Source organism: Lagopus leucura, unplaced genomic scaffold, assembly GCF_019238085.1.
Source record: "Lagopus leucura isolate 7727_CA_CO unplaced genomic scaffold, USGS_WTPT01 Super-Scaffold_100040, whole genome shotgun sequence".
Lineage (NCBI taxonomy): Eukaryota > Metazoa > Chordata > Aves > Galliformes > Phasianidae > Lagopus > Lagopus leucura.
This window is the reverse complement of record NW_024962289.1, coordinates 1,920,301-2,497,016: the sequence shown is the minus strand read 5'-3', so window position 1 is coordinate 2,497,016 and position 576,716 is coordinate 1,920,301. Positions and strand designations below refer to the sequence as shown.

The following is a 576,716-nucleotide window of genomic DNA, read 5'->3' as shown; positions in this document are numbered from 1 at the left end:
CAGCCTCCCATCCCCACAGCTGAGACACTGGTCCCTACAGCGTGTCATTAAGCAGCAAAATCAGGGAAACAGCACGTGTGACCTCAGCAAGGAGGAGATGCTGTACTTTTTTCTAACCTTCTTAATGATGCACTTCATGTCTCAGCCCTCGTGACACTGCTAATTAAGTCCGGACAGCGTAGGGGCTGCATAGCACAGATAAATTTACCTCTAAGGATGCAGAAAGCCCCATGATTACAAACAGGGGAGAAGGATGTTCCTGGAGCCAGGAGGACATGGAGAGGAGCACCTGGGGAAGCTGCAGAGCCCCACAGTGGGGCCCAGCCCTGAGATCTGGGCTGAGGAAGAGTCACTCTGTGCTGCCTGACCCTCAGGCTCTGCCCCATCTCCACTACAATGCCCATGGACAGCCCTGGGTTGAGAAGAAGGGACTGCATTCAACTGCCCAAATTACTACATAGAAAACTCACTCCATTCTGGGAGCAGAACAAAGGAAGGGGAATTTAGGTCCAGATTAAGTTTAAATGCAGAATTTGGAATTGAGAGATCATGTCTGCATTCAGATTCACAGAGTCTTATCTCTTCAGATGTAATACTCTGACCTCCTGCATAGCTCAGGTCAGACAACTGCAATCAGAACAGTCTGTTTCAAGGCCTTTAACTTCTGTTTGAGCTACAGGGTGTTCCAAGGAGGACACGCATTCTTGATTTGGAGTGATCAAACCATGGAGAATCCATCGCATACCCCACTAAACTGTTCCAGAGGTTAATTACTCTCCCTGTTAAAAATTTGTACCTTATTTCCAATTTGAATTTTTCTGGCTTCAGTTTCCAGCCATTGGACCTTGTCATGCCTTTGAGTGCTCAATTAAAGCTAAGGCATCAGATCCCATTTCCATCAGTGTTTAAGCACAGAAAGCTCAGTAGCTGCTTCTCATGAGGTTTTCAACAGGATCCGAATGACCAACAGTAACATTTCTGTCTGCTTTCAGGTCTTAGAAACCAAGCCAAAAGGGTGAATTAATTTTTACTAATTAGCGATTCTTTAAAAAGCTGGGCAAGAAAGAGATCTGGATGGAAAAACGCTAACAAGTCTGGTTCTTTCATTGGGAACCTTCTGAGCATCAAAACACGGCAGTGAATTCCTTGCACCATGCTATGCAGGTTGGGTTGCAACCCAAACAAGCACCCAACTGGGATGGATGTGCTGCTTCCTAAACCACTACGGAAACAAACTTCTCTCAGGTTGGGCTGGGAGAGCCTCTCTCCTGCCATCTCCTTCCTTCTTCCATGGAAGAAATTCATTTGTTGACAAGCAAAACAAAAGGCTGTATGTTTGACTAAGTAGCACGAGGTGCCATGCACAACGCTATGGGACAACCCCCCTGCCCAGTAACTATCCCACTGGTCAGCATCTGCTCAAATGCAGATCTGGTGACACTTCCACTAACAGGGCTTTTTCTCTCTCCAAAGAGCAACAAACAGCTCCTATGAAACAAGACTGAGGTCTGACTTGGACAAGACTCATGAATCCAAACTGCCTCAGTGAATGGCGCAGCAGCCACCGATTGCTTTCAGGTGAACTTCAGAAGGATGTGTGGGCAAGTGGGATCCTCCACACGCAGGATGTCACTGCATTGATGCAAGCTCGAAGGACAACCAGCACTTCCCTGCTTGAGGCACTGGTGCCACATTCTGCCATCGAATTGGTTTGCCATATGACAGGCACACAAGCTACTTGAATATGCCTGGGGCCCAGCGGCTTTGTCTTGCTTTCACTGTTTCCTCTATGCATGCAGCCTCCATTATGCTGAGGGAAGAAAGGAATCAAGTTTATCTCCGAGACAAACATTGATTTGCAGGCCTACCAGCAAAGGGTCACTTTGGGTTTTCACGGCTTCAGCTCAAACTGTTACTTCTCTCATTGCTTTCCTATAAAGCCCAAAAGACACAACCACAACGATCCGGATTCACAGATGACATTACATGCAAGGCCCTACAGCCAAGAGCCATGCGAATTTGAGCAAATTCTCAAGGTCTGTCCAGTTCACTGACAAATACTTTTTGTCACCTAAAGTGAAAAGCAGCATCAAAGTTCTTTTCTGTGCTATACTCAAATCTAAGGGAGTCCAATTCACCCTCACGATGTCTGCTTCTATAAAGCCAGGTCCAAAAGGTCACAGGGAGGAGGTCTGGGCAGGAGCTGACAGCTTTTTCATGGATGATGCTGTTCACTAAGAATTCTGATGCAAACTCAGACATAGATGTCAATGGCAAAGACCTCCCAGGTCCCCTCACCTTTCTTCTGGCCACCACAGGACTGTTGCCAAACCCACAGCTGCTTGAAATGCCATCAAATAGAAAAACCCATTGAAGGGCAGCCCTGTGACCCAAGGGATCCTGGCTGGTCTGTGCCCAAAGCAAAGCCCTTTTCCAACCCAAAAGCAGCCCTGGGTAAGAAACCAGGCTCCAGCAGGTCAGCTTCATTCCTCGCGTTCCTCAGGTCATCCTTCCCCAAGAGTTCTGCTACTGAGCCTATTTCTGACCCCATAACCTTGGCCGACTTAATCCTCCTATATCAGAAGGAAACAGAGATTGTTTTTATCGTATCTACCTGTCTCAGATTTATTGTACCCAGATGGATGACTCCGGGCTGTGTTTTCTATTAAGAGGTATCTTTATTTTATCACATCAATAAGAAAGAGGTATGTGGGTCCTGAGGTCTGTTCAGCCCAACCATCAGACACACAATATTTTTCTTTCCTGAAGAGAACTGCTGGAGTTACTAAGGCCCTAAATTAGCAAAGCTCACAAGTGTAAATGAAGCTTGAGAGTACATGCTTAAGTCCCGTGAAGATTATGGTAAATTACAGTCCAATTCCAGCAGGCACTTACAGTCTTTTATATCTACATTTGTAACTATATGATTACACATTATCTGAACACACACACCTCAAAGCACGTGCTTGAATATATTGCTGAATCAAAACTCCAACACTCCCCATGCCTGCCCTGCAGCAAAACACAGCTGAGTTATCAGAATTCCCATTAGCAGCGACCACATCTTAATAAAACTCAGTTTTAATGCTGGGCATATCCGACCTGATCAAAACACCAGAGGCTGCTAAATGACAGCACCTGCATCTGATCTTGCTTTTACACAGTAAGTGCAGGGACACGAGCTCATAAACAAGTGAGGAAACACATTTAGCCAACAACCCACAACTTACTCTCAACAAGCTTACCGATGTCAGCACATGTGATAAAATTAGCCTGTTGGAGTCTGTGATTTTGGTCTGATTATCTGCTAATTGCGTGCTGTAAGCTGAGAGGGGTGGGCTTAGCAGCTCGCCGGGGGCTGCTGGCTGCTTGTCTTCCCACAGAGCTTGCTCACAAGGCATCTAAAAATAACTTTATAGGCAATTCTCCTTCTGAAGGGGAGGCAGGGCAGAACAAGAGCAGGCAGGTTAACCTCTTCATGCCTGAACATCCACGTTTGTGCACAGGTATCCGAGCCCCACGTCAGCAGAATCCAGCCTTTGGGCTCCTTTTCACCAAACACAGCCATTTACAAGGCCTTAACACTTTTCTTTTTCTCATTTCCTCCAAACTCAGCTTGCTGAGCATCACATCTGCCCTTCTCCTCCAGCACCTATGCAAACAACGTTACCTGCCCCTTAAGCTAGATGCTCTCAGTGCTCCGTAGGGCTATGGGGCTCTGCTGTAAAGTACCTGTGATGAAGAACAGCCTGTCATGTAGGGCTGCCCAAAGCCCATCACGCCCCATAACAGCATGGTTTGGATCCCATACAGACACTGTGAGCAGAGGTAACCCAGCAGTTGCTCTGCACCCCACATCCACCTGCCCCACAGCCCCAGCAGCAGCCACTGGCTTCCACCTGATTCTGCCTTTATGCATGTTTATCTCATATTTATCCCAGATCAGGTCATAATAATGGACACAAACGCCCTAAAACACCTGGGAAAATACAACAGTGTGCATTGTCAGAGGTACATGACAAGTGCATGAAAGTAGTTATTTTGATGGAGGAAATCTATCAGAAGAGAAGGGAAGAAAAAACCAAATTGGATGAAATACAAACAAAATTTCATCCATTAAGCAATTCTATTAGGCTGCAGACCAAAGGAGGATATTGATTCAAGAAGCACAGTGTGAGTGACTAAATGCTTACGAGCATCAGAGACCCACAGCAATCAATTATTGCTCACAGCCAGTTACTGGAGCTGCTCTTAGGATGTGTTTTCCAACATCGGTGATGTGCTGAAAAACTCTGGTTCTACATACAACAGAATGCATATGAGGACTATGGGCAGTGAGCACACAGGGAAAATTTAAGCCTCTGAACAAGTTAATTATACTGTTAATGACAGGCAAAGCAGGACAGAGCACACAGACCTTGTGGGAAGTTTGAACTCACAATTTAATACAGCATTCAGAAGAGACCAAGCTTTTCTCTTTCTTGGACAATCAGTCATGTTCTTCCTGACAAATTCACCCCTCTATTCAACATGATGAACTTCTATGTTGGATTAAAAGCAACCAACATCAGCAGCTGGGAAGGCTGAAGTCTCCCTTAGCACTGGCACAGCTGCCCAGGGAGGTGGGGAGTCACCATGTCTGGAGATGTTCTGGAACCACGGGGCACAGAGGGACACTTTTAGTGGGCAGGTGGGGGTGGGCTGGGCTTGGACTTAAGGATCTGAGAGGTCTTTCCCAACCTCAGTGGTCTGTTGACTCTTAGCACATGGGCAGGTGGGGTGAAACCTCCAGATAAAGACACAGGTAAAAGCCTAACTATGAAGTGAAGCAGTGCTAGAGATGTGCTAGAAATCTCCTGATGTTTCCAAATGACTTCATATCACCATGCAGACAAGATGCATCTTTTAAAGGCTTAGCTTTTACAGATTGCTGAAAAGTAGCTGAAGACGCCTGCATGTCTTGTACAGCTCTTCTGCCTCTCATCCCAAATGAAGACACGAGCCAGCCCTGCTACTTATTGAACCGGAACACACATTGCAAGCCTCCTGGTGCTGGCCCATCATTACTCCTTCCCTTGAGAAGAGGCTACGCCTTTTTTCCCCAGACAAAACTCAGTAAGTGCTGAGGGAATGCAGAATCTTGCTGGCAGAAGAGAGGCACTTTGCATGACCATTTCCCTTCTTCTGCATTAATCCCCCTTCTGCATTTCTCCTATGCAGACAGCATTACGCTATTTCTAAACCTAGCTTTCTTTTGATCATTAGCATCATCACCCCTGGTTTCCACTGGATGCAAACGCACATCTGTGCATGTTCCCCAAGTTAAAGCTGCTCTCACAAATCCTTCCCTGATCCCATTGCTCCGTGAGGCTGGCTGCTGTCAGCCCTTCCCCAGGCATAGTAAGGTGCCCATCCCCATGGGGTGGGATTCACTGAGAGCTCTGCCTTCCAAGTGAGCCTTTTGTATTTTGTTAATTCTCAGCGTAAATAAAATAAAATAAAATAAAATAAAATAAAGGAACCAGGACAGCTGCTGGAGGCTGTTGTGAAGCTGTAATTTAGCAGGGTTTATGAAGCCAGACACCCTGCCTCTTACAGAAGGCGCTGTATTCCCGAGAGATGTTTTAAAATAATGGGATCGGATATAGTTCCAGTATTCGCTCATGTAAATTGTTTTTCTTCCCCCCTTTTTTCTTATTCTGTTAGCTGACGCAAAGGATTAAAATCATCAACATGTGGAACGCATGCAGACAGTCCCTCAATAATCTGTTTTTACCCACCAGCCCTCCAGTCTGAGAGCTCAGAGACCAAAACCAATAGGTGTTATGAGACCTAAATTGACTGCAATTTAAAATGTCATGAAAAAAAAGGAGGTGGTTTCTTAACTATGGACTGAAACCAAACATTTCAAGAAAACTCCATCAACACTCCTCCCACAGAAGCCGGCTGGCTATACAAGAAAGGTGTGGAGGTGCTGGAGGGGATCCAGAGGAGGACATGAGGATGCTCAGAGGGCTGGAGCACCGCTGCTGTGAAGAATGGTTGAGGGATCAGAGGGTGATCCTATGGCCATCCAGGAGACACGTGCTGCAGTACCTCGTTAACCTCCTAACACACAGCTGATATCCCCTCTTATCCCTGACAGCACATCCTTACCTGCCACAGCCTGACCATATATAACGTCCATGATGCAGCATTCCTCATCTCCATGGTGTTTCAGAAGTCCAAAACATGCCAAACCAACTGTGCATCTGTTGACAGTTTCACAATACATGAACACACTTGATTTTGCTCAGTTCATCACTCACCCACAGACCCTTTTCCCTCAAACAACTCTTTTACTTTAGCAAAGAAGGCCAAGCCAACCTGCTGACGGTTTGGTACCAGTTCAACAGAACAATTTGATACATTACACATTTCTGCTTCCATCCATCAATACTTATCCATAGATGAAATGAAGGAGCTGCCTTCCAGGCACGTATGTTTAGTGTTAGCTCGTGACTGGAGGCTAAACACACCGCCCTGACTCCAAAAACCTCAAACAAAGGGCTCCTGTGCACTCGAGATGCACAGCCAGGGTCGGGTAGAGGTGAGGAGTTATCCCTATCTCAAGGTTACTCACATACTCCAGGATCCAGTCGCAGGCTCTGCAGCAATTGCTCACTCAAAGTCAATCACTTCCAGTGGAGACCAAGGAAAAGCAGAGGCCTTTGGGTCCCTCTCAATCTCCAGGAGGGAACAAGGTTCTTTGAGCAGCTTCCTGTCTCCAGACAGTCTCTTGAATGGCAGGCCTTCTCCTGCCAGCCCCCTCACCAGACTGCAGCAACATACAATTTCTTGCAGTGTTTTGGAACTAATTCCAGTTCAGCAGGGCAGGAGAAGTGAGATGAGGTCGGGAAGAAGCATGAGAGGTCCTAGCAAGGTCTGCTTGTCCAGGCACACCATGCTCTGAAACATCCCTGCCCAAAGGACCTCTGCCATGGGCTGTGGTCTTCCACCGTTAGCAAGCCAAAGATGTGCTCCACTTGCCCTTCACCCAAAAAGCAAAAAACATCTTACGGAAGAGTAGTCAGGAAAACCATGAAGAAATCAAACTGACCGTAATTTTCACGTATATTAAAGGAAGTATTTTCCCTAAATAACGCATAGGCAAGAAGGAGGAAAGGATGAGAGACAGGAATCACCATTAGTGCCTAAAATCTCTTTACCCTCAGAGCCAATTACTGTCACCAAGTTACAAGTACATTCTGCAAACACAAGATGTTGGTCCTGGGACCATACACCAATACCTCATTTGCTTTAAAGAGATGCCTTTAATTGCACTGCCCAGGTGTGGGATCTGAGCATCTGACAGAGCAATTGATACTTACTGGTGAAGATCAGCCTCTATTTTCAAAAGCAAAACTGCTCTCTGCCTCACAGGAGAGCAGAACCTTCATTTGGAAAAGGGGAACGCAGCTCCGTCCCCATGCTGCTGCAGGCTGCTCACAGCAGCACTGAGTCCTGATGAATTTCCATCCCATCCCACAAGGAATTGCAAGGCTCAGGGCAGCACAGTTTGCAAAGTGCTTTGAAACCATTCTATGGAAGCTACAGAAATGCTAAGTAGTGTTATTTTTTTACCTTTCCTAAGCTTGCAGCATTTCCAGCCAGACTCGGGCTGCTCACACACACACACGTCAGAGGGGGAATTCTTGTCTCCCTAGCCAAATTGCTGTGAGTTTTTTTGCTGAAACAGCTTTCCTATGGATGCAGGCAATGCCCAACAACACCACCTAGGCAACTGGTACACATGCCCTGCAGCCCCTGGCCTTCCCCAGCTCCTGATGCTGGGGCACAGCCAGTTCCCACTAAATTCGGCACTGCACTGCAACAAACAAAGCACCAAACCCCAAGTGCTGCACCTGCTGAACACTGTGTCCCACTGGGATAAGCATGTCCTCAAGGGAACCAGCACAGAGCGGGATCAGCTGGTGCTTTTGCCCATCCCATACAATGCATTTCCCTTCTATTCTTTCCCTCCTCTTTTACAGTGGTAGGTGGGAACACAGAAGAGCAATCTTTCATCAACATCAGAAGCCATCAATCACCCTCTAAAAACAGCTGAATAATAGAACAAAAAGAGAAAGGGAGAGAGAGAAAAGGATCGGGGCGGGTCTGTGGGTATGGAAATGAATGTCCTGGTGAAATATACTGTAAATTAGTCTGAGGCAGGGGAATTTGGAGCCAGCAGGGGCCCCGAAGCTCACTTAATATCAACTCCAGAAACATTACGCTAATGTATTTTTAAATGTGATTTACAGGATGCTCTATCTGAGAGCATCAAGTGGACGGAGGAAAATGAAGAGCTGGGCTGGCACTAAAGATGCAGCTGGGGAGGAAACCAACACCTCCGTGCTGCAGGGCTGAAAGGGAGAGGAAAAGCACATGAAGGGCAGCAGGGCTGCCTCGCCAGGTCCCCAGATTCCCTCAGAAATAAAAGCAGTGGGGATTTAGGCACGTGGTTCCCATCATCAGTAAGATACCTGAGCAAGGGACAATATCCCAGGCTACTTCTAGGGTACCAAGGCTGAGCCTCCAGGTAGGGATGCAGGTACAGCTTCTCTGCAGAATGAGCCCTCTTAAATATGTAGGCTGCTCTGAAAATAAAGCCTCTTATTTATTTCCATGGAAACTAAGACAGATACAAAAAGCACAATAACACTATCGAAGAGAGCAAATCCTCAGCTACAAAACAGTCTTTTTCAACAGCCACCACCATTAGCTGAGCCTTTTTGTCATGATGAATACGAGCCTGCATGCCATGCTTACAAGTCTGTACCAGTGGAGGTGACCCACTGCTTCACAGCTGCTATGACAGCATCACTGCTAGGAACATGCTGCCCATGCAGTCCAACTTCCACTGTGCTCACATGCAATGTTTGGTCTCCACAAACATTCACAAGTGCTGATGAATGTCAATGGGTGCCATTTTTTCCACCTGGAGGAATTCAGTTCCACCCTTGCGCTTCAATCGCACTGCTGTCAGACAGCATTTGTCACACTGCACCTCCTCTGCCCTCTGTCACAGGGCAACAACACGTAATGGAATATTGTTGGGAAGGTTCAACCTCAAGCTGCCATCCCACCAACATCCACCTCTGACACTGAGGGCCAAAAGAATAAAAGAGGAGGCATTACTTTGTGAGCGGCCCATGCACATCAAACAGCTCCATTAGGATGAGCATCAGGTGGAACAAAGTGGAGGAGATGAAGCTTCTCCACAGCTTGCTGCACTGACTCCTTTAAAAATGCCTCTGCAACGGGCTCAGCTCCACTCAACCCACTGCAGAAATCCCCTCCAGCAGCAGCAGATGCTCCTCCCAGCAGTATTCGCTCCCTGCCACAGGAGTGCAGCCAGCTGTGATGCAGGAGCACAGGTCCCAGCCTGCCATCCTCACACTAAGGACAAGCAGATGGCCACAGCTGCACAGAGACTGCTTCAGCAAAGCACATGTTTAAGTTTCAGCATGTTCAGAACCATCCCCAGCCAACAACACAGCACGGGAAGCGAAAGACACTCGGGCAAGGGACTGAAATGAGGCATGGTTTGGTGAACTCAGCCATGATGCTGTCATCCCAGTAATTTTCACCTGCCTGGGCTTCTTTCGTAATAGCTTATTTTTAATTAAAATGTCCTTCAAGAAAGCAAATAAATACTCGCTCAGTTTAATGCTCTGTTTCCAATCTCAGTCGATTAGAGGGTAACTGAATAAAGCAAACACAAATAACTCCACTGTAACACGCTCCCACCGCATCACCGTGTGATTCTGACAACGTATTTCAAGTTATTAACACTCTTTGTAGCTCTATTCATCATCATCTTCAGAGTCAGGCTACTTCAAGAAGCAAGTGAGCTTTTAATGAGCCCTCAGACCGAAATGGGAAAGAAAAAATATATCCCATGCACAGCACTCTAATGATCACCTAATTCATTTCATTCTATCTGCTGTTGTGATTTATGAATCAGGCAGAATGACTGGAGACGTTAAGTCAACCTCATGCACGCAACACCCAAAATAAGACGCTTGTTGCAGGCTGTAAGAAGTGATGGGTGGTTCCCCAGCATCCTGCACAGAGCCTCGGGCCGCAGCGTGGCACATCGGCTCGGGTTCTTCAGGCCTTTCTTCAATAAATGACTTTCTGTGACTTTATTTCAGGTCTGTAAGACTCCTGAAGTCTGCAGGCAGATGGATCAGACCCCACAAAGTCACGGAGTCGTTAAGGCTGGAGAAGGTCTCTAAGATCATCTCGTCCAATTGCCCGCCTACCAATGTTGCCCACTGACCACGTCCCTAGAAGCCCTGCCCAGGCTCCCCATCCCCCGTCACCCATGGGGCATAACAGGGGGAACTAACCACCTGTAGCTCACCCCAAAGCTTTCCCATCCATGTGCAGGGTTCAGAGCTCACACAGCAATGGGAAGCAATGGCACAGGGAGCAGCATCCCTTCCTCTTCACTGCCCCAATGCCAGCTCCTACACCTCCTCACAAAGCTTCACATCCTATTTGCCTTCCCCACTGTGCACTGTAATCCCTCCAAAATTCAATCCAGCACCACCAAAACACGCCTGTGCTCTTCTTACCCGGCAGCACCTGCACACCTCTGCACTCTGTTACCCAAAAGCCCACTGCAAAGTGCATTACATGGAAAGTTTCCACCTGTGCTCTGCTGTAGCCCTCCTCAAAGGGGGAACATTGGGGGTTTCCCACTGCTGTCCATCTGCTCAGTTTTAGCAGAGGTTTTCACACCTATTGCATCTCCTACTGCAAATATGCTCCTCCAACTGAACATGGTATAAGATTCTAAAAACAGGAACCAAGGCAGGCAAACCCACAAAAGCAATCTGTCCAAGCAGGACATGGGAAGCAGTGCAGCCTTGATGGTCAAGCGTGTCACAGTGTAATTCACAGCACACTAAGAAAAAGAGAGAAGCAGAACTAATGCCACCATCAGCTGGTCTGTGAGATGGAAACAGCACCTATGGGGAAATGAAACACATCCTTCATGTCACTGGAAAAAGCTCGGCAGTCGCTGGTTGTGCATTTCAGAGGCTGCTCAAAATACCTGGCACACCCGTCTGCTGGGAGATAAAGGGATTCCAGTGCATCTCACCAGACTCACTGGGATATTCATTCACAGCAGCAGGGAACAAGCAGCTGAGCAGTGGGGAGAAGTGACATGTGCCCAAGCACCAGTCAGCGTTGCCCTCCAGCAATGGAGGGGAGTCAACTCTTTACAAGGGTACATGATGACAGAATAAGGGGAAATGGTTTTAAGTTGAAGGAGGGAAGATTTGGTTGGATATCAGGGGGAAGTTCTTCATAGAGAGAGCAGTGAGGTGCTGGAACAGCTGCCCAGAGAGGCTGTGGATGCCCCGTCCATCCCTGGAGGTGTTCAAGGCCAGGTTGGATGGGGCCCTGGGCAGCCTAATCTAGTATTGAATGGGGAGGTTGGTGGCCCTGCATGCAGCGGGGGGGTGGAACTTGGTGATCCTTGAAATCCCTTCCAACCCAAGCCATTCTACGATTCTATGAACCCAGCTGGAGTGGAAGCAGCTGGCAGCGACACTGATAGACACTGAGAACCTCCATGAGACCTGACAGCAACAGACATGCAGATCACTGCTACAACCACCAGAAAGTCAGCATTAAAAAATAAACATGAGGCTCTCAGTGAGTCCGGGCTGCCTTTAAGCAGAGAGAAAACACACCATGGATGTGAGCTGTCAATACATTGAAAGATCCGAGGATGAGAACACTGCACAATGCAGACAGAGGTGCTATCCACAACACACAGTGATCACTGGGAATGGGCCCTGTGGCTGTGTCCTTCCTCTTGGAAGAGCAGAACTGCGGCATCTCCGAATGTTTAAGGGTTTGATGAAAAGCTTAATTTTTCCCCATAGCAACTTATGGATATGAATCACAGGGAAAGAATGCTGCTGACAGGGAGAAAAAGCTGAAGCCTCAGTGATGTGGTACTGACATATCTTTTAGATGGAAGGGAAGATGAATGCTGATGCTGGAAATATTAGTGGAGAACAAGCAGACTCTGCTGTCAGAAATCAATAGCTACAGACTTATGTACGTTGGTCACATCCCGCGCCCGAGATGAAAATAAACCTCAGGAAAGTAATTTACAGGAGGGAAGCAGGAGCAGGCAAGCAGCTCGGGGTGCTGCAGCTCACAGCCACTGCATGTCAGTGCCACTGCACAGCCAGAGAGCCTGGGCTTCATGTCACAGTGCTTTGAGAGATGCCACATGCATGGATGAGGGACAGACAGACTGCAGCATGCACAGAGAGGGGCTGGCCTTACACCCTGCTGGGAAGCACAGCAACAACACCCCCACTCAGCCCACCTGAGGTTTGCACTCCAAAGGCTGAAAAGCAGACGCTTAACACAAGTTTTCCTGTGAAATATCACTGCCAGAGGGAACAAATTTTATACACGTGTTTGTATGCATGTCTCCATCCTTACATAGGCAGACACCCAAGCTGCACACACAAGGTGATGCTGCCCCAAGGTGATGCCACCTGTGTGCCTCCCATGCCTGCAGCCCCCAGCATAAGCACTGCTCACAGAATCATAGGATATCCTGAGTTGGAAGGGACCCATAAGCTTCATGTTGAAGCCATCCCCACCGCCCTCCAGCCACACAGTGCTGCTGTCCCTGTGCGTGGCCATGCAACATGGCATGGCCCCGCTGTTGCACCATACTGAGCTCCACAGTAGGGATTCGAGAGCCCCTCATGGGTATCTGGGGATGGCATCTCCAACACAAGCTCCCAAGCTATTATTTAAAAGCATGGCCAAAGCAGAAATGGCAGAGATGGGGCCCTGATTCAATCCAGCAGAACGCTGTGAGAGGTGGGAGCTGCTGCTGGGAAAGGAATGGGAGCCCATGAACCCAGACCTCTCTGAGGGTGACATCCAAGAAGCAACACAAACCTGCTTTCCTGAAAACCACCTCATCTGGGAGTGCTCAAGCACCAAAAATCACCACTTTTCCTTTTAAACAGCAGGGCAGCAGCCCATGGTTTCACAGCAGACACAGAACTGCCCCTGGGGACACAGGTGCCACTTTCCCTTGGCAACCCGACAGAGGTGTCACAGTAAGAATCATAGAAACACAGAATGGTATGGGATGTAAGGGACCTTAAAGACTACCTTATTCCAACACAACGCAGCACTGAACACTTCCCATCCACCTTAGCCAGAGCCTTGCTAATAAACTTCTGAACAGTCCATCCTTCTGAGCATTCAGGAAGTGCAAATAGAGTTTGACAACAACCCAAACACACTTCATGACAAAGGAAATTAAGGAGCAATTGAAGGCTAAGAGTGCCTCATTAGGTGCACAGCCCAGCCTGCTCCAGCACAGAACCAACACAGCTCTGCTCATCACTGGAGCTCCTGGGATCCACTGCTGTGAAGCAGAAGATGGCAGATAACAGCACATATCTGATATCAGATATCTGACAGCACATTTCTTACATCAGCTACTTGTACCGGACGGGTTTGAAGAAGCTGACAGTTAAATTCATGTAGCTGAGGTCTGTGTTGCTCTCTCCAAACACCCAAGGATTAGCTTTGCGTGCACCAAAAGAAGAGCTTTAATCACTGCTGCTTTCTCAGACCTCCGAGGCTGAGCCGTAACATCCCAATCCTGCACCAATATCCAAACAGTGTCATGCTGCCCATGCTGTTGCTCGCCTCCTTGCTGCTTTTCTCCATGCAAATCACTCCAAAACACAGCACGAAACTCAAACAGCTGGGACACAATGCCTCTGACTTTGTTGGGATTAATTCTGATTTCCTCCAGCCAGAGTGTGTGCAAACAGCAGCTTCCTAAATGAAGACAATAATTTGGGGTAACGCTGATCCCCCTCCCCAGCAAGCAGGTCAAGGAGGGGATGCTCCTTCCATGGGGCCTTTGATCTTTGCTGCTTGACCTTGCTTTTGGCAACACAGGGGGGGGGTCGAGGAAATTGTTTTCAGAGCCCCACAGCCCATTGACTCCCATTATCATGGTAATGGCAGACCCAAGAGCCCACAGCTTGTGGCCATGCCACCCCTTGGCACCACGCATCCCGCAGAGACCAACAAGTGCCCATCGGTTCCACCCCATGAAAGAGAAGGTGAACGTGGGGAGACCTCACCACCTGTATTATAATACACAGCTGTATTGAAATTTTCCTGGCAGAGCTGAAATTTTAATGTTTAATTTACTTGAACTAATGGGTCACAGAATTCCCATACTAATGAACCTTTGGATGGACAGAGAGACCTCCAAAGCTTTGATCCCTTTCATTGCTGTATTTTAAAACAAGCAGTTCCTTAAGAAGGTTAAGGAAGCAATAATAAAGAATTTTTAGTGTGTGTACATGATCATTCCATACTGATGCACTTCAGCTTTAATAATATTGTATTAAATTTTATTGTAACCTTGCTGACATTTACTGCAAGGGAAAGTGTGTAAGCTTAACAGCCTTATAAAATACAGCCCAGTAATGTACCTATAAAGCATAATATTTCTATACCAATGATGAGCTATTGCAATTGCATCCAATTTAGTGGCTCATTATTAACGAGCGCAATCACCTTCTCAGTCACATGCTCCGAAATGCAGCGTAGTATATTGATGCCATTTCACATTTTACAAGGCAGCTGCTCCAATTTTGCTCAGCGGTACAATGATCTGACAGTGGAAATTCTCTTCTCATTATGAATTAGCTGTAAAATGAACCTGATGATAAAGAGGAAAGTCCTCGTGAACATCACTGAGGCTCTGGTATATGCAAAGGAGGGAAATTAGTTTACACTAGCTGAGATCAGGCCCATTAAAGCTGACTTGCCTCCTTCAACTCCTATAGATGGTCTTTTGCTGAGAAATTATGCTATTTGATAAAACTTCGATATAATAGACTATTATTGAGGTCCTTTTAGAGTCTCAAAGTTCTAGTGCCCACAGGCTGCTCCAAGAGCCCTTGGCCATCTCTGGAGTCCAAGATGCTCTCAGGAACCCCACCTGGTGCCCATCAGGCTTTACAGAGCCTAAGTATCCTGGTAAAACTAGAACCCAGTGTTGTATGCTGGAAAAAAATCATCAAAAAATCAGACTTCAGTGGAATGTAAGCACCTCCTTTCATGAAAGCACTCCTGAAAATGCCTGCATTCACAAGCACTGATCCCTAGAATCCCTTAAGGCTCCCAAGTGAGCCCTCTTTGGCCTGCTCATTGCCAGGCTCTCCCACACCCACCCCATTCTGGGGAGCCGAAGACCCACTGAGTCCCAGAGACCTGGCCAAGAAACAGCTGTACTGTCCTTACAATCCCAAGAGTGGCCACATAAGCAAGTCCTCTGAATCCTTCCCAAAGGCACCAGGGACAACCAGGCACTTGACTAAAGAACTTTCTGCCCTTTCTTAGAAGAAAGGACAAGGATACAAACTCCAGCACAAGTAACGGGTTTCCACTGCCCCTCCAATAAACACAACTTGTCTTCTCCCCAACCCTTCCCAACACTGCTTTCAATGCTCAGCTCAACAGAAGGCTTCTACCACCACTGCAAAACCAAACCCTGGGGTTTCCTGAAGGGTGAAACTTCCCTGTGGGCAGAAGGGGAGCACAGCTAGGCTTCAAATACCTACAAGCTTTATGAGCACGGCTGCACATCTCCTCCAGCTGCACTGAGGTGAGCAGGAGGAGGCAGTGGGGCAAGGCCTACAAGACGTGACGGGTACCCTTAGCGTGAACCCAAATTCTGGATGTCGAAGAACCTCCATCGCATGACAGAAACACGGCGCAATGAAGTCCTCAAGAGCAGCTGGGGATTTTCTGAGCTGTCAAGGTGACACAGCCTCAAAGCAGTCGGTGCTGCTCAGCGGGACGAGACAAACACAGCTGGTACCTGGAGGAGATTAATTCCAAGAGTCATCTTGGCTGGGAGACAGGGAGAGATTTTGAGACACCGTGTATGTGGGGTAAAGAAAATAAGTAGTTCATTTTCTTAGAGCATTAAGCTGTAATGGCTGTCAAGGGGGATTACTGATATTGTTATGCCAGTGTCAGCACATGTTGTAGAACAGCTAAATTTTGAATTTCCATACTTGCTTAATTTAATGTTCGGATAATCTGACAAATGAAATAGGAGCCTCAAAGACGCTTTTTTTCCCCTCTTCCTTTAAAAAAAATCATTCTATTAAGAATGTTAAATTCTTGGGAGCAAGAGTTGGCGTTCACTGAGGGCACATACTAATCTCATTTATGCTGAGATTTGCTTTCTGTTAAGCAACAGAAAAACAGCTAATCAAGCATAATTCAATAATACATCATCTGCAGATGCGAAGACTCAGAAGATTGGTATGGAGCTTTGCCTACTAAACACGAACTGATGATCTAGGCCAGGTGCATTTAATTGCTCGTGGGGTGTGGGCGCACACCTAAATAACTCTGGGAGCTCCTCCCCAGCTGTGGGCTAACTGCAGCCTGGGGTGGCTTCCAGCACAGGGCGAGCAGCATCCATGCTCCAGCACCATCCATTGCCACTGGGCAGCCAAGGCAGGAGCCAGCCCTGCTTGAGCTGCCAGCACCATCCAGCTCCTCCAACCCCGCTGCCCAAGGCACAGCCAGTTGCTGAGGATAACATCAGCTGGTGACGCTGCCATGCCCTCTGCATCACAACACAAGACGCAGTGAAGAATCTGTCACAGCGCAAGGCTTTTCCAGATAGCACCAAAATGACTTTGCAGAAAGCCTCAGATGGAAAAACATGGCTTGCTCCGCTATTCCCATAGCTGGATCTTTGCTATTCCATGCTCAATGCCACTATGCATCATGAAGAACCCACGGTCATGGGCTGACCCATTCTAGAGCTGTCTGGAAGAACGCATTTCTGTTTTGGGGGAAGGTTCAGTGCTCCTTTTCCTTTTTTCACTCAGATTCAAGGCAAAAATATCAGGTGCTTGAAATCCCCTAAGAGGACAGGGATGCAGCCTGGGAGAGCTGCCCTGGGCTGCTGCCGCAGTCCTAATGTCCCAACTCCTCATTAGAGACACTGTGCCAAGGACCTACAGGAGAGCCCTCCAAACCTGTAAAATCAGAAACACCCCCACTGCACACACTCTTTGGCAAACCTGCAAATTCCATCCCCTAAATGTTTTTTAAGCGCTACTACTAAGCAGCTTCATAGATCAATGTCAACAGTAGGGTAAAAAAACCTCATGCTTCAGACTAACTTAAAAGAAACCAGGTACAACCTCTTTGCCAACGCTGCTTCTGGCCAACATCTGATACATAAGAAAAAGCCATCTAGGGAGGCTGGGATGGAAAAACCACTGATAACGGATGGACTCGCAGAAGGATGGTGCTGTGCACGAGGACACGATGGCACACAGACCCATACACACACAACCAGAAGACAGAGACGTCTCCCTTTGTTCTCCATCCCGTTTTGTTTTTAATGTTCTATGCTAATTTCTACGGAATTACTACGGCACATTTGTAAACACACATGAAATGCAGACAGCTCTCTGCAATCACGGCTGTCTTGGGCTATTAAGTATAATATTTAGCTCAGCCAGATGCCACCAGAAGTTCGCCAAGCCCATAAAACAAGCTCAATCACATATTTCTGAAAACGAGAACGTGAAGCCATTTTGGAGGAGTTTACATCTATGTTTGAGCATTTGTTTCCTCCCATCTGGCAAACTCACTCCCAAGGCAGAGAGCTGAAGCCCAAGGGAAGAAGTTTTTGCATTCAGTCATCTCCCAGCAACACCCTCTCAGAGCAGGGCTGCTGGCAGTCCCCTTGGATGGAGCTCATTCATGTACCACTTCTAACTGCAGAGGCAATTAGAGGAGATGCTATTGCTTTTGATGGCACTCAGAGGAAAGCAGAACCCCGAGCTCCCTGCTGGCTGCAAGCCCCAGGGCTGGCTGCTCCCAGCAGCCCACACATGCAGCTCTGCAGGTTTTCATGATGCTAAAACCCAGCACTGAACCCCTTGGGGTTGCAGAAAAGAACTCCACAGAGGAAAGGTAACCCCACCAGATCCAGACCCACAGATACAGCTACACACGGGAACCTTCCCACACTGAGCACCTCAGTCAGATGCCTCATGGGGTGGGGATTCCATAGAAAAGCCTGAGGCCAGCTGTGCCAGGGGTGTTCTTACCTGCAGGTGTTCTGAGCTCGGGACACTCACAGTGCTGTGCTTTGTGTGTCAAACTGCACCACGAGCTTCAGTTATCCCATGGCAAAACACAGCAGGAATAGGAAAGCAAAGGCCTTCAGCTTATGGCATCTCTCAAACTGTAACCTTAGAGAGTCTTAAATTATGTCCTGACACAAAGCGCTGCAAAGACCAGAAACCTGGAAAGGCACAGGAGGCACCCAGGACAGCTGCACCAGGAGCTGCCAGACAGACAGCCAGGGCTCCATCCAGCCTGTGTGCCAGCTGCAGCGATGGGCATCAACAGCACAGACAGTAAGGAGCCCCAAGAGAAGGTGGGAAGCATTCATCCTTGCTGGGAACGATGCCCCCTGTCTGAGCCCATCACTTGCTCTGACATTTCCAACTCCACAGCACTGAGCACAGCGATGCTCATCCTCTACACAACCCCAGCCAAGGATGTTCTCTTTTATATCATCCATAGGAAGCATTGGATGGTTTAACAAACATTTCATGCGTATTTATTCTATTTTTTAACAACTCCACCAATGCTCAGCAGCACGAGTCCTGCTGCAGCTCTTTCGTTGGTGCACAGAAGCACACACACCCTGTCCAGCTTTGCACCCCTTAAGAGATACAACAGGAAGCACCCAAGCTAAACCAGCAGCTCAAAGCACAAATCCAACCAAGGAGGAATCACACCAAGCTCCTGGCAGAGGGGCTGGCACCACAGGCAGCACATGGACAGCAGCTCCATGTCCCTTCCCCAGGAAGCCCGCAGGACGGGACATTGGGTTCCTGGTCTCGAGTTTATCCATCTGCCCGGAGCCAGAACACATGTTTGTGGGATACACAGACTGCTTGAAATAGAGGCCACAGAGGACCCATTAGAAATTCAATATTAGCTTTGTAAAATTGCTAATAATTAGCTACAGCTCTTTTCTCCATCACAGCAGCTGGTGACATGAAAGTGATTAAGTTTCTAATGAATAGATTAGGGTTACTGAATATATTAAATAACAAGGTTTTTAATCAACTGTTTATTGATTCCAGCAAGACAGTTCTGACGACAAAAAAACCACTGGGTAGCAGTGGAATTTATTTATGGGCTAGTGTTCTACATCAGAAATAATTAAAAATAGATTATTTTTCACCAAATCTAGAGCTTTTTTCTCTTTGAGGCAGCTCAATATGGATTAAATTAACTGCAAATAATAAATTAAAGGCAAACGGAAAGCTAAATTCAGGGCAGAGAGGTGCTCAGAGCTTGGCCATCAATCTTTGCTTTCTCTTGTTGCGACAAAAGCAGCCCAGTGTTTGCTGCCTGGATTTAGGCAGCAGAGACAAAAGGTTGGAGGAGTAGGGAATGGTTGGGAAGCCATCCTTATGGACCCTAAAGGGCCCCCATCCACAAAACCATCTTGAGGACAGGACGGTGTCACTTAACAACAAGGGAAAGCTTTATCCTCGCAGGTCCATTCACACAGACAGGACCAGACCCATTTCCCAGCATGGTGTAACACAGAGCCACCAGCACTGCCCCGGGGGTCGACCTCACCACACCTCCAACTGCAACAACAGCTGAACACTGAAAAGTGTGAAACCACCAATGACATCCCGTGTCCCAGCCCCTGTATGCAAAGCTAAGAACCAATTCCTCTCTGCTCATCAGCCTCCAGGTCCAGCCAGGAGACAAGCAAGCCCATTTCATTCTCTTTAAACAGCTGCCATTTCTGCCACAAAGTGCTCCCACCACGGTGCATCACAGCCTGCAATGGGATCCAGGATGTCCCAAGGTTTTAATTACCCACGCTGAGGAAAAGAAGAACTGTTTAGGAGCACTAACATTTTCCATGGCTCCAAAAGGCTGAACAACTTTCTGCCAGTATATACAGCTACCTAGGGGTCTATTATTTTATTAAGGGATATTTGAAGTGCTCCATGACATAAGCAGATCCATAATATATATACAGCGTGTACGCATACGGAGCCATTTATAGAGCAAATCTTTCTAGCCCTGATAGTTTATAATGTAGAGGACCTTTAGTCTGCCATTGAACCAAAGCCAAACGCTGCATGTGCTGTTTAAATCAATGTAATGCAGAGAAGATATTTTTCTTTGGAGCCACGGTGGAAGCAGGATTCCCCAAGCAGTTTGACTGTCGAAACGGCAGCTGGCTGAAGCTGTGGGCAGGTCTGGGTCAACACAAGCAGTGCCTGTAGGAAGGTCTTGGCGAGCACTGGTCCAGGGAGGGGATCAAAGCGATGTGATAAATCAGCTTCCAGATTGCTGGGCTGTCCATGGCGACTGCTCCTGCATATGTGGTGTGGGATGGCAGACAGAGATACAGCAGCAATGTCACTGATGTAAGATCAGATGTGTCTTCTAGATCTATAGCCCTAGATCTGTTACATTAATATCTATATACAAAATACCAACACAGCAATTACACCATGCCACACAACAGGTACATACTACCAGGCAGCTACATGCAAGATTATCTATATTTCAAAACCCCAGTGCAATTTGCTCTGTTTTTCCATTTTGCACTCTGCTGAGTCTCCACATCTTCGCTCTTAAATACAGCACTACCTACACTCACCGTTTCACAGCTCCATTCTCATTGATTTCAGCACAGGAATTGCTAATTGTTAGGAAACCACCTCCCAGATATGCCCACTGGACATCCTCTCTCTCTGTAAGCATAACCCCAAAGGTGCATGTTGTGTACATGAGGCTTCAGTGGGAATTTTACACGCCTAAGTTTTTGTTATAGGATGTTAAATTTTAGCTTCAAGATCTGTTTGAAGACACTCACTACGCCTGCATGCTTGGGACAGCACAACACCTTCAACTTTCCTTGCCAGTTCTTCATTTCACTCCTTCCAGGACTGCTTCGCACACGTGTAAAGCAAGATTCTCATGTCCCTTGGAGCTGCCCTGAGGTTTTGCTGATTGCCCTCTTCTGAGCAGGGAAAGCTCCATCCTGCCAGCTGTCACTGTGAGAATCATAGAATTGTAGAACATTCGGAGTTGGAAGGGACCTACAAGGATCATCAAGTCATTAAAGGCAGCTTTTAATTGGATTTTCCAGACAATTAACACTGAGATACCTGACCCCTGGGATGGAGGAGATGCCCCACAGAGATGTGATGGAGACTGGTGCATCCACAGCCATGTATAAAACCAGAATCAGATCTGTAGAGCTGCCTGCATTTATTGCTGCCAAATGGCAAACATTTCTCATTTAAAGGGATGGCCATTCAGTTGCATGGTCACATTTTCCTTAATTTACTTCTTTATTTCTTTAACTTGTGTTAACTGTGGTTCAGCACTCAGAGCTGGGATCCCTGTTACTTTCACTTCTCCCATTGCACAGGAAGCACCCCAGGTAAAGCTGTATTTGAAGACTGACCAGGAAGGAAGGTGTGTATGTATTTTTAATTAGTCCCCATGACATGTTGGCCAGAGGATAACTCTGGCATTACTCTGGCTTAACTCACAGGCATTACTCAACATGCTGGAGAAACTCCACAAGCACAGAAACCACAGAACATTTTGTGGGGAAGGGGAACACAGTCACAGTGGAAAACGGGGGCCTGGGCTCTTCTACAATCACCTCTTAAAGACAACATACACGCTCTGAGCCTTACAAGACTGGATAGTACAACCTATGATGCCCTGAAGAGATGCCTAACACAAGAAGTTGCTTTGCAACTAAAGCGCACTGTGTGAGGCAGATCTTTGCCCTCAAATCATATCGATCATCTTGAAAACACCCACACACACCCTGCCCGCTCCCCACTGCAATTTTTCAGGGCTGAGGAAAGCTGCAAGCCCTGGGGCAGACTGCCTACCAGGCATTCCTGCAGAAATCCTCTCTGCCCATTCTTATCTACAAGCCCCCACCCTAAGCTTGCTTAAGGCACTGGTATCTAGAGTGCGCTGGCTGGAGCTCAGCAGCCATCTGGAAGAGCCTTGCTTCCAAGAGGCAGCTGCAAAACCAGTGCAGAGCACCCAAAGAGCTATGCAGAGAGTGCCCAGCATGTTCCTGCAGGACCCAACCACACCAGTGGGCAATACACCTCTCTGTACTGCTGGGCAAGGGAGCTAGATGGTGTGCATCCTGATACAGGGGCATGCAAGCTATGAATTCAGCCTCTGAGGTTGTGGGGTCATTCCAGGACGTCACTGAGCATCCGGTTGAGCTCAACAGGACAAGGTTAGATGGCAAAAGAGCATCACAGGAGTCATCACGAGCCTTCTCCAGCTCATTAGCCCCCCTTCCTTTCTTTCACCATTCCAACTTGATGAGTCCCTCGAAAGAGCGAGGTCAAAGATGAAGAAAGCAGTAAACATTTGCACTGAAGGAGACACTGTGAGAAGCTTGCATGGCAGAAAAAACAGAAGAAAAAAAAAAATCAAATCCATCCTGGGCGTTTTCACCATCTGGAGCAGCACTTACTCAAATAAGGCCCTTGCAGGGATTACCCCATTACCTACAAGCTCGAGTTGCACTGTATAATGCTGAAACTACAGGAAAAAAAGGTGCTAGGCTCTTCAGAGATGGCAAACATTGCTGGATTGCCCTAGGATAATGTCCTGATCCACTCTCTCCTCCTATTCCACATTAGCTGCAGGATACCAGGTATGCATTGACTGCCACGGGCACAGTTCACCCCTCCTGGCTCCAAAGAGATGCGACTGCACGGAGCCAGGGTGAGATGCCCAGGGCTGCCCTTATTGTACTTCATCTGCATGAATTCCAGAGAGCCTCTGGGAACTGGAGATTTGTCAGCATTTCCCATCTCACGTTTCCTACTGGAAATCCCTGCAGCTGGTGAGATTCTGTAATAGGTACCATTTAGCTAGCTAATGAAATCCACATGCAATCGTCAGAAAGATAACTGACACATTAGGACTCTAAGATTTGCAGTTGGCCTTTTACAGTTTCCATCTTACAGCATGGCAGCTGCAGGGATGGCCAACAGGCAGCACTTCACTGCGCTCCACCTTGTGGTCCCTCCTCCCCATGATTCAAAGTTCTACCTGCACAAAAGGCAGTTTAATGGTTTGTGGTTTAATGCAACATGGAGAAGGCTCTTCACCTCTCCTGATGGCAGCACGCTGCTGTGTGCCTCATCTTTTTGGGTGGAGGCAGGCACCCTTCCTCCTTACCACTGTATCCTCCTACAACTTGTTCCAAGAGGCATTAATGTTGACCACCCTACACGCTTCTATCATCTGCAAAACACGTCGCTTCATCTGCTTCATCCATGGGGGATTCTGCTACAACCTTTTTCCACGAGGAGAGCTTACCATGTATTCCATGCTGTGATTCTGTGATTCCTACCCCTTGGCCAACTACAAGGACTGCCTTCACCTCCTGCCATAACTTACAGCCAGAGCCTTTGATGTGAAAACTTGACAAAAGCTTTCTGGAAATCCACGTACACTCCACAGTTTGGATAGAGATCCTGGTGGAAAATGGCCAAAAATGCAAATTCTGTACAATCATCTAAAGTACATTTTTCCGTAGGTTGAGCACTAATGTCCCTCGGTGGAGGGAAAGCCAAACCTACCACATGGATCTTTACATCCAACACTCTTGGTTCAGGCCAAGGTACGACTTTAAAGGAGATCCTCCGATTTTCTGTAGAAGCCTTGCAATGTGTGAACGTGTATCCAGACAACCACAACGCTTTGGGGCTAGGATGCCATCTGGAAATCATTAGAAAGCACAGACTTGCTCATGGGATTTCATGCACTTCCCGTCCGACATGGGAACAGTCTGTTCCTCATTGTTCGGCTGCTTCTGTTCCTCAACACATCAACTACAGACAGGAGAGTCGCAGCAAGTGTCCCCATGCTGTGAGGTGCCTTTTTCTTCCTGTCCTTTTAATTCACTCCTTCGTCCCCAGTTTCAGGGCAGTAAGTTCCATCGCTCCCTCCCGCACTCGAGCACACAGGGCCCTACGGGAGCAGGGCAGCCTGTAACTTCTTTGCTGAGGCCTGAAGCCAACTGGAATGGGGAAAATTTTGGCTTTTCAGGTCTTTTCTTTGTGTGTTTGTGTTTGATTTCTTCCTAAGTACAGAACAACACGGCGAGAGCACAGAATAAATTTCATTCCTCTTCTAACTCATTTCACAAACTGAACGGGATCTGTAGCTTTCCTGAGCTGCCTTGGGGACCCTCTGGAGTGTCTCACATGTTCATATTTCAGCCTTCTTTCTGTCTGCATTTTATGCATTCTTCCTCCAAAACGTCTCAGCTTCCTATCCCCAGTTCTTCCCTGCATTTAAGGGGGATTTTTATTATTTTTTTTTTTTATAGGCACATTGAGGCTGCAGATAAAACATGAAGAGCCCGATTCTCCATAGCTACACGGGTTTTTGCAGTCACTTCCACTGCTGAAAAGCAAACTAAAATGTCACTAGGAGTATGTTTTATTTATACCCACTTTCTGCTAAGTCAGGGAGATCAAAAATGCTGCTCTGTAGCATATCCTGACCAGTTGTCCTGATGTGATCATACATCTCTAGGGTAGAGAAGCAGCAGGTAACACACGCCCAGGTGCGATAACTCAGGGACCTCCCAGCCCTGCATTGCAGAAGAAACAAAGCCAGAACATCTGGATGTAGCCAGACCAGTTTGTGCATATTTACTGAACAAGCTTATTTACAATCTATTTGTTTCCATGCAGTTTCATCACATTCTTAACGCTGTGTCAAGAGCTAAGGCAGAGCTCTCAACATGTTTAATGACCAACGAGGGCCCCAGGAGGAGTCACGCAATGGTGTGAGAAAGAATGCTGCTCTTCAGAACTTCAGCCAAGCAGAAACACCTCCATAGAACTCTCTGCAAAGGACTGGAGAGGGAAGAAGCTTGGAAATGAAGACAGCAAATGCCAGGAAAACTGAGGGCAAATGAAAGGAAAGCAAAATATTTTAACAACCCATTATTCAAATAAAGTCATGCTTATGTTTTCATACCCAACTCATGTCCTCTGAGTCTCTGCCATAAGCAATGCTGCTTAGCTATGTACACTGTGCAGTTGTGGCCAATCCGAGGGCATGACGTGCTGCTGGGTTGGATGGACGTGGGGCTGTTCAGCTCTTTTTCCAAGAGGAAACATCCCCAATCTGCTAAAACCAGTAACAGCTGAATGTTTTGAACCACTGAACCTCAGCAGCACTCTATTTGTTGCAAAGGAAGCAGGAAAGATATCACTGCTTTTATTGCCTCTTGAACGTCAGCTGGCATCCTCTGCTTTGGGAGAACGCACTCTAATTGCACAGCCAGCCTTCCAAACACACTCTGCAAGCCTGCCACATGTGGCACTTCCAGTCGCAGTAATAACGCAACAGCCAGCCAAGAAGCACAGCACAAGCACACCTCTGACCTGCAAGTGACCCACTAATTAGTGGCTGCCCAAGGTTAACGAACAGAGTGCTCCGTACAGGGAGGAGTGTTAGCAGTGCGAACTCCAACCTCGGTAAACTGGTAAATCTATGCCAGGAGGTGTTTACACATTCATTAGCAATGCTGGCAAGACAAAACACAACAGAAAATCCCCTTCCCGTTAATAGTGAGCTCAGAATAAAATGAGAGGTCTCTTTTTCCTGCACATAATGATTACTGTAGAGGTTGAATTGTAACTACAGAATTAGGCCCTGCATTGGGGAACTGCCACTAATCAGCTCGCAGAAGCTCAGGATGTTTTGCCAGTTGTTGTCTGCCATGGCTATGGAGCCAAGCATCTCATTTCATCCCATGACTAATAGGAAAACGGGGCTGGACACCCCAGATTAGAGTTGGACTGGCACTTCCAGAGAGCTGGAAGCATTCGGCCCCACAGCAGGGTGAGGGTTTGGACAGCCCTGGGTTCACACTGGGACGGAGCTTTTGCTCTCATTGGGTATGACAGGAGCATCATCCAGATCTGAGGGGTCACATTTCTACTCTCGCTCCTCCTCTCCTCCCAGCAGGAAGATTATGCTGCAATAATCCAGGAAAAGGCAGATCTCACCCCACTGCTGCACCCCCTGTGAGCAGAGATAGCCATGATTTAGGGTCAACTCCACTTAACCAGCCCTACCCAAGCCAGGAGCTTTGGAGTAAGTGTGGCCATTTGTCTGCTAGGTGCTTGTAGAAGGACACAAATAAGTGCCTGTTGCCTCCAGTCAGATTTATCAAAGCAGGTCCCAGCTCTTTAGTTGCAGCAGCAAATCAATAGCAGAGTCCTTACTACAAACTGCTGATCCTGATCTCCATCACACAGCAGCATGTACATATCCCAAAATGTGCTCAATCCTCAGCAAAACTTCCAAAGGCACAATCTAAACCTGAGAAGAAATATAACAGGCTAGAGAGAAACCAAGAGGAGCACAAATATCCTCAGTAAGAGCTCTGCAGTCACAGCCCTGCATGTGGGTGATGGACAGAACACGAGCAAGGATCACTACTAAGGAAAGAGTAACAGCTATTTTTATGTCAAAAGATTAATTTTGGTGGGAAAGCCTTTTCTTGACAGCACCAAAAAGAAAAATACAGAAGCTATTTTTTGTACTTCTTTTTTACAGAAGAACGTGCAACCTTCCAACTCAACCATAGCAACCCCAATGGCCTTCTGAGGATCTCCCATTTGGGAAAGGGAGTGCCAGCTCTGCTGACAGAACTGATCACCTCTAAGAGCCACTAATACTTGTTGTGCAGAAAGGAGCTGCTTCTCGCGCAGCCCCCTGTGCCCAGGATTCTTTCATCACATCTGACCCAAGAAGGAGAGCTTTTCTGCACATCACAGACTGGAGATCTTAGGGGAGAGAAAAAAAAGAGCCCCATTTCCTTCCTAAACTCATGGACTCTATCCACTAAGTTGACCTCTCTCTGTTGCTGCCAAAGGAAGGAAAAGGCTTCCTGCTTTTAAGGCAGGTTAAACCCTGCTGGAAGACCCAGAGCAGAGCACTGCACTTTAGATAGGTATTTTTCAGCTACATTTGGGTGCAAAGATCTCCTCTGATCTGAGCAGGGATGATCAGCAGAGCTGCTCTAAGACACTGGTGGTGAACACAATTCCTCTTGGGCCTAATCCTGGAGGATCGGTCCATGAGGGAGCTTCCCCATCACCCCCAGCCCAAGGGAGCAACATGAAAAGCTGGGAATAAACCATCAGTGGGAACTGGTTCAGCAGCAAACAACACAGGTGGGCAAAGGCTGAGAGAAGAGCACTGGAAAAAGAGGGGTTTCTGCCAGCACCAGGGGACGGAGGAGAGGATATCCACGCATGGTTTGCTGCATCCTGATCTGGAACAAAGATAATGCAGCGTGCTGGTTTTCCCTGGAGAGGTGGAGTTCAGCTGTCAGTAACTGTGGCTTATTCACTCTGCTGCAGCCTACCAGGCACAAAGCAATCTCTGAAGGAAAAGAAAAAAAAAAAAGAGAGAGAGCTCTTTGCCCCCTATTGGAAGATGAGGGGATTTTTGCTCTAATCCCTAAACAAACACGTTTAATGCCATTAAACACTCACTGGCATTATCAAGACGTATCACTCTCATGCTGCTGCATGCAGAGCGCAGGCTGGGTTTCAGAGAGCTGAGCTCCTGTGATCACTTTGCACTCACAATTTGCCCTCAGTGGAGGGGGGCGGAAAAAAAAACCCTCTACTTTATCACTGTTCCCTGGGAACAGGAGGAAAGCAGTGAGTTGACTTCAGGGAAATAGTTTGGAAGTCTTTACGGGCCAACATCTGCAATTAGTTTTGAAGAATCAGTGCAAATAATCTCACAGCAACTCAGTTCTCTCTCCTTCATCTCCCCCTTCTGCAGCCTTTTTCTCCTTTATCCCAGTTTGCCCATCCTGCTCTTCTCACTAACAATCGGCACACATCAGAGAGCAGCAGCTCTTCACTTTCAGAGCAAGAGGATAAGGAACCAAAGGGAGAAAGTGAATGACAGCTGGGTTGGACATTCCCCGGCTCCCGATGCTCTTCAACAGAAAATATTTTCCCTTCTAGCTTAAAAGTGAAAAAAGAAATCAGCAATATTGCCTGAGCCAACACTGAAGGAATGGAGCAGATGTCAGTATTCGTTTCATCTAAAACCAAATCATTTTCTGTTAAACGGGGAGACAGCTTTACACACTTTGTTTTAATGCGAATAACTGATAATTTCAAAGCAACGCAGCATCTCTTTGAAAAAGTGCATTCCTGGAACTGAGATTATAACGCTCTCTCCCTCACTAATCGCCATTTAAAAACCTGGATTTCTTGAGACTTGCATTTCCCAGACATTCCTGACCAGCTCTTTTTTGGGTTACCAGGATCAGATAACGCTGTGTGTAGGAGCTCAGCTCACCAACACGAGGCGTTGGACGGGTGGCCCACCTCCAGCACACCCAGAACCTGCTACCACCTGACTGATGCTCCACACCCTGAGGGCAAGATGAGCTCTGCAGATGCTCATCCTTTTGCCCATCACTGTGGTAGGTCTTCTCCAGGCTCCAGGTGAACAAGATAATATTCACAGCAATAAATACTTGTAAAAAAAAAAAAAAAAAAAAAAAATTGGAAAGGATCTAAAATCACATTTTTGTAGGCTTCATGCAATGCTTCTGCACAAAGAGCATCTGCAACTCCATCTCTTTCCATCACAGCATCCTTTGAAGCATACAGTTGTACTTACAGATATAGATTCAGCTAGGCAATTCCTATCACTCTATGGAGCCCTATGGGACAAGCCAGAGTGCCCCTCCACGGAAGCAACAACAAGGACAGGACCACCCTGGCTGGTGACTGCACCCATTTCCATCCTCCTGCTGCATCCTCACTTCCTCACCATCTCCAGCTGCCCATCAGCACTGCCACTCTGACCGCACCATACTACCAGCACAAACTCCTTCCTGCACTGGGGCAGGTCAGAGCAGCTGTGCTGGAGGACTTGGGAAGGGTGGACAAAGAGCTGGGAGAAATAACTCCTACAGCCACAACAGCTTTAGCAAATCCCCAACTTTACAAATGCCCTCTGGTTTGCATTAGGGACACTTTCTTAAGGTCAGGGACATTATGACAGCATCATGTCAGCCAGCAATAACACTGCTCTGCTCTGCACAGTGACCAGCAGTGACCATTCCATCATGGCTCCACTTCCACCTTGTGCAAAATGAAACTGCAATCATCCCTTCAGAGGAGGAAGGCATTGGCTTCCTAGGACTGTAACGATGATGAGGAGTTTAAACGTAACCACAAACATAAAACTTTAAAACTCTCATAAACAGATTTGAAAGTGAGCCAGAGGAACTGGTGTGAATGTGAGCTACTCCAGTACAAAGCAATAAGAAAGACACAGCCATAAACCTGGGCAAAAGGGAAGGGGGGAAATCAGCAAAGACTTGTGGGGGTTTTTTTATGTGTGCAGGAATTAGCTTGAAAATAAGACATTTTTATAAGTGGTGCAAGATTGGTTTTACTTTTCTTCTTTTTTTTTTTTTCTTTTTTTTTTTGCATACATTAATTGGTGAGCAAAGCCAGAATGCAGACACATGCCAAACGCAGATGTGTCAGCCCAAAGTTCTTCAGATGGCCCCCAGCCAGGTAAACATTTGACCCAAAAGCCCACCTAATTTCAGTGGGCCGAAGTCTGGAAAAGTGATTAACTATAGAAAGGCCAGTGTATGGCTTCGTACCTGGGGAACGCTGAAGCAAAGCAAAGGCTCTCAGGCCCTAATTAAAAACCTGCCTCTCGCCCGACGGAAAGCTGGAGCCGAGGAACGAAGGAAGCTGGGGCTTTTCCAACAGCGCTCATAAAGCTGTCAATAAGCTGAGAAAGTGGCCTTGATGGTGTGAAAAGTCATCTCTGAGAAGAAAGAAAAAAAAAAGTTGCTGCTCAATAAGGCCTAACAAATCATCCAGCATCGTATAAATGGCTAATTGAACAGCAAATTAGTAGTGTTTATGAAATCTAGACAGTCAGCTAGCAAAGACAAGTCAAGAGCGGGGCACTGTGAAGTTAGGTTCAGATTTTATCCCATTTTGGGCCTTTCTGGTGCTGCCCACGGCAGCGGAGCATGGAGGGCTGCATAGGGAGCACAGCATTGCACGGCGTGCCCCACAGCCACCATGTGCGCAGACCCATTCTCCAGACAGAGCTCCTGCAGCTGGAAGAAGTCCATCTCCTTATCTTTACAGACTCCAGAGCTTCCAGAGGCCTAGAATGGCTACTTCTCTTCATAAAATTAATGGCATGCTTTTTATGGCTTCCAGCTACAGCTGGGAGCCCGATTCTGCGTGGAAGGGACTGTTAATACAATTACGGGGCTGGTTTTACACTGTAAATTCTCCATTGTTTTCTTTTTGCTGTTTGGGAGTCTCTCATTGAGACGTGCCCTGGAAATCAGGTAGGGCTGTTAGCGCAGCTGGACCCAAAGGTCTGGGGCACTTGCTTTATATAAAACGTATTTTCTGGGTTTATAATGGCAATAAAAGCGCTCCCTTCTTGCCAAAACTTGGCACTGACGTTTCAGAGGAGCTCTGGAGAACAGTTTTTGGAAAATTTTGAAGAAAATACGTGCAAACCCCACGTGTTTTAGGCCCAGAGGCTTCAGCGGAGTTCCCACAGTGGCTGCAGAACGCCATGAATGACCTTCAACTGCACACGAGCTCAAAAGGGACTTCCAGCTCCTGACCACCAATTAGGAAGCAGTACAAAATTAACTTAATTGCACGCCCTTGAACCTCCTGCTGTGAATTCAGTTATACATGTTTATTGTTTGGTGTTTTATACCGGAAGAGTTATCGCCATACAGGGAAGCTGAGCTGTACCAGTGCAAACCTTCATACTGTTATGCTCATGCCAAGGCAATTCTGAATGTGCACACAGTCACATTGGTTCAGAACATCTCGGTTTTATCCAGTGTGGCCATATCGAGTATCAGTCAGACATAACCAAACAAGCAATGGAAAGCAAGAGAGGAAGCACAGCTCAATTTGAGTGCATTTGTTCACCAGGAGGAGAGCAGCCAGGAAACAATTTTCCCTTCCCAGAAGAGTTTTCGAGATTCCCCACACTGAACCAAATGTATTTACTCTCAAAAATCTTTAGGTGGTGAAACATAGGAAGGAGAGGGGAAACCTCAATGGATGAATAAAAAATAGGATTTGTCTGTGTTGTTTATCTTCTTTTTACCTTGTTTTCAGGCAAGATGCAAATTTCAGCCAAAAACAACTTCTTGAAATCTATTTCAGAAAACACTGACTCAGGTTATTTAGGAAACTAAGCCAATGCAGGAGAAGTAAAGTCCTTGCAAGGATATATCCCAGTCAAGAGCTAGGAAACTGGGAATAAATGGTCAGTTCTTGCAAGGGAGCGAGGTCAGCACGGGAGCCCTGGAGAGATGTGTGTCATTAAAAATGGATGCTCACAAATGACCTGGAAAAGGGCACAAGCAGCCAGGTGAGGAAGTCTGCCGATGATGCTAATTTTGAGAGCACCAGGATGAACTGCAAAACAACTTTATGATACAGTGACAGGTCATCGAAGAGCAGATGAAGTTTGATGCAGAGAAATGTAAACGGATTCACAAAGGGAGGAAAAAAAAACTAAACTTCCTATAGAAAAAGATGGGCTGACCGTTACCACACAGGAGCAGTACCTTGGGGTTGTGACAGATGGATCTGTGAAACATGAGCTCATTACACAGCAGCAATTAAAAAAAATCCATCATAAGAAGTTATTACGAGGAAAGAACAAAACAGAGAACATCATTACATCACAGTAAGTCTCTGCTTCCCCTGCATCCTGATCGCTGCAAGGAGACATTCCCTCACCTTAAAAGAGATATCAGGCAATTGCAAAAGGTGCAGTGAAAGGCAAGAAGGCTGATCCTGCAGTCCCATATGGGGAGGGTCAAGAAACTCCCCAGCCCAGAACAGAGTTACCTATAGAAGGAAACGACTGAAATCCATGAAATAATAGCAACAATTGGTCCTTCTTTCCTTCCCTTTTCCCCCCAACATGTTTTTTCCTTACAGAAATACTTTTTCCTTGTCATTTACCTTTTCCTTCACAGTCAATTTCTTCTCATTTCCAGACCAGAGCCAATTCTGTAGGGATCCATCACACTTGTTGCTGTTTTCACAGGACAGCAGCCGTGCTGAGTGCTAAGTTAATTACCCATCAGTTCCCACTTCCTCCACGTCCAGCAGGTTGGAACAATCGCTCCTTTCTAAGCCCATCCTCACTCCCACCATCACCAACACACTTGGGGAGACCCTGGCAGCCTAGGTGGGAGAAGAAGGAATCCTCCAAGTGCTTGCAGCAGACCAAGACCTCCACAACAACGGCATGCTGCCACCATGTGTGTCCATTACTAAACTTATAAGCTTGGGGATGTAAGGCAGGTTGGTACAGCAGCATTCAACAGCACTGATACAGAATAGGTAACAAGGTAGATACAATCCTCAAGTCTTACGAAGGGTTTTTTTCCCTACAGATTATATTCTAAAACTATATAACTCATAGAACAGGAGACTTACAGAGCAGCCCTGGGCCAGACAGCAATAGGACCTCTGGTCATGCACTGAATTAAGGTTTCTCCTGCACCAAACCCTGGCACAGCCAGTTTCAGTAAGCTGAAGCTCCCTCTCTGATGCTTCTTCTATTCTACTTTTCTAGCTTCCTGCACTGAGGTCAGCCCTGGGCTACGTTCAGACACTGCTCACGTCTCATCACACTGATGATGTGGCTGATGGATGCATGAATCTCTCACAGTAAGAGTACTTGCAGTAGCCTTTATCTGCAGCCAAGAAAATGCATCTAGCAGCACCTCCAGCAAGAAAGCCTGGAGCATGTTTTTTCTCGTAGTGACTGATACCAGGACATGGAACAGCATGGGGCCAGAAGCGACCAGAGTGGCATTGCAGAACTTGTCTTCAGGGTATTAGAGCAATCAGCTTTGCCACACTTCCCAATATTATCAAATACCTCATCTCCATAGCTTTCCAACACTGATGAGCATCCTTGCAACCCTCCCATCACCTTTGACAACAGCCCCACGTTCCTGCAGTCCGGACAAATAAGAAATGCTGAAGATGCATTTATGCATCTCCAGAGGCAGCAGCAGCCAAGTTTCTCCATCCCCATGGGAGCTGAGTATGAGGCAGACTCATTCTCCAGCATGGTTGCTCCTGCTTCTTTCTTTGCAGAGAATGTTTAGGGAACATCAGGGCATTCCCCTGCAGATCTGAAAGCAGATCTTCCAGGGCTGTTGGCTCTCCCAGGAATAGATTCCTGACCTGACCTTACCTTACAGCAGAGACCACCGCTGTGAAATGAAATATGGCTTTGGAAGTTGTGTTTTTATGATCTATGAAATCACCCAGACCTCTAGGGTAAATAAATTCTGAATATGAAGCTGACCTCTTAGCTTTTAGCATATCAGTAAAGCCTTGAGGTTTTTCATTAAGCTTAAATAACATCTAAGAAGTCCCTGTTTTCTACCCTTTCTTTAAAACCCCAAGGAGGTGAAGCCTCGTGGTAAATTTTGCTTCAAATATCAGCTGGGGATACAACTTCATTAAGAGTAATACCTTAACTGCAGAGTGCCAGGGGCGAGCAGGGCTATGCACACAAGACTTTTCTACCACATATTCCTTTGTGCCTCTCAAATACTTAATCTCAGACTGGTTTTCACAGCTCCAGCTGATTTCAGTCACTGGGCATCCAAGGGACAAGACCCAGACAGAGGAGCACCTCTTCCATTCCACAGTCTTGTATCAGTCACCACAACCCTACCAGAGCGATCCCAGACCAACCTGCCATCACAGCCATGAAGGCTCCAGTGGATTGATTAGCAAGAGAAGGCCAAGGGTGAAAAGGGACAAAAGCTTCACACACATCCCACATGGCTTTCTAGCACCTCTCCCCTATCTCCAGAAAGTGGATAACATTACTTGGAGGGGAAAAATCCAGATGCTGCCAGCAGCTGTATTCGTTCCAAAGAAGTGTGGTTAAATACCTCACTGGTACAAATCACTGTAATTTCCCTGAAGTCAAAGCCAACTTGCCACTGCCCAGAAGCGGGTGCATAGGGCATAGTTCATAATGGTTGGATTACAGGAGGTGGTATCCCTGAGTTCCTCAGGCACTTGGCAAATTGAGACCATCGACATGAACAGAAAGCCTGACTTCCTTTGTGCCTGAATCAGCCTCCACATCTCCACCTCTGATGGAAGCAGCGGGTTGGCAAAGCCTTTCCCCTTCTACATGAGCCACTTGGTTCACATTAACTATAAAAACCACGTAAGACTACAAAAGAGTGATTCATAGGGAGAGGCAAAAAAGGAGAAATAGCAGCTCTCAAGTCTTTATTAGGATGCTGGAGGCCTCGACACGGGCTGGAGCATACCCAGACATTGCAGGATCCAGCTATCTTTCAGAATGATGTCACTGAGCACACCCATGTGCCAGCTGGGCTGTGTAATGTCTCTCCTCTCACCCTCCACCCGTTCCCCCAGCCCCTGGTACAACACTCTCCCAGCTTGCTGAGCTCACTTCCCCTCATAAGACAGATCTTTGATGAAGTGGAGCAATGGTAACCACATGGGCTCATTCACCTTCATCCACATCATCTGCTCCCGCAGGCACGGCTCAGTGGATGCAGGATTTTACACACTGGCTCATAAGGAGAAAGAGCACACAGTCTGGATGGAGCGCATCTTGTCACCTGCATCATTTTGTTTTCATCTTATTTTTTTCATAGTTGATTTTCCTTCTGTTTTCATTTGTTGGCTCAGCTCCACTCCCAGCCTTCTCAGCCCCGTAACACTGCCATGTTTGGGATATGCACATTTCCACTCCCCCCCCCCGCCAGCTAAAGAAGGGCCAAGAAGAGATTGACAGCATGGCCAGAGCTAGTAACACAGGACTAGGCATCAGTTATTAGGGTTAAATAATTTCTTACTAGCTACTGTCATCTGTCTGACTGGTTAAGCATCCCAAACAGAATTCTAACCATAACTTCACTGTTGTCTTCTATTTTAGAGACCCTTTACTATAAAATTTGGTTGTTCATTGGCGTCTCCATTTGCAATATCCTTGGCATTTTTATAAGTATAAACCACTAGTCTAGGTTACATACAGTAAAGACATTGTCAATTTAAGGATGGCTACAAATTCCTAGCATATTTTCTGCACAAAGATGACCCTACTCATCACCTCGAAGAAGCAGTTCAGCTGCTCCTTAATAACCAGAAATGGCAGGCTGAGAGTGAGAACAGCCATTCTGGAAGACAGCTGAAATCCCCTCATTGAGGACCTTCTCAGGGCCTGAGGAAATCCTTGATGTCCTTAAAAAAAAAAAGACAATTGTACTTTCTCACACGTGCTCCATTAACACACGGCTGGAGCAACTGCCCCAGAGCCATTTCTGCTCAGACACCTTCCACCTCGTTTAAAGAGCTCTGCAAGCATGATATCAGTAGTTCCCGGTACAGGATAATTATTTATCGGTTAATAAGCTCAGAAGGTTTCTGGGGGTTATTTACTACTAGATTTAGCATTAGCACACCCAGTCAGACAGCCAGCGAGCCTCTGCTCACCACAGACCATCAGCCATGCTGGAACGCATTGGCCTTCCTGGAATAGGCAGCTTCTCCATTTTGATGCTGCCTCTTATTTTTTTTTTTCCTCCAGCCATTATCCCAACAATCACCCTTTGTCTTTCCTTTTCCTATCTTGCACGCATTATTCGATGGACTTTCTCACAGCTCACAAGCAATGTTCTCAGCAAATCCTAGCCAAGGTCACACAGCTGTGCTGCACCAAACCTGGGCCTGAGACAGCTGAGGTCCTGGGCTGTGGGTTACGCTGGGTCATCTTGGCAACTCAAGGCTTGTTTTTGTGTCTTAAAGATCCCAACCAACTCCCCAGATAGAAATGCACTGCTTAGGAAAGGCAAAATAAAAGAGGGGCTGAGCTCTCTGGTGTTCCAGACGCCAAAAGAACAGCTGGGATCCAGCCCCAGGGAGTGCTCTGAGCCTCCTACACCACTAAGGCCATCTGCATGAGAAATGACTTCTCTGGTTTGAGGGCTGGGGGATACCCACCTCAAAACTGGATGGGGCTGAGCCAGAAGGAGCATCATTTTCACATCTAATTCATTGGAAGATCTTAGAGGCAGGACGGGAAGAAGGGACTCTTGGGAAAGCGTGGATGAAAGTGAAATGAGTAAGGAGAAAACTAAGAACTGAGAAGGAGTTTTAATGGACGCTGCTCAGTTCGCCCTATCCAACCACTTGCAATATCAGACAGAACATATTTTAAGAGCAGCAGTTGAATGAAATTGACTTTCCTTCTTCATCAGAACCAATGGAAAAGCACAAAAACCCCCCATCTCTCACTTTATCCCCTAGATTCGTCAAACAATTAAATGCAAATAGCAGTCTGTGGCTTCAATCTTCATCTGTGAACCACTCCATGAGTTTCTGAGAGCCACTCTATGACTTCATTACTCAAAGCTGCTCACCCCAGCACTGGCACGAATCATTGCCATCCACGGGGCAGTGACTGACATAAGAATGCCTCACAAAAGCAGCTTACACCACCATTAACATCAGGTTATCATCCAAGATTCAACCATTAGCCAGCATGCTTAACCAAACCTACACAGGGCCAGCTTTTGTAACCTTCTACAACCCGAAAAGCATCCTTTGGGCTCACCCCATTGCAAGGATTTCTACAGCCCCTGGCGCTCATTTGTCACCAATGGCATTTTCTGTCCTTGGAAGTTTCACCTTTATGAGCTTTTAGGTAGAAAAGGCTGCATTGCCCATTCCCACCTAGAAGCACTCATGATTTGAAACTCGACATTAAAATACCAACCCAAGGGACCTACAGCAGAGCTGCAAGGAACCTGGGCCAGGATCTGGACTGTAACTCATGGGAACGATGAGTCATTTGAGATGAAACCAGGAGTCAATATTTGACAAATTAACCTTCTCAGAGAAAAGCGAGTCTCTAATACACCTGCTCCAGATGAGAGAGTCAAGATTTAAATAGGCACCAGATTTGCATAATACCCTCACGATAAGCAGCACTACAGCAAAACCCTGCAATGCATGAAGGATTTATTTCATGTCTCATACATTTCTGTATCCCAGAAGAGGCCATTCATTATTGTGCCAATACTTCAGAGATTTCACTGAAAGCTCCAACAGCTCTAGATTATCAAGGAATTATATATTTTTCCCCACTGAATAATCATTCCCAGAAGCCTGCTAGAAAAAAATTCCAACTTTCATCATGTAGGCTAATGACAGTGCAAGAGATGACATTCACTTTTAATGACTACACAGTCAAAGACATTGAAACCCTGCTTTTTGACCAGCTGAATTGATCTGCTCATTACCCTGTAATTTCCAGCTGTATTTAGATACGCACTCAACATCTCACAGACAGATCTTCATCAATACCCTGACTACATCCATCCCCTAAGAACAAAAAAAGATTTCAAAAGTTATTCCGCTGCATTGTTAATCAGAGATTCCTCCTGCTTCAGGGACTCTAAGAGTGGACACCCCACTCTTGAGGCCCAAGCCTGCCTATTTAATTTTGTCAATAAGACGCCAGTGGAGAGCCAACCCCAGCTCAAAGCCTGTGTTAGCCACAAGCAGTATATTAAGAGTTAGGAGCTGGTTTAGAGAGCTTAACTGTCTTAAGCTCCTCTTCAGAGCACGAGGCTTGGATATAACAGCAATGAGGATATAAAGCTTTCCTGTAGCAACCGACAGATCGATCCAGATGGGAGAAATGTGGTGCAGCTCCCGGACCGAAAGAGCTCTGCATGCAGACCCTTACATTTGGTACTCTGTGAGCAACCTTTGAGCCCCCAGCCTCTGCTCTGACATACACACAGTTTAATTCAACCAGATTTCCTTCAACGGGGATGTGATTTTCAGGGTGCAAGGATCGTGTCAGACAGTGATGTTCGGAGTGGGAAAACCTTTTGATAAGGGGAAGGAGGTTACTGTAAATCAGAAAAAGAAAAATCTGTACAACTACTGCTGGAATCGCTGAAAATTACTGCTGTGCTATTGGTTCCCTCCAAATTTTTTGCTGCCTCTGCAGAGGCCATTGGAAAAAGAACTGTTACCAGAAGCATGCTTATATTTTAAAGGGATGCTGTCAAGGATTGTGAACAGAAAATGCACGCCAATTTCAGTGCTACGCTCATTCTTACTTGCAGTATCTGATAACACTTGAAAATGCTTCTGAAGTGACACAGCCAAAGGGAGAATGCCAGTGCATGGAATGCAATTACTACAGGGCATCCTTGGCCTGTATTCACCTGAGCACTGCAAATGACCTTGCTCACAGAATCACAGAATCACAGAATCACCCGGGTTGGAAGGGACCCCAAGGATCATGTAGTTCCAACCCCCCTGCCTAGCAGGGCCACCAAACATACACATTCAGATCAGGTTTCCCAGGACCCCGTCCAACCTGGCCTTAAACACGTCCAAGGACTGGGCATCCACAACCTCCCTGCTCACATAGCTCAGACCTTGCTGCAGGACCAACGTCTGCCTGTGCCACACAGCCCAGCAGCCTGCAGCACCCAGATTCAACACGGCACAGAGCTTTCAAGAAGCACTCCATACACAAAGATAGGTGCTGAGATATCCCACACAAGGACTGTATCAGCCTAACCTTTAACAAGCACCCAGAAATGCAAAACGAAAACACTTTGAATACTCCCAACTGTGGCTGTGCAAAAAAAAGCATCATTCTGCTGCTCACAGACAGATTTACTTTTTTTCCCCTTACTGCTTTTGCAACACAGCCAAACATCACTGTCCCAAACAGGGACAGAGGGGCAGGAGGACTTCATGCCCAAAGCTGTCTGTTCAGCTCCCCCCATCCCAGCCCTGTAGAGCCCCATCACTCCCATCTCCTGCAGCCACAGCAAGCAGCACCTCTTGCCACAGCACTGACCAGCAGAGATGCAAAAAATGATCCACATCTGCTTAAAAAACAGACTGAGCAGATGCACCCACACCATACAGCAGCCCAGAGGTGTCTCAGTGCTGCCTGCAGTCCCCAGCCCTGTGCCAGATGACTTCATCACCCCTCACTGTTGTGAGATCCCAGCAGGGCTGGTTGGTGGGACAGCTGTGCGCTGATCTACAGTAGGAAGCCTCTGGTAGAGGAACAATTAGGAGTATAATCATTTTTTAAATGAAAACTGATCCAAAGTTGACAGGGATGCCAGCACAGACAGAATCCCAGAGGAGAGGGCTTGCTTAGGAGATTGCTGGAATTTCCTGCTTCTGCACCAATCAGAAATAGCACGAGATCATGATGATATATTCTGATGACAATGGGCCATGTCACTCATCATTTCACTTTTGGCCTGGGACTTGAAATTAAAGAAGAAATAATGGGAAGAAGAAACTTTTTTTTTTTTGCACTTAGGTTTCCTCAAGGACTCTTCAGGGAGGTGGAAGTGCTGCTCTCCCATCTGTATCCTTTCACCCATCCCATCTTTATAGATCCTCACCTGGCAAATTACATGTGTTTCTGGAATACATTCTCAGGAATTCGAGTAAGGGATATTATAGTTATAAACAAGAACATCCGCACTGCCTGGCAGACAGTGTGCTCACTGTGTTCGAGGGAGAATAAATCAGACATTTCAGAAAGCCTCAAAAAAGAAAGAAAAAGGTGGGGGGGAGGACTTCATGAGGACATGGATCCATATGGATTAGGTGGTTCTCACTCTGAATTTCTGGGCAGCTTGTAACCTTTCATATATCAACACCATCAACAACCCCTGGAGACAGGTAAGAGCTGTTATCCCCACTGCTCTGCTGAGGGAACTGGGACAAGAGGAATGCGCACTCAACACAACCCAACATCTTGAATGCTGACCTTGTAACCCTCGATGGATACCTTCATGCTGGGCAAGGCTTCCTCTCCCTGAGTCGTATGGAAGTGTAATGAGCAGTAAATCTGTCGCTGCCTCAGCTCCATGCTGACTAACCCATCGGTCCCCCCACCCGTTCCACACTGAGTACTGCACAAGGTTTCCAACTCTAATGACATCGTGGTTCCCGCTGCCGCAAACCCAAGCCAAAACTCAGGTCCCACATGTTTGCTACTGCGCATCTACTTCTAACAAATATGCCAGCTCTTGCAATTAGCAAAGCAAAGAGTAATGCGAGCACAATGAGACCCTTGGCAGTACCCGGTCCAAGCCCAAGCAGGGCCTTAGAACCTTTGAAGATGGCAATGTCATGGCCTAGAGACCCCACTGCCTTGCTTCCTTGAGCTGAAGTTATTATCTCTGCCACTATTTTTACACCACCAACGATCAACTCCTTGACCCCAGCCACTTGCCCAGCGTTCCACCCACCCCCCTACCCACAGCACTGTATTTAAGGAGACCTTCCCTTCAGAGCTGAGCAGCTCTCCCTTCCCCACCAACTCCACTCCGCAAGCCAGCCCCCATCTAGCCTGATGATGAGAAAAAGGGATGATGCCTATAGGAAAGGTAGCTGGAACTGGTTTTGGGCAGCCAACACTACTCATACAGGCCACTATTTGCCTGTACACGGCTGGGGATGGGCTCAGGGCCAGAAGCCCTGTCCTGGCAGATCAGATGCACCCGTGAGTCTATTAAACACGGAAATCTCATCACTGTTTATGGCCCAACCCAAGTTCACATGCGAGCCCTGCATCCCCAACTCCTGACCCAAAATGGAGGCAGAAGGTTTTCAAAGTCTGGACCCAAGCCCAGAGCTGAACTCTCCAGCTCTGGTCACCTTATTTCACTGGTACTTTTGCATTGCTGATGTCAATATCATTTTAGGTAGTAATATGTTTCAAGTCAATTCATTGTCTGGCCTCCATGCACATACAAACTCTGACAGGCAAATAAAGAAAAGGAATATATATTTGAGAGATTTAAAAGCTGTTTCCATCTGGATTTGCTTTTAATGGAAACATTCTGTAGGTTTTTGGTTTTGTAGAAGTTGGGGAGGGGTGGATTGTGTGTGTGTGTGTGTGTGTGTAATAGAATATTATTTAGGGGTCAAATTTGCATTAATGGATCCTTCCAGCCCCTTGAAACGCTGCCACAGAGAACTACAATCAAAGTGTTTCAAAACAACAGGACAGACATTGAAGCGGGTACAGGAGATTTTTGAAGTGGTCACTGGTTGGTTGCCTGCTTTGTTGCTGTTTTTTTTTTTTTTATAGGCTTGTTTTTAAAACAGAAAATAAAGTAAGTGAAAATAGAAGTTTCACATGCAGATGCCACCTCACGAGTAACCCATACGTATTGCCACCAGGACTCAAGAGCAGAACCACTTGGAGTGCACACATACCACAGCACCAATAAGCAAGGACATGGATGTTTACATGCACCTTTTGCACACACAGTTCAACCCTGCAGTGCACGCCTACAGCAGCAGAGCAGCACGCTCATCGTGTCAGCAGCAACGCAGCAGGTCACCAAACCAAATAATCCCCAAAGAACCGAATGCTGATCAGCATCCAAGTGCTTTAAAAAGCACCAGCAATGGAGGAGAAATAGAGAATCACACGATTCGTTTCTCTGCAAGCATTTACTGTGATTCTTACTGCAAACATTCATTTTGATAGATCCATGTCATTACAAGCATTTGGCAGAGAACAAAATGGCAATGGAGTTGTTTCCCTCCCCCCCATATGACAGAGCAGAAGCTGTGCTGCTCCATGGAACAGCAGACCTCCAAACCCCCCAGCAGCAGTCTGTCATGGAGAAATTCCACAGGGTCTTGTGTCACTCAGCTGCAAACACGTCCGACCTTCCTGTAGGCATCATGTTGGACAAATGCATGAATCAGAACCATAAGCTTCCAAGGAATTATAGTCCAACACCTTTATGTTAGGGATTCTACCCAAATTCCACCATACAGGAAGATTTCCAAATCTGCCCCACGCTTTCTGTTATTCTTTGATTATACTGACATCTAAAGGTCATCAAATTAACTGTGCTGAGCTTCCTGGCCCTATCCTTTCCACTTCATCTCAAACCAATGAACATTTGTTACACCATTAAGAGAAACGAAAACACGTAACACAGCTAATAACTTCCTTTGGTTTGTTTAAATTACTTAAGACCCCTAATATTCTATTCCCTAAATTCTGTTGCTACAACTACATGTGAAGACTCAAAAAGACACAACACACCGCCATCAGATCCAAGGTAGTAAGCCCGATCTCCTTTATTATGCCACTGGCTTCTAAGAAGCAGCTCCAGGGTTCCAGCAATATACGCAGGAATCGATATGACCCATAAATCACAACTTTCATCAGTAAATCTTGCTGTTATAACGATTCCTGCAGTCTACACTCATCTAACAGCTGGGCAGGGACACTTCACCCAGCCCCAAAACAATATCTGTGCATCGTGTCCCGGGGGACAGACTGTGATGAGATCTGTCCCTGTGCCAGGTAGTTTAGGAAACGTTTGCAGACAGTTTCTGGAGCACCAGGTGAGGGGCAGAGCCAGGGATCCCATCCCCAGTGGGAAAAAGATGCCTGTGACAGCTAACACAAGAGCCAATGGAAGCGATCAGAGGAAACAGCACAAAGCGGAATCAACACAGCATTTCTAGCAAACCTAAGCTTTGTTTCAGAAGGGTAAAGCAGGCACGGTGCCCAGCTCTCGCTAGGGTTTGCATGCCTTTACTGCCAGGTGTGAACAGTTATCTCACTAAGAAAGATTCAAGCTCTGCCTGTAGCATTCTGCAGTCTTTCCCCAATGCCCTACTTAAAAAGGAGGGAAGAAAAGAGAAGAAAGTCAGTGCTGAAGCCTCTGGCCCAGCCAGGGCAGCCCAGCATTCTCCTTACAAGCAAACAACACGGAAAACCAAGCAAGGCCATTTCAAAAAGAAGACCAGGCCTCAAACAAGGGTTAAAAAGAGGGCAAAATTATTCACGTAAACTGCTTCCAAAGGGCAACAACCAAAAGGCATTCGCTCAGCCACAACCCACCCCCAGCCAAAGCAAAGCATCCCCTGAGCTTGCCATCTGCTGTCAGAAAGGAGCTGAGAGCTCCAAGCCCCCACCCGCCACCCCCAAGCACTCTGAGCCTTATTATTGCCATTTCTAATCCCACACACACGGGCACAAAGCTGCTGCTGGCTCCCTGCAGCCAGCCCCCTCCAAAGGACAAGGACCCCAAGCTTGAAGGGTAAGCGCCGGCACCTCCAAACCAGGCCACCTTAATGCAGACTGGCACTGAATTAGCTGCTAATCGGATTAGGAAAAATGGCTTTAAACTGACATTCAGGAGTGAAAAAGCCCCCATCACCTCCACAGGCCTTCGATCGAAGCTGACCACCACAACCCCAATCCCGAAGCATTAAGTATTTGCCTTATTGCTGCCAGTTTTATCTTAATCACAGATGAAACAACTATAGTCTGGGGGTAGCAAAGGGGAGAAATTGGGGGTTAATTAGCCAGAGCATGGCATCATAGAATCACAAAAACATTAAGGTTAGAAAAGACCTCTAAGATCCACCAGTCCAACCATCATCTCATCACCATAAAACACGTCCCCAAGTGCCACAACTCCACGCTTCTAGAATATCTCCAGGGACAGCGACTCCAGCACCTCCCTGTGCAGCCTGTGCCAGTGAATCACCACCCTTCTGGAGTAAAAAAATTCGCTGATAACCAACCTGAACCTCCCGTGTTGCAACTTAAAGCCATCAGCCCTCATCCTATCGCTGTCACCTGCAGGACACAGCACTCAGCCTCACTGAACCCCACCTCATTGGTCTCAGCCATCAATCCAGTCTATCCAGATGCCTATGCAGGACTGGAGAGTACACCCATAGCATTGGGGCAGTAGGAGGAGGGGAAATCTAGGAACAGACAGGACAAGCAGCAGTGAGGATGCCCTCAGCTCTAAAGAACACTTGTTGGAGGGATGGAGGAAAACAGGACAGCAGCATGCATGGCTGCACCTCAGAGAAGCCCAGCACCTGGCAGTGCGAGCAGAGGCACCAGCCCCTGCCCCCTGAGCAGAGATGCCCTAAGGCACAGTGCTGCCAGGTGTGCCTGACCAGCTGCTTCAGACCCACTCCTAGCCTGCTACAGACCTGTGTGCCCCTATATGTTCTCTGATGCCTACTGATGCAGTCAACACACACTGCATCTCTTCCCTGCAGCCATCTCTGCCTGTTGCCCCATCACCTGCTTTGGTCAAAGTGCCGCAAGCCAAGCAGCTCTGGGACCTCCCCCCCTCTCTCAGATCTCATTGCAATCAGCTTGCAGTTTAAAGGCCATTTTAGAGAGCTGTGAACAGACAGGAGGCTTGCAGATACACAACTACATCACCTTTGCTTCCTATGGAGACCAAAAAAAAAAAAAAAAAAAAGAAAGAAAAAAAGAAAAAAAAGCAGAAGATGAAAGCAGAGAGCATGACGTCTGTGCCCCCAGCACACTCAAACAGCCAAGCACCAAGCCCATGGACTTGAACTCAGTCCCTGCAGAGCTAGGAATGGCACTTCCACAGGTGCTGCCACCAGACAGGAGGGCTGGCACTCCCCCAACCATCACCCACATCACAAGCAAAAGCAACACATCCTTTCTATTTCTAAATGTTGACCCTTTCGCGAGGTCCTTTGCAAAAATACAGAAGCCCAATCCTGGATCCATCCCACCAATGGTTGTCAGGCACAGTACCCCAGATGACATGGATTTTTGCCTAAGTAACAGCCCCAGAGTTGGGCTCCAGCTGTTTTGACTTCCCTGGCAGACTGATGTCATTGACACGCTAAAACAAGGGCTTGGGTTGCTTTCCTCGCCACGACCTCCCCTCGCCAAATTAGAAGGTTTATTTGTTCTAAGATAAAGCACGGTGACACATTAAAGATGCCCACATTTTCCTTCTTAGATCAGCTTGACATCTGGTTCAAAAACGTTATGAAACACTCTCTGAACCTGCTGTGGAATTGGATATTATGGTATTTCACCAAGCCGTGGTTCGGGTGAACTTTCACCTCCAAGTGAAAGTTTGAGTGTTGAAAGTGAAAACAGAGCACTCAGAGCCTTTCCCTGGGACAGACCTTTCAGTGACACTGGATGTAGGGAAATAATTGCAGATGGTATTGTTGTGGGGGAAATATCACCTGCCATGAAATTTCACCCTGAGCGAACATTCAGTTGTTATAAGATCATATCGTTGTGCTGCTTTGCTGTAACACATTCAGGCTGCAGACTTGAGCAAGGTCATTCCGCAGGAAACCTGCACACAACAACAGGGTTTTGTTCATTGTGGCCAATGATACTGTAACAGGAGGGGGGAGAGAAGCCTATCAAAATATTTTTGCAACAGATAAAACAGCCTTCAATGAAAGCGGGTGCTTGTTTCATATCCATTCACATGAAGAAATGTCATGTTTCCAACGGAGAAACACAAGCAGCAGAACTGCGTTGTCCACTGTCAGTAGGAAAGAGGGATTTTCAGTAGACAATTGGAAAAAAAATTGCATTATATATTAACGTGTAAAGAAGATAAAGCTTGTCTTCATTGATTTGCTCACACACAACCTAACAAGACACAGGGAACACAGCTCAAGGCTGACAGAAGGCTCCTGTCTGGAGAAAGGAATCCAGAAAGTGTATTTTATCCACATAGATGTTACAGCAGAGGAGTGATGCTCACAAACCACTGAGCTCTGCAGCCTGCTGCCTTTACAGACCTCAGAGCACTGGGAAGAACTCCTCACATAAGGTCTACATGCCAAACCTCCTTGCCCCGCAGGTAAGGAAGTGATTCGACATGGGAAAATCAATATGGGGAAAAATTAGAACCAGGCCATCCCATAAGCAGCACTTCTGCTCTGTGTGTATTTACAAGTCCTACTTTCATAACCCTAAAAGACTGCAGCCATCTGTTTTGCAGGTGCCAGAGGTGGAAGGAACCCTGAACAGCAGCCACTGGGGAACTGCACCACAAGGGGCATCCTGCCCCAGGGCTGAACAGCATCTCCTCCTACAGCATGCCCAGGGCTGGAAGAGCAGGAAAGCAGCAGGCGTTTGTCCTCAACCCTTAGCAGGACCCAGACACATGCACGCAGTGCAAGATGACACTGGGATGTGCTGGCAGGGGCCTGCAGAAAGACCAGTCCAGGGTGGGTGCAGAATCCAGGGCACCATGAGCCCCACCAGCGGTCAGAGCTGCTGCATGAAAACTCCACTTTGTCCCCTTCTCCAGTCGCACTCCAGTCTGTTCAAGTTCTTGCAACTGCAACCACTAAATCTCAATTGCTTTTTCTTTTTTTTTCTTTTTTTTTTTTTTCTTCTGATAAAGCTCTTTTTCTTTTTGAACAGCCTAACCAGTAACACCTCCCCCCGCCCTCCAGAAAACACTCTTGAAAGCATTTTACAACCTGTTAACAGCTAAAGAAGCAGTCCAAAACAATGTCACCATAAATGCAGACAATTGTGCTTTTAATTAAGATTCACAACTTTTTCTTTTTTTGATTGAAAGCAGTGAAACCACAATGAATGCATTCACTCCCAGGAGTCAGGTGAGCCTCCACCACCTCTGAGCTGAGCCTCCCCAGGGCACCAATGCCCTCCTTGTACCCCACTGCCTTTCCCTGTATCCTGCAGCCCTGCATAGCCTCAGACAAGCCGGGAATGGCACAAAGTGACACCAAAAAACACTTTGCAACTTCAGCACTGCTCCTTCATTCAAGACTATGGGAAACCATGCTCAATGTGGAAGTGTGAGAAACACACAACTGCCTCCAAAGGGGCTGTTATGTGTGATGATGTCTCTCCCAGCAGCTCCTGTTTGTATCTTCAAGACATGGGCATCCAGGACACATCTCCTGGGGACAGCAGCACATGTGAAAATGAAGTTGAAAGCTGAGAAAATGCCTCCTCCCTCACTTGGGAGCCACTAAATGCCTCTTGATGCTACTTTGAATGGTCAAGGAGGAGCTGGCTGCTGGTCCCCACTGCAGTGCCTCAGCTCAGCTACACGAGCACCATACCCCAAACCCCAGCTCCTCACATGACCCACACTCCATAGAAGATAACACACCCCTGAGGAGACCCCAGGCAGACTGCCAACATAGTACCAAAGCTTAACAAGAAGCTGGAGAACAAATGAGCCAACAGGACGTACACACAGACCTTCCAACCTGAGGATGGCCTCAGCAGCTCTGATTGCTGCCTGCAGGCTCAGCACTGAGGCCAAAGGCTCCCTGGCACCTCCAATCTCTCCCTAGGACTAATCTTACTTCAACAGCTTGATGCAGTAATCTCTGCAAACCACGTGTCACTGGCTCTATGAGGATGGAAGGCAGTGAGGCTGCAGCCATATGGCCTAGCGACAGAAGCAAGGCATGCAGTAGCTCTGCAGGAGGGTGTGCATGTATGAGAGCTTAGCTGCATTCTCCTTCAATGCCAACTCAAAAAACTGAGTGTAACCTGCATTTCCAGCCTGAGCCAAACCTGACCAGGAGGCTTCTTCCTGCCAACCTCTATCTTCTATCCTTATCTTCCAGCGGCTGGAGAAGTGTATCGGCATATGGTGGTGCTCACTCAGAAGGAAGGGGTTTCAAAGAAAAGAGATGCTAGACGTGGTGAGGCACTGGAACAGGCTGCCCAGGTGGAGACGCCACCCCTAGGGGTTTTAAAGAAAAGGGGAGATGTTGCATTGAGCAATCTGGCTTAGTGGTATGGTGGTGATGGGTAAACAGTTGGACTGGATGATCTTACTGGTCTTTTCCAACCTTAATGATTCCACAGCCAAACCCCCCCAAAGAAGCCTGCACATGATGTGCACCTTAACAAGCCTTGAAAAACCTACAGGAGCGCAGTTCTCAGACAGTTTCCTGATTCAAACAAAAAGGTTCAAGACTTTAAACACATGAGTAATAGAGTTTAGACAATAACTTCTCAGAAAGACCATAATGGACTAAACAATTCCCTTGAGCTCAGGAGAATGGGATACATAGTACCAAACAGGTTAAAAATGCGTTTCGGTATCAGAGGAACAGTCACTGTGGGGGAAGCTTGCTGATCCACTCCAGCATTCACCAAGATCAAGCGTGTGAAAGCAGCGTTTTGGCCATTTACGCACCAGCAAGCTGCACCTCTCCGTTTCTAATCAGAACCAAGGAAAGTGCCAACCATGGAAGATACTCAAAACACAGGCACCCTAAGGAAAAGAGCTGCTTGAGTGACAGCCACACAGCCCACCTCCTCTTAAACCCCAGCACTATGCCATCAGTTTCACGTTGCACTTTGTCAGAACTAAACAACTTGGCCAGAGAGGAGGAGAAAGGAAAAGGAAGACTTGGTGCACGAGCCTCCTGCAGGTGTGAGCTGTGCCTGGGACGCCAAGCAAGAGGCACATGGGTTTGCTATGTTACATAGCCAAGGCAAACAAGACACCAAGCAAGATCCAATTCTGGCCCCCTCAGGATCCATAAAGCAGCCTCTGGGAGCCGTGGGGGGGGCACGTCAGTCCTAATTGTGTCTTGTTTAACTTGGCTCTTTGAACAGCGAGGCTTTTGCTGCCTTGGCTAGAGTCATCACTCTCACACCTTGGTGGGACTTACCTCCTTCTCTTGGATTGGCAATTAAAATCCCTAATGTTGAAACATGTTATATGTTTTTGATCAAAACCCACTTATTTTTACAAGAAATAGTCAGGATGACGTGCTGAGAACTCTGCGGCGCCTCAGGGAGAAGCAGACACTACTCACAGAAGGTGGGATCCTCTCTTTCAAACTCTTTTAAATGTTCTCTGGTTGCCATCACTACTCTGGCTTTTCCCCTCCTAACTGCAGCAGAACAGACCCACACCAAGCAGAGGATCACGGTGATGTACCTGCATCTGCAGAGCAGCATACAAATCCCAAGGGTGCACAAATTCCTCACTGCAGCCACTGCCACACACGCAAAGCAAGCTGAGGAGAGCCTTTAAGCCTCAAAACCCATTTGAGGCTAATCTGGTGAATTCCAAGAGCTGTAGGAAGTGAACAACTGGCCCCATGGGGCACTTTTCACAGAGGCATCACCTTTGCACTACAGAGTTCGCTCCATGAACTCATCCTGAGCCCAAGACAAGCCCCACAGAACTCCACTGTATTTCTTTATCGCCAAGCACATCACACAGACACTGAAGCTGTGATCAGAGCGCCTGCAGCACAGCCTGGGAGCTGAGTGAGAGCACGTGCAACTCCTGAGGATCTTGCAGATCAGACTTTCTTCTCTGGTTTCCTTCCACATTTATTTTGGCCCAGGGGGGAGCACAACTGTTTGCTCATACAGAACGGGTCCAAGCTGGAGGAATGGAGGATGAGGTGCGATATTGTCACACTTCCAAAAAAACTAGGAGGGATTTGTTAGCCTGGTACAAAAATGACGAAAACTGAGGTGAAAGAGACACCAGGAGCTCAGTGCTTCCTCCCACATATTCAGCAGCAAAACCACCACGTTCAAAGAACTGTGCATAACGGCAACTTCTGGGACAGCTCTTGCAGGCCCCTCCAGCTCTGCTTGTCCTATAAAAGCCTCAGCTGTTACTGCTGCCCCTGCATGGCAGACTGCAGCACACCTGAGCAGGCAGGAGATGGGCATCTTTCCCCAGCACAGCACCTCATCCTCATCTACACTTCATGAGGTTTATTAACAGCACGTTTAAAGCTGATCGGATGGCTTTGAGGTCTACTTGTGCCCTGCTCCCAGCCCAAAGTGCCCCCCTTGCCCGCAGGTTACCCAACCAAATCATTCTCCTCCTGCCTCAAGGAGCTCCTATAGCCATCACAAAGGCCAAAGGAGCTCCTCTTTCTGCAAGACCAGCCCTCCTGATCGTCACAATTTCACCTTTACTGCTGTACCCAACAGTGGCATGTTTCACAAGCAAGGAGCTGCCAATCAACGCTCCCTTCACGCTCCTACACTGAAAGAAATTGTTACTTGCTTGTTCTGTGGCATGCTGCACACAGGGACAAACCAAGAATGCATTGTTTTCCTGCTAAAATAAAATAAAATAAAATAAAATAAAATAAATCACAAAGCCTACCACTGCTCAGTGCTTTGCAGGTTCCTATCCTTGCTTGAAACTTTCTCTCTCAGCCCTGCCAAATTAAGCTCATTCATCTGGCATACACACCTAGGACTATCATTTTGCAAAGGTGTTTGGTGCCTTTTTCTAGTTTCCACCTCCTTTCCTTATTTCTGTTCTGTATTTCAGATTTCCTTTTGATCACCCAATGCATTGAACACAAGAAGAGGCAACCAGATAAATCAGCAGCCTGCCATGTCCCGTCAGCCCTGCTATAACCACATCCAGATGCTTCAGTGGAAGCTGCAAAAAGTCTGCTGGAGACAGTTAGCAAGTTTAAAATGCGTCCGCCCTTCTCTGCCTGTTATCATGTTGTAATATTTCCCCTTTCAGCCTCAAATACAAATGTAATTTGCAATACATAGCCCTCAGCCCAAAACAGCAGGGAAGAGGTAGAGCTGGACATTTACAGTACCTCAAACCAGTCCAGGCATGATGCAAACTTGGGGTCAAATCACAAGAAAACCTGTGGCATGAAAGCACACAACTCCTTGCCATGCACATACATCAACCCTGCTTCTAACCTCACCCACCATCCCTTCGCCTGCCCCACCTGCATTTTTGTTCTGGGGAAGTTTGCAAGGAGAACAGCACATGGGATTCCCAGATTGGATTGCCATGGCATACTTTGCCAGTAGTGCCTCCTTCTATCTGCTGGTGACAGCCTGCATGAGACCTTTCAGACTATGTTCATGTCTTGAAGGCACCTGATTGATTTTCATGGGCAGTTTGTTCACTAGGTACTGACAGGTAGCAAGCCTCCAATTTATAGCAAAAATACCTCATCTGAACCCATAAATTCATCATCTTGCATTGAAACGTCAGGTCACTTTTTTTGTTCCACTTCTTTTCCTGTTGAGGCTGCCCAGCAGCACAGCATCAGCACGTGCCTACTCTGCACAGATAGCAGTATTCACTGATGGGAATATTTGATAACAGCAGCCATAAGGAGACTTCATAGGACTCCAATATCTTACGAGCTGAGGGCTCTCCTATCAAGAAAACTGACCACACAGTATGTAACCAACCTAAATATCTAGTCTTCATTCCTACTGTCTGCAGCTAAATTAATAATTTCCTGTGGTGCATTAACACTATATTCCTTGTCTCAAACACACACAGTTTACAAAATAATCATTTGTCACCAATCCAATACACCTAAATCATAGCTACATCCCGTCTCACCTTCCCTACTCTTATGTCATTAATGATGCTTCCTCCAGGATTCATAGCAGAGCTTTTCCTGCTATTCCGGTCAAACTGAAAGGTCTGTAGTTACCTATTACCACTAAGTCTTTTGTTACAGTCACTATAAAAACACAATTAAAGCTGGATTATGGTACACTTATGCAGAACAATATCTTAATCTGCAAATGGTCCTGTGCAAGCCACACTTGGAGTCAGACCCTTGCTGGTGCAAATAAGAGAACTGGAACGGAGCCCAGAGGAGATTAATACAACAGAACCTCACTAATTCATGCTAAGGGCGAGGAAACCGCATCGACTATTTCAGACTAAAATGAGTAGGAACTACAAATAAATGCATCACAAAATACTCTCCTTTTGAATTTCAAATAGCTCTCTCTGAGCAACCACCATGGTGCACCGAAATGAGAGGAGCATGCTATATATAGCTAATGAAATCTTGCTAACATTAGACATGGCTATAGCATCTGTTACTAAATCTTTGCTGAGGAGTGTAGATAGACCACCAGGTTTCCAGAGAGCTTATAAGAAAAGCAATTTATTGAAGTGAAGCTTTGTCAGCTTCTATTGTGCATAAATACAACATTAAATTGAGGCTTAGTATTTACTGCTGTGTCATCCCAGCAGGCAATTATCATCAGTGCCTGAGGCCAGATCCTCAAGCGATGTAAAATACCACAGCAACAGCGATCTCACAGACTGTTTTTATCGCTCTTCAGCCAGTTTTCAATCAACACAAAGGAAATTATGCCCAAGGCATGGCTGCAGGGCTCTGACCTGCTCTCACAAACTCCATTTGCATCTCCAGAATGGCCTGTTCTGGGAGATTTTCACCTTAAAAATACTTCAGCACCCCAGCACAATGCCAGAGCATGCAGGAGCATCGCACTGCATGTGATGTAAGGCAGAGCCCTGCGGGTGCAGCAGCAAACACCCTGCAGCGCGGCTGGAACTCTCCCAGAGAAAAACTGACAGCTTCCAGTGGGCTCTGGGCTCCTCCAGACTGCGTACACAGGGAACACAGAGGCCCATTGTGCTCCCAGCAACCAGCCGGGATTTGCTGATTCAGTGCTATTGTCACTTTGTGCTCCATGCTCTGCTGAGGACCTCACTCAAATATTAGGCTTGAGCAGAGGCCAAGGTTAAAGCCCTGCCAGCCGCCTTGACTGCGGCCATTACCCCACAGGTGCCTTTCTCCCTATAAGCAGAGAGGAGGAAGACTTTTCCCCTGGGAAGGACCTGCATCATCTCAGCTCCAACAGGCAGCCTCAGCATTCAGGCATCCCAGCATCTGCACACTTGAGCCCTCTCCAAATCTTTACACTGCACGGCATCAGGAGAGGGTGATGGAAGAAGAAAGCAAGGTGAATGAAAACCGAAGCCACCACGGACGGATGCTCTCTGCCACAGCAATGCTGGCCCGGCAGCCTTGACAGGAAACCTCACTGCACCACAAAGCAGCATTACTTTCAGCACCTCCAGCATCCGTGCACAGCCCCAGAGCTAGGACACACACTGCCGTATCCCAAAACACGAGGAAGGCTGTACAACAACACAGAGCAGAGCTGAAAGCCTGGGGACTCAGCACAACCACAGCACAAAGCAGCACAAGTGACTTCCCAGCAGCAAGCAGCCAGCCCTCCTAGCACAAAAGGATTGTCTCTGCACAGCTAAGAGCATTAGATCAAACCAAGCACTGCATTCATTCTTGCCTTGTGAAGCCTCATATACAAGAGAAACAAGACAGCAGAGGCCACAGGTAGGTGCCTGTGTCCAATGCCATCAGCAGCATTCAGTTAAATGCACGAGTCCCATAGCAAAATTTCTAGTGCCTGACAACGCTGTCTAGGTACCTAACTATCTTCCTTCATCATGGTGTTGAGCAATAACAGTCAATAACTTCCTGGCATCTTGGAGAATATCCATCTGCACTTCGCTTTCCAGTGGCTTATAAAAATTTCTGCCTCACAGGACCCCGTCCATTTCTTGTGCCGATTCTCCCTTCAATTTCACACTTAATTAAGTCCCTGGATCAAGTCTCAGGATGGATTGCTCACCAGACCAGCAGCCAGAATTGATGTTGTATCTAGATGATGGGGCCTAAGGAAAGAAAAAAAAAGGAGAGCAGGAGTGATAACGAGAAAGGGAGGGAAAGGAGGGAAAGCTGCTTTTATTTCAGGGTTAAAAGCTTAATCTTCTACTAAAACGGTATCACATGAGGGGGAAAGAGTCTCTTATCCATGTGATACTGCTGACCCAGGCCTGGTTTAGGAGCTGTAATATCATTCCAAGAGAAAATTATGTCAGCAAGTAACTTTTCTTCAGAGTGAATTAGAAAGAAACAGGACTCGGAGAAGAGAGCACAGAGGAGGAGGGCTGAGCACTGCCCACGTGTGGAGCAGCCACAGCCCGACGTCAGTCATGGATGAACCACCAGGGCTCAGTGTGATGAAGTGCTCGAAAGGTTGGGCGTTGCTCTGAACCTTCCCCAAACTCCTCCATTTGGGCCAAATGGGACTGCAGACCTCAGGAGTTCAACCCTCCTCGGGAGATTTCTGGAAGTTCCTGTTCTGCTTGGAAGTATCACAAGAGAGCTTAGTTTTATTGCTGCTACTCGGCATTTCAATTTCCAGTATGGTCAAAGCCAGGAAGGCCAAAAGCAATGAAAGAGTAGAGCTAACAGCAGTTTTCGAACATCGTAAAAGGCTGAATTCAAGTTCACACCATGCTTCAGCTCTGTCTTGCTCTGGACTCATACAAGTCAGCTTTCACAGTAATAAAAAGAAGCCCTCTCTTAAGTGCAATTCCACCTAACAGCAAACCATCCTCTGGCCTATCCAGTAGATCCTGATACATTGTTACTGGGTCAAGAAGCAAGAGAACATCCTACGGGTTCTCAAAGTCCTTCCTTCAGGGTGCACACAGCACTCAAGTTCACTGGAGCAACATACAACAGTACCCAACTGAAGAATTTCTTCCACTACCCGCTCACAACCACCCCTGCATGTCATGTATTTATTCAGCACGCCTCTAACAAGCTAGATAGCAGAAATAGGATAACTCATGCTAGGTGCTTTGTGCTAATTACTAGCGGTTATGATGCTCAACACTGTCTGTCATGTACAACCCACTTTCTCATCACCCGTGGCTTTGCTTTCTTCAGCTGTGAAAGCATCACAACAGTGACTTTAGAAACCTTTGGCACACAAGGGCTGCTGGTTTGACACACGGCCAGAGCGTGTTCCTGGCCTTGAAGCAAGGCGGCACAGTCCCATACTGGCCACCTGTCCACAGAAGTAAAAAAAAATCTTACCCATTAAAAGTAATGAGGTAGAGTTAAGCTAGCCACCTGCCCTACAGTTATAAAAGGGCTTTCAGTTTGGTATTTCTGAATTAACAAGCAGGGAAAGAGAAGATAGATTAGAAACAGTAAGCGATACACATGGTCCTTCAAACAGGTTTTGGCATAAAGCCTCTGCAGTGGCCCTGCAGTCTGCTCCTGCTGTTATGCACCCATCCTCCACCACCCTGCAGCCATCTCAGCTGACATGCAGGGTTACTCATGACCACCTCCACTGGGCCACAATGAGGTGCACTATCCATCCCACCAGCACCCAGGTATCCAGAAATCCAGCCACAGCACAGAGGGTTTCCAATTAGAAAATGTATTGGCAGCAAAGTATCTACCCAAACCTAAAAACTCACAGTGTTTGGGAGGGCTGGAAAAGGCTCCTAAAATTAATGAATTAGATTCATTTTCTTGGTTTTAAAGAGAACGTAATTCACTTAGCATCTAAAACTCACTTATCAAAACCCACTGTCCTAATGTAAATTCTACTTAGCCCAAGAATCTTAGCTTGCTCTATACTAAACCAGGGTGACAAAGGGTCTGACTGAGGCGGCCACAGTGACATCAGCAGTCAGTGCAAAGCCAGCACAGACAACTTGCTCCCTTCCCTGTTCAGCTGCTGTCAGCCAGGCAGCTCCAATCTCGCGAGGAAGTTGATGAGGAAAAGGCAAACCTGTTTGTTTCCATCAGTACCAGCAGCAGCTGCACTCTGGGGCTGTTCAGCCACATGAGGTGAGAGCCACAGCACTGACTGCATCTAAACCTTTGTCGTGAAAACAGGAGAGCCCAGAAATACACCAAACAAAATCAATCTGTCCCCAGACTGCAGAGGATTAAAATTCCTTGCTGCTCCCATCAGATAACAGCCAGGAGGAGTCCCCAGCACAGATTACACCCAGAGCACGATTCCAGCACCGAGCAAACCCCACCACAGCTATTACCCAGCAACACAAGTTATTTACACGACAGCTGAAGAACACCACAGGAATCACACACAGCCCACGTTAACTCCACATCGTTTTGACTAGAAACTGGGTAAACCCAGGTAATAACTCCACATAAAGCTACCAATTCTCTGCAGGAGGCCTGAGCAGCAGCCTCACATCACCACTGCCCGGGGCAAATGGGCATCGATCAGTGCAGCACAGGCCAGATGCCCTGAAGCTGAAGCAAAAATACAGTGCTGCATGAGGCTTTATAACTGCACTCACACGTACAAGGAGCTGTGTGCTTATTATTTTCTTTGCTCATCTGTTCCTAGGGGAAGGAGGAGGCTTTCCTATAAACCATCGCCTTTATCCTGACATTTGGCTCTTGTGAAAGCAGTTTTGGATTGAACCTCAAACAATGATGCTCACAGTTCCACTTGCTCTTTTGTCTCCTTGGACACACTGGCAATTTTGCTTGAAGCTGAGGCATGAATTTAGCAGGGTAGGAAGGGAGCAGTTAGTGCAGCAAGACAGCTGGAGATGGAAAGCATGCCGCGTGTCACAGCTTTTAATTGTTTCTGCTGTCAGAACACAGCCCAAGTACAGTCTCTCATTATATTTCCTGCATATAAAATTCTAATCATTGCCTACATGGGATCCATCCACCAGCAAAGCAACCAATTCTATATTCGATTTTTAGTAAGCAACAAGATTTTGGCTCTTCCCACCTGCCTGCATGGACACCTTCCCCTTTGTCACTCTGTCTTTGGATCCCATGAAGGATTCATACCTCACACCCATCTGCCTTCAGGAAAAAAAACATTTCTCAGATCCCAAGTAAGCTTTTCTTTGTTTTTAGACTTGGCAGGGCCACAGCAATTCTAACCAGGAGATACGAACATCTACTTAGCACTTGTAGAGCACTGCACATTTTTGGTGCACATTACTGCGGGGACACCTGCCTACATTCCTGGATGCATACCTCTCTTTCTTTAGCACAAATCTAAACTTAAGAAAATGCAAATAGGACTTCCCAAGTTTTCTGAAGAACCTGGATCCAATGCAGTCGCTTAAACTGTGGCACCAGGGTTCACCCTGCCTGTGAAAGAGATGAGCTCGGGTTCCCTCAGGCGAAGGAATGGATAGAATAAATCTCTGCAGATTGCAGATGCTGGGTGTAAAAGGAAACATGCTCCAGTGTGGCAGAAAGGCAAGGGTGAATCCACGGGGAGGCAGAGAGCAATCAGGAGCATCCATTTGCTAAAGGCAGCTCTGGGCTGGAAACACTACACAAGATCCATTAACCACAGGATTCTCCATCCCAGCCTGGGGACCAGAAGCACCGACCCTGTTTGATATTAATTCCTCCTGTTCCAGGCAGCAGTCAAAGAAAAACATGAACAGTCCCTGCATGCAGCCCTTTGCATAAGAAGGAAAAAAAAAAAACATCCATGGCTCAGCACAGCTTATTGTCTTATACAGTCTGATTTCAGCCCTCGGGCAGCACTGGAGGCTGCTGTGCAGCCAAGCACAGAATCACGACCCCCAAGGTACAGCAGTGCCAACCTGCCCTAGCAAAACTCAGGCTGGAGGTGAAAGCTGCACTGCAGAATTAAAAGCACAGGACAGGGCTGCTGCCTTTCTGCTCCAAGCACACTGACAGGCAGTAGCATCGATACATCCAGTAGAGATTTCTGCCTATAAACACAAATGGAAGATTATAGAAACCATGCTGGGGATATTATTCCAGTTGGTGTTTTGCGAGCCAAAAATCTACGAAGAGCAAAGTATGCATACCAGAATTAATTGCAGCCACAAATCCAAGCATTTGAATTTCTAAGTAGCTTTTTTTGTGTTCACAGATCAAGCAGGGAAAAATAAAATCTTTGAAGACTTCCATAGAAAATTTTACTATAGAGTTCAAAAAAAAATACAGAGCAAATTTTGGGCAAGAATTAAACTTTGTGCATACATGCTGACTCAAAGAACAGCAGGGATCTTTCAGTTTTCATTATTTCACCCAGCTAGCCATCTTGCAGAGGTTGTGGGGGAAACACTGAAGTAGGCCCACAAACCCAGAGGGATGAAGAACTACAGAAGAGTTTCAAGGACTCTTCATGCAGAGAGCAAGAAAATCTCCTCTTTTCCCCACAAGAAGAACATCTTTCAGCTTCACAATTAAAAGAGTAAGATCTCACAGTAAGATGAATGGACATTTGCCTTGGTGATGTCCCCTCCATAAACACGTCTTCCTGATGCAGATGTTCCAATACAAAGAGATGAGCCCTGGGCCACCACATTCCAGGGGAGATGGTAACAAAGCTAACAAAGAACCCAATTCCACATTTCAAAGTGCATCCACTTGGGCAAAGTTTTGCCCCCCAGCAAGTAAATTCAACATTCTGGGGTTTGTTCCAGCACCTTGGGAGGAGTGATTCAATCCCCCATAACTTCACACTAATAGATCTTTTGCTTCAATAAATGTTAATCTATTTAAAAGGTCAATTTACTTTAAAAAAAACTCTTCATGAAAGGTTTTGGAGCGCCTTTGACACTGGATTACATCATGTTTCCTCTGACATCTGAGTCATAAAATGCTCAGAGCAGGATTTCCAAGCCTTCCCTTTATTTTCTCTTCCCATGAATTCCACTCCCACTGCGATCAATAGGATTATTGCCACAGGCTTCAACAGAAGGGCTGGCAAATGCTGAACATATTTGAAGACCCTAACCTCAAAGTCAATATTTCCCAGCCAAGAAAACAGCACTTTGGTTATCAATGAGTATGTCAAACAAGAGACCCATTATGAGAAGAACAGGCGATGGTAAATGATCCCAAAAGAAAAAAAATATTGTAACGTTCCCCACAGCCTGCGGCGATTTGTTACGATGGGTTTGGGATGGTTTACGGTAACCGCAAAAATAATGAAGAATTAATGCAATATTCATAAATATCTGCAGAAGAACAGGGATGAACAGGACAGCATAAGGCTATCGGTCTCAACCCTGTACCCCAATGCAGGATCAACCCTCCTTGCCAGACATGCCCCAAGTAACTGGCAAATGCCTTCTGGTATCCCACACCTCATCCAGTCCAACCTCTGAAGAGCTTTCCTCCATCAGATGCTCACAGCTCTGCTAAAAGGTATGGCCGCCCATAGGATGACCATTGGCTGCCCATAGGATGACCAACCCCAGGATGACAACTGAGAATCACCCTAACCCTCTTCACAGTAACTTCTGCACTCACTACATCTGTTCTACCTCCTCCTCTCCATCTTCTCATCTCTACATTAGGAAGATTTCTTTTCTAAGTCACGTTCTCTCAGGTCTAAGAGCCCACCTGCAGACTCTACTGCAGGACCAGATCTTTCCTGAAGTCTTGACCATCAACCCTTGCTTGGATGTTTCTGTATTCCATGTCAGGTGATTTCAGTGAACTCCCTCCACCAGCACTGCTCTCATTTCCAGGGTTCGGATCAATATTTGAGCTAAAGTCTCTGCATGACCCCTCTCAGAAGTATCTCGGCCTCTTCACCTTCAGTTCTGGCTGTGCCAAGGACATCCACTCTTAGAACTGACTCAGAGAAGATGGCTCTGTTAGCAGGGATGTTTCCGATGCGACTCAAACGTCTCATGATTGCATAAAGCTTTGGTCAGCAAAAACCCAGCCAGGGCTGGGACTGCACAGTGGCAGCACGATCAGCATTCCTGCAGCTTAAACACAGGGCTGTGCGCTGTTACTTAAATGGAAGTCTCTTTCAGAGGAGTATTAAGGTTTAGGACTTAGAGCTGAGGAGCTCTAATCCTTACCACTAGAGGCCAATGGTGCATGTAAGAGCATTAAACTCAATATACATTAAATCCTAAACATTTCCAAGCTGCAAGCAGAAATAGATCACAATCAAAGGCTCCAATTCAAATATGCTTACTTAAATCAGCTCAAAATCCAGGGTCTGATTCCAGCACAGTTTCTCTGCTCGGATCACGAGCTCCAGATCTGGACTGAAGATGTAACAACCTCAGACCTTATCTTTAGTCTATCAGAAGATCAAAGAGAACTGGAAACAAAAGCATTCCAAGGCACTGAAGTGATACATTCGTAATGAGTTTTCTCCTATTATTCCATACAATTGGGATTCTTCAGAAGGAGGGAGGGAGATTCTGGCAGCCATTTAAGAAGTGAGGATGGAAACAAATTTTAATACTAATTTCCTTTCCTCCTTTCCCCGTCTGCTCAACAGAACCACTGAACAGGTCCATGAAATTACACAAGATGCAAATCCTTTATCCACACTTTCCATTTGTTGACATGCAAGACCTTTAATATGTAAATAAATTGGGGCGGGCATTTTTTTCCTGCCAAAGCAATATTGCTCAACAGAAACAGCAACAATATAGCCTGTGAGATGGCCCAAATAATTCCTGCAACCAGGGCATCCTTTTGAAGCACTTCTTGAAGTCTAACTTGAATGGGAAGCAAGGCAGCAGCTGTAGGCATGCAGAGGCGCAGTTGAGAACAAAACTTGAAGTCATCCGCCGTTTTGAAAGTGACATCCTTTGATCATGAATTAACATCAAGGCAAACGATGAAGGATGAAGCAAAGAATGAATGAGTGAAAGAGCAAAGAAGGAGAGAGAGAGAAAGAGAAGGAAGGGAGAGAGGAAAAGAGGAGATTCTCCAGAGGCTTACGAGAATCACGCCAGCACAGTCTGTACACACAAGCCATCTCCTTCTCAAAGTCTGTGTTTTGCCAAAAAAATAAAAAGCCCCTGATCCCTAGAAATGTTCCTGTCTGCTGGCTCCCAGAGATAAGGAAGCGATATTTCACAGCCTGACACTAATCATATTTGGGCATATTAAGTAAGGACGGTCCAGGGGCTTTCTTTGCAGCATACATATCCCAAGTTCAAAGCGAGAGCTCGTTACTGTGCCTAAAAAATCCTCTTAACTCAGAAACATGAGACAAAGAGGGAAGAGAAAAAAAGAAAAGGAGGGAGGTGCTGATGGGGGAGAGAAGCGTCAGTATCTTCCCACCGTTCTCCCTACCCAGCCTGCCGGTGACATGTGTTGCAGTACCTTATGAGGAGCGGGGAATGCTCCCTTCTTTACACGCCCCTGAAAACAGAGCAGGGGACTTGTTAAAACAATATTCCACGGCTGTGATTTACACTTCCCAGATTCCATCTAAAGGTACGACAGCCACTGCAGAGCCAGATCCTGGGGTGAAATCAGTAGGATTATCCCCATCGGAGATCCAACTCCATTTGCTTCTCTGAGAGGAAATTGCTCACCTGGCTCCGCTGCTCCCCCCAAGCAGAGGTCACTGTCTGTTCCTCCAGCCTCTGCTCTTTGTTGCAATCCGCTGCCCAAGGCAAAACAACAAAACACACCATCTTCACTAAAGCTGGAAACAGGTGGTCTCTTTTACAGAGACCTGCAGACCAAAGCACGGCTAACAACTGGGACAGAGCCAGAAGACTCCTGCCAATAGCTGCAGCCCCCCATAGCACAGCCCAGCTCACACCTGGCCAAACCCTCGGCTTCTGCCCCTTGGGACAGAACAAGATGAAGTTTCAGCAAGTAGTTACTACAACTGCTGTCTTTGAAGCATTCTCACATCTGGATGGAGGGCATCAGTCTGCTTCGACATGCCACACCTCAGCAGGTCTTATTCAAAGCATCCCTTGGAAGCTGGTTCTTCTCACTGGGGCACATTTGCAATGCAGCCTCAGCACCCTTCCTAACTGAAAAGAAACCTGGATGTTAACAGTGATGCAGAAAGATTTAACCTATTCCCCAGCCAAGCCTAGGCTAATCCAGCAACACAACAGCCTCACAGCACATCCCATGCTGCTCATTCCTGTATATTTGTGTGTGTACGATGTACCTTTTAGAGTGCTTTACTAATTAATTTTTCTTCCCCCCCCCCACTACCCTAGTTGGCCCTCTCAATCAAAAGCCCAACACTTTCCACAGCAGCTCCCTCTCCACTTCCTACGGACCTCAAGAACTGAATGCTTTCAGATTAAGGAAGATTTCAATTTCTTGTTTTCAGTTCCCAGAGAAAAAGCCTGACGCCTCACCACACTGTAACACAATTCTCATATAAGCCCTGTACCTCCGTATCACACGTGCCTCCAGCAGAACACTGTCCAGTCCAAAAACTACAGGAACAAGAGGGAGCATTAGTAAACCTGCTAGAGGATTTTAAGAAATCGGAGGGTGTAGTTAAGCAAACACCACCCATTTCACCAGGCCACATATAAGTGGCTCCTTGGTCTTACTCCCCATGGCAAAGACAGCATTCATTACTTAAAATTGCTTTAAAGACCTATAGCTCCAAATCCAGTTATTTAACAAGGGAAGGCTGGATTCAACCATTCCAGCCCACTGAAGGCACATCAGCAGTTTGGCCGTGGGCTGCAGCCTTGCTCTCTTCTCTTCCCCATTCACACAGCAGCCACTGGCAGCAACAAAGCTGCTGTGCCCTACAGCGAGCATCTCCAGAGCTCCTTTACAACTCTGCTCACCAACACAAAAATCATTTTTACTGAAACCCCGCCTCACAGCTACATGGAATGCAAGGAATGAGATTAAAAGGGATTATACGTTTCTCACAAGCAAGGAGGCTCAATAGCTCTGACAGGCATCGCCTTAACATGTTCCCCACTTTGTCTGAATAGTTGCTACCCCAGCTCTTTGAGCACACAGGTTCCTAGGGATGAGCCGTATGCCATGCAGCTAGGATTTCATTCCTGCATATTGTTCACACAATTTGGAACGGTCTTTTGGATATTTGCAGGTTGCTGATGTTTTTCTGTATCTTCAGGTAAGATTACACGATTAGGAATAAAACCCCTGGAAGGAGAAGGAAAGCCTTAGATCTGAGTGGGATATGGATGCTGAATCCAAATTTCCCCTGGTTTAAGCAGGGGAAAAAAAAAAAAAAATCAGAATGAGATTTCCTATTACTGCAACACAATTCCAGACAAAGCCCTTTCACAGAGCCTAGATGCCCTCAAAACTGGGACACAGACTTTTGATTTAGTCTCTCTTGTTGCTTCTGATGGAGTGCTGATCTGCACTGCAACAGGATCCACATAGTTAATAAATACAACCAGTTGTACCCAATAAAATGCATGCACTTTATGAGATGTTAGAAGAATGGGTCTTTTTCAGGGGGCTGTGGCTCCTATGTGAGCAGCCTTGAGCAACCCACAGCCATTGTTTGACACCTGAAGTATCCACATGACTCAGACTGGACATGCAAAGACATGGGAACATACACCAAATCAGAAGCCTTGAGCAGAGCTGAACCCAGCGCAGTTACTCCATTGACTTCCATCTTATTCTGGAACAGATGCTGCTGCTCCCAGCCAGGGGACACAGCATTATCCCACCTTACTGCTGAAGGCCTTTCCCACCTTTACATGTCCCATAGACATACAGCCACAATGGGATCTGAGAGCAGCAGTGTCACACTGACAAGCAGTATTAGCAGGGCAGCAGCAGATCACTTGCAGCCTTGGCCTCTCACCACACACTGCAGCATCCCTGTGCACCCAACGATTAGCCCACATCCCACCTTCTCACACCATCTCCATCACAGCAAGGCATCAAATGCAGCCAAAAGTTTCCTCTTCATCCCTTCAACGGAGGAATGCTGGAAAGGCACAACCCTCACGACGACACAATCAGAAATAATTTAATTCATGCTTAATCTGCAGCTAATGATCGCAGGCTCCCTCCAACTCTCAGTCCCCTTCCAGTTTTTCACTGGTAAATTGTTACAGTTTGCAGCTGAAGCTCTTCACAGCAGATTAGTTAACATTACGTTTTTATTAAAGCCAAAGTTAATATCCTTACTGAAGGAGGCCATTGGGGTTGTTGGAATTACTTTTTCCCCCTTTAGTTTCTTCTTCACTGACAGCCTTATCTGCTGAGTTAGAAACACAGACCCCCAGCTGAAAGCTTGAGGGACCCCCAAACAGTTAACTCTTAAACTATTATTTACTTTGGAATATAAAAATCACTGTGCTGGATCAGAGGAGATTCTGTCTACTCGGTATCCTGTCTTTGATGGTGGCCAGCTGCTACGGAGTAGCGCTGCTCGTAAGCTTTCTGTCAAAATTTCACTGATAGATTTTATGGGTTTTTTTCAGTCCATAGCATTCTTCACCAAAAAGGAAGCTGGCTTCCTACAGAAAGCAGTGATTTCAGAGCAAAGAGAGCTCTGGATGATTTCGTATTTGGGAGACAAAGCTTTCCACTTCCCGACCACAGACAGCTGGTGTCAGTGAGATGTCAGAACCGGGGATCAGCTGAAATTATGCTCCTATTCACCAGAATGTTTCATTAAAATAACCCCAGTTTATAAAATATTCCAGAAATATCTTCAGCTTTTTCTTATCTGGAGAAATCTTCAAGAATGGCCAAAAGTTATGGTACAATTTTCTCCATGAAAGCTCCTTCTAAACCCTGTAATAAATCCACGGTCACAATATACCAAAGAATCAGGCTTTGGGTATTATTGGTCTTCTTCCAAACTGACTCAAAGTCACTCAAACACATAATCCTATGACCAGCACTGCTGAGCACTTAAGAGCCATGGACTCCTCAGCAGCTTCCTGCCTTTCCTTCCCTCTCTTCACATGCAACTACTGTCACGTCAGATTTAGACTCAAACTGGGTCAAATACCTGGTATTGTTTATACTGATGTGAAAGTATCAGGTTGGCTATCAGGAATAATTACTTCTTAGAAAGAGGGGCACTGGCACAGGCTGCCAGGGGAGGTGGTGGGGTCAGTGTCCCTGGAGGTCATTAGGAAAAGGGCAGATGTGGCACTGGGAGACGTGGCTCAGTGGTACGGTGGTGATGGGTTGACTGTTGGACTTGACCATCACAGTGGACTTTCCAACCTTAACGACCCCAGGATCCTAAATCACAAGCAGCTCCTGTAACATTAACCATATCACTGACACACTAATCCCAAACCAATGCCAGCCCACGCAGTCCATCCACCCCTGTTCCTTCAGCTGTGCAAGTCTCTTCCCCACTGTAAAAGCACAACACAGATAAATGAAGCGCCTCCAACAACCAGCTACACAGATTTAACTCCTGGCCCATCGCTGCTAATGAGGAACAGGGGTCAGGACCGTCCCTCCTGCCCTGAGATTCTGCCCAGGGAGACATGAATGCACAATCTGAATTCATCCAGGAGAGGCACCAACTGGCAACACAGCCAGGAAAAAAAAATAAAAAATAAAAAGAATCCCTGCAAGCAAAGAGAGCGGAGCCATCATCATCATCTGGGGAGATTTAGGAGACAGCTCTAAATCCCACAGGGCTCATATATTCAAGTTCATCTCTTCAATCACGAGAGCCAGAAATTGCCTTCTTTTAAAAAAATTAATGCTGAACTGTCAAATAAACACGTGAGGAGGCTTGGAGAGAAAGCCTGGTGTCTCTGGATCTGTCTGCAAGGATTAGGAACTGCCACAGTGCCCCAGCACAGCTCCTGGACTGCAACCCATAGATACGCAGGGCTGAGCTGCAGTGCACAGTGCCCAGGGCTCACTGCTGGCAAATCTCTCACTGGGATGGATTCTGACAGAGGAAATAGCTTTCTGAACCAAAGCGTTCCACCCCTGAAGTTCCTATTCGCAGATTTTATTCTTTTTCCCTCGGTTTAATCAAAACAACCAAATGGGTTGTAGCAGCTACAAGTTCTCAAGTGGTTTTCTTCCCAGCTGATCCAAAGCTCAAACTCTGCGAGATGTGAATGTCAGAGAACATTTGTACAGCGGTGAGAAGTGCAGAACTGACCCAGAAAAGAGTTGTAGGACAGGCTCAGCCTCCCTCCCACTTCCAAATGCTGCTCCCAGCCGTGGGGCTGGCACACGGGGACTGCTCAGAGCAGCAAGCAATGCCACAGGATGGGGCTTTCTGCTCCTGGGTCCACAGCCAATGCAAACTGCAGTGCCAACCAGAGACCAGGACCTGACTCCCTCCAGACAATCTGACACCCTTGTGCACCGTGTTTTTTAATTAACCTTGGAACAGCAAAGGGGGCTTTTTTCCCCCCCCTCTTTTTGCTGAACACGGCCATATTTTACAGGGATGGTGACAAGCTAATTAACTTAATTCTTATGACACCTCTCAGTGAGATGAGGCTAGGGTTGGCTAGCTCGGCAATGCAGTGTTGGGCTAATTAAAAAATAATTACTACTTCACCAAGGACAAGAACAAGAAGTTAATTAAAAGAATGAGGTGCAGCCTTAATGAAACTCATCAGATTGTATTCATTCAGACATCCCACAGCCAAATTTCCCCCATTAGAATATAAATCCATGTTGTTTCCATCTCCACAAGTGTTTGCAAATGGAATCCCCCTGTCCCCCTTTCGCCTTTCCAAGACAGCAATGATTACAAATTCTTTCAGGAGCAAAAGAGTAAATTTAGGCTGAGATTTACCACCCCCTCGGGGGCTGAAGGATAAGATACAGATCTCCAATACTATCTGGGATTATTTGCAGTTCCTCAAAAGCCGTGCTTTGCATAGAGGCTGTGCCACTTTTTCACCAGTGTCTCTGGGTAAGCTGGGAGCACCATCGAAGGGCTGGCCAGGAACAGCATGAATCCTTCTAGACAGCATCCTGAAGGACTGGGAGAATGATACAGAATAGGAGATCTCCCTGGGGAAAAAAAAATCAGGTATTTACCTTAAAAAGAAAAGAAAAAAAAAGAAAAAAAAGAAAACTGACTCGTGGTCCAGATTCAGACCTTTTGCTACATCACAGGACAAGCTGCTACAGCAACCAAGCAAGCAATCACACATTAGCTAGGGATGAAATCCTGCATACGAACAGTGTGGTGTTTCTGGTTGATTTACACCCTTCACAAGTTCAGGTCAAATGCATCTAATGCTTTCATCAAGGGAAAAACCTGAAGTTCAATTTTGAGCAGCTCAATTCTAGATGAGGAACAGGTGCCCCACAGTTGAGCTACGCTAAAATTTCAGGAGAACTTTTTTCTTTTTAATGTGTTTTTAAACTCTGTGGTTTAAACACTGGTTTAAGTGTTTCCACAGGAATATTTACTGTTTCTTTAGTTTTGCTTTTTCTTTTTTTTTTTTTTTTTTTTTTTTAAGAAAAAAAAGGACAGAAAACCACAAGAGATTGTACCAAAACAAAGCAGGTTTTCCCCATGTTCTGGCGCCATGACCAACATGTTAAATCTGATTTGTTTTCATGTCAAACCACACCCCCATCCACTCACTTACAAAGGCACTGTCCTGTTTGTGTGGCTTGCCCTAGACATGCACAAGCTCACGTCCCTTATGGCACACAAGAAAAGCAAAGTGCTCTGCTCCAGGAAGGACTGCCCTCCTCTGGATGCTTCCAAGAATTCTAACACCCTTTTCATACTGCAAAGCCCAGAACTGCACGCAGTGTCCAAGGAGAGGCCACACCAATGCTAAAGACAGCCAGCTGGTGGAAAGAGGTCTCCTGCTAATACACCCCAAAACGCTTTTTGCCCTCTTGAGTCTGTCAGCTACAAAATATGCCTGCTACAGCTCCCAGCTGGGCACAGGAAAGTGAGCAGAGCCCCAACACCATACCTTATCTGACCATACCGTGTCAGACACAGCTGTGCTCGTGACTCCCAGCAGATGCTGCTCTCATTGAGCTAGGGAGACTGCAGAGGTAAATGCATCTGGCTTGCAGGGTGGTCCTGCAGCCCTCGAGGAACATGCTGTATAGATGGACACTGTGGTCAATAGCTCCTGAGCCAGCTGACTTCAAAAGGATCGGCCCTGGAAGCGTTCCCAATGGCAAGCCTGCTTCCCATCTGTCCAGCGCTCTCCTGAAGGGTGAAATTTCCTATTCAGCCCACTTGCTTCTCCTACACATTCTGACTCTTAGCACATCTACGTTCCTCAGCACGTTCCTTCTCTCCTGTAACACTATTTGTTCCCTGGAAAAAAAAAAATAAGAAAGAAAAAAAAAAGAAAACAGCTATAAAGAAGCAGTTTTGCAGCTACAAGTCTGCGTGTGCATCTGTGTGCTCTGACAGGTGTATGTGGACAGACAGACAAGCACGTATCCATCCAGCTACATTATAAAGGTGTTCCAGACCCACCTCCTGCTTCCAGCATACAGCCTGCCCCAAAAGGAGGTCAGCTGAGCCTTCCCTCTTCTTTGGGCCACCCTCAGAGAAGGCTTTTTGGCATTTTCTCCAACGATCTCTAACACACGACATTCATTTTGAGCACTTGCCCATCATTCCTGTTTCTTCAAACGAGCTTTCACTTCAATACCTCCAGAAACCAAGATGATGAAACAAGTTTCCCAAGGTCCTTTAGCCAGCATCCTCCCAGCTGCATGGCTGCTGAAGCCTAGTTTAAGATGCTATCAAAGAGTTCAGACCCACGGGGGTCACAGACTTTCTGTAAGGTTTCTCCACAGATCTTTCCTCACTTCAGGCAGTTTCAATCCAGCAGAGATTTACCAGCTTCAGCAGGTTGACCAGAGGCACATTTGGACAAGCATGATCAAAACGACTCGCAGCCCCCAGCACACCAGGATCACAGGAAGCTGAGCACCACAGCACAGCGGGTAGAGAATTGGAACCTGCAAAACCTATTGCCTATTACGAGACTCACACTCTGGCCTCACAATCCTTTGCAAAGTATCCCTCAGCGTCCCAGAATAGTGTATGTGAAATAGATTCTTCACCATTTGCTTAGTTTTGAAGAACTCCAAGGAAAGGCTGCCTCGGTACCACTACCAGAACAAGCAAACGATGCAGAAGTTGAAGCTTTGCCTTTCTGACGTCTTTGGTGTGAAGTTAAGAACTGCTCAAAGCTACAAGTAACTGAATTCAATGGTGGGGCCCATGTGACACAAGGGCTTCAGCCACACAGTAGGAAACTCAAGCAGACACCTCACTATGGTTCACAACACTGTTTTCTTACACTTCTGATGAGACGATGATGCAAGGAGAAGGCAGCCAAAATACCTTGGAAAAAGCCTGATGGTGATTAAGCAAGAGGAAAAAGTTGTACAGCTTTCACTGTGCTTCACTATTGAGTGGGAAAATTCCCAGTTAAGCCAGAAACAATACCTGCAGCCATCAGGGGACAGAAAAATAGCCAGGAATGCAAACAGAGGAAATCTATTCTTGCTGCAATCAAGCATCCCCCACTTTTCCCCTCAAACATGAATCTTTGTTCAGTTGGAGCTCATCACAGCATGAAAACTAAAAGCTCATGGCAGACCTGCCTCATTTCATCCTGCTTGGATTAAGCTTGAAGCAAGGAAAGACATCTCAGAGAAGGTAAAGAAAGGATTGGTTTGAAACCAAACCCTTCATCCTAAAAGAGAGCTTCAAAGCAATTCAACATCAAAACACTGGAGCCTAAGCATCAGCTGCTATATAAAGATTTCTATCCGATTTTGCTCCATGACAATGCTAGGAAGGAAAGCGGCTGTTTGGTTTGGATGAGGATTTCTGTGGTCAGCTGGGCCTTGCCATGGCAGGACAGGCTGTTTTTCTCCTGGAGCAAAGCACATCTGAGAGCTGCTGATCTGGCAGACAGGTGAAGGCAAAGCAGCAGAGCTGAGCCTCTGCTTTTCAGGGAGCAGGAGTGTCTTTGGCACCAGGAGCCGTCCCTGCAGGTCCCCTGCCCAGCTGCACTGCTCTGTTTTATTCTTTCCGATCACCAGCATTTATTTCTGGAAGAGTTACAAGAAGGCCTGCACTAACACCGTTTTTCAATCCCTATGAACCAGTGGCTGCTTCATGCTCTGGAGAATGAGGATTTTGAGCCATTTGTTACTGCAGTCGGTGACAACGTGTGTTACAGACCCACTCGTGAGCATTTCTGATCCAGCCCATTAGCTGAGCAGTCAGCTGGGAAAAGGCAGAGTGTAACTGGGCACAACTTTGAGGGGTTAATACCCAAGGCAATGTCAAGGTAAAACACACTGGTATAAAGCGAGGAGGAGGGTCAGCTGAAATTATACCATAAATAAAAAATAATAAACCTCAAATAAGCTGTTCCCAAAGAGGCTAAGCTTCTGCATCCAATTTGTCTTGCATTCAGACAAGTGATGTTACAAAGCTCTGTCCATATATTACACAATTACAGGAACGTGGCTTTCATTACATGATTAAAGCGCTCCTTGTTACAACACAGCCCATGCAACCAGCAGATGTCAGCCAGCACAGCCTGCAGCCCCGAGCTGTAGGTGCCACGTTGCTTGGCTAAAAGAGGCCATGCAAGGTTAGCAGGAAGTGCCACCAGCACCTTGCTGAATGGGTTTTGCTTACAGAAGGTGCGGGGCTGCAACACCCTGCCAGCAACGCTGCCCTTCTGAAGCGCTCTCTGTTGGCAGGAGGGAAGCAAACACAAACCAGGCGGTCGAGCGGATATCCTAGCAAGGAAGGGAACACAACTGCATGTGGTGTGAATGAAAAGGAGCCCGTATCACACAGGCTTGTGTCTGTCTTCTGCATTCAGAGAGAAGCAGGGAGGAGCTGTCGTGAAAGCCGAGGAGATGTGTGGTTGTGTTCACAGTCACCCAGGGGAAGAAAAGATGAAGACTGCAGCATCAGAAACATAATCAACCTTAGGAGCCCTACGCCTAACACTGACTTTCTTCCAAGGATGGAAGGACCAGGAGAAGTCAAAACCAAAATCCAAATTGCCCTCCAAAGTGCTTTTTTCATGTCAGTACACCATAATTTATGCCATTTCACATCTTTCTTCAGAAGCTCTCAACTTTCATTATTATCTTTTTTAAAGATGTGACAAATATTAATTAATGACAAATATTACCTGGTCTAGAGGGAGGTGTCCCTGCATATAGCAAGGGGGTTGGAACTAGATGATCTTTAAGGTCCCTTCCAACCCAATGATTCTACAATTAAGAAGATCATACCAACTGATGTATTGGTTACAGCAGGTGAGCTGCCACTCCAGTACTGGTTAGGTGGTGGTTCAGACGCAGCTTTTCTTAAGTTTTAAACACACGCTGAAGATGAAAATGCATTTGCCAAGTTTTTCATTTTTGTAAAAAACTGTTTTCCTACAGCTTGAAAGCTCCCCCTCCCCAAATTCAGAGCATTTGCTTGCTGTAAGGAACCTGCTTTAGTAGGGGGGTTGGACTCGATGACCTCCAGGCACCCCTTCCAACCCCTGACACTGTGAATTGGGCATTGCAGATGAATGCAAGGCTGAGGACCAAGCAGAGGCAGAGGTCAGTGCCACAGAAACTGCCTGTGCTTCCCAAGATTCCAGAACAATGCCAACAAGTTCTCGCTGTGGACGGAAGCCAAACGGTTCCCACTGCATGAAGCAGTGAAGGACATGGTTGGATATAAACATATGCTGGATGGGGCCCTAACAGATGCCATGACCTAGAGACATAGCCATGCACCAACAGCTGCATCTCTGAATACCACATTCAATTACACACACAGTCCCAGTCCCTCTCCTCAGCATGCTCCAGCACTCACTCCCCCACCTCTGCTCCTCCTCACTGACATTCCCTTCACATCTCCCTGGCCCATGCTATTCCTTCCTCAGTCCTTTACATAGTCTCTCTGCGGGGTTTTCTCCCCATAACTCCACATCCCCAAAGACATCCCTGCAGGCTCCTATTAAACACCGAGGCTTCTGTAAAATGAAGACAAGCTTTTCACAATCAGAGGAGCCAATTTACAAGTCATCACATGTTTCAGTTGTCATTTATGCCCCTTCCCAGCTGCTCCAGCAAACACCCCTTGTTGGTTTTGTTTTATTTTCATGGTACTCATTTAGCAGCCGCATTCAGTATCTCTCCACAAAATTACACTCATTTAATTTCCCATGTGAATCTGTTGACTGTTTGCAGGGGTTCAAAACAGCAGCACTCCTACGTATTTCACAAGCACTTCAAAACACATCTGTTGGGCACTGATGGGAAAGTTGCATCTGAACCACAGGCCGTTAGCTCTTCCAGAGAGCACAGCTAACACGAAGAATTAACTTTTTGTTGAGATCTGCCTTAAGGAAAGGGACAGGAGAAAAATGGAATTCACCTTCACCACAATACCTCGCGTGCGAACTGCCAGCCAAAGTTAATCTAGACTCAAAACAAAGCCCTGTGCATTTCTAATAGAGCTCCCTGATGGGCTCCCTCCATTTGGACTACATGACAGCCCCAACTCCTACCCACAGCTCATGTTTCCAGCTCCCTCTGAAATACTTTCATGATTCCAGACTTGATTTCAGCTTAAATTGTATGGACGTTGCAATCAACTGCATGAGCCACATTTTCAAATCCTATTTCACCAGCACCTGAAATTGGCTCTCCATCAAAACACAACTCAAGCCCAGGTCCTGCTTTTACACTGCCTTTCCCAGCAGACAGCCAACACTCCCATCTTCAAAAGTCATTTCATTCTCCAACGCTAAGCTTAACCTTAGGCTGCACTTAAAAAAATAAAGTATAAAACTCATTCTAATTGAACAAGTTGCCTTTTGCAAAACCGTTCAGGCTCCTTGCCCTGAACATGATCTTAGACAAACCTGGCAACGCCATTGTAAAAATTCCTCTGCTAAGACATATCTGCGGGATATACACTGAAAGAAAAGGTATTTTATCCATTTGTCTAGTTGTTCTCCCCAGGCCAACGAGCAAGCAGCATTCTGTGAGGTTAGATTAGGTGGTACTTTTATGCTATAACCGAAAAGAATAAACTCCATGCTTGATTTCCACATGACTGCTCTTAAAATACATATTCTTTTAAATAGGGATAGATATCCTACAGACATGTATTGTATAGACAGAAATAGGTTAGCACAGCACAACATATGTTAAATGAGAACTATTTCCCACGGCAGCAAATGCGATCACATAACAGATCTGCAATAGGGCAGAGAAGAGCTGAGGATGAGTACAGTAAGCACACAGTAATTCACTTGGCATTCAATCCATCTACAGCATTTGACATGCTGCCTGCTGGAGCTCTTAATACAAGAACTGAATGACCAGCAAACTCCTCCTGTTCTGATTGCCCGGCCAGACACCTGAAAGGGGCCCAATATTCAGAGGGCAACAGCTCAGAGCTTTGCAATAAACAGCCTCCTCTCAAAAGTGTTGAATGAGGCATCAAAGCTGAGGCACACAACATCACTAATTGCTTGTGAAAATCTAAGCTTCAGTGCCTGCAAATGCTTAAGCACATGTATAATAGAGTCCTCCTGTTGACTCTGCGGTTGGCCTTGCTCGCATATGCTGGGAAGTTCCTGCAAATGAACATGCTCGGGATGGGGGAGTGCTATTAATAACAGTAATACAGAGATCTGACATAGCCTGGGGCACAGAGAATTGCACAGGAAGGTGAGTTTAGGAAAAAACTACCTCCTCCTTTCACAAAGAACAAATCTCACCCTGACAAATGCATCTCGGTGGAAAAAAAATGGGCAGGTAAACAAGTCCTGATTGAATTACATGCGACAGAAAACCTTGCGTTCATTGTGGGAAGCTCTAGGAACCACTGCCCAGAGGTAAAAGTAAATAAACAAACAAAATCAGACAACTGAACACGAATACCATGAAATCCAAGAGAGCTGCACAAAGTCGTACGATGTGCTCCTATACAGCCTGCCTTGCTGCAGTATTTCAGCCAAAGCAAAAAGGGAACAGACAAAAATTGAGAAATTTTTCCTGTCTAATAGTACAAATGACTTCAGTTCTGGTTGGACCATCACACAAGGGGAGTTCAGAACAAGAATGTTTCCTTTCGCCTTTCAAGATCCAACAGTTATTAAAAAAAAAGGCTTAAAGGCAGTACACAGAACAGTGCATGGCTATGGTAAAGCCCACCATCCTATCTGAATGTTCCCACCATGTCAAGCGTGGGCCTCTTAGAGGAACTGAAGCACGGCACACCAGGAAGAACAGCCCTGAGACCAAATTCACCAGCAGTCTGCCCATCCTCAAAAGCACAGCCAGGACAGGAGGATACCACGTAAAGCATAGGGGAAAGAACCCTGAGAACATCCTGCTGCTGGCAGGCAGATGAAATGAAGGAAGAGGGTATTTCCCACCTGGCAGAATCTTCCTAACAAATAATTGCCTCATTTGTAACTACTTTCATCACCTCCTTGCAAGGAATGGGAGGCAAGTTCCAACTGCCTCGCGCATCTGAGCTACCAGACTCGCCCCAAGTTATAGAAGGAATCTGTTGCATAAGAACCAGAGCACAAACGCTGGCAGTCCTGGGCAACACACTGATCACCTCCCTCTGTGCCTTGAAGCCATCACAGGAAGATAAAATCATTTGGAGGTGAATGTCCCACCACAGCCAGGCCATTATAAATGAACTGGCCATATCACGACAGCCCCTCTCAGCTCATTTTGCCTCAGCTCAGGCACACAGTCTTGATGCCGCCTTAAAGGCTCTCCAACAGAGCAGTAACAGGTCGCAGTAAATCTTACTGGAGTGACTTACCTCACAGCGATTCCTGTCTCTCTCTCCACAAACAACATCTACAGGACCTGATGGTACTTTCTACATGGCTGAGATCAGGCGCACTGAAATCATTCCTAAACGAAAGAAGCTAACAAAATTAAGTGTTCTCTGCTGACATGCACTGCAAACACTCCCCCACTAATGAGCCTTCTTGGTCTTCTCCCTAAAGCATCTGGTTCTGGCCACTGCTAGCAACAAAGTGCAGGGCTCTGTGGAAATCAGGTTTGACCAAGCATGGGAATTCCTATGTACCAATAAGCCAGCCTTTGATTCATGGCACATTTCAGATTAAAGTTCCAAGGATCTACAAGGGGTGAGGGAATTCTCTATTTCAGTCCTGAGGGCTGTGCTGATTTATTATTTCTGGCACTATATAGCACATTGTTTAGTTGAGATTGGCTGTTAAAATCCATACTTGTGAAATATAATATTCCTCTGGAAATGTTCTATTCTGTTTTGGGGTGTTGGGTTTTGGTTTTTTTGTTTGTTTGTTTGCTTTTTATAAAGTATTTTTATTCGGGGGAAGGGGCAGGAATGGTGGAATTAGCCTCATAATGATGTTCTAAACCATTTCAGCTGGTAAACTCCGATAGGCTGATGTTTTATTTCCATTTGGCCACTCACTCCTTCAAACAAAGCTGAGATGAGATCCTTGTGAGAATTCTGGCAAAATAATTATAGAGCGATGGCTGCACCTCTTCCGCAAAGAATTAAAGGCAATAACGCCAAAGGACTGAAGCACGTCTGGTCCTTGGTGTCTTTTCACTTTAGCAGTGCTCAGCAGCTAAAACAGGGCAGCTAAACAAGACAATTTGAACTCCAGAATGAGAATAAGCTAGAAAGATTCACAGTCACAGCCCCTCCATCTCTGGATGGCTGGAAAGACTGCTGCACAGAGAGCCTGGGAGCTCAGATAGGCACACGGTCACCGAAAACTATCTCCAGGGGTAGGCAGACAGCAGAATGGCAGATAACTCAAGTTTTTAAGCTGCATGCGGTGCCATGATCACCTGCAAATCACACTCGTTGCTAAATAATTAATAACTGCTTGAATTAATTTAGAGTACAGACTGGAAATCTGGCCTGACTGACGTACTCAGAGCAGCCAGCAGATGGAATCTAGCATGCCACAGGTGAGCTGCAAGCCACCATTTTCTAACAGTGACCACTGTCTGGGAGATTGGGTCAGGACTCTGCAGTACAACTAAAAGGCCACTGTTAGGCACTGGCCTCCTATGCCTTCAGGTTGGGTTTACCCAGAGAGGCCAGGGTCTCCATCCACCCCCTGCAACAGAGCAAACCAGGCTTCAGCCAGCACAAGTGTGAGCCTCTTCTGACACCTAGTGCCCACAGAGCTGAGCTGGGCAACACCAGTCTCAAATCACATCCACCTGGGACACCTCCAACCCCACATCCCCTGCACAGCACCCTGGCAGCCACAGGCACCCAGTGACACAGGCAAACAAGTCACCTTCATTCACTGCATTTTAGAGCTGTGTCAGTTTTCCAGGTTCACACAATGTGTGCTTCAGGCTACTCAAAATGGGCTCTGTATATAACACAGACAAAAGTCACAGCTCCATAGAAGCGAGATTTGCTTTTGATTTGCACAGGACACAGAACCTTTTCCTCGTCACTCCTACAGGATTCTCTGGGTGTAAACACTTAATGGAAACGTTCCTGGAATCACATTTCCATGTGAACGTGTGATCCCAAAAACATTTGCACAAGACAATGGCCTGTAGCTTTGCTGCATCCAAATCCAGATGTTTCTGGTGAGAAAGAAATAGATGACCTGAGAATTAAACCCAGGCCCCTTGGCTCCCCTCCAGATGCTCTACCAGCTGCTCACACCAAGTCCCCTCTGGTCAATTACTTTACTTGATGCTTCTAATCAACAATATTATATATGTGATGCTATAAACTTTTGTATTTAATATTAGCTCATAACTCAGCATCCAAAACCAGATGTTTTTGGTGAGAAAGAAATTGATGACTTATCGGAGGACTGAACCCAGGCCTCCTGGCTCATTTCCAGGCAGTCTACCAGCTGAGCTGCAAAGCTAACCAGTCACCTCCTGCTCCCCCTGCACCGCTTCTTTTCATGAAAGGAAAAGGATTTCACATCTCCCAGCGCAGCCTGCAGGAATATGCGAAAGATGTTTCTATAAACACTTCTGAAACAGTACAGCGCAACGCTGCTTTGAGGCAGGAGGACACGTTTTTCCCAGAGAAGGGCTTCGCAGAAGAGTTCCTTTCTTCCCTGAGAGTCAGTCCTCACTGAGGACTCGTGATAACTGCATGCAGAAGCAGCAGAATAGATGCCCGGTTTAAATCTGAACTTCTTCAGCATCCCCACGCTCTGCTGAGGCTGCTTATGAGACACCCTCTGTGCTTCTGCCTTCAGGACAGCTCAGTGGCACAGATGATGTAGGAAAATGCATACACTCGAGGACTTAAAATGGATTTCTGCAGGGCCAAAAGGTGGAATGCAATCATTTCTGATTTATGGAAATCTTCTAAGCTCCGTCCCACCAAGCACTTAAGTAAGTGCTTTACTTCAAGCCCATAGTCGGAGCGTTTAATTCAGTGTAACCACTCGTGTGTTTAAAGTCAAGCACGTGCTTAAGAGCTCTGCCTTACAAGGTTATACCTGGGGAACGCAGAGCACAGCGCAGCTCTGGTGCTTAATTACACACAGGATGCTCTGTCACAGCAATCGTGTACTTCCTTGCTAAAGGATAGAGCATCAACTTCCTGAGCTCGGATTCACAGGGCTTGCTCTTAAATTACAGCTAAATAAAACACAATGAACAAGTAACTTCCATGAAAATCCAAAACCCTGAGTCTTAAGAGCTTTGTTTAGGATTAGAGATATCGACCACCACAGCAAGCATGCACATCTACAGATATTTGCCCAGCACTGTCAGAGAAAAATGTTAAATTACTACTGCAATTGAAAGGAATCAGAAATACAGAACAGCATGCCACGATAATCTATTAGAGAATGCTTTCCAAAGAGGGAATTCCAACTTCCCTAATCAATAGATTGCATGCCTCTTCCAAGGAGAAAATATTTAAGAAATCGTGACCACAAACATGCAGGGAATTGGCAGTGGCATACGGAGTGTGAATACCATTTCAACTCTTTCGCTTTAATTTGCCTGAATCTTAAGACTTCACCTTAAATTAAGTGTAACAAAGCTTGTGATTTGAATGCTACATCCTACAGAAGTCTGCATTTACTAGAGCATCTCACTTCATCCAAAAAATGAAATTCGGCAAAAGCTTGAATAGATCATACAGCTGATGGAGAAATAAATATCATCTTCAGTGAAACAGATTTCTAAACTTGGCTCTGTTCTACTTTGAATACTCTGAATTATCTCGCCAACATTTTCACCATCAAAGCAGCTGAAATCAACACTTGAATACAGTATTCTGACAAAACTGCAGTTGCATAGGTAACTTTTCATTAACAAATTCAGCTAATTGATGCCTGAAACAGTCCAATTCTGTTGAGTCATCTTTTATCAAAAGCTTTGCAATTTCTACCCAAATTGCCCTGATAGCTGCAAGATACTGGGGAGGTTGTATCATTCAGAAGATGTTTAACAGGAAGAAAGCAAAGAGAATCTGCATGGAGGGAGGAACAAGGAAAAAGAGAGGGAGGAGAGGGAAGCATGTTCAAAACACATACAAGGCCAGGAGGGTGGAGATGGAGGCACAGTGCTAAGACCAGCAGGTCATGGAAAAATTCCTGAGACCTCATATCTGGAGCCAATACACTCGAGCAGCACCAGGGGCTGATCAAAGCACAAGCATCATCACATACGTTTCATTTTTAATGGCTAGTGCTAATCACCGTGGGTTCAACCTTAGTGAGATGCCAAGACCTGTCAAAGCTGATGAGAAACAACGGTACACAGCATCTCTCTGGCTGCTCTGCATTCAGCAGCACTGCACACCCACAAAGGCAACATCCAAACAACTAAAAGCTTACAACAAAAGCACCGTAAAGGTATTTGCAAAGACCGGTACATCATTGCCCTAAGCAATGCTCTAGGACAAAAGCACTAACTGCAGCACTGTAGAAACAGAAGGAAAACGCACAGCAGCACAGTGAACAACCAGCAACTGGAGGAAGACTGAAGCCACAGCCAGGACAAAGCACAAAGCACGCAGTGGAGATGTTTCAAGATGCAGCTCACTAATCCAGTCTTCTGCAGGAAAAATAACGTTTCAAAGCCCCCCAGTGGCTCCGTTCTCCTTGCACTTTTTTCACCAATGTCAGTAAGTCTTCTCACCAGCACAGATTTTAGGTCAGCAGCCTCCAGCTGAGCTTTACAGTGCCTCCCTATTCTCTTGCACCTTTTAAAACTACACACAGCTCTTTCAAAACCTGGGTGCACCTGATTCTGACAGACTCAGCCTGTCTAGTTTTAAGCAATACCCCCCCAGAAAATACAACACAACTTCTTCAGACCTTCCAGCAACCTGTTTTAACACAGATATTTAGATACAATTATAAATGTTCAAAAGGAGAATAACATCAGGGGAATATCTCAGAGTCAGTCCGTTCTGGTGGAAGGGCTACCTCAAGGGAGAACAGACTTCAGACACCTGGCCCTTATTCTATGGTCTGTGTTGCAATACCCACCACCTGTGGGAAAAGAACTAAAGGAAGCTGCAAGAAGCTCTCGAGGGGCCATGAAACACCCAAGCATATCTATATAAGGAACAAGCAGACTGCTGCATTGTAAATGCTGACATCCACTGGACACTCCTCCAAGTTTTCAATTCATTCCACTGGTGCAGCAGTGCACCACCCTCTATTCCTCTCTTCACTCGTATGCCAAACACTGAGACAGGTGGGAGCCTGCATCCTCTGACAGCCCAAAGACACTGTATCATGTATCACTGTGTCCAGACTATGCTGTCTACTTTCAGATCTAAAGATCTGAGTCAAAACTGCTTGAAACACTGCTCTTTCTTAACATCAAAGTTCAAGGTGGAGGAAGAAGTGCAAAATAAAAAGAAGTATAGTAATCCCTAAGTTGTTAAACAGGAGTTTTTTGTATTTCCTCATTAGCTGGCTGCGTTTTCAATACCAGCACAGGTTGCCTTTAATTAACCGTGAATGCACTGAGTCATTATTTGCAAGCTGTCAGCACAAGCACAAATTGAGAGAAAAACCTATCCCCTTCACAAACCCACCTTGACTCTCAAGGCTTCAGAGAGGAAAGTCCAGGCCTTGAACCAGACCTGGGAGTAAAATGGCAATGTGTCACCATAAAAACATGAAACATTCTGAGAGTTCATTCGTTTCCTTGGTTTTGCATATTAAACTAATATACATTTTATGGCACTGCATGAACATAATTCACATTCATCTTTCCCACAGATCCATGCTCTGAAACATGCTCTGAAATACTGCTCTTAGAGCCTCGTCTCCTCCTCCCAATCTGTCGGATGTGGTTAAAACACAGACTGAGTCCGTAAATACAGTTGTTGCTCCATGTATTTTTTTAATCACTCAGACAGGTCACTGTCCAGGGAAGAGCAGCTGGAGTCACAGCTGCAGAACTCTCACTGATGTGACACCACATCATCATACTTGAGAGCAGAAGAGTTCTCTGGAGGAGGAAATCACTTCAGGGTGATAATTGAGCGGGGCTCCAGCAGACTTCTAGCATCTGAGGGGTTTTGTGCTTGGCAAGGTAAAGAGAAAAAAAAGCAAAGGCTCCCACCCAGGACTAACAGAGATTGTCAACACAAAATATACAAAATGCATAAAGGTATAAAGCTGAAAGGGAGATAGCAAGTCTTGAAAGGCCCAATTTGCTGCTAGTCTAAGGGGAGTTACTGGACAATCTCTTAAGGAGATTTATACCTCTTTCACCAGGAGTCAGGTTGGCTCACACTTACATACAGTATCAGCCAATTAGAACAAACAAAGATAACACCTGAAATTGGGATTTCTTCAATGCTGCAGCTCCCCTGGGCCCTCCAGCAAAACGCGCAGTTTGCACACAGCATACGTATTTACTCCAGATAAAACCACTGTATTTACTTGGAACCAGCCTCTCAGGGACGGACAAAGCAACAGAGAAAATTGGGCTTTTTGCAAGCTTAGTCGTTCACAAAAGGAGAACAGAAGCGCAGTAGTACCTGAGACTCAGACCATGGCTCACAGCAGTCTTGCCAGCAGGTTGCTGGAACTTCGGCATGCAAAAAGCCGCGCTGACCTCCAGCTCTACTGAGCCGCAGGCACCTCCCGGTCTTCCCTCCATCACGGGAAGAAAGGACCCCTCCCGCCCCTTCCTTTTAAGCTTGCAAAGCCCCGGGTCCAGTTGCCCCTTAACCCCTTCCTGGCTGCTTGGCAGCCCTGCCTTCTCAGTCAGGGAGGCTTCCAAGGCACATAAAGGTGGATTCTTCATGACTGCACTTTTTGGGGTACGGTCCTGGCTGGTATAACCAAAATTCAGAGGTTCTACCTGCTTCACGTTGGGGGTTTGAGCTGAGTTCTCCCAAGAACTGAGGCTAGTATTGGTTGTACGTGGTCCTGTCCCTGCATGGCAGAGGAGGAAGGCTGCTGTTCTCTCCCTTGCAAGGTAAGCCCAGGCCGTGGTCAGACAGTCTGCAATTTCATTGCAGCACAGACAGGAGCAGGAGGTGCAGCTGCAACAAACTCACTGACCTAATCCACATTCACAGCCATGCTGCAACATAATACCTGGCAACTAGGGCTGAAGATAGCAGCAGATTAATTACAAGATAAGAGGGATCTACACCAACTCACCATTTCCCAATGCAAAAGAGCAAACACTGCTAAGACTACTTAGCTTTGTTTAACTGGAGAACAAGGGAAACCAAAGAAAAAGTTAACCTATGTGGAATGAAATCCTCCTGGGACCCTGACTTGAGGACAGTATGTGGCATAGGAACGGCAGGGGTACAGAGAGAGGAGAACAGAAGCAATGAAGTGTGTGTTGAGCCTTTTGTCTCACGGGACTCTGGTTGTCACTATTTCTACAAGACTGTGGCATCCTTTTCTTCTTATCCCTTGTCAGCACTGAGTTGGGACTTAATATTTTAACATCCAACAGGTACGGACACATGCTCTGCAGGTCTTTCGCAGCAAAGGTTTTTGTATACAGCCAGAAATGCCTATGATATGCTATTGCAATACTACTTCTTTCAACCAAGACTGAGAAACTGATTTAGAGACAGAAAGCACAGAGGGATGGAAGAGCAGAAGAAAGAACACGGAAGCCTGTTTAGCAAGCACAGCATCGTGCCAATGCTTCTTTCTCTCATCTCACACCACCCATAGGTACCTGGCTGCAAACTACAGCTGATGCACGTTGGGCACGTACACAGCAGGGCTGGCTCCTCAGCCAAAGGGGGCAATTGAGCCTGGGGAGCTGCGCTCACCACGTGTCCCTTGTCAGCCTGCACATTGGTGAGACAGCTCCCCATGCTCTGCCACCATTTTTTTTTCCACTTGTTTAAGAGCATATTTATTTCTTGGAAAGCTCTAAACATCAGATGGAGCTAATTAAAACCAGGAGGGCTAAGGGGAGCTGGAGGGAAGAGGGAGACGTGCCATTTGATTTCCACTTCAAAGTGGTTTAGCAAAATAAAAGCACTCAGGCCCTCCAACCCAAGTGTGTGCCCATGGGGAGGGGAGAAAAGGGGACATTCAGTACTCTCAAGTGCCCACTACCCCCCAGTTTTTCTCACCAGGCTCAGAGGAGCTGTGTCTGGATGCTGTGCCAGCCGATTAGTCAGTGCATCAGAGGTTAATTGCAGCAATTTGTCCTGTGCATTCCCATCAATTTTGCAGAGGGTGGCAGTGCACAAGGAGGAGGTGGCATGAGCTGTCCCAGGCACCAGCCTCCCCTAGTCAGCAGGCTCTGCAAACACCTTCAGACAAGACAGCAGCTGCTGTTGCGAGGTTTCTGAGTGAGCGTAAGGAAACAGAGCTGCTGAGCAGCCAGCCACAGCCAGGGCCCAAGCGTTTGAGGGCAGGGCTCTGTGGGATGGGGCTTCGTCCCAACACAGAGGGAGGCTTTGCAGGTAACCCTGCTGCCCCACAAACACAACAGCTCAGCTCTGCCACAGCCCTCCCATCAGCCCTGTGGCACTCAGGCCCACAGTGCAGCGTGCCTGCATGTCCCCAGCTTGGGGAAATGAAGCTCCCCAGGCCTTGCCCTCTGTACAGCCCCAGCCCACACATCACCAAACCCCAACACAGCCCCGCCATGGCTCCCAAACCCCACAGCACTCCTTCCTTTCATGACTCTCCCAGCCCCTCAGGGCTGTCTTGACCCCCCAGAGCTCTCCTACATCTCCCCCTCATAGAGCTGCAGCCCTCCATATCCCTTCACTCTGTCAGGACAGAAAGGCACAGTGGAACACCCTTCATTCCCCTCACCCTATTTATCACCCTTATTCACCGTTATTTAGCATTATTTTCACTCATCAGCTTCCAGGACTGGCTGGCAGACCCACCCCCAACCAGAGCCCATGGGGAAGGAGGCCCAAGTCCCATCCATCCCCACCACCTGTACCTGCTTCTATTTCTTCTTCCCCAGTTTGGCTGGAGAAATGGGAACGGAAGGAGTCAGTAAACATTAATTCTGAAAATAAATAAGGAAGGAATTGGCAGCTTGCAAGTGGCAACGGATAAAGCACCCTATGATGGCACCATAAAACGTCTCTCCACACACCATTTATCACCAAGCTAGTCTGAGTTAGCATCAAGCCTGCTTTACTTAATATTAAAAGACATAAACAAGAGTATGCAAATTTGGGAAGAAGAGTTTCAATTGCAGCTAAGATTTTAATGAGCTAACATGCACGTGCTTGTTGTTTTCTCTCATTTAGTGGGCTTTCGGCTAGGCTGAACTGCTAAAGATGAACAGTTTGGATCTCTCCTATCCCTGGCTGCTGGTAGTGGCTACAGAGCCCAAAGATCCCTGGAGAGCTGAGTGCTAGGATGCGTTCTCCTGCCCAGAGGTGGCTGCAGCCTCCTGGACGTGCTTGTCTGTACCGCCAGCACTGCGGCTGTGGCACTGCTGGATGAAGGGAAGCTTTCTCCATCTCTGTCAATCACAGAGAGCATTGTGAGCAACAAATTGCAGCCCCGTCGGAGCCTCCTTGGCCACAGCACAAGAAGTAAGGATGCTGGCCCTGGAGTAAAGCTGAGTGGGTTTTATTCCGTCGCTTTTCTTTTTAAAAGTTTGTAATGCACTGCCCAAGACATAGTGCAAGCTCTGTATGAGACATGAATAACATTCACTCATGTGACTGTTTGTACAACCAAGGGCATTACAGGTCAGGCTGAGAAGTGTTGTAAGAATGATGCAAGGCCCCCAGCCTAGCCAAGCAGGGTGCATGGCACAGGGAGATAAAGAGTCATTCAGAGGCTGTGTGGGGCCCAGCACACAGTAGCCAAAGGCCCAGCAGGTCACTATTCTGTGATTATTCTTGGGGCTGCCTGTGGGGAAACACAGCTCTTTTCAGGCTGCACAGAATGTCACCGTCAAACTCACCTTTGGGAGCAGGACTAAGACCCCCATCAGCCTCACAGAGACAACAAGCACATCTCACGGAGATGCAACCAAAAAAAACTACGTGATGCATGTGGCAGGGAAAGCAGCTAAACCTTCTCTCAAGCTTTAGCTAGCCACACAATGTCTTGTGCTTCAACATCTCTGCTGTACCCCATTGCATCTGCTGCTTCACAGTGCACCATGCAGGGCCCAGATTTTGCTGCATCGCATATGTTCACCTCCACAGCTTTCTCCAGGCTGGCAATCAGCATCCTCAGCAGCTCCTATTTACCTGCTCTTTCCTTAGTATCAAGCACCATGTGGAGAGAAGGCCAGTGAAGACAGAAATGCATTTGGGTTTATTCCAGTTTTGACACAGAGCCTACATCAAATAGCACTTGTTCTGCTTGTAACTCACATTAAGCAGAGGAGCTGTAAGTTGCTTTTCCCTTCTTCTGCTGACACATTTCAGTGCACACATTCAGAGGTCAACATTCTGCTTAATACACTGGTAAATAAAAACCCAGCCACAGTACACACAGTGCAGTGCAGGGGCTGTTTTTCCCTGGTACAAATCCCTAAGAGTAACTGCATGGGCCCCCTTTTTTTCTTTCCTCCCCATCCCAGCCCATCAGCTCCTGCTGCCACCCCATCACCCCTAGCCTGCACTTTGACATCCAGTCCCCATTTCCCTTCCCTTTGCATTTCTACGTACAGTGTTGTTCTGGTAACCCAATCCACCTCAACAAAAATCACTTGGCTTTTTTTTTTTTTTTTTTGGGGGGGGGGGGGGGGGGGTGGGGGAGGGGGGATGGGGTTGTTCTTAATTTATGTGGGGTCAACCTCATAATTGTGTCCCTCTTTTCATCCCTTCCTCCATATAAATCATGTATGTGACATTTTAGCGGAACGCCAGCAAATTGAGCATGATGTTCTTATCACCAGCTTAATAATAATTCAAAGAAGCCTTGCACCACTGCACCCTGGGATCAAGAGGAAGCAAAATAAGGCCATCCCTATGCAGCAGATCTCCTCTGAGCAAGGCTGGTACACCACACAGCACTGCATTCAAGAGCTGTTCTTCTTTCACTTAAAGTTTTATTTAGACTTTGAGCTGCTGAAATGCCCATGATAGGCAGAGCAGATGCTACAGCTTGGAGGAGCCTTTGCACACAGTGCCCAGGCTTCACCTATCACATAACCACTGTGGCAGGTTGTTGTCCCTGGTACCTGCACACCCCAACCTGCATCCCTTTGCAGGGCTGTACTAGTCTGCTGGCAGACCCCAGCCACTCCTTTCCAGCCAGAACAGCCAAACGAGGCTGTCTCAGTCTGTCACTGTCAGGGAACAGGCATGAGAGCAGCTCACCGGTAGCAAAAAGGGAATGATGAAGAGGCACAGCTCATCCCAGCACAACTGCAGTTGGGAAATGACAGCTTGTGTGTCTGCGTACTCCAAGAGATACTGCATGCCTCCTGCTCTCCTTAGGCATCGTTTCTGGAGGTGAAGTGACCTACTGATGGAAATGAGACAGATTTGATTGATTATTCAGTGGGAGCTGGGCTACAAAAGTTGAATCTCCACCAGTGTAGCTGTCAGCAAAGCCGGAGCCGCATATCAGCTGGGTGAAATGGTCTAAGGTCATTTTAAACAGCTTCTGCAGATTTAAAGCACATCATGAGTAGAGGGAATGTTCCGGCTCTCCAACTATCAGAGTTCACTTAACCCAGACTCTGAGGGCTCCTGAGTCCCCCCTCTATGTGCAATATGAGAGGCCAAAGCCTTCCACCTACAGCCCACAGCCACTGGGAGGATTTTCCAGGTTGCCCTAAAGGCACACACGTGCTCTGATGTGCCCTATAGGAGCTGAGAGCAGGCAAGGAAGACAACAACTCACAGGTCCAACATTCCCCACATCACTTTTCAGGAGCCAGATGGACTCCTGCACAGCAGTGAGAGTTACCCCCAGCATGTAGGCCTGTGGCACTGCTCAGCTGTGCACTGCACCCACTGCTGGCCCATGAACTTCAGATGGCCCGTGAGCACACAGCCACCAAACCACACACTTCCTCTTCTGTGCTGTGGAAAGGAAGGGCCTGCACCTAGTTACTTTCTGTTCCCAATTAAGAAGCTTGACATTATAAAGAGTAAATTATGGTTTAATACAACAATGGGAACATATTTACTAAAGTGTTAAGTACTTTATCACCCTGTCTCCAAGCCCTCAGAGTTATGTGTGGTGTTTTTTTTTTGAAACTTTTGTTTCTTCAGACTTACGTGATCCTTAAAAAAAAAAAAAAACTGAGAATTTCTGGGGCCCTGCCTGGGGCATGGATGTGAGTGAAGGAGGAATAAAGCCATGCCATGGAAAACAAAACAAAACAAAAGAAATTCCTCTTCCCTCCTATGGCATTTCCAACCTCAGGCCTGGAAAGCTTGCATTGCCAGGACGTTTGCCATTAATACAAGACTTCATCTTTACACAAACTATCAGTGTCTGCCATTTTAACTGTGTCATCACTCAACTGTTTCAGAACCATTTGTTCGAAAAGCTGCTTTTGTTTATTTGATTTTCTGGAAGATGGCATTGCTTCATTGTGCTCCCCTTCTATCCATGCTTCAGCACAAAGAATTAAAAGAAGGGAAAGGAATAGAGTCAGACTTACATCTGAATGAGTGTTTTAACTTGAAATGCCCAAAAAGATGGAAAAAAAACATTTAGCTCTTTTTTCCTTCCTTTTTTCTTATATTTTCCTTATCTAAACTGTGCGTGCTTCACACCACACCTGCACAAAACTATCCTACCCCCAGTAAGATCCCATATAGATGCAAACTAAACAGAGCCAGGGCACAGGACTGAATGTGAGCTCACAATCTATAGAGTTGGATTTCTTTTGACATTCCTCACCACAGGTCTGTCTGTGCCCACCAGCACCCTCCCTAACCGAGTCTGGGCATGGATCAGAGCAGAGCATGGGCCAGAAGCAGCACAGGCACAGCTTTATCAGCAGCACAGCTCAGCCCTGGGGCAAAGAGAGCTCACAGTGGACTTCATATCTCTGGCAGCCCTTGGACAAGTTTTGCAATTGAGACTGAAGGAGAATCGAGGCCAGCACCTTCTTGGGTGGCTGCAAGAGCTCATTCTTGGCCTCTGAGCTGCTGATGCATCTGAGTGCTGCCAGTCCCCGGGCGTAACAGCACACCTTGCCCATATGTTGCTGCTGACATGTACCAGTGTGCAAACTGCATGGCAAGGGAGAGCACTGCATGCATTACAAATGAGGTGGAAAAGAAACCAGAACCCACCACTGGATTCTTGTAGCCCTCTGCTAATTAGGTGAGACATGGTAAGACGAACCCCTGCTATCAGCCAAGCCAAGGGAATGTAAATATTTTCAGGTCTAGGTCACCAGATCCATTATTTACTGCTCCATCGTATGACTTATGGTTTGACAGAAGACTGGAGGGGTAGGATTTTTTATTTTATTTTGCTCTGAGCGTCCCTTGATTTCTTGCCAGTTAGGTAACTGCAAGAAGGGAGAGCTGCCTTCAATATCCCACACACGCAAAACAATGATGCTACTGTGAACTTTGCCCATTAACTCCAGCTTGCTGGGTGACACAAGGTGTGGGTGCTATGAGCCAGAAAGGAGCAGGAGGCAGAACTCACAGCCCCATCCTGCAGCCCCTGGTACCATGCCAACACTGTACAGTGTGCACAGCGAGGGCTCTTTCCTACAAGGGAAAAATCAGGCCACAGCAAGGAGAATGCCTGCTACCAAACCAAGCAACTACCACCAAAACTCAGCCATGGGAGACAAATTTGCCATTTCCACATTCAGCAGGAACTCTTCAGTTTGCACAGCTTAATTGGATCCTATCCACACGTTCCCATCCCCAATTCTTTTGCCTGCAAGCGGGGATGGGAAACAATTTTTTGTAGTTGAAGAAACGTTTCACATTCAAGGAGAAAAATCATCTGCCAGTGTTCTCCAGCTCAGGTTTCAAAGCCTCCTGTCACTCAGCATAGAGCTGACACAGTTATATCTTCTGAGTTACCAATGAGATACAAGCACTTAAAAGGTTTGTTTTCCCTTTCCCCAATAATCTGGTTTCACACATTCAGGGGGATTACATCCATCTCAGCACAGACATTTTCCACCAAGTATCTGAGCAACCTGATCTACCTGTGGATGTCCCTGTTCATTCATTGCAGGGGAGCTGAACCAGATGACTTAGTTTCAGCAGGAACTGAGTTGTTTTGCTTTAAGGATCCCCCCCAGCTCAAACAGTTCCATGATTCTATGATCCTCCTTATCTCCCTCTGCTGCCCCAAATTGCAAAGGAGCTGTATGTGACTGCAGCCCCACTCTGTGCTATTCCCTTCATACCAACTCCGGGGACATAAAGGCAGCCAGGACAAGACCAAGAAGAAACAAAACACCTGCAGCTGGCATTTCACAGAGGTAGAAAATGTATTTCTGGCCCTGGGACTGGAGACTTCTAGCAGTTCTGTGCAATTCTGCAGGCTGGCCTGAGAGATCATAGGTAAAGTAAAAAAAGAAGGGGAACATCTGCCACCTTTGGGAGAAGTGCTAAAGCATTAGCTATTTTCTATCTAAACTGGAAATTTTTTCTTCCAGAACGCAAAAGTTTCTGTTCATTTCAGTTTCTGATGGAGGGGAAGAAAAAAAAAAAAAAAAAAGAAAAGCAGATGTTTCCTGCAAGACTTTTGTTTCCAGTACCATGCTTTACCCCAAAAAAAGAGCTTCAATTTTAAACTACCCACTTTTAAACTGCCCACTGGTGCTGCCTCTGCTCCCCATCCGCAGGACACAGGAGTGATGGTGAGAGTAGGCTGAGCTCCTCTGCCCAGGGACAAGATGCGATGGGAGAAGGAGATGGCAGGAGCCCAAAAATGGGTCTTCTCCAAAGCAATCTGTGCTCTGCTGTTAGTGGTTTCTTTTGACCTTTTCCAGCGCAGAATATTTGTTTGGCTGCATTTGGTTTTGTAGCTACAAAACTGCAAAATGCTGGGTGCCCTGGCAGTGTCCTCAGTGCTCAGAGCAGCTCATGCCCCGAAGCTCAGAGTAGATCCTCCCCAAATGTCCCCACTTCTGGTGGCTCACTTCAGTCATCTTACCACTGCTCATGCCAAACAACACAGACCTGCTGCTGAAACCACAGTGGGCTCCAGCAAAGCTCTCCTGGCCTGGGAAAATATCAACAGATGCTCTAAACTATTGGGTCTTTTGCAATCCTCTGCAAGGGACAGTGCAGGGACACAGGCATTGCACAAGGCAGCATCATGGTCCAGGGCCCCCCCACAGATGGAGAGAGCTCAGAACCAGCTGCCACAAACACACAAAGCAAAGGAGAGGAGATGAGCAAGTTTAATTTTATACAGTCTGTAAGAAAGGAGATTAAATGGGAGCATGATAACACTATAAATACTTCAGGGGAAAATGCCATCAAAGGAGAAAAGGGGATTATTTAAATGATCTGGAAATGGTAAAACAAGGAGCGCTGCGGCCTGGAGCTACAAATGGAAATATTTCAGGCAAGACATGAAGAAAAACTGTCTTAAAAACTAGAGTGATTAGGTGCAGAAATGGGCCATCCCAGCAACGAGGCAGGGCAATATCAGAGGTATTTAAAGATGCCACAGGCAAAAGCAAGGAAGAGAGAGGGACGAGACCAAGTGGAGAAGACAGGCCAGAGCCAGTGACCAGAAAGGGCCATTGGGAGCCAACCTGCCCAGGATGCATTGGTGCATCTTCCTCTCTTCATCCCATCTTCCCTACTTTTTGCACCCATTTCCCTACCTTCCAACCAAGAGAGCAGAGGCTGATGAGGCCATATGCTGGCTTTTCTGATCCAGGGTAAAATGCCATATAAAATAGCCCAGCCAGCTCACCACTGTGTAACTTGGCAGAGCAGTGCAAGTAGCTAATGAGTAATGCTGAAGTTGGCTGTGTAATTAAAAGTGATATATTTTTATATATAAATGATGAGTTTTCCATCCCCAAAGCTGATAAATTTCTCAGGCTAAATTTCTCAAGCTAAGAGCCTTTTGCGGCCACTTCTTTTACACAGCACTTTTTTTTCTCTGCTCCCCTCCAAAAAAAACGACCAGTTTTCCCATCTACTTAATGGGCTGTAAATACTTCTCTGCTAAGATGAAAAATCCATTTGATTTGCATTAAATCTTCATCATTACGAGCTCCCAGATCCTGACACAAAATACCACATTTTTTTTTTCCTGGAAAATTCCCCTTAAAAATCCCAAGGAGAAATTAAAAAAAAAAAAAAGAAGCACAAAAAATAAAAAGGGGGCAAAGGAGAAAAATCTCTGCATGAAATACCACTTCTTGGTATTAGATACAAAGATACTAACAGCACTTTTTAGTCTTGGATAGTTATACTTGTGGACAAAGATATCAGTGCTCCTTCATGGTGTTGGTGCTCATCCCCGCCATGTTGCTGCTCTTGCTGGACTGGGCAGGATGGGATTCACATCCACCCCAACAAGAGCGTAAAGAAGAGGAACTCACCACCTTCAGAAATGAGGATGATTCAAAAAGCCATCAAGTTTCTGCCTGTGAGCAGACAACCTGACTTTGACCAGTCAATAAGGTTCAAGAGCCTCTCTCTGCCTTACTCCCAGCCCAGCACATTCCCTGGGTTCTGGGACTCTTGAGTGTATCATCGAGGCACAATCCCCATCACCAGCACTTGGAAGTGTCCTGGGACGCGGTCCTGAGTGTCAGTGCCCTTCTCAGTTCACTGATGGACATGGAACCCAGCGCTGGAGCAAAAACATCCCCAAGTACAGGACAGCCCTTATGCAAACAGCAGCTTTCAGTGGGGTTAGATAAGCGGGACAATGCATTTGTTGGAGAAATCCAACTCCCATCTGCAGCGCAAGGCTCCACAGCTACATGTCATCAGCATGGGCATCTGTCTGAGACAAGCTAGATGATGTTCAATTTCCTGCTCTTTCAGCCCATAGACACACTCAGTAACAGCACCGTTGTCCTTTTGACCTGTACATGCCCTGCTGAGCAGTGCTGTCTCCTTTGAACAACATGCCCACCTTAAACTCCCCTGCAACATAAAAGAGGACAGAAGAAAGTCCACCACCAGAAGCTACCCGCAGGTCTGAGACATCAGTCTGAGCGATGTGATCTGCCTTGCACTGCAGCAACATGCACACAGGCTCCTGAGCTGCCTGCACCGCTTCATCCTATCACCCTGTCTCACTAGCTGTGAGCTGACCTGTATCACTGCTTAAAAGTCACCCTCTCTGCCTTTCTTCTCACCAAATTACAGATGATGTAGTACGTTCCACTGAATATTTGACAGTGATGAAGAGCAAGGTCTCGAACCGGAGAGCTGCCCATGAGCATGGCGCTGAGCTCAGCACGGGGCTGCGCTCCAGCCAGAAACCTGCTCTGCTTCTCAGCTCTTACCACGCTCTTGTGCTCAGTCTCTTCTTTGCCTCTTCTCCTGCATGGGCAAGGTGCAGAGGCTCCTACAAGCTGTTGAGCTCCTGGCATGCTGCAAAGCAGGAAAGGATTGCAGGCACATCCTGCAGGCACACATCGCTCCCCGCTACGGGCGCACCAACGCTCCCATGGGGCTGTTTGTTGTCTCTGCCATAAAGATGCTCAATCAAGCTAGCACAGTAATTCCAGTCTAAATTAAACATCCCCATTTACTCACAGTGAAGGCTGTTTACAACCAAAATCCTGACTCGGACAAGTAGTGCTTCAGAGCACAGATTTTGGCTTATAGCATTTAAAGCAGCTGTCTTCATAAAAGCTAATAAAATACAGTTGGATAATTAAAAGCTTTAATTAAAAATGCAAAGTCCAAAGAGTTTCGTATTAACAAGGAAACTTGTTTTGACATCTGAAATTGCTGCACAAGCTAAATTCCCATATATTCTCTCCAGGCTATTTAGAGTTTGCTGCGTAGCTGGAAATGCCTCTAACTCAGTCCAATCACCATGTGTTGCTGGGGATGCGCACCAGAATTGATGCTGCTTGTTTTACAACTTCACTTTTAATTATCACAGTCTGAGGCAGCAACAGGCTTATTTGCATGCCAATGCCTGAACACAGCCTGTGGATGGAGCAGCCTGGCATTCAGGGGATGAAATATGTACCTCCCAGGCATGGGTTGCAAAGCTGAGCTGGAAGCTGAGCAGGGCAGGCTTTGGGGAGAGGTTCTGGAGCTCAAATGCAGGGACACAAGGCTGTGTGGGGTCATGTACCTGTCTGCACCACCTGGTGTTGGGAGACGGGTTTTGGAGGGTCTGTGCCCAGGATGAATGGGGTGCAGAACTGAGCCTGGATACAGGAGTTGGGCTCAGGGTCAGTTCCACCTCTGTGATTGCATTAGGTGAGCAGATTTGTGGCTGTTCCTTCTCTCTGCCCATGTCAGGGTGAGCTGGAAGCCCACATCCTCATTTCAAGGCCCCCAAACAGCAGTGGAAAGCTTCTGCTTTGACCACACTGTCCCCTTCAGACCCTCTTCAGCATCAGATCACCCCCTGCCAGGCTGATGTATGGCTGTGATTTACAGCCCCTTTGCTCTAGTTAGTGTCTTGGAGCAAAACGCTCTTGTAACGAGTACCAGTGGAACAGCAGTAAATCTGTCAGTGCACCCCCAGGGCTACAGATCCATAAGGCTTAAAACCAACAGGGACTGATTTAATTGTCTAATTTGACATTTCTCATAACACAGACCAAAGAGCCTCCCTGAGCACCAGCTGTTACATACCCATCACCAGAGCAACGCTTCGGATACACAGCCACCCACTCACAGCCCTTTCGACTTGTGAAAGGGACATGGCTGTTTGCATCCTCACTGTGGGAAATGGGCATCTTCTGCCAAGCCCCACTGCCCAGCAGCATCTTCAAGACCCTGGATCTTCTTCAATCATTTTAGGAAATAATAATTCTTAACATATTGGGTTGTAAAAAGGTGGATTTTCTTTTTTCTTTTCCTTTCACATGTTTTTATAGAGGACAACTGAGAGCAAACTAAATTTGGATTCCACCAAGCTTTGATTTAGCCTTTTGTCTATTTCTCCCCATGAAAATATTCAGATATTAAAGCCTGACTTCCAGCAAAACCTTTGGTGGATATTAGGAAAAACTTCTCCAAAAGAGTGATGATAGCTGGCACAGCTGCCCAGGGAGGTGGTTGGGGTCACTGTCCCTGGAGGTGCTCAAGAAATGTAATTTAGTACTTAGAGGCAGGCTTAGTGGGCAACTTTGGTGGTAGGTGGACAGTTGGACTAGATGAGATCTTTTCCAACCTTAATGATTCTGTGATTTTGTGGTGAACAGCAGAAGAGCCATTCACTGATTCCCATGCCCTGACGTCTTTCCTTCAATCCCACCTTTCCACTTCTGTTTCTGCTTTGTGCAATAAACACATTTATCCACTCTAACCCCAAGGCTGAAGGCACCCAGCCTAAAGGTTGCTAACCTAACACCACTCCTGGCCCCGTGCTCACCGGGCACCCTGAGACCTTCCTGCATGTCTCTGCCAGGTGAGTGCTGGGATCACATTCAGGGTGCTGGGATAGGTAAGGCATCACTCAGCGAGATCCCCCCCTCGATCACCCATCACAGGCATGGAGCTGGCAAGCAAGGGGACACCACGGCGGGGCTGGAGGACAGGGAAGGACACCAGTATGTGTGTGGGGTGCAGCGCTTAAGGAACGCCTCTCCTGTTGGAGGATGAAGGCAAGGAGGAAGAGGAGGGTGAGCAGCAGCCCCTGCCCAAGCTCCTTTCTTCCCCGGGCGTTGAGCCGTGAGCCAAGAGCACCCTCGTGTGGGTGCGAGCTCCTCTGCTGCTCTCTTTCTCTCCCAGCACAGCACTCCTATCCTATTTCCAGTTTAGCAGTTGGTGTTTCCTCACCCCCAGTGTTTCCCTCCCTCCCTGCACTCAGCTCTGCAGAAGGAAGGTCTGTTTGGGGTGTTCTCAGGGTCATGCCAAACAGAATATTAAGGGATATACTGCTGTGAATAATCTGCTCTGATCCCTGGACAAGCAATTGTGCATACTGTCAAGCCTTATCCACCTCTAAAATAGGAGATACTCAGAACCAAATTTGATTACAAGACTTAATTAAACTTCTCTCCCTCTTTCCTCAGCCACCTGCAATAACAGCACTGGCATCACACCACAACCTACGCTCTGGACACTTCTTCTGGCTCAGGTGCTCTCCAGGGAGCACAGAGACAGGGAGATGGGAACTTTGTATTTGAAACCCCACAGATGGGTTAGAGGGACTCAGGCAATTCACATTCAACCTGGTATACGAGGGTGTAATGCTGTAATGTGATAGCACAGCAATGACAGCAGAGTAGCAACATCCTAGGCTACAGCAAGTGAAGACTTGCTCAAATACAGCAGTCATGGGCATAGAAATAAACACAAGAAGCTGCTTACCTTCAGAAAGCCTCAGGTACACAGGAATCTCCAGCAAGATGCCCTTACCTCCACTGCCAACCCTTAAATGAGGTCTGGGAATGGGTGGATCCTGGCTTTACCCATTCCAGTCACTCAGATGCACTGCATACAGCTGAGCTCCTCTGGGTTGGCCCTGCCTTCCCACCAGGTGCTCAGTCACTGCTTCAAGCTGTGACTTAGCATTTCTGCTACACAAGGTCATGTCATCACAGGTGAGCCTGGAAAAAGACAAGGTCCTACTGGCATAGTTTGAGTAGAACCCTGTCCTCACCTACTGGTTTTAGTCTCCATCCTGGGAGATATTCAGAACCCAGTGCACCTGCCCCAGCTGATCCCCAGAGGTCCCTGCAGGGGCTCTGTGAAATGGCCAACAGGAGCATTCCCCATCCTCATTCCCAACACATGAGCTCTGTATTTAAAGTCTGTGCACAACCACAGGAGCAGTTTCTGTGACTGATGGAAGCTATGGTCATGCTAGGTTTCAGCCACGCACAATAAAACTAATTAACGTGTGAAAAAATTAAAGACAAACTACACAAGACACTCAAGCAAATTAGCCTGAATTGATTTTTCAAGTGGATTAAGATAAGCCACCTTAAACTTCTTTGTACCATTTTTAGCAGAATTTAAATGACCATGACTGAGTCTAGATCTCCCTAAATTAATGAAAGCAAACTGAATTCCCTGTAAGAGTTTCCTATCAGGGGTTTAATCCATAAACCCTTATTTAATTTGGATTTTCTTTCCTAGGTTCCTTGTAAGTCTAAATCATAAGCTCTCCATGTTGTCAGAGGACGAGGACAGGCTTGTTACAGCAGAGGAGATGAATTTCACTCCATCTCCAGAATCTCTTACCAACCTCCTCCTTCAGGGCATGGCAGCAGCGAACCCACTGAACCCAGGACCTACATTAGAGGAAACCTCAAGAGGCAGGGCTCATGGCAGAGCTTGGAACTTGGCGATCTTTAAGGTCCCTTCCAACCTAAAACATTGTATGATTCTATGGCCCAGAACCAGGCAGTGCCACAGCTGCACTCCAGCACATATCACAAGCAATGCTCAATTCTAGATTCACATTGGGCAGCATTGAATGACCCTCTCCATACTTTAGGGCACAATGTGAACAGGGCTGCCCTGCACACCACTCATGCTGTCAGTGACCCCAATAGAGTGATGGGGACCAGAAAGGAGTCCCTGGCCAAGCTCTGGCTGCAGTTCACATGGAGCCAGGCAAACAGTGGGGCTGTGTGCTGGGCTGTGATCCCATATGCACACGTGCTGCATACAGGCACCCAGGCATTCTTGCAGGGCCACTTCTGTGCATCTGTCAGAGAAATTATTCCTGCCTGAAAACAGGAGAGAGGCTCAGCATTCTGAACATGCTGCAGGGCTGGTGCTTGAGCCCTGTCACTGCTGGCATTTGGGGTGGGAAGTGCTGTGGGGTTGACCACAGCTGCACCAGCCCTTCCCTTCACCACAGTGAGCTGGTGGCTTAGGTTAGTTCTTCCTGGGCTGATATCTGTGAGACTGAGGGATTTATGAGGCTGAGCCACATCACCTCATGTGGCTGCAAAGTCAGCCTGTTTGTATCTGACTGTTTGTGAGATTCCTACCCTGGACTTAAAAGGAGCTGGCACGGGGACACTGATAATGCTCAGGCTTCCCACATGCTCCATCACTATCTGCTGACTGCAGCCGTTCATCATCTGGAAGGCAGAGAAAAGCAAAGCTTTTTGTCTGGGGGCAGCAGAAAGGTCTTTTCTGCCCTCTGCTCTACAGTGGCATTGCAGTGTGAGCCAGCACCGCTCCTGCCCCAGAAAAGCTCTCCCTCTGTTTTTGATCACCCCACAACCTGTGGACACCTCATCATTACAGCCAGGCAGAAGCAGCTCAGGCAACACCTCGTGCTCACTGACATTTCCCCCTCCCTGTCAGGATGAGACCTGACATTTTTCACCCAAGATAAACCAGAGGCAGCTCCTGGCCGGGGTGAGCCTGGTGGCTGCTGAGTGTGGGATCAGGGATAGGGGGCTCTGCTGCTGAACTCTGAGTTCATGCCCTGATATCTGGCTGCTTCTCATCTCTCCAGCTCTGACAGCAAAACATTTACTAGATTTGAAACACGATCTTCAGGGAGGTTTTATCAGCACCAGGACATACCTCCAAAACATTCCAGTCTCAGCAGAAGTAATTCAAGAAGCTCCTGGCTTGCTGTGCTTGATGTAGTGAGCTCCATCCTCGTGCTTGGGAGCCCTGGTGCTCCCACTTAGTGAGCATTGAGCTACCACAGATTTGCTACAATATGTTGCTCGGATGGAAGATAGTCTCATCTTCCCTTGCAAATCCCATAGTTTCTCATTACAAAAAGAAGCTGCAGTAAGAGAGCTGCTGAAGATGTGACTCCAGGCAGGTCAGCGTTCAGCCTGGCAATGAGGAAACACTTCTTCTCAGAAAGAGCAGTGATGCAGTGGCACTGCTGCCCAGGGAGGTAGTGGGGTCACCGTCCTTGTGGAGATGTGGCACTGAGGGATGTGGTCAGTGGGGATGGTGGGGGTGGGCTGGGTTGGACTGGATGATCTTAGAAGTCTTTTCCAACCTTAATGGCTCTAAGAGTCTATGATTCAGTGCAAACGGTGGGAGAAGTGTCTGCTCTAGAGCTATTCCTAAATCCCTAGCAACAAAATAAACTCCTATTGGTACCCATCTGCGTTCATTAACTTAGTGGGGCTACACACAAACCCCAGTGGAGTTTGAAAGAAAACAAAATCCTGGCTGCTTCTTTCTGATACCTCTGGGGAATGAACAGGTTAGTGGCACATTCCCCCATTTTAGGCCCTGCTCTTGGGGCACCCTACTTTTCAGAAGAGGCATCTGCAGGTGAGAGCTGCCCTTTCTCCAGATTGAGCTCAGGTTCCTCAATGCAGGGTCTGGGAGGACTTCAGTCCCATTGTGGTCATCCATGGCTGTGTGCTCCTTCCCATCCCACAGGCCGCTCCCAGCCCTCCAGCCCGAAACGCCCACATGTTACAGGGCAACCCTCAGCACCACATCCCAGTGTGCTCCTGGGCTGGTTGGAGGAAGAGCAAGCTTTGCCCAACAACCACAATGAGTGCTCACATCTTATTTTGGACACCTGGGCTGGTGGTAGCCAGAGGGAGGTGATCTCAGCCAAGGGAGGAAATCACGCCCCGCTCAGAGGTTTTTTCTGCACAAATGGATGGGGGAAAAGAAATCTCTGCTTTTTTTTAAAGCCAAGTTCTCCCATCGCCCAGGGCAGCGATCCCACACAGCGGTGTGTTTCATTTCCTACACCGTGCCCAGTGCAGCAGCCCAATGCAGCAGCCTGCTGCCCAGCCGAGCTTCTCCAGCAATCGTTTCTTCTCTTCAAAAGCCAAAGCTGAGCAGAACTGGTTCTTCTGCAAGCTCACACAGCTGAGGAAGAAAGCAAAGAGGCTGATAAGCATCTCTGATGGCTTCGGGATAAAGTTTCATCTGATCTTTTCCTTGAGACAAAATGTTTCAGTTATTTTCTCTCCTTGGCAATTGCACATTAAAATGAAAGTTAATGAGACCAGGATTAAATGCCCTCGGGAAGGGGAAATAAACCTTGACTTCTGGCAAGATTTGAGAGGGCTTTCACAAAACGCAGTCGTGTGAACAGAGGTGTAAATGGTTTGGCATGAAATTTCCCACCACACTATTTTTTTTTACCTTAAAGCACATTTTGCACAGAGGGACACAGGGACACTCAGCCATCTCTGCTGAAGCCACCAGACATCCATGGACAGGATATCCTGTGACATTAATAAGTATCACTCACCAGCAGACATTAAAACCAGGTTATTTTAACAGGGATGGAGCTCCAGAGGTGGGAACACATCTCTACACACAGGGCTGGGGCACAGCAGCCCCATGTTGTCACTGGCACTGTTGGTGCCCATCAAAATAGGGTGCCCTGGGCCTGAAGCAGCATAATACTCCAAATTCATTCCCCTGCTCCAGATTAGATTCATTTCCAGCAGCTCTGCCTGAAAATATCCATCACAGCATCCTGCAAGGCACTTCATGCTGGCGGTTACCTCCCAGCAACCAGGTCACACTGCCCACAGCAGCTCTGATTTCATGCTGTGCTTATGGTGGGAATGCTGCTTCTCCAAATCCAACCCCAATGTTATTTTTCTCTGCTGATAAACCTGAAGGAACTGTGCTTTTCCAGACTCACTGCTGCAAAGATGAAAGCCCATGGGTCTCCCTGCCCTGACAAACCCTGGATGCTCTATCATGCCCAGGAGGGGACGGGTCTCCACACTGGGTGCGGGATGGTGCTCCAGCCCCAGGGCTCTGTGGGGAAGATGCTGATGCCCGGTGGGACACAAACAGAGCAAGAAGCATTCTCCTATTCAAATCTTCCAACCCACCCTGTATTGAAGGTTTTCATACACTAGATGTCAGTAGAACAATAAAAATGACGCAGAGGCTCCTTGCGCGCCAGCGTGAATCTGATTGCCATTTCTACTATGCCACTAAAATTCACAACCTGTAAAAACTGCCACCAATAAACCCACTTGCTGCAGTGATAGCCGGATGGGCAGAGTCCAGTTTTTGAGGTGGCAGAGACATCCATCAGAGCACAGCAGGGGGAAAACACTCAGACACAACCCAGCAAAATGGCATTCGCTTTGCGCGTGCACTGGTGGGTTTATTTGGGGGCAGTAATCCATGTTCCTGGCCCAGCTCCTCTGATAGCACTCATGAAAGCTGCTTGGCTGCTCCTGCTGGCACATGAAACTCAGAGCTTATGCAATGCGCACCTGGTCTGTGGGTACAGCCTGCCCTGCTCCACCTGCAGAACAAACTTCACAGCGTAACGCACCTTTCTGTGCTCTGGGAGAAACAAACCTGTGCTATCAGCTTTCAATCTTTACTGCTGTAGCAATAAAACCAGGCTGCAGCCCGTGCAGCAGAGGGCATTGATCTGCAGAATGAATGGACTCGGGCTGCGCTTCCCCTCCAGGCTGATGCCACCCTGCAGCTATTTCCAACTTCTTGGAATGAGGTTTGGGCCCCATGCCCACTTCTTTGTACAAAAGCAGGAGAATGGATCACTAAGTCCTGAGAAAACACCTGCACCCAAATCTGCCCTTACACCCTCCACATTCAGAGCAAAGCTTACTGCTCTTCTGTCCAGGCAGCAAATAGCCTACAGCAAACTCTGCAGCATCATTGTGGGGCTTCCAAACCCAGAGGTGGGATGCAGCCAGCAACCCTGGCTGTGCATTTGCACTCGTGCTTTTGGGTTCCAAATACTTTGAGGACTTCCTGGTTTTCTTTCAAGACCACATTTCCAACAAAACCGGCCTGGCATTTTGGCTGGAATTAACTTCTCAAAGACAAAGCAGCCTAACACCAACCTTCCTCTCCTCCTTCAACCACTCCAGAAGACACTGGCCCTGCTCAGTCCCAAATCTCTTCTCCTCTCACCTAATCCCCCAGGGACAGATGGGCTCTCCCATCGATTCCCCTCCAGGCGCCCCATCTCCCCTTTCCCAGGCTCTAGGGTTTCAGACCCTCCCCATCAGAGCCCAAGTTGTCTCCCTGCACACTGACCCAGCAGGACACAGTTCAAAGCTTTCAACAGGAAAAACAGGAAAAGCAGCCCCGCTCTCCCGTTGACATAGTTTCGGTCTGGTTCTTGGTGTCAAAGGAGGCATTCACCTCCCAGAGCCCAGCAGATGCCTGGAGGCCCCACGGGAGGACAGCAACCAGCAGCCAGGTTGGGTTAGGCTGGGATGTGCCACTTGGGCTGCAAACCCTGCCTTTCCATTGGGATCCTAGAATCACTGAATACCACCAATTGCAAGGGACCCACAAAGATCACTGAGTCCAACCCTGTCCCCACACAGGACCACTCAAATCCAAACTCTAGGTCTAAGGGCATTGACTAAACAGTCCTCGGGGCCACGACCACTGCCTTGGGCAGCTTGTTCCATGCCAAACACTCTCTGGTGCAGAACCTTTTCCTCCAGCCTGTAATGACTACCCCATCCCTCCTTGTGCCATCCATGCTGTGTATCAATCTCCTCCAGCCCAACCCCAGCCCCAAGCCAAGGGGTGGGAGCAGATTGCTGAGATAGATGCAGATGCGTTTCCTGTTCAGCAGGTTCGTGGCCATGCTGGTCTGTGGGGCATTAATGAGCTGGGTGTGGGACCAAGCTGGGCAGCACCCAGGGATGGGACAGGCCAGTCTTACATTGCTGGGTTGCATGGCAGTGGCACACTGGGCACCTGGAGGAAGGGCCAGAGGGTATGAGGCAGAGCATCCCTGTCCACACCATGCCTTGAGCAATGGCTTCCCATTAAGAGGTGCCCCAGGGATGAACCTCTCATTTTCCAAAGGCCAGGAGATATGTCACCTCCACCACCCCATGCAGGAGACACAAACACAGTACCAGGTCCTGGGCTCTCCAAACCAAAGCCCCAGCCTCCACGACTGTGCTAACTGCCTCATTAACCCCTTGCCAACAGACCCCAACTCCACTTCTAGTCCCTCACCTATTGATCCCCTCCAGCTGTTTTGCATGTGATTTACATGAAGCATGGGGGATCTGAGCAATTCAGGCCTAGTTTGCTCTAATGAAAGCGGGATGGATGGGGGCTGGTGCCATGAGCCCCATCTGCAGAGCAGGGCCATCAGGGCTGCCTTTGAAGAAGCTCACTCTGACGCTTGGCTTCCCGAAAATGTAACCGCAAAAAAGAATTTTGTTCTCCAGGCCTCATCTGGAGGGGTCCTTGCTCTGAGGCCTCAGCTTCCAACATAAAAGCAAGGAGTTCTTCCAGATCCAGCTCTTGGGGGCAGATGTCCCCTCTTCCATCTCTCCGCATGGCACCATTCCCACCTCCTGAACACACCAGACATTTTCTTGACTGCAGTTGCATGCAGGAGATGCTCCACATTTCTCTTTTGCATCCATCAGCTCTTTCTCACTTCTCCTACCCACTTGCTGCATTTGGCATAACTTCTTCCCCATCCTACATGGGTGAATGTTTCCTTTGGGTCCCTGTCCCAGCATCCCACAACCCCTGCCCTTCAGCAGAGCATATCCACCAAGGCCTTGTGGCATCCCAGTGATATCCTCAGTGTCTGCAGGCTGACTGACCTGCCATCTTCAACAACAGGTGCCAAAGTCATGCCCAGACCAGCCAGGCTTCTGCCTAAGGATTCCATCAGCATAGCCAACTATTTCCCTCCTAGATGAGGACTATCCAAAGCACTGGAGATATTTCTGGTGGGACACAGAGCCACAGCATACCTCACAATCCAAAGTCACAGAAGCAAAGAAACATAGAATGGTTGGAGTTGGAAGGGACCTATAAAGTCCGTATGGTCCAACTCTCTGCAGCGAACAGCAACACCCACAGCTCCACCAGTGCTCAGACCTGACCTTGGATGTCTGCAGAGAAAGGGCTCCCCAGCTTTGCATGAATGAGCATTGGTAAATACAATGAAATCATAAAAAGTGGCGGAATCTCACACCAGAAGCTTTGTGGACTTGCACGACTGTACTTTCCCCTCAGCTAAACCGACATGAGTGGTGCATGGACTCTGATTCCCATGGGAACTCAACTGTTTATCTTGAATGCAATAAAAAACGATATTAAAAATAGATTGTGGAGTGGAAGTGGCAAAAAAAATTTGACACCTGATGCTGTTCCTCTCCATTGTCTGAAATCTAACAGCCAAGTTCTGGGAACAGGCATGTCGGTGCGATTACAGCTCAGACACTCCCAAACCTTGTCTTGAACAAATCTGAAACCCAGTTATGAGTGGTTTCTGTTGGTCTGTTTGAGCTGCAGTGCCACCAGGACGGTGCAGTCCCACTCTCCAACCACACACCCAGGCTGCAAAGCATGGCCACGTTCCCAGACTCTCTGAAGAAGTCCAAAGTGAACATTGGGGTGATAAAAAGCTGTAGGTGTGAAAATAGCTGCAAATCAAAGGGGAAAAAGCCAGGTGCCAGCCCAGCACATGTTCAGGTCCAGACCAAGCCCCTTCTCTCCACTTTGCTGCCCCAGCAGTGGGCTTTCCGCAGCCATCATTCACTTCTGCTCCTTTTTTGCAAGTTTCAGTAATGCTCCCTCCCATAAACAGGTTTTTAATGCAATCCTTTTCCCCTCACATGCCGCATGTTAAAGATTAGCAGAGGCATTTTATGGCAGGTAATAAAGCACACCGATGTCAAATATTTTAACAAGTGCTCCATGGGAAAAGCCCAACGGGCTCTGAATGCATATCTGCTCTGTGGTCTCTGTCAGGGAGATAGGGAGATTGCTGGGAAAACTTCTCCAATTGCATCTGGGGTTTGGAAAAGAGCAGAACCACGGTGACCTCTCCACCCACGCTGGCTGAATGGGACAGCAGCTCCCTGCTTTTCCTGAGCTCCAAACTGAGAGCTGCTGTCCCTGTGCCTCTAGGGGACGTGCAAGGGAGACACCAGCTTTTAGGAAAGCAACGAATTAAGGTTTATTTGGGAGCTGCAGTTTATCCCCCTGAGCTCCTCATGGCTGAGGCATGATGATGAAAGCAAAGATCCCCCATAAAACGCCATGGGGAAGTGCCTCTCTCTGGGGGACCTCAGCCACAGGACAGCCATGGAGCAGAGCCTCCATTCTGAGCACGCTGGGGTCCTGATGGGGACACCTGGAGAAGCAGGGCTTGGCACTGCCCCACCTCAGCTTTGTACCATTTCTGCCACTCATTTGCACACCAGAGTCCCTAACAGGCACCTGTGTGCAGAGCAGCACTTGCTGGCAGTCCCCACTCACCCCAGCATGGGAGGAATGCACTGCCTGTGTCACACTGGGTTGCAGAGAACAGTGGGCAGCCACCCCCAGAATGCATGCAGGGAGATGCACCATTCCTGGGAGGGCTCGGCTTAGAAACCATGAGAGAGCAAGTGCACGCAAGAGCAGCCCACACTACCAACTATTTCTGTCCATGAACTGAACCTGAAGAACCAGGGATACCCCCAGGAAGCCTTTATCCCTTTCCCTTCCCCCTCTTCAACAGAAAAGCCTTTGGATTTGTCAATCATGAAGGTCCTTCCCAGTGTGGATGACTCTACACTCTGCCCTCTGCACCCATCCCTCCCATTGCATGACCTGTGTTGGCATCACCGCCTGTGTAGGGGAGGGATCCGAGCAGTGCTCCTGCAGATGTCACAGCACCAGGGCAGCAGGATGGGCCCACAGAGGGACTGCTGAAAGATGCAATGTACTCCTTCACTTTCCCATGACCGATTCCCCTGCAAGCAGCAGAAAACATATTTTCTGACAGTAATTAATCTGACAAGAAGTCAGGAGGCACTGATTAAGTGTCTCCTATCGCTGAGGATCACAGATAATTGGCAAGATAGGCTCCTTGCAGAGTTGGCAGAGTGTGTTTAGAAGAGATGAAGGGGAGATAGCAGCGACCGTGCTGGGATTCACAGCATCATGCAGCTCAGGGCTGGTTCTGGTAGTTCCCCAGCACTGCTGAGTGCACACAGGTACAGCACAGCCCGGTGCTTCACTGCAGTACTCTTCTGGTGCCAGGCTCTGTGGTTTAGGCACAGTTTGTTGGCTTCAGCAGGAAAAAGCGGGCATCCTTTTGTCTGCGACCCACATCCTGCAGCCCTGATTGCCACAGCTGGCTTTGATTAAGCCGATTTCTCCCGGCACTTTCATGGTAGTGAAAATGCTTGGAAGTTGTATTAGGTGACACCTTTCATTAAGCCCTCAGCACCTGCTTCAGGCCAATCTGGGGGAGCTCATAAAAATCCCCGCATTGTGATGGAGGAGCGAGGCTGCTGCTTTCCCAGCTGATGCTCTGAAGGCAGATTTGGAAAATTCGGGTTCTTGACCACCTTAGGAGAGCAGCACAGTGTTGGAAATGGAAGAAAAAAAGTCTCCTCAAAGGAAAGCAGCCCATAGGTGGGACAGCTGATGGGGTCAGAAGAGACTCGTCCTGCTCAGGCAAGCACAGCACTGCTCTGCTCCTCGCCCACCTTTCTCATGTTTCCTTCCACCAGTACAAAGGATTTCCACACTCCATCCAAACCTGCTAAAATAAGCACCAGATGCATCATCCGGCTCCCACCACCCCCGCTGAAACAGATCTCAGTGCTTGTTGGTAAACTGTCGCTAAACTTGTCAGAGGCAGAAATGCCTTCCAGATGGGCCTGGGAGGTGAGAGCTTGGGAATTTGAGCACTTTTTTACGTACACAAAATTCTGCAGAAAATATTTGCTTTGCCCTATTGCACAGCTTCTGCCGCCTGGAGCTCTGGCACTGGGTTTTGGCAACTTTCATTAACGAACGTGGTTTCGAGGATCCAGTATCCTTCAGTCTCCCACTGGTGCTAGAAGGGACGTGTTTTTTTCCTTGCAAGAAAGCCAGTGGCCAGATTTCTAATTGGCAGCAGATGGCAAGAGAAACAGAGTGAGCTTCCCACGCCATGGCCCTCCTTGCACCAAAGGAGCTGGATCCAGTGAGCTGTGTTAGGGATGCTCTTCCCTCTTGCCCCCCAACCAGCACGGTCTGTTTGCACCCAGCACACACCAAGTGAGGTGTATCCATCCCATAGACACGTTGTGATGGCTACCACCACCATAACATGAGTACGTTCTCTCCAAGACTTGGGCTGTAAGGTGCTGCTGGTGGTCAGACTCAAGTCCATCCAATCTCAGCAAAACCACTGGAACGTGTACCAAATCTCACATGTGCTCCCAGTGCTTCACTATGCACGTTCTCAGACCTGCTGCTGGATTTACAGTCTGCTTTTCACTGCATTGTTCTATGTGCTCCAGGCTCAGGAGGGTGTGCGATGCTCAAGCCATGGCTATCAGCTATCAAGCAAAGCCGAGGCTCAGCTGCCCACCTGAGGAGCAGCAGACACTGTTTTTAGCTGCCAGCATGACTTTTCCGGCAGTGGCAGATGTATGTATGACATAGACAGCACACCCTGCAGCTGCACATCACCCTGCAAGGACAGCTCATGAACCCACGAAGCCCTGCAGCATCCACTGCCCCACCACCCATCACCCAGAGCCTACAGCATCCCAGCTCCAGCTGCAGCTTTAGGAAGACTCTGCTACTGATTCCTGACAAGCTGACATCTCAAGACTGCGAGGTGAGCACATCCAGCACCCTGCGTGCAGGGAAACCCATCCACATCCAACTCCCCATTTCTCCCACCTGCACCTCAAGGACAGGATGAGGGCTTGAACAAGAAACTGCAGCATCTGTGTGGGGTGAAGATGTGACCACCTGCCCTGGGAGGAGAGTAGCAATGATACCCAGTTCTGGGTGCCGCCATTGGAATCTCAGGGTGGTCTGAGTGAGTTCCAGGCTGAGCAGACAACACAGCTGTGTAGCTGCGGAGAAGGCAGAGCAAACCTTCTTGCGGGCTCTCCAAGACCTTACTGTCTTCTCCATTTTATCCTCTTCTTGTGCTTGATTGCTTTGGGCATGGGCCAGGCCTCCTGCCTGCACAGGGCTTCCCCCCTTGTGGTTTTCTCTCCCTAGGAGTTGAGATGGAGAGATCAACAAAACTGAAAAATCAATTTCAAGCAGAGGTCAGCACCCTGCTGCAGGGAGCGGAGTCCTCCAGCCCCATGAACCCTTAACACCCAATGACTGCAGTCCCCAAAAGTAACACTGGAGCTGGGAAGGAGCAGAGATGCAGAGGAGCTGCTGCCCCATTCCCAGCCCCACTTTCTGCTCCCAGAGCCAGCACAGGAAGGAGTGAGGAGATCTAACAGGCCTGGCAGTAATGTGAGCTGAGCATAAAGCAGTTTTCCTCTCTGTGCGTGGGTGCCTCGGGGTTTTGCTGAAGTCCCCCCAAAAACCAGAGTGGACACCATGATTTATCCCAGCAGGGACTGTTCCCTGCAGCCAGACCCACGGCTGACCAGAGGATCACAGAGCCTATGAGACTCCAGTGGTCCCATTCAACTCACGCTGAAGCTTCGTGAGATTTCCCAAAAAAGATCTTTTCCAGGCTGGCCAGCAGATGGGGATGGAAGAGCACCCAAGGTCCGACCTGGGGGCACCAGGGGCTTCTGGACTGGCAGCTCCAATGGCTCCAGGGCTCAGGTGGCAGCGCCTGGGCAAGCAACTCGTGGGTTGGGCTGTGCACTCACATCCACATCCCCAGGGCAGCAGGTGTGGGTGATAAATCCTGAGACAGTTCTAGCTGGGCTCTGCACGTCCCCCATTTCTCTATTTGTCCAGGGCAGGACATCCCTACTCACCCTACATGTGCCCTATGGGGAGCCAGGGGACCTGGAGGGTGGTTCTGGGACTTCATCCTGCCAAAACATCCCTACTCAGAGAAAGCAACATGGTCTCTTTCTGCACAATGAGCCTCCAAAGCACACTTTGTGCCCCTACTGCCTATGCATGTGTGCTGTAACCTTCCAGGCACACACAAACTGTACCTCCAAATCTACTCATGGCCAACCAAGAGGCTGAGTGAAGGAGAAGCCACTTGGAAAACCCAAAAGCAGCTCAGAGTTGCAGCTCTAACAGCATTGCTGTGCTCTCCTCCCATCACAGGACACCACCAGGTAGATTCCCAGCAGAACATTCCATACTGGATGGGAGAAGAGGGCTCCTCACAGAGCATGGGCACCTTTGGTGTCAGTGGGGCACTGGTGCCTCCCAGAGCAGCACATGCAGCTGGGCAGCCAGCCCCAAACAGCCCTGGGCCTATTTATTTGCCTTCATCCTCCAAAGGAACGCAATGGAATGAAGGCAGAGCAGCACCCTGCCCCAAAGGAGGAGCCTTCATTGTGTCCGTGTGTAATTATACCATTAATTACTGACCATAAAGCTCTAAAGCAAACAGACCCAAAATGAATATAGCACTGGTGCAAAGCTCTAACAGATAGCTCCGCGGCTGCTAATCGAATGTGGGTTTTCTAAACCCAAATTAAATTTGCAATTAGCCCTCCTTATCCCCAAGTCCGACATTCCTGCATTTCACACCGAGCAGGGATGTCTCTGAGCTGCCATCAGCCGACAAAGAGCCGAGCAGAGCGGAGAGACTAGAATCCCAAACACATCCTTGGGCTGAGCGGGCTCTTGTTTGAGTTGGGATTTGCTGCACACTCAATGTACATCGCCGAGCAAGGCGCTCAGCCTGACCCTGGCCCAGAGTTTAGCTGTCTGTCAAATGTTAGAAAAGGGCTTTGTCTGCCTCGTGAGGACTCAGAGGTTTAATTACCGCCTGTGCCAAGATGCCCTTAGGTGGAAGCTGCAATGCAAATGCAAAGTATCATTATTAGAGCTTAGCAAATAACTCAAATGTTTTTCTGCAGCAACTCCCTCGAAAAGAAATTAGATTCTTTTCTGGTGTGCTCGGCGTCCTTCCAGGCTCTGTTGTTGTGACACCAGCGGTGAGCAAGGAATTAGCAATATGAAGGTAATTCACCAGAAGTCAGTGCCCAGCACCCAGCCCAGCCCAGAGGGAGCTCCCAGCTGGAGCAGGGTGTGGGCAGGGCCCCGCAGACATCAGCCATGGCCACCCCGTGATGGATCCAATGAGGACATCGTGGGGACACCTCTGCCTTAAGCACCCACAGGGCTTGGCCAAGCAAGGTATGCATGCAACAGATGGAGATGTCCGCACACATCCCAAGCTGCTCGGGTTGTGTAAATCTCAATGATTTGTGCCATTGCACACGTAATCTCTGCAAAGCCTGGGATGAATGTTTGCACCATAAATCCTTGGGGATGCCTGGTCCCTGGGGCTCAGTGTTTGCCAGAAAGCATCGTGAGCTCACAAGGGTCTGACAGCAGCTCACAGCTGCCCCCACCCCTTGCTGTTCCCCATGGCTGTGGGCTGTACGGGGGCGGCTGATCCCATCCCCACAATGCAAGGGAACGTGCAGAGCCCCAACCCCATAACGCTTCGTGCGAGTAGAAGCAGCGCGAGGGAACAGTTGCAATTAGCTTTACAAAAAACATTTGCCTGAAACTGGATGCTGTGTGAAACTCCTGAACTCTCCTGTTGCTTGCGGAGCTGGGGGTGAGGGAAAGGAGGGGGGTGGGGAAGGAAGAGCTTTTTGTTTTTCAGCCCTGAGTGCGTGGTTTGGCTGCAGCCAGCCTATGATTCAGGGGCCGGCAGCTGCCTGCACCCCACCCAGGACGTGGGGCTGGGTACAAGCACACCGCAAAACGCAGCAGGACAGACCCACACCCACACTGGGGGCTTTTTTGTTCCAAAGCTGAGTCCATTGGAGCCACTACCATGTGCTGTGCCCAGCCATCAGCATGCCCCATAGCGTGCTTTATCCCATCTGGTGGATTTCTCTCCCCTCTGTGGCTCCTGCCTGCACTGAAGTATGGCCCGGCACAAGCCTGGTTCTTCAGCACCTGCGTGGCTCTTGGCAGAGCGCACCCTGATTTGCTCCAGTTGTCCCCACAAATACAGCAGCACCATTACCACCAGCCCATGCTACAATGCACAGCACTGCAAAGCACAGCTCCTGTCCCACTGCAAACTCCTTTCAGGTTTTTTTTCTTTGTGGTTTTTCTTTTTTTTTCAAAATACCACTAATCAGAAACACAGAAGGAGCTCCTGTTTAATTTGCTTTTCCTCCCTTGGCTGAGCACTCCCTCCTGTACCACCACTCCAGGACATCTGCAGCCCCATCCTGCAGCACGAACTGCTGTGGAGACCATCAAGCATTTTCCACCTACAACCAACAGCAATGGCTGCACTATTTTGCACCACCTCCACTTTGAGAGCCCCATGTGCCACTTTGCCCTCTACCATCCCCATGCAGCTCCCTGTCTGCAGACGCCCACTGCTGCGGCCATGCCTGTGCTCTCAGCTCAGCCCCAGTCCTGCAATGCCTCGTGGCCAGCGCATGTGGTTTCTGGAGGTGGATCTGCAGTGCAGACTGCAGCAATGAGGAAAGCAAGACCATTTGTAATTAAAGAAACCCTTTGCAAATTAGTTAACAGTGCAAGCTCACAGCGAGGCCAGTGCTATTACAAGCGTGGAGCCATTCAGCCAAGCCACACTCAAGCTACAACAAGTCAGAAAAAGTAAAGTTAATAAAATATCCTTGAAATGAAATGCGGGTCGTGTACTCCATCTGCATATTTATAAAAGCCTTGCCTAATCAAGCCAAATCTGCCAGCAAAAAAGATCCTGCTGGTCTTTGATCCTGCCCAGGACTCCTCAGGGAATATCAGTTTGCCTTCAGCAAAAGTCAGATGGGATGAAAATCCACTTTAAGGGGCAAAATCATCACTGAGAGGAGACCAATAGCTGCCACCATGAAGCACAAGGAATGACTGCAGTACTGCGAGGACAGCACTGAGGGCAGCCAACCCACGTGCTCCAGACCTCTCGGTATGGCAGCACCCAAACCATCAGGGCTTGGAAGGGAGCAATGCTCAGAACTTCGTGTGCTCACAGATAGAAATGCTTGGGCAAATGTCATCCACCCAAAATATTACCTAGCACGTCACTCCAGAGATTGTTGTCTTGGCTACAGGGCAGTGGGAACACTTGATTTCATGCCAAGAGGACCAGTGGTCCCACAATGCCTCCATGGAGGTCAAGTAGGGTGAGGAGATGGAAGAACCATTGAGACAAAAGAATTTATGATATTTATGATAGAATCTCATCTAGACTGAGGTCCTGGGTGGGGTAGCCTAAACCTCTCTAACCAAAATGAAACACAATTCATGCAGTGTTCAATGAGGACCAAAGCAGCAGGACCAAGTCCTCCAGCCTGACCAGGGCACATCCCAGTCTAATCAGCTTCCAGACATCACAAGGGACACCCTGCTCTAGCAAGCACAGTCTGAAAGTCTTTGCAGCCCTGCAGGTAGGGCAGAACTCAGGCTTGGGCTCTCCTTTCACTGTGCAATCCCTCCCCCATCACCTCTCTGTGAGTCAGTACCCGCACGTACAATGATGAAAACAATCCTTCATCTCTCTGGCGATCGCCTTTGTGCTCCAGAGACAGCGGGCTGCATGCTGTCACCCTGCAAATATGCGAGTTTCTCACTCTTGGCTGCAGAGAGAGCGTGCAGTGAGCAAGCACCCGGGTGGCTCAGAGACGGGGTGGTAACACAAGGCGATGAGCACGCTTGCAGCCACGCTTTGTGCTTGCAGCCACACTTTGTGCTTGCAGCCACGCTTCATGCTTGCAGCCACACTTGCTTGCACCCACACTCTGTGCTTGCAGGCACAAAGGGATCTGGGCTCTTTTGAGTTTGCATGGTGGAGCAATACAGACTGATCCCATGCTCAGCTCTCCTCTTCTTCCCATTCCCTTCTTTGCTCTTTCCTTCCCTATTTCAATAGCCCAGGATGATGCTGCTAGCCACAAAGCCAAGCAGGAGCTCCAGGATCCAGGTGCCAGCTAGGCCAGCCCCATCCCTTTGGTCCCTGCCCCAGCTGAGCAAAGCATCAGGAGCAATGGGAGAGGAGCAATGGGGCACTGCAAGAAGGAGACCAGATCTGTCACTTCCCCAGACTCGGCCTAGGAGTGGTGGCACAGGGCCACCAGGATGGGACGGTGGCAGCACCCACACCAGTGTCAGCTGGCAGTGTTAGACCCAGCTCTGGTAGAACCGTTGCCAGCATGGGGACACGGGGACAGTGCAGCTCTCCTGTGCCCCACTCACAGTAGAACGGTGGCAGCAGCACTCAGTGGACAATGCAGGAGGAGGGGCACGCTGGGAGGCTGCAGCCAGCCCCTCTGCCTGAGTCACTGCACACATGAAGACCTCTACACCCAAAAACATTGGGCAGTGGACTCACAGCCACAGAGGAAAGCTGGGATCTCGCTGTAGGATCAGGCTGTTGCTTGTGGAGAGGAAACAAGCCTGTTATCCAAGTCCTCGATTAGCCTCCCAGCAATGGGATGGACAATGCTTCCCTCATGAGCCATGGGGATGCTCAGAGGTGCCAGGAGCCCAGACAGACCCAGCTGGACCTCAGTTCCCCCCAGGGCCAGGCAGTGCTGGAGGACCACCACCTCCCCCAGCTTTCTCACCTCTCCTCTGGGCTGCGGGCGGGGGGCTGCCCCACTGAGCCCCATCCACGTCACGCAGCACCCCGGCCCCGGCACATTATATGGGGATGAATCACTCACTGACCTCTGCCTTCTGCAGTGTTCGGTTTCTAATTTTATGGGCTGTATCAGCAGGGTTATTGAATCCAGATGTCCTCAAAATGCAACTGCTGCACACAGAAAGCCACAAGGAACAGGGCTAGTGGCGAGGACCAGGGTTTGCTGTAAACACTGGCCTAGGAAGGAGAGGAAAATACATCCTCCCCCTCCTGCCTGGGGCTGTGCAGGGACCAGTGTGAGGCCATGCTCTCCACAGCCAACTCCCACCTCTCCTGATAACTGTTCCTTATTGTCTGTTTCCTGGGAGCATCCTTCCCATGCAGCTGATGCGCCAGGCTCAGATGGGTCTCATACTGGGGAGCTCTGGGGATGCTTCAGGGATGTAGGTCCCACATTATCTCTACCAGCAGTGCCATGGAAAGAGCAGGGGACCAAAGCAGAGGCTCAGCTGCCCATACTGTATCACCTCTCATACCTTGTGACCATGGCATGAGCAGCCAGCAGCACCTGGGAGCCCTCGTGCTGGCATCTGGTTTGCATAAAGCACAGCTGGCTCTGAAACAACAGGAGTGCATTTGTCTCAGCAAGGCAAGAAGTCAAGAAAGAAGAGAAGGAAAATGAATAAAAGCATCCAGCCTTTGCCTTAACTTCAAACAGCAACCTGCTGTGCGAGCTGCCTGTGGCAGGGCCGTCATCCTTTGACCAGCAACCACTGCATCACCTTCATGGCACAGCTCTGCCTGTAGCTGAGGTCCAATCTGGGTGACTGTGAGAGGCTTTGCTGGCTGTGCAGGCTCTGAACGGCCTCACCTACAGCACCATGGCCCTGTTTCCTCCATCACCCACAGCACAGAGCCTGGCACTGGGTACAAGATAAGCCCATGGAACAAAGGTTAACAGCAAGGGTGGTGATTCATACAACTGTACTGCCCGCTCAGCTCTGCTCATGCTGACCCCAGACACCACATTCACCTTCAGGTCTGGTCTGCCTTACACCTCACAGTGACTGCTCCACCCTACCAGAATGCACCAAGCTCCAGGTGGGATATTTCCAGCACTGGTTTGCTTCATGCTAACTGGAAAAAAACACAACTTGCTTTGAGCTAACAAAAAATGCCTGCAAAACCGTTTTCAGGAAATGAAAGACTTGGCCACCTTGTTCACACCTCATCCTCCAGTCCTCCTGGAGAATGAGCCCCAGGAGAACATCTGCCTTCTGCAGGAGGCAGTGGAAGATATAGCAGTGCTCTGTGCTCAACTTCTCTCCAGTGATGGTGAAGTGGCAGGGGGGGATTTCCCTGCATGCTCCGTTTTCCTGCTGCCATGCCCTGCACAGCACAAGCAGAGAGCTGCCTGGTGAAGGCACTCCTTCCACATCTCACTGATCAAAATAGAGGGAAGTCATGCAGACACATGCAGATCCAGGAACACATATGGGTTTTATCATTTTCTACCTTGTCACCTTGGCAGGAGAGAAATGTAATACACAGAGCAGAGGGGGAAGGTAACGAAGCAGCTGACCTTCCTGGGGGTATTCCAGCTCACATGGCTGCCCCTGCGCTGACTCCTTCCTGCCCCTGTATGCTCCACGTTTGCTCCTGCCTTGCATCAAGGCTTTGCCATCCATAATGCTGAAAGGAGCCTTTCAGGGCAGCCAGTGCATCTGGGCTGATGTTCCTCTTGTGCACAAGCCAGGCACACGTGCTTCAAGAAAGCTCAGAAGACCTGAAGGGGATGAGTTTAACGTACGGCGCCTTGATGCCAAGTTTCAGCCTGATGTGAATCACAACAGCTGATGTGCAACACCCTCTTAGCAGTCAGGGTTTACTGGGAGGGAAGCGCTGCCAGAACCAGAAACTATAGCAAGTCCTGCAATAAAAGAGCATTTCAATGTAAAGCTATTTTTACAGCATACTGCCACGTTCATGGCATGATGATTTCCAGCAGTTTTCAGATGTCTGCTGCCAGCAGATTGAGTTGGATTAGTTTCTTAGAAGTTCAAAGAAGGAAGGATCATATCGGGTTGTCATATACACCCCTTTCCCTGCAATGGGAAAAAATTATGTCCCAGGAGATGATTCATCAGGTATTGAATTCATGCAACACTTGATCTCGGCTAGCTAAAAGACGAGGGTTGCCTCAGGGCTCAAACCTGGTCTCACTGAAGTCAGAAAGGCTTTTGCAATTGACTTCAACAAGACAACTATGAACCATCCCGTGATCAGACTTGCCTGAAGCCTAGAAACCCATATTCATCCTACTCACAATATAAGCAGCAAAGAGTAATGATCTGTGATAGATTACAGCTTATCTCAGCCCAGCTGAAGCCGATGCAGATTTTGCAACTTGTTTGAATAGGGTCAAAGTTGCCGCTGAAGTTGTTGGACTTAATTTCTCAATGGCACCATTTCTTCCTGCCCTTCCTGTCCAGTGTCTGCCTCTTACACAGCTCCTAGGTCTCTTCCATTGCAGGAAAATTTATTTCAGTATTAGTATTAGTATATTTTAGTATTTAAGGGTGGAAAGCATGATTCCACAAGCAGAGTCAAGTTGTACCCTAAGGTGAATCTCCTAAGAGTGGGCAGAAAAACTCTGAAACTCCAGTGAGTTTCAGCACTGGCAGCAGAAGGAAAAAATAATAAAACAATCACATTCTGTTTCAAAGAGATGCTGGTCTCAGATCTAACACTGAGCAAATATTTAACTGCTGCTCAGAAAACTGCTATTTCCTGCTAACTCCATAGAAGCAATTCTGGCACCTTCACAAGCACAAAAGACCAACAGCTCTAATTTGAAACCTCCCACATGCCAAGTCTCATGTCCTATACTTCATCCATGTCTTGAACAATCAAAGGCCTATCTGATTTACTCTCTTCCTGGGCCCAACATCTCTTTGCCAAGGTATCTTTTAGTAACCCACATCCTCTTCCTACAGCTAGTGCTGATTTTTGTCATTTTGACATAAGGTTTGTACTCCCACCATGGTTTGCTGATGCAGCCCAGGTCCCCAAAGCCCTATTTTCTCTTCCATCCGCATGGATTTCCCCACACACCTCCATCTGCCTGCTGAAAAATGTACTCCAGACTTAAGCCACCAACCTCTGTGGCACCACGCAATGCCAAGAAGGCTCAGCAGGTTTAGGTTTTGTGCAGACACTGCAGAAGTCTCTCTTCAAAAGCCCTCTGAAGATGCAGCCCAGTGAAACCATAGCTGCTCCCATTTTAACTTCTGTTAGCACAACACGGGGCAAAGCCAAAATCAGAAGCGACTTTCCAAAGCAGCCAGACTTGGTGCAAACTTCGTTTTCCAAGAAACCTCACCAACCCATGAGGTTCCGAGGGAGGGACAAGTTACACCAAGTATGCTCCAGAACAAAGGATGTTGGGGTCCTGCTTGCTTTGGATGGGCTCATACCTGCCAATGAGCCCCTTGGGCAGCCTGAAGCCAACAAACCTCATCAACACCCTTACAAGCATTTATGTAAAATACAGCCTCACAAACCAACCCTGCCTCACTGTGCTGCAGGGACAGCAAAGGAGAGCTGCTATTTACCAGGTGTTTGCTGGGGTCTTTTCTGCTTGGCTCGAGCACATCACTCACACCCACGGGTGTTGGGCTTTGTGTCCAACACAAAGCACAAGTAATTGATATAAGCTGTTCAGAAAGATATGCTCGTCTATGCTTTCCAGGTCAGACCTCCCCAGCCCTCACCTTGTTTACCTGCCTGGTGCACACGTGAAATGCAAGGGGAACCACCCCACACCCACTCAGGGACAGGAAGGAATGACAACACCAGGTGCAAAGCAGTGGAGAAACAGGCTGGTGAACATTGGGCTGCCTTCCCTTGGGCAATGGTTGCTCATCCAATATCAGGAATTACACTGAGCAACCTGAAGGGCAATGTCCAGTGTGGAAAAAATGAGTATCTCCCAATTGGGCTCCCCAGGTTTAGAGACAGCTTTCCAAAATCCCATCCTTAGTCCCAGTGTTGGTTTGCTGCTGTGCAAAATGAGGGTAATAAGGGTGATGTATCCATTGGTCTGACAGCTCTCTATAGAAACTGACTCGATTCATTTGAAAATTGTATTCAATTGTATTCATACTTTATAAAACAACCTGCCCAAGCATAAAGCTGCAATATGAGATGGGACAAAACAGCTCTGGGACAAAACCAACCTATTTACAGCAGCCAGCAATCCAGTTGCTTCGTTAAGCAGGGCTCATTCCACTAAAATACTTCATGGGGCTGATTGCTCCTGTTGACCTCCATCACAAGGGAAGAGTCATTATTTTTGCTATTTAGCAGCTTTGAAAGTGAGGCAAGGAAAGAAGTGAACTACCAAAGGTTACACTAAATGCTGATGTGAAAGCACAGCTCTTTGCTGAGGTCTCCAGTGGCACTGTCCTGCCCAGCTGTTACCTTCCCTTCAATCTGTCCTGTTGACTAATGGCCAAACCAACCTCGGAGGTCGGTTCTTAGTTGGGTGAGAGCGAAACACAACGCAGTGTTTACCCGAGGAATACAACCAGCACCGGGGAAGCTGAAGGGGAAATAAATTAATCGTATAGAAAAGATGGCCAATAACACCTTCAGGTAATAGAAGAGTGAGGCAAGAGCCCATGGAGCTGCAGACGTGCGTGGCCCCCACCCAGCTCATCTCCTTGCTGCTCTGCCATGGATTGCTTCACAACCACGGAAGAGGCCAAAGCAGCAGAGGGCTGCAATGAGCATGTCCCACACCTGGGATCAACAGAGGAGGGAGACCCTGCCAAGAATTATTTTAACCTTCAATATTTCTGGCAGTGGACTATCAGTCAAATGGCTCCTACTGGCTTTTTTGAGTCATGTCACACTGGCAAAAGCTGATCCAGACCAAAATAATCCATATGCTCAGAGAGCAGGGCTTGCTTTCTATTTTAATGAGCTTTCAGTAGCGGAGGAAAAGGATGCCTGAAATAATAATCCTTAATAAATCCAACAGCCTTGAGAAGGAAAATAATCCTGGATACAACTAATAATGCACTGGACAGATGCAGCACGCTCTTTTCTCCTCCAAACCACACATCAGAGACTTTCCTCCTGTACCCCAAGCCCTCTCCATGGAGCCAGGCAGAAGGGCTTGTCCAGGTGTGCACCTCAAAGCCTGCAGAGGATGCAGGAGGGGCTGTGAGCCCCATGCATGGCACAGCAGCACTGCAACCAACAAGGGAGCTCCGGTTGCTCCTCTTCAAACCCCTAGGAAGGAATTTTGGCATTCCTAGATTTTCCCACTTAACATTTTTTAAAGTTGAAATTGGCAGTTTTAGTTCAAGACACTTGCTAAGAGAATCTCCTGAATCTTCTGAAAAAGTAGGAACCTCAGTGAAAGATTTCAGTTGAAGTGAACTACATTTTTTTCCAGTTCATCACATTAAAAAAAACCAAAACCAAAACAGTTCCTGATGAGCTGGGAGCAGATTTTGAGCTCTCCCATGGGTAGATGCAAGTCATGCGATGGCAGAATTCAGGGCGTGCATGATGGCAATTTGCAAACAATTCCTCATTTTCTCTCTTCCCCTTTTCTATTGCTACAACTTGGAGCTAAGGTGAAAAACTAGCAAGTGTTGCAAAACATCCATTCTGGCAACGGCATGGCTCGTATTGACAAACGTGCTGACCTTTTGTCTCAATATAACCTTATTTATGACTAATTCAACTCAGGTTTTCCAAAGGTTAGTTCATGAAGCTGGAGAAGAAGGCGGGGATGGTTTTCCAGGCTGTTACACAAGTGACTGCTGGGGAGAAACTCATCCTTTGAGCAAAGCACTGACCTGCTGGAGACTGGGCACCCTACTTGGGTTAAGGGAAGCTGGCTGGGCTGCCATGGGAGCAAGAGGCAGATGTTAATTCACTGAAATTACTTTTAGTTTCTGTTGGTTTTTTTAAAGTCATGTGAAAAGTAACAAGAGTGGGTTTTTTCATCCCATTATTTGACTCCAGCTGCTGACCTTGGCTCTGGGAAAATAATTATTCTTGACTTCGAAGTGGGGAGATTTTTGCGCCAAAGGCAAATGTCTATAGATTTATACTATTTGGAAAAATCAAACGGCTGTGAGCCAAGCCATCCAGCTTATAAAACACAACCAGCCCTCCAGGGATAATTTAAAGCTGACCCTGCAGCACAGGAATTCCAACCATACATGATATAAAACGTAATTTGCACCACTTTCTTATCTTCTGGATGCTCCCATCAGCGTGGGCTTGAGGGACAAAGACCAGCCAGAAGGAAACTGGAAAAAAAAAGTCTTCAAAATAAGCTTGTGCTAATGAGGGCAAGAAGGCCTGGCAGGCCAAGAGCAAACTTTGTCATCCACACAGCCAAGAGTTGCAAAGGCAACCACAGTCCATGCTTTTTCCATTGTGCTCCGCCAAAATAACCCCCTGAATCCCCTTGGGATGAAACACAACCCATCCTCCCCTGCTCTGGCAACCCAGGCTTGGATTCTCCTGCCTAACAAAAACCATGAGCTGTGATGGCTCTTTCCTTTCTCATTAGGCTTCATCTGCTGGTGATGGGCTTAGTCTCCTCCAGCCATCAAGCTCAGCAGCCAGGACAAGGTGCCTGGTGGGAACCATGTGGTCAGGAGACCACAGAATCATCGAGTCAAAGACTATCTCAAGTTGGAAGGGACCCAATAGGGATCACCAGACCCAACTTCTGGCTCTACATCCATACAGAACGAGGTACAGCAGCACCTCATTCCAGCACCAAAACCACCGGTGAGCTGGTTGGGGTAGCCAGAAAAAGCCATTTGCTGAGGAAGAAGATCTTATGGAGGTTTGTTTACAAGCAGGAATATTATGGGGTGCACAGCCCACTGGGGTTGGTAGGGGTTAGGCTACCAAGCCGCACTGTGCTCAGGCCTCAGAACTCACCATAATAGAGCTCTGCACCAGGACATAGCAGCTTCTCTCCAAAGCAATAGGTACTGAGCTCTTCCAGAGCAAATAGCTGCAATGGGCTGACAGTATAAAAATATGTATCCCAAAGCTTCAATGGAATAGAGCAAGTATTGCTCCAACACCAAGCTCTAACGGAAGGCATCACCATGAGCCACCCAGGCCAAGCCACTCAGCAGATCCCCTCTCCCAATTTGCACTGCGCATTCCCCTGCCTGCCCAGAGAACCAGACCCATCACATTAAAAGAAACTTCACAAGACCAACAGGTCTTGTCACCAACAGGATATCTGGCTCTGGCCATCTTTACCCCTAAAATAATCAATTGGTGTTTGTAAGCCTCCACACGCGTGTACATGGGTGAGCATTCACACTTTCAGGGATGACAAACAAATTAGGCAAGGGATAAGCTTTAATTTCAGTTTTCCACCCGGTTTTGGTCTCCAGGCTCCCATAAAGCAGAGCGGCGTGCTTCAGCACTTCACAGCTGGAGGCACTGGGGAGGAGTCACAAGCATCACCTCGCAGCACGTTAAGTTGGGGTTGTTACATTACCCTGCACATCGCATGTGGAGTGCAAGCGGCTGAGATCACCTCTTTGCTGATCCCTCCTTTTACCCATAAGTCCTTTGCAGATGTAAGAGCACGCTTTGGTTTTGCTGAGCGCTCACAGTGGGAAATTTTGAGAGAGTGAGCTTGTGACTCAGAGATTTTGCCAAGGAAAATATTGGCCTGCAATGATGTCCTAACAATACAAAGTAGTCGACACCATAAAACAAACAACTGCAGAGAGAACAGCAAAAGGGTGTTTGGAACCATGAAGGATTGTGTGGAGGCATTACTAAGCTATTCTGAAGTTAGCAAAAGCAGTTTTATGACAAAAAACAAGTATGAAGATTCACTCTTTCCAGTCCCAGATAGAAATAACATCTTTGCTTAGGACAGGCTGCACTGCTGGCTTCTTGCTTCCAGTTTCATAACTTTTACAGTGCATAGAAATAATAGAAAGAGTGAAAATATGACTGAAGAAGAGTACCCATAAAAAAGCAAGTGTATATATGGTCACACCCCCCATGTTTGGATATACAGCTGCAGTTAGAAATGGCAAAAGGACAATTAGAGGCTGCCATGTTCTTTAATACATCACAAGAAAATAATTATTATATGTCCCAGCAGACACTTTCCTTGCAAAAAAATCAGCTGGGCTTGATTAGCAGCAGCCGTATAGCTGCTTGCTCATCGCGCTGAGCACGCCAGCAAACAGAGAGCTAAGAGAAAATAGAAGTACATCATTATTTGTTAACATAAGCAGAGATACCCTTGCCAGTTAGCGATTCCAACATCTATAATTTCTGCTCTCTGCCACCACTCTGGAGGGAGCAGTAAAATTTTCACAGGTACCAGTTAGCCAACATCAAGCACACTTGAAATTCTCCCTTACTGAGCCAAAGGACATGAGCATCCTCAGAACACGCCTCATCACGAGGTGCTTGCCCCAGCTCCTCTAGACAGCTATAGTTGAGTGTGATGAACCCCACCATTGATAGCATACAAAAAATGTCCCTTTTTTGGATTCTATGCTCTTATAGCTTTTGTTTGCCTACAGCACAGCAGCCCCAAGGGAATGTCTGAATGCAATGCTGGGGCTGGGATGCTGGCGGCCACACTGACCTCCCAGATCCTCCTGTGACAGCCGTCCTGCTCTGATTTCCCACGCCTGGTTTCAGCACATCTTCAACACCCCGCTCAGCAGAGCACAGCCTGGACGTGGTTTTAAAGGTCTTCCATTGCCAAGCAGGGGATATTTCCATGACCTTTCTCACAATTTCCTATAGCAATATAATCCTAATTTGAGATGTCGTGGCCCATGGCTTCTCCATCACATAAAAAGCCAACAACAGCAAAACACAAATAAACAAACAAACAGACCAGATGAGTTTTTCTGTGAGCAGCAGAAATAACACAGGGTAGTTTCCTGGGGATTTCTGCATTGTGGTTGGATTCTCTGGTGCACAATAAAGGATGTGCTGTGATTGAAACTCCTTCTGTGGTTGGAGCATTTACAGCATCCCCCTATGTAGATTCTCCGCTGTCTACCAAGGGTTGATGTCATCCTTCTCCATGCTGCAGCAAAAGTATTAAAATACTTTTCTCTTTTGAACAGTTTACTTCAACAAAATTTTAGAGATTTAAAGTAGTTGAGGTCGCTACTAAGATGTCAGATTTTGCTGAAATTGCCCCAGTGGTTCAACAACGAGAGGTGAATGGATGGATAAACAAACACAGATGCATATACACACACCCCCACATGAGCACATCATCCTTTTACTCCTTAGGGAATTGGGACTAAAATAAAATTAAAGTTCTATTTAGGGCCGGGAATTTTGCCAAGATCAAACTACATCATTTCCTATTTTTAGCTAAGTTTTGTGAAGCATCAAGCCTTGTGTTATCACACTGTCTGCAGTCCCCATATCCCAAAGATGTCGGGATGCAGATGGCTGCTGCCAGCCATGGGTGGAAGTCTCCCAGACAGTCACAGTGGGTTTTGTGGAAACAAGCATCTGAACAAAGGGCAGAGAGACCCTGGCACTGCTAGGAAGGCAGACAAGGGAGCTGCAGGGGAATTGGACTAAATGGCCTTTAAGGGTCCCCTCCATCTTAAATGATTTTACAATTCCATGTTTCTAAGGCTGGTCACCTGGCCCTGCTGGTCACCAGTGACTCCATGCCCACTTCTACAAACAAAGGAAGATGTCATAGCTGGCATTTAAGGGGTCAGGGTCCACAAGAGGGGCAATTTTCAAAGGACACAGAACCCAACACGTGGGCTTTGGTGTAATCCCACAGGGATTTCTTCCTTCTTTTGAGGCACACTTGTTCATAGGACAAGAGGCAATGGCTTCAAGTTGCTCCAGGGGGAGGTTCCAATTGGATATTAGGAAAAATTTATTCTCCAAATGAATGGTGAAGCACTGGCATAGGCTGCCCAGGGAGGTGGCAGAATCACTGTCCCTGGAAGTGTTCAATATCCATGGAGTTGTGGTCCTGAGGGACGTGTTAGGGGGTATGGTAGGGGTGAGCTGGGGTTGGACTTTGTGATCTTAGTGGTTTTTCCAACCTTAATGATTCTGTGATCCTCTGATTACAGAATGTTGTGACACAGACTGCTGTGCTGTGTGTAGAAGTGGAGGACCCACAACTCTATCCCAGCCTGTTCTCTCTTCCGTAAAAACCTCTTGTCATTTTGCTTTCCTCACCAAAATGCATTTTGGCAACACCCTGGGTATCTCTTTCATATTTGAAAAGCAGCCCAGCTTGTTTCATGGATTGATAGTGCATTTTGCCTTGTTTGCCTGATGGCGTGCTACGCAGAGAAACAGGTTGAGGTTTCAAAAAATAGAAAGTACTTCTATAAATCTCTCATCGTGTTGTTGTCATCAGCCATTTTCCAGAGATCATCACATCAAACTACCTCCATTTCAGGCTTTGGATGTCAAGACAGTCCCATTTACCACAGAGAGAAGTGAAGGATTATCGAGGACGATACGCAAATACTAGAGAAAAGCATATTTTTAACACTTCCAGCTCCATCAGTTTTCAGAGGACAAGTCAGCTGTCAGCACCTGGAGTGATACAAGAAAGGGAGATAAAGCTTTAACTGCTACCATCTCTTGCTATTGATAACAGTGAGGGCAAGATCCCAGACACCCAGAACCTCACCACACAGACATGCACCAGCACTCCAACCACTGGCACAGACCAGTGCCCTTGCCATGACTGTGCTCCAGCTATTGAAAAATGTCTCCATTGTTGGTAAAACCTCTGTAGCACCAATGCCCAGCATTCTCAACAACCAAAGGATCAGCTCTCCAGCCTCCCAGCTGCTCCTTCTGAAGCTGGGATGGTGCAAGGCAGTGTGCCCATACCTGCCCTTCCACCTGCTCAGTGCTAAAAGCTGAGGGTGAAGCCTCCTTCCCCTGCCCCACCAAAGCTGGCCTTCCCGTGCACACAAAAAAAACTGATTTCAGGATTACACTTTCAAGTCACAGACAGCATACAAGAGGCAGGTGCTGCACTGCTTGCTTTTGCTGGCTCTAAAGCAATTGTTGTTTGTGTATTTCACGATGCTTGAAGTAAGCAAGAGCGTGGCACATGAATCATGGTGCGTGAAAGAAATAACTGAGGCTTAAGAGGGCCATGGTGAAAACAATTACAATCCTTCCCTTTCTGAGCTGAGCAGATGTTTAAAATTATGTCAGCAACCTCCAAACTGTAAACATTTCTCAGGAAAATGTAAATGCGGTTTGCAAAAAAGGAGATGTGTCCAATGTAAAGCAGAGGTCCTTGCTAAGCAAGCCCCTTTGAGCAGCAGGAATGTCAAACATGCTTGACCCCCACATCAGCAAATAAGCACATTATAAACAACGTTATTAATGGTTCTGCTTTCACTACAACAAGGAGTCCCCCTGTTTGTTTAACATACAGCAAGCTGGTTAGAGTGTACGTACTTTCATGGCCAAACCATATTAAGGCGGTATGCAGAACTGGCCAATACTGTTTCTAGCTGTGTGACTGCATGTGATAGGTGGCAAAGCCCTCTTCACAAGGAGAGGAGATGCTGCTGGTCCCAGTGCCGGCAGAATCACTGCCATCATTTCGTGTTTAGACACTGACACGGGGCCTTGAATCCATTGCACACCAGTAGTTCCAGATAGCCAAAAGATGGGTTAGGGTCAGAAAGAGCAGCGATGTGGCACAGGCTGCCCAGGGAGGTGGTGGAGTCACCATCCTTGGAGGTGTTCAAAAACCACGGAGATGCAGCACTGAGAGACATGGTCAGTGGACATGGTGGGGATGGGCTGATGGTCGGACTTTTCCAACTTTAATGATTCTATGGTATCAGTTTCTAAGCCCACCAGCCCACATCAAGCTGTGTGGAGCTGAGACATGTCTCCAAGAAGCAGTCTGATGGCAGTGGAGCTATGACAGTTCTCAGGCCACCAAGCAGCTCCCCCACAGAAGCCGCACAGCTTTCAGGCAGGGCAGCCTCAGCCCACGTGTTGCATTCCTGGGGCTGAGTGTGGAGCTGGCTCTGGGGGAAGCCCGGAAAGGCTGAGCCACTTCTGCCACAGTTTTCGAATCCAAATATTTCAAAGCTGACCCTCAAACCACTAAACCTTCCCAAGTGGTCATGCTGCAAAGACCAGAGCTCCCGACATCAGGAGTAAGGAATGCAGGCTTGCATTGAAAATGCATTAGATCAAGGGCTAACAAAAACCCAGAGACAAACACCAGGATGAATGGAAAGAGATGTGCAACAGCCTTCCTACCTCCACAAATGGGCAAGTGGTGTCCCAAGCACAGAGATGAAGAACAGAGACCCACCCAAAGAGCAGTTCAGCACTGACAGTGGTAAAGGGAAGGAGATGAAAGTGCGGCACCCAGGAATGGAGCATCCCTGAGCTGCCAGGAAAGGCAGCCCGGCTCCAAGTCCATCAGCACAGTGACCTATGATTATTTTTGCCACTTAAGGCCTCATCCACATCTAAGGACATCCTTTCATTTCAGCCTGATTTTCTGCACTGATAAGCCGCCTCCCTCTAGCCACGACACCAGCTCCTCTCTCCCTTATTTTTACGAGCACAGACAAAACCCACAGCAGACTAAACACCTCCCTGGACTCGGAGACGGTGAGGAGCAACAGTTTGCCATCGAGAACAAAACAAGTTGATAACCCAAGCAGCATCAGAGGAAATGAAAAGCAGATGAAGACACAGCCCCTACAAGCTCCAAAAACATGAGGGGAGGCAGCGGGGCACCGCCTCTGTGAAAGGGGATGGCTCTGAGAGTCCCAGGGCAAAGCCTGTGGCTGTAATTTATTTTGGATGGGAGCTGGGCTGGATCTCAGCATCTCAGCCTTGTGCTGTCAGTGCTCACAGAAAGCCCTGGCCTCAGTCAGAAGGAAATCGTGAGGGCTGAGGAATGCACACCGGGGAGAGCAAATAAACAGAGGTGTGCAAATCTGCTAAAAATAACCCAAGAATTGTGGCTCTCGGAGGGAGAACACAGATCCTCAGTTGTTCACCTCTGTCTGCCACAATGGAGGCCTTGTCTGAACAGGTGGGTGGTTTTCCTGGCAAATCCAAGCTAAAAAAAAAATAAAAAAAAGAAAGAAAAATCCCTCCTCAATCATTCCTGCGGCCCCTCTGTTTTCATCCAGATTCTTGCCAGAGGTTGTCAAAACAAGAAAGGAAAACAGAACTCCATCACGATTTCTGCTGTCCCTCCCCTTGCAGGGCACTGCGCCTTGTTCCAGCGGTGCCAGCACACGGGTGACAAGGGACACCACGCAGCACCCTGTGTGACAGGCTCTTGCAAAAAGCATTGAAGGAAAAAGCCTCAAAGAACCCAGAAAAAGCAGAAAACGGGCCTGAGCTACAGATCCCTGCATGCAGGGCTGGGTGTGAATGCAGAACTCAGCAGAGGCATGGGGAAGGTCGGGCTGTGTAAGACCAGTGGGATGCAACTCCTGCCAAATCAGGGGCTGCAAACCAAACCCCAGCAAGAAACCTGAGCATGCTGCTGGTTTTTCCAATTCAGCATTAACCACGGGTAGATCTCCCAAAGCCAGGAGAGATTGGTGCACGTTAAGAAATTGCCTCGCATTAAATTTGCTGATGACATCTTCTGTTTCTCTGACTTCTCCCTTAATTTAAATTGCTCCAAACCCAGATAACCCCACATCTCTCAGAGCAGAATCTCAAAGCAAATGTTTCTCTCGCCTTTTTATTTTTTTTTGTCCCCTCCTTTTTTTGGCTGCCCTTCTCGGAAGCCTCCTTTCATCTTACTGAAGTCTGAAATTTGCTGAAAGGCTCCAAAAAGGGTATTCTCCAGCACTGTTCCCAATGACAGAGAGCACACAGAGTCACAGGAGCACAGCTTGTTCCATCTTTAATTCCCCGCTGTGCAAATGGAAACTCAGAGCCAGCCTGGCTGACCTGCTAGGACACAGTGGTGATGGGCACAACCACAGCTGCTGCTTTTGCTCTGCTTCAGAGCTTTGCTGGAGACAGAGACAGGGCCAATTCCGACACTTTCACACCCATTCTTGGAGTAACGGGGACAGATGACAGAGCCCAGCCCCAGTGCAGGTGATGTAGCCCATGGGAAGGATGGCACAGCCACACGAGGGTGAGTGGCACAGCACTGGGAGTCAGAGGGATGAGTTGCAGCAGAGCCATCGCTCACCTCAGAAACAGCCTGGCGCCTCCCAGCCCTCGTGGGTGTCAAACACAGCACAGCACTGGGTGCTAATCACTGGAATCATCTGAGGTGAGGAAGGGAATTTTAATAGTCATCTGGTCCAACTCCCTGCGGTGAACTTGGACACCCACAGCTCAATCAGGTGCTCAGAGCCCTGTCCAGCCTGATGCTGAGTGTCTTCAGGGATGGGGCATCCTCCCTTCTTACAGCCCTCCATCTCTGGCACAGGAGGGCTGAAGGTCAGGCTGCTCCTCCCATACCCCAGCTGTACCCACAGCACGACAATAATCCCAGCCTCTGCCAAATCATGCTGAATGCAGAAATAAACCCAAGACTATGTAGATGTAGGAAAGACTTTAAAGGGAATAACTAACCAACTTCACTTGCAGAGGCACATACTTCACTGTATTACTTCATCTCAACTACAAAATATCTCACTTGCAGCTGCTCCTCATGATTTCTTCCCCTTACAAAACTGCATCCAGCTCCCCCTGAAATTGCTTTCATAGCCTGTTCAACTGTCCCCGTCCTCAGTCATTTTCTCTATTTTAGGTCAAGAAAAAGAGCCTGGAAGTTTTTTATGCACCACTCAAGCCTTTTTTTCCCTTGCTCAAGACACCTGGTTACAGCATTGTGATTCCATAAGTGCTGCAGAGTAACGCCTTTTTGAGGCAGTCAGAGCAGCATTTTCTGCTCACTTAGGCTGGTTTCCTACTCTTGATTAAGCTCCAATGACTCCAGCAATTACTTTTATTCACAATGCTATGTGCAAGTCGGCTCAGAAGCTGGCCCGAGACAGCAAGTTATATCATTTCCAGGCATTTGGCTTCCACATTTTGCTAAGTTATGGACAGGAACAGTATTCAGTGAGAAGAAAAAAGGCAAATGGAAAGCATGGAATAAACACATCTTTCAGTTCAGCAGCTGATGGCTGGCTTTTCACATTTTCCACCAGTACAGGAAATAACGTCGGGAATGTTCAAGGTAATGAGGATACAAGTGCAGTGCTCCCCACCTTTTGGCTGAAACTGATCCGAATTTGCTGCATATCCACATGCAAAGAGGTGCCCTAGGAGAAAAGCCCCTGTCTTGCTGTGAACCCTGCTAAAGGAGCTGTGAGCAGGGGGGTGAGGTGGTCCCACCGCTGAGCAGGGATTGCTCTTGCACCACAACACCCATCAAGAGCAAAGCATTGCACCCCTGGGCTCAGAGCTGCAGCTCCATATGCCCAGCAGGCCCCAAAAGCCTTGGGTATTGGCAGGGGAAATTTAGGGTTGGTCACTTGAATTACTGCCAACAACAGAGACAGCATCAGTGTGGGATTCAAACCTACTGTCAGATACATGGTTAGAGCTCCTGGCTTATGCATCCTCCAATAACTCAACCCCTGGCCTCAGCAGTGCTGTAACGACACATCAAACCAGACCCTCTCTTGCAGAAAGGTCACAGAGGGGTAATTCTGTACCTACATGGGGCAGGACATGAACCTCACACCTTAGTATCAAGACATCTGTAAATAAACCACTGACTTAGCTTAAAAATCGAGTTTATTTTCCTTCTGATATTCAATCTGCAGGGAGAGAAAGACTCCATTTCCAGGTTTTCCCTGTCGCACCAAAAGGTAAAACCATTTTCTCCTCTAAGTTTTTAAACCAGAACCCTGAACTGGGGGGGGGGGAAGAGCGGGTGCTGCAGTGACCACTACAGCTGCCAGAACTGTGATAAGGGCACGGAACAGACACAGCCATCTGGGCATCACGGCTGGGAGAAGCAAAGCAGAGCAGTGAGTAATGCCCAGCCAATGCAGCCCAAAGTAATCCAGGTCAAAAGTGTTATGTTTTCCTTTTTCATTTAAAAAACCAAGACGGGAAATGTATAAAAGCTGACGGGATCATTAGGGATTTTATAAATGCTGCTTCCTGTGGTACAGAAAAAGGACAGGAGAAAGGCACAGGGCCAAATTATGTGCTAGACAAGAAGCATGCGACTTCAACGCAAAGCAACACACTGCAGGCCCACACCCAAAAGAATAAGGTGCTACAGGATCTGTCCTACAGAGAAAACGGGGGCAAAGCTCTCCTCAGGCACCCCAAGACGTCAGCACTGCATGAGCCAGCAGCACTGACCCCAGTGTGAGCCCCTGGAGCAGGAGGGGAGGCAGCTTTGTTTTATTTCTTCAAGGCTTTCTCTCTGAAAACACCACCTCCTACCAGCTTCAGGCTTTTCCACCACGCTGACAAAGCTCAATAATGGATTTGGTGCTCACCTTTGGTCTCTGCTACCCTGCTCTGAGCCACGTGCTAAAAATGTCTGGGGATAAGGAACAAGCAGGGGGATTCAGGCTTATGTTTGTCTTGGAATGCTGCATGAGCCCAACTGGGAGCATCCCTTGGCACAGACCACTCCTCATCCTGCTTTCACCCCAGCAGCAGGCAGAAGCCCAGCACCCAGCCCCTCTTTGGAAGCCTCATGCCTTCTGCACCCACTAACATGGTTTTGTTTTAAAACACACAAATTTGTTTTAAAAGAAAGAAAAAAAGCTATGGTGTGAGGTGGATGAATCTCCCGCCATGGGATGGTGGGATTGGAGAGGTTCCCACGGGGAAGGGTGGACATCTCTAGATGGACTAGATGATGGATGAGATGATCTTATTGCTCTTTTCCAACCTTAATGATTCTAATTCTATGATCTCCAGCCCCACAGCTGAGGCAGGTGCAGGAGCTCTTCATTTACCAAGTGAGTCCTTCCCAGCACATTCAATGTCATCACAACAAGAGGCTCCTGGGCATGGCAGCTGCAACAATGCAGCTCCAGAAGGATTCAGCACTGGACACCGAGCACACAAGCAGGCTGGAGCATCTCAATCCTACCTCAAAACTTTTATAGGTGCTGACAAGAGCAACTAAAGCACAAAGAGTGGGTGAGACATGTATGCAAGGTTGGGCCGCAGTGATGGCCTAGATGAGATGCAGAGATGTTCCAAACCTCATACGGACCCTCCAGACCCAGGTGTGTTTGGCTGCCTGCGAGGACAGATGGAGCTGAGGTTATGCCAGAGGAGCTGCTGGCTGTGACTCTGACACAGCTTTGAAACAAATGCAGATAAATCCACCGTGCGCAGAGCTGGGGCTCTCGGTGGAGTGTTTAGATTGTTCAGCAGCCAAAGCAAATACATTTGCTCTGCAGGTTATAGAAGGCTGCTAAACCAGCCGTGCAACCAGCTCCTCTGAGCCAAAAGCGATCTTCTTTCTCTGTGCTGGAGCCTGACACCTTCAATGACCCCACTAAAGTTCACCAGTTCTCTTGAATCTCCTCAGAGGATGCATGTTATAAATAAAAGGGTGAATACTTACAGCAGCAGCACTCTCCAGTTCCTGTCCAAAACTGTTTGTTTACTAAACAATTGGCCCTTTTCCACTTGCGATTAAGCTCAGTGTTGCCTAAAACAGAGGGGAGAACAACAAGGATTCTCCCACAAGTCTCTGACTCTCAAAAAAACTTCAATACATCAATTCAATACGTAGGGATCTACAGCAGAAGGTGAGGGCAAGAACCAAGGGCAGGAACAGTCCTGAGGTTTTATTTAGGGTACTACTGTCCTGTGAACACTCACTGCCCAGCACTGCCCTTGCTCCCCCAAAGAGTTCTTCTCGTTGGACCACAGCCCAGTACTGCCCAGGTCTGGACATCACTGCTGCTCTCGAGAGATGCAGAGTGTGTCCTTGGGGCACCAAAGCCACTTTCCAAGCACCAGCTGCCTCGGTAGCACAGGAGACTTGGCAAAATATTAATTATAGAGTCCCTATCTCTCAAGGCTTTTTAATCTCCAGCACACTTTATGACTAATGAGTCATATTTAACTCGCAGCACCAATCTCTGCCCTAACGCAACCAGCACTAAATTATTACTTGTGTTGCACTGAGCCCCAGTCCAGCACGCTCTGCTAATGCTCAGCTCACAGGAAGGGTGCCCTTTCTCCTTCCCTGAAGCAGTTTGCACAGAACACTTCAGCAGCTCCAGCAGAGCCCACATCCCCGACTCCAGATGTGTGCAGTGGGAGCGGTGTTTATGGGGACAAACAACCCCATGTGCTGTTGCAACACTGCCTATCTGACAGTGATCTTCACTTCTGTCAGCAAACAAGTCCTAAACACCACTTAGCATCCACACAGCGTCCTGCTTGCTGCCACTGCACCTTATGCTGTTCCTTACACAACAACCAGGAGATCTGGCTTACTCACTGGCTCATGACTTTCACAAGATCCACTGCCTATCAGAAATCAGAAAGGGATTTTGTAGTTGTCAAGCCAGCAGCACATAAGGTTACCCCAGGTTTGTCAGGATTAGTAAGTCTTCAACCTTCAAACTTCAAGCCACCCTTCAAGGGATAAAGAAAAATCTTTCTCTTAATTGTTACTCTGTGCTTGCTGTGTTATAACGCACTGAAGTACTCAGGTAACATGTGTAGTTTGAGGCACTGCAGTATAAAAAGGACATAGAACTATTAGGGAATATCCAAAGGAGGGCTACAGAGGGGGAGGAGAAGACTGGTTTGATTTTTAGGTGGTCAGTGCGGACTCCAGAGTTGGACTCAATGATCCTTGAGGGTCCTTTCCAGCCCGGGATATTCTATGATTCTCTTCCTTCCTGAGCAATGCCCAGCCAGCCACTGTGCATGGTGACCAATGGCCATGGGATTGTGTGTGCCTGGCTTAGAGGAGCCAACTGCTTAACAAAAAAATATATATATATATATATACAGACACACACAAACACTTTCAGTTCTGCTCCTGTTCACTGGCAGCATAAATACACTGCAACTGCTCTACAGCAGCACACTGTGCACCCAAATCATTTCTATGGCTGTTTATTTGCTGAGATTGTAGTCATGCCTCAAGGCCTCATCTTTGATGTCTGAAGCTCTGCAGGCAAAAGTCTTTCTGGAGGAAAACAACTTCCAGTGCTCCACATCCAGCCCCACTATGGGCCTGGGGTCTCCCATGCAGGAAGAGCATTTGCACAACAAATTATGGAACTACCTACAGTCATTGGATTTGCTCTGACATAGGAAGAACAGGAGGGATTAGCAGGTACTATAGTCTGAATTTCTTCACTGGTTACAAGAATCAAGTGGCAGCAATCTGCACCAAAAGCACTTATTACAGGTTAATGAGTCCTCGGCTTAACAAGGCAGCAGGTCAGGAGGACAGGCACACGCCACCCCAGAGGAAAGGCAGACGCTGAAACAGGAGATGCCTTACAAGTTCAAGGGAGCCCCCAAAGGGATGAAGGCAGCCCCTGCCCCACAACTCATTGCAAACTCTGTGGACACAGCCCAGCAATTTATAGGAGAGCGACTTTGACACACGCTGCAGGGCAAGGAGGGACATTTCACACCAATTAGGAAACACTGTGAAGAGCAGCCTAGGCAAAAGGAGTAGAGTTTCAAAAAGCCACGTCCTGCCAAGTCATTGGTTGTATCTAATTGGGATATTTCAGGCAAATGAAAGCAGAAATGCTAGCGGGAACACTGACATATACAGCGAGAGGGGAAAATATTGTGTATTTTGTCTGAAGGGGTAGCAAGGCAAAGACAGCCAAAAGCACTTTTCCAAATGGAGAGCCAGACAAAATTATATATTAGATCCAGCTTTTTGGCAGTGGGAGCCAGACTTTAAGGGTCTCAGTACAAGCCCAGAGACTACTCCACCTTCCCAGTGCCCCCAGTCCAAGTTCCATTTAATGCCGTGCAAAACTTGGAGATGGGGCTGAATCCCTGGTTACAACATGAAGTCATCACTTGACTTGCCGTGGAAACACGCCAGTTTTGTTGTCAGAAGCCAAACCCAAGGAAGGCACAAGCCGTACTCAGGTTTAGGCTTGCAAAATTTTCAACATTTTCTCAGCTCCCACTTGTTTGGGTGGGATTAAAAAAAAAAAAAAAAAAAAAAAAAAAAAAAAAAAAACCGAAAAGTTTGGGCAACAGCTTACAGTTGTGCCTGGTTTCTGTCTGAAACCAAATGGCCTGCACCAAACTGATTCCAGATTTGCTTTGAGAATTTGCAGCCTTTAAGGCAGCAGCCAGGGAATCTGTATGAAACTCAAACTTGAGCACCAGCCAGGTGATGGAAACGGCTCATGGCTTTTAGCAGCACATTGTTGGCCTCATCAACCTCACTCCATTCCCCGCCCAGCACAGTGTTGCAGGGAAGCACCACAGAACTGAGGGCTGCGTGGTCTTTTCTGGTGATGTCTCCTTGATGTGTTCTACCTGAAAGCGTTCAGGTGTTAAAAGTTGGCTTGGACAAGACTTTGAGCAACCTAACCTATCAAGACATGCTTCTGTCCATGGCAAGGGGCTAGATTGGGTAATACTTAAGGTCCCTCTCAATTCAAACTATGCTATGATGCTGCAAAACAAGTAGGGAAACAACTTGAGGACAGGGACGAAAGCAGAGATCAGCTAGATCCCAATGACTGCAGCTCTCTGCTGAACTCTGGCAAGGCAAATAAACCCCAGGAGCAAACACACTGCCTCTGCAAACACAATATTCACATGCACAAAGGACCCAAACAGAGCAAGAATTCATGAGTGAAGAGAGTACATTTTTCTGAAGCATCTTGGTGATGCAGGGAATCAAAACAAACAGCATGTTACAATACTCAAGGGATATGCTGAACTTCTCCAAAGGCCATCATAGATTCAGCCCAGTCTGATATGATATATTGTTTTGCAGGACTCAACTACATTCCTGAAATAAGACTCTCAAAACTTTGAAAGTTATACCATCGCTTTAACTAATCTAAGATCAAGAGCAAGATATTAAAACACAGCAGAAGCGTGTGAATTCAAGGGGCAGGATGAGCTGTCAGCAAATAAACAAAAATATAACATTCTATTTCAAGGCACAAGTGTGACAGATCGTTGTCCTGGAGAGGACCCTGACAGCCCCTTGGATACAGCCCAGTTCAATGCAAGAAGTCACAGCAGAGATGTCCAATAGTTTATATTCAAGGCACAGAGAACGAAAGTTTGTTTTTCCATGATTCAAAATCCCCAGGATGGTGCTCCCATCAGAGCTCAGAGAACCTGAATGCAACTGGCATGATTTCCTACCAGCACGGCTGGCACAGGGATGGGATTTTGGTGGAAGAGCCTTGGGGCAGTGCTAAAGCAATCTTGAATTTGGGGGGCAAAGAAAGGCAGAGTTCAGCTTCCTGCAGGATTTGTCACAATAGGATAAAGATTTCTCACTTTTTGCCTGCCCAGTAGCTGAAATTATGATTCTTTTCTCCTGTGTGAAGCCATAAAACTAAGGGTGTCAGGCAGCAGGTCACACTCTGAGCTTCTGAGAAAATACATTTGATATACGCCCAAGCTCCGAACTTACATGGACATCTGCTGCATTTCTCATTAGATTTGTTCAACCCTTGCACAGCTAGAGAGTCCTAATTCTTTTTTAAAGAAAGCACGGGGCCTTGCATACAAATGGGGAGTTCCTGCAGGAATTCCCTCTGGTTTGCAAAGTTCGTTGTGGGTCTTGAGACCCCATAAAGGGCGAGCAGACTCCCTTCTGCCAGAGAGCTTAATAAGCAGCCCAGAAAGCAGGGCTGCTGCTGACAGACATTGTTTCCATAACCCACAGACAGGGAGGGCAGAGGCGACAGGGGAGATCAATGGACCTGGGCTGCGTGCACAAGTCAGCCTGTCTCTGATCAGGTTTCCTCCAGGGGCTGGAGCTCAGGGTTTCTCCTCAGCAGAACAAATATCTCAGCCTGAAGAAGTAAGTTTGCACTAACCCCCAAGCAACAACAGGGAAAAAAAAAGAAGGGGAAAAAAAAATTAAAAACCCAGAAGGGAAGAGGAGGGATGGAAAGGGAAGGGAAAGAGAAAGGAAAGGGAAAGGAGAAGGGAAGGGAAAAAGCATATTCTTGTATTTACACTGGTGCAAAACCAATGGTCAGCTTACAGCACTGTGACTGCAGGCCAGATTACTTTATCATCGTACATGTTTTTATCCAGACTCATGAAGCTCAGAGCATTTTGGTCAACACTTCACATTCACATCCCACGTTTAAGTGCTCGTAAAAGCATTTGTAAAACGATGAGTAGGTTCGTTATTTTTTACAGCCAGGATTCCCAAGAACGTGAGTCACTCACAGCAGCACTGTTTGTTTGCCCCTTCCTCTCCACCACCCCTCCCACGGAGCTCCTGAACCTCCTGGTCCACTGCAGACACATTTGCTAAGGGAAAGGACCTCAGAAGGATGCTGGGGCACCACCAGCTTGGCAGCTTCCAGAGCCTCTCCAACATTCCAAACTGCAGCAAGGACTGAGCCTTTAGCAGATCTCACACTACTCAAGCAGGCAGCTCCAGCTCTGAAATTCTTCTTCATGCACGTCCATGCCTGCACAGAGATAGCGTGGAAAACGAGGTTATCGAACTAACCTAGGGACCACCAGATCCAGTTTCTGGCACAGAATGTCCAAACAGTCCCATCTGCTTTTCCTGCCCAGACCGCTGCAAGAACACCCTGAAACGCGCCTTTTAGTGCAGCATCTTTGACTAATTTAAGAAGTTTCTATCCCTGACCCCTTCTTTCCTATTCCCAAAGGCAGGATCTTCCAACTCCTGCTCACACCTTTTCCTGGAGTTGGTCCCTGGGGTGTTTTGCACACCCGTGGCACTGCCTGCCCCAGGGGTGGGCCGATCCCATTGCCCTGCCCACAGCCATCAGCACTGCTCAGCAGAGAGCTGGTCCCACGGTCTGTGTGTGAACAGGGCTCTTCCTCACCAGCAGAATGCCATTATTCACGCAAGGCTTAAGCACCAGACATGCAGATGCCAGCTACAGACCCTCAGACCTGACAGTTAGCATCCCAAAGCCATTCATCACTCAGCACCCTTATCCTCCTTTAAAATCCCCAAGTCACAAGGCAAACAACTTAGTGGTTCATTTTTCTGTGCTTTTGTACATTTCTGACTGCCTTTCTCCTTCCTCCTATTCAACTGCTTCAATTGGCCTCCCCAGCGATCCCAATCTCTGCCCTCCTCTCATTGCCACCATTGTGCACCCACAATACCTTTGGGCTTGCCCCATCCAAGCATGTCTGTACCAGTTTCCCCATCAATTCCTCCACAGTTTAGCAGTGCCATCTGATTCACAGCCTTTATACCTTTCCCGATAGCAGAGAGCCCAGCAAGCTGCTCTGGCTGCCTTAGCATTTTAAACAGCTTTACCCTGAACTGGTCAGCTGAAAAGCACTTATTTCTACAGAAAAGGAGATGACATCAGCTGATGCAGGATAACCATGACAACCTCCCCAGACCAGCAGGGCCACATGCTGTTTGAATAAGTAAAGCAAAGTTTTCCTCAACTTTTAATTAACAGACTGAGCGCATGTGTGCGTTTGCTCATCTTTTATCCACACTTCTAGCAGTGTTTTTTAATGAATTAAAGATTCCTAACATCTGGAGACGGTGGTGGCATTAGTGACAAGAAATCTTTCCAAAATGGCACTCTGAACCCCTGCCAATCACAAGGCTGATGCACACGCAGATAAAGAGAATACCAGCCCCAAAACCCAACATCAAGCAATTGATGGCTTTCCCTAAGAAATGCACTTTGAGATTTGGCACACAATGGGACTTCATTCATCAGGCTCCTTGGTTTTAATCATCTGCTAGGAAAGCAAAGAACAGAAAATATTTCAAAGCTTGGAATTCGACCCAAAACCACAACAAATCCATCCTCTAAATGTCATCTTCACAGGGAAAATGTTCCATACCTGATTGGTATGTTCTTGCTCAAAGTGGGCTGGAAGCATTTTAAATAGGCTGGCATGCAATATCAAAAGGTGAAACACACTGGATCCAGAGAGGTTAATTCTCCTCTGCTTCAGTTTTGAAGCATGGTTGCATTCTGGAAAGCCCCACACTCATTTTCTACACCATTGCTTTCCAACATATAAACTCTTTATTAAAATAAATAAGTGTAGGAGGATTCGCCTTCTGGAACCAGAAATCTTTTACTCCCTGATTCTTCATAATGGTGTATTTATAAAACACATGTGTCCCGTTTTGGGGCAATTTAAAGTTTGCCTAGTACATAAATGCATCATTAAAGCAGCTGCTCACAATCTGTTAGTATAAATATTTTCCACTCCTTTCTGATCGTCGGGAAAGAAGGCCAAGGCCAGAGCTGTGGCTCCAAGAGCCCACGCTGGAGGTGCTCACAACCATGTTCACATGAGTCCTCCAGGACCGAGCCCCGCTCCCACAGCTCCCTTCCAGCCTCTGGGAATGGCTGTTCTGCACCTCTTGGATCCTTCCAGAAAAACAAAATGTGAAGGATGCAGCCCAGATTGTGCAGCTCCAAAACCAACTGATGCTCCCTGCCTGAAAGCAGCAGGTCGAACGCAGCTCACATGCAATGAACATCTCATCACCTACAGATGACATCCTCGTTCGGGACCAGCAGCACCCGAGGGGTCCAGCCTGGAGCTGGGAAGTCTCCTCCTCCCAACAGATCCCTACCAGCCCTGCACGAAGACTTGTTCACTGGCCCAAAAGGTCTGTTTGACTTTGAAAAATTATTCATGCCCAGAACGCCAGTCTGCGAGGGATCAGGAGGCTCAGTTCCACCTTTCATTAAACCCTTGCCCTTCTGCAATAACTGCAACCAAGCCAGCAGGGTCGCATCGGATTCATCCTGTGAGCGGGGATGAAATCTGAACCGCAGACTCAGACCATTAATCCTGTTATCTGGCTGCCTCCCTGCATCCATCCAGTGAGGAGGAAGCCTCTTTATCGCAGTTCTGTGCCTCATGATGAAATAATTCAAGTGGATTAAATCAGCTCTTTGGGTGCATCAATCACACCATTGTCCCCGTTGCAGGAAGTTTCCTCCTCAGCCTTTAGCCACCTCTGCCCTGACCCATATTCCAAGGACTTCCCTGCACATTTCATTTGTGCCTGTGCTTTTGCATTTACTTACACCAGCAGCTGTGTCCTACGAGCAGGAGCAACAAGAAAAGCTAACAAGCAATAAAGTCAATAGCTCTTAAAGTTACATAAGGTCTAAGAGATGCAGAGAGAGATGCCAAGCACGATTTCCAACAGAAGCACCTTATAATTCACTGAAATATAACTAAGTGGGGTGTCTTGGAGCTCTCACAACTACCACTGAGCACCTGAATTGAAGCCTCATGCAGGGGCCTACATTGGAGCATATAAACAGAGAGGGAACAACTGTTTATGAGAGTGGATGGTGATAGGACAAGGGGAAGGGTTTTAAACTGAGACAGGGGAGGTTTAGGTTGGATATTAGGAGGAAGTTTTTCACACAGGGTGGTAAGGCACTGAAACAGGTTGCCCAAGGAGGCTGTGGATGCCCCATCCCTGCAGGCATTCAGGGCCAGGCTGGATGTGGCTCTGGGCAGCCTGGGCTGCTGGTTGGCGACCTGCACATAGCAGGGGGTTGAAATGAGATGATCACTGTGGTCCTTTTCAACCCAGACCATTTTATGATTCTACATCTTCAATAACGTGTGCTCTCAGTAACTCTAAGACTTGGCCAGGACAAGTTCTTGACATCTCCAAGGCAAAATCAGAGCACAGTATCCCATGGAGCAAAGCAGCAGGCAGCATTCTGTCTCCGCAGCTCACCACAGTGTGTGCAAGACCTGGGAAACCCAAGGAGCATGACAAACAGAAAGGCAACAGCAACCACATCTCTATGCTAAAACTGTTGAAAGCTTTGGGTTCTCCATAAGATAAGCTTTCTCTCCTTAAACTGTCTCTTGCTACAAACAAGGGCAGAACCCACGTGTTGCTTTTTAGCACAGCTGTGATACTGTCAGAGATGACATAGGAACAACTTTTTCCTCATTGTGCAGGGATGCTGCAAGGATTGCAGGGTGAATTTTGGGCTCCTCATTCACCCCCTCTGAGCTCAGGGAATTCGTTGCTGCTGCTTAGCAGAGATGCAGCGCTGGGGGACTCCAGGACAGGGAAGCAGAAAGGATCCATCGTTTGGATCACTGGGCTTTGGGATCTGGGCACGAGAACCATATGGTAACAGAATAGGGATTTCCATTGCATTATTTACTCACCCATACAGAAATAAACCACTGCTTCCTTGCATTAGCGTTTTCCAAGAGAGCAGTGAGAAACATGACAAAAAAGCATTCCCATTTAAATTTGTGCTCTTTTTTTTTTTTCCCTCCCTCTCACAAACACTCATTTGCTTGGAGCCTCAGGTTAACAAAAACCACAAAACCCTACTTTGCCAAAACCACAACGTTTTCCTTGATTTGGGGTCAAAACTGACAAGTTCTGCCTGTTTTCCTCCTGCAACCATCAATCTTCTCAGGTTCAATCTGAGAGCACCTCAGCTACGCTGAAAAGTTCACAGACCTGGCACAAGGAGGGGATTTATTATTAAACCTGCCAGATTTCAGATTTGATTTACGACTCTTTCATACAGCCATGTTATCGAGTACAGACAGGCCCTGCAGTGCATGCTGTGAGGCGTTCATAGAGCTGTAAGTGTCAAAGCCAAAAGGGACCACTTAGATCTGGGCTGACCCCTAAATTAATGCAGAGCAGTCACTCCTACATCTACCCACCAGGAGCAGGGCTGGAGCTTTTAAATAATACTGCTATACTCTCTGTTCCTGCACCTCTCTGTACCTTCTCAAGGCTGCTAGAAACAGGAAGGACCCCACAGAGCAAAGCAGAAGGAGCACATGCCATGCCCTGCTGTTCTCATTGCAAGAGTAGTGCAGAAATTGCAGAGTGGTTGCACTGGAATGGATGGAAAGAAAAATGGATGGATGGAGGATGAAGCTCCCACAAGCTGATGGCACGAGGCACCCAGCACTTCTGCAGTCTGGATGCTGGAGAACATCCCCAAGGGTGCTAAAGAAGCCTGGATTACAAGCACTCTACTTTCTCACTGGGTTTTCACCAGTATGGATGCCCACAAGCCCCAGCATCAGAGCTGTTAGCAGCTTTAGTTTACCAACCATCACCAAACACTGGTGGGATCTCAGAACTCACTGTTTCTTCTCACATCTGTAAAGAAGCAACAAAAACACTTTCTGACTTTCTGTCCCCATATGGGTGGGACATGACAACATCTCCCACAGAAACATGATCTGTCATCCAACATCATACGAAACATCACAACCAGAAATTTACTTGTCACCTACTGGCACCATCATGACCTCAAAGATCAGAAACTGCTGCAACAAAGTGTACCCAAGGGCTCCCAGCCAGCTGTACTGCATGCTATGCAGGAAGATGGAAAATACAACACAAATTCATTATTCCTGTCAATACAACCCATACCGGAAACAAAAATCAGGGGCAACTGACATTAACCCAAAAGATCAACCTCTACTCATGCAAGCTTCCAGAGACTGCAGCAAGTGTGCAGAGGAAATAGCAGAAACTCTGCACAGGAAACCCTAACGCTTTGTCACCATGCCATATGTCCTGCATAAAATGGTTGATATTTTCTTTTTGTCCCTGACTTGCAAGGCAAGGCGACTGTTACATTATTTTGCATACATTTTATACATTTATTTTATGTATGCCTATATATGTGTAAATATTTATTTTACATTTTAAACTCCAAAGATGTCAAAGGCAATCTGCAGAGACGAGGGGCGATTTACTGCCAAGGCTTTGGGAACGGTCCCACGGGCCCCATTTGCAGTTATAACAACACATTTTATCTCTGTGTGAGCAGGAAGGGGGGTGGGGGGGTGTAGCACAGCAGAAAGGCGGAAGCAAGCACTGGCAGTGAATCAGATGATGTATATTAAGGAGATAATAAGCACAGATTACACTCTTGGCAACCGCTGCGCACCATGCCCTTGGTTTATAAAGCCCAGGTTTCCCTGCTGGATTACTTGCTGTTCCACAACACCATAGGTAGTTAAGGGTTAAAAGCCCATCCTGATAGGAAGCCAGGGCACAGCCAAGCTCTCTCCCGTTGGTTTCGGTGAAACTCTCATCCGAAATAGGTTCAGCACAGGCTGGCAGAGCACTTCCATCCCAGCCTTCACTGAACAGCTTCAGAGGACTCTAAATGCTGCACATCCGGCACTCAAAGTGGGTGGCAGGCCCTACTGCCAAGTTTTCATGTTGGAAAGAGCCATTCCAGCACTTTTTATACATATATATGCATTTTTAGGCAAACAGCTGCATGGCAGACACCCACAGGAGCCGCTCACCAACCCCAGCTCAGCACCCTGCTCCCCAGGTAGCACGGTGTCATGGAAAAACAGCCCTGTGCTGATGCAGCTTATTTGGGTATTGCTGGTCTGGGTCCTAGCTAACCTGCTCGCTTGTTCCTAAATGCCTGGAAGCTTGACCCAAATGATTGTTTAGACTCAAAGTTGCTGATGCTGAGAAAGTCTGGATTTGACAGCTTTTCTTAGTGGAAAAGCAAAAATACGACCTACTTAAAACTGTTCTTACAGTTGTGCTCCTTGTTCCCTGTCAGACACAATGTCCAAAGCTTTAGAAGTTACCCAAGCTGCTCAGTGCTGGATTTCATTTCTTAGCACTGAGAACCACAGCCCTGGCTCCCTCCAAAAACTGAGGAACTTCAAAAGAACAACACTTGATTCTAAAAACATTTGGTCTTTCACCACAGCGGCTCACTCTTTTTATTCAAATAAATGGTCACAGACTTCTATTTGCTTTTGCAGACACCGGCGTTGTGCAAACATCACCCAGCCCTTCTCCTGTGGCACTTAAAGGTTTTCTTCCAGCAAACCACGGTGCCATGGGCACAACAGGTCACAGCTAAATCTGTCAGTGGTAACAAACACGTGGTTTCAATGGGGCCAAGGAAAACATCGTCCCTCCTCTGAGCTGAGGTTTGTCCACCTGGTTGCTTTAATTAAGTCAGGTACAGCTGCAGAAGAAAACCAATGAATCAGCAACTCCCCTCTGCCACCAAACAAAGCACAGAGCAGCAAAGGGGGGGAGGAAGGGAGTAAAAACTCAGAGCGATCATTTTTAGTATTGACTTTCAGTTGGTTTGACCCCAATGGCACAAAGTGTGAAAATAATCAACAGTGAGATCCCCAGCACCCAAAGCTGGGTTTCACCAGTATACATTAGATAGTTAAACAGGAGAAGCCAGAACCAGGAGGTCAAGGTCTCTGGCAAACATCAGGAGGAACTATAATTGCATGACTGGAATGGGAACTTCTGGACCTGCATTTGGTAAAACCATAAAAATGCTTAAGAATTCAGTTAAGCATGTGCTGAAACAATTTGCTCATTTGTTCTAATTTAGGCAGATATTGGACTAATGCTATTCACATTTCTAAAGTCTTCATCTATTACCCATTTCTTTCTAGCTCTCTGGTTGCATGGCTTCATGAATGAGTTTTATCCCAAATAAGTCCACATTCTCATCTGTTCTGTGCATTAATTCTCAAAAGGAGCTTCAGTGGAGGATTTCTTATCTATGCATTCATCAGTTCAAGCTCCCTAGTGAGGTCATTTCCGAAGTTTTTAATAAAAAGAGACTTTTGATTCTCGGGGTCATGTTGCAAATTATATCTTCACTAATCTAGCAGAGGTCGAAAAAGACACTAGAGTCAAAGAGCATTTCTGACTCCTCAACACACGTGTGTCTGTAGGCTTTTAAAAATATACAGCCCTGCTGTTATAAATAGAGCATTCTTCTCTGAGGCCAAAGCTTTCAAAGTTCAGAAAAACATCCTTTTATTTCTTTTTATAATAATTATGTTTCTTCTCCTTGCAATCAGGCTGCACTAAACTGGGTTGAGAGTTGCTCTTGGGTGCAGCATTCCACCTCAGCTATTTTTAGGAGGGTGAACGTGGGCATCAGTATCCTTTCTTTTGTCCAACACCTCAACAGCTCAACTCCAGGAACGTCAGTGAGTGATTCACATAAGAGAATGAAAGCCAGAAGAAACAAGATAACCAGATGAGCACCTGCAAAACCCAGCTTTCCACTGAGTGTGTTTTAAGGACTGGAACACAGGAAGGTATTGTGGCAGTGGCATAAGCTCCACGCACATAGCTGTGATCTATTCCTACACTCAGGCACAAGAGAAGCTGCTGTTGCCCCATGCAGACACCAGGGCTCTTGCAATTTTACAAGAACTATCTGACTGCACAGAGTAATTTTAGAGTAATTTGGATTGTAGCTAAATATTCATTGAAAGTCTGATTTCTTCACATCCCTATGCAGTAAAGGTGTGCTTCAAGGTACACTTGTGCTCAAGACGTCCTTCGAAGAACAGGAAATTTCACTGATTTCAGCATCACCATTTTCCAGTTTCTAGTTTGCAAAACTAAGGCACCAGCCTGCAAGCCTGAACAAATATGACTACACTTCCTAGAATATGCAAGCCCAGCAAGCCCATAGTCCAACTGGAAGGCCTTGGTGGAGCTCAGTCTGCAAATAACAATAAGCCAGCAGCCATCCACACTCACCAGGGCTTACAGCATTCACGTGGGTGTTAGGAAGTAATATCTGCAGAGCAGATACACAAGGAAGGCAATCCAGATGCTGGGGGGGGGAGCGAGCCAATAGGACTGTCAATATCTGGAGCATAACAAGACCAGGGCATCACTACTGAAGGTATTTCTACAAATAACAGGTGCCTATCTGCGTCTTCTGGTTTTCCAGGTGTCTCTTACATCTCCAATACAGGTACTTTGCTGGACAGATGAAAAGAGCCAGGGAGACCTCAGTTAGCCCTCCAGCTGGCCTTGCTATGGAGTGATCTTGTACAGCAATTCCTGCCTCTACAACCAGGATGTCCCCTGGCTTCTCAGCAGAATTTTGCACAGAGACAACTTGTGTGAATACACCTCCAGGCTCTGCTGAGAGGTCTGTAGGATGAACAGGACAATGCATCTGCAGGGCAAGCATACCCAGGTTTCATGAAGATGATTTAGTTCTTCCAGTGGTCATCAGCCTGCAAACAGAACCCACAATGCCTACAAAGTCTTTTATAATACAAAAATTGGCTTGTTTACCACAGATGAGGGTCTGTCGTGGTGGGATTGATCGCAAGGTTTGACTGCCATATTTTCCTTGGGCTCCATCCAAAAATAAGGGAATGCAAATCAGATTTAAAGTGCTGTGTCCTTTTATCTCGCTATCCCTTCTGTGTCAAGCTAAGCTCAGCATGAAAGAAATAACTTTGAATTTTTATATAACTCAAGTGTGTGCACTGCTCCAAAATAAAACCTAGGGCAGTAACAGGACACCTCCAGCTTACTGAAGCGCACATTACTGTTCTGACCTACTAGTTAACTTGAGGTTAAAAAAAAAACCTCTTTTGGAACAGCACATGGAAGGCTTAAGTGCTTTTCGGAACCTGGTTTTGAGGAGCTACTCTACAATGTGATAATGTCCATGCTTTCTCCAAGCTCTTCTGTTCCTGTATATTCGCCAGGAGATTAAAAGGGTGTTGAGTGGTGCTGAGCCTCTTGAGGGGCCATTAACATCACGTGCAGTACTGGAGTTATTTGCACTGGCTCAAACCATCCTTGCCTGCTGATGAGCACACGAGGGTCAGGGGAGGTTGCTGTGATCACAGAAATACTTCCCTCGAGATGCATCTTTCCTCTCCTTTCTCCCAGGACACCTTGGGGCTGTCGGGTGAACCCAAAGCCATTCATCTGAAGCTCTGAGCAACTTCCCCTCCCAGTTATGCTGCCCACCATCTCAATCGATTTGGAACTGCAGTAGCAATGCAAGGACTGCATTTTTGGAGCGATCCTAGCAGAGTCCTTGGCAATACACACCGAGTGTGAATTTTACCAGCCCCAAGACCAGCACTCACTATCCATAAACACAGACCACTTTAACATCCTTTCACATGCTCTGACAACTCCTGTCTGAAAGCACACTCCGTTTACATGACCCCAGAGGCTTAGTTGTTCCACGCAGGTTAATACCCATGGGCAACATGAATCTAATGACTTGTGCATTAGAGGAGTGTGAAAATGAGGAGCTTCTCCTGCCCTAATTCTGCCCTGGCCTGTTCCTCCACTGTTAAGATAGATCAGCAGGCAAGAATACTTCCTAGGCTTAGAGCTAGTGTCTGTATGCAAAACAGTGAGATCACCCCCACCTTAGCAAAGTCTCCCCTCTGTACCTTCTTGCACAAAGCTCACAACAGCAAGGCTGATGCTGGAATATTCACCAGCACCACCACCCTTGGGAGGAGATGCACTTGCCTACCGAGAACCTCAGATAGCAAAAACCATTAATAACCTTCACCAGATACAAAGGTAGGCGAAAAATTCAACATCTCAAGTCCAGAAGAAGGGTGAGCCTCACCCTGGTGGTATTGGGTCCCCCTCCCCCCAAGAAAATAAAAAACACTTAATAGCTTTCAACCTTTGCAAGCCTTCTTCCCAAGCCTTTTCTGCTAAGCACTGACAGCACTCATGCCAGCACCAAGTCTGACACCTCATTCAAAGGCACAGGTTGGACTGTGGCATGGGGCTGATAAAAGCTACTCAGCAACTATTGTTTCCCTGATACTTCACCTTGACATAGCGTTTTATCTACCAAAGACTTCCAGAACCTCTTAGTCTCTCCCTGGCATGTTATCTCCTTCCATAACCTGACCTTTCTGCCTGAGTGAGGCACATACAAAAAAAAGTCAACTTTCCCCCCCTCTTTCTAAGCAGAGAGTCTGACAGGAGATCAAAGCACATGGTAATTTAGCCCATGGAATAACAAAAGTCAATGAGAACAATGTGATGCTGACAGGGAGCTGTGCTGTGCCCCAGCAGGGAGGGTAGCCCAGGGAGCCCTGAGCTATTCACTGCAGTTGAAGAGATGGAGAAAAGGGGGAGAGGGAGTTTGCTCTAAGAAAGTTTTAATTTCTGAAGAGGGCTCATGTTTTAAATCACAAAACCAACAATGTCATTATGTACAGGGACAAAGCCAGCAGTCCCACACCCAAACAAGTTTCCTACTAGCTTGGATAGGTTCTTTGCCTTCCTGAAGGCAGCAAGCCCTTGCCACATCACCCACCAGGAGCGCATTCAGAGCTGTATCACCTTCATGTGCATCAGCTCCTCTCTTTGAGATTCCTTCAGACACACCTTGTGTGAGTGGGAAAATCTTCTTTTGGAATGAGCAAAGGGAAAGCTAGAGGAAAACAGAGAGTTGGATTTAAAAGGTGATGAATCTAAAGTGATGGTGTCCTTGCTCTGCTTCTCCCAGCAGTTTGCTTAGATGGATCCTTGGTTTCTTCCAGACTGGGAACACCTCACCACTACCCCAAAAAGAAGCTCCATAACCACTAAACCCCTTCCACCATGAAATAGGAAAGAGAATCAAATTGCAGGACAGAGTCAAAAATAGCTTCCCAGTTAGCAAAGATCCCAGCCCAGTCCCCACCTCCAGCAGATGGTGTGCTCTCAGCCACGCACGCTTAACTCCATGTGAATTTCTCATCTTACAGGGGAAGGGAGAAAATGACAGCTCTGCAGCTACCCACTCAAGCTCAGGGATTAAGAAGCTACCTCCAATATGGCACACAGAGAGGAGACAAAGCTTTCCTTGGCCCAGCATAGAAGCTGTGGTTTCCACAGTGCCAAAGAGACGCTTCCACCATCACACAGAGCAGAACACAGGAGCTGGAACGCTGCAATGACAGCCCATAGCCAACAGATGATAGTTAGATCAAGTTCTCATCAGCACACATTGCTCAGTCACAGAAACAGCTGAGGCTTTCAGAAAGCCAAGGTCACCCTGGCAGCCACCCCTCTCAGCCAAAGCAAGTGTCAGCACAGAGGTGGATTGAAATATCCTTGCAGGGCCAAAGGACAACTTCTTCATCTGCTGCAAGGAGGAAGCCAACCCCACCTCTGCTACAGATAGAAGTTGGAAGCAGAAACACCCAAACAAAAACCTCAAGCTTAGGACTGATCTGGTGACTTGGACAAAGTTTAGGCAACCTCCTGCTGCTCCCTTGAAGGAAAACACACAGTGCTTGAGCTCAGAGGCCCCACCACTGCTCTCACAGCCATGAACAGAGTTTGTGTTCAGCAGATGGAACAACCAACCCAGAGCTGAGCCAGCCCAGCTCCTGCCAACCCTTTGCTGAGGTTTGAAAACATCAGGTTAATGGTTTTTCACCATGTTTTATTTCAGCATTTTTGCACATCTCAGCATTTTGTTGGCTTTGGCACCCGCCTGGAGCCATGATACCACGAGAGAAGTTGATCTCTCTATGCTTCTGCTCCAGCAAAACCAAGGAGTAGCAGAAACCTCATACAAGTTGCCTCCAATTTCGTGAATTTTCCAAATCTCAATCCAGGCAAAAAGCTTCTAATGAGTTTGGATAAACTCTGGATAATCCTCTGAACTTTCAAGTGCTTCAGGAAGAGAGTCAAATACAGTGCCTGGGACATCAAAAGGTGTCTCAGAATCGTGTGCTCCAGGAATAGTACAAGGATGTGACACCTCTGCAGCCCCATAACTGCAGCCCAGCATTATTTATTAAGATTAAACAACAAGCAAAAAAAAAAAAAAAGAAAACACCCAACCAACCACACACAGTTACTAAACTGATGGGAAAGAAGGGTGACCTCAATTCTCTCAGCATGTACCAGCCTAAACCTGCAGGGGAGTTCACCAACACACAGCAGGAAAATCAGAGCTGATTTATCTAGCAGGTTTAAAGAAAGTAAAGAGTGAGTGACAGCTCCTTTCTTAAAAGGAAAATAAAGAAACATTAACTCCTCTTGTCAAAATGCTGTAAAACTGGCTTTTGACTCAGCACACCATAATACTGCTTGTAAATTGGGTAATTGGTTTGTGTGAGGTCATGAAATTCAACATGCCTACTCTTGTCCATCCCCTGCAGCAGAGTCAGCTGCAAGAGAACACAATACATGGGGCAGCACAGGTGAAGGTACGAAGACACATGTTTCATTCAGCTCATTAATCAGGCCTAAAATACACTTGGGCCATTCACATCCTTAAGTTTATTCATATCTGATATGTTGAAAGCTCTATTCATTGAGAGAAGCCATTGTGTCTATTGCTCCATCTTGTTTATCCAAAACCAGAGCACTCAGCGTGAGCAGCTTCCTCCCACACTCTGCAGCATCCTTCTCTGGTCAGAAACATCCAGCAGAGCTAACCATCATCAGAATGGAGCATTTAGCATAGAGCAATGCTGTGCTGGAAAAGAGAGACAGGCAGATGTTGGAAAGGTGCTAAAGGAGTGCAGCATGAAGCACACAACGTGGTTCAAACACTTGGACACTGGGAAAACTGCTGGAATCCCTCCTGTTTATGTTTCAGACATCTCCATCAAAAAAAGAGTAATTAAACACTACAACTAGGAGATAGAATGATTTGTTTCTAAAGCATCTTCACAGCCTGAGGGAAGCACATGGAGACATGAACCATACTCCAAGGGCAAGGAAGAGAGCACAACATGCAACCCCAACTAAGTGCAGAGGCACTGGAAGAAGAAGTGAGCACAGTCCAGCACTGGAAGGTGCCATAGCTCTTTAATCTCTGTGCAGTTGGCTTATGAATCCAAGGAGAGATTGAGGTAGTGCCAAAAATTAAAAAAAATAAGATCACATCTCAGAAAATGTCCTGCTTGAAAAGCAGAGTCCAGCACAGAGAGGGAATCCCAGAAAACGTGACCACTGAGAAGACGACAAAAATGAAAGAGCTAAACCAAGATGAAAGAACTTGCCCACAGTCATGTGGCAGGTTTGGGGCAGAGGCAAGAGGGGCCTTCCAAATCTCTGTCCATATAACATCTCATTTAGAATCATAGAATTATTAAGCTTGGAAAAGACCTCTAAGATCATCTATTCCAACCATCCACCTCACACCAGTATTGCCCTCTAAACCATGCCCCTAAGTACCACATCTCCATGGCTCTTGAACACCTCCAGGGATGACGACTCCACCAAAAGGAAGTCACAACTCCCTGGATTCTCTGTCCTTTGAGACAAAGAAAGCTAAGAGGAAACAAGAAAACGGTGCTCAAACATAACAGAGCTCAAGGACTTATTCCAAAAAGGACAAACAGTAAATGGAAAGGCTGCCACAAGGGAGATTGAGGATGGATCATAATAAAAGCATTTCCATCGCAAGCATGGCGTGGCCTGGACGTCTGAGTTGATGACATGGGATGTTTGGATGCCAGGAGGAGGTAAATGGTCTCTAGAATTTTCTTCCAGTCTTGCTTGTCTTAAATAAATTCCCTGTAAAAATCAAAATGGAAAAGCGACAGCAGTCTGTCCATGTCTGAAAAGCATAGGGAACCAAAGGCATCCTGCCCTGCCATGGAGGAGGTCAGGGCACCAGATCCTCCAAGCCAGGGACCATGGGAATTCAGCTTCACATTCAGTCCTACTTCACAGTCCGTTTATTTTACATGTTTATTTAACATCTGCATGAATCAAGGCAATATTATTTCACAAAAACAGAAAACTTGGCTTCACTTATTCAAACATTTGGACAAGGAAGGAAGAAAGCCCAGCACAGGATTTGGCTGGTTAAAGAATAGGAATATGCAGTTATTACCCTGTTGTCAGTGATTCAAAAATCAGCCTGATTGGAGGAACTGGATGTGATTGCCATCTGGCAGTTGTTTGGAGAACCTCCCTAGAAGAAGTCACAGCCCCAGCTCAGATCCAAGCAGATAAGAGGACAGGGAGCAAGGCACTGCCTTGACATTTCCTGCAGAACAAGGGAACCAAGTTGGGGAACGTGCAGACCTGGTAGAGATGTGAATGTCACAGGACAGTGCTGCTTATGAGAGATAATTATCAGAACCCACATGGGACCAAAAAAACGTCAGACCTTTACTGAACCCATCCCAGCACACCGGATTTTTACCTGCCTGGCAACTGCTAAAACGTTCAAGTGCCTAGAATGACAAACACCCAGAACAAGGGCTGGTCAGGGAAACGCTGCTCAGTGCTGGGTGGTACCACCAACAGCACAGGGTCATAAACCAGAGCTGCCAGGGTCTTTAAAGCCAACTGGGGTTGTTAGTTTACGCTCCCTCCTCCAAGTAATATTTAAACACTGGGGCAGCTGCAGCAGAAGCTTTACTTTTCCAGATGTTGCCAAGACAGCTACCATCTCTTGCCTCTAAATCAAGGTTGGATGGGTTTTGAGAAGAGATGCTTTTGTCAAAGGCAAGTTATTGGGTTCAATAAGGGATGGAATTCTCTGGCCTGTGCCATACAAAAGGTCACAGCTCAGATGATTTAAAGTCATTTTTGGTCCTGATATCTATGGAAAAAGCTATGAAGCCTCCTGTATTAGAAATGAAAGGAATAAACAGCAGCAAATAATGTAACTGTCAAATGCAGACAGGCTTTGCCTGCAGTATAGCCGTGAGCACAATGAAGGCTCTTTGGCTCTGCTCATTAATCACAAGGATTGTGATTTGTTACCAAGGACTTTTATCCTGCTTTCCAAACGAAACAAGGTTTATGGAGTCATGCTGTATGCACGTGCATGTTTCATCGTATCCAGCATTTGAGCCTGTTATCCACTTTTGACAGGGAGTGGAGATCAGAGATATTAACTTACATCAAGCTTGGCAGAAAAACGACAGTGGGTAGAAGGGAAAGGGTTCAATTAACGTTCCCAGTGAAAGAAAAGCAGAAGCATTTTAAAAATAATAATTAAAAAAAATCCTTCACACACTAGAAAACCCCTTGGGGCAGGGGTAAGAGGTTAGTGATGCCCCCACGAAGGGGAAGTAAGAAGCTTTGCTCATGATTGTCATGCACCAAAGAACCTACCCAGGCAACACTTCTTGCTCGTCCGGATTTTCTAGTGCCTAAGGAGGAAAACGCTCATGGTGCAGTTTTAATACAATTAATAAAACTTGAACAAGCCACCAGACACCACTCAATCGTAAGCTGAGCTCGAGCAGTTTCAGTGCTCACGGAATGACTTTTATTTATGGTTAATAAGCCCCAGCATGGATGGCAGAGCTTCAGAGCATCTAAGAAACCTCTCCATCACACTGCACAGAGCATGGGTACCCCAGGGAGTACAGGTGAACTTGGGCCAGAACCTCTGCAGCCCGCCACATACGTACCCCTAATGAGCAACAGAGCTGTCTGCAGGGCCTGCATAGGCTCCACTGAAACAGAACCTAATTTAACAGCTTATTCTGTCTGTATCCTGCTGCAAAGGGGAATTATAAATTTTACTCTCATTGCTTCTATGCAAAAGTCAAGGTAAAATTTCTGCTGTGACCTCCTCCCCCTGGCTGGCAGGCACTGCTCTCAGTGTTCTAGGGCACAACTCATTCCCAATGCACATCTTACATATATCCCTATATTCAACACTGGTGACATCAGCGTAGCTTGGGAGCAGGCTTTGCTCGTTAGCAGCGGCTGCAGAAGCTCAAGAATGTTGAATGCAGAATGTTGATTTATAGGGGTCCTATAAAAATGACCTACATTTCCCCTTCTGCCCCATCCCTATATATCTTAGCACTAAATTGATCCACTTAGATCAATAATGTCAGAGCATGCACATTCACTCCAGGGCTTTGCAGGACAAGAACACTTCAAAAACCGAAACAAATAACTCTTCAAAATTAAAAAGAAAATCTAAAAATATATATATATATTGAAAGTCACGGCTGACCTGCACCCCATGACTTCTCAACCCTGCAGTGGAAGTTAATTTCCAGACATAGAGTTGTTCTGCATCCAACATAAACTTAACATCTGAGCACCTTTGAATTCCCAGTAATTTTGAGAGTTTTTCCAAGAAGTGCTTTAACAAATCTGGCTGTGACTGCAGTCCTCATCATTTCTGCAGGTTTGTTCCATCAACACATAACACTTTGCTTTCACTTGGGCAAAATCCAGTTTCCTTCTCACCAAATCACCTGGACCAGCCTTTGGAAATCCAGTCTGGCCAGCTGCTATGGAAAACCTGGCTACCCCTGAAACACTAATGAATGAGCAAAACTGTGAATGGGACAGTCAGCAGTAATAATTTCCATGGAAAGTCCCAAGTTTCAACAATCAGGTGCCAGAATCACCCTTCAGTCCTCCTCCAGGCTGGAGATCAGACAGCATCACAGTCCCTCCATCCACCCTTATCCCCAGATTCTGCTCTTGCTTAAGTCGATCCAGGTAGAAGTTTCCCATTCTCTCTCACTTAGGCTCTCCAGTCCTGCACATGTACAGGTTGGTAGCAGAACTGTGCCAAGGACATCACTCAGATGCCAAGGGTGAGAACCCAGTCATTTCCTGTGCTTGAGCCCCTGCACATGCTGAACCATGCCTGGGCCTGACAGGTGCTGCCTGCTGAACTCAGCACATTTTTACTCCAATTTGTTCATTCACTGGATTTCAAAATGTCTTTAAAATCCAGCTGACGAGACTGAATTATTGATTTTGCATCAGATGGAAATTTATGGCTTGTTTTGAGAGCTGCAGAGAGTTTAAGTGTTCTCTCTGTGCACTTAGAAAATGAAAAGTTTTGGAAAAATAATGGAAAATAAGATGGTTCTAGCATTGCTGAGATTCAACCCCTGCAGATCGTCCTCACCTTGCAGCTCAAGCATAGAAGAGCAGCATGCTCTCTGAAGAAACTCTCTGTAGAACCCAGGCCCAATCACCACCACAAGTTGGGTGATGGTTGGGTCAGCCTATGGTTGTGTTTGGGTCAACCACTCTGCAGAGCTCAAAATCCCATCCACTAACCTGCCCCCCAACAAACCCGTCTCCTCTAAGCAGAGTGGTTTCCAGCAGTTCAAGCCCCAAACTACACCAGTCCTGCCTGGCAACCTGTAGTGGCAGTCTAGAAACCAGGGCTTGGGTTCAAGTCAGAAAATGGCAAGAAGGTTTTCAGCCAAGAACAACAGGACTAGGAACTGAGTGTCACACACTGAGCAAACAAGGGCTCATTTATCACAGCACCAGCTCCAGTTCCCTTTCAAGATAGGGCTGGCGTCAGCCTTCAGCAGGGCAGGGAGGGCATGAGGGGAAAGTTCTGCCAGAATGGCCTTTGAGGGTAAATTAGACAACACCAAAATAAGAACAGAGGGCAAATGCTTAGGCTCACCAACTGTTGTCGTTGACTCACCACACAGCTCGCTGCACAGTGCACTAAGCTAAGGATCCAGGTGCAAGTCAGCAATGAGAACTAGTGCAAAAATAGAAATATGAATCTGTATACTGCCCTGCCTGACTGAGCCAGGTGCTGACACACCTATCCCTAAAAAGCACAGCTCAATAAAGTCATTTCAGCTTGCAATAAAATTACAGAGTCTTGGGTTGGACGGGACCTCAGCTTTGCCAGTTCTGTCATTCCCATAAGGATCAAGAAATATGGGCATTATCTAAACTACATCTCCAAGCCTCGCTGCCCATCCAGTGTCACTTCCAGGGGGTCACAGGGTGGTGAACAGGCAATACAGGCAACCTGCCCAAGTCAGTGCCCTGCACACCTCATCCCCATCACTGTGGCCATAGCAGGGACACATGCCTTACTGCAGGCCGCACAAAACGTGATCGAAGGAATCAATCCTTTATTTAGTCCCACTATTTGGGTGCGGGGGTTGTCTTGCTAATTTAACAGCTCCTTTGTTATTTCACCAAGCCACCCTTCTCTCTTTAAAGCAAACACACGCTCCCCTTCATGGCCGTGGTGTGGGGAGGGGGAAACTGGTTTGTGTCCGTGGTATCAGCTTTCAGCACAGCACACAATTCACTGCAGAAACCAAACAGCCCCAACAAGCCAAGTCTAAACTGGGCTGGTATATGGATGGGCAAAGAGGCACCTCACACTGGAGTCAGTCCTTGCAAGAACAATTAGGATGTCCCTATGCTGAGGATAGATGTGGCCTAAGGAAGCTTTGGGAGGAGCAGCAACTCAACAGGACTCAATCACCAAGGCACCCAGCAAGCAAACCCACAGTCACCTGGAGCAGCTCCTGTGTCCCCATCCACATTGCAGCAGTGATACCCAAAAGAAGGGTCAGAGTTTGCCCCATCTGTTTGCTCCTGCCTTTTCTCAGGCAGGAATCTTCACTTTTAATGAACACCCCCTCATTTTAATTAGGCTCCAGTCCCACCACAATTATTTCCTTATACATCCTTGCCTTTTATTTGCCCACCAGAGAGCTGTCCATCAGATTTAGGATGCTCTACAAAGCTCCTCCTCAGGCTTTGAGCATCCCCATTGACTCAGGACAGGATCCCAGGTTGGGGAAACCACCATCAGACCCTCATCCCTCACCCAGCTTTGACTTCCCCAACACCAGAAGTCTCAGGCTGCTCAGCTCCACCTCCATCACAGCCCCCAGGCTCTGCGACACCCTGCAGCAGTGACACCAGAAGCTGTTGTCATGGGCACAGACAGTGGTCACCAGGGTTCCTGTGGCACCAGGCAAGACATGCATCGTGTGACAGTGGGCAGCTATTTGCAGCCCTTCTAAGCACCTTGCAAGTTAAATACATTCTTTCTTCCTGCTGCTCCCAGAACCCAGCAAGCTTGAGGGCTCCTGACCCATCAGGACAGCACACAGAACAAACAAAAAGGTCAATAATTGTCACAGCTGACCTCCTGGAGACCAAAACAGAATTCACCATGGGGGTTCAAGCATTGCCAAGGGCAGAATCTGGCTCCAAGGAGCTGCCCATCAACCAGTTTGCGTTTTGCAATTTTTGGCATGAGGCCCTTGCTGCAGGCTGGGGAACGCGCCCCCGGGGCTGGAGTGCAGCAAGCTGCTCAGAAAGCTGCTGCATCCCCAGGGAGCAGCTAACATTGGGCACTCCATAAAGGAATTGGGTGGTGCAAGGAGAGCTGTTCTCCATAAGTAAAAAGGACATGGAGATGGATCCCCAACACAGGGAGAGGCACAACGAATCACAGAAAGGCTTGGGTTGGAAGGGACCTCAAAGATAATCTAGATCCAATGCTCCTGCCGTGGGCAGAGCTGTCAATCACCAGATTAAACCACTTAAGGTCCCATCGAACCTGGCTCTGGTCACCTCCAGGGATGCTGACATATGGGACAGCCCCAAGTCACTCCCTCCCTTGCAGGAGGAGAGAGAATAGGACCTTTGCCAACGTGAGGGGGTTCAACAGATGGAGGAGCCCTATCAGCCCTTCTCACAGGGCATGGGAAGGCTGTTGACCTCCCAGCACAGTGCTCTGTGGACCAATAGTCACTCGGGCAGAGTGAAAGCTTCATCAGCTGCCAGTATGCAAGCACTGTGTCATTAAAGTCTGCTCTGATGTCCCATCTCAGTGGTGATGTCAGTCAGAAGATATTTGAGGGGGGAGGGAGGTAAATAGAAGAAAAGCCCAGCATAAGCTTAGGGTGCAACCAAATGCAGTCTAAGCTTTGCCTACAAATTAAGGCACCTCCCTCTCCCTCCTTCCTCAGCAATGGCCCCACATCACCCCTCAGATCTCCCTGTGAGCAGGGGAAGTCACACCAGCTGGCCAAGAGCAGCAAGAATCAGTCTCCATTATACACAAGAAGTATTAAGACTAGCTAATGTCCCTCTCCCCTTATCAGTGGGCACAAGTGTCACTTTTCTGAGAGAGAAATGTTGTGGAAATCCCTGAAAAATCCTACCTACAATTAAGGAATTGACACAGATTTTTTAGCTTTTTCTTTCCATTTGAAAAATCACTGCAAAAAGGAAACAGTCTTTACAGAGCATATAACTCACAATAGGCTGAAACATTATCTCAAACTATTCGTCTGCTTCCTGCTTAAGTAAACATATTAGGAATGCGTGTATATAGTTCCTGGGCAGCTTAAAAAATAAAAAGAAAGGAGGTATATGGAGTCTCCCACTTTTGAGTAGCACGTTGTTTACGTTGTTATAAGCACAGATCATATTTATAGCTGAACACGGTGTGAAAGTGCAGGCAAGCTGGGAAACATTTGTTAGGTTTAATGATCTTTTATTTAGCTGGTGCAGAAAAATGCATCCCTTCGGATTGATTCATGGCATGGATTGTATAGAAACCTTCTTCCTCAAGAAATGAAAAACCTCAAAAGGTCAGTGTGATATTTCGGCTTTCTCAGACATCCAGAGACATTCACAGAACACAATCCCCAGCCCAGCAGGCTGGGTTACAGCAGGGAGGGGATAAACCACAGCCACAGAGACATTTCAGGACAAGAAGCAGAGCCATTCAGGTCACCTGGGCTGGAACTACAGCAGCCACACAACACAGTGCCCTGAGCCAGAGGCTTTGCAGGCTGCAAGGAAGGGGCTGACAAAGCCTTTTGGTTGTGGGGCAGCTCCATTAATCCAGCAACAGCCAACCGGGGCCCAGCCACCAAAACCAGAGCTGAGAAGAGCTTTTCTCAGCTGCCTGAACTTGGCTGCACCACGAGAGCAAGCTGCCTGGCAGAGCAGCTCCTCCTGCAAGCCTGCGGTCATGCAGCCCTGAGCTTTCACACTTCGACACTTCTCGCCTCGCTAAGGGTGCTGCAGTCCTGCCCTGTCGCAGAACGAGCTCAGCCTGGGCCAACCCCCGCTGAGCAGGGCAGCCACCAACTGGGAGCTGCAACTGCTTCTCCAGGGCAATGTGTGCACACACGTGCAGGCATCAGCTCTGCTTGCCTTGAGGGGAGGTGCTGAGAAGTGCTTTCGCTGTGGTAACAGCATGCAGAGACATGCACCAGAGCATCTCCATGAAACCAAGGCAGAACCAAGTGAGCACAAAGAGCCTGGGACAGTGGAGGCCCCAGAGGATGAACAACCTGGGCTCCAACCTGGGACATCCCGCCTCTTCCTATTATCCTCAGCACAGCCCTGGGGTGAGGTTTCACTCCTTGCATTGCTCCACCTCTCCCTACAGATGCAGCCCTGCCACATCTCAAACCTCTGAAAACCCCTCCAGAAAGGGGCTTCAGCAGCCTCAAGCCAGGCAGTCTTGATTACTCCTACTACATCTCTGCTGTATTACTCCCATTCTAAAAAAATCAGACCTCCCACCCCAAACTGCGCAGCACTGCTGAGCACACAGTTCCTTAGGCACTTACCTGAGGGGAACTTGCAGATAGGACATCTCACCTCACACTGCAAACCTGGAGAAGAGAAACAGACTCACACCATAAAGCCTACCTTTCTTGCACCTTTAAGGCAGTGGCACAGCTTCACAGCACCTCCCAGCAGCTCACAGGTGCCTACAGAGCAAAGTTAATGCAGCACAGCTGTTGCATTAAACTTAGGCTGAAAAAAAGCTTGCACACCCTACCTACCTACCTACAATTCATACCTACTCAGCAAACTAAAAAAAATACTACTGGTAGTCTTCTGTAGCACTTTACCCAGAGCATTTCAGCTCTTAGTCATTTGTACCAACTCAACAACACAACAACTTCAGGCACAAGTTGAACACACTTGTTCTGCACAACCATTCCTGGAGACACCCCTGAAGCAAAGGGAGCTCGTGCCTCTCTTGTTGCCCTCTCTGCTCTAGCTGATGCTGGGCACTAGCAGCCTCCAAATGCCATCAAAGGAATATGGTAATTGAGAGCATGGCCTGATTTGGAGTGCAGGCTGAGACCCTGCATTTGCAGTGCAATTAGACTCATGGAAGCAACAGAGGCAACGCAATGTGCAGTGCTGGGGGTCATCCCCTGCAGGGGCACCACCCTGGGACTGCTGTGCATGGAGCTTGTTCTTCAGGAACCTCAGAAACACAATGAGTGTGTTAAACCTCAGCCAGGGAGTCTTGTTTACTCTACAGCAAGCAGAGTGCAGAGGGCTCTGTGCTTTGTGCACATGTTGGAATTAGAATCATAGAATATCTCAAGTTGAAAGGGACCCACAAGGATCACTGAGACCAAATTGTGCCTCCTAAGCCTTATTCTTGGACTCTCTTTCCATATGCTGGGGATGAAGATGCTTTTACCACAGTAGACAATGGAGAAAGGTCCCAGAAAGGGGTGCACCACATAATGTCAATAGCGAATTGTGGTCTGGATCCATTTTCATGCTTACACAGCAGCATCCAGCCCAGACCAAAGCCTGCAGGATAAAATTGGAGGCATGAGTGACACAGAGCTTGGTGGGACAATTGCGTGTTTGTCCTTGGGATGAAAGAAGGAATTCAGTTTGCGCTGTGGCAAAGCCCAGAAAGCACAGTGGGAAGATTTAATGGAAGTTTAATGGTTGATCTAATGGGATTTGGAGGAGGCCCGATAGGGCACAGGAGGACCACAGCTCCCTGCTTCCATCTTGTTGGGGCAGTAGATGCCCATTGTACAGCTCTCCTCATGCCTCAGTTTTCCCATCAAAGTGTCCTGGTAATTCTTCCCAGGTGCTCGTGGGAAGGGTGAGCCTGGGAGGGGGAGGGAAGCTTGGAACTTCATCATTGAATGCTCCATTTGGACCATGCAAACAGCAGGCTGCTGTCACCTCTTCCTCGAGGAGCTTTCCTCCTGCCCAAGGAACTGCCGGCACTCCATCCCAAGGTGGAAAATGCTTGGCATTGTGTCCAGCCCCTGTTTGAAGTGGGAGAGGAGCAACTTTGAATAAGCTTTTTATGGGCCCCATGGCTCTGCTTGACCATAATGTCAGCTTGTAATTAGCAACAGATACCACTTCTGTCACTCGAGATGTTATCATCAGCCGTCTTGTGTTTCAAAGTGAGGAGAGGCATGTAAATTACAGGCAATTTGGGCTCTGAAATAGGCTTTATGGTTTTTTTCTACAAGGCAAGCAGGAAGCATGGGTGGATTTTGTTAGGGAGGTAGCAACGGGATGGGCAGGAGGGAGCACAGGGCTGCATGGAGCTGCTCAGGGCAGGGCAGCAGAGCAGAGCAGCAGGCAGCACGGGGAGCTCTGCAGAGGCTCATTCATACCCCAAGAGGGGGACGGGAGAGGAGTCCTCAAAGCCAGTGCAGCCCCGCTCCATACTCAGCACATCACAGGAGCTTTGGCTGCCTCTGTCAGATGGCCCCAGTTCAGCTGAGGCAATATTTTCCCCTTATTGATAGAAAACATCGCCTTCAACTGAAATCTAATTTTCAGAGCAAAGGAAAGGCTTGTGTTCCCCCAAACAGATTTGATTTTCTGCAAGGAAGACAAAAGCCCCGAACTCACTTTGTTTCCAGCTTTAACTTCGGTTAAAAAAAAAAAAAAAAGAAAGAAAAGAAAAAGAAGGAGCAAAATTAGAGAGAGTAGAATTTGTTGCGGGGTTAATTTCTGTAGTTCTGCATGGAAAAAGCCTTTTTCTTGCAGCAGACCCCGAGCGTTTCCCACATCCCTTGGCACTGCTCCGCAGCCTCACATATCCTGGTGCCAGCACAGGGATGAGGATTTGATTTCATCTGCAGGAATTGTCGGCTCCTGCCTCGCTTGGCCTCCTGCAGAAGAAGCTGCTCTTTGCTTGGGCTCCCCAGGAAATGAGCTAAAGCAGGGTTTGGCCCCACATTGGCTCGGCAGTGTCAAGTTTTCCCCTTTTATTTGCTGGAGGAATTCAAGCATCACTCCACCGCTCCAATCTTTCTGGCAAATAGCGCAGCCAAAAAGGTTATCTGCCTTCAAACAGAAATAGCTTGTGTTTAGAGAAGAATTAAATTTTGTTCCCTTTAGAGCTGCAACCACATCCTCAGAGCTGTTAACCTGAATGTGAACTTCAGATAATAAAACTCTAACCTCGCCCTCGCCAGTCGGCAGCTACCTTGTGTACTCTCCCACTATCTGCCCCATCGATGGCTCGATAGCACAGCTTGTTTTCTTTTTCAAGGGAAGACAGCTACTAAATCTCCATTCCACTCCCCTTCCCTCTCCTTAGCACTCTGGGGCTTCTCCACAGCTGCAATGCTTTTCCATCGTCCCTGCTCTCAGTTAAATAAACATTATGACACATACTGATTGCTTTAACAAACTTTACTGTTCCACGTCCCCGGCGAAGCACGGTTATCTTTTTACAGGGAACATTCCTTTCCTGTTGCTATGCCTACTTCAGCGCCATCCAGTGCGATAGCCAAGGCTGCTGAGAGGACCCACAATTTCCAACCACTCCATTTTGCTCATCCCGAAATAGCAGCGCAGCGGCGCGGAGCCAGGACTCGGCAGATGGGAACTGTCAGAGCTCTGTGCCTTCAGCCCAGGCGGGGATCCGGCCCTGCTGCCGGAGCAGGAGCAGATGGAGCTGGGATGGACACGTGGAAGGAGGACGGTGGCAGTCGAGGCAGATGAAGGACAAAGGTGCCAGCCCGGCGCAGCGCACGGCTGTCCTCCTCCTCCCTCTGAGGCTGTGCTGGAGTCCTGTCATTTGCAGTTAAATTGCAGAATCCAGAGATATTTCTGGTAAATTGTATTTCATAACCATTCATCACCGCCGTGGACAATTTCTGTCGCGTCACAAGCTGTGTTTCAAGGCTTGCAGGGAGAGGGGAAGCTGTCATTTGGCTTGGCTAGGCCAACAAAGCACTTGGCCAGCAACAGGGAAGCTGGGACTGCTGCCCAAATGGCGCCAGGGCATAATGTCCCCATGTCCCTGCCCTCAGAAGTGAGTGGCATTCAGGTTCCACATTGTTTTTCACTTCTAACACAGCAGAGCCTATCACAGAATCATAGACTAACACAGATTGGAGGGCCTTAAAAACCATCCAGTTTAACCCCCACCAAGTCAGACTGCCCAGTGCCCCCATCCAGCATGGCCGTGGGCACCTCCAGGAATGGAGCACCCACACTTCTCAGGGCAGCCATCATCCACGGCGTTGTGCAGTGCTGTTAATGACTGCAGCGTGATGTAGGGGTTTTAATGACAGACTCCCCTGAGGGTCAGTGATTTCTCAGTTTTCCTCATTTTCATTTCTTTTTGTGAAAACATTTGCTTCTCCCCTCACTATAAGAAAGGCATTGAGGCCCTGGAACATGTCCAGGGATGGGCAACAAAGTTGTGCAGGGTTTGGAGCACAGAACTTACGCGAGGTGACTAAGGGAACTGGGATGGGTCAGTCTGGAGAAGAGGAGGCTCAAAGGAGACCTTATTGCTCTCTATCCCTCCCTGACAAGAGGTTGTGGTGAGGCGGGGATTGGCCTATGCTGCCTGGTAATGGTGATAGGATGAGAGGTGATGGCCTCAAGTTGTGCCAGGTGAGTTTCAGGTTGGATATAAGGAAAAATTCCTTCTCAGAAAGAGTGGTGAGGTGCTGGCCAAGGCTGCCCAGGGAGGTGGTGGAGTCACCATCCCTGGAGGTGTTCAAGAACTGTGAAGATGTGGCACTAAGTGACATGGTCAGTGGGCAATGGGTTGGAATTGGACTTAGGGATCTTAGAGGTCTTTTCCAACCTTTATGATTCTATGATTGTTGAGAGAGTGCAGGTTGGCTCCTCAGACACTTCAGTTATCAAAGGAAAAGCCAAAGCCCTGATTATTTCTGCCCAGTAGAGACCCAGCTGCAATAGCTCTGGGCAACACAGAGATCGATACAGCTGGAGAGGATTTCTGGCAGCATGTCCATTGTAGAAGGCAGCTCTTCTCAATATCAGCCAGAGAATTTTGGGTCCCCAGTTCATTACCATGCATTGCCCTTGCAGCTCTCCATCTGAACGTTCCTGCACTTCATACACTACAACCCCCAACTACTTTCTCCTTATTGTAAGGACTCTGAGCAATACACCGGATCTAATTAAGATTTCTTCTAATCTTTCCCTTTTTCCCCAACAACTGGGCTGGCTGTGTATGGGAGGGAAGGCTGTGAGCAGAGGAAAGGACTCAAGAGGAAGCAGATAAAGGGGAAGCCCTGTTCCTCCTAGCTCATTTCAGGCAGCCAGCATGCTGCCAGGCTGACCCCCCTCACTGGGGGCACTCCCTGCCTTTCCCCATCCCTCCCACTGAGACCACAAAACCCAGTGTTGCATCAGTCTCACCAAACAGGGGTACCCCAAATGGAGGGATCACCATGGGATGAATCCAGAGCTGGGGCTGTGCATGGGGACACGTGGCACCCAACCTGCCCCAGTAGATACGGCAGATGATATTCCCCATAACAAATAACCCAGCAGTGCCAAGGGATGTTGCTGCTGCATGAAAGGACACATCTCCACACACAGCAGCCCAGCCAGGGCAGCACTCAAAGGGAGCAGCGATAGCAGAGAGCTGGACATTTCCAACCCCAGACAGAGAGAGACGGCCGCGTGGATGGAGGAAATGATTCAGGATCTGGAAATTTGAGCAGCACAGGCCGCGTGTGCTGGGGCTTGAATGGGCCTCTCTCAACACGGAGTGGTTGGGGTTTTTTTTACTGGGACACAGGCGGGGATTCTTGGAAGCGTGTCAGGAGTGGGCTGAGTGCGTGCGCCAGACCCACGTGGAGAAACCTCCTGAGCTGGAAGGCCAGCTGATTGCTTTCCCTTTTTGCAGGTTACACAAGCAGAAGGTTAAAAGAGCCACATTCCTTGCCATCATTTGCTTTTATTAAAGGAATAATGCATATCCACGTTACCGGCAAGTCCTACGCATTGCAGATGTACTGTGGATTATAATGGGATTGGACTGGCCTTCCGTGGAAAAAAACTTTCAAAGCCTTTTATGGTCCATCATATATTTTCTGCTGTAATTCCACTGTTGGTTTCCATTGAGCTGCCAACAGGCACACTGCTATTGTGCCCAGCATGGCATGAGGCAGCCCCTACCCAGACCTGCTGGGATCACATCTCAGCTGGGTAACACAAGACCAAATCTAGTAGTGAGGCTCCACATGGAGCTGCAGATGTCTGAGCAATCTCAGCTGCTGCTGCGGGAGTTATGGCAGTCATAGCAGGAAGAAGATCCAGCAAGGTCGGTTCCAGGCATCATCACTTAGTGTATCACTTCATTAAACTGAAATGTGATTGAGTTTCCTCCCAGGCAGTCTTCGAGAAATGCATTCATAGGGCATCTGGAGGGGTCCAACACTCCTGGTTGCACGGCACGAAGTACTCAGGATGGAAATCAGTTCGTCCCAGGACGGTCAGATGACAGCACAGAGTTTGTCCCTGAGCTGGCTGTGAACCTGATGACCAGGAGGGGCCAGATCTGCCCACCCAGGAAATGTATTTCTCCCAGACCAGCTCCAGTCCTGGTCCTGGAAGCAAACACCTCCCTGCCCCTGTGTCCTCTGGCCGAGGACTGGAAGCACCACCTCAATTAATGGGAAGGGAGTCTGCCTTCCTGTTTGTGCAAGAACTGACTTCTCTGATGGTCTGCCAGTGGTGGGGCTGGATTTAAGAAGAATAAAACACTGGTGAGATGAAGGAGAGCATCAGTGAAGGTCAGCGAGCACTTTGGATTAAAATTTCTCCCCAGATTTATGAGAGGTTTGCATTGTTTAGCCTTCTTTCTCTCGCTGGGTGATTTCTTGCATTCCTGTGGCACTAGAAGCCAAATTCATCCCTGCTCTAAATCCATTTATTCTTCTCCTGAAATTAATTTTGCTCTCACATTTCAAAGAGCAAAGATGGCAGAACAGCACTAAGCTCTCTGAGACACAGAAGAGTTGCTCCTGCTGCTACGGCGTAACCACAAACGCGGTTTGTGCACTCTGCGGGAGGACTGCGGATGTTTTACCTTTGGTTTCCAGCAAGCCCAGATTGCTTTGAGCCAGCTTCATAGTTCTCTTCTTTGGGAGAAATGGAAAAAAATACAAACAAAATCAGACCCACGTTTCCATACACACCTATTCCCTACCATATTTTTAGGAAAAGTGCACGGTGAGTCTTTACACATCACTCAGTAATACGTGCAGAACTAGAATGATTTGGTGCTGAGGTGGTGAAAAATTAGCAAACTTTCACCAAGGTTGAGCAATAGATGAGATCTTGTCTCTAAAGGAATGACATTATGAATCTAGCGAGGAGAAGGAACAGACTGTTGGCTTTTCTATCTAGGAAGCAGCAGGCTGCCAGAAGTCTCATATAAATGAAAGTCCTGGAAGAGAGCAGCACGATCTGTCAAAGGGAAGGGCTGGTGCTAACCACCACAGTCAACAATTGCTGACAGATGGACCTTCCTGAGACCACTGGGTCTGGAGAATTTCTGAGGAGTAAAAAACTTCTGTCCATTACGGAGGCTCTTGCAAAACCTCTACAGAATCCCATCTCCAACTCCTGTGTTCCAGAAATAATTGAAAAACATCAGAATACCAAGAAAATATCTGAATAATCTCTCTTGATCTTGGGCCCAGCATCAAACCAGAGGGAGGATGCCAGGAACCCAGATGCACAGAGGGCAGGTGGAAAGCACAGTTGCAGTCCCCTCTGCAACCATTCCATCAATGAATCCCTGTCCAACTCCAGTGCTAATGTGCCCACTGAGCGTCCACTGGACCTACCTCTTTCTAGAGATTCTTATCTCTATAGAGATTCTTACCTCCTGAAGGAGGCACAGAACAAGAGCAAGAGTCTTTGAAACTTGGTATGGATTTTGCTCAGAGTCCATCATGACTACAAGCCCAGTTTTAAAATATATTTTACAGGAAAAGATGGCATTCAGTCACATGGCGTTTGTATAAGCAAACAGTGGCTGCTCAAAAATCAGCTCATGTCCATGCACAAAAGCCTGAAAAATGCTCAGTGTGTTATTCCAGTACCTCACAGCTTCCACTGCCTGACCCAGTAGCAGATTTGGACATGTTTTCCAGCACATAAGGTTTAACTCCGGCCACAGCCCCAAAGCAGCACATTTAATATCCCTTTCAGAACATCATTAGCATTAGCTATTCTTACTTCATATTCATGTTATTCCTGTAAGCGGATCCCCCTCTGGGCCTTGCTCCAGGCTATCCCCTGAGCATTCACTCAAGTGCACACAGAGCACTCCCAACCACCACAAAGGGCTGATCCCCAGTCCCCTGCATGCAATGCTTGCTGACCCTTTACTCCACCAGGGGATCAGTGATCATCCCAATCCCAAGTCACCAGGCAGACCCAAAACCCAACGACACCAGCTTGCTGAGGCTCCTGAGCTGGAGAAGAACCCAATGGGAACCAATGCAGCAGAAAGGAGCTGAGCATCGCTGTGATCACACACACCAACCAAGGCCAAGGGCTCGGCTTGGAGCAGGTGCCCCGTCCCAACATGCAGGGCTGCAGGAAGGCCGTGCCAGCCCTGCTCCACCCCTGCACAGCACTTGGGGGAGAGAAACCTCTGACTGTTTTTTTATCATTATTATTAAGGCAGCTTGCCAGCCTTTCTGTATCATTTTAGAAGTTCAAAACAGCCTAATCTGGATCTCAGGTTCACACCTAGTATTTGAATGGTGTTTTGGGACCAAGCCCAGTTCTTAATTTGGAAGGATGTTACCTGGTAGCTCTGGAGTAAGGATCAATGCCTATACATTATTTCTTTCCACAGGGTTTTCCCACGTGTTTTGCAATAGGAGCAGTCCTGTGCCCTGTATCACTGATTGCAGAAAAGCCTTCTCCCAGGAAGAGCTTCTCACTCAGATTAAGGCATTTCTCCTCATCTGCCGTGAGCATCGGTGCTGCAACACTCCCTTTTAGCTCTGGGCTGTAGCTCTGTATTGGGCCAACAAAAACAAAACGTCCTAAAATGAAAACCTCCAGATGATCTTGGCAGAAACAGCACGTCCATCACAAATGGAAATCACATTTGATATTCCACAATGGCAGGAAACTCACCTGGTTTTATTTAGTCTCTGCACAGCTATGTGCTATTGGCACTCCTCCAGTGCATCTCTTTCGAGAGAAACTCTTTTTTTCTTAATACTATCTGCTAGTGGCTCTCGTTCCTTATCTAAAGCGCTCTGCCTGTTTGGTTTGCACTGAGAACCTTTGCTGAATTTTCTGTTTGTCAGTTGTAAAACTTGTAAGGGAACTCCGCAGCTCCTGCATTTACAGCTCTGTTCCCACAACAAGGTGCTTAAAATAAAGGAATTGGCTCAGGGTAATTGCTTGATATGAGAAAGATTATACAGGCAATGAACATCTGTATCACAGCTACGGTTGATGGCTCTGAGTGCTGTATCATGTGCCAGGAGATGTCTGCCAAAAAAAATACTAAAAAACAAATTTTTTTTCCAACCCAACATATGCTTATATAAGACTTCGCCAGTATGCAAAGAAGCTCATTAAAAAAAAAAAAGAGAGAGAGAGAGAGAGAGAGAGAAAGAAAAGGAAAAAAAAAACCAGGAGTGTTGAAATAACAGGAAATTATGCAACTGATACCTGAACCTGAGCGTTGCAGATCCTATCCGGAAGCTTCAGTCTCTCACAAAGCCCTGGTAAAATAAAACAAGTTATCCTTCTTTTTTGAAACTGAGCTTGTCAGTGCAGAGTCAGACGAAGGCTTTGCACCATCACGGTCACTGCAGGCAGGGCAGCTGCTGCTTTTAGCTGAAGCTGCGTAGATAGAATGGGAATGGAGAGACAAGTCTGGAACAAATCAGCTGCGAGTTTTGGCCAGAAATTTCAGCTGGCCCAGAGAAGACTTGTCTCCAAGAGAAGTGCACGCAATGTGTCCCACCTTGTTATTTCCATGATGGACTGAGAGGTGCATCGCTCCAGCTCTTCTTCTGGAAGCCCTGCAGCTTCCCACACTGGACTTAACCCAGAACTCCCAGAAATTCACCTGGGAAACCGAGGCAAAGGCACAGAGCCCTCAGTGAGGAACAGATGAGGGTTACGTGAGCTGAATCTCACTCTCAGTACGTGATGTGGGAGCGCGGTCAGGGCTTGTCCCAACACAGCACCAGGAGCTCAGCCTCACAGCTTCAGACTTGTCATGGGAGATCCCCATCCCAAAGAGCAAAAAATAAAAAATGAAATAAAAAAATTAAAAGTTCTCAGGCTCAGATAAGCTTATCTGCCCTTCTCTCCTCGTTGAAGTAACAAGCCCTGGCTATCCACCCTTGCAAATGGGTTATTCTGCTCTAAGAATCCAGATGGAAGCAAATGGAAGCCGCAGCAGCAGTGAGAAGGCCCAGAACTGTTCATCTTGTCAATTAGTCACATAACAGGGGAAGGAACAGCAGAGGCAGGACCAGAAGGGATGAGCATAGTGCTCATCCGTGTCCTCTGAAAGATGACATCTGCTTTGGTGGAAGAGTCTTCCAGTAGCACAGTATGGAGACGACTCATGGGTCTGGCCTGCAAAGCCCAGTGGAGATGATGGAACCTTTTGCACTGGATTCAACAAGTTAGAATCTCATCACTTTCCTACTTTAGCCTTAATAAGCAATGTTTGTAGGGTTATTCAGGAACCTGCCCTCACCCCAGATCCTGCACGCTGCCCACCCAACTGCTGGTACACAGCCACAATACATTTTCCTCTTTGCAGCACAGTTCCCTCTCCACCACTCTTACTGTTGGGCACATTCCCAGAGCCTGGAGGGAAACAACCCCCATCCTGGGCTGCAGAGCCTCAAAATTGTCTGAAAATTAAAAAAAATAATGGATTAACCATCGCCACTACTGCCTTCCCAGGCCCAAAGCCATAGAGACAGCCCCTCTGCGGGATCTGGTAATGCCCTCTGGCCCGGTGGGACCTAAGCCCTGGGATCATGAAGGAGTCCTTTGTACCTCTGAAATGCCGTCAGCTTGTGAAACAAAGCTCCAACAGTCCCAGGCTCCTAAATGCCCAAGAAAATGAGTGAGCAGAGAGGCTGGGAGAGTTCCCGAGCACGTCTCAGTGGGCAGAAGCAGGGCTATCTAATCAGATGTGGATGGAGAACAAATAAAAAACAGCTGCTTTTCACCAACTCTTCTCCCAACTGGAAAAAAACGCATACATACACGAGAACAAGGGAAGAGGCACTGATGAGCTGTTATCTGAATTTATTGCCAGCATCTGACCCGCAGTGGGGTCTTTTTTTTCCCCTTCTTCCTTTAATTTACAACCCAGTTTCTCATCATGTCATGACATCACCCAGGGTGATGGATTTCATAAACAGGCACACACATTGCAAGGAAAACAGGATAGCTCTGTAGGTCACGCCGGGCTCTGCACAGCAGCACCCCAGCATAGGTCTCCAGGCACCCTTTCTTCCAAGAACTCATTCGGCACGGACGGGGCCACCCACCTCCTGAGCTTTGCTGGGCTGAGGGCAGCTCGGAGGGGATTTTTGCACCACACCAGCCTACAAGCCGCGTTGCACCCTTGTGTCCTCTTGCCCCACCCTAAGTGCACTTTCCCTTCAAGGAAGCCAGACAGCTCTGCACTCAGAGATGATTTATGCATTTTCTTTTGGCAGTAAGATATATCTCCAATCCTTCAGAGACTGGGTGGAACCACAACTGTCTTCTCCATTCAAGGCCAGGCTGGAGAAGCCCATGGTCATTGTATGCATGACCGATGTGCTCTCCCATCCAGCATCAGCCCGAGGCCAGCAGCACCCACGCGGTGCTCAGGAAGGAGCTGCTGGCTTCCTGTACCTAGTGCAAGCAAAGTGCTGCAGAATGTTCTGATATTTGTTTGCATCAAAAATGTTTTGGATACTGCAGCAGCAGTCTGGGCAGATTACAAGTCGATCCAGAATGAACCATTCAGACTGTACCTCCAACAGTTTCACCCACTGTCGTAGCCTGATTACCTGTAAAAATCAATTAAAATTCACAGGAATGGGAGGCAGTCAGAAAAGTAACTTCCCAGGTGTCTGAACACAGTAATAGAAATACAGAAAACTGGCTTTACTATTTTGGAAAGAGCATTTGACAAATGAAAAAACATACTTTCTGTTTTTACAAAGAAATGCTCAGCACAGATGGTGGAATGAAAGGAACAAGAATGTCAGCCCCCAGATGTATATGGGTCATTAGGAAACCCAAACAAGCAAACCACTATCGCAATTATTCTCAACACTCACATTGCCTTCCTCATCATGAGGCATCATTACACTACCGTACAGGGGAATAAAGAAAGGTTTAAGAGCTGGCCTGCTGTCACAGAAGATGGCAAGGCAGGTAGAGATGACATCCTGGGTCCCCTGGATACTCCTCCTGCTTCTCAGGAACCGCAAGAGAAAAGCTAGGGCACCCTCATTTCAAGATAACATCAGTCTTTGTAGAGGTCAAAAAGTACTTCTACATCATGTTTTAACAGAAACCAAGTGTTCAGTAATGAAAGTAAACATGATTTTAAATCTAAGCCTTTCAAGACCCAAGTCTCATGTCTCTGATAAGACTGATGGTGTTATCTGCTCTGAAAATACAGCACTTTAATTTCATACCTCCTCCGTCATATAAGAGTCCTTAATGAAAACAGCCAGAGAGCTGGCCAAACCACTGGGACTGAGACTATTTTCTGAGAGGTCTTCCTTGGGGCTTTTAGCTTCTACTTTATTGTCTCATGCTTGTGACAGCAGTCATCTTAACAGACACTGTAAATGACTTCATCATTAAAACATACTGCCATGACAACTGGCTCTTTCCCCCTCTGTTAGCACTGGGTGTAAGTTCGAGTTCAACACCTGACCTCTTGGCTCCATGCTGAGATGCTTAGCAAGCCATTGCAGTTAAGGATGCTATGTAATGAACCAAATCATCCTTCCTGCATCACCAGCACTGTCAATGGAGCTGGGCTAAAGGTTATTCTGCTTCAGTGACTCTAGTAGCCTGTTGAAAATGCTCTCAGATGTGATCCTTATATCAATACATGTGATAAAGGTGGAAGAATATTGTGATTGAAGAGTTCTGTCTTCATAGGTCTCAATACAGAAGGTAGAAAATCTGTTCATGGATCTGCATACCAGCTGCTGAATTTCCCACCCAGTAGATGATGTACAACTCACATCCAGACAGAGAATGGATGTAGAAAACAAACTAGGGAAGGAAAGCCTCCACAACTCTTGTTGTGATAGAGCAAGCAGGCCAAGCTTCTTCACCCAGACCTTTTGGGAAACAAGATGACTTTGTGGATATTGCTTGTCCTGGCATTGGTCTCAAGCTCGAGCAGATAACCCCAGAGGAACTCCCAGAAACCCAACCATTGTGTTGTTCCCTTCTCTATGCATCCGACCTATAAGCCCACCTACCCAACCGCTCGGCCCCATTCTCCCAGTAGCCATTGGGCTCCCTGCAGTGACCAGAGCCCAGGAGCTCTCAGATAATCTCCTGATGGAGAGGGAGCAGCCTCCTCCAGTCTGGTTGCTGGTTGGAATAATTCTCCCTGTGACTGATGGCCAAAAAGCTATTATGTACTGAGTGGGAGCGATTTATTCTGTAATGCTTGTGACATTGCTTCAGTGCTTGGCAATTCTGTCTTGTTATCACTGGTGGAGAATTTTACAGGCCACTGACAGACCTTCAAACACAGCCATTGCTGTGTGGAAAATCCAATTTGCTTTGGAAATCTCCTGACACAAGGCCTTGTCTTCATGGTCCCTTGGCAAACCATTTTCAGCACATGCACTGGTTCACGACCCTATGATTTAACAGACATCATGAAATTTTAGCAGCAGAATCCATCACTTTGAAAGAACCCCTAACAAGTTTGTGACCTAAAAGTGAGACCTAATATATTGGCATCTCCACACAAAGGGCTCCTTTACTCTTAAAGTTTGGCTTATCTCCACGCCACTGCCAGGTCAAGTTCAGTAGTAGGGTCCCAGAGTCAATGCACCATTGAGTTGTTCCAGGAAAAGCAAATAACATCAATGCAAAAATGTAAATGTGCATTTCTCTGCAGCATCCCCTGCTGCCAAACAGATAACAAGTTTATGTAGGCACAGAAAAAAGTCCCTATTTGAATAACTGTTTGCTTACAAATTAACCCACAGAACTGTGCCACATGCTGCAAAACAATCTTACATTGCATAGGATTAAACGGTAGGATGGTATAATAAAAGCCATGTTGAGTCACTGAATTCCTTGCATTCTTTGACTTCCCATTCTGTCTCAAATGTCAGATATCTCACTGGGGTAACACAAGCAGTAGCGAGGGCTGAGGGTTTGCGTGGGTTTTAATTGTAAAAGCAACATTCTCACAGAGAACGACAAGGTTCACAACCCTGCTCCACAACTTGGACAGGCTGGGGAACTTCAAAAGCTTATTATGTCCTCACTGACCAGTTTGGGAATAGGGCTCCATAGGTCTGGCTGCAGGTCTGAGAACTCTGCAGGACTCATAACCCCAGGAGCCAAGCGGTGCTTCTGCAGTTTACTGCCTTTGCATTATGCATGAGTGGATCTGGGCATGCCAGCCAACACAGGGCTTCTGTGCCTGGGCTGCAAACCACCAACTCATTGCACCAGCCTCACAGCTACTCTCCATTCGTGCTGTCCAATGACAAGGCAGAGTGAGCCTTCACCATTCAGAGGTTATACAGTGACATCTGGGCTTTTAGGTCTTGTGGATTCTTGTCTTTCATACTCTGGTGCTGGAATCCAGACACTTCACCATTGAAACACCATGGTTATGCGAAGCTGCTTCGCCTCTACATCAGAGGGCTTGATCTGGTTCACTTCACACTTCCAGATAGCATTGCTTGAGGCCTAAAAAACCTGTCACACTATGTACATGCAGCCACAGGCAAGCACTGGTTCTTTGTGAGCATGTGAACAGACATTTATGTGCATGCCTGGATTAAGAGGGAAACTACTTAGAGGCAGCAGAGAAGCTGAATTTTCCCTCCCTTGCTCTGGAGCCCAGGACTGGCCGATGTCTGATACCACATCAACCCAGGAGGTGAAGTAAGTCCGAAGGTCTCAATAGAAAATGTGCAAATTTGATGCTTGCAAACAAAGCAGAAAGTCCTGGAGGAGCTGTGCAGCCCTGCTCCCTTCAGCACCCATCTGTCCTTCCCCACCACTGGCAAATGGCTGCACCTGCAAGCATTTCCACTCCACTGATGTGTCCCCATGCCTGCATCAGTGCTAGAGGTGAAAAATGAGCTGGATGCTCCCAAGAGGGATCCCCAGAGCCCCGTGCTCAGCAGCTGCAGCAGGAACCAGGGTGAGGAGGGCAGGGACACAGCACCCTGTGGCCATGGGATGTTGTGGGGGTCACACAGATTCAGGCTTTTTCTCCTCCCTCATCTCCCTTTGAGCAGAGAAGAAATCTGTGCTGCCACAGCATCCCCCTGTGCCCCGTATCGATATAAATGAGCCTGGAAAAAACACAAGCAAAGCATATGGATTTAGCATCCAAGGATTCTTCAACCAAGACCAACAGAGAACATCTGTAGGAAAAAGGAATTGTTCATTTACTATCTGAAATGTCAGTAAACCCCAGAAGAAAAGGAAGCAAATGCAGCAATTACCCAGGTCTCCTACAGCCCCCACAATAACCAAAAAGAGCTAATTTGCACCAACTCAAAGCAGCCTTTTTGTGCTTACTGTAGGCATGGAACAGAAAGATCACAAAGCAAAGCCACTCCCAACATCTCCTTTTTTTTCTTTTTTCTTTTTCTTTTTTTTTTTAAACATGGGAGTTGAGGCTAACAAGCCCCTTGCAGGAAAAAGAACCAGCCAGGAGGGCAGTAGCTTTAAAACCTTAATCCTTTCAAGCAAATGCAGAATACATGTGATTCATCTGGAGAATGAATCAGGTGATTCCCAGACATCCTTCATTTCATAATGAAGGTCAATGCAACTTTCTCTGCTCTGCCCCCCCCTTTACCTGCTGCCATCCATCTCTAGTTTTTGAAGTTGACCCAGAGCTGGCCAGGGCTTTATTAACTCAAACCCATGCAGTCTGCTTCCATCATCAACACTGAGCCACAGGGTCGGCTGGAAACCAGAGAAAATTTGTTCAGTCCTTGAGAGCAGCTCGGCAGAGAAGGACCTGGGGGTCCTGATGGACGAGAGACTGAATATGAGCCAGCAGTGCGCTCTGGCAGCTCGAAAGGCAAATGGGATCCTGGGCTCCATCAGGAGAGGGGTGGTCAGCAGGGACAGGGAGGTGATTGTCCCTCTCTACTCGGCTCTTGTGAGGCCCCACCTGGAGTACTGTGTCCAGGTGTGGAGCCCTCAGTACAAGAAAGACATTGAGATTTTGGAAAGGGTCCAGAGGAGGGCGACTAAGATGATCAGGGGGCTGGAGCACCTCCCCTATGAGGACAGGCTGAGGGAGTTGGGCTTGTTCAGCCCGGAGAAGAGAAGGCTGCGGGGTGACCTCATTGCAGCCTATCAATACCTGAAGGGAACCTACACCCAGGAGGGGAGTAAACTCTTCAAAAGGGCTGATAACAGCAGGACTAGGGGAAATGGTTTTAAGTTGAAGGAGGGAAGATTTAGGTTGGATGTTAGGGGGAAGTTCTTTACTAGGAGAGTGGTTAGGCCCTGGAACGGGCTGCCCAGGGAGGTTGTGGATGCCCCGTCCTTGGACGTGTTTAAGGCCAGGTTGGACGGGGTCCTGGGCAACCTGATCTGAATGTGTATGTTTGGTGGCCCTGCTAGGCAGGGGGGTTGGAACTACATGATCCTTGGGGTCCCTTCCAACCCGGGTGATTCTGTGATTCTGTGTGATTCTGTGATTCAGTCATTTCTGAAAGCCAAGCAAACCGTGATGGTATCACTTTCTCACAGGGTTTCACTGCCAGAGCACCTGGTTCCACTGCCCCAGTAGCAAAGTGATCAGAGATGCCTTGCTGAGCTGTAAGGCAGCACTCTCACTTTGTTACCCAAAATAAAGGGTTTCTTTTTAGAAAAGCAGACAAAGATACAGTACAATGGAAAGGCCTGATGGAGAAATGGCCCAGTGCTGTAATTCTGACTAGACCCAGCCAGCCTGGGTGGGTGTTTGGGGCACCCAACAACAACAGCGTGATGCTCCACTCACTAAACCAAATAGCTTTCAGTTTTTGCAGCTTCTGAGCTGAAGCAGAGCCAGCCCCTGAGTTCAGCCTCTCCTCCACCATCCCTATAAACCATGAAGATCTTCCCATTCTTCGAACATCAGGCTGGAAGCTTGGTCCTCTGCTCACAGCCCCTGCACCTGCAGATCTGAGCAGGGCTCAGGACCCACAGCGCTCAGCATGCAGTCCCACTCTCAATAGCTTTTGCACTACATGAACAGGATAAATAGAGGGGAAGGGAGGCTTAGGGAGAGGAAGCAGTGTGTCCCCGAGTCACCAACAGTTTGCAGGTCTGTCCTCCAGACTTGCTCTGCTTCTCTGCCTTACAGTGCTGTCCTCAGCTGTCACCTCTTCCCACCCCCGCCAGGCCCCAGCACTAAAGCATATAAGCAACAAGCCCAGGGTTGGTGGTCTGATGAGAAATGCAAGCAGGGAGGGAACACCTCCCCAGGGCCCAGAGTAGGTGGCCTTTCTTAGTTCATGAGGAATTCGGGAGGGGGGGAAAAAATAAAAGGAAGAAAAAAAAATCTGTGTCCAAAGCTTTTTTCAGTGACTGCAATTGTTTCTGTTTCCTAATAAATCATGTAGGCCAGGGACAACCAATCTGCACAGCATTATTATTGTCTCAATACATTTGTTGAAAGAAAAATAACACTGTGGCTTTGCTGGAGCAGACAGGATCTGCTTTTCCAAAAGGTTTGTTGATATTAGCCCACAATCTTGTCGGGCTCCATGTATACTCTGGACTCAAAGAGCTTTGCTGCATTCCCATCTCTAAGATACGGAGAGTCACCAAACCCAAATATTACTCTCAGCAGCTGAGACCTCAAAAGGTCTTTCTTTATTTTCCTTCACTGTTTCCCATTAACTCTTCAGCAGCATTTGTATGCATTAAACTTACAGAGCTGAACTCAGCTCCAGGCTGAACTATCTCACATCCATCTACACAACAGCAGCAGTTTGCAGTGCACATGATTTACTCAGATGTTGCATGGGGACATGAGCGGGGCAGCCCTCTGGCTCAGGGGCCACCCAGGGGCCCAGGCTCCATTTTGTGGCTAAGCACCCACGTCAGTCTATGTTGACCCACATAGTGGAACCTGTCTTTTTTTTTCCCCTCTGGTTTTTTTTTCTATTTCTCCTGATTTCCATGAGCTTCCTATGTCACATTCAGAAGGGTCCAGCCAGGGTAGCTGCAGTTCCCATGGGGACAAGGACGATGCCCATTGCAAAGGATGCCCACAGTGCAACAAGGCAGAGCCCCTGGGCTGATCTCACACGGTGCTCTAGGATTAGGTTACCTGACCCAGTGGTGCCATAAGCAAACGTGAAACACCTGCGTAGTGCTCACCCTCGTGTCTCCCAGCCCATCTTCCAAGAATGGCCATGTCACCCCACAAACCAGGGGAAAAGAGACAAAGGCAGTCCCAAAAGGCCATAAGGAAGCTACATCCCCAGGTGTGCCTGTAGGGGCCCTCAGACTGACCCCAACCTGCAGATGTGGAGAGAAGGAAACACCAAGGCAAGAGCCAACAGGGAATGCTGCCCTGCTCAGTGGTGTCCATCAGCTCTGCAGCTCATGGCAGTCACCAACCACCTCCATAGCCAGTAAATAGAGGTCAACGTCATGGCTGCTAAAATCTGTCCCCCGATATCTCCAAATGTCACATATTCTGATAACCATGGCTTTGAGGGAAACAGCAGTTTAATTTTGGACGCAAAGCTAAGGCCACGTTGTTTTTGGAAGTTCAGCAATGAGCACAGAGGGGTTTTTCCACCCAGCTTCACTTCTGCTGCCTCAGCAGCAGTTCCCCAAAACCAAGCTACGCACACAGGAGTTGCTTAACAGCATCACTGTGTCACAAGGGGAAGCACAGGGCACGTGGTGTCACAAGGGATATGGCAGACAGAGCCAGAGCAGGGCTGTGAAGGTGGCAGAGGTGGCTGGCCTGGCCCATGGGCTGTGTAAGTTGGGTTTGTTCACATTTTGGCCCCATTTGCCCTCCCTAAGCCCGCAGTGCAGGCTGGGCTCAGCGTGGCCGGAGCACCGCAGCAGCGTGCAGTGCCCATCTCAGGGCCTGGGCACCCGTGGTCCCTTGACAGGCAGCCCTAGGCTCAGGAGGCCAACCTGATTGTTATCATTATTATTCTTTTCCCCTCTTCAGGCAAATAAACAGGCACAAAACCGGTCTGACTCCGACTGGATTTGGCACAAAGGAACTGGAGAAACCAGTTGATATGAGGCAGCCCCCCACCCTGCACAGCCCCCCGGGGGCACAGCATCCCCAGAGCGGTGATGGTGGGGCTGCCAGGAAGGACCTTGGGGGGAGGAGAGAGGTCAGCACCCCTCAGGCTATAGGGGCAGCCAAACATCCCAGGCTCCAGGCGAGGAGATCACTGCGCTCCTTAAGCAGGGCTGGCAGCCCCAAGGGATCCCCACTGCCGTACCCCAGCAATGGGGTGGCCAGCACATGGGGGGCACGGGGCAACGACCCATGTGGTCACATGCTGCTGTAGGGCCTGGAGGTGACACCCAGGGTAATGAGATGGGGCCTCACCCAGAACCCACACTCTGCTGTCACCCAACAAAATGAGGTGTGCAAATGGGTCCTAATTAGGCACACGAGTCGTTCCCCAGCTCAGAGCTTAAAACTGCATGGCCGTGGGTTGCAAAGGGCAGAGCCGAAGCTCAGCATCCTGGGTGCAAGAAGCCCACGGGGTGCCCAGGTTCTGAGCATGCCCCGTTCCCAGCAGAACACCTCCATGGTGCTTTTTAATTCAGAAGTTGCTCAGCACTCACCCAGCCTCTGCCATAAAAGTTTTGCTCTGACACATGGATGAGTAATACCTCAAAAAACACTCCAGCGAGGCTCTTGTCTTCACACCCTGACTCACCATCACCCCCCACGGGGGACACAGCAGCAAGAGCAGCTCTGCTGCAACACGCGTTTGCCCTAGTGATTAGCCCAGGCTCAGCAGGAACACTGTAAAACACACTGAGGAGAAATCTTGAAGCTTTTACTGAATTCTTTTGGCCCTTGTTCCAAAACGTCTCAGCTGTGACTCTCCCAGCAACAACTCTCCACTCGCTCCTGTTGTAACACTGCAGCCTCCAGCCCCAAGAGATGCCCCTAGCCTTCAGCAGAGCCAACAGAAGGTAAAGCAGCTGAGTCAGCTCCCAGCTGTGGGGAGGAAGTCCTGAGTCAGCCCTGCTGCAGCTGGAGCCAACACAGCTCAACACACCTCTCCCCATCAGCACTCCTGGCAGCCTTACCTCAGCACTGAGAGCACTGCATCACCCTACACAGCCAGAGATGTTCGTGGCCACAAATGAGCAGAGACTCAGCCATCCATCCTAGGAGCTGCCTGTCTGTCTTTTCAGGGCCTCCTTATGAGCCGGGCCCTTTGGGGGCTTTGCAAATGCTCACACATGCAAAGGCTGCTTGCCACAGCTTCCTCCCAGTTATTATATTTGGAAGTTCTGCATCTCCTCCCCTGCAGGGAGCAGGGAAAGGAACAAAATGTGATACGTATTTATTTAAACTAGGTGAAGTGACTATCAAAAATTACTCTTTGTTTTGTCTCCCCCACTGCTCTCAGTTAGATCTAACTGGATGTCTCCATAGTGGGATATCATATCCCATCACATCCTCCACCATGGAGATACCTTGATCCCAGAGGGCCCAAAGAAGTGTCGTCATGCAGGCATTGCTGCTCAGCCTCAGCACAGTCACAGAGAGCTGTCAGCACCAAACCTAAACCACAGCACCAAACCTAAACCACAGCACCGATCACGTCCAACTGCCAAAGAGGGCTGGCGGCTCCCAGCCTGCCCAAGGCAACCCTGCCTCCCACATTCAGCTCCAGCACATGGCAAGACATGTGGGTTGTGCTAGGACAGGCAGATGTGATGCTCCAAAATGAACTTCATGGGGCTGTTGTGGTTATGCTGCCACTAAGCATCTCGCTGTAGGTGGGCAAGGAGCAGGGGAAGAGGTTACTCATAGGGTCTAGCCCTTGCTGGCTCTTGCTGAAGCTCTGAGGTGAAGACTGATGGTGAAAGAGTTACTTCTGTTAAGATGGAAAGGAGAAATTTGATTTTTCCTCTTTCACTCCAGCAGCTCCACCCTTCCATACCTAAATCTTACTGACGTCAAGATATTGTTGCACATTGTTTTGGGTCCACATTGCTTCCAGCCCCTGTCAGAGACTTGCAGGTCTCCCTCCTGATGTTTTCCTGTTTTAATTCATAACCAGCTTGGCTTTCAATCTGATGTCTCCTGGAACAGCTGCTCCCAACTTTGCTACCATCATTTACCATACAACCAGCATCTCTGACAAGCATCACTAAGAGACCTTCTGGTTCCAGAAACGTCTTCTAATTAAGCTCATGACAAGGAAAAGGAGAACTATTTCCCCTGGAGGTATTGCATCATGCTCAGAGCTCATACAAGTCCTGTTGCACTTCAAAGGCAAGAGGCACAGACACATCTGCTGCAATGCATGTCCTTAGGAACGCACCCTCCTCCCTGGCATGGGGAATCACAAAATCATGGAACCATGAAGGTTGGAAAAGGCTTCTAGGATCATCCAGTCCAGTAATCCACCTACCCCCAATATTGTCCACTGACCACATCCCTCAGTGCCACATCGCTGTGGCTCTGGAACACCTCTGGGGATCCCGCCACCTCCATGGGCAGCCTGTGCCAACGCACTACCACTCTTTCAGAGAAGAAGCTTTCCTAATATCCAAACTTAAAGGGAGTGCTCCTGGATGCTGGGAGAAGGCTTAGTAGCAGAGAAGAGCTTGCTGAAGAGCTGCTTGCAAATTTCTCTGATCTTTCCAGTCAGATGACCTGAGCATGGGATGAAGCCATCAGCTGGCCCTGCTGCAGGAAGGTGAGTGCCCCACAGCTAGCCAGGGCTCACATGCAAGAGGCAAAGCCTATCAGCATAGCTTGGAAAATGGCCTCCTCCTCTTGAAGGGAAGCAAACAGGTGCTTTAGTTAAGATCCCCAAGTCTTGCCATAGGCAAACCATGCACAGGGATCTCCTCACCTCCAGGCTGGGCACTGAGGTCATAGTGCTTTGAGAAGAGATGATCCAGTCCTTCCACAGGATGAAAGGACAAACTCTCCCCCAGGCACATGGGGTCTGATAGACCTCAAACAGACCCGTGTAGACACCCACACAAGTTTCTCAACCTACTTATTTGCCATGGTAGTAGGTTTGGAATAGCTCTTATCTTGGAGGTGACACTGTTCACCAGTGGGCTCATTACTGATACTTCACGGAGAAATTGAGAAGTAGAGGGTTACCATGGAAAGTGTTTTCACTAACAACGCAAACCACACACTCACCAGAGTTAGATGCAAAAACACAGCAGATGCCCTGTGCCTATTTAAGGGTAGTATTGCCCAACCAAAGGGGACTCTAACAAAGGCAATTCAAGTTCATGAGTTCTGCTTTCTTAGGAGCAGATAAAACAGCCTGTTGCTCTTAAGAGGAATTCAATTATGTTAGGTATGAAGAGGAAGCCCTTCATCTTTAGAGAGCTGCAGCAGCAAAACAAGCAATGCTGTGCATCTGCTTCTGGGTTGCCTTCAGCCACTTCACTACATGGCAGGGAGCACATCCTCACCTAATGCTACATCAATATGCCATTTGCTGCTCATTACAGAGCAGGTTCATCACATGTGAGCAGAGATGGTAATTTTTAATTCATCTTTTCCACATACCATTCCACTGCCTTACAGATCAAGCAGTAATCATGTTGCAAAGTGAGCACTTTGGAAGCAGATTAAGGGCAGTGGGAGGAATCCCAGCATTACCCTCACAGTGCACAAAGCACACACACCCAGCTGTTGGGATGTGGCACCCACAGCAGGGAGGGACACCTGCAATTCCTGGTGCTTTGCTGGGGATGATGCACATCAGCTGTAATGCTGTAGCACCCAGAGCCCAGGTCAGGGACGAGGGCAGAGGGGGAAAAAATGCTGCAGAGCAAGACTTTAATGCTGCTTTGATTAAAGAGCAGGGCTCTGGGCTGGGTGATGGCTCATCCAGCCACACCTCCAGCACTCTGTAATTGTATTTGTGCAAGTGTCAGCAGTGTGATGGGCAGCGTGCTGAGTGCTCTGACGCTCCATCCCAGCAGTGTATTGTGGAGCTGGGGCACAGCATAGGAAAGGAGCACAATATTCCCTCCTCTGCCAAGGATTTCCAATGAGCTCACGGGACATGGCAGCTCCCCGGGGGAATGCAGAGAGCAAGGCCAGTGCCTCTAGAAGTGTGGACGGCACGGCCCCATTCCTCCTTGCAGCCAAACAAGCCACCAGAGCAAAGGAAAGCTCCACTCCAGCACTTGGCTCCAAGCTTTGTTCAAAGGGTATTTTCAAAAGAGCCTACAATTTAAACTGCCATTAAAAAAAAAAAAAAAAAAATCAAACTGCAGCCAAAGCTGGAGCTCCGGGGGCAAAGCCTTGCTGCCTGTTGGTGTTTTGCTAGCGCTGTCCTCTCACAAATACTGGCTGAACATTTAATTTCGCCTCTTCCCCTCGCTCCCACAGCCTCACATAGGAAGAGGAGAGTGGGCAGCCTGGAGACAATTCCAGGAACATGTTGTTCTCCCCCTCCTCGTCCTGCCAGCAGCCACTGCATGCCGGAAAAAAATCCAACAGGAGAAGTTAGGTACAAAGCTTCTGAAATGCCCCCTTAGATGTACTCAGCAGCCAGCTCAATGCTGGCAGAATCATTTCCACCCTAAAACAGGCTGGCTTAAATCCCTGAAGTGGGAGAGCCCAAGCACAGAAGAATCCCACCCAGAGAAAGCAACCCCACAGCAGAGGGGCTGGAGCAGGCTGAAAGCAAAGAAGGGTCATTTCCCTCTCCACCGGCCCTCTTAAAACTGAAAACAGGATGAGAGAATCCTGGACTGAGTTGGGTGCTGGTGTTTGCTGGTGACAGGGTTAGAAGCCTTTGCAGAAGCAGCCACGATTTCTTGGAGTCTTCTAGAATCTTCTCAGCATGGCCAAGAGGAATTTCCCTTGCCCTGCAAGCCCTCAGATGAGTCTTGCTGGGTGAAGCCCCACACATGGTTTCAGTGGGATTTCTGTCCCACTTTGGGCCTGTATTTCGGAACAACCTTGTTTTTAACCACCTGGGAAGTCTTGTAGGACATCCCTGTCCCAACCATCTGAGATCTTCCTGCAGCCACACTTGGGAAGGCCGTCCTCAAGTCACACAGTCCTCCTTAAGCCTCAGGAACAGCAACTACACGGAGGGGATTGGAGGGGTAAGGCTTTTCAACTCACCGAGAGATTTTTTTTTGTACAGAGAAGCTGGTGGCCTACAAATTGAAGTGATAGAAAGTGCTGAAGCAGAAACACAAGCAAGAGGTTAAACAGTCTTTCTTAAAGGGCTGTATTGCAGGTTATGGGGAATGATGGGACTGAATGGTGGGCGACAGCCACTGTCCCTCCCCTGGGCGCTGCTTACATAAGTGATGTTCAAGAAATGCGTGGATGTAGTACTTAGGGAGATGGTTAGTGGGCAGTGCTGTGGTTGGTCTGGATGCTCTCTGTAGTCTTTTTCAACCTTAACGATTCTATGATTCTAGGTAACATGGTGAGAATGGTTTTCAGGAGGAGGTCCAGCCCTGGGGATCGCATGAGCATCCACACTGAACTGCTAGCGCAACCAGAAGCATCAAGCGAGCACCAAGGGCCAGCCTGGCTCTTAGAGGTGTTCCCAGAATAACCCCATAGGCAGCAGAGAGCACATTTAAGAGTCCTGCCTGGCCACGTGTCTAAAATTCTCCCAAAATAGGTCCTGCTTCCCCTTTGAAAAACACTGCGGTTCCCGATGCCTCACAGGAACTCTGCTTCTGCTCAGAGAAGCCACAAAATAAGCGAGCAGCCCAGAAACTGATCTACGAGCACATCTGGAGTCGCCGAGATCAGCTTTACGGAGAAGGAAAAATAAAGATTTTAAACAGCACGTGTCAAATCCAGGGACCTTTATTTCTCTGGAATGGAAAGAATTTGCCAGCCTGGCCGAAAAATTGCAGGCGGCGATTGTACATTCTTTCAAATAAAAAAAGAACACACACACGAGTTTGGCTCCATAAATTTCTGTCATAAGAAACAACTTTGAATTGTACACCAAGCTTTTTACAAAGCAGCCACGTTAAGATGGTTTACTGTGCTCTATCACATTCTCGGCCATTTATACAGAATACAGCATACCAAATGCTACATCAGCTTAAGACATTTTCAAAAATTAGTATTAAAAAGGTACAAAGGCATGTTGGTTTTCATTTGGGTTTTTATTAAGACATGGAAGTTTTCTTGGTTTGTTTTCCTAAGGAAGTCACTAAAAAAATATAATAACTTAATTCATAAGGACAAGATTGGTTAAAAATCCAGCCTTGCTTGCTTGGCAGCCTTCTGAGCTCGTACCTCTGTTGCTTCCATGAGTCTAACAGCATCGCAGGCTGCAGATGTGTCCTGCAAGGTCTCAGCCTGCACTCCAGATCTGGCCATGCTCTCAGTTACTGTCCAGAGTATTCACCGAGGCCAGGAAATATTCCCTGCCCAAAGCTAAAAGCGACCTTCAGCCAAACAGGGGGTTTCAATCTGGGCCAATTTCACATGGATTTAGCCCTTTGTCTTTTGCTTCTTTGTACATCCTTTGGAAGTCTTTAAATCGAGGGGCACAGCCTAACCTGGCTTCCCCAAAGTGCATGCGTCCTGTGAAGAGAAAGTCTCCATCTCCTGGTCTCACCCCACACTCCAGCAAGGTCTTTATTTGTCCTCGCCAGTTCCCACTCTCTCCCGTGAGTTGAAAGACTTTGCTCTTCTGCCTGTACAGTTTGTTGATGCCGACGTGAATCACGGATTCTTGCTCTTCTGCCTCGTTCGTTACATCTTGAATGGAGCCTCTGATCACTGGGAACACAAAAAGGATGAGGAAGGGTTTCTCCAAACCCCCATTGGAATAATGGGGTCCAAACTCAGCCCCCAGTAACCAGGCAGCTCAAAGGTGAGTGATCTCACTACAGCAGCCCTGGGTTTGGTTCCTTGCTATTTCTAGAGCTGAGTTTGTGTTAGTAACCTCCAGCACACATTTGTGTTTGTTATAAGTCATGTTTGCAACCTATCTGGGAAAGGCACCCACGTATTAAATTCAAACACAAAAATAACTGTATCAGAAAAACAGTACAGAATGCAACAAAGATTTATAACAGCAAGTTACATGCTTAGAGCTCTGACAATGTACTTTCTGTTCTGCAGCCATCACAGATACCAGCTAGTACTGATACCAGCTAGTACTGATTTCCTCTTTTAAAAGGGAAGCAGAGAATTATTGAAACTTTTGGTCTTTTGTCAGCAGCCCATTTTAGAGCAGCAAGTAGAGGTACCCAGAAGGTCTTCAAACTTCTGCTTCCACCATGCTCTGCCCACCCTGGGGAAGTAGGTGAGCATTTTGAGGTCATTCTCACGTGCACCCCACCCCTTTGGATTTACAGCATTTATCACAAGTGGGGTTTGCCAAATTTGAGTGGGTGTTTGTCACTTTTCATGGAGGTTTGGTGACGGATGCCATGATCAAGAGGGACAACAAAGGTGGAGGGAAACAATAACTCACCAAAATCACTAGTGCAGACGGCCAAGAGGACCTCTGTGTCACTGCATGGTCGGCATGGAGCTGGAGAGAAACGGGCAGAGTTAGCACAGGACCACAGGATTGGAAATAAATAGCTGGTTTGAAATGAACCAAAATCTGCTTGGGGGGAGCAAGGGATCTTTGTCAGATCCAAAGACCTGACAGGCATCAACAACGCTGAGAGAAATGCAGGCCAACCCCACCCCCAAGAGATTTTTGTAATTAAGTAGGAATATGGATCTCTTTAACACTCCTGCTGGGATGTGTTATCCAGCAAACACCCCACACACTCGCTGCTCTTATGCAAAATGTGTTTTGATACCGGGTGCATTTGCAGAGAGATCTGCTGCGAATTCAAAGCTCTTGAAAGCGCTTTGAAGATCATGTGCCTTTTAAAGGCTGATGGCAAAGCTTCTTTCTTACAATTTCTATCAAGTGTTGTTGGGCTATTTCACAAGCCATTTAGTCTATCACCACATCAAAGTTCCAGGAGGTTACAGAGTGGGGGAGGCAAAGAAGGGAGAGAAAAACCAGCGCATGTGTTTGAGGGCGTCAAGGCAAAGCGGAAACTTGAGCCTGTATCTGGTAGAGCTCAAGCAGCACAAAGACCATTTCCTGTACTGCTGGAAACATTTGGATATCTGCACTAATCTAATCAATGCAAGAATGTGGCTCCTCTTTGTACTCAGCCAGCTATTTCTGAGGAGAAGGTGCTGTAGTTGCAGTACAGATGTTTCCATAATGCCCCACTGAGTTCAGGAATTTGCTTACTATCAGGGTCTGCCCTGCCTAGGGATGCTAATTAAGTCTTTCCACTGGAGGCTCAGGGATCCGAGCCCACTCGAAGTCGTTCTGAAGGCCAGAAAAATGAACACCCATTGAGCTGCTCTGCCCTGATCCACGCAGGTGGGAAGCTGCAGGAGAGCAGCTGCAGACGGGGCAAAGCACTGAAACTACATCAAACCAAACCCGAAGCTGAAGCTTCACCTCTCCTACACACCTCCCCAAAAAATGTGAGCTTGAACCTCGACATCTGAAAGCACTTGGCTGCCGGATCCTCCAGCTGTCACACCCTTCCTCTCAGTGCTGTCGGCCTGCTGGAGGAGTTCATCCATTGCACAAAGTACCTCGAAACTCTCCTAAGCAGCGCTCAGCCATCAGCCTTCCCCAGCACGCAGCACGAGGCGATCTGTGGCGTAAGACAGGGCAAAGCTCGGATTCTTTCCAAGGTCCCGGAAAGGCGGTGATCCAGAAAGAAGGATTATTGAATCCAATCCACCAGATTTACTCCAGTCAGATGATTAATACACAGTGTAACATGCTGTTTAATAGGATTAAAGAGAATAGAAAGCGCACATTTCTGTGCGGAGATATTTGAAGGAATTATTCAGAAAGGTTAAGAAGCTCTAAAAGAAGAGGCTAGGAATAGGCAAAATAGTTTTGTTAAAGCATCTGGATCATCTGAGTATTTCTATTGATTAGAACCTGGATGCCTTCGGGCCTTTTAGAAACAATCCAGCCCTCGCTGGCCTTCTTTCCCCCACGCTCCCACATACCACTGCATCTCTTTTTCAAAAAACTTTGGAAACTGTTTAATATCATGAGAAATACAAAGCCAGCCAAAGCCTGGACACAACTGGAACACTACAATAATGTCAGTCTAAAACTATGCTAACTTTTAGACTCAAGAGACTTTGATTAGTGGCTAAACCAAACATCCAAGTTGCATCTGACAGAAAACCCTAAATCACATCACATCCCACAGTGGCACCCAACAAACCCATCCCACCCCATTCCCCAGCCTCCCTCTGCCCACATCAGGTCCTGGCTTACGTCCCCCAAACGGAGGTGACCTGAAAAGCTCTGGGAATCCTACAGCATTTTCATATGAACAGAAGTTCTAAAAACGTAACTGATGGACATCCACAAAAAACACAGCTGGATTTTTAATGCCAGATTTCAGATATTTTGCTCTGCAAAGATCTAATAACGAAAAGGCATCCTGGGCTTCTCTGAGTGAAAACAGTCTTCTTTAGACAGACATCTCTGTAGTTTGTCCAACCCAGAAAATCAAAAAAAGCAGAATGACTAAGCCATTTTTGTTCTCCAAATGAGTGCAACACAAGCAACTGCATTAAAGATGAAAAAGAAAATAAGTGGTTCCATCAATTTAAATAGTCTGACACTGTAATATGTCAAATGAGCAAGTGTACGCATATGTGTGGAATAAAATCATTTTAATTGCAGACTCAAGGCAAAATCCTGCATCCTTTTTAAATGCAGAAGGAAATTAAAAGCGCTCAGTATTGCTCACACTAGATCATTACTTACAGCCTGCTTCAGATCCATGCTGACTCACAGCAGCTTGGTGGCATGCAAGCTCATTTAACAACCATTTACCACCACCCATCGCTGCAATACCAGACAGATGAAGAACAGAAATCCTCTTCTGTGGAACAGCTCCCACATCTGCATTCACAGAGTATCAAATACATCCTGCAAGTGGCAAAAACTGGCTATCCAAGCACAGATGGAAAGTGAGTTGTGAAGGATTACTGCTGAGGTAAATGGACCATTAAAAAGCAAATAACATGCACTGGCTACAGCTAAAGCTTCATTCCTGTGCAGTCCCATAAATAAAATCTTAAGAAGGAGACAGTGCTTATGCTTTCTTTTGGACTACAGCCATGAAAGAATCCACGTGTTTATGCCACAGCTTTGTCATTTGGGGTGCTCTTCAGCACCAATCTGCCCTGGGCAGCAGGTGTTTTCCTCTATCAGAAGGTCAGAACCATGCGTACACTTCCAGGCTGAAAGAGGAAGCACCCTTACTTGTATCAAAACTGAAGGGGAAAAAAAAAAAGAAAAAGGAAAACCAACATTTCACACATGCACAGCAGGTGAAGATGTTCATTTTCCGAGCAAAGGGCCCAGTTGCCAAACAAGAGGCTGTGTTTCCCCAGTGCCCGACTCCCTGGGGACAGCTCGAGGTCTGCCCAGGTTCTCATGTCCCAAAGCACAGCTCCGAAATTACAGCAACACCACCACCGTCAGCTGCACTAATTCCTTGAGACTCAATAAGCCAAAGAGCCTCGATTCACACAGCAGCAGGGGAAGTAGGAAAAAAAAAAAGAAAAAAAAAAAAAAGAGAGAAAAGCAACGTTTTATTGAAGCCCTCTAAAGCCCAGATGCCTATAACTCAACCGCACCGCTTGTGGCATAAAGCCTGCATTGTGCACGTCGGCTGCCGACTCTCCTGGGAATGCCTTTGATGGATTTTGACAGTATCCTGACCTGAAGTAACCTGAGGCAGCCCTCTCCCTCCACCCCGCGGCCCAGTGCCTCCAAAGGCCTCTCTATTCACCTCCCCACAGAGGGAGATGTAATTACATCATTCCTCACGAGCCAGCAGTCATGTCCCAGCTGCTTTGAGCGATTTGCCCTCTGAACCTGATGTTACCGAGGAGGACGCAGCGATGCTAACAATAGACTGCACTTGTTGGCCAACAGCTTTGTTGAGCACGCTGCTGATCTGCTCTACAGGGAGGCTGAAATGCTCCGAATGGGGCAGACGTGGCCCAAAGGAGGGCATAGAACTCCAGGTGGTCCCCAGCGAGGCCAGTGCCAAAGAGCTGAGATGGCTGAAGACAGCCACTTCCTACCCTGGGGATGGATTTCAGGGCACCTTTAGTGCTGCAGTTTAGCTTGGGTCTCCTCACCGCTTCAAGGGCTGTGGGTAAGTGGTGGCCTTTCCAAGGGCACGCATCCCTTTTGGTTTGGGGCACCATAAAACTCTTCTATCCTTTGGAAGAGGGAGGTGAGGGTTATTCAAAGGGACATCACTGTGGTTTAGGACACCACTAACGTTGTGACCCATGATGCAGACATCATAGAAATCACACAGATAGGTCTGATCTTCCCTTGAAATGTTTGTTTCAGCAGCCACACAAGGGCCTGACCAACCTCAGCTTACCCAAAACCGGCTTCCAACCAATGAGGAAGAGGAGTTCTCAGCCTGTCCTACATTTCCTTAACATGCCATCAAGAAGAATGGATGAACCTCTCTGCAGGTCCTCACACCCCATCCCAGAGCTCTATTTCCTCACCTCCATCAACCCTTCCCCATCCACCCCACGGCTCCAGCTGGGCTCTGCTGAACATCATCATCGCTCTGACAGCAGACACAGGAAGAGAGACAACCTTCAAGCAGAAGTGAAAATATTGACTGCAAAGTAATTGCAGAAAACCACCTTACTGAGGAATACCCTTCGGTTTCATTCAGCTCGTACACGCGTGCGGTGTGGTGGAGGTGTGGAGGAGGAAGGCACACAGCTGCTTCATCAGCACTTCAGTTTCTCGAGCCATGCATTCGTATTTCTGAATGACTCTTTGAAGAGCAATCAGACATCCCAGAAGCTCCTGAGGAGGCCCAAGTAGGGCTGAAGCACTTTGTTACCCCTAGGTTTGAATCAGTTGATTAAAACAGGCATCCCTTCCTCTTGTTGGTAAGCTCAGCAGAAGGCATTCAAAGCGGTTTGGGGGTTTTGTTGCAGACCAGGCTGCTTTAAACCAAGCCAGCCAGCATTGCAGCACCTCAGCCTCTGAGATGAAAGCTGCCAGCCCGACATCAGCACTGGTTCAGGCTGAACAAAAAGTACCCACCCACACCCTTTAAACTCTTGCTGGCAGCTCTGTAATTGCAGCCATACTGGAAAGGGCATCATAGGATGAGTGTCCTTCCTGGAAACGCAGAGCGCTGGCTTCCGGGAGCAGATGGTAAAAATAGAAATGTGGTTTCTCCAGTGATGCTGCATTTCTCAGTCCTATTTCTGAGCCCTCAGCAGAAATGACTATGGCTCAACCAACTCCTGCATGCAGCCTGGGCGCACGGGCTTAAGGGCAAAACATCATATGAGCACCAAAAAAAAAAAAAAAAGAAAAGATCTTGCCCGGATCCTACTTCCACTAATTAAAAAGCTGAATAAATTCTTTTAATTCTTACTTTTCAAGTTTGCCTAGGCTTTTTGAAAGGACAGCTTTCCTGTCACAAAATTTATTTGGCAACTGCTGGTTCACCCAGCCCTGACTAATCATCTTTCTAAGTGTACCTCCAGCTTTCCTACCCCCTCACAAAGCTCTTCCAGAGAAAGCCAGAATAACTTTCATCCTCCAAACAACCCCCGCAGTGAAACACCACTCCAAGCTACATCAACACATCTGCATGTCAATGCCTCTTCTTAAATATAAAATGGAGCTCAAACCAGCAGAGCTACATCCAGCACACCTGTGCTTAACACAATACCTGCAGCCACACACAAGGGGAAAACGCGGCCGGATGACACCGAGCAGCTGGGCTGGAAGTCACGGACACCCAGTCACAACACACAGAGGAGCTCTCTCATCACTCTTTTGTTTTACAAGGCTTTCCTGTTCTTCGCATGGGATAGGATTACATGCTTTTCTGCAAGCACTGCACTTTTCCTAGCGTGTCAGTAGGAAAATGCCAAGCTGGGGAGCAAACCCAACATTTGGGCTTGTGCTGATCCCAGCCCCTCAGCTCGATGGCCATCGTATGGGGTCAGGAAGGATTGTGCTCCTTAAACCAAAAGGTTGATGCTATGAATAATGCACAGAACCAGTTCAGTGCTTTCCTGAAGGCAGAAAGAACCATCTCCATTATTAATCATATCCATTATAAAGTTAATCTGAGCTCTGTGCTAAGCGAAAAAACCTCAAGTGTCTCCCTCCCTCTACCACCACAATTCAGCCAATATTTGGTACAGAACAAGATGGTGTTTCAACAGCTGATCCAAAGCAATGATGCTGCAGTGGAGAGCCACCTCTAATTTCTGTGTCTGAAGCAGGGATCTTGGTTACTTTATATCTTCAGAAGAAAATCTCCTCCTCCAGCCCCTTGCCTTACCTCATTTCCAACATTAGGTTCAATGTGCACATACGTACAGGTTTCCAGAAGTAACTTGGAAAATAGAAACCACTGGCCAAGAGCTATTTAAACCTGCAAATAAGTTTAATGAAATGCAGACTTTCACATGCTGTGGCACGGACCGTGCCAAGAGAATTGAGTTAATACCACATCCTTCCTGCACAGAATAAAAAAAGCACACTGTAAACCTCACCAGTAGAGATGTGATGACCTTCACATTCTGAGAAACGTCAAGACAAGAGCCCATAAACCAGAAATTTATCTTTTCACAGAAATGTCTTCCAAGAAGGTATTAAAGTCCTAAGTACCAACGAAGACTATTTATGTAAACAGTTCGAGGGAGAGATTTGGTACCAGGCAAGCTGCATTTGCAACAGCTTTCAAAATGAAACTTGGCTCAGCATCTCTGGAGCATGTAAGGGTTCTCTGGGGTTGCACTGCAGAGTCAATGCTTTTCTGCTATTCCAAGATGCAGCACCCATTCTGACAAATGAGCTGAAAGGTCAGCTAGAAACACAAACAGCCATTTGTTGAAAGGGGGAAAAAAAAAAAAGGAAAGAAACAAAAGAAACGGCACAGCAGATTTTATTCAAGCATCACCAGACGCTATTAAACTCTACCTCCCAGCACAAGTGGCTCCAACCCAGGAGAAATCCCAAGAAGTGTCATAACTTCACAATGCTTCCTGCTGCCCCATCTCCTCTGGGCTGCCTACTGCGTGTCCCCAACACCTTCTCCCTTCTCTGTTGCCCCTCCTGCCACATGCAACCATTGCTCAGCCTCCATTGCTGCCTTCTGGTCTCTCCCCACTTGTTCCCAGTGTGGAGCTGGGCTGCAGGCTTGGTGCTGATGGAGAAAAACTCATGGCAGAGCCTCACTGGGACAACATTAGTGCAGCAGTAGCAAGGTCAGCACCTAGCTGAGCTCCTGCACTTACCCCTTGCATCACCAGTCCTATAAAACCCCTCAGTTACAGTCAAGCCCGCAGCATATCACATCCAAATAGCTGTACTGAGTAAACCACATCTTTGGTTTAATTCCCCCTGTTCAAATTGCACCAGCAAATAGAGCCCAGCAAACAAGAAGCAATTACACTCTCACGTGCTCCTGTGCGAGCAGCCTCAGTAACCACCTGCCATTTCTTTGCTTTCTCTCTCTCTCCCTGCAATTAAATAGAAAAGCAGACAGCAAGTGACTGCTGGGAACTTCTGCTGTATGCCCACAAGACACCAACATAAAGCCATTAAAAAATAAAATCAATTTGTTTGTCCCCGAGAGGATTCCTTTCTCCTTCCTCGAACCCCTGCTGCTCCACCAAGGACCAGGAATGGAAAGCTCTGGGCAGGCACAAGGATGGGGCTGAGATGCTGTGGGTCAGAGATCCCCCGAGGGTTGCAGGACCTGGGGTCTGGGTTCTGCTCCTGCCCCACAGCTGCAGCACTGCACTTCCATGCGGCCCTGGCACCCCCCAGCAGCACAAGACAGAGCAAATATTTCTCCTGACTGAAAAACAACAAAGATTTATGGCTTGGCTCATCATCCCCTCCTGAAATTCACTGCAAAAATATTTTTTTCTTCTAAAGAAAATGCCGTTCCAGAGCCTTGTAAAAGCACGCGCTCACCAGATCGAGGAAAACAAAGTTAGAAGGGAAGTTCTGATGTCTTGTTTGGTTTGGTCTGTGACAGACAGCTAACAAAACACTCCGTTCAGACAGCGTGCAAGGGCAGGAGATGAGAAGTTACACTGCGTTGTCTCCCATTTCCCTGCCAGAGCACTGCAGTCAGCACCCATGGGCTGAGCTGTGCCAGCAGCACAATGTAGCCCTCTCCTCATCCCCGCCTCTCCTGGCCATTAATGCCTCCTATGGGGAGCAGGATAGAATTAAGTAACGAGTGGCTGGTTAAAGTTAAACCCTGAGAGCGGGGTAATGGCAGATCAAAGATTAAGTGATTCTTTAAAAAAAAAGCACTTTTGCATTCACATCCACACCGGCCTTCTGCCTGTTTCTAGAAAGCGGATTCTTTCTGGTACACAGGAGAGCTCTGAAGGAACACAGTGAGTGTCATTTTAAACCCAGGTTTACTGGGTCAGCACATTCTCATAGTGGGCTCAGCCCCACGCAGGGAGGTGATGGATGTGATACCACTGCTCTGTGAGCCCCACAAAAACTTACTTCAGGTTCTATATTTATAACAGGAAAAGCTTTAAGATGTATGCATTCTTTTTTTTTTTTCCCCCTCTTTTCTTGTCATCCTCAGATCACTGACCTATCCTACACAGAATTTTTCCTTCCATTTCTCACTTCCACTCAGACTGTGCCTACATTGGTGTAAATCTGACAGCCCCACTGGGGCAGAGCTCCATCCTGCACACACAGACGATCCTGGGGATGGGTTAAAGCACTGGAAAACCCAGCCAGGCTCCCCATGCATATTTAACAAGTCACAGCTTTGGGCCCAGGGCGGCTTCCAGGTACCCACGTAACATTACAGTGAATGCTTTCTGGCTTCTACAACAGATTACAGCTAAAGAGATTTTCCACCCTGCAAATCGAGCCCCCAGCGCAGGCAAATTCTGACCTAAGTTTCTTACTCCTCCAGGAAGGTGGAGGGACAGGAGGAGGAATGCAGCTCCCCCATCCCCTCTATAACTACAGCCTCAGGAATTAGCAAGCTAAACACTTTCGCCGAGCAAGCACAGAGCATTATTAAAGACTGCCAAGCAACTCGGCTGGATTGCAGACCTGGTGGTGGGGACCATCTCCTGCAATACATAAAGGTCAGCGCAAAGCAGAGCCCCAGCTGCCCGCACAATTCACCTGACTGCTTATTGGTTTTGACTGCCCACTGAGTTGGGAAATAAGCTAACGGCATTCGTGGCCAGTCTAGCAAAAATAAGCTATTTTCTTACAGCCTGTCCCCTGCAGCTGTGTATTTATCATTGCTGCTCCATTGTCACCTCGTCTGCCCACTGCAGAACCAGCTCCTGCCCTGGCAACATCAAAGGGCAAGCGGGGCCACAGGAGACTGCTGTCAAACCCATTTGCTTGGGGAAGGAGAGATTAAATTAGGGCATCCCTCCCGTTTTATTTTATTGGTGGTTGAAGACTTCTCAGTTCAACAGTTTCGCCTTATTGAGGCCCACTGACTCCTGAAAGCATCAGCCCTGCTCAGTGTAAGAGGGTTTGAGTGGAGCACACGTGCTGCCCATGTAACAGAACTGCGCTTCAAAATCATTTCACCCAGGAAGGAACCCAAAAAGCTTTGCTCTTAAGCTCTTAATCGTAGCCCAGATACCAATAAGCGTTCTTAATTTCCAGTCTGTTTTCTCAGGCCAGTGAATTAATAGCTTACAGGAAATAGCTGAATACTGTCCTTCATTAGTTAACTGGATTTATCCAGTTCTGCTTTTGTTTTTCAGATACCCATTTCAGCACAGGACCTCCTATCTATTAATATTCTCAGCCAGGTACCCAGCATTAATAAGGAAAACATATCAAACAGTTACTAGAACCTGCTCTAAGTGGGGAGATGCCATCAAGATAAAGGGCCATTTTTGTTAAAGTTTGACTTCTTTACTACACAAAAGTGGGAGGGTAACGAAAGTGCTTTCAATTTACCTCCTGAGCCCTAACAATCAAATTATAGATAACCCCACGAGCGCATAATGGGAAAGGCAAATTATGCTTGTGTAAAGATGGATCCAGAGCTTGGATGCCATATTCCTGAAATACTGAACTCAGGGAGGAAATAAAGGTCCTTTGGTCCTCCAGCGCTTGGCCAAACGTACAGAGCCCTGTTTCAGGTCGGTAGAGGAGCAGCTGAAGAACAGGAAAAGCAAATGACTCTCAAGAGACCTTCGCCCTTTCCATAGGAATTTGATCCCCGCAGACCCAGACCAGGCAGTTTGGGTGGATCACCGCTCTCAGAACACTGCTGGGAGCTGAACAACACTCCTGGCAAAAACTCCATCTACCTGCCAGTATCACAGCTGCGGAGTATTTCAACCCAGCAGAAGAGATGAGAATCAACAGAACTCAACAACCTAAACGAGTTCTGCAGCTTCTCGATGGCCTTGAGCCAAAATGTCGCTCTGCCTCAGTTCCTCCGTTGGGCTCCAGAGCCACTGAAAGCACTGGCTGAAGTCAATGGCCCATCTACACCCATCTGCACGGGTGCGAATTACATTGGGGGGTCCAACCCAAAACCTAATCTGAAAAGGAAACCATTTCAACCACCCATGGCCTCGGGTATCAGGGAGAACATGGCCATCAGGATGCCCGAATGGTGAAGCTGACCCTTCCATGGGACTGCTAATTCCCAGTGACGTGAAATGCATTTTTTCGCTGGTCACCACTGGACTAAAAACCATCCTGTGCCAGATTTCAGAAATCTGGATTAAAGCATATCAGTGTACAATACGTATTTCCCCCAATTAGGGAAACCTTTAGAGAATGTGGTAAGGCAAACTCAGAGCCAAGCTCCCCAAATTTGGAAAATCGTAGCAATTTGCTGTGTCTTTCAACCTTCCCAAGAAAAGGGAAAGGCTTATTCAGAACCTGTGTGTGTTTTCTGCTGAATTATTTGCAAGGCTCTGATTAAGTGGGAAAGAATGGCTGCAAACTAATAAAACTTGAGGTTTTCTAATTAAACCACAGGCACCCTGCCAAGCATCGCTGATTTGTTGATGCGCCCTGCAATGTCAGGACTCTGAGGACACAACAGGTCATTAAAGTATTAAACAGATGACTTACACTCTTTAATCAGAGCCGGGATGCCAAGTTAGGAAGAGAGAGTAAACTCAAGGGCAGAGTACAATAATTATCACCAGGAAACAAACACACCGTTGAGGGAAAGTCGAGAGAAATTGCGAGTGATTGCTGGAATAGCTATTGCACAAGGAAAGGGCTGGATCACCAAGCCCCACACCTGGGTCTTTTATGACCAAAGCACAAGCACCAAAGCTTCAGGCACCCAACCACGAAGAGACCACCGCTGACTGCAGCAGACTTCCTCCCCAAACAGACTGATCGGCAAAGAGCATTTATTTGGAGTTTTCACACTAAAAGCAGAAGCAGCTACAGAAGAAAGAAGGTCCACAGGCTGCAAGGGGTCCCGAATGCATTGCTCCATAGAAGCCTCGCAAGCTATTTGGCAGTTTCCCCAGACATATAGATATTTATAGGAGAATAAAAGTGCTCATCTGACTGAGTAGTGGAAAGAGTCATGTATGGCATTTCCATCGTGTTTTCACCCCCCATCACCCCTCCCTAGCAATAGAATCCAAAAACAAGCAGAAGAAATCATTTAAAATACAATAGAGGTCCCTCGTTTGCCTTGAAGGCTCTGCTGATGAACTATTAAAACACTTCTTCTGTCCAAACAGGACACTTGGAGTGTGAAGCAGATAAGCCTCCCGCATTGTTTTATAACAGTGCTGAGAAGTCAACCAGCGTCTGTCAGAGCTGAAAACACAGCAGTCCTAGAAAATGCGGTTTAATGTGCCTATCAGAGAGGAAGGCTGTAGTCAGATTCAGCCCTCAGTCTGACTGCTGAAAGTCTCTGAAGAAAAATACCCAAGATTTTACGTGGAGTGAAGAGCACTGAATTCTGAGAACAGTGCGGCTTGTTCTGAGATGGCGAGCACACGCAACTGTACAAAGCTCAGAAGAAATCATATCCACGTGCAAATTAAGGGAGGGGATGAGCACTCTTTCTCTTGTACTATTTTTATGCACATGCAAAAACAATTTCAACTTTTCTTTGGGAAAAAAAAATCGTATCTTGACTTTTCTTGGTAAAGTGTGACTTGCTTCTTGCTGGCCTGCCTGCATCTGCGTCCTCACAAAGAAAGGAGCACTGACTCTGGGAACATTCTCCAAATAACTGATCAAACAATGTCTTTAATGTCTTCTGTGATGGAATTTTACTACATAGCTAGCATTCTGCACAGCATATTCATCTTTGAAGAAATGATCTTACAGGGAAAGCAGCTCTGCAGTTGGTGCCAGACCTCTTTGCAGCTCTTGTAAAGTGCAGAAGTGGTGAAGTCTCCTTGCAACGCACAGCCCTCAATACTGCCCTGCGAGTTGCACGCAGAGCAGGAGCAAAGAAAGCAGTTTAAATATGTGAATATTTGCGTTTTTTTGTTTTCATGGCAAACACGCCATCTGTCAGCTATCAGGGTTACTGCATTAGCCCTCAGCCCGCTGCTATGTGGCTGTTAGGAACTGTTTTCAGCGTCGAAAGAAGATCTGTGGAAAAGATCTGAGCAGCCAACATCTGCATGGCAGCAGAGCAACAAGAATGCACGAATGCACTAACCCAGGGTCCTCTTGTGGAAGAGAATGGGACTCAAGCTGTTCAGTCATCTACCCAGAACAGGATGGGAGACACACGGCCTGGAAATACAGCGACAGCCTCATCAACCACACTGCTGTGTATCAAGTGGCATCTCAGCCACAGCACAAGGCATCGTGCTGCCCACCCTCAGCAGCCTACGCTCTGCTCCTTGGGCTGACTTTTGGGACACACTGTCCTCCATCTGCTGCCGCGCAGGTTGCACTGGGCTTCTCCCCTTCCAGGAATCAGGGATAAAACCTAGAGGCAATTCTGCATGGAAGAGAATCAGACACCACCTAGCTGAAAAGAATTCCCCTTCCCCATCATCCTCCACCAATTATTCTTCTTCTCAAACTGCCTACTTGATTAGCACAATTAGGTTACACCTACAGCTTTTGTTCTCAAGTGCAATCACAGAATGGCTCAGGTTGGAGAGGACATCCATGTCCATCTGCCATGTGCTGGTTGCCAACCACCAGATCCCATCCAACCTGGCCTTGAATGTCTCTGGGGTATCGGACTTTTAAGGCTCATAAATTCTTTCGTGCATTCCCCCTTCCTACAAACTTTTGTTGGTATAAAACTCCTCCCTGCAGAACCTGATTTGCAGAGTGGGTGAGAGAGAGGACAGCATTGGCACCGTGCACACAGCATCAGCCTGCTGGAGGCTGCACAGCAATGCTCCAGAGAGTGAACTAGAAGAGCTGAGGAAGGAGCACACCAGAGACGAAAAAAATAATTGGGTCAGCAAGGAGCAGTAGTTGTAGAGGAAAAAAAAAAAAAAAAGAAAAGAAAAGGAGTTCCTCCTCGTTTAAATGTTTGTTATTCAAAACATGCAGTGGGGTTTTAAAAACTGATTAAAAAAAGCGGTTAGCCAACTGCTGCAGCAAGGCTCGGAAGCCCAGTTCACACTGGAGTTCATTGCAGGGTAAAGCCAGTTCCTGTGATTCACCCCAGGCCTGTAAGGGGAGAACCGTTCACAATGTAGCCCTTAACAAATAATTTGGAGTTCAGCCTGTGCTACCAGCTTCCAAAAAACAACAACAAGGAATTAAAAATATATATCTATTCTTCTGCAATAGCCCGTTTATAAAACATGCCCTTAAAAGCACATGAAATTCAGAGCCAACCACTTTCCCACTCACTCTCTCTACCATCTGTTCTGCATCCAATACAATACGTGAAAACACGACCGATATCCCAGAACTCACCAGAAACTGTGTGCAAATCAGATGCAATCCCCCTGCTCATCAATTCGTACTGGAAGCCTGTAATCTTCCTGCTAATGTCCTGCTGGGGGGTGGCCTCGACAAACAGCCCCCCCTGCTCATAGCCAAAGCAGTACACCTTGCTGGGGCTGCGCTCTCCATCTCGGACCAAGAGTTTCAATTCTCCAGTTTTTTCCAAATAAATATTTGCTCCTGCAGAGTCCTTGAAGGGCTTTATGCAAACAGTCAAATGTTTGTAGGAGGCAGGTGAAGTGTTGGGTCGCAGGTTGACTATGAGAGCTCCTGTGGGATACATCCACTCTATGGAGCCTTCGGAACAGCGGAGGTAGACCTGTTCAACATCCTTCTTGTGAGACTCATGAGTTAAGCCACTGAGGGAGGAAAGAAAGAGAAAGTTAGACAAATGACAGAGCTAGTAAAGCAAATGTCATAACCTCAAACCTTCAAAGAGCCACATCAACAAGCGCAGGAAATCTACTGTAGGGCTGAGTGTTAGCCCAGCCAGCTCGGCAGCTGCCAGAAGCATTCATCTTAATATTAAAGGACAATTTTCAAATCGTCTTCCAAAAGAAAAAGTCAAACCACTAATAATCGACTTCAACATTAAGTAGGATATAAGCACATGATCAAACACAGCTAAATTACTACAGCCTCGATTGCTGCCCATCAGCTGAGCTGTGGCAAATGACTGGGCGCACACCAGTGAAACACGTACACTGCAGCTCCCTTCCCGGTGGCTCACACCAGCACAGTCTCCAGCCTCACAGATCTGACCCCACCTTTCTATGAGTACTTTGTTCCTCTTCCAAGTCTGTATTCCCAATGGATCTGAAACTGGGAGGGAAGCCAAGCTCACGCCGCGAGCTGGAGCAAAGGGATGCTCTGGTGCTGCTGATACTCCCACCCCAGTCTCCAAAATAGGAGGTGGGGAAAAAAGACCTCCCCCCACTCCTCATTCATAGCTAGGAAGCACAGAAGTAAGCTCCCCTACTTCCCTCAACATGAGGTTAAACCTTTCACTGCTTAACTCCAAAAGCTCTGAGCTATGGGTGCTCAAAGGGGCCAGTTAGTGCTGCTGGGACAGTGGGACATCACCACTCCTTGCCCAGCACCAGGGCAAGAAAACAAACACCCCAGCAGTCATTTTGAGGGCAGTAATCACAGAGATGGGACCGGAGCAACACAGGGATCCCAGGCCTGCGGGATGCCCAGGCTGAAGGGAAACCTGTAGTAAATCCTACAGCCTGCTTGCCCATGGCCTGAAGCAGGAATGGCTCTGAGCAGCTCTTGCTGCACGTCGCTGCTACTGGGCCAACCCTGCACATGTTCTTTACCCAGACTTCAAGCACTAATATTTACCAGTACTTAAAGAGGGGCTCTGGTACTTGAAGGCCTAAAGGAAAGCTGGCGAGGGCTCTGTATTAGGGAGTGTGCTGATAGGAGAAGAGGAACAGCTTTCAACAAAAAGAGGTGAATTTAGATGAGATTTTGAGATGATATTCTTCACTCAGAGGGCGGCGAGGCCCCAGCGCTGCTGTGCACACGGAGCTGTGGTGCCCAAGCCTGGAGGTACCACAGGATATGGATGGGCCCTGGGCAGCCCGAGCTGGGGGACAAGCAGCCCATGGCAGGAGTGGGGCTGGGGGCCTTAGGGTCCGCTCCAACCCAGCTCCCAAATATAAGCATCTTTCATTCTGCGCCCATAAAGCACCACCCACAATGAGGCCCTGAATGCAGCTCCCCGATCTGCTGCTCAGCACTTTGGAGAAACTCCTGTTTACCAGATTAACCAAGAAAGGAAAATACGTAAAAAGGATGAAACAACTTGTCTAAGGGTACACAGGAAATCTGTGGCAAAGACAGAATGTGTTTTAAAATAGTGCAAGTAATGACATCAATCTCTGGTTTCTCAACAGAAACCTCTGAATTGACAGCTCTTCACCCCAAAGATACATTCACGTGCTGAACGGGGTTAAAATTCAAGCATTTAGAAAGTAACAAGAAACTGTTTGTAAAATGGGGGGGGGAAAGATGGAAGGGGGGGTGAAAAACACACATGCAAACCAACATATGGTTTGCATTTACTGTTGATGTGACTCATTATTGTGAGTGTCAGTGTGACCCACTTGATAGAGGTTACACGAGGAAGCTCAGGACAAAAAGTCATATTTAATAATAATATGCCTGCAAACATGTGCTTCTGAATGATCTTGAAAGCCACATCAAGAACACAGAGGAGGAGAATCGAGGGACAAGTTTTTGACCTCTGGTCTCTTGCCCTCCAATTTCGGTAGTGCTTGACACGTTCAGGAAACTTAACTTTCAGTGGGACATTTCAAGTTGACTGTAAATCCACATCTGGTCCACAAAAATCAGCTTTCACCACAGCACGAGCGTGATGCCACTCAACAGAAAACACAGAAGTCTGTTTTCTTGCAAGCAGTGAATAAGTAAAACTAAATAGTGTGAAGTTTATTCCACTGCAAAAAAAAAACAAAACCAAAACAGAAGAGCCCTCATGCATCACTTGTTCATTCTCAGGACATCAAAACAAGCTACATAGGATCTGTAGGCCTTATACTGGCAACTTCCACTCCTAAACCTCAGTGTTTAAACAGAGGGAAGGTGCATGGGGCAAAACTGTGAACTCATGCACTGAAACTGCTGTTGCAAGTGATCCTACCAGCACTGAGGCACTGAATTTCTGCCAGAGGAAAAAAAAAGCCTCAACATTCAAACAATCATGCTGCTCAAACAAAATAAAACAAAACAGGGCGGACTCTGAAATTATCTTCTGAAAGCCAATTATATCCCACAGGCAAGAGTGATGCCATTGGACAGACACATCAAGCACAAGTACCTGTACACATTAAGCCCTGTAATAAAGGGTGACTCAGAAGTTAAGCAGATTTCAAAATACACACCAGTGTTACTTAACAGCAACCACCATCATCCAGTCAGACCTGTCACTTTGCTTGCAGTCAAAATGACATGTCACCACATCAAGCTTGTTTAATGCCACGCTTAGCTCTCGCTGGCCACTTATACCCTGAAATAAAGGTCCATACCATACAATAAAGCAGGTCTATCTTTTCTATTTTTTTTCCCCCCAAGTTCATCATGTTTTTGTTGCTTTTAAATTCACAGCAGGCAGATATGGGAGCAGACTCACGGTTACAGTGACGGATGAGCCATCCATCATCTCCTTCAGATCTCTGCAGTTTATTGGAACTTCCATCTGCAACAAGCACTGCTTCCTCATACCAATCCATGAGAACATCCTGAATCACTGCACTGGTCTCCTCACTCCCTTTCTGGTTTCAGCCCTGCCCCATGTCTGCCTTGAAAGATCTATGGTGCAGTAAGCAATTATGCTGCAATATGCAACAGGTGCTATTCAGAAGAAAAAAGGGATGACAGGACTGGCACTATCTACTTCTATTTCAGATGCTCTGAAGAGTTACTCAGAGTACCAACATCCTCTCAGCACCCTTCAGTGAACGCAGAGAACTTCAGATCCTAATTTAGGGGATAATTAGATAATTAAGGATGACAACATCAAGACTTCCCTGATGCAGAGGGTAAGACCAATGGGTGTAATCTGCCACACCACAGAGTGAGCTGAATTCTCACTCTTCCAGACTGCATCAATAAGGTCAGAGCAGCATATTCTCAGCATGTCAGTGGGGTGGTTTTGCCCAAAACATTGTGAAGTCACTGCAGCAAGAAAACCTGAAGCTACAGCAAGAGTAATAACCAGGCACACACCACAGCAAAGTTTCTGCTTGCTTTCTGGACAGTGCTCTCCTGGAAGCTCTGTACTAAGCTCTTTATTAGGATGCTGCTGTGGCCTACTGAGTGTACTTAAATTGCAGGTGTCACACTGTGCATTGCATCACATTCCCCTGGAAGCATGAGGGATATGCATAGGAATCCCAGCACAGCTCCTCACAGTACTCAGGGATATGGGCTGGTTGCTTCACAAACTGGTGGGGAAAAAAATCATACCAAATAGATTCTGTTTTCATCATTTCTAATATAGATGTATATAAAGGTGAGAAAAAGCCTTCAGGTTTACTGTAGAAGATCACTAGGCTCTCAGTCTGCCCACACAAGCCAACCTAGAACTTCTCAGCAAGAAGAAAGACTCAATTTTGGTATCCAAGTTCATAGGCTTTTCAAAGTTATGGCCAAAATATAACACAAACCACCCAATGACTTCAAAACACTACATTCCACAATAGAAAATCCTTTCTGACCTACGTAGCTATTAAGTATCCACACTGAAATACTTAATTAGAGAGTACTTATTGGCACATCAGAGTACCTTCATCCTTCCTAACTGCTAGTCCTTTAGGACAAATCAGGTGCCAGTTAACACCTTAGGACCAGCAGCATTTCTGGTGACACCTGCATGCTACCAGTGAGGCCAGAGACAGCCAGGCCTGCTCCATCCCCTCCCCATGGGCTCTGTGGGGACAGCTGCCCACCCAGAAGATGCACACAGCTGGAATGCTTAGGGATGAAAACAGGTACAGCTTTCAGAGCAGGGAGGCCGGAAAAGGAAAATAATGCAATCATTATTTGCCAGAGGACTAATAGGTTTGGCCCATATCGAACGGACTCGCCTTCAAGTGGCTTCACAGGGATTAACGACACATCAGTTGTCAGGAGTCCAAAAAAGTTTAGAAAAGAAGTAAATAGCGGCATCAGCCTCCAGACAGCCACAGATAGGAAGTTGTTACGCTGCGAGTCAGCCCAGCTGTTTCCCCACTTCGAATTCTCCCTACTCCAAAATACCTTCCTGACACGAGCTGGCCCAACTTTTATTTTACAGAAATTCAGATCTCAGCAGAGCAGCGAGCCAACATTTCTGACTCCCCAAGCAATTCTCTTCAAGCCGACACAAAGCCAGATCCAGCAGTGCTTGCCTTTTAGCAGAGGAGCTTTTTAAAACCATGAACAGACCCAACCGCACACGCTGAACTTATTACGAGCAATTAAAGGAGAGATAATTCGGGAGATAAACGTTTGAGAACCGACGTCGTTCCTTATTCAGGGCAATTAGAACAGATCGGAGCGGGCTGCGGCAGCCCAGCGCTCTCGGGACGGAGCGGGCAGCTTCCAGGACCCGCCGGGACGGCGCTGCTGCGGGGCCGGGAGCGGCGGCGGTGCGGGGTGGTGAGCAGCGCGCTGAGCGGCGGAGCGGCCCGCAGGTGCAGCGCATCCCGAGGAACCGCGCATCTCAGCGCCGATCGCATCCCTGGGGAAAGCGAGACAGCCCCGGGAAGACGGTCGAGGGGATAAATCTCTCCTCGGGAACGTGGCACCGCCCTCCTCCTCCTCATCATCGTCCTCAGCCCACGGCGCCGCTGGGCAGAAGGGAGCCTGCCCCGGTCGCTCCAGCCCTGCCCTGTCCCGGCCGTTCCAGTGCTGCCTCGCAGGGACGGGAGAGCGGAGCAGAGCGGAGAGGAGCAGAGCCGCCCCGCTCCCGCCTCATGCCGCCCCCTCCCCGCACCCGGCCGGGCATCCCGCTTTCGCCCTTTTGTTATCGCCCCCGGTTTCTCCCCGAGATGAGGGGACGCGGGGCAGCCCCCGCTTTCTCCCCCTGGTCTCACCTCCCCTTCCAGTTGCACAGGTCGCTGGAGTACTGCGCCTCGGCGCCGCCGCCCAGCAGCAGCCGCAGCCCCAGGAGCAGCGGCAGGAGCCCGGCGGTCGGGGCGCTCCGCATGGTCCCCCCGCCGCGACCCCCGGCCCAGGGCCGAACGCTGCGCGGGAGCGGTGCGGAGCGATGCGCGCAGCCCCCGTGGGCTCGCCTACATGGCGGGCAGCGCAGGGCGGAGCGGAACGGAGCGGTTACCCCATGCCCGACTCCGCGCTGCGCCGCTTCGGCTCGGCTCTGAAGTTTGCGGCAGCTCGGCTGCGGGCTCCCAGCTGAGGGGCGGGAGCGGGCCGGCCTCCCCGAGGAGCCTGAGCTCCTCCTTCCCCCGCTGCCTCCCTCCCTCCTTCTTCGGCGGGGCCGGCACTTGCAGCTCGAGCAAAACGCGGCGCCGGATCGGGAGCTGCCGCTGCGCCTCGGGCAACGTTACGGCGCAGCACAGGTGCCCGGCACTGCCCCGCGCCCGGCCGCCCCTCCTCGTGAGCTCCGGCCTCGGCTGACCCCGCAGGACCCGCTGGCAGAGGGGCTTCACTCCCTCCCTCCGTGACATTCCCCGGGTGCCAGGAGTGCATCCCGCACCTCGGCCCCCAGCAACTCTCCAGCTTTCCTCGAGGATGTGAGCTGATCGCTTTGCTGGAACCTTCTTGTGTTGCCACTTAACAGGAAGCACTTAGGAGTCGATCTTATTTGTGAACTCTCCTTAATGACCACTCTGGATACCACCGTGTCTTGTTTAATGCCCCTGTTTAATCCACAGTTGACTTGGGATGCTTAAATCCCCTCCTGCAGGACACCAGCAGCATAGAAATGCTTTCCAAGGTGGGAGAGCCCCAAAGCCACAAAACGGGGCGGGGGGGGGAGGGGGGAGGGGGCAACTGAATGTGGGGAAGTGTGGGGAAGATCCCACAGCACACAGACAGCACTCAGCCCTGAGTGTTCTTTTCAAGGGGAGTGAGGTTGATATAATACAATTCTACAGCCACAGATAGAAGAGGGGTTAACGCACTTCCAGATCACTGCGTTTCTCAGTGTCCCGTTGTTCTTTCAAGTGTCTGTCACTGCTCAGGGCAGGGCACTGTGGGGCTTTTTCTGGGTGAGAGTTCACGGAGGAGCATTAAACACATACAGCAGGCTCACAGTTTGGTGTTACCCTCCTTGGTGCCTTTTATAACACGTAGAGGGATGGTGCAGCTCGGAGCTGCCTGCTGCGGGAACAGGAGGGCATCCTCAGCACTGCATCCCTTTCCATTTGCAGGCTCAGCTTTTCGAGTCAGGTTTTTTTTTGGTTGTTGTTATTGTTTTGCAAATCACAGGTAGTGTCCTGTTGCTTATGAGGTATTAACATAATTGCAGCAATTATGTCAAATGATGCAGTGCATGTAAAGATGCAATCAGCACGCAGGGACGCGATGGCAACACGCAATGGTGCAAAACGCCCCGTTCTCCTTCTTATGTGCGGCCGCACAGCTTCAGGGCTCTGAGCCTCGGTTATTTCTTTAGAAGGAGGTTTTGTTAGAATGTTTTCCTTCCTGCCCCGCCACTGGAAAGAAAAGCATACAGAGCAAACACCATATTGCTTTATTCCTCAGTGTGTTTATGTGTACAACCCTCTGAATGCCCCCCAGCCCCCCGGATCCGATTCCCTCCGCAGCGCTCCAACTCTCTGCGTTTGGTAAAACAAACAAGTGCCTGGGCAGCCGCTCACATTACACTGGAACTTTTGAAACTGCCCAAAAACTGGGAACTTTTCAGGCGTTGGAATAGAGAGTGCTATTCTGCGGCGCCTTTGGCTTCCCTTCGCCCCTCGTTTCAGCTGATTTAAGGCAGCGGCCTCAGTGCTGGGTGCTCGGGGCAGCAATGACAAGGCGGGGGCTTTGCAAGCATTGTTGTCTCCGGGCCTTGGTGATGCTGACATCAGACCGACGCTGAGGAGACTTAAAAATGAGCACAGCAGAGGCTGCGGCTGCGGAGCGCGGCGCCCAGGTTAAGCCTCCCCAGTTCCGAAGTGAGGGGCAGAAGGAGATAGGGAACCTCCGCAGAAGGGGCTGCTCGGTTCGCTCATTTGCATCTCAATCCCCACAATGCTCTTCCGGCTACTCACAGCTATTCCATAGTAGTGCTCTTGGCTGAGATCTGGGAACACGCTCAAAGGGTGAGGCAGCTTTTGGATGCACTGAGCTGTTTTCTGTTTGAGCTGTGAAAAGCAAACATCTTTTCAAGAGAGAACATTCTGAACAGTAATTTTTTTTTTTTTTTTTTTTGCATTTACAATTCAGAAAGAGCAAAACTTCAGTGAAATCTGGGAGAAAAATACTGTATAATATCAAAAGGAAACATAAATCCTCTGCAATGAAGGCTTCACGCTGCCCAAAAGCAGAAGTTGCTGAGTTATTAGGCTGGCCTAAAGTTCTAAGGTGGCAGAACTGGAGGCACAGGTTCTGGAAGCAGCTCCATGCACTCAAACCCCACTAAAACTCCATCACCTCCTCAAGGAGCAGCTCAAAAGATGAGGATCTGCACAGCCACTGAGGGCATTCGCTTCCAAGTTCTCTTTGAGCATTTTCTTGTCACAAATCCAGGCAAAGCTGGAGGAGATTTTAAAGGACTCAAGGAACAGGAGAACCTGCTCATGGAGAGAGACTGCTTTGCTTTATACTCAAATGTGCACATGTGGAGAACAAAAAATCGAGCGGTGATTAGAGATGGGCTCAAGCTCAGGTCTGGATTTACATCTTCCTCAAAGCACAACTGTGTTTTAGACCTTGAGTGTTAGGGCCAGAGCTCTCCTGCCAAGTCAGGAACCAGCTGAAGGCGCTTTCAGATGCAGCATTTGGGGTTAAGCACATCTCAGATAAACGTGCAGTGCTGGTTTAAACAGTGGGGCAGAACTTATCTGCTAAAGTTTCACTCTGCATCACTGTCCCGAATTCACAGAGGTTCCTGGAGAGCCTCACTGGTCCTTACCCAGCCCCGTGTGGGTCCTGATGTGCATCCCCACATTCTGTTGCTCCCAGGCAGCTGATTTATTTTCATGTTCCTCAGCTTGTGGGAGGTGGATGAGGTCCTGTGCAACCCCACAGCCCCTTGCTGGCCACAGGAAGGGAAATCTGAGCCTCTAAAGGAGGAGGGGAAGAAGGAGAAGGAGGATGATCTCTGGAAAGGCAAAACCAGAGCTGAACAGCACGCATGGCAAAGCAGAAGGCAGGAAAACTGGAGAAGGATTCAAACGAGTCGCAGAGAGACAATTAATACAGGAGCAATATTAAATAAATACCATTTGTAAGGTGAATCCAGTGGACAGAGAGGAGTAAGCAGAATAATGAAAGAGAGAGGCGTTCAGCAGCAGAATAGGCAGTGGGAAGCCTTTGTGTGCAGTGAGGGGGACAGAGTTATTGCTCTCATGAAATTAAAATTAGTAATGGAAGTACTCATCCGTAATTGCACCCTCCTTATTCCTGCTTACCTCTGTTGCTACTCACAGCCCAGCATAGTTCCTGCTACTTCTAAATCACTGCTGCTCACATCTTCTCTTAGTTTTGATCTGCTGGATTAAAAGCTTGTTTGCTTTTAATGGAAAATTTTGGAGCATAACAGAAAACAAAGAAAAATTCAAGAAAAATTAGAAGAAGCCAATCACAGAATCACAGAATGGCTCAGGTTAGAAGAGACCTCAAGGATCATGAATCTCCAACCCCCCCTGCCACAGGCAGGGCCACCAACCTCCACATTTAATACCAGACGGGGCTGCCCAGTTCCCCACCCAACCAGGCCTTGAACACCTCCAAGGATACAGCATCCACAGCCTCTCTGGGCAGCTGTTCCAGCACCTCACCACTCTGTCTGTGAAGAACTCGTTAGCTGCATGCCTGAAATAAGCCATAGGACAATGGGATTTCTGATGTAAAAGTGTCGCTGTGGAGCAAGGCAGCAGTGCAGAAGCATTGGAGGAGGGGGCAGGGAACAAGGCAGCCCCTCTTCCTTGGCAGCTCTGCAGCTGCCAGACCCCTGGATGTCTGCATCAGCAGCACAGGTAGCTCCCACCCAAATCAATGGGTGTTGCTGTAGGCACGGAAGTGAGACCTCAGTGCTTTCAGTGCCTAATTGTCTGATAAACAGAAAACCTCCGGAAAAAGTGCATGTATTTGGATATGGTAATTACAAGACAGAACATCAAAATAAAGAAGGAAGTGGAGATGCCCGGACTTGTGATGTGGCCAAAGCAGTAGATGTACCCACAGTTACACCTACTGGCTCTCAGTGCACCCGAGAATGTGAAAGCAGTGATGCTACCCCTGCAGGCAGCAGAGTTCATTTAGCTGGAACTCTTAAAGACATTCAGGACAAATCCGTAGTTTGGCCAATATATATGAGTGTATATATATATATATATATATATATATATATATATTTTAATTTCTACATTTCCAGTTGCTGGCAGATGAATGTTCCTTTCTCCCCAAGGTCCTTATGTTCATCTCAAGGATATGGAACAGGGAAAGCAGAGACACTCACATCACTGCAGGGTTTGAGGTTTGAATCTGAGAGCTGAGGCAGAGCCAGGCCAGGGGGTCCTTCTGCAAAGGGACATTTCCCAAAGCAGCGCTTTCCTCAGGCCAGGGTGGCAGTGATTCCTGTCCTTTTCTCCCCGGTTTTCCACTCTCCAAACACCTTGAACTGTTAAGCAAAAGCAGCCCAGGCAGACAGGAATTTGCTCTTTGCACATCAAACTGAAAAGCAACCAAGGGAATCGCAGCCTATTGAGAGGATCAAAAAGGTGACACAAAGCACAAAAGAAGGCAAAGAAACGGAGATCATTCGCCATCCCACACAGCAACGCTGTCTCAGGACCCGGGGACCCAGGCGGAGGATTTAGTGCCTAAGCCCGGAGACTCCTCGGGGCTGCGGCATTAACTCATGCTCGCATGCCTGAGACCGGATAAAGCTGAAGTCAAAAACAAAAGCCTCTAAAGAGGCCTCAGCATACTGTTGTTTTGGGGATAGCCCTGCGCACTTCATCTGCAAGAATTAGTGTTTTCATTTCACAATAACCCAGGTATTCAGAAAGCTTGCCAAAAAGGCCTCCGAAATTCCGCGTTTCATCTGAGCGCTTTTTCAAGAGGAACGATGGCTTATTTCGACCATCTAATGAACATTAATTTCCTGCTTTAGAAAATGCAATTTATGCCACTGGTGGAGCTGATATTTATCTCGATGCATCTCCTCTTGGCTGGCTCTTGCTTTTCATTTTCTCCTGTTCCCTGCCTGTGTGCTCTGCAACCTGCAGGCTCAGCCTCAAGTGCGTTCCGGGGTTTCCAAAGCACAGCAAGAGAATCTGATAGGAGTCCTTCTGACAGAAACCAAGCTAAAGAGAATATTTGTAACAGTGGTCCGAAAACAAAAATATGTTTTCCCTTCAGCTTCAGAGCTCAGACCAAACTGATGCAAGTGATACCAAACAAATCCAGTGCTTGCCAGGATGAACAGACATTCGTGGTGCTGTTTGCTGCGTGCCTGCCATGAAATCAAGACACTGACATGCATTTTAATGCAACTCCCCTACAAATTGTGAAAAAATAATTGTGCACTGTTTATTCGTTGCTGGGTTACCGGAAAGGAAGAGAATATTTTTGCAGACATGATGAACTAGCAAGGTAAATAATTCAACTTCATCATTTGCAAATGTCACACTTCATTTTGAGCAGCAGACTTTTTTCGAGCCCAGCTCCACCTCAGATCTGAGAAGAGCAATGTTTAGAGCACTCTCCCTGAGCCACATGTGGCCCATGGGGTAGTTTTAATATGACAAACTTCTCCCCAAATAAATCAGCAGCTTTTCTAGAAAAAAAGAAAAAAAAGGTAGCAAGCTTTGCACTGTTGTTATTAACAGCACACGTATTTTCACTTCTTTTTAAACTCAATCACTCACTAAATGAGTGACTTCTTAGTAAATTCTGTAGCATTAGCAGAGAAAAAAAGCTGAAAGATCTCTCTGTATGTATAGAATCTGTGTAATGCTCCTATCAGTGACATTCTGGGAGAAATACCACTAACTTTGACTAAAGCAGATCAGGGATTGTCTGAGTAATCCATAAATTCCAACATTATTACATATTTGCTTAAGGAAAAACAATGGCTCAGATCACAACATCGTGTCTGCGCTGCTTCACAAAGTCGGCTCCTTTGTGGCAGTGTTTGCAGGGCAGAGGCATCAGAAGGAGGGGGCAAAGGGCCGTGCATCCCTGCGTGTTCCTTTCACACCACCCAGCCCAGCAGCCAGGAGCCTCCTCCAGAGGCCTGAAGCTGAGAGGAGAACATTCATATTTTGCAGAGTTTCCAGATAACGAGCGCTGTATTGCTGAAAGAGATGCTGCGGTTCCTTTGAGGGGTGGGGGTGGCCTTTCCTTGGTTCAAAGCATGTTTTGGCTGCCGCAGCTTTATTAGGTCAGATTACGGTGTTATTTGGGTGCCTGCAAAGCTGACCACAGAGTTATCCCAGTGATAAGCAGGAGGCTGAGGATGAGGCGAGTTCAGTTCTCTGTCAAACTCTGTACCCAGCTGCTTCCATGGCCCTCTGAAAGTCATCTATCTGTATTCTGAATGTAGCTGATGGGGAGTTCTGAAAGTCAACTGGCACAAATTCATGGCTCCAGGGTAATTTATTTTTGTAAGAGTGGCAAAGACAAAACAACGTGAAAGCCTGAAGGTGTGGTACCACGCTTTGTTGAGGCTAAAAGGTCTTAATTTGGAATGGCCCAAGGACAGGGGCAAGCTATCACCTCTAATGAAAACTGACATGCAGTGACTGGGAAATGAGAAGGTACCTGCACTCAGAAACACTGTGATGCCAGAATAAATCTTCTTACTTTTAGACTATGCTGTGGTCAAGCACATTTTCCTTCTTTCAATGCTTTTGGAAGGAATTCTGAAGTTCCTAGCTTGGTGATTTTGGATGGAAGCACTCAAAGTACATTAAGACAGCAGAGAGGAAACACGTCTCTATATCTGCTGCTTTCTTAGACAGGATTCTGGCTGAAAATATGATCAAATCTATTCAGGAACAAAAAGACTCGTGCAGGGTTTTGAAGTAAAAGGAAACTGCTGATCTCATGAGCCCAGGAAGAGCTGCAGGAAATCTCCTGTTAGGTACAAATCTTTCTTAACCTCATGCTCACAAGACCAGGTTGGGCCTTATGGGCACCCAAACACACACAGGTCTGACAGTCTCTATCTCTTTTCCCTGCAGTGACCTATCTCTAGCCAACAAGTCTTCTAAGCAGAATTCTGGAGATCTCATTCATCACTCAGATCAGCTGCTATTTTTAAATTTTTCTCTTTCAGGCTACAAGAAAGAGATTACTTCCCTCTATATTGTGAGTTTTATCTCCTGCCAGTTAACAGACATCTTTTTCTTCACAATTTTATCCAAAAAGGATGAACAATTTCAAGAGGAAATAAAAAAAAATAGAGCTAACCCAAATGGTCGATGATTTTTGTATGTGTAGTTCTATTTCATTTCATGCCTCCCTCACTTCACAGCACCATAACCTTTTTGAATTGCCTCTGTGGTATCCACTCCTTCACTGTTGACCATTGCTCACTTATTCATTGCTTGTTGGATCAGCTGGGTACTTGCACAATCAAGTCTTTGTTATGCTTTCAGACAGGCTGCAAGCCACAATATTGAAGCAACACAAGGACTGTTTCCTCTGCTGGCATTCTTCTTCCCTCACATTTAGGAAGGCAGCATCCTAAATGCATGAAAATGCACATGAAGCAATTACAGCTATAATTCACACAGTAGTTCTCATTTAACTGGTTACACAATGTCTTTTCCCCTTTAATTGTCCTATGAGAGTGGAAGACACAAAAATCTGAGGAGTTTTTCAAGTTGGTCAACTGAGAAATGAGGATTTGTTTCTTTAAGCAGTGCGTCAGGGAGCAGGTTTAGTTAGTGAATCAGTAGATGGTGGCTGGTGGTACACAGTGAGCAGGGATCCCTGCTCCCTCCAACAGCTAATTGGCCCAAACAAATTGGAATGTCATTTTCTAACTAGTAAGCATTGACAATAATGAAGAGCAACTGCAGGGATGGAAGGAAGATAAAGGAATGCACATACCAAGGTTCTGCAACAGTATGAAATGTCAAAGTTCAAGTTGACATGCATAATAACCACAGCAGACACATGGTTTTTTGGCTGCCTAATAATGCGAGAAGCCAAGATGAAGCCACTACCAAATACAACTTTACACAGTTGCAGGTTTTAAAACAAATTTAAACTGTTTGTGTGCATACACAGATGCCCCAATATTTGAATATCTGCAGGATGCTTATCCTGGGTTCAAACACCTGTACACCCTGAAGCCCTGTCTCCATAGGCAGAGCATTGGATGTAGCACAAGAAGCAATGCTAGCAAAATGTTATTTTTAGTCTATTTCATTAGAAGTCAGAATGAGGATCTTGGCTTCTCAGATGGTGAAATAAAATTTCTCTCTCTAGCAGTAGAGAAGAAAAAAAAAAGAAGTATCTTACTTAGGAAGGGAAAGTTAAATAGAAGTTAAGAAGCTGGGTTGATTATGGAAAGAATAAGTATTCAGCAGAAGTAGATGAGTAAGTATTTTGCCACAGAGAGGGAGAAGCAGAGTCTTTGTGTACGGTGGTTTATTGCAGGCCCTAATGGCATCAGGATGATGTTACCAAGGAGCCTCCACACAATGAAATAATTTACTGTCATCTCTTATATCCTGTTAGCACAACAATGTGGTCCCCATAGGCCTATCCTAAAACAGTTTTGATAGCCAAATTCCATTTGTAGCTCTGTCACAGAAGATGTCATAACCTTATCTAAAAAAAATTAATTCTTGAAACGATTTTCAGTTTATTCACACAAAATCATTGTGAATTGACAATGTCCTTTAAAAGGATTATTATACAGCCAGATCTGCCGAAGCCTAAAGGACTGCTGACCTTTCTCTCCTATCTCACACCTCGCAGTGCTGGCAGCTCCCACACTCCCCAGTGCTGCACGGGGCCACAGCTTCTTCCCAACACTGTGAAGCCCAGGAAAAGCCATGAGAGCTGGGGCTGTCCCACTCCCACACTTCCTTCCACTGGGCTCAGTGGCCCAAGAGGAGCGTCGCTGCCATGAGCCTCGCGCTGACTGCACCCCAGGCCGTGCCTCCAGCCCTCCCATAGCCCAGCAGCAGTGCACTGTTGGAAAAGATAGGAAGAAGGCATCACGGACACCCCTTGCACAGCTTGTTGGCCTCTTGCCTTACAGAGCAGGGTGTCCCCCAGGTTAGCAGCACATTTATCAGACTGCTCAAAGGCCTCCCTGGCCTTGAGACCAGTTATATTCAGAATAGAAAGCACACAGAAATGGGGTAACAGCTTTTCAGTGAAAGAGAAGAGTTTCCTGTCTTTGTTCTGCTCACATCTGGCCAATTTTCTGACAAGAATTACATCTTTACTACTCCTTTACAACGCAGAGCCAATACAGCTGTAAGGCGTGAGCTGCTCACTAAAGTAGCCTTTGTATCATCAGCTGAATTATTAACTCCAGTAAAGCCGTAACATTTGTTTTACTGAAGATGCGTGGATGTCAAAGCACTTTGAATTTCATAACACAGGGTGAGTCTGAAGAATTGGCATTTACAGGAACATTTACAGGAAAAAATATTCTTTGCTTGAAAATTAAACAAAGCTAGCGTGGAATTAGTGACAATAAACTGTATTTTAAGACCAATTTTTCAGAGCAGATTAGCACAGTAAGATTAATATAAGCTATGAGGTATGATATAATATGATATAATAAGATATGTAATTTATAGGGCAGTATAAAGATTTAGATAAAGAAAACCTACTGAAATCTGTTCTTGATGAAGAAGTACCAAGTTAATGTTGCCATGTTCTCTAGAGCTGCACAATTCAGTAAGCTTTTCTTCAGAGGCCTTTGGCTAATCCATCATTCAAAACATTATTCTTTTCCCTTCCTGTCTGTATGTCATACAAAGATGTGCATCCAATCATTGTCTTGTGGATCTCTGCATATTACACACGTCTCAGTTCCTGCTATGTATACATTCCTTTGTAGGGTCTGATTTATTTCTTTAAGCATTTTCCCATCTTAAAATGTCAGATGCTTCCTGTACTTATATATAAAGAAGTTTAACCTCCCAAAGGTATTGAAGTTCAGCAGAATTCTCAGTGTGGACAATATGAATTAAGCAGTGAATGCTTGGGAAATATACAATTCCACCTACTATCCTCGGCTCTCTGGCATAACTATATTTCATAAGTGCTTCACACTTCAGTCAGCAAGAAGATCAAAGAGAGGTACGGCTTTGAAAAGCAAAGAACCTAAACTGAACCTTCTAATGGTTTAGTCTTCTTCAAGTGGAAGCTTTGATTCTCGAGGGTTATCACTTGTGGTACGCAGGAACTTGTCAAGATTAGGAAAATGGGATTTCAAAGCTAACTTGTGCCCATTTTCATTATCTAAATCTTGCTATCTTTTGTAAATAACATTTTCCCCCAAACAACTTACTTATAAAACTTTTTCGGTAAGTAAGGAAATATCATTATTACTTTGCTGGGTTTCACACTGGTTACTTAATAACAAAACCAAACCGTATTAACCGAGGTGGTTATACCACAGTCACTGGGCTCTATCAAACAGCAAGTTTCACCAGTTAAATGTAAAGATGTTCCTTCTAATGTATTTTTTAAATGCAGCATTGTATAAAAGCATTCCTTTCAGAAAAGACAGCGGAAACAATTCTAACTTTGCATAAATCTGCCCAGTAATTGAAGCACAAGGCAAAAAACCATTCCATCCCTGACCCTCATCTGTCTGCAAAGGAGGTAAAGCAATTTGAGCCTCAATGCCATGATTCCACATCCACCAAAAAGGTATAAACCACTACAGCAGCTGAGTAAGGGCTCCAACAGAGCAAAGAAAACCTTCCCAAAGTTACAGTGTGGTCCTCCATAGGGATGAGAGGATAGGAAATGAAAGTGCACAGGGAGTGGATGTGGTCGAAAAGAGCACGTTCGGAGGTGTGGACTGGTTCTGAAATGAATGGGATCCTTCCAGTTCCCCATTAAGGTATCTAAGTCCAGGACTCATGTTAACAGAATATTTGTGACATTAACAGAATATTTGTGACATTCGCCAACTCACAAAAACAACCACAGGCTTCTTCAGGTTGACTCATTTGAAAAAAAGAAACAATCAATAGCAATATCCTCTGTAACGACAGCAAATGTTTCAGAGAGAGAAATGTATCACAGAACAGTTCTTCTCCTGACAGCAACAGCACTTTTCAGAGAGGCAATTCAAATTCAATACATCCAAATTAGAAGACGGTTTCTTTCAAGCAATTAACCTTGCAATTCCAGAAGAGCATTTGAAATCTTGAGTACACAGGGAAATTGGCCCAAACAACTCTTAGGTACCAGTCCCCACCAGTAATAAAGGAGGTGAAGGCCAAAGGAAGGCATTAGTAACTCTTGTGCAACTCCCTTAACACAGTGTACACATGTAACTAATTGGAAACCAGTAAACAATTCTGGCATTAAACACAAAGCAGATAATCTCACTCACGCTACTTCAAGTCATTTTCTTCTCATGTGGCTGCCTGGAATAAAACTGCTAAAACACTGTTTCCTTCATGCAGAAAAAGACCTAGGGGATATAATGGATCACAAGCTGATTAGGAGTCAACAGTGTCAAGCCATTGTGAAAAAGGCAAACACTGCACTAAGCTGTGCAAACAGGAGTATGGCTGCAAGACGTGCGGTAATCCTGCTCTGCTCAGCACTGCCGCAGCCCAGCAGGAGCTCTGGGTGTCCTCTGCTGAGATGTGAAGTGCCCAGAGTCCAGAAGAGAGATGAGAATGAACAGAGCTAAAACACCACCAGTGAGGAAAGCCCAAAGGAATCAGATGCACGTAACCTGCAGAAGAGGACGGGGGAATGTAACTGATTTGCAAACACGAAAACTGTGGCTGCAGACACACTTGTTTCCTGCGTGTGGGTTAGAGGAAGAGCAGTCGGTTTGGGATGGAGTTTGCAAGCCCTAGCAGGCAAAGGAGGGGTTAACAGAGGCATTAGTGAGAGCAGCTGAGAAGGCACACAGCTGCAGGGGATAAAAACACTCAGGAGAGGGCTATCAGAAGACCCTTAAGGAGGGAGGGGGTTGCTAGTCCTTCTTAGGAGACGAGGGGCAGATTCTGGGGGATGTTTGGCTGTGTCTTAGCGGTAAGTTGGTTTAAGGCATTCTAGCTCTGGCAGGTTACTGGTCTCCTTGTTTGTGTTGGTTGCATGTGTTTGGTTAGGCGTTAGGTACGCTTTTTAGTCCTTCAAAAAAGTTGGGTAGGGTGCTAAGGGTTTTACTTAAAGCAAGCAAAAAAAAAATATTTTTTTTTTTGCATTGTTTTTGCATCTGGTCTAAAATGTGGTTGAAGTGCTGAATCCATTAAGGAAGGAAAAATGAAGGATTTTATTATTTTTTTTTTTTAAAGGAAAAAACAGTTAAGTTCCAGCTACTAATAGAGGGCTTAAACAGAGGAACAGTGTAGGAATTGTGGTCTTTATTCAGGGGATAGGGTTGGTCAGCAAGAAGTTGTGTACAATAAAAGGGAAATTATTAGGTAATAAAATCTAAATCTGAGAGCTAACAGGTGCCAGGATCTGTGCTAGGTGGAAAAGCTGTTAACCCCCATGGCTGTAGGGGACTTAAATATCACAGCAAGACCTAAGGTAAATATTAAGAAACTCAAAGGGTGAAGGTAGTAAGGACTGGAAGATGTTGTCTGAAGATGTTGAGGGATCTCTGTTATTGGAGTGAGACCTTTGAGAACAGGATAGCATCAGTCAGCAATGACAAAGGTGATCTCATCTCAGGACAGCAGTAATACCACAATCAGCTTCTGAATCTGAATTATCCGGGGAACTACAGGCCTGTCAGCCTGACCTTGGTGCCAGGGAAGGTTATGGAGCAGATCGTCTTGAGGGAGATCATGCGGCATGTGCAGGGTGACCGGGGGATCAGGCCTAGCCAGCATGGGTTCATGAAGGGCAGGTCCTGTTTGACCAACCTGATCTCCTTCTATGATCTAGTGACCCATCTGGTGGATGAAGGAAAGGCTGTTGATGTGGTCTACCTAGACTTCAGCAAAGCCTTTGACACTGTCTCCCACAGCATTCTCCTGCAGAAGCTGGCAGCCAGAGGCTTGGATGGGTACACTCTTGGCTGGGTAAGGAGCTGGCTGGAGGGCCGGGCACAGAGAGTGGTGGTGAATGGAGTCAAATCCAGCTGGCGACCAGTTGTGAGTGATGCTCCCCAGGGGTCGGTGCTGGGGCCTGTCCTCTTCAATATCTTTATTGATGACCTGGATGAGGGCATCGAGTGCACCCTCAGTAAATTCGCAGATGACACCAAATTGGCTGGAAGTGTGGATCTGCCTGGGGGTAGCGAGGCCCTACAGAGGGATCTGGACAGGCTGGAGAGCTGGGCTGGAGCCAATGGGATGAGTTTCAACAAGGCCAAATGCCGGGTCCTGCACTTCGGCCACAACAACCCCAGGCGACGCTGCAGGCTTGGGGCGGTGTGGCTGGAGGACTGCGTAGAGGAAATGGACCTGGGGGTCTTGATTGATGCTCGGCTGAACATGAGCCGACAGTGTGCCCAGGTGGCCAAGAAGGCCAATGGCATCCTGGCTTGCATCAGAAACAGTGTTGCAAGCAGGAGCAGAGAGGTGATTGTTCCCCTATATTCAGCACTCGTGAGGCCGCACCTCGAGTACTGTGTCCAGTTTTGGGCCCCTCACTGCAAGAAAGATATTGAGGCCCTGGAACGTGTTCAAAGGAGGGCAACAAAGCTGGTGAGGGGTCTGGAACACAGGCCATATGAGGAGAGGCTGAAGGAGCTGGGAATGTTCAGCCTGGAGAAGAGGAGGCTCAGGGGAGACCTTATTGCTCTCTATAACTTCCTGAAGGGAGGTTGTAGTGAGCTGGGGGTCGGCCTCTTCTCTCGTGTCATTAGTGATAGGACCAGGGGGAATGGTTTCAAGCTATGGCAGGGGAGATTCAGGCTGGACATGAGGAAGTATTACTTTTCAGAAAGGGTGGTCAGGCACTGGAATGGACTGCCCAGGAAGGTGGTGGAATCACCGACCCTGGGGGTGTTCAAGGAAAGACTGGATGTTGTGTTGAGGGACATAGTTTAGTAGGAGCTATTGGGAATAGGTGAACGGTTGGACTGGGTGATCTTTTAGGTCTTTTCCAACCTTGGTGATTCTATGATTCTATGAATCTATGAAGTCCCTGCTCTGCTCCACAGCACTTTAAACAAGAATACTGCCTCTCCTTCCTTACCATTTGGTTGTGATGCTCTATGAAAACAACTGAGCGTTTTTGGAAGCTCAAAGCATTCTTTGAATAGAAGTGATTTCAGAACTATCTCTAAGCTGATCATTTTACCTGCTTCATTGAATGGTGCTTTCAACATAGTGTGTTCTGGCAATATCAGCATTGAATCTTGTAAAATCAGAGACAAATGTGACAAAAGCTCTGTCCTCATTCGTTCTTGTCTTTGTAATGAAGATGCAGTGAAACCAAGCTGCCCACGTGCTCAGCAATGTCAAATGGATTGATTTGTAAAGATACTATTTTAAACCCTGAGTTAGCTTGATCTTTTGGGGAGTAAAGTCAAGTGAGATTTGTGCTTACAATGTGGTACGTCTAAACTGTCCATATTGTTGTTAGTCTGTGTCCTCTTGAGATGAGAGCTGAATGTAGAGAGAACAAAATAACTTTCTAGATATTATGCCTTTCCACCAAGACAAGGAAAAAAACTTATTTGCCAGCTAAGTTGTCCAGAACTGTGAACTTCTAGTAATGATCCTAACAAGGCTTTCAGAAATAAAAGCTGAAAGGTAGTCTGATGAAAAATGCCTTTGATTCTGTAATGCTTCTAGCTGTAATAACTGCTTTTGTGCTGTTCTCCACTACTGTGAAAATCCTGAAAGCAAAGCAATTGAAAGTACAACTAAGCTCAAAGCATCTGTGCTTGCTTCCAAGCAAGTTTGTCATGGCAGCTCTAGGAGAGCACTTTTCATTCTGACTCAGATGAAAAAGGAATAGACACTGGAACAATGGACTGCTGTTTTGAAAATGGTTTTAAGTGAGAGTACAAAAATTCCATTTAAAATCCAGTAGATAAAGGCTTGCACAGTGAAGTTGGATGCCTAGGTTGGAGTGAAGTCCTATTGAATGGTTTTTGCGTGTTTGTGGACCCTTAAAACTCTGTCCAAAATGAAAATCACATTTGAAATAAATATTTAGTTACCTTCTGTGGTCAGTTACAGAACATAACTTAGAAACCGCTTCTGGTGGTTTCAATTGGTTCTCTTTCCTTGGGGGAAGGAAGTGAGGGGTTCTCTGTGCCTTGTAGGCTGTTTCATATAATGAGGCATTGGTCTGACTGGAACTTCTGTGTGGTTCAGTGTCGGTAAAGCAATATTCTACTAACTTTCTTAGATAAAGCAAAGCACGCAGGCGACACGGATGTGCTGGCAGTTCTCATCGCCAGAAAAAGAAATGATTGCATTTAGCGATGCTGTTCGCAGAGAGATTAAACCCAGGCTGGATGGAGAGAAGCTGTGCAGATAATTCGAAATTGATTCCTGGGGTGAATTACCGCTTGGCTGCCTTCCTCACCTCCTCAGTTCTCAGCCTGGTGTGCCAGCAAACATTTTAAGATAACTCTGCTCCGTTTGCTTCTTGAATTGTCTGGCTGTGTAACAGGCGCTCCAGATAAACACGGATAATCTCGGGATTTTGCTTGACAAGGATTGCTTTGTGTGAATTTTTAATAATTCTGAATAGGTTGTTGTGCAGGGCCTCGTCCTGCAATCCCTTTTAGTTGTGAGTGCTTTCAAGGAAGCGAGTGGTTGCACAACGACAGCTCCACTAAGCAAATGATTGATAATAACATCACTGCCAGTGAAAACGCATGTATTATAAGGCGGTTACGAAATAATAACAAGGATAGCACTGAGCAGGGGCGTCTAAAAGCATGGGATGTGCTAATTGGAACAAATACGAGGGACCGCGCGGGGAAACTGTGGGCACGCTTATAGGTGCCTCTGCAGGGCTGGGCCAAAGAATCCCGAAGAAGAGGGACGGAACCGAGCACAACCGGCGGGCAGCAACGATGTGAGGCTTCCGAACGACAGAGCGCCCGCTGCACCGCCCCACCACGGCGCTTCCGGCCTCTGCGCAACCGCCTCTCCGCGCGCGCGCCACGAAGGAGGAGGCGGCGGGAGAGGAAGGGGGAGAGCACGCGCCACTGCTGCGGGCGGGAAGGGCGCGATGGAGCGGGGCGGGCCGGATGCGCCGTCCTGAGGCGGGCGGCGGCGCTCCGAGGCGGTTCCTGAAGAGAAAAGGGCCGCCTGAGGGGCGGAGGCGGCCATGGCGGAGGCGGAGAGGGCCGCTGGGAGCCCCCTCGGCTCCGTGCAGGTGGTACGTGCGTGTGTGTGTTTGAGGGGGGCGGGGCGGGCTCTGGGCGGGAGCGGAGCGCTAAGGAGCGGCGTGCCGGGTTGTTCTGGGGGTGCTGCGTGGGCAGTTTTTTGTATTTTTTTTTTTTTCTTTCCGTTTGGGTGTGTGGTTGTGTGGACTTTGAACTTTTTTTTTTTTTTTTAATTTATTCGGTTGTTTTTTTTTTTTTTTTTTTCTTTTCTACAAGTTATAGAACTGCTCTGCTTGGATGGAACCTTAAAGACCATCCGGTTCCACCTCCTGCCACGGGCTGCCCACAGCCCATCCGTGTCCTCAGGCACCTGCAGGGATGGGGCACCACCACCTCCGGATTAAGGATGTCCTCCTCACATCTGACCTAAATCTCCCCTTTCGTACTTTAAAGCCATTCCCCCTTGTCCTATGGCTGTCCATTCTGTAAAAAGTTGATTCATTCCTTCTTACTGGCTTCCACCGTGTATTGGAAGGCTGCTAAGCTTTCTCCAGGCTGAACAAACCCTTTATACTGTCTACCCATGCCCAAATTTATTTATGTACCACTGGTATGGTTTGGCAGCAGTTTATATTTACATTTGTATTTAGTGAAGCAAACATTCTTGTACTGCAAAGTAAAACAGCACAGGTTGTTAGGTGGAATTGGGGAGCTTCATAGAAACTCAGGTCCTGTGGCAGGTGTTCTGGAAATCTTCCTGGGTTCAGTACAACTGGTGAGATGTAACAGAACTGGCACGTTTCTGCCAGCAATTTCAAGTTCCTAGATGGTTCGGAACAACGATTGATTCACAAGCTTTGTTTAAGGGTAGCAGTTTCTGACTTCTGTAGAATCTTCAGTGGCGTTTAAATGATTATTTGAATTTATTTTCACATTCAGATACAGAAGGTTGGAGCCAGCATGAACTGAGATTTGCTGAAACTGAAAATAGCATTTCACTTTGGTGTTATTTATTGTCCTCACTAGAAAAGGATGGTGGTAATGCCAGAAATAAGAGATTTCTTGGGCATAAAACATTCCATTGCTTGATATCTGACACTTATTATTATTATTTTAAACACATATTTCTCCACTTCAGTCTTGCAGTTGAGGTGTTGTTTTTCTGCAGTGTAGCTGAGAGTGGAAAGAAGGATTTTCTTGTTGAATAATACATTTGTAGAAAGAAGCGGATTGAACTATCCATTAGTCATTTTTGCATTGCCATTTTTACCATAGATCAAAACTTATTTAGCAGAGGAGCCAAGAATCATCATCTTCAGCTTAGTCAGGGCAAAACTACTATGCTAAATAGCTGAAATAGCTTCAGGCCTCATTTTAGAGCTGCTGATGTCCAGGGCAAATCTGAAGTGTCACAATGCTCAAATCCAGATCTGGTTCATCATTCTGTATTTTAATTGTACTGAATCATAGAGTCACCAAGGTTGGAAAAGACCTAAAAGCTCATCCAGTCCAACCGTTCACCTATTCCCAATAGCTCCCACTAAACCATGTCCCTCAATACAACATCCAGTCTTTCCTTGAACACCCCCAGGTTTGGTGACTCCACCACCTCCCTTGGCATCCATTCCAGTGCCTGACCACCCTTTCCGAAAAGTAATACTTCCTAATGTCCAGAATCTATAGGCCATGAAAGGCTTCTCTGTTGGATTTTGCTATAAATCAGTCTCAGGTAATGCAAAGGAAAATTCTGGCTCAGCTGATCTTGTTATGAGATCTTGTTATGCTGATAGAATGATAGCTGATCTTGTTATGTACACAAGTTATTTGCAAGTTATGTCCTTGTGTTGGCTTAAAATTACTTGGAAGTGCATTATGTGTATTTCTAGTTCTCTGTCATCATGGTAGTTTTCAAATATAGAAATGGCTGCTGCAAAGAGAACTTGAGTAATAACTTGGGCTGTGAGTGGGAAATAGTAGTTAAAGAAAACTGCAGCATAGGAGTTAAGAGGTTAGGAAAACTGCTCCAGATCTCCATGATGCCAGCTGCCAGAGATTGGCTCAGCAAGGCAATGGCAGGCACTGCAGACTGTGATACATCAAGAGCAGCAGAGCTGGGGTTGACCTCATCTTGGGACGGAGCAACTAGACAGGATCTCATGAGGTTACTATCAGCTGCCTTTTTTGTACTAATCTGCACTTGTCAGTGAAACGTAGTGTCTTAGTTGAGGTTTATTCCTCTTTAAATAAGCCAACGAGATTGGTGTGTTCTGGCCACACAGTGGTAGAGGCCAGCTTATGGATACTCAGCTCAGAGTTGGTGCCAGCTGCAACTTTCAAAGCAGGCTGCACATGTAGAAGTAAACTGGAGAGAAATGAAGGTTTCTGTCTGTGGTGTTTTCAGTTGTTCTTTGACTTAAAACCAACAAAAGAACATAAATGCAGAGAAGCAATGTACTGATAATGAATGATAGAACCCAAGGAATCGCTTTGATGTGCAGTGTTAGCAATTCTCTGGTAATTGAAGCATATTGCTGTGTACAGTTATTAGTTTTTTTTCACATTTTACGTGGAGGAATCAGCAGCAGATCAGCTCTGCACCCAGGTTTGACAAGCATCTGGCTTCTTGTAATGGCAGTTGTGAAAGTAGAACTGGCTCACAGTGATGTGCTCAGGAATGTGCTAGAATGTTCTGAGGTGCTGTGCTGAGATCAGAGCATCTTGGTGAATCAGGTCAGTTCAAGCTAAGCAGAAAACTTCTAACATGATAAATCCACTGCTAAATCTAACTGCTGATTTCCCCTGAGTAAAACCAGGAGCTCACCATGAACAAAAGCTTATAAATAAGTTGCATTTTTACTGTGTTCAGGCCAACATCAATCTAATTGTGGTGGCATGCTCACATTTTTACTGAGTTAATTAGGAAAAAAAAAAAAAAAACAAAACTAATTATTCTTGATGTCCAAAACTGCATTGGAAAAAAAAAAAGGGGGGGAATCCTTTTCTTTCTGAATGAATAAGGTAGGATGATTAACATTAACATTTAGGGACTTATTTTAATTGCCATCTAGATATAAAGAATATTGAAATCCTGAGTACTTCAAATATCTTGGTTTAGAACCTCAGACCTGTTTATTTTTTGAAGTCTTGATATAATAATCTCAGACAGTTCTGAAATGATTTTTTTCTCCAGATGTTGTCATTGTTCTGTATTCCATTTTACTTATTTCTTTAACTTCTTTTACTTGTTTATCTCTTTACAACAGAAGTCAAAGAATTTGTTTGCTTAAACACTTAAGGTAGCTTTCCCTCTACTTAAACCCCCTTTTTCTGTTATAGCATCCTGCCAAAATCAGGTTTCAAACTGCTACAGGTTTACTTCATTTTGCTGTGAAGTTTTATGGGTTTTTTCATTAATCGTTGTACTAGGGAATATATGGATACCTGAATGTACCTGCATCCTACTCTGTGAATACAAAGGAACAAAAACCCAATGAAACAACACTTGCACGAAATGTATCTGCCTAGTGATACATGTGCATGTGTTGTCACAGTGTACGTGTATCTGTGTGTAGGGGAAATCTTTCACAAGTGTCCATTTAGGTACTCTTGCAGTTTTCTTTTCTGAGATACTCATGTGCTCCAATAGGAACTAATCCTCTCTTCCTTCCAGCTTTGCATTATGGTTATGCACCGCATGATAAGGGGTTTGAGTTCTGTTTCTAGGAACTTCTCAAAATGTCCTATGAGACTTCTTACAAGGTACTTATGCCCTGTGCCCTAAGTTCCCCATCTATTATAAGCTGCCCCCACAGGTACTGGTTTGGACTCTCCCTTTACAAACATAGCTGGTGTATTAATGCTGAGATTAATTTCTTAGGACTTGCATGCTGTGAATGTAAGATATATTTTGAAGTACAGAAACACTTTTGAGGTTCAGGGTAAGAATAATGATGGGTACCGTGACAGGATGAGGAATCCTCAGCTATGATTGCTAACCAATTTTAAAGTATTTCAGGTAGGTTTTCACATCTTGTGAGTATGTGGCTGAAACAACAGAGGCTGTAAGAGAAAAAGCTGTGGGTGAAATGGTAACTCAGGAAGTAGGTCATAAGTCATCTTCTGGTGTGTTTGATAACAGTTTTAGATAGAGTCATTTAAAAGACCTTGGCTAGAGCCCAAGAATACAGGCTGCATGTGTAAGCATCACCAATTGGGCAGTAAGCATAACAAAAAATTGGTGAGTAAAGTATATTCATGGAAACTAGAGTGTTTTATGAAATGCAAGGAGGCTAGAAACAAACTAGTGTGTTGTTATAGGTGTTTTGTTAGCATTTTTGGTTGAGTGGTCTCTATTGTTTCTTTGGAGATTTACTAAAGCCATCTTGTAGAACTCAAAAAATGTGAAGTTTGATAGACATGAAAGTAGAACATTCATTTATAATGAAAACAAAGGTACCTAGCCTACTTCTTCATTCTTAAGATGCGCTTAGTTTTACAGAGATCTGGCACTTCCCCTTTTTTTAATGAATGTTCTTGTGCTGTAAGTACATGAAAAAAGTAGTTCTTACTAACATTTTGTGTTGTCTTTTTTGTAGTCAGTCATCGTGCCTGTTCACAATAGCCAGCATTGGCTAGATGAATGCTTAAAATCAGTTTGGGAGCAGGATTTTAAACAAACCATGGAGCTGTCAATTTTTAATGATGCCAGTAAGGTATGTCTCAGACCCTATTGAAAATACTGACCAAATCAGCGCTGTTTGTGATAGGGATTTTTACTTTGGATTGTGGTTGGGTTACCACACGTGTTAGAATAGCTGCATCTGTGTCATCTTTTTTTTATAGGATGGTTCAGCTGAAATCATCGCTAAATGGAAGGTTAAGTTGGAAGATGCTGGTATTCCAGTAGTCGTTGGTAGTAATGATTCAGCTCAGCCTCGAGGAGGTATGTAATATAGCAGTGGGTATTTTTAATGATTTTTTTTTAATAGTTATGGTAGACATCTGGTTTTTACTTTGAAAAGTATCTTAGTAGCACACTTGCATTGTGATGGGGGAAAAAACCACCACATTTCTTTCCAAATTTCCATGTTCAAAAGCTCATTCTAATTTAGAATTTGGCCCCATTGTTTTTGGCTTTGTAGGCTTTGTTTATATGTCCAGGAAAGAAGAACTTGGCTTGATACTTGTGCTCTACTCAGCAGAAGAATTTTGTTTAATTGTAGTGTACACAATGTTGTTAATGCTTGCAGTTTTACTGTGGCCTTCTGATATCTGATTTATCTTCAAAGGATGTGTTTTAAGGAAAAAAAGACAGACAAGATTTCTTAAATAACCGTTTAAAAAGTAAATATTTTTAAGGATTGTAGAACTGACCCTAAAAATGTGAAATAAAGGACCCTAAGGGCAAAACTGTGTGAAAAGGTTCTTTTCTTTTTGAATCTCAATTCTGATTCCTGAGCTTGAACAATTTTCCCCTTTTCTAAGTTCTACACCCATCATTACAAGCAAGGCAATTTAATTACAAGCTATAGATTTCTTTCCTTTATTCATGGCTGCTATGTTACCTAACATGAAGATTGCAGGTTTCTTACAGTTACCATTGCAAAACTGCTGATTTAAAACAGGGTTAAATTCAAGCCAATTCTGGAGTTCTGCAGTCAGCCTGTAAATAACCATCAAGTTGAATTATAATGTACTTTGCTGTAGGATGAATGTACAGATGGTGGGATATGAACTGTAAAACTGTATTTCTGATTTTAAATCTCGCTCTTTTTGCTAGAATTGGAAGATAAGGCAGCAGTTGCTTTAATTGAAGAGGCAGAGGGTGAGAGGGTGGCTGGTGAGATAGAAAGCTAAGTAGGCTGTGATTTTTTTCAGCAGGAAAGTCAAAGAATAATACAGAAGGCTGTTAATTACGGTACTTTGGAAAGCTGCTAGCAGTGCTTTTTATATATATTAAAAATATTATATATATATTTTGTTATATATTTTCAATTTCAACAAAGCATTTCCTATATATAGTCTTGTTCCAAATGAACTGTTTTATTACTAATGTATGTAAACTAGTTTTCAGTTTGCAAGGCATGATATTTTGACAATAATTTATGGTAATACTCTGAAGTCAGTTCACCTTTGCACTCTGGAGAACTGAAACTAAGCTGGAGCTGTGAACTACAATGATTATCTCGTGCCACTAAAAAGAGATGTCAGATTAATTGTCATTTTAACATGTATTTGCCAGTGTTAGCACAGCCAAAACCTGACCAAATCTATAAGAAATGGTTGGGTGGGGGCAGGGCACAGCTGTGAGCATTGTTTTAAATAATAGTATGAAATGCTTTTTTTTTTCTTTAAAAAAAAAAAAAAGAGAGAAAACAGCCAAGCTTATTCATGTGGAAGTCAACCTCAGGTCACCATGAGAATGAGGACATCTTTTCTTCTTGGTTGTTACATTTTAGGAGCAGGTTACTTGAAATCCATAGTATTTGTTTGCTTTCAGTGATTTACTTTTATTATGTTAAGGACTAGTTACAACTGTAAGGAGTCTTTCCTTTAATAGAAGATGCTTTACTACAGAAACAATGTACTAGTCAGGCTTCACATCTTCAACTATTTACACAAGATTAGGATTTATTTCTGATTCTTTTCGAACATGTAAAAGAAAAGGGGGGACCTAGGGAAAAAGAAAGGGTCACTTGCCTAAAAAAAGGAGACCTTTTTCTTTCCAAGAGTAAGGAATGTTAATATCTCACTGAGGCTTAAGTTTTTACGGTTGTAACCATAGTAACAGGCTCTTTTCACCAAGTAAGCAGGCCTTACAAAACTCAGAGACCTGGCACAAACATTTGATTTTCTTCAGTAGAGTAATATTAAGGAAATTCTTTCACTTGTGCCAAACATAGGGTTCATTGTGGAGAAAACTTTTTAATATCTAGTTTCTTCTACAGGGAGCTATGCTGCTTGTTTCAAGAATTTTTAAAATATGCATGTTTTTCTCTCCTTCCCTTCAAAGTTACAAAGTTACTGTCCAGCATAAGAAAAGCTTTAGGGCGACTTCTGTCTTCGTCTTAATAAATATTTTTCAACTTTTTTCTCATAAAGTATATTTAATATTTCATTATCTTATTTGAAAACAAGATGTGAGGTATTTCAAAAGTTCTCACAGTAATACAGTTGTCATCTTGTAGTTGTCTTTGAGTCTGCTTCAATTGTTTCATTACTGATTCACAGCAATTCATTAGTTTATCCTGAAGACAGCTGAGATATTGGGGCATTTCGAAATGCAGATAGAAATGTAAATACAGGCTGTTTTACAGCTGTTAGTGGTATATCTGAGCATTGACTGACATCGAGCAAATTTAGTTATATCCTGTACTTTTTCTTTATAAGGTCCTATGCAGTAGTGGGCTTTCTCTTGCTTGGCATGTTCAGGCCTGCTAAAACTGTTTCCTGCTAAAACTGCTGGTGCCAGGCTCAGCTCTGTGTTGTGCTAGGTGCTGACTTTGCCAGCTGCCTTTTCTTACTGCCAAAAGAAAAGAGAATGAGAGTAACTGTAGATGAGTGTGAAGTATTCATACATGTATAGAAAGTCGATTCTAAGTACACTGTAAGATAATGCAAGAAACCTGTGGAGAACTTAAAGTGACTCATAGGCTCTCCACTAATCAGAGTACTTCAGAATCAAACAATTACAAGGAAGAGCCTTTATCGCTGTATTAACGGCTGTGCTGGCAGTTGATAGAATGCTCCTTTGAAGCAGTAAGCAATGCAGTAATAAGTCTTTTTCTCGGGTAACTCAGCAAAATAGCCAAGGAGCTTGTGAATTAAATTAATTGAACCTTTGAGCCCAGCTAAATTTGTTCCCTGAGCAAATTCGAAGCTGTATCATCTAATTTACAGAAGATTGATTCTTTTTCACATGCAAAATCGGGCATTTTAGATATGATAATGTTTAAAATTACCCCACTCTGAGTAATGGTGAGACTTCCTAGCTTTATCTTTCTAGTTTTCCCATTAAAGAATTAAAAACCCCCACATCCTCAGCAGTACTACGTGTCCTCAAGGTTTTGTATTTGCAACATGGAACAGAAATTTGTCTTCTATTTGTTGTGATCAGATTTAAATACATGTATATCTGGGCATCTTTTTCAGCATCTGAAGTGCTGGGTATGAGATCTGGGCAGCTGGACTCATCAAGATAAATATTATGTATTGTGTATTTTGGGACGGGTGGTAAAAGTCTAATTCTGCTTAGTGGTAGAATTCTAACACATACAGTTGATAACCACACAGAGAGCAATACTGAAATGAGTGTGTATGTAGCTATTTAAAAGTTACCTGGTTTTAATATGGGAAAAAAATCATATTTTTCCTAATACTGATTTTTTTTTTGTCTATTTAATCTGTTCTGAGCTGCAGTAATTAAAAAAAAAAAAATTCAAAACCTACCACATAATTTTATATTTATTTTCTCAACAGTTGGATTTGCTAAAAATCAAGCAATAATGCAGAGCTCAGGAACCTATCTCTGCTTTCTGGATTCAGTAAGTTAATGGATTTTATTAAATTCCATTTTGTCAATAAGATTCTTTTGTTCTTTTTAGTGTGGTGCCTGATTTGCCATAAATAAAAGCTCTTTAAAGGTGTTTGGGTGTTTAAAAATATTTATAGACCTACAGTTGTCTTCCAAACTGCAGAAGGCCCACAACCTTATATCACTGTTTGATTCTATGGGATTTCACAAGAAGTTGTGAGCAGAATTGTGCAAAGTTGTTCAGGTGTTTTTAGGATTTTTGCTTTCCCACGTGCTTTAGAAAGTGGTATAGATGAGAAACTAAGAGCTAATCTGCTGGGTTTTGATGCAGAATTGGAGATGCCTTGCCTCCCTTCTTGAATATATTATTTTTCCCGTCCTTTGTTGGGCTCCTTCAGTGAACCCATTCAGCTCACTCACCTGCAGATAACTATCTGACTTTATGCAGTATGATATGCAGTGAAGGGTTTCACCAATATGCATAGCTGATCTGAGGAATGGTGCCACGTGGCTAGGATCAGGCAAGAAGAGCAAGACCTTTAAGGCTCACTGATCTCATGTAATTTCACCTGAAGATTAATTCTTTCCTCTGAATTGACTGGTTTAGGAGGAAATGATTGCTGGAAGTGTAGGTTTTCAGATAGACTACAAGTTAACATTATGATTGGCTTTGCCTGTTAGTGTCATGATCTTTTTCATGAGAGCAGGGATGCAAATTCTACAGCCTTATAACCACACAGGTTTTAATTTGGGTACTCTTTCAGTTTATGGGCTCTGTTTGTCGTACCAGCTGGGTAGAAAGGCTTTTTTGATAGTTGCAATTCTGTGAATTAATCGCTGCAAGATATGGCTAATCACTGGAGCATTTCTTTTGAATCAAGACAATGTGGCAGAAGTTTCTTGTCTTGTTTTCTAAGAAATTAAGCTTTGCTGTTGGCTTTTCTCACCTGTATTTTTTCTTTTCTTAAACTATTACTATGTTTATCTGCTCAGTTTTCTTTTTTGAAAGTGTTCATTTGAATGTATCCTGGCTTCTCATTAGTAGTTTTTTACAGGGCGTATTTAATGTTCGTATACAAGTTTATGATGAGTTAAGCTTTGAAATGCTGTAACTGATGCATATTGGTATGTCAGAAAACAAAAACTGAACGTTTCTTGAACACGTGGAACTCAAAATCACCTACAGAAATCCGTGGGTGTTGGATAGGTCAGGCTCATGTGCATCAAAGAGATGTTTATGCAGCACTCACCTTCGTGCTGCTGTGTATTTTTCTACTTGCTGACTAGCTGTGCAGACAAGGATCTATTACATCTATTATGAAATCCAATCAGCAATGGTTTTGAGTTTCTGCAAGATTATTATTAGTATGTTTCTGATAATTATGACTTCGTCAAAGTGATTTGATTGAGAATTTTATGAATTCCAGTATGGATAAGCTTGGAGGAAGGCACCAAGCCTTTGTGTTACACATTTCTGTAGCTGCTTTGAGCTAGAGGCCTCAAAATAAAAGACATTCTGAATGACCAGAGCCCTGATTTTGGTACAAAGAAATAATAAACAAGTGACTTCAGTGTTTTTCGTACTGTCTTTCCTTGTGGCGACCATTGTTTGCTGAAAACAGGTCAGAGGAAATAAAATTCATGTGGAAACTGCTAAGAGTCTGAAAATTGCTCAACATTTTGACCATAGTCAGAAAATGTTGTGATCATAGCCCAAACACAGATGTTGCCAGCTGTTTGATAGCTCTGCTTCCACACGCCACCTACCTTCTTCATTTCAGTTACCAACCCAGAGTCAGGCTCCATAGGAAGGAATGCTGACATCAGCCGTGTGGAACGCGCTACAGTGATGCCAAAGAATTGACCTTCAGATGCAGCAATAATTGCAGGCTTGCTGTAGGTGGATGTGGAAAGAAATGGGCTGTATCAATAGTCTGCGTGCATTTCATATAGGTGAATTAAAATACTGTGTCTCCTTGTGCATTCATTTCACTTATGCATCTTTGAGAGTTCTGGCTCCAGGGAGACGGTCTCTCTCGCCATTCCAGCTGGTGTCAAGCTGCTTGTGTTATGTCTCTCAACACAGATCTGTGAGGACAACAAATTGGGAAGAAATGTGGGGGAAAAAAAGGTTACAGAGCTCAGAACTGTCAGAATTTGATCAGCCTATTCTAGTATGAAGTGGCAGCTGTTTGACTAATAGCTATTATGGAGTTTCGTTGCTGTAGCTGTTGTTACAGATTTCACTTCTAAACTACTGAGGCCTTTTTCCCACCAGTGAATTAGAAAATGTGAAGATACTTAACAAACTGTTCTTATTGTAGTCTCAGAAAATCTTGGTCGTGATGACAATAGAATTCACTAATTATGCTAACATGTTTCACAGTTACTTTTTCTCCTCTTCAAATTATCTGTGGCTACTTTATCTACCAGTTGCATTTTATCATGGTATTAGTTTGTCAGCTCTCTGTAGTGGTTGCCATCTTTGCTATAAACATTCAGTCTGTTTTAGCACAGCAGGAGGGTTATACTAAAAATTCCTTGATTTGAATCTCTGTGTTCATTGACACTCAAACATTGCCTATAAAAACCTGTTTATTTAAAAAGAACACACATTGGATCCTAAGAAACGTTCAGTCTTCCCAATATTTCAGGTTTATTCACTGTTGGAGGATTCTTGACTGTTTAAGAAGAAATTTGAGCGTGTCTTTTTATTTGACCTGCAGTATTTCTAGCCATTCGAGTCCTCATAGGAAGATTTTAATTAATTTTATACTGATGCAATGTGCTCGTCAGTCAGGTGCCCAAGGTCACCAAATATGTCCTCCCTTATAGGCCTTTAAGTTGCCACGATCCAGAGAAAAGGAGAGCACCATAAATTCAGCTTCTTAGACTTGTGTTTCCTTTGCTGTTGCTTTTTTTCGCTCAATTTAATTCAGAGGCAGAAAAGTTGTTTCCCCCCCCATAATCTTGCAAGTAGTGACAGGTAGTTGAGATGTGCTCTGCTCAGGTGTCTGCACAGCAGCCATTCAAATGCACAGTGTTAATGTTTTTAATGGTGTGGGGCTAATTTTAAAACTTGCCTCTGGAAAATTGCCTGTGATGAGTGTTTTTTTTTGCACTGATGCTCCTGTTGACAGAGCGGTTTTTGGAGGTCACAGGCCTTCTGCTTCCCCAGGTCAGGGAGTTACACTGAACAATTGCAAAGGAAGATTTTAATTACAGTCCGAGCAGGTGCAGGATAGATGAACATCCATTGGGCGCAGTGAAAGACTTTGGAGATGCCGTATTGTTTGTCATGGAATCAAACCTTCCACCTGATGTTGCAACAAGCTGCATTTCACCTGCAGTATCTGCAGTGCACAAGGTGCCATTGCTGTCAGGATGCAGTGCGTCAGCTGGGTTCTTTTTCTGTTGTTTGTGGCTTTTTTTGAACAGCCAAATGAAGGGAATTAGAAAAGCATATGATGAGGTCTATGATGTGAGATTCAGACAGGACAGTACCGAGCTTCAATTAGTGCATCATTTAATGTGAGCTTGTCCTTGGTTTTAAAAAGGAAATTTGTGTTGTGCATTGAGTTGTATGTTTTATTTCACTTCCTGCAGCGGAATTAAAAAAACTTTCAATGGAAAATTATCAAGTTATCACTGTGGATTTCCGTGTGGTCTAGGCAGCCTGCCTGGTTGAAGAAGCCAGTGAATGTTTATTGTTTGAATTTACTCAGAATGACTAAAGAAAGACATACTTGAAGCAGCAACAGCTTTGAATAATATCCTTTAGCTCGGATTATTGACTTAATTTCCTTTGCTTCAACTAAACATATGAATGAAGTAAAACAAAGCAACTAGCTCAGTGTAAATTGTGCGTGTTTATAATTGTAGTTGTGCGTGCCTCTGGATGGAAGGAAAACAGCCCGGCTGATAGCCGTATAATGAGCTTTGCTGATCCTGCAGCATCTGCAAGCTGTACAGAACTCAACAGGAGTGAGCCAATGTTCTACAGAAGGGACAGGTTTGGTAGGAATGCGAGCAGTCGAGCGCCTGTCGGACTGAAAGGTGATGGAGATCACAGCCTCCCACTGACAGAAACACATCTGGGCTTGTTTAGAAATCCCTGCTGGCTTTTCATGTGAAATAAAGTTCTTTTCATTCTCCCATCCTTCAGCAAATTGTTTCCCTACTCAGAACGGACACTGCAGAACAGGAAACGTGTTTGTAATCAACAACATTTGTACAAATTCTGGGTTATTTCCAGTGCCTGATGTTGCCTTCTGTTTGTGGTGCTGTATTTCTGTACCTGCTTGGCATTGTTTGCACTGTATGCACCTATGTACCTATTTAGCTGAAACTAAATCCAAGTGTTACCTAATTTTTCTACATTCTTCTACAAAGTTTGGTGCAGAGTCACTTTGAAAGCTTTATTTACTAATTATTTTTTGTTTTCCTATTCTATTACCAGGACAGATTTTGTGACTTATATATATATTCAATGTTATCTTCCCTACTCACACACACGTAGGAGACAGAAACAGACTGACTATACCTTGTTTTCTCTGAATGTAGTCCATTTTTCTAAACAAATTAAATATGCTTTTGCAGTTAGATTCAAATATTTTTTTACTGTCTTTTGTCTGACATGACATTAGTGAAAAATATCCTGAAAAACGTTGGTTTAATTATTATAATCATTTGTGATTATATAATGTGCAACTGGATAAAATAATTGAACATTTAGTTGTCTAATATTAAAGTCGTTGAACAAATTGTTTTCCCTCTCTTTCCATGAACTCAGGCTTAGCAAAACTAAACTTCAGTGCATTGTATGTGTAAAACTGTAGGTGAATAAATAGAAAATAAATGTCTGTGTTTTTCTTTTAAGGTTTAAAGGTCATTCTGGGTAAGAGTTCATCATTTTCAAGCATTAAAGAATAAAAATGTATTTGGTTTTTTTGTTTGTTTTGTTTTGTTTTTTTTTTTTGAAGGGCATTTTCCATTTTTTATGGTCATAGTGTTCCTTCTTATTCTGTAACATCCAGCTTAGCGATGGTCTCGATGGCAGCCTAAGACCCAGTTCTGTAGTTCTGTTAGTTTTGCCACTAGAGTGCGAATGCCGCAGTGTTCTGGTAGGGGAACCTTTGCTGTCAAGTTGTCTGCTCAAAAAAGCATAACATTGAATAGAACATTTGAATTTGGTTTGGGTGATTTAAGTCAAGTTATTGTTCATCCTTGTGTACGCATGAGTTGTTGAAATTTATCTGCTGTGCTGGATCGTGTATGTTGGAGTATTTTAGCATGAGAGCCTATGTTGTATATTGTAAGAGACAAAAGTGACCTCATTCTGAGCATTTTCATTCCTTTCTTATTGATGGATTTTGTATTATTGCTTTGTAGGGATTAAACAAGGTGACATCTAAGAGTTATAATTAATTCTTAAGGTAGTAAACAAAGTTCAGTCAAAATATAACTCTGTATTGTGCATGAAAACCACATTTCAGTTTCAAAAATAGCTGTACAATTAGTTGACACAGAAAATTGTTGTTGTCCTTTGAGGGGATAGGATAAGTGTTTTGCTGTAACGCGTACTTGATGACTTCTTGGTACAGTAGACTAGAAGACAAGCCCTTTAGTCAAAGTAACTGATGTGGAGAGCTTTCTTCTCCCTTTATCACAAAGGTTGAAAAATCAGATTTTTCTTTTCCACTATGTTGCCTTTGAGAATGGTTAACATCTCTCATGTTTATTATTAAACTTACCTTAAATGCAGCATGCAGACTAATGCTTTTGACAGTAAATCTCTTCCTGCTCTTATGAACTTGTGTGGTGCAAGAATCAGTTTCAATATTATGTTGTTTTATCTTTAACCTTGATTTGTGTTCAATAGCTGGATCTAATTCTGTTACTTCTGTTACTTTTAACCACCATATAAGAAAGCTGGAGTTGATACTCAGATGGAAGAAATATGAAACCAAAATGGAGAAGAATACAGGTGGAGTACTCAGGAGATTAAACTTAGGGAGGAAAATCTGTGCTAAAATTGGTTGTTTTAACAGACTAAAGCCATAGTGCAGAAAATATATAATCTTAAAGAGATTTCTCCTGTCTGGTCAAAGAAGGACAGGAAGTTTAAGTTCTTTTAAGGCAACCCCTCTTGTCATGTGTAAATAAAGCAGACCTTCATGCTACAAGCGCAAAAAGCATAAACCTCAAACTCACATCTAAGTAGTGTTTCAAAGCCAAGTCAACACTGATGTGTTTTCTGTGTGTCTTGGGGTTCTATTGCTTTTGCTTAGAATTTCATAAACTCTCAAATACTGCTTTTTGTGCTTATAAAACACGTTGTACTGGAAGATCTAGAGGCAGAGGGCCTGTACTTAGCAACAGAACTACATACAGCTCAGACTGCAAAGAATGCCTATGAAGAAAGAATGCGAAGAACTTTTTGAGTTGAGGATGTTATCAGCTGCATCTCTTATTGGTGTGTGCACTTTACAGTTGTTTACTTCTTGTTAATGACTGTTGTTCTGCCATACGCTCCTCTGTTGGCCTTCTTTCCCACATGCATTTCTTTTTATATATTTTAAAGAAGGCACTGAAAGATCACTTAGAGAAAATTCAGGGGAATGGTTCTCTGTGTATTTTAATCTATTGAGATTGAAGCAAAGTAGCAAATGAAAATAAGAATGCCTTTTTAAAATGTTCTTTCTCATTTTTAGTTCCACTTGCTCGTGGGCACTGATGAAGTTAGATGCAAATGCGTTATTTCTGTGCTTGAAAGAAACCAAGCAATGGTCACAGTGACTTTCATATTTGTTCCATTTGTATGTCTGAGTACAAGCCAGTAAAATGATGTTAATTTAACAGCATATTCTAATGTGTGTCTGAATGCTGCACTGTGACCCTTTTTATATTCAGTAACAGCGTGCTGTTTATTTCAGGACGATGTGATGATGCCACAGCGGGTTAGACTGCAGTATGAAGCTGCCATTCAACACCCAAACAGTGTGAGTACTTTCTTGTGAATTTTTGTGCTTTTCTGTTACAGAATGCTGGGCGTATCTTTAAAAGGATGTGAGAATTTTGTGGTAGGGCTGGTGGAGGCAAAGCAACACCCAGTGTATTCCTTAATTTTTAATCCTTGCACTGAATTGTAACTTTGAACTTCTGCTTCTGTTGTTTAGAAAATCAAATGTCATTATGGCAGTGATATTCTTTTTCAGATAGTTTCCCTAGCGTGTGTAACCTTAAGAAAGGAGAATGGCTTTTTTTTGTATGACCCAACTAGGTAATGTGAGATGTTACCAAAATATTGGCTACAGATACGGTTTAACTATTTTAAATGTTTAAGAAACTATGAGGAATGTATGGGTTGTTATCCTTAATAAGCTAGCCTACAGTTAAATTGATGTTTTTCCCTATGACTGACTGCAAAAGAAAATGTTAGGTAGAATGCCATTTTATTCTTGTGAAATGAACACTCAGAAATGATCCATGAGTTAACTGGCTTATGATCTGTGTGGATTTGATATTAAATCAATTTCTGTGATAAGGACCTTTGGAGAGAATTTGTGTATTTTGCTCTCCTTACCTGAAAATAATAAAAATGAATTTCAGTGCCAATTACTTTGTTTGTTGATGCTACTGACGTAAATTCCTGTGTAAACTTGAAGTCTGAGTTTGTGTTCCTGTCAACAACATTTGGCAAAAATTGGCATAAGTGAGGAAAATTTCATGAGAAAATTGTCAGATATGAAAGCAGTGTGCAGGACATTTCTGGTAAAGAAAGGTCACTTGACTTTTGTCAGAAAGGCATTTTCTGCAGCTCTCCTAACAAAACAGGCAATTTTCATGTTCTTACTGCCTGGGAATTAAACATCTCTCTCCTTTTCTCCCAGAGACACTTACTCCAAAGTAGAGATTACTGCGGTTGTTTCAGCTGAGAAATGCCTGCCAACAACCTGCTGCTTAGCGGTGGGATGTGTACCTGCTCACTGGAACACCTGCGTTAGGTCTCTTATGAAATCTGATAACCCTTACGATGTAATTTATGAAATTATAGTTTTAGTAGCACCTGAGAAGCAGTTAACCTTGTTCATACTATGAACATAATAAAAAAAATACATGGAAGGTTGTTTTTGTTCTGATATGAATCAGTTAATTTGCTTCTGTAATGAAATGCCAAAAGACTGGAGAGACAAGTTGATCCAGTTGTGGAAACTGGTGTTAAGAGCTATCCTATTTCTTGCTTGTATGTCTTCTGCGTGCATCTACTGAGACTTTTTTAATTAGGCTAATTTCAACCAGGCAATTTGTGGTCTATTTAGAAAACACTTCAACTGTTTTGTTTATATTGTTATAGGTTAGTACCTAACAACATTCAGTGTGAGCTGTTAAATGGGAATCAAGTACATAGTAAATGAGTGTATGAACAGAGTGGAGAGTATGTCTTCGTGATATGTTTTAACACAGACTTGTTCTTTGCATGCTCCCAGCTAAAGTTATGGTCCTGTTTTGGGATTGAATTATCTCTCTATTTCCAAAGCTTACTAAAACGGTAAACTTAAACCTTAATGAAATGGATAAGACATACGTGTTCCTTGTACAGCGGCCTTCCTTATGCATTTCTCTCTCAACCTTTTACTGAATCAGAGGATTTCCATGCAGCATTGTAGGCAATGACCTTCTTTCTTCTTTTCTTTAAAATTCTGTTGTTTTTTTTTTCTGTTATTTCCTACCTTACATAATAATTAAATGTAAAGATTTTCCTGTTTTGTGTTCTTGAACCCTAAGAAGGCAAAAACAAATACATGTTTGAATTGCATGGTAGATATTTTCTGTGTTACAGGTATAGAAAATGTTTGTAATAGTTATGTGAAGAATACCTTCTGCATTAATACTGTGTTGTCCAGAATTCTAGTTCGAAGACTTGGAAAAAAGAGAACATTTCCAGCTCTTTCTGCTGAGCACATCAGTGTGGTCCAAGGACCCCTGACAGTTCTATTGTAGCTTCAGCTACCATGAGAAAAGATTTGAGAACATTCTATCCACAGATGTTCTGACCACGAGTACAGACTGCTTTACCCGACTTGAAGTCTGGTCAAGAAACAGTGGCACCCAAAATATTAGATGCCTTTGCAATGATTTCCCAGCCAGCTGTTGTTCAAAGAAAGTGGTGTCTCTCAGCTTGCCCCCAGGATCAGGTAGCAGAGTAATGCTGCAGCATCCCCTAGCTTTATCATCCAGTTTCCTGTACTGAGGACTACTTAATCATGCTTCTAAAAAGACAGAACAAAAATTCCTCTCTACTCTCTTAAGCTATTGTTATCTTCAGAACTTAAAAAAAAAAAAAAATCCTCTATGACAGAGATGTCCTCTTGTTGGAAACGTTTACATTGTAGGATTTTGGATCTAAAAAGCAAATTACTGATACGTTACGGTTTTATTAAATGCAGCTTTCTAGAACCACTATCATCCTGACCTCTGGTGAATATATGAATATATTATATTATGGCAAAGTTCTGTTGACAGTTTCTATAAACAGAAGACTCTCAGAGGATGGAAGTTTTTGAGACTCTGCATATTTCTACAAGTCTTAACCTCTGTCTCAGTACAAATACCTACCTTTTGCAGTTTGGCAGCTGGCTATTGTTAATATAGCTACCAACCTGTGGCACCACCTATGCATTTAGGTATGCAGCGCAATGCCTTCAAATCACCTACGAAATCTTGCACAAGTGTTCGTTTATCCCTAGAAACAGTATCTATTCCATTTATTGACCTTATTCCATTTACCCAGGATTGCTGTCACAGATCATATATGCTCACTAGTGAGTGAGAAGATTCAAATCGTGTTTTCTTTAGTTCTGAGAAATTCAAGCCATGATGCCTTATTTTACTCAGTGTGCTTCTGGAGAAAGTCCAACTTTGTGTACATTCTAGTGTTCCCTTAAAGCTTTTCAGTTTGGAGAAGCCCACGCCATGTGCTCTTCCAATATGCTTGCCCAAACCACACACACATGTATACAGATATAAAGGATGCAGTCTGTCACACTTATGACCCACACTTATTCTGCTATTGAATATAGGCAGAGAAGTATCCTTCAAGAATTCCCAGGGCTTTTTGTTTCCACGACAGAGGAGATTGTTATCTGAATCTGTTCCCGGCTGTCTTGTTGCAGAGTGCTGGGATCTCGACCTGCTCTGGGGGTGCTGAGGTGACATGAATGGATGCGATTTGAATAAAATCTCAAGGAGCTCGAATAGCATCGTAAAGCTTTGCTAGGAAATTCCTCATCCATGAGATGCATAGGTACCTGGCAGTGCTTTGCCAGGCTACTGTGCCACTTGCAGAACTCTTCCAGTGTTCTGATTTTCCTAAGGATTCTGTATATTGGAAGGAGTAAAGAGATGCTAAAATCAGATATGCTGTTTGCACTCAAAATCCACTGACCTTCTCACCTGCCTTAGAGCCATACTAGATGTTTTTCAAGCAGTGGATTTTCTTCTTAGCATGGTGAGGTGTTGATCTTACTCCTCTCACCGTTGTTTTTTTTGAGTATATGTGTACCCCCACAGTACATCTGCGCTCTTCCTGAGCGCCTCCTATGTCTTCTCAATAGCTGGCATTACAACACAGACAGAGGACATAGTTATTTCCTTCTCTTTTCACTAGCAGTGAATCTGTACCTGTGTTAAAGTGAAAACCTTTCTTGTTTTAAAAAGATTGCTAGCCTCTTTCTCAAACATGTAGGATACTTAGGCACCTGAGAGCAAATTGAGTATACCGTTTGTATCTTCTCAACGAGAAGCCCTCACTGCTTTGCATTTCTAAGGCAGGTATTTGGCATATGCTGTAACTTGGATTGAGGTCAATACCTGTAATGCCTGCGGCAATTTTCACTTATAGCATTATCTGAGTCTGTTAAACAACTGACTAAATTCTAAGTATCTTTGGTTAATGTGACCTGAAGGTGGTGGATTGGACCGAGTGAACTGGGACAATTTATGACACACTACTAGCTCACAGACCTGCTCATCTGCCTCTGGGTAAAGAAATGTTGCACAGTCAGTGAAAGAATCAGAGTACTGAACAAGTGAATGAGGTACCTTGTCCTCTTTTTTAGGCACAACTCCTGGCCACAGCATCACGTCTTCTTTCCCCATCCTCTTTGAATGTCAGAAATTAACTCAACTTAGAAATAAAGTCTTTTTTCTCCTTTTTCAATTTTTTCCCCACTTTTTTTCCTTTGGTCTGACACATACCTTTCCTGATATTGAAAGTTATATTCTAGCAGATAAGAGTTTTGTAGTTGTTGTATAATCTACTCACCTAGGCCTGTTGCACATTTCTATTACATGTTAGAAAGACTTTTTTTCCCTTTCTGCACTTTCTTTATCTAATCCTTATTCAGCCCTGTGCATCTGGTTAGACATCACTAACTTGAATGTTCTTGCAGCAGATAAAAACAATCACTTCATTTTCTTTTGTGCCTAAAAGGATCTGCTTTCATTGATTATATCAGTCCTTTTAGCTTCCACATTTTTCATTTGAACTGATATCTGAGATTGCAAGACTTTCTCAGGAGCAGAGAAGTGTACAATCAAATGAGAAGATCACGACTTTTAAGTATAATTGAATAGTTTTAGTGGTAGATAATAATGTGAAAGAGAACTTTTAACATCAGCATTCTGTTTGTTTTTATGGTTGTCATAATAATGAGGTCTGATTCTTTTTCAAAATACCTAAAGGATTACAATGTTTCAACTATTTTTGCACTAGTAAGAGGCAGGGTTTTTATATGTTAATCCATGAGGGCACTGGGAATGGCTTAAAAAATATTGAGGGTTGTTTTGTTCTGATTGCAACAAGATTAAAAGGCGTTCTTATATAATCTGTCAGAGAGTCCAGTATTTTAGATGTGGCTCCTTGGAAGGAGGGTGGCACTTCTAGGTCATTTGGCATGCTATGCACACACATTCTCCCTTATCAGAGCAGCTCTGTAAGTCAGAGTGTGCTCTGGTTGTTCAGTACACAGAAAGAACACTATATGTAAATACTGTGTCCTAAGTGGCTTTGCTTTGCAGAATAGTTAAGACATAGAATCACAGAATCACCGAGGTTGGAAAAGAGCTACAAGATCATCCAGTCCAACCATCCAACTGTCACCAATAGTTCTCACTAAATCATGTCCCTCAACACAAAATCCAAGCACTCCTTGAACATGTTCTCATCTATCTCATGTCAGGTATAACTGCACATGTAGAAACTCCTGTGATGGAGTTTAGTACAGCATCGCTCCTTAGAATGCTGCCTGGTTCAGCAGAATTTTTCACTGATGCATTTGATTGAGCAGCTATGCCATAATATATTAAATTAACATGGCTTTTTGTTCCTGCTTATGATCAGAAATCTGGAATAAAAGCAGGAAATTGTTTTATTTATTTTGTTCCAGGCGAGGCTGCTTTGTGATGAAAGGAGAGAGTGAGATAAGAAATAAAAATGGGAAAAAAAATAAAGAGGGAGATCACCTTTTCCACTGGCAGTCAGCAACAGCACTTTGGGAGTGATGGCAATCCTCAGTGTGTAGTGATTACATTCAGATGCCAACAAAGTTGGTCACTTCTGTAAGCCTTTTGTTTGCTCTGTCTTCTTGTTAGTCTACTGTTGGAGTAATCCTGAAAATAACAGATAGCCTTCAGACTACATGCTGTGCCTCATTGGTACTTTCTCTTGAAGAGGTCAAAATGATTAATATGCATCTGATAACTACTTTGCACTTACACAAGGATTTACTCCAATAGAAAAGGTAGCCTTGTTTGTGTTGCTACAGCTGGGATAATTGAGATAGTACATGTATTCTGTACACCCTATATGTTTTATTCTTAAAACAGTCTTCTGTCACCAAGAGCCAATTGCAATTGAGATACTCTAAATCTTGTATGGATTTTCATATAATTGCATATTGTATTAATTTTTTCCCCTATACCAGAAACCGTGAAGACTTTAGTAAACTTGTTAGGAAGCATCCTGAAGTCTAAATGTGCTCATGGACTGTTCAGTTTATTTGGATCAGAGTATGACACTGCACAGTGAAAATTCGTGCTGTATTAATGGGAAATCTTTGTGGAGTGAGTTTAACACAGTGAAGCTCTCCTCAGATAAGAGCTCCATGGCTCACAGCTATGCCTAGAGCAGTGCAGAACATGAGCTAATATTTCCAACATTACAGCAGTACTGGCACTGCCTAGATCTGCTCTCACAGTGGCTTCACAACTTCTAGTCAGCCTGGAATGTTGGCAGACTTTTTTTTAGTCTATAATAGATCTTACAGACTTATTCTAAGGAGCTTTGGGCTTGGTGTTGTTTAACTGAAGGAGTGTGATGGAGTGGACAAGGACTTCAGTCAGGAAGAAGCAGCAGCAGATTTGTCTCTGGAGTGGCCTCACCATTCCTCATCTACTCCGTTCTGTAGTCTGAACCTTTTTATTCCTTTTTATTACCTTTTCTCTACTTAAATTAGTGTTTTAGTCACAACTACAAAAAGAGGTAAGTAGGATCTTGTATGTAATTTTGCAGGTGTGAATAGAATTAGCATATGCGAAGCTTCACTAAACCGTCATTAAACATAATTTACATAATGTTGAAATACTGCCTCTCTGGTGTGATAGAAAAGCCCCTGCATTTAAACTCCATCCTTCCTGTGTGTAACAAGTTAATGGCTGTTGGCAATCTCTCATTGTCTCATGTCTTCTATTGAAGTCCAGCTTTACCAATCTCCTTTTAATTGTTTCATCTTCCACTAGTTGCAGGTAACTTAGCAGATTATTCTTTGATAAATGCTTTTATTTTGGACATAAACATGATTAAGATCTTAATCGCGCAGAGCATGAGTAATCTTTGTTTTCCCTTGGTTAATTTGCATCAGCTCTTCGGTCTCTCTTACTCAGCAGATTTGAGACAGATCAGTCTGTACTGCCCAGACATGTCCCAGCAAGCAGCGCATATAGAGTTTAGCTTTAATATAAGCTTTAGTTCATGCAAGAGCTATCAGAGAGAAATGGATTGAGAATTGGCATGTCTCAATGCATTGGCGAATGGATCGAATTTGTTTGCTTAACCCTCTTAGTAGGAATTTGCCCCTCTAAATGGGCTTAAGTAGATTTGTGGAGTCTGGTTCCTCTTTGGTGTGAACAGAGGGGGAAGTGAAACTGTATTCCTGAGGTGATTAACCACAGTTGTCTAAAATCAGTTCATTTTTTATCCAGAGGAAAAAAATGTACAGAAAAAAATATTTTCATGAACCAGTGTAAGAAATGTGTTTGTTAGAACTTTATTACTGCATAGAGTTCCAGTGTTTTGCACTGCATGTAACTTTCTTGATCCGCTTGTGGAAAATTTAACTCCAAATAAAACTATCCAGTATCAATACTTAAAAATGCATACAGATAAAATTATATCTATGACTTTGGCAAAATGTTAATGGAGGTTTTTAAAGGTTATCTATAGTATTTCAGTAATGTTTTCTGTTATGAAGGGTGGAAGACTAGAGCAACAGTTTGAGGATTTTCTTCTGTAGTGGTGGCAGTGGAGTACATTTAAGAAGAGAAAATAGCATTTATTTTGTGCTGAAGAAGATGAAAATTCTTTCTTTGACAATGAGAGTATTATTTTTAGGGTGGTTTTCATTAATTGGGCCTTTCCACATCTATCACCAAGATTGCTGGAGTTCAGCCGTGTCGTTGCTTTTTATTAGGCAGCTTCCTTAAGGATTTTTTTTTAATTTTTCATTCCAGAAGAAAAAACAACACAGCACATTTGCAAAGTCACGGTGTCACTTTAAGTTTGTTCTACATTTTATCAAATACTCCAAATGAGAAACATCCCAGTTGTACCACTTTGCAATTAAATTTGCTCTTAGTCTGGCCTCCACACGTCAATAAACCCATCAAATGGATGTTGTTCCTGGAGTTTAATATTAATGAAGGTCTGACTGCTGTGTAGACTTTTAACATGTTTCATTTTTAAGACTTACCTGAAGTGTGAAACATTTGAAAAGCAAAATCCCCTACTCCTCATGTTAGATATTTAACTGTGGTGATAACTGTTATTAATCCAATCACACTTTGTGGAGCTACATGTACAAATTGGTTTCGAAATTGAAATTGTGCAAACATATTGCTCTTTATGACTGTTCCTAAGCAAAGAGCTGGTTGTATAAATGCTTTGTCAGGACCCGAAGTGTTTACTTAACTTGCATCAAACCCAGATTACACTCACAGTAGCCATACTAGAGAGGATGAGCCCTTAGGTCTTGTTTATCCCTGCGTGGCAGATTTTGAATGAGCACTTCTGAGACCTGGTATTGTTTCCTGCCTAAGCTAGTCATCAGAAATATTGGGGCTTACTCATTCACCTTCAAAAAGGACTTTGGGAGCTGCTTTAATTTGCATTCTGAGATAAATTTAATGAAGTCTGAAGTTTCATGCTTCCCTGTTCAGACTCGTATTCCTTCAGTGATACTGAAGTTTTTCCAAGATGTGGTGTTCGTACTTCAGGAATCTGCATGTATGACAACATTCTTTTTAAACATGCGATGCAATGCTTGCCTGTACTCATTCTGATTGCAGTGCATTGATTTCTTGGGTTTTATACAAATTCATTAAAGTAAATTCACACTTTTGTGGTTTTTAATTGCTCTTTTTTTTTTTTTTTTAAAGTGTTGGAAAAAAAACTTGTAGCATCCTGTTGTGGACTTTAAACATGAACTGGTGCCAGAGTTTTTAAAAGGGGCTGCTGCAAGAACATGAATAAACTGATATTCATCTGGCCTAAGGAACGTCACTGGGGAGTCAGCACTGTCAACATACCTCAGAATTTTTGAAATTACTTTAAATTCACTTTTTGTATTTTGATACCTAATGCAAACCACCTCACAGATTTCATGTGTGTTGAAGAACATTGCTTCCTCTGTTGGAAACGGAGAGGAAGAAAACAAAGGAAATATATTTTAACCACCTTCTTTCCTGTGTATTCCATATTGGAAAGATTTTAACCACATAAAAGCATTCTTTTCATTTATTTTTCATTTTGATTATGCTACATAATGGTCACAAGATCCTTCTTGAAGCCACTAGTATCTTCAAACATTGCATCATTCTACTGCATTAAAATCAAAAGGTCAAAAGACAAATTCACTGTAAGTTAAATAAAATCTTTTATTGCTTGTAACAATATCAGCTTTAAGTCTTGCTCCTAGTAAGATCAAAATGCAGAAATGCTGATGGTTCTGTAAATATCAAACTTTCCCTGTGCCACATTAAATTCTTTTACAGTGGAGCAGATAGTTTAGTTGTTGTGGTGACCATGTACTTGTTTGGGAACTCAATGCCAAGTCTGCTCAGTAAATAGGTTTGTTTTGTAAATCCTTCATCTTTTGAGTAGAATGGGATTTTTTTAGACTAATTATTGTTTTGTCTCAATATCCAAATACAATTTTTCTCAAGTTTAAAAGAAAAATTGTGAATTCTTGTAGCTAATGTTACTTGACATGAAATACAGTTGTCATAAGAGAAACTTGGTTAAATGGCAGTCAAATCAAGCCTAAGCATTAGTGACTGTTATTGATGCTGTTTCACTTCTCTTGCAATTGTTATTTTATGGACAGATTCCTACATGGCTCTATCACAATTTGATGGAAATACCATCCAGCAATATCCTAAATATATACATCCCAATGAGTTTTTTTAAATATGCATTTTAGATTTATTAGATTTAGAGCTTTAATTACTTGTTCTAAGTAAGAACAGTAAAAAGCAGAACTGGAAATGGAGCTGATAAACTGTTTCAAGACAGTCATGCTTCTCTGCTCCAGTATTTTGAAATAGATTTAAGCACATAATTCCTAATGTTGTCTGACTTTTAATTCTTCCTTTTTTAGTCTCATAGATGATTCAGTGAGCTGTGCAGGATGACAAAACTAAGATGCAGAGAAGAACTTATTAAATCATTCCAGTAGGATTCTTGGGCTTCAGAACTTGAAAGTTGTAAGGAACAGGATGATGGTTAGGCTGTGTAGCAGAAGTGTTAAGGCCTAAAACAGTGACTGAGCACCCGGTGGGAAGGCAGGGCCAACTCAGGGGAGCTCGGGTGTGTGCAATGCAGCTGAGTGACCAGAGTGGGTGAAGCCAGGATCCACCCCTCCCCAGACCTCATGTAAGGGTCAGCAGTGGAGGTGAAGGTATCTCTTGCTGGAGGTAAGAAGTAAGCAGCAGTGTTCCTTCATTTCCACATCTGTGCTTGCTGCATTTGGGCCCATTCTCATTTGCTGTAGCCAAAGAGTTTGCCTCCATGCTATTATCATCCCATTATAGCATTACAGGCTGCTAGCCCAGCATGTGGTTTTACAAGTCATATGGTGCTGGTGTGTGATCCTTGCTATGCTGCTATGACTGCTAGAAGACCTGGATTCACTCAATTAGGAGCCTAGCCATTCTAGGCTCATGTATGAACAAAATGGGCATCTCCAAATTGCTCTTCAGATTTTACAATGAATGAACATTAACTCCTGTGATTGTCAGTTTGCATATTGTGCGTATGTATACACACACAAACACTTGCATATATATGCATTAATATAGTAAACACTGGGTACATAATACCTTGTAATTTATGTGTCTGTGTCTCTTTGTACAGTTCCCCTTAATTATAACACTAGAATGGAAAAAATGGATGGTTAAAATTGGCAAGTGACTGATTTTGCATCCTCATGTCCTCCTATGGTACAACAGCAGCCTTCTAATCTGTAGATTCTATGCGAAATAAAAAAGATTCTTTGTGCTATAGGAAGTTGTAGCTATTTAAAAAAAGAAAAGCTACATCTGCAGAAAATGTGTTGTTTTAAATTACTGTCAACTCATTTAATCTCTACTTCCTCTCACCCACTTCTTTTTCCATTTACATGTGCAAGGGAAAACAAAGCACTAAAATGATGAAAATATGAAACCTCTCTATCTGGATATTGTATTTAAAAACAAATACTAGTGAAAAGTTGGGACAAGTTATGGCATGTAATGTCTGCCGTTGCTGCTACATATGGAACACTGACGTTTATACATATCAGATATGCCAGAAATACTCTTGCATTTCAGTGGAACAGTTTTGTAACTCACAGAACAGTGAGTACATGCACTCATAGCACAGTTTTGTAACCCATGCAATAACTCTACCTAGTTCATTCCTCTGAATGCTATTAAAGCCCTGAATCTTGTACTGATCAACAAGTGGCTGGGTGTGCTCATTAGATTTGTATGCTATGGCTAACCCTGTGTACTGTGACCAATTCAGAGCGTCTGTTGCATAGTGAAGCCCCTGTTTTAATTGCTGGGTTTTTTTTTTTGTTTTTTTTTTGTTTTTTTTAACTGGTTTTGTTAGTTCTGTAGTGCTCTAAGACCTAAAAACTGTTCAAATTTAATGGCATAAAATACACATCTGTGACTAATTCTGATTTTCTTAGTTAGACATGCTTCATTAAGTTCTTGCCTAATCATCTGAGGTGGTAGAGTTATTAGAGAAAAGAGATTCAGATGCTAAACCTGGACATACAATGCTATCATTATATAGGACATCATCATAGGACATCTGAGACCATCCAGGCAGGACTGACAGGCACTGCAGGTCTGGTCTTTCTGTGAAGTAGTAGCTGCAGCTGGGGAGGGTCATAGGGTGTTATATGCTTTCATTTGGCCACTCTTTCCCTCAAAACTCACTTTATGGTATTTGTATTTTTAAACATTTACTTGTGTGGCTTTTCAGAGTGCGGATTTGTTGGTGGCTGTAGCAATTGGGCAGATGAGTGCAATGGAAAAGGCATTATAACAGAGATGTGATGACAGAAGAACCACCACCATAGAAAGATGCTATAAAGGAAGAGAAGAAGGTTACTTACCTGTATCAGAAGATTCTAGGCTTGTAGGGGAGAGATTCACCAAGGATGGATGTCCAGAAAAGAAAGCCTTCCCCAGTGGGGGGGTCAGCCCTTAAATGAGGTCCAAGAGGTTAAAGCCAGGCCCCACCTCTTCCTCATTCACATGTCTCACATGTGAATTGCCTTCACTTGTGCTCCCAGGGCTGACCAGGTCTTTTCCCCAGGTGCTCCATCAGTGGTTCAGGTCATGACTCAACAGTTCCCACACAGTAACTCAATTAAAATCAGATGACCGTTTTATGATTTTAATATTTCTTATCTATCACAGTTTGTTGCCGCACTAAATTATAAATTGTTTGGTACTTTCCTGCAGAGAGGTCAGTGCTTATTTGGGTAAACAGCTGAATATCTGTGAGTTAGCTTTATTTTGATAAAGTAGTTGTCTGTCTAGAAAATTAATTACCTCATCTGATGCAGCAGGAAAGATTGTCATGGTTTTCTGGCTCGATTAGAACTCTGTTGTTTCATGAATAGCCTTGGTCCATTGCTGTGAGTTAAAAAAAAAAAACAAGTACATATATATACTTTGTACACTTCATGCTATTCTTTCATATACAAGTTGTGTTAATGTTGCATTTCAACTTGTTTCCACTTGGAGCGTGGTATGTACTGCTTTTCTTCTCTAACAGTTCAATTCTAGGTACAGGTATGTGCCCGTGTATGCCTGGCATGTGTAACAATATTAATAGTCTTGCCTATCAGGTAAAAAAAGGTTGAATATCGGATGAACTCAGTGTAGAAATGGGTGCTCACAATATTGTGAAGGATGTTTCTGATATGGAGAATTTCTTTTTCTTTCTGAAAGTTTGGGTGGATGTAAAATAGGCCAGCAGGAGTTTTGTCAAAGTGATTTCAAACTTAGGAAAGAATCAATAGTGAAAAACCTTTCACATGAGTTTAGAAGCTATAAGGAGGTATTCAGAAAAGATAAAGGAGCTCTGAGAGATATGGAGGAAATGGGAAACTGTGCAGTTGTTTCTGATGCCACACCTTACGCAGGGGAACTAGAGGAAGCCGTTTGTACTCTAAATAAACCTGGCTTTGGTTGGATGAAAGAAGCTGCTTAAATGAGCCATGCTTTACGGGAGCTCTATCAAAGGCTCAGGATGTGTTAGTCTGTGTTGTTAATATTTATCTTGCAGCTGTAGAAGTCAACCATTCCAATGAAAAGTCAGAATCCCACTGAGAGGGAAATGGTACAACTGAAGAAGTCTGGAATTTTTTTGACTAGTGATCAAGGAATACATCTGATTGCATAGTGACAACTTTAAGATCAGTCTGTAAAACATCTCTGAAGATGATGCTCAAAGCAGTCTTGAGTGATGTTCGTTCTGAAAATGAAAAGAAATCAGGAAGTCTTTGTGCTGTGCAAAGCATTTCAGTGTTACACTGGGGTAGGGGGAAGTTTGAACATTTCATTTCTTACAAAACTCTGACTTTGTTATGCACTTGTAATTGTTTTCCTGCTGTGTTGTGAGACCAAAATGCAGCTGTTCTCAATAACGGCCATTTACACTGTTACGTCTATTTTGCTCTGATGTCATTGTAATGGAAAAATGTGGATAAGTGATGTTTTACAATATTGTCTTCTGCAGGAGGGAGACGATTGCTTCTATGTGCCCTGCTCGTGGGTTTGCTACAACCATGGAAGTCTTACAGAAGTCCAGTAGGAGCACGAGCTATGGGTGTTTTATTCCTTTGCTTTTAAAGAAAGAAGTTGTCATTTGTTTTCTTTAGAGGAAGAGAATTGTAGACAACAGCTCATTTGTTGGTGAATGTACGTGGTTTAAAAGTAATTAGAAAGCCTTCTGGAAATAAAAACTTCTGTGTGTGTAGACAGCATGTTGAGGTAATCTTAAGAAAAAGTGAAGGTAAAGCCACTGCTCTGAACACTTTACTAAAGTCTTAGACATGTCAATCCCTCGCTGTGTTCCTCTAATTCCACACATGAATCAAGTACAGGACTGCTAAACATGTGATGTGATGCTATTATATAGATAATAGTCCTATCCAGTGTGTAAGGGAGAAGAAATTAGAGTGAAATCTTAGCTTCATCTTAGTAGGAAATTATTTTGAGGTGCTTAATTCATCTGTGTCTGCCTTTTGGAGCTTCAACTACAAAAGAGTAAGAAAAGTGAAAGGGATGAGGGATGGAGGTGGTGTGGTATGATATGCTAAAGAAGCAGAGTAATAAAGACATTAAATTATGTACAGACTCATAAATTTGGGGTTTTAGATTACCTTTTGAATTGTCTTTATCTTTTCTATCAAACAGCTTTCTCACATTAATTCTTGATGCTGACCTTTCTGTTATTCATTTTTGGGCTTCATGCTGGGTTAGACCATCATATCAATTGCTTCTAGCTTTGCTGGTGATTACAAAAGTGAGATTTTTCAGGGTCTTATTTTGAAAATTCAAGAACTAAGAGTCATCACCTGTGTCCTGTTCAGTTGTGGAAGTGAAATCTGTTGCTCTGGAGATAAAGCTGTCTAACCCTTTGCCATCAATTCTGGACAAAAGCCATGAACCTTTGACACTTAAAATACTGCTGAACTCATAGGGACTTTGTGTCACTACAGTAGAAGGGTAATAATCTAATGATTATTCTGAGTTTTCATTGGGCTACTTAAAAAAATAACTTGTCCTTATAGCACTGATTTATAACATCTGATTCTTAAAGGTCAGAGGCAATTCTTGTTACTTTCTGCCTTATTTCTGTATAATTTTTTCTAGATTAGTAACTTATACTGGTTTTATTGTCTTTCTAAATGTTAGATTGAGGTTTGCTGTAGAAAATAAAATTGCTATCAATCAACTTTTTTTTTTTAACCTACTATTTGATTTCATTAGTGTGCTTGCTTGTAAGTCTCCAGATTATAATCCACTCACTCTGTTTCTGTTAGGCATGTCTGCCACAAATCATGGTGAAACTCAGTGTAACCCATTGGCTTTTCTGTTGTGGATTTACATCACTGCAATAAGCATGATTCCTAAATAACTTGTTTACTGGATGAATGTAGTAATTTTATCCTCCTCATGGTGTTTTCAGTTCAAAAATTCTCGAAGTATTTTAAGACCTATACGCAGTAAGTAAGAATCATTGTTAGAAGCTACATTCAGACAAGTAAATAGGAGCAAGCAATGGAATCCTCTGCATTGCTGTATGAAAGGAGGAGCAAATTTCGACTGAGAACCATAGTTAAACTCTGAAATTTTCAGGAAAGAGCTGACAGGATCTAATTTACTAACAGCTATTCTGTCTGTCTGCTTTCCTCGAACGTGGAGATAATTGATCACAGTCATTCAGTTTTCTCTGGAAATATAAGGAGCTGAGATTTGAACCAATTGTTCTTCGGAGTGAAGGGAATTGCTGTCTTCTGGAGCGCCTGGATTCAATAAAATTGCTTAAACTATTAACAGCACTTCTTAAATTGGTTAGATAGGCAGAAATGAATTAAAAAAATACGAAACTCCATCCTCTGCTTCTCATTTAAATTTCAAGTTGGATAGAAAGAGGTGGCTGCACTTCTTACTTGGCTCTGATTGCAACATGGGTTCTCAGAAAAACGAGTGTGAGATTGTCCTTTTTAACTCTTACCTTGTGAAATCTGTTTTTGGTTTTGTGCTTGTTGATTTTAGGCTGTGACTAGTTGAACAAAAAATATGAAGCTTCCATTCGGTGTTGTTACAGAATTTCTGTGAGGAAAAACACGCTTTGCAATTTTTCCTTTCTGATTTTCTTACTTAGTTTTATAAAATCTCTTTGTAAGTTATAAAAACCTAGGATATGGAAAAGATGATTGACTTGGCTAATGAGTGCTGGTATGATATAAGCATAATGAATGCTAGAATTCTGTACGTTGTTTTCTTAAATGAAAAAGAATCCTTACAGAACAGGATATATTCATCTGATCAACTTCTGTGAAGTTCTTGGTTTTTTTGTTTGTTTGTTTTACCTCTGCAATGCCCCCTTCAGAAATGCATCTGTGAACACTGTAACTGATACTGACTTTAAAAGGGATTCTGGATGAACCATCTGGAACGGCCTCAGTGTTACTCACTGAGCTGCAAATCAGGAGAAAATGAAGATCAGTTGTAAGTCGGGAGAAAATTAAATGTGAAGTTATCCATGGTAATTCGTAGTCCTCACTGAGGGGGAAAAATTGTATTTGAGAGATGTTTTATTCTTGTGGGATAAGCCAGTCATAATTTCCTTTTCTTTTACCCAAGGTTTTTATTTTGAATGCATTGAACATTAAGCTAAATTGTGCTGTTTCACTGTCAGCAGTCCCCCTGCAAGGATGGTTGGTAGTGGTTTTATTCCCACATCAAATATATTCATAACCATGTGCCCAGAACTCTAGCCTGAATATTTCCATCAGCATGGGGCTTAAAGCTCTGTAAATAGACATACCTGAAAGAATAACTTTAGCTTCTGTGTCAGTGTATACACACACATGTGTGTATGTATCCCTTATGCACGCTTATGATGGAAAATGAGCAAGTTTTCTATGCTGTTGTTGTACAGACCTTGATTGTCCCATATTACTGTTGAGAAATGCTGATATGTATGCATTAATGTTAATTCTTAGTGAATAAACACATTCTCAACAGGAGCTGCCCATCAAAATCTGCAGGCAAAATATAGTTGTAGTATGATAGGAGTTGGTGTGAAGCTTTGCCAGCTCACTTTGCGTATATATAATGAAGTCCTGTGAAGATTTAGGGTAGGCTATGGACCATCCACAGTCTGCTACACAGCCTGCTGCCTGGGGTAGCAAGCAGCAGAGTTCTACATAGCCACACAGCTGAGGTTGAAATCTCTCTCATGTGTTTGATGCGTACTGGGAGCTGTTTATTACAGTAATAACTGTTCAGAATATTAAAATTCATATTTAATCTGTACAGCTACAGAACAGTATTAGACGGTAAAAATTGTAATAAAGGGAATATAATGCTTGAATGAGCAGTTATTATCAAAATGAAATTGAATGGTATAGTTCAGTTAGAAGGGACCAACAAAGATCTTCGAATCCAACTGCCTGATCACTTCAGAGCTAACCAACTTAAAGCATATTGTTGGAGTATAAGGCATATGCAAAGAGTCTAGATTGTTGTACCATGAATGAAACAAATCAGAATACAGATTTCTTAACTTATTTTGAATGAACTGTAAGTGGCATATGATATTATAGGTGATGGCACTATTTTCCTAATGTTATCCAAGTTCTAATTTTTCACTTCCCAAATTTTCTGGCTTCAGCCAAACTATTCTGGGTGAAATCTTGAATTCTAGATATAATAAGCCTTTGGATTATTGTCTCTGTAAAATTACAGCTGAAGTGGTTCAAGTATTTCCAAGAATGAGGATATTACAAAGACACTTCTTCATGTTAAGAGTTTCCTAGAATCTAGAGTTTCTGAAGGTCTGTAACTATCTTATTTGAGCAGAGCAGCTGTGCCATGTTGTACTGTGTGATATTATGAACATAGAAGGGCTCTAAGAAAATGTGTGCAGACAATCTTAGTTCTTGGATTCGGATGTTTTCAATGTCAATTTTGTGATTTTGTTTAGTTGTTGCCATGTGGGTTTACAGCAATTAACAGCACTATTTGTCTCATTTTGCCTTAGATTATTGGTTGCCAAGTCAGAAGAGAGCCACCAGAGTCTACTGAACGGTACACACGTTGGATCAATAGTCTGACTGAAGAGCAACTTCTTACACAGGTATTCTTTTTCCAGGTGTGACTGAAATGATGACTGAAAAATATAGTGCAAGGTTTATTTAGTTAGCTTTTCGTTCAGTGGCAATACATGATAACTTCCCCAAGTCATCAGGATTTTATAACAAATAACAGAAGTTTGTGGTGCGTGTGATCATTATGTAATGATACCTTTGCACTGAGCTATGATACTGACTGCTTCTTTATCTGTTTAAATTTTGCTGGAGATCATTTTAAAATACTGTTCATTACACATGTTTTTAAGTAAGATACGTTTACAGGACTGAAGATGACAGTTCTGGCATGAAGATAGGTTGTTTTGTTAGGCAGGCAGCCAGTGCTGAACTAGAAGAGACTTTGGCAAAAACAAGTTGAATTGTGGAAGAAATCAATCCAGCCTGTGGAGGAATGTGTGTGCTGAGTATTATTATAAGAAATCTAATGAGAGTTAGCAGAAAGCATCCCAGCAGACATTATGATTCAAGTATTTATGATTGGGTTTTGTGATGCTATGGTAGGAAGACATTTGCTTTTGATTTTCTTGGATTTAAGTGCTTGAAAATACTAACATACCCATGTTTGTTAGACTTCATTGCTGCATTTCCCATTACCATAACCCCCAAAAATATACTTACAGGCTCTGGGATGGTCACTGTAACACAAGAAATTCATCTGTAGACTTATTTTAAAACCAGCAGTAGTGTTATGGTTCTCTGTGATTTACCAAATGAAAGCAGTTATAGGGAACGTCACCCAGTGGGATGAATATTTGGATTCTCCTTTGAGTATGACATTAGAAAAGATTACAGTTTTAAAACCATGAGTTTATCTGACAGTGATATCTGGATATGCAGTAATAGCACACAACTACGTTGTTAAAGGAAAGACAAAGGAAAGCTTGAGGATGCAGTGTAAAAGTTTGTCCTACATCATCTGCTGTTTTTTGTCTGTCTTGAAGTGGTCACTCGATGGAGCCTTTCATGAATTAAACTGGAAAGCAAAGGAAATATCCTAATTTTGAGATTGCTTTGGGTGTGAAAAATGAACACTCATTTTAAGACAGGGCTGCAAATTTTCCAGAAGAGCTTATGTAGTGTTATTTTCCTGACAGTAGGATGCAAACACAGTGACCTGGGTAATCCCATGCAGTCTTATGTGTCTATAAATATATCTTCCAGCCTTAATCAAGTAGCAATCCATTGTTTTTACATACGATTTAAATTCACACATTTTACAGCTTGATAAGGAGTTCTGGAAAACATATTGGGACTGGATCTAGAAGTCTGCATAATAAAGCTTGTGCTTCCTTTTGATGGGCTTCTAAACAAGATGAGATTTGGACAAGACAACTGAGTGCAGTTGCACTATTTGTGTTCCTCTTTTGGGTTTAAAGACGTTACCTGTTCTATACAAAAAGTAACCCAGAAATAGTAGTTCCTCAAACATACCAAGTTTCTGAAAAATCTGTGGAAGTGTAAAGCTAGAAGGCACTGTACTGCACCAGCTGCAAATCGTATGTCATTAAGACCAACAGAATCCACTTGGGCAGAGGTTTGAGTGCCCAATCATGAGACAAGCTTCAGCTGCAACCCATGATCAACTGGGAGACAAATCTGTATGAAGCCTGGCTTTTGTAGCTCTGCTGTGAGAAGAATGGATCGCTTTCAGAGCGGTGCATTTTGGTATGCATCACTTCTCCTGACTCAGTAACCATTTTTCTGATCTGAAGTTCAGGTAGGGAGGCAATTATTTTGTTTTTTTCTTGATTTAACAAAGTATAGATATGAGACAAAACTCTTTCAGCTGTTCTCTATTAGTTTTGATGTGAGTGAGCTGTATAAGGTTAGGCCTGTGAGGGGGTTGTCCCCTTTGTCCTCCTGATATACTGATGCGTTTTATTTTGGATGTACTCCTAAAAACTTTCTTATTTTTTTCAGGAGGTAAGTCCTAAGAAAGCTGTAATGATAGGCCTCTGCTAAGAGATTTGTCCAATACAGGGGAGGAGCAGTCCTTCAGGGAATTCGGGAAAATTGGCTTTAATTTGCAGCATGCTGTCTCCAGCAGTTTCCTGTAGTGAAAGAATGTTCAGCTTTTTCTAGCTGTCTCTGTACTCAGTCCTCAGCTTTTTCCCCACTTTGGCGTTTCTGTATCACACACGTGCTCATTATTTATGCTGTGAACTGGGACAGTGAGTGACCAATAAAAAAAAAGTTGACAATGTTGCATAATCTGCTCTCATAATATTTGGTATTAATCAAATAACGTTCTATAGCATTTGATGACTTCAGTTGCTGTTTACTAAAGCGCAGTTTGAAAGAGGTGGGTGGCAGCAGATGTTTTGTTAGGTGGTTGGATTGCTTCATGAGCCTCAGTGCTCTGCTGGTTTTATATTGCCTGAGTCAATACCAGATTTTTGGATCGAATGTCCATACCCTGTCTTCATGCTGAGATCATTCAATACAAAATGCTTCTAGCATTTTAACTTTTCCCTTCCCTTAACCATGGCCTCTTGATGCTTGCTCATCCATTAAATGTTTCTCTAAACAATTATACTGTAACATTCCAAAGATACTCTATGGTATGCGTGAAATTTCAGAATATATACCCCAGAGATTGAGGGGGAGTGAAAGAATACAAAGAGAGCATACTGATGTGAAGACTACTTTTTAAAAGAGCTTTGTTTAAGGTTATCTTCTTTATAGATTATGAGCGATAAAACATTGCTTTGCACGTGTAGTAATGTAAGCATTAAAATACACCCCCCAAAAAGATTTAAACTTGTCATGTGTGAGCATGGTGACAGGTACAGAAAGAAAATAAGCAAATAAATACGGATACCTGACTGTTCTGATGTTGGGATGAGTGGAAAAAACGCAGATTAAAACTAATCTGAAAGGATGTCAGAGTTTGAGTTGTGCTTGAACTGTGATTGAAGTTTGATCATGCAGCTCTTTTTAAGCTGGAAATTTTACTGTACTGGATAAGTGAAAATTCCTAAATGGTTTTAAAGGTTGGATTAATTACACAAGCATTTATACAAGTAGTTCTTAAGGGTTGTTGTGGGCTGTAAGTAGCATAGCTGAGTTCACATCCATGTCTGTTAGATCACTGTTTAGGTTAGTTTAATCTCACAGGCAGTCTGTGAAGTATTGCATTCAGCCTGAAGTGCCATTCCATCTGACCTGCCATTTTTTATCCTCAAGACAATGAGCCTCTCTGCTTTCAGATCATTGTTCGTTTAGAAAGCAGCCTGTGAAATCAGAGGGGTGTGTGTGGAGGTGCTTGTCAATAGGAGTGGGCTCTGCTTGGTGAGAGAGGACACCATAATTTAGAGAAATAACCATCTAAACAGAACACTGTGATCCTGTATGCCTGTTGCCCACCATAATGTGTCTGTGCTGCTCCCGGATAGGTGGGGTACTTTGCAGCTTATCTTAGAGCTCTTTGTGTAGGACAGATCTGGAAGCTTTCACAGGTGACTTCTTACCTCTAATCTCTTTGCTACCTGACCAAAGAACAGCATTTAACATGTGAGAGTCCCTTAACATTCTTTTTTTCTCTGCTGTTAGAGCTGCCACTTTTAGCTAATAGGTTTAAATGCTGGCTTCTCTGAATAGGTTGTGTTCCCATTCTAGTATTTTAGGGAATGTGAGGTCAAGTTTCACACTACGAATCAGAATTTACTATAGATACTTGTTTTGGAAATAGATCCAGCATTCTGTCTGCGTGGGTCGTGTAAGAAGTTTTTCCCAATAATATAAATTCAGTATTGCATTGTCTTGGTGCATCCTTATAGGCAACTTCTTCCTGTTTGCAAGGAGAGAGGGCAGTCAGGTGGGCTGAGGAGGGCAGAAGAAGCTCATGCACCTTATGGCTCCTACTGGCTCCCTTTCTTAAAGGCAGACCAGGAAGAAGAGTTAGGTGCTTCCTGCCTTTCTCGGGAGGCAGGCAGGTGTGGAGGTGTGCTCTGTGATCTGCTTACAGAAAGCCCAGTGTGGAGGGAAGGAGCTGCACTACCTGGAGAAGTTCTGCAGCCTAATGGAAGCTGGCACTGCTGGACCAGCTCTGTTGGTCTGCTGCGCAGTCCCAGAGGCAGGCAGAACTGGTAAGAGAGGATTGGAGGAGGGATGCATTTTCCAGGTGGGCCATAAGTCGAGTATCTCTGGCTTGGAGTGTTTGTTTTCTTCACCTGTAGACCAGAAATTCTGACTTTGCAAGTGCTAGGCTTGGTTGTCAGTACACCAGAACTGAAATAATGATTGAGATAGCAATCCAAGTGGCTATGTGCATCTTTTCCAGTTACATTACTTAAGGGTGAAGCTGGACGAGGGGTAAGACTTTCTTAAGAATGAATAAAAGCATGAAAAGGCCGATTGATTTCCCTCCCCACCTCTGCTCCAGCATTTATTTTTAGATCACTTGCATTTTTTTGGTCTTTTGATCAAAAGACACTCAATGCTTTCTTGGGCTTTTTTTTTTCCTTGTCACGTTTTCCTCTGCCTTCACCTGTGTTACCAGAAAATGTGTGAACAGCGAAGTCCCAATGACTTTCTGAGTGATACGACCAGAGTTATAAAACAGTTAAATACTGCAAGCTGTGTTGGTTTGCATGGGATTAAGGATATAGCATACAAGGAAAAAAAAAAAGTTGGCCTCTTCCTTTTGTGGTTGATCCCTTTTCCTCTCTGGATGAGAATGAAACAAGGTTGCACAAGCTACTCAGTGTTTTTGTTGGTGTTTGGAAACGCGTGTCAAAGGCGTTCGTGGAGTTCTAGAAAGTTTAATAGGAAGTGCCTTACCCACATCTGCGGACTGAAAGCATCGTTAGAACTTCCTAGCAAGGCTTTATGTGAAGGCATCTCAGGGTCAAATGTTTTTGAACTTTCACAAATAGATTTGCAGTAGTTCAAAACCGTATACAGATTTTGTGTGTTAGTAATTTTGCATGAGTTTAAAGGCATGCTGTAAAGGAGAGAGTGTTAAATAACTTAGATTTTTCATATTATACTTTGTTTGATGATTTGCATGCATGATGTGGTTTGTAACACGTGGCAATATTTAAATACTTTAGGCATATTATATAAGCAACTTGGCATAGAGTCCTGCAGTATGAAGGATACATGTATGGCAGAAAATACATGACAAGATTGTGATGGGCATCCAGATTAAGCCTCTGATTTGAACCATGATTTGTTCCCAGTGATGACCTTTCCTTGTATCTTAATTAAGTAATTATACCAATATGGGATGTAATGTTTCCGTCCTAAATAAGTTTTATTTGGACACTTGATGTAGGAGATGGACAAGTAATTGCAAATGCAAAACTGCCAAGGATTGCATTTTTAGAAATGCGTAATTTATTCTCCAAACTCTTATTGGTGCCCATGCCTCCTCCACTATTCTGCAAATAACTTAGAAAAGTAGTGCAAAAAGTTCCATTAATGTTGTAAGTCGGCACATAGGGATGTGAATGGAAGCCATAGCTGACAGCTTCTGAATGCTCTGTTTGTTCTTTGATCTTCCATATTTATCCTGTTGACATTGTAGTTTACAAACAAAACAGCCTTCAGGCTTCACTTGGTGCTGCCATACCTTGCATAGCTTAAGGGATCTGTGTTTGTCTAACAGATGAAGGATGAAAAACAGGTTTTGTATTAAAATTGTAGCTGAAATATTGAAATGACTGTAACTTATAATTTCAAAACAAAGTGCACTCCAAATACAAATGTTTTCCAGCTAATTTAATGGTGTTTATTTGTCAGTAAATCTGTTTGCGAGAGCACAGAGCAGATACTCCCCAAACTTCCTGTAATTTTGTTTCTTCAAGTTTAAAATTCAATGTGCTGATTCCACAGAAAGGAGGAACACTTCTGCTGTGGCTTTTAGAGCAATAAAAGCCATTGATTCTAAGCATACATTATTATTGTAGTGCAGCTCCCTCCTGTACCTTATATATGGGGGAAAAAGAATTCTTCTATTGCAGTCAAGCACAGAATAATTTTTCACCTTTCAAAATATGTTTGAGCACAAGTGAAGTGAGCTTTAAGTATTGCTGGAAAATAACTTGCTTTCTTGGTCTTAGCTTTCAGTGCTAAAATAATTGGGCTGGATTTTTGGGAGAGCTCAGCAGTTTTTGAATTATCTGTAGTGGGAGTGCGAGTGTGAAAGCGTCACTTCCCAAGCGGGGCTGTAGGTCGGAAGGCCGGTTTGACCTTTCAGGAATTTGTTTAGTGATGCTTTTCATACTGATCTCGCTCTGTTTTAGTAGTTCTTGCTTTTTTGGAGTGGGGCTGATTTAGAAAGCTGAATTACAAAAGAAACAGAATCCATCCTATCCCCTTGTATCAATGATGTATGCTACGCTGGGGTGCTTGAGATCTTTTCCTTTCTGCGTCAACAAGAAAACAGAACTTGGTTCAGTGTGGCAGGTTTGGAATATAAGGGACCAGATTTAATGATTTGTTCAATTTTTGTTTATTTTTTTTTGTTAGCACAAGCATGACAAAAATAGACCAAAACAAGGACAAGGGATTTTTGTTCTGTCTACAAAGCCGTGGCCAAATGGGCTGTGATTAGAAGTTCTTGAGCTTGAAGTTATGCAAATAAAGAAATAATAGAGAGCTTTTCAGGGTGTTAGCTTAGATCAACCGTAACTGTGAACGTTATGTCCTTTTTCATACAGAGTAGATACTTGTCTATTCATTTATTCCAATTACATGATCTTAAGATGATTAGCATACATCTAGTTCCTCTGGAAGTGGGCCAGTTGTGTATGCAGCTCACATTTTGAGAAGTGGAATGATTACATGTGGAGGAGGTGGGGCAGGCGTGTGCTTTGTGGTTAGCAGAAGGACAGGGGAGCCCTGGCCCGGATGGAAATCGGGGCGGTTGCAGTGCATGGTCTGTATAGCAAGGAAGGAAATGGCCTTGTCTGCCTTCTGCTGTAACTGCTGGGACTTTGCCACCTCTCTGGACGCACTGGTTTCTGTGACGTGGGTGGATTTAACATTTTGTATTGCTTGCAGTGACTGCTTGCACGGTGCAGAAAAAGGCAGCAGGGGAGAAGCGCATACCTGGCACCTTTATACCTTATGTTTTAATAGCAGAGGGCCTTATGAAATTGGAAATTCTGATGCTGCAGCTAGACAAGCTGTGACCTATTAGTAGTTGGTGCAAATCATAGTGTTTTTCAGAGTTACCCAGAAAAAGCAAAATCTTACCAGACTAGTTTTTAATCCAACAAATTTGAAGCGCTTTCCATGCATTTCTGCTCTGAACTTATCCTTGATAAGGATAAGCCCATATTGAGTATATCTGCCAACATAAATTGTACATGTTCAGGAAATTTGTGCAATAAAAGGAATTATTATTTCCAGGAGTGTAACTTCTTAGCAGGCTGGGGGGCTGTATTTATTTTGGATAATTCTGTGCATAAATGTACACTAATGACGACAGAATTAAATAAATATAGTGATGAACATACAGATTTCAGGATTATGATCATCTTATACGTGGTTGAAATCAAATGAAGACAAACCTTTGCTGTAAATATTGATTTACATTTTATTTAATTATTTTGGAGAGCTTTTTCTGCAACTAAAAACAAGTGTGCTGTCTATAGTTTAGCTTCTTGAGCTTATAACCTTGTAATTTTCAATGGTCTATCTGCATAAATAGGATATGATACCAGAATGTGGTTCTAAAAACCATTATGTGAGCTCACTTGTATGAAAGTAATTTGTGTCAGCATAGCTCATAGTTGCACCTTGATCACCTACAACTCGTGTGAAAAGTTACCTATGCACAAATATAACCAAATCTCTACTGGGAGCTGCTCTGCTGTGATTATATGGAATAGGTGTAAGTAGTCTCTGTAGCAGAGCGTTTGTTATGTGAGTATAGTTGTGATTCATGCTGTAATACAAGAGCTTTAAATTCTTGTTTTAATGTATTCCTAATGTAGGTTGGTGCCTAACGTGAACTCCAAATTCTCCAGAGCAAAAGCTGTCTCCTTGTTCTATATTAAAAGCTGTTAAAGCAGAATCTGAGTTCATGATGTTAGCATGTAACAGTGATGCCCACTGCTTTCCTGCCTTAGATTTACTAGGTGAGCAGTAGGAAATATCCTAGTTAATAAGCTGACATTTTTACATTGAACTTTACTTCGAACGCGTGGCAGTTGATTAGTCGCAAGCAGATGAATTTCTCTATTTTGGGGGGGCTTTTAGGCTGCTTGTCTGGGTCTCATATTGTATGTTTCCTTTCGTGTGTTCTAAAGCTTTCACTGTTTTCCACTGCAAACTTTTGGAATTGGTTGTTATGGCTGTGACAGCATTCAGCTGCTTTCACTGTCCCACTTTGTTCTCAGTTTCATCTCTTCCCTCAAAGGATTCTGTCTTTCCCTGCTGCTGTACAGAAGAGCCACAAGTTCACCACACTCTTAATTGCCCATTCATTTTGCAAGGAACAAATAGCTGAGCAGTTTCTAATAAATAAATCATAAATAAACCACCCATGAGTGCAAGGAAGGAAAGATTTAATTATCATCTTTGTATTCAGGAGAAAATAATACTGTGTTCATCTATTTCTCAATTTATTGAGCTTCCATAAGTACGTCAGAATCTCAGGTAAATTGGTCATCAAGGTGGGAATTGGACTCAGATAGGATTTAATGCTCCTGAGAGAAACTGGGCTCTACCAGACTTCTCATGCAGTGGACATCTGCGCTAAGAAGCACTGAACTGAAATGTGCCTGGATGCTCTGTGCTTGTTACAGTGCTGCCAGGCTGGAAAGCTGATACCAAACTCAGGCTACCAAGAAATGATCTTCCTGTCACAGCATTTACATCCTGGTAATGCAGGGGAATTCTCAGTCTATAATAGAGACAAGAAAGGGAGATAAAGAATTAATTGCAGTGCACGTGAATACAGTGCATGCTTCAACAGGACACTGTAAGGTCGTATGTAGATTCGTGCTTCTCGCTGCTCTTGCTCTGAGTATTTTCTGGGTATTTCAGCTAATGTAGGTGTGGGTTTTTTTCTGGTTTTGTCCCACATGCAGCCAACAGCCTGCCTGTGTTGTGCACAGGAGGTGAGAAAACTTATCACATTATTTTCCAGTCCTGGAAAACTGAGAATTATATTAGCAGGTATGAGTACTCTCCTTGTGATTGTTTTTTTTTTTTTAATGTTTTTTCCACTCTTCCACTTTTACTGATTATGAAGACAAGCAGTACTCAATGCAATCCAATGGCAGTGCATCTATACATCCCTGTTTTTCTTCATTTCTCTTCCTTTTTGTCTAGGCAGGGTGCGGCCTGAGCTTTATCCATGTCTTTCCTAAAATACAGAAATAAAAACCTGTTTTAATGAAGTGAAAATAAAATTGAAAATGTAAGCTGCAAACACTTGGTGTTCCTATGGCACTGCTGTTAAGCTGCCCTTGGATGTATTTTTTCTCTTTTAATTGAGACTCAAACTGTGGTGAAGTCTCCAATGGTACATCTAAATCCTTACTTCTTCAGAAGTAATGTACTTGAGTTAAGGTTTGTTGTGGTCAGCATTAATTGTTTAGGTAATCAGCTGCTTCTCCTGTAGTAGCTATTGTGGAACCCACTGCAGTGGATGTTGCTCCAGTTAACAGCCAGCGTTTGAGAACGATGTGTGATGTCAACTGCCAACACTTATCTGGCCACCTGATTTTAAAAGCCAGCAGTCAGCAGTGTTAGATTTCCCTACCTACTCGGAATTTCATTTCAATGGCATCTTTCAGAAAAATGTAAATGTTAACCTGTGAACAAAACAGGCTCTCTCTTCGTCTCAGTGTCACATTACACATATGTTAAAAAAAAAAAAAAAAGCAAAAAAACAAAGACCACCAACAAAAAAACCTTTGGAGTCAGTAGGAGAGAAATTTTTTGGTGTCATAAAATTATTCATAGATCTGCAGAGCAGATGTTGACAATTACAAAGAGAACAGAGGCCGGTCTGTGGTCAGCCAGCAAGCTCCATTTCACGTGGGTAGATCAAGGCTCAAGGCAGCAACTATTTCCTGTCAGCACGCTGGGCGTCAGCGATAGCAGCTTTTGTGGGCTATCGCCCAGTTACATCACACAAAGTCACTTTTGTGAGGCCTTGCTTCTGCCTCTGCTGAGAGCAGAGTGGCCCTGGAAGGCTCACGGCTCTGTTTGGTGAGGTCTGCCTGGTGGCACAAATTGCGAATTACAAGCCTTATGGATTTTTGTATTGCTTTGCTGGATGCTTGCCTCATTCTCTTAGGAAGTGTGGGACAGCTGATTCTTTCATTTAGTGCAGTAATCACAATAAATTTGTCCTTTTAATTGTTTTTGCTTAAACCATATTTAAAGCATGATTTCCACCCCAAATGTTATTGTCTTTCTGTTCAGGAACTTCAATGATAGCTAGTTCCTGCAGATATAAAGTGATGAGGTGACATCCTTCTGCTTTCAGAGCAGAATTGTCTTTGAAGTTGTTGTGGCTGCAGGTTGTCTGGGGCATGCTGATACAAACAGGCGTCTCCTGGTAGCTAAGAGAATTTTTACTGTAGCTCATTTTGTCTCAGATAGAATGGGTTTGTGGGGTAATGGTAATGCCAATGCAATGTCCAGTTAATTCCTGTTTTCTTCTTGCTTGGTATAAATCAGTGTGTATCACCGGAGAAAAGTTAATAAAAATGTCTTCCTCAAATCATTTTGATCTCCAAGTTTAACAAGTTTATGTAAAGATGTAGGAAGCATCCCTTGCATAGGGAAGAGAGAGCAATGAGCAAAACTACAACTTAGTTGAGGAAGAAGCTGCCTGGTAGACGTTGCATTAATTCAGGCTCAGAATGACAGCTGGAAATGGAAGCAATTTTCTGGTGTCCTGTTGTTGTTTTGAATTCATTCTTTTATGGCTTTTATAATAATATCCTTGCCATAAAATGTCAGCGCACCAATGTCAAATCCTAATAAGCAGGACTGTCCCCTGGCTGTTTGTGCAATAGAGAATGCTTCTGAACACAAGCAGGAATAAATTGATAAACAGGTGAAAACAAAACATAGAAATAGTTCTTATGGCTTAAGTAGTATCTGCGGCAAATGTGTTTTGTTACTCAGAAGCAAGAAATAATGTATCCTCTGTTGTACAGAGAGCAGCACACTTCCATGTTAGGCAGGAAGAGTGCCTGTGATAAGCGTCTGCCATATTCTGTGTGTGACTCAAATCCTAGGCTGCTTGGGCTTTTTTCATCAGCTAGGTAACATGAATAATTTTAGAATAAAGAGGAAGGAAGAAATTACATGCTTCAGTAGCAAGCCTGTGTTCTCTAATGCTTTAGTTTCAAGTTCCATATTGAAGGTAGGTGATGTTCAAAGTCTCCTATTGTAGTAGGATTCCAGTTGCAAGACATGGAAAGCATTTTGATTTAAAATTAAGGAAAATGATAATACAGCTTGGAAAACAAAGTGCCAGTATTGCTACCTTTATTTCTAGTACAGTTGGTGCATTTAAGAGTATTAGAAGTTAGGAGTTAATTAGCTTTATTTGTGCCACCTTAGAAGGAAAGTAGTCATCTACCTTAATCAGAATCACTTTAATAATTCCAAAATGCATCTTCATGAGGTCTGTGTGAATTCCAGGTGTTTGCATCGAGGAATTGAGCCACTCATCTGATAAGCTGTAGTCTTTATCATCTGGGAAAATTAGAATATTAACAAGACAGCTGCTGCAGGTATTAGTTATTTAAGAAATAGAGCAATGTAATTTGATTGGAATTTGAGATTTAAGAACTGTACAGACAAGTCTGAAAATGTGACTGAAGAATATCGAGTCATTATTTCACAGAATCACCAAGGTTGGAAAAGACCTACAAGATCATCCAGTCCAACCATCCACCTATCAAGGCACAAGCTGCCTCAGTGAAAGCGTTTTGTGGCAGGAGGATGGGGAATCATTCTGACACTGTTTGAAAAGAATTCTTCCACTTCTGCTAAGAATAAATTCGTTACAGCATAGCTATAATCATCTTTAAACCTTGGAATTACCTCATGCTGTGATGAGCAAATGTATACTGCTACTATACAGCATCAAAGATTTATTTCAGGGCACCCAAATGTCAGAAACGTATGAATGATGAGAGCTCTGGGTTCCATGTATGTACACACACATACACATATATATATATACACACATGTCCTTTGTGTGCAGGACCTACGCCGTGTGGATGTGATGTTTTTTACATGCATACAAAATGGCGTGTTTTATATTTGTGGAACTTTTGACTGGAAGTTTAAGGTACCTGCCAGCACAAACCCATTCTGTGGTTTTATGATCAGTTTATTTTCCTTGCTGACCATTCAATTAGCAAACATGTTGATTAATGTTTTTGAGCACTCTTACAGGGCTAACACATCAAAATACAATCTTGATAGCTACGCGTGTTATGTTATTAAAACACTGGTTTTTTTTCAGTATGGAAGAGAAAATTGGTAAATCCACTTTTGAATGTTATTTCTGTAATGAATCTCAAGCACTGCTACTTGTGCATTGCTCTTATTCTTTCTGCTTTTGCAGTCTTGAAGCTTCTGAATCGTATCTGTTAACCGGATACGTGTAGATTTTAATGGAAATTTGTATGTCTGCAGCTGCTAGAGAATGAGAGAGAGTGTGTCTGTGGGAGATGAAGGATTGCCAAATAAGCCTACTAAGCTGAAATCTGGAAAAAATTGGAATTTCCAAGCAGACTAGAAGTTTATCAAAGAGGAAGAAAGCCAGCTAGCTTGAGTACTTTGCACAGCTGTTTCAGCTGAGACATTTTATCCATGTGATACTATATAATAATTTGATGCCAAAAGTAATACATAAATGTTGTTTCTATTTAGAATTAGTGGCATACATAAAATTGGTGTCATATAGTCAAAAGCTTCTGCTTGTCAAAACAAAACAATCAAAAGTTTGGCTCATCTTACAAAATACTGCAGCTAAAAACTAAGTTTTGTGAATCACCCAGTAAGCATGAGGCTTCCCTGATCATAAATCACAAGTACCAGTACTTTTCTGTCTTCCTAATAACATGTAATTTTTTTTAGTTACTAACAATGTACGTACTAAAAAAATCTTACTTGGAATCGAAGGGTTCACAAATTAACATTCCTTTTCACTGAGTACCACTAATTAAGCATTGGGAAGCTGATTCTGCTTTTGTTTTGCTATTCTGGTAGAATTCGAATTCTTGATTTCCACTGCCAGAAATGTTTAAGGAAAACTCAGAAATGTTTAGGATGCTCGTGCTCCGATGAACTGGATACAAGTACTCTGATGTGTTTGGAGATATCTAATGACAAAAAGAGAATGTATTTATAAGGTAGAAGTGCACCAGATGCCAAACAGCTGCGAATCATCTGTGTTGTGTTATGGAAGAAGTGAGAACCTTTAAGCCTGAACTGAGAAAAGATTGTGTTTATTTGTTTGTCTTAGCATGGAACTGATTTTTGTAACCCTTTCCCTCCACTCCTGATTGCATTTGTCTAGCTTGTTATCCTTAGGTTAGTAAATAATTCTTAGGCTGCCAGTCCCTCGTTAAGCCCTTGTATGGGAACTGCTGAATCACGGCCTGAACCTCTGATTGACCACCTGAGGCAAGCAGTGGGTCAGCCCTGGGAGCACAGGTGAGGGCAATCCACCTGTGCTGCTGGAAGGAGGGGAGCCTGGCTGCACCTCTCCTAGACCGCATTGAAGAGCTGACTGCCACTGGGGAAGGATCTCTGCTGGAGATCCCTTCTCTTGGAGTCTTGTCAGGGGTAAGATTTCCATCCATTCTTCTTCAGTGTGATAACCTGCTTAGCCTAACTTCCTTGTGTATTTCTTAATTAAAACACCCGTATATTCGTTGACTATACAGTCCTTCAGATGATGTCTGTTTAGAAGTCAGTAAAAGCAGTGTTAGTTGAATTGTAGTCTCCTGTTTTGTACTTGTTAGTGTCACTTGGCGTGAAGGGTCCATGCACAACTGACCTTCATGCATGCAAGTGGAAACAGCTTACTAATGTGCACTGTTTTGCAGGTGATGTGCCATTGGCACTTGTGGACCTGTGGTACCCAGAGGTATCTGGCACTGTTCAGTGCCCTTCATTTTATTGACATCCAGGCCTCTGCTGCTGCCTGTCTCTCTAAGACTTGTGGTTGCTTTTTTTGTTGTTTTTTCTTTTTTATGGTCATACTCCCTGCCACAATTCTGTGCTCTATCAGTAAAGGTGCCATTTAGAATGCTGTTGAACAATAAAACGTCTCATTTTCCTGAGCCTTTGATTATTTTCAATCAGAACAGGGTAGTTTTAAACCTAAATACTTCTACCTTTCTCATCATACACGAGTGGCTCTGCCTTCTTCATCCTGATGGCTTTTTTTTTATGTAGTTGCAAGGTCTGGCAATTCTTTGCAGAACTCAGTGGTTGCAAATCTAATGCATGAGTGTTTCCCACAGGCACACAGGGCGTTTTTAGATGCCTGCTCTGAAACCCACAGAGCATCTCACATTTAATGGTTTGCTGTGTCCACTGGACAGCAAGACTGCTAGGTGCCAGGAACAGGGTAAGAAATGCTGTGTGTTCTTCTTGGAGGATCAGCAGAAAGGAAAGCTTTGGGAAGCTTGCTGAGAGTTGTAATTTTGAACCTTGTCTTGAGAGCTGTGGGAGGAAACAATCTGAGATGGGAGTTCAAGAAAAGCAATTTGTACACAAAGGTCTGAGATGAGAAGGCACTGCTAACAATATTGCTTTGTCAGCGTTGGAAACTGAAGTTGCCAAATCTTTCCAATCTGTTGGGTGTTTGTTTGCCATGGCTTAGTGAGAATTTGGTGAAGTATTGCAAGTGCTCTGTTAACATTTGAAACTCGTATGCAATGCAAAAAATTAATTGATTCAAAAAAGCCAAGTTTTATTGGAACAAAATAACACTGTGACTATTTCTGTATTGTCTATTGTCTTCCTGTTCTTGCTTAACAACTCCGATACTGAAAGTGCTGTTGTGTCCTTTGTGAATTGAAGCATGACGATTCAATGTGTGTGTTTGGAGATGAGCTCCTTACATGTTGGATCAAAGGGATGGGTGTATGAATGACTTACTGTCCTTAGAGCAGTTTGGGGATGAAGGGGGCTTGGAATTCTGTACATGCGATGTTGTTATTAATTTCTCACTGGCTTTAGACAGAGGATTTATTTTCTCCTTAATCTGAACCAAAGCTTTGTGAGTTGTGATATCATTTTTAGTGAATGCAAACGTAGAAAGATAAATATTCATGGTTCTTCTGTTTTGCCTACTTGCTAGGCTTTCCTGCCTGTAAGTTACAAATCAGTCTTGTCTCTGTCCTCACTGCAGAATCGGTCTGATGCTGTGTAAGAACTCTTTTGGTCTGTGTTTTAAAGCATCCATTTCAGCGTGCAGCGTATTTTCACAAGATGCTTAATGTTATTATGCTGCTTTATTTGTTAAACTGGAAGCCAGTAGTTTTAGATTTTGACATTTTCTTTGCTGACAGGGCAGTTTTAGCAACATGGTTGTATTTTGTCTGTTAGACATATTAGGAAATGCAGTCTTATTGCTTGCTAATTCAGTCTTAATTTAAACAAGCTGTAGAATCTTCAAGATAAATAGATGAAAAGAAGGATGCTTATTGCATCTTTTAGATCCATTACAGGACTGGCTATAAAGCAGATCTTTTTGTCTATCAAAATCAGGGAAAATGCCTAATGCTGTGTGGTTCTGTCAGTTATTCAAGAGAATTTCAATGAAGGCATCCCACAATTTAAGGTGGTCGTGACATGACAGCAATGCTTGTTTCCCTGTTTGTATCGCTGTAAAGTAATTAATGAAATACTTTTTGACTTGCTTAATGTGGTGAGATCCTGAAAGTCTACCAGAGGAATCTAGTATTGTTTAAGTAGATGGAGAAAAGCAGTCCTTGAGGTTGTGTTGTAAATGCATGCTGCACAAATAAGTGTCCGATGCATTCAACACACAGCAGAGAACGAAATAAAACTTTATAAAGCTCCCTGCTTTGCCAGGGAAGCCAAGTAGTCCCATGATCTACTACTGCTACAGAATCTGTTTCCTTCCACCTGCAATGAGAACACACCATGCTGTGCTCGCGAGAGAAAGTCTTGTTCCACTGCACTCAGTTGGGTGCCGCGCTTAGCAGAGGGTTTACAAAGTTTTCCATTAAGAAATTTCCTTAAGCCAACGCTTTGTTTTTCTCTTGGGTTAGTGTGCTAGTTTCACGTAAGTCAGTGTCCACAGTCTCTGGGATACACCAGTTCTTCAAGCCTTCTCATCACAGACATCTCATGCCTTGAGAGGTTGCAGGAATTCTGTTTAAAGTTTCCTTTTTTTTCTTTTTTTAAAACAAAAAAACCAATTTATTACGATTTGTCGAGAGCCGAGATGCGTTCAGTTGGATGCTTGTGGTGTTTGGTTTTTAGACACTGACACACAGTTCAGGGTATTTCTGGGTCAGTGCTTTCTCTGTTTTGGTAGTGGAGGTGTATAGGCATATGCTCCAGTGCTTTTACATTGTGTTTCAGTGTGTTTCCTTGTAACCCTTTCAGAGAGGAGCTGAGGAATGTTTGGATAGAACTTTTATGTGGCGCTGACAGAGTTAGGGCACTGTAATAATGGCTGTTAAAAGACAGCTCCCTCATAAGGAAATGAAAATGATGTTTATAAACCAGCACAGTGTGTATTTCTGGGAGAATTGGGTGCAAGAGTGAGAGGCAGTGTGCAAGAGACAAGGTAATCCCAGGCAAACGTTTCTCCTTTTCTGTCACCAGGCTGATTTGTCACATCTGTTGTCCTTAAGTAATGACTGCAAAGTTAGAATGTTTGCATTTCTCTGCATTTTTTCAGACTGGAGCGATACGAGTGCATTGCAGTTGGTAACTGTGCGTGTTACCTATGGCTCTTCAAGTTTGGTTTAAAATGCATAATTTCTGGTCATTTTATTTAAGCTTTTTTTTTTTTTTTTTGTGAGATCAGCTATCACAGCATTTTGAGAGGCCTGGCACTTTCTCATTCTTTTCCTTTATTTTGGTTTTATTTTTCTTTAATTTTCTCATAGGAAAAGGAAGTAAAAGATTGGAGTAACATACAACTCATTTGTTCACAAGTTTGTTTGTAATCAGATGATAGCACAGAAATCCTAATTAAAATCAACTTAATTGCAGAGGAGAAATATAAAAATGAGGGTAAATATGACTAAATATGTCTGTGCAATAATAATTCTGAGGTAAATCAGATTGCAAGATTAGCAAGAAAAGAGACTCTATGCCTGAAGGGGAAGTTCTGTGCTATGAAAGATTGCACAGATGATTTATATTTCTCCTGCATAACTTGCTATGGACATCAAATGTAAAATGATAAATGGCTTTTGGTTTATTATTTAGAGAAACAGAAGTATTGGAGAAGGTGTAAAATCTCGTATGTAAAAGCTGTATTTCATTTCTATAGCTTTCAGCTTCTAAAAATGACAGCATATCACTGTGTGATGTTATGAGTTGAAACGTTTCCAGAATGATATGGTTTGATGCCTGGTGCCACGGGTGTCTGTCATATAACAGCCTTGTGAGCTCTGATAGCAGAAACAGGTTGTGTTGAAGCACTCAGTTTCCACCCCATGAAGATACCATTAAACAAGAGTAGAACTAAATATGCAGTCCTGTGCCCTTTTTTCCAGAACTTATTTTTTTTCACTCCTCTAAATGTGTGATGTTGCCTTTTTCCACCTGCTCATAGTTCTCCCATTTTCATTATGTTTGTTCTTGTCAGTATTTTCTATATTGTTCATCTTTTTATTTCATATCTTGGATGCTGGTTCAACTCTTTAAAATGCTTCTTTTGTTGCTGTTACTCTTCTACCTCAACAATTTTCAAGAATTTCAAGCAAGGAAGTGATGATGGATGTGTTTTTATTTCTGCTGCTTGTATCTTTCTGATCAGTAAAACACTGATGCAAAAGTCTGTGTAGATTTCACAGGTGGTGGTAATTAGGAGCCAATTTTCTCATAACATCATCAGAATTTCTAAGATGCCCATACAGGATAGCAGTGTTGGTGCACTGCATACCTTTCAAGCCATCGCTTTGTGTTTCTGTTCTTTAAACCTCAGGCTCAATGTTTTCTTGAGGACGTAGGGCAGGAATTAAATGGACTTTCCTGTGTACAGAACAGATCCACATCTCTTATTGCATGTATGAGTAAAACTTAAGACACCTTCCAGCTACTTTGAGTAAAGCTTGCCTTTGTTTTTTATCCTTTCAGAAGACAGCCTGGAATAGAACGTTTTGGCAAGGCAGGGTGTATTTTTTCCTAGAAGTACTTGGTCAAGTTACACATCCTCTAGAACTATATTCTTTCATGCGTAAGTGAAAGCATAACCTACATTCCTAACTTGCTAAAACATGACGCTTTTTCCTTCCATTTGACTGTTGTAGTTGAGCTTAGGGGGTGGAGACCTGTCAGCAAAATGAGAAGAGAAATGCTTATGATTTAATAGTGATATAAATACTCACACGATTTTATATTCTTGTTCCTTAGCTTTCTCATGTAGCATCTCTGTGTTTCAGTGTCAAGGAAATGTTAGCACACATCCGTTGTATTCCATTGTATGGCTGATTTATATTTCATATCGTGGCCAAAGTGAAGAATGAATTTAAGACAGAACTCAGGGGTAGTTCTCAGACTGGAGATCCATGTTGCCAGGAAAAAAAATCTTGCAGTAAATTAAAAACCACGCTCTATAATTCCCTAGCTCTTGTGTGATTGTACAGAAGCTGGCTGGACACTTGTGGTGGGAGAAGACAGCAAGAAATTCCCTTGTGAGATCTTTCCAAATGCTTCTTTCAGCTTCTGCAGTCACAATAAATAAACACAAGACAGTTAAAAACAAGGATAAAATGATCAGGCCTGAAGCCCATAATTACAAGGTATATATAATTGGTCTGCTCAGAAGAGAAGAGTCACAAGAAATCCTTGTTGTTAGTTAAAAAAAAAAAAAAAAAATTAAAAAATTAAAAGAAACACCGAATTGATAAATGTGATATGTTCAGTTTTGGAAATAATGAAATGTAATCTCTTAGTGAGAAATGTATGTGATAAATCTTCAGTAAGCTACTGTAGATAGGACAAGTACGGTCTGTGCTTTCAGGGCATTTCCCCAAATAAATTTACCTCGCAAATTTACCTTTAGTTATTAACAGTTGAAAGGAACCTAAAGTAGAGGGCACGTAAGGGTTTTCCAAGTTGAAAACTCCATCAGGGAATTCACTGTTGTGCAGCACTTGAGATCAGCAGCTCTGTGGCTTAGGGTTTGTCAGCATTTTGCATATACTCATGTTTATCCTTAATTCTGCCAGCTGCCTAAACTTCAGACTAAAGATGTGGTGGATTTTAACACCACAGCAAAGTGGTTTTCTCTCAGGATTTTTCCTTCTCATAAAGTCAGTGCTATTCTACCAACCTTTCACGAAAAAGAACGAGTATATGAGCATTGTCCTCAGTGGTGAGTATTGGCTGCAGTACCAACTAAGAAACAAGTCAGGACTTTATTTCTTGTATTGTCACCAAACAAATACAGAGGTGAGCTGTAGCTGCTTTGCAACTTCCATATAATTGAGTTTGTTGCCATAACAGCTCACCCAGCTCTTGGAGTCAGAACAACCCGCTGTTTGATTTTTTTCAGCTGTAAAGTTGTTCCTTGTCTGTTTTGATGACTTTTCTGAATGCCTTCTATTTTTAACCAGTGATCTGGGCATCATATTCTACGCTCAGGTTTACATTCCTGATGCCTGTAATTTCTGGTGAATGGCAAAGTGAGGAGCTCTGCTGATGCACTTGAATTTTGCATGTGTCACAGGTTCTAGCTTCGTGTTCAGACAAGAAACTAAAGCCAGCCTAACTGTGGGACAAACACTGACTGAACTGGATCAGTGGATTCCAACCTTGTCAGCTTCAAAGTCATCATTGTGCAAGTACTCCAGGGAGGTCTGGTAAAGGAGTCTTTGCAGCTGAGCATGTGTCCTATTTGATACTGAGTCCAGCAACTCTGCTTTCAGGCTTTCCATGGAATAAATGCAAGCTTCTGAAAGACTTCACCTTGAGGGAAAGAGTGTGGATGAGGAGCAGATCTTTCAGCTTTTAAGGATGCCCAGACTGCTCTGTGCTCCCTGGGGATCTTCTTGGTAGTGCTGAATAGGAGAGGTGGTGTCCTTTCATCGCCTTCCCCCATCTGCAAAAGAAGCTGCATTCCTGCAGATGTTTCTCATGATGCAGAGCAGTCTGTCTCAGGAGAAAGGAATAGGATGACGAAATCTACAGCAAAAGGAGAATTTGGATTAGAATTAGTTGATCTTACTTGTGGGATTATGAAACCAGATTGATCATCTTACTTAGCTGCCAGATACCTGTGAAGTGGTGTTGATTTTTCTTTTGTTAGTCTAAAAAAAAAAATCAGCAGTGACGTTTTTGTTCTTAATGAAGCATTACTAAATATGTGTATGTCTTCCAGTAAATGCCTAGTTCAGACTTAATTAAAATGCTCAATCCTGTGTATAAACACCCTTCATAGTCATTTTTAAGCTGCGGTTCTTTGATCGCTTGAGTTTACTGAAGTCCTCCCCTCCGTCTCCCATTTCTTCACAATCCCACCCACTTCCTTGCTGGCACAAGAGTTTAACTGACCTCTTTGTGAGACCATTCAGCTCTTTACAAGGTGGAAAAAAAAAAGTTTAATATCCCGAGCCACTTCATCAAATTGTGGAGGAGCACCTGTGTCTGCACAATGGTGGGAGAGGCAGAGGCACAGCATTACTGGGGTGTGAGGGCTGCAGCCTAGGGTGCCTTAGGAGCTGCTAAGTTTATCTAAGAGGGCCTTGTTACCCCAAGCCCCTAGCTGCTAGTAGGGCAGCTTTTTGAGCCATTTTGGGTGCCTGTCTGCTTCTCAAGGAGCCAATTTAGCTTGCTTGTTGGATAGGTAGTAAGGAGAGAAAAATAAATCTCTTCTTGGTTGGTTAGCAAGCGGAATTGGCTTGCCAAGGATTCAAACAGCAAGGGAAGTAGTGGGAAATGTGTGACCAGGAAGGAAGGGCAGCAACTCCTCTTTGTAATCACTGTGAGAGCAGTTAGGTTAGCACAGCTGGCAGTGCAGAGCCTCACAGTCCTGGGGCAGGTACAGAATGCAGCTGGGCTGATTTGATCTCATGGCTCAGGCTTCCTTTTTCTCTTATTTGGTGCTCTCCTTTTTTACCAGTTTAGTGAGCTGAATCACCTCAGCACAGCTCTGAGCGATTGCCAGAAACCACGTGAGGGAGGAATGGAAGGGATGGAGGGCATGGGAAGATTGGGCTCTTCTGCTTCTTGGCTGTGGGCCATTGCAGCTGAACTCATGGTGCTGCACTTTCAATCAAATGATTGGGAAATATCTGAATATGATCAAATTTTATTTTAAAATCCCTTTCTCTTGATGACTAATGGAACTGTTTTAGCACCTCTTCGTTCCCTCAATACATTGCCTTCTGCTTTAGTGACACCAGTCCAGTCACACTTGCCCTTCTGTCTCTCATGTGGTTTTTCAGAAGTTGCACTTGCTCTAGATGTACATCAACAGATAAAATGAACCGTGTTTACTCTTACAATTCCATTTGATTCCTGCATTTTATATCATCTCTATTCAGTATTTAAAGCGAAAATAACTAACAAAATGAGGTATCTGATTCATAGATGTAGTGTATGTTAAGTTCAGCTTTTCTTCTAGCATTGTGGCTGGTGTGGGGTTGAAGCAGGCGAGTGAAGGGGAATCTCAGCATCTGAAGTACTTTCAGATGAAGAGTAGGAAGTCATTTTTATAAAGAAAAGCAAAAGTTTAAACCAATATGAAATCCAGATTTAAAAAAACAAAACAAAACTCGTAACCTTTGTCCTTCAACTTCTGCTTAAAAAGGGTCTAGCAAATCTGAAAAAAAAAATTCAGCTAAGGAACTGCATTGCTGGTTATTGTTCATGTATTTCAGATGAACACACGAGAATGTCTTCTGTAGCCAGCCTTGTGTAAACACAAACTGATAATATTTTCCAGTGTCTTTTTAAAGTATCGCAGGTAGTTTGGAAGTGATCAAAACCTGTACTGTTAAAAAGTCTTAGCTGAGATGGAGAGGTGTTTAGGCAATGGCAGCTGTTGTTGTTGTTTGTTTGTTTGTTTGTTTGTTTTAACTTTCATTATCACATTTCTAAAATGCATTGTAGGAATCATAGAATCACTCATGTTGGAAAAGACCTTAAAGATCACAGAGTTCATCCATGACCTAACCATGCTACCCTAACCAGCAGCCCTCTGCTAAATCACGTCCCTGAGCACCACATCAAACTGGTTTTTAAACACATCCAGGAATGGTGACTCAACCACCTCCCTGGGCAGCCTATTGCAGTGCTTAGCAACCCTTTCTGTAAAGAAGTTCTTCCTGACATCCACCCTAAATCTCCCTTGGAGCAACTTAAAGCCATTTCCCTTCATCCTGTCAGTAGTGAGAAGAGACCAACCCTGCTCTCACTGCAATCACCTTTCAGGTATTTGAAGAGAGCAATAAGCCTCAGCCTCCTCTTCCCCAGCCCTAGTTCCTTCAGTGTCTCCTCATAGGCCATATTCTCCAAGCCCACCAAGGTCCCTTTCTGGTCAAACAGCTTTACAGCCACTTCTTCCCCAAGCCTGTAGTGTTGCCTAGGGTTGTTACGACCAAAAAGGTGTGAACATTGCTTTCATAATGCACTAACAAGAGAAGCAGTGTGTGCAACGTATGCACAAAATCCTCACCAGGCAAATGGCTATTTGCATGTTAGTGGCAGGAGGATGTGAGGCTTTTTCATAACTGAGGCCTTGTGGTAGCTGAAGTAGACATTTAATAAAACTTTCCAACAACGGTGTGTTGATAGCAGCCCTTCTTCAGATGTAGCTGGGGCAAATTCTGCTGGCAGTTGTAATGCTTCTGAGTTTAGAGTGTTCTCAAGCTGTAAGCTGAAGCTGTATGACACTTGTCTCTTGCAAAAGTTCAAAGCAACTAGCTGGAGAAATGTTTTCCCCTCTTTTAGTCTGAGCTGATCCCAGGTTGATGTTAGCTGTAACTCAGTAGATTTCACTCTGGTTTTGTTTCTGGCTCTGTTCATCTTGTACTGGCAAGCTTTAACTGGCACTGCACTTCTGAAATGATTGGTAGCTGAATCTCTTCATTTGTAGCAAAGGTCATTGCTGATGCAGTGAAGTATTCATCTTGCAGAATATAAATGTATTATGAGTACATTACCAAATTCTGCTGGATGTTGTCTGTTTTCATTGGTTTGTACAGAGGGTATCTGGATGCATTCTCTTATACAATTAGTTTCAGTCTGTGCTCTTTATTTGCTGACATGTTTATTTGATATGGTAGGTTTAAACTGCTCTTTCTGAGGGAACCAGTAGTAATGCCTGCAAATTCAAGCAATTACTGTCATTTTTCCCTTAGGAAAATAAGTGGCAATTCAGCTTCAGTTTTGTTAGGAAGTGTGGGACATCATGTGTTCAAAGTGCTGTCAGTTTGTTTAGCATTCTTTGATAAAAATAGCTTCTGGGGGATCTTATAAAGCTAATACAGGGTAATATTTAGAGAAATGAAGGAAAGTATTTCATTCGATATTAATGTAGTCTTACCCAACTAAATGTGTCATCAGAAAATGGAAATTAGGATCAAACTCTGATGAATTAAAAAAAAAAAAAAATCCTTGCTTTCCTGTTCTATGGAATTGCAATGTGCTTGTTTAGAAAGCATGACGGGTGTTATAGAAACATACATTTAAAATCACCGGGGCATCTAAAGAATTTTAGGCACCTGTGGGCCCTGAATGAAACTAACTGCTATCTGTGAAGACTTTACGAAATCTTCACAAAAGATACTTTTTTTTTGTTTTGTTTGTTTTTTTTAGTAGCTGAAACCTTTATTTACCATTCAGTAGTGACAAGGTGTTTCTGAAGCTTTTCTTCTCCCTCCAGTTTTTCCCCTTTAACCTCTGAATTACTGGACTGATTGGAAATGTATGGATTAAATGTTGCTGTAAGCTTCAAAAACTCTAGCAAAAGTTAGATGTAGCCACTTAAATTCATCCAGAGGCGTGCATCTGATTTTCCTAAAGCTCTTCAAAAATGAAAACTAAATTACGTTGCTATTTGTATCCAGGACAGTACTGAGCTTGGTGTTAAGGCTTAGATAATAGACAAAAAAAACCAATCCCAAAACCAGCTGTAGCAGGTGCAATTTTATACCTGCAGGCTCTGGGTACTTTGCAGATCTTTGCTTGTAAATATATATGTGTATGTATACATGTGTATATGTATGTGAGTATGCGCTGTGTGTTTAGAGCAGTGGACAAAAGTGCGTGTGCTCATACATGGTTCTTCTTCACTGCCTAAGAGCATTACATCCTTCTGATTATTTCGTGCAGTTTCAGACAGAGTATCAAAATTACCAGCTACGCTTATTCTGCAAGAGAAACTTTGGATTGTTGCAGTAAATTTATTTTTAGCTTGATTTTACTTATGCCAAAAGTTGTTGTTTCTGTGATTGTAGCTGTGTAAAATGTTTTGCACCCATAAGAGAAGATGTCTCTTGGTTTGCTGTCTGTAAGCTGTAGCCATTAATATGATGTTGCTTAACTGGTTTGCTGGCATGGATGGCTGCACTGCCTTTCATTGGGTGCCACAGGGAAGTTCTGTGTGGATTCTGAAATAGTAGTTCATCTTGTAAATATAAAATGTTTATATCCTTTAGTCTAGGGAGTTTGTCCTTACAGTCACAGTTTGCAATGCTATGGTCAGTAATCCTGTATTAAAAACACTGATAACTTCCTGAAAATGCATTACTTTGCTATTTGCATGAAATGTTTAATTGGAGCTGAATTTTTCATTTTCTTGTTTGGTAAGAGAATGGAGCCAAATCTGATTTTCTTCCTGTAAACTGTGACAGAAATAGAACAGAACATTTTAGGTTTCCTTTTTTTGGTGGAACAGCAGAGAAAATGAAGGTGAATTAAGGCAACCTATGGCTCCAAATCCCAGGCGAGAAATGTGAGGATTCTCTCATGTGAATCCTAGGTCAAAGGACTTTACCTAACAGCAAAAGTGGTAAATGGTGGAAGACGATCAAGAAAATGCCTTTCATGTTTTGGCAGTGCTGGTAAGTTCCTGCTGCATCTGGGGTTGATTTACGATCATGACCAGAGGTCGTGTCTTTTCCTAGCCATTAAACTGACGTAACAATGCCAGCGTTTCTGCAACAAGTTTGAAGGGTGGTTGTATGCAAACGGATCACGTTTTCAGCTGGTGATGTTTTGTATAGCTGGATCCCAAATACCTGCTGCTTAGAATCATAACTGAGCCGATGAGTGCGCTGTTGTTGTGTCTGCTCTGGGCATTTGCTTTTTGTTTGCTTGAACATGGCCTGAATGCAGACAAAGAGTGGGCTTATGCAGGCAACCCATTATTACTTCAAATAGTTTATCCAGATTTTCAGGTGGGTGAACCTGATTATTTGTTGTTGACAGAAGGACTGTGTAGGGAACTTGTTCCAACAAGCAGTAATTGTGTGATTAGGAAGGTTTAATGAAGAAAAGGAATTCTAATTCATTCATAGTATTTGGTTTGTTGACAGTTAATGTCATTTTCATTGAATGAAATCTGTCAATGACACTTGTATTTCAAGCTATTTGGAATTGCTGGTATTCTGAAGCTCTATTGTTTGCATCTAAAGCCAAAGTCCTCAGAAGTCTATGAATATTCTTCTAAAGAAGTGAAAATCTGGTAATACTAATCTTTGTTTCAACCAAGGTCTGCTTTTTATGATGTGCTCGGCATTAATGATATATTATTGTATCAGTGCAGATGTATTATTCCAGGGGCATTAATGTGGAATAGTGCAAGTCTGGCTGAGACAGAGACTTGTTTGTGACTCTTGGATGTGGTGTTACGATGAAATGCTGGGCCTTGCCCTAATGCTGTGCTTTGTGGATTTGCATCTGGAATTATTAGTTGATTTCATAGAATTGTGCAATGGTTGGAAAAGACCATTAAGATCATGTAGTCCATCCGTCATTTACAGTTACATGGAAGGGAAGATATCTACGTGTCTTATTTTTAATTTTCAAGTGGCGCTTTGGAAAAACAGAGGGTTGTAAACTGGGCCCTTCTCAGCAACTGCGAACAGACCAGCTTCCTAGCTGAAGGTTCAAGCCAAGGCCTCACTGACAGGAAAAAAAGATGACAGTGAAGTGTAGCCGTTCATGTCCCAAATTCAGGTGCTGCTTAGAGAGGTTAGATTGTAGAATTACATAAGCTCTTCTGCAAAGAAATAATTTGCATTTGGAAAAGAGCATTTCTTCAAAGTCCTTTGAGTTCCATAGATACTGAATGAAATGGGCAGCACTGATGTGTATGTATTTATTACACAGAGTATTAAAATTGAGGAGGTTGTCTTTGCTGTTTTCTAATTCCCACACAGTCATTACAAGATGGCACCAATCTTTGTTGCAGGTTATGGATGTTTCATTTAATTTTTACTCTCTTGTGGGGTTTTCTACAATTAGCTGCAGGAAAATCTCATGGAAAAGGCAATTGGAACTTTATCAATGTGTTTTTAAGAAATGAGGAGCCTTGGTCCCTCCAGTGTGACTAAGTGCATTAAAGATATGGTTTAGAAAGTGTCTTGGATGTCATGACAATGTTCCATGCTCTTCATAGAGCTGACTAATCATTAGCTAGATCCATTTTCAAGTGCTCCACATAGATAAACGGCATTGTCTGTGCCCCCAAAGTGACAGAATTAGCTTCTAAATAATAATAATGAAGTCCCGGCGATAACCTATCCACCGATCACTTTAATTTCATACTTTTTCTCCTCTTTTATATTTACTCATTTTTCTCTTCTGATCAGTAACCTTTCTTTTTTTTTTTTTTTTTTTTTTTTTTTTTCCTGCATTGCTTTTGCTGTTAGTGGTTCAAGTGTCCTCTTTGTCTTTTTCTCTCTAGCATTTGGAAGACCTTCAATCTGATGATAAAACAATTTATTTTCTTCTTTTTGGCTTATTATTTAAATTCTGTCCTACTGTTTACTTTCTTTTAAATCTTTGCCACTGCAATCTTTTCAGTGACCCAGCACTTGCAAGCATCTCTGTGTCAAAGAGGGGGGGAAAAGCCACTGCAGTGATTTATTTGAGCTTTGGGCTGAGGCCCTCTATTAGGGAGCTACTTTTCTGTATTTTCAGGATGGAGATTTTGATCAGTATCAATGTGCAGTTGCCATTCTTTTTTGCAGTTTGTCTTCAGTGAATGTCTCATTGTATGGGTTCATACTTCTGTTATTTCCAATTCTTGTTAGTTTTTACATTGGCAGTGCTTTTTGAAACAATAGGGAAAGAACTGTTAGGGTGACATTTTTATCATAGATAAGTTTGGAGTTTCACCCAGAGGAGACAAATCCCATGTACTTACATTCTTAAATATACCATTCCTGTGAGAAAGGGCAACGCTTGGGTTTTGTTGATGGTGTTTCTTTGAGTTCTGAATACGAATGGATTTGCATTCAATGCATGCTAAAAATGCTGCTATTCATCTGGCCTTCAGCTCCTGCTTGTTAGTGTGGAACAACGTGTAGCTGTGAGCAAAGGCATGGTGAGGGTGCTCTGGTGTGGGAGGGCTGTGGGCTGCTAGGAGGGCGGTGAATGTGGGGCTGTGCTCCTCTCTTGCTGGATGCAGTGCTGAAGGCCTGTTCAGCAGACTGTGCTCTGAGCTGGGGTTTCTGGAGGAGTGTCCTTTAGACACTTGTTGAGTGGCATTTTCAGAGCTGAAATTCACAGCTATTTAACAAAGGTAGCTTGCTTTATTCATACCTTATGGTTTTTTTCTTCTTCGCAGAGATAAGTGCAGGGCACCTGAAATCTGTTATTTGCAATACAAATTATTCAGTATTTCTCTGTAAGACAAAGTCTCTAAGAGAAAGAGACCTCACTGGAAGCTCAAATACTTTGAATACTTGAGTACAAATACTCAAGCACTTCAGTAAATAGTCTAAATTTCGTATTGGAAGTTTCATATTGAAGCTCATATTGAAGTTTACGGAAACACGGGTGGAATCGATACAGATGTAGACAGTGCAGTATATGTACTTACAGCTCTCCACATTCTAAAATCTTCTGATCCAGATAACAAAATTATGGATTTGTAATTGTTCTTTTTGCCTCCACCTAGGTATGCATTAGATAAAATTAGGTTAATGAGTCTTTTGGGTTGGGGCCTGCTGTTTGGTCTGGCATTTCAATTGAGCGTTTTCATTTTGACAGGAAATTATTTTTCTTATGAAATGAAACATAATTTATGGTATAAATACATGGTGAATTAGGCATTGTAATATAGGTGACCCAATGCCCCTGTGTGAAGTTTGGAGCTGAATGCTGGTTCATACAAGTTTGTATTTAAAACAGGGAGGAAGAGAGAACCGGGGGGAATTCCCATAGCTCAAAATATTTCTAAGGCTGCCTGACAGAGCAGCTTGAACTCTCTGCACAGAGCTTTTTCTAAGCAACTTGGTGGGTCTGGCGTAAGTATCAACTTTGAACAAGGTTTTCATTTCTAACCATCTCTTTCTGTCTCAATACTGAGTGCTGATCAGTGTTCAGATTGTGCTTGCTGCAGCCTGCAGTCCCAGCTGTGCTGATGCTGAGTGAAGCCCCACCACTGGCCAGCATGGAATTGGGTGGAATTTGAGCTGTTTGTGTCAGTGTTTTGTAAAGAAGAGAAATATTTACCTTGTTCCTTGATGTGATGCCACATGAAAGTATTCAGTCTCTTTTTAGGCCTTACTCTTATATTACAAACATGTTTATTTAATAAGTTGGTTGAGTGGTTTGAAGGACAAAATTGAATTCTTGTGCAGAAGACTTTTCTTGTGCAATTTTTAATAATGAGTGGTAGGAACTGCACGCTATTGCTGTAATGTGATCACATAAGTGAGGATTTTATGGGGGGACTCTTCGAATAATGAAAACCAGTGTGTATCCGAAACTAAAATGCTTTTGATGGTTTAAAAGAGACATTTTTGACTAATTGTATGTGGGTTGTGTTCTGTGTGAGGCTGTTCTGTCTGAGCTGTACCTGTGGTTATATTTTTCACTTCATTCTGATTCTCGACTAATTGACTTTGTCTCTAAGTTTGCCTTCTAAAGGATAAAGAGGTACCCAGGTAAGTGAGAGTATGGCTCTTGCTTCACTTGTTGTTGCCTGGAAGCTTTTTACAAAACATAGGTAATTAGACATGACTTAAATGACCTAGATGAGGGGATTGAGTGCACCCTCATAAGTTTGCAGATGACACCAAGCTGGGAAGCGGTGTTGATCTGCCTGAGGGTAGGGAGGCCCTTCAGAGGGATTTAGATAAGCTGGATCCTGGGCTGAGGTGAATAGGATGAGGTTCAACAAGGCCAAGTGTCGGGTGCTGCACTTTGGGCCACAACAACCCCATGCAGCGCTACAGGCTTGGGGATGAGTGGCTGGATGAGTGTGAAGAAGAGAAGGACCTGGGGGTGTTGATTGGTGCTCGGCTGAACATGTGCCCAGGTGGCCAAGAAGGCCGACGGCGTCCTGGCCTGCATTAGAAATAGTGTGGCCAGCAGGAGCAGGGAGGTGAGCATCCCCTGTACTCAGCTCTGGTGAGGCCGCATCTCGAGTACTGTGTTCAGTTTTGGGCTCCTCACTACAGGAAAGATGTTGAGGTCCTGGAGCGTGTGCAGAGAAGGGCAATGAAATGGTGAGGGGTCTGGAGCACAAGTCTTATGAGGAGCGGCTGAGGGAGCTGGGATTGTTCAGTGTGGAGAAGAGGAGGCTCAAGGCAGAGCTCACTGCACTGTACAACTTCCTGAAGGGAGGCTGTGGTGAGGAGGGATTTGGCCTCTTCTCCCAGGCAACAAACAGGACACGGGGCAATGGCTGCAAGTTGTACCAGAGGAGGTTTAGGTTGGACATAAGGAAGAACTTTTTCTCTCAGAGAGTGGTCAGGCAGTGCAATGGCTGCCCAGGGAGGTGGTGGAGTCGCCGTCCCTGGCAGCGTTCAAGAGGCGTCTGGATGAGGAGCTGCGTGATGTGGTTTAGTGCTGGTGGTGGCAATGGTGATGAGGAGACGGTTGGACTAGATGATCTTGTAGGGCGTTTCCAACCTTGTGATTCTATGATTCTGTGATTATCAGAAGTAATTAATGTAACTAATAACACTAACATTTACTTTCCAAGAAGAGCAAGTCAAGAAGCAATAGATGCTTCTTCCCCAGCACAACTTTTTCTCACAACTCTTTCTCTTCTGTATCTCTCTGAAGTCACAAGCCAAACACTGAAAATTAATTATAAAAGCTGTCAGCTTTTCCATGTGTCTTTTCTCAAATTATTCAATGCTGATAGCTGGAAAAGCCTGGTTAGCCTGCTTAATGGGATCAAAAGAAAAAGATAAGCTTCAGTGCAATCTAGAGTTGCTTGCAATTTATGGATCCTGGGCTGCTCATTTGGCTCTTGTCTCTCTTTAACCTGTAATTCTAGAGTTTGGCAGCCTCTGTTCTCCACACAAGTCTGCTGGCTGTCTGGTGAAACATCACTTGTTGTGCAGCAATAAAAACAAAGGAGCTGAAGAACGTACAAATGCAATTTCCCTTTTTTAGTTTCTTTCTTGCACAAAATGACTAAAAAAAAAAAACCAGCTCACAGTACAAAGTGTAGTAACAGAAAAAAGGGGTGTTTGAAGCCCACCTCAGGCTGAGAGAACTCAGAAACGCTGTGTGTCCGCTTTGCAATATTAACGTGTGTGGAATTTTTCCTTATCCTCAGAAAGACTCAGTTGGCTCAATTATGTGAGTCTATGTTTCAAGTGTAAGACTCTTGTTACAGAAGATCATCATCTTGTATTTGGGGAGCACAAAATGCTTCATGCACAGCTGGTCTATATGAAATAATTGACAGTTCTATAGCCCAATTGTTGCATTAATGTTTCCTGGAAGAGACAGATTGGCTTCACCAGTTTAATCCTCAAACATGTGGTCCATATTCAAATTTGAAATGAGGCGTAACTGCGAACAAGTTTTATGTTGGAGTGGATTTATTTTGCTATATGCCAAGTATATGTTCTCTGCAAGCACACTGCCTGAGTTCTCTTAGCAAGTTACTACTGTGACCCTTTCAGCAGAGAGTATCCCAGTTCCTCTTACTGCGTTGTGTAGTGGGCCAAACCTTAAGATTCAAGCAGGTTCCATTAAGAGGCAATATTTATGGAAAGGCAAAAACTGCTTTCCTTACTCACATCCCTTCTGCTTTCCATGTTTTGGGTCTCAGTTCTGGAAGGAATTCTATTAAAAACTGCTGTGTGATATGCTCTTCTGGAAAGCCATCTCTATGCATTCATTATCTTTCTAACTCAGCTTAAGAATGTTTGATCCTTGTTGATGGGTTTGTGTAGCATTTCTGTTTTTTTCCAGAATAGTTAGCCATACTAATTTGGGGGCTACATGTTTATGAAGGAGATCTAGGATCAGTTTTGTGTTTTGGTTACCAGGCTGGATAGCCAGATTACGATTGTCCTTGTTTCATTAAGTAAGACAAGTGGTGCAGCCATGGGAAGGTGGTTTTGTGCAAGTCTTGTCTGTGTTGAGATGCAGTGCTCTTCCAGGCAGTGTTGGTTTACAGGATGGTAGGGGGCTCCTTAACAGTCAAATCTGGGGAACTTTCTGTTCTGTGTAGAACAAACCTGGATCAGAAGCTAGGGTTGGCTTAGAAGGATGGTTGTGTGCAAGAGTTGGCAGAAGACAAATCCTATTTAGTGGGCACAAAACAGTTCTGGCCAGCTGCTGGGTACTGCTGACTGATGCCCAAAAATAATTGTCCTTTGCCAGGTGATTGTGCGACTGAGTGAGGACAAAGAAAAGTAAGGGATATTCTAGGATAGCCCTTATTCCTTTGGTGTATCTTGACCATTATTTCATGAAGATTTTGTGTAGTACCAAACCTGGCTGGGACACTTAGGGACTCCTAACAGTGGGCTTTAGATCTCTGGAGTTAGATGCAGTGCCTTTGGCAGCCAGAGCTTTTATCAGTATTGACTCTGGCAATTTGGGGCTCGCAGCTTGGAGTGCTGGTAGCTATTGCCATTGTTATGAGTGGCAGCACAGCTGGGTTCTCTTTGAAGAGTTTCATCTGTGTCCTGTTAGGCAGTTGGTAGTTATTCATCTTTCATCTTGAGAGATTCTGCTGATAAAACAGCAGCATGTATGCTGCCATGGCACTTCTGTCCCCATTCACTGCTGCTCTGTCCTCTTCCTTGGGTTTTGCAGTGCTTCCCCACATGCCCTGTCATTCCAGTATCTGGCTTACTTTCACAACCGTTCTGAGTGTGCAGCTGCTCCACCCTTCAATTCTATTCAGACAAATCTGATGAAACTGACTTACTGACACCTCAGCCTGGCTATTGTTTCAAGCTCTTTCTGAAGCTACTAGCCAATTATGTAAGATCTAATAATCAACCACTGTTCCTTTCCCAAAATAAAACTGAGGTGTTTGGAGGTGATAACACATCCATGTGGTGTAATTATTTTCAGTTAATTCAGCCGGAATACACATGCTCTCTGATAAGACAATTATATATACAGTGCTTCTGGGAAAAACTCCCAAAGTAACTGCCTTTAACTTCACAGGGTAAGCAGAAGACTTTCAGTGCTACAGTAAAATCTAATGTAAAATGGAATTTTACATTAATCAAATTTACTAAACTAAACCGTGTTTTCTAACATAAATGTAATCCTGGTGATGTTTTTTTCAATAAATGTGGAGGTAGTGATCATGTATTTAAACAGTGAGCGTTAAGAAATCTGCTGGCAAATAAGAGGTGTAAGAAGGCAACTGTAAGAACTGCAATAGGAAGCATCTACTGCTGCATTCTATTAACGTGTTGTGACTTAGAGTCAAGGGCCACACTGCAGTGACTTGAATCATTTGGTAAGAGGATGAAAGGAGAATGTTTATGGGAAAGTAGATAGGAAAAGAGTAGTATATTAAAGGAGAAACATGAGGAAAAACTGCAGGAAAAAAATAGTGGGTGACAGGAAAAGAATCGTGCAGTTTAGGGAGAAACACAGGATGAGGCAAGGAAAAGACAAATACCATAAAGCTTGGGAGAAAAAGGTGAAATTGGTGTGTAGGAGTGGGAATGGAAAAAGGGTAAATCTGAAGGGACATGTAGTCTAAAAATAGGTGTGTGCAAATGAAGTACGTGTGAAAGGAAGAAATGTTAGTGAAAAATGGGAAAGGAAAAGTAAAGATGTAGAATTTTGTTGGAAGAGAAAGAAGCTCTGAAGCAGTGACTGCATTTCATCCCAACGAACTAAAGACACAGCAGATCATACTTCAGGCCATTTGTAGTGAATCAGAGAACTACTGTATTATAAATACAGTAAATCGTGCAGATTTAGAGCACTTGGCATGGTCATAAACTTTCAGAGAAAAAAGTAAAAGTTAATGGTGAGAAATGAAGTTTTGAAAAATGTTTAAATTATTTATGTTCAAAGTATCATATAAAATCAGTATAAAGGATTTTATGGTATGTTCCAATTCACAGATTAGCCAAGAGTGAGGAAAATGTATTAAAGTTAATTTACACTAACTTATTTGATGCGGGGTGTTTTAGGATGGATTTAGGAAGTTCATTAATAAAGCTCTGTAGATCAAAATCAAATCCACATGTCTCAGTCTGTGAAAGCAGACGTTTATAAAATAAATGAATATATCATGTTACTTCTGTTTTTCTTTAAGATGACTTCATGTGAATTGGGATCAACTGCAGAGTTACGAGATGTGTTGGAGCATGTTGAAAGGTGTTAGCCTAATACACAGCATCACCTCTCCTAAGCTGAGTAGGTCGGCAGACTTTGGGGTCTTGTGAGTTGTTTTGGTACAGTAAAAACAAGAAGCAAATCTTTCTTGTTATAGTCTAGTGTCTTCATCGAGAATGTATGAAAAACATATATATTTCTACCCCTCCTGAATAAAGTGTGAAGGAAACAGGAGTAACTAATCTCTGCTTACTGATTCGAGCCTTGTAAGTTTTCCTACAGGCTCTTGTAAACTACCTGCAGCTTTTCTTTCTGCTGAAAGTTCTTCAGCAGCGTGCTTTTATTCCCATCACCTTGCCCTGCTCCATTTCTCTCCCTGTCTCTCTTCCTATTGCTTTAGTTACCTATTCCATATTGAAACTTGTGGAAGTTTATGCTTTTCCTGCGTGGAGGCCAGCTATGGTAATTCTCATTTTGGGAGAGGCTTCACTCATCTGAGCTGAGCGGTACTGGGGCATTTTTAGTGCAGAACATCTGACGGCAAATCTCACAGCAATGCTGTGTTTTAATCTTTATCTTTGAATCTTATAACTCTGCTTGTTATGATTATATTTTTCCAGAGAGCACTGATGTTTTACCTTTTCAAACACAAAAAGAAAAATTTACTTTCTGTTTCCTAAAGATACTCTTTGATCAGAAGTTCATGTTAACAATTTCTTTTTTATTTCAAGACCGAGAGAGGAATGCCCAAGGGTGACATAAATCATCTGTAGTTCCAAAAGCCTTTTAAATAAAGTATTTTCTCCTTACAGGATTGAAACTTGTGATCTGTCATCAGGTTCTGAGTTACTTATTTGAGATCTAAGCACCACATTTTGCCTTTCACTGCATTTTGGGGGAAGCTATTTACTTCACTGAAGGCTGTCATCTACAGTCTAAAGATGTTTACTGATTTCAGTTGACTAATGAGAAATTACATTGAAATGAAGAATTCTAATTACTTATTATTGTTAGTAAGTCAAGAATCACTACTACTAAGAGAACTACTTAGAATGGCAAGACTATGGTGGCAACGGGTGATAAGACTGAAAAAGTCAGTGAAACTTTCAGATTCTGTCAGTGTTATTTGTGGGTTGGTTTAAACAAAAAGAACACTTACCCCAACTTTCTTTTTTTCATATAGAGTAGGAATGAAATGCTTGAGATGTGTGAAAAAGAAAGCTTTTCCCATCAGTGTTTATCACTCAACAAAGCTTCATTTGAACTTTTAAAAGTTGGCACCCTGTGAAAGTAACGCCTGTTAAAACATGGCAGTCATTGAGAAATGGGTTTCTCTACAGCCGCTCTTCACTCATGATGATTTTGACTTAGAATATGTAGGTAATCTAGCACAGCAAATATTGAGATTCACTGCTAGTAAGATGAAGTAATTTGCAATTTGTATAAAGGAAATTATTTCACTGGAACGTGTATTTTATAGAAAGAAAGCGTTGTTTGTAACTTTGATAATTTGATTTCAATCACAGATAGCTGCAGTGATGTTGTGTTGTTCAGTAGACATAATAATCCCTCAGCAGACACAACAGTCACTCAATCTTTTTGAGATTAAAAAATTTAAACGAATTCCATAGAATTACAGCTTGTATTGGTATATTTCTGCCAGAAATACTTAGATCATAAATACTTAAATGTTCATTGTGATCAATGAACGTTTTGTTTTCAAAAGATACAATTAGCTTTCTAAGATTTAGCAAAACAAGCGATGGGATACAGATCATTGGTCATGACATTGATCTTAAAAGTGTTCTCCTTTATGTATTTATTTCAGGACAGGTGATGAGGTGACAGAAACTTGCAGGTCTTATGCTGTGTCAGAAATGAAGTAAACCAGCTCTGATAGTTGTTATTACAGAGCATACGTATTATGTTACTTTGAACTGTTTGACTGTGAGGCTGAAAAATATTTAAACAGAATGCAAGGACCAGAACAGCTGTGACAGCGTAGGAAGTTTCAAGTTTTCTCTTTATTTTTATTTAATATTTTTTCCTTGAAGACCTTGCTGTCTTCCTATCCTTTCACATCAAAGAACAGCTTATTTGTTTTGAGTTCCCTGAAGTAAAGCTGGAAGGCACACCTTTCCTGTGTGTAATGAATGCTTCAAGCATGGCAGGAGCACTGAAAGTGGGGGTGCCAGAGAAGGTGAGCTGCTGGGGGCTGTGTGGGGGCAGCTGGGGTTAGCAGGGCTGGTGCCAAGGGACAGGAGCTGCAGGGCTTCATCGCAGTGGGAGCTGCAAACTTTACAACCTGGCAATGAAGGATGAAGCCAGCCTGTCACAGAAACGTTAGAAGCGGAATGATGAGGTTGAGCAAAACTTGTCTGATCATCCTTGGATGATGATAGAAGCGTCTGTTATTTCTGTGTGAAAATTGGATTTTTTAAAAAATTGCTTTAGAATAGTTATACTTCCTTCAGGTCTACCTACAATGTCCACAAAAGGCCTGTTGTTGTGAGGCCTTTTTGGAGGCCTCCCTAGTCAGTGGAAATGCCTTCTGTTAGGGCATGTCACTGCACTCCTCTGAACACTGCTGACTTGCATCTCAGGTCAGGCAGCGGTGAATTTGTTTTGCTGACTCATTGATCTGAAGGGAAGCAGCATCTCTGCTCCAGAGAGCTCCTGGTGTTGGGAAGGATCTTACGGACGGGTCAGGAATGTGTTACAGAGCAGAAGATACGAATTTACATCCAGTTATGCTCTGGGTGCAGTAATTCTACTGAAGTCAGTGAAGGTAGCCTATATTTTTACTGATGTAAGTGGAAACAGAAACATCTACCATTTAACTTAAAACACCGTACGGCAACTTGCTGTACTTTTTTCACTTTACATTTTGCAGATACCATACATAAACCTGGTTTATATCTTTTCTAAGTGGCAGTTGGTATAAACATACAGTATCAGTGTATAGGATGAAATATGTGAGAAGTTCCCCTTGGAAATGAAGGGAAGAGGTTATTAGAAACAACCTAATTCAAATTAAAGTGCCTGAAGTGTCTGACTTGCTTTGGTGCTAAAAAGCTGGCACACCTGGTGAGGGGAAGCAGCTACAGCATGTGTATGGACTGAAGTTAAGTATTTCTCTGATTTCCTCTGGTATTTCTGTTAAAGGGTGTTTTGGTTTGGTTTTCAGCTGGAAGGATACTTTCTTTCCTCACCTTCCATGGCAGCCATACAGTACAAGAAGCAGCACGACCATACAGACCCATGTTCTCTATTTCTTAGAATTAAATTTTCACACCTTTCAGTGCTGTAGAAAAGTCAGTTGAGTTTTTGACTGAATAGGGCACCTTTCAACGTTCCACAAGCTTTAAAGAGCTGATGTCTTCTATTCATTTTCATGAGAAGGTGAAAGATTGCCAGCTGGTATTTTTTGTCTACTTAGAAATGATGTTGGTGAGTTTCAAGGTTAGAGTCCAGAGAACTGCTGTTTGAGACTTCCTTTCTGGCTGGTACCTCACTGACAGCTTTCTACCCGAACACTTCGTAGAGCCACCACTGGCTGGCTTTTTTTTTTTTTTTTCATGGAGTGTTGCTTGAAGCGTGCCAGAATAATAAGTCCTGAAGGTATTACACCTCATCAACTTCGTGGTCATTTTGGCTGTATTTGAAGGGATTTTTATGGGGAAGAACGTATTCATTATTGTGGAACTGGGTGGCATGGCTAAAATGCTTTAGCTGGAAGATCACAACTTGCTATTGTCTCTGTGAATTCAAATGAATAAAGAAAACTTGTTGTTCACAGGGAAGGTGCAAGTGAATATTGAGAAAAATCTGGCTTTTATAGATGAATTGGCGTATTTTTGGAAATGCATTTTCTGTTCCTCAGGCTGCCTTTTTTCTCCTTCCAGTTTCCGAAGAACTTTGGAGTGGAATAACGTGTGTACGTGGAAAAATTGTTGTTTGGATCAGAGATGTGTAGGCAAGCATTCCCCTTAAGTGTCTCAACCTAACTAAATATTTAAACATGCACAGTTTGCCTAGGTACATGCTTTTAAAGCAATGGCTTCCTGATTCAGGATTTAACTTGTTAATTCTGAGGTTGTGCTGGCTTTGAAGCTTAGGCTCTGTTACTGCAGTACGTGAGTCCTTCTGGTTCTATCATTTATTTTTATGTAGGATTTCCCTGTGAAGTGGTGCAGAGGTTCCCACTTCCAAAAAGAAGTTACACTGCTTAGGTTGGGTATTATTAAACCAAACACTGGAGTCTAATTCCCAGAGTGTTAGATTTGCTGTGATCCCCGTGCAGTGCAGGGAAGGATGCAGATGTTCCTGAACTGGATTCAGAACAGCCAATATTGTCTGTACTGGCCAAGAGGAACTTGAAGCAAATGTGTTTGGGGATACTGCAGGGCAGAGGTGACTTAAGTCTAGAAACATTCTTGTTTTGGAATTGCACAGGGAATCTGAGCTTCAGGTTTGGAAATCATATATATGTTGTTGATTAGAAGCCTAATTCTCATGGATTTCAGTGGATGGCTAGATTCAATATACTGCTTTGAAATCATGATCTCTTAATGCAGCAAATATGGGGGATAGTAATTATTTATAAGAAATACAAGTAAATATTGTTAATATATTGTGCTTAACATAAGGTTAAATTAGATCAGCTCATCTGAGGATCTGATTAATGCTCTTGCTCTCTTTAATTTTTTCTTATGCTGGTGTTGAACCCTGAATTACAGCTGTTTGTTGCAGTGGAACTCCTAATTTCTTAGTTTGTAACACTGGAAGCTCCATCCATGCTGGCAGAGAGATTTGCTCTTCCCCCTAGGGATGTGCAAATGATGTATTTCCTTACTACAGAAAAGATTGGACCTACCCTTATAATAATTTCCATCAGCCACCATTAGAAAAAAATACAGAGAAAGCATTGCTGAAATTCTTCTTGGATTGCTGGTTTATCTTGTTGTTCTGCTTTTGTTTTTCTTACACTATCTCATTTAAATCTTAATCATTTTTAGCAGGATGTGTGTGACAAACCAAGGTGTTTTTGTTGAGTGACCCATGAAACTTTCAAAGGTGTCCCTGGAGCTTCTTAGCAGATCTTTCCCAGCTGGTGCTGGTGATTTTTAGTATAGCCAAGACTGCTGTTCTCAAACTTGAAATTACATTAAGTACAATTCTAGGATATGTTTCTTCTGGTTTTTGGCTTTTTGGCCAAAACTTTATTTATTCTGATTGTTAGGTTCTTTTATATAGTTGTGTTTTTATTTGTAATTGTAATTACAGAGTAAGAACATTCTTGCTGTTGCGTTGCTATGATGCCATTCCTATTTATTAATGCTACTAGAGCCAGGTAATCCTTATTTGCTCTTAGAGGTGTAGATGTTTCTGCAGGACAAGATAAGACTGAGGCATTAAATAACAATGTAAAAAATCTTCTACATATGTGCAAATGTGGCTTTGTCTTCCTTGACCATTGCTAGCTGAACTTAACAGCTTCACATAGCATGATATGAGAGCTGGCTTCTTGCTACAGAAATTCTTTTGGCCAGTTTGAGGATAGTTATAATAGTCTAATAATATAAATGTGTGGGTACACAAGGCTAGGACAGATATCCACTGAAAGGTGTTTACTTGCACTAGAATTTAGGAGCTCCAGTCAAGGAGCCCCATTGCATTCACTGCAGATGCAGCAGGGATCTGGAAAGAGTTCTATCTCACATCAGAAATTCTTTGTGACAGAGAGGGCCTGTGTAGTGTGGGCAGTTGCTTACACATCTCTGATCCAGGTGGGGTGAGTGTGGCCCCCCAGTCCCTGCTCCTTATTGCTGATTTCTAATTGGAGCACAGGTAGTCTGAGCCTGGTTCATACTAACCTCCATTAGCAAGATCTCAAATTACTTATGACCTTCTTTCTTATCATTGAGTTCCTGAGGGCTCCTTTTAAAATATTCTAAGATGCTGCTTCGATAGAATGACTGACTGATCAGATAATAACTAATTCAAAACAGTAACAGGGCATGCTAACTTCAGGTAGAACTTCAAGTTAGGGATAAATGTCGGGAGTGATGCACCCTTAGAAGCCAATTTCAGAGATATGATACGACCTCCAGACTGCCTACGCTGTGAGAGTTGTGGGTATGGAGAAAGAAATCCCAAATAAAAGGAAACGTTAATCAGGTTGTTGGCTGGGAGGCAGTGAGAGAACCTACAAAACCAAATCCCACATATAAACCTATCAACAAGTAATTAGGGAGGCTGAAACAAGAGAATGTGGGTAGGAGGGAAAACTTTGTAGTGCTCTCAGTTCTGTTTTTTCTCAGGCTTTTACAAATTAATGGGCCCTTAATTTTTATTTGTGCGTATTCTCAGAGTTTGTTAATGTCTCCCCAGTATTTTCTTCTTCACTGCTAAAATCCGAAATGTTCTGACGGGACACTGAGCTCTTGACATGCAGTAGGTCCTTTTCATTATCAAAAATGTATGTGCATGTAAAAACTTCCATGAAAGTACTGTTCTTTTTTTGCCCAATAAGTATATATCATTATGGAAAAAGTATTTATGGGATTACGAATCTGAAACAACGTGCAGAACGTTAATATTAGGCCATTTCTGTAAAATAAAACTGTGATAATGGGTTCATTTTCCCCCTTGTGCAATATACTCTTTGTTCTTTTCTCCCAGCAGTTAAATGTACTTTTATATACTCTAATATAATTAACTGATTTTTACTTTTGTTGTTCTCCTGTTCACAATTTTGAAGTGATACGGAATACAAATCAAATAGTCTTGGGACACTGGAATGCATTCAGTACTTTGATACTCCCCAAAGACTTGTGTTATGATGGAAGACATGAGGGAGGGATTTAGGGTAACATTAGCTTTGATTTCCTAAAAAAAAACATTCTACCATTGCAGTTGTTAATCAAATACTCATAATGTAGTCTCAGATCTAATCTTTTTTTTTTTTTTCCTCTTTACCTCTTCTAAATGTTAAAAGCCTATGGCAGGGGTCAACATGACAAACACAAAAGAAATTCCATTTATATTGAAATAAATACAGCAAATCTGCATGAATATCTAGTGTTTCTCTTGTGGATCTTCTGTGAGGGGATTAGCACAGCTAAACTACAAACCCAAAAAGTGATCTTCTTACCTAGGATTCTGTGCACATCTATGGAATTATAGAATCATCAAGGTTGGGAAAGACCTACAAGATCATCCAGTCCAACCTTCCACCTGTCACCAATAGCTCTCACTAGAGCATGTCCCTTAACACAACGTCTGAATGCTCCTTGAACGCCTCCCTGGCAGCCCATTCCAGTGCCTGACTGCTCTTTCAGAAAAGCAGTGTTTCCTAATGGAATGTTCAGAAGATGCTTGAAGTTCCTGTCTTCCTCCACTTCTAAATTACATTTACATTGATTTGAAAAGGAAAATTGGTGAGTGTTAGTAGGTAAGATATGTTAGGCTTGTGGATAAATCTGCATGCTCAAAAATATTTAAACTATATACTGTTTTTCTTTCAAAATACCTCTATCTTAAAGTTTATGACAGTTAATATTTGCTAGGAAACTTACACTAGTATCAGTGAAACATTAATTTTCAAAGGTGGTGTGTGGAAACCTTTCACGTATTGCTTTTTGTGTGAATTTGCTTTCATCTTTACCAGCATTCTTCAGAGAAGCAAACAACTGACTGCTCTGTTCATTGTGGGCACTCCTTGTTAGCAGAGCTGAAGACGTTCCTTGGATATTACAGCTCCTCCAGACTTTGACAGGTGTTGTGGGGGCTAGACAGGACTAGCATGATTATCTTCACACTGTATATGATTTTTGGTATATAAAATATTAAATAACAAGTTACAGACATAGCTGATGTTTTTATGGGTGGGAAATGAATAACAACTGCTTTCAAGTCACCTGAGCACTGAAGATTTGTAAGTCTTTCTGTGAGTGGAACTGTTCTGTCCTGGAACTATTTCCAAATCTCAAAGACCTTTTCCATCTTAACTTTACAACCATACCAAGTGGCACGTCCTCATGTCGGATGGGAAGGTCATTTTAAGGTATGACATGAACACTGGTCAGTGCTGCTTCTCTAGCAGATTGCTTGTTTGTTTTAATTGCAGTGTACTCAATACAACTTTCAAGCAGATTGTTTTCTCCCTTCTGTGGTGTGAGCTCAGCATAAATAACAAGTAAGCTCTTGGTAGAGAGTGCTCCATTTTATTAAATGGAGTAATTCTTCCATTGTAAATACTTGACTCTTTAAATACTGGAAACTTTCCAAGAATTAGAGACTCGTTAAGGCAGGGATGTTACAAAGACCACCTTTAGCAGCTTACAGACAAGAAAAAAGATGTAGGACAAGCTAGAATCATACAGGCTATTCCCTTTGCATGCCTCCATGCTGTAGATTTCAGTAGAAGGATAATTTATTGTCATTAGTAAATAAGAGTCTAGAAGAATGGCATTTGCTCTTGCATTTTACTGGGAGCATTCAACTAAGATAAAGAGATGTTCAGAGTACTGTCAGCTTATCCAGCATTATGAGACTGGCGTAGGCAGCTCGCATGAAGCAAGAACACAATTCAATACAAATTTATTAGCCTATAAACCCATAGTTAATATATTACCTCTGGAAGCAAGCACTTCCAGGTGTTACTGTTTAGCCTGTATAGTTAGGATTCTGTCCTACTTTGAATGCAAAATGTTTTTTTATATTATTTAAATCCTGTACCAGAATTACTATGTGTATGTCAAACATTCAGTGTGGAGTTACAGCATGTTTTATTTCTGATCTCTTTTTTTTTAATTTCTTTTGCTCTGCCAGCTCTTGGCTTCTTTAGAGCAGATTTTCAGCTAATATTGAAGCATGCAATGATTAGGTGATACAGTCAATTATTTGTATAAGCATGGGAAAGGGTTAAAAAAAAAAAAAGTTCAATATAATCTAAATTCACTTAATGTAATCCATACCAGATTGGTTGTTTGGACTCTTTAAAGTTTAGTAAATTCATTGTAATTCTTTTTTTTTTTTTTTTGAAAAAACTTATTTGCCAGAAAGTTTCCTGAAGTAGGACAAAGGTATTTTCTTCCTTGCTGCTGTTCCTCTTCAGTCACACCAACACACACGAGTGACTGTAAACCAAGTAATCTGCAGTCATGAAGTCCTGGTACACGCACTATGAAATTAATGGTAGAAATGGTATCTTAACATCTGAAGTGATGAATCTTCAGCCTATCATCTCCTGTAGCTCAGAAAGCGCTTGTGTCCCTCAGCCACCTCATTTTTGTTTTGCTGCGTTGTTTTGGCTTCTCCAGTGTGTTAATGAATGACTCAGGGTATTGGAAAGCTTCACTTATCACACAGGAGATCGTTTCTGATCCTGATCTGTATTGTAACTTTCATGAATATTATACCACAAGTAGAATTAAATATGAAGGTTTATTTGGAGGAATTAGCTTCCTACATTGAAAAGCAATTTGGGTTCTTGATTAAATATGAGAACTGCTAGCTTCCTCACTGTATTCTCCAGAACATCATGCAATAAGGTTATTTCGCCATCTGCATGTATTCTTTTAGCACATTGCTAGAAGATTTTGATTTGCTGATTTGGAAAATAGGACTTTGCTGTGAAGAGTTACTGTAAACACATGAATGCCTCTCTCTGTACTGGAGCTTAGATTTCTTACTGAATGCTGACATGATCTGAAGTGAACATCAGTGGGAACCAGAATCACATGTGCTGCTGACAGCTTTGAAACAAAGCAAATGAAACCCACTTTATCAACTCTGTGTTCTTCAGATATTTTTTTTTTTTGTCCAGAGGATCTCTCTAATTGTTGAATGGAATTTGATAGCTGAGCAGTTGGCAAGGACAAACCAGAATAAATCAGTTTCAAATACTTGCTCTTTCTTGATCCTTGGAATAAAACCAGATGACAATAAAAGTTCTGATAATTTAATAAATATAGTGCTGAAATAGCAGCCTGTGTGACCTTGAAAACCAATGAAGGGGGAATTCCAATCTGATTGTGACAACACCATGTTCTTCAGGAATTCTAAATCTGAATGGAGTTATACCTTCATCTAAAAGCCCTATAGTTGTTTTTGACAACGTGGCTTCATTAGATTCTCTTAGGTAATCCTCACAGCATACATTGTACAGTAAGTTAACAGCTACTATTGAGAGTTCATTTACTCACAGAGCCGTGTGTGAGAGATTCTTTGGTCCAAATTGGTTTCCAATATACTGAATTAATTCCAAAATTCAATCTCATTCATTTCTACAGCATCCAGTAGTTAATGACAAGCCAAACTGATATCTAGAATTTCCAAAATGCAGAAGGTTGAAGTCACTGTTTTCTCCTCTTGCAGATCAACTTTCAGAAGCTCTTCAAGTTAGCCTTCAGAGAGCAAAAAGAACCTCAACTTCAAGAATGGTATTTTAATCGAGCAGAGGACAAGCTAGCATGTATGTGTCCATTGTGGCAGAGGATCTGCATTTCCTTATTTTCACATCACGTTGTAAATGTTGACGTAGAAGCAGCTTTCTTTGCCTTTTTGTTGATTCTTACTGGTGTGCTGTTCCAGGTTCGAAGGCTAAGCTAAAGGCTAAAAGCCTTCATGTGACCTGTAGTGGTGCAGCCACCTCATCATCAGTCTGAGTTCTCTTAGTAAGATTCCAAACACTGTGGTATCCTTCTTGAGATGGACAGTGAGTGAAGCCTAGATTTAGGAAAGACATTGGTGTTAGCAGCATGTGTTTCGAATTTGTTCTGTTGAGTTTCGTTTCAGCAGATACCTCAGTGGAACAGACCAAGATATTTGGGATGTGTGCTCTTTGCATGTGAGCATGACTAATTACACTGAGCCACCTCTTTAAGATTAAGCACAGTTGTGTTCTCTGATGATCCTGGCTGTGCTGAGGAAATGGCATTCTAGTCTCTCCAAACACATCTTGTGTTCCAATAGGCTCAAGGCTTTCTTTGAAGATTTTCTTTCATTCAGAAATTAGATTCAATGCAATGCATTCTAGCCTAGCTTTTCTCCCTACTGTTGTTTTCTTTTAGGATTACTGTTTGGTCATTGTTTAGTTTGGGCCATATTCAATTGCCCTTGTAATTAGTGTGGAGCTAATAACCGTGTACAGGCTAATCATCTCTGCTCTGATTTTCTGGGAGTGTTTTGACTCTTTCAGCTCCAACTGCCTTTTGTGGGGAGTTCTTGACATTTAGCACATCTGCAGCCAGTATATTTCAGTAATGAACAAGCTGTTAGTGTCGTAGCCATTGAATGATAGGATTATTCTGACTAAACCTGAGTGTCTATAATGTAAGAATCCTTATTCAAATGGGCCAACCCTAGGGTCTCTTCCTAGACAATGAAGTTGTACCATTATGTTGTGGAGTAAGAATGTAGCGTCTTTCATTTGAAAGGGGATGTCTGCATTTGGTCAGATGATTCGTGCCATAGGAAAAGTGGGAGGAGATTACCTATTGACTTTCATTAGACTTCTCCAATTTTCTTGAAGACCTGATTTAAGTATCTGTGCAGAACTGCCTTTGGGATTTATGTTCAGGTACATCAGAGGAAGTAGAAATTGACAGATATAAACAGAGCTTGAGGAACTCTCAGGTTGAAGTCAGGAGGAGTACCTTTAAAATGTAATGGCTTAAGTGCATGTGACAAAATTTACATTCATGCACTGCTTCTTAAAACCTTAAACTATATGGGAATATTCATATTGCCACTACAGCAAGCTAAGAAATCATCTGCTCATGAGGTCAGCATTTTGAAGACTGTCAGTAATCATTCTTTCCTTCTGCCTTTGTAAATGAGGCTGTACTTCTTACTTCCTGCAGTTCTTGGAAGCAGGCATAGTATCCTGCCTTAACTTTGCGTGTACTGTTTGACAAGTTCAGTCTTGTTTGGCCAGATATTTCATCTTGTATTAAAAGAAAGAATCAGTTTACCTTCTGTAAATCCAGATTTTGTTGTAAACACAACCATGAAATAAAACAGGTTTGTTTAAAGCTGCGAAGACTGATTTGTATAGTTTTTGGCTGTCACTATTCAAGAGGATGAAATTAATAACCACTCCCTTTTCAGTCCCTAAAGCATTTTCTATCCAACAACCTTTTAAGGTAGGTAGCACTGGGTAGCAAATCTGTAGTGCTCTGGTAGTGTTTAAAATACTTGCTCAATCTTGATTAAGCTTCAAAAGCCTTTGGCAAAAATAACAGATGAATGAATGAATGAATAGATGAAATTTCTTAATATATTCACAAGGAATATAAAACAAAATCAACCTACAATTCTAGAGTGTAAGAGCTTTAACTTTTTAAGATCGTTCTTAATTTCCTTCAGTATCAACAGTGGGCATTTAATAGAACTGTCGCTTTCAGTGCATTTCTCAAAAACTGAAATGTAGTTCAAGGTACTCTGCGTATGTTGCAACATATGGTGGAATGGACTGTAAAGAAATAGGAAGCAGGAAGTTAGATTCATTTGGCTGCGATATTGTGATGAACTTCATTTTAGGCACAGAGCATATGCTAAGTTTTAAGCAATTGAATTAGTTCTTAAAATTGCTGAAGATTAAGTATATAAGGAATTATTTGCAGAAATTCAGATGAATGCGTGAACTTCACTTTGTTCTCCAGCACATGATGTTTTTGACATTCTCTTAAGATTATTTTTCCCCCACCTTTTCTGTAGGTGTTCACCTCCCATGGGCCTACTGTCATCATGCCAACCTGGTTCTGTTCTCGAGAATGGTTTTATCACGTAGGAAAATTTGATGAGGGTGGAAAGGTGAGTGAAACTCTTATTCAGATTCATGTGGACCTATTCTGTGTTTCAGACCTTAGGAGTTCTGGTTCCAGTGGTTTTGGTGAGATTTTGGAAAGTATTCCTTTAATTGTGCATTAAAAAGATTTGCTGAAGCTATTTCCTATTTTAGTATTTAAACTACAGCTTCTTATTCTCACTGTATCCTCTAAATGCAGCTATGCACTGTGTTTGTGTACATACATATACATTATGTGTGTGTATGAGGATATACAAGTGTTATTCTTTGTTCTGCCAGTAAAAGTTTAAGCACTGGCGGAGAAGTGTTCAGAATGCTGAAAAGATTTGCCCTCAATTTTGGGGCAGGTGAGTGGCAGAACTGGAGCTTGTTCTCCAGTCCAATCTACATTCACTGACCTATGCTCTTTGTTTCTTTTTTAGTATCGTTCCTTATAATTACGTTTTCATTCCCTGAAGAATGTTTGACATAACTTTTTGAGCATTCTTAGTAAGCTCAAAAAAGAAAGCAAGCTAAAACACAAGAACAGTAGAACTCAAGCCTAATGATAAAGTTCAAGAGGTTAAGTTAAACAGACCATTAGTCTGCTTTGCTTTTATATTTGGTTTTCTTCCTTTGTTTGGTTTTCTTTTGTGTTTTTATGCCTTTTTAGAAATTTTGTCTAGCTTTATATGTGTAGTTGTGTATTACTCAGATATAATATGTTGAAAATTTTAGTCCTAATGATTTTGCAGCAGCACTGTAGCCCTAAAAATTATCATGACAAGTTCAACTTTTTGTCCTTATTGTGACCTGACATCAAAATTAACTCTGTCTAGTACAGAGGGCATTAAACAGATTACTAACAAGAAGTGCAACTGGTCATAAACAGTGAGGTCAGAGGATACAAAATCATTTAGCACTTAGCACTCTAAGTATTTATATGACTCTTCCATTTGAAAAGAATTTGAGGCAAAGATTTTCTGTTGTTTATAGACCTGTTATGAACTGGTGCCTTCATAAACTAGTAAGGACTCTTAGTGATCTTACCTATGTGTCTATATGTTCTGACCTGACCCATCATCTCACTGTGTCAACTTGATCTCTTTCGTCTCCATTTTTGAGTTACTATTTAGCAGTGTGACCTCTAAGTGTCATATTGCTGCAAATAAACACAGAGAGAGGCCAACAAACGTCCACGTTTCAGCCTTCTCCATCTGCTAAACTATTTGCATGCCAAAAAGCTGCATTTCTCATTTGGATTTAAATCCAAACACCTGTTCTTCATGTTTCAGTGCTTAGTACAAATGGAATATAATTCTTCCATGGAGGAAATTGTGATTTGATGTTTATGTTAATAGTATGGGTAGACTGACAGAATATAAAAATAAAACTATATGTAATCTTAAAAAATTAAAATCTGACATTATCTGGGTAAGAGTCTGAGAAAGCACAGATGCTGATGTTTTCTTGCTTGGTATTGTTTAGGCTGGACAGAGATCAGTATTTGATCTGAAAAAGAATGAAAGTGGTGGAGCCAATGATAAATGAGTCTGTAAAACTATTTGAAAATTCATTCCATTCCCCATGCCTAATAACATTTTTGGTTAGCCTATCATTAAATACCATTTAGAATTTATCACATCCCTTTTGTGTGATGTTCCTATCATCTTTAACCAAATTTATCTGAATTTATTTGGATGAAAGAATTTCTTCTAACCTGCTGTTTTCCAAACCATTAAGTAAATTTCACATTAGAGGCTCCAGGTCTTAAAACTAAGGAAAATGGTTTAAAGCCATGATTTGGATAGGAGCCAAAAGATGGTATGACAGTTTTACAGAGAGAGACTTGAGAGTATACAGGGTAATCCTAAGGAGAAGGTATTCACAGCTATTTAACATAGCATGTGATTGCTCTGCTTGCATACTTCTGGTGACTGCTCTAATGGTAGCTCAAGGAATGTTTTCAACTGTGGTGATTTCTCTTTGAGAGAAGTAATTTCAGTGAGAAGTTCCCTACAAAATCAAAATATGATAGTAATTTAATACAGAAATTGTCTTCATGAATATCCCGAGAGAGAATTCTTCATAAATTACTTCAGTTGTTTTTTCTCTACTTCCACATTTAAAATAGAGAATAGCTGCAGTTTCTTAGTCTTCACTTCCAACAGCTCAGTAGTTTTCCCAGTCAGTACTCCTTGAACAGCAGATATTGCTAGATGATGGCACCTGGCAGAAGAGCATTTGGTTCTGAGGGAAGAGGATTTCCTTCACCAGAGGCCATGTTCTGAATTCACCTTCATGCTACCACCCTTCTCTGTGTTCCTTCCGTAAGTCCAACAGTTCATTCAAGACTGAGGAAATACTGTGGAGCAGCTGTTGCCATAAGTACTTCAATTTTCACTTGACGTCTCTGTTTTGGTGCTGAACAACTTTGAGTTTAATGCTTTTTTCCTGCTTAACCTTAGGTGTTGTAATATGCACCATTTGACCTGTTTTCCAGGCAACTCCACTGTAACAGTAGCATGATTTTTCTTCTTTATCTAATGTCCTAAAGTTTGTAGTGGGAAGGAACTTAGTTAAATGATGATGAAACAAACTCTCACCAAGATCCCATAAGAAGCAGGTTAGTATGGAAACAAGAATTGCTTTCTTTGTGATATGTCCCATACAGCAACTTCAGGCTCCTCTGAGAAATGAAAGAAATTTTGACTTCTTCTATCCAACGCTGCCCTGCTGTTTTTCTGTGGTTATCGGTGCCCTCTGACCTAAAAACCAACTTTTCTCAGCCTGTAGATCTGTAGTGACCAACACCAGCTGCTGCAGATTTCTCACCAGGTGTTAGCAGTTACAGGAGCTGAGGAGCAGTACTGCACACAGGGCAGCTTTTTAATTAAGTCCTTCAAAATTCATAGATAAGTACCTTCATCTTCCAGATTCCCATTCTCTTTTTGTTAGTACTGTAAGCTGGGCCTAAGATACTGCCTACTGATGGTGGAGCTGCAACATTCGAAGCCAGAATTTCTTGTTGTCTTGATAGCTGGCTTGCAGCTCCCTATGAAGTACGTGTGTTGAGGATGTTGCCCTTAATGCACAGTTCTGTGCACAGGAGTGGGAAATGCAAGGCGAGGGAGGAGGCAAGAGATGAATCATGGAATATTTAGTTTTGTCCCCGAACAAGGAGTTGCTTTAGTTCAGGTTTGGGTCTGCTTGACATCCTGTACAAAATTAGTCCCTGCATGCATCCAGCCGAGTTGTTAGCGCAGTCAAGTGAAACCTGTCCAAAATACTGGGTAAATACACATCTTTCACTTGCTTAGAGGCAACATATTAAAGTGAACTGTTAATTTGAATGTGGCTGGTGTGTGGTGGTTAGAACAGAGCAGGTGCAAACTGCTTTTCCTCCTAGGAATCTTAATCTGCAGCTGATAGGCTGAGGCCATCCCTTAGTGCAACAGCACGTATGGTTGGATTTTGCCTATAATGTGGAAAATTCCATTTGTACTCCAGTAACATATAAACTGTGCAATATAATTATATTAATGCTGAAAACTATTTATGTGGTAGGTTATTGCTGATATCCTAGATTGATACTTTTAGCTATGGGTATTAATTTTCCAAAAATATGCTGAAGTATCCCTTTAGCAGTTAAAGCAGCCTTTTCTTTGAAAGTTGCATTGTTTGACAAAGGTTCCTGGTGTTTAAAATGCCATCTGGATCCAATAATGCCTCTCAACTGGGAAGAAACTCTTGTACTGCACCAAACTTTACATGCTCAAGAGCTGTAGGAAGTCCCATCCCTGCAGGATCTGTAACACGGTCAACATCTTTCCTCCCCTGAAAGATGTACGTCAGTGCTGCTCCTTTGTAATGTGAGAGGCCACTGCTGAGCAATACAAGGCACCTGCTTGTTCCTGGCAGTGAGCATACTTTATTTCATAGTATTTCTGCTAGTTAAAGCAAAAGAGCTCTCCAGAACCAAACAGCGTTGTGAAAGATCCTTTTGCTTCTTCAGTAATTCTCTTCTTTAATGTACCTATTAATATTAAGTTGAATGATGTAAACCATATCCAAAAGCAAAACGAGCAGAGATGTGCCTTGTCAGTCTCAGTCTGTTGCCTGACTGCAAAGAAATACTTCAAAGAATAATTTTAAAACTTTGCTGCTAATTCTCAGTAATTCCATTAAAGTTCAGAATAAGAAAATGTTAGTAAGTCCTGTAAGATAAATGGAAAGAGTATGAGTTTGCTTTTTTTCTGATGCCATGATTGCTGTTTGTTGCTCTGGTCTCCCTCAGATTACTTTTGTGACTTTCAACTCAGTTCGTATAAATCATAAATTATATGAAGTTCTCTAAACATTTTCATCTGTATCTGAGCTCTTAAGCTAGAAATTAAGTGAATATTCACAAAGAGAAACATGAACTTTTACTGACAAGCTGCCCTTGCCAAGCAATCGGACAGAATGGAACCAATTTTATTTGTGGATCTGGGAGCAGGGTCCAATTCAGTGCCTTAAATCAATCTATTATACAGCGAGGTCTGGAGCTGTGAAGTACAAAGCTTGAATTAGTTATGATTTCTCGTGAGACACATGTGTTCAACTGAGTGTTTTGGATTTGTTTTCTGGGTTTAAAGCCATTCTGCCTTATCCCCTCTCCTCCCCCCTTGACTGCTTTGTCCAGACCCTGTCTGACACCAGCACTCAGTGTGGTGGGTATGAAAAACAGACACTGAACTGTGTTACTGTTGTAACTAGAGGGCCAGAAGAAACCACATAGGCATTTTGTATCCAGAGCTTTAATTTGGAGAATCTCATTTTCTTAATTATGGAAGAAACTCAGAAGCTGTGGTAATGGGTGAAAAAAAAATTCAATTCATTTTTTTTCCCCTTGGATTTTCATTATTTTTTTGTGTGTGTGTTGAAATAAAATATCTACATTTAAGGATTTTGACCCCCTCATTATTCCTACAGAAACAAATCTATTTCTGTCTCTCTTATTCCTTCTCTATAGTTTTCACATTGTTGTGTTGCTTTTCAGCTTTTTATTGACTCTACACTTAATTGGCAAAATTATTCTATCAGAGATTTTGAGCCTGGTAAAGTTATGGGAATGTTTAAACGCTCCACTGGAGGAAAGAAAAAACTGTATTTAAACATAGGAAAAATGATGTTGTAGCCAAACTTCAAATTTTCAAGAAGTTGCTTCACTGCAAAATGTAGACGGATGCTTTTTCACGTTCACTGCAGGGCTGTGTCACTAAAGGTGGGTTTATGCTTTGGTATGTGAGACACACTTAAGTACTATGTGCCATATGATTGTTCTTCTGACACACACTCTCTGGCATGAAGATTTTCTGATTTTGGGTGAAAAATGCTGCATATGATTATGGCATTTCTATTCTTTTGGGAGCCTGAGGGCTCCAGAGTTCTAGGAGGATTCTTCCCTGCAGTTTCAGCACTGTTGCTTGTGGTTCCTTATGAAGAACATGACGTGGCAATAAGTTGCAAGAAAAGATGCTTTACTTTTCAAATGCTGCTTCAGTCCAACCGTTTTTATTTTTACTGAAAGTTCATGTCTGTTATTATGGAGCCTGATTCACCTTTCCTAAGTAGAGACCAGTGTTTGGCAACCAAAGAAAGAAGATTAATTCTATTAAAATGGAAAAAAAGCAACAACCCACTCTTCTGAAGTCACTGCTCCCTTTCAATAAATTACTTGGTTGCTTGGCACTTTTGAGGCTTTGTGAATTGTTAAGCAGCTAGGTTCTCTCTTTTTGGGACTGATCTGCATCAAGCTTTTCCCTGTCAAAATGAGACCATTTATTTTTCTATTTATGTCCTTATGGTCAGATATATTTCATTTTCAAACAGCACTGCTTGCTTTTTAGTAGCTTTGTCTTTTGTACAGATATGCTTACTTAGTGAAGCATTCGGTAAGTTCCTGGAGATATACAGAAATAATTTCATTTATCAGAAATATATAAAATATATACTTAGATGCAACTAGTCACTTGGTGGTATGAAAGAACTGCTTCTCTTCCAGGGTGTTCCAGAAGACTTGTTGTTTTTTTATAAACATCTCCAGAAGGGAGGTGAAGTCCTTCGAGTGAACCATTGCCTTCTGCTGTACCGTTACCATCCACAGGCTGCAACTCATTCTGTCCTGGAGTAAGTTGAGGCTTGTTTTGTTGAACTTAAAAATCAGCTTCATCTTGGATGATTAGCAGTACAAATGCTTTGTTAAAAACAAACAAGAAAGCCGAGGAGCAATGAAATCTTAATATGCTGATAACATCCTGTATTTACCAATGGAAGGATAGTTTTCCTGTTTTGTTTTGTTATAACCTGTTTTTGAGGAACATAATATAATGCTGACATTGAAATTACGAATAGAAACCTTTGGTGCTGATGCTGATGCCCATGGAGTGAAGGCATTTTAACATTGGACAAATATGCCAAGAAATAGTTCAGTCTTTGCAACTATTCTTGAAATAATTTCACAACAGGTACAGTGAGAGCAATCGGGAGTTTTGGTGACTGCATTACAGCAGTGCTTTCTCAGCTTCCAGTTCCCATCCACTCAGCTGAGGCAGTTCAGTATTTTATCACTTCAGATTCTGCAAGTTGCCCGAATAACCTCTCTGCTTATTTCAAGTATTTACATTTTTTGCCCTTAAGGCAATTGGAAATACTGAATGTGATCGTGTTTCTCATCTACTGAACATGGCAGTGAAGCCATAACTTCTTCAGTGCTTTGCAGATTATTGCAAAAAAATATATATATATATAAAAAATAAAAATTGCATTACACTAAAATTACTAATAAGATTTTTCTTTTTATACTTCTACCGTATGAGCTGTAATGTAAGACACATATATATATTTTTTATTTTAAAGCTTAATTTCAAAAAGAACTGTCTTGGTTTTAAGGAAGCATACAGAAACCTATTGTAATACTAACAAAAATCTTCCTTAGGAAAGTGAATAAAAACCAGATCTTTGATCTGAGAACTTGCAGCACTTAGGAAAACTATTTTCATATTTTAAAAAGTCTAAAACTTCTAAATCAGATAACAAGGTTTGAAAAATACTTCTGAGGATGTGTAGGAGTAATCTTCTCAGGTGCTTTCTTGTAAGCTGTCTGCTGCTTTTACAGTGCTGTTCTACCCTTCAAGATGAAGCTAAACTGTCGATTGCTGATTCTTTGAAGTGCTTTATCTATCAAAAGTGCTCTTTCTGATCAGAAGTAATGCAAGTTGAGCCAAAGTCATGACAAAAGAAGTGTTTCTCTTACATTTTGACACTGGTGAAATGTTTGAGTTTTGTTATCCTTTAAGAGTCTCACAACCAAACTACAGTGGTAATTACATAAACTGTTTTCTTACTGATGAATGACTTACACTCTTCAGTCCTGTTTATGGCTTTGTAGCACTGACTAGTAAAACATTTGTATGCATTTTAGTTGTATATCACAATATTATTACTGTAAATACTCAAAGAGTCATTCCAAACAAATGGAAGATACTCTTTGGATTTTGTAAACAAACACAAGGTTTTTTTTTTTTAATTGGCATTTGGTTTTTCCTTTTGTGTGCATGATGGCTTTGGCAGCTAGTTACAAACTTTTCAGCCATGCATCGTGGGATGTTGGGACTCTTGGAAGACTATTGCTTCTATCTGTGGGAAAGCATCTTATTCTTGGAAATGAGTTTGTTCTGAATTTACTGCAAGCTGTTGCTTATTCAGATCTACAAGGTTGTGTGGCACAAGCACCCTGAATTACAACACACTGTGAGAATGTGGAAACACTGTAAGCTGTTTCAGATGTGCAGCTTGCATGTCCAAATTGGCGCCTCGCTTGTCTCATTCTCAGAAGGCGGGCTAGCCATTCTTCCTGCTGGCTTTTTGTTGGTAGTATTGTTAACAGTATTTTGTGCAAACTTACAAATATGAACTTGTGTAAGATCTCTTCATACTGGCATGCTCCCCTGCTTATTGCCTAAGTTGTAAAGGACTAGCCAGCATTTGTTCCTGAATGCTACAGTGTGCGTTGCTGTGGGACTCGCCACAAAGGTTTAGCACTGAAATGGGGTCTTCCCTAATTTGCCCTTTTTACACTTTCAATTTGTAACACATGTTCAGCCTTTTCCCGCAGCCTTTGTCTTGTTGGGGTGTTTAACTTGAGCAGTTTTCTGACACTTTGCCTTTGTCATTGGCCGTTGCACTCTCAGCTTTAGCCTAAGCCTGGATATGGGAGTGATAAACCAGGAAACAGATTAATATATTGAGAGAAAAGTGGCACTTACAGGAAAGTTGAGAGTTTTAATGGTTTATGTCTGGTTTCAGAGTTGGGAGCTAGTTAATAGAGTTTGTTTATACAAAGGTGCTCATACAGTCCTTCAGCAAAGACAGCGGGCATTCGCATCCTATTGTGAACTGATTTCAGTTTATACAAATGTCTTTCATTACTATTCAGTGAAAATGCATGATCCCACATATTCAAACTTGTTAAAGTGTATATATAAAGCTATTCTGGCAAGCAAAATTTTGTTTAGTTTAGTATGCATAATGGTAAACAATGCTCTTTAAGTCCTTTGCTATGATTGGGATCTTTCTGGAACAGATTTCTAAAGGTGAAGGTATCTGTGAAGCAGGAAGAAAAACTTATTTGCATTCTCCCTGGAGGTATCAGACTAAAATATTAAATGCTGTGTGTGTGTGACAGAATCTGAACCAAGTGCAGGCTGTATTTAGATTTCATTAGATGCATACAAAAATATAAGCTCTTTCATTGAAATCTCATCTAAAGTATATGGCAAATACCTGCTGAATGTGGATGAATGATACAAGATTTGGGAAACTTCAGCCTACTACTACTACAAAAAAATCCCACACTGTGTCTCTTGGATCTAAATCATATTATCTCAGTTTACAGCTTGTATCCTAGGGGTGTGTGTATTTTGTGCTACAGGGCTCTGTTGCACTGATCTGACAGAATATCAGAGTTGGCATTATAGTGAGAAGTACTACGGTAAGTCTGGTGTGTAATAAAAACATCATAAAATTCATAGATCTTTATCTTGCTAAAGGGGAGAAAAATGAACTGTATATTAAACAATGTACTGCATTGCAAGACAAAAGTCAGTATGGTAAAATATGAGCAATAAAACACTGTACTTGTCTTTAAGTGGTGTTGCACGTGAAGACAGACAGTTGGGGCAGGTAGGAAATCTTTGTAGCAATTTACAAATTTTTGGTCAAGAGAAATTTAAGATATGCAGAAAACAGGGTTGGATTCCCACTGAGATTTGGGCGATTCTCTTTTATACAGAAAATTTGAAGCATGCTTAAATAACTTGTACTAATTTCACGTGCTGTGTGCTCAGAACAAATGTAATATTGTACAGGCTTATTCTGCAGAAATATCCCGTATTACGTAATCTACTAAAACCATTGGTGTCAGGCACTAGAAGCTTCCAGTGTCATCTAAGCAAAAGAACAGGCCCTTAGTTTGAACACGCTTTCAGTTCTTTTAGAGGTACTTGAGGCATGGTCTCATATCGCTGATGAGCATTGGAATGGCTGCTTAATTTCTTGCAAAAACATGTATCCAGAAATAAGTAGGAGCGGATACAGTCGTAACGTTTTCCTGCACGACGGTAGTAAAGATGAGGTCAACTGCATTTTTATCATCTGTCTGCATTTGGCACTTCAATTAAACATGAAAACTAATGACCTCATTAGATTCTTGAAAAGCGAATGGCATTAACATTGATAGTCTCTGTCTTTCTTAATAAGCCTTTCATGAAAAATAGGCCACAATGCAAACCATGCCTCAGTTAATGACCCACGACCTGAAAATGAACTCAGACATTAATAGAACCTATTAACAGTGTAAATGTAATAACTCAGTAGTACGATATAGTGCAGCAATTAATAAGTTCAGATAAAGTTCAACAGAACAACGGTGACCAAAAAAATCAGTTTATTCACCAGTATGGTCAGGGTTCAAATAGGATTCATTTCTGAATTTCCTGTGGATTGCAAGGGCTGTGAATTCTGCATGCTAGAATGTAAAAAAGCTATCTGGAAGGAGTCTGTTCTTCCAGCTCTCGCTGTGATTAAAAAGTTCTCTGTTCTTCCATCTCTGGATTATCTATCAGGTGAGATTCACCTCATAGAAAATTCTATTATCCTGCCATGAATAAAAAAAACACTGGCAGAGGCTATTCACTTGAATAGCTGTTCTTCCTGTCTGGTGTCACCTGAGTAGCATGTGGGACCTCATGTAGAGGGAAGGTCAGGTTTATAGTGTTACTGTGGATGATAATCAATGCCTACAGTTTCAATACTGCTTTAGGATACTGGGCTTGTATTTTTACATTTCACAAGTACTTGTACATCTGTCTTTGCTCTGTTGATTCACTTATGTAACCTCACTGGGGGGAAGGAGGGGAGAGGGAGTCAAACGTTATGGTGAGGTTTAACAGAGCTCAGACATTAAATCATATAGCTTTTATTGTCACATTATCTTTCATTTCAAAATAGGAATGGAGCAGATGTTTCTTGACTCCTGTATTCAGTCAGTAGGTCAGCACACACTTTAACAGAGCTCCATTGTTACATTACTAGGGTGGATGGGATGGCAATAATTGCAGGGGACTGAGGAGCACACTTCTCACCCGCTGAATGAATACCCTCATGTCAATCCTGCAGAATTTTGGCTCCTCTTCTTCTTTCCAGACTGCATAGCTTAGGAGGATTGAGTGGGCATACCAAATGAGAACGATTTTCCAAGTTAAAAAATGTATGTCTGACATTTGTGAATGACAGGAAAATGAAAGAAATGAGGAAAAAATTGTGTACTTCAAGGATTTTGATTAAAGAGGTGTGTTACAATGGATGCCAGCTTCTGTAATCAGAAGAGTTTGTGTCCCACCTTCTGACTGAGGAAAATGCTGTTGATTGAGAAGAGGCTGGGAAATGGTACTAAAGGCTACTACCAAAGTGTTTGCCTTTAATCCTATCTGAGGTGGTAGGTGAAAGCAGCTTTGTTTTGGGATGATGTAGAATAATGATAGCTTCTAGGTTTTGCTTATGGCTATTTGAATATGTAATAACATGAAATCTGAAAGTAGCTGTGAGAATCATCTGTGAGAAGCGGTTTGTACAACTCCTAGATTGTTTCAGGCATTTTCTTTAAGCGTGCTTTGCACGTTGCTACAGTTCCCGTCTGTTGCACCTGCACTGGCTCTTAAATGATGGGAAAATGGCATTCCCTTATCCCTCAAGGCAGGAATCCCAGTTATCTATTCTGGAAACATCCAAAAATGTGGCAAATTAGGTGAACCAGAAACCAAAAGGGTGTAACTGAAACTCTCCGTTTTGACACACCAGCAGCTACTTTTTGCTTCAACACGTGAGAGATATTGTTCATAAAGAGCATGTTTTCACAAAGATTAAGTCTGTAGTTGTTGCTGTAATTAAAGCTCAAAAACAAATGCCTCCCCTTGACTCCATATCTGTATGACCATCTGGGCTCACACTGCTGAATGATTTTCAGGGTTGTAACTCCAGATTGCTAAGTGTTGATATATCTTAACTTTTTCATTAAAAAGGGTGCATACGATATGGGAATCAATTTAAAAACAACAACAAAGTGAAATTTTCACTTTGAGCTTATAGTAAATATAGTAGTTCATCATAAGAACGTCTCATAGTGATGCTAGAAGAAATTCATAATTGCTGTATATATTGGCTTCTCTTACGAAGTCCAAAATTCTCATTCAAGAAAAACATTTGTTGGGGTTTAAATAAAGCTGTCTAACAATAGTGTTGTGTTCAAACTGAAGTCTAGTTGATGTTGAGTTTCACATTCTTAGTGCAGTTTGCTTACTCCCCACTCTTGCGTTACTCAGTGTAACGCTCATATACAAGATAGGGTCAGCAGGTCTGCTTCAGCCTGATGATTTTTGAGTGCTCGTTAGCTGGAATGTGAGGAGTTGCTGAGAGTCAGTGCACAGAAATATCTAATTCTAGGCTTCTCCCCAACAACTCTGCCATTCTTGCTGCTTGCTGTAGAGCCTCTGAAAATGCAGTTGTTAGTCTCTTCTTGGTCAATGATGCCTAATCTTTTTTTTTTTTTTTTTTTAAGTGAATTAATTTCAGTTATTTTTCCTAGCTTTTAGCCATCTAGCAGTGAGTAGATTGAAAGCCTTGCAGGATTCCTTCTGATCCTGGCTCTACTGCTGGTGACCCTGTGCCCTGACTAGCTTCTCCATATCAGCTCTATCTTCAGGAGGCTTGGTCCAGAACTGGAGGTTTGCTGATAATTCCTCTTTCACCCTTGGAAGGCTGCCTATTTTTTCCTCCCCTTCCTTGACTTTGTTAAAACTCAAGAAGGAAAGAAACTTGACTGTGCTGCTCAAGTCAGTAGGACATATTCTGAAGTACCTCTGGAAAATAATGCACTGTTATTCTTCTGAAGTCACATTTCAAAGTGAAATCAGTTTTCAAACCTTTCCATTTACGTGTAAAGCCACAATCTTCCTTTTTAGAAACTCGCAGAAGCTCTAGAATTTCCAGTAACACGATTCTGGAAAAATACTTGACCTTCATAGTTCTTTCCCTTAACTTTCCTTCTGGGAATATAATATGCTGTAATGAACATGGAAAAATGGAAGTGTCAGAGGATGCCAGCAGCAGCTAAAGCTTTGCAGCAGGAATGCAGCTTGTGGTTGCATTAGAAGAGATTTGCAATCAAATCCAAGATTTTTTTTCCGTTAGTTGAAGTGCTGGTGCACGGCCTCAGTCTTCAAAACTTTATATGGAGTGGCTAATTCTTTGTGGGCACGTTTATTTGTGTGAGAAGTTCTTTCCAAGTTATCGCACCACAATCAATGATGAAGTGCTAAGCAGCCATATAAGGATTTGGCTGTGCTTGGGATCTCCTGCAGAAGTGAGACAGGCTCTCAGGAGCTGGCTGATAATCACAGAAAGAATCCATGTGCCTGTGTGCTATGAGGGCTGCGGAGGAGTGGCACAAATGAAAACAAAATTTGCATTGTTAAGATGTAAGAAAAGCTTGCTAACAAACTTTTGGTAGAAATTGTTATGTAATAAATTTAATAGCCTCAAATTTCATACTTGTGTATATTTGTGCCTCTGAGGTATGCTTCATTAAAGTCATTTGGAACGACAAAATAGTATCCGGTGCAGCCTTTATGGAAATTGATAATCCATAACAAAAAGAAATTGAAAATGTTTCATAAAATTAAGATGTGACATAATGCCAGATCATCATAAATCTGTGTGTGGCATGTGTAGGGTTCTGTAAGAGAATCACAGTGGATGCATACAGGACTGCGGATAGTCAGAAGAGAGCAGCCTGATTCATTGATGAGAATGGCTCAGAACTGCTCCTCTTCCTGACTGCCGGCCTGCGCAGTTTGGATTCTTACTATCAAGGAAATTGTGAATAGTTTTTGATTTCTATATGGCAAGTTGCGCTTAAAACCAGGAATCAGGCCTGGCCAGGTAGACAGCTGAGGTTGAAACTTATTGCAGCTGCCCTGTGATAACCTGCGCTGACCTGTTAATTAGAAGCTTTATTTAAAGGAAAAGGAACAACATATTCTTGGAAAATGCATAAATTCCATATGAACTTAATAATGTCAGAAAATCATGGAGCTTTAAATTGTGTTGAAGGTGTACTGGTAGGAAAAATATGTATTTCCAAAGACAAGGAGACAACTCTGTTAGTGTTTAATTTCAGAGAATGACTATTCATAAATGCATGATTTAGTCCTGAATGTTTTTTTTAAAGCAGCGTACATTTTGAGTCACAAGGTCTATTAAAGCTGTAGAATGATTGGTAACAATTGTTCTAAACTGTATTGTGTTCTGGAGTTATAGTCAAGTGGAAAAGCCCATTTGAAGAAATGTTTTCAGCAAGGATAAGAAACTAGATGCCTTTTGGAATTTCTGACAGAATTACTTTTCAACACAGTGTCTTGTTCAAGAGATGTTCATTAGATTTGTCTGTCAAGCCATAAATTAAGGAAATCGGTGTATCGTATCTGGAGCAGTTTGTAAGTATCAGATAGGTTCCTGGTTAATGAATACGATGTGAACTCTGAACATTAAACAGATGTTCTTGAGAGCAGGTGGTTTCTTTAAACCATTGTAAATTATGTAGTCTTAAATATTACGTTATATGGTGGGAATAGATTTTTTTTTAATACATAAATGTTTGAAAGTGATAGGAGGTGTGCACAAAATGAAAGAATAATGTCACAGTTGTGAGACTGAATTAATTCAGTCAGTTAGGACGTACAGGATACGAATGTAATCCTTGCCTTGAAGTTGTCCTCTCTTGCTGAGATTGTATGTTGAACCTTTTGAAGATCCCAGCCAGCCATCAGCATTTAAGGATATTACGTGTTCCCTTCTTACTCGTTGTACAGACACACGGTTCATCATTTGATATTCATCTCACTGCTGTTTACCTCAACCACTTGGCTTAAGTCATACTGTGAAATGTATTACAAATCTGAAGACCTGAAGTGTAATTTGACCCAGGCATGTGCCAGCTTGGTCGTTTCTAAAGTATATTCTAAGGTATCTCACAAGGCATAGCACTTTTTCTTCGAAAGTAAAAGCGATAATAAATTCTATTGCTCTTTATTTCTTAAAAAGGTCATCTTCAAAAGAAGGCATAGCTGGTTATTTGTACTGTTGCTGAATAATACTTGGGAGGCTTCAAAATAAAAGCACTTGGTCTAACCTGTGCGCTATTAGCAAGTGCTGAGTTGTGTGCAAGGGCTGGTAGTTCCATTGCTGTATGCAACTTCTGCAGTTCATTGATTATTTGTTGTTTTACCATTGTCTACTGATCCTGAGCTTTGAAAACTGACTTTTTGAAGACTTGAGCTGAGTGCAACAGTGTTTGGACTTTACATGCAGCATTGGGCTGCCTATTTGGCTAGACTGGAGTAGTGAATTTGTGAGATTGAAAGCTTGGATTGACAAAGAAGAATAAATGTACAGGCAAGTGGAGCATGAAGAATTGGGATTAGGAGATAATTTGCCTGTATGTACTGCAGGTTATAGGGCAGTTCATCTGGTGTCTGGCAGTGGGCAAACAGCATGTTGATGGGCAGTTGGAATTGTTGGTATTGAATTTGATTACCATGTTAAAGTTCTTGAAAATAACAGCTATGACTTCTGATCTTAATGACTTTTGTCTAAGGGCTTCCACAGAATTTCCTTTTTTCTGCCAGCAGTTAGATGTGGCCCTGGGAAATTGCTGCCATTTTTGTATTCTGTGTGAATTGTTTTGATCAGGTTTATGTGGGTGTGTATATGTAAAATAATATATTTCTTTCTAATTCTTTAGGGAAACCATCTGGAATCACCGAGTCAAGTTTCTTGAGGATAGAGTCCTGAGCTCCTGGACGTCATTCACTATTTGGAATGCTGGCAAGCAAGGCAAGAAGCTCTACAGAAGTTTGTCACCAGCTAATCGGGAAAAGGTACATTATTAAGGATGGTAAAACCTGTACAAATGTACTTGTACTTTCGAAATGCTCCATTGCGTTATCTAGAGCATACTGTGTGCAGTTCAGCATAGACATTCTTGTTTCTGCTTGCTGGTGACTAAGCATAGCAGTAGCATAGGCACTCTATCATTGCTTATGGTACTGATGTGTAACTAATCTTTGCAGTAGCCGGGTACACCAGGTGAATGAAGTAACACTTTGCATGGAACGATGTTGAACTACCTTGTCTAGGGTTACTCATACATGTATTTGTTACGTTTGCCCAGTTCCTAGTTGGATACTACGTGGGTCCCTGTCAAAACCTGAGCAGCCTGGTTTGTATTTTGATAAGCAGTGAGGCTGTAACCTCCTTTTGAAAAAGAGGGTGCTGTGGGGGGCCATGCAAGTAGTGCTGTACATTGAAAATGTGGAGGTCACTTACAGTTGGGTGGAGGTTTATCAGAGTTTAAATCCCTCACTTTTATAGAATATTGTTTTGTGGAATATTTTTTTTGTTAGATAAAGGCTTTAGGGCTAATGTCAAATGACTGTTTCTTATAAAAAGCCACAGAACATTGATTTTTATTACCAAATATGTTTTCCTTTATTAGAAATGTGAGTGGGAAGACAAAATGACAAATATGTATACATAAACCTGGTTAATGTAGTTGACCAGAGGCCACACATGGGGGGGTGGAGGGGGAATAAAAGAAGGAATCTGTGTATATCCACAGTTGAAATTAATGAGTAGGAGTGGGAGGCACTCACGCAATAGATGTGCAACCCAAGAATTGAACCTGAATTTCCAGATTAATGTTGCAGTACCATAGTCTGTCATTGATATCATGTGGTAATGGGTGAACTGATGAAATAATATTAAATGCTCTGTCTCCAGTCAGTCCAATTTGCCCTCACTCAAAGAGGGCAGAACAGTCTGTTAGATCTTTTCAGCTATCTTGGTCATGCAGTGCAGTGTGCACCTAACAAAGCACTAGTGAATTTCTCTCATTTACTAACAGCCATTGCAAGTTATTATCTATCAAATAATAAGAATTAGGAAATAAATTCTAAGGGAAGAGATGGTAGCTGAAACTATGCTAATGCTGTGCAAGTAGGAATTTATGAGATGTGATGGGGAAACTGAGTTGTAATGTTGTTGTAGCAGTGTTCCACCATCTTAGGTCTTGGGGTTGTTTGGTTTTTTTTTAATGCCAAGCTTAAATAGGGGTTGACACTAAGACAGAACAGCTCTCTAGCTTTGTGCTACGTTTGCCACCTCATTTTGTAGGTGACTCATTCAGAACTTCACATCCTGTCCAGCAAACACAGTGATAATTTGAAGATGCAGAGAAGATAAAAAGGACAAGAAAAACATTGGGTTTTGTGCTGTTTAGCTGCTGAAGGATCAAAGCTTGCCTCTCCTTCACTGATGAACAACTTTTAATTCTCTGGTGTGCTGGCACAGACAGCGTGGTTCTAATTAACTGGATTTTGATATTCTTTCCAGCTGACCCTCACTTAACATTTGCTTTGGCAGTGTTGCAGGCCGTGACACTGTTTTGTTTCTGTCGATGTTATAGTTACACATACTGTAGTATGCTTCAGTTTGATACTGAAATATTGCATAGAGCATTAACTCGTCAGTTACTGGCTGTGCACCCAGCTGCAGGTGTACGTGCCAAATATGCATGTACTGCTACAATATAGTTGCAGCCTGATCTTAGTGCCTGCTATAGAGTAATCAAATCTTAACCAGTAAGTCCAGCACGTTACCTACAGATACATTCAGATGTTTTCTTAAAGATCAGCAGAAATAAGTAGCTTCAGAAAGTGGCTTATGGTCATCATGAGTGAAATTAGGGGTCTTGCCTTTAGATACCTAACTTGTGATGAAATTATTATTATCTGTAGTGATTAAAACCTGGTTTTACGTTGTTGTTCAGGCTTATTCAAGCTTTTCTAACAGTGAATATCCATCTCAGCTAGAAATAAAGCGTAAAAGATATACTGATGGTTCTTAGTCACTGGCAGAAGGCTGTCTATGCAGTTCAAACATCTCACTTGTACAAATTCTATCTAAAGGATTATGCTGCTGCAGTTTCAACAAACAAATTTATAAAATTTGCAGTATAATTCATAACTTATTATTCTAAACCAATAACAGTAAAAAGAGGCTAGTTAAACTTCATGTTATACTTGTCCCAAAACACCTCAATTTTTTTAGGAATAATCCTCCACTCTTGCACTCTAAAATCCCATAGAAGTAAAGGTGGAAAATAGTTGTTGCTCCATCTTGTCTATCTCTTAAGAACCAGAAGCATGCTTTTCCTGTCTCACTCTTTAAAGGTTATTTTAACAAAAGGTAAGCTTTTAGGTACACTGTTAATAATGAGAATAATAGAGATACAGAATCTAGCTATCAATGAAGAGACCTGGCTGTTGCCTCTACTCCCAGCTGAAGTGTTGCAGTCAGGTCTGGGCCCCCAGCACAAGAAGGGCACAGAGCTGTTGGGGTGGATCCAGAGGAGCCCATGAGGATGCACAGAGAGCTGGAGCACCTCTCCTGTGGAGACAGTCTGAGAGCTGGGGGCGTTTGACCTGGAGGAGAGAAGGCTCCAGGGAGAACTCATGGTGGCCTTGCAGCCCCTAGATGACTCTTTGTTGGAGAGTGTTGTGTCAGGACAAGGAGTGACAGATGTAAAAATGGGAAATTTAGGTCAGATGTGAGGGAGAAGATCTTTATCCAGAGGCCCTGGCACTGCTGCTCAAAGAAGATGAGGGTGCCCCTGCAGGTGCTCAAGGAGGGGAGCAGCCAGTCTGTGGCAGGGGTTGGTGCTGGCCGGGCTAAAGGTCCCTTGCAGCCCAAACCATGCTGTGATTCTATGATCTACAAATAGAATCTATTATTGTACAGTTACCACATTCTACTCTGAAAATCCAGTTTTGAATGTGACCTTTATAAAGCAATGTGATCCTAAAAAGTCTCTAAGACACTCTGCAATGCAAGTCAAATTGCCAAAGCGTGCTGTAGAATTCCACTGTCTAAATTTAGTTTCATATGTCAGTTTAAACTTGTGGTAATTTCACTTTTTCTCTATTTCATGGTTGCTGCATCCTTTTATTGAGATTCAGAATCTCATTAACAGTCATGAGACTGATTTCAGTTGGGATGTGGAATCACAGTGGGGTTTTTTCCCAAATTGGGAATATCTGCTTGAAATGTGGGGCACATCCACTAAAAGAAATAAAAACAACAACATCCATTTCTAGGATTTTTACAGTGTCATAAACAACGCAATTATATTTCTAATGCTGACTTGTTGTTGGTGGAGTGTTTGGGGTGTGGGGAAGAAATGCTGCGTGCCAAGCTGTTTTTCAGAAAACAAAATTTTGGCTATGCTGGGAAGCAGCAGTCTTCATTTGTGCTCAATAGCATGTTATGACTTTAGTCTGTTTGTCTCAGTTAAATTATGACTATATCAAAGGAGAAAAAACACCTAAGCTATATTCTGTCTTTTCCTTTAGACATCTGCATGGTGAAGAGTAAATTAATGCCTTTTTTCCAAAGTGTTCAGGCAAAGATCCAAGGTTCAGAATTTTTACTAAACAGTAACACAAGGAAAAAAATTATTCAACCAGTCAGGTTTTATTTATGAATTAATTACCAGGATCTCAGTATTCTTAGGGAAATTCTGTTTCCTGTCTGCCCCCTTCTTGATTCACACAGTTGACAGTGGTTTAGTATTAGCATTTCTGCAAGACTGAAGTCGAACAGACCTTTTTTTGTTTAAAACACATCCGTCTTGTCTATAATTTGCAGCTGAAGATGGAAACCAAATGTTTTTGGGACACTCCATATGCCTGGAGGGTTTCTGAGCTGTCTTGTCCACTCTTTTATTCTCTGTCAAACTTCAGCTAAAAAGAGAACTTGAGCATTAACATTTTGTGTCATTTCCGATCGCTGAAAATAGTTCAAGTAGTGAACAGAAAAGGAGGGGGAAAGGACAAAATAAGCATCAGCTAATTAGTGGCATGGAAACAGTACTGTGCACATCCAGCCCATGAAACTTCTGTATTCTATCCACTGGCAAAACTGAAAGCTTCAAGAAAGTATTTTGTATGCTCTTTTTCCTAGCTCGTTTACCATTTAAAACCATCCATAGCCATGTACTTGATGCTTCCAAAAGCAAGAAATGCTTAACTTTTGTAGTATGTGAAAGACGATATGAGAGAATGAAGTGGGGAGTGCTCAGAGAAATCAAGGGAAGAATATTGCACCCACCTTTACTGCAGAGCACAAGATAGAAAGCCAGTAAGAGAGCTCACAGAGCAAAGGGAGACAGATGGACTTTAAACCCTTCAGTTTAGTCCAGGTATAAAGCATCCTAAAATGAAGGATCTATTTTACCACTCGTTATTTTGGACCACAGGTAGTATTTCATGCTGAAATACTGCAGGGAGGCTTCTCTGCTGTTTGCAGACACGAAGGTGCATTTTTTTTGAACTGCCATTTTATCAGTATAGATTGTGAGGCATGCGTACCTGAAAAATTCCTGGTAGAACTTTCCTACTTGTGTGTCCTAGAGAAATAAGAGACTTGCAGTGGTTCCCACGGCGTTATGTCTAAATGCAGCTATATTTTGCATGTAGTAAGGGGAATTTTGGACGTTCAATACTTAGAAGCTAATTTTGTGTATTGGATCCTGGCATGAATGTTGTTTTCAGCAAGTTTGGTGTGTATGTGTGTAAAGAGGGAAGATGATGATGTCTTTAATGGAGTAGTGTCTTTAATGGGTGCATGACATGCATATTGGGAATTCAGAGAGAGACGCAGCTTTTGTTGTGGTGTAATGCTAACTGGGTGCAATAAAAGCAACATCCTGATACTGAAGTCAATCAGACTGTGACTGAGAATTGCTTGTTGTCTTTGTGGTTCCTCTTATGGCATGCTGAAGATGTTTCTGCCTCTGTGTGCCCCTTGGTCTGTTTGTCATTACTTGTATGTATTTAAACTTGCATTATAATGCTTTGCTTTGCTTTGTTTTGACATGAATAGCCAAAATTGATTTAACATTTGCAGAGATGTATATTAACGTGCTTCCGAGGCTTTATACAAGTAAGAGTGAAAGAATTATAAATAGTAGAATCAGGAAGGTCAGTAGAAGTTTAAAATGCATGGAGGACTGTGTGAGCAGTGGGAGACAGAGAGAGAATACAATAGAGAAGATTCCTTGGTCTGATAGTCCAAGCCTGTCCTTTCACACTGTGCTGATTAAAAGGAACCAGCCAGAGGCATGCTTTTACCTTCCCCAATTTTTTTCTCCTAGATTTGAGTACATAACTGATCTTCAGAGCCACGTAAATATTCTCTTAAGAAGGGAAAAGCTTTCTCCATTGCCTTTATACCACTGTTAATGTGTGTTACAACCTATAACTATTATAGTAATTATGTAGCTTGTGAATCACGCATAGATAGCTGTCATCTCATTTTTAGTTGAGAAAAACAGCAATATTTTGTTTGTTTTGTACCTGCACAGATTTGTGTGTGTTGTTCAAAACAAAAATGCATAAACACTTGTGTATTTCCTTAAAACTGATGTGTGGCCTGAAGGCACATACATCAGTTTTAAGGAAATATACAAATGTAAGCTTCAATGATGCCGTGTTGTCAGTTGCATTGCAGATGAGTTATTCTGCTGGGAGGAAGGAAAAAAAAACTTTTGAGACTGTTTTGTAGCTTTTATAGTTCATAATTTCCTCCCCAGAAGCTCCTGTACGGGTCGATGAACTTCATAGGAGATGCAAGATGGGAGCCTGTTAGTGCAAGAGAGCAATAGGCAACATGGGTAAGCCTAACAGCTTAACGTAAATATCTCAAGTAAGCCTGATGCCTTGAGTCCCCCTTCTTGAATAAACAACTGTGTGCAAGTCCTGAATTTGTCTCCAGACAGATTTTCTTTAATTGGAAAATAGTGTGTGGCAGAAAAATTGTTGACTTACATTTTGGCCACCCACGTGGTGTACATTCTGTCAGAAGATTTGCCCATTGGAGTCTGGCCTCTTTTCTAATACTGCAGATATCAGATCTAAGGTGGCTGAATCCACTGAAAATTAGATGTGCAGATACTTACCAGCAGAAATCTTGAATGAAGTTTGCTATGCTCAATTCTTGCTCATCTACAGCCCACACCTTCTGTTTTTCAGTTACAGTAAGCTATAATGATGGCTGGGGAAAGCAGAGTTGGGGATGTATTAATTTGTCCAAGCACAGAGACAAAAGAGAACCTAGGGAAGGTGCTGGTTCTTTGTGCTTGGAGTTGCTTGCAATTAGGGCTGCCTAACCCAGCCTGCATCAGCCACAGAGACTTTGTACAGTGTCTGTTAGCTTCCTAGTACTTCCCTGCACTCCCTTTCCAGTTCCATTGTAAAGTCTGAAGCGTGGGCTGTGTCCTTAGTGTGACCCCTGCATCAGGAGCACCCAGAGCTGAAGTCTGGATCTACTGGCCTGAAACATGATTCAGCTCCTCCTTCAGCTCCAAAGTGAAAATTTAATGTTTCCTTAACGTTCTTTTCTTTGTTGGTGAACCAATAAAGGATGCAAAAGTGCAGCATTAGGACACTAATGCTGTTGCATCAGTGTCCCCTATTGTGCAAACAGAAGGAGGTCATTTTAGGTAAAATAAAATATCCTATGCAAAGGAGGAAAATGGAGGGGATGGAGGTAGGTACTGAAAGCCAGCCAGCCTTCTGCAGCTTCTCTAACTTAGTAAATTAATATGCAGCTGTTTGGCTGTTCAAATTTTCCCAATGTTAAGTGTTGTTAATCAATTTTTAATGCAACGATTAAAAAGATAGGAAAGCTGCTACCCAGCTTTCACCAGAATAATTGATTTCTGCAAGACCTTAAATACCTTCACCATTCTGCTTCAGTGTAAAAGCTCTGTGCAGATGATACAGATAGATCCAAAGGAAATCAGAGGAAAACATAGCTACATTTGTTTTTAAAAGTCTTACAAAATGTTACTGACATTTGGTTTAATGGTTCCAGAATGAGGCCACTGTGTATTTTGGATTGCAGGCATTTACTATGCCTGTGTATTTGTGGGGAATACAGATTAAAAAAATGTGAAATATTTGGCAACAAGGGCTATAAATAATGCTTCCATAACTACATTAAGAATAACAAAAACACAGCAGTAAATGTATTTAAACAACAAAATCTGCTGGTGTTTTCAGTTGAAAAATAGGGATAAAATCTAGAGATAAACAGCAGACCTGGGGTGTTATGGCTGAGAACTGAAGCTGGTATTACCAGAGCATCCATAGCAATAGTGCAGCACTGTGTCTTGTATCGTGCAGTAGGTGATGTGCTTGGACTGGACTGGCAGGTATGTATGATCAAATCTGAAGTGTTTGGTGGAAGTCCTGCAATGAGGAGGCCAGCCTCTGTCTTTACTCAGCATGTCACTGAGGATGTGAGGTTAATGGTCTCATGTGTTTTTTCTTACACAGCATCTGTTTTCATGACCAGGAAAACACAGTCTGCTCATAGCCATCTCCAAACATTGCCTATCTCACTAAGATGTACATGGAAGTGATTTAATATGTTTTAATCTCCATGAAGACCATGGCGACCTAGTGAAATACCTGCTGATAGCAAAGAATGGCAGTGAACCATTCTGCTTCCTTTTCTCCAGGTAACTGCGTTTTGCGATGTTGATGAAAAGAAAATAGCAAAAGGATTCTACACTTATGAAGAATCTGAGGTTAGTTCCTTTTGCATTCATTGCTGTGATCTGAAAATGTTCTGAGAAAAGTGATGAAAGAATATAGCACAAATGTTTAATATGATATGGCAGCTCATTTTGGTAGGAGACCATGACTAGTGGTTAGAGGTAAGGAGGCCATGACTGTGTAGGAAGCTAGAGAGCTGGAGATCAATACCACAGAGCCAACTATGGAGCCAGAATCCCTGTCTGAATGAGACCACCTCATCTGTAATGGCGACAGAGGAATTGTCTCTGAATAGTTTTGTTTCAGGTCAGATCAAAACCAGCACAAGGTGTGATTCTTCAGGAATGGGTTTTATAGAGATGCCTCTAGACCTCACAAGAAAGAACAAAGAGGGATGAGTGGGAGGACTTACAGACACAAACTTCTTGCCCTAATGAAGAGGGAAGTAGAAGGAAGAACACGAAGATTTGTGAGATGGTATTTCCACTGTTAATAAATTGTGATGGCAGCAAATCTCTTCCAAAGGGGTCATCTTCCAAGTTGAAGCAGACAGGCAGGAGTACCTCAGTTAACTGAAATCAGCTTAAAAAGACATGTATATTCTGATGGGATAAATTATTGCCTTATTCTGATGGTTTTTCTTTTAGATGAGAGCATTTGGCTAATGATGGACTAAAGTCTAATGTCTGCTAAGTAGAAGAAAATTTCAGTGATGAATTGTAACTTATCTATAGGTTAATTATAGTCATACTGTATCTAAATAAGACTTTAACTGATAGGCTCCTTTCGAGCCTAGAATTGTAGGCACAAACACTTTATTTCACTGAGAAGGAATAATGATATTTAGATAGCAATAAACAAATCACATAGAAAAAGTAGTTTTATTACACTATTAATTTAATGGTAGCAATTAGCTCCAAGATCTGGAGTAATTTCATCCAGATTCATGCCCTCAAACAGTCAGTGACATGACAGCTCTCAGGTTCACTGGGCACTGGGTCAGGTCCTTGGGAGTGCAGTCTGACGCTGTGGCTCAGCTGGTTTAGCTGCAGGGTGGTCTGACCTCAGCCCCGCACTCCCACTGCCTTGTTTATACTGGGTCTAGCAGTCTTGTGGCTAAAGGATGACAATTCAGTTTGCTGATCTGGCAGAGAAGGAACCCTCAAAAGAAGTTTTCCAGCACGTTATCTTGTGAATAAAATTACCCTGAGGTTGCTGTGGGAGGGGTGAGGGAGCATCTCCTCAGATGCAGCTTGTGATTAGACTAGAGTAATTATAAAATCAGACTCTGTACTGGGAGAGCGCTTCCAGCTGCAATCAGAATTGAGGATTTTGACCAGGAACGTGACTTATCACCTCTAGTTAATAGTAATGCTATGGGCATTTCTGCTGCAGATCTGTGCTTATGTCTTGCTAACATGCAGCCATTCTCCCAGATCAGTCATAAATAAGATTATACTACAAACTGTTGTGAATCCTTAGAAGATTCTGCAGCTTGGAGCCCTGTTGAAGTCTAGTTGAGCATAAGCCATTTAACAGCTCTAGCTAAAAGGGAAGGATTCTGCTTTTGTATTTGCTGCTTGCCTTGTGCCTGCTTTGCTCCTTCTCTGATGGCACATTAAGCTGATTCAGCTCACTAAAGGGGTAGAACCAGCTCAAAAGAAAAACAGAAAAATATATATAGTATGTGATGTGATAGGCTGTTATAGCAACCTGCCTTGTAGTTAAATCCAAGAGGAAATCATTTGGGGAAAGGGCTAAAAGGCAGATAACCTGAAGGAGAGGAATGCGAGCTGCTCCTTTCAACAGCAGAAAGCTCTTAATTAAGATCTGTGTAATGTAGCGCATAACTTCATTCAAAGAACAACAATTATGTTGAAAGGTTATGGAAAGAAAGTAATGGGTTCTTGAAATGACTGGGGAAATGGTGAGTGGAGACGTGATCATGTACACTATTTAAAAATAAGGTCTTAAAATTCCCTTCTCCTCTTTTACTGCTTAGTAGCTCCTAAAACTAAAACAAGTGCCTATTTGTGCTTCTTAACTGTTTGACTGCTCTGCTTGCAGGAGAGACCAAAACCAAAAATTCCTATATGTCACTTCAGAGAAGCAACTCCACCTTTCATTATCTGTGTGAAGCAGGTGAGCTCCCTTAGCTGTATGTACAAAATCAGTAATTGCTCCTTATTATTATCAATTTCTATGTAATTGCTTTCCCAGAAGTCTTTACTGTACAGTTGAAGGGCCCTTCTAACAAACTGTGCAGAGTATTTCAGGGTTTTAAAACAGCAGCATTAAGAATTGTAATATTAAGAATGATAAAAATTACAGCCTGGGTAAAGGAGCTTGGATCTGTTCTATATTCTTGCCCACCATTGTATGCACAAATAAGTGCATATCGTTGGTCACCTGCTCTTGTTTATTCCTAAAATATTGCAGCCCTGTGAGTTTCAAAGGCTTTATTTTTTTTTTTTTAATCAGACCTTGAAAACTATTTTGTTTGGCACTGTGAATTCTGACACCATTTCCATGGCTGACAGTGGTAACATAACTAGAAGATAACCAGCAGCAATTGTGCTGCTATATTTAAAATAATAGCACAGCATAGTGGGGTAACACAGAAGATTAAAGCAAAATCGCAACTATGCTGTAATTGTTAATTAAAAAGTCTCTGAAAGTAACTAAAACTTGAAGCTATGTAGAAACATGGATATTTTAAAACTGTTGTAGATTTGTTTAAAGATAAATGAGCTGAATCACATCTCATACAGATCCCTGTTAACTTTGCCCTCCCAACTTTACAGCCAACTCTGAGATCATAACTTAGGTTGTAAAGCCAGACTGAAAGTACCTTAGGGCATTACTGTGTAGTGCTGGTTGATAAAACTGCTGGATCAACTAGTGATATTACAACTAATTTAATTTTTCATACTACACATAATGGTGGGTGGAAGCCCCTAGACAAAACATCTGTGCAACCTGTTACAAAGCACATCTAATTTGTGAAGCCCTTACAATGAGGCTGTTGTACAACATCTTGCCTTAAGACAAGTGATTTCAGTGTATTTTCTGCTATTTGCCACTGAGCGTTTCCTACTTACCAATCCACGAATACTGCAGGCCATAGTCTCTTTCAAGCAGTATTTTTAAATTGTAAATAGCATTTGACCTACTTGAAATACTTTTAGAGCTTGTGAAGTTATTTCTAATGTGTCTTTGGAGCTGCTTACTTTCTGGGAGAACGTAATGAAGCCAACAGCCATTCAGATGGGGCTGCCTCTACAAACCGCAGGCAGGTTATGTCCTTGCCCATCTCACTTTGTGACTGAGACATGCAGGTACTGCTAACGTTGGTGCTATAAGACCTGATGGCAAAAACACCCCAGTGTAGAGGTGAATGAAAGTCAGTATGCAAGGAGTTGCAGCAGTGTTGTACCCTGGGAGAACAAGAGGGGCCAAAGGGACAAGAAAATGATGAGAATAAACTTGCATAATAACGTAGTGGGAGCCCTCAGAGCTTGCCTCTGTGTAAGTTTTAAATGTAGCTGTTAATAATACAAACCTCACCGTACCCCTCTGTCATTATGCCATATTATTGGTGTGATATTCTGAAGATAAGGGATCGGGTTAGAAGGACACAAACGTTTATAATGAAGAGCTGAAACCAAGTATTTGTCTGTAGTGCTGAATATACTGTTATTACCTGAGAAACCTCAGACACAGTGAGACAGACAGACAACGCAGGTATCTGTACCAAAGTGTAGGACGTGTAAAAGCCAGGAGAGAGCAAAGGACTCGGAGGGTGTCGTCCAGCAGAGTTCTGAGTCGCACTCCCAAACCCAGCCTGCTGGACCCTCCTTTCTGCTACCGCTGGGTTTTGCAGCTGATCCTCAGGAAGTTTTACAACCTCTCTTTCAGCCATTGTCATACTTGCTGGATTTAATTACTGTTATGAGTCTCCGCGGAGGCAGTTGGAATCTACAAAATCCCATTCTTAGTACTTGCCAGGTTGTGCCGGGATTGAAATGGCCACGCTTTTCAGTAGTAGTTTTGTCATGGAAAGTAGTCTTCTACCAAAACAAAACAAGCTGATAAATGTCTGTGGTTTAAAATATTCAGGTATCCTGTCTGCAGCAGCTTTCAAACTTCTGGGTCTGACCGCTAAAGGAAATGGTTTCTAAATGGGCTGAGAAGAGCAGAGTGTTGAACTTTCATTCATCTGCGCTGCTATTGTGCGGGCCACAAAATGCCGCGGGTTGGCCTTTGCTGTATTTATAGACGGAATTTGCCTTGCTTTCTGTGCAGCCCACATCTGAAGGAACAGCTAAAAGCAAACCTTCCCAGCTGCTTTGCTTTATTCACCTCTCTCCATTTCCCCTTCCAGCGCGTTTTTCAAACAAAGAAATATGGTAGGATGCATACGCAGATAAATGTTAAGACCGCATCAAATGAAAAATGTTCTGTACTTTCTGATAGCTATTTCTGCCTCTCTGATTCTATTCGCTTGCATACATCAAATGGAACTCTGCAGAAAATGTTGATGTTAGGAGCTAAGTCCCAAGGTGAGGTGAAAGACATGACCACAACAAAACAAAGTTCTTCTGTCCATAGGGTGCTGTGTGGGACCAACAAAATCCAAGTGTTTGAGAGGTTACAAAGTGTCCGTGTTTTCAAACTACTAAGGGTGAGGAGTTTGACCCAGCTCTGTGTTTCAGGTCATGCTGCTAACATAGAAAGATTCCCAGTGAGTGTAAGGATGTTTCTTGTGCAGCCAAACAAATGTGTGGATGCAGCCCATGCAGCCTGGCTGGAGTCCCCTGCTGGAACTGCTTCTGTGTGGTGTGGACTTGTTGAAGTTGATGTAAGGCAGAGCTAGCTGCTGAGACCTTCCACTTACTTAAACAGAAGTCATTAACAAGTTTGTAAACATCCCAGACTTCCGAATTTATTATTTACAAATATAGATTAACCAACATCCTTCTGAAGAAGTGTTCTGGGGCCTTGCTGTGTTTTGTTCTGCCTTTCATGGTCAAGAATTATTTTTAGTAGTGATACAGACAAAACCTGCATGTTTATAAGCAGCTCTAAGAGGGTGATTTTGAAGATTAGATATGTTTATTAAGTGGTGGTCTGCAGGAGTTGACCCTGATGGCCATGTACTTCAAGCACTGTTTGCTTATTTATTTTCTCTGGCAGCTCCTCCCTAGCGCAGTATGACTGTTACCATGTAAAATCATCTTTGAAAAAGCAGTCACGCTATTTGATTTTTGTTGGGTTTGCTTTTAAAATGGCTTCACAAAGGGCTGCAGCTGAAATCCTGTGCTCTGGGTATGTGCATGTTTCAAACCTTTTACCCAGGAGCATAACATCATGGCTTCAGCTCATCACAGTTGTGTACCAGCCTGCAGTACCACTTCACCTAAGGGTCTGCACTGTGTATTTTCTCTTGCTTTGAGGTGAAAGCAAAATGCTTAGAAATCACTTACTGTACCCTGTTTTGGCATGGCTTCCAAGTGCTTGAAATGAAAGGGATTTTCTACTATTCTGCCTCAGTAATTAAACTAGTTCAATTGTGTGAAGTATTCAGGAACTTTACTGTTGACCAGTTATTGTGAAACACTGCCTTGTTCTGTCACCTCAGTCTTGCGGTCTGGGAATGAAAGGTTTGTTTTTTAACTCTTCTGCTTAATTTAGCATCTGGGCTCTTTTATTTTCATTTTTAACCCTTCTTCAGAGCAGGTTGATTTTTTTTTTTTTTTTTTTTTTTTTCCCAGCACCATTTCCTACTCCAAGTCCAAATTTGGGTAATCTTGGGTTTATGAAATCATTAGAGGAGACTAAAGGTCATGATCAGGACCTGCATTTCGAAGTAGAGTTCTCTGTTGATGTGAGTGCTGAGTCTTGCACTTGAACCAGTGGAAGCCTGGGATCTGAACTGGATTGCAAAACCAGGACCCAGTCCTTCAAAGTACTAAATGCTGTCAAGTATTCTTAATATCAGGAGGTAAAAAAAGAACAAAACCATACTCAACATCTTTCACACTCAGGCCCTTATCACTCAGGTAACCAATGGCTTACATAGGTAAAGTGGAGCTCTTGCTTTAAAAATCTGCTGCCATCAGACCTTTTCTGCCCTTCTCCAAGTTATGCATTAGCTGTTATCATTGTTCCTTTTAATTGTTTGTAAACAACAGTGCTCAAGTAGCTTTAGGACGGTGGTGGATTTGTTTTTGTTGAAGTTCTGGATCAGATAATGTTGTCTTTGTATACTTTGGCATTGCAAGTGAAAACTGAGAAACACTGCAGGTAGAAGATACTGGGATAGGAGAAAAGGGAGGGAATCTTTGAGCCTGAGCACAGCATGCTGGTTTGAGCCATGCTTTGAAATATGCAGTGTTTCCTATATAAATTTAAGGAGCAGGCTGGAGGGGACAGGTTGGGTGGTTTTGCAGTTGGGCGGACTGTTGATGGAGATGGCCTTGTGTTCCTTGAATGGAGGGCTTCTAAGAAACACCTATATGCTGTGTGAGCAGTTTTATAAGCATTTCAGCAGATGGGTCCAAGATGAGCTGGAAGCTGAATGTCCTCTATGTAAGTCAGAAAACTTTATTTCTGAACTCAGATACATAGAAAGTCCCAAAGCAATTTTATTGAAGCCAATTATTCCAGCCTAAGTCCAGCATTCCTCCTCCTCCAATTCCAGTTTTGTTTGGGATCTAGTTTTGTAACTTCCTGTCCAAAACACCTGCAGGGTGTTGTGCAACTTCAATACTGCTACTCTGGACCATCCAAAAAAACATAAAGTTTTCTGTAGTATTGTGAGGTTTAATTCATTTCTGTGATATTCCTGAAGTAGAACTCGGTGAGGCCAACACAGAAATGTCAAAAACACTGCTGTTGGCAGGTTTTCTTTTAATGACATCACAGCTGTGTAAGGATCTGTATTGCTGCCTTGAAAAATGACTCATGGAGCAAACCCACCAGGTTCCTGTTAAGGTAATGACAGCTTAAAAGGAAACACCTTCACCTAAGCAAAGTATTTCAGTTGCTTGATGAAAGGTTTGTTTCATCAGCCAAGCTAATCATTGTTCAAAATCTACAAAGTCACTGTTGTATCAAACTCCTTCCCTTGGTCTGTTCTCTGCAAATGCCTACACTGGAAAACAAAATACCCAGAGTTGCAGATGTTTATCTTCAGAGCTCTCAGTGTAGTCCTCATGTTCTACTTCAGTGCATTAGAATGATGAGTTGTCTGACATCCTCCCACAACCCCAAAGATACTAACCTGAATGCTAATTTCTCGACATATGCCTAATTTTTGAACAGATACATTTCTAAGCTTTGTTCTACTTACGTTCAACTCTGCAAATGGGACTTTTCCCCCGTGGCCCAAAGAACCAAATTAGCAAAGCCTGTTACAACCTGAAATACTTTTGTCCAGTTTTTTTGTCTGGTTTTTGTGTTCCCCCCCCCATAGGATTTGACAGGAGGAGCATTTGAAATGAACTTGAACATGCTGAACTTGAAAGAAGGGATGGATTATTATCACTTCAACTAAAGGCAAAGGTAAGGCAGCAACATCAAAGCTGTGTGTTATGTCTGTCTGTATCAGCACGTGCAGGAAGACCAGTGTTAGAAATTCTTAGTAATCTGTGTTTTACTAATCTTTATTCCTAGTAGCCCTTTGTAAGGGAGGTACTAAGAACACCACTATAGAGGTATTTACTCATTTTACTATTGCCCAGCACTGACCTACCAAGCTCATTTTGTTTGTTAAATTGTACTTCTAATTGAAATAATCATCAAATAAGGGCCAGAAGACTACAACAGCACTGTTACCATAGGGAAGTCTTAAAAATGCATCAAGGAAAGCCTATAACCATGCAAGTGTAAAGAGAGGTTTCTGTCGAACCTTAGCTGGGGCCCTCAACCTGTCCCTGCTATTGGCTTCATCTGCTACTGAGAGCAACAGCTGGCACTTCATGGGTGAAGCTCTGCACACAGCCAGTACTGAGGTGAAGTACAGCAAGTACAGCATCCTCTGATTCAGGACTGTTAGAAGCAGGTGTATGTGTAACAGCAGTTGGCAGGCACATGATTACTGCATGCACATATATTTCTCACTGGACCTTCTCTTATTTTTTTGTACTTAGCAGGTCCTGCCACCACAACTTGTATTTTTCATGCAGTAAAACTCTGCAAGAGCAAAATGAAAAATTATGCTACAGTATATAAGGCTCTTAATGACAGCCTAACGGGAGGGGTGACACCTGCAAGAGCCACTGTGCTGCACAGAGCCACGTGGCCAGCTCATTTTTGAACTGAGTACTCATTTGTTTAATAGAGAATACCATGCATAGACCTACACTGAACTTCATGTGCCAGCCCAGGTTGCAAGCTTAGTTAAGAAGTTTTGAATAACATAATATGTCATTTGCAGTATCTTAAAAAAAATCTTGCAGTGACACAAGTGTAGTTTTGGAAATGAACACCTGCACTACACCATAGCAGGTACTCCACAGCTTCTCTTGAAATTTTCCTTTCTTTCAAATTTTCCCAGGTGTGTGTGTGTGCACTGTCCCTGATTGCTGTTCTATCTGAAGAGCGAGGAGAGTTGAATTCACTAGAACCATCAAAAAACAGATGTAGTGACACCATCAGGTTACCTGTGCATCTGCCCTACAACCACAGTAATGTTACTGAAGATAAATGTTGCAATTATTTTGTTTTATGGTCCATAAGGAATAGTCTGAATTCCTGCCAGTTGCTTGAAGTACTGATTTCCCTCTGTAGTGAGGGAAAAATGAAAATGAAACTTCAGTTCCTAAAGCTAGTTTACTACATTTGCTTGAATAACACTTTGGCATTAGCTGAAGTGAAACATAGTTTTTTTTTGTTTGAATATGATGTACGAATGGCATACTTGCCTGCACATATAAACTCTCCTAAAGATGAAGTACCAGTAAGTATAGCCATTCTTACCTCCAGCAAAAAAAATTCTTTGATAAGAGTAATGCAGTCAGTTTTAATATTTAATGTGTAAACAGCAAGCGCAGGTTGAATGACTCCATTCAGAACTGGAGAAGTGTAAATCATTGACACAGGGGAAAAAAAAAACAACTGAAACCCAACAGGTCAGCTGTGCCAGAGCTATGAAGCTATGAAGACAAACTGCCATCTTGTGGCTACAGATAATGAATTAAGAAAAAGACATCATGAATTGCTGCCCTCACAGGGTCGGCATATCTGCACGGTGCCAGAAGACAACTTCTGCCTCTTATTTTGTTCACCAGTGTACTTTGCAGAGATGCTGAGAATCCAACCTGTTGAGATGCCACAGCAGCACCTGAACCAAGAGCTTGGATTTACGAAGCAGAAGCCAGCGCTGCAACTTCACTTTTCTGAACTCTGCAGGAGAGAAAGAGAAAAGAGGTGGAGCAGCACATATTGCAGTCTTACCAACTGCACAGTTGTGTAGGGAATTAAGTAAACTAAACAGAAGAAAATGTAGAAATGTGAAGTTAAAATTTTTAACTACCCACCAGTAAATTTGATTTGTACAGGTTTTTAAAGGAATAATTGTTTATTTATTTCAATAAAATTAATTCATCTTTTCATAATGCTTGGCATTCTCTGCTGCTGTTTGTTCTTGAGCTCCTGTGTGCGAACCAGCTGGCTGCAGGTAGGACATGAGGACAGCTGCAGCAAGTCTTTCAAGTTCACTAAGTGTCACTTTTAGAGCAAACTCTAAGTTCTCTGGCTGGGCTATGAACAGTACTGTAACAGCTCTGTGCTTTTAATGTATTGAGCACTGGCATTTGCTTGCCAGATTGATGCACTGCTAAAGAAACTTTGAAATCTTTCAACTAGGAATGCTCTTTCACAGCAGTGTCTTCTCCTAAAGAAATCCCCTCTTCTACCATTGCTGGGTGATTGCAGAAAGAAAGGACTTTGCTGTGCTCAATTTCATCACCTACAACTGGAATAGTTCCTGTTGTTATCTAGTAAGTTAGTGCTTGAGATGAACGTGCTAAGACCTAACTAGTTTCCTTCTACGTTTGTTACTTATCTTGCTTACTTGAGCCTCACCAGCAGAACAGAACAACCTCTTCCAGATATTAAAGCAGGAAGTTCTGCCTTTCTAGAAATACTGAGTGGATGAGCAACTGCAAACTGTCTGCAGTAAAGTGGAAAAAAAAAAACCTGCTCTATTGTCTTCTTATCAATGTGTTAACTTCCAGAATATATTCTCTGTGTTAGAGTTCTGTGATTTGCACCAACAGCACACCTTATAATTTTGCTGTTAAAATGGAGTGAGATGCTGTCATCCTTTTTTTTTTCTTCCCTAGAAAGGGCAGTCAAACAGTTTTTGAAACATCTGTGCTGTATTATTTCATTCTTGCATTTAGTCTGAGTAAGATGTCACACTGCAACACTGGAATGCTTTCAAGAAATGAAATTGGAAGGACTTGAGAGAATAGTTTTCAGCAACTCCATACACTGTGTAGTCAGCTGTGAGGACATTCCTACATTCATGAACCTGTGAAGGACTACATCTGTTCCACAGAACTTACCAAATGTCCTCAGTTACTGGAACAACTGATCATTGCAATGCTTCTTCCCACAAGCTCAGGAGCACTGCTGTACCTTACCTTGGTTACCAGCTGTGGTTTGGGCACCTTCAGGAGCTCACAGAGGTGGTTGCGTTTCTCTCGTAGCTCTGCTACTTCAGCTTCCCTGCACAAAGAAGCAAGTTCCAATCACTTCAAAAACACAAACCCAATGCTGGCTGTGTAAGTATCCATTTTTTAATTTATCACTATGCTTATGTCTGTTCTTTCAAGTATATTTCCAACTACATGCTCTTGTTACATGGCATTTTTAGAAAATTGTAAGCTTTTTGCACCAATTTAAGCCAGATAAACCATCAATACCCAGCGAGCTCCTGCAGAGATGGCAGTTAGGAGTTCAACTCCTAAGATTATTCTTTTAGACTTTTTTTTATTTTGGAAAGTAATTTTCTTCGTAAAAGCTTCCTGATTAAAAGTTCATTAATTTATTCATTTATAGCTGCTTTTTATTTAGAAAACACCGTATCAAGAATGTAAGTGTCACTGGATTTGGAGAACGTGGTGCCATGCAGGGAGGCATTCTCCTGAACTGAAAACCCAGACCTAATGCTAGTAGAACTTGTTAAAAGTTACAGAAATAACAAAACATTTACAAGATAATTTCCTCAGCAGTGGCTACAAAAAGCCCCGAATGCCAAAAATCCAAACATGACATTCTTTTACAGATACATTTTTTACATCATAACTGAAATGCTGCTCAATCAGCAAATACAGTTTGCTTTTTTTAAGCCTAAATGAGTGATTGGAAAAATTAACTCTTAGCAAGTAAACTGATTCCAAAAACAGAGAAAAAGCAAAAGTACAAATTAGTGAATTAAAAGTAACCTGAATAATATGTATAAAAATATATTTGGACACTTGAGGATTATAGAATCATCAAGGTTGGAAATGACCTTCAGGATTACCTGTCCAACCATCAAGGTGAGCTACCACAACCATCAGTAAACCGTGTCATGGGTCACATTTAACACTGGAAACTTTCCTGTAGCTAAAGAAAATGTTATTATGTATAGTGTAATTGTTTAAACTTGGAATTGTACAATTGTAAGATTAGCTCTCTGTAATTCTAACAAAGAAAATGTTACAAGAATGCATATTCCAGTCATTACTGTCTTCCCCAAATATTTAGTTTGGCTTCCTGCTGTTAGTGCTTATTTTACTGCTGCAATTACTGTGCTTTAGCACTGAGAAGGGCTCTCTATGATACTCAGCAATGACTTCATCTATCTTCCTTTGTAAACAGTTCAAATTAACACGATAAAACAAGTTTTAAGTTCTTCATCTCTTAGTGCAAGGGATATATTGTGACAGGGAATAAAGCAGGCAGGCAGTCACAGCTTCATAGGGGCAAGGTGAAAATAGAGTATTTTCTCTGAACTTTCTGTATGAAGTTCACTGCTTTGTTTTGGTGAGCAGCTCCACACAACTGCTTTTTTCCTGTAGCAGTTTGGTGTGTCCCTCTTCTAAGCTCACAACTATAAGCAGCAGCAACCTAACCCTTATCAACTGCTTCTGTAGCAGCCAAAGTTTAAACTGCTGAGAAAGCCTGCTGTTAATTTGGATTTCCTAAGCCAGCACTGAACCAGCCTAGGCAGAACATTACAGACCAACGTGTAGTCGAGCAAGAAAGCAGAACGACCAGTAATAACCAGTTCTTCCAAACTTGTGACTGCTGTACTGAAATCTCAGGGAAACGTGAAGCAGCCACCCCTGCCAATAGCAGACATTAATTTCTTTTCCCAAATATGTTATTTAAGCTCAAATGCAGAAACAAGCTGGAAATGAAATACAAGTTCAATAATGTAAGCATGCGAACTGCAGCATTAAGGTGTGCTTGTTGTTGAAACACGTTTGTTTCATTTCCAAGAAATATCACTGAAGAAAAAAAATCAGCTAATATAATAATATGTATGACATACGTTCTTGATATTCTTCAAAACACCTTCTCCTATATTACTCTGTGAGGAGCGTGGGGCAGCTGGAGCTCAGATGAAATTTGAGCAAAGACATTTCAGTTAATTGCTGCTTACAGCTTGCACCGATCCTTTCTCTTCCAAAACGCTGCCAGAATTAAATACCTATCACTCAGTGCAGACTATTGGTCAGTGCAGCTTCCTGACCTCCAGTCCTTAAAGGTGTGGATGCCTTTCTTTCAGCTTCAGTGGTACAAAATCTATTTCAGCTGCTATTACTATCTGAGAACCAACTCACCAGTTACTATCGCTGAGGATGGCCATCACCTCGTCTATGATGGCAGGATCAACTACTTCACTGTAGGTTATCAACATTTCATAAACTTGACTGGCTGTTGTTTTCCGTATCTACGGGAAGAGGCAGAGGAAGCTTTAGTAAAGTATCCAGAGTGCTGCAGGGAGAAGGCCAGCAGGCATCCAGCAGGCATTTCCACCCCTATTGGTGCTGGCAGAGGAAGAAGGGATGAGGCATTTCTTTACTTGAAATGTTCACTGAGCAAAAGTCTGCCCCAATGCTGGCTGCTGTAGGACTACAAAGAAATTATGTTCCTCACCCCAGAGGCTGTGTAACATTAGTTTTTAGACCCCAGCATCCAGCAGCAGTTACCCAAGATTTTTTCCCAGAGCACTGTTTAGTTGCAATGTGATGCACATAAAGAAAAAGCAAGCAAGGCTGGTTCCTGAGATAACAGTGCGTGGAAAGGCACTACATGGAAGACTGCAAAACTCTAACAGGAACAAATACTGATCTCTTTCCTTTCCTTTCCTTTCCTTTCCTTTCCTTTCCTTTCCTTTCCTTTCCTTTCCCTTCCCTTCCCTTCCCTTCCCTTTCCCTTTCCCTTTCCCTTTCCCTTTCCCTTTCCTTTTTTTTTTTTGTCAAGGAAGCCTGATGGTAACTAAAGGGAGGCAAAGAAATTATAGGCGTATTTCCTGAGCCGTGGTGCAAATTTAAATCGACTGCTCTATAAAAAGATAAATACATCATGATGTAAACACAAGATGATTTATCTTCAGTTCTTACATTGCCCCTCCTGCAAAGCTCTCCTTCTGTAGCAAGGGAACACAGCATGGAAACGTTTGGACCAAAACTCCAAAGCATCCAGCTTTGCTGAGCACCATATTATTTTGCCCTGAACACCAATGGAATCAGTGCTAAAATAAACAGTGTAGGTTTGTATTGGCCAGAAACCAGGGCCTGCAGTGCCACATTTTTATGTGCCCTTGCAGTTGTATCTGACAGCCCTGCTTCTCCTGCACCACCTGAGGGCTGGAGCTGCCTCTCCTCACCTCCTCACAGCACTCCTGCAGCATTCCCAGATGAAGCCCTGAACACCAGTGCCATTGGAAGCTCATTACTGGGTTCAGCTGCCACAGCAGCCACCAGTCTGGGCTACAACATCTGGTACAATGGACCTCATGTTCTCCCAGAAACTTTACAGTGACAAAAAAAAAAACAACACAAAAACCAACTCTAATGCCTGTGATGTTGTCCCACATACAATCCTCTCCTGCACATCCTCAGAAGCAGTAGCTCATTTTTCAAGCCCTGTTTCAGTTACTTAATCTGCTTCAGGTGGCAGCACAGCAGAGAAGAGACCCTTGAGAAATAAAACCTGGTATTACATCACTGTCTCTTCAAAGAGCATTAAAGCAACATTCTTAATTTTATTTTTAAACTTCATATATATTAAAGTAACGTAATTGACACTATGCAATTTCTTCAAGACTTACCACAGGAAATGGATGGCAAAGGAGGAGAAGTAGCTGAAACAAAACTTTCTCTCTCATATCTCCTTGAAATTGAATCAGGCCACAAAACCTGAAAAGCATAAGAAAATATGGATCTCGAGCAATATTTGTTCATGCTATAACTGTAAAAGTACATTTTGAGGATCAGAATGAAGGTGTACATTAAAAGAAACAACATGGGGAGACAATGAAGCATTGCTGTCCCCAGGAGATCTCAGCTGATATTCTAAGTGCTGTGGGAAAGCAAACACTGAGAGGGAGTGCACTGAAATTCTTAAGGGTTACTGAGATGCCACACATTTATGCCAAATACAACTGTGATTTCACAGCTACTGAAGGCAGCCCCAAAGTCTTTGCACAAAAACTCACATCTTGAATCAAACTCTCTCACATAAAACAAAAGATCATGGAGGTAAGAGTGAAAGACAAAGACATGGATTCCTTCTCATTTTTGGCATTCTTGCAGTCTTAAAATATTGTCAACAGAGAAATGAAATTGAAGGCAATTCTACCACTGAACATTCATTCAGCTTTGCAGCACTTTGTCTTTCTGTCCCCTCATCCAGTTTTGGTTTCATCTCTGCTATTTGAGCTGGGTGGTTTTTTCCCCTAAAGCCAGGTAATAATTTTACTGGTGTTTTCAGCCATTTCTCGTGTACCTGCGAGATCTACTCAATCATAGGTACCTTCCATTGGCAGCACCTGAATTGAGCTCTATGAGCAATAAGGAAATGACTCACATCCTCAAAAACAACACTATTTTAAGAGCAGCTAATGCTTTTCTGATCCTTCTCATGCGTTTGACCAACCACTTAACTTATCCCATGTATCTGTATGCATTTTTCATTTACATCCTTATTCCATCTGGTGCCTACTGTGTTAGGTTTCCATCACCACGAGCAGACAAAAGATGTGCTCTGTTTGTCTGACTGTGACTCACACTCCTATGCTGGAGCGAAGTTTCCGGATGTCTTTGGATCTTTTGATCTCTTCTTTACAAAGGTGAAGCAACTTTACTGGAAATGGATGGCTGGAAAAGGGGAAAGAGAAAAGGATGAGAAATGGATTGCCACAGAATTTCAAATACATCTAATGACTGTAAAGATGACAAATTAACATTCAAAAGAGAAGAAAGACACTGCCCAGAGCTGTTTGCAGCGCCTTGCACAGCGGCGCACCCTGCCTGAGGTGGGCTTTGGCTAAACACACAGCAGTTTGGCCACTACCACAGTACTAGGCAACTTATCACTATTACTATTTCTTACTGGAAGTGGAGAAATCAGTATGAATTACTTTACCTGCATGCTGAGGAGTGAATTACGTTTCTCATCATCGTTATGTGCACACGGACTTGTGTTTACAGCAATGCACCATATGAGCAGAAACACTGAGCCAGGAATTACAACATTCCGTAACAAGGGAAGTGCTCCACGTAGCACTGCGGTGCCCTGGTGGTCCCCTAAAGTCTTAACCAAACTTTGCACAAAAGGGGATAAACACTGTCCTTAAATACTCCACCAGTCTTTAAGCCCGGATTCCTTCAGCGATTCCAGACAACGTAATTAAACACTGGGCTTCCCGTTCTGCTCAGTGTACCAGTCATGAAGCCATCTTTAAATAGAGTGAGCAAATTCTTTTTATTTTTCTACACAGTCTGGGAAATGCAATTCTCACAGCTCTTTCCCAGACACTCACACAAACACAAGTATTGTTAGTGCTATTTCAAGGACCTATTAGAGAAAAGCAAAGAGGGAAAATTGCTTTTATTTCAGTACAAATTATTTAATCTTTTACTCACTGCACTCAAAGCTGAAGTGCAATAGATGCAAAAAAAAAAAAAAACCCCAAAACCCAACAATCCTATTTCATCTTCGGCAACTGAACACAGTGACTTCTAGATGGCACAGCCTGCAAATCTCACTGTACTGTGTTGGTAAAGCAGCAGACCTAGCATTTATTTTCTGCTACTGTGATTCAAAACTGTGGATATGAACTATTCAAAAGTGCTGTATAATGCAATGTGTTGAGTAACATTACAATTAAAACAAGAAAATAAGATGGTTAGAGGAGTGACGTTAGTGACTGAGCCTTGTTACGTGTAGTTTTACAGACAGGAACAACGTATTTTTTACTTCAATAAAAAAATATATCTTAGCAAAATTCTGGCACACAGTGGCAAGTATGGAGCTGGTTAAAAAACTGAACAACAAACCATGGATCCTTGAAGCTAAAGAACAGTGAATATTGTCCTGAAAAGCACACAAAGAGAAAAGCTGACACATCTACTAAGTTGGCACCGAGGCAACACAAGTTTTTAGAGCTGATAGTGGCTTTCAGAACTATGTGGCCTCAGCAAGGCTGAGTTAAAATACTCCCACACGATGCTGAAAGGGCAAATTCCTTGCCATCCATTGCCCGTGGCCACATCAGCACTGTTTCTACATTTTGAGAACTAAGAAAAGTGCCAAAAGTAATTGCATGTGAGACACCTTACGAGAAAGGCATCGCTCTGCATGGGTCTGTGTGTGCCTACAGACACTGGTTTGTCCGTGCGGACAAGGGGAAGAGCATCTGCTTTCTTAAGACAGGCTTTCTTCTTACCTTGATGGAATTGCCCTTCCTCCCACTCCCCCACGATTACACAAAGACATTGTGTGGACAGCTAACTACAATACCTGCAATACATGCCTGGCTTTCAGCACAGAACAGCTGTGTCAGTGAATTAGGTGAGATTTTAAATTGGTTCAGCAACGTGCACATCGCAGCAGAGTACAGCAACAAAGAGACCAATGGAACAAGAGCATCTGGAATAAATTTAGTACACATAACCTTATGTGCAGCATTTTGTGTTTAGAACAGATGCACTGTCATTTGCCAATTTCGTTTGTAATAACTATACCTAACTCACGTATGATCTCAGATGACTCCAATAGCTTGGCCTCCTTAAAGGAAATTGAGAAAATTCCTTCTCCTGTGTGGTCACAGTGCCAGCAGAAACAGAGTCTGCATCTGGGGAAAGGCATCAGTGTGTGCACCTTTCCACAATGGCAGCTGGGCACACGTGGCAATGCAGGAAGGCCTGGGACATCAGCTGGGGTGCCAGTGAAACCAGAGGACAGCTGCTGCCCTGCTCCTTTGCACCATGGTTTACTGGGCACTAAGAGTGTAGCTATTCTGGTAAAGCCCACAGAAACATGTGATACATAGAAATCATCAGTGTGCAGTCAGTGGGGACATCCTCTCCCTACTCCTCATCCTACCACCAGCAGGGAGCTCGCTGTCCATAGAATGGCTTGGGCTAGAAGGGACCTCAAGGATCACCAAGCTCCAACCCCCTGCCACATGCAGGGCCACCAACCTCCATATTTAACACCAGACCCAGCTGCCCAGGGCCCCATCCAAGCTGGCCTTGAACACCTCCAAGGACGGGGCATCCACAACCAGTCTCATCATTTTGGCACCATTTGTGAGCACAACGCTGACTACTGCGTGCTGAATGAATGCTGCAGGATGAGAGAGAAGTAACAGCCTGAGAAACAGCAGGCAGAACAACTCAGTGCAGCTTCAAGCTAAGCCAAGCACACCAACAAAGCTGCTCCTGATGGCCTTCTGATTAACTGAGTGGCACCAAAGCTGGTTCATTTTCAACCACCAGCCAGGGGCTTACTGTGACTTCTACTCCCTGCAAGGTCCAGCAGGGCCCTGGCACAGAAAGGAGCCCAGCAGTACAACCACAGATCCCACAGTCACTGTAACCACAGGCCCTCACAATGCAGGAAGAGGAGAAACCCCCCAGAGGCCCCACCTGCCCTGCTGCACGCAGACTGTCACAACGCAGTGAGGTCCAACTAAGAGCTATGGCAGAAAGGTAAAGCTGTGCATTCTGGACTTCATCAACTGAGGTGTGAGAGGGCAGGAAAACCCCTCTGTGAGGTGGGCTGACACTGTGTGGCACTTTGCTTCAGCTGTGCACTGAGCTCCCAGGGAGCAGCAAAGGGATCCAGCCAGCAGCCATCAATCCTGGTGCAATTCAGCCACGTACAGCATTACCTGCTTTGGGTTGCTAATGTTTAACTATTATTATTATTTAAAATGTCCACTGTACTGCACAACGTCCATTTTAAACCTCAAAATGCACCTGTAAGTACTACTTCTCATCAAGTGGCAGTTAACTATTAAGCAGCTGGTGTAAGCATAATGCTGGTGCAGGCTGCCCAACAGCCTCAATTCCCTTGCACTCCACTCAGCACAACTGGTAAAAAACGCAGAAGAGGGAAGAAATGGGAGCTAGGATGACATTATATGAAAGCATCCATATCCAAATGCACCAGATTCCATGCCACGAAGCAGTGCCTGAAACGTCAGGCTCATTTTGCATTGTTTCTGCACTTTCACAGCACGGTTCTTGGGAGAAGTGGTAATTGGTCCCACTCAAGAATCCAAACCCAGAAGTCACATTTGTTCATGCTCTATGCAAGAAGAAGGTGTCAGCCAGCAGCACAGGCCTCAGAGCCAGCATCTGCGTTTCTCCATCCCTTAACTGCAGCCAAATGGCACACGCCTAAGTAAGAAAATGCAGACATTGTACTCAATGCAATTCTGGGCCCAGCTGAATGGCGAACTGCACTGCACAGAGGCTCTTTTAGTGCACAGCAAAGCTCAGCACTGCAGTTCATGATTACCACCTCTGACCACAGGGTAACCTATCACCAAGAAATCATCACATGCAGGAACTAAATTCTCCAACTCTTACTATCTCCAAATTTCCTTAGAGGCAGCCTTTTATATGGTAATTATTTCCTGCAATTCATGCCCCCCATTCCAACATTCATTTCCTTTCCATCAGAATGATCCACCGGGCTGTAATAAATAATTTTTTACTTTTCTTTTTGGGCTTCACCATCAAACTGGAATCAAATTCATTTCAAATTCAAATTCATTTGATTGAATTGATTCATTTCATTCAAATTCAATTCAAATTCATTTGGATCAACTTCAAAACCTCTCCCAACCTTGCTAATCCTCCTGCACTTAATTTCAAACCTTTTAACTAAGAATGAGAACAGCACCACGGGGCTGAGTCTGAGTCTCACTGACACAGCAGTGAGTAGCAATAATCCCACCACACATTTCTGTTTGTGACCCATCTGGGGGGCCGTCTGTACCTGGGGTTTACACCACAACCCACTGTCCTACCCAGCAGAGAACACCAGGAGCTGCACGTTTCAGATCATGGCATGATTACCAAACCCAACTGCAACGCTCATTTTGTCTCTGAGTATTTGATGAAATGTAAACTCTTACTCAAAAAGGTACTGCCAGAATTAAGGCAGGTTATCTAAATACAGTCTCGAAAACAAGAGTAGATTCAATTAAAACTTTTTATGTGATAAAATAATTTCAAATGCATCTGCTCAAATCAGTCTCCAATCGGCAGATCCTAATCCACTACATATGAGGGCAGCATACACGTTGTATTGCTCTGCACATGTATCTGCAGATGTGCCAAGATGCTGCTCAGGAGAGTTTGTGGAATACATTTTAATATTATTGAAATTGAAATCGTTCTTTTCTGAAACATCTGCAAAAATCACACAATGTCACACTGGAGTACCTTACTCACATTTATCCATTCCTGATCTAAATACTTTCCAGAAGCAGAACACCACATGGAAAATCTGGGGCACTGTTGTCTTATTTTTCCTATTAGAATCTTGGTTAACTTCTTTGGAGTTACATTAAGAAAAGCAGTAAGGCCTTGGAAGCAATGGGCAGCAGGCATTCTATTTTGCAGCACCACAACAAGATTCTGTCACTGCTAAAGGCTCCCAACACAGTGAAGAACATGCTACAAAACACTGCTATTTAGGATGCTGGAAAAGGGCTCTGATGCTGGCCTGAGCCTGCCAGGTAAAAGCAAAGTGAATTTGATTAACGTCCTGGTCGTTACACAATGAACCAATAACCAACTTCTACACTGGTATGAGAGTCAAAGATTTTAATAAGACCCTTTGGAGGCTATCTGGTCCAAAATCTATCACAGCTGCCATTTAAGCATTACACCCATATATCTGCACAGACTCCCATGCACTCACACCCACAGCAACGCTCAGCAGCAGCGTAAGATTTAAGAGCCCCGTTGCACAGTGCAAAACAAACAAAGAAGTCTTGCAGCAACTTACTTCCCCTGCATGGTAAATATATCAAAACAGCCGTTTGCCAGCATTTGGTCCAGCATCGTCAGTAGGGGCACAGACACCCTGATGAAAGAAAAGAATTTACCAATGTAAATAAACTTCTTGGCATACATATATATGCTATTTTTAATTAGAAGCAAAGAAAGAAACTTCCTATCTACCTACATCTTTAAATTAGAACTCTAATTTGCACAGAGGAGGGTTGCTTGGTAACTTCTGTGTGTTGGCTAAATCATCCTCCTTGGCTGAGAGGGGGACATGCTGCTGCAGCCAAAAGGGAAAAGAGCTAATTAACAAAATGCCTGGTTTAAACTGGCAGGGTCCTGAAAACAGAGTTAAAAGCAGTAGCAAAAATACATACATGTTCTAGCATCTAACCATATTCCATCAAACGTATCAGAAGCCACAAAGCCCTCTTATCAAATAAGCCAACACACAATGTGCCAGTTGGAAAAATCTATACTCATGGATTGTATTTCAGCAGTTGCAAAAAGAACAAAATTACTAAAAATACAATCTAAAATTCTGCTGACAGCCCTGTTGTTTGTTTTCTTCTTCCTAAGGAATATCTATTATACATGTTTGGTACGCCAGGCTTAGAGAAATAAACTGCCAGGAAGAATCACCTGTAAAGGAGAATCTTCACATCATGATTATACCTCACGTGTATGTGAAAAGACCATTGCCAAAATAAAGCACAGACTGCACTGCACAGCACACAGCAGTGTCAATCCCCAGTACTGCACTACAGAAAAACATTATGCTGAAACATGGTGCCTCATATTGAACTACAGCACATGCAGAACGTTCTACCAACACTTCTTTGTTACAAGCTTTAGCGAAGGTGTGCTGTACCAAACAAAGATATTAAGGCAGGTTTACGTGCTTCAGGCACAGTGGAAGAAGATGCTCTCTGCATCCAACTTCAGATGGTTGTGTTCAAGATACAGAAACCAAGCAAAGTTACCGGTCGTTCCGCAGGTTGTCCTCAAAGACCTTCAGCAGTGTCTCACAGAAGCCCTCCATGGCGCTGGAATCGTTCTGGATTTTCTTCATGTAGTCAAAAAGGCTCTGTGCAGAGTACCTGAGCTGCAGCAGAAGAAAGCTCAGAACAAGGCTCAGGGAATGACCTGCTGTGCTGTGCACCTGTGCTGCTCTTCTGACAGCACATGCATTCTGTACCAATGTTTTTCAGGAAGATTATATTTTGCTTTCATTAATTTTTGTTCAAAGTGGGTTTTTTTAACCCTTTGTAACTTTTGCCATTGTAGCAAAAAAGTCCACATCAAAGATCCCTCATTTTTTTTCTTTCAAAACATCCCTATAGCACTACCATTACCCTGCTGTGCTTTAAATAATGCTGGAGTTATGGCTCTGTCAGTTAGAAGCAAGAGCTCTGGGGGGTAGCATTTATTGAACAAGCTGACGTGACTGAAAAATGCAGTGAGCTCTCACAGCACAGTGATTTCCAGCAGGGCACACAAGCCAGAAGTAAACTCAGTTAAAAACTAAAGCCACCTCAGAAATAAGGACACCTGGTTTAATTTCAGATGGGAATCAGCCAGTTCAGAGCAGCAGCAGGTGGAGGCTTCGGTGCTGTGTTTAAGGTTCAGCTGTGTGCAGTCCCTTTGGACTATCTGCAATTAAACTTCAGGGCAATTTGAGGGTCCTCACCTGTAGCGTTGCACTGGATGCTACTTCAGCTATTTGTTCTATACAAAAGAAAAGGGGCACACCTACATGTGGACCATTTGGAGGCTGTGCAGAACTGAGACACAGCAGGGTAACCAGAAAAACTGCAGAAGGAAGATAAAGCCATACCAAAGTAAAGGTGTGGACTGGACAGACCACTACTGCTCAGCAGATTTAAAACCAGGACATTTTTCAAATAGACAGTGCAGACCAATGGAACCTTAGCACAACAAAGTAACACTTTATCAACGTTCACAGGATCACAGAATGGCCAGGGTTGGAAGGGACCTCAAGGGTCACGAATCTCCAACCCCCCTGCCACATGCATGGCCACCAACCTCCCCATTTAATACCAGACCAAACATTCTACATCCCATTTCCTCCTCAGATGAATGCTTCCTTTTTAATGCAGACAGCCTCCAAAGAGCACCTGAGCCACCACCCCAACGCTCACGAGGACTTACAGAGAACATCTCCAGAATTTTTCCTCACTGGCACAACACAGAATTCACACTCTGGCAAATGCACACGTTTCCCTGGGGTGGCTGCATGAGGAGTGGGAAAGGAAATCAGGAGGTTAACAGGTTGGAGCTCAGACAGCATTGGGTAGGCACTCCAGAGGAGCCCTGGACAAGGACAATAACCTTGTTCTTAGGAAACACAGCAGTTTGCCAAGGCCCAACTCTGCCATCGCTTCAGCCAGCAGGAGGTAATGAAGCACAGGGCCCTTTATTTGGTGGTAAAACCATGGATTTTAATGCTGGAACCGGGGGAAAAGTACGAGCGAGGCCATTAAGAAGTGCAGCTACAGCAAGGGGAGAAGCACACACAGCTCAGGATAAATAAAGTGTCTAAATAAGCTGTCACAAAAACATTTCCCAATCAGCTTGCTGTAAAACTGAAGTACAATACTTCTGAAAATAGTCCTGAGGCAATGGCGGGGTGGATTTGTTCAAAGGAAATGGACTCAGACATTTGATTTACAGCTGAACATTGGAACCTCAGCTGCCTGTCAGCTCTACAGATGCCTGATCCCCAGAAGGGCTGTGATTCCTTGCATTCCTATCTCGAAAGCCCTCTGTGTGGCACATTGAGAAAGGATGATACAGCACTGAAGATGTTCTGGAGACCCACATGCCCTAAAGGTCTTGCACCTAAGCCCAGTCTCCTTAGAAGCCCTGGTATCTTAACAGGCATCCAGTAGAACAGTTGAAATACACAGCAACTGCAGAACATAAGGAAGGAAAAAAGCATCTGCACAGAGGCCACAAGTATGGCTCTAGGGAGAGGGGAGAAGAGCAGAACTGGAAAGCATTCAGCCTTCTGCACCTACCTCAGCACAGACAGAAAGCAAATGAGAAACTACAGGAAGAGCTCCTACAAAAGCAGTGTTTTTATCTACAGATGGCTGCTAAAAGCCTCAGCCTTCAAAGAAGCACTGAAACAGAGAAAGACCTACAGAGAAAGTGCAAACATTCCTGTAACACGTCTGGAAGGCGCGATGGCAGCGCTCAGTAACACTGGCTTGGGATCATTTCTAACCCTGACAAATGTACAGCACTGCAGTGCTCTGTTTTCCCAGTAACAAAAAAAAACACTGCACATCATTCAAGTTTTAGCACAAGCAAAACTGTGTCTCGTTCATTCTACCCAGAACACTCCTTGTAACTCACCAAGTCTTTGGAGGGCAATAAGTAGGGCTGAAGTCAGGGATGTTTTAAGAAAAGTGGGACTATAACAACTCGCACTATTTCTTTCTTTGTAAAAAAGGATGCCAGAAATGACTCTTCGTGTATTTTGCTGGAGGGCTGTCATTTAGGAAAGTGACATTTTGGGCTGTTCATTCAAATGCAACATGCATCAATTCACCATAACCAGGTGCTTCAGAACTGGATGCTGTTCTCACTTTTCGTACCTACGAATGTCCCAATATTTTCATTTGTCCCAACTAACATATCTGATCAAAGTCCAATAATGTTTTCTCCAAACCATATCCCAAACCAGAAACACTCTGCAGTTTGTATGGGGGAGAGGAGAATCACCAGACAAAATTCTGCATGCCGTGTGGTTCAACAATCATGAAGTTACACCCCAAGCCCTGAAACTACAGCAGTTGTGACCTGCAGAAAGGACACTGTTGCTCAGTTCATATCCCTGTGTCCTGGGAGGATATTTATGCAGCTGTAAGAAACACACATCACCGCAGGCCATACATACAACTATGGAGGATGCTTTTACACAGGAAGCGCACACAGCAGTGCTGCCGAATGCCGAAGGGAACAACACCTTCTGTTTTTCCTCCTCACTCAAAATGCTGGAATGCTTTCAGCAACCACTGCCACCACAATGGCTCTGAGATACTCCATGCAGCACATCTCAGCAAATGTAAAGAACTGCTCTCACTAAATGTACTGCTGGGCAATTTTTAACTATAGAAGGAAGGCCAGTGACCGCTGAACTACAGCACAGCCATCTTCCACCAACACCCTGAGGAGATGTAAAGACAAACCTAAAAGCCTGTGGTCATGCAGCATACGAGAAAGCTGAACTTTCTAACTTTTATATCCAAGTCTGCATGTGTGTACTCAGTTTTCTTAAGTGAGAGAGGGAAGAAAAAAGTGACTGCAGAACACAGTACTGCAGAACACATACCGGAATAATCCTTTCCTTTTACCTAAGGTTTTTAAATTTACTTCTTTCATACGGATTTAATAGGAGCAGCTCTTCAAATTGTCAATGTTTTAAATGAGTCCCTGGATATTCAACAAAGATCACTACTGGTGTGGATGGAATCGTTTCAAACAAGTCACTACAAGAGTCATCGATTGTAATTTATACATCACACTGTAAGTATTAAATGTAAAGCACCACACACTGCTTAATCCCCAGTGTAAATAGCACACACTTCCAGCCTCTCCTGCTCTTCTATTTGGCTCAAAAAAAGAATGAGGTCACTTTGTTTCCAGGGCCAAACCCCCTGAGAATATCTGAACCAGAACAAGGCCTCAGTGCTGAGGATGAGCACAGGGTCACAGAAAGTTAACGTTTCAAAACTGCAGTTTTGAAAGAAGCACAGGAGGTTTCCCTAAAATACACTGATGGATGGCAGCAGGCAGGGCTGCTACCAGCACCCGAGTGTTTGCACTTCACAAAACTGAGCACAAACTGAACTTAAAGAAAAAAAATAGAATGTTGAATAAGAATTTTCATCTGACCTTGGTAGCAGTCAGACTGTCTGCTCCCCCACCACTTTCCTCCCCTTTTATGCTTACAAGAATAACTTTGGTTTTGGTGGAGCCTCCAGTAATTAGCTGTTTGACTGCAAGCTGAATTCCATGCGCACATCTGCTATTATAAAAATCTGCTAAGAGTTACATTGTCTATCCACTAATTATTGTCACCAACCAATAAACATATGTTTTCAAACTTTCAAAAATAGCCGTTTCTATCTAATTAGTCGACATTTAGAAACATCAGAATTGTCAAAATTGCCTTAAATACATGATGCTGCAGACACCAGATCCTCAGTTCCATGAAACCCCCAGGGATCTGGAAATCTTTGGATCGCAAATTCAAAACCTATGGCACCAGGCAAACCCCATCACTTGGATGCACTCCAAACAGTCCTGGTAAGCTTGAGAAGTGGCAGCCATAGGAGACAACAGAACGATGACCTCCTCCTCCTGTGAGCAGCAGGAGCTGTTCTCTCAACAAAAACTGCATTTCCTGCCACCTCCACTCCTCCAGTGTACTTATTTACAGACTGCACTTTGATTTAGAAACCCTCAAACACTGACTGCATACTGACTGCTGCTTTAGACCACCATCAGCTCCTAGAGGACCTCTGCAATTTAAAGCTTTAACTGACAGACCAAAATATTCTGTTGCTGATCGTTGTTTCTTTGCAGTGTGTACAGAATTGTGCCCTTACTGCAATATATTGTTCTCATACGCATTACGTGCTCAGCTAAACCAAGTCAAATACCTTGAAATAAATAATTCTGAAAGTAACACAAACTGTGGAAGAAGGACAGAAGGATAATTGAAGTCTTGAAGATTGTGGCAGCACGAGGGAATACCAAAACCAGTGATAAGGAAAAAGTTTGTACTCGGAAGAATGAAGTAGAGATTGCAAAGCTCAGAGGTGCAGTTTGATATTTGAATGATAGGCAGTGCTTCATAATGTATTTCTTGATACCTCAATGGCACTTTTCAAGAAATCACATCAAAACAAAAACTGTATTTTCCAAACATGCAGTAAACACATACTGACAACTAATAATTAATATCCTAAATACTTGCAGGATATTTTTAATAACAGTTAAAAGCAGGCATTAAATAAATACATCCTCCTACCAAACAGGGAAGCCACTCTACTTTCTTACCGTTGTCTCTGTTAATCCACCAACAGACACCGAGAGACCCAAAAGCACATAATATTGGTATGCAGGCAAACCTAAAAGCTGGGTGATTCGAGGGAAAGCTTCTGATGCAGCATTCCAGTTTAGAGTTTTGGCCTCTGACCTGGGGCAAGGGAAAAGGAAAAAAAATAAATAATTTTGTCTGTGTGCACTTCCATCTCCATACAGTGCTATGATAGTTCCTCAAGCAACATCAGTGAAGAAAGCCTCTGAGTTACCTAAAAACCCCAAATCAATCATTGCTGTATGAGGAAAATAAACACTAAGATTGCAGTCAGCAAAGCACTGTTCAACTCCACGTCCTGTTTCAGATACAGCATTTCAACCACAGTTTTCTTTTCCAAAGCACTTTTCTCTATGCTGAAAAAGCAACTACTCTTTCGTCCAGTGCTTAAGAGGCATGTGAATAATGCCCTTTACAACATGCTTTCATTTTTGGTTAGTCCTGAAGTGCTCAGACAGTTGGACTTGATCTCTGAAAGTTCCTGTCAACGGTTTATGGGCTGGTCCGGCCCAGTTCCGTGACCAGCAGGGCGGAGGGATCTGCGGATCCGCGCCTCTGGGAAAGGGGAAGCAGGGGACCCCAAAATACTTGAAAACAACAGCACTGATCTGAGGTGGAACAAATGATTTTACTAAATATAGTATCAGTAAAATACAATGAGAGAGAGAGAGAGAGAGAGTCTGTTTGAATTGTATAGACCTCACCACAATGCTGGGGTGAGAAGTGCAGTCCAGTTGAGAGACTGAAGTGCAGACGGCGAAGTGCAGATGGCGAAGCGCAGGCAGCGAAGCGCAGATAGCGAAGCGCAGACAGCGAAGAGAAGGCGAAGAAGAAGGATCAGGTGACCTTGCTTGGAGTTATATCCCCTTGCTGACCGCAAAGTCTCCTGGGGAAATGTAGTTCTTCTCCGACAGACGAACATTCGGCAGATATCAAACCCCACCCCCAATGCATTACATGATGTTATGGTGTGGAATACTGATGACCAAAAATCATAAAACCATGACAGTTCCTTACAACCAAACTATCCCTGCAGACATGACCCCTACCATCCCTAACCTACCATGAAACTGGCCAGTGGGTTCAGAAATTATTGGAGCTGATCCAGAGGAAGACATCAGCAGCATTACCATGAACACCTTCTCTCCTTATGAAATCATGTTTTTCACAGACACTCATGCCACAAGTTCTTTTCTGTGGGTCTGTTTTGGATGCTTACATGTATTCATTGAACACTTCAATGAAATTTTGACAAACAGCACCAAATATTCCCCAATAAAACAAACATTTGATTTCCACTGATTCAGGAAAGCTTCTTCAATCTACTACCTTGGAAATATCCTCTCTAGTTCTTCTCGATGAGGTATGTGTGGAACTGGAGGACTGTCGAAGTGTAGCAGAGTAAGGAACACAGATCCTGCATGAGCTCGAAACTTATCAATTTTTTCAGCTGATTGTTGGGCCAGCCAACACATTATCTGTTTGCAGCTATAAAAAATAGAAAGAGAGAGTGAGAGAGAACAATTCATCATATATAATGAGTAGAACGTGTATTGAAATCACTGCAACAATATCAAAATCATACCAACATGAAAAGAAGTCTGGTTTAACGCTTTGTAATGAATATGCAGAGGATTTAAGAAATCAAAATGGTGACAGAATATTTAGAGATCTATTTCCCATGTATCAATCAAAAAATGCCACGACTCTAACGTTACACAGCATATTTACATATCACCTTTCATCTGAGAATATACAATGGTGCTTTATGGACTGGATGAACGTTTCAGATGGAAACAGGACAGGAACCTTGGGAAAAGCACATTCTCAAGTACAAAACTGCAGACGTACCAGTAGACAAGGTCTATTCCCAAATTATCTGTCCCACATGAGGATTCAGCTCTGGTTAGTTATTTAACTGAATCCCAATTACTCTGCATCCATAATTAAACTCTGTGCTATAAAACTGTGTTCTACAAGGTGCTTTACACCTTCAACAGGAAAACTAAGACATCAGAAAGAGCTAGAACTCTTTCAGCTACAGTAAGACCTACAACACCAAACAAATGTGATTCCCTCTCTTTTAATCAAGCTGGAAGGATTCTCTTTTAAGTTTGATGCAATAATTTCTGCGTAAGTCCAACAGGAGGAAACCCCTGGACAGCGGGCATTGGCTGAGTGCTGCATTCCTAGAATCCACCTCATTCACCAAGTGTCTGATTCACCAACCAACAGTCATTCACTTGTTTTTAAATCTAGAAATCATGCAGCAGTTCAGCCAACACAGGCATGCTCTGCCCATGAACCATCATCTATCTTGCTTCACCTCAAGCTGTACTTAAAAATCGCATTCACCATTAGGAACATGAACAAATACTCATGAAATCAAAAATCTGAATCTCAGTGTAAATTTTGTTTTTTATGTATTTCCTTGTTAATAATTGCATACAGATGACAGAAATGAAAACAAATTCATTTTCACATTTCACCACATTCCAAACCAATGATGCAGTGCTCTGTGTAAGTGGGTGAATTCCTATTTTATTTAAGTGAATAATGCTGGCAGCGTGCACAGAGGCTGCAAGTACAGACCAAATCTCACAGATGCACTGTATTTGTAAAGTGAGACTGCCACCCACTTTCTCTCATTGAGGTAAGCCTCTCTGAAACACAGATACAATATTGTCAGCATCTAACATGGCGTTAAAATCCATGCATTTCTATCAAAGGTTCCATATGCTCAACAGAGGAGTAAGCATACAACATATAAGCAATACTTCCTTGTATGGACTGGAATGCAATTATAAGAGATAAGACAAAAAGAGAACAAGTAACATACATGTTGGCATTAATTAACTCTGCTTCATTCTGAACCAGCAGAAGCGTCACTTTCATTAAACTTGTCATAGCAGCTTCACGTACCCTGTTGAAACAGAAAGATGTTGGAGCACTTAATCAGTACTTTCACAAATACAGCAGCAGTTAGGCTAAACAGACACTGGCAAAAATACCAGCAGGTACAAAACATTGAAAACACTGAACAGTGGGAGCAGTTACTGTATTTTGGGAAGGAGTGCATATGACTGCATAAATCCCCATTCCATAAAGCAAAGCCCATGTTTGCACTGAGAGCCATCCTCGCTTCCAGGCAGATCCCCAACCTGACCATCTTGGTTTTCATTCCAGCCAGCTATCGTCAGGTTATTAAGAAGGCCAACACTGATAGCCATTAGTCACATGCAGCGTGCAAACTGCTTTCAAAACTCAGCCTTACGTCTTCAAATTCTCTTTTTCTAAAAAGACTAACCAACGCTTTGACAAATATTTAAACCACTTCTGAAAGCATCACACTTTTCACAAATTTTCAAGCTTAGTACTTCCAGAATCAGGAAAAACTGTGACTCCAAATAGCTCAAATCTGTCTCCTATAATAATTCTGTCAAAAAGATTAGCTTCAATAACATTAACACCTGCTTGATGCCCACCTTCCTGACCAGAGCCAGCACATTCATCCTTTCTTAGTAATAAGTAAATACATAGAGAGAAATTTACAAAAGGGCACACCTGTCTACTGCAAAATTTCCAAAATAAACTGAAAAAAATAGTTCCCTATGTAGTCTAAAACTGAGTGAGACACTTGTCATAATGGTAAAAAAAAAAACAACAAAAAAACAGTAAATGACATCATTTTTTCCTAAGCAGTTTAATACAAGTTTGGCAATCTTTCATCAAAGGATGTTTTTCTCCCCTTTTCATACAGTATCTGACTCTTAGATACTCACTTTAACACCTGTAGTCAGATTGGACAAGTCCTAGCAAACTATCTGTCAAAATAAATGTGAAGTTTGCATATGGAAAGTACAGTTGGTTATACTTTCCCACGATTCCATTAAAGAAAGACAAAAATTACACAGCAAAGGAAAGGTCTCTGCAGAGAATGGCAATTCTCTCCTTATCTTTCCATCTTAGTCAACAATTTAAAAGAAACAGAATGAGAAAATATATCTAAGAGGCCACAAAAGTGTTCAGCAGGCTATAGTTTGCTATGAGAAAAGCCTTCCCTTCCCCCTTCAATTTACATGTTTTGGGACTGTTGATTTTGGCCAACGTTGTGAAAGAAGGTTAAAAAAAAAAATGTGGAGCTCAAAGCACATTTGAATTTTAATGGCAATTCAATTTCCTTAGGATTTCTTTGAAAATTTCCACTTTGCAGAATTTTGTTCTGTGTTTAAATTCAGACAGACAAAAAGACCATCAGTAGGGGAACCTGTGAGCTGCTACAAGCAGAAGCTCACTGAGTGACTAATTTACTTCACCAGTTTCTCCCTTATCGGCTTCAGCAACTCACTGAATTTTGAAAGCAGAGAGCTCTGTCTCTCTTCCTTTCTCTGACTCATCACTCTACACACTTGCTCTTACATTTTCTTCAAGCTACTCTTGTGTCACTCGAGTGCTATTACATCCTCTAAGCTACAGATCCACTCACCTGCTTGCTGTCTGACAGCTGACAAAGAAGAAGGAATGCCAAGATGCTTCCTCCCTTGCGCGTACTGGAATGACCTGCTCTTGATCCTTACTACTTTGCATTCTTGTTTCCTCTTTTAAGTTTGAGATGTCAGATGCACCTACATTTCTCTGACTTGCTGTCCTGTGTTGTTTCCCTTCTTTCCTAGATTTCCTTGGAATTTCCATTCACACCATGTGTTCCATTCCCCACAGAACCTTGCTGCCATATGGCAATCACTATTAAAGGCTGAGGCTCAAGGCATCATTGCATAAAAAATATAACTAGAAACACACAAACATTAACTTAGGCTGATAGGAGTAACTTAGATTATTTTCCCTCTACCCTTTTTCAACACATTTGTAAATACTGTAGTGAAAAACTTAAAGGTTGCTCCAGGACTGGTCTGTTTTGTCCACAGCAGGAGAAAGGAGCAAATCTCTGAGGCTGTTCTGGTCACAGAAAGAAGTGTGATGGGGAAGAAGGCACCCAACCATGGCTGCCTGCAAGGCACACTAACTTCACGGCCTCTGCAACCTTCCTAAGACAGCACAACCATGGTTAGCAACCATTGAAAATTTGTTACCCACAAATTAAGCAACTGCTCCCTCTGCTGGCAAGAAACAACAACGCACGAACACAAAAGGAGCTCGATAACTAGGAGTCAATGCACTACTTCAAAGACACTAGGAAAGACAACTCAAACCACTGTACTTTTAACAGCTAAATACGTTCCTAATATTCAATATCAGAACAAGTCTGAACTGCAGTTTCACATCTTGGTGTGAAGGGACAAACAGCTTGAACAGCTTTCCCTTTGCACATTTATTCCATCAGCACATTTCCAAACTCAAATCACAACAAGGTTGAAATTATCTTATTTCTAATAGGTTTTCAAAATATTTCTTTAACTGGACATAAAAGATGACGCTAAGCTGAAGTCTCCCATTGCAAGGCATCTTACCATCCTCCAACATCTCCTCGGCTGTCTGTGGTGTAGTCAGTCACACAATTGAGCAACGTAGCATAAATCTGAGCAACATTATCTTTGCAGATAAACTCTTCCTGGGATCCTTCGCCTTTAACACCTACTGTCTGGCAAATCCTTTAAAAAGAGAAAACAGAGGGGAAAAAAATACTTTAGCAAGGGGAAGCATTAACATCATAGCTTTGTTCTGTTGCTTAATAAAATTCGCTAGACATAAGAGTATTCTAAACCCCGTAACAATTCCAACAAACAAATATACAGTATGCAGAATGGTTCTGAGACTATTGTAGATTTGAGGATTTCTTATCAGTGCTCAGGTTTAAAAAATGCCATCTAAACCAAAATTGCAACAGAGAAGCAGAATGCTTTTGTGTTCTGAAATACCACAAAAAGAAGTCTTTACTTAACTCTTAACTGGCACTTTCTGTACTCTTACTACAGTGAAGCAAGCAAATAGAGCAAAGCACTAATAATAGGTGCATTGAATTTGATATTTCTTTGTACTGAAGATATGCTTAATGTGAGAACAAGATTTTTCTGCATTGTAACAGTTTAAGAGTATACATACTCTGATACTATTAACATGAAATATGCTGTGGCACATAAACACTGAAAATATTCCTTAAGATAAAAAGTTTCTCCAAACAAATTCAATCTTTTTTTTTTAATTAAGTGGAAAAATCGATGCTGCTCATTTCCACTGAAGCTCACCAAACTGCAGCCCATGTAAAAGGTGAACTTTGAAATGCATTCTAGCTACTTTTTTCATTGATTTAAAAACAGGACATGAGAGCTGTACGCCATCCTCAGATGTGAAATAATCCTGTGAATCAAAGGTGTATGGATAATGGAGATGCACATGGTTCCACATTAGAAATGATTAATTTTTTTCATAGTGTGATTTCAAGATCCATGCAGTGAGCTTGTATTAGGAAGTGGAGCAAACAGTAGAAGCTTCTATAGAAAGAATTAAAATTAGATAAAAAATAAAGATGATAAACATACTCTGCAATTGCTATTAAGGCATCTCTTCTGGACTCGGCAAAGCTCACGTCTCTGGGGGTAATTAAGGTAACTTTTCTCAGACCTTCCAAAACCTGAAAGGAAAAGAAAAAAGATATATTTGAAGTCAACATAATATTTATAAGTGACCTACATTTAGAGACAGTAGGAAAATAAGGTGAATTGCATACAGGAGAACCAGGCAGTCAATAGCTTTGGGTTTCTCACCATGACCTGTCAATATGCCTATGTGCTCCCTTCGGACAAGTGTTCCACCCCAAAGGGTAACTCAGCCTGCTTTTTTCATTAACACTACCAAGGAGGGACTAAACTTAATTACCAGAATCTATGGCAAGCTAAATTCATGATTTTCTGGTGTTACTGTACCTTACAATCCCAAACTGTTTCACAAAGACCTTTAATTATGATCATTATTATTTATTTCATTACGATCATAGGTTTCCATTCAGGATTCTCTGTGCCCTCTCGTCTCACCTGCTGAAGCCTGCCCTTTAGCAGAAACCTTGGAAGGGCTCCAAGGGCAAGTGAAAAGCCACAGCGAATCATCTGCTCTGTGCTGTGTAGCTCTGAGATGTACTGTGTCACCAGCTCATCTGAAAAAGAAAAAAGCAATTGCAAAGCAACTTTTACATCATTATCGTCACGTATTTGGCTAACTAAAAAAATAAGAGGAAAACTACCCTCCGAATACAGCACCTAGGAAGTTTTATTATTCATTATCTAAAATACAGAGTATTTTACATTTCCTATAGAAAAATAAATAAATAAAAAATTCTAAGACCACAGAATGGTTTGGGCTGGAGGGGACCTTAAAGAGCCCCCATGTCCCAACCCTTGCCATGGGTTGGCTGCCCTGGGTCCATCCATTTTTGGGTGCTTTGGGCACCTCCAGGGATGGGGCACCCACACTTCACTGGGCAGCACAGCCATGGCCTCACTGCCTCTAGGTACAGAATTTCCTCCTCACATCTGACCTAAATCTCCCGTTACTTTAAAACCACGTCCTGTCACAATCAAACCAAAAAGTTGTTCCCCCTCCTGATTACAATCTCCCTTTAAATACTGTAAGGCTACCATGAGGTCTCCCAAGAGCCTTCTCTTTTCCACACCGAAGCGGCTCAGCTCCCTCAGCCCTTGCTCATAGAGGTGCTCCAGTCCTCTGAGCATTTTCATGGTCCTTTCCTGGCCCTGCTCCATCAGCTCTGCATCCTTCATGGGGCCAGGCCACTGCAGGTGGTGGCTCAGGAGGGCAGAGCAGAGGGGCACGACCACATCCCTTGCCTGGCTGACCACCCCTCTTTTGATGACATTCACAGTTGCATGTTTACTTTCTAAATATAAAACCAGAATTTTAGGCACACCGACTCCAGTTCATTCAGAAGATGGACAGAATTCTCAATTTAAAAGATGAAGCATTTTATAAAAATTTGCAGAGTTAAGTCCAAGCATAATTTTCAGTGTAAAGACAGAGGAGCAATCCCTCATATTTATAGCCATCATTTTCTATCATCAGACAAACGCTCTGTGTGAGGATGTCTCGGATGGATCCATCAAGGCCTGTTATGCAACTGTTCTCTTCAGAAAGTCTTAACTGGACTGGGGTGATTCAAACACACAGGTCATACGTATCCAATGAGATTGTGTCACTTTTTATGCAGAAAAAAACTAACAGAAAACTTGGATCTTTTAAAAGGTGAAAGCTTAAAAAGAAGCAGCCATCTAGAACAGTGGGTGCTGTGCTCAGGTCCTTTGAATCGCTGTATGACCACACAAGAAAGGGCTCTGCAAACAGCAGTGCAGAGGAATGGAAGAATAAACCGAACTGTGTTAGGAAAGGGCAGCTCACCAGTGAAGTAAAGCGACATAAAGAACACAAGCAGGAGTCAAAAAAAGTCAGTAATCCACATTTCTACTGTAGATTTTGTCAGACAATACTTCCTTCGTACAATTTCTCAGCTAGTAAACTCAACTCCTCTGTGAAATGCAGAGGAAAATAAGGTAACCAGAAAAAAACTAGGAACAACCAAGAGAGCTGCAATAAACACAATTCCAATTAAAAAAGGAGAAAGGCAGTCTCCCTCACCTTACCAAACACATCCTTTTTAATCTTGAAGAGGAAAAATTCAAAGATTCCATGAAAGTTACATAATTGTGCCACTGCTTACTGCCATCTAAGATTGAAACGATCGAGCAATATTTGCCAGAAGAAGAAACATCAGTTTCCATAGGAGACTGCACTTTAATCATACCTCATGACTTCTTCTTTAAATCCCTGCACAATTCAGCAGGCCTCAACTAGCTCCTCACATCAGCAAATTAGTTCTCTGTCCAGAGGTAAGCAATACTTTCACATGAACCCTTCTATTATTCAAAATCTTGCAAACAATTGGTAGGTAAGACTTTAGGACATAGGAAGATGCAGTGCTTGCTTAGACAGCAAGATGATCTTAGACAGCAGGACTACCACAACCTTCCTTTTTAGCACTTTAGTATTTTAGCAATACGACAAATTTAAGACATGATGAAAAATGAACAACTGGTCTAAAAATCTTTTACTTCAATTACACCCCCAGACTACCATGGCTTGTGTGACCCCTTCAGGCCATGCTAGTCAAAAAGCTCATCCAGAATCCAGTGAAAAATGAAGATTTATAGGCATGTAACAGTACAACAGATATACAACAAGTGCAGCCACCTATGGAATGCTCTTCCAGTATATTCCTCTCCTCTTGATTTTGAAACATAGCTGACTTCTCTGCTCAACTTTTTCAGGAGCTTGACAGTCCAACCTTACAGTTGTCTTTGACTCAGTGTTGGGTTGATTGGTTGGTTGGTTTTGTTTTTTCTTAAATCTGCCTCAATATCACATTGCATCTATTTATTCTGTGAAAACAAACTATTTGGGCATGCAGCACCAGCCTGCATGAAGAAAAGGGACACTTTTTATTATTTATTTTTACAAAATATAGAGATTAAGTGATATATAAAAGATTCAAAAATCAAGTTATGGCTGATATATAAAAAGCAGTCTAACTTCTTTAGGGCAGAGAATGCATGTCACAGCGTGTGACAGGTATCTATGTCATTCTTGGAAGTACCACAACAAAAACACCAGTGATGTCTTTTGTTACCTGATTTAGAAATGATACATGAGTTTGCTATTGCAAAAAAAAACACACACAAAAATCCAAACCAACAACCAAACAACAAAACATTGCTTTGTAAAATAAATGTAACTGCAAAGTAATCTTTAAGAATACAAGAACATAAGTGCTGTTATCCTTAAAATACTTATTCTATATAATCTATATAATTACAGAATTATAGAAAATAAAATACCTGTTCTTTATGATCTACATAATTAGTATAAAATCAGTGATGCTCCCCTTGCCCCCAGTGTACTCAATTCCTCCAACGTGTGCACAAGGTACAGCCCAGTATCCTCTACCTCCCTTGTAAATACGAATGCTTACCCTGCAAAGCTGGATCAGCTTCTCCATTTTCATTGATGTAATATTCATTACACAAAGCACTCAGTGCAGACACTGCAGACTCCTGAAACAAAGGCAAAATTGTGAACTTCATATCATGAAATGCGATCTTAGTAAATGCAACTGCACTTAAAGTTCAGAGGTTAAAGAGAAAGACGATTTTACGTTAGGTTGTTTTTTTTGTTTAATGATTACCTACAGCTATTGCCATTTACTTTTTAATTCTTCCCTACTCTGGTTTAAGATCAGCTGAAAAGGAAACCTATGGAAGAACAAAACAGATTCTTCTCTTATTCTTCCAAAAGTACCAGTAAGCTAAATTAACATTTAACACACTAACAGCAACTGCTGCATTTCCAGCTCTCCTGTTGTATCTGCAGGACGACACAGTATTACCAAATCCTTCAGCTATTTTTTATCTGCAATATACAGATTCCAGACTGACAAGAAATAAGTTTCCTTCCCTACAGAAAGCACAAAAACACGGATTACCCAATTGCTGCAGATCCCTCACTTCCTAAAGAGAACGGTTTCCTTTTTAAAGGTATCACATTCTATTACAAGAGTGTACTTTGGCACAAAAGATGGTAACTTTTCAGTGTTCCATGGATATTATTTCTCCCTAAAGCATACGTAGAAATCAAGTGAGAATTGTCATTTACTAAACATAGTTCAATGCTAATTAATGTTAAAACAAACAAGTCAAAATTCCCTACAGTCTATAATTAATTCTCTGGCTAGGTTTAGAAGTTCCAGTAAAGATGTACAAACTCTTTGAATAAACTGCAAATACCAAAGGAATGTTCCAAGAATTTAATTTCATCTTTCATCAGTGATTTGGATACATTTCAGTCTGCTCTGTTGTCTGAGGAAACGTTTAAAAGATGAGCCACCAACTACTCCCAATGGCTTTTTATCTTATTTTAAGAAATGAACAAAATGAATGAAGTATTTTCTATTCAAATGGTGTCTGCGACAGCTATAATCTCTAGCAGGGCAGACGAAAATTATCTTTTTAATTTGGTAGAATCTCATTTAAGAGTACAAGATCAAACTTCCGTGGTATTACTCAGGAAAATTAAAGTAAATAGCTGGAGACATGAAGACCATGTACATAAAATAGCACAAAGAAAATGAAAATAGCACTCATCAATGGATTTAATACTCAGAATTAGTGTAGTTGGAGAGCACAGTAAAAGAAGGATTTTACTACAGATTAATGGAAAATTTAAGTACTGTGTCCCAAATAACTCCCGTTGCTTCAGACCAATTTTCTCCCTGTTAACAAACCCACCCTGAGTACATCAGACCCAGGATACTGTCTACAGACACTTCTCTAAATAAATTTATCTGAAACCATTAAAAACAACCCAAATTAACATATCTTGCACATATAACATATATACATTAACACAGTAGATTTCCTTATTATTAAACAAGATAAAAAAATGGCATTGGGTGGCTAGCTAAAAACAGGAATTATAGTTGCAGTTATGTACGAAGCAAGTCAAAACCACACACCAAAGCAGAAGAAAAATGTCACACTGATGTACTCAGATGGCAAACTGAGCAGCTTCAAGCACCAGGGACTGCTCACTGTTAGTCCATCATCAGTGCCAGTGACTGCCAATGACTTTGTTCAAATCCACACACAAGAACATGCTTTGCAGTAACTATTCAAGCCTTTAACAGAAAGCCTCCTTGCAATTTAGGAGAATTCGTGTTTTGCTTTGTTTTTAAATTCCCCTTCTCAGCAATCTAAGAAACAAACACACAAGTAGTAATCACATTCCATGGAAAATACTCCAGTGGAAAGCAAAAATGCTTCTAATTCTATACGGCAGATGATGACACAAAGAAGGAATCACTACTGTACCTTTACATGCTGTCGTGCAGCGCATGAAGCAAGAGGAAGACTTCTTAGACTGTCATTTATTAGCCACTGCCAGCCCTCTGAAACAGTAAGGAACGTACGTGGTAGTACCTTTCTCACCTTATAAACTTCAGCATTTTCTCTCTTATAGCAAAAGTATGGCAGCCATCCATATTCAGTTACTTCGTGCCTTTCCAAAATTAACAAGGCTGTGTATTCTGGCTCACTTTACAAAGCACACAGTGCAAATGCTGTCTGATAATACTGAAAACTAGACAGGGAAAAAGACTGCAAACAACACAAATCTTCTGTAACACCTCTGTGCAGATTTCTGTATTATTCTGATATTTTATGTTAGCCCACGCAAATTTGCTGATCCTCACAGTTCCTTTGTAAAACACCACTCTGATGTTTTACAGCTCAATGACAATGAAGCTGTATTTACTTGAAAATGAAAGGTTATTTAAAACACTACATACCAATTATTGGATCCCCTTTAAACGGCATTTTTGATAGTGACAGCTTTTCAATTAAAGCGCAGACTGTAAGAAAATAAATTTGGCAACCAGATAAATAATAAGAAATACAACTGGCAGCTACTTTAAGTATACAGCTACATCACGTTACATTAGCATTAATTTCGAACTGAAGAAAATTCACAAAGTCCAAGGCACATTAGTTGTCAAGTCTTTGTTATTTTAAGTTTATGCACTTACATGAGTTTCAAATTTACGGAATAGTATTCTTTTAGGACTTCAAAGCTATTTTGAGGAATGGAAATTCACACACTAGACACTGCAACATTTTGCCGTAGAACCAACTGACCGCACTGCTCAAATGAAAACTCAGCACTCAGGGAATACATTACCTTCCACCTCCTGGTGACCAGATGAAATAAAACACAGGTCAGTGCAGAATCATTATCACATTGCTTTGGAGTTGGTGGAGAGCAGCAGAGGACAGAACAAGCTACTGCATACTGCCACTTTTTTTGTTTCTCTCTGCTCCCACAATTTAATCTTTGAATCTTGCTCCAGCCTCTGTACGCAGTTTGTCATCTTAATTTATGACCAACTCCCTGGGCTCTAAACCTACTCTTCAGTTCAGTCCTCACTATGGCAGTGTCACACAATCAGGCTCCCTGCGCTCAAACACCATTCAATACAGTATAGCAGCTTCTTTGCTGATACTTATTCACACACAGATTAAGTACAATGCAACTAAAACCAAGTCTCTTAGGGTCATCCCTCAGTCCTCTAAGCTTCTTGTATGCTCTGTTGTGGTTGAGACCATCATCTTCATTAGACATGCATGCAATCTGTGGAACATTTTCAATTCTTCCCTTATTCTACCTACACAGCCCTATCTTGCCAAAATGCTGCTATTTCTACTTCTCAAATATATGAAATATTCAGCTGCTGAGCAGTTAGAACAGATGATGAAAACCAGCAGTTGTAAATACGTTCTTCAGCATTACCATGTCAGATCTGTAAACTCACTCAAAGACAGAGAGTTCCCCTTGCTCTTCCACTCATCCCATTTGATTGCCTTTCAATATTGATACTGATTTACTTTACCCACTAAGTTTGAAGATGTGATTTAAGTCATCCTGAGTCAGAATCTGCTATCTAGCACTTCCCTCATTCAATGAATGAGCAGGAAACTGAAGTTGCCATCATTTCCTTACCCACCCAAGTCACCTACTTCTCCCTGCAATGCCCTTACTTTTCACCTTGTTTCTGTACATAATTATCATTGAACTCCTCATCATTAATGTAATACAACCCCTTCCACAAACTGTTGTTTATACGGTCTTTATTTTTCACCTTTGCATACATGTGTATTATGATAAAAATCATTAGTTACATGATCACATCTGTCTTAATGGACAGACCACATCTCTTCCCGAGAGGAACTGGGGTATATCAGGGAAATCAAACTCAGCCCCAAATAAAATTACAAGTGAAGTGTGTGACAGAAACCTGAGCAAAACAAACTGAAAAAAGTAAACAGAAGAACTACGTATTGCACATTTTCTGTTTCATGCCCCTGCTGTGGTACTTACCAGCTGGTCTCATTAGCTCTCCACCTAACCCCCTGCAAAGAAAAGGAGAGGCACTGTCACAGGCAGTTTGAACGCATTGCCCAACGAGGAAAAAAGGGTCTCTACAACATTTTAGAAACCAGATCACAAAACATCTTCAACTTTCCTAACTGATCAATGCAAACATACTTCTTTTTAAATTAACTGTTGTCTTGTTGCCTTCCTGAATGTGTAGCTTTCTGCTTCTGAAGAACGCAAACCCTATCTTTCTAATTTTCAACGTGTACAATAGAAGATTGCCAAGTTCATTCTTCTTTTCTTCTTACTTGCCTCAGAAGCATTACAAACTTTGGCAACTGCTCAGCCGTGCAGCTTTTGACTTCCACAGCCGAAAAGCAATTACATGCAAAGTTTCAGCAAAATCTTCATTTCTGGAACATTACATGGAAACGCTGCTTACCAGTTCCCACTTTCACAAATTTCAACTGGTTCATTTTCCTGGCACAGTTTCTCACCCTTTTCCCTTCATCCTCTTTTTCCCCGCAAAAGCCCTCTCAGATGATTTTGCATTCATCACGAAAAAAGCAGTGAGAATTCCAACTTTTCAGAAGGGGAGGGAAACGAAAGTCCTAAGACATTTCAAACCATCCTGAAGAAGAGTACATCACATAAGAATGGTCTTACCTGCTCAGACCTGAGGCCTACCTACCCTGGCTTATTAACCTGGCCACTGGGCCCTGGGAGGAGAAAGTCTGAGCGAGGCACAGAGCAGAGAGGGAGAAGCATCGTGCAACTGCAGGGCCTGGTTTCCATTCCCCAGCCTGTCGTGTCTCTGGGCAGAGACCTGTGTCCTCACACCACCGAGCAACATCTGCTGGTTCCTTGGATACCCCCAAGGCATCACGAGCGTTGCTCAGGGTGTTCTGCTCAGTGTCACCCGCTGTGGCATCGTTTTTACATTTTTTGAACCTTTGACCCCTGCCCTTCCTTTGGATATTTCCTCCCTTGGCTCCTTATTCTTGCCTCCCTTCACTTCTGTTGGAACATTTCCTCCCTGAGGTGTGCCAAACCCATAATCACCTGTTTGTATGGCTACGCTCTGGCAGAAACTCCCAGCAAGGGGGAGGAACAACAAAGGCTTTCTGTTTGTTTGTGTTTTTTGTTTTGTTTTCCAAAAAGAACTTTTTCTTCCCTCCTACCTCCCACAATAAAATTAGTAGCTGTGCTCACAAGGCAAACCATAGCAACCCTAACAACTCTAAGAACTTTGTTCTCCAATTCATCCTTTAACAGGAGCTTCAAAAGCCCGAACATTTTAAACGAGTTTTTCCATTCCATGCAAGTAGGTTCCTCCTGTTACATGCACTTGGGTTTCTGACTCAACATTCTCACTGGTTTTTCAGGTGATGGAGAGGCACCAACTCAACACTATTTTAATGTGCCTTGGATCAGCATTTCCTTCAATTGGAAAACTTTTGCTTTCAACAATCAATACATTAAGCTCTACGCAATACTCTATGGCTCAGTTTATCATCAGAGCAAGCAAGAAGAGAATCCACATCCCCATACTGATAAGCTCTTTGTATTACCTACCCCACCTTCCTGCTATGCTGTCTGCTCTCCAACTTTTAAAAAAATTCAATTAGAAAACAACATGATGTAAGGAATTGATACAGTGGCAAAAATAGAAGAACGATGTGGCAAGGGTTGCTTCCTCTTCAGTGTTTCTTTTCCCTTCATTTTGTACCTCACCCATTCCTTGCCTTTTGTCTGTTGTCTTACTGTAAATGAGTATAAAATAATGATCTTGTGAATTTGTTTGGTGTGCAACAAAGTCTGCTGATGTAAGGATTCAGATATGGACTTTGTTTCAACTACAAAGCAAGAACTGAGTCACAAAGGCTGCTCTTCTCCACTTCTTCTGACTGCCAACAAGGAAGTCAGGCCACTCAAAGCTACTCTTATGTTAATAACTTGACAGCTATCCCTTCCTTTGGCATCACATCAAGTTCATTTCATTTCAGAGTTTAGAGCTTCACTGAGGACTGCTAGCCCTGTGGAACATGATGAATGGTGACAGTGAGTTGCACATTAAGATTTCTACATAACACAAACTACAATCAATCCTATCTGCAGAGGCACTGTCATTCTGTGTTCTCTGCACAAATTTTCATGCTGTGTCTTGCCTACACATCACCATATGTCTGACAATTTATCTTTTTTCTTTTCCATAACACATACATATTTCAATTTTAGGAACTGAGAATTCTATTGTAACTCTAGATCTTTTCTCAGTCAGTGTTTACTTTGTCGAACAAGATGTGCACCTTCCTATTAACTTTATCTTCCCCTGCAGTGTGTCACTAAATTAAAAAGATACAGATCTACCTATTTCAGAGATTCAGAATTTTGCTGTACTGTCAGTATTTTCTCTTTTTTGTTCCAAAGATGCATCTAGAAGTTACATCACAGTCTCAGGTGTACCAGTTTCAAGATTTATTTATTAGCTCAGTCTGTAAATTGGTTGATGCAGTGCCCAGGTTCCATTAGCTCCAGACATTTCTTCCCATGTGCAATTCCACAGAAATGTTTCTCTCCTAGAAATATTCTGGAAATAATTACAACTGATTTGTGGAAAACACTCGAAATACATAATCCCTTTTGAATCAGTGGGTTAAGATTGCTGATCTAAGCATGCCAGTAGATACTGTAAAATTACACAGGCATGAATCAGAACTGTTTCCAGTTCATGTCCAAGTTCAAGGTGCTTTTGTAGATTTCTAAAATGGTATTTAAAACTCAAGTTTTGGGAAGAGTTCAGAATTCATCTTTATGATTATAAAAACATTAATTGAAAATGTTCCAAATAAATAGCATCTGTGTTTTCATATACATCTGAATCTGGAGTTAAAGCTACTGGAAAAAGCTACATCTCAAAGTATTCAACTGCAAGTACTCCATTTCCAGAAAGCCAAGTAGAGTTTTCACACCAACATGAGCAGTAACCAAGCATTTGGGAACAACCTGTCCCACGTAGGACTGAGGTATCTTAAAGGTCCACTCTGTCCACGTGCAGGGCCTACAAACTGGCTTTATAAAAGGAACACGGAGGCAGCAGGATTAAGCTCAGATAAAAAATAAAAAACTGTCCATTTAATAAAGCTGCTGTAGTCATCCTCTAAAGACACAGAATAATATTAAGCTGACAAACACCTGCTTTATGGTACTGTAAACTCATATGCTGCATGTACACATTTGTACTGTATTCCAATACCAGAAAACTATACAAAATCCTGGCTCTACAGAGTAAGTTTTCCCAATGACTTCAACTGGTAACAAAAAAAAACCAAAAAAACACTTTACAGCTCTTTTAGGTGAATGAAACTATAGAGCATAAAGCATTTTGCAACAACAAAAAAACTGAGCAGAAAACAGCAGTAAACATCTTACATCATGCCCTTTTCTCCATGCTCTTCCTTGCCTTGTCCACAATGTCTCATGTCAGGCACAGCACTACCATCCAGCAGTTGCACTGTTTCCAACGATACCTCAAACAATCCCATCAGAACATAGGATGGCATAAACTCCTTGAACCAACACGTTATTGGACACAAAAAGTAGTTTAAACTTGGAAGAATTTTTAAGATGAACTTTGTTGCAAGGCCAGACTTATTTCCTGATTAAGTTTATACGTCCAAAAAACTCTTTTGCATAAATGACTGCCAAGAAACACATCTGCCCTGAAACCATCAAGATTTGCTGCAGCCTTAAAGTCTTTGCAAGGAGAACAACTTTCCTTTGCTTGGTCTCGCCAGCTCTTGCAAGGCTACTTTACTCTTTTGGAAAAGCTGAAACACTGCAGATGACCGTCCATTTATTTTACTATGTACTGTAGCACTGCCATAGCTGACACGTACACATGCAGCCAGCCTCTGCATACGGAACAAGAATAAGCCAGAGAAAAACTCCACATGCAGCACATTGCACCAACTGAATCATCCAGTGTGGGAGTTGCTCATAAACACTGTGCTTCCTGTCACAGGCAGTTCTGATGTGAACCCTGAAGGCCCAACAGCCCATTTGCTGAAATACACAAGTGAAACGCAGCTACCTGCAAGAAGCGCAGTCAGTCTGTCTGCAGCACTTCCATCTCCATCCCTCAATTATCTTGCTACAACAACTGTGTATTAAGAGCTATATTGCCAGCCTCAGAAATGGCCACAAAAGAGTTCTACACAAGACGCAGGTGGATGGTCAAGAATCTTATCTTAGATGATGCATTTTTAAAGAATCTCAATTATTTAAAAAAAAAGTTGAGAACACTCCAATACTGAGAACAAGCAGAAAGGCCTTAAATGCATTACAGAAGAGTGTCTGCTTCGAGAAAAGGTTCCATGCTGGTTCAACAAAAGCACACAGTACAGCAGGCTGACTACCAGCAGGCACGTGCTCTTGCCTCCAGTTTTTAAGTAAAAAAACAATGATTAAAACAAATAACATATATATATATATATATATATATTTTAATTATTTTTATAAATATAATACAGCCCATAAAGCACAAAACAGACAAATGCTCTAAGAGGCACGGTTTGCATGGCTTCACTGACTTGCTATAATTAGTGATCATTTAATATGGAAAACCAGGCCCAGTGTGCAATACTCAGCTGGAAGTGCATATGCAAATGTTTAAAGCAACCAACTCCTCAAGACAAACCAGTGCTTCAAATGTGTCAGAAACAGAGCGAATGGAAGGAAGCGCTTGCTGGATGTGCCTGGACTTGTATTCTCCTCTTTCAGCACACTACGGTAAGTCCAGAAAAACACTTATCCGGGAAGACAGAAAGATACTGGCATTTTTCAAAGATGTTATTAAAGCAGAGGACAAGACTGTCTTCAATAAGCATTAAAAATTTTGAATAACTTCAAATGTACCCAAAATTCAGAGACTGTGCAGTGCAACTTAAAACTTTGCCTGCATCCTGTCTGAAGGATAATTCATGGACATTATTCCAAATCAAGTTAATGGTATTACAAAAGATGCTGCACAATGTAGGAGGGACAGCTGAACGAACGTATCTGTTACAGCACTGACTTTTTTGACATGAGCTACTTAGGCATTCATTGGAATCCTAAGAGTTGGGCAATCAGCATCACCACAGCCTATTTTGCAGCTCCACATCTACAAATTACAGTTTTGATAAAAATGACAATTTTTATGCTTGATTTTTTTTTCCACCCTCACAGGCCAAATTAGTTTGTGAAAACAGCTTGATCAACACATTGACATCCTCTTAATACAACAAAAGACAGCTGTTTTGTTGCCAGAAGTGAAAGCAAAATATCTCATAATCAATTGCATCATGTGAACAGACCTTTTGCTACAGTAGTTTAAAAACTAGAAACACAAATAAAACACACAGGTTTCCAACATTCCTCTAAGCCAATATTACACTGAAAATACCCAGTAGCAATTTCTCAAATGGAAATCTTTGGAATATTACGTGCAAGAATTACTCACCGTGAAACAAGTTTGGCTTGTTTCACTAAATGCTTGCCCAGCAATACTCAAATGGCTGTTTTGTTTTTATAACCTAGTTTATTTTTCTTGTCCAATTTTAATATGCATACCAATATTTTAAAATATGGATTATAGCAGACATCTGTGTCTCTGCCTAAGCACGAGAATAAACAGCAGTGAATCAATTTTGCTTGGAGTTGAATTTTAAGTCTTATCTAGGACGAAAATATTTCTGTAGGCATCTTATAAATACCATTAAGTGCAAGAAGTGCACATTATGACAAAAACAAATTACACTCAAGCTCCACCCTGACATTAAAGAATTTATGGGAGCCAAGACAGCCACCCACAGAGACACTAATATGCAGTACCAGCATTAAAGCCATGCTCTCGTATGAGCTAGCTTTGCAATGGGGGTTTCACAGTCGAGCATACAGCCTTGAAAAAAGTAAACGTTCACTTTTCTTCAGGAAGTTGGAGAGTGTAAAAACTTACATAAAAATGATTTGATGTATAAATAAAAATTACACACACAAAAAAAGCCAGTTAGGATCCTACTGCTCTACTACTTACAGGTACATCATGTGTAAAGAAGTAAATTAAATAAATGCCTAAAAACTCCAACAATTTGTCAGTTAAAGAAACAACTCATTTGCATGTCAAATCATTAGGGAATACAAGTCATTAATTATGTTTTGTATTCCTTAAATTTATGAATTAACCCTGAAGTCACATACCAGTCCTAATTCACATTTATTTAACAGTTAAGTAGGCAAGTTCCCTTTACTTCCTGGAAGCTTCAATAAATGGAACCTTTTGTAATACTTCTGGCCGGCTCATTATACAGGATTCTAGAATTTAGCTAGAAGCTCCTTTCAAAAAGAAAAAGCTATACTAGCTTTGTAGTGACAGCTCATTTCTACCATACAAGTACAGTGCTACAGCTGAATAAGAGGAAAGAAATCCATTACGCACTGCTGGAGCCATGGCTCTGTGCGCATACTGCTCCACATTCTTTCCTTTCTTTAACTATCTCTATCACAGCGTTGAGACCAGTACTTACCACTTTCCCATTAATCTAACATGCCTGTAAGTCAAACACTCTGAACTCCCCATACATTATAAAAACAGCACTGGTCTCTGTAATAGGCAGACAAAGCCAAAAGAATGCATGTGCTTGCATTCTGATGAACTGTGATACACGGCAGTCTATGGTAGGTGTAACAAATGCAAAACCACCCCCCATCCCTGATGCCACTGTTTTCATTGGTCTGATTGATACCTTCCAATACACAAATTAATTTTGCTTTAGTCCATTTTCTTACCTGTACAACTGTCGACTGCAAAGCTGGGGAGGAAAAAAACACAGTATTTAGGAAGCTATTTTGGAATAAATGCTTTATTTTTCTTCCTCACACACAATGTCCATGTACCAGGTACTATGGCACATTTAACACTTTCATAAAGCACTGCTTCTTCATTCCAAATCCTACCTTCTCCTGCTGGTTTTTAAAATACATCTGCTTCTCACATTCGGCCCTTTAAAAATGGCAATACACTGTGCTGACTAAAAATTGAATGTATTTGCCAACTACGGATGAAGAGAGAAATTTCGGACACTGATCAAACAACATGGCATAAGTGTCCAAATTCCAACATGGAAGATTGTTTACTTTTGGCAAGTGGAAGAGGAAGGTGGAGAACAACTGTCTTAATTGCAAATATTTCTATACATATAACGTACCACATTACAAAATACATTAACACTTGCTACAAACCTCTTGGTGGATTTGCTTAAGTCCCTCCAAAGATTTTCCATTGAAGTAGCACGTTATAGGTCTGCAAAGATACACACATTTTTTTTTTAAAAGACTGGCTCCCAAGTCATGCTCAGAGTTATTTTCTCAACAGAAATACGCAATACTTGATTTTAAACATTAACTTCAGATATCTTTGTATAAATGCATCAGAATGTGCTCAGAAGTAAAACAAAATGTTAATCAGAGTAATTACTCAACATTTACCTGAAAAAGGTCATTTTTATAAATACAGGTTTCTTCAGTGTATGTATATATATACACACACCCATGACTGCTGCAGAACTGTATTTTCAGTAAAGTCTGCATTTTGGGATTTTATCATCCACTGCTTTGATCTTACACAGCTGCTCATCGCTACTTCATTCAAACTATTACGAAACTCTACCATTAATGCAGCTCCTAAATTCCATTGCAGTAATGACTTTCAACCATTTTTCACAAATGATTCATGTGAAAGAAAGAAAAAGGTAAATTACTTTTCTTTAACCACAACACTAAAGCAAAGACATCTCCAAATAATTCTACCAATTATTCTGGGTTCATCTCCTAATTGCAGTATGAGTTTTTGTGTGTATACATAACACCCCTTCCCATTCAGCAGTAATATTTAAATCAATCCAACTCAACAGGCTATTTCTTTGGCTCTAAAGATGAGAGACTAGCCGTCACCAGGAAGACAAATACTGTAAGGGAAAGGCTGCTGGGAAGGGTTGGTTAATCAATGGCTGGTATCTCTGAATTCTCCAAGGAAGGCAAGAAATGATTTCACTTTCCTAACGATGGATTTAGACTTAAGCATGTAGTATCACCAAATAAAATGTGAAAGCTTGTCACGACTGATCATTATCATACAAAAATTCAGTTGAAGAGATGTTCAATAGGATGGAATTTCCATAATTATACTCAGGAAGCTTTCAATAGATCAGACACGGAAGGAAAATTTATAGTGAAGATAATCTTGCATTTATACCTATTATTCTCTTCTGCCAGTTTACACAACGCATGGGTGATCTCAGCACATGCAAGAATTGCCCCGTGGCGTGTGTGCAGATCTATGCCCACTGATAAAGGCAGCAGTCTTGGCAAAACTGAAAGAGATTAAATAATTATTTAAACAAAACGTATTGACAGATTACAGTTCTAAATGCAAACATGATGGCCTAGAAATAATGTGGGAAAATAATTTCTTGAAAGTCTGGCCAACAGATCCTCATTATTATCTGAAAAAATAGCTTTAAAAAGTAAATTCTGAAAAAGCATACTAAACTATACCTACAGAGGTCACACAGCTAGCACCGTGTTTGGAGTCAAATAAAAAAACACTTGCTTTGAGACACTGGGTTGGCGAATAGAGAAAACGAGGCTTGTAGCCACTTCCATAGTTTTACTTCCACGTAAACTGCCACTGCCACTTCCCTAACCTGCTCTAGGGAGTCCAGGTAACATCTGTAAGGGTTTCAGCTGTCTTTCACACATAACAGAGAGCAGCCAGTACATCCCTGGAACCTCAAGTGCGCCGAGCAATTCTGAATTCGCACTAAGGAATTCCTCTGAAGATATCAGACAAGATGAAACAGATTTGTTCTCCCATCTCCATCGTTATGACATCAGCATATCAACAAAACAAAGGTAGGAATTTGAAGGTTAGTGGCCTGAACTGTTGCAACAAAACTACACCCATTTGTTCATCTCACAGCGGTGCAGTCTTCTGTAGTCAGGCTACAAAAGACTAGTCTCTGAATTAAAACCATCTGGCAGTTTTTCCACCATTTTGCATGAAAAACGAAAGCTGGTTATTAGTTATTAGTGTCAATATACCATATTAAGTTGTAGGAAAACTCTTATATTTTATTAAGTCATGGTGTCTGTTTAAGTCATTCTAATGTGGGGGGTTTTTTTGCTGTTGATACAGGAGCTAGAACTCTTGATATGACACACTGTGCAGAACATGTTATGCATTACCTACCCACATTTGCCATGTACTCAGGAGCCCGTGGGGTAAGGTTATGCAGAGCCTTGGTTGAAAGTTCTCGAATAACACTACAGATGTAGAAGAAGAAAAAAATAAGGAAAAATTCCCATTCAGGAAAGGATTCCTGTCCACAACCAGATAAAGACCCCAGAAATATCAAAGAATGTAGTATTCTCTGTTAATCTTACCCTTCCCTTCTTAAAAAAAAAAAAAAAAAAAAAAAGAGTCAACAAAACAACCCAGCAGACCAAACAGACAGCCTAAAGCTAGCTTTTAGCTGTATGAATAGAACTTACTGCTGAAAGAGACAAAGAAAAACATACTGGATGGTAGAACCTGAGGGCTCAATCTATGCATTGGCAGGGACACTGCAGTAAACTATTATTATTTCTCATGATGCAAACTATTATCAGCACTGATATAATCTCATTTGTGTTATATGTACGCATTTTAATCTTCATGAGCATTGAATATGACTAAGCTCTATCTCCATGCATGAAATCAACTTTAATTATTATAATTGTATGGTGATGGTGTTTACCCCTCACATACACTATATACCATATAAATGTATTTTATTAATCTATTAGCAGATTGAGGTCATGGCAAAAAGTCAAAATTCATAAACACACTTTAAATGACAATATGCTAGGAGGTTCAGACGACATCTACTATTTCTTGTCCAGTTTCCTTCAGTCAAATAGCACACAAAAAATGCTTTAAGCAGCATGCATCATATGCAGAAAGATCAGTTCCTGGATGTGAGCATAATTAGACTTTATGAACTTACCTATCCCAGTGGTTAATCTTCATGTTAACTAAATGATCGATCATTGGTTGTGTATACTCAGGAAAGCCAGCAATATACACACTGAAAAAGAAGGTTCATATGATTGAGTACAGAATCAATATGTGCATATTTTAATATAAGCTGCTTCAAAGATAAAAAATCCTCTAGTTTTAAGGCAACAAAACAATTGTTTAATCATGCCTTATCCCAGATGTGATGCAGCCAAATGAAATAATACAATGGTAATCGCTTTACAAGCATGGTCAAATATTTAAATCACTTTTGCAAAAGTTTTTCACATTCTCTTTAAAAGCACTACGCCAACAGAAAGCCTGACAGCAATGAAAAGTGAAAATAAATACACAGTTCCCATTGTTACATGTCAGAAAATTCAGAAGTGTCTATTAACATCCATAATAATTTGATTGGAAAAAACGTGTGCTAAGACATTAGCCAAAGGACGCAGTAAAATCAAGTTATAGAAATGTGCTTTATCTGCCTAAATACCATGATTTAAAATTGAGTAACGGTTTTCAATTTGTTCTCTTTAAAGATCAAAGATGCAAAAAGTTAATTATGACAAAAAATACTAAAGGTGCAAAGTGAAGACCTAAGATGTGAAGGAATGCCAGAAGGGATTAGCTAGGCAGCCAGTGGAACTATCTGACTTCACAGCCAACTAACTTTGCAATCTTCAGAAGCATCAGCTATTGAAAGCTAAGGTCAACAGAAGTGAATTGTCTTTCTCATTACATCTGATGTAATTTCAATAGTCTTGGAAAGCTAAACAATCAGTAGAAAGTGTTTGAGTCAAGATGGCATGCATAAAAGGACAAAATTAAGGACACGTGAATTACCCTAATTTCACCTTTCCATTTTTTGCATGATTAACTTCGCAACTTCAACAGCATTTCAGAAATACATGTGCAATTAGAAAGAAAAGTAAAAACTAAATAGTGTTGCATGTTAATGCACTAATATCTATGTAATTCATGAGAAGAACAGTAATCCTTAAATCCACAGCATACACCTCAGCCACCTGAGCCACACAACACAGAAGAACCACCTCTGGAGGGAGGTCAGACACAAGCTGCCAGCTCACGGCCAGCAGAGAAGTGGCAAGATTCATTGCTCTTTTTGTTCTGTTGAGATTTTGGTATTCCTTTCTATTTAGGAATTTACCTATCCCAGTGGTTAATCTTCATGTTAACCAAACGATTCCTTAACTCTACTTTAACACAGCCCAGAACTCCAGAAATCACAGCCTCTTTAATCCCTGTTCATACAAAATAGGAGTAGGTTTCCTCTGCCTTCATCCCAATAACAGATTTGAGCTGAAGGTTCCAAAGAACATCTGGTAAAGTCTCCAAAGGACAACTGGCATAAAAACTTGTGTAAAAATACATATATTTTGTAGGATGTAAGCAATACACACACACAGTCCATATATCTAAAAAAAACATGTCTGATACATACTATCACTTATTATAAAAAAAATACTGTAGAAACTGGCATGCATTTATCAAGCCTTCATAGCTCCAAGTAGATTCACTAGCACAGACTTCCACAGCTGCATGGTTTCCTTTCACACAGTGGCATCATACTGTGTCTCAGGAATGGTTTTTATATTGGTCAGGGAGAGACAGCTGAAGATTCTAGATGTGGAATATGAATCTCAACTAGCTTTTTCCAGCTACATAAACAATGCCACCACCTAAAGGCATACTGATCAGAAAGGTCCATTTTTTCCTACCACATCATAAGGATACTTGTTTTCTGTGCAGCCAAATACTTGCTTACGTGCTTTTGCTTTGATGTTAACTCAGACAAAAATAAGGAAATAATTAAGTATTGACCCAAGCAATTATATCCTGTCTGAAAAGCAACACGGGGAGGATTTTAGCAAGTAATGTAATGAATGAGATGGCAAATAATTTACAAAGAGCTCAATTAACAACACTGGACGTGATCTCAAAGAACCATGCTATGAACTGCACGCTCCTACGGAAACCCTCCAAATCACAACAGAGCAGTGAATGAGCACGAGGCAAAAGTTAACAAATATGCTCTGAAGAAGTAGGGCCAACATAACATTCAAACTAAAGTTACAAAAGAGAGTAAATAAAAACAGCGTCTGCCAATTCTGCACATTTTCAATTTATTTATTTATTTATTTATTTTAAACTTGTATAGAAAGCCAGACTTGCAGAAGCCCCACTGGCACAGCACAGGGCAGCAGCACACGCTGAGCCCTGCATGCATCCAGCCCGGCTCAGCAGGCAGGAGAGCTGGGAAGCGTGTGGGAGGAGGGTGTGGAGCATGGAAGGAAAGACAGTGGGTGAAAGGTGAAGACGGGCACAGACCAGAGTGATTATCCACAAAAAGGACAAGATGGAGGTGGAAAAATCAATTAAAAAATAGTCAATGAGGCAGCGAGCAATCAGTGCCGATTATCTTTAAAAAAGCATTCCTTAGGAGCTACGAAGCTAAAAAGGAAGCAGAAGGCACCACATCCTTCTTTGCTATTTCTATTTCCAAAGAACCAAATGTCATCAAACCTTTTGAATCTGTTGGCTTCTATGAGCAACACACAGCTCCACAGGGCCGTGTATCTTACCTATCTTGGAATAGCCTGAATCACCTTCTGTATGTGCCCACCTCTCTGCACTGCCCAGAGTCCAGACAGCTGGCCTAGACTGTCTGTCTTAGGCAGACAACTGAAGGTAGGACCCAGCCCTCAGCCTTTTTCATCTTCTGGTGAGGAAATGCAATCTTTGGTTCATTCAGTCATCCTGTGCACAGAACTTGCACCCCAAGTCCCCTTACTTCTTACAGCTTTCCTGTATTTGCACAAAGCTGACCAGAATAGCATTCCATGACAAGCCACTGATCGATAGCCACACCACACCAGTGCTGGCACTTCCCACTGTGCTCTTTGCATGCTCCACACTGCAGTTTGATTTCCAAAATGGCTTAGAGTTTCAGTGCACTACCTAGGAGTAATGTAAGCATATTTGAATTAAGGTTCTATGCAGAGACAGCAAATTCAACAACTTGTGCAAAGTTGGTTTTTTTTCCTAAATGGACGTAAGTTTGTTGTTGTACCCATGCTGGAGTCTGATCTGCAATTGTAACAGCCATCATTGTGCTGCAATTCTTCAAAATCCCTTGATCTTCCCTAGTCTTTATGTGCCCAGACAGTTTGGTGATGTCAATGAATACTGCCTCTTCTCTGCTTCCTTCATTTTCCCTCTATTAACAGATCATGTAGGCAAGTTGGAGAAACATCACAGTCACATTTTCACCACGTCTTAGGCATAATTAGCAGCTTCATGCAGAACACAGAACAGTCAAAATTCCATTTATTAAAAAATAATAACAGATATAATACTCAGTAAGGTCAAGCAGTCAGACAAGTATTTCATTAACTTACCTTATAGACAGGTAACAGTTAACTCTGTTTCCAACAGCAAAATAATCAGCTGCAGTTAGAATGTCTATGCCATGTGGAAAAGTGCCCTACAAGCATTGCATGAAAGAGGGGACAAAAAAAAAAAAAAAAGAGAGAATATTAAAAAATGGAAAGTATTTCTGAATATGCAGCACATTGAAAATTACCTCCTATTAGTATCCAAGTTCTGGAAAATACGTTTTAATTTTTAATTTATAGTGATATCACTTAAATCACTTGTACTGAAGACATAAAGGATATCAAACAGTAGAATGTCTTGCTGCCCTTGTAAATCAATGATAAGCAAAGCAAACAGCAGCATGTAGCAAACTGTGTGATAGCAACTGAACGCCTCCAACTCAAAGCCACATCTATTTGGTGAATGCAGTATATGTGCACAAAAAAGATCCCTCTAAAGTTTAGATAAACACAAACACCTTTTTGAATTATGTGAGGGAACACGCTTCAATAATTCTGAGTGTTATGGAGTATAAATGGAGAGAGTAAGCACCAAAAAATAATATCCACTGCAAGAAAAATAAATGGAAGTTCAGTTACTTTTGTTTCTCACAAATATGCATATGCTTTATGAGTTATTTGTTAATGAACTAGGAATGGATTGGTTTTTAAAACAAAAAAACACTTTGGTTCCTCGCAAAGCCCAACATATTGAATCCTAGAGAAGAATGATGCTTCTGACATCACTGCTGAAAAAACTGATGTAGGGGAATTAATCATCATTCTAACAGACATCACCAAAATCTGCCTTTTTAAAATATAAACAATATGGTGACATGTCAGATATTCAGGATTTTGATTGGTTATGACTGATTTAATACGGTATTACGCAGTATGGCTGTGCTTTGGGATGGAGAAGGCAGAACAGCCTCCACAAGCCATAATTAAATGCAAATGGAAAACAGCCAACTGAAAGGAACTACGCTCATTTACAAAAGAGACAATCATATGATATTTAAGCAATAAGACTATGTGGAAGTACAGGTTCTGGATATGATACACTTTTGTTTGTTTACAGTTCACTCTTCCCTTCCACATGAGGTTGCAGCCATGCAAAAATAGTAGAAAATATCTTTAGATCTAAGCTTGAATAATTAAAGAAGCGTATACTGCAAGCAGTGGGAAGCTGTCAGTTACTGCAGAGGTCTTTTTTTGGGAAACATACCACAACCGTCCAAAAAACCAAGGCCTATAATCTGACTGAAGCAAGGGTAGACAGAATATTTATGGCTTATTCCAGACACCACCTGAAAGACCTGGTAACTCCAAGATTAAATGAATGCATTCTCCGTAAGACTAATGAAATGCTGATTAGAGAGAAAAAAGGACACATGGAAAGTATGATGTGTAGCCAAAAAAATGCCATACAAGGAAAGATGTTATGCGTTATGTTGCACATAAGGAAAAGCACAGCTGAACAACTTCCATTCTAGCTGCTAGCTGAACCGTGTTCTTTGTAACTGGGCTGTAAGTGTGCCAGTTTGGTGCTGTCTCACCACAAGTCAAAGTGCCACAGTGCATGTCAGAGAGGCAGTGAAATTCCTAAAACTGAGTTCAAGAGCACTGAGCCAACAGCTTCCGCTCTGTCAAAATACTCAAAACTTAGTTCTCCAATACATAAGTTTGTCTTATCAGATGCATGTGCACGTATCAAGATTTATACTAGAAAAATCTGAATTTTTCAGAGTTCTCCCTTACATCAAATTACATATTATATGCGTGTATGTGTACACATTAAATGTGTAATTCATAAGACTTATTTTTCTGTGACCATAAGAGCAACTTCTCAGATTCAGAATATGTGGCATTGCAAAGGTGAAGCAGGCAGTAACCAGGAAGCAAGTGAGGTCAACTTTTTTCCTCCACCTATTTAGTACCAGCACTGTTACTTCAGATGGAGAACATGTTTTAGCTTCTTCCAGTTCAGACAAAAGGTGACTCTTTCAACACATTACATCCAGGAGAAGTACCATACAGGGTGTTATCCACTGATGAAGTAATCCTTTTCCTAGGCAGTAGGGAATAGTTCAGTGAATAAAACTTTTGAACTTCTACAGGAACCAGCTGGGAGACTGACTCTTCATGCCATTGCAACCTATTACCCTGCTACTAACTCCTCAATATTTCAAAATATTTACTAAATTTGCTGAATATTCCATCAGTACTAAAAATGTGAATAATTCAACCAACCAGTGTCACCAATTTCTGGTTGTAAACTAACTTAGACTGAACTCCACCTGCTAAGCAATAAGAAAAAAAAAACTCTACAAAACTGTTCCTACATGAAAGCATTTCTAAACCTACAGCACTAGGAGCCCTGCCTCACCTGGAACTGCAGCACAGTAAGGTGTTTACTTCATTCGGTGCCTCATGATGGGGAATGAGTAGGAGTTGCTTTGTGATGACTAACCCTAACCTCTCCAGAGGAATAACTATAGACTCTAGGGAGGAAGCAAGTTGGCTCCTACTTATCACAGACCTAGTTGGGTCAGGTCATCAAAAATACTCACCCTCTTCCTGTTGGTCTCGCACCCTTTCTCTGCTATTAACCTAATTCTATCTAGAAATACATATAGTACTTCAGGACACACTGCTTAATAAACATAGCTTTAAAGGAATGATATGCTGGCTCGTAACAGAGATCTTCAGGAATGATATCTGGGAAAGCTAGACACAGCATTTCAACAAAGATCCCTTACAGAATTGGCTTACAGAAGAAAAAAATTGCTTGAATCATGCTCTAAACTCTACATGCCTTGCTATGTCAGAAGAATTCATGAAATGAACCATTTTGACCCTATTTCCCTCTACATTGTATTTTCAGCTTCGTTAATTCCTGATGAAAAATGAGAAAACTGAAATTGGAGTCCTTATCCTATTTGTTACTCCAGCAAGGTTGCAAATCAAAGTTGTTCGTGCCTTTTAGCTACTCAAACACAGCTATGTGACACAGGAACATGCCACAGTACTTTTTTCAGCAATCTTAGGTACTCCCAAAATTAACAGATTTCTCAAGAACTTCGTGATGTTGTGACATCCTTGTGTTGAAGACTCTCAAACCTAGTTTGTTGTTACACCACCAAACCATAGCAAAGATTGTGAAGCACACCTTAGCTATTCCATATCTGCTAACAGTTAGAAAGCCAACGGAACAAGAGAATCGTCAAAACTTGTGCTTTTCCTGCTTCCAGAGCACTGCAGTTTACAAGGTGTACAATGGCTATTTGTGCTGATTTTACTTTTCCAAGTGAGTTCTAATAACCAGAAAACTCATTTTCTTCCAAAACCGGAATGCTAAAATAAAACCCACATCTCAGGAGAACGCTCCACAAGAGCCTGTTTTCTGACAGAGAAAACAAATATTTTGTAATATGCTTTTACTCCACTTCTCCAAAGCCATGGTTCAATTCTGATTTGAGGTGCTACACATTCACAGTGATCTCCAGGACACACCAACGAATGCGAATGAAGATGCAGGGAAGTTACCGTACCTGTCTCCCAACATTCTCCTGGAAGGCAGCCTAAGGAACAGAGAACAAACACCAAAACGAGTCAGGTTTGCTTTTTGATAAACACCAGATGATGAATTCAAAACACACGACAATATAAATGACCCATGGCTTTTCTTTTTCAAATAAAGTACGCTTTGTTAGTAGAACAAGCCCACAGGGCTTTTTTGTTTCAGCGTCTCTCTGCTCTTGTGTTCTTGAAGTCATATGTTGCACGACAGCAGTTTAAGAACACAAGTTTATTAAACCAGTCACACCCACAGAGTACTTTTGAGCACTGACACAAGGCTTCGCACTGGAACTGAAAGTCAATACCTGAAGACAACCTGAATATACCTGAAGAAATCAAGGCGGCTCTCATTTGTCCAACTACTTCAGCATCACTGGATTATCGTAGGCAAAGTGTGATTCTTGGTCAATCAATACTTCAGGCAAATAATATTAAGAACACAACACTTATTGGAAAAACACAGTCTGAAACTATGTTGAAACACTGATGTTGCAAAACCCGAAGGCAAGATTTCTGTGCATTTGTTGTGTTTTGCATTGAAGAAACTCAAAATATCACCAGTTTCAATATGGCTGTCAAGTTAATATCTCGACATGTACCTCATATAAAATAAAATCTACTCTATACTCCATTAACCCCTACCAACCCTTGAAATTTCACTCTTAAAAAGCCTGCATTTTTCCTCAAAAGGATTATGCAATCACAAGATTGAAGAAAAACATATCTCAATTTTAACTCCTTTCAGAGAGCAGAAATCATTATTGAACACTTTTCTTTTTGCAATGTCACTTTCTCTACAAACAGTCTCCAGGATGGGACTGCATTTGCACCTGACAGATGTATTTCATATGCAGGAGTATGCTGAAGTCCCAATCTTTTCTGAAAATGCCACAAGAAATTTGTCAAACGAGAGCTTCTCTATTTCCTACATCAGAATGATACACATGGTAATCCACCTGTAAAAACAAAAGGTTAAGCTCACCAAGGTATCATATTTTACATATGGAGCAAGCACCCAGAACACAGTGAAGCAAGGCCTCATGAAACCAGTCTCTCACTGTACTTCTGAGGTTAGGTCTGTTTAGGATAATGACTGAAGTTCCTGCAGACCTGCCCAGGCTAGTTGAGCTGCTGCTCACAGCACATCCATTGCAGGACAGCCAGCCAGGCCAGCTCTCAGCAGCTTCCCCTCCTCCTAGGCGGGTTCTGGAGCCCACCTTTATCTGTGCAGCAGTGCCCTGAGCTACTGCTGTAGGATTCCCTCAGGTAGCACTGCATGGGCTGTCCTCTGCAGCGACTGCAGTGTAGATACACCCTTGGGCAAAACGTACGTAAGGCAGCCTTCCAGAACTGGAACATAAGCTGCAGCAATTCCCCAGACTTCCTCATTATTTAATCTTTAGCCCAGTTTCTGATGTCTTCCCCCCCCCCCAAATCCTTACCTTTCTACTAACTTATGCCCACAGACAGGATTTGCAAGGACAACCTTTCAAGTCATCCTCCATCATTTATTCCTTTTTGCATATGCTTTAGATCCCCACTTAAGCTACTCAGACCCTTTCACTCATTACTGGAAGGTTTCAGCAAGGATGATGCACCATACCCAAGAGTTTAATTGCCTCATTACAATTTCTTTAAAATACGTACAGACAGGTGCATTGCTGACATGAACTGCATGAAGACTTTCTTTTGGTTAAGATCAAAAAAGAAAATAGTTCTGGTTTCAGGACAGTAAAAGTTTTATTCTACTTGCAATATATCCCAGAACTAAAAAACTGTGGCAAAGGCATTGGAAAAAGCTGTATGGAGGCCTACAGACAATAGAGAAACAGAACAGCTGCTGTACAAAATGTTTTCACTAAGTTTTTTTTTTACTTAATACTGGAATTAAAGAATTTCAGCACTGTATCACCTATTCATTTTCTAACTTATTTAGAAAGATGATCATGAAGGTGAAGATCCAAGTACAGAAGCATTGCAGAAGTGGTAAGAATTCATCTAATTTACTCATTAATTTACACCCAATTTAATAGTTTCTCTATTAAAAAAAACATAGATCTTTAACCACTACTTATAAAGGCAGTTGTTAGCTCTGCCTTATCATAAATATATATTAATTTCAGTTCAGTAGCTTTTGAGGGAAGTGCCTAGTTTGCCTTGAAACGTTTTTAAGTACTAAAACATCCTCTAAGCCGTGATTTTGAAGAGAATGAACCAAGCAGAAGGAAAGAAAACCCCTTCTTGAACATGTCAGTGCAGAACGAAGCCTTATCCAAGGTCTCTTATTCATGCCATCATTCTTTATAATGATTATTCATATAGAAGAGTTGCAAAAGTCAGCTCAGAGTGCTTTCAGTGCTTCAAAAGAATAGTCAGAGCAGTTTTGTTTTGTTCTCCCTAACCTCAGGGTTCAAAATATCTCTATATGCTGTTTTGTTTATTGGTGCTCCACGTTACAATACGTTGCATATTGTAATAAATGGAAAATCTAGTAAAACATGTTAATTTAAACGTGTATTTAACTGTGCAGTGCTGGGAACAATTAACACTCCTAGGTATTTTTCTTCAAAATTGTAGCAATGCCTGGAAAACACAACATACTGCCTTGCCTGACTTTCTGATATCCTTCAATACTTCCACAACTATCCATCAAAACAATTCCAAATTCTGACTAGCTTTAAATCTGAATGCACTAATGAAAAAGAAACCAAAAAACCCTTTTTGATTGCAAATACTCAAATAGCAGGGTTCTTGATAGCCTGGTTTAAACCAGAAGAAAGTGACACAAAAACATTTGTGCTATACTCTGTACTCACTTGAAATATGGAAGAAGATTCAATTATTCTGCATTCTTAATGGTTTCTAAAGCTCTCAGTTAAGCTGCTTTTGATTTTCTCTAAGGATTTTATTTGAATAAACTGACTTAAATAGCAACAAATGGTAAATTGTACAGTTCCTATAGCAGGAGCTAAAGTCTGAGGGAGAAGCAGCTCAAGTTATTTGTCCCCTACACATTATGCAAAGAATATGTGATATCAGTACTCAGCAATCTGCAGTGCCTTAGCTTCCATTCTCTGCTTTAAGCCTCTTTGGACAAGGTGCTTTGTGGAGCAGCTGACTCACTTCACCATGCTGCAGCTTCATTCAGTGGCTTAAACCATCATGCAGAGGTGTGGCTACAAAAATACGGATGCTGTCCAGGGAAACCCTCCTTTTTTGTTTATTTATTTTTTTAAGGCATTCACAGGGAAGTTTGTTCCTGCAGACACCTGGTGCTTGGACAGGAGCTGTTTGGCCCTGTGTTTGCTTCACAGGAACAGCTGCTAGCACAGTCATATGGTTCATTTTTTTCATTTTGCACAATAATTTCCCTTTAACTGTTGAAGCAGGCAACTTTTTTTCCTTTTTACTTTTATTCACAAGAAAACAAATGCAATACGAATAACACAGACAGAGATCTTCAAAAATAAGATGTTCCTTCTTTCTTCCTCTAAACTTATAACCTATCCCTCACAAATTCCCTTCTCCTAAGAATCATAGATATTTTTGTCAATTCTCAACAGCATTGACTACTTTTGACAAAAAATTCACAGAATAAACTTTGGTGTGAGCCCTATTAAGCAGGCAGCAATCCCTGCCAAACAGATGTATCACTTTCTTTAGAAAAACTCCCAGCCCAACAAAAGGAGTTTGAAGGAGAAATATTTTCTGGAATTTTTCAGCTTACTGCAACTATAGAGTAATGTGGAGAACAAGCAGAAAAATGCATCTTCATACAGCTCACCATCTTGGTGACCTCCTTATGATACAGGAGCTGCATATTACCAATCCTTTTGTCTTTTACACTCTGACTAGAAAATGCCAAGTAGCTCTTAGATACTTTATCTTATCCAACATGACCACAGCACAGCAGACTGTGAATCGTGGCCTTAAATCAAGATATGCAACCGTGGATTTTTTCATTTAAAATCTAAATTCACACCATATTTCTTGATGATTTAAAAAGTATTTTTTTGCTCACATATATTTTATGTATAACTGGAGGCTCAGGTGAATACACAGAGCTATAGATCACGAAATTAAAGAACAGACAAAAATCCCAACCAACCAGAAACACGTAGGTTACAATGTGGTAACTTACAGAAGCAGCTCTTCTGCAATTAACATCGCGGTCAAACACTGCAGCAATAACCAATGCACTGAGGAAATAAATATCGATTGTAAGGACAAAAATGTAAGAAGAGTTGTGCAATGTCATCATCTCAACACTTAGCCTTCCAAGCAGAACACTCACAGTTTTTGCTATGGAGCTTATTTCTTACAAATACACATCTAAGCTATAATTTGGGTTGAAATAACTATGCACATTCTAGTTTCTGTAGCTTGTAGGATTTTCCAGTTTGTGTTCTATCAAAGCAGAACAGCTTTTAAGTAGGAAGTTCTATATTTTAAATCTAGCAACAGTTTAAAAGTTGGACATATTTAACAACTCATGTAAGACTCACTGCAATTTTAACTTAAACTTGGAAATACAGTTTCTCAATATCCAAATACACAGTAAGTCTTATGTAAGGCTTAAGCAAAACTAGAAGTTAAGCAACAGAAACTTTTGTCTATCTGTACAATTATGACCACATGCTTTAAGTACCAAAAAACAATACGCAAATAAAATAGTAACACTTCAAAATTAATTGCAAAAAAAAAGTTTAAGGGTGACCTGCAGATACAGAAGTGTGATTGTACAGAATTGTTTCTTTGTGCATTAAGTCTGGTATTCCTTCACAATTCAATTGCCTTTACCTCAACAGAACTGCTTTTAAAAAGGTGCCACAGAACAGAAGAGAGAGAATGCGTCCCAAGACAAGAAGTCTGCAGCCTTAGAAATCCACCTCCAGCATTCAATTAACTCCAGTGACAAATAAACATCACTTCAGGATGATCATTTAAGCAGAAAATTATTCCTTTCAAACCCTGAAACTCTTCATTACAGTACTTACTGTCTTCAGGCAAAACAGGAAATAAATACCAGCTGAAAAGTAATTCCAAATAGCTTTGCTTTAGCATAAAGATATTAATTACACTGATAATATCACACTTCCCTGGGTAGTGGCTATCTGTTTCCTACAGTGTTGAATGCTGTGTTGTTAAAATTCACTGAAATGCATGAACTGAATGTACAGAGGCAGCACTGATTATCTCCATTAAGGAAAACAAGAGACTGAAAGCAAGAATGAAATTGAAAACAAACCCCAATGAATTCAATATTTTACTACAGAGGTGAAAAAATTATTCTAAAGACAGTCAGCGCTTTCCTATTGCTATCTGTGTGAGCATCTCCTCTCCTGCCACAGAGACATTGTGCAACTACAAGGCAAAAGGAGGCCTTTCTGTGACTGGAAGAGCAAATGTTTATGACGCGTTCCATCAGGAAAAAGCTTGCATGGCTAACTGTTGAAAGAGGGCTGGGTCAAACGTCATCTTGTGTCTGCTGATTTCCTATCCTAGCATACAGAAAACTTCACAATCTTTAGAAGAGAACATTTCAGAAGCATATGCTTTTAATTATAGAACATTCAAAATGAAAGAACTAATTGGGAATAATCCTGGAAAGCAAAAAGAAGCCAATTTCTGTCTGAGGTTTCCAATTATTTGGGCTATATGATAAAACATCATTTTGTCTGTTGTGCAACGTTTCCATACTGTCCTTTTCTGAGAAAACAAACACGAAAATCTCATCAGGCCACAAAGATGAGAAAGCAGAGTGCTGCCTTCAGTGTGTCAGAGGCACCATAAAGTTAAGTGTTGTAGAGCATTTCAGAAGAGCTTTGCTAGGTCATACCAAATTTCTTCTAAGTCATTGTTTTGTCTCTGACTGTGGCCAAAAGAGACACTTCGAGGCAAATGTAAGGAAACATGTATTAAATATTAACATATTTTATACAAGTTATGTCTTTCCAAACAACAAATGCCAAAAGGAGAACCTTACATTCTGCATTTAGACTTAAAATCTGGTTCATTACATAAACTGGAAAACAGTTTCAGGTTATTATACACAACACGAGTTTCTGACCAATATTTCTGCTCATAATTAAACTGTACTTTTTGATTTTCTTCTTCTACTTCTGTTACCTTAAGACAAAGCAGCGTAAGTAAAACCTGCAAAACGACACTCTGTGATGCCATCTGAGCTGCTCAGTGCTAGAACTGAAAATCACGTTTAAGAAAAACACAAGGAATTTTGTCACAGCTCTCCAGCCCTGTTATAATCATAAATCATACTGCAGTCATTGCATCCGAGTATACCAAGCTTATCAAACTGCATGAATGGTTGTTTCGAGCTAAATCATATTTTAAAATGCAGCCACAGTCTGCTGTAACACATGGATTAGCAAGGAGAGCAACGTGGCTAAGATGAAACATGTTAAGGGTGTCTTCACCTGTCTGCATTGTCGTGGGAGTTTATGTGATACTCCACCAGGATTTCCTAACATAAAGAAACTGTTTATGTCAAACAAAGTGGGATTTTTTTCTAAGCTAGGGAGAGAGTCATGTCTCGACTTGTCTGAAGCGTACCACACCTGACTGCCAACAGGTAGGGCAAAGAATGGTTTTGCATCTTGCAGTCTCTACGAAACGCTTTTGTAGTTCACTGGGATATATTTAGCCTGTAAGCACAACAAGCAGCTGCTGAGGGTACAATAAGAACGCAAAAAGGATTTTTAAAAGCAAGTTGCAGTTCCCTCAGTTTAGTGATAATCCTTGCTTTTTTCCCCTGGTCTTTCCCTGTCCCCCAGGCACTCCGCTGTCTCCAGGGAAAGCGACCAGCACTCAGAGCACACAACCACTCTCTTCCTCAGCACAGCGCTGATCTCATTTCCTCCCCACAAGCCAGAAAGAATCAGAGAGCAGAGGCCAGCGAGGAGATGGACATCAGAACACAAATCTCAGGTTACCCTCTGCTCCGAGTACCGGATGTACCAGAAAATCCATCTGAATTTGCTTTCTCACCTGTAGCAGGTACGCTATTTCAATCACAAGCAGCTAGAAGTTTATACTACTGCTAACCTCTGAGAATACACTATTATTCAAACATACCACCCTGAAGCTGTGGGAAGCAAGAAAAATAAACTCTCAAACCTCTTGCCAACTTGGCACAAAAACAAAATTTCCTTCCTGAACCCAAAAAAGGGAAAAGTCTGACTCCCTTCCTTAAACTACGACATTTAGAGGAGGGAAAGCATAACAATCATCACAAGCTAAATGCTTTTGAACAATCTCAGCCAGTTAAAAAAAAAAAAAAGAGGCAAGAGCAGAATGGGAAAGCAGCCTGCTGAGAGCTGCTGTGGCAGACAGCCCTCTTCACACCGTGCCAGTACCCCAGCTGGGGCTATCTGCTGAACTGAGTGATGAAAGCAGATCTAGGCTCAATTAGTTCTTCTTGTGCTAGATGTTGTTTTGTTGCTTGCTTGGTTTTTCAAAACCAGAGCAGCTATCCCATTCGCTTTATCACCTTGCAGCTGTGCTAAGCTCAACTGCAGGAGCATCAGAGGTAAAGAAGCAGAAGTGGCTGCTTCTGCCAGGATTACGTGCAGAGATATATTGGTGCCACAGACAAGACAGGTATTTCAGTTATCAAATGAATTTGCTCAGGAAAAAAGTATCATATGCGATCTGTCCCATATTCAGCCTCACCCAGTGGTTGGCAACCTAACCCATGGCAAAGGGATGTAGCTCAGTAATCTTTAAAGTCCTTTCCAACCATTCTGTGATTCTGTGACTAGCAGGGGAGAAGGCCCTTCAGACCAGTCTCAGGTTTAATACCTCCTGCTTAGAGAGGCAAAGAAGCTGAAGGACAAATACAGTAACCAATTTCTCTTGCTGAACACCATCACAGAGATAAACATATTGGCATCTTCAGTGTGTGACTTCAATCCCAAAGTTCTAGGATAAAAAGATGTAGAAAGAAACATTAAAGAAAATGCTTAGGAATTGCACATTAAAATGATGTTTAGCAAAAGGCATCTGATGCCCCTGCAGGAAATAAGTTTACACAAGTGCAAGACACAGTAGGCACACAACTCTCTTCTGAAGGCAACATTCAAATACATGAAAGAAAAACCTATTCTCAATATTTCATCATGATACAAGATGTAGCTCAAAGCAATGCTTCAGATTTCCCCAGTTCTGCAGGACAATCTTGCCCTGAAGCAAGCTACATCATCTATCCATAGCCACACCTTCCTTTTTTCCTTCTTCAAAAACAACGCAGCACCGCAGGGAAGGCAAAGCTGCCTGCACTCCTGCACTGCACGCACTGCTTTGATCCGCATTCTGCTGAGCAGGGGAAAACAATGAGATCTTTTTAAGTAATGACCAATTTATTGATCACCGAAGCCATCGAGTGTCAAATAAAACTACATTCTGACTATGCAGTAGTTTCATATAATTATGACAGTGGCAACAGTTTAATTTACAATCATAAAATAGAGCAAAAACATATTTTCCCCTTTAGTTCTTGTTTAGATTTTAAACAAAACAGCTCCACTTCACATGCACCTGCCATTTACAGACAGTAATTCCCACACCCAAAGGGACAGGAATCAAATTACCTGTACTTCCAAGTTATTAAATTATGTTCAGTTTTTCTTATAGGTAAGCTTAAAAAGAGTGTATGTGTGTGCAGACTGGGAGAAGAAGGATATCAATCAAGCAATGCTTTTATAAAGATACACCTGAATAGCAACTTCAGTGCATGCATGTATTTCCAAGTGTAGTAAGCTGATCCTCAATTCACTTAAAAAGTGAAATTTCATCTACTCTGCCAAGAACTTTCTTCCTGTGGTCCTGGAGTTTCAATAGATCAGGAAAAGTTTTAGAAACCAGTTTAACAGGACTTAAAAAACATAATGATGTAAAGTGTATCTTGTTGAAATGTGGATAAACAGCAACATACACAGAAAATAAAAATTCTCAGGCAAGTGTTTCTAATAAGTGCCCTCTCTCTGTATTTTTCCTATGAGTGGTAAGGTCAGGAAGGAAGAAAGCTGATCTATGATTTGCAGCAGCCTACATTTCTAACTTAAGAACAGAACATTCATAAGAAAGCAGAGAAGAAACACCTACCACTGAACAGGATATTTATTTCAAAGTCTCGTCGCAATTTTGTTAAAAAAAATAGGATTTCTATGCACTTTAAGTTGATTTTTTTTCTCTAGTTGAATATTTACTTTCCCTGACTACAGAAAACAGTGGCTTTCTATTACACAATCCTATAGCTGACAAGACAAGGACAAAAAGAAAGCACCACAGAATTGCCAGTGTTTTATTCTATAACTGCCATTCCACGGTCTGAATAGGTCACAGGGCAAGACTTGAGTATTTCAGTACTGGAGTGAGTTTCCTGACAACATACACTAACATGACACGAAAGATGAATCAGATCACTGCTCAGCCATCACACCCACTCAACACCCTCTGGTTACCAGCAGATTTTCTGTGCCTTTACTCTGCTACAATGACCACACAGCCTTTTGAGCTGGGTGCTCCTACTGAGCAGCCACCTGCTCCTGTTCCGAGCCCAGCATTACCTGGGTTCTTCCAGCCAATTCCAGCAGTGTTAAAGACCATGAGCAAGGGACTAGCTATTCACAATTTCTATCCCCATGACAAAGCAAACAGTTCAGGATCTCAGTCGCACATTTCACCTTTTGAAAGAGGTAGTAAGCCTTCTTTTCAGGTACAGAATTTATTGTTTTGTGGGGTTTTTTTCCTTACAAATCTGATAGTTTGCATTCTTGTACAGACAGATGTTTTTGCTGTGTAATTCAGCTCACAATGGATATCATGTACTTTGTTTCAAGATGCTGAGTTCTGCATTTTTTAAGGGCAGCAACAATTTGCTTGTGGCTAGAAGTATGACTCTTTAAGTAAAAGAGTGACACACCTAAGGCTAGATTGAAAAAAAGAGCTGTATGTAATTATCAGCTTGCTGACACAATAGGTGAAACTGTGTGTCATACTGTATTTGAATATTTTTTTCCACTGTTTCTCTTTGGAGTGGCAAATCTACCTTCAGGACCTGATTGTATTTAGAAAAGGTATGGGCACCATAACTACAAAGCAGAATTTTAAGCAGAATCTTACCATAGCATTAATACTGGATAAAATATTGTGCAGCTTTGTTATAAAACTAAACGTATGTGAATCACAAAACCTTACAACTGAAAATAAGAAATTCTGAACTTCCACTCTGCACCCCTCCCCATCTTTCTCTCCACTCCACCAACTTGCAGAGAAGGCAAAGCCACATTGTTGGTGTGTATTATACCATAGTTAGAAAAAAGAGAAGAATCTGTTTCCCAAACAGACTGGAAGACAACAGACAGGAGCTTCTTCAGAAACACAGTATTCATAGTTGTCCAAAACCTTTGTGACAGTAAAACAAAAAGCCACAAATCAGGTGAAACAAAAATGGTGAGCTTTTACCTAACGTATGGACCTACCATAGTAGGGCAGATGCAGTCAAAGAAATGTATTGCTCAAAGTATCACAAATGGAAGAAAAATTCTGATAAAGAATAGAAAAACTTGCACTTAGGCCTTATGTTTCAAAGGAACATGGAGCAAATTTGGCAGACCTTAAAAGAAACTTTAAATTTTTCAACTAAGAGAATGGAAAGAGAGGATTTACTTCAGTGAGGCAGTTGACCAAACCTACAAAAAGCACAAGAACAAGACATTGAACAAGACCTTACTGTTGGTAGGGCCATACTCCTCCAACAATCAGCTTGCAGCTACCAATGGAAATACATTTGTATCCCCAAATACAAATATATCCCTACCAGTTTAAAGACAGCAGCAATAACTGCACAGCTTATAACAGTCTGTTGGAACATGTGGTAACATTCTGCTCCTCCTGTCACTATGTCTCCATCATCTGTCCTGGTTAGATTTTAAAAAAAGCTGATTAGATTAAAAACTAACCAAGATGTGATCACTACTGTTTCATTGTGCAAGAACACCTTTATGCTAACAAGTTCATACGTAACTTACAATGAAATCAGCTTGAGCCTTGAAAATAATTATTTCCTTAATAACTCAGTATGGCAAGTATAGCTATTTCTAGCATGCTTAACTGGAACAGGTATTTCCTAGAGTCCCAACTTCTACTTCTGACAATCAACGAGAAGCTGTGGATGGCCTCATGTTCTCACATAGCTTGGTGGATGAAATGCATTAAAATACCACAATGCTATTTCATCAGACACTTTTTCCTGCTTCAGTTTGGAGAAAAGACATTGACAGCTTAAAAAAAAAAAAAAAAAGAAAAGAAAAGAAAAAAAAGAAGAAGAAAGAAAAACAGCATTTGGCCTCAAGAAATTGACAGCAGATGCTTAGACAGAAAGATTTTATCTAAGTTTCAAAAAACGCCAAGGGCAAGTGCCACCAGTGTCCTGTGACCCTATGTGAAAAGGACAGCTTGGGAAAGCAGGAACAGAAGGACGAAGTATGGCAGAGACCAGCAAGGGGAAAGTGCACTAGGATAAAGAAATAAAAATGGATACTGTAGGCCATATTATGTGGGATTCACCAGAAACTTTTTAAGCATGAAGACATTTTCCCTATCACTGGTGGCCAGTATCTTATTTTAAATACCTTAAAGACAGAGAATTAGCTCTGTGATTATAAGCTCTAGAAGATACAGCGTTAGGTTACTGTGTTAACATCTACTTCCTCCTTAAATCTGTGGCAGATTTCAACAATTAACTGGAAGAAGCTCAGTTTATCATTGTGGCAACTTACCTTGAAATCTGGTTAATAAATGGTATCAGTTCTGAGGGATCATAAGCACGAGCAAAGGCCCAGGACAGATAGCATGCTGCATCTCTCACGTTGGAACCCACACTGCACGAGCCCCTCTTCTCATCATATGTCAGAGCTTTCAAAATGACAGGAACAACTGTGAAACACAAAAGTGCACAGAAGCAACAATTAGGATCAAGGAGTGAACCAGAAGGAAAGTTTAAGGGTATTAAGTGACCAGTAAAGAAAAGACAGAGTGAATCGTGTTCTGAAAGAAAGATAAGCATGGCTCTTAATACATGCTACCATTCACATTGATTAGAAATAATTCTTATTTTAACATCTTATTTCCTCGCAACTAGTATTTTATTTTTTATGCCATTCACATAAAATTCAATGAGGATTAAGGCAAGCGAATTACATAAGAAAAAGCACTGTAGAATATTGTTAAAGATTTACAAATTCCATCAGAGTTAATTTTAGGAGAAAAACTTCAAGTGCTTCAGTCTTGATACTCTGCTAAGGATGTCAACACTGCCAAACTGCACAGAGCATGAAGTCAGAATTTGTGTTACACTGTAGTGTCAGCTAGAAATGCAAACAGGGGGCTTTACTCACATTTCTGCTTACATATCCAAATTGTGAAGCCTACACGCCTGTCGGCAGTAAAGAATGATTTAACGTAAAGCCAACAGCCTTTGATGAAGGAAAACTGAGTGCCAAAAATAAAATTTGCAAGTACTCTTTTCCTATCAGTCATGTTAATCATATCACGTTCACCAACACGTAAGTTTTCATTAGACTGTAAGAAAAGAAGCTGGAAAGAAATATGCATCTGAAACAACAATTTAGAATCATACACTGCACTTCAAAACGTCCTCAAGAAGCATTTAGAATAATCCTAATCCCCATATATACACATGCCATCTCGTAAGGCCCTGGTAGAAAGAAATTCGAGAGCAAACTGCTTATTACTTCTCATTCAGGCTTACTTGGGGAGGTGGGGACAGAGTAGGACTCTGTAACACATGGCAAAATTTAACAGAAACTAAACTGAACCCTGGGCTGTTAAGTTAAGCTAGTTGAATGCAACAGCTTTTAAAAAGGAATGTGTTCAACAGTGTTTCCTGATTTAATGGGTAACCTGAATGACTTCAGAATGAGCATGTTTTTGCCAAAAAAAAAAAAACCCTAAAAGCCAAATCAACATAACATCTTTGTGACACATTTTGCTTTCTTTAAACCTTAAGTGGGGTAATAGAGAAAACAGAATAGCCAAACAGAAGAGCAGGCAAATGAAAATCCCAGGATCTTATTATACCAGGCAGGGGTGCTGGTATTTTAAGCAACAAAAATAAGGTTGGTAAAACAAATAGAATGAAACTCCTACTTCCATGTTTATGCACCCATCAAAGCTGTAAGTCAACAACTCAGTGAAAGCTGCTTCTACAGATAGGAGAGCTTTCAAAGACTTGAAGTGTTCCCTTATACAGCCCTAGCAACGCTGCCAATATAACAAACATCTCACGTAAGCAAGGCTCCTATCTGCAAATCCAGAAATACAATTTGAATACATCCCTCTCTAGATGGCACATCTTTACTAAGAGAATAATGCCAGTAAAAACAAACAAACAAAACAACAGCCTTTAGGGGAAAAAAAATAATTTCTCTCATAATCTCTTTCTTGCATCAAATTCATCAAATGCATCTTTTTTCCCCAGAAAATGCCTGTCTCAAGGTAGTGCCATTGAACTAGGACTGAATTTCATTAGCAAACTGTGCCTGGACATACCTGAGTAGATACAATCACTAAATAATTAAATGTCATTGTACAGCACATCACTGTATGACAGCTATCTTAATCAAAGAAGATGCGTCATAATTGGAGTAGGAAAATGTTAAAATGTTTAAATTCATTTTGACATAATGAGAGAAAATAAAGCAGTAACCGAGGGGTGTAGGCAAGATGTGACTATTAGGACCACAAGCACTCAACAGGAAGAAATTCCCATTCAGGAACAATGATAGAGCAAAGATGGATGGGCATTTTAGCACCTCTCAGGTCTGACAGAAACTACAATAAAAAAGTTTAAAAATGTTGACTAGCTTGTTTTGAAAAAATGCTACATCAACTGATGAAAAAACAAAATAAATGGAATTAGCTGGTTCTACAGGAACTCTAAAAGAGATGCCAAGGGCAATTTTGCAAAGCTGCTGCAAATTTCCTTCAGCACAAGGTGATTGCTGCAGCTGCTTCAGACAGCTGTGTGCTCTCATCTCCCTGCACACTGAACAAAAAGTGGAAGAAGGGCCCACAAGCAGCCACTGCACTGTTTGTATGAAAACAAAAACATGTGCTTTTCAATTTCGGACATCAGTGTTCCAAATGGTAGGGAAAATAGCAGTTAGTAGCAGGATCTGTATTCCCCAAGACAGAGGTGATGCTGCAGAGACACAAACAACAGAAACTAAGGAAATGCAAGGCAGAAGAACACTATTACTGTGAGCAGCTCAGGCCTCCCCCATTATCCTGCAGCAGTGCTTGGGACTTGATGTTCTGCTCCTGTGGCTGGGACTCAAAGCACTGCTGCTGCAAAAGAAAGCGTGACTGGAAGTCTGGAGAGCGGACAGTGCACAGAAAGGAAACAAAAGTGGACATTTAGAAGGTGGAGAAAAAAAGGAAACCAAAGTGAAGCGTCTTGCAGTTAAGTAAACACAAATACTACAAAAACAGTAAAAACAAATACTGCTGTGGAAAACCTGGTCTAGAGGAAGGTGCCCCTGCCCATGGCAAGTGGTTGGACTGGATCGTCTTTAAGGCCCCTTCCAAAACAGTCATGGAAGTCATGGAAGAGCATAGAGGCAAAGCACCTGTACTGTTTAGCTCACTGTAATCAAGATCTTACAAATGATGTTCCTAACCCACAGTTTGGTAGGTTCTGTGTTTGCAGTGTCTCGTGCACACAACTTTTCATCTTCAGTCTAACACAGAATACCAGCTTAAAATTTGTTTTTCTCCGATTTAAAATGTTCACATCCATGTTACTGCAGAGCTTTGCTTGATATGCTGTGCAACAATGATGTTTTAAAGCTCTGCAGTCAGCTTCTTCCTTTTGTATCTGTTGTGCAATTCAATTAATCAGATAACCACCTCTTCAGTCCTCAGCGTGGTCACAGTGTTGTACTTTTCTGCTATCCACTGCTTCAAATCTTCAGATTTAAAAATCACACCCAACTCACACCTGAAATCAATTCTACCAAAAGGTACACGTGAAAAAAATCTTTACCAAAAAACATCCAGAAGAAACTGCTGTTGCTTTAGAAAGGCAGAGATTAATTCATTTTTGAAATTAAATAATGCGCTATTTAGCTGCTACTTAAAAGTAGGGTGCTGGGAGACAGAGCACGGACAAGACCTGAAGAGGTACTTAATTTTGAAAGTTACCATTTCTTTCATAGTTCTGTATTAAAAGTTTGCCATTAAAGACAGAGAACAAGTAGTGTCCACTCTCAACCCAATTATTAAAACAATATCCACCTGTTTAGTTCTGTAACGCTCAAGAAAATACAGTCACCTTTACCTGTAGCCTAGAGGTATTAATAAGCACCTGTTACGCTCCACCCTGCCTTACCTAACAACATAACTGCAGGTTGCAACACAGCCCTTTGCTCAAGCCTTATGAAAATAAAGAAACAACTCCGGGCTTCAAAGCATTGCAGGCAGATTTTCTCTCATCCTAGAGACAGGCTGCATGGATACTTTGCTTTTTAAACACCAATTTTAAACAGTCAGATGCTTAGCACCTATCAGGTTCACATGAGTAACACTAAGCAAATAGGGATGAAAACTCATGGAAGTTACTGGATAGTGAAGGGTCATAGGTAACTAAACCCATTCTCATTGCTTCTTAAAAGTACTTTAAATTAAAGTATACACATACCTAAGCTATAACAGATGCCATCAGAAGTCGAATATTACTTTAACTTGTCATGGTTTTTACATATTGCAGTGTTTATCATATAAAACATACAAATACAGCAATTAAACAAACAACAACAAAAACCTGTTCTTTAGCCTTAGGTCTTGTCTACACGAGAAAATTACAAAATTCCACATCAACTCCAGTTCACTTAGAACAGATGCATGCTCTGAATCTCAAGTTAAGAACTGATTAAATTTAGTTGAAAACTAGAAATATGTTCCTCTTAAAACAGACTAAGCCAGTGTTAGCCTTTTGATATAAGGCTTACACTGCTATGGATGGTTTATTCAGAGAAACATTTTCAAACTATAATTGATATACTGGAAAATCATAGAATTGCCTGGGTTGCAAAGGAGCACAATGCTCATCCAGTTCCAACCCCCTGCTGTGTGCAGGTCGCCAACCAGCAGCCCAGGCTGCCCAGAGCCACATCCAGCCTGGCCTCGAATGCCTGCAGGGATGGGGCATCCACAGCCTCCTTGGGCAACCTGTTCCAATGCATCACCACCCTCTGGGTGAAAAACTTCCTCCTAATATCCAACCTAAACCTCCTGTCTCAGTTTAAAACCATTCCCCCTTGCCCTATCACCATCCACCCTCACAAACAGCCGTTCCCCCTCCTGTTTATAGGCTCCCTTCAAGTTCTGGAAGAACACAATGAGGTCTCCTCAGAGCCTTTTTTTCCTCCAAGTTGAACAATCCCAGTTCTGTCAACCTTTCCTCATAGGAGAGCTGCTCCAGCCCTCTGATCATCTTAGTGCCCTCCTATGCACTCACTCTAAGAGCTCCACGTCCTTCCTGTACCGGGGACCCCAGAATGATAAAATGTAAGAAAAATATTTCAATTTTTTAAAAAATGAGTTTTGAGTAATAATTTTATTCAGACTTTTCTTCAGCAAAACTAACTCCTTGAAGAAGTATCTGTCATCTGTAGGTTCACCTTCTTTGTGAGCCTCAGGCATAGAGAAGTGTAAGCAAGCCATATCTACAGTATGTCAACTTCCCATGTTTTACATACCTATACTTATCATTAATGTGCCAAAAAAGAAAAATAGATGAAGAGAAAAAAAGAACTCAGTTTTCACCATGAAGAATTTCAGATTTAAGACCACACGCTCCCACGTGGCACTCCAACCTCTTTTAGCAATGGGTGCGCCCTAATCAGAACTTCATTATGGCTCTTATGCTAATATTTAATTTATCAACTGATACAAACATAGGTAATTTTAGGTTAGGCTCATTATCAGAAATAAATGTTTGCTTCAAGCTCTGCCAAACATCTATAATTTGTTCTCTTATTTTCTATACAAGCTGCGTACTTGAGAATTTACACTGAAAGAACTATTTCATCATTTCAGTACGCTCTGCAGTGAGGATTCTCAAGCATTCTGGGAAACACTCTATTATTGCATCCTGTAGGACAAGTGCCTAAGAACTGTCAACAGGTGGCCTCTCTTCTCCCAACCCTGCACCCAAGTCTGACCTAGTTAGGAGTCTGCCAGAGTATCACAATTCAGGCATGCTCACACAATATGGTTGAATTTAACAGCTGGAGCATCTTATGCTGCCATAAGTTTCTCACAATTCTTAATGCTGACCACGTATATAAGGCTATATATATGCATATCCACAGACCAAATGGGCTTTTTCTAACCCGTGACTATGGAGAAGTGTGTCTGTCTGGTTGCAATCTCAGTTCAGTCTCTCACTACGTAATGAATTAAGAGAGTCTTTAATTATATGATCACGTGGTATTTTTTTCCATGGACCTATCTCAGTCAGCACACAGGAAAGACCTGCTCTAGCCATGAATCACAGCTGGGCTGTAGAGGAGATTGTTGTCTACCTTGCTGCTGAGGGTGGAAAGTATGTAATGCAAAGACTGGCTCTCAGGCAGAACAGAAGGGATTGTTGGTTAAGGTGGATGTTGCCCTAAAGAACTGCATTTTAACTACATCTCTGCTGAAGACTCGCTGTTTGATACCACTCATATTACTTAAATACAGTATTTAAAGAAATGGACGTTAATGCTCATTTCCCAGGCATCTGCTTCAATAAACTAATGGCAGGTTTGCCGAAGTGCTACAACCCTAAAATTGGAGCAAGCTTCCGAGGATGGCAGAGGGCCAATGTGGAAGCAGACAGATCTGGATTTTGGCCAGTCTATCTCAACATCATTATGTAATGCAGCCATAAAAACGCACAATTTGTAGGAACCCCTACCTGGCTACAGAGAAAGAACTACAGCTGACCTACAACAGCAGTGATCAACCTCTGCTTCAGTGCTGAAGCACAGAGCACTGAATGTTTCAGAGATCAGCCTACACGCTCATGCCCAAGGCCACATGAGAGCTAAACAGAGACCTTCATACAGGTTACAGCTAACAGCTCTTCCTTTAACTTCAGCAGTAGCAAATTGCAGTTCAAGGACACGAAGAAACAGGTTTATGAAGGAATCCTACCGAGTGAATTACTTGCTCTGAAGGAGTATAAAAATTTTGCAAATTCATAACACTGCATGTCAGAAAAGAAAAATCACCAGAGAAACCCCAACCTTTAGGCTAAGGTTGTGCAATATTGAGATAAACCCTGCAGTGAAAAAGCTAGAAGCAATTCATTGTCATTTATTCCCTGCTTAGCATTTGTACCATTTCCCAGTTGCGCTGGGGGAGGGACTTTTCCTGCTGTAGCTTCAGCCATTTAATTTAATCTCTCTAGAAGAAAAAAGTATTTTTAATACCTTCTTGCTAATTTGAAAACCATTATGATGACATTCCCATTACAACTTTTTGAAATACGATTTTCAGTATCAGTGTCATATATCATTTTTAAAGTTCACCTGGGTGTTAGAGAAAAGAAATTCTTCCACAACCAGCCTTTCAGGTTTGGGTGTTCTCTAGATTCTAGGAGTCCACCTAAGACAGATAGATCTTTTTTCATTTCTTCCTGTACCTGCGATGAAAAGTACCTGGATGCTTGCCAAAAGCCTCACAATTAACTACCACTTCAGGATAGATTAGCACATTTCAGAGCCTGACTTCCTGATGTGTCCTCCTCCAAAAACCGAGGCAGCTGCAAGTCAGTATCAAATAACTTACTCTGGAATATGAAAACACAGAAGATATTAAAAATGGAGCATGCAAGGTTTAAGATGCTCTAGAATACACTTTTCTGAGACTACTTAAACGTATAACTTAAACCTCATTATAGAATACTCTTGAAATCAGTATTGAATTTAATCTTTTCTTTTAAATTCTTGATGAGTGGAATGATGGAACTGGACAAGCAAAAGATGTTCCTTTTCCACTCTATGTAGAGTTTTTCAGACTTTTTTTTTTTCTTTTTAAAGTACACTAACATTGGCATATAACAACCAGGAAGCACCATTCTCCATACTGTCAAACAAACCTACTGTCTTATCAATACCAGCCAACACATGGGCATGTTCTGTACCAGACACACCACTGATAATCTGGTACTATCAAAGAGCACATACTCCCTCTAACCAAATTAATGAGATATACGACAGAAGCTGAGGGAATGATGGAAGTTGGGCATACGGTGACATTCTTTCAACACTGAAATAAACAGCATTTCCTATTTAAGCAATATGCTTATCATTCTGCACAAATAATACACAAAATATTTCCCTGTGCCAGCAGCACTGCCTGCCCTCTTTGACTGAAATGCTAAAAAAATCATTCCAATTTCCACAGTGACATCCTAAATTTCCAATTTAAGTTACCAAATTTTCCATTCCAAGGCATCCTAAATCCCATCTCAGTTCCACATCACTAAAAGTAATTTTGAGTACAAACATAAAGGTTTTTTTTTTTTTTTTTAAATATATTTTTCTGCCTTTACTCTGAAGGTAATTGATAGAAGAAATAAATGATGGTTCTTGACAAGTTGGTTTTTTTCCCCCCAAACTTCTCTGCTTATTTTGAGAGTAACACATGGATTCAAGATTTGGCTCACTCGCACGGACCCACCAATGTTACACCTCTGAATTAGCCATTGTTTATCTACTTCATCAGCATCATGAGTTTAAATGCTGCTTTCATTGTTTCCACAGTTTAAAAAGTGGGAGAGGGATTGTTTCAGTCAATGCACTGTGAATAGGTAAGGGCACATAAGAATGTAGGCAGACCAAAAATAATGCCTTCCTGGCTGGAAGCCTTCCAAAATAAGCACTACTGCATTGCAAGTTTAACTGCAGAGTTCTTCCACACTCCTTGTCCTTGGCTTCCTCTTCTTGCTCTTCCAAGATGCCAGTGCTACCACCCTTACACACACGTTTTCACAGTTCTACGATGGCACTGCGGGTGCCATTTAACAGATACAGCTGGGACTTCTGAGCAGTCAGTGAGTTTTTGGGAGAATTCAGCATGAGAACACTTTCAGTCTCGCCACTGACATATTGAGAACACCTAGGAAGTTTCATGTTCCTATATATGACACACCTTATTAGCTAGAAAGTTTATACTATGCTGTCATCAAGAGAAATTTTAATAACGTCCTTTCACAAGCAAACCAGAAATTCAAGTAAACTAGGATTCTCTTGTTTGTTTAGTATTTATCCCCACCCAATTAAATAAAAAACCCTATAAATAATAGTCTAAAGCCTACAAAACCACAAATACAGTACAAAACAAAAGATGTGAAATCATATAGAAACCACACTAAAATACAAGTTTTTGGCCCTGACACACACTGTACAGTCAGAAATGTTTCATTTAAGAGTGCTACAATTCCAAATGCAGAAATTCACAAAAATACATGAGAACATAAAATTTTAATGACTTGTCATTGTTTTCTTTTCTTTTTGTCAATGTTTTCTCTATATTGCAAAAGCAGCTGCATGACCCATATTAAAAAGACTGAGCTAAATGGTAACACACAGTTTCCAACTCAAAAACACAGACAAATTGCAGTTCAAGAGCTTTGGATTTAAAAAATAAAGAATAAAATAGCAGATTTCACTTGCTCTTCTATATTGCTTTTAAAACTTCAGTAGTAGACAACAAATTAGTCATCTAAGCCTTTACAAATTTGACACATTTCAAAGGATGACTGAAAGCTAAAAACCTTTTAAGTCCAGAAGTTCTCACTGCATGCATCATGTTCTCTCCTTCATGAGACTGGCATTGCTGCAGACAGACAACGATGCCTCAAAGAAAACGTGTGGGACTGATTTCATATAAACTAGAACTGCACGTGGCACGATTCATTTCAGATCCTACTACTGGATTCCATGAGAAAAAACTTCACATGAGTGAGAAAACTGTCTTAGAATCTCTGGCGTAAATCTTGAAATCAAAGCAAAAACACTCTGCATGAAAAACACCAGGAATAATAAATTTTAAAAGGCAATTATAACCAAAACATCAAGTAGAAACTCAAGAAAAGCATATTTTACATCTCTGTTAAAAGGACTGATAATGAAAAGAACGACTACCCAAAGCTCCTTTTTATAAACAGTTCCCAGTTTTGCCTACAGTCTCAGTTTCTGAGGTTACCAACTTCCCCCGAGATGTTTCACTGCCCAAGGGTGAGGATGGGAACTAGAAGGAAGATCATCCCAGTTCCAGGCCAAACACTCACAGCGCAGGCCACAATAGATATCTAAAAATATGATCTGCAGTTGCTATTAACTGCTGAGCTTTTATTCTTTTCCCATACAAATAATTTGCTCTAGTAATCATGAACAAGTGGCTCACAAACATCAGCAAGGTAATCTGCCCAGACATATCTCCAAAGTCAGGGACTGAAATCATTATGAGAAACAAAGGCACGTTTCAAAGCTGTTATTTGAAAAGCATTAAGACTAATGACTATTCATATGGGATAGAAGAAAATAGTTATGAGAATATTGTACAAGAATCACGTAATGTTTTGGGGCACAGCATGAACTACACCAATTACATTCAAATACATCTGCCCCCCCCCAGGACTGTAAGGCAGCCCAGTCCAAACATGTTAATACAGATAGCAAAATCTGTCAATAACTTCAGTTTGAGCAACCAGAGAACAAAAAGGGCTTTCTTGAACATTTAGCTCAAAGCCACTCATCCAGACACATAACAAAAGTGACAGGGGCAGAAGTGGCTGCCAGTCACACAGTTTCAAGGCTCCTCCACAAGGCAGGCTCTGAGCTTCATGAGTTATACGTCCACCAGTGCTCAACTAAGTGACTTTATCTTTGATCATTCTTCTCTCTTGGATTAACAAGCCCGTGCATTTGTAAAGCAGCTCGAGATGGACTTGGCAGTCCTGCTGATGACTGACAACCAGTGGACATGTTCTGAAAGCCAGCAGCAGCTCTGGTTGGTCCATGGCATCAGAGCAACTCAGGCACCAGGGCTGTTCTATGCTTTAGAGCAGAAAGCTGAGAATCACCTGATTAACAGAGGGCTTGATAAGTGACCAGGGTAACACCAAGCACTCTTTGACACATCCAGGGAATTCAAGTTTGAAATGAGAGGATTAAAATAAAAATTAGGTAAGCAGCTTATCAAGAACAGGTTAAGTTTATCCCATTTATATGTATGGCTTCTGATAGCAACATTTTGTTTTGTGTTTCATGCCAAACGTCAGAAAAAGACCATATAAAAACATGAAGTTACTAACACTTAAAGAATGCCATTTTATGCACAGTTACTAGACATATGAAATCCAACTATAGCTATGCAGCACATCCTTGATAACGTTCAGGAGACTGAATTTTACACAGAATTTAGAACCCAAATGTATGTGTTAAACTATATAAAGAAGCAATAAAAGTACAGCTTCAAACCATCAGAGGTATAAAAACAATCACAACTGGGGGGAAGGAAAAAAAAACAATACGGAGAAAAAAATTAATAAACACGTTATTATGTCCATTCTGCTGCTCATCTCAATTAATCTGAGTGCTGTACTCAAGTAAACTAAGGAGGGTGTTACTAACAGCAACTGGGTTCCGTTTACCAAATACTCAAGATGCAAGTATAATGAGTTAACAAAAGTGATGAAACCACGTCACTGCAATCAAGATTTATTACTTCCAGGAGCACAAACAAGGAGCTATTGTGTTCCTCTTCTGGGGTCCATCAATGAATCCTCTCACCTCGATCTGAAATTTCAATATCATCCAAACACCAAGAAAACCAATCACATACTATTCTATTTTTCCAGTTTTACTTCATTTGCAGCTGACTTTAGGTGACCTTCCAGAAAGTAGCTTGATTTAAAACAAGCTTTGTTTTCCTTGGAACAGGGAAGCAATTAGACATCACATCCACCTCGCACATACCAGATCAGGGAAGGGGGTTGTGCTGCCTCCCAACCCAATTCAGTCACCTAAATTAAAGGATCCCCATTTTTTGCTCTAGTAATCATGAACAAGTGGCTCACAAACATCAAGGTGAAAAGCAAGGTAGCTCTTTCTGGTTGCCAAAACACACAATTTTCTTTCAAAACAAAATATGTGATCAGATTCTACTCAAAGAAACCCACCTCCACTCCATCACGTGCCAAAAAATACAAGTAAAAAAGAAACTTTCCTCAAGCTACAGAAAACAAAGACTAGAGCACTGGAGATTATGGACTTCTGAGTAACATCTTCAGCAGCTGAAGCAAAGGTCTTCTCCCTGCAGGTCTTTACAGAGCCAAAGAATTTACAGTAGACAGTAGTATGACATCTTTTTACACTGTTAGGCTGCATTATAGGAAAGTGAATATTAAAGCAAAAAAAAAAAAAAAAAACACACACAACAAAATCAACTGCTCGTAGTTAGAAAAAATGTCCAGAAAACTACATTGGCACAGTGACAGGAAGGATGGGAATCTGTATACTTAGGTAGGATAAGTCTGTATACTTATCTGTATACTTAGGTGAAAGTCCATAAGACATTCACACCTCCATATTTTAAAGTTTCAAAAATTTAATGGCTAAAAACCATCAGAAGTTGTAGCCAGAAACCACTTAGGACTCATTTACAGTAACAGAAATGGATTTTTAGAGACATCTAGACAGAAGTACCCAAGGATTTTCCTTTTAAAGGGCCAGTATGTGAGAAGTTATTATTTCACCAAGCCACTAGATAATTGGTAGATACACTAATAAAGTTGTCATTTATGATCTCCAACTAAAATGCAGCTAAGAGCGAGTGCTGGCACTAATCAGCAGATGATGAGATTTCCTCCTTTCCCCCTGCAGTTTTACCACTCCTGAGCAAACGTTCAGACGTGATAATCAATTCCTCACTGAGGTGACTCCTTCCCATTTGCAGGATCTGTACATTTGACTGCTGATTATAGGCAAGCTTTGGCAGGTTCCTGTGGCAAGCTTAGAGTTAGTTCAGTCCCGCCTTCAGAGAGGAGACTCATGAAGGACAAAAAGATTTAAATAAAAATGGAGAGGGTGAGGAAAAAAAAAAAAGCAATATTAAGGCTTCAATGGCATTACTATAAAAAAAAGCCAGCTTCTAATAAGAATGTAAAATTCCTATTTTTAAGCTTTGCTACCCTCTGTGTGCTGTTGATTCTGCTGCTCACAAGTCATTTCCAGTGAAGTGAAGTAGGTTGGAAGCTCAGTCTATCATGCCTACTCATTTCCGACCCCACGCTGCAGAGTGCTGCTCAGAGGAACAGACACCAGAGTTCAGAGTAAAACTTGGTTGTTGGAGGGCACAAAAGCAACAAGAGCTCCCTTCGATAGCCGAGATGCTGAGGTAATGCTGAATGAAAGCAGTGGACGCAAACAAATGAATCGTAGCTTCAGGCTGGAGTAATATCAGGTGCATCTCTACACCCTGAGGGCTCAACTCCTACACTTCTTAAGTCCCTCCCCCTGAAACAACCTCCTGCAGTTTCACTTAGGGAGCCGGCAGCGAACAGGTACTTCTCTCTCAGCAGTGACAGCTACAGGGTAGCAACAGTGATCACCTGGAAGGTTTCACGCACCTATGTCTCTGGTAAGTACTCTTCTTTAAAGAATTTTTTCAAATACAAATGTGTTTATATTACAGCTGGAAAGTAAATCGGAGGTTTTCCTTTTTCAGCTGGCTCAGAAGCCTGGGTTCCTCCCAGCAGGTGCATTTACTGCACCACTTAAAGCTTTCGGCACAAAGTTTCAACAGGAGAGGGAAAGATTTTAGACTGTGCCAAAAAGGGACTCTTAGTTTTTACAGTAACTTGCTGGTGAAAATTTTTTTGTTCCTATAGAGAAAATTCAGGTATTATATTGAAGAATGACAGAAAAGCTGTATTGATAGGAATTGCTGCTTATTCTGCCAACTATTCTTTATACAGTAGGACTGGGTTAATCTGAAGAGCCTGTGTGAGAACCACGTATTCCGTTTCAGTTTTGATTTGTTAGTTTTCCAGCTTGTGGGAATGTAGCAAAGAAAACTGGATTGTTATGAGTTACCCTTTCTCTCGCCAATTAAAGTGCATTAAGATGGGGAGTTATTAAGTTAATATTTGCGAAGATTTTGTATTCCCATCCCCACCACCTCACCAGGCTGCTCGGTCCCTGCCGCCTCTCTCACAAGCACAGCCCTCACTCCCTGCACGCACACTTCCTTCCCAGCCCTCGCCAACCCACTCCTCTCGCCCATGTTTCCTCCTAATTAACAAACAGTTGTGTTAAAATTTATCTTTCAGTTTAAAGGAACTGGAAGTTTAGAAGGGAGTGGTAGTTAATCACTGGAAAATCTCAACCAGAATAAACCTCACAAATCTTGTTCTTGCAACACTCTAGGTAGGTGACAATGGCATGTCCTTGAGTTATGCAATAATGCCACATCACAATATTTTAATTATAGCATGTCCTTCAAAATGTTTCCACCCCAGTGAGTGCTCCTGGTCAGAGAGATCAACATCACCAAAGGATACTGCAATAATAATGGAGTGTGCATGACAAACTGTTACGTAGTTTGCTAAAGCAGTGTCCTAAAAAGACGCCTAATTACCAGCCCTGCTTGTAATAAAAGACATTTTGAAATTTCCCCTTTGATCAGCTGGACATCTTAAACAATTTAGACTGCTTTAAAAACTAAAAAACAGCAGGCATATATATATATATATGTACAAGTGTATATACATGTGTGTATGTATGCTTATGAATACATATGTATAAGTATACATACACAAGTATACATAGAAATACATTTTTATGCACTTACACATACACGCACACAATTCTAAATTATAACCTTATTTTCTGGCCTTGCTAATCTTTGTGAAAGCAAGGAGGCAGCAGCAGCACGACTTCTTCCTTCCAGTTTAAGCACGCAGCTCTCGCTCTGCGGCTGGACAGGGCTGTAAGAACGTGTGCTGCCGACAGAGCAAACAACTGAGAGCCTCAGGTTTAACCCATGATCTCAGTAACCTGTTTCCTATAGAAGTATAAATCAACACTACTGCTGCACTACAAAACTAGCAAGATTTTGTATTTCACTATCCACACTTCTCAAATCTGGCATTCAGGAGCTACACTCTCAGTTAACAAACAAAAAGGCATGAAAGCTATCAAAGCTATCATCCTGCTATTCAACATTTTTTTTCCCCATTTTTTAAATAATATCACAAGTTATGGGATTCCAGACTAAGTAAAAAGGAACTACTTATTTTGATTTTTTTTTTCTAATTCTAGATCTTAATTTCAGTCATCTAAAACATGCATTGTACAACTGCAAGTAACTAATGTTAATTATATACAGACAGTCTAAATTGCAACTTCTTCAAACCATTAGTATTCTTCTAGTTTTATACGTGTGTTCAAATAGTTTTAAATTTCTTTAGCTATGAAATAAGTACTTTTGCCAAATACTCCTGGGTTTTACTTTGAAATTAAAATTAAAAGTGTCCTTTTTGGCTCAGTTTAGAAATGTTCTACTACTGGCATGTTTAAGTCATAAGAAAAAGAAAAGGATTAACCATTAAAAGAGCATAACACAACATGAATCTGGCTGACACTAGTTTACTAAGGGTGAACACCCTTTCCAAATCAGCTCCTCGCTGTACCCTCTCAGGTGAGCGTGGCTGGCTCCAGAAGCGCTGTCTGCAGGCTGAGCATGCCATCAAAAAGCATTCCTAATTCCCTCCTGTAGACACGTTGCAAAGAAGCTGCCAATGCTCTGAATTTCTAACATTAAAACTGCAACAGAGCATTTTATCTTATTAAGAAATGATACTTAATATTCTGCAGAACAGGAATAACTTGAATCAAAGTTAAATACCAAGTACAACGTCGGGGTGAGGGGGAACAGGACGCACAGGAATTTACACTATTAAGCAAAGGAAAGCTAGAAGAACAAGAAAATCTAATTAACATCTCTTTATTATAAGTGCTGCACCTGAATGTAAATTCAGACTTATCATAAATGGCCAAACTAAGAATGCAGTGGAGTTTTGACAACAATATCTTCTTTTCAAGAACTATCAGTACAAGGGCTTCCAAGAAGATATAAAGAACGAGAACAAACTGACATGATCACGTCCATTACAAGCTGTCTGAGTTAGCTATGCACCATTAGTCAAAAGTAAATTCACTTAAGGCAAAAAAAAAAAAACAAAAAAAAAACAACCCACCAACCAACCAGCTAGCTACCTATCTGGACCTCCCACTGCAAATCTTAATTTTTATTTTTATGTATTTATTAAGTAAAAGCATTATTCTTAAACCTTCAGAGGAATGCAGGCTATTAGTTTTTAAATCCTACAAGGCACATTTGTTTTGTATTTTTATTTTATTAGTTTGAGCTACTATTTTAACCAGACTGCAGTGGCAGGAATTTAACATGCTGCTGGACATTTTGAGTAGCTTTCTTTTGTACTGCAACATTATCAGTGCCTATGAAGTCCAACAAAAAAGCTTTGTTAAAAGCTGAGAATTAAGAAGCAACGTCTCTGCACACTCCTACTTCCTTACACTGCCACAGATTTAATTATTTGTTAATTCCAATCCAAAGATGTTTTTTTCTATTTATACAGCAGGCTGCATTTTTCAGAGTGCTTTCACAATTACCATTCTAACACGAATTAATATTTCTATGACATCAGAAACAATATGTAACACAATTTCCCAGAATTACTATACCTGATAAAACAAGCAGCAATTCTGTAGCTTTGCCTTCTGTTTTCATAACGTGTTGCATGCCATTTTCTATTAAACTATCTGATTTAAGAAATGCAAAACATTTCTGCTTCAACTAAAATCTCACAGCATGTAATTACTAACAATTCTTTCCATAAACTTGATATTTTCACGCTACTAATCCAAACCTCTATGTAAAAAGCTTTAAAAAATAAAAAAATTAAGCTATCCTAGTCACTCCTACAATTAGTATTCCTGCAGTTTCGGGTAACACAATAGATACAGTACGTGGTTTTGCAACAGTCATCATTTTGATAATGATGCTTATAGTTCATGATGAAATCATCAGTTTTTAGATCTCTGCCATAACACATCCTATAAAATCATGAGAACTTGACTCTGAGAGTTTCTCACGCCTTCAGAATCAGCGAACATAATGGAACAAGCTGATACAAGCCCTCCTGACTTATCTACTGAGCAAATCATTAGGCTGTACAAAGTATCCACAACCTTACTTTTTCTGAAGAAAGGCAGATAGATCATGCCCCTGTAAATCAATCTGTCAGATGCTTTTTTTTTTAAAACATGAATTAATCTACTTGTGCGTCTGTCAAAGCGATACATAAGGTGCTCCACAGCAGAAGAATGTGAAATGTGTTTATCAAGCAGAATATACTATTAGTCAGATACTCCAGTACTCATTTCTCTTAATTGAATTAGGAAGAGGAAGAAAATTGGTGTGGTTTTAACCTTCGAGAGATTGGCCACTCTTGAGGTATCCATCGAGATTAGGCTGTTAGGAAATGCCATGCAGTTAAAAGAGGGGCTGGTCAGTCTCTGAAAGAGCCAAGTCAGCTACCCGAGTGCAGCCAATCCACTCCACCCTCATTTCACCAAGCAGGAAACTCCCTCCTCTCTTTCCCCAACCGGCCTGACAAGCTTGCCCCATACCCAGCCGCTGCCAGGACCTGCCTCTTCTCATTCTACCCACCTCCACTTCTCTCAATAGCTCCACCTAGATTTCTGCTTTCGTCCTCTGAATGAATTTTCCTTCAATTTTCACAGAAAACTCCTTCAAGTCCCCAGCAGCAGCAGGTGACAGCACTGCTGAAAACTGGGACACTTCTGCTAATATGTTTAGGTGCTCAACAACATTCCAGTTTAACGTGTGTCTGTTTTACATCTGGAGTCTAGCATTTGTCCTGTTTTACCAAAAAAAACACGCATTATAGATATAATGAAGGGGAATACAGTTTAAAAGAACTGTTTGTGTTTAGTTCCAATGTTCCAGTACAGCTAATTTTGAACTTTGTATTCCAGTGCTACCAGTTAGAGAAGTGCTGCTTTCCGGCACCTCCTCTTCCCTGAGACACCCTGGGAGTTGGCTTCCTCTTTTCACCTGGGAAGAAGGATTGCAGAAACCTGATAAACTGGAAACATCAAGAGGCTAAACTAAGGAAAGCTAACCACAAGAAAGCTTTTCTAAAGAATCATTACATTTAATTGTTTAAAGCAGAAAAAAAGATGAGTCTCCTCAAAGAGCGTAAACCAAAGAAGCCTCATTACATCCCAAGACCGCCAGGAAAGCCATTTAAGTATAAGTGCTTTCAGTGCCCCTTTACTTGCAATGAGAAATCCCATCTTTTTAACCATATGAAGTATGGCCTCTGCAAAAACTCCATTACTTTAGTATCAGAGCAGGACCGTGTCATCAAGTGCCCAAAGACCAGTTCCTTGGAGTCCAAGCAGATCAATCACCTAGAGCCTACAGTCAAACCCACTTCTTCCAAGTCAGCCACAAACGGACTGTCAAATCTCGATTCAAAGCCTCAATACGCTTTTCCAAAAGAAGATGCCAAGGAAAATGTTGAATTACAAAACCAAGCAACGAACACAGCAATCCAAGGTCAGAAACCTGCAATCCAGAAGGAAGTAACCTCTGCCAGTACCTCAGCAGAAAGCACCCTCGGCATGCAGCCTCTTCTGGACAGCATCGTGAGGCCCTCAGCTTTTGTTCCTGTAGGAGAACACAGAGATAGCAAAGGCCCAGAAACAAGTGAAGTACCTGAAATTCTATCGCTCCCCAACAAAAGTTCACCTTTTCACACTAAATCTGCATTTCATGCACCAAGTCACCCATGGAAAGCAGGTTCTCCTTTCCTCCCAGAATTTCCACATAAAGTTCCTCCCACAAAAGGCTTTGGTTCCATTCCTCCTTACATGCAACCGATGATTCCAGACTATTCGCCCCACTTTTATGAGCATAGGCTGGCCATCTATACACCTTACTTGCTTCCAGGTAATTCCGAGTGTGAAAGCTCTGCTCTGTCCGTCTACGGCACGCAAGACCAAAGACACTTTCTTCCTCACCCTGGGCCACTTCCAAAACACATAAATCCATCAGCATATGAACACTATCGGCTGTTCCAGCAGTATCATTCCACTCCTCCAATACCATATGGATTTTGTAGGCCCACGGATCCTCCTTTTTATCGATTTTCACACGTAGCCGGTATTAACAGAGATCAAAGTTCTCATCTAATGGAAGAAACTACTTTGTTATACCCAGCTTCTTTAAGTCCTTCCCAACAATATCCTCTAGGTTCGCACAAAAAACAAGCAGACTATGAAAAGGAAATAACATTACTGCATGCCAAAAGTCATTCCAAAGATGACCAAAATGAAAGAGAGAATGCTAAAATGAGCCCTCTTGCAGGGAGCGCGGCAACGGGCTCCCCAGGCAGGCCCAGCCCCACCAACTTCACTCAGACAAGCCACGCGTGTGAGGGCTTATTTGACCTCTCCAACAAATCGTCCTCCACATCACTTGGAAAATATGATCAACCAGAAGAAAACTTTACAGCTTTCAGACCTGTGAGAAAAAGCACTGATCAACCAGCACTACTTCCAAGCGTGCCAACACAGCAAGATAGAGAAGATTCACCTTCCAGGTAAAGTAATAGCATCACCTTGCAAATTCTTGTCAGATTCTTAGGGGCACACATAGACAGCATGCATATATTTCATGCAATCCCCCTAAAGTACATTTGCATTTATAGCACCAGGATTTGTTCTGTAAGATATGTCCACAAAACAGCTTTATGTACAACTGTACAAACCCCAGCTGCTATATGAGTCAGCTGCTCATTCATCTGAATGCATCAGGTATCTCTAACACCGTTACCATGCGTGTACCTGTGCATTTCAGGAAAACACTTCTATTGGAGAGAGAGGTATGGTGAAAGGGACCTGGGGGAGGGAAAAGATAAAAAACATGACTGTAAGACTACCAAGCCAGACTTTTTTTTTTCCCCTCTTCTCCAGTTCCTCAGCCTCAATTTTAAAAAAGCAACAGATATTGAATTCTCTTCTCTCCTCATGTCTTTCAGCATTAATGTCACTGATGAAGATTCATATACACCAAGTGAAAGCCACAACAATGAAGGTTCACTGTCCAACACAGAAGACGACACTGGAATAGCTCCCCTTAATCTTTCAAAAAAGGCTGACACAAATGCAGGACCTCCTCATGAACACACATACAAAGCCACATCCAAAACGGAGAGTCAGAACTTCCTAGAATTGCAAGATATGCCTCTGAACCTCTCGGTAAAAGATTCCTGTAACACAGTAAGCCCGAAAACAACATCCCACAGTCCATCTCATGATAATGGTGCTGCTACTTCTCCAAAGACAGAAAATGAGAACTCAGGAGCAGAAAGCTCAGGAGCATGCAACCCCAAGAACCCTATTAACAGTGCCTGTGACAAAGCTTTCCCAGCTCACCGCAACGAAGCTCAAGACTTACGCATCATTGACAGCTGCGATGAACAGAAACAAACAGCGGCTGTAGCTCTCTGTCAGCTAGCTGCATACAGCCCCAGCAAAGTTAGGATGGACAATGAAGGGCAAAGTCCTCAGGACTGTAATACTTTGAGTACAGAATCTACTCCTGACTCTTCTGATACTCAGGATACTCAGTGCAATCAAAAAGTAAAAGGACAAAAAAGGACAAATCAAAAAGAATCAGCAAAATCACAGCAAAGCACTAAAAGAGTAAGGCCAAATGACTGCAGCAGAGTCTTTACTTTGAGGAAAAGAACAAGAGTATCTTAATGCTCCACTTTCCAATTTGTTTCTAATCATAGAAATTAGTCGGCACCTATACAGAAATTTTCTACAAACCATCCCTTACTAGATCTGGTCCATGATAAGATACATTCAAACTCCCCTATGTAAATAATGTTCATAATTTTATATTAGTATTTTTAAATAATTGAGCGTTCCCTTCTATAAGCTCAGGTTTTTATGAGTGAATTTTTGCATTCATTACTAAAGCCAAAGCCCATTAGACAAATCTCCAAGGTTTTTTGCAATTGTATTACTGTAAAATAACTTTAACAACTTATTTTTCTTATAAGATGTTTAAGCTGTAGAAACAATACTGTTCAATAACATACTGTCAGTATTTTTCTGGATTAATTTTATTTAATAGAGTTTTTTTTGTCTTTTTTCTTTGAACAACTTTTTATTTCGTGGTTCAGTAGTTTAAAACAAGCTTAAGATTAGACCTGGCTACTTAGAGTTTACTGTAAAAACTGGTCAGGGGATGAATGCACTTCGCCATTACACCATAATGCAAAACAAAAGTCCAAATGACTCAGAGGCAGAGGCCAGCTTGAACAGACTGACCCAAACCTTGTACAAGCAAGTTTTTCTTGTTTTGGCTAAAAACAAGACTTCAGCTGAACCAGACACAGCCTGCACCAAGTTAATAAGCACGGTTTAGCTTTAACTGAACCTCTATGAAAACAATACTGAAAATATGAAGATCTAAACGATTTAGGTGCCTAATCCTCTGAGCTTAGACAGACACTGGGCAACCTTCAAACTCCAAACCTTGAAGGATATTTATATAATTTATTTCACCTGAGAAAACTCTCCTGGTGAAGGTTTTATTTCATAAAACACGCATCACCAATTATCAGTTTCAGCGTGCTTCTGAATAGATCCTAAAACTGCTAGTTCTGCTTCTGCAACTGTGTACATAAACTTGTAATTTTTCAAATAAATCTGTAACCTGTACCTAAAACGTTTGTAAAGTCATTCATGAACACAAATTCACTGCACTGTCTGCAACACATTTCGGGGGGAAAAAAAGGGGAAAATGTAGAATGTGGTATCAACTCTAAAAATGGAACTGCCTTCACTGAATAATTAATTCAGCAGAATAATACATCTGCACTTGAGCTCCATGTGAGAAGCCTTTGTGATAAAGCTGCTGCCTGGCATATCCTGCACTTCTCCAAAAGACTTATGTGAGTCTGTTCCACTGCATAAACACCTCACCCACATTTTAATAGTATCTGCTATCAGTGTAAGTAAAATAACTGCAGATTAACCATTATTCACTCAAAAATATGGGTATACATGAGTCGTTACTCAGATAATAGAGACTCATCTACTTGATCACTAGCAGCAAGCCTAAACCTTGGTAAGGAAGCAGAACTGCATTAAACACCCTGCAGCCTCCAGAATTTACTGCTTAATGTTTGTGCAATGGAGATCCAAGATAAACTATTTAGAATGTTCTGGCTAAGATGTTAACTTTAAACAGAAACTTTCAGGGATTAAGTTCTGAGTTGTTAAAGAAACAGAAGAGTAACACCATAGTTCTTTAATCTTCCATAGAGAAAGCTTCTCAGATTGTGAAAAGACAAAAATATCAATTTCAGTTTGAACAAAGGGAATACGGCGACAGAAAAAGTCCAGTCAAACCGTAACAGTTGGGCTGCCCTGATCCCTTGACAGAGGTCTACAGTTTCTGTTTAATTAGAAATGAAGACATACCACTGGATCACTTCCCAATCCTAAAATTGTTTTGGTTTTTTAATCATTTCATTTTTACAATACAGAGGGAAAAGCAATCAGAAAAGGAAAACCAGCTGAACGTGGTCAGCACAAAAATTCTCATGTTCCAAACTGTTACTATTTGGGATGCGAACTCTTTTCATGGAGACAGAATGATGAAATGCATTAAATATCATGGTTTACGCTTTTCTCGTGGAAGTCAACAGACCTCCAGAACAGAAAAGATGCAGCAACCAAACTCACTAATAAGAAATAACAGTTCTGGAACATCACTGAAAATTAGTGTTCAGTCTCTCTGTTCAAACAAGAACACAAGAGTGCTAAATGAGATCAAAACATCGAGCCCAGTCCACTGCTTGGAAAGTGCCCATTCTGTGTGTACTACTATACTGAGTTTTTGTCATTATAAAGCTATAACAGATTATCCAAAAATCACAAAAGAGAACTACTAAATTCACATCGATACCACCGTACTTTTGCCCTGTTATTTCTTTCCATTCTGATATTGCAAGAACCCATTAAAAAAAACAAAAACACAAATGAACTTAAAGCAGTTCATTGCATAAATTAAACCAAACTGTGTTTCTGAAATTTCATCAGAAACAGAATAAGCTACCAGCCTTAAAGGGCAAATTAGCTGCTGATTATTTCATATATTCTATTCAAATAATGGCATTGACAGTATAGAAGCATATAGATTATTTTTATACGACTGCACAAAGAAACATGGGGGAGAGGGAGAAATAAAACCCCAAGAAACTAATTTCATTTTGGAAAGAAAAATTTATTAAATAAGGCACATCCAAAACTCTAGACAGAAGTACCTTAAATATTCCCCCAGGCATATTTTTCACTCCGGAATTAATACTCAGTCCTTATTCAGCACACTCAGATCAGCAAATTTCAGTCTATTGCCATGTATTAAGTCTCTGAAACTACAACCTGCTAATTCAGGAACATAGTAACATTCAGCAACTACAACTCACCATCTGAAATTCGGGAAGGGAGTAACAATCCTCTTCTGCCTAATTCAGCCAGAGCCAGGCATCCACCGTGCCACGCATTGTCAGTTTCCTGGAAACTAATTTGAGAATGAAAACAAGCTTTGTTAAGGCTAACTTTGCCTCTCTGGATTACATTTTTTCATGGTGAATTCCTAACAATTTAAGACACAAACCTTTATCTTCTCTTTACTCTTGTTATACTTTTAAAACATAAGAATTGAACATGTTTCCTTCCCCATTTTGTGCAACATAAACACTGCTGTAAATATGAACAAAGAAGCAAAAAAGTAAAACAAAACCAATTATCAATATAAATGTAACTTCTTTGTGGAAGAAGACAATACAAGGGTCTCATGCAGAAAAGGAAAAGAACTTTCTGTGGCACTGCCAAAGATGCAGGTTTACAGAATACAGCCAAGACAACTCACTAATTTAATGCCAAACACAATCCTTTACTAGAAGGAAAGGCTCAAGCAGTCTGACAAAAAGATTATACAAGCTCATGCATTTCAAATGAGTGAACAGTGGTGTTCAGATGCCTCAAAAAAAAAAAAACAAAAAAAACAAAACCAAAACAATGACTTGTAGTGAACACAGGAAAAAAAAAAACTATCAGTGTACAGTTCTTGATGGACTGGGAGATAAAGGAGTGAAAAGGGAAGTTTGTACGCTGCATGATTAACAGTTAATTAGTCAATTCTGCATTAAACTAGGAATAGGAATCTAAGAGTAAGATACTAAACAACTAAACTAGGTCATATCAAAGCTTCATCTCTCCCAGGCATACTGCCTCTGAAATGGACCCATAGCAGATGCTCAGCCAAAGACAAAGCACAAAAGATCATTCCCTATTAGCCTCCTCCTGGCTTCGGCAATCAGAAGTACAGGACTTCCCAAGCCAGAATGTCATATTTAATAACCTCTGATGGGACTCCCATCCATTAATTTGGATAATCCCTTTCTGAACTCCCTTAACACTTCTGGCTTCCATAACATCCTGTGGCAATGACTTCCACAGTTTAATTGTGTGAAAATGGACTTCCTGATGCTTCTCAGTTCTCATACTATGAGAAAGAGTGAACAGTAAACAATTGCCCGCTTTCCCTTCTTCATATTTATGGTTTTATGCACCTCCTCTATATCCTCCTACCTTTTCTTTCCCACATGGAAAAGACATCAGATAAATCACATTTAACACCTCAGCTTTGTCATCTCTTCCTTTCCTAATATCTTACACCCCACTTGCCTTCCAGAAGCTCCATTGACATGGTCACAGAACCATCAAACTATGCACAGTGAATTCAGGATCTCTTTCCTGAATAATATTAACTGGTTTCTCACTGTCCATTTTCAGCCCTAAGTGCATTAATTTGCATTCATTAGGCATTAGATATGTCTTTTATAGTCTAGTTACTTAATTTAAGGCTGATATATCATCTTTTCTACCACCTTTAGCTTTCACTGTATTATCTAATTTAAATCATTACTCTGTTTCATCTCCCCACTGTTTGCCTTCTTTCCAGGATAGCTTTGGAGTATTTTGGATAGAACAAGGCTTGCACAGATCCTTGCAAGACTGTGCTGAAGACCTCACTGCATTGTGAAAAATTATTTCTTCCCTGCCAACTGCCTTTGAGTCTGTGCATAAGACATCCTTGCTTCTTATCCTCAGAAATACAATTTAAACTGCCAGTGATGAGCAATTGACGTGTTATTTTTATTTTGTTCACTGTGTATTTAGTGCAAAGCAAACAGAAGAGATTCCTTTTCTCCCTGTCTTCATTTGTTCCAAAGTGTTTCTGAAGAAAGCAGGTCACTCAATTACTAGCTGTATTACTCACCCCTATGACTTGAAAAACAAGGAAAGAAAACGCAGTGAGTACATGTCTTTGAAGCTCCAGGGATAATTGAGATCAGCTGCACCTCCTGAATTAATCACAGTAATGCAGTGGAAGTATTGGCTAAGAAGATACTTTCATTGCAAGTTTCTAAGGCTGTATCTTCTTTTTTAAAGCAATATTTTTTGAGCTCAAATTTTCAACTTGTATTCTCCACCAATAAGAACAAAAGAACAAAAGATTTGAATGGCTAACGAAAGATTACCAACATTTTTTGTCAATAAAGAAATTACTGTTTTTGTTATTGGCTTAGTCCAAAACACTGTTGAAACCTTACATTCTTTAGATCTGAAAGTTTAGCAAGTCCACAAGCCTCTGTCTCACATAGCCAAGAGTAGACTCCTGGGCTAGCAGCAGTAACAGAACAATACAAGTATATTGCAAAGCTCTCCAAAACACTTCCAGACTACAAAAGATCATCAACAAGAGTGCAGAGAAGAAAAAGATTTTCTGATCAGGCATACACTGATCAACATCCCGTGGTACAGAACTTGTAACGTTTTACTGTTTAAATGTACTTCAAATAGCCACCACCTTTTCTGTACCCAAACCTTCCATCTGCTACTTCGGTTTGTTTCAGACAATGTAAAATCCGGAGGGCAACAATCCAAGTCACTCATGATCTTGTGCATTTCTGCCAAACCCCTTCCATTCATCAGTCTTCCTAGACGTTTTAGCCTCACCTCTCATGGAACATTATGGAACATCCTGAGTTGGAACTCACAAATAGAGTTTCTGTTCTACTATGTGCATACTACATTCAAGTCATAAGCACACAGGGAATTTTTAAAGCAGCAAGTTAATGAGCTTCAGCACTTTTGGTTTAAAATATTACGAACAGTTTCCTTGAATTCCTATTCCTATTGGATACTAGAAGAAAGGCAAAAAGATCTATGAATTCTTAGATCCATTTTCTTAACAGTAGTCCTCCTATTTCATAAGCACACGTTTCAGATGCATGCAAAATGTGATGCAAGATTTTTACCTAAAACAGTCCAACAGAGATCCGACCACATCATCTGCTAATTCTTTTGGAAGTCTTCCAGTAATTCTACCAATTCTACAGAAGTTAAAAGAAAAAAAGCATACAGTGATTCATTAGTTCTGTAATTCAATGAGTAAATCCAAGTAAAAAACCTAGTCACTGGAAACTTAGAGTAAGACAAGTGAATTCAAGAGAGCAACGCACTATGTGAACACCAGTACCCCAAAACACCAGATCTCAAGCTTGGAGTCAAAGCTACAAATTAGAAAAGGTAAGAGAGAGATATGTGTATGTGTGTGTGTGTGTGTGTGTGTGTGCGCACACACATAAAATATATATTAGTGGAAGAAAAAAAAAACCGTTAACTCAAGTCCTACCCAAAATGCCTATTTGCAAACATAAGTGAAATTTTCCTGAAGACTAGCCTGATTTTATATACAGTCATAAAAAGTCATATGGCTTAACAACATGAACTGTGCTAAAGCCATTTGAAGTAACAGAATATTACATCACACAAACCATCAATCATGGGTTACATTAAGGCTGTGTTTGTGTTGTTTGCTTTCATTTATAAGTTTAGAGTAACAACAAGAAACGTACCCTTTTGCTGCAGACCACCTGACAATAGTGTCTTTGTCTTTCAGTCCAACCAGCAGTTGCTCTGCAGATAATTTTGTTTAAACAAAACAGATTACTGAACAGGTTTATTCAAACAACAGAAATACTTCAAATGTTACAAATTCATTTTCGTCCTAACATTGCTGCTTCCTAATTTAAACAAAAATATTCGTATCCAGATTTCTTGTTTCTGCCAGAGAAGTATAAAAAATTCATTTTATCGCTTCGCTATAAAAGTCTTCTGATATAAATTATAACTTTTAATTAGAGCATATTCATTAGCAGAAGGCCTTCCTTAAGAGTACATACTAATACAAAATGTTCTTTGATAGTACCATAGCTTAAGAATTTCCAGCATAATTTTTAGCTTTAATGCAGTACCATTTACTTTATTTTTCATTACAAACTTTAACAAATCTTCCAGTTATGAAAGGCTCAAAACATCACTTCTGCATTACCAGTAAAATGTATTCCAACAACTCCCTCTCTCTATGCCACAAAAACACTAGAACACTTTTGAGTTTCTGCTTGAGAGGCCAACATTTAAATTATTTGGGAAACATATGGTATATTTTAACCAGTTGCTCAGGTTGAAATTTTAGTCTTTTGAATTGTTGAAATTAGTGCAGATATCCAGAGCACTTTCTTAGCACTAAGCCTGCTGCTTTCCTAATGTACATATAATGTGCAGACCTTACAACGAATTCTGTCCCATTTCAACACACCTACAACATTTTCAATCTCTCCTGGAATGTCATATTCCTCATCATCCTCAGCTTCATTAGCAGCAACAGTTATCTTTTGGCGCTGCATAACTGAACTCTGAGCCTGCAGGTTGGCAGCCAGAGATCGACAGCCACGCTGGTATCTGCAGAAGAAACAGAGACAGTACATTTATAGGCTGAAATAGCTGAAATAGGCACATATGTCACAAAACCTGCTTGTCAAGTTATACCTCCAAGTGCACAGTTTTCCAGTTATTTAATGTTTGTGTTAAAGGAAAGGGAAAAAATATCCCTTTCTCCTGACCCAGCTGCCACTTTTCCATGTGGAGAAGAGCTAAACTACTTCCCACTGTGACCACAAAGAGAGACAAAATTCCCATGCCCCAAAAAGCTCTCCAAAACCTTTAAAAATAAAAATCAACTCATTAAAAATGGTTTTAAATGGTAAAGCTAGCCCAGGGTTTTCTGCACAACCTGTACTCACATATCTAGCCTGTGGTGCAAACATATCCTTACAAAAGAGATAATTTTCATGCTAAACTAACTTTTTGCCATCGGGCAAGGCACACTCTCCACCTAAAAAGAATTTTCTATGCCTAAGGACGTTCTCAAAAGTTAGTAAAAGAAATACAATAAAAAAAAAGTCACCAATGGAGCCTGCAATTTTAAAATATCAGTGCGAGAAATCTGAAAAATGGGTTGCCCTCTGGCAAAAAGGAAAACCAGACACCAAAACCTGACTAATATGCAAAACTGAAGTGGGATTGCAAACCACTTTTCCCCTGTGAACTTTCTATCGAATCAGGATAGAACAATGTAATGGAAATGTTAAGTTCACTCTTACAACACGGAACTACGTCAACTTCAGTACCAAAGGTTGCTGTCTTCCCATTTTTACCAGGTTGTGCATTACATGAAACAGGGGTCTTTCTCCTTTTCTGAAGTACAGCAGTAAACGTCACAATATTGCTCTGCTATCCCATAACTGGAAAAATTACAGGAAACAATATATGGCCAAAAAACTTCACATAAAGTATGTATTCAGTCTTAAATAACATGATGATGATTTCTTTTTCTTGTAGGAGAGAGCAGGAAGGACAAAGACTGGCAAAAAAAATGGATTTAGGCATTTTTTAGTTTCTGAAGTGATTGCGGATTACTTGTTTTAGAATTCTTTTTCTTTAAAAAAAAACTATTTCAACTTGAAACTAACCTCCATTTTGCTACCTTTGGTTTCACAAACGTCAGTCCAAGTCGTTGAACAAGTTTCATCCCCAGCTTGCGAAGAACCATCTGATTGCTTTCTGACAGCTTGCAGTTATCAAGACACTCAAGTACAGTAGCAGCTGTAAGACAAACACAGGCTAGAAAAACACTTAACAACAACTCAGTATAAAAAAAAGTTTAAAGTCTCCAAAGTTCTTCAGATTCAGATTTCTGAAGGTATTACTGAAACACAGATGCCTTACTACCCACTTGTAGCAGTTTTGATACTGGCCAAATAAATGTAATATCCTTCACCTACCAAACAGGAAGCACTGTTATAAGGATTACTTTCAGCTGTGGAAATCACAATGAGTCCAGCTCATGAGGAATATTTACGCCTTGAATTCTCACCAGAAGCAACACACTCAAGTATCTGTGTCTAAGAATCCTCCATAGTCTAACAGAACCACGACTGAGAAAATCTCAGTCAGTTATTCTGTACCCAATCTGCATACTTGGCATTCACTTCCACCATTTATGTTTTTCAGGTAGCACCAACTGAACTCCTCTGCACAGAGATTGTTATGACAATGAACGTCCAGGAACATTTAAATGCAAAAAAATAATACTGATCTGTAAACAATCAGCAACAAAGCTTTCCATTTCCATAGCGTATCAAAGCCATTCGTCCACCAAAATGACAACCACAGATTAATGGAGAACGAGTGTAAAGCTCCAGAACTCAAAGTTTTCACAAGAACACATTCCTGTTACAAATAAAATAGTTCCTTTGCAGTTGAAGTCTGAAATGATGACTGTATTGAAGAACGAACTTATAGCTGATCAGTAATTAATACAAAGTAGCTACAGGCTCTGAAGGACAAATCAGTCTTAGGGTAAACAAATTGATTGTGTTCTGTAATCTTCTAGTCCAGGCCCACATCAAGTTTCCAAAACTACCAGGAGATCAAGGGCACAGCAATTGTTTCCAATTCTGAGTGGGCATATGACTTTAAAATCTACTCAATTTTTGATCAGGTTTTTGTTTTATCCTCACTTATTCCACTATTAGTAACATAAACATGGTAAGGTAAATTACTATTATTCCAGTAACTTCCTAGAGTTCTTAAGCCTACGTAACCTGCATTTTAAGAGACTAAAGAAATAGAAAGAAAGTTAAGAACGTCTAAATATCAGCTTTTTCCAAGTCCAACTCCTCAATTACTGTGGGTCATCTATAGAGCCTGTTCATAATTCTGGTTACCTGACATGCTCTTAATTACTCCTTAAGCTTCCATACTGCAGCTTTCTACTGCTAAGTAATAACATTCCTCAATATTTTCCATTTGCACCTGACCAGCTCTGCAACACTTCTGTCATTCCATTTTGTTTGTCTTCACTATCTTATCTCCAGCTTTACCCATATCTCAGGCATTTTGTAGGGAAGCATCTGCATGTTACACTTAGTTACTGGGAGAATCTAAACTGCTTCCAGCTGTACATCTACTGAGTTTCTTATCTGGAGTCAAAACAATTCCATTAAGTTGAAGCATTCTAATGTGGTTCACATCAGTACTCAATTTTTGTGAACAGCACAAACCACATGCTTTGACAATCAGTTCTGTGGTCCTTCTCTATTTTGCAGCGTTCTGTAATTAGCCACCATCTTTCTATACCTCTCTTTGTAGCTACCAATAAACAGCAAAGCAGTATTGTGCAGTCAGTTCTGAACATATTCCAGGATGCACCATGAGAAGAATGTAATTCCAACACGTAAATACAATATTCAGGCACTTCTGTCTTCTCTTTACAGGTACCTGCCTAACTCTAATTGTTATCCATTGTAATCTGTTTGCACTGAAACCTTTTTTTCTTTTCAGCAGTATCACTAGATGACTCCAACCGGATTCCGTACACAGCAGGTTCTTTAAACCTGGTATTACATGTTTTATCCTCAAATTTGGTGCACATAAGCTTCACATCACACAGTTTCCATGTTCTGTGCTCTGCTGCTGAGGCCCAGCATCCAACCTGACCCACCTGCCAAATCTTTAATTCTCTGATGAGATTTTCCAACATAAATACTTCATTTGCATCTTCTCCTCCCTCACTTTCTCTCTTCTTCATTTTGCATTCTTTAAAACTTCCCTGTTGATTTTATTCTTTACAGCACTGTTCTTTAACAGCATATCCTTCTCTTTTTAACTTGAATGGCTTTAAAACAAAATCAGGATATTACAAACTTACCATACGGCAAACAATCTTCTCTTTTGCCATGTTTAAACAACTGCGCCTACAATTAAAACAGGGAAAATGAATATAATAAAACAGAGAGTTTACAGCTCAATATATCAGGCATAAAGTTCTACAATAGCCAGTCAACTTCCTGCAATAACCTGTAGTGTTTACTAATTCAAATGGCATAAAAGAAAGTCTCTGGGTGAAGTTCTACTTCTTTTTAAGTCAATGCATGTCAAGGCTACTGTAGCCCAACCTGCCCCTCCCATTTATATATATTCATGCAGGCACTTCACTCAGGGAGCTGAGCTGGACAAAAAACACACACTCAAGAAAACGGGGGGGAGGGGAGAAGCCACCCTTTCAGGCAGCTCAGCTCCCACAACCATCCAGCTCAGTGCTTGGTCACACAAGTCCAATGCAGGTGCAACCACAACAGCTATTATCTAACAGCTCACGTTGCTTTCAACCTCTAAAAAGTGAGGAACGTGAATGAAGAGCACTGCAGAACACGAATAAAGGCAGATGAATGAGGGGAAACTGAGTTCTGTTTGAGACCTGGTGACATCAAACAGTTCTCCAAACTAAACAAGCCTTGCTTGTAATTTAGGCAGAGCACAGCACTAGGAGGCACAACGCCTCAGTCACTGTGAGAAGCAGGACAGGTGGACACTGGTGAGCAAGCTCCATCATTAGTGACACCCAACCTCAGACAAGACAGGGCACAATACAGGCTAAACTGCTGAGTATTTTGTCCTGTTTCTCCAACAGCTTTCAAGAACTCCATGTTAAACTAAACAAAGTCAGCTACAGAACTCTGACTGCAAATATAACTCCATCAGGCATATTTTAATTCCCGCACCAAGGGATTTTAAGGAGAGTCCAAGCATTCAGTCTTCCAAATAGCTTCCAAATCATTTACACACAGTTAAAAATCCCATTAGGTCTCAGCACTCCAGTGAGAAGCACCGACAGTGAGAGCACAGGGAGATAGCAGGCAGAACTGTGTTACACTATTAAAATGGCCTCGGTCCACTTAGCGTGTATCAAAACCACCACACTCAGTCCCTTAGCTTCCCTTGAACTTCGTCATTCGTCATAAGAAAAATCTTCCTCACTAAACATGCCTAACAGTTAAACAAGAACAGACTTACCTTAAAAACATGTACTTTCTCACACATACTGAACACACATGCCTCCTGCACTGCAGGTGTGGTTAAGAGCAACAAAAGCAATAAAAACACCTTCAGGCTATGTACCCATTATATTTTGTTGTGTAACTAAATTACGTTCCAGAATCCTAAATTAGCATTTCTGATCACTTCTACTACAAGCTATACATAGTGGAATTTGACAATAGTTATTATTCAAGATTTGTAATGCTTTGCTGAAGTAACCACATAAGTATGACATCCTTTAAGAACTACATTTAAAGAGCAGAAATGCAACAGAACTACTTCAGCCTCAGAACAGCAGCTAACTGAAACCACCACTGACACAAACAGCATAAATACAGAATAACTTTTATCAAGATGCCACATTGAAATAAAATAAAGTCCCACTAACATATGATAAAACTGCTTGCACTAGAAAGCCTAAGGGAGAGCAAAGAGAAGGTGAGCAAAAAGCTGAAAGTCTCCCGTGTTACCAACAAGTCTAGAGTGGCTTCACTTTCTTTTCTGCCTCTTTGCTGAAATACTCATAAGCTCATTTCTTCATAACTCTGCTCCTGCGCTCAAAACAGACAGGCTTCACAAGGCAGCAAGTTTGTTGTGGATGTCAGGAGACATTGCAGCATCTCTGCAGCACCTCATCCCCACAATTACTTCTCCATTCTGTACAGATGCCCAGTTAAGAACAAATACTGTTTTGAAGGAATGCCTCAAAATGATTAAGACCATACTCAAGTGCATTCAAACAGAACAGTATAATTCCTAAAGTAATGATAACAAAGAGAACAGCTTCTTTATAAAGCCTTGGGAGCTCCTGGACAAGTTCTTTTGGAATTTACCTGCATGTGTCTTAGCAAACTGCTTGGAGCTCCTGAAAAGTCTCAGTGGCACCCTCAAAACATCTATGTGCTGTCATTCTGACACAGCTCCTACATCCCAGCACCTGCCTACAAGTGTCTCCAGGAGTTTTCACGTCCTGGAGGCCAACTTTGAATTCAGTTCTGACTCTTCAGGAATAACATATCTAGGAGGTATGGCCTCTAAGCAAGAAGTAGGAAGAAGTTCACCAACACAAAAGCAGCAAATAAGAAAACTCCACACAGTTTTAAATGTCAAAATCATCACAGCAACTGCTCTAAAATCAGCTGAGAATACACTAAAAAAATACGTGGGTTATGTATTCTCTCAGATAACAAGTGAGGCCTCAGACCTTCAGTCCACACCTCTGCTGTCCTCCGATGACACAGCAAGGATCTAACCAGGGTGAAACAAGGTTTAGGTAACTCTGACAATCTATGCAAGAAAATCTCAAGGAAGAGCTTTTCATGTCTTGAAAATCAGTCACGCACAATGTGGACTCCCATTAAGAATATACTTTCTTCATCTCCCTTCTCCTTCCATCTCCCATCTCCTCATAAAGCACATAAAAGAAGCAATCAGATTTCCAGTGTTGAAAAGCGTTCAGCTGTAGAAACCACAGCAGTTCATTCCCTTCTCTGACAAGGGCTGCACCTGGTTCCAGTGGTCTCCTTTAGTGCTGCATGAGGATTAAGGGATTTTACTTCATTGATGTGTGTTTTTAGGGGAAGTACAAATTAAATAATGCTGAGCTACAATGTTATAAACTTAAAAGAACTGGGATGTAGTGTTTGCACTGTTGTTGTTCAACAAAAACATATTACGTATTGGTTTTTGAATGAGCACAGAAGAAAAAGGAATCTATGAAAGGAAAGAAGTTGTGTTTGAACTGACTGATGTGCACTGCAGTGGGAATACAGCCTACAACCCAGATTATTGCTGCTTTACCAAGTGATACATCAGGTATTTCACTCTACCAGAGAAGAGTTTACAGGTTACTTCTAGCAAAAAACATTTTGTATAAAAGTAGGGAATAACCAAAATGGTGGGAACTACTTTTCAGATGTTCAACAAATCAAGAAATTCAGTTGTTGCTTTGTTTTCCTGACTGTAGAATCATCAAGGAAAAACAAAAGAAGCTTTTCATGACTTCTTTGTGAGTCAAAAAAGGCAGAAACACTCAGAAACTCAAATCTCCCAAATTTTTGAGCATGCTAGAGATATTCTTGGGGGGGGGGAGGGAATAAAAAAGCACTTTTTCTGATGTTGGCCTCTAGAATAAAAGATATGTATTTCTTCTGGCATATGCTACACACATGGATGTGCATAAAGCACTCACTGTATAGGAAAAATGCTGCAGCTCTGGCTCGTCTCAGCACTACATTAAAAATCAAAGTACACTTTGCATCACTGCAAACCAACAGTTTTAAACAGAAACTGGGGAGAAAAAAAAAACCAACAACTCGAAAAGGAAAAATGAGCAAATCTGCATTACAAAATTTATTTTAAACTTCCTGCCTTGCAGGACAAAAAAAACAAGGCACATCGATTCAGAAACATCTGATACAAACAAAATAATTAATCAGCTTGGTTTGCCACCTGTAGACACAGCACCTAATGATACTAAAAGCAAGGAGCCTGCCCACTGGAGCATCCAGGCAGCCAAAGTTACGCCATGGTCTCTCCACTTTAATGAGGACACACAGCAACTCACCCGACCTGTTGAACTGCCGAAAAGTATGTGACTCCCTCTCTTATAAATAATTAAGCCACCTACAAATTAGAGAAAATCAGTGGTGTGCAAGCGATGACGACTGTCAAGTCTGGTTTTGCTTTAGAAATAGCATGGTGCAAGGAAAACAAAACCCAGTTTCTTAGTAATCACCAAAGAAACACACCACACCTTCCAATTGTCTGCATAACCCACTTTGGGCTCCATGAGATATATCAACCAGGATCATCTCTGGGACATGTTCCCCAAGCTATACAAATCACCAGTAAGGGCGGCCTGACTGTTTGCTAGCAAATCTGTCTTCCTGTTGAGCAGGAGACACCAGTCTGATCTACCCTCTGGTTGTAACCAAGCAAGTCGAGGACTGGGAGGATAATTTCTGCCTCTGTGGGATGAGAAGAAAACGGTATCTTTCATTACTCTGGAGCACCCCCTAGTAGTCACATAGCATCCAGGTCGAGGGAAAGCTATCAGTCCTTCCTGCCTCCAGGCTAGATGTGGGGAAGTAAACAAGGTGAGGGAGGACATGCTGTCAAAATAATAAATTTGCTTGAAAGTAGAGAGTGTTTAACGTGTTTATATGTGCAACGAATGGTAAAATAGATCACAACTCTTGTTCTTCGTACTTCTTCAATGCAAACAGTAGACTGCATGCATCTGTCAGGGTACTGATAATGGTAGCTAATGTGACAGCCTTCAACACAGAGCACGGTTAAATAGTTGGTGAGAGTTATGTTTTCATCTGATCTTTGTTATTTATCAATCAAAAATTTACAGTAACATCTGGGGGCCTCCATCAGAACAAGACTGACAAAACACAGATTTGAAGGCTCTGCTTTTTGTACACCTTTATCTCCAAACCATTAGGTGATAACATCTCTAAAAAAAAAAACAACGCCAATGGACAATGCTAGCACTGGTAATTCTTTGAGAATGCCAAAAATACAGAGACTTGGGAAACATTCTATTTGGAAATAGTCTATTTTTGTGCCTGTGGGTCTGAAAGAATAGAGTTGGAGAGTTCTTTCTTCCCCAGAGCAAAATTTACATAAGCACACAGCTATTGCTAAATAACCTCCGCATTAGAGACAGCTCAGGGAAATGCCCTGTTCTTAAGACTCTCCAGTTTCATCAGATCACTGCATAGGGCGTTTTATTTTTAATTATTACTCACACTTGTATACTGAATCACCTATAAAACAAATAAGGTTTAATAAGTTTCAATGCCCAAGGCTACCTCAACATGATGACATCTCTGTCACGCAAGAATTGGGAGTGCTACACCCTGCAGCAATAACTAAAAAGCTGCTTGATATAATGGCAGGTTTAAAAGCAAACCTCCAGACCAAGGGAATTTAAAATGCAGATTCTTAAAACAGGTTAGACATTTCCTTCAAGTAAACAAATATTATATTTTATATATATATATATATATAGGCAATTTCTTATTAATCTAATCCTTCCCATTAATCTACAATCCTTCAAGTTACCTCTGCATACAACGAATCCAAGTACAAAAATGAACTCAATTCAACAATGCAATTTTAGTTTCAAACAAAAGAACCAAATCTGAAACACCGTGTTTTAAAAACCAAATCTGAAACACCGTGAGCAGAGACTCCTGCTAGTGCACACCTGTTGTGAAATGATACATTACTGACGACAGGTGTAAAGAAAAAAAAGAAAAAAAGCATCAGTGGAATTAAAATGTGTAATGCAGGCTGCGTGTTCCAACAAGAATCATGAAACAGTAGTACTTGTTCTACACATAATGCTGAGTTAGATTAAACAGTAGCATAGCTAATCACCGAGACTTCAGGCCACGGAGAGGCAGATCAAAGTGCAGCAGCCAGAACTGCTCACCGTGTACCGAACTCGCAGTTTCAGTTCATTGAAATGCAAGAGTTTCATGTGATTTTAGAACAGTTTTGCCATGCCAATCTCACTACAAGTTATTTCCTGAACACAGACCATAAACAGTGGTTCTGCTGAAATCCACACTGTCAGGGGAAGCTCTGAACTCATCCGGGGTGTCGGAGGCGGAGGGGGAAGAGAGAAAGAGGCAGCGAGCACTTCTCCACCCACCCTGCTCCACCATCATCACATCCCCAAAACCTGCCTCGCTGCACGGACTGGAAATTGAAACTTATTCTTCTTTCTCCTGTTCCTTTAGGATGAAATGCCCCAGTAACTACAGTTTGTTCCTAAACAACAAGTTGCTGGAGGAATCCAAGGGCAAAGAATTCTGAAGCTCGGCGACCCAAGTTTTAGTTGCCCCCCCCACCCCCGTGGATGTACTTTGCTTTATACAGTTTGCAATTATTGTTTAGTTTCTGGACAGCCTGCTAACACCATAGGGAACAGGTTTACTTACTTTCAAATACTGCTTTTACTTTTAGCTAATATTTTTGGTTCAACAACATGTTATTGTTATAAATGTGTTACTAAGTCATTATATTAAACTCTTATGCTTCCTACTCCAGTTAAACACATCCCTGTACACATACCTACATATGTATCTTTCTGAAAACCTTTATTCTCTAATGATGTAATTTGGGTTTACATTGCAGTAATTGAAATTTAAAATTCAATACTGGATGCAAGAAAAGGCTTTAACAATTCAGTCTGCTCATACCAACCAACTGGAACAAGAGTTATGAGCTATCAGACACCAAACTAGCTTGATAAATACGTTCTCCCAACCTACAACGTAGAGGAGGAAAAAAAATCATACAAATGCAAGAAAGAAGGCTTCAGCTTCCAGGTATATTGTATTACATTCTAGTTTCGATTCTACTTGTTAAGTATTCACCTGTTTCGCTTAGTATGCACTAATGAACAGGTGGATAGAGCCAAAGCCAAGGGAATTATGACAAAACACTAATGTATTATACATCCTACAGGTCTCATCATGCACCTAGGATGGCAAACAGTCAGTCTCCCTTTCCAGATCTGACAATAAAATGATGAAACATCATTCTGCCTTTTGAAACAGACTGCAACACATACAAGTAATGCTTCCTCTTGCTTAAGCAGCAAGTCCTAAGTTATTCTAAATATAGACTGTTTCTTGTATCTTCTGATTTGGAAGAGCTGCTAAAGAAGAAAAAAGTACTAAAAAACCAACAAGACACACACACTTGTTCCACAGCTTTGCTTTGATGTTTAGGAACGTACTGCATCCAAGTCCTCATAGCAATTATTCAAAAAAGAGCTGCAAATTTATGCAAATTACAGAAACTCATACAAATGCCAGCAAATCCTTACATCTGTGCTAAGACCATACAACTGTACGCCATTCATTGACTTCACTTCTGCTATCTCAGCTAATTAACAACAAAAACAAGAAGAGAAAACTCCACAAAATTCCTCACTCCATCCAAATATACTTGGACCTCACAACTGAAATAGATATCAGGACTGTTATCCAAGTAATGCAAAATACACACACACAAAAAAGTATAAAACTACTGGACAGCTGTTAGAACAAGATATTCCTAGAATGTCCAGGAGTTCTATATGGTAATGCTTCAGGAACTAGAAGCTTTTCCCCAAGCTGAGCTGTTCTATGATGAACTACTTTTACAACTTGAACTAAGAATTCAACTCTGTGAACCACAGCATGGCTTGGGTTGGAAAGGGCCTTCAAGATCATCTGACTCCAATCCCCCATGAGCCATAGAATTACTTCACAACATGCAGCATTAAATGAAGAGCTTCAGATTAACAAATACAAGGAATAGGGTAATTTTCCAGCCTAGCCAAGGACACTGCCTATTAAGTTCAGTATGTTTAGTAAAACTATTGAGAACAAGTATTCAAGAAGAGTGGCTAAAACTTCCAGAAGTCACTTGCATTTTGGCTAACAATTCCAAAAAACCTCCTGCTGTACCAAAAGCCCAACTTTTTCATTTTGTATAATTCAGATAATTTTTTCCCCCCCCCACAGGTTTGGTAGAAAACCAAATAAAATTTGAGTTACAAGAGGATTAATAATAAACACTCCAGTAGTTAAAGGAATTTTTCAGTTATTTCTTGGTGTCTGTTCCAGCAGATTCACTTTCACTTGTTGATGAAAAGACTACATAAAGAAACACATGAAGTTACAGCACACGAGAAGTTACATCTTCACAACTGCTACTTCATATCACTTTTTAATAAACAAAAACTTCTCTGTGCATTTCCTATTAAAAGTTCTACCAGACGATAATCAAAAGGAAAAGTAATACGTAAATACAAGCATTCATCTTTTAAGAGAAAAAGAGTGCTTACCAGGGCCTGCAGCATGCCATTCATAACAACAGTCCCCTCCATACTCTGAAAGGAGGATTTAGATAACATTGACAGTGTCCAGTCCAAGAAGTCTGCCATTCTTTTCTGCCTGACATCAGGGCGAACGATGAATCTGTCATGGAAAAAAATAAAAACAAAACATAAACCACTGCAGTTACTGTCTTTACATGTGCCAATGAAAATTATTCTTCCTACTGCCCAAACTAGTTGCAGTTTCTAAAGACAATTCTCCAATGGACATTTTCCTAAATTCCTGATGGGAGTAAACTCCCAAACCACCACGTTTGGTCATTTTGCTCCTGAGCAAGGCTTTGATCCAAAACTTCCACCGATATCAACTTGTAAACTAGAATCTTAAACATTTCCCATCTTACTTGCAAAGCAACAAACTTTCTAGTTTCAAGATAAAAATTGGTGAAAAGCTAAAAATGAATGTAAGGATTCTCCTCTATTCTCATCAAGGACAGACAGAATACTGACATAAAACAGCAGCAGGCCCACACAGCACTCATTATCAGCAAAATCACATTCCAGGCCCATAAGGAATAATCCTCAGTGCTGTATGTATTTGTTCAGATATTTGATAAGGTCAAACATCTAATATTTAACATACTGAATGGGTTAAGAAATGCATGCATATGGAGGACCAACGAAGTTTATCATGGCTAAGCTCCTCCTCTAAACTATCAACTCAATTATAACCAGAGCCAGCCAAGCCATGATTAGGGCATCTACTTCTGCCACAACATTTACTTTCTGTGCACCTAGAAGTAAGGTTTCTAGTCCAGCAAAGTTTCAGCCTAAATTAATAAACTTTCCCCTAAAACACAATCCAAGGAAAGGCACAAAGGAAAGCCCACGCAGTAGAATTCTTAGTGTTTAAGTGGAATGTGTACAGAGCCTGCACGTGGCTGACATATACAACTACAGATTAAATGGGGAACTGCATCAAGAGCCAGCAAATCGGGAATACGAGGAACACAAATGCTGAGGATCATTTGAATTGTCTTCAAAGTCAGCATCTGCTGTGTTCAGCACAACAATGAGGATTTGCAGGCATTAGGTGAGGGGTTTAGTTTTTGTTTTATAATGGAGCACCGAGGATGAAACCATCTTTTCAACAATGGCAGAGGTAACAGAACGAGCCTGCCAAGTAGATGAACTGGTTCCCAGACCCTTTCTCAGCCCAAAGGAGTTTAAATCTTAATTGCTCAGAGGAGTCCCCTAACCTGCAGACTAGAAGCAGGACAGGATATGCCTCATCTCCTCCGACTGCAGCCAGGTCACTGAGCAGACAGGAGAGAGAACTCACAGAATGAACTCCAGCTCCTCTGCCCTACGAAAAGGGAACGACTGAGAAATGGGAAGTCTTGGATTTCAAGACTTGAATTTTACTTGAAACGTATAAATCCTAGAGCAGGAACAGAACTCAGACTTCCCCTACTCTCCTCCTTCCCTCTCTCTACAAAGAGTTTCCTACTTGGCAGGTTACAGAGCTATACTCCAACATCTTATCTCCCCGTGCATCCCAGGGCTCCTGCATTCCTGCCTACCTAACAGTTTAACTTCAAGATGATGAAGCAGTTATCTCAGTACCCGAGCCATGATCATTAGAAAATTGTTTCTGGTTGTGAAAGTAGTGAATTTCAGTGCATCAAAAGGCCCTGGACCCAGGCCTTCTAATTCCTGGATAAATACTTTAGTCACCAGGCTATTTTAAAATTGGTGTTTTCATAATAAACTAATTATAACTACATTAAATAGTAATTTTGCTTCCATTATGGTCTTACGCATCTCAATCCGGTTGGCACCAAATATATTTTCAATGTTGTTTAATGTATTCTATCACCTTATTTGTTATGAGAAAGCACAAGACAGCTGCTAATGAAATGCCTGCATAGTAATAAACAAGATTATTTATTAAAGAGTATCCTGATGAGTCATGCATTCACCTAAATACTGCTCTGAAATATTTCAGAATAAGTAAAAAGAAGTACAAAGCTGTCCCCAGAATGTTATATTCTAAGGCCGCGTCTGTTAGGAATGTTCTGCACAACACAAAAGAAAGTGACTGTTTTGTCAGCAGATTCACAACTGCAGCATTACAATCACCAGATGTTACTTCTGAAAGAATTTTAAGTCCTGTGATTGAAACTCAGAATAAATTCAGAATAAAGTAAGCATAAGGACAGCTATTTCCCAAAAAGAATCTGCTCTACTAAAAGCTCTATTTAACAACTATTTTGATACAACTAAGCCTTATAAGTGCTGTGCATCCTTCAGAGCAGGGAAAAATGCTAAAGCCGATTTTGTTTTTCACAGTGACCACCGTCATCCAGGATAATTATTGCTTTTTGTTCAGCCCCAGAGCCTCTGCTCCTGGCAAACCTATGTTGGCAGAGCCCCCTAGCGTGTACGAGAGTAGATGCTAGCATGAAGACAGCAGTCCTTGCTCAGTTAAGTAAGAAAACAGAAAAACGGGGGAAAAAAGGGACAAACTACACTGACTCAAGGTCTTGTTCGTTAAAATGTATTAGAATAAGATATGTGCTGTGACATGCATAGTGAAAAAAGATATGTACGTACTGGTATAGCTTACATTCTATGCAATTTATTTCCATACATCTATCAAATAAAACCAATCTCCACACAACCAGTGAAGGAAAGAAGAGAATTTCATTATTTCAAATTTATAAACAGAGGTACAGTAGAGATACAGAGATTGCAGAGATGAAAAAAATAAAAATAAAAATAAAAAGAAAAAAAGAAAAACTGCACCTCTCTCACAAATGGTTTGTTGTCTGAACACCAATTCTTGTAAAACAGTTGAGTTTAGGAATTCTCATTATGCTTGGTTTTATTTGATTAACTGATGACAAACCTATGAAACTAGAAGCACTGTTTTCTAGACAAGAAAATAAAGAGACAGTAAGGATATTAAGAAAAGAATCTAGCATTAACATTTCTTTTTCTGTACCTCTAGCAAAATAACCAGCCCTTAACACAGCATTTGCCAGTTTACTATGCACAATGCTACAAAACTAAGCAGCAACACAGAGTAACTTCATTTTCAAACTCTGCAGCAATCTGAAGAGAATTCTGTTAGCCATAAGGAACTCTAAGTAACACTTGTGATGGACAGCTGTTTTCCTAGCACAAAGCACATCTCCAGTAATGAACTACTGGATACGATTCAAGCATGTTCAGCATCTCACACACATTTGACAACTTTCTGTCCTCCCAGTGCTATCATTACTGGCCCATCAGACTCAAGATGACACAGGAGAAGGGAGTCAGCTTTTTCCCTTTCTGTCAAGCACAGGAGGGACTTACTTTGAAACCAGCACAGCAGCCGCATCTCGAGCCTTATCACTGACAACCAAGTAACACTAAAGACAAAAGAAAACTCATAGTAAAAGAATTCAAACATGTACATTTAACAACACAACCACTCAACTTCATACATTAGTATGTAATATTTATCTACAAACATTGTCCTGAGTTTAAGAGAGCAAAAAGCAAAAAAGTAAGTTTTCCATTTAACAAACAGCATCACATCCAGTTTCTTTCAAGGTGAGTTTACCTTTATTGAAACCCTACACTGCAGCCACATTTGTGCTACTGCAATTCCAAATGAGCCATTTAAGTGCTGCAAGTGTCAAAAACCACCAACTGTTCAGGTGTTTGGAAAAGGGGTTGTTCATTTTTATCATCAAGAGATGACACATTAACCACTTCAAGCTTATGTCAAGAATGATTTTATGACTTCTGCTGAAAATTCTTCAGGCACTCATAGCTTCTTCATGTCACTCATCCTGACCAAACACTAAATTGCTATATAAATAATCAAACTTGGCTTTCAGGAAACTTAGCTGGTACTTTTCAATCTGAAAGCTGTCAGCATAGTCAAAGGCACAACACTCCTATCAGATACCATAAAATATTTCTTCAGAGAAAAAAATTCTCACGCTCACTAGACACTAAAGAAATGTATATAAAGGACTCTAAAACTGCAAGTTTTAGAGAGTAGAGCAGCATGTTATATACTAAAAAAAAAAAAAAAAAGCCAAAGAGAAAGGCCACCCATTTGAGCATATTACACATGATGCACTACACTTACTTTAGCTATTTCAAGTATGCGATCCATTGTTGGCATCCGGGTGGGACCTCCTTCAGAAAGAATATTTCCATCAAACCGAGCCAGGTCAAAAGGAATCAAGCATATCATGGAGAGCCATAACAAAAGCATGTAACGAGTTTCCCAGGTCTGGAAAAGAATAGTCAAAATATGCATTTGGTTTTCTGGATGATATTCCAACAAGGTGCTTGGAGCATAACATCCACTAACTTTCGAGGAACTTTGCAACTACAAAGACAAAAACATGGAATCTGAATGTTCTGAAACAACAACTGGGACAGAATTACAAGAGATCCCAAGCTGGAAAACCAGGAATGTTAACGGACCCTCCCTCTGAAGTCTAGACACGTCACTTCTTCCTAAAGGGAAACTGCATTTTCCTATTTTCCTGCTTTCTCCCATTTGTGCTTTTGGTCCTGTCAAACAGGAAAAAAAACAAAATGCAAACAAACAAAAATCCACCATAAATTAACAGGGAAAATGACTCATCATCTGGAGGAAGAAAATGGATGTTCTAACACAAACACAACAGAAAAAGAGACCTAGAGAGAAATACTTTCTTCTTCCTAACTTAGAGACAAATGCCTTCTTCCTAATTTTCTACATATTCTTTTCACAGGCCCCTTGAAACAACTTGAGGTGTGTTTGCAGAGATAGGTAGACAAGAAACAACTTCTACAGAGCTTCTAATATTCATAATATTCTAATATTCATAATAAAAATTAATGTATAGACATATATATATCACAACTATGGAAAGTTGTATGAAAAAGATTCGTTTTGTGGCAATTGCTATTTAAGAAATAAAAGCTGTACAACCACATCAACATCACCAGTAATGCTGATAGAAGCAATTTATTCTATTTGAATTTAGAGAAGCAATACAATTACGGTCTTCATATTCAGAACTTCTGTTATCTTTAATAGATGATGATCACTCAAATTTAATCAACTTTTATAAGCATTTGCAGTCATATTTCTTTCCTCACCCAAAAACCATAACAATATGAACTACAGTACTTCAACCCATGCTTCAGAAATTATTTGCTTATATAATGTTTCAACCAATACTTTGAACACCCCCAGCTACACTAAATTTTAAGTAAGCAGGATACATGATGAAATCTTGATTTCTGCATTCAGTCTAGCTGTTAAGTTAATGCTGTTCAGGCCATACCACAGCTTTACATGCTGTTGGGTTTTTTTGAGAACAATTTTCTACACCGTTCCACTGTTCTTCAGGTTTTTTTGTTGGGAGACAGAAGGATGGCAGATTCTCACCTCACAGTCTTTTGGATTCTGGTCTACAATCATATCCAAAACAGGCTGTAGATCAGTGACTTCATGAGGAAACAGTCGGAGGAAAAGTTTGTATCCTCTCACCTGAAACACAGTTTCAAAATTCATTAAGTCATCTGTCATCATGAAGCACTGAAGAAAAAGCAAAGACCCACTGATGAGTTATTATACAGACCTTGTGTAATAAGGACAGAATCAACCTTGAGATTCTGGCATTTTTTACAAACGTAGTAACTGAATTCATGAAAGGCTATTTCTTTAAAACAAGGAGCCTCCAAAGACTGCCCAGTTTAGCTCCTTTGCTCAAGCAAGGTCACAGAATGACAGGGGTTGGAAGGGACTTTGGAGATCACCTAGTCTGATCCCCATGTAGGAACAGGTCCCTAGTGTAGGTTACACAGGGGTTTGGAAACCTCCACAGGACGAGAGCCCAGACTCTCTGAGCAGCCTGTCCCAGGGCTGTGCAACCCTCAAAGGAAAGAAACTTTTCCTCATGTTTGCAGCACGTTGGTCAAGACCACATCTATTCAGTAGGGTTTGGAGTAGCTCCACTGATGGAGACTCCACAACCTTAATCATTAATTCCAGCATTCAGTCCTTACAGTAAAAAAGCCTGTTTCAGAATTTCAGATGGAAATTCCACAATCTAATTCTTCACCATGCTTCACTCTTCTTCTTAAATTACGACTCATGATACTTCCAATCCACATTTTTAATGCATTCTGAGCTTGCTTTTTACTACTCTGTATCAATGAATAGGATGAAACATCAAGGAAATGCTGCTTTACCCTCCTGCTCCCCCCAAAAAAAAAACAACTCATCTTCCACACTACAATTTAAAAGGTTTTAGTGCTCAGACAATGCTTAGTTTTTTTTTTTTTCCTATGTTTAAACTAACACATTTTCAAGTTATTTAAACAGCAAAGAAAGATACTGGAAATTTACATACTTTCAGTTACAGAATGGTTAATTTTGGTTGTGAGGTTTTTGTACCTTTGTAATGATGTAAAGAAACTTAAAAGCCAAGTGAAAAAGCACAGGAGGAGATCCACTGTCTCGTATTATATCCAGCAATATATTCATCATCCACTCTAATGAAAGGAGAGGAAAAAAGACAAGTGAGAACACATACAGTTTGATGACAGTTTCTCATACTTCCAGTAGTTGGGAGTGAGGTAGTAGTCATACAATATATCTAATGTTAACAACAGCAATCTTGCAATGCATGTCTGAACTTTCTAGCTTAAGAGATTTTCAAGTATACATACAAAAATTGTTGTGTAAAAGATGGCATTCCTACCTAAGTGGCGATCCAACAAGTGAGGCTGCTCCTGGTACTTGTCCATTATAACTGAAAAGAAAAAGAGGTATCTGTGATTAATAATTCAAATTAAAGGCCCTTAAAGTCATTAATCATGAGAGACACACCCTGGATTCTTGACAGCTTTAGTTTAAGATTTCAATATCCTGAAGCTAAGTGCTGCCACACTTTTAAATGAGGTCAAGGAGCAAGAAAACAACAGAGAAATTAGTGTAAAAAAAATACAAGCACTCTGCAGTAACATCATTTACCCATACTGAATCAAAAACTCTCTTCCAGGAGTCTCTCAAATTACTGTTAACTAAAAGTTATACTTCAGAACGAGATTAAATGATGAATACTGCCTGGGTCATCTTACGTATTTGATCAGAAAATTGCTTTTTAATTAGAAATCTTTCATTTTCCTGCATTTGTTTCTATCAAACAATTTTGCTCTCTATCCCTTTCTCCATCTCACATCAAACTCAGGTTTGACATAATACAGCTTCAACAGTGCTGCAGCTGACCACTGGATGACACTGCACTACCACCGTCAAGACACCAGCCAGTCCAACGGCATCCTTGCACCAACTTGTGCAGTTATTCATTATTCCATCAAATTGTTTTCCCGGATCAGAGTGTGGTAATACAAAATAAAACCCCAAATAAAAATGCTGAAGAGAATGAACTGCAGAAAATACATATTCTAATGCTATTATGAAAAAAAAAAAAAAAGACTTCTAAAATTTTCCTCCATAACTGTTGTTGCAAATCAAATTACCTAATCTAGACTTCTGCTTTAACAGTTCACAAAAAAGCACCACGTGTTTTTATGAACATTTTGGAGATCTGCATCAAAATCCTCTGTAATTGATTATTACTGCATTGTCTGCATATAGATTAAGATAATCCCTAACCTTCAAAATTTGTAAGGCACTCATTCTAAGCAATGATACATTCTTCTGATACCTATGGTACACCTTCAGCTGACACATTCCCAAGAAGTGCAGAAGCCAGTTTTGCAGTGGGTAGCAATGAGATTTTTCTCCTAGGCATGTGTGATAGAGCAGAAATGCACAGAGGGAGTGCACAAATACAGCCTGAATAAACAGAGAATGATGTGCAAGTGGGGCACAGCAGCTCGATCAGCTGGATAAGATGATGGCTTTTCAGTAGCCGATGACTTTAAATACGTGCTTTCCTACCCCAGCAAACTCTGCCATTTCACCTGTGAGACTGAATATTCAGAACATGAGTGTTCATACTACTTCCTTCTGATGGACCACTGTCAGCTGATTCAATGGAACAACTTCTGCTGGGGCAGATTTCCAAATCTGGGCTTTCCTGGTTTATTGTTGGCCTACCTAGATTCATAAGAAGCACAGACAACGAAGCAGGATAGGTTTCAGCAATTTCATCATTTCTCCAAAAGCGATACAAAGCCCTAATCCACTTCGTGTGATTTTAGATACACAAAACTGAGTTTTGCAAGTTTGTCACCTGGTTGGCACATCACATCAAATACAAAGCTGGGGGCTCTGTAAGCCATTTGCCTCAGACAGGACCAGGTGAGCACCGTTACAGACATCTGTGCTGGAAGAGGTCTGGGAGCAGAACTGCTGAGCTGCTCCCATCACACAGCACAGCTCTGCTGCTCACACCTGAGGCTCCTCCTCAGAAATAACACCACGTGTGTGCTGCCCTTCATGTTTTACACGAAACATGAAACTAAAAACGTTGAATTACAGTTTACAAGCTCAAGGTGGATTGCAGTTAAGTGCAAAAAATGACCTTATGTGGCAGAAGCACACAAATGTCAGCTCAGTTGCTTTCTGTGCATGGAGCAGGAGGTTCCACACGGCTCAAGCTCAGGGCCCCTTAAACCCAAGCCATGGGTGGAAGCAAAACACATATCCGGGAAAAAAATAAAACTGTAAATCCCAACTACCTGTTGAAGAAAAGTTTCAAGGTTACAATTAGCGCACAATTATTAATTTAAAAAGAAAAAAACAAAAAAACAAAAAAAAAAAAACAAACCCTAAAACCACCAACGCCTCACCGATGAATTTCTCCACGATCACCTCCTGGGCCACCGGGTCCCCGCACACGGTTCTCAGGTTCCCGAGGAGCGCCCGCACCTCCTGGCTCTCGGTGAAGCTCTCCAGGATGTTTCCCCTGGAGATGACATCCGCCTCTCGGCTCCCGCTTTCCTCCGAGCCGACTCCATCAGTCTCTCCCACAGCCATCGCCGAGGCCGCCACGGCGCTCCGCGTCACAGCGCTGCGTGTTGGAGCGCCACCACAGCCACGTTACCGCGCCCAGGCCGCGCCCGCCCCTCACACGCGGCTCCGAGATGGCGACAGCGCCGGGACCCCGAGCCGCACCCCGGTTTACCCAGGCAACCGGCGCAGCGCGGCGCTGCTCAGAGCCGGCCCTCCTCCTACGGAGCGCCGCGAGGGACCAAAGAACGCACGGACGGCCCCACCCCTGTGCGGGGCGGGGGCGGAGGGAGCGGGAAGCGCTGTGCTGCGGGGAGATGGGAGCAGTTGTGCTCCGCTAGGGAGCGGGGAGAGATTCTCGCGGCTGTGACACCTGAAGAAATTTGGCTTCAAGCACTGGGCATAGGCTGCAGAACGCAAAAGGCAGCTGGAGTGCAGCGTTATCTGTAAGCACCGCCATTTCTTAATCACGTCATGGTCGAGGTGCGGAGGGTAATGGTCGGCTCTGATCTAAATCACAAAGGTGCAATAGCTGTAGCTTTCAGCGTCCCAGAGAGGGGAAGAGATACAAGCAGGTTCACGTGTGCCCCTACCAGCAGTCACCAGTCCTCAGCTCAGCATCGTTCCTGGAATGTCCCTGAGGAAGATGTACCCCTCAGACCACCGCGTTTCCACCCACTTCCATCCCACAGCTCCTTTTTGCCACACGACAGCACGACGTGGCCGCTCCTCTCTTGGCACTTGAAGTCAGAACCTAAAGCAGACACTGAATAAAGTCACCTCACGTTGTCCTTTCGCTTGACAGAGAACACATCCCAAGGAGCGGGCCCCAAAGATGCTTGGGTGAGGTGGAGCATCCCCAGAGGTGCTCATTCATTCCCTATCGGCTGCAAAAGGAAATACAGGGGAAAACTTCAGTCAGCACAGGACAGATGGTCTCTCTTTCCCAGGAGCTGGCAACTCCAACCATACTCAAATATCCATCTTCAGGATCACGTTCATTAACACAACACACAACCACAGAAGGCAGGTACACCGAACAGCTGATTTCTGCAACACAAGTGTTTTATTGAACAACAATAAATCTTAAGCTCACGTGTATTTTCAGTGCATTACCTGAATTGCAAATATGAATTAATGCTAGGACTCAGCACTTCACTGTTCAGACAGAACTTCAACTGTATTCTCACTCTGTTTTTCCACTTTTTCACTGTTATAATTGTATCGAGCGTTATAACACCAATAACTGTAGCTCAAAATCAAAGAAAACAAAAAAACCTACAAAATATTTAGATAATTAAGTCATTTTTAAATAGTGTAAGTTACAAAAAAAAATTAAGAATTCTTTATAGCACATCCGCTTAAAACTTAAATGAAGTCATTTAATATTTCTGAATATAATATTTAGGGTATGAATCACCACAACAATCTGAACCCTGAAAATCTAAGTTCTATCATTCTCATTTCCTAATACACTTAAGCATTCGTTGGACCATATTTACTTTTTTTTTTTACTACTTTCATTTAAAAAAATAAGTCGCTAACATACCCTTGCTCACACTGTACGCCAGCATCTTTGTTGCACAGTTTTCTCCCCACATCTTCTCTGCCTATTTTCTATAAAAATAGAACATTAGGAATACTAAAAAATTCCTTCAATAAAGCAGCACTGGCAGAGCAGACTAGCTTTGCCTACTGTGCATTATCATCTAAAAACGAAATACATCAGGCACCAACCAACACAGCAAAATTGATACTTGTTATGCAAACAAGTATCCCTCCTACTGTTTGCTATGTTTTCACAGTTATTTAAATGTTACTATCAGAGTATTACACATAATAAAACCTATTAAAACTGCGTTATTATCAAACTGGTGGTAACAATCCATTTTCTGACCATATAATTAATTACCAAGGAACTACAGCAGCATCACTGTTAAGAAAAAACTACTCAACTGAATTTCTCAGAGAAACACAAAAAAACATTTAATTACATTAAAATAAATATAAGGAATGCTAGCATCAGTTGCAGTCTAAAGGACCCTGCCTACCTTTAAATCAAAAAGAGAATGTTTTTATTTTCCCATTCATAAAATCTGACTTAAATTTGGATCATAACCTTACATTGAAAAGAAACAAAGACAAACATAAATGGGTAAAAGGACCAAAACAAAGACAGAAGAGAAAACTGAAGCAAAAGAAAACAAATGGGGTGAGTTAAGAAACCAACGATTAATTCCAACACCGCAGTCCCTCAGCAGTAACTCTCAGTAATGAGAGACCAACAGAAGTGGCAAGTTGCAAACAACTGTGGAAATGCAGCAGGTCGGAAGTAAGACTCTCCATACAGTATAAGGTGAAACTGACTGCAGTGCTACTTCCCAACTCAGCAGAGTCTTCAGAAACAATGCAGTTTTTTTCTTCATATGAATCTGTCTAGTCAGCTACTATATGTTAAAAATTAGGCAAACACTTTTAACATTTAGTGAGGCTCAAAAGTATACTAAGCCTTGTCGTGTGTTTTATCATCAACATTGATTTCTAGCTTGTGTTACATCTGATAGGCAGAGGCTGCTAATTACTTTGGTTTGAGAAATTAGTCCCTGTCTGGTTACTTTAAAAGTTTTCTCATTACATTTATCGTAGGTCCTCTGTACCCTGTCCCAAAATGGTTCCAGTGGTTTATGTAATTAAAGAGCTGATACAATTTATTTCGTTTCTCAAATCCTGGAGCTTTGGGTATTTTGCTGTGATAGGCAGAGAAAAATGAGCTGCTAAACCCACCAAACATTCCAGCAATGGCCAGTTCAAACTCTGAATGGCCATAGAAGGAAGCAGGGTCAAAGATGATCGGCCCAGAGTCATCCTCAGCCACATTTCCTGCCCACAGGTCCCCATGCAGTAGAGCAGGAACAATTTCTACATCAGAAAACATTTCAGGAATCTTTACCTAAAAGAATATGAACAAACATGTAAAAATAAAAGGGCTTAAAACAAAATATTAAATAAACAAAGTACAATAAGAGACCAAGCTGCTCAAATATCACCTGTTTTCAGTCCTCATTGAGCAATTTTGAAGTTGACGGCTATAAGCATAAACCTGAACTGTAAACCAGTAGTAAGTGTTTTGATTACTCTTGACAGAGCTTAGCAACTCATTTAATTCACATTCTAGTATCAACATCTACAATTATCTATTGTCTCTAAACATCAATAGTACAGTTGGTCACAAGAAATATAAAATAAATGGTTTCAGTGACAAAAGGGCAACAGTTGATATATAGAAACACATTTGTGCCATGGAGCTTGAGGAAGAGAGCAATACCTTCCTCGTTGTTTCCTAATCACTGTGTAGAGTATGACTGAACCAATCTCAGCTGTAATCCTGGACCAACTAAAAATTCTGTCTGGCAGCAGAATGTTATGCAGTTTGCAACACCAAGTTCGTAGCATTTAACATATTACTATCAGCTATAATTGAAGACATACATGTCAGTGCAGACTTGCAGGTTTATTTTCAGTATCTTATTAAAAAAAAACCAAAAAATTTGGAAGAGTAGCATAAATTCTTTCCGTTGACTGAGTTGTTGGGTCAGCCATGAAGCTAAACCAGTTACTGTTGTTCATGAAAAGCTACGTAAGCCTGTTCTAAAATACATCTAAAATTCTACTGATACATATTTTGTAACATTCAAAAAAACACACACATTTAAGATACAGTTCATACCTTCAGCTGTGACCAAAGCTCTCTTGCTTCTCTATCTCCATAATCCTTTTCAATCAAATCCAGTTGAGCTTGGAGTCTGTGACGAATAAAGAAAGAAGGCCAATCACTCTGCCATTCATTCACCTAGAAAACACGATGCAGACACTTAGAACTATTTCAAGATACACAGACAATATTAATGATACATATCAAGTTGCTTGATACCGACACGACCTTGGCATTAGACATGTTAATTAGAATTCTATTAGTGATTCAGTTGATTGCTCAGATTGAAGTGGTGCTTCCTTCCATGCCTAAGTGAGTCTGTCTTTCACATGAGGTGTAAGTTGAGGTTCTCCCTATTTTCATTCATTGACATTTTCTTAATGTGTTACGGAGGTACAGGTTCTGGTGAGCCCATTTCATTGTTCCATATTATATTCCAAAGCCTTTCTGGAAATGCAAGAGGATTAGTTTATTTTTATTAGGCAATGTGTTTCTAATTGGGTATAAAGCTGTACTTAATGAGGTCTTTCAAATAATAGTATGCTGATTCAGTTAATTAGTAGGATGAAACTCAGTCATGCACAGCCAGCAAATGGCTGATTTATCTCAGAGATAGTTCCAGTGTCTTAAGTGATAAAGCCCTCTAACAACAGTGGATTTTACTATTTAAGACCTATGCAGTAGGAGTTTAGAAAACCGAAAACAAAGACATGGTTGAGGAAGAGATGTTTATTCTATTAAATATCACAAGGCTAAAGAACCATCAAATAATTTCAAATTCTTATTAAGTTCACTCTGTTTGCTTGTTACATGCCTGGTAGCAAGCTACACACATTGAAGAGCCATCATATTCCCTTCATCATCGGGTCAAAATGAAGATGTAAAAGCAGAATTATTATCCAAAAGCTGAAGGCCAATGAAACAAACCTTTATCTAAGGAGTTTACAGAGCCATGTGAGTACATCAGTGTATGGGAACTGCTGAATCACAGCCTGAACCTCCAGTTGATCATCTGAGGCAAGCAATGAGTCAGCCCTGGGAGCACAGGTGAGGGCAATCAACCTGTGCTGCTGGAAGGGCAATCCACCTCTCCTAGCCCCATTTAAGAGCTGACTTTCTGGCAATCCCTTCTTTGGAGTTTTACAGTGAGCCCAGGACAAGGGTAAGCGCTCTACTTATTCTCTTTTTGCTACAATAACCTGCTTAGCTAAACTCTTGTTTATTTTATAATTATAACATCTGTATATTCATTGATTATACAGCCAGCTTTCACAAATGGGCAATGTACCTGTGCAATATAGCCACAGCAAGTGGCCTTATGGAATCCAAACTTATCCACATACTGAAATTCAGAGTAACTGGCTCCTTTACCTAAGAAACAAACACAGGCAGTCTTGAGATCCTTATATAGCAAGGTTTGCAAACACAGGACTACATTTCAGATGATAGGCATAAAAAAAAAAAACACATATATATGGGCAAATATAAGTTACAGTTTTTTCATTGTCTTAATGCCCTCTAAAAATGGAAAGAACATGAATAAACATGTAAGAATTCAAAGACTTAAATAAAGTACCAAAGCAAATAAGAGACTAAGCTGTTCCAACGCTACCCACATGATTTTGAAGTTGATGGCTACAAGCATAAACTGAAACTGCAAGCTAGTAATGAGTGTTCTTGACAGAGCTTAGCAACTCAGTGGCCTAGTACTGACTGTAGCCAGTATAACAACACACTACTAAACCACAGCCAAATGCATTATTTCTGTTTCAGTACACAAAAATGTATACTCTACCAATTGTATTTCCTTCCTTTCTCAATTTCTCTCCGAGTTTCTGGTTATAAAGATGAAGATCTGCTATCTGCTCTCCAAGCTTTGAAGAATATCTGGAGGATCAAAGAACAAAACAAAACTGAAACTAAACAAATGAACAAAACATTACAGGAAAAAACTCTCCGTTCACTATGACCAAGTGTAAGGTTTTGCACTGGACAGAAATAATAAAGTTCATGAGTACATAATAGGGAGCAAATAGCTAAACAAAAACTCTGATTATATGTGATAGTAAAAAGGGATAAATTATGTACTTGGAAAAAAAAAAACACCCACAAGGTTGCGTGCATAAATGTAGAAAATCAATCTTGATAAACACTTGCTGTATCTCTGACCAAGTGCTGTGGTTTAACCCAATAGACAGATAAGCACCCTTCACTCATTCGCCCCATAGAGATGGGGGAGAGCATCAGGAAAAAAAAACAAAGCAACAAAACTCATATTCAAGATAAAGGCCAGAGGATGTACAAAACAAGTGATGCACAACATAAACGTTGTATGCAGTGTAATGCTCACCACCTGCAGACTGATACACAGCCAGACCCTGAGCAGTGCCTCCCATTCCCTGCCCAACTCCCCCAGTGTTTCTGTTTTATTTCTTGTGTACCCCAGCCTCCTCCCTGCAGGGCAGTGTGAGAAGCCAACAAAGTCCTTGACTTAATGTACGCACTGCTCTGCAACGACAGCGCTATCAACATCATTCTCATCTAAAACACAGCAGCATAGCAGGTACAAGGAACAAAATTAATTTGTTCCCAGCTGCAATGAGGACAGGAAATGTAATATATAAGAAAATATTCCAAAAAAAAAAAAAGAGGTACAGATGTACATACTTGTTGAGGTGCTTCATCTTAAGGTACTCCATGACAAACATTGCTCCTCCCCCAGGAAGGTCAATTACTTTAATAGGCTGAGGCACTCTCACAATATTGGTTTTCTGGATTGCTTCTAAACTTGCCATTTCCCCCTCAAACATTTTTCTTGCCTGTCAAGGAAAAACAGCTAAAATCAGCTGAAATAGAGATGTTTGCAGCAAGTACTTCAGGAAAAAAAAAAAAAAAAAAAAAAAAAGGTATTGTTTACAGATGTACAGCAATTAAGTTTATCTTGGTAAAACGAATGTAGCTTTCAATCCATACAGTGAGACTTCAGTACCTTATTTTGTTTATTATTCTTCATTTTCTGTGGCAATCAGTTCCAGGGTAGTGGGATATGTAATATTCCACCTTGAACTCCCAGTTGTTTATGGAGATAAACTACTCAGACATAACAGGATCTCTAAGGATAAAACCCAAGACATCTTTCTTCAAAACCACAGTTGGCCACTGCTAAATGAAATAAAAGACTGAATCCTTAAGCTGGTTCTCATTTCCATACAGGTCAATGGCCACCAGATGAAATGAAAGTACAAAGTCTAAGCCTGTACTCTGCAGTTTTGAAGGGAAGATGTTGTTTTTCACAGCAGTTTTAAGGTGCTTTAAGATATTGATATTTTAGATATTGATAAAGCAAGCTTTCTGCTGCAGTGTATTGCAAAAAAATAAAACCAAAGCCACCAATTGAGTACTGCGTTCATTTAGTAACTGAAAAGCCAAGAGCTCGGCCCGAGCATTTGCAAGAATCTTATGGTAGAAAATCCAACCAAGGGGAAGTTTGAAACCTTTACAGCTTAAAACAAACAAACCAAATCAACCGAGCAAAAAAGCCCCATGAATTTTAGCACTGACATTCTGTTTTCCTCCCTTCCCATAGAAATACGAAAAGGAATGCAGTGAATGCAAATTCAGCTTTAGGCTTTTCCAAACTAAGTGCTACAATAACAGCTCTGTACTCAGCCCCTTGTTTACATGTAACAATGACAATTCCTGTTGTTATTATCACCATGCATTACATCTCATTTACCATTAGCTAAACTCACTATGTTAACACCTGAGGTAAAGTAGCCCACAGCTTTTAAAAGGAAACTGAAACGAAAGCTGAAATCAGTCAGCCTGGAAATGCAGAACTGTAAATCATCCATCAGCTGTTCTTACAAGAGAAAAGCTCTCTACATACAATAACATTGATAGTTAAATATCTGCTAGCATTAACCTGAGGCTTGTGGTTGATTTTAACAAACACTCGTCCACTGTCTGTTTCATAAGCTTGGCCTTGGCTAATATATCCTCCTCCCGAGCTCCCAAAGGCCTTCAGAAGTGAAGTTTTCAATTCTGTTTTCAGGATCTTTTCCATGGTAATTCCCAGGCTTCTGCAATTGTCTCCTGCTAAATCCAGTGCAAAACAAGATTAAAGGTTTGGGTCCTTCTTTCACTGTCACGCTGCTATGAGGCAGGAGGGGCCATCCACCAAATTAAAAAAATAGCAGCCAAAAAAAAAAAAAAGTGAATCCAGAGATAACGTTCCAACACGCCTTGCTTCCCATCAGCTCGCATAGAAGAAAAAAATATTCGCAGAATCAGATTGAGAGGTGTGTCCTGGGTCCTTTCTCAACAGCGCTGGGAGCTGCTGGTATTTGTAGTTTGAACCCGTTTTTCTTTTTTAAGCTGTTTGCTTTGGTGGAAGAGTAATTCTTAAACAAATCCACTAGAGGGGGGTTAAATGCAGCGCTACCAATCGCGCTCGGCTGTGGCGTTGTTGCGGTGCTTAAAGACACCAGCAACGAATTGTTGCTCTGCTGTTAAATCACACCGCTGACTGTAAGCCAACCAACACAGACACGGAAAGTATTTCGTTTTGTCTCTGCTTTGCACGGCCTGGAGTTCTGCTGTCGTTGCTGAGATATCAGAACATAATCTTGCAAGAAACAAGAGCTTTTTATTGCCTGAAAGTAATTTCAATGCAGTGAAATAGCGAGGTGCTTGTGGCTGGATGTTACAAAGTGAAAATTCAGAGTAAAAACATAAAACTTCTAATAAATTTGAGACGTTACTGTTCCTATGTGCTTCTCCTGATCTAATGTGATTTTTTAGAAAATAATCTCACTTTTTTATCTTATTTCATAATCTGTAACATGCAGAAAGAAGAGCCCTTGGTGCCACTCAATTTAATCTCTTAATGCTCAGAATGCACAGACAACCTCAGTTATAAAGTACACTATTCCTGGAACCCAGATTCTACATTTTTTGCTCAAATAACAGAGTATCCCTATTTATATAGCTACGACTGAGTCCTAGCATACCACAATCTGGCAGTTCCTGTTTCACATCCAAGCTTCCATAACCTGGCTGGACCTTTGCATTATATGTCTGAAGTAACAAGCAGATGTTCTGGCAATCCTTCTATGAAGTCCAGCTGTAATATTTTATAAGGACCACAGCACTGATATATTAGCTGTAAAATAAATCAATAGAGTTACAGAAAGCGGTGTTGGGGAAAGGTAAAGTCAGCACTTTCTCTAGGAGCCTTATGTAGCTTGTCCACACATTCTCATGGAGAACCTGTGCCTAAGAGCAGGCACAGACTGCAGAGGCAAGTGACTACACAGAGACCAAAGAAAGCCTAAAAGCCTAGGAGCTCAGTGTGGACATTAAACTACAGTTAGCCAGTGCACATGCACTCAAAGCAACTCGATTCATGGTTGTGAATTTCAAATGCTTTGAGGCCATTAGATCAGATGGCTTTATATTTGTACTGTCTGTGAATCAGTCATTTGAATTTCAGGTATATGAAGCCCTAAGGAGAACTCTGCCATTAGAGCTATGATCTCCAACTGCTGAAAACAGGGAATCACACCAGAAGTTTCAACTGAGCATCTGGGGAAAGGAGTGAAGTTGTTTGTTTGGTTGTTTTTTGTTTTTGTTTTTGGTTCTTTTTGTTGTTTTTTGTTTGTTTGTTTTTTTCCCAAAACATACAATGAACAAGGGACCCTTTTTTACTTCAAAGGAATATGTATCATATGCCATTCTTCCATTTACCTCTTAGGAACAATTTAAAAAAAGATAATAGATTTAATCCACAATGTTACTATTGAAGCTCAATTTTCTGCTATCTAGCATACCATAGATTTCTCTTCTACAGTTTCCAGCAAAGATGTCAATATTTTATTAAAACACTTCTTCCAGCATTCTAATGTTTTTGTTTAAACCAGGAATAGGATTGTGTTAATCCAAATCTATCACATCACTTACATAGTAGCCAAGAGATAGGCCAGACTTCTGTTTGCTTCAAGTCTCGATCAATACTTAACCAGAAATGTGCAGGAGAATGCTCTAGTTCCTTAACATTTCTGTTCATCCAGACAAGAAGCATCAAACATAATTCCAAACACAAAATGAAACAATTCATAAGCATCCCAGATGTGCCTGAAGGAAGTGCTTTAGTACACCCAGTAGTGCCCAACTGCAACCTCCACACACGGTCACTTCAGCAGCACAGTCAAATCCCACATGAGTGCTCCAGCTTCCTGGTTTGAGACTTGTCCTCACGTTATGCTGTACTGCAGGTTGCAATTGTTCTGTTTCCCTTCTCTTTTCTTCTTGTTTTGCTCATTATTATGTCTAACATCTGTTTTCAGATACCTCAGGATATACAGAAAACAGATATTCCAGTGCATGCCAAGAAAAAGATGGGTTTTGTCCTTTGGGAGAAAATCATCTGAAGAATTGTAAGAAAAAAATAATAATAAAAAAAGAAGATACATAATGCAGTCTAGGTCAAAAACAAAAAAAGATTTTTCATCATAAAAAAACCTCCATTCTTTTGACAGACATCACTGTTGCTCAGTTAAGAGCTATCCAAGGACAATTCAGAGCTCCTTTAATAGTGCAGATCCTATCTTCAATAGAATAGCACAGGCTGTAGCTCAGTATAAATTATCTCGGGAAATTTCAGTTAATTTCTTGAGATTTAATCCAGTCCTTGATGAAATTAAATAGCAGCTATTTAGTTTCTGGTGTACTTTAATTATCAGACGCCTTCTCCTTAAACCCTGGCACAAACAGTGCCTACAAAACAAGCTATGTATCACTTCCCAAACTTTCATTTCCACTACAGCAGTCCAACACGAGTTAAACCAGCAGATCAATTATGGAACAATAGCAAAGATGAAAAGCAGGAAGAGAAACAGTAGTAGAGAGCAACATTCCTACCTGCAGGAGAGAGGACACAAAACCAAAGAGATGGCAATGACAAAGAAGAATAGGGCACATAGGAACTGTAAGTAATGCAGCAAACAGAGGCTCAAAGCAGGTGCATGTTCATTAGGACAGTCAAACCATGGAACAGACTTGCCCAGGGCAGTTGTGCAGCCCCCACAATTGGAAGTCTTCATAATCAGAGCAGATAAAGACTTGAGTAGCTTGGCCTGTCCTCATCGTTCTGCCTGCCTTAAGAACCAAGCTGAACCAGATGACCCAACCTAAACTTTCCCAGAAGCTGATGTTATTGAAATTACGCACAAATTAAATCCCACCTCACTAAAGAAATTCTTATGGAGGTCATTTCAAAGTGTTTGGTTGCTGTTTGTTTTAAGATAAAGATGCAGAAGACCTGATATTCAAAGTATTGAAAATCAACAGTAAGATGCGTGAATACTGAAATAAGTGCCATTAACAAGGACTGAAAATAACATCTTGAGATGCCTTAATCTCTGTGTGCTACACATGCAGTGTGAGCCACCTTGAGAAAGGACCAGTAACATCTCAGTGAGTTTCCACAAGGGTCCTACACTGCATTTAAAATAACAGCTTGTGTTGTTGCTTTTTTTTTTTTTTTTTTTAAATCTTTTTTCCTTGTTCACATAGGAAAGCAGTCAGCAGAGCTATGATATAGAACAAGGAAATACTAAATGAGAGTATAGGTAGAAGGAAACACGTCTGCTAGATTCAGAATGTATGGAAGAAGCTAAGAGGAAGAACAAGTTGGGAAGGAAAAGCAGGACACACCAACTGTAAACTATGAGATAAAGAGTAATAGAGGCACACTGGGACACAAAACAGAACAGAACGATCAAAGACAAGAATTAAGAGTGGTACTATATAATATTCATATGTAAAAAAAAAATATTACCTTATGGAACTGGAGCAGTTTCCTTAGGTTTCACCAGCAGCTTGCTTTCAGAAAATATCTCATCCTCTTCCCCATCCTCTAGTTGAACTGCTGTTTTTGAGAATGCAGACCCATGGTATCCATGCTATAGTTCTCTGTTACATTCTGTTTCTATTCCTCTTTACATACCCCTGTCATTTTAAAATGGTACTTAAAACAGCTTAAAAAAAAAAAACAAACACAAAAAAACAAAACCCAATCCTAATATGCTGAAAACTAAAACTCTAAGCAGAATTGTTTTCATTTGTCTAACCTACATACAATGCAATTTTCCTTCAATCACAAAAATATTTTTTGTTCTATTTTGGGAAAAGGTCATCTCTGAAGGTTTAGCATTCATCACTCCTGCCTATGGCTACAGAAAATCCACTTTTGTTATGATTAGGAGGTGAGAAGTTAAAAGTACTTAACTATTTTAGCAACATAAAAGATGCTGAAGATTTGTTGAAGATTCACAAACCCAGCAATTTTGTTAAGTAACTTTTGCCTTTTTAGGAAGATATATGAAAAAGAGCTATTAAAAGATCTAAACAGATTGAGTACTGACAACAATTCTTCAATCAGCCGTGTTATGGAACGTGAAGTTTGCAGGATTGGTGTAAGAACACGGGCACAGTGGGTGCAGTTCATCAACAGTATCCACATAGCTGACAAAACACACAGCTTAAAAACTTTGTAGCAGTTGAGGTCCTATCTGCATGGGAACAACTAGTTATGTTTTTTCCAGTGACAGGGTACTCCAAATTAAGATGTATGGCCGTGCTTCCATCGCTGTCTTCATTGACCACCGTGTCCAACAAACTAAGGACTTAACATTCCCCAAGAATGAAAGCAAGCTGTAATGTTTTAATTCAGAAAACAGAGACAATGATAAGCAATAGGGAAAACTTTTTATTATGAAACAAGACAAAAGGAACAGCTATTCTACCAAGCAAGGCTTTACAACTTTTTGCAGCAAAGGTTCAACAGCCAGTGAGTACAGCGGTAGAACTATGCAAAGTTATATCAAGTGATTGGCTTCTCTAAAATTGCTTCCAATCCTTACAAATAACTGCAAAACCAACAACTAGAAAACTTTCAATCATCTTCCAATATCCAGTGAAAAATATTTTTAATTCAAATCATTCCCAAACACTTAAAGTTCATGTTAGGAGTCGTGCATTTATCTCACCAACCTGGCACTCCTGCACTGCAATTTCATTACCAGCCTATACCAACAACAGCAGGATTACAGTTTTGGTATTATCTTGAAAGTGCAACAAGCAGCTAATCTGCAAAGCTATCATTAAATCATTTCTGGCAGTGATGAAGAGTTGCTGTTCTGTAAGTTACATTTTAACTTCTTTTGGCTCCGTGTCTCTTATCCCAAGAGCTAAAAAGTGCACTTAATGGGCACTGAAAAAAACAAGTTAACTTACGGCACCTGTAAGCTAAACTACATAACTTATGTGAGGAATATGCCACAATTTGATAGCATTACCCTGTGGGCAATGACAGCAATCAAGAAGTGCACCTTCCTGATAAGAGAAGTGCCTCTTCACATGATGTCCACAAGTAGAGCGTCTTACTTGAGAAAAACTGCTTTAAGAGTGTATGCTATCAGACAAAAGCGTAACTCAGAAAACAGAGCTAGTTTCAGTGAAAATAAAATTACTCTAGGTGGGAACTGGGGAACTGGCAGCTGGCAAGCACAGAACAGCCTACAGGAAGGTCATGTGGCATCAAAACACGCATCAAAAAATACAAATTTCACACTGCTTTTCAACAGAACGAGAAGCAGTCTCCATTCAATGAAATTGCATTAACAAAATGATTAACAAGTCCAAATCTCTTTTTACAGTTTCAATTACACAATAGTCTTGTTGGCTGTCCAAATATTTTGTTAATACTGTTTCCATGCACCTAACCAGAAATTAAGACTTGAAGGAATCTGAGAGGCCTACCATGGAACAGGCAGGAGGAACAGCAAAAAACAAGCAGCAAATTTTCTAGCCATCTGCTCAGTAATTAAGAAAAGCAGATCTCCATTTCACAAACACTCCTCTAATATTTTCCATTAGAGTACAAATGCAATCCCTGGCATTTCTCTACTCTTAAGAGCAACTGGTCCCTAAGAAATCTTCCAAATAATTTACACTCGAGTGCTTTGATGTCTATTCACTTGCCTAGTCTCAAGCACACAACGCCTTCTTGACATCAATGGATCTTTTATACAACCAAATAAGCTCCTTCATTTCCCTCTCCAACTAAAACAGCTAAAAAGGGATGAATAAGCCATACCTGGTACTCACAAGGACTCATTGATTCTAGGTCTTAAGCTGGGCAATAGGGTCGAGGATCTAACAGCTATTTTAACATTGCCATCCCTGTAGTTGCATCACCAAGTGACACTTATCCAAGCAACACAGGCAGCATCCTGCTTGAGCAAGAAGAAGTCACTTCACCAGATTTCTCATAATGTTTAGAGAAGACCCTCTGTATCCTGAACCAAAATGGTTCCAATGGTTCATGTAGTGAAAAAGCTGATAAAGCTTTAGACGCTTTTCAAACCCTGGAGCTTTGGGAATTTTACTGTGATAAGCAGAGTAAAAAGAACTGCTGAAACCACCAAACATCCCAGCTATTGCAAGCTCATACTCTGAATGGCCATAGAAGGAAGCTGGATCAAAGATAACTGGACCAGAATCATCCTCTGCAACATTTCCTCCCCACAGATCTCCATGCAGGAGAGCAGGAACAATTTCTACATCAGAGAACAAACTGGGTATCTTCAGCTGCAGGGGAAGAAAAGCAAGACATATCAGTAATAAATCTGTGAGTGATTATAGGGTTTTATCCACATAGAAGCAAAGGTTGCTGAGCATGAATTCAACTTTCTTAAAAATCAGTTTAAAAAAATTAAGTTGGAACACCAGAGGACCTCATCAACAGAGATGCAGATTAATTAAAAGAATTTCTATTTTTACACAAAAGGAAGCAGATGAAAACCAGTCACTGAACTGTTCACGTGGTTTTTTAGCATTCCAAATTTCAAAATGTAAAACTAAATTCAGCTACATAGCATTTAACAGATTTAAAAAATAATATTAAGCAAACTCACTTTATCATTATTAGAAAGCTCAGGATACTCCTGACAATCTTGAAAAGATTTCCACAAAACAGCACCCAAACGTCTAATAGTGGAGTCACTTAATCAGACACAAATCTTAAACAAAGAAGAGCATCCAGAACAGCACTCCAAGTATACAGTCCTCATCACAAATGTTTTTGAGGGAAAGAGAAATGTGACCTTGATCTAGAATTTCCCAGACAGTAAGGCCAAATGGCATTTGGCACACATTCATTTTAGAGTATAGGGTGACTTGCAAAAGCCAGTGAAACTCAGGCTAAAAGGCATTTTAATGTCTAAAAGCTGGAGTCTTTGAGTGTCTTACCAACAGCACTGAGGCATAACAAGGAGGAACTCTGTTTTATGACAAGAAAATCTAAACAACTGAAAGAACTTTTACCTGAAGTCGTGCCCAAAGTTCTCTTGCTTCCCTGTCTCCTGAATTCTTTTCAATCATATCCATTTGGGGCTGGATTCTTTGTCTGGCAAAGAAAGTCACCCAGTCAGTCTGCCAGTCATTCACCTGAAGGAAGAGGATTGCAGATGTTGGTTCTGCATCACACAATAGACAGCTTTTCTTTTTTCAAATATAACTTCAGAGGAATATACAACTTTATGCTGAAAACACCCCGAATAGTAAATGTTACGATTTTAATAAGAAATATCTTAAAATGTTAAAATAGGGGAAAAATACTGAGCAATAAAATACAAAGAAAAAGAAAAGGTATGGATGTCTAATGCATCTGTAAGTGGTGTCCAAGGCACAACTTTCTTTCACAGGCTAAACAACGCTTTTTCTTTTTAAAACGTCAGAGATAAATGAATTTCTATTACAATATTTGTGGCCCTTTGTTCAGGGCAAAATAAAATAAAATAAAATTCTATCACTCTCATGAAGTGCAACCTACCTGTGGAAGATAGCCACAGCAGGTAACTGTATGAAAGCCAAATTGATCCACAAACTGGACTTCCATTTGCCCTTGCCCTTTACCTTTCAAACCAAAGACAAAAATCCAATACCAATGACAAGATTCTAAGCATCTAAATTACAAATGGACCTTAAAAACTACACAATGAAAGGTAGAAAGCTTTTCCTACTGAGATTTTTAAATTGCATGTTATTATACTGCTCGTTACAATGGGTGCTGCTGTCAGTTAACTTTAGAGCTCAATGTAAATTAACCACATTATAAATTCATCACCAGATTTTGAGGTAGTAGATCTGCTCTAATATCCTGTCCTTGTAGAAGCCATGGTTCAGGATTTCAAGGGTCCAAACTGAACAATCATTTTGCTTACAGAAGTCCAAAATAGAACAAACAGAAGCAAAACAACAAACCCATCCCCACTGAGCCTGAGTGTTTCTTCCACAAATATTCTTAGGCCATCTTTAGTGGAAGAAGAAAATATATCCTGAAATAGCAGAAGCTAATTGAACTGTTTCATAAATTATTAACTAGGTTAAACTCATTCACAGCTGTGTACTGTACCAACTGTGCTCTCTTCTTTCTTCAGCTTCTCTCCAAGTTGCTGGTTATGAAGGTGGAGATCAGCCAGTTGAGTTCCAAGCTTTGATGAATGCCTAGAAACAAAAGCATCCTTAGCGAAGAAGACAGAACTCACACTCTTCTTTTTATCTGTCACTCATTCTATCGTCTTCTCTCTAAAAGGCCTATGAGACCAAAGAGTATGATGGCCTTCATTGTATCTTCTCTTTTTAATTCTTAAATAACAGTTTGCCCTTTACACAGTTCAGGAAAGTCCTGCTGTAATTACAAACAACTCTCGCAGCCAATTGCCTCCCATGTGAATGACACTGTGCTACTTCTCCTGTCTCTCACCTCTCACATCTCTCCCTAGTTCTAAAGGCAGTCGTGTAAGGCAAGGTCATTTCTCCATGTTCTTCTCATTAACACATATCATAGCAATCTCCTGAAATTTGTTGGTTGGGGATGCATTTCTACCCTTCTTCTTAGTCAGCAAAAACACAACAGAATTTCTGCTCCTCCTGTTGGAGCTCACCGAGTTGTCTTAACCAATTAGAAACTAAGCTGGCTGCAGAAATTCTGAGACTAAAACAGGAAATCAGCTATGCCCATCTCCTAATGAAACTGCAGGGAAAATACTCATCGCTTTTTAAATTACTCAAGCATTTGCAACAAAGAAGGGCCAAAGGCTTAAAGCCATCAACATTGATGTGAGAACTATTGAAAAAATAAAATGAAATCTGGATGCAATCATGTTTGGAAGTAGCTTTCCATTTTCATGACAAGAAATAATAAACACTGCTTCTTATATCAAATACAAGCATATAAAACAGCTGACCAAATAAGTAGTTTACTGTAGTCCTTACTGTAAAAAACAACCATTTAAAAATAATTAAGTATTATAAAACTAAACAACACACACACTTACTGATGTATGACCTGACTTACTAGCTGAAGTATTCTGATGTATTTTATGTATTTTATATAGTTCTCTGCTACATAAATTCCTAGAAGTATCTTGACCTGACACAAAAAAAAAATCCCCCCCCCCTCCGAGAAAAAAGATATTTACAAGATATTTAATTGCCATGGCAGTCAACATTTCTGACAAAAGAAGCAATGATACTGCTGTGTTTTACCTGTTTAAGCCTCTCATTTCCAAATGTTCCATCACAAACAGAGTACTGACCCCAGGCAGGTCTATAACTTTGATGGGTTTAGGCACTTTTATTGTCTCTGTTTTCAGGATGGCTTCTAGACTTGCCATTTCTCCCTCAAACATTCTTCTAGCCTGTCAAATATTAAAGGAAAGCATTAATCTCTATTAACACCAGTCACAGGTAGAGAAAATTATTTCATAAAACCAATCAAGGCTGTAAACACAAAATCAAAACAAAGAACAAGTAGGTTAATGCATGTACAAGACAGAGATGGATCCAAACAACCTCATCTGACAACCGGTTTAGAATTAGATTTCACTTCATAATGTGATTCCATTAAGGGGACTTAATTTCTGCCATGCTCTATAAACACAAAACCAACTTTGTCTGTTTACAGTAGAAAGAATATAACTCATGTATATAAAATGTAAGTGATATTTTATTAATTGACCATGAAGCAAATGACTAGAAAGATACAATTCTGCAATTATTATCCACTTTGAGTAACATTTATTCTCTTGAGTTTCTCCACTGACATCAGAGGCACTAATCACATGAAGAAACACTGCTCTAGAAGAGTTACACAGAGCTGCAGAAGGCACATGGGAAATTGGTAATATTTGCTGAGGGTAAAAGCAATAAAATATAATGAATAAAACAGAAACAGAATACAAGCCCCATTACTAACACACAAAATACAGTGAGAGGACTGTTTACAAGAGACATCGACTTAAAATTCCACAACTGAAAGAAGATCAAGAACGAAATATTGCTACAATGCCTTTGTTTGGAGGAAATCTGTAAACTCTGCAATTCTATCTACATCATCATAACAGTAGCTCTGTTATGATGACTCTAATAGTTAGAATTAACTCTAATAGTTGGGAAAAAAAATAGCATTTTCTAGAGGATTTTGTTTTTTTAAAGAAACTGCTGATATATACACTGCACTGCATTACAGCTGCTTGGCAAAGTTTGCTTTAATCAGCATTTGAAATCCACAGACACGAGCAAAATAATTATAATATTAAAAAAAAAAAAAAACAAACAATTACTGAATAGAAAACCTTTCCAGATCTTTTTCCATGGCCCTATCTCATAATTAACTGCACTGAATCCCTAAAAACGCAAAAACGCACTGAACAAAAGCCTCAGTAGAATGGCTGTGTTTCACAGAATCACAGAATGGCCAGGGTTGGAAGGGACCTCAAGGATCATGAATCTCCAACCCCTGCCACATGCAGGGCCACCAAACTCCATGTTTAATGCTAAACCAGGCTGCCCAGGGCCCCATCCAACCTGGCCTTGAACACCTCCAGGGACGGGGCATCCACAACCTCCCTGGGCAGCTGTTCCAGCACCTCACCACTCTCTGGGTAAAGAATTTCCCCCTGATGTCCGACCTAAATCTCCCCTCCCTCAACTTAAAACCATTTCCCCTCATCCTACACATAGCAACCCTTTCAAAGAGTTGATTCCCCTCCCCTCTGTAGGCTCCCTTTAGGTATTGAAATGCTGCAATGAGTTCATCCCACAGCCTTCTTTTCTCCAGGCTGAACAAGCCCAGCTCCCTCAGCCTGTCCTCATAGGGGAGGTGCTCCAGTCCCCTGATCATCCTAGTGGCCCTCCTCTGGACCCTCTCCAACAGCAACAGTTTCAATTCAAAGCCTTTTCAGCCTCACACAGAGCACCACAGCCTGCCAGTGTTTTGCTTCCTTACCACCTACAGTGCATCAATCTTTGGTTCCCTGACACAGTCAGGGAGCATCAACAAATTTAGAACCATCTATAGGTGCAAGCAAACTTTAAAAACGATTCTTTGTTATTAAATGCAAATAGAAGTTCTTTGGTTAGTCCAATGAAACTGTCCACTTGGCTGCCACAAGCACAGAGTACCTTTAAAGTAAATTCCACCCAATCTTGATTTTTTTATACAAGCACACCATATACGAATGCTGTGCTGTATCATCTGCCAAAGGCAGACGGTTACTTTCTACAGCAGCTGGCAACGGATGTTGAAAGAACAAAGCCGAAAGTCTTGGACAATTGTGCAACACATCATTGATTGTGAAAAGCTCCCTACTGAAGGAAACGAGTGGTTGTTAGCACAAATTAACACGCATGTCCTCACTCAATACAGCTCTCTGGACACTTCCACAGCGCGTGCAGCTGCAGCGATGCAGCACTGCTCCTGCCCTGTATCAGAAACCAGCAGCAGGGGACAAGCTGCCAAACCAAGCAGATCTCCAAGCTCAGCAGCAGGCCAGCTCCTGGACTCCAGCTGCTTATCCGCTACCATCTGAGGCCAGCCGGCCAACCTCACCTCCCCCCTCACAAAGAGGCTCAGCCCGGCTCAGCCCAGCCCAGCCCGCCTCCAAGGAGCGGCCGCCCTCACAGAACCCCGCGCCGAACCAGAGGCTCGCCACACGCACCCCACCCTCAAACCCCCCCCCCCCACCTCCGGCTTAGAGTTGCTCTTCACATACACCCGGCCGCCGTCCGTCTCATAGCTCTGGCCCTGGTTGATACAACCGCCCCCCGAGTGCCCGGTAGCGCGGAGCACCGAGGTGCCCAGCTCCCGCCTCAGCGCTTCCTCCATGCCGCCTGCCGCGACCAGCGCCCAACTGAGCATGCGCGGAGCGGCTGCGCGGTCCGACGGGGGGCGGGGCCAGCAAGATGGCGGCGTCGTGTGAGGTGAGGGGCGATGGCTGGCGAGGGCGCTGGGCGGTGCTGGGTGTAGCTGACGGGAGCGGGCTGGCTAAAGGCGAGCGCTCAGCTGTGACTTCTGAGGGCGATGGCCTTTGTTTTTGTGTTAGCTTCTCTGCAGTCCGTTAGTGTTGGACGTGAGTCAGCGTCGATCAGAGATAAACAGTAAATCCCTTTTCTTCCCATTAGACTTTTGAGGTGACCTTGTAGGTAAATTCGTTAAATATTTAGTCAACTTTATCGAAAATACAAGTTTCCAAGTGTAGAAGCTGGAAGAGTTCCTACTAACCCTTTTTCTTTAGGTCTCTGTTAGTCTGAGATATGTATTTTGATTTTATATACATATTTTTATATTATATATTATGTTTTATATATTTTAATAAATTATTTTCTTAATGCCTGTGGTCTCACTGGTTTCAGTAGAAGAACTGAAATTCCTTCTTCCCAGAAATGTCCCTACTTTTCATTTTCAAGCCTTCCCATATGTCTTTATTATTCATTTTCTTTTCAGCTGCACCATCTTTATGGACAAACTGATGTGTTGGAGTTTGGCGGGATGTCTGGATTTATAGCAATCCAGACAGAACTACCTTGAATGTTTTTGCTATGCTGATACACTTCTGTCTTCTTCTACAGTGCCTGCGGAGATCAGCTGTGTGCTGCGTTTGTACCAAATCCAAACCTTGTGCTCTATACCATCTTATGACATTCATTGTACCGTAATTGTTTCTGTGCTTGATGTATTTACTTCCTTGGAAAGCACACTGTGTGAAGATACCATCAAGAGCAAATGAGCCACACGTTTTGTGCAAAAGAAATGTGACGTCTCCGTTTTGTCAGATTTACTGCATGTACCAAGACTATTCACGTGGCGGGTTTGCATTGTAATTGGTGCTTTTTAGAAGTACATATTCGTTGTCAGTCTGAAAAAATTACAAATTGACACACGATGGCTTCAGCTTGGGCTTTTAGCCACTCCAAATATGTGAAAAACATGCAAAGTTTTGCTTGCAGAAGGCTGGTAGAATTGCCTTTTTGTGCAGCTGAGCAGTAATTCACTTAACAGTTGGCTGTAAAAGGCATCACTGTTTGTGGATGTGACAATGATAGGTTGGAGCCCTGTGTCAAACAGAACCAGGGATAATGTAGTGCCATGAGGGTATGGGAATAGAAATGGAATATCTTTTTGCATTCCCGAATTCATTTTCATTCCTAGATTTTCATTTTTGATGTATGTTGGCTCTCCTGAGTTGTAAAAAATATCCTTAAACCTGCATTGCAAAGATCAGGTTCAGATAACTGCTGTGGATGTTGAAGAATGACTGAGATGATGCTGAAGGAAACCTAATTCTCTGTTTGGAAGAGGATTTGACAAGCTTTATTTCAGCCTTCTTATTCAGAGAATAAAAAAGTAATGTTTTTCAATAAGACTTGCTCTTCTCTAGTTTCTAACAAATTATGAGATTTTGAATGATTTAACATGACCAGCACTGTGTTTTTTTTTTTTTTTTTTTTTTTTTTTTTGTAAATAAATGACATGATTGCAATTTTTTTTTAATTTCCTGTTGTTTTTTTTCTTGGTTTTTTTTTAGGTTTCTTATTTTGACAAAAAATTTCAATCTATTAATCATAAATTCTAATTGTTTTCTATTAAAGTAGAATTTAACGTGTGTGGTTCAGTGTTCAAACACTAAGTTGTAGATTTTCCAAACTGTCAGTAAATCGTCACTAAGGGACAACATAAGGAACAGCAAGCAATTGCACTTAATCGCATGGAATTTAATTGGATTGTACTGCTTTCTGATTGCATCTGATCAGATAGGATGTAACAGAAGTTTGGCCAAAACTGTAATGTCAAACTCATTGCGTGGTGGACGTAATCTGGGGGAGGAACTGGCAGCGTGCTTTGCAAATTAGAAAGTAAGGATTCTGGAAGAACCTCAGCAAGACACACAAGACGTAGCATTCCTAAAGGCACCATGGGGCATCTTTGCAGGAGGCCCTGGCTCCCAACTCCTGCAGGTGTTGGAGAAGTAAGATTTGGGAGCTGTTCCCTCACAGATAACCTTTGTAGTGCATGTTCTAACTTCAAGCTCTTTGTCAGCCTGCTGCATGCTGCCTTTGGCCTCTGTTCCATAGATTACTGTCACCATTTGAAATAAACCACTGAGTCAGGCTGCAGATGTACTTACCGAGGATTATAAAACAACCCTTAGCTGAAACCCTGTACTGAAATTGTTCGTGCAGTGCAGGTCTGTATGCCACAAAAGGCATGTAGCACTGTGGGTTGACTTTGCAATAATCCTTTCTTGCCTGCCCCCACTTCCCCCCCCCCCCCCCCCCCATATCATTCATTCCTACTGGAGTATTTTGAAAAGCTTGCAGTAGGCTATTGAACCCACCCACTTTCCTCTGCACTGTTGGAGTTCAATAGCAATATTTACCTTGTTTCTGGTGCCTGTGTAGCGGTTAACTTTCTGTTTAAAATAGTATTTCTTTCTGTGGAGGAAAAGATAACTGGCACGCTAGGCTGCAAATTATTTGGTGAGTCACCAGTTAATACACATGTCCTGAATAGAAAAGCACTGCAGCTGCTAATTGCTGTTTATTGCTTGACATTATGTACAAGAAAAGAAAAGGTAATTGGTATGTACAGCCTTTTATTAGGTGGTTTATATATACAAGTGGCAAATACACAGAGGGGCTTTTTAGGCTCTACTTCTGTAAACATATAAGTCATATGCTGTGGGCTCTTTTTGTCTTTTTTCCTCTCCCACATCCATGGATAAGCTGCGGGGGTGGATCAGGAAGGATGTAGGACTTTCCATCAGAGAAAGAGATGATTTATAAGACAGTCATTGGCATTTGCTGTTAGAGCTCTTCTTTCTCTCTGAACATAATTTGCCCTGAGAGAGAAATAAAATTCCTCAAGTCATCTGTGTGAGAAAATAAGTGGAAATGAACTGAGAAGTTTCATGATCAAAACAAGACTGACCTTAAAAAGTGGAATTTTGCTATCGTTCTGATTATGCAGAAACACTGAAATCCGTGTTTCCACGTGTGCTTATTTGCAGAGCTAATGCCTCCATGGGTTCATTTTCGGTAGTTTCTGAAGCCATTTCATGGGTGTAATTTGGGGTGGAATCTGAGTGAAAGTGAGAGAAATGCCAAAGGGCTTGTTCTTACTTGCTGCAGAAACAGGAATCAGAGAGGTTTCTGTTGTTCTGTTTTTGTTGCTGTTTTTCCCCGGGGATGAGTTTTTAGGCTTTGTCTCCCTCTGTTTTTGATACAGCCTTTGCCATATTGCCAGTGTGTTTGATTGCTGTCAAATTTCTGCCTTTTCAACGAACCGAGGAAGAACAATGTTAATATATATAACTTTAATAATGAGAAGATTTTATGCTCTTTGTGAGGGTTAAAAAAAAAAAAAGAGTTGAGTCTCGATTGTTTTTTTGTTGTTGTTTTCAGTAAATATAGCTGCCACTTCAGATGTTTGAGAGTTTCTGCTGGTTTTTTTGCTTCTTTATTAATCCTGACAAAGATGTTATTTGCAATTGCGACTCAGGCTTAGCCTACTTCTATATGGCACAGTAGAAGAACTCTATATGTATCACTATGTATTTAAATCATACTTGCTGCTGCCCCTGATCAGGTTGTCTTAGTGCTTGAAAGTGGGTTACAAAATGCATTTTCTTGTCTGTCATTCAGCCAGGTGATGGGTTAAAGATTTGTGGGCGTATTCGAGTTTCCCAGTTCCTGTATAAAGTACAGCCAAGAGCTGCCCTCAGAATAAACCTGGGCTTGGCACAGATTGGTTCTAAACATGATTAGATATAAGCATGAGATAAGGGGAACTAGTTGGGAAATGGAAACATTTCGGAATTCTCCTGTCTGTGGCATCGAAAAAGTCCTTGAAAAGCATTGGTTCTTTCATTTGTAACAATTGATGAGTGAAAAGCTTCAGATTAAAAGAAGTTTAATTTACAAGTTAGGATTATGCAAATGCTTGGTTGTTTTGTTTCTTTTTTTCCTCTTCTGTAGTGAACTTTGGGAAAAATTAAACACAATTTCAGTAAAGCAAAATATAATGATTAGTTTGTACTTAATTTTTTTTCTTACAGCATCTGAAAGCACTCCATTGAGAGTTGTGGGTTAAATCCCATGACAGTCTGTACTGGCTGTGGCAAATCGCTCTGGGAAGCTGAGGCAGAAAGAATTGGAGGGAGCTGGCTGAGTTCGTAAAGGAAATCTCTGCTGGAAGTGGGATTGGAGCACAGTTTCCTGATGCCCAGGGCTGTACTGCATAGCAGGAATACAAAGGTCTGCTCTGCTTGCATTTAGCCCGTTGAAAACTGAGATGTACGCTCGGATGACGCATCAGGAAGAAGAGCACATCTCCATGTACATCTTCGACAGCAAAGCACTGGAGCCTGGGAAACTGTTGTTTGTTGTTGTAAATTATCTTCCCCACTTCCAGCTGGACTTGGACTTTATATGAAGAATATGTAACTGTTGGATGCAGAAGTACAGCAGTGAGGGGATTGTCTGCCCTACTGTGGGAATGTGATGTTCTGATGCCCACGGCTGCAATGTGCTTTGTGGTCTCTTGGGTTGCACAGCATTAGCAATAGCAGTGAGAGATACGGTGGTGTGAGTCTGAGTTGGCAGCTTTCTTTGCAATTATGAAATGAGCGCATGATGAATTTTTGAAGAGATGAGTAACTTGACTTTGTATCATATCCATGCTAACAGATTTTCTTAGAGAAGGATGTGTTTTTCTCTTATTTTGAGCAGAAATACAACATACAGACATATTTCAGTGTCAGGTTTATGTTTAAGTGTAGGTAATGCAGAAAAAGTCCAACATGCATGGTGTATATAATACTTCCTTGGAATTAAATGTGGTTTGGGCAAAGCATGTGTGTATTTGTGGGTGTTTTCAGTACAAAAAGGGACAAAAAGACCTTTTGTCAAGCTGTAGTTTCTATGTGGAGCAGTGCTTTGTGGATACAGCTCATTTGTTTGTTTCTTTGTGCAAATGTTTTTCACCAGTTTGACTCTACTAAGTGTTCTCTTCAGACTTCGGAATTATTAGAGCTAACCATTTCTTTTTCTAAAGAAACGTTTCAAATTCTGTCTGCTGGCAGACAAGCAGCTGGCAAGGTCACAAAGGCTCGGGGTGAGCAGAGGTGTTACAATGAGGTGTCAGAAAGGAGATATTCCTGCCAGCACCTGGGATTCGAGGTGATGCATCGATCTGAATTTGTTTTGGTTCTGAATTTATTTCCGAGCTGCCGACACGCGGAGATTCAGCATTTCGCCCCAAACACCCCGTTTCCCTGCCTTTCAGTGCTGTTTTCCCGGGGTTCGAACACGTGGCCTGGAGCTCTAGCTCCGGCGGGGAGGTGGGACTTAGCGAGATTGATGGGCTAACGAGCCAATGGCTTGCTTGAAAACCTGTAGCAACTGAGCCGCTGTCTCCCGCTAGAAACACGAGGAGGGGGCGTTCGAGGTGCGCGGCCCCGCAATGGGAGCCGAGGTGGGCGGGGTTACCTCAGACGGGTGCGCCAATAGGCGGCGGCAGGGCGGCCGCAGCGACGCGAGGATGGACGGGGCTGTTGTTACCCCTCACCAATGAATGCTGAGGGGGGCGGGGCCGGGCGGGAGCGGTCCAATAGCATGGCTGGGGGGCGGGGCCCAGCGTTCTGTCAGAACGCCGCGGCAGCGGGCTGAGGGCTGAGCGAGCGCGGCTGCGGTTCGGCGCGGGCAGGCGGTGAGGCGGGGACGGACGGACGGACGGACGGACGGGCGGAGCGGGACGGGACCGACTCCCCGCTGAGCCGAACCCCTTCGCCTTCCCGAGCCGCGACAGGAGGTCGGCGCCGTCTGTCGCGAAAAACGACCATCTCCGTTCTGTCGCGACATGACGCGCTTCGCTGCCGTTCCCCGCCGCTGACGCCGGGCTTCGGGCACGACGAGACCGCAGCGCTCCCGGCGATCAGGTCATGCCGCCGCCCGCCCGCGCCGCCGCCCGCCGCCGTGTCCTCACCGCCGGGATGGGCCGCGGGAGCTGAGCCGGCGCGGAGGATGAGCCAGGCGGGCAGCCCGGGGAGAGCCTACGACTTTCTGCTGAAGTTCCTGCTGGTGGGAGACAGCGACGTGGGCAAGGGCGAGATCTTGGCCAGCCTGCAGGACGGCGCCGCCGAGTCGCCCTACGGCTATCACATGGGTAAGGGCCGCCCCGCCCGCGGGACCGGCTGCGCCGTGCGGGGACGCGGAGCTGCCGGCGGAGCGGGATCCCGACGCGGTGTAACGGGCCGTGCGGGTCATCTGCGCTGTGCAGCTTCATACACAGAACGCTTTGTCAGGGTGGTGAGATTTCTCTTACTGAGCAGTCATCCGTAAAGGAAGAGAAACGCTAGGAAAAATCTTGTTCTTGTAAGTATCCGTGAAACAGCAAATGTATTTGCTCTGAAACAGCTTTCGCTGGAAGAAGAGATTGCTTTTTCTCCCTGTTTATCGCTCTTCCACATCAGAAGAGTGGCCCTTTAAGACCAAGGTTCGCGTTTGTAGTGTGTTCTTTCACTTAAGCTTTTTAAAGGGCAAGACAGAAGAGCCTCATCCGTGCCAGGTATGTTCTGTCTGCAAACCAGAGTTCTGAACACTGCCAGCTGATTTAAACCTGAGCCAGTGGCTTTGGGAAAAGGGATTTTTTTTTTCCTTCTTTCTCCCTGTTCTCTTCATGTCCCCTGACCTATTTTCCTAGAACACAACTCTAGTCTCCCCTTTTCCTTCCTACTGCAAACCTATTGTGTGAGTTATTAAAAAACAAGCGATCTTGTAAAATTACCCGTTGCTTCAAATTACTGCTACTATAAGTCTCTGACTAGTTAATTCATTTGGAAGGCTTTGCATTTGTTATTATATTGAGTTCGTTGCACTGAATCAAAGCAAAGGAGTGGGTGGAGGTGGAGAGTTCTTTTTGTGGTTGCTTATGAGTCAGACTGCGCCTCGAAGGTATCTGTGTGCATTTTAAGATGTTTACTTAATAGCTTTTGCTACCTTCCTCCTTGGGATGTTGCAGTCTCCTCAGTCTGGATCCTCCAGGTGACTGGAGAAAAAGGGGAAAGGGCTTCAGGGGGGAGCAAGCCAAGTCTGGCCCTGTTCTGTACATGTGGTCTAAGTTTATACATCCTTATTCAGCAGCAGCAGTGCAGTCTCCAGTATGCCTTGACATAACAGTTTTTGACCAGCTCCCAAGCTCATAGATCATACTTTAGTCCTTGCATATAAACCTTTTGCTACTCGTGGCTTGCATGCAAATCACATTTAAATTGTGTTGGCATCTCTGTGAGTGCATCTCTTGACAGCCAAGAAATACAAATATTCTCTTGGAATTATTTAGTGAGTACTTAATGTGCCACTTGGAGAATCTTCATCCATAATAACATCTCCAAAATATTTCCACACGAGGCTGTACGTTCTGTGCTGTGCTTTGTGGATTGTGGTCTCTTCACCAGTCTTAACTATACACAGACAGATCCAGTTATTCATGTCTCACCAAACCTCTTATGCACAAGTTGTTCTTCCATGGAGAGAGAAAGGAGTTGTAGCCACAAGCTGATGTGCACATGTGAAGAGAGGGGTGTGAGACACAAGTGAGGGCAGATGTAATGGAGGATGTGGTCCTGGGCTGTAAAGGAACACGTTAATGAGCGGCATCCCCAGGGGTCTGTCTTGGGACTGGTGCTCTTTAACATCTTTATCAATGACAGTGATGATGGAATCAAGTGCACCCTCAGCAAGTTTGCTGATGACACCAAGCTGAGTGGTGCGGTCGACACAGCTGAAGGAAGGGATGCCATTCAGAGGGACCTCGAGAGGCTGGAAAGGTGGGCCCGGGTGAACCTGATGAGGTTCAACATGGCAAGTGCAGAGTTTTACACTTTGGGCAGGCATCCATACAGACTGGAAGGAACAGTCCTTGAGAGCAGCCCTGTGGAGAAGGACCTGGGGGTCTTGATAGATGAAAAACTTAACATGAGCCAGCAGTGTGCTCTTGTGTCTTGGAAGGCAAATGGTATCCTGGGCTCCATCAAAAGAGCGGTGGCAGCAGGGACTGGGAGGTGATTGTCCCCCTCTACTCTACTCTTGTGAGGCCCCATCTGGAATACTGTGTCCAATATGGAGCCCCCAGTACAAAAAAGACAGGGAAGTATTGGAGAGAGTCCAGAGGAGGGCCACTAGGATGATCAGGGGACTGGAGCACCTCCCCTATGAAGACAGGCTGAGGGAGCTGGGCTTGTTCAGCCTGGAGAAAAGAAGGCTGTGGGGTGACCTCATTGCAGCATTTCAATACCTAAAGGGAGCCTACAGAGGGGAGGGGAATCAACTCTTTGAAAGGGTTGCTATGTGTAGGATGAGGGGAAATGGTTTTAAGTTGAGGGAGGGGAGATTTAGGTCGGACATCAGGGGGAAATTCTTTACCCAGAGAGTGGTGAGGTGCTGGAACAGCTGCCCAGGGAGGTTGAGGATGCCCCGTCCCTGGAGGTGTTCAAGGCCAGGTTGGATGGGGCCCTGGGCAGCCTGGTCTAGCATTAAACATGGAGGTTGGTGGCCCTGCATGTGGCAGGGGTTGGAGATTCATGATCCTTGAGGTCCCTTCCAACCCTGGCCATTCTGTGATTCTGTGATTTAATCTTACATTTTGTGCAACTGTGGTATAATTAAGATTTTGTTTACACAACCACAGCATACCGTTACATCTCACTTAATGAAAGATGTTGACTTGAACTGTGGAAAATCTGTAGAAAATACTTTCTTGCTCTTCATCCATCTCTGTTTTTTAAGGTATAATGTTTTCTCCACTGTACCAAATGTGGAGGACTTTTGAACACTTGCATGTATGCTTACCAGTTGTTATCCCTTAATATCCCTTCAGCTCTTCCTGCATCACTTGAGTACAGCAACATAGGATGCAGCTGTGGGAGACCTGTGCGGGCTGTGAGAATAGAGATGCTGTGAGAGGGAGCAAGCTAAACATCCTGTTGGTGTTATGACTCACTTTCTGATTTGACTTAAAAGCTTGATAAACAGGAGGAGAATTGAAGTGAGCCCTGCAGGACATGAAGAGAGGTAGGAGGAAGACATGGTGAGGATGAGCTGATCAGCAAAGAACGCTGCTTGTTGTCTTCGGCAGCATCAGATTAGTTGAGCAAGCAAGGAGAATGAAGACAAAGTAGAACACAGAGTTGACCAGAACAGCATGTGCTATCGTTTGGGTTTTTTTTTTTGGTGTGGTGGTTTGTTTGGATTTTTTGTTTAGCTTTTGAATGTCCAAAGGCTTTGTGTTCATCTATGAGCTGTGTAATTGTGCCATCTCATGTGTATGGGCTCAAACTTCAGTTGTATAAACCAGAAATAATTTTTTTGCAGACGCTTTGACTAGTTATTCAAAAATAAACCTGCAGTCTCTCTCATTCCTGGGAAAATACAGCAGTCACGTGTCTTACTATTTTTTGTCAGTACACAAAATTGATATAAAATCTGGAGGCAGGAAGGGAAGCCAGCATCGTGTGGTCTCTCAAGTCTCTGCAAGCTGCTGCTGGTCCAGGAGCTGTGGTATGAAAGCATTTGGCATAATACAGCTAGTAAGATGAAGTACAGCCTCTTCATCTCTGAATTCTTAATGACCAGAGGGCTCTGGCTTGGAAAGAAGAGAAGAAGCTTTATTAACATAACAAAGTAGGGACTGCTATGGAAGATACATTAGTGAGCACGATTCATAAAGATAATCCAGGAAGCAGTTATTCTGAAGGTGGGCAGGTAGGCAGTAAGGTTAGTTGTCTGGGTAACCTGCCGTTAGAGGTTTCCCACGTCTTGCTGAAAACTGAAATATTACAGGTTGGACACGCTTGATAAGGAAAAAAATGCACAAAGATGATCTTAGGGAGCTGCAGAAACTTTGCTGCTAAGTATTGCTGATTTATCATCAGAATATATTTGGAGGAAACATAATACCTTAGATGTTCTGTCAATGGGCAGAAAAATATTTTCATGCCTTGCACCAACAGATTTTTATTCAGCTGGGTTCTGTTTTTGCTTCCACATTAAAATAGAAAAAATTTCGCTTGTGATGAGATTGCTTGACACGGGGGCTGAAAGGAGTGATTGCCTACACGTAATGCACTCCTAGTCCTTTTCTTGCAGGAACCCCAGGTTTACACTGGCAAATTCTTTCATCCTTTCTCCCTCAGTGACCTTTTTATGTTGCATCTCAGGGAGAACAATAATTGATCACTTTGCTGTTATGGGGTAGCTTTCCAAAAGGCATGAATTCCTCCCCCACTTCCCTTTAAATTACGTTAAAATTCATTTGTGTGCCCACTCATCTCAGTTAAAAATGTGTAAATCAGCATTTTTGTAGAAAGGAGAAGCAGGTGGGATTTGATCTTGTACAAAAGCTAAGTGCCAAAAAGGCAACTGGTTTCTTATGTTGTTATTATGGGCTGCCATGGCACTGGTGTTTCAGACAGGGCGTCTGACTTCTTTTGGGATGGGCCTGTGAAGCAGTGATGGATGCAGCTCTGAGTGTGCTGGTTACAACTGCTCCTTCAGTGCTGCCTTCCAAGAAGGACTACGTTAATTCTGGGTTGTAGTATGTGATGCATGTGGAGAAAGAGCCCCTCTATTACTTTATAAGACATGCCCACTTCATGAGACCAGTGCATTTTCCCCCTTGTGTGGAAGCAGACTTAAGTGTAACCTTTTTTTTTTTTTCTTTTTTCTTTTTTTAACCTTTTTTCTGTATATAAACACAGATAAAGGGTCCTTTCATGTTGTCTGTGACTGCCAGGTCAGTCAGTGGAGTTGTTTTGTTGGGGTTTTCTTGTTTCTAGCTGGTCTTGCACATCTGTTGGAACAATTAATATTCACCTTGCTTGATTTAATGGAGAAGTAGTAATCCTAGGCACGAATGGTAGTTCATAGGTTTTCCTAAGTTTCTTTGAAACTTCCATAAAATTAGTTTTGCTTTGTTACACACTTCTATTCAACCAGCTTCCTTCAGCCTAATGTAGTGAAATCATTTCTTTGGCTTAATGTTACTCAGCAACTTTGGAATCAGGAGCTTGCATCCGTCTCATGGCCAAGAGTTGCATTTCATGAAGGTGAGGAGGTAGGCCGTCTCACCCTGAGGTCTGCAGACCCCCTTGATCAGTGGGCAAGAACTGCTGTTCTCCCCATCTCTCTCCTCACCTCACCAATATCCTTGCCTAAAACTCACCTGCACAGACATGTTGGAATTTGATACCTGCTATTGCTACTTGGGTTTGTTGTGGCAAAAATGGTTACAGCAGTAGCTCAGGTTCTCCTTTTTCTTTCTGGTGCCCATTCTCTAGCTCACTGTGCTGCCTGTCTCCATTTCCCTTGGGTTACTGGTGTCCCTTTTTTTTTTTTCTTTTTTCTCCTCCCTTTAATTTTTTACAGATGTGCAGGAGTGGGAAAGAGACTGTAAATAAACAAAATTACCAGGAAGCTCCCAGACAGGTGTGCAACATGAAAGGAAAAGTCCAGGCTGGTTTGGAAAGCGGTCAGACTTTAGGCTCATTTCAGTCTTTTAAGTTGCTTTGACCTAACCCAAAAGGTGCTCATCTGTGCAATATGTTGATTAAAATACATTTACATATTGCTGTAAACTTGCTCTTGTTCTGGGAATATAATGAGAATGCAAAATGGGATGAAGAATAGAAATTGGTTAATTAAAAAAAAAAAAAAATTCTATCCAATATTATTTAGTTTCTCTGGATTTTGTTTAATGCGAGACTGAAAATACAGAAAAGCAGTACCATTTTATCCAGTCCTTGACATGGGCTGGAGTTTGTCGTGCTGGTTTTCTTTAAGGAAAATCTCAAGCAAGGTTCTGATACACCAGACAAATTTGTTTTGAGCTTGCTGTGCTTTTTCCATCCACTTTTCACTGTTGATACGGTGGAACACATCCATACGAATAATTATTCTTTTTTGTTATGCCTTCCTGTGTTGTAATAAAGTATGAACTGGTTAAATAGGCAGACAGTCACAACTTGGAGTCCCACAGCAAAGTGAAGCTGTTGCAGCTAAGGCCGCGATTTACTGATCGTTGATATAGCGCATGTGGAATAAACAGTCTTCCAGAAAGGTGAAATAAAGCCTTCTGTGTCAGCATTATAATTTAGTACCTATTCAGGGCAAAGTTTACAAAAACACTGGTGTTCACAGCAGCTGTTATGTATCTGCACTGTCACTCAAATCTAAGGAGAAATTGAAAGCTAATTAGTAGGAAGCTCTAATCTCATGTCTGCCCAGGAGTGGAGGAGGCTTAAAGGTCTAGAAACTGATACTGCTCCCTTATTTATAGCAGCCTGAGGCTTTAATGTAGCACATGCCTGCTATGGTATAATTGCATTTTTGTTTGGTCTGTTAGTCAGGCTGTTATTCTGGCTTCATATATTGGAAGAAGGAATTCATGAGTCTTTCTCTGGACCTTGCTGGTAGCTCTCTGCAGGAGGTGTGCCTTTTATAGCCCTGAGGGCTGCAAGTCACCAAGGAAGTTGCTCTTAGTGCTGGACCAAATCTGTGAGCTGTGCTTTAGCTAAGGTGAAAATCCTCGTAGTAAACAAAAATAACTGCATTTGAAGTGGGGAAGAAGAGGTAGTGGGGCCTAGCAGGTAAAACACCCTTACACACATACAGAAACTTCTCTGTCAGGTCAGTAACATAGGATGGTTCTGTAGGCATGTGAATGTTAAAGATTGAGCATTTTGGAATTGTGTTTGTTGTTAGAAGCAGGGAAATGGGAAAGCTTTTTATTGTTCGTGAGATACAGCCTCGTGCTAAGCTGAAAGCTGATATAACAGCTTCACTGTTTTTCTCTGTGGTGTTGGATTTGCTGGTGTGCAGGAACTGCGTGCGGTCAGCAAGGGCTGCCAGGAGACAGAGGTGAGTGCAATAGGTGGGAGCGTATGGGAGAGCACGGGCTGTTGGCCCAGAGCATTGGGCACTGACATCTTTTCTGGAACACTGGATTTCAGTGTAGACGCTGGTAGTTTTATGTATGGGGGTGGAGAAGCTGATGAGAATTTTTAGTGGGGAGATTTCCATCTGTTTTGTCAGCTTATTTTTAAGAACTTAACATGTGATTTCTTGAGTTAATGCAAAATCAAACCATCCAGAGTTTCTCCCAGTGTATTATTTTTGGATCTCAGCTTCACATTCATATAACATGAGCTCCTGGCAATACCTGTTTTCATAGTGTCTTTAAGTGTACTTGCACAGAACTGTTCTCATTCTTGACTCAGGAGATGACCTATCTAATGAAAACTCCCAGCGATTCTAAATACGTAGCTAGTTTAAGACCCATGTTTATGTGCAGATGTAATAAAAGAGACTGAACATGTGGCCACATTTAGAAGTGAACTGCAGTCCAAGAGTGACGCATTTGCCTTATATGAGTTGTGGCTCATCTCTTGCACTTTCAAATGCAGACTGATGGCTTGTGTCAAATGCAGGCTGATGGCTTGTGACTGTAATTTGTTTAGTGTAAGGTGTGTCCCAGGCTGATGGCTCGCATTTTACCTCTCTGCTCTTCAGCCTGGTTTTATACTGCGTTTGTTCAGCACAACTTGGCAGTCAGTACCTCACTAGGAAGCTCCTGCCATTTCTCCTCTGGACTGTGATTGCATGCAGGGAGCACTGGCCTTAGCAGTGTATGTCTGTTGTGATCCCACATCAGCAAACTGAAATAGCCAAGAATGCCTGCTATTCTAATGAATATATTGAAGAAACAGTCAAAAGCCTATTTGAGGATTTAATGCTCAATTTGCTTGTTGTTATAGAAAGTGGGCTGTTATTGTTGCTTGTATGAAACAGAAAAGATATTAATTAAAAAAAAAGTTTAATTTAAAAAGCAGAAGGGGGCTGTTATTCCATGGACTTCAAAACAAAGTAACTTACAAATTTTAGAGATGAAATCATTAATGCAGCTCCCATGCCCTTGTGCTTTGTTTGCAAGCTGACTTTAATACAGCACCTCAACATATTTAAGTGCAAGAAACATGAAACTGTCAGCTGGAAAATTCAGACCCAGCAGGCTGCCTTCCTAATGCTTTTTCACGAGCAGGCTGAGGAGGAGAGTCTCCTGCAGATGATGAGTTCGATGGAATGACTAAGTCAGTATAAGCAGTCTTGTGGGTGCAGGATCTCTCCATAGATCTGGGTGTCTGTGTTCCCATTCTGATTGCTTTAGCAAGGAAATGCTATCCCTGTACATGCTGCAAAATCCCAGTCAGCCCATGACTGTCCTTCTGATCTTTCTCTGTGTTTACTTCTGTAAATATGCCAGGTGAAGTTTGTATGACCTTGACTTCTCAAACCAGTTCAGAATTTGTAGATTGTGGTTTAACTTGAGCACATACTTTATAAAATAGAAATGTGACAAATGGGACTTTAAACAAGTTCATAACCTCTAAACTTTTATTTTCCTTTTTAGTTCATTCTAAAAGGACCTGTATCATTTGCCTGATCTTAGTCTTGGAGCAAGAGGATTGCAGAGTCCAAGAATACATGCAGTGTAATGACTTTTCTGGTCTCCAAACAGGAGTTTAATGCAGTGGTGGTTGGTTTTATAGGCAGTCTCACTTCTCAGTCTACACCATACTTTTATCTTCACCATCTGTAGGACAAATAATTCAATGCAGAAGAAGTGAGAAGTGACCACATAGTTTTGGGGTGAAGAAAAAGTCTGCAGTTGTAATGACTGAAATGAAGCTTGGCTGCAGACTGATGAGTTACCTCTGGGTAGAAGAGGGGCCTCTGGGGGAACAGAGGAGCAGCCTTCCAGCACCCCTGGGCTGGTCATCAAGGGGACAGAATCATTCTTCATAACGAGTTCATAGGTGTAGGTTGAAACAAGAGGTTCAGAGGTTCAGAATGGGTAGGAGGGATAACATTTTCTTCAGAGCCAAGCTGTGAGAGTTGAGGTTGCACAGATGATCCCCAGACCTCACAGCTGATCCTTGGTTTGAACAGGAGATTTATACAACTGACCTGAGGTTGGCCAACCTGACATTTCTTTTTGTCCTTTTCACCCCAAATCAGTTTATTCTAATTTAATGGAAAAGTGAAGCCAACTAAACAGTGAAGAGAACAAGATCTTAGTAACATATAGCCTTTCTTTTTCCTTTAAATCTAAACACAAAGTGCCAGGAAAAAAATCTTTCTGAAGTTTTCCTCCTGGAAAAAAAAGTACAGTTAGAATGTTGGCAGCTCTTCTGCTGGAATAGCTGGGGAAGAGGAGAGGAAAGAACTGGATATCTGATCCAAACCAAACTTAATTTCCTTTATTTTTATAATGGAAGATACATTGTGACTTGGTAGTTCTTCAAGTTATTGTTAACATTATCTGGAGAGCCCACTTTGCTGCAGGATGTGTTTTGCTTGTGATTTCAAATCCAAGGAGTGGAATGAGTCTTCTGTTGTTCTGGTTTGGCAATATAGTTTGAAAGCTCTTTCTCTTCAATTATCTGTGCTTTTGCTTTTATATTTTTAAAGCAAAATTATGGTGCTTACATTTACTCCACTTATTCTTTGTGAATTCCAACTTTGATCTTCATTGTAATGACAGAATTCACAATATACAGGAGTATGCCTCTGAAATAGAATTCCAATGTTGTAATTTTTATGATGTGTTAATAAGCTTAACTAATAACAGTAGTGTAATTTTTCAGAAGCATTCATTTGCAGCTTGATTTAAAGCCTGAGGAAGTTTTGGGGAGGTTTCTAACTCTTCTCTGAGCTCTTAGACCTGTAGCTCAGAAAAATGGCGGCTGGATGGTCTTGTGATTCTTGTCGTGCCAAGTATTTCTGAGCTGGTTTACTGCTAATGAAGTGTCAGGATATAAAAGATCATTGTTCTCTTCTGGAAAATGTCGTAAAATGTGAAGTATTGCATCTGCTTTTAATATTTTTATGGTGGCTTTGAAGCTATTCTTCTTTCCAGATTCTGGCCATGTTTCAAGCCTAGCATTCTAGATAGAAGGGCAAGTTGCACGTGGCTGCTTCTCATTTCTTTCTCAAGTTGTAGAATTTGTAGAAGATATGTAGGCTACCTCTGCTTCTTTCCCTATGTACCAGGATGATTTGTCCTTAGCTGTGAAGCTGAATTACTATACCAGGAGGATATCCATATGCACAAGGACTATTGGACAATCAGTTCTTATATAAAACCCATTTGACTCTTTTGAGGTTAGCTATCTTAGCCTGGTGAAGCTTCTCTTCATTCTGCTTTCCATGGATGTGCAGAACACCATGTCATATCTTGAGACACATTCATATGTCAAAAAAGGTGAAACAATCGCATTTCAACATTGTTTAGTTGCAAGGAATGTGGAAGATGTGTGAGATCTCATATGACAGACTGCCCTTGAGAGCTGATGTTCTTTGAAAGTAATATAACAGCTTTTCAGGAAAAGAGAACACTTGTTAATATTGTGCTCCTTTCTCATGTCACCATGACATGAACTGCAGGAACTGGAGGAACCTGCAGGAACTGGAGAACAGCAACAGTGAGAAGATGCTAGGTCATGGTCATCTTTAATTTGATATCAAATGGACCAGAATTCTTCATCTTTGACCTCAAAGGAGAGCTAACTGTTTCTTAAATTTCACTCTATTTTTCTCATCCAACTACCTCACTTTGTGTGTGTCCTTCTCAAAGCTCCTGTCTCTTCACTCAGCCATTTATGGTTTGGTCACCACCTGGTTCTGTGCGCTTTGTTTGCCTGGACTTCTTGCTCTGTATCTCTGCTCAGCTCCTCTGTTCAGCCTCCATCTCAGTGTCTCATCCCCACCTTTGTTCTGCCTTCATGCTGGCATCTTTGTCACATCTCTCTTAACACATAACTCAGTGTTCTGTCAGGTCCTAATTTCTTTGTCCAGCTGGTAACAATCATTCCCAATCTGTTCTCTGCAACTTCTGTCTTTTCACATGAGTTTTCTAGCCAGCAGTGTGTTGCTGTGCTTGCAGGTTGTATCCTGATGCCAGTCAATCTATGAGGCACTGGAATTCTGTGATTGTCCATTATTTATGGTTTCCTTGTATCAATTTATTCTTTCACATCTGTGTGGAGGAAAACTCTTCTCACATGACATTCCTGGAACTGATACATTAGTCTCTTCCTGTCTTCTTTCAAACTCATTAATAAAATAGGATGATGTTTTAAAAAAAAAAAAAAAGAAAAAAAACAACAAAAAACTTTTTTTCCCTGTGTAATGCTAATAATAACATTGCCTTTTCCTGCAGTGCTACTATTTATAAACAGTAACATGTTTATATATACGTATAAATATATTCTTCTCAGGAAGTTAGCTGCAACTTGCAGCAAGCTGTTGAGGCAGCCAGCTTAGCTTACACCTCTGATATCCTTTCCTTCTGGAAGAGTGAAGAGGGGAAATGATGAACTGATGCCTCTTCCTGACCTGGGGGAAGTGGGGACGCATCTTCTTGTGGAGTAAATTTGGATTGTGCAGAAGCTATCTATTTTTGTGCACAATTGAATTTTAAGACAGAGGAAAATGAAATATTGTCTCAGAGTCTTCATTTTCTTTCCTCTTAGCATGAACAGAAAGAGATTGTTCTGAGGTTTTGGCTCTTTATTTAGCCACCCTAGCAGAAACTCTGCAAACTAAGGCATGATTTTATAAATGAAATCATGTACTTTTAAGTTGTTTGCAAGTTTTTGGGGGTAGGATGCAAATTCAGCATGTGAAGTACTGGCTTTAGTTTGCTTACAAACACTGATGATGAGAGAGTAGACAGAAACATAGGTTCTGTTTCTGTAAATTAGCAATCTGGCTAATTAAATCTTGTGTCTCATACAGGTTTTGGAGTTGTAATTTGGTTTTCAACTAAGCATTGGAGGTGTGCCATAAATTTATGACAAACTTCTTAATCATGTACCCGTTTCTTTGCTTTGAAGGACAGTGGTCTGGGCTAGAGCCAATGAGAAATGCTCTGAGATTTTTGGATTCTAACCTGGTGCCCTAGGAACTTGCAAGCATGAAAAGCTTCTGCGTAATAAAGGCCATTTTGATTTGTAAGAGTAGATTTCTTGTAAGCTGATTTCTTTAAACATTTGAAGGAGAACAAGTGTGCTGAGGGATAGGCTGTGGTATTCACATATCTGACCATAAGCAAACATAAAAATAAAAGCAGAGCTTTCTGATCCAAATCTGTTATTTTAAAAAAAAAAAAAAAAGGAAAATTGTCACATCTTTGAAATGAGTGCAAAACTTATTATGTGTAATTGCAGTTTGTGATTTGATTAATGAGCTGAAGAAAACAGTCTGGATCTAAAATTCCAGTATCCTTCTTTCAAACTGAATACCCAATCTGTGCTTTTCAAACACATGGCTTTTATTGCAGTAATTAAGGGTGATAGAAGAGATTAGAATTTGGAAAATGATGATGATTCTGAAATGGCAAGCAGAAGGGAAGTCTGACTGTCACATAACCTGACCTTTGTGCTTGCATATCAAATTGTATGGTCCAGTTTTGTTGCAAATAATTTATTGGCAGTAAGAAGTTTCAAACATCAGCTTAATTGAATTCTGAATCAAAAGCATGGTGCGGGTCTGCTTGCTTGGGGTGATAAATGAATGGGCTTGGAAGCTGTGGCACTTCTCAAATATACTTGAGACAGTCGCAAATGTGTTCCTAGCTGTAATTTTGCCGTGGATAAAGAAAGGTAGATAGCATAGAAGGCTTATAATGGGAAATGATGCATGAAAGCATTTTAAGCACTCTCTAAAGCCTACCACCTGTTTTCTCAGTGCTGCCAACAGTCTTTGAAGGATGCTTTTGCTTGACTTTGTTAAACATCCCAGACTCAGAATCCCACTGACTGTGTGTATCTATTTATGGTTCTGTTTGTTTTGTAGAGTCTTAAGGTTTGGCACAGAAACAGACGATGGGAAGGAGATGTTAATGTGTCTGACATAACTATTATTTATCGTCTAATTTGGGCAAACCATTGGAAATCTCCGAAATGTGGTCAGGTCATGTTCTCTGTTCTCCTATAGGTTATTTAAATTAAAATACAGATACAATGAACACTCAGAACAACCTCAAAACCATTAGAATGTTGGACAAACGTCTCATTCCTATGAAAAATTCTGCTTTTTCTTTTTTTTTTTTTTTAACTGTCAAAATACAACTGATGATGTGTCTGTAGCCAGTTGCATTCAAACTGAGCTGGAGTATTCTTCACTAGTGCAAAGCTGTACTGCAGTTGGCAGCTGCACTGTAAATTACTGAATCTCAGTAACAGAGAACATTTTTGGTGAAGTAATCTTCCTTTGCTGGAAGACAAAATGAGCAACTGAAATGATTGAAGGAGACACATCACAGGAATGCCACTGCATGCTTCAAGAGGAATAGAAGTTTTACAGGGAACGTAAAACTGATCAGTGTTGACAAGAATGCAGTGCAGTCAGTGAAGCATCAGTGATGGTATGGAATGGCTGCAAAGCATCTCTGCAGAGAGGATGCCTTCCTATTTGCTGTTGTTACCAAACAGCTGAATGATTTTGGGGGAAATTTTACTACATTCCTAAATGTAGTAATACTAAGTTGAGTTTTCTAGCTGTTTGCTTTGTGTTTGAGAAGAAAAGTATATATTAAAAAAGCAATTCTCTCCAGCAAGGGATGCAGCTTGTCTGAGGTTCTTTAATTTCAGTTTGTGGCTTGAGGCCTGTATGATTTTGATTTATTAAAAACACCAAACTACACAAAAGTGTGAAGCACTGAGAGGTTTTTCTGGTTCACTTCAGGCAGCTGAACTCTCTAACCTGTCTGCCTGTTTCTTTCCTCTCCTTTCCTCTGCAGCAATGCTTCTTGCCCGTGTATCCCAACAAAGCTATTCTGTATTTCTAAATGAGTGAATAATGTTCTGGAAGGACGTTCGATTTCTGCAACAGCACAGCCCACGTCTGTTGGTCTCATTGTTGTAGCTGCATGCTGTTCCTGATGATTCATGGCAAAAGGCCTTTGTTTTGATTCTTTATCAGTGGCGAATGCAGAAACATTCAGGTTATATTATACTTGGGTCTTATTATCAACTGGCTCTATCTGTATCACAGCTGAAGAGTACAGAAGTTTCTGAACCTATTTCTTCTTTGGAGATCTTCTCAGAAGCCCATAGATGCTTCCATAAACAGCAGCTGGTAGCAGTATATCTTTGAGGTGCCTTATGCGTGTCATCTTAAGGAAAAATATGTAATATTTTGCTGTATGTGCAGCTAAACAAGGCCAGCTTGCAGTGGTGCATGCTCCATGGTGCCTGGTTTACTCAGCTGTGAATCTCTGCAATGACTTCCTATGTTTGGTATGTCTTTAAGAAGAAGGATGGATGTCCGTGCGCTGCGTGGGATGTCAGTGTTTGCTAATCGTGGTCTGTGTCTCCATGAACTTCTAGATCAACTGATGGAAGTATTTCGCCCTGTGGGAAATAGCAGCAGTAGCACAGGATGCTGGAACAAGCTGTGCAGTTGGGCAGGGTTTGTTCTGTGTTTTATGTTCTTCAGGATTTCTGAAATGATGAAACTTGTTCTTTCAGTACAAAAACAGTTTTTATGTTGTGGTCTGTTCCGTGGCCCAAGGCTTTTCTATAGGCTGGATTTAAAAAAAATATATATATGTATCTATCTATATATTGTTCTTGGCTTTCAGGTTGGGCAGATGTTTAGTGATTGCTGCTGGAACTGACAAACTATTCAACAAGTCATTGATAGATAAAACTATTTCTAATAGTTCTACAGTGCAGTTGTTCTTTCAAATTTGTCGCTCTTGAATCTTTTCCCCTATGAAGTCCAAGACTGCTTTAGCTCTACTAATAATATCAGCAGATACAATATGTAATTACAATATTGGCAAAGTGTTTTTTATGGGTTGTTTTTCTACTTGCTATTTATTCCATGAATGTAAACTTCAACACACAAAAAGCTAGAAAATGACTGGAGTTATTTGTAATGGAGATCAAGGGCCTGGTTCTCTGTGTGCTTTATCTATCATGTTACAGCATCCATCTTAAGAAAAGGAACTGATGCCATCGTGCGATGTAATGAAAGCATTCTGTGATCCTTGGAGGCTGTTGAGGAATTGGGTGATAGCTGTGCACAGAGGAGTTGCCTTCAGTCTAAAACTCACAGATGCTGCACTGTGTGCTGTGCACTCATCTCTGGCAAGAGTGCATTCGCATCTGTAACCAGGGGAACGTTTCCTGTTTTAGATAACCCGTACTGTATGTCAAAGAGCAATGTCTTGTGTTTTTTAGTTTAGTGAAGACTGTATTCTTAAGCTGGGCGCATACCTCATTTCCCTCGGACGATGTATTTCTCAAGTACCCGTGACAAACGCCGCTTGAGCAGTCGGAGGGGGGCAGATTTGCCAAGCAGCACAAAAGCTGTGCACCATTCCTTTGCGTACTGAGGGAGCGCTGATTCGGCTAGCAGCTGCTGCACCGTAACTCCTGTTCGGCAGTGTAACACCTGCTCGTCTTTATTCCACGCCTGACTCTTGCAGACCCCCGAGGTCCTCCTCTGCGCTCCTTGCCCGCACATCAGCCCTCCCCTGCTCTGATGCTGTGTTCCCCGCCTCACTTCTCCACTCACCCATCTTCTCCCCCGCTTACCTACAAGGCCGTGAAGGGAGGCGGGGCGAGGCGCTTTGTTGAAGTCCAGGTGCGCACGGGCTGTGCCCGCTCCGCTCCCACGGCTCTTTCCACCCCGCCTTATCTATCCTGGATGAGGATCCGCTCCTGGCAAAACGCGAATTGCGTTGGCCGGGAATCGAACCCGGGTCAACTGCTTGGAAGGCAGCTATGCTCACCACTATACCACCAACGCTGCACTTGCTGTAACGGCTCTTCATTTAGTGCCGTGCTGTGCTGTGCATTCCTTCTTTGAGAGTAACATCATCAGGCCGGGTGTCTTACTAATTCTTCCCATAAATATAGCACACCAAAAAAATCTTATTGCTAAGCATTTGATATATGCACCATTATGAACAGTTATATACACTGTTATACAGCTTCTTTTTATTTTGAGCATTAATGGCCACCCATAGTAATGAATCTTACACCTGCCTTATCGTAACTAATAAAACCCAGCATCTTTAGTAGATACTGAGACTTCCTCTAGCCTGTCTACACAATTCTTGCAATCCATTTATGTGCCCCAGCAGAACCTCCTGGCTGGCTGGTGGGGCTGCTTTCTGTGACAGCATGGGGCTGCCACTGTTTGGATGTAGAAATCCCTTGACAGGCAGTGCTGCCAGCTGGCAGCTCTCAGCTGGTGCTCTTTGTCCTGTACCTAACAGCTGATGAGACTGCAGAAGGACGGCAGGCTCACAGCATAGCAAGCGGTTGAGATTCTTCTGTTTCAGGTCTCAGTACTTCCACTGATTTTGCAGCTTGCTGCTGTCTGTGTACCCAGCAGAACTCTCCTGCAGTGCACTGGGTGTCTCCTCACACCTCTGTTGTTTTGTAGCTGTCTGTGAGCAGTACAAGTACAGGCAGTTCAAGGGATCATCTTCAGCACTCTTCCTCAGAAGATTTGCTGAATTGTTAAATAGTATTAGGGTATTCTTCCCACTACATTTGTCCTTCTGCATCTGTGTGTTTTTTCTCATTCCCTTGTTTATTTTACGCTCAGAAAATAAGACCTCTCTGCTCTTCAAGACACGAGTCTTGTTATGTTTTAGGATATTTTCAGTTTTCATGCTTTTTAAACTTCATTTGGAGGAGTTGATGAATAAATGTTCCATTCAGGAGGTTTCTTGTCCATGGCAAAGTCGAGAAACATGAGAAAAACACACCAGTGAAATCGTGTTGCATGACTGAATGGCATGTGTGAATACTGAACACAACTTTTCAGATAACACTTAATAAGATGAAGCTTTCTTTTTATTTTTTAATGTTTATAATGATGCATTTTGTGGATGCAGTGTTAAAGCACAGTGTTCAAAGCCATTCACCTGAGCATTGTGGTGGATATTTTCAGGGGTCAACTGTAGCTACATAGCTGCTTCTGGTTAGTATTACCTAACTGAATTCAGAAGAGCTACTCCCATTTTGTCCAAGAAAGCTGCAAAGCAAGACCTGAGCATATTTTTGGGTATCAACATGAAGGGATACTGAGAAATCTACTTAAAATGAATCTTGCTTAAGAAATATGAAAACTCTTCTAAGCTTTATGTGAGCAAGTTATTTTTACATATTCACTCCATAGAGTAGTAATGCATAAATTCTTTTATGATCAGCTTCTACGAAGTCCGTAACTATTGTCCATATATTACACACATTCAAGCTGACGTAAGATTTGTATGCCTGTGTTCCCCTCAGGAATAGATTACAAGACTACAACAATTCTTCTGGATGGTCGACGAATCAAGCTACAACTCTGGTATGTCTTCCACTGTTCCTCATAGTTTATATTTCAGAGACATAACAAATGCAACTCTTTGGGGCTTGGGTTCATCCTTATGCCTCAGAAATATTTAGCCAAATGGGGAAGAATAATCCAGCTAGCCAGTACTTTGGGCAAGTTGCTTACTTCGTATTTATTTCAGTTTTTCATCTACTTCATATAAAATGGTAAGCCTAGAATTTCTCTAAAGGCATAAAAGAGGAAGAAGCAGGGTCAGGGCAGGACAGACAGGAGATGGACTGTGATTTTTGAGGAAACTTCATCTAGGCAAACTGGAGAGCTGAGTTGTAAGAACACAAAGTGTTCAGATAGGGTAGAGAAATGGAGGTGAAAATGAGTTGTTACAGTTATATTCTTTTCCTCCTGCATACAGACAATCTTGTGCCACTTCTATCTTTAAAAGTCTTGTTGATGTTTATTTTAATTTGAAAGTTTTTAAGATACTAGAATTAAATGTCTAATTTATTCTTCATGGGCTGTTTTTGCCTTTATGCATTTCAAGATCACATTTCAAATGTTAAATGCAATGAAGGATAATAGTACTCTGACATATTGTGTCTTGATTACTCGATAATTTGTTCTTATACTTCATTTTTCTACTGCATTCCATTTTATACAGCTTTATAAAAACAGCATATAATGCTCACCTGAGAGATGCTTTAATACTTTTTGTGGAGGGAAATTATATTCTTAGGACTCCTGAAAATAACAGATCAGAAATGTTTCTGCAGCTGACCATATACAGACCTACCTCAAAAATTCTTAGGAATTTTGTTTCTTAGCATATCCTTCACTGTGATTCTGTACTTGATGCTTTCACTGTCTCCTTAAAGACTGCTTCCTCATACTGAACTCATAATAAGCTATTGCTCCTGTAATCAAGAATTTACTGTTTTTCCATTAGTTTGCTTGGTGATAGCTATTGTTTCCTCCCACTTTTTTTGTCTGCTGCAAAAACAGAATGTTTCTTCAAGCTGAGCTAAATGCAAAGTCTAGTGGCATACGTATGCTGGACCAGGAGCCTTTGTTTTCCAAGGACAAGTGCAAGAATAACATTTCAAATTCTTGTCCTCTCATACTGAAAAACCTGAAAAATTTAAAAGGCTGAATTCCAGAGAGGGAAAATCCTGTTGAGAATAAGAACAGCTCTTAACACGTTAGTGACTACGTGTGTGACTAACAGAATGAGGGGTGATATTGATCAGCACAAACCTAGATGAACTCTTAATGTTGGAGTCCACCTATTTCTTTTAAAAGTATTTGTAACTTATTTTGTTTAGGGATACATCAGGGCAAGGGAGATTCTGCACCATATTTCGGTCGTATTCAAGAGGTGCTCAGGTAAGCTGCATGCTGCTCTCTTTAATGATGAGTAATGGTATTATAGGAATGTTTAACAGACAGCAAGTTGTTGTGATGACTTTTGTTGCTCACTTGTAGATTGCATGCAATTGCACTGAGAGTCTAAAGATAACATGAAACTTGGGAAATAATAAGGGGCAGGATTTTCTTGGGTGAGAGGAGGAGGAGGGGCAGAAATTAATGAGATGGTGGTTGAACCAGTGTGTGCTATAATGATAAATATCTTCAGGCCTTCTTGTTGGCTACATCAACAACTTAAGCCTGTTAGCTTCCTTTAACCATGTGAATATGCATGCTAATGCTGCCTTTTGAAGCTGTGGGCCAGGTAAGGTGAACAGCCAACACAAAACTCAAGAGCACCAGGAAAATACAAACATAATAAAAACTGTAACAAAGTGTATGGACTTATAATGAAATCTCTCAAAAAAACCAAACATACAGTGTAGTGATTTTAGGGTTTCAGATTTCAAAGTACTGCTTTAATTCACGGCATGTAGAATTGCATGATTTATGTTCCAGAATTATATAGAGCATTGAATCTTCAACCTACTGCATCTGACCACTAATATTTATTTACTGTGACTTGTGTTGTGTGAATGATCAATCACATTTGTCTACTGTAAAAAGAAATATTCACCAGTACATAACCCCCTCCCAGAAAGTTTTGGATTCTGTCCCTTACCATATCAGTAGTCTACAGAGAGTTGGGGCTTGGTGTTATAGAATGTCGAGGTTCTGCTTCATTAAGATCTTTCTCAGTATCTTACAGGATTATTTCAGACTCAGAGAATTCACAGATAGTATTTTCTGTCTTGTGCCTTTGTTAAACTTATTTTTTTAATAACATGTATATTTAAAAACAGGGAGTAATACTGGTGTACGACATCACCAACCGTTGGTCATTTGATGGCATCGATCGATGGATAAAGGAAATAGATGAGGTAAGGTACAACCCAGGACTGTCACCAGTCTATTGCAGATGACTAAGACTGACAGTTTATGATATTTTCTGCTGTTTTTACTGGCATTTGCAGGCAGTGCTTACTACGGCGTCATCCAAGATGCCAAGTTTACCATTCTGTTTCTATGTTTACAATTTTGGAAGTTAGAAACATAGCAGCTTGAAGTGTCTAATTTCTTTAAAGGTGTTGGCAGTAAGCATATGGAGGGCAAAGATTTCATATTGTAGTCCCACTCTTGCTATAGATTTGACACATCTTCTCTGCAAGTGAGAAAGGGATGTTTTTAAATCATAGAATCATAGAATAGCTTAAGCTGAAAGAGACCTCTAGCGATCATCTTGTCCAACCTGGCACTCAGTCTAAACTCTTGAAAAATCTTCCGTTTTAACTGAGGGAAGGGAAAAATTAGAGCCAATTTTTTGTATTGCTTTTCTTTTCTCAGCATGCTCCTGGTGTACCAAAAATCCTGGTTGGAAACCGCCTTCACTTAGCCTTCAAGCGCCAAGTGTCTACTGAACAAGCACAAACCTATGCTGAGCGGCTGGGCATGACTTTTTTTGAAGTCAGTCCTCTTTGTAATTTCAATATTACAGAGTCCTTCACTGAGCTAGCAAGAATAGTATTGATGAGGCATGGAATGGACAGGCTCTGGAGGCCAAACAAGGGTAAGCAAAATACGCTGAAAATGTTTAAAATTAGTCCTGGAAAAGGTTTGTGGTTCCTTAATGAAAAATAAATTCCAGAGAATTGATTCCTTGGCTGACATCAAAATGAAGAGCCAGGAATCTGATACAACTTGTTTTCTGAACAGAAAATATGCACCTACAGGCATAACCTGTTCCTGCTTTTGTAGGGAATAGCATGTCTTTCCTAGAACTAAGTTTTGATTGATACATAAGTAGGAAATGGAAGCAGCAGATATTTTTGATAATGCAAGTGTGGGAAAGCATGTGGGAAGGGAAATGAGAATTCATCCTAGAAGTACAGCATGCATGAAGAGTGTTGGTTATTCTACTAGTGTTTGGCTGACAAAAGCAAACTATTATAATGGAAGTTTTATGTCTGTTTTTAAGTACTGAGTCTGCAAGACCTTTGTTGCCGTGCCATAGTTTCCTGCACCCCTGTGCATCTTGTTGACAAGCTCCCTCTCCCAGTTGCCTTAAGAAGCCATCTCAAATCTTTCTCCATGGCCAACGGTCTTAATGCCAGAATGATGCATGGACGCTCATATTCGCTCACATCCAGCAACATCAATAAAAGGAACAGCTTAAAGAAAGCTAAAATTATCCGTCTACCACAGAGCTCATCAAAAAACTGTACAAGAAACAGCTGTAAAATTGCTTAAGCTCTGTGGGAAAAGGAACCTGGATGGAATCCCCTCATGTGAAGCGTTGAATGTGAGGACTCCTTTTTTTAATAGAGCATACTCTATGTAGGTATCACACTACATAGACAAAAATGAGAAAAACAAGTACTAATTTGGAGCCTGATCACTACGGTAATGCTGCTTTGGAATGAGTGACTTGTTCAGTGCAACTGAAAGGGTGTGACGTTTTGCTGTTGGACTTGCATACTTTATTTTAGTTTCTGACTTGCATGATGCCATTGTTTTCACTACTTGATGTATTTTCCTATGGGGAATAATTATCATTATATTGAGTTCTTAATTCCATTAAATCTGGAATGTGGCTTACTGTGTAATTGTTTAAAAAAAATCCTGTCTTTTTACAAACTATTAAAACCATGAGTCATTGGTTTACATATCCAGGCAGAAGTTTTTAAATGCAATGTATTGTATACATTGTAAATTCTATAAATAGTGCAACCAATTCCAGTCATACTGCAGTTCTGTATTTGGATGTTTGGTAAAGCTTCCTTGATGACTTCAAAGCACTAACTTAACTAAGCTAAAAATGTGTATACAATTATGATGCACATATGCAACAAGGTTTTGTCCCATTAGTATATGTAATGGATTTGATAAAGTTTTTTGGTATGTTATTTAATACTTTGGGAAATTAATTTGTGGTTTAAATACTTATTTTTCTGTAAAGAAAAAAAAAATATATATTACATTTTATACCACTCTACAGGAAAGTTTGAGAAGGAAATGCCAAAGATTCTGTGGTTAAGGGAACATGACTTGAAAACCTGCTTTATAAGAAAAAAAGCACTATTTAAAAAAAATAAATAAATGCTTCTGGAAAATAAATCCTACTAAGCTTTATTTCATTGGAGAAAGTTGTCTTTATCTTCCTTGAGAAGAACTGGAAGAACAGTGTACCTGAAGTGGACAGCAGGAACATGAAGCCATCTTAAAAGGATGATAAAATACCTTGAATACAACGTCTGTCTTCAATACTGTGAACTGACATGCAGGAGGATACATGTCAAGCGTTCCCCTTCTTTTTGAAGAATACTGTGACTCGTTTTGAGCAGTAGGAATCCTTTGAGGTGATGGTGTAATTCTTCTAGGCATCTTCACAAACGGGAGATACCATCAAGTTAGGAATCCTTAATGTTCCCCCTGCATCTGACTAGGTTTCCACAGTGAGTAGGGAAAACTAAAACAAGTGAAATGCCAAAGCTATGTCAGGACCTGGACTGATAAATGCAGCACTTCTTGAAAAGTGTTTCATATTTAAAGATCAAATAGGAAAACACAGCACAGCAGAAGGAATTTCTCCTGGCTTGCTTTCATTGCTGCAGCTCACTCCATGACCAGCAGGCTCCATCTGCTGGGCTGAGCTGCACAGGGATTGCTGCACGTCAGGATGAAGCCGGTGCACTGCAGAAATCACACCTCCACAGCTTAAGGAAACATACATAGCAGCCTGCAGCTGCGTGAGGTTACAGCCAAATCCTAGGAGTTCTGGCTGTGTTTCACTATTGGTTGTGTGCAGAGTTCTGTGCGCATTCGTGTCCCGTTTTAAGTCTTGGCCTCTTCAACCAGCAGATCACTGATTTCTTTTCTACCTGCTGCGTGTAGTGTGAAAACTGGGAGAGACCATTAGCATGGATGTGCTCACATCCTGCTACCAGCCGGGGCACAGGCAAGGCCTGGGGAGGCCGGAGCAGCCGTCACCGTGCAGTGATTGAAGCCTGCGGGCGCTGTTCTGTGCAGCACTGAGGGCTGTCCTGGCTGAGCGAGGCCTGGTGGACATGGAAGGTGATTTTAGGGAAGGGGAGATGGAAGGGAGCGGGCTGCCCCAGGCGTGAACGCTCCAAGACGCTTGGACCTTTGTTTCGACGCTTGATAGTAACGGTGGTGGATTTACTGTTAGTGTTATTCATATTTCCTTCTCGGGGAGTTCAGGGCTCAGCTCGCACGGCGCACATCCGCCCTCAGCGCCTCCGTCCCTCACAGCACGGCGCTCACGCCGCCATTCCTCGTGGGCGGAGCGCAGCGCAGCACGGCTCGCTCGCTCGCTCGGCGATCCCCGCCCCGCCGGGTGGATGGCCTCGGTGCTCGCCTTGCGGCCTGCCTGTGTCGGAAGCCGCCGCCGTTCTATCCGCCACGGCTCGGCTCGGCTCGGCTCGGCTCGGGCGGGCTCCCGCGGCGGGGCTGAGGCGGGCGGGTGCCGCCATGGTTTAAAGTCCCGCGGGAGGAAGGTAGCGGGCGAGAGCCATGAACCTGCTGCCGGCCAACCCGCACGGCAACGGGCTGCTGTACGCCGGCTTCAACCAGGACCACGGTGAGGTGGCGGGGCCGGGCCGTGCCGTGCGGTGGCTGCGGGGCGGTGCGGTTCGGCGCGGTCCGTTCGGGCGGTGCGTGCTGGGCGAGGCCCGGGGCCGGGAGCGGGGCTCCCGCTGCGCTGACGAAGCGGCCTCCGATTTCAGCGGCCGTTTGTAGAGAGCTGAGCCAACCCTCCTGCTTCCAGCTCTGAGGAAGGCTCTGCCGGCTCGGTGCGGCGGGGAGCATCGGCATCTCGGCGTTCCTTGGGAAAGTAAAGCAGCGAACGTCGCATTCTCAGTGCCGGCGCTGTAACTCCGCGTCCGATTTGCGTTCTCGAGCTGCTGATCGCATCAGCGGGCAAAAGCAGGATGCTGCGGCCGGCCGGCTGCAGAACGGTTCTCTTGCTTTATTTGCCCGCTGTGAGAAAAGCCCTCCCTACAAAAGGGGTCCGTGTGCCTCCTCTGGCTTCTGCAATGTAAAAATAGCTCCGGCCCTATGAGTAAGTGGCCTTTTGTGGAAGAAGGAGTGGAAAGCCGTCATTTGGTAACATCCTTTGGGCTTGCCACACAGCACTCTTGCCTAAGGCAGCCTTGCGTGTGCCTGTTGCTGTTAGGCTGTGTGTTAGCAAGGCCTGCTCCGTGCTCATACTCTAGCACCTCCAGTGAGGTGTTTGTCAGTGGGATATCGAGCTGTTAATGAGCTTCCAGGTAGTTCTGTTCAAGCAGTGATGTTGGCTTGAAAGTCAAGAAGCAGTGCTTTTTCAGCAGCTCAGTCCATGCTTGTTTTCATCTTGTGTTTGCAGCAGAGGGGGAAGAAGAGATGAGATCGGATTTGCTTCATTTCAAACCTGCAGGGGTCTGTAACAGCAGTTTCATATCTGATCTATGGTTGGGTTGGGTTATAAAGAGAACGGTACAAGAAGATGGGATTCTGTTCTCCCACAAAATGCCTTTGGAGCACCATTTTAGCACATAACCTCTTTGTTCTTAAATTTCTTAATTTTATAGCAGTAAACACAAATTTAGCTTTGTTTGTTTGTTTGTTTGTTTGTTTTAATGAAATCTTGTCTTTGGAGTCTGTATGCTCTGTGAGCTGAGCAGTTTGTTCCTAGCAGTGCTGGCATCCTATCCTACTGGGTAACAACCAGAAAACGCCTGGAGCAAAAACCATTTTGGTTTTTATTTGCAGGTTCCCAGAGCCTGGGTAGGTATGATGGCCTTTGGACTGTAGGTAGCACATAAGCTCTGTATTCACCTAGAGCCTCAAATTGCTTTAAACAATGGTAATTCTTTGGTTGCCCAAAGAGTCGGTGTGAGGAAAAGCTCACTTCTTCCATGTTGCTTCCACCGAAAATAGAAACGTGAGTCACTTGAGTGCTGAAGCTCAGTAGTGTGGGTGTCTGCATATATTGCCACAATAACCTAATTTCTCGGTAATTGAAGACTAGCCAATCCTATTGAGTCTGGAGGATGGGAGGAGTGATCTAACACGTCTCTCCCAGTCTTAACTTCCGTGATGGACAAGTGATAAAACTGGCACCCGTTGTTTTCCTGTACTGTTCTTCCCTTGCTCTGTTCTGAGCAATACTTTGTTTTTAGGCTGTTCAACTTTGCTGCTTTTTTTTTTTTTTTTTTTTTTTTTTAATTTTAAATTTAGGAACAAATAAAATGGCCCATAGTGCAAGGTGTTCTCCCTTGTCTTAAAGCAGAATACTCTCAGGATCTTCATTTTTATAATGCTTTCAAAGGAACATTAGAGCACTTTATGGAAATGAGTAGATAAAACATTATAATAAATTAACATACCAGAAGATATTAATCTCAAGCTGGTTTGAGGACGGGGGTGTGGACTTATTTTGGTATTGAAACACATATTTGATCTCATTTTGTGTACTGAAGCACTTAGTTAGAGGACCCCAAAGTGGGGCATGAGTAGGATCCTGTGCTGCATCTTATGGCTTTAGACAAAATTTTCTGTTGCAAGGAACAGGAACGTGTCAGGAGCTGCTCCTGCCATGCTGGCATGCCCAGGCTTCACTGTAGCAATTTCTGGGTCTTAGGCCCTAAAGCCCACGAGTTTCTTTGCCCTTGTACCCCCTTCAGCTTCTGGTACCTTCTTGGTTAGTTGTGAATGTAATCCTTTCTTTTTCCTTGTTTTTAATAGAGCAAACAAAACCCACCCTGGTGCCACAGGGACTATTGAGAAATGGTGCTTTCTTACCATAGGAGCAGACACAGCTGTGGTGTCACAGTCCTGTGGAGGTCCAGGTTTTACCTGGGATTCCAAAGGGAATTTTTAAAAGCAACTGAATTGCCTTCTGTCAGTGGTTCTTTGACAACATGCCTGTCCTTTCTCAAGAGTAAGATGTGATCCTGCTACTGAAGGAGGCTGAATTACTGCTGCAGAGGTTCCCATCTCCTGTTCTGGCAGCCTCTTTCCATCTGTGTGCGAAGTTACAAACTATGGCTGTATGCCTGAACTGTCAGACCTGTGAACCCATTAGCAAATGCTGAGATCCCATCGAAAACACTGCGCTCCAAAACTGCTTCCATAGCCTGGGACCAGTTGTGCAGCAGTGATCTTCTGTGTCCCAGAGATTGCCATGACAAAGAACTTCATGTGTCAGTAGTGATTGACTGCATAGGGAATACTAACATTTATCCCCTTCCCTCAGTTCTGATGTGCTCCAGCGAGGAGTGGAGCCATTCCCAAGAAATAAAAGCAGCCCACATGTTGCTCCCAAGGTTAGCCCAGCAGAAAAGCTGCAGCAGTGTTACAGGAAATGGTGTGTCTGTGCTGTATTGCATTAGGAATACTCGGGGTATGTGGGGGTTTGTAACAAGCTGCTGGTGTCAATGCAGCGAAAACCCAGCGCCCTTCCAGTGCAGAGCAGGTTTGCCATCCCTCTTCTTCCTCTCTCCTGGAAATAAAGTACTTTGTTTTAAGGCTATCACTGGAAGAATAATTATATTAACACACACTCCAGCTGCAAGAAACAGCCTAGTTCTCATTTTGTACAATATTGTGTAGTGAGATACATTTCCATTACAACATGCTTTCTCGTTATCCCAGAAAAGTACACTGGAAGAGGTGGGGCCTCGTTAGTGCCACAGCCTCCACACAGGGCACTGCTGTGTCCCACCAACAGAGCAAACTGAAGAGTGGTGCATGGAGAAGGGTGTGAAACTTGATTTAAAAGCTTCTACTTCGTGTGATGTCAATGTGTTGGGACCCTAAGGATGCGTTAAAGCTTAAAGCTGACACCACCAGACTTGTCCAGTACTGGTCTGTACAGCAGGGTGTTGAGTGCCTTGCTGAGTTCCGCTGGAAATGAAAGTCTGCTCCAGTGCCATTATGACTTTCCCTGGATTACTGATAGGTGTTTATAAACTGCACAGCACCCATTGTTCTGTCAGCCAATCTCTGGTGACACTTGATGCTTCTTAATGACTTTTAATTGCTCCAGTTTCACACTGGCATTTACTTCCATTAGTAGCTGCATGCACCCGTTAGCAGGTAAGACAGGATACTGCTGCTTTGATGGATTCCACCAAAAAGCACATTTGTGCTTCTGTGCATACGTGTAGCTAAAACGTTACTTTTCCAAAGGTTTCCTTCTGATCATTCCCTGGTTTAGACTTAAGCTACTGCCATATGCTTATGGGCAGCTAGTCACTAGTAGGCTCTCATTTCAGTATTCTTTAGGAACTACATTGGGTGAGCGCTGTTCCGTAGAAACATGAACAACAGATCACTCTTCTCATGTATTGCGACCTCAGAGTGAATCCTGACCTAATTAGAAGTGGGAGAGGTTTGCTTAATTGTGCTGTTAAAAGGACCTTAAAATGTTTCCTTCCCTCCAGTACTGTGGCATGGGATACCAGTGGGTTGTGAATTGCTCTCCTTTCCTTCTGTTGTTTCCTCACCTGTTTGAAAAGAATGCTAAGAATGTGCTGCTTGCAATCGAGGCCAGCACAGAGGACAGCTTCTCCAAGTGCTTTCTGCTTGCAAACATTAGCAAAGCTGCCCAGTGTTCTTCAGCTTTTGTTTAACAGTGCAGTTACTGAGTGATGCTCTCCTAACCTCTGGCACTACCTTAAATCTTCTGTGTATCTCCCAGTTACTGTTTATGTGTATATGTATAATGTGCTTTTTACTACAGGATGCTTTGCATGTGGAATGGAAAATGGATTCCGAGTTTATAATGCAGATCCACTCAAAGAAAAAGAGAAACAAGGTAAAATGCTTAATTATTATACCTTGCTAGCTTTGTGTTGGAAGCTCAGCCTTGTGTATGTATTTTTTTCCAAAACGATTCTTGCTTTTACATCCCTGGAAGGCTTAGAATAAAGCCTTATGAAAGAAATCCCTGCTGGTGTCAGAGGGGCTGTCACTTACACCACTGCCTCGTGAGATGTTCGTTTAGATGCTGCTAATTAGCATAAAGCTGGCTGCTGATGAAGTTGTCTCACCTTCGTACAGCGGCTGAACTGCAGGAGCTGCTACTGCTGTTTGTAGTCGCAAACAGGAAATGAGTTGTGTGGCTGCTGACAAGTGGGAGAAGAGTTGCTTGCTGCAGCATCACCGTGTGCCATCGTGAGGAGCTGTTCTGTCCTTGTGCAGCAGCCTGGACGATTGAGCACAACAATAAAACTGCTGCCCTGTTACTGGAGACCTGGACGTAAAGCTGCTTGTACTTGTGTGGAGCATTGCTTGCGAGAGCACTGTGAATTCAGACCTCTCACACTCGTGCTCTACGCTATAGATTCTCTTTGTGCTAAAAAAGCTGGGAGCATCCCGAAGCAGTAAACACACTGTTGTGCTTCACAGGAAGGTTTCGGTGTTAACAGGTAATGGGGTTTTATCAGCAGGCATTCAACTGAGTCACAGTGAGGGAAAATGAAATCCAGATGTGATTCTGACCTTAAGTGCAGAAGGAAAGCTGATACAGTGAACAGGTTTCCCTGTGCTGTCACTGTGGTGATAAACCAGAACGTAGATTTGTAAGAGGAGAAATGTATTCTAAAATAGCACTGCAGTTCCTATGAACCCAGGCATGCTTTTAATGCTGTAAGAGATTTCAGTCACAATTCATGTGACAAAAGCTGACAAATGACTTTCTGTTCCTAATAGTAAACTCTTCTACAAGTATCAAGCATTCTAACTTCCATCTGTGGCAGCATGCTGCAGATTCAGAAGTCAGTTTGAAGTCCTGTTGAGGTCGTTGTCAAAACTCTCCCTGATAGGAGCTCTGAGCGTGGAAAACTGTTGTGAAATGTTTCCTGTCTTCAGAGTTGTGTGGTCACATACAACATAAACTCCTCGTCCAGATGTGTGGCAGAGCCTCTTAATGCCTACCTGAATCTCAATCCTATCATTTATGCACATGTCTTAATCTTTCCATTGTAGTACCTCCACTCTCATCCCCTGATGTTTTTGCTGTTCTTTCCCATCCCTGTTTCTGACAGCAGTTCTCAATTGATTACTTGTGAGATCTCTGCTTTCTCTGTAGCTTTGGAAGAGCTGACTAGTTTCATCCATCTTTCTTACTGGAATGTGTCCACCTGTGGAAGTATTGGGCAGTCTGTTAAATAAAAGGTTTGGGTTGTGACTTGGATCATCCGAAGGCCACAGTTGTGGCCTCTTTCTGGTGACTGAACGCCAAACTTCCCTCTAAGCTATGTGAACAAAACCAAGACCCAACTCAAATGGCATCCGATGGCAAATCCTCTGCTTGATACTTGATTCTTCCACCATCACGGGATCTTATTCTACTTCCCCTGCAATTCAGGTTGTATGAAGAAGAAAACAAAAGTAGAACTGTATTCCTAGCAGTAAATAAGACAGGCTGTACCAGCTGCACTATTTTTCACTACATGTCCTGCACTGTGTACAGCTGGAGTGGAGGCTCTGTGCAGGTGGACTGTTCTTCTCAGGTGTCCTAACAGCTGTGGGCACACCCTGAGAACAGAAGTAAAGATTCTGTTTCAGTCACACATATATACGTTTTGTCTTCTTTCCTCAAATCCACCAAGACTATGAAGCCAGGTCCCATTGCACATGAAGAACTTCATGACCTTGTTGGTTGTCATATTTGGTATTTTCTAAATCCATACCATTGGCTTAATAGAGCAACACCAGACTCAGACTGTGTTCATGAAGGCAATTAGCTGGGGAAAGAATTTGAATTGGCCACTCATTCTTTCTAAACATATTTACAACATTAGTGTGTAATAGGAACGATCACACTCCCATGATATTGTTTGATCTGCTCTCATGCAGCATCTTTCTATAGAATTTTAACATCTTGCTGATTTTTTCTGCATGTGAAACGAGGGCTGTCCCAGCTGACAAGAGCAGCAGTGATCTGAGCTGTGCAAGTTTACTGTGATTCCTGGTCTTAAATCAAACAAACCAACCCTTCTCAGTCATGCAGTGCTCGGGTTTGCCTTGTCTGTCACCTCCACTCGGAGGATCCTGTTTTCTTTGGTTTGGTTTCGATATGAGGGTAAGAAGGTACCATTCTTTGCGGATGCCTGAGCAGCGTGGTGGATGACTTGAACTCCCCTGTAACTCTGGTAGCAATTAAAAGGCATTTTCACAGGTTGTGGTGCTTTAAATGAAATACGTTTGTCTTCCAGAATTTCCAGAGGGCGGTGTTGGCCACGTGGAAATGTTATTTCGCTGCAACTATTTAGCACTCGTAGGAGGAGGAAAGAAGCCCAAGTACCCTCCTAACAAAGGTACGGTCTTGAGTCTCACCAAACAGTTTGCAAACATTTGTCTTGCTAAGCTGTGTGAAACCACCCAGCCTGAACCCTAACCTTGAGATGGGCTCTTGTGTTCTGAAGGTTGTAAGGGAAGGGCTGCTGCAGCAGCTCTCAGTATTTGTTAACAGTTATCTGCAGTCTCTCAGACTCATTGCAGTGACAAAGGCTGTGCTTGGTTAGCTTTGCAAAGGGATCTTGGCTCAGCAGCTCTGGGGGGAAATGGCCCTTGGTTGGCAGGGTTGGTATGGAAACTTTGCCTATTGGGAGGGCTGTCAATGAAATAAAGAAATAGGAAAAAAAATAGTCTTTAGTAGAAGATATTTTTATTATCTGCTTTTGCATTTTGAGTTTTCCAGCCCCTGCCTGTAGGAGACATAGAATGGGTTGGTGGGTTGGTGTTAGGCAGAATGCCAACCTGTGAGTGCTTTGCTGCTGAAGGCACTTCTTGGTCTTCTCAGAAACTAGAAGTTGTTCTAATAGAGACTCTATGGATCTTCAGCTATGCTTTGGTGAACTAACACAGTCATCTCTGTACTGTTCCAGTAATGATCTGGGATGACCTGAAGAAGAAGACTGTCATTGAGATAGAATTTTCTACAGAAGTCAAAGCAGTTAAGCTGCGAAGAGATAGGTAGGTGCAGCACGTGTTCCAAATGGTCGGCCTTGTAGGTTATATGAGCAGCTCTTACTCATTTCCAGCCGTTTACAGAAATGAAAAGGTTTTGCTGTAACACTTAGCTTTCATTGCTGATGTCCTTTATTTAAAACAGGATCTTGGGGCAGGTGTTTAGGTTAACAGATCACAACTGGAGTGTATCTGAAACCTGATAAAAAGCCTGTGGGACTTTGTGGCCTTCTTTCAAAGGGCTGTGTTCTCATATGGCTGCTGCTGGCAGTGGTGTCTGTAGGTATGGTGTGTGTGATGAAATCAAGTGAATCTCTAGAACAAGAGCATTTGTTAGCAGCTGGAGTCCTGTGTATGTGTGGGCAGACGGGTTCTGCTGCCACAGCTCCAGATAAAAGTGCTTTGCAGGCTCACAGTTGTGTGGTTTTGGGTTTTTTTTTTTTTTTTTTTGCAGGGCTGAGAGTAGGAACAAATATTACAGTTGTTAAATCTGTTGAAAGCCTCTGCAGATCTGAATTAATACATGTCTGTCTTCTACCCTGCACCAAGTCATAGGAACTTCTTGTGTCTTTCAGAATTGTGGTAGTCCTGGATTCCATGATTAAAGTTTTCACATTCACACACAATCCCCACCAGCTGCACGTCTTTGAAACCTGCTACAACCCTAAAGGTTAGTGCTGTGTGTGGGCTGGGGAATGGAAGCAGTTTTATTTAGTTCTTGTAGTGCTGTTTATCTGTACATGCCTGATTTTGTTTCACTTAGTAAATCATTTACTTTACTTACAACACTTTACTTACAACAGCGTAGCCATGCCCTTTGAAGGTGATCTGTGTTTATAAAATGGTTGTTAAATTATATCCACATTTGGCTCTGAAAAGCTTTTTCTTCTACCCCTATAATGTTACTGCTTTGATTTCCCTAGGAGCTACATGCTTTCTTATGTAAAGCATCTGTGAACATAATGCTGAAATTATCAACAACCAAGGGCACAATTCCTCTTTTCTAATGAAGGTAGAACTGTCTGGAGACTTGTTCTCTACAGTGTCAGAAAGAGACTAATCAGCAAGGGATGACTTCGGTCTCTGGTTGTAATGAGTTGATTTGGAAATGTCAGCCAGTGTCCTGGACAGGCTGCAGTGCAGGGACAGCAGCTCTGGCACAGGTGGGCAGGGCTGAGGTTTGGCTTAAGGAATAGGTCAGTTGCAAAAAACAGAACAGCTTTCTGGAAGAAGAGCCTTGAGACTGAAGAGATGAGCACGTTTCCAGGTCAGCTGCACACCTGTGATGAGCTTTGTTGAGTGCAGGTCTAAAACTGGAGAAGTAAATGCTGGCTGAGTGGAAATCTAAATGAGTGTCACCTGCTGCAAACTCTTTGCTCTCTTAAGCTGCTAAGGAGACTTTTATTTTATTTTATTTTAAATGGCTTTGCTCTACCAGACTGGCAGAGCGGATCTCTGAAAGCACCCAGATGTTGGATAGCAAATAGATTACTTTAAAGTCATGATGGGAGGGAGTTAAAATTATGCTGTGCTCCTTCTTTATGGTCTGCACCTATGGATGGATCGGATTTTGGGATTCTGCAATAGCAACAGCCCTTAAAAGGAATTTCTGATTGACCACTTATGTTTGTTCTCCAATTACTGATATTTTGCAAACTGGTTTGAACAACGCATTGGGTCGTGGAAGCTACAAAGTTATTTTCCTTTTTTTTGTTTTGCAGGTCTCTGTGTCCTTTGTCCAAATAGTAATAATTCCCTCCTTGCGTTTCCTGGAACACACACTGGGCACGTGCAGATCGTGGATCTGGCCAACACAGAGAAGCCTCCCGTGGACATACCTGCTCACGAAGGCGTCCTGAGCTGTATAGCATTAAACCTGCAGGGAACAAGAATTGCAACAGCATCAGAAAAAGTAAGAACAATGACCACATACCTCTGACTTACTGCCCATTTTAGTGTGGGAACTCTTCTAAAACAGGGAGTTGTGTCCTCTCATGGGAAAGGCACAGATGTAACTCACTGGTCCATTTGTCTTTGAAATATACTTTTTTCTTTACTGCTTCTTCAGGAAATTCAAACAGCAATGGAAATGCAGCACTTGAGGTAGCATTCATATTCTAGCTGACTGTAGCTCTGACCCTTTAGTGAAATTTGTATGGAATTTGGCCCAAGCAGTTCATCAGTTCATGCTTTCTTCAGTAAATACTATTCAGTGGATTTTCTTTGTTTTGCTTTCTTTGGTTAGTTGTTGTTTTTTTAAAGACCTTTGTTGGGTTCTATTTAAGTTTTCTTACTCACTGGCTTTAAAGTTACACATGCAAGCAGGACTTACAGTGGAGGACTGCAGTTCTCCTCATACGCACACTGCAGGCGTGTTCATAGTGTGCAAAAATAAACCAGTAAAAAGGTTACTGGAGAACTGACTGCACTTTGTGTGGGCTTGAGTTTCATAGGGCTGCAGAGTTCAGTATGCTGACAAAACCCTGGCATTCCTGCGTAGTACAGATTGCTTTGGGATTGATGCAGACATGTAGAGGGAACACACAGCGAGTCACAGACCTGTGTCCCTGTATGGGTGTCAGTGGAGTCTGCCTACTGAGCTTCCTCTTCCCAGGGGGGCTCCCAGCTGTCCCAGTGAGCGTAAGGCAGGTGTGTAGGGGGCAGGCTGAGTGCTTGCTACCTTCTCTCCCTCAGCTACAATGAGTTTCTCAAGGATGATCTAAATTAATTCCACCAGTGTTTGGAATAGGTTCTGCTGTACAACCCATAGTTCAAAGAAGCCTGAAAAAAAGCAGTCACAGTCTCTCTTAACTAGGCATAGCTACTGGAATTCTTCTGAATGGAGCTTTTCGAGCTGCAAACTCCACTGCTAAAAAGAATAATGAGCTACTGGATGATGCTAAGAGACTATTCCTGTGGCTTTCAGTTGTTTTTCTTTTGGATAGAGCTCAAACAGCATTTTCAGACAATTTGTTTCAGGCAAACAGCCATATTGAATGTACTATATGTCCTAATACAATGCTCGATTCCTTCTCAAGGGGACCCTCATAAGAATATTTGATACTTCATCAGGGCATTTAATCCAGGAGCTACGCAGAGGATCACAGGCGGCCAATATATACTGGTATGTTTAATTGCTTCTGCTTTGTCTTCTTTGGGGTGCTGTTATGGCAGCCGAGCCTCTTTCAAAAAGCAAAGGAGAGCTGCACTGCCATGGGCACAAAGCAAAACACTTTTGGTGGTCAGGGGGCCGAGGGCCACGCTGGGGACTGTGTGCACTGTGCTGCTTCCTCTGCTCAGTATGGGTGAGGAAAAGCCATCGCAATGGGACCGTGCCTAGGGCTGCACCTTGGTAGATGCACATTTCTGTATAGAATAGGCTGTAGCTGGGTGGGAACTTCACACGGGAATATGGGGAAGGCAGCAATGCAGCTGAATGCTTCCCAGAGGGACCAGGAGGGTGAGTACCTGGTGTGAGCATAATGTTTATCGTAACACACTGCCACCCTGTGTGCAAGAGCCTGAGGCAGAAGTTTGACTCTTAGTCCGCTGCCTGAAACACTTTCCAGTGAAGAGGGGGAAAACTGCTTTCTTCTACTTAGCCTCAGCCTTTGGGTGTGGAAGTGTTTCCCATTGTATTTAATTGTATTTACCTGTCTGCTGATTGGAGCAGCAACTGTACATTTTCTTTTAATACAAGTGGCAGAACAGATCACGTCAGTTGTGTCCATCCCAGGGCAGTCTGCAGCTTGGCTGTTACTGATGAACCAGGTCCTCTGCGTTCTGATGTGTGTACTTACCCCTGAAGGGCTGTTCATTCCAGTCAGCAAAACTGCACTGAACTGGAGGAGCCATTAACACCTCCCCGGGCAGGATGACAGCTGCCCCAGACAACAGCTTAAGTGAGATTTTACACACAGGAAATGGGGATATGTTTCAGTGGAAATACTGCAGCTGTCCTTATTCTCTACAGCATTAACTTCAATCAGGATGCTTCCTTAATCTGCGTATCCAGTGACCATGGCACAGTACATATTTTTGCTGCAGAAGACCCCAAAAGAAATAAGCAGTCAAGGTAGGTTTTAAACCATTCCGAAGCCTGCGTGGAAGGAGTGGCTGCCCTTGCAATAGAGCACTGGGCCTGTCAGATAATGGCTCCCTGAGCAACAGCAACAACCAATACCTACACCACTTGAGCTGCTAATAGTAATCTGTTGTTCTGCTTGAATATAATTGCAAATTTAGGACTGCTTAGCAACTGCCATTTTTCTGCCCTCCATGGAGCTGTAGAATTCTTCCAGTGCGATGGTGGGGCTTTTCCAGTGACTGAGGAATTTATTCATAGCATGGTCATACTGTGGTAGTTACACAAAGGGATCTCTACTAAAATCAGTCCTCTTAGCAGTTTTGGCAGTCACTTAAAACCTAGAAAGCCAGAAAGGTAGTTGTACAGTCACCCTTCCCTGGGAGCAGAACTGCATATATTGCCTGATGCTTAGCTTGAAGGAAACAGGCAGTCAGTAACAGTAGCAGCCCTGAGATGTGCCAGCAGTTCTAAATCAACACTGGTCAACACTTTACTGAGTTGTCTGTTTCTTTTTTTTCTTCCTTTCAGTTTGGCCTCTGCCAGCTTTCTCCCTAAGTACTTCAGTTCCAAATGGAGTTTCTCCAAATTTCAGGTTCCCTCAGGCTCTCCGTGCATTTGTGCCTTTGGAACAGAGCCAAATGCTGTCTTAGGTAAGTACCAGGGGGTCCTCCAGGTTCTGTCTGGAGAAGCAGATTTTGCACCATGCTTGTTTGGAGCTGGAAGGAGTGTTCAGATGAGACAGCGTGGCAGGTGTGAGCAGGAGCTGCTGCTGCCAGACTGGGCTGAGGGCCTGCTCACAGCGCAGCCACCTGGCAGGCTGTCTGGGCTGACAGACACTGCATGAGGAGCAATTTATCTCAGGCTTTTCCGATTCTTGCAGGACACCTCTGTCAGTTTAAACGAGGTAAGAGAACAGCACTTCTCAAACAGCTGAACTGAAAATGACTTTGTTTTTGTTTCAGCAATATGTGCAGATGGCAGCTACTACAAGTTCTTATTCAACCAAAAAGGGGAATGCTCAAGGGATGTCTATGCTCAGTTTCTAGAAATGACCGATGACAAGCTTTGACTGAAGTGAGGGAGTGCACAGGTCAAAGTACTGCCTTGGCTATTCTGCATCTTTGGGAGGACAGTGTATGAATGTCCAATGCTGATCAAGAAGTTTAGCAGACCTCAGTGAGAAGCCTGGCCCACCACAATCGGAACAAGCTCTGAAGTAGGGGACTACATTTGTTTATTCTCATTTCTGCAAGCTTTCATCATTAAAATCTCTTTGGATTGCTGTCATCAATTCAAGTTTTCAAGTTGTGGCTTTCAAAAAGCTTGTGCCTATTGGGTTTCTCTTTAAACTGTGAAATGACTTCAGTTAAAACACGAGTGCCTGCCACACTGAAAGATCTGCAGGGGGCTGTGCAAATGTCAGGACTAGCCTTAGAAAAAGGGATGTGAAAGCAGAAGATTTTAGGCAGTGCTGGAAGTGGGGGGCAATACTTCCACTCAAACCCAAATACAACTCCACCAGCCGGGCTACAAAAGGACTTCAGCCTTTCCCCTTTCCCTGAACACGTCTCAGTGTACCAGAGGAGAGGTGTGTAGCCAGAAAAGACTGGAGCTTGAGCCGTGTTGGTTGGCTGGGGGTCGTCCTGTGGCTACAGCCCACTGCTTGTGTCCACCTGCCCACAGTGGCTCAGTTGAATGATCAGCACTAATGGTCAAAAGGTGCCAAACTGTACATAGTAGCTGAAGGCACATTTAGGCATTTGCTGACCCAACTAACCTCTCCTCAGTGCGTGGAGCAAGCAGCCAGGACACGGGCATGGGGAACTCCTGCAGCTGTAGAGGCAGTTCCTTCTGTAAGGGAACAGCCATTCCAGGTTCAAAAGGAAAAACCACCACCCGTGGTCCTGCTGTCACAGCTGTACAGATTGCTTGGAAAATTCCTGTACTTCAACTGGAAGAGTGGAGTGGCTGCTTACGCATCCAGCGCAATACATGAACCAGGTGGCACAGAGCAGCTGCTCTGCACTGGCTTTAAATGTGCAGAGTTTTTTTTTTCTTTTAGATGTACTGCATTACGTTTACCTTAGGAGGGGTAGGTTAGAATAAATCAGTTGCAAACTCTTTCCCCAAGTTGTGCAGCAGTTAAGATTTAATGCTGGGTTAAGGCACAGAATACTAAACTAGGAACTGAAATAGACACAAGCTCTCAGCACTTGGGGGAGGGAAGTCTTGCTCTTCTGAAATTTAATTTCACAGATGCTTCAAATCCGACATCCCAGTTCACATTAAGATTGTTTAGGTGCAGACTCTCTAAATTTGACAGTTTCTTTTAGTGTCATGTAACATACTGAGGACTAACTTCTACGCAGACTTCGATGTCAAGGTTGCATGTTGCTTTTATGTGTATTTAATCACAAATTGTTTTGCACACTTATTTGTAATATGTTATTTCTTTTAAATAAAAGTGACTAATTTTGCTGTACTCACGATCACACCCAGAGTTCCTATTGCTGCAGGCTTTAGGGAATATTTAGCTGAGCAAACAGTGCTGGATGGTAGAGGACAAACAGATTTGTGCTGCTTGGAGCCTGGTAATGCAGGCCGTGAAGTGCAGAGATTGCTGCCTAGGAAATGCTGCTATTTATACCAGAATGAGACCATCTCAGCACTGTCCCACTTCCAGTGACTGGACTGTGGTCTCCCTGGAGCAGTGCAGGAAGCCATCAGAAACTGCTCTGTAAGGATGATCCTTTCCCTCAGCCTCAGCAATATCCACTGCAGAGAGCTGCTCGTGCTCAGTCAGCTGCACAAAGCAAGGAAATGACTTTAACTAAACACGAAGCCTTCTGCACACTGCCTTGAAGGTTTCACCTCTCATCATCTACTGAAGCACCATCCCCTGACCTTCCATTCAATCAACCATAGTGGTGACCAGAAAGACTACGAGCAGACTGCTTGCATAATTAAAGCTCTTCCGAACATAAAATGTTCCCTGTTCTGGTGTGACACCAACTACAAACCCAAACACTGACAAACTGACAACTGAATCCATAGCACATGGCTAAATATACTGACTGCAGTGCCACGGCCTCGTTCTGCATCTTTACAGCCATTGAAAATGAGTTAAAAATAGGTCTTCCCACCTGCTGCAGGCTGCAGGCTGCTCAGCCAGTGCTTCCTTACATCACTTTTGGGCGCAGAACATGAAGTACATCATTCTAACTGAAAGCTATTGCAGTAAGAGCAATACTTGATCAATGTACCTCTACAACCACATTAACAGTATTTTAGTTACTCTCTCCAAAAGGTTGAAGAACGAGACCACGTCTCCACCCTGCTGATTGATTTATGGTACTGCACTGCTGAAGCATCCAGTTACACTGAAGCTCAGAACTAACAGTGGCACCAGCACAGCCCCCTGCGCTGCCTCACAGCGACACTCACCCGTGTTCCAGCCCTGACAAAGACACGCTCTGGTCCTCCTGGGCAGGCTGTCAGGACTTGCTTTGTTCACATGGAGGAGCACGCAGTGAACACAAGGCAACTGAAGGACCAGAGTGAGCAACCAGCTGCCTTGTGAGCAAGGCAAACTGTCAGAAGTCTGTTCTACGTGACAAAAGAGGATTAAATACATTTCAAAATGACAAATTGTCAGCTGGAGGTGAGCATCACCATCCACAGATCCAATAGCTTTTATTCCTTTCAGTGCAGCTGCCCATGGTGCAGGCTGCATCTGCTGGCAGCCAGGAGTAAGGTGCACATTTTGTAAATCTAAAGTTACTGCTATTCCTGAAAAGCAGTGTTTCCACCAGCAGCAGGATTTCAGTTACTGTCATCTTAGGTTTTGTCTGTTGTTATTTACACATAGCCAAACACCACCTCTTCCTCGTTTTCTTCTCTCTTTCCATAGTGGCTGTGTTATGCCACAGTCCTGAAAGGAAAACTAGATTAGCAATTAATTTCCAGGTAATTCCAAGTATTTGCCAGCAGGCACCAGAAGCCACAGCCACATCTGTGCCAAAGTCCAATCCCTGAGCTACTGCCGCTCTCTGGCTGCATCCCTGACCTCAGCATCAAATGCCAGCACGGGGTTCTCATGCATTAAGATGAGGAAAGATAGGGAGAAAAAAAAAAGCAAGTTGGGCTTGAACATTAGCTGGGAAAGAAACCAGCTCCACAAAGATGAGAAGAACATGGCAGTTAAAGCAGGCCCTGCACTTCCCAACTTCAGATGCTCTCTTTATCAATTAATTTTGTGTCAGGCTTTAAAGCAAAACAGAATCGTTTCAGGAAGCTCCACACACCTGGGCAAAATATTACAGCTTATTATGTAATAAATGCAGGCCTCACTCTTTACATACCAAGCAACTGAGGATTCGCAGTAAGAATGTTATACCATGTAGTTAAGACAAGTACAGAAAGGTTAATGGAAGCACTGGATGTGGTGTAAATGCTGCTGTGTATCTATCTCACAGCTATCAAATTCACACTATCTAAATCAAAGTCTGTATCAATGACTTCCAACCTCTTCCAACCAAAACTTACCTTTTTTGGGAAACCAGAATCAATTTACAACAACATTCTAACACAGACTGTTACCTGAAGTTCCATGTATGGAGTGACGTAATTGTAAAAGCTCCAAGTTTAAAATGAACCTGCATTACAAATACCATGAAAGGGAACGTAGAAGTCCTCGCAGCTTTGCCTCCCAGCCAGCAGCGTGCACTGCAAAGCACTTCACAAAGCAGGAGTGCTCTCAGGGAATAGCAGCATATTTACCTGCACCATCAGAAGGAAGGCTGGCACAAGGAGGGCTGCTGCTGTTGTGCTTCACATGCTGAGGTAATTGCAGAGGGTGGGCGAGGAGGCGGTGCAGCAACTCCAAACTGAGACAACACACTGACCAGAAGCAGCTTTTCTTCCAGCCCATCCACAGCCCTCTGGCTCTCATGGAAGACTCAGCGTTGCTTTGCTGTATGAGACACCCCACAACCCCATGACGACATCCAGCACGAGGACAGAGCTGTCACACCCAAAGGCAAAGATGTCATCTGTCCAGATGCCGCCTCCTTCCCCATCCCCACATTGGTGCTGGCTGCAAGCTGGGGCCACAACACAAAGCGGGTGGGAAGGCTGGGAGCCACGTCACGGAAGGACACAACATGCTGGCAGTGCAGATAAAGACATCTGTCACCAGAATTAGATGTGTGGTTGGGTCTGCTGTATATCAGAATTCTGAATCTGTTTCAGAAAGGGAGGGGCAGGGAGGAAAGCAACCAGACACAATGAAAATTAGATCAGATTCCTGAATCTTTTACACCTTGCAGCAAACTCAATGACAAGCAATGAAAATCAGGGCAGCTCTAAAGAAAATTAAGCTGGGTTGTTGTTTCTTTGTTTTTTAAGTTGTCCTTAAATTCCAATTAAAACACTGTATGTTGTTTGCTTACACCCAGCCATTTTCAAGGACTACACATAAGCTTTCAGCAGACGGAACACCAAACTGGCTGCGCAGGAGCACAAAAGGAAATCACACCGAGCACTGCAAAACATAAAAGTTAACAGACAGGTGACATCAATCCTAGAGAGGTCAAATCTCCATAAGAACCATCTCAAGAAATTTTCTGTTTGCAGAAGAAAAACCACATTGATTCCAGGAGTCCACGGCTGAGAGCAATTTCAGAAAGGTCAGGAGCATCGGCTGAAACACAGCGGTGTGCCAGCTGCGCCACCCAGCCTGCAATGCCGCGTGGGAAGCACTGCTGTACCAACGAGGGGAAGCACACAGCTGCACACACAGCAGGGTGCAACACCCTGGGACAGCCCCACTGCCCAGCCTGGTGCCAAGCAAGGCAGAGGAACCTGCACCCGACAAACAGATGAGAGATGATCCCAAAGGAGCGCAGTCAGCATCACCACAAACACGGCACTGTACGGAAAAGGTGAGCGGAGTTCTCCTATGGCACAGCTTTACTGAAGGGTTTCTCCATCCGAGCAAAGCTCCAAACCCCACACAACCAATGTGTGCCACCAGCAGCACTGCAGAACGGGGCCCAAAGCACATCCACACATCCCTGTGCTCAGAGTCCCGGCTGCTGCCACACCAGCAGCGCTTCCTCGGCGCCGCCGGCAGCCTCTGCACCGTCAGCACGCCGTTGCAACATGTTACACGGTTGTCAAACACACTTGTTGAGTCATTCCAACTTAGTTAATTTGCTGAATAAAATTTAATTTTATTTAAAAAAATCTTATACACTATTATTCACCTAGCCCTAGTTGTGAACAGATTCTCACTTCTGAAAATAAACCACATTCTAATCGATTCATTCAACACCAAATTAAATTACTAGTACTGGATTTTGTTTTCTTAAAAAAAGTATGTTAAAACTTTACTTTTTTATTTTTAAAACCTCTAAAGAAAATCTTGCAGTTTTACAGAAATGGTTTTTTTTCAGGTTATGCTCTTTGTTTTAAATGCCTGTTATAAATTCAGCTTGTGTAGAGTTCTGTTGTTGGTTTTTTTAAATAGATTTTTAATATGTATTATCTGCAGAGACATCATTGTAACAGTTCCATTTTGTGGATGAACACAAAACTTGTACAGATTTCTCGTATTTGGTCTTTAGGTAAATAGTTCCAAAAGCTGCCTCAATAAACCACTCCAAACTGTTCAGTCCGTCGAGAAAACACAGTTCTTTTCCTTTCGTAGCGGAAAAGGAAATATAAATAATGCATCATTATTACAGAAAGTGACAAAAATCAGGTTCAAATCAAGCCAGCTGTGCAGCGCTCACTCACTGTGCTGCGTGAAGAAATAAGACATGATGTGAACTGAAGACTGAACAGCAGCCTCGCGCTCAGCTCGCGTTTTTTACTGTAAAGTGGAATCTATTACCACAATTAAAGTGAGAAATTGCCACTACATTTTAAAATGTTCAACTGCAGAACACACACTTAAGTCTTCTTTATTGTAATCATTCGGTAGCCACTGTTAGAAAACCACAACAGCTACTGTGGATGGAGACCCGGGTCAGTGTTTGACATCAGAAGTGTTACGGAGAAAACTGGTCAGATTAATTCCTACAGATGGGTGCTTAAGCTTAAAAATATCGAATATACCTCTGACAAGATAATTTTAACTCTCTTTTTAAAAGGACTCGTGATAAAGAACTTCATCTTTTCTAAATGAAGAACAGTCTGTTATCTTAAACATACACAATATTAAGCGAGACTCTCGTTTTACTTTAGACTGGAAAAATATGCCAGGGACAGTCAAAGTCAACACAAAGTAACAAACAGCAAAAGGTAGCAGAGAGAGAAACAGATAAGTGCAGCTCTGGTCAAATTCATAGCAGTTCTTTACGTCAGTTAACGGCTCATTTACATCGTAATTTCTAATCAGTTACATGCAAGCCCAAAGAAGCATTTGATCACTACACATGGTAATAAAATTTGATTAAATTTATCAGGCAACTGCTAAAATATGAAAATTTGCAGATGTAATAAAGTAGCTTTATCTGAACTTTAAGAGGACAGACAAAAGTAAATCATTCCGTCGGTTAAAAAAACCCTACATTCAGTTTTTTACCAAACAAAATTTCACATGAAAAGTATTGTGTGATTCCAAAGTTTCCGGAGTAGAAATGGAGTGATTTGAAATGTCAAAGACCCCATCGTTTTGCAAAGAAATGAAAATACACCTCAAAAATTTCTAATTCCACATGTGAACAACAAAATACTGCATATCTACCAACAACTGCATTGGGTAGGTCATTATGAAAGGCTAGCTGCCAAGATGTAGGAAATGGCTCCTTGCCTCTGTTCCCTTTGAGGAATATACAATCGTTTGAAACCAGTTCACACTAAGCGCTTATCATGCTGCCGTTACACTGAGATGCTCAGTCCTTAAAATCATCTGATAAAGACTTTTTTAAAGCTGCAGCCCTCCCCAGCACTGTACTTCTCAGCGCACACAGTTCATAGGGGCAGGGAGGAGCGGGGTCACAGCCTCTGGAACAACATGTTTTGCAGTTTGACTTTAAGTTACCAAGTTTTAAGGCCACCTGTGTTGGTTTATTTTTCAGTGCTGAACGTTGAAGTCTGATCACAGGGCCCCTTTCCCCACTGCGTGAGAACATGTTCCAAGATTTTAGGTGTTATATTTAAGTGTCTCCTTTTGGCACCACGGAGTTTGTTGTTGGTTGGTTTTTTTTTGTGTGTTTTTTTTTGTTTTTGTTTGTTTAAAAAAAAAAAAAAAAAAAAGAAAGAAAGAAAGAAAGCAAACTCTAAGTTTCTAGTTCTGGCTGCCTTTATCGCTCACTGCCACAGGCGGGGTGTCCACGTTAACAGCTATCACTATGCTCTCCCCATCCTCTGTTTTGATACGTTTCAGTTCCTGCTGTTCCGACTGGTCTCCGTTCTGGCGCTTTGTTGGAAGCGATGCTGAGGCGGACGCGTGGGTTGCCAACATATGCAAAGGACTTGCAGCAGCTGCAAAAAGATAACACAACTTCAGCATAACATAAAGATAACACAACTTCAGCACCTAATCCTCGTTGGAACAGGTGAGACTGAAAGCAAACATGCACTGCCATCAAAGCGCTGCACTACAGCGGGGCGTCTGTCAGCCCAGGCGAGATTCAGCTGCAACCATTTAACCTCTGCACAAACCCACAGACGTTGCTGTAAATCACTCACCGATCACACAGATAGGGACAGAGGTGGGAAAAAGGGACCTTAAGTACCTCCATTCTGTCAGTGGGGAACTGAACACAGAAAGAGATTAAATGATATAAAGCCAATCTCTGAAATATCCGTGACAGAACTGGGAAGGGAATTTAGAACCTCCCTGAAGGAGGATCTGGCCGTGGCTGTGGATGTGCAGATCCTGTCTGTGCACAACGCAGTGCTTGGCCAGGAAGAACAGCACCAGCTCATATTCATTGCTGGCCATGAGTTATTCAACAAAAGCAATGCAAAGCACACAGCCAGGAGATGCAGATAACTCGAGCATCACTTCCTCTCTGATAGATAGTTAATCACCCACAGTGTAAGGAAAACAAGAGTGGCTTAATGAGAAGGTTTAAGAAATTACTGTCTGATGAAAGTGAATCAGATAACAGAAATGTAAGTGCTTAAAACATGCTACAGCAGATTGTCATACTTGTCATTACATGGAAACAACAGCACACCAGTCACCATTACAAGCAAGCACAGTCCTGCAGTCATCACATCCAAGGGTGCTTTCCCTCTAACTGTTAAAAGGTCATTTCTCAATTTTGATTTTCTTCATCTGACTATTCACATGTCTTTGGCAAATAATACAAAATACCAATTATATTTACTTGTTCATTGCATTTCATGAAAGCTTGTCTAAACACCATCTACTGACCTGCTTTTTACACATTAACTCCCTGTCTTTGGCATCACAGCTTTGCTGAGAATACCATGGAATTCTGTTAGTGGAGCTCGAACATCAAGAGCTCAACGAATTCATATTTGCTGAAATTCTTGGTTCTTAGCAAACTATTCCAGTGAATACCTGGAATCACCACTGCAAATAACCAAACTGCCTTGTACTCAGTGTGTACTTGCAGAACAAACTCGTTGGAAAACACTTCATGTGACTCTTGGCTCAACTCTGATTGAAGAAAAAATGTGCATTTAGTCTGACAGTAACTCCCTTTGCTTTACTTGTGCTGAAATGAAGCAGAAGCAGACAGAACACTGACCTGTAAGTACTATACTTCAGTAAGAGAACTGATGACAGAGACGGAATAAAAAGGATACAAAACAAATAATTCACTCCATTAGTAGGATTTTACTGAAATAAATGCATGTAATGAAGAGTTTTGGGCTTCCTTGTATCAATTTCCAGAAGTGTAATTTATGAGAAAATACTGCAGCACCAGGTAACGTATAAAAGTGAAACTGTTGAAACAAACTACATATATCTGCAAACCAATCCAAAATTGAATGTATCTGTAAATCACAACACAGGCTGAATAATAAGAATTGTGAAGAGGTACCACTGCTCACACAGACTGCTGAGTCTGAGATGGGCAAGACAGCATGCAGACAGAACCACCTCAAAATCAGAGAAAGCTCGTTAATTTTAGCGCCCTGCTTTTGTACAGGTTGAATAAAAACAAGAAAGAAGTAACAGTCCAAAAAGCCAGTGTGTTTAACCACAGAACACAAAGAGTTGGAAGAGACCCATTAAAGATCATCGAGTCCAACTCCTATCAACAAGAGAAGATGGGCTGTCATCACTGGAAAATCCCTACAGCGACCGCAGAGCCAATAAAAAGCTCTCAGGCAATCTCCAATGAAAAGAAAACATGAGCTCTTACCAAGAGAGAGAACAATCTCACACAAGGCTGTAATCAAACTTTTTTAGTACAAATTATGTTTTCAGTACGACTACAAAATACAAGAGAAAGCACAAGAAAAGATTCAGCACTGGCCACTGTGAGGTTTTAGCACAGCCAGAGCAGCAGAACAGCCCGACACAACACTCACCAGCATTGCCCTGCCCTTGTATTGCAGTGGTGATGGGTACTATGTGCGTTCCGTTTTGCGTTACAGTTTTTATTGGTAGCTGGTGTTGACCTAGAGGTGCCTGTTGCACTATAGTGACTGTCTGTAAAGGTGTAGTCTGAGATGTCTGAATGATACGACTAGCAGCTCCGATTGTAGCATGGCTAATAGCAGGTATAGGCTCCACTTTCACTGAAAAACAGATGAGAAAGCATCAGTGAAAAACAAGAAAGCATTAAAAAAAACAACAATTCACATTTACTATGTCAGCCCTCAGTGAAGATGTATACTGTTATGTTCTGAGCTCCGAGCTATGTGAGAAATTAACGATGCAAATCCTCAGTTTTAGCATGGAAATCATTTTTGAATAATAACCAACCAGAGCAACCAACCCACACGTTCTCACCTTTTACTTCCTTGTGGTCTCCATTCTCTTGAGGTTCTACCTTGGGCTGGGTTACCATTGCAGCTTGCGTGACTACTGCCTGTCCAGCTACAGTGTAAGTGTTTGCTGGTGCTAATCCAGTCACATTTGTGACAGACACAGCTGGTATCTGGTGAACAACATGAACTGTCTGAACTACAGGCTGCTGGGATGTTGATGTTGTCACAGGAGTTGCAACAGTGTAGGTGACGGGTTTAATAGTTTGTGGTAGCTGCCGTTGTACAGTAATTAAAACTGGTTGGCTAGATAGAGGTGATCCTAGCAAGGAAGAGAGAAAAATCAGGCTGCTGAATTATGTCATTTAAACCAGTCGTTCTATTAAACTTACTGCTAAAGCCTGAGAGGATTAATGACCTCCTTCACTCATCCCTGACAAAAGCAGACATCGATTACAGCACAACTCCTCCAAGCCACATATTCCAGGTAAGCGCCTCGTTAGCTCAGTTAGAGCTGCTGATTGGGGCAGGAGCTCCACCCCCCACCACAGCCCTGCAGCTACCACAGCTATGTTTGATCTTTATTCAGTGAAACTCCTTCCACAGACGGGAACTAACGTGTGCTTCAGTGCTGCATGGAAGCTTTCCACACAGGAACAACTCCCAGCTTCCCAGCCCCTGCTGAGGGCTGCTGGCTTTGTCACAGAACATTTATTTCTACTTTCACAGGAATATCACTGAGAAGATGGATGGCAAAGTGCATCAGCTAAGGTAATTAAACAAACAATCCTTATTCCATTTCACCTTCCCCTCTTTTTTGGTGTTTTTTTTGTGTTTGTTTGTTTTGTTTTTATTTTTTAAGGAGAATTTGTGCCTTGTCTCCTTAGCCTTATAATTCTGTTCTATGTCCAGCATCAAACAGATGGAATGACCACAGATGCATGCAGGACATCTGCTTCTTTCCATAGCCTACACTTAGGTTGGTTGTTTTTTTTTTTGTTTGTTTGTTTTTTCCTCTAACCCAGAAAGAGCACATTTCCAAACATAGCAAAAGCCATTACAAGGCAGCATGGCTCAATTCAGCACAGAAGTACAAATCTCTGCTTACTATTAAAGCAATCAAGGGTTCTGGAACCCAGAGATAACATCACCTGTGGGTCTGCAAAGAGTATTTACCTGGAACACGTGTGTATTATTCAGTGTTTGTTATATATTTTAAGACAAACATTTACTCTTTGTTTCTTTTTGTTTCTATGCAAAGCCCTGGTAACACAGACAGGCCAACCCTCTCCCACCTCCAACCCCCACACACTTCTTTCAGGATCCTCACCTGGGGCACTCTGTGCAAATCGTGCTTCTTGTATTACCGCTAGTTTTGGCTGGATAGCACTAGGCTCAGGTTCCATTGGGACTGGAGATCCTTCCCTGGACAGACTCTCGGGGGTCTGGACTCCACTGGAGTGTGCAGACAGCACTCCAGAGTGATTAGGAGAGGCTGGGGCACTTCTGTATTCAAAAACGAAAGCAGCAGCTGACGTGTTTTAACTTCTGAACTGCGAAAGACAGCGACCTTCCTCTACAGAGACTGTAACACACACTGCCCACAGGAGGGCACTTGTGCCTTCTGGCAAGTACAGTTACAACCCAGAGCAGTTTTGAAAAAGCTTCTGTTAAACAAGAACAGAATTTAAAAGCAAACTTCAGGTGCAGTTAATGGAATGGAAGCGGCTGGATGCCTTCCTAGGGAGACTCCCTACAACCATCTGTGAAATATAAACATTTCTTTTGGTGGAGAAGGATGAAAATGTATTGGACTAAAGGGCAACTCAAAAAAATGTGCACCACCAAGAAGGTCATAACTTTACAAAGGGAATCATTAAAAGCCATGTATTTCCCCATCACAAATTCTGCTTGGACATTATCAAATTAAAACGCACACTTGTAATTTCTAAGCTCAAAATAATGGTAGCTGGTATTTGGTTATTTTCTTTGTAAACTGTTTTAGAATTCTGTAGATGGCAGTTAGAAATTAAAATTGTAATTCTGTAAAGAAAAAAACAACACAACAAAGGTACAGCAAGGCTTGCTTACGTTAACATCTGACAGTTAGGCATACAGAGTCAGTTCTTTAACACAAGCAATAAAAACAAACCTAGCGTATGGGGCAGCCTCCTAGCAAAGTTTATCATACAGAATTCAAACACTGAGCCTGGATTTAATTAAATTACTGAACTTGTGACTGTATCCAAAACTATCAAGTCTGTATCAGCCTGAAGATTAAACAACAGCCATAGTCTTTTTGTTCATCTGTTTTTCCTTACCTAGAAGAGAGTGGTCCCAGAGGGGTTCTAAAGCAAGGTACTCCCCTAGGCCGCCTTTTCCTAAAAGCCTGCTCTATTAATTTGCTTTCAGAGGCAGGGTCTATCCTCCAGAATGAGCCTTTGCCTGGTTCTTCCTGGGAACGTGGTACTTTGATGAAATAACGATTCAGAGAGAGATTGTGACGTATTGAATTCTATGGAACATAAAAAAATATGTAGAATTCATATAACTTTTTCAAGTCAGAATGTGGCCTACTGCAGCAATGTGTACTACAGGACACTCGGGGTTCAGTTTCTTTAATTCCATACTTCAACAGGAGTCACACACTGCCAACGCAGCGCCATGAACCTCAAAGGACTCTGGCATTTTCCAAATCTTTCCCAACAATTAAAAACCAGTATGTTAATGTGATACATGGTGACTTTCACAGTTAGAACACTACAAGTATTTGACCATAATGCAGTGCAAAAAACCAAAAAATAGCAGCCCTCATATCCTCATAATACCACCCTTCCCCAGGTGTCAAGGAAAATATCAGACTGTACTATGAGGGCCAGAAAAGAATGTGCTGATACTGATCTTACACGATTACACTTTGTTGCTGTTCCAAATACAGAAGGAAAAGGTTAAATTTCACAAGCTCCAAATACTGAGATTGTTGGGAGTTCACCCACAGTCCAGCCTGCCTCAGCAGAGCAGCCAAGGACTCAGCATGTCCAGCAGGACAACAAATGGCAGTAGGTCCTCACACAGCTCCTCGGTGAGATCCCTGTTACTCCAGCCTGGTTTGCACGCTACCTCATCCTCACGTGGCTGTTTGTGCTGCAACTCACACAACTTTGATCAAAGAGATGCAGAGAACTGCTAATGCTCCAAAGTGTCTGTATCTACCTCTGCTTGCCTTTGTGCACATCCTTTTTTTCTTCCTTTCCCCAATATAAATCCCAAATCTTTCTAAATATTGTCACTGAATAACAAGAAAGTAAGTACAAGAATAAGTAGTGAAAAACTTGTGAGAGAACAGAGGGGGGGGAATGGAGAAAAAGCTTTACATTAATAAAAGCTCCTCAAAATTTCCAAGACCAAATGTAAATCCAGCTGAAGTGTCAGCATTCGGGACCCTGGGAATAAGTTTGGAACACCTAAAAAAAAAATTGATGATAACCATGCATGGTTTCTTAAATACGAACTGATGAAACCAGAAAATCTTTTCCTCAGCCAAAAATTGAAAAAGAACTGAAAAGATGCCAAGAACATGTTTATAAATTGTATTTATTTCTCCATATGCTGGAACAAAAAAGTAGATCCAAAAGCACCTGCTAAAATAAGATCACAAAGAGGAGTCCTCAACAAAATGAGTTTTATGTAATAGGGGATATAAATACTGCAGTGCTGCTAATTAAGGGATGGGATCTGGACGTTATTTGCATGCATGTACTGTCTGGTTTGAATAATATTCAAATATAGCCTCAAATATTACTTAAGGCATCAATCAGATAAGTCACCTTACCTATCATCTAATACCTGATAATTAAAAGCTAGCAGAGCTGTTACACATGAGCTGCCCCTGTCAGTGCTCCTGCACTGTTTATGTGACCAGTTACTTAACAGCATCTCATTTCCAGCTGCTTTTTTAATTTGTTTTTCAGTAGAAATAGGTGCTAACTATTTATTCTGGGACACATCTGCTTTGCTGTGTCCACCACCTCGGTTCAGTCAAGTATTTTTGTCCTAAGCCAGAATTCTGTGTGTTACACTGTATGTGTGTGTGTGACTACATGAGGCTCGCTCACATAAGGAAGCATTATATGCACAGATAATGATTCCAAATCAGGAAGCAAAAAGCACGCCAACGTTTTGTAAGCAGAACCCTATTGCTAAAACATATCTGTCAGTATTTCTGCAACCAGAATTCTGCACTGATCACTTGAGAAAGGGAAAAAAAAATCTTACAGGTCCTTCCCAGTCACAATAAGAGTGAAGTCCTTTACTAGCCAAAGTATTACAAAATCCTTGTAGAAGTGCCATTCCCCATTAACCTTGCAATTCTCCTATGAGTGATTCAACTTTCATATAGGCTCAATGACAAATCAGCACGTAATTCATATTTGAAATCTGTTCCTCTACTGAGAAGGTGTGTACTCTCTGGTCTCCTGTAAGTACAGCAAGCAGATACTCTTCCTCACTTTTACCCTCCTTCAGTCTCCCCAGATTTTATTTCCCTGCACAGAAGTTCAGAGCATGCCTCTGCTGTACATCACGACTGTGCTAAGAGCAGCACTGTGAAAATGATCCTTCATGACGGACAGTGCAGCCTGAATGCCACATATACAAACTTGCCAGTCCTGCTAATTGTGCTCTTCTGTCCTTCACTGACACTAAAAACAGCAGCAAAGGCATTGAACCCTTATGTGTATCTGGAAAGACCGTGCCAGACTGATTCATATTCCGTTAGTCATCCTGGCAAATGCTGAGGCTAGTCTCTTGGAAAGTGAAAAGAAAGCAGAAATTAATTCTACAGGGTTTGGTCTAACTCAGAACAGAAACAACCCATTCACAAATGGAATACTGCAGAAGTGCATCAGGCACACAGCGCAAGGGAACAACATGCATACATACTCACTCCTTCACTGTATTGTATGGTCAAGATCCCAAATGCCCAAATGAACCTGAACCCAGAACATTAGGTATCCTAATTCTATCCCAATATGACAACATGCATGTTTACGCTGTGTGAAGTTACAGAACAGAACTGCATCCCCAGACACTAACATGTGCTTAAATCCACAGCTCTAGCTACATTTTTCTTCCCCAGAAGTCTGTATGTGTCACTGCCAGAGCTTTAGAGAATACTATTCCATAAACAGAGCAATGCTTCAAACATAAAATAACGTTAATTGCCTACTTTGTTGGAGATTCAATCAGAAAAAGATAAATTTTAACCAACACTGATTTGAGAAGTTGTATTTACAGAGGGCCATTAGGCTCGCCAACTGACTTAGGACCAAGTATGCAGAGAGCACTACTCTCAACTAAGAGAACCTTCTAGAAATCAAGCTTACCTGCCAGCCCTTGTCTGCTGTCCTGTAGTATGGATAATTTTTAGTTATGTGCGTATAGATTCCATTTAGTGTAAGCTGCTTATCAGGTGCCATTGTAATTGCTTGTACTATTAACTGTGCATAGGAGTAAGGTGGCTTGGAGTCGTCCTGCAGAGGAAAAATGAAAATTCTGCATCAATAAAAATGTAAAAACTTTATGAACTGAATTGCAAAGCAATTAATGCCTTAAGCACTTCTGGACAACCAGAATATTCAAACAGAAAAACTAAGACAATTTTGCTCTTCTGTTTTGCAAATTGTAAATTAACACTAAGAAAAAAAAAAGGAGAAACAAATGCCACTAAAGAATGCCTACAAAGATACACACACACATACACACAGACCTCTTTGAAGGTGAGGAGGGAATGGGAGCATCAGAATAAACATCGTGTCTCATCACAAAGAACTCACAATTATTTTGAAGTTTGAAATGCTGGGCTATGATTTAATGCATAAAAGGTGGCTGACAAAATTTCAGAAGTATTGCATTCACTGCAAACATCACATATGGGTTTTATTTCAAACAGTGCTTACCTTTGGGCTGTCTCCACCCGATGCCTCCTTGTCATTTTCTGACTGAGAATTGTCAGCCATTAAATGTAGGTCAGATGGTATCACACGACTCATTTTGTACCCTGAAGAGCCTGCACCACGGGGGCTAGATGGGCAGGAATTTGCAGCACTGTTGAGCATAAAAAGAAGATCCTACTATTTTGTTATACAGTATATCACCACATTATATTTTATCAAAAAGCTCTTATTGCAGAAAAGCCCACTATCAGTGCTTCTAGACCACAGTTAAGGGCCTGTCAGTATTTCCATTATAAAACCTATTTTCCAAGCCCTTCTAACTCATCCATGAGCATTAAAATCACTGCAGGAAGAAACCTGTCAGATGATGCTCAGGCTTTCCTCCTCAAAGGAAAAGGGATTAACTGATTTATTAGGTTGTACTGTATTTGGGTGAGATTTGCCTACATGGAAGTCCATTTTAACTACATAAGCAACCACACATTTTAAGACACTCATTTGAAACAAGAAACACATCTTGCCTGAAATCTCTGCCATATGCTTGTATTTTGTCTACTCAGAAAGATCTTGTTCTGTGCAGTATTTCTGCACATGAGAAAATATAAAAAGCAGTGAGGCAAAAAAAAATAAATTGATTCTCATTAAAATCTAAAACATTATTTTAAACATTTGCAAGCGTGTTCATACACACACACACACATATATATATAAAAGCGATGAATGCTATGAACAGGAAGCATCAGCACTGACTTATCTGACTGCACTCTGTATTACATCAGCAGAGCAAATACTGTGCCAGAAAGTGAAAGCACCAATGAAAGGGAAGAAGTGAGGCCCTCTGACTCCTCACGTTTTGCTACCCACCACAGAAAAGCAGAGCTAAAATTGGAGCACCTTTCCTAAGGGCTGCTCTCCTGCCCCATGAGCCCACACGAACTACAGCAGCACAAAAATGGTTTTACTTCCACAATTTCATTTTGCCAACAGGAAAGACAAAGTCACTGAGTGATGTCTGTCTCCTCCAAATAAAACCAAAACTCTGGCAGCTCTCCATTGGGGCACACGCTTCTCAGCGACTGTAACTCATTTCAGCAGTCCCCAGCACTTCCAACATTCAACTAAAAACTACAATAGTAAAGAGGGTGCAGCCTTATCTGCAAAGGCGATCTGAGAAATCCAGCACAGCCACTTGTTACCTGCCAGCAATACGCCATACAAGGGAGACTGGATTTCTGAAGCACTGCATGGAAGAATCCTTGATCAGAACCAAAATATCTGACTACTTTTATTACACTTTTTAATATAGGTCACTGCTGTTCTGTGTTTTTACAGATCAACTGACAACATCCTTCCACTGAGCTCACTTCAGCATATATTGACAAAGCAACACACATGGGTACACACAAAGCAAGCTTACAAGTCCTGTCCAAAACAGGATGATTGGAAGAGAAACTGTCAAGCTCTGCTCTCAAAATAGACTCAAAACTGTCATCTTTTTTTTCTGTAATAAAGTGTGCTCAACAGGTGCACGAAAGCCCTGAAAAGAATTGCAAAATTCATAGTGAGGCAAAGACTGTGGTGATACACATGATATTATCTGCAGCATTTATGAGTTGCTCTATCATTTCATAAGCAAAAAATATTTTCCTTGAATTTTAATCAGAAGGCAAACCTGTTACACAGACAAGTCAAAATCTCTCTCTATTTCCACCATCTGTATAGATCTCATTAAACACTGCAACACTGAGATGAAGGTCTTGGCAAACAGGAAAGAAGTCAATTATCCTCCATTCAAATCTCATTAACAGTAGGTACATTTTTCAAAACCAATCATTCACAGTCCATCACCCAAGTGAGGCCCACAAGAAGCACGGAGCAAGTACATGGTTTGCAAAAGCAACTTTCAGGGACTTGAAATGAAGTTTTTGCTCCAGCACTTTCTATCTAAACTAATTTTATCAGCTTATCAGGACAGCTGGTGTTTGTTTCATTATTTTGGTCCCAAACAAAGAGTCACATGGTGACAACAATTACCAAATCAAGCAGCACAATGAATAAAAAACCCAAATTAACCTCCCTTGCAGATGACCTCCCTACACTAAACTTCTCATGTTCTATTTCAGTTTATGTGCTTTGTTTACTTTCAGTAATGACTGGTCACTAAAAAATCATCTTTCAGAATTAAAAATCAGTCTATTTTCCACACTAACGATAACCAAAGACTATAAAAACACCACCAAAGTCGCTTGGAAAGAAAGTAAAACATGTGCTCCTTTCTTCTAAGAATGTTACACTCCAGAGCAAACTGCTACAGGTCTAAGAAATTAGGTGTAAGTACTCAAGGCTGCTGATGTAACTGTTTTCACAGGTAGCAGAACTGAAGCTTCATCACAGAAGCAGAATACTGAAAGCATATTACAAAATGGTCTGAATTCTGTAACCATTCTCTTGCCCTGTATTCCATCTGCAGGGTTTAAATACCTGATAGTTCCTGTGGGAGAAGGGAGAGGGCTGATCAGGTGAGCCATGTTGTCTGGAATGTTTATCGTTAAGGGAGAGATCTGGGGTTGCACAGGCTTCACTGGGGACTCCGGGGCCTCCTGTTTTTCTCTCTTCTCATTGGACAGAGCAGTGAATGTTATCTTTATGTTTGTGCTGGGAAACCTGAAAGTACAGCTGAAAAATGAAAAACAAACACGTAAGTCACTTGTTTACACAGCATAAGAGTTTTTTTTGCATGATTTGCACCTATCACTGTATCTAAAAATACAAAGGTATGCTGCCTTGCACAATTACTTGCAACCACCTTCATTCTACTGATCACACGAAGATCAGCGTGACCAGAAACAGATCCACAAGTGAGCAAGTTCAGAATTTGGAAAGACATAAACAAAGGCACTTATTTGTAACGACAGCACTTCATGTGTAGTCTCTGCATTTCCTGAGGTTCATCCTAACCTTGCAACTACCCCTAAAAAAGTATTATTTTGGTATTATTTTTTGAAGACAAATGCTATTTGCCAGATGTCAAACAACAGCTCCTGTAAAGGAGCAAGCAAGACAAGCAGAACTCACCAGGAGCATAAAGATAGGCAAATCTGAGCCTTAATCAGCTTCATGGACTGCTCCAGCTAAAAGACTGCTCCGTTTTCTCTTCGTACACATATTGAATCCAACACCTGTCAGTCCTAAGGCCATCATCTGCAGAGTGCATGGCTGCTGCACTACCACTTTTAGGTATGTGTTGGTAAAGCTGAATTTAAGAGCCAAGTTCAATAAATTTCCATTTACACAAATGACCAACTTCTGTACCCCTAAATTGAAAAACTGATTATAATCTGGCAGTAAATTAACAATGTGAGTTGTTGGAAAATGAAGTACAACTACCGCACACGTGAACGTTTTCCTTCTGTCCCCCCATCTTTCCATGCAGGTATTCACAAGTTAACCCAGTTACACAGAACAGGTTATTTATAACTTCTCAGAACTAAACAGACTGAGTTAACAAGAAACTTCATTTTCTCTCAACAAAAGGATCTACAAAGGCTCCGTTCAAGGAACTTTGCCACCTCCTCTCTTTTAATTAAGCTGTCAGACTGCACTCAGCACTAAGCCCCCAACTGTATTTACACATCCCTCCCAAACCATGAATACAACTTTTAAATGCTGTATGACCTACAAACAAACCTTCACAATCGTTTTTTAAATGATTCTGTGTAGGTCTGGTTTTAAAAGGATAGAAACCAGCATACTGGAACAGGTCTGAGGGATGCAGCCATGAACACAAGCAGCACACTGTAAATAAATGGCATCACTGCTTTGAAGAGATTGTATTCAATGTCAAAATTCCATGAGAACTGGAAGGAAGGCTGAGCTGAACAGCAGCATTGGAAGCATCAATTCTCATACTCTTTGGGTTCTACTTCTTAAAGCATATTTATAAAGCAAAGAAAGCATCTGCCTTTTACTACACCTCTTGTGATGCATGCATCCATTGCAGAGATTCCTTTTTCCCCTGCAGTTTACATTCAAGCATCAGGAAAAGAAGCGAGCAGTGATGCTGACCTCCCTTTTCTCTCTGCCTCACTTCTCAGTATGGACTCTTAACAGACGACCTATTTCTGAAACACGCTCCATGTGCTAAATCAGGAACAGAATCCATGCCAAAAAAATGCAGATGCACTTCAGCAAAAAAGTTGAGTGAACCAAATTCTGCTTTTTTAGTATCTCCTGCTCACTACCATGCTTTCCCTCTCAGAAAGCATTTTCTGCCTGTACTGTTTTAGTAGCAATTGAGAGAGGTCTCAGCTGTTGTGCTAATAAAAATGAGATGCTGAGAAATACTGGTGACAAATGTCAATCGGATTTGGGAAAACAAAACCAAACCCAGGAGCTCTGACGAACCAAAGGTTAATCAGCAGTGCCATGCAAACGTGGAACTTGCAGTCAGAAGCTGCAGTGAAACCCGTTACTGTGTAGTGCACAACACTTCTCACACTGAGCTCCACAGGGTGCTGCTCTTAAGGAAGACACAAAACACTCACAGATCACTGTTCTGCCTCATTATTGAAAGACTATTAGAAAGTATTATTGAAAGACTGCATCTGTCAATTGGTTCGTATTTTCAAGCATGGTTTTTAAATATAGATATGTTTTAATAGCTGGAAGATAGCCCAAAAAGTGATCTAAGAAGTGTACATTGACTAACAGATTTTCTAAGCCATTTGCATCAACGCACACATGTTGCACTGACTTTCCAAATCAAAATAAGGTGCACTTTCTAAGGTGAGGAGAATCAAGTTGGTTTGGGCATTTATTTTTTAATTATACAGCAAAGCAAAGGAAGCACACACAGAGACCTGCTCAAACACACAGTGCCTAAAGCAAGCTGAACTCAGTTTTAATCGCTCTTTAAAAAGCAGACTACTTTCATGATGTGCTAGGATGGTTGCTATAGAAGAAACTGATCTATACATCCCACTTTTAAATGAATGAATGAATGAATGAACGTAGCTGTATTGTAAAGTGTCACTCTACCCCTCATCTACTCAACTAACTCTCACTGTTCCTTTGGAGGATGATACCATTCAGAGTAGGAAACCAAATGGAGCCACAACTGGTCCAACAGATTCTTTAAAAACCAAACCCTATGAAAGATGTGTGTTCCAAGAGCCACGTGACGAAAAGCTCACATGGCAGGAATCAAAGTGATGAAAACAAAAGCACCAATGATTTGTCCAATTGATATGCCACGAATGTGCCATTGTTGTATCTCATATATTTCAAACAACTATTCATGGTAGCATATTTAAATATTTTCGTATGTTTATCACAAGAGTACTTACACTGTTTTCCTACAGAGCATCAGAAAGGAGGCCAGCCTGCCAGCCTATGATCCAGCAACCCGCAGTGCAGGCATCACACCTGCAATGCCACCAATGGTCCTAATCACTCTGCTTCAGAAGTTCATTCTGGCTTAACTACTGGAAAAGCTGAGATGGGAGAAAACAGATAAGCAGCCTCAAAACATTTCTAACTATTCGTGAGAAAACCATTCCTATCTCTACAGCTCCCAGCAAAACTGAGACCTGCTGACCCTGGCATTACTTCTATTGAATGAGTTTAGCAACTCTGTACATTGCCAGGTGTCTTCTGAGGAGACGTTTAAATTCCACTTTTGTCACATCTCTAATACTTTCTCCTCTTCCTTTAGAAATGCTGCCTGCACTGCAGGAAAAGGTTAATTATACACCTGCAATTCTAACTACATTCTAATAGCATCTGATTGGAAATAAGGAAATGTCCTATCTCATCTGTGGAGCCAAAACACAGAAGCAGGAATTCCATTTCCTCCCTGTATGCCAGTCCTGCAATGAAGCTCAGTGCCTCAGTACCTTTTGAATTATTTCACTTTAATTGCCTTTCAAAAGCCAGATAGAAGCTGTTCTCTTACAGTTCTGTTATCAGCACCTCCAGATCCTGCTTTCAAATAGACTGGGAGTTCAACACCAATAACTCCCTAAGCATGGTAGTTACGCCACGGCAATTCAAGTTTTTACACTGAAAATGCTACTGAACAGCAAGAACTTCAAGGATCTCCCTGTTTTTTAAACACACCCAAAAATTAAAAGATGAGAGGTTTCCAAATTCTTGTTAGTTCACTAACAGCCAAGGAAAGCTTCCCATTTCTACATTTAAACCCGGTCAGCATCCCCAAGCCTGTGTCTTTGCTCATTTCTTATTTCAAATGCTTGAAGTGTCAAGCACAGGCGACAGGATAGCTCATTTCCAGGAGAAACTGAGGTAATCAACAACCCCTGTACCATCAAACAGCTTCTCTCCAACTTAGGTTTTCTCTGCCCATACAGCACACTAAGATGATGCTGTCATACCTCCTTATCCTGCCCTGTATTCATCAGTAAACAAAGGAAATGCAGAAACCACATTTCAACATACTTCTCCTTTCCATGGAAGGGAGATTTATAACTCACCCCTCCCTAATTCTTCTTGCCTATTTGTTTCTTATTTAAGACTCATCTCCTACCTGATTCCACTGCATCACTCCAGTAAAACCAATCTTCACCACCAACTGCTTTAGTTACACTCCTGGTAGAAGACGCACATGCTTTGAAGCTTAAGTCACCACTGAGATACTACAACACACAGTACCATGTGCACAATTGATTCCATCGCACTTCAGAAGGCAAAACCTGTTTTTTACATCATTCACATCAAACAGCAGAGAAATAAAGTTTGGAAGAGACCTCTGAAGGCCTCTGGTTCGATACCTTATTCACAGGAAAGCTAACTTCTAAGTGGCATCAGTTTTCTCTGGGTCTTGTTTCAAATTGTGAAGCCTGCCATGGCTCCAGTTGGGCAATTCACTCCAGAATGAGCCACAATAACAGGGAATGGTTTCATAGAATCACAGCACGGCCTGGGTTGGAAGAGACATCAAGGTTTACCAAGTTCCAACCCCCCTGCCACAGGCACGTGGGCTCCTCCAGCCTCTCACCCGCTTGTTCCCTGCGCACTTCAGCAGCCCTCCACTGCCCTCTTCAGTTGGTCTCTTCTGTTGGTGGTGGTTTTTGTACCGGAGGCCCAAATCTGGGTACAGTCACTGCCCAGTACAAGGCTGGCCTTCACCATGACGACAAGGGCGCAGCTTGGAAACGCACACAACATCCTCCCCACCAGGACCCTCCAGTCAGCCATTCCCAGGCTTCACACAGCCCAGATGCAGAATTTTACATTTATGTTTCCCGAACTTCCCAAGGTCCCCCATCAGCCTTCAGTCCATCCATGTCCCTGTGAGTGCCAGCTCTGCCCTCCAGCTATTAACCGCTCCCCACAGTCTGGTGTTATCCACAAACTGCTATGGGTGCTGCCCCATATCCCAGGCCAGTGATGAATGACAGCACTGACCCCAATTCTACCAGGTTGTAAAGCTACATCAGGGGACCACCAGCTCTGTGCAGTTCTAAGTTCCTTTTCTCCATTTGCCACTCCATTTATTACTGACATCACAACAGAGTAATAGGTAATTAATTATGAATTAAGCTAGAACTAACAATTATTTTTAACAGATTTTTAAATAAGCAAGGCTTAAAAGATGAGCCTTTACACATGCAGCTATAGACACCACGAGGAAAAATAACACAAAAAGGGCAATCACAAATACATTCAGCCTGTAAAGCCTGTGCGCTGTGGCTCTGTACCTTGGGAAAAGGTGCATCCCTCTGGAGGAGAGCTGAACTCTCTGATCAAACCAACACATACAAAAGAGCGCTGTAAGAAGAAACACAACTCCACCTCTTGGGGAAACCTGAAAGCAGCGACTTCTGCTAGCTTGGAAAGCAGCAATTTCATTACCAAGGAGAAAGTGGCTGTTTCACTTAGCCCATACTTTTCCAGAAGAAACGATTACTTTTTGCAGTTTTCCTGTCTTTCAAATATTATACCAAAATTCTAACTGCCCAACCTCATGCACACCAAATAAGCAGACATTCTGGAAGTGAATTAAGAGTCTGGTCTGTTAAACTAAACTGTAAACCATTACTGCAGTACTTCCAGAACTGAATTACCACCTATGCAAAATGTAAGTTATTATTACTAATATGTGCTATCAGAAACAGAGTTACACAACTTCTTGTAGTAAGGATTTCCTTGAGTACTGAAACACAAACAATGTGTTCGAGGTTTGTTTTACGAAGGATTTCCTCGAGTTCCTCAAAAAAGAGATTCCTGTCATTTTTCTTCCAAAATAAGAAAAGTGCTCAAAGTGCAGTTAATGGTGTAACAGGTACACTGAAAAGAGGTGATCCACTGTAATGCTCATCAGATTATAATTATTTTCATATTATCCTGAACAGAGGAAGCTATTCCACTGGCTCATTGTTTATATACAGAATCACTGAGGTTGGAAAGACCAACCAGATGGCCACGTCCTCCCACCACCCCACGCCTGGGACCACTCCAGCTGCTTTCCATCCACACGAGGTGCCTTTCTGCTCCCATCACAAATGCCACCTTTGCAACACTCTTCTAACCGGTCACAATAGAAAATAGCAGCGTCCTATTTTCCCCACTGACTTTCAGGGGAAAAGATCACTTCTCTAATGTGAAGCAGAGGAACATAAAGCACAAGTCCTCCACTGGCTTTTTAAAAGGGAAGTTTTTAAGGTGTTTCTGTGTGCAGCTGACCACACCCTGCACAGCAACGAGAAAAACTACTGCAGCAAGAACCCAGCATCACTTCCTAGAGCACACGTGCACGCTGTCTCAGTAGAGCTGCCTCCTCCTACAAACCTCCATGATTTAAACTAAGCCCTGATTGGGTTCATTTACCATAAATGTACCTGCAATTATGTGTGGTCATTACTAGACAGGACACTTCTAGAGGTTACCCAAAAAAGCAACTTGTTTAAAAAGTGGCAACTCTCTCCTCTGGGGAATGAATCACAGCCTCACACGTGCTTCCCTTCATTCTCTGTGTCCTCTGCCATTGATTTCTGCTGACTAAAGATCAATAGCTGAAAAGCATGTCCTCCGCAAACAGAAAACATGAGGGCTCTGAAGCAATCTCAACCAGCAATGAGACATTTTATTTTGAGCGCTGATTTCCACAAGCATTCAAGCACTTCTTTCAGGCACGCCATCATTGCCCACACAATGCCATAAACCTGCATGAAAAACCACGCTGAGGAAACTGTCACTGATCCTTCCATCCACTCAGATGGCTGAACATTCACAAGCTAAGACCCATGCCTCATCAGAAGTGACAAAATATTGCTGCAGACTCATGCTAACTCAAGCCCACCAACATTACAGTTTTATCAAATTCTAAGTGAAAGCTGGAAACACGATTAAATTGCTGACTCTCCAACAGGAGACCCAACTCACATACCTCCTCATTCATGTTCCAGCAACCGCATAAGAAGTCTGAATATTTTTTGGAAAGCCATTCCAGGAATGGTGTTAGCCCACTTTCAGAAGGGCCTGGAACAAGTCTGGCTGCAACAAAGCATCATCCTACAGCAGCAGAGTATCCACAATGACAGGAGAACATTCCTGAGCCACTGGCAGTGAATAGAGTAATGAGAAAACATTTCCTGGAAATGGCTTAATACTTCTCTCTCGCTTAGGAAGTTAACTTTGTGACAGATGATACAATTTTAATGGTATGTTCACAGCAATTTAAGAGTCGAGACTGAACAAATGCTGTACTTAAAGCTGTCCCTCCGCTCCCCTCCTGTGCTATAAAACCAGCCTTAATACAGCTGTTATTACAAATTGCAAATGTTCCTGCTTCAGCAGTCACACATTCCACTTCCTTTCCACACTAAATACACAAATAATGGAACCGATCAGTAGCAAAAGCACTTAGTTTATCCTACAGCCATGGAAGTATGCTATGATTAATAAATACAGATCTCAAAATCACAAATCTCCACCGTGTTCTGCTTTCTTCTTACACCGTAAAACACTTCAACCAGAGACAAGGGAAAAAAAAGAAAGCCAACAACCCAAACCCTCCAGAAATTCAATACAGTAGCCCTGCACAGGCTGCAGGAACCGAGAAAGAAATTGGCCTGCAGGCAAGAATGTAGGCAGCAGTTACTGTAGAAACCAAGCTCTTCACTGCTTTTCTCTGAGCAAAAGAAAGACACAAAAGAGCTGGAAAACAGCGATCGATGGGAAACAGCTTATAAAGCTGCTTGTCACATCTGCTGCAGGAAAACCAGACACTAATTCATTAAAACTGCTCATGTAATGCCTCTGGAATTTGAGGCTCCCCAGCCCGTGAATACAAAAGAAACTCCGCCTATGGAAACACTGCATTTTCGGGTTATTTAGCATTTCTGCACACAAAAGCCCTGTGCACAGTCAGGTTGTGTGGTCTCTATCCCTAAATTTCATTTTAAACTGTAAAAACAAAATAGATTTGTCCAGAAGACTGCGTGCCTCTATCTCTGCCAAATTTCAAATGGCTATTTTGAGTCCCAGCAGAGCATACATAACTCTATAATACAATAGCTTCCTGTTTAAAAAAAAAAAAACACAGAAACAAAACACTGGCAACAGGAAAGTAAAAATCAATCCTCATTCCTTCTTCCTTCCAGATAGCTGCATTTAATAATGGTTTCCTATTACCAAATATGCAAGTTCAAACTTTCACCACAGCAGTAAATACCACTCCGGAATTTTTCACAAGATTTACCATCAGAGCTGAGCTGAGGCAGACAAACCAGAGGCAACCCTTGCTCTGCAGGCAGCTCAGACAGCTGCAGCACTGCCTGCCATCTCACCTCAGCTCTGGCTACTTCTGGGCATGCTAAAGTTCACAGGGAAACACTGAAGTTATAATAATGTTGTTTGTTGCTAAATACAAACTATCAGCAGACCAGACAAAGCTGCTGAAAGCTCTACATCGAGCACTGGGCATTTTACCATTCTTTACAATTAAAACATTAAGGGAAAGTACAGTGAGCAAGTGCTGTACTGATGTGTTTTGACGTAAGCATAATCATAAATAAAGCACTCATGACTCAGACATTTGTTACTGTAGCAACAAAAGACTTCATTTATTACCTCATCAGAGAGCTGCCTTGCATACTGCAGAATGATGCCAGAACTCTGACCAAAAGAAAAGCTGCTCAAGAGGCAACGCTGCACAGAAAGGACTTCCTGAATCCACTAAGCAAAGTTTGTTTTAGATGGGCTTTTCAAGATAGAGCTCTGCTTCCAAGAGCAGAACAGTCCTTTATTTCACCTAGAAATCCATGACTAACTCAAGCCATTGAAAAAGTGACAAAAACTGCTTCCTACCAACTGCAGTTCTGAGTACACAGTGCTGTTTAATCTCCTCCTTAAATCTGCCAGCTTGGGCAAAGAACAGAATTTTTTTTAGGCTCCTCTCAAAAGCTACAGGCATTAATTACACCTCACAGCCATGTGAACACGTCTGAGAGCCGTCCCTCTCTCCGTTCCCTTTGGTGATGCTGGCAGGCTGGTTATCTCATTGGAAATCAATATGTTATATTGCATTCTGAGATCAGTTCTGAGCCATCTGCACTTCGCACAGTGTTTGTTCAAACCAGTTTTCAATTCTACTTTTATTTGCAATTCCTAAAACTCTGCCCGTGAAGGCACAGACCCTTTAGAAATGTTGTTTGCATGAACTGCATACACACACTTTCCCTAATCACTTGTGTAGGCACTCCAGAACAAATCAAGACTCCAAAAGAGCCTGAAGATCACAAAGCAACAAAACTATTTGATCTACAACAAGCAGATTGCTTTTGGAAAATATTCCTCAAGAAGCATTTCTCCTCAGCTATTCCTTTAAGATCATGCCAAGTTCTCAAACCGTGGGATGCTTTAAGGGGCAGCGAGAAAGTGCAGAAGGATAACATCCAGTAAGAACAACAGTCGTGATTTAAGGAGTCAGACAGTCACACAAGTGGAAATCTGTCCAGGAATAAAAAGAACACGCTAAGCAAAAATCTGTGTCAGAACATATGTTAACTACTGCCACTGTGCTGATAAGCAGCACACAGCACTGAGAATGAAAGTGTAGAACACCCAAATGTGAAGGGGTTATTTTCTCCAAATGAAAACCTGGAGCTGTGCTAGTGACTTATAGCAAATGAAAAGGAACCAATACTTAATGGTGCACGTCCCACAGAAGGGAGAAATCTGAAATTGTTTGGAGAAATCAGGCCTGGGGCTGTCTATCATTTACTGAATATAAAGGAAGACTAAGTGTAGACAGACAGACACACACGTGCAGTTGAGCAAAAATAAACCACCTCCCAACAACATCCAGTAATGAAAAACACAGGCCAAGACTGGCAGAGCAGAAGCACAAACCAGGCTCTCATGAATAAGCACTTATCTCAGGAGATGGATTCTGGTATTCAGCAATGCAGCAGCTCAGCACTGTCACACAGGAAAGCTCTTGCCTGCCTTGCACCAGCTTTTCTCCAGGCACAACTCCTCTTGCTGGGTGCTCGCTGCTATCTGCAGGTAAGCTATTAATCCAGTGGAAAGTGACCCTAGCCAAAACCTGCAAGCTTTCTGACATTTTAGTAAATTCTACTGAGCTCACAGTCTGATTTTTCTTCAAAGGTAAAGAAGTCTGCCACAGCAGCTTCATGTGAAAGCTGTACTGTACTTACTACACGAGACCACAACATTTTATTACAAAATTGTTTCAACCATGCTCTTTGAGAAGTTCAAACTTCGACTGTCTGATAGCAAAAAATAAACCCCCAGTAACCACTGGTCATAAAGGGAAGTACAGAACTTGGTTAGCATGGTGCATGCTCCATGATTTTGATTTTCAACAGAACTGAAGATACATTTGCTTGGGACCTTTTAGCATCATCAACAATGTCAGTATTTGGACTGTAGACACTGTTAACACTATGGACTATTTCACTTAAGCACTTGTCATAGCAGTATTGCTACTGCTACAAAAACATACGTGACCTAGAAACTAGAGCAGGAATACAAGTTGCTGAAGTGGTAATAATTACACATAATCTTTTAGTGAAAGAAATAATGATTTCTATGTTCCCATATATACTACTTTCAAGGTTTCAGTCACAACTGAATAAACACACTGCTCTTCATTTCTGTAATAGTTTTCATTACAAAACCATGGAGCACTACACAGAAATTAACATTATCACATTAGATCCAGTATTCTCCGTAGCCCTATGGCACACCTAAGTTCAGGAATGGTACCACTGTCACCAGGATTGCCTACGTAAGGAAACGCTACAGAACAGCCAGGGAAGGCAGGGAACCAGGGGAGGGAGAGAATCATGGTGTTTGCACAGCAGACATGAAGCAAGCCATTTCAAAATGCATGGAGTCAATCTGAAAAGGAGAGGCACAGCTCCTGATAATAAGTGCTAGAAAAAGAGCACTGAAATTTCATCATCCCCTCTGTCTCCGCCCACGAAGCATTGTATCATTCTTCAAAAACAGATTAAACAGATTTGTGACTTGGCCAAGTCATTTTGGCAAGCGTGCAGCAGAGCTGGGAACAGAACATGTTTTTCCCCAGCACCCTACCCTTGTTGAAACCACTGGATCATCCCTTCATTTTAATTCTTCCTTCTCCTACAACTACTTGAAGAGGAAGAATCAGGTGGCAAGCTCACAACTTTAAAACAGGGATTATTTACCTAAATAAGTCTGAGCTATTGCAGTTGGAGGTTGTTACAGGCACACGAGTATCTGATTAAGAAACAAAAAAGGAAGTAGCTGTGAAGTCTACATGGCAAACACCAACATACGCACACGCACACATAGCATGTCCTCTGGAACACAGCTAAGGGGGTTTTACTTTCACTAGGATGAACGCCACAAGAGTCTGACAATAAAGCTACACACTGTAATTAAAACTTATAGTTAAAGTCTTCAGTTTCTTCAGTACATAAGTTATACAAGATTTCATTTCTTCTGTATTTATTAGAAGACTTTTTTTCCCCATTATCAAACAACAATAGGAAAAAATGCAGTATCTGTAGACATTAAAAAAAAAAAAATCAAATAAAATAAAGCAAAAGAAACCTTGAATACTGAAAAATATTGGGGGAAAAAGGACTCTTCGTTTCTGCTGCCCTTTCCCTAAGGCTTAGCAGTAATCAAGATTTCCTCACTCTTGATCATGACTAGTTTTCATGCTATTAAAATTGTGACTGATTTATGTTTGCACTTGAACCAGTGCAGAAGATCCTGCAGCAGTCCCAGCAATGCACAGCTGCAGATGCTGAGAAAAAAGCAGAACACAAAGCTTAATAAGAGACCAGCAGAAGCCAGTAATCAAATACCTGTCTGAAGTTATTTCTGCACTGAAGTGCAAAATGAGGATCGTCAGTCATACCAACGCTTTGGAAACTACCAACAATAGTACAAGCACATCTCCATTGCTTTTCCTGTCCATCTGCAGTGTCCACACTGAACATCATTTGCTTTCTTTTTTCCTCTTCTCAAGTGAACGATGCCGCCTGTGAGCAGATCTTTCACCATGAACTTTTATGTCTAATCAGAGAGGTTGCATTCCCAAAAATCTCACAAAATGCACTGCAAGGATGCAACGCTTTTACATGTACGTTTAAGTTCTGTTTACTGTTTCTCACCAACACTCCCCAGGCTGCAGCTTGGGTCAGCACTCACTCACATGGCTTGGACCAGACCCATGCAACTAAAGTAGCCTGTGAATCCGAGCTCTCATCAAAAATGGCTTTAAATATCAGATCAGGCCTTAGCACTGTTTACGTAAAGAACAATGACAAGTGATGAAGGGGAAAAGATTTCCATTTAACAAATATTAAACATTATGGTAAATAATTTACACAAAGAACAGGTGTTGAAGCTAAATAATTGCTACAGACCAAGTCCCAATAGCATAAGGATATTTCATCTCTCAATTTTAAGCTGAAAATAATCAGACTGATATCTGTGGTTTTGATAGCACTAGCACAGAAGACACCAAGGATTGTGTCCTGAAAGAACTGACACAAAATAGTGGTGATGGCCAGGATGTCCATAGCAGCAAGTTTTGTAAATAAAGAACCAACAGCAACTGCAGGAAAGAAAAAAGAAACAAAAAAGCTCCATGCTTAATGCTGACAGGGTAAAAAAAAACCTCTCAAGAATAAACAGCTTATAACACAACCTAAACAGTTCATGGAACACACTGAAGAGAGGGCATGTGCTGGTCATATGTTCAGCGTATGTTATTGGCACCATGCACCGGCATGTTCCATGTGGTAATAGCTTAACTATTTACATTTGAACTGTGCTGCCTTCAGGGATGACATGATCTGGGCAGCCCTGATGAAACACACACCACCTAAAACGAATACATGCTAATTTTGGCTCACAAGTTACCTCTCCATACTTCAAACAATGCTTTGCTTGGCACTAACTCGTTTGAAGAGCTTATACTCAATATAACTAGTGGCAGTGTGAAGCAACTTTAAAACCAGCAGGCTGGGTTTATGTAGCATTATATAAAACAGTCATTGTAGTATCTGTGATTTTTAGATACAACTTCCTGCTCAGATCCAAGTACAGATTGCACGCGCGTGCACTCCAACTTCAGAACAGCACCATCCTTTGATGTTGTGTGATTTCTCTATGCGTTCACTGCCTCAAACACAGCAGTTCCTAACACGATGCAGTCCACTGCCCAGATGACAACTATATGCAATGCTGTAGTTTCAAGACCCTGTCACAGAGCAAGTGGAAAAAAAAAAAAATCAAAACAGAACACAAAAACCAAGAATAAAAAGAATTCTGCCAGAGTTCAAACACACAACTTCAAATAACTGCTTTCTGCAACAGTCAGCCTTGGCTCCCTGCTCTGCAATCATTTCCATTTCTGTGAAAGTTGTAACAATAAAGGTGTTCCTGGTGCTGACACAGAGCTATTTTAAGAAGGGATCACCACCTCACTACTGTATGCTAATTCCTGACTGCATCAACCCTTTCTGCATTCAAACCAGTGGCTATGATTAGATCTATTTACTTCCTTTTACATATCCATCCTGTAGTACTTGAACTTTAAGTCCCCTAGAGCTATTTCTCTTTCCTTTGTATTTTTGTATTAAATCATTGCCTGCACAAGTCAAATCCTGTCTCCATTTAGAACACCTTTAAGAGGGTTATTCTAATGACTTAGAGATGGTGTAAACCACCACAACTACCTACAAACCTCTCGTACTTGAAGTCTCCTTCACTCAGTGAAGAAAGTCAGCAGCCCAACCTCTTGCCCCCCCTGTATCGGACACGGACAGAACGTTCCCAGTCAACAATCCATGAACCAAATGCATAAGGCACTCAGATATATTCTCTTCTCTAAAACCCTTGGGAAAAGCTCGAACAAGCAGCTACCACAAAGACAAAACAGTCGTAAGCAGGGCAAAATTGCACTAGTGTAACATATCCACAGCAGCCAGCATTTCCTTCATCAGAGCCCAGGGATTTCCGAGCTGTAATGCAACATCACTGCAACACACACCCAGCCCCTGCAGCTTCCCTAGATCTGTCTGAAAGTAATTAACCCTAAACTACTCAGACCTTCACGATAAGAAATTTAAGAGCAAGAAAATCATCTTCCTCCATTAACATCAAGTGTTCTTTCAAAAAGGAAACAAACAAATATGCTGAGAACAGTTTACCTTGGAGATAAGGCAGACAAACTGTTGGAGCCATGTCAATGCAAGGGACTTGGAACTGGAGCAGCTGCAATGACAATCAAACGCACATCCCTTGCCTTATCAAGTTGTCATCCTCCCTTGAAAGCTCCTCTGGCACACGCTGCTACATTGCCATCTCCCACATTTATTTCTGTAACTGGAGTCTTCTTCTTAATTTCAGAAACTAGAAAAGCCTAATTCCTAAAACAAACATTTCTGATCAAAGCACCAAATGTGATTCCTTAGAAACTCAGTCTCTTCTCCCTTTCCCCTATCCCGTTACTTCTCCATGCAGTCAAACTCACACTGCCCTATAGCTGTGGTTGTTTTATACTCCACATAACCATGTTTTTAACTTTCTCAGATGAAGCTGAATTACTTTTTATGGCCCACCTCTCAGCTACATCACAGCTATTACAAACATGCACACACAAACGACTAAGAGAACTTCAGCTCACTAAACTCAAATTACAAAAAATACATTTATTTAATCTTTCCAACTGATGGCTGAATTACAGTCATATTTCTGTTATTCAATGTCCTCTGCAAGCTGTTTTGCTCTTTTTTTTTTTTTTAAAGACTTATAAACACACATGTTGGTTATAACCTTAGATAATAGCTAATAATCTCCTGTAAGAATCTTGGGTACTTACTAGCCCACAGCAGAACAAACTTATTTATAGCTAAGCAGCAGGCTGGGGTTAGTGATCTCTTCCAAGCTTGACAGATTTCCAACCTCAGAATAACCACGCCATAAAACAAGCAGGGTTATTTCACTACTGACAGAAAAGTAAACATTTGTGTACTAGGGTGTGCTTGCAGATGATTGCTCTGGCTGCCTGCACTGCAGCAGACAGTAAAAGCTATTCATAACAGGCCAAAACTCACGGAGGAAATTTAAAATTCTGAAAAGAATTTATAATCAAGATTTAACTCACACCTTTAAACACCAAAACAGGTGGGAGGATCTGAAATCTCCCCACTGTGAATGACTTTTCCCATTTCATCTTCAGAAGCGTTCCTTGAACGTTTAATAACTGCCAAATTTTTCTCTCTGAAACAGGTACAATTACCTACATCCTAATGTATAGCGAAGGATAACAGACCAGGAACAAACTACACTTAAACCCACAGAAAGAGACTGCAATCACAAGAGCTACTAAAATCAGGTTAGAAAAAATATCTAACAGTTACGGTAAAATCTGACTTACAATGAAGAAAGTTTACTCACAAAAATCTCAGATTTAAACTGAATTGGATTTTCAAGCAAATCATAGAATCATAGAATCACAGACAAGGTTAGAAACAACCTGCAAGATCATCTAGTCCAACCATCCTCCCAAATAATATATGCTAGAAATGAAATACTTCCAGAAAAGCCTGTTCTGTTGTCAGCTTGCTGCCCACTGTTTCATCTCACCCCACTCCTCTGCTTACCCACTCACTAGAATTTCCACAGTCACTGTGCATATTCTGCTCGTGCAACAGCACTCCTCAGAGGCCAGCAGTCCTTCAGGAGAGAGGAAAAAAAAAGATGAGGGATGCAGCTAGTCAAGAACGAAGTGATGAACCAAGCAAAAAATTATTACACATCTTTGTAGTGCTTACTGTAGGTTATTTTGTCTTGCTAGAGCTCACAAGGCATTTGAGCACTGTTAGACAGCTCTGGAATGTGCTGATAAAACAGACTAGCTGCATTTCTCAGCTTTATGGGCAGACCAATACAAGGAAAACATTTAAAAACAAAGGCTTGAGTTTCAATTCGAAGGGATAAACAACTGAAAATTCTACTGTGGTTTTTACCTATTGCATCTCTTTCCTGTGTTGCTAAATGTGCCAGCCATCCGAACATTTCAACTGACATACTCACTGTGGTTCCCAGCTCCAGAAACGTTTGCAGGAATTATCAATATCTAGAAAGCTACATGAATAATACCATCATCAACCACAAACTGTGGAGCACACCCTGAACTCAGAATTCTTTGCTGCATTCATTTTGGCACTCATATTCACAGCAAAGGGGAACCACCTTATCCTAAGGATGTACCTTCAGCTCGGTAATGCAGCTACAAACATGCTGTCAGGAAAAAGGCTGTGCTCCAACTTCTGATAGTATTGCTGGAAGTTGGACTGTACCAGGATGAATTTCATCATTCTGGGAGAATCCTATTACCCAATCTAGTCATTTTAATAAAGTTACTTAAGAACAGATTGCAAACTCTTCAAAGCAATGTTTTCCTATCATTAGAACAGCAGAACAGTTCACTGCCTGGCTTGCAGACCCTAAACATCACTAAGAAAGTAAATATATCTTGTAAAATGGAAGTGTAGATGAAGCTATTAACCTCCTAATAGCCTACAAAAGAGCATCCTCTCACCACATGCACTAGAAAGGACCTCAGCTGGTGACCACCCCAAAATAAGGGAGTCAACCAAGGGCTGCATAAGGCAGCTCAATTACCTACTAGTAAACTTAGCTGAGCCCAGCTGCCACACACCCAACATTCACACCATCTAAGGAAGTCACTTGCTTCCTTTAAGGTGACTTTGCACAATGTTATTCAACGCTTAGATCTGTGCAAGCTATAAACAGAATTCTGATTGATGATCATGTATGTAATTCACTCCTCATTTTTGTCAGCACCCAAGCCCAATGAATACTGCAGAGACACGATGATTTTAAATGCATGGAATGAGGATGCTGGCCTGTGATGTGAAATGATCCACAGCCAAGAGCTCATGCCCATTTTTCTCTAGTGCTTTTCTCCATGTATGCACATTTATGCAGAGAGTGAAAAAGGGCTGGAAAGCACGTATTAGCCAAAGCACTAACAACTGAGCCAGTTCAGCATCCAGTCAACTTAAGATTCACTTTTCAATTTTTGACTTAAAACAGTTTCTCACAAGAGTTTCCTTCATCTTCTCTTACACTGCTTTGGCTTTTCCTTTCCACTTTGGTTTCAAAAGCATAAATGGCCCTTAAGACAGCAATTCCTTAATGGATGATTCCACAAGGCACGGCAAGCTGACCACTGCCAGAAGTCTGTGCAAGCTGACCACACAGTGCATGCCAGCTCCACTGCTTGTCAGACCTTTCCATCAGCTACTTCAATGCAAGACAAAACCACCAAAAAAGCAGACATCAGTAGCTCATGGAAGATCTGGTGACTTCCAAGGCTAGCACATCCTGCAGCTGGGAGCACTGCAGTAAGCGAGACCTTCCATTTCCATGCTCCTTTCAGCAAGTGAAATGGGTCAGCTCAGATGCTCGTGAAAGCACAGCCTGTCTTTCTAAAAAGTGTCACCCTAGATTCCTCTGAATCACAGCAGCCAACCCAAATATCAATGCCAGAGCCCCACATCTATCATAATAAAAACAATACTACCTCTCAGAGCTCAAACCTCAGACAATCTTCAACTCTGTCCAATCTTTCTTCAGGCCTCCCTGCAAACTCTTCCAGTTCTCCCCGCGTAACAACTCCAAACCCCGTGAAGATCCTGTCCATGTCTCAAAGCAGATCACATTGGCCTAATAACCTCACCCTTCCCCTGCAGCATTCGACTTCTCTTCCATCTTTATAAACCATACGTTTCATGATGCCACAATCATCCTCTTTACCACTTGCACATTATTTTTTGCCTAAACAATATTTGTTATGGATCAAATTTGAAATCCCCCTCACACAGAGCTCTGCATGACTACATTCAGCCCTCTCCTGTCGAAGCTTCACACTTTTTCATCCCTGTCTCCCCCAGTGCTACACTACTCTTCCTCATCTGCCTAGAAACACCGGTAAAGCTTCCCAAAGAGGAAATTCTTTTCTTTAAGAGACAGCCTCCATCATTCTTATTTTCCAACCACTTTCCATGTGTGCTTACCACCCTTACGTTGTAATCAATGTGCCCATCTACTTAACTAAGTTAAGGAGTAAAACTTACGACTATATGTCTTGTCCACCCAAATTATATTCTGACTAAAATACCACAAATATCCTCACAGCACAATGTAAAATGTCACACTTTCCCATGTGTGGAGGTTTATGCTGTATTCATTTAAGTCACAAGCCAGGTGTAAGTCTTTGGAGTCCTTAAATTAATTATCAGCCTTAAAAACAAAACAGGTAATTGTGTGTTTGTACCTTCATAAATCAAACTTCTACCATAGGCATGGTGCAGCAGCATCCTGTGCACCGAGGCCCACAGTAGACACTAATATTTCAGGTGCACTTTTTTTTTTTAAGGCATTGTATGTTTCAATGAAAGCTAAATTACTTTTTTTTTTTTTCCCAGCTGTGGTGTCTGAATGTGTCACTGCTTTCCTAAAACTCCAGGTTTTTTTTTTGTTTTTTTTTTTTGTTTTCTTTTCAAATCAAATGAGCTGGGTTGGGGTGGTTTTTTTGTTTCGCTTTTTAAACAAACATGCACACACAAGTAATTTTGAAAATGCAATTTAAGAAACAACAACACCCAAAAAAACCTCTGTGCCTAATGGTAAGTTGAAGTTCAAAGCAGCACAAAGACTCTTGTGCTGCAGATGGGGATATGTGCTGTCCCCACTGCAGAAGTTCCAAAAAGCAGGAAATGGTTAAACAAATTACTGCTGCCTTACTGCAACATCTGTAAAAATCAGAATTGAAAAGAAACTTCTGTCAACGTGTTACTTCATTCCTATCAGCTCTGCACCAAAACTACACTTTAGAGAGGAGCTTTAAGTGATCTGAAATACTGAATTTAACGTCAACAGGAGGTGCAATCACTTTGTCCAGTACTCACTAACCTGACTTACCAACATAAAATTAAGATGCTTACACCCCATCAGCTCCAAGACTTTAGGAAAACTCTGCAGAGAATCACTGGGTATTAAACTACCTTTCAAACTACCGTAGTTGTAGTCCAACATGAAGACTCAGATGATAATAAACAAAAGCATAAAAATCATTTGCATGCAAGAACTCTGCTAGCAAGCATAAACAAATGCCCAGCTAGGTATCAGATGCTTTAGAAGGAAGTTTAATTTAAACAAATAAATCAAGCATGGACTTCATGTTACAACAATTTTTCAAGGTATGGAAGACTGTTAGAAAAGGATTTGCAGAAGTAGTGACTGAACAGCTATGAAGATTCGCTTGTACCTCCCATGCCATCAAATTGCATCCAGCCATACCTACAGCACACCTGATAACCAGGTCTGATTACAGCAAGGTCATTTTTGGTTCTGGATCTTTTTGTTTTCTTGTTTGTCTAAAGCAGCTTTTACAAAAAGGTTCTTATCAGAAGAGGGGAGTGTAATGAAGATGCAATCATTCCTCTATGCTGCCTTCCAACACTGCTAAAAATATGTGCTGAGTTCAAACCTTGACACCTTAGTTTATGGCCTCTGGAGTTTCATCCTGTGCTTGGTCCATTAGCAAACCTTTCAGTCATCTAATTCCTCCCCATAAAACTGTATGTACTGCAGCATCTTGTGCTCCTTTTGGATAAGACAAACATACTGAACTCCTCACACTCCTCCCTGTTTGTTATTTCTTCCAGCCTTCAATTCCTTTCAGCAGTTAGCTCCCTAAAACGTTGCAGTTTCCCAAATATTCTTCCATACAAATTTTGATTCCAGAACCATACGAAGTTCCAGCATCAATCACTGCTCTCCAACCCAGTTCCTCTATTTCTACAGTCACCACATCACTCTGCTTTGACACACTGCATCTCATCTTACATATCTAACAATTTGTCTTCAGTTACCACTTCCAAAGCAGCCTACCAACTCTTTTATCAGTTTCCCACCGTGAAGATCCGGCCTGCAAACCCTTTGAACCCTTTGCTTTTTCTTTTTTGAGTGGATTGACCAAATCCTTTTTTTTTTTTTGTCCTCATTATTTGTGATTTACGAACATCAGTACCATCTGTAAATATTTATCTGCTGTTGATTTTTCCTCAGATCTCCGAAGAAAGGATGAAGTAGAAACATCAAATAGTAATCCAGCAGTTTACAACGCTTACCAACCTGTGTACTCCCCAAATTCTGCTTCTGGAAACTCATTAGTAAGTGAGGCAGCAGTTACACAAAACATTTCATCCCTGGAGATACTCACAACTGAAATGAACAAGGCGCTCAGCAATCTTATTTGATGCTGAAATCATCTGTTTCCAGCAGGGGTTTTGTTGCAGGTCCCCTTCATAATCCTTAATGTAAAATCTTAAATTAACACTGAACGAAAATTAATTCCATTCGACTTTATACTAATTTTGTTTTGCTTCACAAAGCTTTGATAATGACATCTGTTTGTTCGGTTTTTTTGCTCTTCCTCTTTTTTCTTTTTCTAAAGTTACAACTCTGGTTCATTGCACACGTACCCTCACCCACCTGAGCTGGAGCTGTCATGCTGAAGCCAACAGGAATTCTTACAGTGTAGCATGGACACAACTGCTGGCCAATCTGCTCACCTTCTCCATTTTGTTTGCTACACACGGACAAACAAGAAGGTGATGTGCTTGTATACATATTAAGGCATTCTGACATTCTGAATGTTGAAGATTTTACTTCCACATATACTCAGATCTACATTATACGTGAAGACACCTCTTTGCACAAGTTAACGACAGGCAGTACTGGTGAGAACAGCACAGCAGCACAGTCAATATGTGCAGCACAGCCACACAAACAAATGCAAAGAATCGGACATTGCAATTGCTCATGGATGTTCTTAACTCCTGGAAAACATTACGTATCACTCCATCCCTGCAGGCATTCACGGCCAGGCTGGATGTGGCTCTGGGCAACCTGGTCTGCTGGTTGGTGACCCTGCACACAGCAGGGGGTTGGAACCAGATGATTACTGTGGTCCTTTTCAACCCAGGCCATTCTATGATTCTATAATACTGCAACTCCAGCTCTCTTCAGTGATACAACAATATCAATGAAATATCAGCTGAAGAATGTAATTTTTGTTTTCTAGCCTTCCAACGTGGAATAGCTGTACGATAAATACAGTTCCTCCCCTCCAACTGCTTTATCTAGGTCAAAAAATTCCTTAAAGGCAGGAAGTCGCAGAAAACAAATGTCACTACACATCAACTTTTTATCATGAAAATAAACAAGACAGAAGATATAACCACCACCTTCCTAATATTTCAGTCTGAACTCCCACAGAAGACAGTTTATTACTACAATCAAGTATGTTGTGAAAACACATTATACTCTGCCATGGATGGCCTTACACTGCTACAAGACAAATATGCGACTTCCTTTGAAACTACATTTGATTTCTGTCCAGTTCTAGGTAATTTTACACGGAGTAATGGGGCTTGAGATCTTAAGGGCACTGCTGCACTTAGTGAAAATACAGAAGATCAGATGCACCATCACCTTATTTTTAATAGTTTAAGAATGACCATGAAAATAAATTATTTGCTCTGTGCATGAGAATTACATAGGCTTTAAATGGGAATAAAGCAGAATTCCTGCTCAGCAGAATCATTCTCTAAAACACATGTATGTTCTTGAAGGACGAATATTTATACGACAATGTCATTTCCTCATTATAAGCAAATTAATCATACACATTCATTTTGAAAAGCGAGGGTGGAACATTAACTTGCATTCCTGATACCCACCTGATACAAAGCTGTCTCTCCTTCCTCAAAACTTGTGCATTTCTCAACTGATGATCAGTACTGTATATGCATTTAATTAGTACCCAGGAAAGAATGATTGCATTTCCGTATCTCTTGCCTTACTGCTATAACTGAAGGTAAGGAAATCAAAACTCACTTTCAACAACAAATTCATAAAACAAACAGTTTAAATACTTCATCTGCACCTTTACACCAAAACAACGCTCACTAATCATGCTTCTGTTACAGAAGTGGAACAGAAAAACAGAGAAGCCACCAATTTCTAAGACCATTTCCTGGTTTCTACTATTTCACATAACCACACAGAGAACATACTTGTACTCCTATAGATAACTCCAAGCACATGAATACGTGTAAGATCAATAACACTGTAGAAGATGTCCTTACTCGATCCCACACATCAGTCAGAGCAATAAAAAAGGCAAAGCAATCACCAGTTAATCCAGATCTAAAGCTGAGCTTTCGCTCAGCTACCTGATTGGTGTCTGGCAATTTGTAGTATTGTTTCAGGAGCAAAAAAACATTTCACTCATCCGTCATGGCCAGTTCAGATGGGAATGTGAAAGAAAAAAAGAGAAACAACTGTTACAGATTACAGAAACTTCACATTCAGCTTTTTTTATTTGAAGCAGAACATGCTCTACCTTCTGCCTCCTATATTGCTCTTCAAGGTAAGGCTACAGTGAGAATCTTGCTTTAAAGTAGCCACAAAATACCCAGGAATATGTTCAGTTTGCATTATTATTCATTACGCATGGGTCACAGTGTCTGCTTCATAAAGTACATAACATTTCTGGAGTCCGATTTGTAAGTCGCAGCCAAGTTCAATACTTCTTTATTCCTTGCTTTGAGATAACTTGTAAGTAATTCATAGTTTTAATACCAGTATGGAATTCCATCATATTCCTCTAAACACAAATCAATCATAATGTCTCCATTTGGCCAGCTGTCTTCCTTACAAGCAGCTGTATTTATCAGAAGTGTTATCAAAAAAGTGAAAAAGCAGGTGCCAATCCAGCCTGAAGTAATTAATCCATTGTTGGAACTCTGTTCCTTGGGAAAAGAAAAAATATATGTATTGTGTTTGATTTCCTAAGCATCTAATGCTTATAAACATAAAGCAAATCTTTACAACACAAGTCAGGCTCAAAAGCAAAAAAAAAACCCAGCAAGCAAAGCAAAGAACATTCTTCCCATATCAGCTGCTAACACTGCTTAAGATGTTACAATCCATCCCTCGACCATTAATCCAAACCTGAGCTGTTTCCAGAGTGAAACACTCACTGAGCACGCATGCGACCACAATGCATACAGCAATGACATCTCTGCATGGAATTTAAGCAACTAAAAAAGAAGTGCACTCATCTATTTAGAGGTTCTCTACAATCTGCTGCAGTATTTCCTGCCTGAGTAATGTTGAACGCAATAAATTTTCCCAAAGAGTTTACTTAGTGAATATACTTGACAATCACACTTGTGAATAAACTTCACAATCTACTGGCTTCCACCAGTAGAAACCTACTACTTATTAGTCAACAGATGATAAGCTGAAGTGAGACACACTCTACATGGTTTACTCTAAAAGCTCCTATATTTAGCAAATACAAAGAACTTTATAAAATGAATGACAGAATGGGACAATTTTTTACTGCCTCTGATTATAGAGGAGCTAAATCAAGTTGTAGCAAATGAAATCATTGGGAGTAAAATTCAAAAAGCTCAGGAAAGAAGGTACTTTTCCCCCTAACTGGCTCCAAGGTGAGGAACTCACTGCAAAAGGATGATGTGGATACAAGTTTACAGAGATGCAAAAATACATTGCCAATTCATTTAAAAGAACAACACAAAGATTACATTACTCTACTCTGCTCTTGTGAAGCCCCATCTGCAGTATTGCGTCCAGGTCTGGAGCCCCCAGTATAAGAAAGACAGGGAGCTGTTGGAGAGGGTCCAGAGGAGAGCCACGAAGATGATCAGGGTGCTGGAGCACCTCCCCTACCAGGACAGGCTGAGGGAGCTGGGCTTGTTCAGCATGGAGAAGAGAAGGCTGCGGGGTGAGTTCACTGCAGCCTTCAGTACCTAAAGGGAGCCTACAGACAGGAGGGGAATCAACTCTTTGAAAGGCTAGATAACAGCAGGACAAGGGGAAATGGTTTTAAGTTGAGGGAGGGAAGATTGAGGTTGGATGTCAGGGGGAAGTTCTTTCCTAAGAGAGTGGTGAGGTGCTGGAACAGCTGCCCAGAGAGGCTGTGGATGCCCCGTCCATTCCTGGAGTTGTTCAAGGTCAGACTGGATGGGGCACCGGGCAGCCTGGTCTGGCATTAAATGTGGAGGTTGGTGGCCCTGCATATGGCAGGGGGTTGGAGATTCATGAGCCCTGAGGTCCCTTCCAACCTGGGCCATTCTGTGATTCTGTGACACGTGGTTTTGAACCGACTGGGATCCAGAAGAATAAGTAGAGGAAGCACAGCCACATGCCTCTGTCCCTTCCTGCACTGCTCCCCAAGCACTGGCTCCTGACTGCTCTTCAGGACAGTAACAGGCTGCACGCATCTCTGCTCCAACTTGGAAAGCTGTTCTCTCATTAATGGCGCCTTGGTTACGATTCCCAAATCCACTTCCACAAAATCACATCCAAAAGCAATCATTAATATATAAAATATGTGCTTTTTTCCCAAACGAACAAACTGTCTCTTGGAAGACACGAGCTTACTATGTCAGGACCTTTCTAATTTCCAATGCCAATGAACAACATACACACAAACTACTGACTGCAACACGAAGGGGTGGAAAAAATGGGCAGGGGGTGAGCAGCACACAGACAACCAACCTTTTTCATAGCTAAGCTGTACTCAAAAGTCAGTCTGTTTTTCTCCAGCTGTGCTGTTACATCTGTCTGGAACCCTGCCTCTCCAAAAGCTGTATATAAAAGCGCTGTCACCAACAGCTGCTGTGCCCAGCACATAAGGTATTTTTCAAACCAATTACCTCAAAAGTCAAGTATCGATGTTATTATTTACCTAGCAATACCTCTCAACAACGCCCTCACTGAAGTCAGGGGAAACTTGAAAAGAATCAAGGGAAACCAATTAAAAACGTGGACTTTATAAACGGCAGCAGAGATAATCCATGGATCTTGAAGGTAGTTGTAAAAAGATCAACTGACTTGCTTGGGTTTGTATGCATTTAGATGAGGTTATAGGACTTGTTCTACCCCATGCCTTGGTGCACCGTGACCTTGACCACAGAGCTTCCTAATGGACATGAACAAAAAAAAAACTTGCTATTTTTTTTTCCCCTAGCCTCCATTTTAATCATCACATGAGATTACAGCTGGTTTGTATATAGACAAGGACGTGTGTCAGACTGTCAAGAATTAGAAAAACAAAAACACGCTTCCCACTGATGCTACCCTCCTGTGTGGAAACTTAAACATTTGCACTGACAGTGATGTTTCCAGGGAAGCACTAAAAATAGTGACCAAAATAGCTATCTTAATGTACAGCAATTCTCTGTTTATGGGATTTATATTTTTAGAAAGACAAATGTCTTTATTATAATATATATAAGTAGACTCTGAAAACTTAATTTCCCCAGAACTTCAAAATGTGTGGTTTGCAGGAGACCACAAAGCTGTATTTCTGTTTTTCCCATCCAAAATCAGGAAGTTCAATAACACTATTAGATTAAATCAAGTTTACACCTTGTGCTGAAATCAAAGGCGGCCAAGGAAACCCAAATGACGTGCAATTACTAGGGACAATTAAATAAAGACAGCTCAAGTCTGAAACAGCATTTCGCTTGGAGTCACCTATTTATTAGTGACAGAAGACGACTCTTCACTCTTAGTCTCCAAGATCACTTCAAAACAAACACAAAGAACAGGCCTTTTTTTTTTTAACCTCATTTGCCATTAGAAAAAAATCAAATGATCGTGCAGTCATAGGCAAAGCATACTACTGGCAGCACAGCAGAAGTAAACAACAACAAAAATAGATCCAGTGATTACTTGAGCTGAGGATAGCAATCATCAATCTTCAACTCGCACTCAAACTGCTTTCTTTCCAGCCACCTTCAGTTGTTAGTTAACGTTTACATTACACTGTAACTAAGTTTAAGCCTTAAAATCCAGGAGATCATCTTCAGTTTGAGCACTTAAATCTAAATGAAAATCAAGAATAGGGCTACAAACAATATTAGTCATCAGTAGTTCACAGTAATGATTTGCTATAAGCAGATAATGTCTGCTTTGAATTTGCCTGGAGACTCCTATGCTAAAAAACTAAACAACAAAAAACCAGAACTTTGAAAATATGAAACTACAATTTCTCTATACCACTCTGCTATGACTTTGATAAACTGTTTTATATTTCTGAAAAAGCAGTAGGTGAGCATTTGATCCCAAGCCCTTCAAGGTAAAATTCATCCCTAAGCCTGTTGACCAAAGAAATCCTACTTCATTCAGCACACACACTGCTCCATTGTTTCCAGCCAGCACTGAAGGTAAGCCACCTATTATTTACAGAAAGATCACACCTACATTTTGTAACCAGGAGATAACTACTTTAAACAGCTTACAGATCTCGAAACAGAAAGCTGCAAACGTGCAGTCTAAGAAATGGTGTAATCATTGAACACAGTACGTTTCAAGCAGATGTAGTTTCTTTAAGCACCACCTATGTATATCCATGACAAATAAGAAATTAACTGCACAAAAGTTTTCATCGTGTTCATTTTCTCTGTATAAAGTGACAACACTGAAAGAAAAAAAGATAAAATTACGAGTCAATAATTGCATGGACAGCACGAAGCAGCTTTACTTTTTCCTCAAGGAATTAAGCATTTAACTGCGTGCTCCTGACTAAATTTCTCAAGCTAGTTCCAGGCTGCTTGCAATGAACATACATAACTCACAAGGACTTGCCTGCAATGAGTGTATTAAATACCAAACCTTTTACAAAAAGAAGCATTTAAATTGTACCTCTCAAATGCCTTAGATCAAAATATCAATTAACCACATGGCAAACGACTATTAACATTAAAAAGCAGAAAGCAAAAATAGAAGTTAAGTCATCCAAGTGTGTTTGCGATTATACAGCTCCACACAGACTGGCACTGTTAAAGCCTTTCAGAAGAAGCATTTCCTAGAAAGCAAAAAGGTAAGAATTTCATTTTTTACCGAGAAACCAGTTGTGGAAACGAACACCAAGACGTCAAAGTGGAAAATATACACCATCAAAGTGATAAGAGAAGTTTAAAAACTTGCAAGGCATGGTAAGAGCTGACACTGACAGCATGCCTTCTGTCAAGGTAGCACACTTGTAACCTTGTGGGTATCTCTTAGTTGAGCTAACTAAAACTACTCCCAACCAAAACTTTCACTTTTCCTATGTGAGACTCCTCAAAACAAGGATTACTTATTTACAGCCCAATAAACTCTCCAGCGGAGTAGGTAGGCCTCACATAGTCCTCTAGGAAAATATTTTGTCAAGACAGTTAATATTTGCTAATGGTATAGGAATGTATTACCACTTAAAACCTCCTGATGCATTTATTGACACATAAGGGAACAGAAAGCACCAGGACAGTGAAAGCATCTCATGTGGAAGATTCAGTGTAGTCATTAAAAAAAAAAAAAAAAATCAATGTCACAATCAGGCAAAGAGAAACTGCCACAAAAATCAGGATCCCACACACAAAACAAGCCCTCAACGTTCAGTAAAAGCACGAAGGGCGTCACAAGATCTACCGATCTCACATCCAAAAATCCCAGATATGCGGACGACCACTCGACCGGTTTCCTTTGAAGCACGTAAACAATACTCAAGGGTGTATCCAATTCTGTTTGCTAATTACAATACCTCCGAGCGCTGCCGCAGCCCGATTTGCTCCCGTCTCCCAGCAGACACCGCCGTGTGCCAGACGCGGCACGGCAGGGTCCGGGGGGGGCCTCGCCGCCGCACCGCCGGGGGCACGGAGCGGGCGGTGGGTGCGCGGGATCCGGGCCCAGCGGGAAGGGCACGTCCGAAGGCGGAGCGGGAGAAGGGGCGGCGGGGAAGGAGGCCTCGGGCACGGCTCCGCGCCCGTCACGGCGACCGCGTGCCGGCCGGCGGCACGGACAATCGGGCGGCACCACCCCGCGAAGCTCGGGAAGGCGCGGGCGGGCGGGCCCGGCGGGCCCCGGGGCGACGGGGGAGAGCGGGGCGGGCCCGGCCGCCGCCGTACTCACACTCGGGGCAGCTGCAGCGGCGGCGCCCCCCGCCTCTGGAACACGCCGTCCACGAAGACGCCGTTCTTGCCGAGGCAGCGCAGGTAGAAGTCGCCCCCGCCGGCGGCCGCGGGGTCCCCCTGAGCGGGAGGCGGCGGCCCGTCCGCTCCGGCCGGTGGCGGCGGCGGGGGCGCGGCGGTGAAGATCTCCAGGTGGCGCCGGGAGATGAAGCTGGAGTGGCCCATGCTCACGTCCACCGAGCCCTGCGACGAGTTGCGGCCGATGGTCACCGAGCGCTTCTTCATCAGGTACTCGAACTCCCGGCCCTCCAGCCGCGCCACGGCCGCCGCCGCCGCCGCCATCTTAGCGAGCGAGGAGCGGGGCCGCCCTCCGCCGCGCCCCTCCGCCCGCACCGGCCCCGCAGCCGCAGCCGCCGCCAGACGCAGGCAGGGAAGGGGCCGCCGCTCAACCCAACCTGACGCACTCCGCCGCTCGCTGACGGACGGCGGCGCCGGGCCAATGCGGGGCCCGCACGCCCATGGGGCTATGGCGGAACGACCAATGGCGAGAGGCGCCGCGGCCGGCGCCGCGCAGCACGTTCGAGTGTCGGGCGCGGAGAGGACGGGAAAGGCCCGGAAAACGCGGAGCAGATCCGCGCGCCGGGAGCGGAGCGACCCTCGTCCGCCGCGCCGGGGGAACGCGGCCCCGAGCCCCTGGCCGGGAGCGGAGCGCCGCGGAGCGGAGCGCGCTCTCTCGGCGCGGCGGGTTCGCCCGACCCTCGTCTCCTCCCCGCGGTCCCCCCCGCCCCGGGCGGCCGGTGGAGCCCCCGCGGTTCCGGCACCTGCCCTGGGCCCGGATGCCGCCTCCCGCTCTCCTCGGCTCTTCGCGTGGGGCGGTGCCCGTGCCGGGTCCCGCAACGCGGCCGCTGCCCCGCCCGCAGAGCTCCAGGAGCGAGTCGATGGGTTTTCCAGTCGGCAGCCGGGGCGAGTGCCGTCCGCTGGCGTTACTTCCAGAAACGGCAGAACACCGGTAATAACGACAATAAATAACCGCAAGTACCCAAACATTGCTGCAGGGTGGGTCAGCGCTTGGAAGGCCGTGATTGAGGCTGTTTGAAGAATATCACGGGGGGGGGGGGGGGGGGGAAGAAAAGGTTTGATAAACCAAACATATCTGGAAGGTTGTAAACATTAGCTTAAAAGAAAGGTAATGCCACATCTTCAACAATTTCTAACATCCACACAGTGCAAGCTCCATGCTCTAAAAGTTTCAGGCATGTCGGTGTATTTGTGAGTACACCTGCCAGTCCTAGTTCCTCCTAAGAAGTAGGGCACAAAAGAGCAAGCAAGTGATCTGACACGACAAAACAGAATTAGACACTGCTTGCTGTAACAGTATGTTACATTCCTCCCTGAGGGTCACAGCACAGCACAGGGAGAAGTGGGAAAAAATGATCAAGAATCCACATGGGCAGCTTTCAGTTTAAAATACTACAGATTAGCAAACAGAAAACATTAAGTGTACTCAAATGTAGTGTCTGCATTGTGAGCCATTTACCTGATGAAGACCCTCTCAAAACGTTTGCACCTCTGTTACAAAGACCAGGTACTGTCAGAAGTGAGAAGTAAATGACTGGACTTCTGCCTATACACGGTGAAAGAAGGTGCTACAAATTATGCCTATAAACAAATGTACACAAACACTTCGCTGTAATGGCCCAGATAGCCTCACGGTATTTCCAAGCAGTTGCTTAAGATGTGTTTGTCTCTGTTCTCTTTTCATTTTTTCTTTAAACATTTATGGAGTTCACCATCATTTATTAATTCAAAGGACATACAAATGTTTCTTTCAGTGGTACACGCGTGCTCTGCAGGCACTGGTAATAGTTACTGAAAACATTTTTATACTCAAAACCAATCAACTCAATAACAAACATCCAGTACTACATTTGAAACACAAACTCCTATTTTTGCACATTTGAGCCAACAGATTCTTAACTGCAATGATCTTACACGCATGCTTTGGAACAGCACACTGTGCATGCTACCTGCAAAGTCCAGCCAAACTTCAGGAATCCCTCTTAGGATTCAATCAGCACTCATTATAAGCAGCTACAATACAGTAACACGCTGCTTAAGTGCCTTTGTCTGACTGCACTGAGACATCAGTCGCAGTAAAACATAGCAACATTGAGAGATTTGGTTTCTTTTATGGAAAACTTCATTTAAATCTTGCCCACACTTTGTTATTTAGAATCAGACTTTCTTCTATACCAGCATATGTTTGGCACAGAAAATGTGGAGCATCAGAGAGCCACTTATGACTCCCAGATTCTCAACTTTTTTTTTCTTTTTTTTTTCTTTTTTAAATCAATTGGCTCCAGTGTAACTACAGCAGTGTTGTGCCTGCTCTGCTAACAATTGGTTAGGGATCCAGGGGGGTATGCCTGCTAAACATCACCGACTGCACACCCCCAGAGAGAAAACAGGTACACTGGGATAGCAGCCAGGTGCATTCCTATTGGGCCAGCAGCACTTGCTACCACCCTGCAGTTACTCAGTTTGCTAAAGCATTAATGCTGCTTTGCGAATAGCAGCTACTTTTAATTTGTATTAATTTCTTATTAACATCCAATACTAAATTCGTAAAGCTGATACTAGTTCTTTTCATAACAGAACAGCGTTGAGAACACAGCCAATGAAACATAACAAGAAATAGTTTTATAATGCGCTCTGAAAGCGCTTTTCAGGTATCCAACGGTCAGTACAGCACTCTATAACACCAACAGAAAGCTGTTTACTTTGGTATTACCAGTGCTGCAGAGTAAACAACAAATTCAATTGTCAGAAGTAAAACTCACTTTAAGATCTTGCTGAGGTATTTCTGCCAATGTGTTCCTAAATTGGTGCAGATTTAGTCATGCTCTCTGTGACCATGCACAATGGCCCTCATAGGTCATTCCAACCTGCCCACTTGTTCTGTTTTGTGCCATATAAAGCAGGAAGCAGAGCAGTAGAACCATTCATACCATACGCAGTTCCGGGCTGTTTGGGGCCTTTATGTTCCTGGTCCTTATGTTGGAGCTGCATAGCACAAACGTACTGTTCCACCATTTTTTCCCGTTGGTTTTGAGGATCTGCCTTACAGGTTCCCTGACTATTCAGAACAGAACTAGGACTCCAACTTACCGACCAAAACATAGTCTGCTGAGGTGCTGAGTTGCTGACACTACCACTGGAGCAAAGCAAGGTCTCACAGCTATCTGCACTTCTCCACTCTGGGCCCTCTGTGCTAAGTGGCCACGTTACCCAGCTCACACCAAATCATACAGGATCACATTTGCACCACAGAAACTGAGAATCCGCAAAACTTCCTTACCTCATTCTCTGGCCTCACAACAATCTGGGGTTTAACAGAAATACGTAAGCACTCAATGAACCCATTAATAAAATTTTCATGATCAAACTTGCTTCAAATGACTACTTTTTGCATTCTTTTTTCTTGAAGCCCATGTTGTATCAACACAGAAGTGTCCACACACAGTCTGCGTATGCCTGGGGCTACTAAACTGTCCTGTAACCAAAGGGTTTACTTCCTCAGCTTTTCTATTACGTGCGCTCTGCACTGAGGGCTACAGAGTGCTGAGGCAGCCTTCAAGGCGCACATTTTCACTGATTCAAACACATGGAATACCACTAGAGCAACTTGATGAATAATCAAGTAGATTAAATGACCTTAATTGCTTGCTTTGACACAACCAGCATTAAACAGCTTTTAAAGGCCATTAGAGGCTATTCATAATCTTTTTATTACAGCGTCACAAGCTTCCAGCGAGATTTGAGTTCTGTTAAACACAACCCTACAAAGTTAATTTGCAAAGCCACTTTTCGGTAGCATTCACTTGCACTTTTAACAAGGTACGCACTTATCAAAACCTGTTCAACTGAATAAAGAAAACTTCAAACGCCGATACCTCCTTCCTCAACATCTGCCAAGCACAGTGTTTTCCTAGGCGAGAATGCCACTGTAAGTAGTAAAAAATTCCTCCAACACAGCCTCAGTGCGGCTGCTATACACAGCCACGTTTCTGAGTGACCCTGACGACCACACAGAACTCCTGTGTTGATCAGTAAAGCTATATGGAGACTCAGGCTTTAGACATTTTCTCACGTATGCAATTTTTTGTCGAGGGAAAGTGTTAAATACCAAATGACGGGACGGTGCGAAGCTCCCTGGTCAAATATGGTCAATTCTTGCCTTAAAAAATCAATAGGAGAATATATTTTACTTCAGAACAGTTATTTTTATAGGCTTTCTTTTTTCCCTCCAGGAGTCTTTCAGATCTCATAATTTAATAACAGAAGGACTGGAAAACGTAATAGTTGTAGAAGCGTCTGATCCTGAGGTCCTTTTCCATCTTAAACGACGCCGCGATTCTAACAGCTGGGTAATCGTCCCTCCTGCTTTCACGGGCAGTTTTTTGGAGGCGGAGTGGCGGAGCGATCACAAACCCCTACTCGACAGCGTGCCATGGACCTCCGCGACAGCCAAACCCGGGCTGTGCCACCGCGCTCCACCTGTGCAGACGCCCCTCCCGCCGGCCGTCCCGCGCTCCCGCTTTTCTACCCAGCCTGCTCCGCGCCCAGCGGATGATGGCGGCGCCGCTCGGGGCTGACTGACGCGTGTTTGTAAACACTGCGAGGCCGTGGGCGGTGCGCCCCGCCCCAGCGTCCCGTGAGGGAAACGCGGCCGGGGAGAGCTGAGGGGCGGGGCGAGCTTTGCTGACAGGATTACGGCACGCTCCTCAGCATCCTGTTGACAACTGACGCTAAGGCGCGTTTTCTTGGTTTCTAAAAGCAGTTTTTTGAGGCGAGACCATCACAGTCGGGCGGGTTTGGGAAGCGAGAAGTCGACTCCCGGAGCTGCTGGGAAGCGATCCCTACCGCCTGCGTCAGTAACAGCAGACGCCGAAAATTCAGACACACGCTCTAAATTGAAAGCATCCCCTCCGCCCTCGGAGGATAATTATTCACAAAGCGGAAGCTCTGAGAACCGACACCACAACAGGGCTTTGCAAAAGCCGCAGCAGCAGCTGCATGGTAACTGGGAATGCAGAACTCTCACTGCTTTCGTGTACTTCGCTGTGGGATCCTACAACACACCCGACTCCATTTGTGCTGTCAGGATACGGCAGACCTGAAGCATTACTGTCTAAAACGCTGTGGCTTTTTTTTTTTTTTTTTTTTTTTAGTTCACTAACAGTTCAGACTCTACTGAGCATTTGCTATGCAGACACAGCTGCAGGTATTCGAATAAAATGCCATAACTTGCCATGAAAACTTAAGATAGGCTGTCACTTCTCTAATAGAGAAACTGCACCATGAGAACACACTGGTCCATTCACCACAGCAATAGAATTTTTACCCTTCCTTTGCTTCAAACTGAACTTTTCTTCTGTTTCCTTCCAGCCATCCTTCCTCTCATGTCACATAGCTTTATGATATGGTATTGTAAATTAATGAAGCAGATCAGGCTTCCAAGGTTCAGCTTATTTGGAACAGATGTCTTTGGCATCTGAAGGTGGAAACTGCCATGGTACCCCTGTAATATATGGCAGATACAAGCCCTACCAAAACAGCAACACAAGTCATAGTCAGGATGGCAGAAAAACAACCAAGGAAGTAAGAGTGGAGAGACTGAGACGGAGAAACCAAGTGATAAAATGATTTACATTAGTCAAAAATCAGTGAAGAACTACAGAAATGTGAATAACCGATACAAAACAGCCAAAGGCAAATTAAAACCAACACCAAGTGTGATTAGCATCAGTAATAAATATACTTTAAAATCTTTTTATAATAGAGTATTCTCATTTAGATCTGTCATTTCAGAAGAGAAATGAAGATTTTTTAATCAAAATCAGTTTTCTGTTCTGATATTAAAAAAAAAAAGTGCTATTTTCCAAGCCAACAGAAAGCCACGAACATAAGAACAGTGAAAAACAGACATATGTCCTACATGTCTGCCTTTTCTGAAGTATTTAACCAGTCCCAAAGGATAACTACAGAACTGGAGATTCCAAGAACAGTGTTTGAGTGAGCAGCCACAGAAACACTCTTGCAAAAAGGTTAAGAAATTGCAATAGCTTTCAGTAGTGAAGGGACTAAATAACGTAACAAGGCAAAAGTGGTAAGAAAAATCTCATGTTTCATTAACAGACATTAGTAAGATTCTTATGTGGTAGAAAATTGGCTTACGACCTAAGTTCAAAACCATATGATTAATAGATACTATATAAAAAATAGGATAACTGCAATCTTTTTCATATCTGTATACAGTATTCAACATTATTATTTTTAATAATGTAGCCAAATCCTGAAAACCTCAAAATAGCCTATTTTTATCCCATTACTAGGTACATACAAACTCTAACAAGAAGGGCTGTCTGAAAAAAAAAAAAAAAAGACAACAACACAAGCCAATTTATATCTATTAGAAATAATCAAGGATGTTGAGGAGAAAAGATGTCACTTCTGTATTCTCACCTCACACATCATAACTGCTCCAAAGGTTAATCGCTCAGGGAAAACCAGAACAAAATATGAGAACAGTTTCCTCCTTTAGATACTGTGAACACCAATACACAGTCACTGGCATATCAAAAACAGGAGAAAACGAAACTCAGAAAATGAACTCTTAGCCTTCAGAACACTGATGAGGGTTAGAGAAGCAACGTATGACCAGCCATTACTGACAGACTTCCAACAGAGAGAGGAAGAAAATTCTCTCCCATAGTTCAACTACTCTACCTGTTTATTTTGCTAATTGAACTTGTCTGTGGTTAACATGAGATGACGCTGCTCTATTTGCATTTCATTCTTAGAAAAGGAACTACGCACAGGCAATATTCAAATGAGCAAATAAACAACACCCTTTATGAATGGGATCTGAAGTTTCTCACCCGAGTTCCTGTGTGACATTTATTATACAGCACTTTGCAAAGCGGACACGGCCAAGAGGAACTGCCTGTTTGGACAGAACTGAGCAGAAGGAGAACATGAAGCAATTCACTTCATTGTACAGTTGGTTTACTTATTTGATAACTGAGTAAAATGCAAAGATGCATCAGGGAAGACGTGTCAAGAACGTTTCTCCACAAATTAGGAGGAGAAAAAAGCTTTCTCAAGAGAGGCCATGGAATGCTAACATAACACATAATATCAAGTATCGATATTTACAACTTTTTTGAGGTTAGACTATAGAAATGGAGGGAAAAACTGAAACATGCATCAACTTCATAGCATAGTGTGTACACAGCATGAAGCTGTTTATACAGCCTGAAAGCTGCTGAATACAAAACCTTTGCGGTTTACTACTGAAAACACAAGACGGTAACAGGGCAACCATAACACCTAAATATGCTGGAAAAAAATTCTAACAGGAACCCCAAGCAGGAGAAATAAATTTGACATGTTAGTAGGTTGCAGCTCAAGTATGCTTATTTTCCTCTCTCTCAAGGGCACAAACTCAGAATTGAAATCAGTCAGCTTTCACACATCATCATCAATTTATCTAATTCAAAGTACTTTTTCAAAACACATCTCCCCTTGAGAGTATTAATTTTAGAACATGCCTGTAAATAAATCTGCTACACAAGTCCTACACTGCAGACTGTTCTCATTTTCTTGTGGTTGGTCAGTGCTGGTAGATGACAATGAAGTTCAGCTAATACGACGCCAGCAACTCAGTGGGTTAATTAGTGTGCTGGCAGGATCCAGTGAGTCTCAGTTTACTATTTTATTATCCCCATCACACCACAAAGACAATTTCAACCAAAAACGTCATTAATTTTGGTCAATAAAACTCCCCCAACTCCACCTGTCCAAGAAAAAACAAAAACAAAACCACCACCCAAAAACATGTAATGAAATCGGTATTATCAGGAATCAAACTGATTACCAGTATGAGCACAGTTACAAACTGATCTGTAACCAATAACTGTGAATTTACTTTGTCATAAACTCCTGCAGAGATTCTCGGTAATGTTTTTTTGTGGTCACTGGTGGTCTTGCCTGACTGAACAAGCGTGGGTGTTTGTGTTTTACTTCCTCTTTTAATAGAAATGCTGATCAAAATACAAAATAAAAGCTTTTTTCCCCCCTTTTTTTCTTTTTCTTTTTTAATTTCACACTACTCTCAAGAAACATTGCTTGCTTTCAGGTTGGACACGCTCTGATGGTTGGCATTATGAACTCAGTTTGCGTCATATGACAATCCCCTTAAGCACTGCAGTTTTAGCTCACCAGCTCAGAGGCCTTATTTTTTTCAGTAGCCCACACATAACCAAAGCACGCTTCTGTAATGTCACAAGATTCGTACACCCTCGTTCTTTCATTTCTCCATTTTGATTACTCAAAAAAGGAAATACAGGTAAGTGCATATTTCCTATAATTAACATCATTAAGTCTTCAAATATGCCTAGATAACATTTTCTATTCATAATTTCAACACTTTCTGAAGACCTGACACCTGCGATTCTTTCCATCTTTACATAAACTAAAAATGTAAATGCAGCTCAAAATCTCACTCCATCCAGGTTCTTTTTTTGCAAGACCCAAAGGCTGTCAATATGGGAGTGACAGGAATCACTGAGTCAGGCTTTTAGCAAATAACAGCACAAGAGGGGAAGAAAAACACATACCACAATCACAGACACAAAGTGTACTATTATTCATCACTCATCCATTTTAACTCCTTTGTGAGCCAACAGAAGGGCTGAAGTTGGCAAAAAACTGCTAGTCAAACATCCAGAAAGCACAACTCAGAGATCAGAAACTGTAATTGAATAAAACAAGATTAGAATGGAGGGAAGGAGAGGAGAAAGAATATCTGGACAGCCAAAGTTGTATCTAATCACCATTATTTGTCTTTTCAAGGCCCAATGCATAGTTTAAATAGAAATCTTGCTGTCTTTGAGACCTCACAGTTTCCATGTACCATTAACCGCATTGTCACGACATTGTAGCCTGGAAATCCCCTGTGCCATGTTCCACAATTAAAAAATATCTGGATAGTAAGAGAATACTGTTAACAATACCAGAAAGTAATTGGTTTTTAAAAAAAAAGAGTACTTAAAAGCAGCATTCTGGAAGCTCGTATTTTTAAGTTAGAACGTTAATCTCCAGCTTCCAACGCACAATGGGTTTTTAATTTGTCACAAAGTAGGAACTATTTGTCTAAAAACACCAGAATAATTTGACATAATAGTTTAAGTAACTGGATCAGGTTTTTTTCCTCACTGCTTTTATGAATGAGTGTGAGATTAAGAAGTATTTCTTGTCAAAGACAAATATTTAGCCAAGAGTTCAACGGTCGTGTCATTTCCTGCTCTTGCCACTAGTTCCATCCTTACAGCACCTCCCATTGTGCCAGCAAACATCTGCACGAGTGAAAAGCCTGATTAAGAAAATGAAAGGAAAAAAAAAAAAAAGCATCATTTTGAGGGTGAATTTTTGCAGCCAGGTGAGTTCTCCTATTCAGTTCACCCCACAGACTCACAAATTGTGCTAACAAAGAGGCCATGCCCACATACAGGAGGGGAGCACAGCAGCTGCTTCAGCAGCGCTGCTGAAATGTGAGCCCTGCCAATCTGCTGCACACACACATCAGAGCCTCACCATTCAGGAGCTGTATTCCCTGAATAGACAGCCTTGTAATAAGCATACGCTCCTGATATGAAAAGCTTACAGGAACACTATGTACACTGACTGCACCATTTTCAGCTTTGCTCAGAGATCATCTTCTGCCCAGTCTCTATGACATTTACTATCTTGAGGAAAAAAAAAACAACTGTACCTCATTCTCAGATGTGCATTTGCTGTAAACTCAACCTTGAAATAAAATCGTGCAGTTCTTTATCTTATGGCCAGACTTAAAAAAAAATAAATAAATAAAAATAAAAAGCCATTTCAAAACTACTTTAGATACAAACAGACAACAGCTACCTGGCTCACAGCAGTGGATAACATTTCTACTGTATGTGAAAAAACATGTTGTATGTGCAGCTGCCTTAATTCACAAACCTCACGAAGGCGTTCTCTTGAGGTATTTGCATTCAAATCTACACTTGTTCAAGCTGACAGTTGAAACCACAGTAACATATTGAATTGCAAGTTTCAGGATGTTAAGAGGCAAAAAAGGTTTTTAACTGTGAGAAAAGATACTGGGATACACTAAATATGTTGCAGTTATCCACAAGTAGTGATTGAAAAATGACACAAGCATCAGAGCTGCTCTGTGCTGAGTTCAAGTCTGATCAGATCAGCACCCAAAACACCACTGCAATGAACCCAGTCAAACTGACATTATTGTACAATGGAGTTTTTAAAGAAGAGCATCTATACCGGTTTAGTTCCAGGCCCTAACCTTAGCCCATCACTTAAGCTGGCAAGGTTCTTCCTATGTGAAGATTTCATAGACTATAAAGATGCTATATCACTGAGGATGGAGAGAAAGAACAAGAAGACACACTCACTTTAGAGAGGCAGAATATCCTGTCTTAAAAAACAAGGACTTCATAAGTCAATAGCTTTAAGATGCCTCCCCCCTTTTTTTCCTTTTGCAAAATATGTGTATACTTTTTTCTTTAATTTACTTAACACATTACAAGGCAAAGAACAAACGTAACTTAAAATCAAGCTTACCTTTTTAGGTAGCATATCTCCATCCTATAGAATGTGATTTTTCAGTGCCTCTACTGCATATTCAGAACACATTCACCAAAACATTTTTATTGATAGAAATACAACTTGATTGCAAAATCAAACATGACAATAATGTAACAAAGACAACTTAGCACAGTGTGTGCAGTCTCATCACTTCAAAATACATCCTCTCTGAGGGTCAGACAAAATAAGGTCTTTCTGGCACATTTGAAATATTTTCCATGTGCACACAGATAAAATTAATACATTTGGTAATTGCCTGCAGTTGTATGATGTAGGCATCCAAACAAATATATTTCAAGCACTCCCATATTGTCAAGTCACATATCTTGAAAGACTGCCACAAGAGCAAAAAAACCAATACATATGCATTACTATTTTCCTTTTCCTATTAATCTTAAATCCTGAGCCCTATACTCTATTAAACATTTCAAAATGTTGTATAATATTCAACGTTTTTTGAGATTTAGCTAGCCAAGGTCCTGAGTAGCCTGATCCAAGCCTGGAGCCAGCCCTACGATGAGCAGCAGATTGGATGAGATGTTTCTCAGAGGTTCCATCCAACCCACATTCATGCACGATTTTATAAACAGAAAGTGGGAACATTTTTATACACAGATGAATGCACAAACATACCTGCCCTTTTTGTAAATCTGCCTGTAGGTTGGCTAGGTATTTAGAACAAGTATGCATGTGAAGCAAGATTACAAACATCACTGAATGGCAGACCTACCTTGGTATGTTAAATACACATCAATTTTCATTTACGCACATGAAAACTACAGAAGGAAGTACTGCTTTATGCTCTAAATCAGAAGGCAAAGATCTGACACCTCTTACACCTGATTTTAGAAGCATCCTGTTTATCTGTTGAATCCTCAACTTAATGAAAACAGAAGCCTGGCTACCCAGAAATTGACTCCTGTAGTGATGAGGAATCACTCTGGAATTAGAGAGGGATGAAACAGGAATTGCTTCTGCTGTCAGAAAAGGGAGGCAGCAGGCTTGTCCTGAGCCAGGTAAGCACTTGTACCACAAAAAAAAAAAAATTTACATCCACCATTCCTCTCTAAGTCACATTTCAATCACACATCTCAAACTGAAACTCTACCATTCATTCCTACGTTTGCAATTCCTCCTTTGATGTGCCTTCCTTTCTGCCATCCACTGACCAGTATTTTCAGCAGTGACTCATGAGAACGTGGTTAACATTACACACTGCTGAAACTCTTCTGGGTTGATTTAGAAACCCAGAAAATATGTCACTAGTAACAGACGTGGGACTTGAAACTCTCTTGAAAAAAAAAAAAAAAAAAGAAGTATCACCACGTTTATGATGGTATTCCATCTTATAAAAACCTTTCTTACAGACAAGCAATCATGCCTTACAAAAGTTACACTTGGAATTCACTCTTGTTTTACTATAGGATAAAAAGAAAGAGAAACAACTTGCGTCTACTAAACCTGATGAACTCAGAATAATTGCAGATTTCCTGCATTCCTTTTACATTCTTAAACAACGTGGTTCTGCTCCCTCGTGAACATTTGGTTGCATGATGAAGCCTCATACAGGTATTTCAGAGCTGAAAAATTAAACAGCCATTCGAAACAGTAAGAACATAGCATACTGAAATGCTGTCATGTTCTAGAGTAGCCTACTGGAGAGTCTCACATCCTAGTTCTCCTTCACCCCCTTCCATCCTCTCTGGTGTCTGCAGCTACCTACAAAACTGCTTATCTCACAGCTTAAAGACATTCACAAGAGCTGCTTGAAATAAATTTAACTCAAATGTTGTAGATCACCTTTCCTGATAAAGAAAAAAACACATCAAGTTTTCATAGAGCAGTAAACTATTTAGCTAAGAGCACAATAGCTGTTGCTTTAAAAGAAAAAAGACAACAAAACGAACAACTTCTGGCCAAGGCAAAATAATAAAATATGAGGTTAGTATGAAAATGAGTGTATTGTAAGTTCTTTGGCTTAATGGTTTGAAATTTAAATTCCAACACAAAACCTGTTCTTATTTGGACAGAAGCTTCCTAGTTCTGTCGTTAATCACATTTCAGAAAGGTTAAATAGAGCCACAGTCCTAAGAAAAGCGAACATGACAGTCAGTCCACATTATAAACACAAGAACGAACCTGTGTGTTTCACAGCTTTTTGTTCACCTTTCACTACAAATTCCTTTCTAGTACTTATGTTAGAAATCAATATGTGGCATTGCTAAGAGCCCAATTATTTTGCTTAATTATTCTACGTTTTAATTCCTCCATGTTCTCAATCCATCATTGGAGCAGCAGCGTGACCAATATTTAGTTCTTACATTTGAACACAACCTAGTTCAGCAATTCCCATAGACCCACAGCTGCAGAAAAACTGACTGTGCTGTTATTTGTTTGACAAAAACAGAGGCGTTGCTCTCTAACTGTCAGCAGGAGCAGATATCTCCTGTGTCAGACTCACTGCTGTGCAACCATTCTGCAAAATTTAATGGACAACACAAATGACAGTTAAATTCTGTAAGTTTCTGTTAACTGTGTCAACATCATTATCCAGTACAGTAGCAGCTGTATCACACTACATTCAATACTATCAGAATAAACATCCTACCAGCATTTTTCATAGTGAGTGCACCTAAAAATATAATGCATTTGCAGCATTAGTTCACTTCCACGAGAGTGGCATGACAGAATTGTGACTGTTCTTTTTTAAAGCACAAGAACCAGGCTGGCAGGACGGTGATGGACAGAGCTCCTCATGCAAAGAGCTATTGCAGCAGCAGGCTCTTCTGCTGATGGTGTTGGCTTCAGAGGCAGACAAGTGATTATGCCAAAGGCCAAATCCTTTCCCCTTTTCACAGTGGTGACACTGACAGGATACAATCTGAGAGCAATGAAGTCATTTAACTGACAGCTCATATCACCAGCCTCACTATCTTCCATGGGCCAAACTGAGTCACTTACACAAGTGACTGCTTAGGAGTCAGAACAGTGAAAGGCACAGAGCAAAGAGAACACAGACAAAAACATGGGAAATGGCACTTCCAATTGGAGGAAGCTCTAACAAATAATCCTCTCCAGTTTACTTACAAGTTCTCTGTGCGCCATTTGACAAAAGATATATTAACAAGCCAAGTAAGAACGTTTATATTCAACATACGAAAAATAAAGAGCGTATTTAAGATCAGCAGCTTCTTATCACAAGTGAAAAAGCTGAATGCCATTAGGGGAATTTCTCCATAGAAAGAGGCTGTTCTGATGGAAGTCAACGGAAAACCCGACTGGTTTGAATAATGATCACAACCCAAATAATTATGAAAGTGTGTGGTTTAAATGAAAAAAGAAAACTGAAGACTGGGAGTTTCTGCCCTTTTGACAGACATGCACTCAATACCATCACGCTAATCTCACAGTTTTTCAGTTAAGAACTTTCCAGATTACTCATATCTAACTGCAAAACTAATTCAGAACTCTACACTATTCCGTTGAACTTGTTACAAAAGGTACTCCATATTTAATTACTTTCTCTACAAAAGAACAAATTAAGGTACACTGTAAGAGAGGCATAATAAAATGTGCTATGTGTCAGCCTCCATAATATCAAGAGCCAAACGACCAATCAAATTATTCCACGAAATGAACAGCGACATCTGATCTCAATTACTCAATTTTTAGAAGGAAATAACACAACACACTCCTTAGTCCATTGTTTTCACCATCATTAATTGCATCAGTGACCTCTAAATATGCCTTCCATTATGTGCAATATTTCAAATTTGCTCCCTAGCAAAATCACCCAAAGAAAAGCATTCAGGCAGGAAATGTACTTCATGCTGCAACTGCTACTGGAAAGTTGTTTCTGTTTTAACCCTTGGAGTTTTAATAAATTCCGAGGAACCTTTTTGTTAATACAAAGTACAAGAAGTAACTGACATTGAGTAAGTCTGCAACGCACCTACTGGCATTACAGCCAGTAATTGTACAGACCTGATGCCAAGAAAATTTTGCACAGAACCTCACAGTTAAGTAAATCCACTCCACACGCTTTATTAACACTAAGGTAACACAACAGAACTTTAGGTAATTAAAGTTTAATTAGTTGTTCAATGAATTACATGGGATTTCATACGAGAACTTACAGTCATTCTTTGTAACTCACAAAACCCTCCCAGCAAAACCAAAAAGGTCCAAGAACTGCCCCAAAGTCATTATTCAAGTGCTTGATTTTCTTCTTGCTGGTTACCCTGAAAAGTAACACAATAATAATGATTACAGTGGGACATTCAAATACCAAATGTCTGCGTTATTTCAACAAGCATTACCAGCACGTTCTCCTAATAATTTCTAACTCTGAAGCAACAGAAAATTATAATCAGTCTGTTTGTGCTTTTGCACAGGGAGCAGATACAATAAGAACATCTTACACTTCTGATGCATGTGATTTCACTATAGCAAAATACAGATCAACATTAAGCATTACAACAAAATAAACTACTAAGTGCATTACGTCTCAGACTAATCACCTAATCTGGAAGGAAAAAGCAAACGTGCAGTGGTGCTTTAAGTTTTATCAGTGAAAGAATCACAGACTGTGGTTTGTCTTTTCTTCTTATTATGTTATTAAAAAACCATGAACACTGAAAACCAAAAATAGAACACGCAGAGTTTTTACTTCAATTAAGACTGGTTGTCATTCTTTGGCCACGCTTAGAGAGGATCAAAGTGCAGACCAGTCTTCCTCACCCAACTGCTGCTGCATTTTTAGTATTTATTTTGTATTTGTGTTACTTGCAAACACTTTAAACAAAAAAAAACAACTTCATTTCCTGAAGAATCAAGGCAAGAAGTTTCACTGCTTATCAAATCCCAAGAAGCGATCTCTAAAGTGAGAACATCTCAGCAACTTAAGTCCACGTAAAGGTGCTTTTTAACACCTGGTGCTCAAATACTGTGGAAGAAATCCCAAATCCCTGCCCCTGCTTCCTTTAAAAAAAAAATAACAAAAGAACAAAATGCCTATTCAACCACTCTGACTTAACCTTCAATATTGTCAGAGTACATTACAAATACTAGAAAACAAACAAGAAACACTGATAGCTTACCATCTGCTTGATGGTTTGGGACTTTTCACATGAAAAAACAGAAAATAATTTGAATTTGAATGCTTGGTTAGTACCCTCAGTTATAAAGGTGGAAGTTAATAACAGAAGCAGCATTAAAGATGATCTTCACATTCAGGAAGCTAACTGGACATGTTCAGTAATGCTTCCTTTCGGTAACATCCTGTCAACAATGTGGCTGAAGCTATTTCTATATATTCTTTTCTTCCTGCTTTCTTTCACCATTTCAACTCTTCTTAACAGCCAGAACTCAAGAAGTCACACCACTATACTTGGCAAGAATCTCAAAACCCCAGTCTCCAGCTGCTTGACTCCCTTCACCGTTTCTCCATCAACTCAATTCTCTCCAACAAAAGCAAGCTCTGAAAGCAAACAGCACAGGGCAAGACTCCAAAAACAAGACAGAAACCAAACATTGACACCACTAAAGAAACAGATGAATGAGGTGTTTTTCCTCCATTGTATTTGCTACTTGCAGTTCCTCAACAATGTTTTCAGCCAGCCTACCTGACTAGATAGTAAATGGCCTAGAGTAAAACAGCTGCTTTATGATTATTAAGATATAATTTCTCAATAAAGCACCTTCAACAAGACCTTGCTGCAGAAACAACACTGTGTATGGTTCTCCTGGCCCTTCTATAATCGCACGTATTACAAAGACACGCTCAGTAACTTCTGAAGCAATAACATCAACAGAAAAACATAGCACTCCAATGCCTGAAAAGCAGTAGCTATCATCTTCATCTCCACCCTTTAACAGGAAGCGTAGCACCACACCTTTACAAACAACGGATTTTTAAAGGGTTTTGTTTTTTGGGTTTTTTTTTTTCCTCCATTTAACACCGTTCCTTTTCAGAAGGAAACCCACTATTTTCTGAAACAACTAAGAACCTTGCACATCTATCTGAAGCCATGGAGTTGCACCTTACTTCTAAGGCTCAAGTTCAGCTATTAACATGACTTTATGCAAATGACTTAATCATCATACGAATTTCCCACAGCTACAAAGAACCCCCCAGTCCCATTATCACTGTACCTCAGCAATACATTATAAACAAAAAAAACCAAAAATGTGGTGTTTACAGATTGGAACACAGCTGCTGTACTCACAGACAGACTATACAACTACTTCTCCACTTCAGGCAGGTTAATCTTCCACCAAACAACTCCTTGTTCTTAAACTGTTGTCTTTCTTTATACAACACTGCATACCTGCCTGATCATTTGTCCATGCAATCAGCACGAATTCAAACATCCCCTTCCCGCCCCCAAACAACTTCTCTAATTATTGCTCACACCTAGAAGAGGGTAAAAATAAGCAATCAAGTAAGAACAATCTCTGTCTCACCTGTAGAAAGTCAGTCCCAGGAATTAAAGTATTGCAGCACTCCAACCTAAAACTGTACTGTCCTAGGAAAGTGCTGCTTTGAAGAATTAACTTGAAATTTTCAGCTTCATCAGCGCTGGTGTTTGTTTTCTCCTGATCCAGCTGCCAGTAATTTTTCTGAGCCAGTGAATTACTTCCAGAAGCCCAACACGTTCACCTACTAAAATTGAAAGTGAAAACAATTAGGGACACACAAACACACACACCAAAACAAAACAAAAATAGTGAAAAACAAAATTGAGACAGACACACACCACACATTACATACTTCATGTTAGCGAAGGGTTTGGACACACCATGCAATGCCAATGTCCTAGGATCTCAGTGTCCCCCTGCACATATTAAAAGATACATTTGTAAAACATCTGATAACTAAGACAAGGAGAAAATTATGATTATTCAGTAACACTTGTGGATAACTGAAACCTAAATAGATAGTAAACGACAAGCATACCTATTTGAGGCTCCTCTGATCTCTCAACTGTGAATGCCTCAGTTACTGGTGACACTGCAGTAAAAGACATCAGCAGTCGACTGATGGCGTGGTTGCCTCCTTGAGCACAGCACTACTTCTAAGTAGGTTTATGCATCCCTTCGTATGCATTATCACTCAAACAGTCAACAAAGAAACATTTTTCTTTTCTAAAATGTTAAACCATACATGTGTCTGTAAACTGCATGACTGAAAACCTTGTTATTTACTAATGCAGCCAATATTTCACACATATCAGCTACTTTCTTGTTCCATTCACAGACTTCAGGAAGACAAGTCACTGAACAAGGAGTTTGCTGTGTATACTCTAAGAAACAGCTCTTCCAAAAACTCTCCCAGACGCTTCCCTCACAGTGACTGGAATGATCATCCCCTTTCAGGTAAGGAAACAGAGCATGAATTGAATGATGCGAGCTTCTGATAAGCTAAACTAAAAGTGATAATAAAAGTCAATACAAAACATTTTCAAATGTAAAACATGCAAAAAGAACCCCGTGGTATCACTAACGTGTTATCTGTCTCCACTGATGAGCAATGAGGTGGCATCTCTCGCTCCTCCTTTACAGTGACAATGCTGAAGTCTCCATGTTCAGAACAAGCAGCCTCTTTAGACAACGGGTCACCATCATCATACCTGCAAACCCAACCCAAAATTCTAATTTCAATGTATTGTTCTGTAAAGATGTTTTGTTTTCTCTAGACTACCATTACATATTTAACAATACAAACAAAAAATTGAACAGAAAAGCTTCTAGAAATGATAGCCAAATTATACACTTGAGCATACAGCTGATTTTATTTTCTCATTCCTTATATACTCCCCTCTCAGCTGCAACCTTTTGAGTACTATCAAGAAAATTATTTAATTTGCCCCCTTCACATATAAAGAGAGTACACTACTAACGTTCCGTCAGCTGCTATTAAGCAAGCACTGTCTGACAATGTTCTTTCTTCTTTCACAGTGATTCTTCTCACACCCCCAGGGAGGGGACAGATGGGAGCTTTTGTCAGCGGGTCATAGCTGTCATACCTAGAAACAAAACAGCTGATGTGGATGCCAGGAATTTACATGGTACTATTAAACAGAAGAGCATGTTGACAGTCTACTCACAAGTCCAATAAAAACCCAGCGACTTCTGCATCGTTTCTGAAATCCAGTTTTTCCTTCAGCGTCAGCCATCGGTCGATATGATTTCCAACATAAATCCTGGTTTTCCCTCTCCTCCTATCAAGACTTTGTTTTCTCTTTTTCTTTTCCAGGAAAGACAACACCGGTGGTCTTCCACACCTCTTCGTTGGCAGCGACATCGTAAGCCTAGTAATAAAGAACAGATCGCTTAGGGAGAAAGGTTATACCTTAGCAATGAGAGCCACGGCGGCAGAAGCTGCTCCCAAACATGGGACACGCTTCACTTCTACGAAATTAAGGCCCCAAAACTGCGATCACCTCACGAGCTGCGGCGCCCGTCCCTCCCCAGGCTCCTCCCACCCCACCCCGCCCCGCCCCGCGACCGCAGCCCCCGCCACTCTCCGAGCGATGCTTGCAGTCGTGCCGCAGCGCGGGGCCCTCCGCAGCCCGGTCTCCCCCCGTCCCCGAGGGGAACCACCGCCCTCGCGGCCCCAGCCGGCCTCCTACCTGTCCGCTTCCCACCTGCCCTCGCCGCGAGGTGCTTCCCCTCTTCCCAGGGAAGCCGCCGGCCTGCGCACAGCCCGCCGCAGCAGCGCAACTCCCGCCGGAGGTAAACAAGGGACACGTGACCGGCGCTGCGCGCACTGATGACGTACGGCTCCGCTGCGATGAGGCGCGTCGCGTGCTGATGACGTAATACCCCGCTGTGATGGCGCGCGGGGAGCGGCGCGTGCTGATGACGTACCGCCCGCTGTGAGGGGCGCTTTGGGAGGCGTGCTGGAGTAGCGGTTCTAAGCCTTAAAAATCCCTTTTGAAACGTTAAAATGTGCGGTTAATTACAGATTCTCCTCCTCACAACGGCATTTAAAGACGCTGAGGTTAGAAGCGGTATCTGTAAGGTACCAGCGCTGACAGGAATCGCGCAGTCCTGAGCTGGAAGGGACCCGGGGGGATCGAGTCCGACTCCCTGCCCCACACGGAACCGCCCCAAAGCACGCAGGAGGCGCTTCCCGTTCTGCACACCTACGAGGGATCGCTTTTAATTTGGCTCCAGTGACGGTTTTGTACTGGTTGGGGTTTCCATGACTGGTAACCAGCCGCACGACAGCCCCGTCACACGGCGTCAGCGTTACCACAGCTGAGCAGATGGTGCTCTGGAACAGTCAGCACTCACTGGCACAACACAGCTTTAAACATTCGCTGCATAAGTCCAGAACGAGGGTCACAGTGCGCTTCTGCCATGCAACAATTCCCAGCATGAATTGCAGGACACCTCGTGAGCAGCCAGGCTGAGGAGCAAAGCCAGGACCGTCCCCTCAGTTGCCTGTTTGACTTTCGCACTGAAAGGGAAATGCTACATAAATCCCACTAAAAGCAAAATGAAACCAATTCCATTTGAAAATTGATTTAGAATCGGAACCCATTTGGAAGACAAGATTTGAAAGCCATGCTGTCACAATGTATGATGTCAGATATCCTATCGGTTTCTTAGTGCTGCCATACACTTCTGCTTACACATGCATTCTTAAATGTCTCAGAAGACAAACCACTTTTATTAGAAGTATTTATGGGTGATTTTACCTAAAGAATGTAAGGACAATCACACCTGCTGATTTTATTTTTCTGCTGTCAATTTTGATGATTAACATAGTTAAAGAAGTTAGCTCAAAAAGGAGGAGATGACTGAAGACTGTGTAGCAACATTTATTTGACTGCTGCAACTGCTAAGAAACGTGACCCAAATAACATATTTTTGTTCTTCTTTTGTCCAATATTTAGATAACTTGAAAAAAAAGTATTTAAACTTCTCATTACCTTTTATCATTTACAACAGAATCTCAGCAGGTTTATTTCAGTGTGCAAGTTAATTGCAAATTATAATCTGTAAAAGAATTCTTGTAGCATAGTTACAGCAGTCAGCTGAGCAATGCTTGCCTGGAAATCTCAGAATACCTGAGCTGAGGAGTTAACAGCACCCTCAGTTCAGCTCCTTCTGGGCCTCTTCTTTTTAAACACTCTAGCTAGATAAAGAATGAGTATTTACTGCACCAATACAATATTTACACATTTTTTTTTATTACTGATGCATCGCCTATTGGATGGACAGAGCAAAAGAGGGCAGGAGTGAAGTCTGCAGGTAGCTGTGTGGGAAACACACTGGTCTGGCAGATAGCTCAGCAGTAGTGCTGTTTGTGCACGGTGTGTTGAATTCACACACTGGGGTAGAAGGGAAGGGCCTCCAGGTATTTACAGAATGTCTGAGAAGTACAGTGGAGCAGTGTGAGTTGAACCAGGGCTGAGCAGATGTCAGTGCCACAGCCCAGAGACAGCAGGAGAGAGAAAGGACAGGGATAGAACCTGAGAGAATTACATTCAGACAGGCACTGCCCTGTGGTAATGCTATAATCTGAGCCCCGAGGCAAGGCCCGAAAGGGCCAGGAACCCACAGCACTCCTCTTGTTGGGAGTCGTTTCTCTGCAGCAGGTTTTACAGGCGTTGTTGCAATCCTCGTGCCTGTGCTGAAGGGGACTTCTGGACTAAGCTGTGTAACCCTGAGGCCTCAGGGTCTCAGCTTGAGGAGAACAACGCAGAGCAGAATGCAGGAGGTGCTCCAGGTAGGGAAGACACCTTCACTCAGGGTTCCTCAGCCCTGTGCCTTCAGGGTCAGTGGGTGCCGTGTGGGGAGTGCGGAGCAGCGTGTGAGTGAGGCAGGGCGAGCTGCAAGGCTCTGAGAGCTGAGAAGGGCTGTAATGGCTCGGGCTGGAGGGGCCGCACATCCAGCCGTGCCCTGCCGTGGCGGGCTGCCTGTTAACAGCTCAGGCTGCCCAGGTATCTGGTAGAGTCAGGGCATAAGTAGAAAAAGAAAAAAAATATGGAACGCTTCACGAATTTGCGTGTCATCCTTGCGCAGGGGCCATGCTAATCTTCTCTGTATCGTTCCAATTTTAGTATATGTGCTGCCGAAGCGAGCACGAGTTGCCCTTCCGTCTGAGCGGTATTTATAGCTCAGATCACTGAGCTCTCATAGGATAGGGTGAGCCCGCGGTGAGGCAAGCACAAAGTGTGTGCTGGGGTACACAGACAGCATACGGCACTGGCAGAGGTGCGGGGCAGCTTACGGGGAGCGGACCTGAGGGGGCGAATCTCCCCTAGTGAGCACCGCGCTATGCAAATATGCGCGCAGCACTGTGGGGCGGCGGGAGGGGCGGGTTGCCCGCTGGTGTGCGGGCTCGGCGGCCGCGTCTGGGTTCGTTTCTTTAGTTTTGGTAGGACTTTAAGGCCAGCAGCGCTCGGTTCTTCGGAGTCGGCGCTGTTTCTGCGGTAGTACATCAGGAGTTTGTACTTGGTTTTCCGCAGCGGTATCCCGGTGCTTTCAGTCTCGCGTCGTTTCGCCAGGTGTCTGCACAGCGCACGCAGCAGCTGTTGCGGCGCTCAATTCGTGGGGGAGCTGCGCGGCAGCGGGGGACTAGGGGAGGGGGGGGGTCGGGTTTAAGCAGCAGCGGCTGGAATCGAGGCGTGGGGCGGCGGGACGGGCGCTGTTCTAAGTGCCGCCATGAAAGACGTGTAACGAGGAGCAGAGTGGCGCAGCGGAAGCGTGCTGGGCCCATAACCCAGAGGTCGATGGATCGAAACCATCCTCTGCTAGGCTTAATTTTCGCTCTGGGGCGAACAGCCATATTAGCACGAGCGGCATTTGTGCTGAGCTGCGTTACCGGGCACAGCCGGGCCGCACTGTGGGGTCGGGTCGGTCTGTGGTCGGTCTGTAGTGCTGACGCGCGATGCGCTCGGTGCGATGGCGACACGTAAGCTCTGTGCTGGGGCTCCTTTTATTCCAGCCCGGCGCAGTGCTTCAGTCCTGCAGTCACTGCTCTGTGTGGTTTGCCCGTCCCATCCGCTTCATGGCTCCCAGTCACCTTCTGTGGGTCAGTTCACGCCTGTGGTTGTGATGCTGGTATGTGCATCTTCTCAACCAAAGCAAGCAGACAAACGATGCGTGAAAGCAAAACGGGCCTACAGATACGAAGTGAAAGTGAGTGCAGTAGTGTTGCAAGTCTCCGTTCAGGCTGTGTTTGTATTGGCAGTGACGCGAGAGAGGGCTTAGTGGTTTTGTTTAATGTTAAGGGGCTTCTGAAATGGCATTGTTTTCACTGCTGTGATGCGTTGCGATAAAGGAACAGTAGGATTTGTCATGCGGATTGCAAGGGAAAACGCGAAGAAAGGAAACTGACAAGGGGCTCCTTGATGTGTGACTCCCTCAACAGGAGTGCCTGGGAGGCTGCTCACAAGCGGTTCCATGGTGTAATGGTTAGCACTCTGGACTCTGAATCCAGCGATCCGAGTTCAAATCTCGGTGGAACCTGAGAGTTTTTGTCCGGGACGACATTTGGTGAACGGCCGCCGTCGTGGGGAAGTTGGGTGATTCGTTGGCTTTTGGAGTGCTGTGAGTTACTGACCTGTGCTGCCGAAATCAGGCGTACAGGAGAACAGAAAAGCGAGAGAGCCCTCTCATTTTTTTTTCGTCTGTTTTTTTTTTTGCGTGTATTTTTTGCATCTAAGTTACTGCATCGCTACCTGCCTTATCTGTGTAATTTCAGACCTGCTGCAGTGTGCTGAAGTGTAACTAGTTCCTTTCTGTGCGATGAGCAACCCGTGTGAAAGCAGCAACTCGGTGCCAGCAGAACACGAGGCCGCCTGCTGAGCTCCGCAGCCCCTCCTGCTGTTTGCTTCACCTGTTTGAAAGCAGCAGTTTTCCTGCGCTATTTCTCCCGGCAACCTCTGCCGCGTCCTGCAGTTAATAGTTCAGCTGTCGTCATCCTATGTCGGACATCGAATGGAGCAGAGAGGCAGAAGGCGAGCGGTTGGGCTGCCATCAACGCTCTGTTCAGCGGTCGGTCGTGCTGGGGAGTTTTACTGCTGAGCATCGTTGATGATTTATTATGCAGCACAGGAGAGGCGGGTGCCACCGTGCGGTTCTATGGTGTAATGGTTAGCACTCTGGACTTTGAATCCAGCGATCCGAGTTCAAATCTCGGTAGAACCTGGTGGAGAGGGGTTACTTTTTCACGGCGGCGCAGAGATGACTGAAGGAGGAGCGCGTCCGAGGAGCCCTGAAAGCGCTGAGAGCCCGGGGGGGGGGAGGGCGGACAGCCGTAAGGGCTTTCCGTGGTGCCAGTTGCAGTGCTGTTCTTGTGTGTCTGAAAGGGGGCGATGCAAGATGCGTACTTTTGACAACACGAACAAGGGAGATTTTAATTTCCAAATAGTTCTCACCCAAAGTTAATCAGGTCTTTCGTTATTTTGCTAATTCGGTACGTCTGGCTGTAGCCTCGCGTTGTACTCTGTGCAACTTCAGTAGTTTTACCTCTGCTTTGCTGCCACAAACCTTATTTACTTCTAAGTGCCTAAGGATGGCTCAATTTCCCAGTACCTCCTCAGCAGCTGTCCCTGCTTGCTTACATACGGGATCGGCCCTGCTCTGTTCCGTTCTGAAGATCAGCTCAACCCTCTTTACTTCCAGGTAACTATCCACTCCCTTACTGTCCATTGGAGAAATGCAGACCGCCTCCACAGCTACCCCTTACTTTATGGAACTCAGAATCCTGCTTGAGAGAATTAATGAAAATGTTTGCAAAATTAATTAATTACATCTTTGCATGCCCTGCCGATGCACAGCATCTCAAACTAACGTTGCACGCTGTAGCAGCACCCTGTTCTTTCAGCAGGGATTGATCCTGCTATCCCAAGGTAGATCTCTTTACTGCTCCTTGCATGCTGATGTTTTAAATCAGTGCAACCATCCAGCAGCGCAGACTTGCCCTACCAACACCATCCTTCCCAGCTGAGAGCACTTCAGAACCACTGGGTGCTCCTCTGCCTTCCAGTGATGCACTGTGTGTAGTCATAGAGAACATGTTACCATTTCCAGCTGCTGACCAGAAACTTGTTCCCTTCAGAGCACAGCTGGAAGTGTCTCTGTAATCCCCAGCACTCATAAAGAGCTGATGCACTGTTGCTGTTACAGCACATTCATATAAATTCAATCATTGTAGATTGTAGAAATTTGTAAATTCAAACATTGTAGATTAGAACAAAGAGAACTTAAAGTCAAGTCCAGTTTTACATGGAATGAGACGTGAGTTCATGATCCAGTATCAAGATTTATTAGGACAATTCATGGTCATGCTCCATTTGAACACAAAGCACTGTGGTTTCAGTAACTGAACATTATTATCCAGATATAATCCAGTTGAGACCGCTACGTACAAACATGTCTGTCACTCTGTCACTCTTCTTTACCTGCAGTGGATAAACCAACACAAGGCTCTGTGGCTCAGGCAAACTTACTGGAAAAGGCAGAGCAAAATTACTTTACAACCCCTAGGAGCAGTCTCAGCACCAGGTACTGCGTAACCCAAGGTACCTACCGCTCGATGTGTTCAAGTCAGTAATACCTTAAGGCAGCTTCCAAATTGAAATTTAGCATTTCCAGTTACCCTCCCCCCATCCCTTCATTGTACTCCTTTCTAAAAATCACCTGGAGGCAGATCGTCTCAGCACAACATTCAACTGAGAAGTACAGCACTACGGCTGCCACCAACTGCTCCCTCGCTGCTGAAAAGCAGCAGCAATGAAGATTATTATTATTTACCAAAAAAATGATCAGATCTAAGTGATGCTGTAGCTTCAGAAACTGTAGCTAAAACTATGTATTGTCAGCAATGACAGACATGGCAAACGTGGACTTAAAAGCCAGAATCGAGTCTCAGGCAAGTATTCCACTATAGGCAAAGCTGCAACAAGGCTGTCTAATATATGTTAAAATCTCACTGAAAGAAGGTAAAAGGACAAAGGCTAATTAATGTTAAAAGGTCATTAAAAAAAAGCCCGACTGGCACATTAAAGAAGAGTTCTAAAAATTTAAAATCAGTTTTACTCCAAGTCTTACAAAGCAAAAAGGACAAGTATCAGACACATCACTGTTATAACACATACATTCCAACTCGCCACTAGAAGCTGTGCAGCTCAACACCTCTGTCGCTTTCAAAAGGCTGCAGGAGACATTTGCTACTGGGTCTTCACACTGCTATCTCAGTGCATTACAATGCTAAGTAGAGGGAAGAAACGGGGGGTGGATTCAACTGAAAAGGGTTGGCTTTTGGTTGAGCTGAGCCACGTGCTCGCTTTGCAGAGCAGCGCAGCCAGGCTCACTGCAGGCACTGCGCTGCTCCTGGGGTCACAGCAGGGCGGCAGGCAGAGGAGAACAGGAGCAGCAGTGGCCCAGGTTGTGCAAACAATCCAAGGGTACCTTTTCAGAATTGAAAGGCAGCGCTTTTGAAATTTAATGAAGATTTCATCAGAAAAGCAAACAACGCTATCGTACCATTTTGTCCAGTACACACACATAAAAAATAAGCACACTATACAAAGATGGAAGCAATATAATTTAAACATGCCATCAAGCTATAAACCATATATACATAGAAACGTATGCCTGTACAAACAGAACGAGACCACTTTGTTACAAGTTATTTCTTTCTAGGGAAGTTTTTGGAGGAAATCATGACGGAAAGAAAAGGAGACTGAATGGGTGAGGTGTTGCTTCCAGAAACAGGCTGTTCAGACCTTCTATGCAACACCACTGTCTGGCCTCAGCATTTATGGAGATTTTGGCTATGCCTGGGTCTTCCCATGCTTCTGGACTCCCTTCCTGGACAGAGGTAGATTTCTGTAGATGTCCTGATATTGCACCACATAAGAATAAGGTTTTTATTGAAACAAGGAACAACTTACAAAGGCTGATTTACAGGAATAATCTCATTGTGTGCCTTCAGGTAGAGCAGTAATCCAATTCATGTGCATTGGAAAAAACATCCCTCCAAGTGAAACGTTCTATTTAGTTGGAGGCCCAACTAAGACATCAGTTCTATTAACAGCTTCACATTCAGCTCTCTCGGCATCAGGGGAACTCAGGACTCTGTGCTTGAGCCTCTGTTCTGCCACTGCAAACACCTGCACTGCCTCTACTGATGCCTTTATCACATCCACTGCGTTCAAGTCAAATGCTGATTGCAAACAGACACAGGTTTTTGCAGTACTGGAAGTGATGCACAGAAGCAGCTGCACAACTAGGAAATTTGCAAGATGCATTCAAACGCTTCCTGAAACAACTGAAAAAAATCCAAGCTGTATTTTCAGACTAGAAAACAATCTGAAACTTTGCTAGCTAAAAATAATAATAATTCATTAATCAAGAACAAATTTGATGCTATTAGGATAATCTGCAGATGTTTGGCAATAGGTTGATGTTCAAGATTATGGTGGACAGAACAACTGCAGCTTCACAGAGATCGGAGAAGTGTTTGCACACAGATACCACTTTAAGATGTTTGCTAAATAAAAAGCATACCAAAAATGGCACACCTAAAAAATAAGGACACCAAAATTAATGACGCCAATGCATAACAATTTGACCTCACAAGCACTGCTAAGTAGTTTTCCAGAAGCACTCCATGAAGTTACTCTCACAGAAATCCATCGTGGAGATAAATTAAAAGGAATAATGTGGTTCTGTGTAGTGAAAGATGAGATGGAAGTGCTGTAAATCTGGCTCAGCAGATCTAACGAAGCTGTTGTGCACATGCTCACATGGCAGCACATCTGCACATTTTGCTTCCATAAAGAACTGCAGGTAAGCAGCATCATTCTTTCTAGCTGCGAGTTTATAAGAAAGCTTAAGAGGAAAAATTCTTTCTGTACCAACCAATTTGCAAGTATTTTTATGGGAAGGATTGCATTACAACCACTTAACATTAATTTCTCGTGTTCAGTCTATATGAAGTATCTTGTTCCCTACAAAAGGTTTTACCAGTAAGGAACAGTGACTAGTTTGGAACTGAAAAGCATTTGCTCAAATACAGACAGAAGGCATGTATAAATTCCTTACATCTCTCCATATACACACTTGTCCAAGTTGTGGAGTTATTTTAACAAGACGACAAGTAAATCCCAAGTTAATAAATAACAACTGGAATAATATAGTAATTCATGATGACTGTTCCCCCAAGAAGAAAACTGCACACTGTGGAGTAGGAGAAGGTGATGTCGCCTGCAAAAAACCCAATTTGTGAAGTAGTGGGAACCCTCAATCTGGAGTATCTCAGAATTACACTCCCTGCACCTGGCAGAAAGTGCTCGTGTACCTTGCAAGATCACATTCTTGAATGAAGAAATCCATTATACACAGGAGACAACAAGCAGTAAGAGCTTACAGACAATGGCAGGAACCCAGCAGGAGCCAGGGCTCTTGGAGACTTCTGGTTTTGTTTGCAAAAAGCAATGGTTCTTCATGATAAACGATCCACAATTTGGAAAGCATCTCATCTGTACACTTGGCTAGTGCATAGCGTCTGCGATTGCATAGAATGTTTCCAGTGCTCAATCTGTAACTAATTTAAGCAAATATTTGGGAAGTTTGATTTGTTACCATTTGATATCTAAGTTGCTTGCTGTTTGATTTACTGCACTGTATTTGGTGTGCAAAGCTTCCTGGACCTTCCTGGAATCCATGCCTTCCAGCCAGTCCTGGTACATCTTTTGTACGTACGCGTTGGCTTCTGGAAGTCTGACAGGTATTGCAGCATAGACATCCTCCATCTGGCTAAGCAGTGCTTTATCTGGTTTCCCATCTTCAGTTTGTGTCTGGCCTTTTCCATTTAGGCACCCTTATAAAAAAAAAAAAAAAGGAGTAAGGCACAACGGTGATGAGGGTTTGAGATGAGATTTGAATTTTTTTTCCATACTGCTCTACAGAAAGTAGCTTGAATTTCTATATACTTCATGTGACTTCAATACCAACATCTTGATGAAGTGAAGTCTCCACATCACTCCTTCCCTGCCTCCTCTGTGGTTTTATGATCTTAATTACGTGCCTTGTCTTTTCTTGCCCTTGACAACCACTGTTTCAGAGTATTCCCTCTGAAGTTTTAAATAATCACAGGAGAAGCCATGTTGTCTTTTATTTATAGATCAGAAGAGAGCAAATAATGTTATGGTTAATTTTAGAAAATCCAATCAATTTCTCAGCCAATCCTGTACATGTATAATTGGTGTTCTGGACTATTTACTAAGTATTGAGCATTTTAGGTTATTGAGAAGAGAATTAAGGAATGAAACAAAGTGCCTGGCTGTCAGACAAGCTTTCTTTGAGATCTGAGCTGTGTGTGCAATGCCTGTGGATCCGTGAGCATCCTTACCTCCTGGGCAGGCGAGGACTTCTACAAAATGGTATAAAAACTTTCCTTTCTTCAACTTCAGAACCATGTTTTGGATATTCCGAAAGCCATAAGCTGCTGCAAAACGCAGCACTGTCTCACCATCCTTTTCAAGGGTAACTTCCTGAAAGTCTTTGTTCCTATGAAGATATGAAGGTTTTCAAAGCCCTACGTTACCAAAGGGATGATCCAGCTGTCAGCTCGTATTCAGATGCTTGAGAGAGCAGAATAAGGATAACAAAAAATGCAAACTTCCAGTTTCTACACTGAGTGAAACAGAAGTTACAGTGGAATTTTCAGGACAACAGTAGTAGACAGAAACTTATAAGAACTAGTAAGTTATTAATACAACAGAAGCTAAAAAACAACTATTTTACAGCAGCAAATTTATGTATTTATAATACATTAAGCTCCCACCAATGAAAGAGTAAGGTTACAATAAGGGTTCATTGTGTGTTAGCTAGCCCATCCTGGGTAACAAGGATACAAGCTTGCTTACTTTAATGCTCTGTAGGTGATTTCTTTGACATCCATGCCAAAAAGCTCCTTTGCAGCATGTTTAAAGATGTGCTCCAGGTACCCATCAGATCTCTTCCCATCATGCCTTACCACATCACCCTCCTTTATCTCTCCAAACCTTAGGAAACAATAAAGAGATCCACTCCAACATTTCATTCCTTCTCTTTGAGGTAGTAGCATGTTTTTTTCCTTCTCTTCTTACCAACCCCAAAAAAGGGTTTTAGAACAGAGACTGAGAACATATCTGAACACTATCAGGGATGTGGTAAAACTTAGTTTCAGGAAGGAATGTTCCACTTCACATTAATAGAGTTTTACATTTACATTGAATACGAGCAAAAGTTTTGTTACTTGCCATCAAAATAAGGAAGCAATCCACAACAAAGCTACTTACAAAGTATCTACAGCT

At 42.9% G+C, this 576,716-nt stretch overlaps 11 protein-coding genes, 4 long non-coding RNA genes and 5 other non-coding genes across 34 annotated transcripts in view; 8 read left to right on the top strand and 12 right to left on the bottom strand.

Annotated features, from left to right (window-relative positions):
* Positions 1-66,126: 66,126 nt before the first annotated feature.
* Positions 66,127-80,656, bottom strand: LOC122186807. The gene is made up of 3 exons (XR_006181190.1): positions 80,542-80,656; positions 67,481-67,821; positions 66,127-66,539 (listed from the first exon to the last, which is right to left on the bottom strand). It is a non-coding gene; the product is annotated as an uncharacterized LOC122186807 (long non-coding RNA).
* A 59,860-nt stretch (positions 80,657-140,516) lies between these two features.
* Positions 140,517-145,427, bottom strand: LOC122186808. Its single transcript, XR_006181191.1, has 3 exons — positions 145,320-145,427; positions 144,852-144,942; positions 140,517-140,700 (listed from the first exon to the last, which is right to left on the bottom strand). It is a non-coding gene; the product is annotated as an uncharacterized LOC122186808 (long non-coding RNA).
* Positions 145,428-161,198: 15,771 nt separating this feature from the next.
* On the bottom strand, positions 161,199-165,369 carry LOC122186806. Its single transcript, XR_006181189.1, has 3 exons — positions 165,271-165,369; positions 164,973-165,025; positions 161,199-164,303 (listed from the first exon to the last, which is right to left on the bottom strand). It is a non-coding gene; the product is annotated as an uncharacterized LOC122186806 (long non-coding RNA).
* Positions 165,370-180,539: 15,170 nt separating this feature from the next.
* On the bottom strand, positions 180,540-201,449 carry METRNL (meteorin like, glial cell differentiation regulator). Its single transcript, XM_042883896.1, has 4 exons — positions 201,337-201,449; positions 195,701-196,089; positions 182,186-182,245; positions 180,540-181,485 (listed from the first exon to the last, which is right to left on the bottom strand). Exons 1-4 carry the CDS (start codon positions 201,447-201,449, stop codon positions 181,169-181,171), a joined length of 879 nt encoding a protein of 292 aa, XP_042739830.1. The 3' UTR covers positions 180,540-181,168.
* A 12,116-nt stretch (positions 201,450-213,565) lies between these two features.
* On the top strand, positions 213,566-330,669 carry B3GNTL1 (UDP-GlcNAc:betaGal beta-1,3-N-acetylglucosaminyltransferase like 1). 7 transcript variants are annotated; one of them, XM_042883984.1, is made up of 13 exons: positions 213,566-213,637; positions 222,446-222,562; positions 222,693-222,792; positions 226,329-226,393; positions 233,319-233,384; positions 250,997-251,092; positions 297,729-297,824; positions 303,845-303,969; positions 313,199-313,334; positions 321,038-321,106; positions 323,142-323,216; positions 328,552-328,640; positions 329,635-330,669. In XM_042883984.1, exons 1-12 carry the CDS (start codon positions 213,617-213,619, stop codon positions 328,630-328,632), a joined length of 1,047 nt encoding a protein of 348 aa, XP_042739918.1. In that variant the 5' UTR covers positions 213,566-213,616; the 3' UTR covers positions 328,633-328,640; positions 329,635-330,669. The 7 variants fall into 7 exon arrangements, with proteins under 7 accessions (XP_042739918.1, XP_042739917.1, XP_042739916.1 ...); XM_042883983.1 differs by lacking the exon at positions 213,566-213,637 and adding an exon at positions 217,797-217,900; XM_042883982.1 differs by lacking the exon at positions 213,566-213,637 and adding an exon at positions 217,797-217,903.
* On the bottom strand, positions 330,089-438,281 carry TBCD (tubulin folding cofactor D). The gene is made up of 39 exons (XM_042883989.1): positions 438,018-438,281; positions 435,959-436,009; positions 435,652-435,749; positions 434,641-434,742; positions 433,342-433,488; positions 432,555-432,610; positions 429,201-429,333; positions 421,176-421,221; positions 418,936-419,068; positions 417,723-417,865; positions 416,980-417,040; positions 416,380-416,454; positions 413,479-413,573; positions 390,557-390,713; positions 382,897-382,954; positions 378,728-378,757; positions 375,201-375,286; positions 371,768-371,848; positions 370,972-371,045; positions 369,976-370,093; positions 368,964-369,024; positions 368,511-368,533; positions 361,686-361,717; positions 360,100-360,162; positions 359,624-359,700; positions 357,730-357,811; positions 354,731-354,849; positions 354,239-354,330; positions 353,210-353,350; positions 350,581-350,664; positions 349,071-349,229; positions 347,702-347,840; positions 342,592-342,713; positions 341,610-341,687; positions 336,368-336,457; positions 335,410-335,497; positions 333,917-334,026; positions 331,727-331,811; positions 330,089-330,482 (listed from the first exon to the last, which is right to left on the bottom strand). The coding sequence occupies exons 1-39, from the start codon at positions 438,202-438,204 to the stop codon at positions 330,468-330,470; spliced, it is 3,591 nt and encodes a 1,196-aa protein (XP_042739923.1). The 5' UTR covers positions 438,205-438,281; the 3' UTR covers positions 330,089-330,467.
* ZNF750 (zinc finger protein 750) lies at positions 403,409-411,014 on the top strand. Its single transcript, XM_042883981.1, has 3 exons — positions 403,409-403,496; positions 407,942-409,572; positions 410,011-411,014. Exons 2-3 carry the CDS (start codon positions 408,146-408,148, stop codon positions 410,735-410,737), a joined length of 2,154 nt encoding a protein of 717 aa, XP_042739915.1. The 5' UTR covers positions 403,409-403,496; positions 407,942-408,145; the 3' UTR covers positions 410,738-411,014.
* A 940-nt stretch (positions 438,282-439,221) lies between the features above and the next one.
* FN3K (fructosamine 3 kinase) lies at positions 439,222-446,263 on the bottom strand. The gene is made up of 6 exons (XM_042883863.1): positions 445,815-446,263; positions 444,557-444,708; positions 443,685-443,776; positions 443,178-443,260; positions 441,905-442,027; positions 439,222-441,127 (listed from the first exon to the last, which is right to left on the bottom strand). Exons 1-6 carry the CDS (start codon positions 445,953-445,955, stop codon positions 440,789-440,791), a joined length of 930 nt encoding a protein of 309 aa, XP_042739797.1. The 5' UTR covers positions 445,956-446,263; the 3' UTR covers positions 439,222-440,788.
* Positions 446,264-450,639: 4,376 nt separating this feature from the next.
* LOC122186943 (fructosamine 3 kinase related protein) lies at positions 450,640-458,138 on the bottom strand. Of its 3 annotated transcripts, none has more exons than XM_042884018.1 (6): positions 457,983-458,138; positions 455,504-455,655; positions 454,368-454,459; positions 453,786-453,868; positions 453,278-453,400; positions 450,640-452,542 (listed from the first exon to the last, which is right to left on the bottom strand). In XM_042884018.1, exons 1-6 carry the CDS (start codon positions 458,121-458,123, stop codon positions 452,204-452,206), a joined length of 930 nt encoding a protein of 309 aa, XP_042739952.1. In that variant the 5' UTR covers positions 458,124-458,138; the 3' UTR covers positions 450,640-452,203. The 3 variants fall into 3 exon arrangements, with proteins under 3 accessions (XP_042739952.1, XP_042739955.1, XP_042739954.1); XM_042884021.1 differs by having other exon boundaries at positions 458,011-458,098; XM_042884020.1 differs by lacking the exon at positions 453,786-453,868 and having other exon boundaries at positions 454,372-454,459.
* A 40-nt stretch (positions 458,139-458,178) lies between these two features.
* Positions 458,179-463,146, top strand: LOC122186879. Its single transcript, XR_006181201.1, has 2 exons — positions 458,179-458,218; positions 462,352-463,146. It is a non-coding gene; the product is annotated as an uncharacterized LOC122186879 (long non-coding RNA).
* A 1,128-nt stretch (positions 463,147-464,274) lies between these two features.
* On the top strand, positions 464,275-486,286 carry RAB40B (RAB40B, member RAS oncogene family). The gene is made up of 6 exons (XM_042884012.1): positions 464,275-464,459; positions 481,666-481,726; positions 483,031-483,091; positions 483,976-484,053; positions 484,517-484,739; positions 485,148-486,286. Exons 1-6 carry the CDS (start codon positions 464,318-464,320, stop codon positions 485,417-485,419), a joined length of 837 nt encoding a protein of 278 aa, XP_042739946.1. The 5' UTR covers positions 464,275-464,317; the 3' UTR covers positions 485,420-486,286.
* Positions 480,098-480,169, bottom strand: TRNAG-UCC. The gene has a single exon. It is a non-coding gene; the product is annotated as a tRNA-Gly (tRNA).
* A 1,322-nt stretch (positions 486,287-487,608) lies between the features above and the next one.
* Positions 487,609-505,621, top strand: WDR45B (WD repeat domain 45B). Of its 5 annotated transcripts, XR_006181197.1 has the most exons (11): positions 487,609-487,769; positions 491,913-491,987; positions 494,392-494,493; positions 495,064-495,151; positions 495,721-495,815; positions 496,867-497,057; positions 498,184-498,269; positions 499,119-499,220; positions 499,761-499,882; positions 502,524-502,893; positions 504,158-505,618. XR_006181197.1 is itself a non-coding variant. In XM_042883813.1 (10 exons), the coding sequence occupies exons 1-10, from the start codon at positions 487,703-487,705 to the stop codon at positions 502,571-502,573; spliced, it is 978 nt and encodes a 325-aa protein (XP_042739747.1). In that variant the 5' UTR covers positions 487,609-487,702; the 3' UTR covers positions 502,574-505,621. The 5 variants fall into 5 exon arrangements, 4 of the variants coding, with proteins under 4 accessions (XP_042739747.1, XP_042739746.1, XP_042739748.1 ...); XM_042883813.1 differs by having other exon boundaries at positions 502,524-505,621; XM_042883812.1 differs by lacking the exons at positions 502,524-502,893; positions 504,158-505,618 and adding an exon at positions 500,195-501,714 and having other exon boundaries at positions 487,611-487,769.
* FOXK2 (forkhead box K2) lies at positions 505,445-547,026 on the bottom strand. 2 transcript variants are annotated; one of them, XM_042883810.1, is made up of 9 exons: positions 546,686-547,026; positions 518,588-518,782; positions 516,110-516,257; positions 515,537-515,683; positions 512,474-512,667; positions 511,483-511,658; positions 510,178-510,474; positions 509,754-509,963; positions 505,445-507,722 (listed from the first exon to the last, which is right to left on the bottom strand). In XM_042883810.1, exons 1-9 carry the CDS (start codon positions 547,024-547,026, stop codon positions 507,526-507,528), a joined length of 1,905 nt encoding a protein of 634 aa, XP_042739744.1. In that variant the 3' UTR covers positions 505,445-507,525. The 2 variants fall into 2 exon arrangements, with proteins under 2 accessions (XP_042739744.1, XP_042739745.1); XM_042883811.1 differs by lacking the exon at positions 546,686-547,026 and adding an exon at positions 519,182-520,096.
* A 14,437-nt stretch (positions 547,027-561,463) lies between these two features.
* On the bottom strand, positions 561,464-568,847 carry LOC122186812. The gene is made up of 8 exons (XM_042883762.1): positions 568,608-568,847; positions 566,025-566,308; positions 565,500-565,703; positions 565,293-565,418; positions 564,897-565,022; positions 564,164-564,227; positions 563,857-564,055; positions 561,464-561,632 (listed from the first exon to the last, which is right to left on the bottom strand). Exons 1-6 carry the CDS (start codon positions 568,845-568,847, stop codon positions 564,209-564,211), a joined length of 999 nt encoding a protein of 332 aa, XP_042739696.1. The 3' UTR covers positions 561,464-561,632; positions 563,857-564,055; positions 564,164-564,208.
* Positions 568,384-568,490, bottom strand: LOC122186955. The gene has a single exon (XR_006181213.1). It is a non-coding gene; the product is annotated as a U6 spliceosomal RNA (small nuclear RNA).
* A 243-nt stretch (positions 568,848-569,090) lies between the features above and the next one.
* Positions 569,091-569,162, top strand: TRNAM-CAU. Its single transcript has one exon. It is a non-coding gene; the product is annotated as a tRNA-Met (tRNA).
* A 643-nt stretch (positions 569,163-569,805) lies between these two features.
* On the top strand, positions 569,806-569,877 carry TRNAQ-CUG. The gene has a single exon. It is a non-coding gene; the product is annotated as a tRNA-Gln (tRNA).
* Positions 569,878-570,486: 609 nt separating this feature from the next.
* TRNAQ-UUG lies at positions 570,487-570,558 on the top strand. Its single transcript has one exon. It is a non-coding gene; the product is annotated as a tRNA-Gln (tRNA).
* Positions 570,559-573,875: 3,317 nt separating this feature from the next.
* Positions 573,876-576,716, bottom strand: part of NARF (nuclear prelamin A recognition factor) — a 13,015-nt gene continuing 10,174 nt past the window's right edge. For both annotated transcript variants that reach the window (XM_042883801.1, XM_042883800.1), the window contains 4 exons: positions 576,702-576,716; positions 576,288-576,425; positions 575,771-575,928; positions 573,876-575,239 (listed from right to left, as the gene is read on the bottom strand). The exon at positions 576,702-576,716 is cut by the window's right edge and continues 58 nt beyond it. In XM_042883801.1, the coding sequence (XP_042739735.1) occupies positions 574,998-575,239; positions 575,771-575,928; positions 576,288-576,425; positions 576,702-576,716 (553 nt within the window). In that variant the 3' untranslated portion in view covers positions 573,876-574,997. The remainder of the gene's footprint in view (positions 575,240-575,770; positions 575,929-576,287; positions 576,426-576,701) is intronic.

Coding starts and splice junctions, on each gene's coding strand:
- METRNL (XM_042883896.1), bottom strand. CDS start 201,449: ATGCGGAGCGCCCCGACCGCCGGGCTCCTGCCGCTGCTCCTGGGGCTG. Junction 196,090..201,336: donor CTGTGCAACTGGAAGGGGAG/GTGAGACCAGGG, acceptor TTCCTCCCTCAG/TGGCTTAACTCATGAGTCTC. Junction 181,486..182,185: donor CGTCTGCACTAGTGATTTTG/GTGAGTTATTGT, acceptor TTGTGTTCCCAG/TGATCAGAGGCTCCATTCAA.
- B3GNTL1 (XM_042883982.1), top strand. CDS start 217,853: ATGGCGGAGGCGGAGAGGGCCGCTGGGAGCCCCCTCGGCTCCGTGCAG. Junction 297,825..303,844: donor AATTTGATGAGGGTGGAAAG/GTGAGTGAAACT, acceptor CTTCTCTTCCAG/GGTGTTCCAGAAGACTTGTT. Junction 321,107..323,141: donor ACACTTATGAAGAATCTGAG/GTTAGTTCCTTT, acceptor CTCTGCTTGCAG/GAGAGACCAAAACCAAAAAT.
- ZNF750 (XM_042883981.1), top strand. CDS start 408,146: ATGAGTCTCCTCAAAGAGCGTAAACCAAAGAAGCCTCATTACATCCCA. Junction 409,573..410,010: donor AGAGAAGATTCACCTTCCAG/GTAAAGTAATAG, acceptor CATGTCTTTCAG/CATTAATGTCACTGATGAAG.
- TBCD (XM_042883989.1), bottom strand. CDS start 438,204: ATGGCTGTGGGAGAGACTGATGGAGTCGGCTCGGAGGAAAGCGGGAGC. Junction 357,812..359,623: donor CTGCACGACAGCATGTAAAG/GTACAGTAGTGA, acceptor CCTTTGTTTCAG/GAGTCTGCAGTGTCTGCACT. Junction 331,812..333,916: donor ATCCTCAGCGATAGTAACTG/GTGAGTTGGTTC, acceptor TTCTTTGTGCAG/GGAAGCTGAAGTAGCAGAGC.
- FN3K (XM_042883863.1), bottom strand. CDS start 445,955: ATGGAAAAGATCCTGAAAACAGAATTGAAAACTTCACTTCTGAAGGCC. Junction 442,028..443,177: donor GCTGTGGCTATATTGCACAG/GTACATTGCCCA, acceptor CGTGTTTTCTAG/GTGAATGAATGGCAGAGTGA. Junction 441,128..441,904: donor AGCTTTGGTCACAGCTGAAG/GTATGAACTGTA, acceptor ATATTCTTTTAG/GTAAAGATTCCTGAAATGTT.
- LOC122186943 (XM_042884018.1), bottom strand. CDS start 458,123: ATGGAGGAAGCGCTGAGGCGGGAGCTGGGCACCTCGGTGCTCCGCGCT. Junction 454,460..455,503: donor GAAATGAGAGGCTTAAACAG/GTAAAACACAGC, acceptor TTTTGTTTCTAG/GCATTCATCAAAGCTTGGAA. Junction 452,543..453,277: donor AACTTTGGGCACGACTTCAG/GTAAAAGTTCTT, acceptor CTTCCCCTGCAG/CTGAAGATACCCAGTTTGTT.
- RAB40B (XM_042884012.1), top strand. CDS start 464,318: ATGAGCCAGGCGGGCAGCCCGGGGAGAGCCTACGACTTTCTGCTGAAG. Junction 481,727..483,030: donor CGAATCAAGCTACAACTCTG/GTATGTCTTCCA, acceptor TATTTTGTTTAG/GGATACATCAGGGCAAGGGA. Junction 484,054..484,516: donor GGATAAAGGAAATAGATGAG/GTAAGGTACAAC, acceptor TTCTTTTCTCAG/CATGCTCCTGGTGTACCAAA.
- WDR45B (XM_042883812.1), top strand. CDS start 487,703: ATGAACCTGCTGCCGGCCAACCCGCACGGCAACGGGCTGCTGTACGCC. Junction 487,770..491,912: donor CGGCTTCAACCAGGACCACG/GTGAGGTGGCGG, acceptor TTTTTACTACAG/GATGCTTTGCATGTGGAATG. Junction 499,221..499,760: donor AAAAGAAATAAGCAGTCAAG/GTAGGTTTTAAA, acceptor TCTTCCTTTCAG/TTTGGCCTCTGCCAGCTTTC.
- FOXK2 (XM_042883810.1), bottom strand. CDS start 547,026: ATGGCGGCGGCGGCGGCGGCCGTGGCGCGGCTGGAGGGCCGGGAGTTC. Junction 515,684..516,109: donor CGGGTGGAGACAGCCCAAAG/GTAAGCACTGTT, acceptor TTTCCTCTGCAG/GACGACTCCAAGCCACCTTA. Junction 511,659..512,473: donor CTGGGACCACTCTCTTCTAG/GTAAGGAAAAAC, acceptor TTTTGAATACAG/AAGTGCCCCAGCCTCTCCTA.
- LOC122186812 (XM_042883762.1), bottom strand. CDS start 568,847: ATGTACTACCGCAGAAACAGCGCCGACTCCGAAGAACCGAGCGCTGCT. Junction 565,704..566,024: donor GGCAGGTGGGAAGCGGACAG/GTAGGAGGCCGG, acceptor CTTTATTACTAG/GCTTACGATGTCGCTGCCAA. Junction 565,419..565,499: donor GCTGGGTTTTTATTGGACTT/GTGAGTAGACTG, acceptor TTTTGTTTCTAG/GTATGACAGCTATGACCCGC.